The 545,687-nt window shown below is 38.9% G+C and overlaps 20 protein-coding genes across 31 annotated transcripts; 10 read left to right on the top strand and 10 right to left on the bottom strand.

Annotated features, from left to right (window-relative positions):
* Positions 1-50,448: 50,448 nt before the first annotated feature.
* On the bottom strand, positions 50,449-63,782 carry LOC139941869 (aquaporin-3-like). 2 transcript variants are annotated; one of them, XM_071938506.1, is made up of 8 exons: positions 63,670-63,782; positions 58,850-59,028; positions 57,438-57,567; positions 55,832-55,969; positions 55,469-55,587; positions 54,289-54,506; positions 53,671-53,841; positions 50,449-51,034 (listed from the first exon to the last, which is right to left on the bottom strand). In XM_071938506.1, the coding sequence occupies exons 2-8, from the start codon at positions 58,958-58,960 to the stop codon at positions 51,007-51,009; spliced, it is 915 nt and encodes a 304-aa protein (XP_071794607.1). In that variant the 5' UTR covers positions 58,961-59,028; positions 63,670-63,782; the 3' UTR covers positions 50,449-51,006. The 2 variants fall into 2 exon arrangements, with proteins under 2 accessions (XP_071794607.1, XP_071794606.1); XM_071938505.1 differs by lacking the exon at positions 63,670-63,782 and adding an exon at positions 60,793-60,824.
* Positions 63,783-65,745: 1,963 nt separating this feature from the next.
* LOC139941868 (E3 ubiquitin-protein ligase TRIM45-like) lies at positions 65,746-78,797 on the top strand. Its single transcript, XM_071938503.1, has 4 exons — positions 65,746-65,842; positions 68,224-69,489; positions 70,806-70,980; positions 73,864-78,797. The coding sequence occupies exons 2-4, from the start codon at positions 68,229-68,231 to the stop codon at positions 74,393-74,395; spliced, it is 1,968 nt and encodes a 655-aa protein (XP_071794604.1). The 5' UTR covers positions 65,746-65,842; positions 68,224-68,228; the 3' UTR covers positions 74,396-78,797.
* Positions 78,798-110,450: 31,653 nt separating this feature from the next.
* Positions 110,451-117,369, top strand: LOC139942191 (forkhead box protein B1-like). Its single transcript, XM_071938959.1, has one exon. It carries the CDS (start codon positions 110,978-110,980, stop codon positions 111,935-111,937), a length of 960 nt encoding a protein of 319 aa, XP_071795060.1. The 5' UTR covers positions 110,451-110,977; the 3' UTR covers positions 111,938-117,369.
* Positions 117,370-161,649: 44,280 nt separating this feature from the next.
* LOC139941776 (neuronal acetylcholine receptor subunit alpha-7-like) lies at positions 161,650-178,906 on the bottom strand. The gene is made up of 7 exons (XM_071938392.1): positions 178,350-178,906; positions 167,416-167,558; positions 166,844-166,888; positions 166,033-166,142; positions 164,896-165,152; positions 163,887-164,168; positions 161,650-163,153 (listed from the first exon to the last, which is right to left on the bottom strand). Exons 1-7 carry the CDS (start codon positions 178,414-178,416, stop codon positions 162,564-162,566), a joined length of 1,494 nt encoding a protein of 497 aa, XP_071794493.1. The 5' UTR covers positions 178,417-178,906; the 3' UTR covers positions 161,650-162,563.
* A 2,415-nt stretch (positions 178,907-181,321) lies between these two features.
* On the top strand, positions 181,322-184,396 carry LOC139942101 (uncharacterized). The gene is made up of 2 exons (XM_071938794.1): positions 181,322-181,459; positions 182,164-184,396. The coding sequence occupies exon 2, from the start codon at positions 182,509-182,511 to the stop codon at positions 184,381-184,383; it is 1,875 nt and encodes a 624-aa protein (XP_071794895.1). The 5' UTR covers positions 181,322-181,459; positions 182,164-182,508; the 3' UTR covers positions 184,384-184,396.
* Positions 184,397-188,516: 4,120 nt separating this feature from the next.
* LOC139941771 (uncharacterized) lies at positions 188,517-199,840 on the bottom strand. Of its 2 annotated transcripts, none has more exons than XM_071938384.1 (6): positions 199,582-199,840; positions 198,430-199,020; positions 191,911-192,436; positions 190,886-190,954; positions 189,793-189,929; positions 188,517-188,932 (listed from the first exon to the last, which is right to left on the bottom strand). In XM_071938384.1, exons 2-6 carry the CDS (start codon positions 198,871-198,873, stop codon positions 188,687-188,689), a joined length of 1,422 nt encoding a protein of 473 aa, XP_071794485.1. In that variant the 5' UTR covers positions 198,874-199,020; positions 199,582-199,840; the 3' UTR covers positions 188,517-188,686. The 2 variants fall into 2 exon arrangements, with proteins under 2 accessions (XP_071794485.1, XP_071794486.1); XM_071938385.1 differs by having other exon boundaries at positions 189,793-189,926.
* Positions 199,841-200,991: 1,151 nt separating this feature from the next.
* On the top strand, positions 200,992-202,775 carry LOC139942055 (uncharacterized). The gene has a single exon (XM_071938739.1). The coding sequence runs from the start codon at positions 201,051-201,053 to the stop codon at positions 201,885-201,887; it is 837 nt and encodes a 278-aa protein (XP_071794840.1). The 5' UTR covers positions 200,992-201,050; the 3' UTR covers positions 201,888-202,775.
* A 731-nt stretch (positions 202,776-203,506) lies between these two features.
* LOC139941764 (uncharacterized) lies at positions 203,507-205,385 on the bottom strand. The gene has a single exon (XM_071938377.1). It carries the CDS (start codon positions 205,298-205,300, stop codon positions 204,452-204,454), a length of 849 nt encoding a protein of 282 aa, XP_071794478.1. The 5' UTR covers positions 205,301-205,385; the 3' UTR covers positions 203,507-204,451.
* Positions 205,386-269,345: 63,960 nt separating this feature from the next.
* LOC139942352 (neuropeptide S receptor-like) lies at positions 269,346-270,392 on the top strand. The gene has a single exon (XM_071939193.1). It carries the CDS (start codon positions 269,346-269,348, stop codon positions 270,390-270,392), a length of 1,047 nt encoding a protein of 348 aa, XP_071795294.1.
* Positions 270,393-291,690: 21,298 nt separating this feature from the next.
* LOC139941653 (uncharacterized) lies at positions 291,691-299,244 on the bottom strand. Its single transcript, XM_071938249.1, has one exon. The coding sequence runs from the start codon at positions 298,776-298,778 to the stop codon at positions 297,792-297,794; it is 987 nt and encodes a 328-aa protein (XP_071794350.1). The 5' UTR covers positions 298,779-299,244; the 3' UTR covers positions 291,691-297,791.
* A 7,345-nt stretch (positions 299,245-306,589) lies between these two features.
* LOC139942285 (rRNA N(6)-adenosine-methyltransferase ZCCHC4-like) lies at positions 306,590-331,711 on the top strand. 4 transcript variants are annotated; one of them, XM_071939089.1, is made up of 12 exons: positions 306,590-306,737; positions 308,278-308,476; positions 309,483-309,666; positions 311,143-311,234; positions 311,883-311,955; positions 312,199-312,415; positions 313,005-313,108; positions 314,240-314,367; positions 315,127-315,254; positions 324,056-324,194; positions 330,728-330,845; positions 331,585-331,711. In XM_071939089.1, exons 1-12 carry the CDS (start codon positions 306,662-306,664, stop codon positions 331,651-331,653), a joined length of 1,527 nt encoding a protein of 508 aa, XP_071795190.1. In that variant the 5' UTR covers positions 306,590-306,661; the 3' UTR covers positions 331,654-331,711. The 4 variants fall into 4 exon arrangements, with proteins under 4 accessions (XP_071795190.1, XP_071795192.1, XP_071795191.1 ...); XM_071939091.1 differs by lacking the exon at positions 331,585-331,711 and adding an exon at positions 327,620-327,709 and having other exon boundaries at positions 330,728-330,802; XM_071939090.1 differs by lacking the exons at positions 330,728-330,845; positions 331,585-331,711 and adding an exon at positions 327,620-328,671.
* Positions 331,712-334,373: 2,662 nt separating this feature from the next.
* Positions 334,374-336,452, bottom strand: LOC139941812 (metabotropic glutamate receptor 8-like). Its single transcript, XM_071938434.1, has one exon. The coding sequence runs from the start codon at positions 336,450-336,452 to the stop codon at positions 334,374-334,376; it is 2,079 nt and encodes a 692-aa protein (XP_071794535.1).
* Positions 336,453-342,959: 6,507 nt separating this feature from the next.
* Positions 342,960-378,520, top strand: LOC139941622 (elongator complex protein 1-like). 4 transcript variants are annotated; one of them, XM_071938205.1, is made up of 26 exons: positions 342,960-343,067; positions 344,646-344,854; positions 345,574-345,726; positions 347,501-347,582; positions 349,119-349,199; positions 350,215-350,400; positions 351,028-351,118; positions 351,813-351,936; positions 353,154-353,247; positions 354,407-354,637; positions 355,544-355,717; positions 356,066-356,171; positions 356,992-357,171; positions 357,526-357,694; positions 359,145-359,301; positions 360,147-360,406; positions 362,169-362,392; positions 363,155-363,398; positions 363,872-364,096; positions 364,661-364,862; positions 365,473-365,597; positions 366,488-366,548; positions 367,232-367,484; positions 368,080-368,207; positions 369,986-370,143; positions 371,340-378,520. In XM_071938205.1, the coding sequence occupies exons 2-26, from the start codon at positions 344,702-344,704 to the stop codon at positions 371,496-371,498; spliced, it is 4,020 nt and encodes a 1,339-aa protein (XP_071794306.1). In that variant the 5' UTR covers positions 342,960-343,067; positions 344,646-344,701; the 3' UTR covers positions 371,499-378,520. The 4 variants fall into 4 exon arrangements, with proteins under 4 accessions (XP_071794306.1, XP_071794307.1, XP_071794305.1 ...); XM_071938206.1 differs by lacking the exon at positions 342,960-343,067 and adding an exon at positions 343,188-343,491 and having other exon boundaries at positions 344,651-344,854; XM_071938204.1 differs by lacking the exon at positions 342,960-343,067 and adding an exon at positions 343,188-343,491.
* A 5,794-nt stretch (positions 378,521-384,314) lies between these two features.
* Positions 384,315-409,787, top strand: LOC139941413 (uncharacterized). 2 transcript variants are annotated; one of them, XM_071937891.1, is made up of 21 exons: positions 384,315-385,041; positions 388,252-388,492; positions 388,783-388,844; positions 389,380-389,505; positions 391,163-391,300; positions 393,700-393,825; positions 394,279-394,398; positions 394,809-394,931; positions 395,624-395,755; positions 396,787-396,906; positions 397,806-397,922; positions 398,343-398,456; positions 398,975-399,094; positions 399,623-399,745; positions 400,994-401,107; positions 402,006-402,272; positions 403,520-403,780; positions 404,542-404,733; positions 405,379-405,819; positions 406,186-406,344; positions 406,907-409,787. In XM_071937891.1, the coding sequence occupies exons 1-21, from the start codon at positions 384,816-384,818 to the stop codon at positions 407,509-407,511; spliced, it is 3,927 nt and encodes a 1,308-aa protein (XP_071793992.1). In that variant the 5' UTR covers positions 384,315-384,815; the 3' UTR covers positions 407,512-409,787. The 2 variants fall into 2 exon arrangements, with proteins under 2 accessions (XP_071793992.1, XP_071793993.1); XM_071937892.1 differs by lacking the exon at positions 391,163-391,300 and having other exon boundaries at positions 384,318-385,041; positions 406,907-409,782.
* A 2,619-nt stretch (positions 409,788-412,406) lies between these two features.
* Positions 412,407-421,386, bottom strand: LOC139941414 (glycosylated lysosomal membrane protein B-like). The gene is made up of 7 exons (XM_071937893.1): positions 421,237-421,386; positions 420,084-420,371; positions 419,413-419,595; positions 418,710-418,937; positions 417,725-417,826; positions 416,667-416,833; positions 412,407-414,661 (listed from the first exon to the last, which is right to left on the bottom strand). Exons 1-7 carry the CDS (start codon positions 421,315-421,317, stop codon positions 414,490-414,492), a joined length of 1,221 nt encoding a protein of 406 aa, XP_071793994.1. The 5' UTR covers positions 421,318-421,386; the 3' UTR covers positions 412,407-414,489.
* Positions 421,387-422,632: 1,246 nt separating this feature from the next.
* On the bottom strand, positions 422,633-430,038 carry LOC139942306 (proteasome subunit alpha type-4-like). The gene is made up of 8 exons (XM_071939126.1): positions 429,952-430,038; positions 428,626-428,668; positions 428,098-428,260; positions 427,506-427,583; positions 426,854-426,942; positions 426,178-426,308; positions 424,757-424,880; positions 422,633-424,300 (listed from the first exon to the last, which is right to left on the bottom strand). Exons 1-8 carry the CDS (start codon positions 429,952-429,954, stop codon positions 424,152-424,154), a joined length of 780 nt encoding a protein of 259 aa, XP_071795227.1. The 5' UTR covers positions 429,955-430,038; the 3' UTR covers positions 422,633-424,151.
* On the top strand, positions 430,038-437,124 carry LOC139942305 (mitochondrial outer membrane protein SLC25A46-like). The gene is made up of 6 exons (XM_071939124.1): positions 430,038-430,359; positions 431,210-431,310; positions 431,881-431,958; positions 432,506-432,606; positions 433,121-433,235; positions 433,697-437,124. The coding sequence occupies exons 1-6, from the start codon at positions 430,209-430,211 to the stop codon at positions 434,306-434,308; spliced, it is 1,158 nt and encodes a 385-aa protein (XP_071795225.1). The 5' UTR covers positions 430,038-430,208; the 3' UTR covers positions 434,309-437,124.
* A 118-nt stretch (positions 437,125-437,242) lies between these two features.
* LOC139942304 (sorting nexin-27-like) lies at positions 437,243-505,880 on the bottom strand. 2 transcript variants are annotated; one of them, XM_071939122.1, is made up of 13 exons: positions 505,358-505,880; positions 464,336-464,564; positions 463,571-463,763; positions 461,375-461,451; positions 460,467-460,496; positions 453,634-453,756; positions 451,040-451,115; positions 450,117-450,283; positions 447,729-447,818; positions 447,225-447,374; positions 444,761-444,889; positions 444,296-444,463; positions 437,243-442,474 (listed from the first exon to the last, which is right to left on the bottom strand). In XM_071939122.1, the coding sequence occupies exons 1-13, from the start codon at positions 505,612-505,614 to the stop codon at positions 442,397-442,399; spliced, it is 1,767 nt and encodes a 588-aa protein (XP_071795223.1). In that variant the 5' UTR covers positions 505,615-505,880; the 3' UTR covers positions 437,243-442,396. The 2 variants fall into 2 exon arrangements, with proteins under 2 accessions (XP_071795223.1, XP_071795224.1); XM_071939123.1 differs by lacking the exon at positions 460,467-460,496.
* A 97-nt stretch (positions 505,881-505,977) lies between these two features.
* On the top strand, positions 505,978-511,963 carry LOC139941600 (tRNA-queuosine alpha-mannosyltransferase-like). Of its 2 annotated transcripts, none has more exons than XM_071938170.1 (9): positions 505,978-506,080; positions 506,580-506,800; positions 507,284-507,451; positions 508,156-508,743; positions 509,217-509,326; positions 510,080-510,224; positions 510,578-510,648; positions 511,043-511,134; positions 511,352-511,963. In XM_071938170.1, exons 2-9 carry the CDS (start codon positions 506,580-506,582, stop codon positions 511,517-511,519), a joined length of 1,563 nt encoding a protein of 520 aa, XP_071794271.1. In that variant the 5' UTR covers positions 505,978-506,080; the 3' UTR covers positions 511,520-511,963. The 2 variants fall into 2 exon arrangements, with proteins under 2 accessions (XP_071794271.1, XP_071794270.1); XM_071938169.1 differs by having other exon boundaries at positions 505,987-506,098.
* Positions 511,964-512,320: 357 nt separating this feature from the next.
* On the bottom strand, positions 512,321-537,541 carry LOC139941628 (uncharacterized). Its single transcript, XM_071938214.1, has 7 exons — positions 537,189-537,541; positions 524,701-524,806; positions 523,298-523,387; positions 519,635-520,441; positions 517,457-518,681; positions 516,429-516,647; positions 512,321-515,826 (listed from the first exon to the last, which is right to left on the bottom strand). The coding sequence occupies exons 2-7, from the start codon at positions 524,781-524,783 to the stop codon at positions 515,701-515,703; spliced, it is 2,550 nt and encodes an 849-aa protein (XP_071794315.1). The 5' UTR covers positions 524,784-524,806; positions 537,189-537,541; the 3' UTR covers positions 512,321-515,700.
* Between the last annotated feature and the right edge of the window lie 8,146 nt (positions 537,542-545,687).

Below are 545,687 nucleotides of genomic sequence, written 5' to 3'. Positions count from 1 at the left end.
AATGTGACTACAACTTATGCCATTATGATAGGTTGTCATTATTGCATTTTAATTAGATTAGACGGCTGATTGCACTACAATACTATCATTTAATAATTTGCGTTAATGAATAACATGATACCGCAGTCGGTGTCTGCATGCACCAGGTTGTCGTATCGAGAGAGAGATTGTGAAAATGTGTAGTAAGTGTGGCATCGTGAAGTCACCGTCAAGTTGTTCCGTGACTGTTTCATGTTGTCCTTAATTATCATTTCGTGACAAGCCAACGGCCGATTGCTGCCTCGCCAATTATTTCAATAATGTGACTCGATTAAGCGCGGGAAATTTAGCGTGAGAGTAATTGAAGTCTCCAAATGGCAAGACGTTTAGCGTGAGAGAGCGAATGAGATCTTCAAATGACGGGAAATTTAGCGTGAGACGAATTATATCTTCAACTGGCGCTTCGTGTCTGATTGAGTACTGATCACATCTATTACATTTCTCGCAGGAACGACTTCACCTTAAAGGCACTGAACACTATTGGTAATAACCCAAAATATTGTTTTGCATAGAAACTTACTCGGCAAAGAGCAATGGAGAGCTGTTGATAGTATAACACATTGTGAAAAAACGGCTCCCTCTGAAGTATTGCGTAGGTCGTTTATGCGTATGTTGAGCTACACCAAGTGAGAAGACTTGTCTTTGACAAAGGTGTCCAGTCCGCGTCCCGTCCTCCTGTGCCTTTAAATCATTTTGAGATTTGTGGGATATCCACACATCGATTGAGTCACTTAGCGGGCGCAATTTAGAGAGGCGCTACCCAGGGGATATTTTGTCACATAACACGAATTCTGTTCCCCGTCGACGTCAATTTAAATGAAAACTTGGCGAGGCGGCGAGCGACAATATTTCCTGGGAGACCTTTACCACGTGGCCACGTCCATATAGTTATTAGTCTTGAGTTGAGCAGTCGCCTCATTGGACACAACTCATTAATTACTTATTTAGTTTTTTTTTTTTTTTTTTTTTTTTTTTTAACACATTGTTCATGGCGACCATGCAAGGGTCGAATTAAACTAAGAACATACACATAATAATGTTAATTGTTCAAACAGTAAATTATAGCATACATTTACAAAATTAAGACATCACCATTGGAGGAGGTAACAGGATGATACAAACAAATTATTTGAAAAATAGTTTAAAATGTTTGTCGTATTGATTGGCATAGATGATGTGACGTAGCACATATCAAAAAGACAGTTTTTCGCAGTGAATGTTTCACATGAGCTGAGCACAATTCAACCATTGAGCTATGGTTCAACCAAGTGTTGCGAACTAAAAAGTGTTAATTAGTAAACTTGCTGGTACAATCATGTGTGGTGTCTCTTTTGAGAGAGTGTTGGCTCTGAAAAGAGTCGGTTTTGTCTTGACGTTTCGGTTTAGGATAATGCCCAAGGTGCGCGCCATTCGTACCCACGAATGGCGCGTTCACCGAGGGCATTATGCGACTTAACCCACACCTGTGATGCCATGCTTTTGTTTAAATCGCTCCATTATTTTGCACGAATGGCGCGATATTGTTTAATTTTTAGACCACTTGTTTGTGTGTATATAATCTTCTCGTCTTCAGGAGGACTAAATGGTGTCTAAAGTCATCCATCAAGCAGACTTAAGGGCACGGCACCACATCACTTCGGTAGTTCAGTTTTGGCCATAAAAGACAGAGAGGGCGCATGCCACGTGTTGATTGTCAACATCGGTTGTTGCGAACCAATGGTTGCGAATTTGTGACGTCAATATCCATATCGCATTTGCATTCGCACAGGGTATATGAACCGGACTGTAGAGTGGTTCGCAGCTTTAAGGGGGGGGGGGGGGTCAGGACCTCCCCAGGGTATGACATGAAGACGTCCACGTATCGTCCAAGTCACGCTTTCTACAGTTTACATTGCCACTAGGGGGTATAAAATACGGGCAGGATTCCTCTGGCATGCTGCACACGTCTCTGGTCCAGTATTGAGCAGAACCATACGGCCAACCAGGGTAATACACGCTTCAAACTTCAGTTGGCATGCGCCGTACCCCCCCCCCCCCCAAACCCATCTCTCTTTATATCTGTGAGCTCCTAGCTGCTCAGACAATTTCACTGTGCACGCGTTTTTGTAATGGCACTCTTACACGCGAACCGAGGTTGGCAGTCAAAGCTGGGTTAAATACTGTTAAGATGCATAACTGCGCTCTCTCAGTCTTTTATGCCCAAAACTTAATTACGGAAGTGATGCGATTCCGTGCTTTAAAGTGTGCTTGATAGATGACTTAAGACACATCTATTATTAATTGGTAGAACAGGAATGAAAGAGTGCACAGACTTGGTTTGTGACATTAGCTAGATCGAAGTGGCACCAGAGTATGACGAAATTTAATAAAGAAGGGTACTTTGGGAAATGTTAAATTACAATCTTCTGTAAAACGGTCGATACCGTAAGAAAGAGAAGTACTCTTCATTATTTATATGTCAAGACCCAAAATACTCCTGTGTGTAGATATTTAATCACATCCTTTTTAAATTAAATTTCTCGCCATGTTCCGTTCTGCAATAACTTCTAATAGAGTACACGACGTACAGAATAAGGAAAACAGATTGAAAAAAAAAACTCTCAGATTTGTGATAATATCTTGCTTAGAGTTACTGTGTGTTGTTACGATTGAACGCTGAAGCCACCCGTGCGAACTCGCTATCATTCAATTCCATTCACTGTTTATTATTGACAAAGAAGAATGTTGAACTCTTGGCGTTTGAAATACAATTTAGAGCATCTTCGAGACGGGTGATGCGATCAGTCGACGTTTCGATCAATACATGTTGACAATCTTGTGAGAAGAATCCGATAATTCCGGATTTGACTGAAATCTGCTCGGTCAAGATGTTTTGAAAGTCGAAGAAGGGTCACTGGGTGCATTATTATGCATACTTATATTACAAGTGTCTTGCTCGAACTCACACTCTGTTGATCAGAAACACCATAGTTACAAATTCGGTCCCCTTAACCGCTCGGCCACGACACTTCCACAAACACACTCATCATCTCTCAAGCGCAGTACAATAAATAAATATATACAAACCTTCCACTGACATCAGGATTTCTGGGGACTGCCAAGAGGATGTAGATAATAATATGTGAATCACACTGTCTTATTTAATAAATAAGTTGAAATGAAACTTACCAAATTGAAAAAAATACCAGTCAGTCTCCCGATACACACCGTCTCAACCTGTCAAGGAGCAAATAAAATAACTTAAATGCAAACGTTTATTAGCATTTAAATCGAATATTTAACCTAAAAATAACTCCGGGAAAACGACATTACCGGGACAGTTCTCGCTTTGCTCTCGTGTACAAAACCAAACGGAGTCCAAACATTAGGTGAGCAAAATGGGGCACTGTCATTCTTACAAACATGTGCATTTTGGGTTGTGGTGGGGATGGGGAAGGGGGTTAAGGATATTGTTAACATTCATGAACATCTCACTGATATAATTGTCTCGTCTGTGTGAGATGATCACATTAAAGCAAATAATACGATCCCATGGCATCAAACATTCTCAAACAGTCTTGTAATAGTTCATCCAATGCGAAATACTGCCATTATAATTCTGATCACCGATTTCTGGAACTTCCCCCACTCGAGGTGGACGTGTCAATAGAGCTGCCGCCGTGGTGTCCGTATGAGGTGCAATCGAGCCCCCCTTAGAACGGAAGCGAATCTCCTCCCTAGAAACTGGACCCGGGGAATCGCTTCACCAAGTCCCTAAGAGGGGTTGTCCTGTGGAGAGGGGGGCTGGTGCTCTCGCCGCACGGACTAAAAAACGCCCGTTATGCTCGGTTGGGTTTAACTTAAAGACGGGTTCGCCTCGTGCAGGCTCGAGTAAGCAAGCAGAGGGCTAGCTACTAAACACACTAAACTTGTCTGTGTGTACGCTATGTCTCTCATGTCGATGACACTCTACAATAGCCCCCTTAGAAACTTAGATAACGTCATACTTCACTGGAACGTGCAGGGAAGTTTCAACAAATAGACAAGCATGCTAGTCTTAGATTATGGAAAAGGCAGGACGAGAAAGCATATGGCGCGCCTGGTTGTAGTTCCCAAAATATTGGATTGAGTCGGAATTAGGTGACTTCCGACGCAATCTGCAATAAGCGCTTCTGTGTAACTAACGGAGCCCCTACTGACATTATTTCACGTTCTCGAATGTTGTTTTCATTCGAATTAAATATTATTTCGAGGGAAATAACTAATTTAAACATTTGTTTAAACTTTTTTAATATTTAGTTAAAGCTGTTCATTTAGACATGCTTCGTAACACAATAGTCGTATGACAACGACTACAAATGAACTTGTCAATTTGTACATGGCGTTGGGCTATACAAAATGTATACAATAAAAAGATAACTGCCGTCTATTTCACCAACCTCTTCTTAACCTAGGATTAATCCTAGGACTTAGGACGAGTTTCGTGAAATCGGCTGCTGTTCACACAATAAAATAATAACTTTTCACACAAACATAATATATCAGATATATCGCCTTTAGTGTTTAGGCAAAAGATGAAAGAGCACCCCTAGAATTATTCAGGTCATCGATATTTTCCTGGTTCCGGCTTCAATGCACACATAGTAGGGGTCTGTCAACTTCGTCCTCAAAAATTGTCTTGCCCGGCCATGACGGTCGCGCGCGACTTTGGAGAGAGTGAATCGCGCTCAATTAAAATAATGGGTTTACGGTCGCGCGAGCGTGCATCACCTAAAGCAGTAACAGTCATGTATCATGCTAGGTTCACTGTACATGATTTATACGTGATTCTCTAAACCAGTGCCGGTTAAGCTTTTCCTAATAATTCCTGTACCAAAGGCAACATAGCAAAAACATTCTACAATAAGCAGTTACCCGTAAAACAAATAAGGCAACATATTGTTGTTTTTAAAGGCATGGTATACATCGGGCAAGTTTTAATTGATCGGTGTACCACAGCATCACCAACAGTTAAGCAACCCTGTGACATAATATTTGGGTAAAATTTGTCATCGAACTTGCATGACAAAAATGAAACTTAAAAAAAATTACACTTGTTGCATCATTGCTTCCCAGGTGCCCGACTAAAGCTTCGTGCCTGAAGTTTTTTTTTTTCTTCTTTTTTTTTACTACGTATTTCGGTTAAACTGCATTACTACAAAAGCTGTTGTTTCCAACAAAGTAATTATTTTTTTGATTCATTACCAAACGGTATACCTTGCCTTTGATGGTTTTACTTGCGTTTATTTTGTAGGGGGTGTCAATGAAATGTAAACAAATGTACTCTGAGCCAGTCAAGTCAACCTTATTTAATCGAAATATTGCGTTGTTCGTTAACATAACAGCTAGCTGCCTGCATGTTGTATACTATGCTCTTCAATTTATATCTTAAATTGGTGATTTAAACTGCCTTCAACTTGCCATCTAAGCATAATTGTTGCTACAAGTTGTTACTATTTGTAACAACTTTTTGTTAGAGTGTGTTCAGTGATAATTGTAATAAGCTTCCAACGTCGGAGATGTATGTTGTTTGATAGTTTCTAGGCACCTCTGAAATACAGTGTTATACTGTGAGGACCCCTGGGTAATGAAGAAATACATTTGTTGTTTACTTAAATCCCTCCTTGAAGAAAAATCCGTATGTTCCGTGTGTTCCGTATGTTGACTTTGTTTGAACCGTTAAACATGACGCGGGAAAGTCAAACCAACCCCGGCTATAAGGCAAGCTGCGTTTTAGATCGCGGCACTTTCATCCCGGATCGACCGTGACAAGAAATCAGCTGGTCAACAACATTTCCTGGATGCACTATAAGTATATAAAAAAACTACAGTTTTCAATTTGTCAGCATTCCCCCAAAGTGTCGGCTTTCCCAAACGCCTCCTGGTCACACTCTTGAAACGGTCCGTCGATATCGCCGGGAAATGTTAAACCCACGGAATGTCCAGGAACGGAAGGGATTCCTGTCCTTTGTGGCGATCGAATGGGACGGTCAGCTCTTTTTAATTACTCATGCGTAACTGTATCCTCTTTCCAATAGTTGACTTTTGGACATTTATCCGATAGGTTGTTTCCGTGGATTCAGGGTTTGAGTCCGGGTCTATATAGATCGATTTGTGGGGTTTTAAAGCCAGGACGATTCTTGGAGATTGATATCCAACCCGACTTTTGGTTGTACTTTACTGGAATGGATGGGTCGGTAAAGGAGTAATGTACTTGTGTTGAGACAGTACTGTCCCTGAACTTCCTCTTACAGGCTGGATAAAACGTCTTTGATTGCATTCAAGTCACTTTAAATAGCCTTTATTGTCTAAACAAACAAACGAATTAAAGCCATTCGTTTTACTGTTTTCTCAAAAAGTAAAGCATTTCATGGAATAATATTTCAAGAGAGGTCTTTCACCATTACCTTCTGTAAACCCTGTAAGTTATTTGTAAATCTGTAAACTTTAAAAAAAAATTCTTTACCGAAAGTGTCCAATGGCTTTAATACCGCGCGTCACACAGTGAAACATAATAAAACATTAACAATGATTTTCATGATGTACATTTACAACAACAAAATAAAACTAGAGCTAAATTGCATTTGTGCACAAATGCAGAGCTGTTTCGTCAACAAAAATTTCAAATTTCTCAACTGAGTTTTAAATTTGTTGGGTATTCAAAGCAATTTTACCCAATGTGGCATAAATAAAAAATAATTTGGATTATACCATATTCAGATAGCAATTTATGTGTTAAAGGTGCAAAAATTGAAAAAATCATAAAAAATCATGTGATGACGTCATCATGACGTCCTTTAATATTTCATAAGAACTTGTCAATATCCAACAACCTACCAAGTTTCAACATGATCGCATAATTACTTAGGGAGTTATATTAGTTCAAAAAGTGCACCTTTAAGGCCGCGTCACGTGACCCCCGATGACGTCATTGATCTGAAACTTCACACATATGATGGCTGCCTGACAGTTAACTTGTGTGTAAAATTTAAAGTGATTACAAAAAACTTCACCACAGACATCTTCAAAAAGTCCATTTTGAAGAGTTTTCATCCTGCCGCTAGAGGGCGCCGTTGCAATTTGTGACGTCATTGGTATTTTTTTTGAACTGCCCACCCTTGCCACGCACTAACATCGTTAAAAGCAACTTCATATCTTTTTCCAATTTTGAATTAGAGGGCCACTTCCGGTTTCGACCGGAAGTAGAGGTCATGTGAGGTCACGCACACGAAACAAAATGAAGACCTTATTTATTCCTCCCCAATCCCGCAAACAGAAACCTACGGTCTCTTGTGGCTGATTTGTTATAAATTTTCAAACATTTAAAATACAACACCTTTAAGATGACGTCACGTGACTTCTGATTATGTCATAATGACATCCTTGTTTCGCAATGATCATTGCACCAATACCTTTCATCCCTGAAAATTTCATTGCAATTGCTCTTTGGGAACATTGCAAATCAGCACTTATATGAAATTTTTCTGAAGATGACAAATAAAAAAAAAAAAAATAATAATAAAAAAAACTTTAACAAAAACAAGAGCTGTTTCGCTGCGCTTCGCTACGAAACAGCTAAAAAAACTTTAACAAAAACAAGAGCTGTTTCGCTGCGCTTCGCTACGAAACAGCTAATAAAAAATTAGCAAAACGAACTTGCTCAAAACACTTTAATAGTGCACCAACAAAATACCCGATGTCCGAACGATTAAACGTGTAACACTGGGGAAAGAAAGTATGATTGTGATGTGCTATGGCACGAGCGATAAAGGAGAGTGAGTTTCGCTTTTGATTACAGATCGCACTGTGCGCGTTTAAAAGGCCAACAATTATTGTAAATTTAAATTGTACATTTTGACCACATGGCGTTTGTTCATACTTGAACAAAATTACTATTTAACTGAATGATATAAATCGATGTGGAGTAATTAATGTGTTTACATTGTATTTATTATTGATTTTATGTATTTGTTTAGGTTGCACTTTTTTGCGTAAGTTAAAAGGTCAACACAATCAGCATGGCATGTGTTCTCTCTGTTCAATTGTTTTAATTGAACAACGTATCCAATGCTTTTATTTCCATGCTTTAAAAACAAACATACTACTGAATTGAATATTTTACGTCTGATGTACAAAATCAATGGTTACATTATACACTTTCGGTACAGAAAAAAAAAATCACCGATTTACAAATAATTTACAGGGTTTACAAAAGGTAATGGTGAAAGACTTCTCTTGAAATATTGTTCCATGAAATGCTTTACTTTTTGAGAAAACATTAAAACAATATCATTCTCGATAGCGAGAATTACGAATTTATTTTAAACACATGTCATGACACGAATAAACCTGCGGAAACAAGAATGGGTTTCCCCGGTATTTTCTCCCGACTCCGATGACCGATTGGGCCTAAATTTTCACAGGATTGTTATGCTATATATAAGCTGTGATACACGAAGTGTGGGACTTGGACAATATTGTTTACCGAAAGTGTATAATGGGTTTAATGCATTTTTTTATTGGTCATATGGTTTTAAAAGGTTGCACTTTTTGTCGTAACTAAAAGGTCAACCCTGTTAGCAGCAGTATTCTTTCATTCCCCGTCCCCCATGTAGTATAGCCCTGCGTAGTTATCAGATTGTAGGACTTAGAGAATACTATGATAAAAGATTGTAGACTTCGAGTCAGACAATGAATGAACCATGAATGAACCTTAATTTCAGAGCCACACGAACCCCTCTCCCAGGAACAACAGTATTGCACAAGCCATTTTTCCCAAAGGCGATATCCAACAACGACAATGCACGTCATTTTAATTAACGAAGTGTATCAAAGGATCAAATCAAGGGCAACACGATTGGTTGAGATACAATCATAAGGGATGTGATTGGTTGAAACCGGACCCCGAGTATCAACTCTTTGGGATGCGTGCACATGCTTCTTCAAGATGTTTTGGATGATACCATCGAGTTCTAATTTTACTCAACCAGCAACCCGAGTTTAGCTTATGGTAGCGTGATGATTAGACAGTTCGTTATAATAATATTGTTATCTTTTAAAGATACCCCACAAGACCTTTGATATAATGCGATTGGTGTTTATTCCAGATACAGAATAGTTAAACTTGAGATTATTTGACAATAGGTGGAAGATGCGAACTCCCTACCGGTTAAAATAATTATCAACTGATTACTGTATTCCTATGTTACCCGAAGAAAACAAGGAAAGTTAACTTCACAAACACACAGTGCATCTAAAGTTCGTACCCTAGGTTAAGTTGTTTTGATAATTATTTGGTTAAAAGGTTTAGTTTTTCAATGGGACTTAATTGCAATCATTTTTGATAACTGTATTTAGGTAGTTAACATAATCCCAAATGTTATTAAAACACCAGAATGTGTCAAGCGAAGTATCATAATTATGATGATAAAGATTGCCACGTGTTTGTATATTGTCCGACATGAATCAAAATTTTGCATCTCATAAACATACTGTTGACCCTCCCTGACTCGTATGTAGAGTTATTGTGATACCTTTTTTCAAGAAAAAAAAATCGTGAATGAAAACAAGGGTCACATCATCACATGAACGCCTTTTGCTGGGCAACGCCATCATGAAAAATTGTCTTGCTCCAAAGTATCAGGTAATCTTTAGTGCAGTTTGATAATTTCCTTGTTCATATTCGGGAGCTCCGGGTAAATGAATTGTTTGGCAAACAAAAACCATTGTTTTCTTATTCAAATTGATTATTATTTTGTATTGTTTTTTTTTTCTTGATGTGGAGTTGTATTACTCCGTTTATTCAACACTATATATATATATATTTTTTTTTATAATCTTTTGATTATTACATATAAAATTGTCATTAATGACATTATAGTTCTGATCAGACAAATTGTAGTCTCGATTTTGTAAGGTAAACATGACTGGGGTTCCATTAAGATGGCGGTAGAGGCTACATTTAGGTATGGGCTGCAGTAACCTACATTGATGTAGCCTCATTTGGCTACAGGGTTGGGGAACATGAAGCTACGGACTGCAGTTAGTACAATGGCGTTACTTTATTCTCGGTTAAGAATAGACCAAGAGGAAATTGTTTATTTTAAAGGCACTATTGGTAACTGTAAAAATCCAGTCTCCTCACTTGGTGTATCTCAGCATCATAAAATAACAAACCTGTGAAAATTTTAGCTCGATTGGTCGTCAGAGTTGCGAGATAACTATGAAAGAAAAAAACACCCTTGTCACACGAAGTTGTGTACTTTCAGATGCTTGATTTCGAGACCTTATTTATAGTTACCAATTAAGGTTTTATGCTAATAGTTATTTTGAGTAATTACCAATTGTGTCCACTGCCTTTAACATAATTAAACCACCTTGATGGTTATTAGATACGAACAAAAAAAAATGAACCAGTGTCAAAATAAAATGCACGTTATCGTCTCTCCCTCTGTCATTGTCATAAAATCTCGGTCGTTACCCACTTTCATATACGGGACACTCTGTACTCTGAAATGTATGCAGGTCTCTTAATTAACTCAAGAGAGATGCAAACAACGTCTTGTAATTATTGCCGCGTAGATTGTGAAGATAAACATTGGGAATATTTCACTATGGCACGGTTCTCGTTTAGATATGGATGGAAGGTTGCAGTTGTCAGATGACGGTCAAGATTGAAATGATCTGAAACTCGCTTTTTTTAGTGGGTCTTTTTGGTGGGGGTGGGGGCGGGGGGGTTCGTGCCACGGTTTTGATGAATAACGACTGTTATCATGAAGTGATATTTATAGTGAAATAAATTGCCCTTTCTTTTTCTGTTTTGCTGACATATCTCCGTTCCTTATGATATTTATAAATGAAAAAAAATGAAGAAAAAATACTGTATGTAATAATATATACGTAAAATTATTGTTACCATTTATATTTCATTTATATTTAAACTAGCTAGCTCTAAACATCACACCAAACCCTCTCTAAAGAATAAAGATAATTAATTGTTTATCTAAACTCCCACGATCGCAAATTACACAACACGGAAAACAATTTTAAAGTAATACAAAACAATAATTACAACTTGAAACACTGGCTTGTTGAGTGGTGTTTTTTGGGGGTCTTTTTTTACAAAAGATCCACAGCAGCAAAATACATCTTTCAAGACAAATGGTTTTCTGATAAACTCTTAAACTTACCAAAGCTTCTCAAATGTTCTAATAAGGAATAATATTGTCCAATATTATCATGCAAAAAGACACTGGATTACAGCAGCCATCCCAAAAGACTAGTTGCGTTCTCTAAAGTCACACCGTGAGCAAAGCCGTTTGCGCCGCATGCATTTATTTCTACCTAGAATCTTCAACATGTTGAAACCACCGGTCCCTTTACAAATCCAAAGTAATATACAAATATTACAGAGTGAATGGAAACAGTTTTTTTTTTTTTTTTTTTTTGGCTGCCTACGGGTTTTGTTGATTAAGAAATCTGTTATCGTCCCGCGGCCATCTTTGATGAATTCCAATAATTATTACTGTCGCCACACGCCAACAAAGCATAATACCGGGAACTGTAGGCCTATGCCTAGAGGGGAAAACCGTAAAGTCTTCAAATATTTAAAATATGATTGTCATTTCATAACGACGTAAATATGAGTTGCGAATAATATCCCTTCTTTTCGGTGAAATTAATGCAGGGAGACAGCTGGTGTCTGGATAAACAACGTACATGCATTGAAGACATCTAAAATAACAGAACATTTGAACGTAGTAAATTAAAGGAACTGTAATTTTCTGATAAAAGGCTTGCATTGTAAACTCTTAACCAAAGAAATCAATCTTAATTTAAAATTGTGTTTCATGTTAACCATTACTTTTGTTTTTCATAAATGTTCAAATTGTTTTTACCAATAGAGGAAAGGCAATAATATGAACACAGGAGACTTTTAATAAAACATGCTCAGTTCGTAGACGTGAGAGAAAAACAAAAACACGAATGAAACAAGAACATCCAATCCACGCATGGGGCTCCGGTCTAAAGTGGGAGTCGAACCTGTATCTACAGACAAGTGTTGAAATACAACATATCCTAATATAGGTTTTCTCGGTCAATTTTGGAAAATGATCAGCCAATTTTACCTCCAAGCTATTCTATTTCGCGCGAAATCGAATGCAACTGAAAAGGGTCATTCGATTTCGTTGTATGGTTAGTCTCGACTTAATAAAATAGTCATTCAATTTAATAGTTCATCAAAGCAGCATTCAAATTCTTGAGGCGCGTGTGTCACGAAAAAGAATGACCATACACTAAATTGAACAGAGTGCTAAAGGAATTTGACTCGACTCAAAACGGAATTGAATGACTGAAATCTGAATTTGAAACGCAGTAACAACTGCAGAGGCAAAACAGCTTTAATCCTAACGCACGAAAATGAAATTGACTGCTCATTTGCCGAATCTGAACGAGAAAACCTATATTATTTTCTAAAACTCGATTTGTCAAAATAAAACAGCATAACCACAAAGTGTAATTTTTTCACATGACAGCAGTTTGTCGTACCCAGCGAATCCTCAATCACAACTTTTGCACTACTATTTTTATTAAGTAAATAACAAGACTTTTAACTCTCCAATCGTTTGAAAATGAAACCATGTTTGCTCTCAGATATTCTTGTATAGCTTACGTGTTATGACAGTCAGTCATCAGTCAGTCTTGCCAATGTTCGTCTGGTATGTCCGGCATCCGCCAGATCTGCAAGATTATTCTCAGGTGTGAGGCGGATTGTTAACGATGTGCTGAAGTTATTACGAGTACGTTCAATTATATGAGAAATTCACGGTGACAGTATTTCAAATATATCTACAGGAAAATATATGTATATGAAATATTGGTGTCTCACAGATCCTTCAGCAAGTCCCAATTATACTTCGAGCCAATGTTGCTGCGTTTCGAGAAACCACGACTGCCAAATCCAATTACTAGTAGACAAACACATGTGGAAATTACCTGTGTACACTTTTGTGTTTCCGTGTTTTAACGTTAAATACAAACTGTGGACATGGGGTAAATAGGGTCTTGAAATAGTATGTGGACTTACACGAGTCAACGCAGTGCTATTTACAGTGTTGAAGAATATAATTTTCTTAAATGTGAACATGTCTAAACGCAGCCAAACTGAGGATTTTCACAAGAGGGTCAAGGGAAATTACATACTAGGGGCAGCTTCACATTATAGGTACATGTTTGGGGCTACATTTAGGTCCGGACTACATCTAGGTACATGTTTGGGGCTACATTTAGGTCAGGCTACATTTAGGGCTCGGGCTACATTAAGGTGCCGCACAGACGTCACTAAAACAAATTTGAGTCCAAACAATGTGACAAAAAAGGGGTGATCTCGATTTACAGCATCCATTTGTATCACGTTGAAACGCTGTAATAACAAGTGCTAATGTTTTAACACATTTTAAACGCATTTCGGGTAACACTTAATAAACGCGTTTTGGCGTTAATCCTTACATCAAAAACGCGTTGCGGTGTTTATAATTTTATACAAAGACACGTTTATGCGTTTAAAAATGTGGCCCAAAGACACGTTGTTTAACACAACAACGTGTCTTTGGGCCACATTTTTTACAAGACACAACGACACGTATGTAGGCTGGTTAAACTTTATGAACACCAAAACACGTTTAAACACCAATTACACTTAACGCGTCATAGACAATGAGGCGTTTAAAAATTAACTTTAATTTTTTTTATTTTTTTTTTTATACAGTACACCAAATTCAAGATGATCTAAACCCATGCATAAAATCCCAACCATTTCTTAAAAGGTCTTTGCTCTTTCTTTTTGTGACTTTCGTGATCCGGAACATTCTTTCACGATTTTATTTAACTGGACCCCGCGTGAAAATTTACCCAGGCGTCTTTCTCAATTAAAGTTTGTCTTAATATAAATACTGCGAGAGAATGCAGTATCAATGTCACGGAGCGTGTTTCTTTTCCCTGTAAAGATTTAGTCCAGCCTGTATTCGCGAAAAGCTTGCATACCAGAGATATTGGTAACCCAAGGGCATTGTAACAGATCACACTGAAAGTACAGCAGAGATTATATCAGCACCAGTCTACTATTTTGACGATGTGCTGTTTGAAAGACTACACAGGGACTCAAATCACAGTACGCGCACGACGTTGGTAATTATGGTCAGTATATCGAGTCCAGTATTTCATATTAATATGTGACCGAACCTTTTTAAACAACACTTCGTTGAAAGTTTGAAAGCCTTTTCGGTCAACGGCGTCAGGACAAAAACCTTTACATCCCATTATGTTTTGTCTTCAAAGAGGCGTTGTTTAAGACACTGCACACCATTGGTAATTGTCAAAGCCTAGTCTTCACAGTTGGTGTACCTCAACATATGCATAAAATAACCAACCTGTGAAAATTTCAGCTCAATTGGTCGTCGAAGTTGCGAGATAACTATGAAAGAAAAAAGATATCTTCCTCGTGACTAGACTTGACTCAAGTCCCAATTCCGTGCCATTGCCAAAAAACTATTGTTTTACATTCCCGGCGCAACCTGTTCCATTCTCGGGACCGTGCACAATGGCTACATTTCGACGGCGGGTAGGCCTATGCTTAGGGACCTCTCGCACGAGAACGGGACTTGAATCAAGTCTAACTCGTGGCAAACTATGGCTGCAATCATCAGGGGCAGAATCCCTTCACCTACCCGCAGTATAACATTCTATAGTTTATAAGTAACATGCGTAAAACATTCTGTACATCAGAGAAATACAGTTGGAAATTATATAGGCCATTCCAAGAAACATTGTAATCACCCATTCCTCAAATCGTCTTGAATGGGAAACCCACCAGCCTCCTAAAGTTATCAAATTTAAAGTGGCTACGAAAGTATCTGGCCATCGGGCAAACATTGCGGCTTGTACACTAATCTGCCTGAGCCATACAAAAAACAGGGCAAAAAGACTGATACAATTCGTTATGCATAGATGCCGATATGGATTTTTACTGATGTAATGCTACACTACTGGTTGCAGGTGATTTCTGGCGGGCTCTTGGCTCGATCACTCAGGAGGACCAACAGGCAGGAATCTGGATCTGGCAGGCACAGGTATGAAGGAGAAACGTGTCGATGAATTAAAGAGAGACGCATCCCAAAGTAACGTTTATCGCGAATTCGATTGTTTAATAATTTACCTTAAGGGAACCGGTGTTTGGTCCGATTGGTATCGCTCCCATCGTAAACGTATGTATGTCAACTTGGTCTCAATGTCTTGAAAGTGTGAAATATTTTTAAGGAAATGAAAGCATGGTCCTTTTTTTACAGCAAGTGATATGGGTCAATGTCATATACCTGTCGAGTGCGAAAATTGAGTTGAGGCACAAGTCAAATGTTTAAACTTAAAGTAACGTTGACTTGCATTAACTAGTTTTTTTTTTTTTTTTTTTTTTTTGGCAATATTTGTATGGGCATCGTGCGTTGCATTGCCCATGCGGGCTTTTTGACATTAGACCCAGATTGTTAAGAGTTACCGTTTATTGTATTTTATGCAGTTAAATTAGATCGCCTTCATAACCCATGCAGTACCGGAACAAAACTCTAGAACCCATGAGTTACCAGAAACACAAAAATGCTTAAAATCCAGACGGTGAAAGCAAACTTCAGCAGGCGCCCCGCTAACACCCCCATGCACCTTTCGACCACTAAACCACTGTTGCCATGTTATTTTTATATGGACAATGTGACCTGTGACATCACAGGTCACATTGTCCATATAAAAAAAAAACACCAAGCCTGGACTTCCTGCAGGCACGATTTGTTCGCAGCCTAATGGGAGAAAACACAAAATCTTATCTTATCAACGTTTGATGTGATGAAAGGGGCACATCTCACTTCTCAACACTTGTCCAGCTTTTACTTTTATATAACTTTTGGATTTATGTGGAAATTATTACACAAAATGTCAACTTTCCCATGTCAACTTTCCAAACATTGGAGGTATACAATCGCTGAACACAGTAACACCGTGCTTCTATATGTTACCATCCCCTTACCCGTCTCGGATAGGCCCACGAATAAACACTGCAAACACTCGGGTTTTAAAAATGACGCCGTGATTGTCACATACTACCCAAAACGAGAATCACAATTAGCAAGACCAAATTGTGTTAAAATATCACCAGTGTAATTGCGTTGGCAGTAATAAGTGTTATTTTAACATACCAGTGTGAAGTTGTGTTGTTTTTTGTTACTTTCTTTGTCACAACACCAGTGGTAGAATTTTTAACACCCCGGTTTTTGCAGTGTAGGCTATGTATAGAAACTGACTAAATCAGGACAGCTTCGAATGTGAGTCTGGACTATTACGAATGGGTTGTGCCTTTAACACAATTTGTATCTTGCTCAAAATTCCACCTGTCACTGCTGAGTAAAGATTACTTATTGCCTTTCCCGCTGGGTACAGGTTGACCGACAAATCGGATAGCGTTACCCCCGCAGATGTCCCAGTCGATACGTTTGTATTGTACAAAACCCACATTTTTCGATACGGGGGTGGGGTTAAAAAAATTGACAATAGTGAATGGGGGTGTAAAGTAGCACATTTAACAATTATTATGAATTTATTGGGGGTTTTTATTAGGGGGTGGGGCTCAATCCTTATTTATAGATCGTGTGAATCTACGTCACATTATAAATGGGTACGAGGTTGATGTTGTTCATATGAAGTACTATTATTTGATAGAATTGAGCTTGTTGTCAGTTACGGGAACTGAAAACCATTAAAGGGTCCATGCCCCCTAATGGTTGTGTGTATTAAGATTAATTTCGTCATATAGATTTTTGTATTTTGTGATATTTATAAAACGTAACGCGGCAGATTTGTCGTGATTAGCTCAGTATTGCGACGCGCGTTGCGCATAGACTGTGACAGTCCATACTAGTTAATGTGTTTGCTTCTGTGACAGTCCATAATAAATAGTGGGTTTGTTTAGGATAAGGTTCGGGATAGGGTTAAGTTAAGGGTAAGGGTTATACTAAGGTTGACCTCTCCTAAATCCATTAGCATTTTATAGATGCTTGTATTTTTGAGGAAAACCATACTTTAAATTTATTTTACGACCAATAATCGTGCCATATATGTTTTCTCGTTTTTTCAAGAATAATTGGAATGTTTTGCCGTTTTTTTAAGAATAATCATTAAATCGTTAACATTGATACCAACAAGATACATGTAACTCATGATCAGTATGTGGGGAAAAAAACGACAAATTAGAAAAGGGGATGACTTGCCCCGTCACTGTACGTCTACGCAGCTAATGGTGTATCAAAGAAACATTAAATATTTAGAAGGCAATAATGTTTTGTGAGTGACGAAGAGATTGTTTTTATCTAGATCAAACCTTGGAGGAAAAGTCTGTAGCTTAGTGACTTCCGATTCAATCAAGAAACCAAGGCCAAAAAAAGTAGAGTTTATATGAATCCACTGATCTGCTGAACTTTGGGGGATTTACCTTAAAGGCGCGTTTCAGTCTTGATAAAATGAATAGAATTACCTTAATGCACTAGACACAAAATAATTGTTATGATTAAAACATACTTGGTAGAAGCAATGAGAGTGTTGATAGTATATAACTTGGTGAGAAACGGCTTCCTCTCAAGTAACATAGTTTGTTTGAGAAAGAGGTAATATCTCACTGAAATATTGAAAGACTTCAGGCCTGCAGCCCTTTTAGGCATCTGAAAGCAGACAAATTTGTGCAACAAGGGTGTGTTATATGTATTATCTCTTTCAACTTTGATGACAAATTGAGCCAACAGTTTTACAGGATGTCTATGTCTTGCACAATGTTGGTAAACACCAATAAGAATACTGGTCTCCGGCAAGTACCAGCGGTGTCCAGTGCCTTTAAACGGCATTCTTACCGAGGGGATAGGCACAGTCGACTTTAAGATCTTGATGATTGCCCCCTGTACTGGTGAGTGGTAAGCATACTGTAGGACTCTGGTATAGGTGAGCATCTTGCCTCATTAGATAGAAGTGATATCTCCCTATTTAATGCAATCAAATATCTGATCTATAGTATTAGAGTTCGTCCTATGGGGATCAGGTTGCGATGCACTGACGCCGTCATTTTTTTTTTTTCTTTTTTTTTTTTTTCTTTTTTAGCTGTACTATTACTTTGTTTTAATTATTATAATGTGGTAAAAAAAAGCAGGATACACAAACACACTAAATGAACTCGTGTAAAAAAATCTTATTACAATGATCGTACACCTGTATTGATGTGGACACGAACTTCGTGAAGGATGTACAAGCTGCCACAATACCAACACAATTCTTGTTGACTTTAAGCTTTATTTAATGTGTCCTCATTTATCTACACCTTGTTTATTTAGCTGTTGTTTTTGTGGCTGGTATACTGCATATTTTTCCCAAGCAAAGTTTTGAGGAGTATGGTCATAGCCACGTCATAGCCACTGCCGAAACCGTTGATTCGGAAAACGGGCTTGCATTACTTCGCTTACCATTCCTCACCCGTGTCCCTATCCTTTGACAAAATACCCTGCAAATATATATATTTTTTTTTTTCGACGGTTGTCGAAATCACATTTATTGTTAAATTGAATCTTTCCCGACGTTACCGATATCGGTTCCTCTAAATAAAACAGTATCGTTTGATTCGCAGCCCTAAAGCTTATAATGCTGCTCATTCGAAAGTGTAAACACTTTTGAACCCGCCATGGAAAGATCTGTTTTTAGCTCAATAGAATCAAGTGGACAGTGATCATTCGGTCAACAATTTTATCAGAATATGAATTTTTGACTGTAAATAAATAAGAAGTTGCTCTTCTTCTATACCCTGCATGCCTTTGGGACTCCTCTCTGTATATCAATAAATAGTTAAACCCAATTATCTGCGTTTTGGTTAGGGAGTCAAGTGGAACCTCGCTCATTTTAGTCATCAACTTTTATTCAGAATACATATTTTGTACTGTAAATGAATGAGAATTTGCTCACTGTCTTCTATTCTTGTTTGTGGGGCCTCTCTGGGTATCAAATATTAACATAACCAAAATGATCTGTTTGTAGCCTATTCAGGTCAAATAAACGGTAATCGTTATGGTTAATCATCAACTTTTTCAAAACATGTATTTCTGACTCTAAATGGATAAGAGTTTCATTGTTTTCCTTTATTGCCTTTCTGCTCCTCTCAATAAATAGTTGAACCCAATGACCTTTTTTTTTAGCTCATGAGGGTCAAGTGGAGCTGCGTTCATTTTGGTCAACCATCAACTTTTTTCACAATACGTATTTCTGGACTAGAAATTCGGTTGTCATCTATTCTTGCCTTTTGGCTCCTCATCTATGTATCAATAAATAACTGCGCCGTTTTGAGTCGGACTGAGTGGCTCTTGTATCACGACGGGTTGTCGCTGTAGAATACACAGCGTCTTGTATATTCTTCACAAGAAACGAAGAGGTCTTTTATGGATGTGTACAAATTTACAGAATTTGTTTTTTGGAGATCTGTATTTCCAGGTCCTTGAAGCTCTCTTTCGAGTGGGCTCTTTTGGATTGGTCGCCTTCAGAGTAGACTATACTTCCGGACAAGAGTTTGCAAACAGCATTACGCATATTTTGAAATTTAATTTTAGTAAATGTATTTAAACGGGTTAATTTTTAACTGCATTTTTGTTTCTTGGGGGTGGGGGTTCTTCAAAGTTCGAACTTAAAATTGTAATTTATTTTAAATCCATCCCAATTAGAGAGCAGTTTATTGGCATGTGTGTCACATTATAGAGTATGCCAAACAGACACGAATTTGTAGGCGAACCCCAAACCCGTTTCGGGTCTAAATATTTACTGTTAGTCGCTGGTTCACTGATCCAACAAGAGAAGCAATTTAGGGGTCTCAAGACGGTCTTGACTGCAACCGTCAAGAGACCCCCGTCCAGGCCCCTCTGGCTCGTCTTGTCTTTATAAAGGACCCCATCCAGAGAGAGAGAGAGATGTGCCTACGTCACTGGGAAACCATATGGGAAATTTGATAAGGAATATATTTTTACCCGGGCGAGTGTGTTTTTTTTTTTTTTTTCTTCTTTTAGTGAATCAACCATTTTCTCAAACGGTGTCATCTCACAGCACAAGAATGGGAAGTATGAAGTGCCTGGGAGAAAATTGTGTTTTTTTGTTTTGTTTTTTTTTGCCTACCTTCAATTGTGCCATGTTTCATTTTAACGAAGAGTGCTCCCAGCATCATGCTGTTTAAATTGAAAATGATTAATTCGACAGTGAAGTGTAAAACTTAAAGTTAAGTATTCCTTCGTCTCAATCTGTCGGTATTTTGTCATGTTCGTGTGACGATTTCCTAGCAACTTTCTGCTATATTGACCCGTCTCCGTCAAAAATTCCTTATTATTCTGGTTGTATATGGTTCTAATTTACCGACTCCAATATTGTTTGAGGCAAGAGTTTATTCAAAGTTTGAAACTTACTCTAAAGGCATTGCAAACTTTACTTTAAATCATCGTTAGCTCACAAACTTAGTCGGCAACGAGCAATGGAGACGTGATATACTCTGGTATAAACTATTGTGCAGAACTACTCCCTCTACAATAATGTAGTATTTGAGAAAATAACAATAAATTCAAACTCAAAGAAGTTTGTGCAACAGTGTTTTTCTTTTCATTTTGTGTATATCTTTTCATTATTCTCTTGCAGTTTCGATGACCAATTGAGTGAAATGCATAAGTCCAATGCATGAGTCGGGATACACTAAGTGAAATACTGGTCTGTGACAATTACCAAAGGTATATCCAGTACCGTTAGAGGGGATAGTAAAAAAATAAGGCGTGCGCGATTACGAGCTTAAATTGTTTGATTGGTTTTGCTCAAGATGTCATCTTCACATGTAGGCCCTTAAACGCAATATCAAGTCTATTGTTCCAGCATTTTCCGGTCCGAATAATGTTGTCATGTTTTGTCTCGGCTGGCGAGCAACTCAACACTGTTTTCTTTATCCATTTGTCTTCTTCTGGAAAGTTAGACAAGAGGTCGAAATGTTGTCAAGTCTGTTCTCGACTGGGGAACAAATTTACACTATTTCTTGATCCACGTCTTCTTCTTCTAGGAAGCTACATACAAGAGTTCTAAATGTTGTCATGTTTTTTCTAGACTTGTGAGCAAATCGACACTGTTTTTCAGTCCATGTTTTCTTCTTCTGTGAACCTATACCATGCCAGACATCTAAAATGTGTTCATGTCTTTCTCGGCTTGCGAGCAAACTTACACTGTTTTCTGGAAACATTGTTGTTCTTCTTGACAACTAGACAGGAATTCAAAATTCTGCCATGTCTTTTCTCGACTGGTGAGCAAATTTACACTGTTTTTCTGTCGTGTTTTCCTTCTTCTGCAAAACTAGACAATATACCAAAATGTTGTCATGTTTTTTCTCGACTGGTGAGCAAATTTACACTGTTTTCTCGGTCAATTTTTTCTTCTTCCGGAAAGCTAGACAAGAGATCTTGGAAACATTAGACATTTAGCGGTGTTGCGTGTCAGCCAAAAACTGAACGACCATTGTCATACTATATCATTTGGCGAGGTGCTGGGCTGCGCGGCCAGGGGGGAGTTATAATACGATTAAGGGATGAGAGTGGAGTATCAATTTGACCATTTCCCACTCCGTTTTAATTCGGCAGCGGTACACGTGGGATTTACTCGTATGCTAAAGCCTGGTTACTTAAGAGGCGGTGACTTTTATCAGCTCACAAGAAATAGAAAAGAGAAAAAAAGGAATTGAGAAAAAGCCGTTCGAGTTTTAGATTGAACTCTATTTGATACGCATGGTACACATAAGGAACAAACCAGACGCGATATTAACACGACCTTATTCTTCACGGATTATGTCCGTTCTGTTTGCCTGAATAAACCGTTTGACCCATTTAAAAAAAAATATTTATTTTGATGGAGTTAGTATAGCTCTTTAGTTGTGGGTGATACAGGCCGTAAATAATTGTCATCAACATTAACAGATGTCATTTTCGATAAATATACAACTGTTTACCTGTCCCTAGTTTTATAAGCTTGCACAACATCAGGCATTGAGACTTCCTTCACAACTTTTCAAGTTACACCTCACACGGTGGCGAAAGACTGAACGACGTGAAAGAGCAAAAGCGTAACGGCCCCTTTTCAACAAAAACCGACTAACAATTTCAAGAAACAGTCGGAGCCAAAAATATGTCTCCTGCACTCAAACCTTATTGTTGTAAGGGATGCATCTTACGACTGAACTGGGAACCCTTTTTTCTTTTTCTGACTCTGTCCCAAAAGGTATCATAGACTACAAAAAGCACAAGTTGAATCAGTCAGTTCACCGAACAAGCAAACCTAACCCTCCTCACAAGATGGTCGACCTGAATCTTCCCGTAAAGTCCGTCCGCAGAGAATCTTCCCGTAAAGTCCGTCCACAGAGAGGGGGAGAGAGCTTCCCTTCCCCAGGCTAGCACAGACCTCGAAAGTACTTGATCAAGACATAATTCTCCAGTCCAATTTTTGTATCCTTATTTCTGGAATGAGCCCCCGACCTCAAGGCGCCTCACGATAACACAGAGCCTCATAACTGAAATAGTGTTTTTTCATTCGCGCCTCTTTAAATTATGCACGAGCACTTAAAATGACTGGCCGTATCAGTAAAGGGGGAAATTTTTTCTCCCACGCAGAACAATTCGCCCTGAGCCCCTAGAAGTGAAATGTACCCTTCTGCCAGCTCCCCCAATCGCCAACAACAAAAAAGAGTTCCCGTTTTTTTTAGTCTGCTTTCTAAATGATTTCCGTCAGGCAATTTGCTGAGACTCGAGTGGCATTTTCTGCAGTTTCCTTTGACTCAATTATTCAATTGAGAGCATGATTTACAGGGATAGCTACTTAGACCATTTTTACTGTGTCATGTTCTAGAACTGCTTTAAGCAGTGTCTAAACGAATTAGAGACTAAAGTGTGTTGTTACGGGGTCCTGATCGCAGCGCGACTGCAATAAGTTGCACTGTCGTCAGTGCAGTAGCAGCAGCGATACTGTTATTAGTAGAAGAGTACGCGCGTGTGTGTGCTATTCCTCTTAATTTATTAGAACGTACGGTGATATTACCCGCAGCAGTAAGTTCACATCAGGCAAGACAACTGTCCTATAAGACGCCCTCCAACCTAATGTGTTTCTTAAACTAATGCGTCTACAGCTTAAAACAAGCTATGTAAACATGATCGTACATTCTGTTTAATTACAGCCAACGATTTTATTTATAGCAATGGAGGCAAACTGCTTTCAGTTGTGCGTTTCTGGTCATGACGCATGTATGTGTCTCTTCCATTGGTTTATAGTTAAGAACCCCGAAGTGAGAATTGAATTGGAACAAGTCATGGCACTTGTTATTTGTTTCATCCAAAAAGCAAAGCCCTTGGAGTAAAAGTCATTGATAAGTTCATTGGTATCCTATACTAGACTGTTCCACAGTTTTATGGGGGTGGATTCGGAGAATAAGGTGTCTACTAGGTTTGTAACACTTTTCCAGTTTTGATTTCACTTAGATGCGAGATATAGAAACCATGTTGAATAAAAAAACTCCACTTTGTGCAAAAATAAACAAACATAAAAACATTGAAACCAACCCAGTTCTATTTGTAAAAAGGACAGGACCGTATTTGTGTCCTATGGATAGGTGCATAAACTGTTTGTGGTGTTTGGGATGTTGTAATCATTGTCTCATTGTTCGACTTCATTTGGGCTATAAATATATAAGTAACAAATCATACATGTGTTTAAAAAATGAAATAAGGTTGTCATACATGTTTACGTTGTTATCACAATATAACGAGCAAAATCAGAGTGAAGCTTATTCACCAATCGGCGGGCGATAAACGCCACAACTCACGGAAACCAACCATATAGCGCACCCGACAGCAGTGAAATAAAACTTTGATCAATCAAAGAAATAAGAAAACAAACCAGATATGACTCACAAATCCAAAAAAAAAAAACGTGCGTCGATTAACTCTCTGCTAGAAACATAAAACGCCACCCTCTTATAAATTCCAGGAAGTTTTATTTTAAACATGCATCCAAGGTAGTCGACCAAGAGCAAATGCATCACTACAGGGATTTGACAATACCTTTCTGAATTATTATTTTAAGTAAGGACGCATGGGATCGGGAGAGGAGAGGCGGATGCTTATGTAGTTTGTATTCTTGATGTCTCTTGGGTTAGTTCTGGTGATGTATGAGTTGTCGTTCTTATGTATTATGCGGAAACATTCTTTCCCCGTACCCGACGTGTCAAGTTGATGTCCCAGGTGATTTTGCGGCTAAACTGGAGCAGACCGCACATATCCTACCGTGTTACTCACTCACAACTAAAGTGTTGGGAAATCACCACTCTGTTTCTTTAATTTATTTTGTTCACCTTTTTTAATTATGGCTTGTGGTTTTGGGGGAAACTTGGAGTGCACCCGGCCGCAAAGCCTCTTGACATGTTTTTCGATGCCCTCTGAATCATCCATTGACTTGGTTTTTTTTTATCTCTCAAGGGACATAAGAATTGAAAATGGACATTTTACATAGGAATTTAACTTTGATAGGAAATATAAATTGCTGTTGGGAGTTTATTTATTACTCGTTGTTTTTTACTCGTTTTGATATTACTATTTATTTTTTTATTTTTGTATTGTTATTATTTGTCATAAAAGTATAACTAAATAAAAAATAAAACGAAACAGAAAAACAGCTTATAAGTATGTCTTATGAACACAGCATGCCAGACTACAGTAAGCCTCAATCTAACGTGCGAATATTATATTACTCTAAACCGAGGACGACACGAAAATCCCCAAAATATAGGGCGCCACCAATAGGCAATAATTATACACACATGAGCGGCAATAAATCATTGTAATATTTCGGTTAGTACGTACTAGATTTTAAGTAACGGTAACAATTTGTGTGTGCGCGTGAATAATGATGCGTTTGCTCATATAATACTTCCTTAAGCGGACAATAACATCCAATCTCCCAGTTTGATTAAAACTACAGACAGATAGTGCCAACGGCGTCATTTGCAGGGGAGGGGGAGGGGTGGTAGATGGTAAATGACACTTTATATTTTCGTGTCGTCCAATACGAGGTGAAGACAAGTTGCACGCTGGCAATTTAGCGCCGAAACCGAAGACGTGGTGTCGTTTTAAAATGAAAATAGAGCGCGGGAATTTCTTCTTGATGACGGTTGATCTTATGGTGTATACGATCAATTTTATGGTCGCACCTTTTTATTATTGAAAAGATACACTTCCCGCCAAAAGGAGAAGTGATATCATGAAGGTGAAATTGGTTTTCAATGTCGTGGTATAGTTGCCTCTTGATGAATGACGTAGGCTAGCAAGCAGGCTGTGCGCGTTTTATTGAACCGTTTTCTTTGGAAAGGCTCTGCACGAAAACAATCTAAGTATTTACGCAGCAAAGTGGGATAAAACACTTAGTTATGAGTGTCGCCATGCAATGTCGTGCAATGATGGAAGTTAACTACAAGCACTTGGTACATATATCTGTTTTCAACATCGTCTGATTATTAGTGCGAGATTAGGTTTACAAATTAAAACACTGGCGATAATGATGGCAAACTTGTGAAGAGGTGTATAGTTACACATGCCAAATTAACGTACATTAATTATACAAGACACTGGAGTCAGTGTGAATCGTACCATAAAAATACATAGCAAAGTCAACATTACGTTCAATATTAATTCAGATCTTACAGCCAGCTGCGTCTATTATTCATATTTCGTTCTATTTTACTTTTTGTTCACATGATCGACTCTTATGAATGAATAATGACTGTTCGTAGTATTGCCCCGCATCAGTGTGTGTCTGTGCCTACTGCCTTGGACAACAAAACATTGTCTTCTCCAAGATAAATTCATTTGAATGGAAACATAAATTTAATTATTGTTTTTGAAATGGAGGAATATACATGTTTATCAAAACAAATTTTATGCTCCATCCCTGGTGCAAAATTAACGTAAACAAACTGGAAGAAAGCAGTTATTTTTTAAATAAAGTAAAAACACCCGGACACATTGTGAGAAACGGCTTCCTCTGAAGTGACGTAGTTAATTGTCGAGAAAGAAGTAATTTTGTGCGAATTTGATATCAAGACCTCATATTTAGGTCTTGAGGTCTCGAAATCAAGCATCTGAAAGCACGCAGCGCCGCGTGACAAGGGTTTTTCTTCCTTCATCTCGCAACTCCGACGACCAATCGAGCTCAAATTTTCACAGGTTTGTTATTTTGTGTATATGTTGAGATACACCAAGTGAGAAGACTGGTCTTTGGCAATTACAAATATTGTCCAGCGTCTTTAGAAGCATTTGCAAAGGACCTTGTTTGAAACACAGGCACGTCATACAGCCAAACATTGAGTACAACATTTTTACGGAGCGCAATAAACACCGAGGTACACTCTGAAAAGAACCACGCTCTAACAATGCAGCGATCTATACTTATAGTATTAGATTCACCGGCTGCGGTCACGTATCATCAATAGAAATAAAGAAATCCATATTTATTAAAATAGAAATCCATATAAATAAATAGATCCACGTGGATAAATACAGAAATCTATATTTATAAATATAGAAATTCATATTTTGAAATACCTTAGGGCTGTAGGCATTTGTATTGTCATTGTGTGTTTCCGTTTTAAATTAACATTTCGAAATGTATTTGAAAGCGGTCAGCCTACTTTTTTATAGAACACATTTAAGTTGAGTTTATTTTTTAAAGTTAAACTAAATCTAATAACAACGTCAATAAATCAACTAAATGTACGTCAGAAGTATCACTAATTGTCACGTGATTGACATTTTTTAACAAAGTTGTATTCATTCATCGCCTTTTAAAGCCATTATACATTTTCGGAACAGAAAAAAAAATAAAAGTTCACAAATTTACAAATACAGGGTATACGGAGGGTAAAGGTTAAATACTTCTCTTGAAATAGTATTCCATGAAATGCTTTACTTTTTGAGAAAATATGAAACAATTATCAATTCTCGACAACGAGAATTACAGATTTATAGTAAACATGTCATGACACGGCGAAACGTGCGGAAACAAGGGTCGGTTTTCCCAGTTATTTTCTCCCGACTCCGATGATCGATTGAGCCTAAATTTTCACAGATTTGTTATTTTATATATAAGTTGTGACACACGAAGTGTGGGCCTTTGGACAACACTGTTTACCGTTAGTGTCTAATGGCTTTAAATAGATGGGTGTCTCTGCGTAGGCAATAACTTTCATTGTAGTCAAAATAATATCAGCAGTATCTATAGAAAATATCTACAGAAAATGAATGAACAATTACCGTAAATAAATTAACCACCAAATAAATAACCTCGTATTGACTGGTGAGCTGATGTTAATTACCACTATCATTGTCCTCTACATGCTCGGAAACCACACCCTAACGTCGAGGGACGTCTGGTCAATGACATTAGTTGTCTCTTGCATAATTATGCTAATTCGATCGCCCCTGGGGGGAAACAAAGGGACAAATTTGAATCAATCAATAAAATACGCCTCATGATTCTACTGTATAGTAGAATATGGCCGTGTGAATAAAGCCACACAAACATGCCTTCAGTTCACTTTCGCAATGAAATACCTCCCGCTTTTTTTTTTCAAGACCGCTTGCGTAAACAGAGAAATAGATTGGCAACGCGAGATAATTTCCGATGCATATTTTTTAACATGTTAAATCAAGGTACTTGACAAGAAGTAAAACGACAGCGCATCTTATGTACGTTAAATACATGGTTAGTTCGGAGCGGGACTACAGCCAAGACGCAAAAATATGTAAGAGCCCAAATCGGCAGACATACATGTGCTCGTCCCAAATCTTTTAGGATTAATTATACTATGTCAACATTGTCAGCAGCAAAGTGTGGGTTGAATCCTGGCCATAACAATTGCGCCCTTGTGCAAGGCTATGTGCATTTGTATTAAAAAAAGTTGAGAAGGTGGTGCATTCTGCTCTACAAGCCAGGCTCCTAGTGGATGATACCCATGCTTACATTCGTACCGAATGTAAAGGGAGTAAACCAGTCTCAACCCGATGAGTAGGTTGCACTGTCCCCTGGTGACTGTTCATATGGATTGACGACAGCCAAAAAAACATTGAAGTGGCCGTATGGCATTGTGTTGTACGGCGATGTATCATATGTTTATAATGTTTAATTGTTTTATATGTGACATCACACGTTATCTAGCAATTATCATTGATACACAGTTATAATCAATCAATGGCTCTTTGTGAAATCCACTCCCATCCTAACAATCAATTCATTAAAAGGTCGAAGCCAAGCTTCTTATTAAAATCTGCATCGGCGACATTGACGGTTTATGACGTCACAGGTATTTTACAGCGTTGCAGTTCTCAAAGATAATAGAGGGCTATTGATGTACAGGGCCGCTTAGCCCATGCTTCCATGGGGTTGGGTAATTTTACCAGTGGTTGGTATTAAAACTGACGACGTTCTAAAGAGCACGTATTTTTTAATTCACCTTCAATTTGTTGTGCATTATTTATCTGTTATTGAGTAAAACAAATGAAGATACCTTGGCAACGCCGAAATGACGTATTCTTTTTACAAACGCATTGCATTGACCGCCACACTGCGCACGACTGTCAACCAAAGGTAGCATTACATGGTTCATCAACAATGTCTGGCAGTACCAGGGGTTACAGACCTTTTTATCTCAACGTCACATCCAGACAATTTTGTAAACGAGGTTGGAAAACTATGAATTGTCACAAACGCAAAACAAAAAACAGATAGACAACGTCACTCAAAATGTATTCAAAAGTAGGATTTGAATTTGTCGGAAACAAAGCGACCAATAATGGGAGTTCTTTTGTTAACCGTTAAGTTTGCAGAAATTGTCAATTTGTTCACAACATCCTGTTAACATGTCTATATGCATTGATCTCAATTATTGTAATAGAGAACAATGACCTTCTGCGCATGACGTCATCTAAGTAGAGCGCCTTCGGCTAGAGATCAAAGGGAAGTGTATCATTAGCCCATCATGCGCGTCGCTTCTAAGTAACTGCGCGTTCACACTGTTTCGCCCCCGTGTTTAAGTCTATGATTACAGTTTGATGACGTCAACGCAAGTAAGATATATTGATATTGCATTTTTAAGAAGTATTGAATTTTTGAGGTTTTCGTATATTTTATGATGGAAATGAAGACTGAGCTCCTCGATTGTTTTTTCCGAAGTGTATAAGTCTGATAAATCCGTTAATACTAAATTTGTCGCATTAATTAGAAAAGAAAAATCAAATGAATTATTAATTGCATGTATTGATTTAAAGTTCTACTTATAGAATTGAAGCCAACATTATCAATGTTGTCTATGCGTTTAATTATGTCAAATGTGCAGACAAAAATACATGCAGAAACCGTTATAGATTTTGTACTTCATAAAATTCATTACATACACTCGGCTCAAATTCGGTTTTACCAAACAAAATGTCACACGTGGTTACACTTTATTATAGAGGGCTCGACCGTGTGGAAAATTTCGTCCCTATGGTACACTATTGATTATAATTAATAATGCACATGTCATGTGCTTTGTTACGACGATGATGGCTGCATGGTCCCACGTGTGCATTTTTCTTCAGTCACTCCATATTAACACATTTTTCACTAATTAGTTTCAGGGGTAAATGTCTATGTGTAAAATGAAGCGAATGTCAACAAACCCTTATCTCCTTCGGGGAGGAAGGCTTGGGCAGATGCTTCCCCAAAGCCCTTAATCTGATCTGGGGGTTTAAACACTTTACTCTCGCTAGATCAGGGGCGACGGGGTAAATCATAACATGTCCACCCCCTTGAGGAAGGGATGTTTAAGTCTTGGAGTTGGCTTAGTGAAACATCTTCGCCGCTTCAAAATAATTAAGAAAAAATACATGCTTTAATTGTGTTGAACTTACTTTGGGGAATGTGCCCCCTTGCCATTGCTTGCCTTTGGTACTTAAAATTACATGCTCTGGGGGTAAGGTGAACTGAAATAACTTAAATAAGTATCGTGTTAATATAAATGTTGTGCCACCTTTTATTACAAAACTGGGTATATTTCATGAAAAGAGACAACATTCGTAATCATCCACCACTTGATTAGGCTTGGATTCGAACATGCCCCAAAGTAAAATAAGCGTCTTCATTTTTTTTATTTTTTTTCCCCACGTGTTCTTCTTCATATACCGTTGTTCGTTGGCTGGCCTTCGTTAAATGCAGTGTACACAATTGGTTATTATTAGCATAGAACCTTACTTGCAGCAGGTAATGGGGAGAGGTTGATGGTATAAAACATTGTGAGAAACGGCTCCCCTGAAATGATAATATAGTTTTCGAGAAAGAAGTAATTTTCCACGAATTTGATTTCGAGTCCTCAGATTTAGAATTTGAGGTCTCGAAATCAACCATCTAAAAGCAAACAACTTCGTGTGACAAGGGTGTTTTTTTTCTTTCGATATTATCTCGCAACTTCGACGACCGATTAAGCTCAAATTTTCACAATTGTTTTGTTTTATGCATATTGTTGAGATACACCAAGTGAGGAGACTGGTCTTTGACAATTACCAATAGTTTCCACTGCCTGTAATATATGAATCGTTGTGATGTTGTTGTTTTTTGGTACCATCAGTTCACAACATAATACAGCTTTTACAACCATGTGTGTTTTGGCTGGTTTTGACATGCTTACATGTCATGGCCGTGTACACTCAGTAATTCCTTCAGCCTCTACTGCCTGACATACATCCATCATCCATTCCTTCACGGTCAAGAATGTGTACACGTTTAATTGTCTGTAGCATACAAGGTGTACGGGTCAGGCTTAGTTATACGGAACGGATATAAGGTTGTATTTGAAATCAATACGCCGTGACATCGAGACTTTACGGATCGTGGGTTGGGGAAGAAGTATTACCAGCACTGGTAAACAATCCTCGGCTCTAATGTCATAGCTATGTCTTAGACCCCGTGAGCAAAACGAAAATGCCGTAAGAAAATGTGCAGTCATTGCTTAGCGTGTGTTTGGTAGTGTGTGTACCCTGATCGAAACGTCGAGTTGAAACCTTAGGGTTCTTTTTTGGGGAACCACCCCAACTCTTTAGTGAATATCGTTACCAGTGTTACCGCAAATCGTAAAGTGGGTGTATGATTGTGTGTCAATGCGAGCCTGTGTATACTTGAAGTTTCTAAGCATTATTTGTTTTCACTCTAAATACTCCCGGGTCAGATGTTGACCCGGATTCGGGGCTCCCGGGTGGCATGGCTAAATTCCTGGTCAGGTTGACCCTGCGCAACAGGTAGAAACAATTTGATTTGAACTCAGATTCTGCATTTTGATAAATATTGAAACAGATTCATGGCCTCAGATTTGAGTCAGGCTCACCGGACCTGGAATCCAGATCAATTTTGACTCGCGAATTGTTTAGACATACTCAGGCGAAAGACACTGCATGGACACCTTTGGTATTTTGTCAAAGACCAGTCTTCTCACTTGGTGTATCTCAACATTTTGCATAAATAACAAACCTGTGACAAATTTAAACTCAATTGGTCGTCGAAGTTGCGAGAAAAAAAAAACACCCTTGTCACACGAAGTTGTTTGCTTCAGATGCTTGATGTCTTGAAATCAAAATAAATTGGTGGAACATTAATTCTTTCTCGAAAAATACGTTACTCCAGAGGGAGCCGTTTCTCACAATGTTGATAACAGCTCTTCGTTACACGCTACCAAGTAGGGTATTTTATGACAACCATTATTTTGAGTAATGATTAATAGTGCCTCTAAGTAGAAGCTTGACATTATACCTGCAAGCGGAGACTACGGTGACCGTATGAGCAAATCATTGACTGCAGTTTGGTGAAGCCACGACGCCGTGCCCTCGTCCGGACGTATGGTATCCCTGAGAGCCTTCTTGTGGATGTAATACGTAGTAGTCATTGATGGATTTGCCTACTATAGTTTTCTCCTGAATCCGATGAGATTCTTTGGAATGGTAAACCATGGCTTGGTTCCTCACCACGAGGCTGTACAAAACTATGACCTCTAAGGGTGCGTTCGTTCAGCTTCCCTGGATCGACCCCGCGGTGCTCACACGGGTGAGCCCCTGACAAGAGCTAATCGAACGATCACACTTGCCCTCTCGTGGTGACGGCATGCACCTCAGGGCACAAGCAGGGCACTTGGGGCTCACCCGGGTGAGCCTCGTCAAAGCTATTCGAACGTACCAGGGCGGACCGGGGTCGACCCAGGGAAGCTAAACGAACGCACCCAAAATAGTAACATAACCCTGGACATCATATTACAGGCATATGTGTACTCATAAACCAAATGGAGGAATTATTTAAAATGGTAGCCAAAATGTTCAGCATATTTGTTGTCATAAAGTAAAGGTATACCGTGTGTAAATTGACACAACGAGATTGAAGATCAGACATGTCCACTGATGAAATAAATGGCTATAAATTGGGGCAAAACTGAAGTAATGACATGATATAGCAGAGCCGCTTAGCCTGGACTTTCTGAAGGCACAAGGTGTGCACATCCCCTATGAAGGAATACGTAAAATGGTAACAAATTTGTCACCACACGTATAGGTATATCGAACGAAAATGAACACCATGAGATTGGTTCAAACATGTCCAGTGATTAAAAAATTGCTATAAATGAGAACAAAACTGAATTAAATAGTGGCATGATATAGCAGATCCACAGAGCCTGGATTGTCTGCATGCACAAGGTGTGTACGTTCCCAATGGAGGAATATGTAAAATGGTAGCATGATGTTCAACATATTTTTATCATACGTAAAGGTATACCGAACGTAAATTGACACCATGAGGTTGGTTAGCAAACATGCCCACTAATGAAGTAAATGGCTATAAATCATTAATGAGAAAAACTTATGCAAATGTTCCATGATACAATAATTTTAGATTTACATATGAGCTGGAACACGTTTTGAGAACCTTGCACATAATATAAGTATGAGCACATTTTTGTGAACCGTGAAACTTAATTGCGTATTCAAACCGTGGGTAAAATAACCCCTAAACCATGTAAGCTTAAATGCAGCGGTAATTACTCAAAATAATGTTTAGCATAAAACCTCACTAATGGGGAGAGGTTGATTGTATGAAACATTGTGAGAAACAGCTCCCTCTGAAGTAACGCAGTTTTCGAGAAAGAAGTAGTTTTCGACGAATTTGATTTCGAGACCTCAGATTTAGAATTTGAGGTCTCGAAATCAAGCATCTGAGAGCACACAACTTCGTATGACAAGGGTTTTTTTTTTTTCTTCTTGCATTAATATCTCGCAACTTTAACGACCGATTGAGCTCATATTTTCACAGGTTTGTTATGCTTATGTTGAGACTAGTCTTTGACTATTACCAATAGTGTCCAGTATCTTTAAAGCTCGAATTACAGTGTTTCGTGCAAAATCATCTCAAATGGATGCCATCAGTATATTATAAGCTAATACATTAGGGGAATTTATTTGTGAATATTGATAAACCTTTGTTCAAATCCATCGATTGGTTTCTTTTCTACAAAAGGGTTTGCATCTACACCATCTGGGAGTATTTAGTATGTCATACAATTTTAATATAAAGACAATTTAAATGCACGACACCTGTGGTTCAATTGTCAAAGACTAGTGTTCGCACTTGGTGTATCCCAACGTATAACAAACATATTGAAATTTTGACTCAATTGGTCATCCAAGTTGCAAGAGAATAAGAAAAGTAAAAACACCCAAGTTGCACAAAATGTGTTTGCATTCGGATGCCTAGTAAACGGCATCAGGCCTGAAATGTTTTAATATGTTTAAGTGAGAAGAACACAAACAAAACATCTTTCTAAAAAAACTACGTTAATAAAGAAAAGGAGCCTTTTCTCACAAGGTTTTTACTATCAACAAGTCTCCATTGTACGTTACCAAGTAAATTTGTATGCATTCTTTTTTTATAGTAATTACCAATAGTGTCCACTGCATTTGAACAGTTATACACAGACATAACGTAATCGATTCCAAGGCAAAACAGTCCGAACAAACCACACACCAAATAAATATAAATAACATTCGACTCACCTGTACTCCTGTAAAAGCTTTCAATGCAAAACTGACAGAGGGTTTGTCACAACTCTTTCAACCACAAACAAACACTCTCGGGGTGAGGCTAATAAAATGTGACGTTCCAATATCATCGGAGGAATTTGAGGGTTTTGGTAAAGGTATACATCCAGACTGTATATCAATGGCTGATGAATGGTCTGTAATCAATGTCAACACCTGGTTGGTAATGGCACGTGTTTCACACACAATCAGACGGCGATGTAGTCTGGTGCCCTAGACATGTACTGGTATTACGATCCAAGTGATTTCATTGGATAGATTTATACACGCAATGACGCATGAAACAAGACGTAAACGGTATTTAGCGTGCGAGGTCAAAGGCAGATCTGGTAGAAATATGCCAGTTTCTAAATTCCAGTTTATGGCAAACGTTCTGTCAACGCGCCTCGAACTGTGACGCCACATGTTCAGGCGAGCCAACCTCGTATCCCAAGGGCACCTCGTATCCCAAGGGCACCTCGTTCCCCAGTTCAAAATCCACATTGAAGGCTGTTCCTGGCACGAGTTTTTCCAGTCACGGTTGTGGTTGCCTTGCCTGGTTTTGCTGGCACGTTCGATAAGAAATGAAATAAAATAGCCGTTTTGCCAATGAAGCTATTTCAGGAACTAAGTTTATGAGCTTGTTAATTATAAGTGACTTTGAATAAGGCAGCTACTGTGAAATGTTAATGCTGAAATGTGTGTATGAGCGACGACCAGCAACAAATAGGGCTACATTAATACTTGGTGTTGTGAAGTCCGAACCGTATTAGCGTGGCAGTAAGGGTATGGCCACCTTTTACTTAACCCGTGCACCCTGCCATGTCGTGACACGAGAGCTATAACGCACAATAGTAGTAAATGTGTTGGTCACTAAAAACAGACACAACACGTGTTGTCTTTTATATATATATTAAACAATATTCAAAATAATTTTGCTTATTAAGTTATAGCACAGCTCCATCAATTAAGCAAATGGTCGAGCTAAGCTCAGATAAAATAAACAAAAACATGTGCGCCTTTGTGCATTTTGGCTTGACATTATAATGTTATTATAGCAAATAAATTAACACGTGCATTTATATTTACTTGATTAGGCCCATGTTACATTGGGGCTATCAAACGCGACTTACAAAAACAAGCGAAACAAGTATTTGACACCTGAACTTATAATTAACAGAGGATGACTAACATTAGGTTAAAATAATTCTCGAAAACTAGTTTTAGTGGTACGCAAAGCATTTCATTTTGCATAATGTAAGTTTGGCAAAATGTGTAGTTTTACTCAATAAAGGACATTCTATATAAAGACAAAAACACAATGCCAGGAACAGTTGTCACCAGCTAAGCAAGCTGGAACACAAAGCCGTCAACACTTCTATTCTCTAAAACTTTGCCACACGCTGAACAAGGGTGTCAACCAAACAAAATTATTGCCACATGCGCCCTTTGTATTAGGTTGGTGAGCACTTGTTACAACTAAATGGCATGGTTTAACCATTTGGTGATAGTGAGATTGTCTCTATATAATTGTTTTGTCACCTTGTGCTGCTGTCATGGATTCTGATTTCAAATCGAATAAATCCAGGGGCTCTCTGCTATTAAAGGGTTATCTATATTTAATTTTCACCCCAATCAATCAATATTAACCCTAAAACACTTTTATTGCTTAAATTAATGCGTAAAACAAATAGTTACACAATGCAGTGAACATTAAAAGTGACTGGAAATACTGTTATAAAATGTCCTCTCTCGATGGTATCGTTATGTCATAAGGAATTAAATACATTTATGGGAAAGCCATAATTCAATTCAATTTAATCAACGTTCCTTTCCATATTTTCATTACTAAACATTTAAATTAATTTAAACTAAAATAAAATGAAAAATTCACAGAAGTCAAAACAGTTTGTTTTGAAATGACCATTGACAAACAAAAAAAATACGAAAGAAATATTAGGATAAGTGTCATGTTTGTTTCACAATTTATTAGAGCATAACTTAAACTGGCTAACAACTAATGACATTAACCGACTACCTGGTGGGTTTGACCATGGAGGTAGAAATTGTTTCACAATCAAACCTTTTTCCCCCTTTAACCGCACCTATATAACGCGCAGTTTATGTCCATATACGTCACCACTTTTTTATATTAAATTTGAACAATGCACACGAGGAATTCGTAAATAAACATTTGGAGTCAACTCGACTCGATATCGATTGGCATGTTTGGAAAACAATAGAGACCGATTAATGATTTATGAATTGATTTTTCAATTGTTGCCTGGCCTCGAAGAAAAACTATGAAATGTGTGAATTTGAGCAGCTCAAATATTTTTGGGGGCACAGTTGTGGAGCAAGTGTCAATGGGCGAATAGGACTACCTTAAAGGCAGTGGACACTATTGGTAATTAATCAAAATAATTGTTAGCATAAAACCTTTCTTGGTGACGAGTAATGGGGAGAGGTTGATGGTATAAAATACTGTGAGAAACAGCTCCCTCTGAAGTGAGGTAGTTTTCGAGAAAGAAGTAATTTTACACGAATTTGATTTCGAGACCTCAAGTTTAGAATTTGAGGTCTCGAAATCAAGCATCTGAGAGCACACAAGTTCGTGTGACAAGGGTGTTTTTTCTTTCATTATTTTCTCGCAAGTTCGATGACCGATTGAGCTCAAAAATTCACAGGTTTGCTATTTTATGCATATGTTGAGATACTTTAACTGTGAAGGCTAGTCTTTGACAATTACCAATAGTATCCACTGCCTTTAATAAATTCATTTTGCAATCATGACTTAAAGGCACTGGAAACGTTTGGTAATATTGACAAAGACCAGTATTCTCACTTGGTGTAAATGCATACAACAAAACTGTGAACATTTTGACTCAATTGGTCATCAAACTTGCAAAAGAATGAAGAAGTGATGAAAATTGACCCTTGTCTTCTCGCACACATTTGTTTGATTTGTTGGTGCTTAAAGGCAGTGGACACTATTGGTAATTACTCCGAATAAATATTATCATAAAATCTAACTTGGTAACGAGTAATGGGGAGCTATTGATAGTATTTAAACCATTGTTAGAAACGGCTATCTCTGAAGTAACGTAGTTTTCGAGAAAGAAGTAATTTTCCACTATTTTGACTCTTGAGACCTCAGATTTAGAATTTGAGGTCCCGAAATCATGCATCTGAGAGCACACAACCTCGTGTGACAAGGGTGTTTTTTCCCATTAATATCTCGCAACTTCGATGACCGATTAAGCTCAAATTTTCACAGGTTAGTTTATTTGTGCATATGTTGAGACACAGCAAGTGAGAAGACTGGTCTTTGACATTTACCAATAGTGTCCAGTGTCTTTAATAAAAAAAGGGATTCAGCTGAGGTATTTTATTATTTTAGTAAAAAAAAACTGTTTTTTAAAAACTACGTTTCTTAAACTACCGACAGCTCTCCGTCGCTCGTTATCAAGTAAGTTGTTTTATGTTGAGTAGTTACAAACTGTGTCCAGTACCTTTAATCAACAAATAAATGAGTACGCCTTTAAATGTCTACACAGCTTTGATTGACAATGGAACTAATGGAGTAAAACAGTTGAGGAGAAAACAACACAGAATGTAAGGATGTAGAAATAAAGCCAATATATAAAATGTGACCCACATGTTTAAATACAAAAATACATATGTCATTATTACAAATTGGGCTCATCCCCTAAACATATTGAAACAGGTTCCAACTGGCTTGGTTTTGGAAGAGTGCATAGAAATATAAATTGTATGTGGAGAAGGGGGCAAAATGCAAATGTTTGCCAGCTGAGCTGGGTTCCGGCCGTCATCATATCGTACGATCGTGCTCTCAAGAAAGTTAGTCGGATAAAGGCGGACCATAAACATTAGCTATCTAAAATTGTATTTATTTTTATTTATTTTAATTCTGTGCAAAAACAAAACAATAAAACAAGCACAGGCCGTCCAGGGAAGGGCAAAAGTAAAAAAAAAAAAAAAACTGTCATCAAAAAATATGTGCCCTCCCAGACCTATCCCATAAAAGTACACATTTATATACTATTAAAAGTACCTCATGAATCAAAGCAACGACCACAACATTTACACATTGTTTGTTTCAATCAACTTAAAGACCTGCTTGAACGCAAATGTCAAGACGTGAACTTTGCTGAATTTCATTTAAAAAGTTTTCAATGAATAAGGAAAAATTAATCGAGTCATATGATTATAAAGAAATTTTAATTGTGTAAACAAACAAAAAATCAATTCGAATACCCTTAATATCCAGCGCTTTTCTGAGAGATTTGCGAAAAGCTCCGTTATGTAATCACTCTTTAAACGTAATAACCTGATTTTTTTTAACGATAATTACGAAAAATTCAGAAGTGTACGCATTTCAAAATTACATTAAAATGGTAAACAAGTGCATTATAAACAAGTTAAATTACCATTTCCGTTAAAAACATTCCGCTCAGGTAGCTGTTTAAAAAACCACACTGCATTTACATAATGCAGTGAGGTAGTTTTTAAAGAAGTCTCCCGAATTCCCCCAAATCTCAGTCTCCGCAGTAGTAAGACATGTTCTCGAAGAGAACATTAGAACAAAGCAAGTACAGATGTATTCCCACAGATGTACACTGTATTCCCGCAAACCAAATTATAGATTCATACCTCATCATTTAATGCCACAAATGCCGTGCACGAAGCATTAATTTAGTTTGTCATTTCGCAAGACTAAGTCACATTATCTGTTAAACCTGTAAACATCTGTCTAGCAGGATAAGCGGGGTTTATGAATTTAACCTAAAATGTGTAGCTGCTGCTGCGGCATCAGGGGATAGTGCTGGATTATTAAAACCATTTGACACTTTCGATAAACAGTATTGTCCAAGGCCCACACTTCGTGTATCACAACTTATACATAAAATAACAAACCTGTGAAAGGTATAGGCTCAGTCGGTCATTGGAGTCGGGAGAAAATAACGGGAAAACCCACCCATGTTTCTGCACGTTTCGCCGTGTCATGGCATGTGTTTAAAATAAATCCGTAATTCTCGATATCGAGAATTGATATTTTGTTTTAATGTTTTCTCAAAAAGTAAAGCTTTTGTCAAAGACCACAGTTTTGTCACTTGGTGTGTCTCAACATTATGCATCAAATGACAAACCTGTGAAAACTTGGGCTCAATTGGTCGTCGAAATTGCGAGATAATAATGAAAGAAAAAACGCCCTTGTTGTGTGCTTTTAGATGCTTGATTTCGAGACCTCAAAAATATTAATTCTAAATTTGAGGTCTCGAAATCAATTTCATGGAAAATTACTTCTTTCTCGATAACTACGTCAATTCAGAGGGTAATTATTATTATTTTGAGTAATGTCCACTGCCTTTAAATACTTTCGAAATTCCTTCCAGCAAAAACACGTGATGTATATATCTTCCCGTAACTATCAGCAATTTGTCTAAAAGCAAAATCCACTATTTACCCGACTGCAGACCAGGATGAACAAATCCGGCAAAGCAATGTCGTTTATTGGACCTTTCCACGGAAAACGTAAACTAATATGGCCTCTCGCTACATCCATTCGGCCCGGTAATGTGGATTAGGCGCAACGACGTCGGCATCTCAGTGAGAGAGTAACAACATATTTCTGGCAAAGGGGTTTTTATTTTTTGAATTATTATTTACTGTTTTTTTTTTCCTTGGTTTGAAATTCTAGAAGAAATCTCATTCAGAAAGTGCAGTATCAATGCCATAGAAATTAGGGCAGTCGTGTCTGCGTGAAACACAATCAGGCGAGAGTGGAGATGTGATACACCGGCCTAGACATTCTTGATCTATCTGGCCTGAGCTATACTCAGTCATTCAATCACAGTTTTTATTTTATTTTTTCTAAACAGGAAATTCGTAGCAAATTATTGGCATTGAAGATAATTTACAACCTCTGCGCGTGTTTTACGATACGAGAGATGTTGTTATTAATTAACTGTGCACGTATTGTACTAAAAGGGAGTGTGAACCTGTGATACTGCTCAACAAATAAGTGAAAGTAAAAAGTGACTTGGTGTATCAAGAAAACCAGAGAACCGTTGATTTTATGAATTGTTGTTAGAAATGGCCCGCTGTGAAGTAATGTAATTTTAGAGAAAGCGTTTTTATAAACATAAAATTAACAATTTGAGTTTTTATTGTCTTTCATAACTGTATACGGTGCTCTGGAAGTGCCATTCATACTTGTTGAGAGCATGGATGAGTGAGAGCATCTACTGCAGTATGATGGCATCAAAATTATTTGCTATGCCGACACCCTTGCAATTGGGAATTAACATTGAAAACTTTAAAATGTTAAAACGCACACGGAGAAATAGTGAAAACTTTGAAGTTCTTTCACTGTTTCAGGTTTCCTGTTTTGGACTCGCGATAATATATTAAGGAACCCAATTTCACTGTTTCCGGTTTCCTGTTTTGGACTCGCGATAATATAAGGAACCCAATTTTGCCCATTTTTTCCAAGCATATCAAGAAAGAACAAAATTCAAGAAGGTTTCCCATCATGACTATCTTTAATACCATAATGTGCAAATATTTGAACCCCTTCTGTATTGGTGTAACCATTGCTGTACCAGACAACATGACGCTACCATCTTGTGAAACTTAGCTTTATACTGATGTATGTTAAATATTCATAGGACTTGAGGGCCGAACCATGTGGATTTATAAGGTTCTTATTTAGACTAGGACTTCAAGACTTATCATTCCAATTCTGGATTTCGTTAATCATAACACGTAACACGTCTACTAACACGTAACACGTCTACTAACACGTAACACTTTCATGAAAACAACGCCATGTACATTAAAGGGACACGTTGCCTTGGACCGGGCGAGTTGCTCGAAAGTATTTGAAACCATTTGTGATGAAATGCATATGGTTAGAAAGGTGTTTTAAAAGTAGGGTTTCATGATCCACATGTATGCAACGAATTTGCACGTTTTCTTTTTTACTAACGAACTAACACGGTCGGCTATTTTATGGAGTCCAAATTTGACCCAAATTTTGACTGTGACCCTCACAGGTACACTGTTATTCTGCTGTGTAAAAAAACGTTGTGTAAAATCTTTTTTAAACAACTTGTGTAATTTGTACACAACGTTGTGTACTCATTTCCAAGTTGTGTACAATGCTAGTTGTGTAATTATTATAAATCGATAAAACCTCTAAAACTGAATTTACACAACTATTGTGTAAACTTTGAAGCACGTGATCAAAAAGCAACCAATCACGAAGTACTTTTGCTTGGCAAACAAAACGAACAAAACAAAATGGCTGACGTACTTTGCCGCTACTGTCGACGTCAAAAGCAGCGAGGATTCGAAGATTTTGTTCATTGTGGCGGTAAGTAAATAACAATTCACTGGTTTGAACGAAGAGTACCGTAATAAGGACCATTTTGTGTGGGTATCTGTCAGTTGGCTTTCGGTAAATTAGCATAAAATTATAAGTTTTTACCTCGTCGATGACAACGAGTTACGCGGATCGTAAAGGCCATTGTTACAACGCTGCCACTGTGCAGCGAAAATTTAGAGTTTGCATGTAGGCCTAACTATAAGATTTTTAACCCTCCGTAGTCAGATCAATGGGCCCAAGAGAGACGTCAACCCATGAGAAGTTTGGTCATTCAATGCAGACACTTTTAAAAATAAGTTTGACAGTTTTAACGTTAGTTATTCAAGTCAGTTTTGCTGTATTTTCCGACTAGTTCTATCATTCAATCATGTCTATTTCGTCAACTCGACCTATCTCCAACGAGAGTACACAAATATTGATTTTTAGTCTCCCCGTGCACCACGCACACAGACAAACCGCGTGTGTTTCGGGGTGCTCCATGGTCTCACATGCACAGCAGTGTGTGAAGGCTTGAACATTTTTCATTGACATTTGTATATCTTCTGACGATTAGGGCTTGAAATTTTTTATTCGGTATAATGGAATTATTTGGTATGATGCAAAGAAATTTTAACTGCAAAACATTGCTGGGAATTTTAGACTCGTATATACGTACATTGTGAAAAAAAATGCAAAGCAACTGGAAGAAAAACAATTATGCCCTTTGGATCAGCACTAACCTAAAGTCGTGCTGGTGGGACTAACTAGTGACCCCTCATGTTTTTTTGTAGGACTACTCTCAGCTACTTGATTCTGTGTTTAAAGTATCTGTTCATTCAGACTATTTCAAAGTTGTCTTTCTTTTTTAAACAGGGTGACACGTAACAGATATCCAACACTACATAATCAGCATTCCTGTATTGAAGCACCAGCCACTGCCATTCATCCTTCTCACTTGGTGGAACTTGCTACAGCACAAACTAGTTAAGGATGAGTACTAGTTGGATTCTGAACGTCAAGCTATGGAGATTATTATGTGCTGGATGTGGAACAATCATGAACTATCAGCCACACTGTTCAATACACGCCTGTACTGTTAGGAAATGCAAGAAGAATAGCAAAAACCAGCTCCCTGGAACTACCAACATGACTATCTGGATGGACCGAGTAGATGAACTTGTTTCATTGGAGAGTTTAAAATGTACAATTGACTGCAAAACAGTAATTACAAGGGGAAGCTGGATGTTTGAAAAGTGGACAGTTTGTTTGCCATGTTGCATTCCTTTTTGTGTCATTTTATAACTAAATTACAGTTTGTCTGAGTGACACGACACAGCGTGTTGCTCTTGAAATTCACAGTTTTTCTATAAAAAAAACATGTTTAACAAGCAATATTAAAAACCTGCTATTGCGCAAATCATTTTGGCCTTGGCCAAGTTCTCCCTTGGACCATTTTGTCAACATGAGGTCGATATTGGCTGGTGACCAACACATTTTTATTGTCATTTGTGATGAATGAATGTATGATTGGTGCAGTTTTGACCAATAAAATTCATTTAAATATCGTTAAAAACAAGTTGCTGAATTATTTTCTCATTATGTGTCTACACTTTGCTTAAAAATGGGCGTTCCACAACTAATATTAATACATTGTGAACAACTATAATTGTGGAAACAAATTAACTGATTGTTATGTGAACAGTTTGCACAATAATAGCTAATTTGGTACTTTACACATGATTTTGTAGAATTTAATCTTACAAAATGATGTGTAATTAAGTATACCCAATTATTGTGTAAACTGTTTACACAGCTACTTGGTTAAAAATCTTTTACACATAATTGTGTACACTTATCACACAACTGTTGTTTAAAAACTACACAACTGGGGTTGTGTAAACCGTTTACACAACAGTTGCTAGGTTCATATAGTAAACAGGGGTTGTGTAAAATGTTACACAAGTTGTGTAATATTTTTAACCAATTAATGTGTAAACCGTTTACACAACTAGTTGTGTAAAAAACTTTTACACATAATTGTGTACAATTATCACACAACTGTTGTTTAAAAACTACACAACTGGGGTTGTGTAAACCGTTTACACAACAGTTGCTAGGTTCATATAGTAAACAGGGGTTGTGTAAAATTTTACACAAGTTGTGTAAGATTTAACACAACCGAAATAACAGTGTACCCATTAAAGAAAATCATCTTGATCAAGGACACAACTGCCACCACCAGAATTCGAACCCACGCTTTGATGGCGTAACAACAATAACTTTGCGTTCAATGATCTCAAGGAAAGAGACACTTACCACCGCCAGAATCCGAACCCACGCTCGGATGGCTTAAAGCCATTGGACACTTTCGGTAAACAGTATTATCCAAGTCCCATACTTCGTGTATCACAACTTGTATGTAAAATAACAAACATGTGAAAATTAAGGCTCAATTGGCCATCGGAGTCGGGAAAAAATAGCGGGAAAACCCACCCTTGTATCCGCACGTTTCGCCTGTCATGACAATAAATCCGTAATTCTCGATATCGATAATTGATATTGTTTTTAATGTTTTCTCAAAAAGTAAACCAATTCATGGAATAACATTTCAAGAGAGAGAAGTCCGTGACCACTACCTTCTGTAAACCCTGTAAGTTATTTGTAAATCTGTGAACTTTTAATTTGTTTTCTGATCCGAAAGTGTTCAATGGCTTTAACCACAATAACTTTGCGTTCAATGATCTCAAAACAAATCGGCCATGACACACAAAAGGTGTTCATAGCGACCTTGAAATAATGTATGGCACTCCGGAAACCATTTCCCGGAACCTTCCAAGCAACCCGGAACCCATTATTTATGGATAAACGGAACGTCGAACTCATATCAGAGTCTGTACTGGCATTGTGATTATGTCCAACGATGTCTTCCACAGGTGAAGTGTAAAGTTAAATTAATTCCCTATCATCAGTAATTATTTGATGGGTCTATGATTATTTAATTAAAACCACCTTGTTGGTTCGATCGCTCCATGAACTGACCAGAACGTGAGGCCGAATCCAAACTGGTGGCTACGGCTGTTGCTGAGGGTGGAATCAAGCCGTAGCCATCGCTAATTCGGACAAAGCAAATCCCGGTCTAGGCTCGAGAGTTTTTTGTTGTTTTTTTTTAAACGAAAAAAATACTTAACATGTTTCTCTCTCGAAAAGAATACCTAAGTTCGAATGTTTTCAAACGATTATCACAAAGCTCTGATTTTAAGACATTTATAAGTAAAATCTTCAAGGAAAAAAGTTTTGACCGGCAGCATTATGTCTACTGGGATTAGGCTTGTAAGCGTATATCGAATGAGCCTCAAGTCAAAAGGCAATTATTAGCCAAAACCTACACACTCGTAGGCCTTATCACAAAATTAATGGCAGAGCACAAAATGTCGCGACAAAAAATGTTTCTCTGTGTATATTTGTCTTTGCTATGTCTTTCTTGCTGTCGTGTGAATGAACACAATATCCATCTTCCCATGAGAGTTTCAGGGCGGATATCTGAAATAAATATCACGGGTGTTGATTGAAATTCAAACTGTGACATCTGAAGCAGACACACTGATCCTACAACGGTGTAGCGTTACCCTATACGGGAGCCAAGAGATTCGAATATCCATAAAGCCCCGGTGTATACGGCAGGATATCAACTTATGAGGGCGTGTGTGGTATCTCCGGGATTTAAATGAAAGGTATACCTAGTCGTAGACGTATCAGTATGGAATATTGACGTCTTTTAAACCCTTTGGATGTCTGAAACTAATTCAACATAGCGGTTTGGGGTACATACATTTGAGCTTTAGAGTGTCGTTATAATCATGTGTGATTTGGTATTGAAAATCTCTTTAACCCAGTAATATTTTAGATGTGTTTTTGTCCTAGATTTTCTTTGGGTCTACGCAAAGACAAAGTGCTACAGAAATGTTTACGTGTTTTGGGTCTGAATGGAATAGGAAATAATGTGTGTGTTTTTTTTGCGATAAGTATTAACCATTTAGTATTGCAACCATATAAAATCATGGCCTCATCTGATATTATTAAAATGATTATTATTATTAAAATAAACATTGATTACAATTAGGGGGGTCATCAGAACTAATGTAATACAAGCTAATATCAAAGATGTTACCATAAGTGAGCGATGCTGTTCAAGCGTGAACATATGTTGAAAGTGTCACGCAGGGTTAAACGTCAATTGTGGTAAACATCAGTCCGTTATGGTCATATCATCTCGCTTCGTCTGAGATGATATTAGTAATTGATTTGCTTCTTCACCAATTATCAGACAAAACCCCTGATGAACCTGCCAACCCAACATCCCCTTCTTCATTTTTTGCATGTCAAGATGAATAACAAAAATCATTTATGCCTCAACACGTTTAATAATCAGAAGAGTTTTTACGGTAATTCAAATTCAAGATCTCAAGATTTTTTTTTCCCCAGCAGAGTTCACCCGATATCATGGGACAAACAAAAGTACGGAGTGTGATAAAGAATGATATTGATTGCACCGGGCCCCTTACGAGGAACATCCAGGGGTGAGCCGGAAGGTTGGCGAAATACTAAACTTTCCGCTTCGTGTCCCGTGAACAGAGTCAAGACATTGATGCCGGATGGACGTGAAAAGGTTTTGCCCGTCTATCTGACAAATTTCCGTAAATATATTCATGTTTCCCCCACAGTCTTTCATTTATTTCCACCCCCACCCCCTCCCTCTCAATGCAAGTGCATTCGTGTTTCGTATACTTATCTGTAGATGTCGTGCAACCTCGGTGCGTGTTTTACGAACTTTGATGTTATTGCTGCGATGTGTGTCGTATACACCTATTAATTAAATTGTTGTCAAAACAAAATGCAGCATGCGAGTCCTGTTCTTGTTCTTTAAGGAAGGGTACACATTACTCCACTATTGTATTGTCCATATCAAATTGACTGATTTGTAAAGAGCACTTAATCAATAGTTTTAAAACGTTGTAAAAATTAACCCCATTTTGGAAGTTTTTTGGGGGAAGGGGTATAATTTGTCACCTGGCAACTTGAATTTCAGGCATGAAAGCACCATTTCAATACGCACAAAAGGTCGTTTTTGTGTTGTTTGTCTTTCATTGCCCTATTTGACCTCGATGATCTATTTCAAGAGAATAATGAAAACAGAAAGAAAAAACTCGTTGCACGTGTGTGCTTTCATCAGATGCCTAAAAGGGTTTCATCATTCCTGAAGTAGGTTAATATTTGTGAGAAATTACCTACTTCTATAAAACAAATTGTTTACTTCAGACATCTTAATATGTTGACTGCTGCACGACCCCTACAGTACAACAGTTGTATCTTTTTGTATTATTTAGCTCCAATGAAAAACATAACACACCCCAACATAATAGACGAGAAACACACACTTCGATAACAAAACGGTGTACCGTGGAGAGCACATCAAAACTCTGTCTGAAGCCACATAGAGACAAGGGTCAATCAGAGTGATTAGCCTAGGTGAATCTCGAGGGGAAATGGTGATTCAACTATCTCCCTTCCGCCAATTGGGCGACCTGTCTCACTGACCGACTGTTAACCAGTCGGCCTACGGTCTTAGGCCTACGTTTGTCTCCCATCACCCCACCTGGAGCCCTGCATAATTATAGCTCGGATACTTAACAGTTTACACAACCAATATTTGAAGATGAAAAAAACAAAAGTTTTTTTCAATTTTGACCGAAAGGTCATCATTGAGGATTTTGTTAGAGGCCTACTAATCATCATCGCTGTTGTAGTTTCCTTGATAATTAGGCCTCGACCTGGCAGGCTTAGACGATGTGTAAACTGAGCGATCGATTAAAACAACAAGACGTATCGGCAGTGTAGCAAGTTTGATATTAGACTTCCATATTGTACAGCCGATATAAAAAAATAATAAAAAATTCGATATTGGACATTGGGCATTCACGAAAGGGTTGTACAATTTGTCTACCTTGTTATTCGGTATAGGATTTTATTGTTTACCAATCCACGTTTCGATCAGAATGCTCTGATCCTCTTCGGACTCTTTCCTCCAGTTTATGCAGTGCCTCGACCAGCAACACTCAAGTATTAAGTTAAAAAACTAAAGGGCTTTTCACACTGTCCGAAATCTCGGGGTCGGATACGGTTCCGAACCGGAGATTTTGTTAAAGGCAGTGGACACTATTGGTAATTACTCAAAATATTTATTAGCATAAAACCTTTCTTGGTGACGAGTAATGGGGAGAGGTTGATGGTATAAAACACTGTGAGAAACAGCTCCCTCTGAAGTGCCATAGTTTTCGAGAAAGAATTAATTTTCCACGAATTTGATTTCGAGACCTCAGATTTAGAACTTGAGGTCTCGAAGCCAACCATCTAAACGCGCACAACTTCGTGTGACAAGGGTGTTTATTTCATTATTATCTCGCAACTTCGATAACCGATTGAGCTCAAATTTTCACATGTTTGTTATTTTATGCATATGTTAAGATACACCAACTGTGAAGGCTAGTCTTTGACAATTACCAATAGTGTCCACTGTCTTTAATCTCTGATCCGTGTCGAAAAGAAGCAAGGCTGAGGCGGGTAGGACCCGGGTATGTTTCAACGCGGTTCGAAATGGAGGTAGTGTGAAAAGGCTTTTAGAGAGGTTTGCAGCAACACCATGTGATTATTATTATTTTTTTTTTTTTTTTTTTTTACCCTTGTTATCATCTCTTTCGATCATTTATCCTCCAGCTTGTTCTTTGATTTATTTTTTCAGCCTTTTTTTAGAGCTTGATTAATCTCCCTGTAACTTTTAAATTCGCTTACCTTGTTTTGATGGCAGTCTTTGAAAACTGGATATTGTTAGTGTCCGGAATGCTAGTTATAATCAAAACCGAAGAGGTTGCGAAAGTGACATTCGCAAACCATTCTTTTTTCTTCAATGGCCGTGCTTGATACTTCTAAAAATAATGTAATAGTTCCTTTGTCCCTGTACTTTCTTCCAGGGGCTGTGTACATTTCGGTACGCATATAAACTTCCATCAGAGTTCCCCTGTGTAGAAGTTTTATTGTTCTGATTGTCTCCATGGGTCTCCCTAAGGTAGTGGATGTTTAAAAGACAAGATTTCGCTTGAAATTTAGAGTGGAGGGTCGGGGTAGAGTATAAATGAAGTTTACAGTAAAGATCGATTGCTGAGTAGTCAATAATTTCCTATGCCTAGACAATTCTAGTACTACTAAACGTCGTGTATAATAATAAGCGTGAATGTTGATTAAATTATATTTCAAGGAATATCCTTTTCCTCTCTCTCTGCCTTGTGGTGCTTTTCATTGATTCTAACTCTACTATGCAGTCATGCCATGAAAACGGTTCCGGTTCATGCACTTTTTGACTCCCCATTCTGTTATTCTCCACTGCTTTTTTTGAATGTGTCTCATGGACTTATGATGTCAAGATATTGAACGTTAATGTACTCACGTGGTTTCCACATGAGTGCCCCCCCCCCAAAAAAAAAAAAAAAAAAAAAAAAAAGGTGATGGCGGGGAAGGGGTGCATCACATGTCGACAAATGATAAATATAGGATGTATTAAGCCCCGCTCAATGCACGGTGAATGCCAAATGTTTAGTGTTCAAAGTTCCACCATCTCTACCTTTGGAAAGCATTACACTACATGGTGACAAATTTCTACAGCTAAGCCATACAAAAACACCACGTTTAAACAAGATTTGTCCATCTTTCGGTAACATACAGGATTGAAAGAAGTGACAATAACACAAAGGCATTGTTCTCGTCTGCGTGTGATCAACAATAAATAAAACATGAAATAGCAAACCTGTGTACACAATTTGGCTGAGTCCACTGTGGAAGTCGGGATTAAAAAAAAAGTTAGAATGGGCATAATTTTCAGCACGTTTACATGCAAAACAGACAAAGTCAGTTGTTCCGGTTTTTTATGTTTTTAGATAATCGTTCTCGTATGAATACATTTTAAACAAGGGAATCAATGTGTGGTGAAGAGGTTTTCAACTAGTGGTTTAATCCCAATGAGGCATGGTTGATAATTTTACCGAGACGAAGGGTTTAAACAACTAGTTGAAACCAATTCAACACACTTTGATTCCCATTCATAATACCTTTTCGGTCAAAAACATCATCGCTTTTTGGTCGAAAAGTAAAATAAATGCAAAAATTATATTGTTAAATGATTTCTTTTAACACAACATTCCTCCAGCTATGAAATGGTGAAGCCCTCCGCCACCCTCGGGTAAACAACTCCTTAAAAGGGAATGCTGTGCGCGTCGCGCGTATCACGTGATGTGGCACAACTGTTTCAGCCGTTGCTCTCGACCAATATGAATAAAGAAACTGTCTTATAAGAACAGGTGCAAGGTCGCGTGTCACGCCCATGAATTAACACTTGTTACCGGTCATAAACAAAGGTTTATACACACCCACGTGACGCGCTCTCCACCAATAGGAATAGCGAAACTGTCTGAGGTATTTATGAATGGGAATTATTTCACACACAAAGATATTAATGAACTTTCATAATCAGTCCGCTCTCGGAATAAAATTAAACAATGATGTGTTTATGCGTATACCAATCCTAAAAATACTGTTTAGCCCGTGAATGAAAATAGGGCAATGACACCCAAAATGGTTTAAATTGAAAACAAACATCCTTTTAGCAGCATTACAGCAATTCTTAAATGCTTGATTTATTGATTAAGTTTCTTTAATATTAAGCTATAATAATGAGTTGACAACGCCTTAACTATACACGGGTGCATGGGTCCTGAAAGGGTGAGGGCGCCCTACGCCCTACGCTAATAATAGTACACCTTTGTTTTGCACAAACAAAAGTAATAATTATTTGTTTCCTGGTGTAAACTAAGTTCAACTACCGACGTCACAAACACAAGTCAAACACTGCATAAACTTAGAAAATGCAATTGACACTATTATATGGGCCGGTGTTGTCACCATGATTGCTATCAAAAAGCGATTGAATCAAAATAAGTATAAACCAGGTTCAAAACAACACCAATGTAACAGTGTTGGCAGATGATAATTGTTGGAGTTATCTAAACACATAATGATGGCGTACTCTGTTGTAGTACCCAGTCTTTTGCAATGTAGTAAACTTGCGGGTAAATCCATGATCCAATAAGATTGGTAAGGTTGTTGTCTCTCTAAAAACAGCCAGTAGGGTCTTCTCGACGTTTCGAACAGTAAAACTCCGCTTGTCTTCGTTTCTGCATGCGTTGTGGTTTACAGATTCGACTTGCAGACTTGTTGACTGTTGATAACAACATAAAGAAACAGGTTTTTTAGGGTTTAAAAGAACTGGTGATGGTTCTTGTTTCGTATTATGGCAATTTCTTTTTAACACTGCTCTCTTATTAAAACCGAAAAATAACTAAATAAAATTAGGGCTTCGCATAAAAAGAATGTTCGTAGAATCACCGATGTAATGGAAAACTAAAATAATGCCTATGTGCTATGGCGATGTCTTACATGCTGATTTAGTTATGACATAAAATGTTGATTTTGTTATTATTTATTTGTTTGATAGAAAATTATTACGGGTCGTTAATATTTTTCTTATGAGTTTCAAGCTGTCATTGGGTTAGCCTAATTGTTTTCATTAGTACATGAAAATGACTTCTAGTTGCACTGGTGTTTAATTATAAAAGCGTGAATTGGTAATGAAAACTACATCGACTAATAGATAATAATAACATTGTTTATTAATCAATTTGTACTAAAGGAACAGTATTGTTTACAAACGAATCTCTTCGGAAAGGGAGAACAAAAGTTTCCACGTTTCAAACAGTGTAATTTGATGTCTTCAGACATTTATGTGAGAAGCCCGATGACATTAGTAGACATTCCTTTCAGCTCAGCTTACTACTCACCTCCAAACTAGCCCCTCTCATTCACAAAACCAATCCGACGACACTCTAACAGGAGACGTTCTGCCTGGTCTTTTTCAAGTTCATTACTTTGCATGGTGGGAGTATAATTATACTCATAAGAGTTTTGCCATAGCCATCTTTTGAGTGAGCATAATATTGATCAAAAGGTTGAGTTGTCAACCCCGGTTTGTTTTCAGAACCAACACTGCTGAAGAGATTTGCACATGGTGCTACCGCAAACCTCACACAGTTCATTCCTGCTTATGTATAGTTTGACTATTATGTTATCGTTTCTCAAGCTTTTTAAATTGTACTTGCAAATGTTAGACTGGCGGTTACACACTATTGTGGAATTCTTATATCCCTCTTCATTCTTTTAATTATTTTGGTCAATTTTTGTGGTTTATAATTATGTTTAGAATTCTTGTTATTCTCTTTGGTTATTTCTGCCTCTTGTTTGAAGCTATCATAATTTGTACAGCGCCTTGGGTCCAGTTATGGATGTATTAATAATATTATTAGTAATGTTTTGATTAATACATTAACACAACATAGTTTTATAATTACAAATAATACATGATTTTATTGGAATTAATCAATGGAGACCGCGAGTATCTCTCAACCTGAGAAAAATTGTGACAAATTAACATACATAAAAACACCCGTAATGTACAACTTGACAGTATTATAAGTATACTAACATGATTACTGTTATATTTTGTGCTGACGTACTGTAAAATACACCTATATCCCAAACAAATTACTGATATTATTGCCTCAATTGGTCACGGCAGAAAAAATAAATAAAACGATGGCTAATTATCACAAAATTAATTATCGTAGTCCACTCGGTACACAAGAGGGCGCTATTAAGGTTTGGTACATGATGCGTGTATAGAGGTTCGCCACAGAAGATTCCCTTACAAGAAACATTGCTAAAGGCTGTTCCAAGATAGACCCCCCCCCCAAAAAAAAAAAAAAAAAAAAAAAAAAAAAGTGTCCCAGCCTCTTGAAAACAGAGTTTATTAAGATAAACTTAACTTCTCTTGTAATCTTCTTATAGCCTATAGAAAACCCATAAAACTTCCCACATTCTCATAGAACATTATAGTTATTAATGCATTATCATACGAAATCAAAGTGATGCTAACTTGCTTTTAAATACAAATGCAAACACCAGCATACATGTTTCAATGAATACAAAGTGGCAATTTACAAAATTAATTGAAAAAATAATGAAGTGAAATACTTTTTTTCAACTAGGGTTAGCTCTGATCATGGAAAGCCATAAAGTTAGTAGAGTGTTTATTAAACACTTGCAATGCAGGTTTTGCATGGTTGCGATGTCGCTGAAGTTTGTGTTATTGAAATAGGCTTAATAATGAGTATTTCAGGTCAAACATAATGATCATGCAGCATCAAACTATAATATGCATGGTGACACAAGCGCAAGCATAATCTTTATCATTGTGCCACCGTTTGTGTACATTTGCACATCAATTTAAACAATACCCCTTAAAAAGTCATGTATAATTTTAACCCCCATTTTGGATACGGCTTGTTGCTTGTGGCTCTTGGCTTCAACATGCAGTGTAAGCCATAGCCGTATATTGAATACACTTTTCATTTACGGGGACAACTTTGACTGGAAGTTTTTTTTTCATATGCAAATATCTTATAGATGTGAATGGTATTGCATAGCATTACAAAGAAGGCGACAGCATAAACAATATATATCTTGGTTGACTCTAAAAGGGTAACTGGTATCCTCGACCCCTCTTGACTTCACCAATATGGATACCAGACCGATGCGCACATTTGCGTCTACCAGTTACCGTTTAGAGCAAAAGTCCGTATCCGAATTAGCGACTAGAGCTACGGCTATTGGCTAGATTTCCGCGTCATCATGCGTTGAGGTATAGGACGTTCTTAGCAACACACTTAGCAACAGCCGTAGCTGTAGCCGCTAATTCGGACACGGCTTAGAGAATTACATATAACTGGGGCCTAGGCCTACCCTTCGTCTCGCTGATGGGAGCCCATTTCCGACACTTGTCGTTCATCTGTATGCTTATTGTAGGATGTATCGATGTGCATACTGACCATCAGATAGTAGATCCAACCACCTAATGGCCCACCCACTAATGGACCCACGATGGGTATCCACCACCACTGCATACCACCGGGTCTGTCCGGAAGAAATATTGGGGGAAAAGGATCAATCAATACTGAATCATCATTAGTGCAACACAATGGTCACAATGGTGGTACAATTTGACTGTTTAGGTGACACACCCATGACAACCACAACACTAACCCTAACCCCAGTGTAGGCCTTTAGATAAAACAAAAAGTGTTTGTTCTCGGAACGCGTCGGAACATAGGGGTGTCGGGATGAAGTGCTTTTGTTGTTGTTGTTGTTGTTGTTGTTGTTGTTGTTGTTGTTGTTGTTGTTGTTGTGGTTTTGGGTTGTGGGTTTTTTTTGTGTATGTTAAGGCAGTGTCCGAAACGGCGACTTCGACTACAGCTTTTAAGATTACATCAGTGCGTCTTCCGAATAGAGGCAGACGCCAGCGATCTCGCCGTTCTATAAAACCGAAGTCGCCGTTACGGACACGGTCCCCTCTATACTTACGCCCAGATGTCCGGTCCGTACCCAGCGATGGCGGTAAACAGACGGGGACCGAAGTCCCGGGCCGGGTTGATACCATAGCCGTAGTTATAGCCGAAGCTGATGCCGACAGCAAAGAATGTCAAGCCCACGAACAGAGGCTCCAAACCACTCGGTGGCTTAGAGTTCTTCTTGTCTGTAACGGCCATGATGCCTGCCACTAAGATGGCGGTGCCTACCACCTACGGTCAAACGAATAAATGGTTATAATAGATGTCGTGGGTTTGAATCCCGAGTAATATGCTTGTGTTGTTTGCTATTTTCTATCACAGGACTCGGGAAATACTGAGTATATATACAATGCTAACACACATCGGTGTAAGGGTAAAAACCTAAATAATTAAAGAAATAGTTGCCACAAGATTTCTGTCTGATTACTAAATCAAATGTTTGAAGTGAATGAAACTAACTGTGACCCTTTAAATAGAAGAAGGGTGTGGTTCAAAGTTATTACCTTTAAATGTCAGGAATGTGTTAACCCCTCCCGTGATTTGAACAGGGGACCTCATACTCCGGAGGCGAACGATTATTACTCAATCAGTTAAAAAATCTCGGAAAAATCCGTAAAGGCACTGTACACGTTTAGTAATTACTCGGAACAAAAATTAATTTAAAAACTGACTTGGTAACGAGCATTGAGCGCTGTTGAAAGTATACATCGTTGTGGGAAACGACTCCCTCTATGATAGCGTAACATAATTTTTGAGAAAGAGGTAATTTCTCACTAAAATATTAAAAGACTTCTAGCCAGAAGTCTAGTATTCCAATCCGAAAGCATACAAACTTGTCCGAAAGCATACAAACTTGTCCTACAAGGATGTTTTTTCTTTCATCATTTTCTCGGAACTTCGATGTCCAATTGAGCGCAAATTTCCACAGGTTTGTTATTTTATGCATATTAGGATACAGCAAGTGAGAAGACTGGTCTTTGACAAATTACCAAACAAGTTCAGTGCCTTTAATGAACATTTTCCGTCACAAATTGGTGAACCCCAAAAAGTTCATTGTCGTAAAATCCAACCAGTATTTCAGCAAAATGTTGCAAACCTTTGATCAACCAGACGCTCATAAAATACCAACTTTGTAAATACAAAAGATAATGTTACGCCAGTCCCGTTATCAAAGTTGGAAGACGATAACAAACCTGGTCTAGAAATCCTGCGCCCATCGTCACTCCTTCCGCCGGATAGGTGGCAAATATACCGGCCGTTCCGGTAGGTCCAAAGGCAGTTCGGTTACCTCCATCGATCTTGTTTATGGTGTCTGTATGTATAAGTTTAGTAGTAATACAGAGATAACAAAATGTTATTATGTAATAGTCACATGCTTATGGGGAAATATGTTTAACGGAGATTATGTCGCCCACGATGGAAAATTAAACGGGCTGGATGAGGATGGTTCAAAAGAGGGCGCTATCAGAAAAGTGTGTTCACACGTCGTCGTACTGATATCATAAGATATTGATTAGCAATTAAGGGTGATCTTCTCCATGTATATAACAACTCACCGTAGTATACAGCAAACACCGTGACGGCACCCAAGAAGGCCCCGATGAGTTGGGCCAACGCGTAGACAGGCAGTGCAATCCATTTCATCTGACCAAGGGTACAGAGGGCTAGAGATACGGCTGGGTTTAAATGACCTCCTGTTATATAGACAAAGTGTACAGTTCTTAAAGGAACACTTTGCCTTGGATCGGTCGAGTTGGTCAATAAAAAACGTTAGTAACCGTTTGTTATAAAATGCATATGGGTAGAAAGATGTTGTAAAAGTAGAATACAATGATCCACACAAACATGCCTCGAAATTGCACGGTTTTCCTTTTACCTCGTCGACTAACACGGTCGGCCATTTATTGGATTCAAATTTTTGACTCCCATAAATGGCCGACCGTGTTAGTTCGCACAGTAAAACCACGCAATTTCGAGGCAAACTTGTGTGGATCATTGTATTCTACTTTTACAACATCTTTTCAACCATATGTATGTTATAACAAACGGTTCCAAACGCTTTTTATAGACCAACTCGACCGATCCAAGGCAACGTGTTCCTTTAACTGAAATATCTAGAGTTGTGTAAAATTACCTTCTGGTAGACATAAAAGTATAGTTCTTACTGAAAATAAAATATAGTTTAGTTTGGTTTCTGTTTGGTGTCGGATCGATAGTGTACAAAAATTCATTATTAATCTTGAAAACCAGCATAGCGAAATGTCGAGACAACGCCTCTTTCTGTTTCCCCAAAATTCATCCAAAGTACTTCACACTATACTCCGTAGGTTATAGTTAATTCTGTTTAAAATCATCTCTTTGGCATGCATTCTTTTGGATCGTGTACATTTTTAAACAGGTTAGAGGTTTTACTTGTATCATGTTGACCAGCTGAGCAATCAGGAACTTAAATGTAAACTACAGAGAAGTAAACTACCAAAGTTTGAATACTGTTTGTTTTGCCATCACTTATTGTGCAGCCAGTCAGGCTTCCTTCTTTTGTACACAGTTTATCAAATGCTGCTTTAACTTCAACAGTTCAAGTTGCTGCATAATAATGAGCGTTTCAAATACCGAGCGCGCGCTCCCTGTGCTATTTTTAGACTGAGCCGGCACTCGATGATCGCGGGGGGGGGGATGCGTCGTCGTCCACATTCTCACACCACACACAGTACACCGTCCGGATTTGTATAAGTGGGTTCAAAATAATGATACTTTCAGTGGCCCGTCTCTTAAATTGGCAAACTCCCAGACAATTAAAATTTACGAATTCCTTGGTCTTTCTTTTTACACAATGGCTCATTGAAACGTCAGCGCATTGTCCATTTGGACACATCACTCACACGTGAATAGAGTCTTGCAGTTAGTCTGATTTACTGTAAGTTTACTGCTGGATGGGAGGTATTCAAGTGTAGAATAACAGAGGTCGTGGGCTCGAATCCCAGTAATGCATGTGTTTTTGTTGTCCACAGAGCTCGGGAAAATGCTGAGTATAGAGTGCTAACTGATAACACACATCAGTTGTGTATACGAGTAAAGTCAACATTTACAGGCTAAATATGGCTGGACATTTAATGGAGTGTTACAGGCTAAATATGGCTGGACATTTAATGGAGTGTATACCTGAGACGGAGGCAGTGAAGTAAACACCGAGCATGAGGGCGAAGGCATAGCCGATATTAACGTTCAGGAAGCCCGCCCCCGTATCGTTACCAAAGAACTGTCGTTGTGCAATGGCGCCATCACCGATCATCTGCAGCCAGGGACGGAAGAACAGCAAAGAAATAAAGGTTGGTGATTTAAAAAAAAAATTGTTTTAACAGACGAATTGTGTACAGTTTGTAGGGAAAAGTTTCCGTATGGCGCCACCACTTTTTCATTCGATATGAAATAATATAGTATCTAATTTACCTGATTGATATATCCCTTTTTTTAAAAATGAGTGAAAAAGTGGTGGCGCCATACGGAAAGTTATCCCAAAAACAAAACCAGAGTCAAAAGCACTGGACAACTTTGGTAATTTAAACAAAACCAGAGTCAAAAGCACTGGACACCTTTGGTAATATTGTCAATGACCAGAATTCTCACGTGAAAAATAAGACCCAAGTGGTCATCGAAATTGCAAGAGAATAGTGAAAGAAAAAAACACATGTTGCGCAAACTAATGAGCGTGCTTTCAATGTATAAAAGGGCTGAGGCCTGAGGTCTTTTATTAGTGTGAGTGGGTAATTACCTCTTTCTCAAAAACTACATTACTTCAGAGGGAGTCGTTTCTCACAATGTGTTATACTATCAGCAGCTGACCATTGCTCGTTACCAAGTAAGTTTTGATGGTAACAATTATTTTGAGTAAGTACCAATAGTGTCCTGTTCCTTTAAACAAGGGATAGCAATCATAAACATTGGTAAATGGTGTTTGAAACTTTGCATAGTATGGATAATAAGATCAATTATAAATATAAATATTAATAGTAAACTTGCGGGTACAACCATGGGTAAAAACTCTTTTAAAGGAGTGGTGGCTCTGAAAGAGCCGGTTTGGTCTCGACGTTTCGAACAGTATAATCTGCTCCCTCTAGCCATATACGTAAGCTCCACCACCACCAGTAGTCCAGCATTCTGAAGACGAGCAGAGTATACTGTTCGAAACGTCGAGACCAAACCGGCTCTTTTCAGAGCCACCACTCCTTCAAAAGAGTTTTTACCCATGGTTGTGCCCGCAAGTTTACTATTAATATTTATATAAGCATTGGTACTTGACCGGTAGAGGGGCAGCATCCACTGTTTTTGTTAAGGCCGCCTCAGGGGGTTCTGTGGCTAATTGTAGTTGCAGACAGTAATTCATGTCGCGATATCGGCGACTACTTTAACCAACATGAACGTCGCCAATCAAGACAACACCACCACCACCACCACCACCACCACCACCACCAACAACAACAACAACAACAACAACAACAACAACAACAACATCGGCAAACAAACAAACAAACAAACAAACAAAAAACGAAACCAAAAGCCCCTTTTTTACTCACCACCAGCATGAACGTCCCTATAAGTTCGGCCAAAAATTGCCGGCCGAGAAGACTTCTAAGTCGGACATGATCCAAGACATTCTCTACCGAGTTGAACCAATTCTCAGTCATTTTGTTAACTCCTTCAGTATCACTTGACAACACAAGTGTACAGTTGCTTGGTTGGTTTACAGATGACACTGTTTTGAAATAAGACAAAATGGGCATTGGCCGTTTGTGGTTAAAACTGGAAAACGTTTTAGGTATTTATACGTTGAAGATAAGGAATGCTACCAAATAATGTTTCGCATTAATGTTTTTTTTTCTTTTTTCTTTTTACCAAACAACATCTCCCAAAGCGACTTACATTGCAGACATGTGCACTGATCAAAGGTCAGTGGTATGACAACTAGATCATTCGCAGTCAGTCCCAGTGACGATATTACCACTCAATGGTCAAGGCCGTTTATTGCAGTCAAGTGCCATTTCATTCCACCACGCAAGCTTATCAGTAATAAAATTACATGATGACATAACACTGATACGAGAACATTCCCCGTTAGTTTATGCATAAGTTGTATGTGTCGCCAAACTTCCCGCACTTGTAATTTATCTTGGCCTTCCTTTAGAATGGGTCTGTATTGTTTGTTATGTATGCCTTCCGATCGTCAATATCTTCTGTGTATTCTTTGCATTGAAGTATGATTTTTGCCCTTGCCTAAACTTAAAGGAACACGTTGCCTTGGATCGGTCGAGTTGGTCTTTGAAAAACGTTTGTAACTGTTTTTTATAAAATGCATATGGGTAGAAAGATGTTGCAAAAGTAGAATACAATGATCCACACAAACATGCCTCGAAATTGCGTGGTTTTCCTTTTACCTCGTCGACTAACACGTCGCGGCCTTTTATGGGGGTCAAAATTTTGACTCCCATAAATGGCCGACGGTGTTAGTTCGCACAATAGAAGGAAAACCACGCAATTTCGAGGCAAACTTGTGTGGATCATTGTATTCTACCTTTAAAACATCTTTCCAACCATATGCATTATATAAAAAACTGTTACGAACGCTTTTGTTTTGACCAACTCGTCCGATCCAAGGCAACGTGTTCCTTTAATACTTCTTCTACGATTACAAACACTACTGCCATCTGATACGGGAAAATGTCCGTTAGTTATGCACTATTTTTATTTGTATACTCAATGCTCGCCAACTATTCTCACACTTGTAATTAATCCTGGCCACCCTTAACAACTATTGTAATCATGCCTAAGAATTAATACAATAAACCTGACCCTGAACTGCATTGTTGGACTGTTGCGTTGCCTAACTTGTTAATACACCTTCGAGGATTACAAAATCTACTGTCATCATACGAGAAAACTCCCGTATCAGTTGCGAACACTTTGTTTTGTTATGCATTCAATACTTGCCAAACGTCATGTACTTGTAAATTAATCATGGCCACCTTAGAAAGAGTCTGTATAGTTTGTAATGTGGCGATCTTGCCGATTTCACTTTGTTTTGTATTCTTGCCTTTTGATTTGCGGCTGCTGTGCCACCTTAATTATTACTGATTTAGACGAAGTTCTTGTTCACTGTTCATGACTTTGACATGTACCTATCGTTTTTGAAATCATAAAATAGTCGTATGCCAGGAAGAAGTGTTTTATAACCATCCTTCCAGACACAGGACATCCTCTTGTCTCCAGTAACAAAAGGCCGTATGTAATAACATAACCCCTGACAAAACAAACAAATAATTATGACATTTATAATAACATTTGTGTTGCTATAAAGTTACTTTCAAAAAAAATGTTCCATTCCTACTCAGTAAAAATGCAGCAAGTGACATACAAACGACAAGAAACCGGTCAAACTTTCACGCTCAGTTATTATTATTATTATTATTAATATTATTAATTTTTTAACAAAACAATATTAATTTGCACATGAATTGCTTACTCCGTTTTTTCCGGTCTATACTACGTCTTCCGTCTGGGGGCACACATCGATAAAGTGACCGTAAAGTACACCCAACGGAACCCGGTCGGTTATAATCGCTTCGGTCTAGCCAGTCTTATCTACAAAGTTAGTCTCGTGATGATCACGAGGGTGGGGGATTCGTTTATCTTTGGTTCTTAAAATTTGCTGGTCATGTGCTAGCCTCAAGTCATAAAGTTACATTGTATGCCGACAACTATTAATGCACAGTCGTTGTGTTGTGGCTTACTTTACAGTGTGATTTCATATTTAAGTAGACTTGTTGTATACTTCAATGTATACTCTTTTGTAATTCGGCCAGTAGACTGTAATGAGCAGTTTTTAATTAACCAATAATCACTACCTTCTGGTGAACTTCTGGAGCAAAAAACAAAATATGATAACAACAAAATAATCTGCTTAAAGATGGGGTGCTCCCCGGGGAATTTCGTTTACAAAGTCTGTATACACATCTCACTCTCTTGTCCGAGTGGTGTCAGTTCGCTCTTTTGGGAGTGAGAGCAATTCTTTGTCACTCTGTTGAGTGAAATTGGAACAAACTTAACTCTAAATCGAGTTGAAAGTGCCCGTCTTTCACTCTAGAAAGAGTTGTCATCTGTGTGGCTCTTTGCAAGAGTGGTATGACGCACAAAACGAGTGGTTTTTATCACTTACACATTATTAGAGACTACAGGGGCAAAGAAACAACTATATTGCAAAATTAAATTGGCGTTTGGTAAAACCACTGTTTACAGCAAGCACCTATGGAACGGGGCCGGGGTTATTTTGTAATTCCCAAACCTGGCGTGATAAGAATCGCACTCAGTGATCTACGATTAGAGATCAGCTCCAGATAAGCACACTGTGGACCTCGTGCTGCAGCTTATGAGCACAACAATAATATAGCCAAGCCTAACAAAATTACGCTAACCAGAATGAGAATACAAAACTTACATTTCGGTAAGTGCACATGTTTGTGACCGGTAGCTTGCTCATTTTCTGCATTGCATACAAGTTTCTTTGCGCCAACAGAACAGGGCCCAATTCCATAGCGCTGCTTAACGGTAAGCAAATTTGCGTGATAACTGTAGCAGACAAATTTGCTTAAGCCTAAGCGTATTTCACAGGTTAGCAGAAAAATTGGGCGGCCATATTGCGTGTTTACCGTGGATTTGCATTGTGACGTCATTTATTTTCGTGCGGTAAAGCACCGGAAGGTAAGCATGCCTTTTCGTTTGCTTACGGTTAGCAGTGCTATGAAATGTAAATCGCACAGTAAGCAAAAAATTGGCCGCTAAGCAGCGCTATGAAATTGGGCCCTGTTAAGCAGGTATCTGCTACAAGTAGATGTATTGAAAATGGGTCAGGGATGTGTTATGGCATTGTGTTGTAAACAATTTGCCATGGTTTTCTGTGGTTTTGATACGCATAATACAAACACAACTTGGTTTGTGTTTATAGTTTGCTTTTTACACTAAAAGAAATTATTTCTTAATTCAAGTGTATCCAATAACCATGGATTTATTGTATTAGTCTATAATGGTATCGGACCGTGACAATTGTCCCCTTTTCCTTTTCAACAATAAATAGCTATACGTATGGCTGCGTGTTCGCTTCCTAGTTCTACAGACACATTGGAGCGTGCTTTTTATACACACATACGCCCCCTAAACCCCCTATCACAAAGAGCCGGAGTTCAAGGGCGACTGCAGTAAAATGTGTTTATCGTATCACACACAGTTAAACTTTGCCCTGCAAAAAAGCTGAATAGTATAATCAGTGGGAAAGTTGACATGAAGAGCATTACAACTTCATAACACGTTATTCTCAGCTTAGGTCCTTGCCAAAGCTAATGATTTGTTTTTAAAGATGCTATGTCAGATTTTTGGCCCGAACCATTAAGCAATAGATTTTTTTGAGTGATGGTATTTCAAAGAGTATCACCCGCTCTAACGAAAACAAGTTTAACTTTTACTTTTAATGGTCAGGAACCATGACAAAAATTTAAAACGTTTCTTAAAAAACACATAAAATTGGTCACGTGATATATTGTCGGGATCCCGACAAAAATTAATTTTGAGCACTTTTATTTCACTGCTACTAATAATTGGCGGACTTTTTCGAGCAATGGCTCAAATGAAAGCTTGTAATTTCTCGACCCCCATCAAAATACCTAAATCAAATTTTTTTGGTAAAATCGGCAAACAATCTGACATAGCATCTTTAAATGATGGAAAACTAACGACAGGCAAAAACATTTTCTTGGCTACGCAATTAAATCTTAAAGACTACACTGGAAACTAATGGTAAATATTGTCAAAGATCAGACTTCTCACTTGGTGTATCTCAACATGCACAAAATAACAAACACGTGAACATTTTGAGCTCAATTATTGGTCGTCGAAGATGCGAGATAATAATGCAAGAAAAAACACCATTGTATAGCAACGATTTGATGTGCTCTCAGTTGCTTGATTTCGAGACCTCAAATTCTAATTAAATTTATGAGGTATCGAAGTCAAATTCTTGTAAAATTACGTTCTTTCTCGAAAACTACGTTACTTCAGAGGGAGCTGTTTCTCACAATGTGTTAGATAGCAATAGCTCTCCATTTATACTCGTTACCAAGTATGGTTTCATGCTAACAATTATTTTGAGTAATTACTAATAGTAGTGTCCACTGCCTTCAACAGTAAGACTTTGACTTTGGCAGTTGTGAAAACTTGCTATAATCGTTGAACGGTTGTGAATGGTTTTCCATGTGCAACGTGCCATCCCTTCCACCCACTTTTACCACACTCTGGAAACTCCAACATTGTTAGTTTTGACATCAAAGTACAAAATACTACAACTACTTACCGACACTCCGTCGAGAGTGTTGGTGGTTTCGCTGACTGGTTGTTGTTTCCTTTCTCCTGGTCTAGACACTGGCTAAAATAATTTCCTGCGTTGAAAGTGTAGCATGGGTATAGCGCCCTCTCTTGAAGGAAATCCAATCATTTCGATTGTGATCGTATCAAAGCATTGTCCGGACCAACGTTTGATTTTTGGAACGTGGACTAGACTAGAACCTTGTGTATTAATGTACTTCATGTCGTTTCTAAATGGCCACAAACATAGTTTATGAAAACAGTTTTCTAACTGTTTTCAATATTGTGTTTACCAAAGAATAACAAAGGAAAACACAAACGTCGCGACACAAGTTCGACTTTTGATTTGCCTCTATATCCCTGAAACACTTATGTTTTACGTGTGGAATTTTGAACCATTCGATTGTATTATTATTTTTTTTTAAGGAGTGCCCCCTGAAAAGACAAGCATAATATCCCATAGGGATAGCTAAGAGCTTGTTTCAACATACCATTCCACGGGTTACAGCACATCAATCTATGCACAAAATGAAATCATCCTCAACCTGTTCTAACGTTAGTTTTACTCTCTCTTTTTTGTGTTTTAAATAGCCCCGTTATGGTCTGATAGACAGGGATGAGATTGTTCAGACTTTTGGCTGAATTCAGACTTGTCATGTCGGCCTGATGAAGAAAATCAGACAATATTTTTTTCCACAAAAAATAAAGAAATCCTGCTCATTGGTCTACTTCTCTAGTGCTTTGGATACTGTTCCCAATAGCTCCTTGTAATCCCATGGGTTACCAAACGGTAGAAATGCCATCATTTCAATACCTTTGATTTGGTATCAAATATTAGTATATAGTATAATTACTATATTAGTATAATGACTCTCACCCCTAGATAGATCAAGCAGGGAAGGTAGTGGAAGCACCTAAATACCATGTACTTAGCATAGGACCAACATCACAGCATCAACAACGAAGTAGTTGTCGCTACGAAAGTTTGTCCAGTTATAAAATTAACACAAAATAATTAGTTATACTCCCAAAGTGCTACCACTACCTTTCTTATTGTATACTTCAGATTATTCTTAAGTAGGATTCGAACCTAGCACTGTGTGAGTACAATCAAGTAATGTTTGGCGTAAAACGATGTAGGCCCACATAAAACATTTATATGTACCAAAATCTATGTTGTGGTTCTGAGACTAAAACTAATACAGCCTTGAACAATGAGTCTGGTTTCCTTCTGCGTTTACAAAACACACAGCAACAAACACTTGAAATGTTATAGAACATTACAAAAACATTAGGGACATACCAAAATACAACGAACAAACAGAAGCCTATAGGGATTGCCCAAAAGCGAACAAAATTACTATCCAAAAGAGCAATCCTTTTAGGTTTAATTAATAAGACAAAAACACAAGCGATAAAAACGGGGGACATTTTACAAATGAAAGTTAACCATGTACATTCAGTGTATTATACTTTTGGCATGGTGTTAAAGGGTGTACTTAGATTGCAGCGTTATGAGAGCACGTTAAACCTGAGAGTTAATTCAACGGCGATGCATCAAAACATTTGACATATGAATCCACAAGCAATGCCGGTCTGTTGGCACATTGTGAAGTGTAAACTGCCTTGTTAGTTGTAGTTGCTGTTTTTCTTGCAATGGGTTTACAATACCAAGCCAAAGTTCACGTTATGCATTTATAGTCAGCAATATTCATGCAGATTTTATTGTATGCATGTCTACGACATGAATGGTGGTCATGACGTACACGCTGGGCTTTATGGTTCACTGATTTGAATATTTCACAATATTTTGTATTGCTTAGCAACATAGGGCTTCCCCATTAGACTTGTAAACGAGTCACTCAGTGACTGACAACGTGGGGAGCTATCCCGTCACTCTCGCGATCTGCTTTCAGAGACTACTGAGGAACGAAGTCGCGAGAGCAATAGTCAAGCGAAAGCCGGAAGTCTCGCGAGAACGTCACAGTGTTTATCGAAAAAAAAGTCTAAGGACTTATCCACAAGTCTACTTTTTTGTATAAGAGCTACGTCACCTCTCGCACAACAACCACGCCCTATGTGACTTCATACCAAACTACTCCCGTTCTACTCGTTGCTCGAAGGAGCAATTTCCTCGCCTCAAGACTGCTCGATCTTTCCTGGTAAGTCTTTTTCTTAAAACTTACATCATGATACCACGGTAAAATATACTAGTTGAGAACGGCGGGTACCATCCAGTCTGCGTACACGAAAATAATGTTAATACCAACTACTCCGTCGACGTTCATTGTAGCCGACTGGCTCTACTCTTAGTTTCGGTGTGGCGGTTTCAACTTTCCGTGGTGTTCAGTTTTCCGAATGACCAACATACGGCAACATTACGTCATGCGATGCGCGCCTGCGCACAGCAAGCGAAAAAGTAGTAATTCTTTAGTGCCGTATTGAGTCATCCGTTACCCTCCGGTAGCTGTCATGGCGGCGTCCGCGGGTCGAGTACAAGGAGCGGCAAACGCGTGGATCGTATGAGAAACTGGGGTTTGTTTTTTATACAAGCAGAGTGTCACCTGCTTAAAGTTTTACGTGTAAAGATGGGGAAAGAGAGTATGTGACTAAACAGAAAAGAATCGTAATAGAAACAATTTGGGGTCACTGAGAGAACTACAGTACTCGCCAGGGTACTCGCTGCGGTATTTTTGTCTGACTACGTCACCCGGAAAACTGAACACGCCGGAAAGCTAAAACCGTTCTAACAACGTGCTGAAATGTCTGGCTACGTCACTCGGAAAACTGAATACGGCGGAAGACTGAAACCACCACACCGGGTAGGCCTTGGTCGCAGCCGTCGACTACCAGAACTTTAATGAATCCCATATTTTTTCAAGTTCATTTCTAGCAGTGCATAGTGGTATACTGGCATTGTAATCCATACATCATGGGCTTTTAACATTTTCTCACATGGAGACGCATTTTTTCTTCTTCAATTTTAACTCGATTAATATTGAGTCAACGGTGAGAGGTTAATAATAACGAAGATATATATATAGCGCTCGTATCTACCTAACAATGTACTCAAGACGCTTATTATTAAAACTTTCAGAAAGATAGGTTATTGAAGTAATGAATTATGAGACCTAATTATGTAGCACCTTATGTGGGTTTACAAGTAGCCTTGCTCAAGGCAGTCGAATTATTCACTCCGAAAAAAGACCGCCGCTGTATAAAAAACCCACCCGTATTCATCCGCATGCGGAGGCCGTCAGGCCGACAGCCTTGTAGGATCTGTGTTGAAGCCACTGACCTCATTACTATAATAAGCGAAGAGTTCCCACGGTCAGCTCATTACCATAATGCCCGCGAAAGACGAGACATGTTTACCTCACACACCACCACCACGGACGCATGATAGGGTCCAAAGGTCGTGATAAGGGAAGTGCGTGATTGGACGTCAAAATGAATAATTCATTTGCCTCACATCCTGTGTTGTCTGATAGGTCTGACGAACGATATACATATTCATGAGCTGCATACTAGCATATCCTAGAGCCCCCCCAATTTCGTCCACTATTGGAATTTTTTCAATACAACACATTAAAACGGGAAGATACAGACCCGACAAGGCTGTCGGCCTGACGGCCTCCGCATGCGGTTAGTGGTGTACGAGTGCGATGACTTGTGTGAACAGTATTCGTGCGATGTGACAGTGTGTATACGGGTGGGTCATTTGGTGTGATCGCACACACCATGCACAGGGTATACGGCGGGTGGGTTTACAGCTGCGTCTTTTCGGAGCGAATAATGCGACTGCCTTGAGCAAGGCTAGTTTACAAGGTGCTACTGTGTTGAACTAAGTTGTACATGAGCATGTAAACAGTGCAACTTTAAAATGTTGTATGTCATATCTTTTTAAAGTCTAGCTTTATTTGTTCATAAGTGGTGACAAAGGATACTTTTTAGAATCTCACGGGTCAGTGTTGACCCTAAATCTGGGTCAAAGGGAGTTTGACCGATATTCCAGGTCGAGCTGACCCGAATAATATGCGATTTTAACTCAGATTTTGAGTCATTTTGACCCATAAATTATTCGGGCTCCACTCGACCATTGCAATACCACGCAGGAAATGTTCTTGCATCCTTTCATTTCTAAATCTAATGTTTCTGATATTTTCTACTACAGGTAAAATTGACCCAGAAAATATTCTGGCTCCACTCGACCATGAATTAAGTTTAACTCTGACCCCAGAAAAAGTTTTTTTGCAATACCACGCAGGAAATGTTTTTGCATCCTTTCATTTCTGAATCTAAGGGCCATGTCACACGAGGCAATTTACAGGCAACCAGTTCCAGGCAATCTCCATGAAGAAAAGGCATTCACATTTGAATGTTCACCTATTTCTATTGGGCATCGTAAGACAATGTTTGAAAATTGACCCGTGTGCTACCAAAGTGGTCCTGTAGCATGCACTGCAGTTGGTTGCATCCAAGTTGCCTGCAAAAGTTGCCTCGTGTGACAAGGCCCTAATGTTTCTTACATTTTCTACTACAGGTAAAATGGCGACTATATCTACAATACTTAAGGAAATTAGTAAAGACTTTTTGGAATGTAGTATTTGTTTTGAGCGGTACACAAATCCCAAAATCCTCAGTTGCGTTCACAGCTTCTGTGAACATTGCTTAGTACAGTTATTTGGCAAAGATGTGGTAAAACCTTGTCCAGTGTGTCGGCAAGAGACGCGACTACCTACCGAGGGCGTCGGTGGACTCAAGACCAATGGGTTCCTGATAACGCTGATAGAGAAAATCGAGCTTAAGGAGAAGGTTGCCAAAACCTTAGCCAAAGAGGAACGTTCAGTGCCATGTGATTTATGTACTGAGAACGAGGTTACACATCATTGTTTAAACTGCTCTCAGAATATCTGCCAAGGCTGCATGAAAATTCACAAGCGAAGCAAAGCGTTGGCTGATCACACAGTCGGAACCTTGGAAGATGTTCGCGAGGGAAAGGTTACCCTACCAGAGGTTCAGAAGGAGTACACGTGCATCAAGCACAAGGGTGAGATCAATCGATTCTACTGTGAGACATGCCATGTCTTGATTTGTCACGTCTGTACTGTTGTAGATCATTGCAAACCCAAGCATGAGTACATTGATCGCGCGGCAGCTTCAGACAAATACAAGGAAAATTGGAATGAAATATTCCCCACATTCACCAATCAAATCAAGAAATTACAAGCACGCATAGGGAGTGTAAACACAGATCAAGAGGAATTTGAAAAGAAAGTTTCACAAACAGTGCAAGAGGTAAAAAAGGGAGCAGATCGGTTGAGGGACAAGGTGAAAGCCGAAGAAGACCGACTTCTTGGAGAGATCCGAGTCCTAAAGGAAGATCGTAGCACGGCATTTGGAGAACACATACAAACATTAACTGCTTTGCTTCAGAGGAAGCAAAATACGCTAACCATCGCAAGAGATGTCATCAACGTAGGCTCAGAGAGCGACTTTCTGTCTTTATTTCCAATCATCAACCAACATTTGACTTTCTTAAAAAGTGATTTTCCCCCTGGAATTAACGCCGATTTCCAGTACAAGCATCTCGATCACACTGGGTCCATAATCGGCAAACTCAATGTCGGAAGGGAGTGGAAGCTGTTTCGTGAAGTCGGTGGGAATTTGCCCGGGTTGGATGAGACGTTTTGGGATGTAGCAGCTCTAGGAAGTGGCAAGCTTGCAGTTACTACCATTAACAGCCGATTGGTTATCTTTAACACTGATGATGGTAAAACCATTCGAGCGGATGAACTTCGAGGCACTGGTAAGTTCACTTTCGAGTCGTTTTATTGTGTAGTGCGTAGCTGGCTTTAAATTGTGTTCTTTGAGACCGAGAGCGATGATGTTTGTTATTATTAGGATCTTTTCACAAAAATATATTGGCTATTTGTTAATGGTCGAAATGGTATACCGTCTGCGCGGGGGGGGCAGTGTTGGCACGCTCATTGAATTGTCAATTTGTATGTAACCATGGAGGAAGGAAGAGAAGGAGCTACGTTCTAAGCTACACAGCTACGCTTACATTCCAAGTTTTGCTTACGTTCCTTCAAGTTACGCATTAATAACAAAAGGTACTCTTTCAATTCTGAGTCAAGTTAAGCTTACGTTCCAGACGCAGCTAAACGGTTAGCCGGTGTGTCCCTTTAACAACTGAAAATTTGACGTCTGAAACATCTTCTTTTTCAGAAACTTTGTGAGGAGTCTGTTCGATGCGCGTGGGTTTAGTGTTTGCGCGCGCGCTTAGATTACGCGCTGTACTTAAAGCTATGAATTGCGTTCGGCGTGATAATCTTGCGCGCCCGACACGCGGAAGCTAGCTTGTTATAAACAGCTCCAGCTGGTCATTATAAAGGCCGGTTTATAGTCGGTCGCGCGATGGTCGTGCGATGGAAATCTTGCGCGCGATCCTAAGACTGAGGCCTAACAACTGTATCTTTTTATGATTGCGCGTCAAGAATTCCATCGCGCGACCATCGCGCGACCGACTATAAACCGGCCTTTAGGGGAATAAAAGTGTAGCGACGAGTTCTTAAACGGCCGTTTAAAACCGGCAGGCTCGTTGCCGTGTGATAAAGGCCCGAGCCGAAGGCGAGGGCCTTTATCACACGTCAACGACCGTTCAGACCCTGCCATTCATGTATGCCCTTTTGTTAAACAACGTTAAACAAAATACAATTATTGACACTTTAACAATTTAAAATTCGAGGTTTGAAATATTTTTTTCAAAAACTTTGTAATGAATCTGTTTCATGCGCGTGGGTTGTGTGTACGCGCGCGCGCTTTAAAATAGATTACGCGCGCGCTTACATATATTTCGCGCTGTATATCTATGAATTGCGTTCTGCGTGATAATCTTGCGCGCCCGACACGCGAAAGCCAGCCGGCCTTAAACAGCTTCAGCTGTGTCTTTATCAACCGTTTAAACACCCACACGTGACGCGCTCTCCACTAATAGGAGTAGAGAAACTGTCCGGTGTATTTATGAATATACATTTATTACAGGCAAACAATAAACAAGTTTTAAATTATTTAAGATATTATGTAAAAGTATATAATGTGTATTGTTTTTATTTATTTCAGGTCCTTTTAACATTACATCGTTTCATTGTGGCCCAGTGGTTGTTGATGACAACGGATATATTAAGAAATACGACAAGGATTTCAGGCAAGCTTGGCAACAGTTCAACGAAACCCCTAATGAAGGGAGAAACTGGGCCGATCCGCTCTACGATAAAAAAAAAAAAAGCACTTTCAGGTAAAAAAAAAAAAGCACTAACATCAAATGTTAGATGTTGACAATTTGAGTTGAAGAATTGGGTTATATGCATGGCAGGAAAGAACACACCAGCAGCAGTAATTTGGTAAATGTCTAAACTTTGGGGAGTGTCGCGTTGCAGAGTTACTCCCGTTTGAAATTAGCCAATACATATTTTTTTCTGAAAAACGAATTACAAGTAAAGTGATGTTTAAACTACCATTGCGCGCGAAAGGATACAAGTTAGACATAAGTATGATCACAAAATTGTGGTATTCATAGCTTTATAGCCGAAAAGTTAAGTGTTCTCAAGGTTAACCATGCAAATAAAGATCTTAAAAAGTAAATAAATAAAAAAATGTTTTTTTTTTTTTTTTTCAACATTAAACTGTCCATAACTTAATAATGCATTGGGCGACATCTGACTCATTTTCACGTAGCGGGTCACAAATTCTCTATTAACAATTTATACGGTATTTCTCAAAATTATTCTATCCCTCTTTAAAATATTTCGTTACCACAAAATATTGTTCACTAGCTCCCTGATTACTATTTATTTCCAATTATATAATTACAAGATCACCGTATAACTACTGCCAGTTAATTTGTCAGCTTGTTTGGTTGTTTCTTTTGTTGTTTTGCAGCGGGGGCCAGATCTTATTGTGTATTATCATTATCATTATCATTATCATTATCATGATCATGATCATGATCATGATCAGTATCAGTATCAGTATCACTATCACTATCACTATCACTATCACTATCACTATCACTATCACTATCACTATCACTATCACTATCACTATCACTATCACTATCACTATCACTATCACTATCACTATCACTATCACTATCACTATCACTATCACTATCACTATCACTATCACTATCACTATCACTATCACTATCACTATCACTATCACTATTACTATTACTATATATTACTATTTTTTTTTCTCTCTTGATGTGGAGTTATATTACTCCGTTTATTCAACATTCATCAGCAAAGGCATACATCAAATAAAACACTATCAAAAGACACTCCAGTAAATACTTCTAATATATAACAGGCACAGTAAGTAACAGAAGCTCAGAAAATAATAATAATAACAATAAACAAAATAATTAAATAGTTAATGAATACCTCTATTATATATACAAATATCTACAATTTAGCGTGACTCGGGAATCACGTGGTTCGGGAAAAAACAATACTGACAACAACAAAAACAAAAATTAGAAAAACATGATACATATGGGACAAAGGAAAATAATTTGGCCCTTGGTGAAACAGGCAATTAGTAATTAAAACTGACTTCGTCCTTAGTGGTGAAACACAAAGCATTGTTCCTAGTATAGCAATTTTCGAATGATTCTGGTTTTAACCTGTTCTTTTCCATTCGAAGAAAATATTTCAAAGATAACTTTAACTGTGAGATGATGTCGATTTCTGCTGGTCTGGAATAACTGTTAAACACCTTTTTGCATCGAATATTCCAGATCAGCCTAAGCAATTTAGCAACAACGATGGCCTGAACCGGTTTTAGAGCATATCCAAGAATTCTGTTAGAGTCGTTTAAATAAAAATGTTTGTTACCTGTATATTTGCTAAGCAATCTTTCTACAAAAATCCAAGCATCCAATGTGTGGGAACAGTAAATGAAAATATGCTCATGAGTTTCTCTTTCTACATTACAGAGCGGGCATGATTCTTCTCTAACAATACCAATTTTAAGCAAAACATCTTTAGTAGGTAAAATTCTGTGTCTAAGTTTGTACATGAATTGTTTATCGTCAGGATCCATTAAGTAGTTCTTAAAATCGCTGATCCATATCGCAGACCAATCAAGATCTTGACTAATACTGAATATATTTTGCCAAATTGGTTGAACTCTAAGAACGACACTTTTTTTCCTAATCAGGTTGCCGTAGTTGGTCTTGGCTTTAGTTAAATACATCGGAGCAGACTCCTCTCCGTTATAATCTTTGATGACTAACCAATTACATAAAGGAGTAGCTGGACCTTCTCTTTTTTCTTCAACTAGGTTATAATCCACATGATGCTTAAGGCGACCTAGCATTCTACCGGCATTAATATTACGTAATGCACACATTTTAGCAATTTCTTTAAAAGAGATCAGTTTACCCTGTTTCACAATATGTTTTATCCTGTTAATACCAAAAAATTTAAGCAAGGTACTACCAAAAGTGACGTTGTCCTTGGTGACGCTAACATTATTCCACAAAGGCATTTCTCTTGTTTCTAAGACACTAGAATGTTTACAATCCATAATACCTCCTGCTTTATCAAAGGCATTGATCACATCAATATAAAAGGACGTGGTTATACTGTTGCTGTTGCTGTTGCTGTTGCTGTTGCTGTTGCTGTTGCTGTTGCTGTTGCTGTTGCTGTTGCTGTTGCTGTTGCTGTTGCTGTTGCTGTTGCTGTTGCTGTTGCTGTTGCTGTTGCTGTTGCTGTTGCTGTTGCTGTTGCTGTTGCTGTTGCTGTTGCTGTTGCTGTTGCTGTTGCTGTTGCTGTTGCTGTTGCTGTTGCTGTTGTTGTTGTTGTTGTTGTTGTTGTTGTTGTTGTTGTTGTTGTTGTTGTTGTTGTTGTTGTTGTTGTTGTTGTTGTTGTTGTTGTTGTTGTTGTTAGTATTATTAGTATTAGTATTATTAGTATTAGTTTTATTATTTGTATTATTATTATTACTTGTATTATTATTATTATTTGTATTATTATTATTATTTGTATTATTATTATTATTATTATTTGTATTATTATTATTTTTATTATTTTTATTATTTGTATTATTATTTGTATTATTATTATTATTTGTATTATTATTATTATTTGTATTATTATTATTTGTATTATTATAGAATGTTCCCGGAAGGTGATGCCGCGTATCAAGGAAAAGCTCATCACTCGTGTATCTGTATGAAGAGAGACGGCAATGTCGTGGTAGGACATTCTAGCAAGAGTGGGATAACCTATAAACGAAATCGTGATCGTGTGATCAGTACTTCCACTAAACCACTGGAGAAGACACCAGGGTTCTTGGCCACTGACAGCAATGACAGAGTGGTTGTCGGTGGCTGTGATGATGATAACCAAGTTATTGTTATCGATGACGAAGGTGCTACCCTACTCACCATCAAACCCACCATGAATGGTCAACCCGTCGACTACTGCAGGGGCATATGCTGCGACAACTCGGGTATCTACGTTGCCGTTAGCAACCGTGACCCTGTGTCTGGTCACATCCATCATTATGATAGTTATGGGAAATTCATCTCCTGTATTATTCAGGATCTGAGTCAACCAACGGCAATTACAATCTGGGAAGATGGTCAACAACTGGCAGTCTTGGTAGACAAGAAGGCAAAGGTGAAAATTTACCAAAAGATATAATGTCGTCCCCTGTGTTACATACGGATAAATTAGCCCCAAACAAGTTAAGACTATAACCAGCCACCCTTGGTAGTGGCTACAGTAGATTGTGGGATGGAGGGAAACTGGCACAAAGGAGTTCCAGTAAAGCTGCTGAATATGTTCTGCATCTCAGCAATGTTATAGTGTTAGACATGGCTAGACTGAGAACAAACAGAAAGCTTGGTTTTACCCACTCAAACATCCCGATAATAATGAACCATTGTAGCACATGTATTTAACAGGTCCTAACATTTGACAAAAAAATTTTTCCGAATTATTTACAAATGTAAATGATATCTACATCAAATAATAATTATGTCATTTGTAAGCAATTTTCTTTTAGTATTATTATTATTATTATTTATTCGGCATAAAAACACATACAAAGAACAAACATATAAAGTACAAAACAAAAGCCAGGGACATATGCCTGGAATTAAAAAGGTTTACCTAAAAACTGTAGCCCGAAGGCCTTCAATTCCAATATCCCTGACCATATGTTAAAAATCTATAATTATTTACAATAAATCTATAAAGACATTAAGAACAATAAGACAAAAACAGAAAGATAATTAAAAGCAGTGACGCAGAATAAGTAAAAATGCAAAAAAGCCCCACCCCCTCCCATCAAGCAAATAATAAACTAAACCAGCATAAAGAAACATAAGAATGAAAAATTGGCAAGAGACAAAAAGGTTTAAAACGGTACCTCTATCAGTTTAAAAAGAGTTATACACAACTAGAAAAATATATGAAAAATAAATAAATGAATGTTGGGGGAAAAAATAAATAAATAAATAAATAAAAAGAAAATGTTCAGTAATTCTATTACAGTAATAATAATAGCACTATTAAAATTCAAAGTATTTCAGAGGCTTGGCTTAAAGGCAGGAGACACCATTGGTAATACCCAACATAATTATTAGCATAAACCTTTACTTGGTAACGAGTTATGGTGAGAGATTTATGGTACAAACCATTGTGAGAAACAGCTCCCGCTGAAGAAACAAAGTTTGCGAGAAATAAGTAATTTTCCACGAGTTTGATTTAGAGACCTCAGAATTAGATTTTGAGGTACCGAAATCAAGAATCTGTAAGCACACAACTTCGTGTGATAAGAGTGTGTGTTTTTTGTTCATTGTTATCTCGCAAATTCGACGACCATGAGCTCAAATTTAAACAGGTTTATATTGTATGTATAATAATAACAAATTTGTATATAGCGCAGTTCACAATAACCGTATCAATGCGCTTTACATTAGTGCCCTGGTCATAGGGCCAATAACATCCCTTTTAATGTTTCTCAGCTCCCTTGGGAGTATACAACCTGGGCAACAGTTTAAACCGCTCCAAAGGCTTTTTCATTCACAATATCAACTTCTACCCTCGCAGGTACCCATTTATACCGCTGGGTGAGGAGAAGCAATTATAGTAAACTATCTTGCTCAAGGACACAAGTGTCACGGTCGGGATTCGAACCCACGCTCCAACATGTTGAGATACAGCCAGTGAGAAGACTATAGTCTTTGACAACTGTCAATAGTGGCCTGTGCTGTGCCTTTAAGTGTTTTACATTGTTATCAATATACAGTGTTCGTGCATTTTCAGCTTGCATTGTAGTTGGTAACATTTGATTTATTTGAGTGCAAACGATATTTAAAAAATATTGAAGAAACTTGGTTCAAGTGCTATGCGATTTGAACAATGTACAGCGTTCAGACACTTTCAGCTTATATTGTAAACTAACAGTGGTACATAATACACAAGTTGATGCAATGAATGCATTGTCGTTAGAATAATATTCAGGTGGCGAAACCTGGATTATTTCATTAGTTATTCGTTGAAATCGCGCTTTCCATATTTCGCTCGTGGCTTTAAAAAGTATGAGCGAACTATGGAAAGCAACATTTCACCGAATAACTAATATCATAGAAGTGTCGTGGCCGAGCGGTTAAGAGCACCGAATTACTTGTGTTTCTGATCAGCAAACTCTGTTGTTTCTGATCAGCAGAGTGTGGATTGAAATTCCCGCAGTCGTGAAACGTGTGTCATTAAGCAAGACACTTAACCATTGCTTCGTCCTTCGCATGGAACGTAAAGCCGTCGGACCCGTGTGTTGTGTAACGCATGTAAAATAACCCAGTGCACTTATCGAAAAGGGGTTCACCCCGGTGTTCCTGGTATGCGCCGTAGCACCTTATAATTATTTGGTCTCGGAATGTATAGATTTCAATAATCTTTATAGACTTTCTGAAAGTTTGTATAAATACACAGCGCCTTGAGTGCTTGTTGGTAGATACGTGAGCTATAGACGATGTGACCCATGTTTACAGTCAAACCGCCCTCTGTTGAAAAAACACTGTATACGTCATGTTTCGCCGGGCAAAAAGACACGTATAGTCATGGTAAGATTGCATACACTTTCTAGCTGGCTGCCAAAACACAAAGGTTTTGGCCGGGCGGTATGCACGCGAATCATGTTATGTTTTTCGTGTGACGTCAGAGGTCACATCGTCTGTATAAGACTTCGATATCGTTATTATTTTAATAATCAAAGTCAATTCACTGTTTAAACTACCTGGTCAGAAATGACCCGGTTTCTGCGTCCAAGTGGCTGACTCAATTTTGAATCAAGCTGACCACACAATGAGTCAGGCATCAACATTCAAACTCTAACTCTGCGCTGTGTTGACAAAGTTATTGGTCCTTGTAAATTCTTAAATACCAACTTAACTAAAATAAGTTTAGATACTAATAATTATACCTTATTATGTGTGAAATAAGTTCAAACTTTTCGCCTACCATACAAATGGTGATAAACGAATCTATATACATTGTGAGTTATTTTTAGAAGAGGGACGCACTCAAATAACTTTCAAGGAGTTGTAAATTTTATTCAATTTGTTAAGCGTTTGTATGCTATTTACAAAAATCAGGTGTTGATTTGAAAAAGAGAACATTATTGTGGGCAGTCAGATTGGCTCAGTGTTTTTTGTCACTGCCTGTGGGTCGCTTCGGTTCGAGCTCGGACCAGAGCTAAGCCTTGCCTGTTGATTTGGGTTTTTACAGTCACGGTACGAGGCTGCGTGGGTTCTCCCGTATAGGAGTTTTCCTGCCCCGTCTACAACACTAAATATTCTTCATTGTCTTCTTTTCAAAAAGTTTGTGTTATTTTTCTATCAGGAGGCGTTGCCGACTGTATTACTCAGATTCAGAAGATTTATTATAGATGGATGTCAAGTATAATGTCTAATGACTATACTGAAGACAAGATGAGGCTTATAAGTAAGTTGTAAAACTTTGCACAGTGGAAGTATAATCAAGTTAGGTTTGGGGTTACATAGAGTGCATACATATCTGTTTTGAAAATGAGCCCCATTTTTTTTTTTTTTTTTGCTTTCGCGTTACTACTTGACTGCTATCGATATGCTTTCAGTAATTAGTTGTAAAGTTATGCTTCATGTTTATTGCTTAAAGTATGTTTGTTGGTTTGTAGTTTTTCTTTTAGCGGCTTTAGAGTATTTTATATTGTTGTAACTATGTATCTCACAGCTGAAATTGTCAAAGTTTGTTATTTTATGTATGATTGATCTCACAAAAAACGAACCAAGTCTACAACAATGTTGTCAGCTCAACACCCAATCATATAAATAGCTTTTAAGAAATTGTTCATAAACTGACAATAATAAATAAGTCGTACAATAGGCCAAGAAAAAAATACAAGTTGACTGTCCCCTCCCTCAACCTTTTTTGGGGGCCGCATTCCATTTTATTTCAAAAAAACATTAAATTTTCTGTCTATTTTTTCAATAAACTTTACTAATCTTTTAGGAACTTGTAACTATACAGAAAGTAAGTGATGAGTGGTGACTTTAAACTGAATAATTTGTGGCTAGTCTGAAATAAAATGCTTGGCAGCCACCTCTGACAGAAATACAAAATAAAAAGCCCCTTAACCTCCTCTTTTTGGGGAAAAACCGTGACGATCAACTGGTATTTATTTTACTTGGCCTAACAAGTCAATAATTAAGCTCGTACTTGCGTGAGTTCGAGCGTTTGCGGACTTTCCCTTTAAACGTGTGATTTTGTTTCATTCATAAGATCTCGCTTATGGTTGACTTATGATTCGATCGTCTCTTAAGCAAAATATTCATTTTATTTTTATTACAGTAAAACTAACATTTTGATAATTTGTTTTCTTTCACACAAAGTTTATTGCACGTGTTTTTTTTTTTATATTTATTTATATTATTCCCTTTAAAATTAAGCTCTGTACAAAAAGCCCAAAATGACCTGCAGCATAAATATAAAGTTAAATGTGTGTAAACGCCTTGTATATTATTGTGAGTTGTTGTGTCTTGATTATGTGCATTAATTTTGAGTCTATTCAGCAGTAATTTGATGTCTCTCCTTGTGACATAAACCTTTATCATGTGAGGAACATTCATAACACTGTCGTTTCTTCAAGTGCCTTTATTTCTCTGTTCGGGGTAGCTCTGGGGCTACCCTTAAAAAAAATACTTACTTGCATTTTGTACTATTTTCTCAATGTTAATAAGATGTAAATAAGGAAATGTCTAAAATGAAATAAATACTTCTCACGTAAAAGTCCTTTTAGCATTGGTAACGACGCCAAGACGCATGTCGTTAATTTTGACTCCACAAAATGGCCGGCCGTGTTTGTTCGCGACGTGAAAGGAAAACAGTGCATATTCGAGGCATGTTTGTGCGGATCATTCTACTTTTAAATTATGTATCTAACCATAATGCATTTCAAAACAAAAGGTCTCATACGCTTTTCAAAGAGCAACTCGACCGATCTGAGGTAACGTGTTCCTGTAAAGACACCGGCCACCTTTAGTAATTGTCACAGAACAGTGTTCCCACTTGGTTTATCTCAATTATGCATGCCGTTTCGTGCAAGCTTTCCAATAGTTAGCAGTCTTGGATGGCAAAAAACGCAGGCAATAGAAAAGGTCCAAAGTAGTATATAGATACATTACCAAAAAAAAAATCGACACTCGTTTGTCGAAAAAATCAAGAACTTCTCCTGTTCTTACAGTGAACTTGAATACCGCCCTCAAACGGAACTCCGGGGAATATGTTGTGGAAATAATGTCCAGTGGTCCAAGGAAATCCTGTCCTCCGGAGATTCGGTCCTCCTCATGATAGAATATGGGCTGTAGGAGGATGACTCAAAAGAGGGCGCTATACGAAGAAGACAATACTTCGCCGTATGGGGGACAGAATCTCATACCAGAGCTGCGCAGCAGAAACGCAAAAGTTCTTAATCTGTGGATATTTACTAAAACAAAATCGAGGTAAATGATTACGGATAAAATAAACATTTGGTGCTCATGTTTTACTATGTTAGTGTGTTTTGTGTAGCTGCCATTGTTATTGTAGCTGTCGTTGTCGTTGTCATTGTGGTTGTCGTTGTATCATACAGTCTAGGGAGAATTAAAGTGTATGTTACATGAAGGTCGCTGGGGGTGGATAAGTAGTTTGTTTATGGAAAGATAATTATTTAATGTAAACCTACATCAGTACTGGATTTATCATTGCACGGCAAGCCACCATTATTGCGCTGATCAAAATTGTGTAGAGTCTACAACGACGAGTTTTCGTTAATTAACAGGAGGGTCGAGGAACAGTCACAGCGCCACCGTGCGACGTATTGTGAACTTGTGCTCATGCGCTTAATCAGCAAGTTGGCCTCTGAACAGTTCAAACGAACATTAACTGTCTGTGTATCTGTATGTTTGTTTAGGTTTGTGCGTGTTTTTTGTTTTTCTTGCTCCGATGTTGGTGCATTATTTATTTGCCTGTTTTTTCACGTGCTTTCTTTTTTAAATAAGTTCATACTGTTGTCTTTTATGAGTTGTCTTTTTGTTTCTTCTTTTCTTTTTTAGCCATTGATAATGATAAATTTGCTTAAAGCAAATCCATATGTTGAGACACACTAAGTGAGAAGACTAGTCTTTGACAATTACCAATAGTGTCCAGTTTGGTAAATGTCAAAGACCAGTCTTCTCACTTGGTATATCTCAACATATGCGTTTGGTCGTCGGAGTTGCGAGAAAACTATGAAAGAAAAAAACACCATGGTCCACCAAGTTGTGTGCTTTCAGATGCTTGATTTCGTGACCTCAAATTCTAAACTTGAGGTCTCGAAATCAAATTCATTGAAAATTACTTCTTTCTCATAAACCACGTCACTGCAGATGGAGATGTTTCTCATAATGTTTTGTACTATCAACCTCTCCCCATTACTCATTACCAAGTGAGGTTTTTTTGTTGATAATTATTTTGAGTAATTACCTATAGTGTCAACTGCCTTTAACTTAATCCCATAATAAGGTGGCACTTTTAAATCGCATTTAACTATTTGTTAATGTAATCATTTATTTTATAGTTTACCGAATATCTTCCCGTCAAAATCCCCGGTGTTAAGTTACAGCTGTGCCTCTTTGACCGTAACAAATACATTTTTTAATCTCCTGGTGGTAAACAATTTAATCCGTAAACACTTAGGTGATATGTCAACCTACATTTTGGGTTCCAGGGGCACTGATCTCTGTTGTAGCAGGATTACGGAAAGGGGCGGGAAGGAGGCATTGAATCATTGTCCCCACGACCAACCTCATCCCCGCCGTGAGAAGTAGAGACACGTGAATTCATCTTGAACAAGAAAAATAAGTTTATGAACAACTTGTCAGTCTCACCGCATTTAATGTATGTTTTATGAGGTGTATTTTTGCTGCATTGATTAGAGTTCATTGATACATACAGCCCCCCCCCCCCCCCACGAAAACAAAATATGTCACAAATATTATCTGGAGCTGAAATGTTGACGTTTTTCACGGCTTGTTTATATAGGGCGAATATCAGCTTTCTTTCCCTTTCACCCATCACTCCAGCCAGCATTCTTCTCGACATGTGTAATAACATTGAAGAGTTGCAAAAGAAAAATACGGATACCGTGTTTTTTTTTTCTTTTTCTTTTTTTCTTCTATTTTCAATACACTACCATTCAGTCACTCTGCGTATACCATTTCGACTAAAGCACACAAACGTGGGGTTTGGGACAAAAAGCGAACTGTGAAACACAATGGGTCGGTTTCCTTTGCCCCGCGGGGGGAGCAAAGGCCTCGATTCTCCCCGGTGGATTAGAGCGGTAACGAGCCCCTGAATGAAAACCCCGGAGTTTTTTTTTTTTTTTTTTTTTTTTGGGGGGGGGGTGATATTATGACGGCCGGTTTGTCAGGGTTCCCTAACCCTTCTCACTGTACCTCTCTACTGGCTGGCACTCTGTGGCCCTCTCTACCTGAGACCCCAATGCAGGTGTTCGTCTTCGGGCCTACTGTGTGATCGAGCCGACCCGTTGCACCTGTGGCTCTTCCATTTCGGCTATAGGGGTGTAAAATAGGGGGTGAACAGGGGTTACATTTTTAAGGAAAGGGTGGGAATAAATGGAACAGCATTTGAAGTATTGATAGTCTGGTGGGTATAAAAAGGGGTTCAAGTTATGGTTAAAAGGATATCACAATAGTGAGATTTTGAACAGGACATCAGAGCAAACAGCAACGATAGTCTATCTTTCTTCGTGTGTGTCGTCATAAGACCTTTAAACGCAGTGGACAGTATTGGTACTTACTCAAAATAATTATTAGAATAAAAACTAACTTGGTAACGAGCAATGCGGAGCTGTTGGTGTATAAAACATTGTGAGAAAAGGGCTCCCTCTATTGTAACGCAGTTTTTGAGAAAAAAAGGAATTTCCCATGTTTCTGATTTCAAGACCTCAGAATTAGAGTTTGAGATCTCAAAATCAAGCATCTGAAAGCACACAACTTCGTGTGACAGGGGTGTTTTTTCTTCCATTTGTTGTACCTTTTAGCACACCCATTCGTCTCGTTTTGCTCTGAAAATATTGTGCGTTGAAAATATTAATCCAGATCAAGATCAAGATAAACTGTGATAGTGCCTGTTTGTAATGCTTGCGGAAGGGTACAATCTCAAACTGATGTCATGATTAGGTTACGAACCATCTTTGACTTTTTCCACAATCTTCCCTCACTTAATCAAGTAATAAATTTGTACAATGTTAGCTTCAAACTCAACATAATTTGATATACAAGACCTATACTCGCGATCGTGTATTTTTAGTGCACGTCCGTTTTGAGCATAATTACCTGGACCCAATTTCATACAGCTGCTACGGACAACTTAGCTTGAAATTTCTTCCATGATAAAAAAAAAAACAAGATTACCAACCAAATTTTTCATTTGTAACAGTTGCATATTGCTTGTTTCTGGTATTCAGCTCTTGTTTGCTTATCCTGAAAATCACGTGAAAATTTGGTTAGACATCTTGTTTGTATTAAGAAAGACATTTCATGCTAAGCAAATTTGGGCACTGGGCCCATTTTCATAGCGCTGCTTAGCGGCCGATTTTGTGCTTACAGTGCAATTTCTATTTCATAGCGCTGCTAACCGTAAGCACACGAAACTAAATGACGTCACCATGCAAATACATGGTAAGCACCGCAATATGGCTGTCCAATTGTTCTGCTAACCTGTGAAATACGCTAAGGCTTAAGCAAATTTTGTTGCTACTACAGTAAGCACGATAATTTGTTGCAATTTGACCTACAATTTGTTGATGGATCAACAAACATACAATCTTAATTATTACAATAAGTGTGATTGCTTCAGATGGTTATGTGTTGCTTACATGCACATAACTAAAGTAATTTGAGAAAAAAAAAAGTTTAATTACTAGCTCCGAATCTGCAACCTACAATTTCTAGCTACTCTTTCCTCCAGATTAATATAAAAACTAACCGCCACCCCTTCTCAGCAATTAGACCGACCCAATGAACTCGGGAATCGGTGGAACCCAAGAGCGACAGCCAGCAAACTAAAACCCAAACACTAACCCCTATAGTTGACAAGTTGAGGGGAAAAAAAAGAAGGACTTACCCAGTAAGACCTCAACAAAGCCGCCCTCCCAAATTGAAAAAATGCCGGTCCAATCAGAGTAACAATACTTTAGTAAATACGCCGGGTAATCTGGACGATTGCTCAATTATAAATGGCTTTTCACTCCGTCGTGGACTTTAGGGGAGGCCTTTTGAATAAAAAATTCCCCCTTTCTGTGGTAGGAGGTGTGATTGAAAGTCCTTCTCGTTGTGCAAACATAAATTAGACCAAGGGTTGGACACAAAGGGGCGGCAGCCAAGCGGATATAATAGGTATTTTACTTTTTTCGCACCTGGGCCGTCTTTGCCTTGGAACTGTCTCGCATCGTTGAACAAAACACCAAGGCTTTTTGAATCCCCTGTCGCAATAATAACACCTATATTGTGCAAAGAAAAGTCATTATTCCTGTCAACATCTTTAAAAAACAAATTGTATTAAAAACAAACTTTACAAGTTTTGAAGTTCGCTGGTTTGGTTGAAGAACTTCAAACCACAAGGGGTTCGTGCCGTTTAAGGGCGGCGTTTTAGGCGGCGTTTTCGGGGTGCTTTGTTTCGAGCATGGAGGAAAGAGTGTCCGTCTTTTCTTTCTTGTCCCATGGTGCATGGGTGTGTTCTGTTTGCATGATGATCTTATGACACCTCAACACTTGAGACAGATATTCATACAGCAATGTATGTAACTCTAAATAAATACGAAAATAAAATTGGCTCCTGCCAACAACTTATATAGACATAGTTGATGGCCGTTTCGACCCTAGCAGAGTCTTTACCGAAGGCTTAAAGTTAGGCTCAAAATAAATGCACACAATCCATTTTGTTGTGGCTTGCTGGTTTATTGTTTCTGTGTATAATCCACATATCAAATTATGTCTACAGTTCTATCGAGTGAGTATTAATTAATAACCACACAATTATAATAGAACGCTATGAATCAGATTTTGCAATTTCACTCTATACTAAGTGTTGATACTTCGTGGGGTTGTGTATCACTGAATTTAAAGGTTCTGGAGTGGATCATTATTTTCAATAAAGCGAACACCCGCATCATATCAGTGTTTTAATTTGACCTTTGACTGATTGAATGAAATTTATTGGTATAGTTTTATATATTGCCAATTTGTAGTCTTCACAACTTGTCATGTGAATTATTTCGCTAACACCAAGCGCGAGGGTTTGTTGGCCAGAGAAATACCTCCATACCGGTCACATTGTCAATTTGAATTATGAGAGTTATGCATGATGTCACGTTAGAGTCTTGTGTTTTGGGGTTGGCCCTTTTCGAAACGACTGGATTTGGCTTCGGATTCGGCTCAGGCTAGCTTTGCCCCGCGGTTGTTTCGACGATTGCGTGCTTTGCGTATACGCGCCCAGGGTTTCAGACGAAAGGACGGAGCCTGAAGCCGAATCCAAAGCCGAAGCCGTGGTTTCGAAAAGGTCATTGTCTACTATTAGAACTTGTGTGTACAGCAGCCATCTTTGACCAACCAATTGTCGTGTAGCATCCACTACCGTGGGCCCAATTTCATAGAACTGCTTAAGCGCAAACAAGTTGCTAAGCACAATACAATTCTGCGTTGCAGATTTAGGTTACCAGTCAAAATACCATTCCACAAGGTACAGATTTGTACATGGTTTCCTGCTCATTTTTGCTTAGCAGTAAATTTTTAAACAATATTATTTGCTACTTAATTTAAGCAGCTCTATTATGCTGGGCCCTGAGCTGGACCCAATATCATCAGATCTGTAAGTAAGCATACGAAACATACTAAGCACATAAATATATTGCTTACCTGAAATTAGTACCAGCCAAAATTCCATGAAAGTTGAACTGAAACTGGTGCCTCGCTCACTTGCACTGCTTAGCAAAGACTTTTGCTAAGAATTTTGCTTGCCAGTCAGTGTTAAGTTCTGCTTAGCAGCTACATGAACTTGGGTACTGGTTGAACTGGTGCCCCTTCTCATTTTTTGCTGAGCAGATCAATTTGCTAAGCAGTGTTTCCTGCTTAGCAGCTTTATAAAATTAGGCTCTGGTTTTAAAAACTTGCAATTCCGAGTCCATAAACCCACACTGACACTGATATATTTGTCAAAGGGTAACAATTTATACACAATTTAATTCCACTGTAAAATACAATAATAATATTTCGTTTTAAGCTCAAGAGAGTGGGATAGAGAGAGCGGGAGAACAAACCACAAAGATTACGTGCATAATGCAACCTCGAGGCACTCAATATTTGTAGTAATACCACCCGAAAAGAAAATCATTTTCGGCACAAATAATGGCAGTCCGTTCATCGACCCATTAGATTCCAAACCGTTTTGGGAAAACTGTAACTCAACAAAAGCGGCATCGAGTAAAAAGCCGAGGTCATTTGAGTTTACATCACCGGGGTATAACGGAGCGAATAACACCCTCTAATCAGTCAGAACATCTCCCTTTCAGATGTATTAAATTTTTTAAGAGTCTTAAACTTGTGTATTTTCCTTGTAAATCGGGGGTTGGCACTTGTGGACCCCGGGATCGCCCGCGGTGCGAGAGGGAGGGCCGCGTCAACCCAAATTGGGAGCCGGGGGAATTGGGTATAGTGACCGGCGTGGCTTCCACAGAGCGAACCGCTCCAGCTGGGTGGCACACGGCGTAGGTCGGCCCCCGGAGCTAACTGCCTCCCGACTCGGTACACCGTGTGCCTCCCGTGGTCACCTATTATCATTAGCATTAGATCGGATTAAAACAGAATTGGTCACAGAATAGGGATTAAAGTTTCAAAGCGCAAGGAAATCGGGACTGTTAATTTTGATTTTATTATATTTCAGCTCGGCCTGCCCACCAAGAGGTTAATGTGGTAGGGTCTTTGACCTTAAACTCTGTATATTTAAAAATTTATGTAACTGCCGGCATTTTGGTTGTGACTTCAAGTCAAATAGAAAAGTTAATCTCAACCCGGAACAAATTGAAACGGTTAATAAAATGACCTCAATTTGAATGTTTGTTTTTTTTGTTTTTTTTTAAGAAATCAACCCATAGTAACTTTAATAGCTAGGTGTGAACTTGAAAATATTGAGAAGTTTTAACGCAAAGCAGATTTTGCGGGTGGGGTACAAGGCATTTTGTTTACTTTTTCAAAACAGTGCCACAGCAAGTAGTTATATCAGATAACATTATTAGGCCTTTAGTAATTTATGTTTACATTAAATCATTCTTTCATTCATTTATGACTCTTCATCATGATTTAAAAACATGAAATTCCATATCTCGTGTTAAAAAAAAGAAAGAAAAAAAAATCATCAACATACACAACACCTCGAAATAACTATAAACAAGTGTTAGTCTCAAAAGTACATTGCCTAGAAGTAAAAAAAAAATACACTTAAAAGCAAAAAAATATAATGATACAGCAATAAGTCAATACAAGTAATTATAAATCGCTTCGCTGCATCGCTATAGAATTAGCTTTTGGAGCCTAGAACTAACTGGCATTTAGCAATAATGATCTCCGAAAGCACTCTGTATGTTTTGTACGTGAAAGCCTAATTCTGCCTGACTTTTGCACTCTAAACAGATGATTTACAAGATGGGTGGTGTGTTTCAAATTGGCAAATACAACAACAAGTATTTATATTTATTATTACTAGGCACACTTACGCAATGCTTATGCTGCGACAAAATCCACATCGTAAATGAAACTGTGCACATCACTAGAAACGTATTTTGTTGGCCTTAAAGGCAGTGGACACTATTGGTAATTACTCAAAATAATTATTAGCATAAAACCTTTCTTGGTGACGAGTAATGGGGAGAGGTTGAGAGGATAAAACATTGTTAGAAACGGCTCCCTCTGAAGTGACATAGTTTTCGAGACAGAAGTAATTTTCCACGAAATTGATTTCGAGACCTCAAGTTTAGATTATGAGGTCTCGAAATCAACCATCTAAACGCACACAACTTCGTGTGACAAGGGTGTTTTTTCTTTCATTATTATCTCGTAACTTCGACGACCAATTGAGCTCAAATTTTCATAGGTTTGTTGAAATACACCATGTGAGAAGACTGGTCTTTGACAATTACCAATAGTGTCCACAGCCTTTAATCAACATTTGAAAAGGAACTCATTTATAAGTGACCTTTACCATTCTTACCAACTCAATTTTAAATGGCTCAACTGTGACATACTCTTTGGTGATTAAAGACACTGGATACTTTTAGTAAACTTACTTGGTAACGAGCAATGGAGACTTGTTGGTAGTATAAACATGAGGTAACGTAGTTTTTGAGAACGAGGTAATTTCTCACTCAAATATTAAGTTACCTATGAAGCCCTCTTAAGGCATGTAATACGCACACAAATTGGTACAACAGGGGTGTCTTTCTTTCATTATTCTCGACCAAGTGAGAATAACTGGTCTATGACAATTACCAAGGTGTCTTTACCAGTGCCTTTAACACTGGGGTTTCCATTTGATATCCTGAGAACAATTAGGGTTTAACACACTCCGATGGGTATTCAATACGACCTCTTAACCAGGTGTGTGTATTCTTGTTGGATTTCGTACCGTATCGGTGTTGCACCCACCGACATATTGTCCCGCCGTGTGGCTATAACCCCCTTTTAATAACCGTCTACCGAGGCTCTATACAGTAAGACGAGACCCAAATACTACGTATGGATAGGTCCTCGGATGTGGCAGGCGCCTCCGATGGGATTGGCGATACCCTCATCGACGCTTCCCTCCCAGGGCAATGTGATTCCGCGATACGCGGTGATAGGTCTAGATTTGGTTATTGAATGATCATTTATAATCATTTACGTGTTCACGGGTTCATACAACGTAATATTAAAGGCAGTGTGTACTTCAAAGACAGTTGCAGGGGTCGATTTCACGAAGACTTTAGACTAGTCCTATAGAAGATATCAAAAACGATAAGCTAATCCTAAATTAGGACAAGTAACTCGTCCTTACCCGAGATAAGAACTCTAAAATCGACCCTTGGTCGCATCCCAACACAACGCCTATAGTTTGACCCATAATCCGGGACTGACCTACACAAAATTATTTGGTCACGTGGTTGCTGGACACCATTTTCGGTCGGTCAAAATGCAGCGCATATAACCCAATGCTTAGTCTGTCGCACCCTGTGTTCGCACCCTGCGTTCACATCCTGTGTTCGTCCAAGCATTTTTTTTCTCTCACGCAAAGTTGCTCCTAATCGCAAGTTGTCGCAACCCTCTCTCAAAGTATGGCTCTAGTGTAGCGATACAGTCAACAGTGTTGTACCATATCTTTATTCAAAGACGGGACGCACAATTTGGTCACATGATTGCTGGACGCCATCTTGGGCCCAAATGTACCACAACACAATGCGCAGTCTGGTATGGTAGGCCTATATACCATACAAGTTTGCCCGTGCGTATTTTGATGACACAAAATCGCTTATAATCGGGCAAATTGTCGCAACTCTCTCAAAATACGGCTCTTGTATTTTACAGCAGTCAACAGTGATGTGCCTTATATTGATTCAAAGACGGTATACGCACAATCGTCTGCGGGTGTAACGTAAAGCACAATGCAACTGTCCGTTAATGTCACAGCAAACAGTCTTGGTTCATGACCCGAGTTGAGTCATGTGTTTGTCGGGAAGTGACAACGAGTCAAGACGACCGTCGTGCCTAAATTAATCTGGAACGCTAAACAAGTATTTTTTGAAAAGAAATGAGGGCGACCAACACTTGAAGTCCTTGCCCAAGGAACCAACACACGGTGCCCACTTATAATGATAAAGAGCTTAGAGTCAACCCAGCTAAGGTTCAAGTGCTGATCTCTCCATAAAGGGGACAGAGATGGCACTCCTTAAAAAAAATGATGCTAACAATGAAAGAGCTTGATAAAGTGAACTGTAATAAGATTTCGATATTAATATAACGGAGTTTCTTTGTGTCCCCTGTTCCTTGCGAAGCACTCGAAGAGTCTTCAAGTCGTACTTAGAGCACGGAGAGGAAACGGCGGCTTTCAGTGACTCGTAATTGATGTAGGGGTAAACTGTCATAGTCGGAGACACTCCTAATGCGACCAAGGAAGAAACAAATATTAGAAGTCCATTACCGCATCTCGGCATCAGTGCAGGGGGGGAGACTGAGAGATGAAAAAGCAAGACAACAACATAAAGGGGGTTTCGTTTGCTCACGGGCTCTTTCTAGCTGTCGCTGCAAGTCAAGTTGCTTTGCCTAGCTACGGCAAAGCGGGAGGGAACCCCTCTCCATCATTCGCTCATGATCAATATTTATTCGCTAGTCCAAATTGACATGTAAACCGCGGTAATGCGGATATAAAATGGTTTTGATCGGCTTCGGAACGGAATTACTGTCTTGCCATTAATCTACTGTCGGATCCAGTGTCCTGAAATCAGGGTCTTGGGTGAAGAGTCGCTTTATATACAAGAGGAAAAAAAAACAGGCATACACACTGTCAAGTAGAAAACGGCCCAGGGGCACTGAGAGGTTACACTAAACAGTGTACGTCTTATAGTACCGAGGGGAAATATCGTGTAACTGATTAATGTCTTAATATCGGAGCTAGTCTTTTATCTAATTAGAGCCGAGTCTAAACTCATGTTTCGCGGAGAGCGATTATTGATATTCCCCGCTAGCTCCATCGCCCTGTGACCAGAGCAAAAAGCACTTTGCCAAATTTCTGTCCTTGTTACAACACAATAAATCACTAGATGAGCGAGTGCATCTCGAGAGAGAGAAAAAAACTATACCATCTTGTCAGGCTTGTTTGTGAGTTTGTGTGAGAGAGAAAAAAATTAGGCCTTTGCTCTAAATGCACTGGAAAGGAGAAAATGAGTAGAATAACCAGTTGGGAGGCTGGGGAGTTGGTAATGCTCATCGCTTTGCAGGTTCAAGAAACAAAGACAAACGAAACTGGAAATTGATAACTGATGGAATGGAACTTGACAGCGTCTTGAATTGCTTATTATTATTTTTTTGAAGGAAAGATCAATAACCGCGAAAACTCTTAGACATGGCAACAGTTAGATTCAAAATCTTTTGAAGAGAAATTCTCTTCAGGCTTCAGGTTGCATATTAATTAAAAGAAAAAACATGATTGTACTTTTCATCGATCTTGTGAAATAGAATAAAACATTGATTTCGCTTCGTTGTGATGTTTGGGGCACTGTATAGTGAGCTATAAATCAACGCTTTTGGTTTGTGGTAAAACCATGTGTATAATGATCTACTCTACTATGTAGATTATGTTCTCTTGGGAACTTGATGTCATCCTCTTCGACAATAAAAACTTGATTGGATGTGTATTTTGTTTGCAGTATTACACCATGTGCTCTACTTTGCTGATGTGAGGAGTATGCTCTTTTTGGAACTTGTCACGACCTTCAGCAATACAATATCACGAATTGCTGTGATGTTTAAAGACAGTGGACACTTGGTAATTGTCAAAGACCAGTCTTCTCACTTGGTGTATATGAACACAAGCGTAAAATAACAAACCTGTCAGATTTTGAGCTCAATTTGTGTTCGAAGTTGCGAGATAATAATGACTGGAAATTAAAAAACTTGTCACACAAAGTTGTGTGCTTTCAGATGCTTGATTTTGAGACCTGAAATTCTAAATTTGAGGTCTCGAAATCAAATTCGTGGAAAATTTATTCTTTCTCATAAACTACGTTACTTCAGAGGGAGCTGTTTCTCACAATGTTTTATACTATCAACCTATCCCCAGTACTGGTCACCAAGAAAGGTTTTATGCTAATAGTTATTTTGAGTACTAAAATACCAATAGTGCCCACTGCCTTTAAGGAATTCCATGGGGATATTTGAGGTAACACCACGAATACTTTGCTGAGTAGATTACCCTCTGTTGAAAACTTATCGTGATCTTCTGCAACAATATGAAAATTTGATGTCACGATTTGTTGTGATGTATGTGGCATTGCATGGTGCAGTATGAATGTTGCGGGTAAAACCATGAGTATACCGCTCTGCTTTGGAGATTAAGTTCTTTTGAGAGCTTGTCTTGATACTATTCGATATACTGCAAGACCATGAAAATTTGATTTGCTACTAATTTTTTTTGACTAGGCATTGCAGGGTGAGGTACACTCTAAAGACTCCAGGGTCAGAATTGACCCGGATTTGGGTCCAAGGGGCCAGACTCATTTATGGGTCAGTTTGACCCGGAATCCGTGTCAATGTGTCCCGGAATCCGAGTTGTTAACCAAATTTCTAGTCATAATGACACGGATTCCGGGTCACATTTACGCGACTTCCGGGTCAAACAGAAATGGGTCTGGCCCCCTGGGAACCAAATCCGGGTCAATTCTGACCCGGGAGCTTCTGGAGTGTATAAATGTAGGCCTACGTGTATTATTGGGTTTGCGGTAACACCATGGGTTTATGTTTGTAGTTTTGTCAGGTCGACAGGGATGGTTGACGAACATAAAGATGACCAGAAAAACCGGTTGACAGAATGTGTCAACAAAAAATATTTAGGGGAGACCGCGAGGATCAGTTTCTCTATTTGAAATTCCCTTCACTGCAAAAACAAATGTATCCGTAAAATTTACGGTGCTTTACCTGGCAGCTGGGGTGCCGTAATTTTCACAGTGGAAGTTTTGTAAATTGTGCCTTAAAGGGGTAGTGTGCAAAGCTTCCACCGTGAAATTTACGGCACTTTACCGTAAAGGGTGCACTACATTTCACCGGTCTTTTTGTTTAGGTTTTTTTTATACAGTTTTTGTTTACAGTGTTTGAAACTAATTGCTCAACCATTTTTTTGTTTAAAGGAACACGTTGCCTTGGATCGGTCGAGTTGGTCTTTGAAAAGCTTTTGTAACCGTTTGTTATAAAATGCATATGGTTAGAAAGATGTTTTAAAAGTAGAATACACAGATCCGCACACAATTGCCCCGAAATTGCGTGGGTTTCCTCTTACTTCGCAAACTAACACGGTCGGCCATTTTATGGGAGTCAAACAATTTGACTCCCATAAATGGCCGACCGTGTTTGTCGACGAGGTAAAAGGAAAACCACGCAATTTCGAGTGATACTTGTGTGGATCATTATATTCTGCTTTTAAAATATCTTTCTAATCATAGGCATTTTATAACAAACGGTTACAAACGCTTTCCAAAGACCAACTCGACCGATCCAAGGCAACGTGTTCCTTTAACTACGAAGTCAGTTTCCCGTATCTCGTTCGCATTAACGCGACATTCCAACGGAACCCCCTCTCTTCCGTTTTTCGGCTTCCCAATCCCTTCCAGTTTTCAATCTGCACTTAATACACTGGAAACTCTACTAAACACCGAAAACGCATCATATTCTTGATCATTGTGTTAACCCAGTATTTGATACATGATTTATCACATCCATTTATATTTCTGCCATCTGCCAAAAAGGGGCACGATCTCCCTGTTGCTAGATTGGGAACACGTTCATGTTATTCTCTCCTTTAAACTGTAGTGGTTTTATTATTTCTTGTGGTTTTGCTTTTAAAGGAGAATTGATGTCATAATTGCCTCCCTAATTCATTAGATTGTTATCCATAATATTTCAGAGGATACATATTACATCCATTCTAGCAATATTTCCTGTTCCCTGCCCAGAAGAAATTAAAACGACACAAGTCATATCCAGTGATATAAATCCTAGACGATATTATTTTTCTTTTGAGGAGGGAGGACTGGATCGCCCGCCCGCCCTCGGAGGCAATTTCCCCCCGTAAAGCTTCCGCCGGGTTGCCGATAATGGCCCAATTCTTTGTCGATGGATGGGGCCCGATCATGACGCCTCGTTTCCCGTTGTTGAACAATTAGAAGAGCCTCATTATTTTCCAATGGGTCTGTGTTATCCAATGTACTTCAGAACAGCCATGGGGGTGTATAATATATAATGTTGTTTCTGATCCTAGTCTAAAGCCTCTTTGGTCAACCTCCCCCTCCTCAGCCAGAGTGAAGTTGCCGATTAAACGTTAATGATACACTAATAATGATTGTTGCCAATGATGATTACAAATAATAGCGAAACCCCCTAATCAGTGAGTTTACGTATATACCTCAAGTTTATAAATTGAGTACATATTTTGACTTGGCGTAAAGTCTGGAATAACTGAACGAAAAAGAGGAAGGGGGAAACCGAGACGGGAATTAAGCCAGATAATGATCACGTAATTGAACATTTTCTTTATTACTATACATCAACGAGCAGTGATTAATATTAATAATGATAATAATAAATTAAACTGAAACTATATATTGCTATGCCTAACTTTTCAAAATGTATGGCTGTGCTTAAATTAATAAAGGTAGGCTACATTTTGTAACGCATCAATTATTGGTTAATGTGGTTATTGTGATTTGTTGCAATTTTAACCAAAACCCAAGTCGTTAATTATAAAACATTTTGTTATGTTCTTTTTTTTTTCTTCTTTTTTTTTTCGTTTTTTATCAGGAATAATTTCAAAAGGTAGAAAATAATTGTTGAATATGTTTTAAACATTATATAAAGTCCAAGTCAGACAGGGTAATGTTTGCAGGCAACTTGGAAGAAACCAACTGTACTGTATGGCCAAGGAACCCTTCGGAATCACAAGAGACACTTGACTCTTCTTGCTGTAACTCACTATCCTCAAGAAATTATTGAGACAAGTACAAATTAAATTGGACGTCCTTCTTGGAAACTGCCCCGTTCGGCATGGCCTTAAAGGCAGTGGACATTGGTTATTACTCAAAATAATTTTTAGCATAAAACCTTACTTGGTAACGAGTAACTGGGAAAGGTTGATGGTATAAAACATTGTGAGAAACAGCTCCCTCTGAAGTGGAGTAGTTTTCGAGAAAGAAGTAATTTTCCACGAATTTGATTTCGAGACCTCAAGTTTAGAATTTGAGGTCTCGAAATCAGGCATTCGAAAGCACACAACTTCTTGCAACTTAGGCAACCAATTGAGCTCAAATTTTCACAGGTTTGTTATTTTTTGTATATATTGAGCTACTCCAAGTAAGAAGACTTTTACCAATAGTGTCCAGTGTCTTTAAGAAGGAAAATAAAGAGAGAAAACAACAGTATCTGTTTTATAACAACAATTTGCCGAGTAAAAGACCTGGCTTCATACGCTTTGAAATACTAATAAATTTATGTACGGGTCAATACAGGACAAACAATAAGATACACACCGACAAAAAGCCTGTCATAAAATATTTAGTTCCGTAAAAAAAAAACTATTTGTTTGGAAAGATTTAGTCTTGTTTATATTTTGCCTGCAACGCAGAGCATCAATATCACTTTAAAAAAAACCTCTCCACTTCCCCCGGATTTCGTGATTTGTTTTCCCCTTCGCGTCAGTTGAAACTTTATCTGTTTATTGCCGTGGTGGCAACGAGCCCTTTTACATGTTCAGTTAAAGGAACATTACAGAATTGTGTTTTTTTGTTTTGTTAACAAAACAGTTGCTGGCAGTGTAAGCACTCATTTAACTGATAAACATGTAGAAGTTTGAGATTAATCAGCTCTCTCGGTCACGAGAAAATGGTGAAAAGCTGATGACACATTGTTTTGGCATGACATCGATTTAAACAAAATGAATAAAACGCTCACTTAAACTCCAAACGGGATATTAGTGTTTTTTTAGTTCTCATCAAATATGGCATTTCAGAGAGACATATTTCAAGGGATGTTTTCTCTTTTCCTCATCATTAGACCATGTAAGTTTAATGTAAGTCTGTGATCTTAGACAATTTTGTTTTACGAATTCTGTAGTATTCCCTTAAGATGAAAATATTGCTTTAAATTTTTTTGTGTTTGCGTCCATCTGTAGCTTCAAGTCTAGGCGCATTTTTTTTTATCCCCGGGACTTCCGAAATTTGAGCCAGCAGCGGGTCGACGGCATGATCCTTGAACGGTGTTTCCGCGACGCAGACACGGCGACAAGAGGGCAGCCTCGCGAGGCGTGGCGACGTCTTAATTAATTGTAATAGCGCAGTATCATCAATCCACGCGTGTTATCATTGGTTTTTATTGTTTTTGGTGAAGGGGGGGGGGGTGACGAGAGTGCCGGAACGAGCCAAGCATCTATGAACCGTAAATGACTGTCTAATTTCATAAGCTGAAATTATCGGCCCTTAATTTCATAAACTGATCATCTAGACGCATAATGGATTATTAGCAGGTGATGGGTTGTTGTTGGTTGTATTTGGAATCACCCCAAGCGCGTGCTTCAATCAGATTTCTGCCCGATTGTCTCCAAATGGTAATTTCTGTGTTATTTCCAACCGAATTAATTTTTAAGTTGTTCATTAGTTTGCCAAAATCGTCGTGGTAATGAGGATTATTTGTTATTATGTCATTTGTCTGACTTGGCTAATTTGTGTCTGGCTGGTAGGATGGTATATGCAAATAATTATTCTTGGAGTATGGGGAGTTTGTTTGACGCTGGTCTTTCTTTTTGGTAACTACTGGTTGGGGGGATTGGCTGAAACGACATTGGCTACATGTGTCATTGTGTGGGTGTTCGTGTTTTTCTTATTTGCACTGCTCATCAATGTAAATTAAATTCTTTCTTTTTTTTTTTTATTGTTGATGGTTTCTTAAATATTTATGTACTTATTTCAGTGCTTTCTTATTTGTATGATACTTGTTAGTCTAAATAATTATATTGTGGTGACCACGTTGGACATTGTACCCCAGTCTTAAAGACCCCACAAGCTCACTCCCGTAAACCGACACATCCAAAGCAAAAATTATTTGCCATCTTACTCCAACCATTCTTCAAAAGCATATGGAATTAAAAGTCATTTCACTTAGACAGGGCATGATAATTATCCAACTCAAGCCTAATTTCCGATTTATTTTGCCCGTGGAAAAATTAGAAAAATTGTGATTAAAGACACTGGATACTATTGGTAATTGTCAGAGACCAGTCTTCGCACTTGGTGTATCTCAACATCTGCATAAAATAATAAACCTGTGAAAATTTGAGCTCAAAATTGGTCGTTGAAGTTGTTGCGAGATAATATTGATAGAAAAAAAAAAACACCCTTGTCACACGAAGTTGTGTGCGTTCAGATGCTTGATTTGGAGACCAGTCAACGTTTAATTATGAGGTCTCGAAATCAAATTCGTGGAGAATTACTTCTTTCTCCTTTCTCGTAAACTACGTTACTTCAGAGGGAGCCGTTTCTCACAATATTTATACTATCAACCTCTCCCCATTACTCGTTACCAAGTAAGGTTTTATGCTGATAATTATTTTGAGTAATTACCAATAGTGTCCACAGCCTTTAAATGACATGCAAAGTATGTTGAAGCCCACACCATGTGTACTCGTATGATTCAGCCCTCGTACTCAATCAAATCAAATTGTACTTTTCACCAATGACCGAATACCATGCCTGTTTAGGGAGCTATGCGCTTGTTTAAAGCCATTTGACACTTTCGGGAAACAGTATTGTCCAAAGGCCCACACTTCGTGTATCACAACTTATATATATAAAATAACAAACCTGTGAAAACTTAGGCTCAACCGGTCATCAGAGTCGGGAGAAAATAACGGAAAAAAACCACCCTTGTTTCCGCACGATTCGCCGTGTCATGACATGTGTTTAAAATAAATCCGTTATTCTGGATATCGAGAATTGATAATTGTTTTAATGTTTTTCTCAAAAAGTAGAGCATTTCATGGAATAATATTTTAAGAGAAATCTCTTACCATTACCTTCTGTAACCCCTGTAAAGTATTTGTAAATCTGTGATAATTTTTGTTTCTGTTCCGAAAGTGTATAATGGCTTTAAGCCAGAACAAAACTTCATTGAATATAGAGATTTCAAGTACAACAACGAAATATGCTTATAAGGTTACCACCAAAAAAACACTTTACTTTATGTATAATCTTTTACTGATATCCTAAAATTTTCTGCTCAGCTGAATATTTTTAAGCACTATTTTCTGCTAAGGCAGCTCTATGAAATTAGGCCAAGATTGCCAAAAAGGAAAATAATACATGTATACATGGTCGTGCCCCCACACCCTTCTCGAGTAGTTAACCCCGCCCTGAGACCTTGTCTTTTTCACGTTTTCCTCCCGACCAGCCGTCACTGCCCAGTGCATCGTCGAGGTTCACTTGGAACTCGTCCAACCAGAAACTAAAACAGTGCTGGGATTTAAATAATCTTCGAGAGCGCACACTCTTAAAATAATAATCATAACTATTAATATAAAACAGAGGGGGCTCTCCGCATGAGCCGTTCAAGAATACTCACAGGGTCTTTTGTGTATATTAAAGGCAGTGGACATTGTTGGTAATTACTCAAAATATGAGTAGCATAGAACCTTTACGAGTAATGGGGAGCTGTTGATAGTAAAAAAAAAAACATGTGAGAAACGACTCGTCTGAAGTAACGTAGTTTTTGAGAAAGAGGTAAATTCTCATCAAAATAACAAAAGACTTCTGGCCAGAAGCCCTCTGAAAGCAAGATAATTAATTTGTGAAGCAAGGGTGTTTTTTTCTTTTCATTTTCTTGCAACTTCAACTACCTTTTGAGCCCAAATTTTCACCAGGCTTGTTATTTTATGTATATATTTCCACTTGGATACACCAAGTGGAAATACTGGTCTTCGACCAATAGTGTCCAGTGCCTTTAAGGAACGACGATGAAATTAACTTGTGCAAATTAAAAGGTTTGACAGGCATGAGATTGTGACAGCTCAATGACAATAATAACGTACACAGATGTGCTGCTTGAAGATGGACCAGAGGGGAACGGGGTAATCCATGGATGTACGGGGTAGGCCAAGCGTGTTATACCATCAGGAGAACGAGACACTAACAATAAACATGACAATGTATTAGACAAATGGGTAAATATATAAATAACCCCCCATGTGCCTTGATGGACTCTGGTTTGTGCATTACTTTGATTTATTGGGTTGACGATGATTTCCAAAGTGCCTGAGTTTGTATTTTTTTTTTTTAGTTTAAAGGGGGAAATATTTTGATGAGTTGAATGGGCTTGGAATGGAAAAGACAACTTGTTGTCCAACTTGTTGTTAGTATGAAAACACGCACAGTGGAGAGGGTTTATGTGTTAATATTTTGTTCAATTTGCATCTATAGGATAAAGACGCTTGTTTAGTTTCACCCTTAAAGTCCCCTGGAAATAGATTTGTTTTTTTCTTTCAAACATAAGAGTATATGCTTACGAACAATAAAACTATTTTTTAGTAATTGTTTGTCACGATTTATATGTTTAAAAAATATATAAAGTTGTTTGGGGGCTGACTCCGCCTACCCCTTTTGTGACGTCAATCGAGGCAGACTTTGCCTGCAATGCGTATAGTAAACACACGTGCAAAGTACATGTACGTCCAAGTCGTGAGTTGGTACATTTCAAAAAGTGTTTTTCTGCATTCAGCAGCAATACACCTGGTCGGCATTGCCGGGAAAAAAACAAAACAATTTTTTTTTTGAAACGTACAAATTCACGACTTGGGCCGTACATGTACTTTGCAATTGTGTTTACTCTACGCATTACAGGCAAAGTCTGCCTCGATTTACGTCACGAACAGCGCCCTTTCGGGTCGGGGTCTACTCTTAAATTTGTAAATAACATAAGAACTAAAACCTTAGTTAACTGTTTATTCACATTCCACTCATCAAAACACATATATTAGTGACAAAAGCTTTATTTTGGAAAAAATACCACTTCCAGGTGACTTTAAACATGTGTGTATAATCACTGTATACGCAGTACTTTCCTGAGTCATTTGGGGGGAAAGGGAACTTGAAGAAGTACTGATGTACATTCCTTTTAAAGGATTATATCAGAGTTTGTTCTGCTACCAAAACAGTTGTAAGCACTTTATGTAATCCATTATGTACATAAACTGACAAACCTGTAGAAGTTCGAGATCGATCGGCCTTCTTGGTCACGGGAGAATAGTGAAAAACCGATTACAAATTTTGCATTCAGTTGATGCCAAATACAATGAATAAAATGCTCACTGGTTGATTAACTCCAAACGCGAAATTAGATTATTTATTTCTCATCAAATATACCATTTCAGACAGAAGTATTTAAAGGAATGTTTTCTACTATCATTATCACTAGACCGTGTAAGTTTTATTTAAATCTGTGATCTTCACGATTTTTGTTTCTTACCAATTCTGTAACGTTCCTTTAAAGGGTGTATGTACCTTATTTGTAGGTAAAAAACACAATGTCCACAGATTTACAATAAACTTACACAGTTTGAAGATAATGATAGTAGAAAGCTTCCCTGAAAATATTACGTGCTGAGGTGCTGCAGTTTTTGGGTAATGAGTAAAACAATGTCATGCAAATAATTTTCGCTTCATGAGACGAAAATTATTTTAAGCATTTACAAACGTATTTTCATGACATTGTTTTACTCATTTATCAAAAACTACAGCACCTCGGTAATTTGAAGGGAAGCTTTCCACTATCATTATCTTCTAACCCTGTAAGTTTAATGTAAATCTATGGACATTTTGAAAAAGTACCCAAATCCTTTTTAACGCACATCAGTATAAACGTTATACCAACCATCACGGGTTTTATTCACGTAACAGGTTCCTTTATAACTACACGATCGTTATAATTTTCAATTTGTTTTTAATATACTGCAAATTTTCTTGGAGTTGTTTTCAAAACGATAAAACTATGCTGGTTTTGTTTTATTCATAAGAAATTCATATGATAAACAAAGTAAAATTTGGTTGAACAAACCCAGCCGGTAAGAGGAGAGAACATATTTTTTTTTTTTTTTTTTTTTTTCAAAAATGAAATGAAAATTCTGTTACAAACTGAACGTTTTCAAAGCGTTTGCAAGGCCAGTAAGGAAACCATGCCGAAATCAAATAGTGCTTCAAAACAACCTTAATGAGGTAATCATTTGGACAAATTACTTGGGGAGGACTTTGAAGAACATTTTTTTGTAAGTCATCCCTGTTCGCATTACTCTGACGCAAAGAGTTAAGCCGACATTTCCACAGGTTCGTTATTCCATGGTTGATCACAACAAAATACGAATACTAAACACTTTTTTTGTTCCTTTTTTTTTTAAATGGCCTCTTAAAGTGAAGTCATATTCGAGAAAACTGTACATGAAAAACAAGGGTAATACTAGTTAATAAGCAGGACAATTATTTTCAGAACTGAGAAGTCTCCCGAACACCCGAACAATCTACTACGCGGTAGTAGAATTAAGCAAGATAGTTCTCTACGAACAAACTTTACCTAGCAAGAAGTAGATACACACATGGTGTTACCGCAAACCAAATATAGGGTAATAATCTAATGTTGAAAGTTGTACATTTTGTGTTTTCATTATTTTTCCCGCTCGACTCACGCATTGAATTAAGCCCAAATTTTCCCAAGTTTTGTTTTTCATAGTTGATCACAAAAAACACGAACAGTTTCCACTGTCTGCGCCTATTTGAACAACTTTGAAATTTAAAGGCAGTGGACACTATTCATAATAACTCAAAAAATATTTATTAGCAAAAAAACTTACTTGGTAACGAGTAATAGGGAGAGGTTGGTAGTACAAAAAAAATTGTGAGAAACGGCTCCTTCTGAAGTGGAGTAGTTTTCGAGAAAGAAGTAATTTTCCACGAATTTGATTCCGAGACGTCATGTTTAGAATATGAGGTCTCGAAATCAAGCACATGTGAACGCACACAACTTCGTGTGACACGGGTGTTTTTTTTTATTTCATTATTATCTCGCAACTTCGACGACCGATTGAGCTCAAACCTTCACAGGTTTGTTATTTTATGCATATGTTAATATACAGCAAGTGAGAAGACTGGTCTTTGACAATTACCAATAGTGTCCAGGGTTTTTAATGTTTTGCCAATATACTGTGTTATATAAATAAAATAAAACAGTATGGAATAAATGTAAGTTAAAATGTAATTGAGTTGGGGTGGTTCTGAAAAGAACCGATGGTTTCAACTCCGTGATACCGGCATTATTAATACTATCATTGTACAAAATCCTTTATTAATAAAAACGTCAGAGTGCCCCACACCTGTGCCTTAGAAACCCAAAACCCTTCATGATCTTACATTGATACCGCTGCGTAGCCTCATTAGAACGAAAGAAGAGATCCACGAGTATTATTGCATCAAAATCCTTCTTTAATAAATGAGATTTGACAATTATTATTAGCGGGAGTGTTTCAGCGATGATGTTCTACACCCGACCCGTCTCTCATCACTATTAAAAACCCTTTCAGGTACGGGTAGATGGGGAGAGGGGGGAGGGGGGGGGGGGGCACTTTGATTGTCTCTTCAATTTTGTATTGTGATTTGTATAAGAAAAACACCAGTAGCGTGCCAAACGATTTTCAATATCGATTTGAGGTAGTGAACTTATACTTATTATAAACAGGATTTGAAACTTTAATTGGTGGAAGTTAGAAAGGTTTGTGGCAACATCATGTGAATATCTATTTGAGTTGGTTCTGAAAAGAACGACTCAACGTTTCGATCAGTATGCTCTGGTGGTCTTCAGGAGAATGTTGGACTCTGTTGCTTGGCTCGGTGAAACATAGTTTGTGGCATGATGTTTGACCCCCCCCCCCCCCCCCCCCCCCACCGGAGGGTCTTTCTCCTTTTTAGCCTTCGAGAAAGACTCTTAACGTCAGATCATAGACCCTTTTTGCATGGTGGCAATTATAACATTTGAGAATTTAAATTTAATTATGTTACTATAATTTTACCAACAAATCATCCACATATAATATTACCTTGAAATTATCAGATGCACGGTAAAACACGTCTCGGATATTAATATTACTATGAACAAACTCGTAAAGAGTCTAAAAACCCATTAAAGGCAGTGGACACTATTGGTAATTGTCAAAGACTAGCCTTCACACTTGGTGTATCTCAACATATGCATGAAATAACAAACCTGTGAAAATTTGAGCTCAATCGGTCATCGAAGTTCCGAGATAATACTATGAAAGAAAAAAGCAACATTGTCACACAAAGTTGTGTGCGTTTAGATGGTTGATTTCGAGACCTCAAGTTCTAAATCTGAGGTCTCGAAATCAAATTCGTTGAAAACTAGTTCTTTCTCGAAAACTATGGCACTTCAGAAGAAGCCAATTCTCACAGTGTTTTATACCATCAACCTCTCCCCATTAATCGTCACCAAGAAAGGTTTTATTCTAATAATTATTTTGAGTAATTACCAATAGTGTCCACTGCCTTTAAAGAAACACCGAAGCATCTTCTAGCCATTTGGATTTATCATCCATTAAATGATTGTCTTTCAGATTTGTTCTTTTTTTGCACAATGTAACACAACTCTAAACTCTCTAAAGAAAAATGCCCCAGAGTCACGAAATACTCAAACGATGCGTTCATCCCGACCATCAGAAATCATTGATGTTGTTGATAGGTCTACACCCATAATGTGTCGAAACCATTCCGTGTGTAACAGCTACTTTTCCCGCCAGTTTTTTTCTTGAAAACTTGATCCTCAAAACGGCGCCAGAACGCTCCATTTCTTCCACCTAAGTGGTACTCATACGCGATGAAATTGTAGGGCACGCTAGGGGGTGCAAATTTGACACTTTCTCACAGTTACTTATGCCGATTTCATGTGTATTTGTTATTAAGTGATATAAATTGAAGAATGACAATTATACAATTGCTGAAGTGGAGGTGATCTTATTCTTTGGTCTGGTCTCTGACTCTATTAGGGCGTGATGTTATTGGAGGATTGGGAGCCAAGGGCGTCGAGGCGTGCGCTCAACCTCGATGTCTAAATTAACGGTTTGATCAACCCCGGTGTATATCAATACCACAAGAAGAGTCACCAAGACCTCCCTCGGGTAAGTGGACATTTTATATAACTATTCATTTTGGCAGATAAATGTATATATGTGTTCATTGTTTCATCATCTAGAACAACCGATGGCACCAGCGTTATGTGTTGAGCAGACGGCTTCACTCAACTGTATTATTAGCACAGGTGTTGATTAATTGCCACTTATTAATTCACTGCCACGGCTGTTGTATTAGGTTGCTTGACGAACGTGCGTTACAATTCGATCAACTCAATTTAACATGACATTTATTTCATAATTGTTTCAGACTACAATATAATACCCATCATAATACCATGGAAGTGATATTTGCATTAAGGCATTATGTTTTGTTCATAATGTGCTTTTCAAGTACTGCTCGAGTACTGTTTCGGGGGTATTGGTGCTCGTACTGAGCTAGCAGAATACGCGTACTCGGATAGCAAAATATGCGTACTAAGCTAGAAAAAAATACTCGTGCTCAGCTAGGAAAATACTCGTACTCGGCTATGGCAAAAACAAAATCATTTTCTTGGCTGGCAAAAACAAATCGTACTCGGCCAAACAGAAAAGAAAAAAGTACTCGTTCAGTTTGCAAATTACTAGGTACTCAGCTAGAAAACACTCGTACTCGGCTTAACATGTACTCGTATAACTCAAAGTCGTATAGACAAGATAATCAGATCAGACATACTAGACCAGAAACAGACCAGTACGTAATCTAGATAATCGATAATGTCGTCGGACTCATATAATCAGCATCTTCTAAACTCTTAAGGTGCTACATATAAATGGGTCTCGAAATACATCAACTTCAAAACCGGTATTAAAATGTGGTTCTCGTTGTTCAAAGTACCATGAGCACCTCATTCGTGTATACGTGTGTATAATTATAGAACTCCAATATTGTTATAGTTATTTAGAAATTAAGCTCTGGTGCTGCCGCCGCACACCTTTGAAGTGCATTCAACAATAGATTGGGGATTAACAATAGTTAACTTTCTACAGTTTACTTAGTTAATTTAATATACTATATTAAGAACGGGATCACGGCGGTAAATCAAAGTATTTTAGTTAAAAGGTACAAAATGGTCTTAATTTAACACCACGATGATTATAGCATAGTTGTTCATAAATGCTGAATGTGGGTCAATTCAAAAATGGTTGAGCAGCCAAGTCACGTCATCTGATCGCTCCCCCAAATGTTTGTGAAAATTAAACAAACTTCGCCATATATTTACATAATTCCCATATTTTTTTTATTTTTTTTTTAGTGTTCTGTTTTGGAGTTTTTATCAATGTTTTGACATTAATTGAATCGAATTCAATAAATCGCAACACCTATATTGTGCCCAACATGTCTGAGTCAACCAAATGCACAAATGCTAAGGCTTCTCCCAATCCCAAGTCTTCCCCTTGCGACCTGTAAATAATTGTGTGTATAATATGTCACCGTTATTTTTTTAAAGACATTGGACACTATTGGTTATTTTCAAAGATTAGTCTTCACAGTTGGTGTACCTCAACATATGCATAAAATAGCAAACCTGTGAAAATTTGAGCTCAATCAGTCATCGAAACTTGCGTTTAGATGGTTGATTTCGAGACCTCAAGTTCTAAACTTGAGGTCTCGAAACCAAATTCGTGGAAAATTACTCCTTTCTCCAAAACTAGGTCACTTCAGAGGGAGCTGTTTCTCACAATGTTTTATACCACCAACCTCTCCCCATTACTCGTTACAAAGTAAGGTTTTATGCCAATAATTATTTTGAGTAATGACCAATAGTGTCCACTGCCTTTAAGAAACCCCAATGATGTACTACCCTATGACATGTGAGGGCAACACCAAAATAAATGTTCATTGAATTAAATGGAACTAGAGACGTTCGTCACACTGAATAACTTTAATATTGAGAAGTGCAAAACCGAACAATCCACTTTTGATTCATCGGCCGAATGTAGAGAAAGTTGGTGACACACAATCGAACCCATTATTAAAGTATGAATGATGACAGGATAAAAAAACCTCATGATATGTTCTGACAGTTTTTTTGTTTAGCTTGATTAAATAACTCAAAGGTGCTGCAATTTTATTTTATCTTTAATTGAAAAGCAAAGAGGGTGTTACGTTTGTTAGTCACGGTCGTGGTGGCTCATAACAACGCTTTGCTTGTAAAGGGTTTTTTCAATGGAACTCAAACCTTTTGTAAGCTTGACTCTTTTCAGCGGTCGGTAAACTGTAGATCATTCACATATTTCTTTTTTTTTCTTTTTTTTTTTACGGACCATTCAATTCACCGCCGCCAGACAGGGCAAATCACACACTAGCGGTAACTTATATACCCCCTCGACATACAATTTGAAATGTAAATAGGTTTGTTCACTGTGCAGTCACGGTGTCATAATGTTCTGGAGAGTCGGGTTCGTTGAATAGGAGACGGGATGTATTTTCTCATTAAAAAAAATAGTTCAAATATAGAGAATTTCAAGCATCTGAGTAATAACTCAGTTCCATACAGCAAGGGTTTTGTTCGTCTTGCTTTGTTTTTGTATAACGTCGATGACAAATTGAAACCCAATGTTCACGGATTTTGTTAACTTATTCATAATGTTGAGGTACACCAACTAATGAAACTCGCCTTTGACAAATCGATGGTTTACCTAGCCTGAAGATCTGACGTCACACTTCGAGGCTCGTGACATCTGACGTCACACTTCGAGGCTCGTGATAACGTGACAACGCCAGAGACCTGCCTCAAAAACCGGCGTGTACTTTCACCTTTGACCTCACTCAATTCCACATACAGATACGCGGTCGAAATATATTGCGGACGTGACAGCAGTGTAATATTTGGGCATCTATGGAAAGCTAATGTCACTGCGTGTACCCAATAGAATCACTGCATCTGACAGCAGGGACCTGCTTTATCCTTGCGGATAGTTAGACAGGGGCCTAGTCTCAGGTTTACCCTGCCTTTAAAACGGAGACTGATTTGGCAGTATCTGTTATTGTTTCAGGAAGAATTAAAAAGTGAAGTCGTTAGTCCCTCTATGTGGGTGTGTATGATGTAGCCTTGTACCTACACAGGGGGATCAACTATCTAGCCCACAATAATGTGTCATAATTTCAATCACGTCTTGGTTAACCCTCAAGCTTGGCTAATCATTTGAGGCCCTCGTTTCTCAATTATGATCACAAAAACATCCTATTCAGACTATCGCCATGTTCTTTTAGCTTCGTATGAAGAATGTAGTTTAATTTATTGAGCCCGGTCCTTTCGTACTTACCGGTGTGCTGGCACTGGAAACTCTGTTAGTTGTCAGAGACCAGTGTTCTCACTTTGTGTTTCCCAACATGAAGCATATAATTTCCCAACGTAAAACACATTAGTACACTCTAAAGAAGAAGACAAAATCCTGGTCAGAATTTTACTCAATCCGGGTCCCCTGGTCCTGACCCTTTTCTGGGTCAGGCTGACATTGGATTTTAAACTTAGATTTTGCGTCCAGTTAAGCACATTTCTAGATCATGATAAAGATTCCGGGTCAAATTGACCCATAAATGGGTCAGGCGAAAAGAGACTGACGTAATCCGGGTCAATTCTGACCCGGATGTTTCAGCATGTAAAACGCTTGTAGCAGCTCAGACACTTCAAAACCTGTCAGCAGAAATGAAGTTCAGTTTGAAATATAATTGCGTCACTGTGAGCCTGCCAATATTGATCGTGATTATCGTGATTTGATCACATAATAGAAAATTTAACGACTTCATTTAGAAATTAAAGGGTAGTCAGTCAGCTTCAACTATAAAGAGACATTTGTAAACTTTGTTTAAAGAATAGTAGAAATGGCAGTCGTGCCTCTTTAAAGCTAGCGCAGAGAGCCCCCACCACCATCAACACCACCCCCTTCAATAACAACAATGCGGACAAAAGCTTGCACATAATCATATATTATTAATTACCACGATGAATCAGGGAACGAGTCCTAATTCATCCGGTCCATGATGTGTTTAACCGCCCAATTTGTCATGATGCTTCAAGAGGGGACTTACGTCTATAGTACCATCCATCATGGTTTGGCGCGCTTTTGGGAAGCCCACTGTTTGCTGTTTTTTTCCCCGCGTAATTGACCGTTCCACGCATTAGTAAACTCGGCCACATCTCCATAAGCTTGTATGACGGGTTCATGGTTTTGTTATTTTGTCTTGTGTGTGTCTTTAACTGCTTTTGTCGGGAAAGTCAGTTGTGACTGACAAAGTTTATTATTGTCATTTTGGGGGTAAATTTATTAGTACGTAATGAATGAAAATGAACAATTGGCTAGAAACCCGGTTCATACTTCCTGTGAATGCGAATATACAAATTTTGACGTCACAAAAATCCAAAGAATAATATTCGCATCAGTTGCCATGTGGCTGAACTCCTGCGAAACATTCATTACGAAAAAGCCAAGGGACGTCAAATCTCGTACCGCATAAACCAGGCTTAGTTAGAGGCACTGAACCGTAATAATACGTAACGTGTGTATCTTCACATTGTACAACCTCACGCAATGAGTTACAACCGAAACTGTAATTTGACGTAAATAAAAACGTGCATATTTACGAACATAAGGGTCCGGTCGCGAATTGTAGCAATTCCGGTAATGTTTGTGACCGTATACGTAAATTGCGTATCCTCTCGTTGTTTAACCTCACGTGAAGAATGACAACTGAAACGGTGGTTTGACGTCATCTATAATTCATATTTAAAGGCCCTGGACACTATTGGTAATTACTCAAAATAATTGTTTGCATAAAACCTTACTTGGTAACGAGTAATGAGGAGAAGTTGATAGTATAAAACTTTGTGATAAAACGGCTCCTTCTGAAGTGACGTAGTTTTTGAGAAAGAAGTTATTTTCCACGAAATGATTTCGAGACTCAGAAATAGATTTTGAGGTCTCGAAATCAAGAACAAGCTCCGTGTGACAAGGGTGTTTTTTTCTTCCATTATTATCTCGCAACTTCGACGACCAATTGAGCTAAAATTTTCACAGGTTTGTTAATTTGAGCATATGTTGAGATACAGCAAGTGAGAAGACTTGTCTTCGACAACTACTAATAGTTTCCAGTGTATTTAAGACAATAACGTCCAACTCGTGAATGTGTACGTCTGCTGTGACTTTATCTTGGACCAATTATGTCCTGAATGCAATGTGGTTGACCAATTGTACCAACAATGCCAAAGCAATTTCCATGACACTTTTATGTCAAAACCTTGTGTCCAGTAACGTTTATAACTAGGTCCGAACCTTCATACCAAGCACAAAATGTGTCTTGACCCGTTCTGTTAAGTATTATAATTTGTCTTACCCATTTCCAAACATAGAGACCATTTCACCTACCCCTTTCACGTGAAGTAGCTTTCTTTTCTTTCATTTTTCTTTTCATTAACAAATTGAGTAAGCACACTTTAATTTTATATCACTTGATGCGTATCGCCTGCTTTGTTTTCGTGATTAAAACTAGAGAATGTGTTCATGTGTAGACAACTGAGAAGCAACAACGTGGTTATTACGCATGCGTACTATATTGAGAGGGGTCAGATCCAGTGTTGGCAGTTGATACCCCGTTTCAGTCATTTTGGAGGAAATTATATTGTATTGAATAACATCAACATTGGACACTATTTGATATTGGTCAACGTCAATGTTTGACGCTGTTCACTATTGGCCAATGTCATTATTGGACATTGTTCATTATTGGTCAACGTCAACATAGGACAATATAAATTATTGGTCAACCTCAATATTAGACACTGTTCACTATTGGCCAACGTCAATATTGGACACTGTTCATCATAGGTCAATATCAATATTTATTGGATACTGTTTAATTACTGGTCAACTTCAATACTGGACATTGTTCAGTATTGGTCAACGTCAACATTGGACACTATACATTATTGGTCAACGTCAATATTGGACATTGTTCATTATTGGTCAACGTCAACAGTGGACACTGTTCATTATTGGTCAACATCAACATTGGACACTATACATTATTGGTCAACGTCTCTAATTTGACATTGTTTAGTATTGGTCAACGTCAACATTGGACACTTTACATTATTGGTCAACGTCAATATTGGACATTGTTCAGTATTGGTCAACGTCACCATTGGACACTATACATTGTTGGTCAAAGTAAATGGTTGACACTCTTCATAATATTGGTCAACATCAACATTGGACACTGTTAATTAACATTGATAATATTTCAAACTTTTACTTTGCACAATATCCCTTTAAAACAGTAATGGATCAACACTTCTTTGCAACGGGCGATAACAAAATGAAGGTTCAAAATACTAAAACATTAACTGTTTGGGTGCATTACACTGTAGGTCTTTTTGGTTGTTGAGCACTTGGCAACAAAATTCTTTTTTTCTCAAAATAAATTTAAAAACACATGACTTATAAACAAAATATAATATAATCATTTCGGGTCATATAATCTAGGGTTGGGGGACACAGTATCCAGTCTTTGCGAGATCTTAACTGATTCGTCAAGGTCCTAATTAAAAAACCGGATTTCATCGAAGCCTTTCCATAAACTTTGACAAACTGTTTTATATAAAAAGCTCAAGTTTCAACGGTATTTATTGATTTATTGATATAAAACTGGGAAAAACGAGAGACAGAGTGCGGGGGCCTGTTTTGGATAAAAACTAATTTGACTGATTGGGAGTGGCGTGTGTACAAAATTGAACAATTAAATAACACCGTACGTCGTCTCGAATCAATTGCCAAAGTCTATGGCCAGTTTCTTCTTGAAGTGTTGTTTGTGAATGGAAACTAAAAGTCAGTGATCGTTAGCGTTGGCATGTTTAGCTGCAGTGTGCAGGGAGCTGCCCCCGCTACTTGACTAGTTGTTGTGGTGTTGACAATCACACCGGCTTGTTGACCGTTTATTGTTCCCAAGGTGTGCAGAGCTAATAAGATCGCTGCTGCGTTGTTGCACATCGGCCCAAGAGAGTCGCTGCGGCCGCGAACCCCGCCCACAATTGCCCCGGCCTCTGATTGACACCTTAGCCTGTGTGAGTGTGTGTCTGTGCGCAGCCGAACACACAACGGGGAGCCAAGTTGCTTTATCAACACAAGCGCGCCCGCCTACATCGGTGGGCCTACACCCGTGATGTCGTCTCGGCCATTGCGATTGGTACAGTATCCTTTGCTTCATTTTTTGTTGTCAAGCCGTGGATTTTTTTTTCTCGTCCGTGGCCCCTGCTGCTTATACCTGGCCGACCGGGTTGGTTAAGTGCTGGATCACCCCAAGCCGTCCTCTCAAATTGAAATCGGCAAGAAGTGGATGACAGGGGCTACTGTCATGTTCTATCCCTCGTCAGTGCCAGGAATCGACGGACTGAACTTTTACTAGCAGGAGTTTTTTTTCACCACACCAGAAATGAACCTATTTGATCATTTTAACTCACACGCTCAGCATCAAGGAGAAGAAAAAACGCACATTTTGCAAGTTATTCAGTTTCAAGTCAGGTCGGCCATTTAGTTTTTGTTGCTGAGCTTTGCAGATTATCAACAAAACTCATCACAGCACAAGTGTAAATAACACGATTGTTGTTTATATTTGGATCTCTGAGTTGCATTTGCGGGTGATTGCAATTTTGACTTTTCTGTGGTTGTTGTTTGCTCTGAAGAGTTCTTGACTCCTCCATCACCATGCCTCGACCGGCTCGGAGCACGTACAGCGACGCCAAGCCACCCTACTCGTACATCTCGCTTACGGCAATGGCGATCCAGAACTCCGGCGAGAAGATGCTCCCACTGAGCGACATCTACAAGTTTATCATGGACCGGTTCCCGTACTACCGGAAGAACACGCAGCGATGGCAGAACTCTCTACGGCATAATCTCTCCTTTAATGACTGTTTCATCAAGATACCCCGCCGTCCAGACCGCCCGGGAAAGGGCAGCTACTGGGCCCTTCACCCGCTCAGCGCCGACATGTTCGAGAACGGCAGCTTCTTGAGACGTCGGAAGAGATTCAAATCGCCCAGGATCACCGCCATTGATCACAATCTACAGATTAAGCAGATTGACTCGGCGAAGATATTCCAGGAGCAGGCGAAGATTGGACTGCCACCGTTCGCTGCACTCGGTTCCCTCTCGCCGTACTCGGTTCCCATGCCCAGCATGGGCATGACTTGTTGTACCGCCAGCTCGGCATCCCCCACCGGTACATACCCGTCAAAACACGGCCTCGTCTCGTCGGCCACCAGCCCCACCACACTTAAACAAGCTTTCACCATCGAGAACATTATATCACCGGACTTCAAACCCAAATCCGGGCCACCACCACCACTACAGAACGTCAAAGCAGTCACGTCAGTCCAGTCGTCAGCGACCAGTGTTAACACCGCGACTGTTCCGAGTCCGACTTTTACGAGCAGCAGGGTTTGGACTTCGAGTGCGGGGCGCTGTGTGGCACCCCTCTCCCCGGAAGAGCGGGCCTACCTGAGCGAGTACACGGCACACTGTCGGACAATTCTACCACCGTCGTTTCCACAGACACCGGCGTTTCCCCTACCGATCAAACCGGCCGTTCACGGGCTCGGGGCGATGCCCGTTGTGCCACTCGGTACGTTCTCTTCAAAGTGCAATAGACCTACGCTAGTATAACCATCCTTTAATTGTCTGATTTCAAGACATTCGACTCTCTGTGTATATTATTCAAAATACTTGACTTGAACAGGATTCCTGGTTAGGTGATTGTGCTGAGTTTTAAAATGGAGGGACCAAACTGTGTATACGGAGCACCTTTTGAAAGGTGTGTACATAAAAGTGTAACTTTTACTTTTAAAACAAATTTCAATTTTATTGTTTTTTTTTTTTAAGGCTTGTCTTTTTTGCAATTGCCTTTACGTTGTAGTGAAGAGAAGATGAAAACGTGTGTTCACCCAACTCGTCATTTAAAAACAAGAGTCTTAAAGGCACTGGACACTATCGGTATTTATTCAAAATAGTTATTATTATAGTAGCTTACTTGGTAACGAGCAATGTTGAGCTGTTGATATTATCAAACATTCTGAGAAACGGCACCTTCTGAAGCAACGCATTTTTTGAGTCCAAATTTTCACGGGTTTGTTATTGTATGTATTATGTTGAGATACACCAAGTGAGAACACTGTTCTCGTTGACAATTACCAAACGTGTCCAGTGCCTTAAACATCGCCTTCGCTCTGCTAGTTTCCCCGTCACGTTTTACAGAAAAAAACTAATATTTCTAAACGTATATCTTAAGTGACCGTGTGTTTTGTCGGTTTACTGTGTAGCTAAACTTAAGGCGGCTCAAGTGGATGTTTTTCTTTCAGAGCGTTTAAACATCAATTTGCCTTGGAAAACGTTTTTAGAAACATAATTGCACAATTTGTGTAACAACTAAATGAAGCTGATGACAAACTGCCGATAAACATTATTGACAACAAAGTCAACTGGAAGAAAGTGGGAAGCATTCGAAATAACAAGAAAATTTGCTATGGTTGAGATGGTTGAATTATTTCAATTGTTAAATTGCGATCAGGTACTGCGTCGTTAACTTTGATAGCGTTTGCTTTCTGATATGCCGCTACGAAAGGCAAAGGTGAACTGTTGTAGCAGAAACTAGAGAAGAAAAACAAACAGAAGAAAGGATAACTTTCAATTACAAACTGTACTTGTTTCAAGTTAGAAGATAGTGTAAAACTTGAACAATTGTTATTCCAATTGTTTCAAAATAAACATTACGCGCTCGAAATCTAATGGTTGTCGAATAGGGCATATTGGAAAGCTTATAACAATTTACATAAAACAAATTTAAAAAAATATATATTATCTGAAAGCGCGCGTGATGCAAACTGATTTCGCCAAAAACTATGGTGATCGGTATCCATGGCAACGGGGATCTGCTATAAGGCATGCATTGTATAGGATTTGAAGCATTGTTTCCACCAATCTAACTTTCTCTCTTGTATATTTGACGAAGAAATTGTAAATAATTCTAATTTCAACAAAAAATAGCTGTATATACTGTAAACTACATTTGACTTAACGGAGTTTTATTATTTCGACCGGATAAGTTTGTATTATTTTATTTTGAGCCAAAAAAGTTTAGTTTTGATTGATTTTCCCACCGATATCACCTCAATTGGTTGTCACGTGACAATCAGTATTTTGGGGTAACATGATCAATGTTGTTGTTGCCTTAATACTGAAACCATTTGAGTGATCATTTAGAATTTAGATTTATTCTCTTCTCGTTATGTTTCCTTAATTTGTTATGTTGTCCTCGTTCGGTTCCGTTTCCGAATCTCATTCAAATGTATATCAAAAACTATTCATCGTTGAGCAATGATACACTTTCTTTTAAAGACACGGGACAGTATTGGTAATTGTCAAAGACCGGTCTTCTCATTTGATGTATCTCAACATATGCATAAAATAGTAAACCTGTGTAAATTTGAGCTCAATCGGTCACCAAAGTTGCGAGATAATTATGAAAGAAAAACACCATTATCACACGAAGTTGTGTGCTTTCAGATGCTTGATTTCGAGACATCGAATTATAAATCTGAAGTCTCGAAATCAAATTCGTGGAAATTTGCTTCCTTCCCGAAAACTACGTCACTTCAGAGGAAGCCGTTTCTCACAATGTTTTATACTATCAACCTCTCCCCATTACTCGTTACCAGTTAAGGTTTTATTCTAGTCATTATTTTGAGTAATTACCGATAGTGCCCACTGCCTTTAAGGCTGTACATGATTGTTAAGGATTAGAACAAAACCATCAATGTTTTTTCTGAAAGCTTATTGATGATGATGTTCATACTATAACCAATTTTTGCTTGAAATGTTTCCCTTTAAAATGAAGCCATATTCGAGAAACAAATGTATTTTGAACACCGAAACAAACGCAACAGCTGATTTCGGTTGTCACAACCAAATTTAAGGGCAACGTGTTTGCATGCTGGAAATTCTGCATGTTTTTTCACTATTTATCTCTCAACTCACACATTGATTTAGCCAAATATTTTACAGGTTTGTTATTTCATTTAAAGGCAGTGGACACTGTTGGTAATTACTCAAATAATTCTTCGCATAAACCTTAGTTGATAACGAGTTATGGGGAGCTGTTGATAGTATAAAACACTGTGAGAAACGGCTCCCTCTGAAGTAACGTAGTTTTCAAGAAATAAGTAATTTTCCACGAATTTGATATGAGACCTCAGAATTAGGTTTTGAGGTATCGAAAGCGATCATCTGAAAGCACGCAAACTTCGTGTGACAAGGGTGTTTTTCTTTCATTATTATCTCGCAACTTCGACGAAAAATACTGAGCTCAAATTGTCACAGGTCTGTTATTTTATGCGTTATGTTGAGATTCACCTAGTGAGGAGACTGGTCTTTGACAATTACCAAAGAATGAGTACTGTCTGCGACTATGTCGTCAGTTCTACCAATCATGCAAACCCTTTATTAAAGGCACTTGGTACTATTGGAAATTACTATAAAAACAAATTATTGGTAACGAGTAATGGAGATATATTGATAGTATAAACCATTGTTAGAACCGGCTCCCTCTGTAGTAAAGTAATTAGAGGAAATGTCCACTCAAATGTTGAAAGACTTCAGGCATGAAGTCTTTGTCAATGTTTTGGCGACATGGGTTTTTGTTTTTACTCTATGAATATGTTGGGGGAAAACAAGTGTGAATATTGGTCTTTGACAATTACCAAAAGGTGTCTGGTGCCTTTAAATCTAACTCGTATATGTGAGGGAACGTCTTTCTTGAATATCGGGTGAATGATTTCAAAGTAACCTCCAGAAACATGCAACGAATTGGTAGAAAATAAAAGTGATTAAAATAACTATTAAACTAACTTTTTATAATCTTTTCGGGCATTTTTAGAATTGGTTTATAACTTGCTCCTAGTTATAATTAGAATAAAGCTCATCAAACCAAAAAATGCCATTTCAATTTGATATTGTAGGATACAATTGTGAGAATTGTTGAACCTATTAATCGTTGCTCTTACTAAACGTTGGTTTCAACTGTATCACGTTTTCGTCAAGTACTGTACATGTTTCGTGGGGAAAGGGGGGTTCACGTTGAATATTTACCAAGTCAGTAAGGATAATATTTTTTTATGGATTACCATTTTAAGACATTTTTTCAAAACCTGAACGGCAAGAATGTTGTATTCTCGGTTGGGTTACACGATGGTGTAGGTCGTGAAAGGTGTTAAGGCACCGATTAAGGAGTGAGACCACTATTGTCATGACCTTTTCGGGACATTTACAATGTTTGGGAATGCAATTACACAAACAAATCAAATATCGAAAATGAAAAACTGTTTAATTTCTGAAAGTGTTATGTACCGTTATTATGATTCGATGTTCATTTTGTGAGTCGAATTCATGTTTTGTTTTGTCGTAAAAACTAAATAAAATGGTCAGTCGAAAATGTATACCAATGTCTAATTGTCGTTTACATTCAAAAGAGATGTAGATGTTCCACATGGTGAATCATGTTTCCCCTTTCCGAAAGAAACAAACCTGAAGATGAACTCAATGTGACTTGAAAAATATACTTTCGGAAAATAGATGGATCTTTGGTCACTGTGTGTAATAATAGATATATGCAGATGTTCACATTTTCCCCAAGACAATTATAAATTATTTATAATAAAAACTTGAATCTTGTAGGGTCATGTCACATAAGGCAATTTACATGCATTAAGATCTAGACAATTCATGAAGAGAATCCATTCACAATTGAATACTCGCATACTACACTTGGAAATCGTAAGTCAGTTATTAAAATATTACTCATTTTCTACTGATGAAGTAGTCCTGTAGCATGCACTGTAGTTGGTTGCCTCCAAGTTGTCTGTAAAAAGTGTATTGTGTGAAAAGTCCATTAGGCAGACACAAAATCTTCCCAATATAAACGAAGAACCCATCCCATAAGCACACTTTTCAAACAATTTTTTACCGGCGTTAAAATTAAAAGGCAGTGGACACTATTGGTAATTACTCAAAAAAACTATCAGCATAAAACCCGACTTGGTAACGAGTAATGGGTATAAATGTTGGTAGTATAAAACTTTGTGAGGAAACGGCTCCCTCTGAAGTGACGTAGTTTTCGAGAAAGAGGTAGGTTTCCACGAATTTGATTTCGAGGCCTCAGATTTAGAATTTGAGGTCTCGAAATCAAGCATTGAAAAGCACACAACTCCGTGTGACCATGGTGTTTTTCTTTCATTATTGTCTCGCAACTACGACGACCGATTGAGCTCAAATTTTCACATGTTTGTTATTTTATGGATACGTTGAGATACAACAAGCGAGAAGACTGGTCTTTGACATTTACCAATAGTGTCCAGTTTCTTTAACCGAAGAACACGTTTGTAAGGAAACAGTAGATTGGCATGATTATGCCTGTTGAATCAAGGGTTTCTTTCTTAATGGCACTGGAAACTATTTGTTATTATTCAAACGAGTTATTAGCGTAAATTACTTGGTAATGAGCAACGGGAGAGCTGTTGGTAGTATAACTTATTGTGAGAAACTGCTCCCATTGAAGCGATGGGATTTTTGACAAAGATTTCTCACACAATTTTGAATCTGATATAATACTCCAGGTCTGGAGTTTTTTTTTCCGGAATTTGAAAGCACACGAATTTAACAAGGGTGTTTTTTCGTGCATTATTCTCTTGCAAATTCGATGAACTATTGAGTCAAAATTTGCACAGATTTGTTATTATATGCATATGTTGGGATACACCAAGTGAGAATACTGGTCTTTGACAATTACCAAAGGTTCACTGTCTTCAAGAAAGCTTATAGGTTTGGGAAGAATGGTGTCGAGGGTAAATCTAATCATTCAATCAGCTCTAAACTTCGTCTTATTTTTTTTTTTATAGTTATCTTCTTGTTTCATGCCGAACAGTGTAAAGTTCTTAAACAGTAATTAGCGGGGTAAATAAGAACAAAGCATTTTATTGATCATGCTGAATTAAATGTTCAGTTCGCCATTATGTATACCCTTTGGATTTTATCATAAATTTGTCCTTGTTCGCAAACAGATTGTAGTATGTCACTAAAGTTAAAATTATTAAAGATCACGATAAAACTGATACCGATTAGTTTACACAATCTTACTTAATTATTTGTATGAGTCGTGTCTAGATTGGTTTGCGTTGTGCTGGGAACTTGTAAATTGAAATTGTTAAAATTGTCTTTTTGTCTTCTTCTTTTTATCAAACTGGCCGACTCCTTTTTTTACACTCTAAAGTGCCTTACGAACACTGCACTTGACGGCATTGCTTAAAGACACTGGAGACGTTTGGTAAATATTTAAAATATATAACATAAAAAAAACTTACTTGTTAACAAGCAATGGAGAGCTGTTGATAGTATGAAACATAGTGAGAAACGGCTCCCTCTGAAGTGACATAGTTCTTGAAAGAAAGAGGTAAATTTTCACCATGATGTTTAAACCTTAAAAAGACTTCAGGACTGAAGCCTTTCTGAGCGTTAGAAAGCACACTTGTGCAACAAGCGTGTTTTTTATTTCGATATATTCTTGCAACTTCGATGACCAATATTGAGCTCAAGTTTTCACAAACTTGTTATTTATTGCATTTCTAGGCCACTAATGAATGTGTTGGAAAACACCAAATCAAACGTGTCCAGCATGCCTTTAACGCGTATGTGTAAGTTTGTGACTCCCATTTAAGTACGTGTTTCACGCGCTGAAGACTTATCTTGTGAGCAGAAATTTAGGCCCATTTTTATTTATTTATTTATTTTTTTATTTTTTTTAAAGGTGATCAATGTTTTTCCAGGTGATAACACAACTTTCTATTGCCCTAGTCCGGCTTTTGAAAAGTATATGAGGAAGGTGTATACAGTATATTTCAGTTCATGATTACGGAACTTCGTGAGTCGTGCTACTGAAACAAGTTGATACGCCCCTACCCACCACCAACCCCGTACGCTTACTAATTCAAAAACATTGTTGCAGTAAAGCTTCCTTGGTGTAGTTTGATATTTTACTGTCTTCCAGTGGGCTTAACTTTCTCATGTTTGCCTTGTGACAATGTTAGTTCCTTATAGTTTCAAAACATTCATAATTCATTGTTCCCGGTTTCATGTTGTCCTTTCAAACCCTTGGCAGTTCCAAAAGTACATCCTGCTACTAGGGATCGTGCTTTTTACACACACACACACATGCCCCACGCATTTGGGAACCGTCTCCATCATCAAACTCGCTCAGCTGAGTCACTTGAAGTTTTCAAGAAACATCTTAAAACTTTCCTGTTCAATAGTTGATTGCTATGGACTAACTGACTTCCCTTTCGTGCCTTCATTTATTCACTTCTTGTTCTCTTGTAAGCGCTGTGGTATCCTGTGTTAGAGCGCTCTATAAATGCCTGTTTTGTTCAAAGTTTAGACCAGGGGTTAGATTTTATTAAAGATTTTGACTTTAATGGTGGTCGGAATGAATGCAAATTCTTCCAAACATGACCCCACCTTTTATACTTGGCAAATCTGTAAAGGGGTTGCATGTCAGTTTCAAACAAATGCTGTACTCGAGATTCGGCATTCACAGTGATGTGTTATGTTGCGAAACCGCCCGGAGTGCCGGAAATACATGAACGGAATGTTTCAATACGATTTATAACATCTCTTTAGAGTGATTGGATGCCATTTGGTAGTGCAGGTGAAACTTTCGCTGCTAGTGGTATGATTTCTTCATATGGATAGTGTAAAACATTTATTATTTTAATCACCTTTTTTGTGCTGTGTTTAAAGACACTGGACACTTTTGGTAATTGTCAAAGACCAGTCTTCTCACTTGGTGTGTCTCAATATATGCATAAAATGACAAACCTGTGAACATTTTAGCTCAATTGTTCGTCGATGTTGCGAGATAATAATGGAAGAAAAAACACCATTGTCACACGAAGATGTGTGCTTTCAGATGCTTGATTTCGAGACCTCAAAATCTAATTCTGAGGTAAATCAAATTCGTGTAAAGTTACTTCTTTCTCGAAAACTACGCCACTTCAGAGGGAGCCATGTCTCACAATATTTTATACTATCAACCTCTCTCCATTACTCATGTACCAAGTAAGGTTTTATGCTAATACTTCTTTTGAGTAATTACCAACTGCAAGTCTTCCGAAACGCAGCTTTGCGCTTTTTGAAAGGGCTTTCTTGTAAAATGTGTTTTCCCTCTCTCTATAAAACCACTCGTTTGAATGGAATTTCTTACTCAAAATTATCAACAGCTGCAGTTCTTAATTAATGCTTTCGCCATTAATTGTTAAAGGTTTCACTCCCGTTAAGTGAGTAATGCTTTGACAGTTTGAATAAATTATCGAACTATTAGTTCTGAATGCATATGATGTCACACTGTGTATACGTGCAGCCAATGACGGCAGAAATGGTGATTAAAAATATCTAGCATTCGGGAATCGAGTAATTTCGTCACAATAAAATACTTCAGTAATTTATTAAACCTTATAAAACCGAGTAAAATTGAATCTGTCGTGGCATTCTAATACATTTTATAGGCACACAACTTTATCCTTTGAAAGCAACTCAGCGGGATTTAGATAATATCAACTTAAAAAAACACACGCCAAGCTGAAAGTGTCGTTTTTGCTCTATCCCCGTTTTATTCACATCGTGCTGTGAGTCGTGCTGGGGTTGTGTACAACATGGACCTATGTACCGTATCTCGTAAAATACACAATTGTTTTTTATTCAAGGCGTAAAACCCAAAACAGCAAGCGAATTAAAGTGATTATTTTATGACAGCCTCAACATTTTTTTCACTGTATAACAAATAAAAATGATTTTATTTTGTGAGTGAAATAATATGCGAGCATTACTCCTAGACGTCACACATTTGTTTTTAGCATTATTTATTTACTGACAACTTTTCCGCCGTCCAAAGTCAATTTTCCCGCACGATTTTTAATTTAATTTATTGACTCAAATGTCATTTATTTTTTTCTTGGTAATCGCGGAAGCATGAAGCGTAGCATGTGCATATGACATCTCTATATAGACGTGTGTATATATATTGGGGCGGTAGGCAATAACTGCGGTAACGAACCGTTACGTGCCCACGATCGAGTTTACTTGATATTATTGTATTCTTGGTTGGTGTAATGGGGTATGTTTGAAAAAAGGCTCCCAAGCAAAACTTATTAGTTGTGCTCTGCGCAGCGAGACGTAATGTCAAACAAACCGGTTTCCTCAGGACAAAAAAAAAAATCAGAGAGTACAGAAAGAAAAAAAAAATTGATGAAGCTGTAAAGGCAGATGGCACCCTGTCATGTCATGGTCCAGCGGTTTGGAAGGGGTTTCTCGATTGCTCATTGAAAAGCAATATTAGCGAACCCGTACGCTACTTGAGTAGTCAACGATGCATGTCATTGTTGGTCTTCCATGTACCTTGCTAAGGGGGAGGGGGGGCATGGCTGAGACACCCTCTTGTCACAAAGTAAACCCCAAGATTTAGAATCTAGAATGCTAAAGCTATAAACCCCAATCGACATTAGGGACATGTGTGATTTCATTCGGAGAGCTGGTTGATTTACAGACGTCTTATTAAAACTGTAGTATTTTAGGGCAAACTGATGCGTAGCACCCAAAACTCACAGAGCGTCTTAACCAACGCGCACTTATAATTTAATAATCGGATGGTGGCACGTCACGCATGATTGGGCAATTTATATTGGCATGGTTGTAGAGCCATATTTTCCTGAAATATTAATTTGTTATTGAGATAAAGTATGTAATTCATTCATGATTGATTAATTAATAAATTGACGATGACTGATTGGTGGTGGTTGCGACTGTGACATCAGATTTGGGAATAATTAGGGCAATGTGATCTTTAGTTCATTTCACTTGTCTCATTGTAGGACTTCTGTAGAGAGGCTAGACGAAAACATTACTGATTGTTTGAAGCAAAACGGTGTGGTTTGTAGCGTATACCACGGCCGCACGGTTTAAAGGACTTTTTGTAACACAAAACACAATGTCAACAGATTTGCATCGAACTTACACCGTTTAAAGATAATGATAGTAGAGGTGTACCTTAAAATATGTATCTTTTTTTTTAGAAATGAGTAAAACAATGTCATGAAAATGCGTTTAAACATGCTAAAATAATGTTTGTCTCATGATCGCGACAATTGAGACGAAAATAATTTTCATGACATTGAAAATTATTTCCATAACATTGTTTTACTCATTCCTCAAAAACTACAGCACCTCAGCAAGTAAGATTTACAGGGAAGCTTTCTACCATCATTATCTTCCAACTGTGTAAGTTTAATGTAAATCTGTGGACTTTGTGTTGTATGTCCTACGACAAGTACATAGACCCTTTTATGTGGTTAAATCCAGTAAGTATAATACTATCCTACCTAGAAGAGATTGCGCCAACAACACACTTATTCCATAACTCTCGGTCTTCAGTGCACAATGTTGCTCCAAGTTCAGTCCGTCCATCCCTTCACCTTGTCTATACATGTCTTAGGTTGTCGCTCTCTTTTGGGGTTCCTCCTACTTGTGTCGGTGGGTTCGAATCGCTGTCACGGCAACAGTGTCGCTGGGCAAGACATATAAACTACTGAACACCGGTGTAAATTGGTAGGTAGCGGTAGCATGGGATTGCTGGTACGAGTTATTAGTAAATTATGCACTCGGCAAAAAAAAATATCATGTTTTAGGGATGTTTCAGGTCCAATAGACAATGATTATTATTAAAGGCAGTGGACATTATTGTTAATTACAACAACAAATAAATTAGCATAAAAACTTACTTGGTAACGAGTAATGGGGCAACTTCGATGACCGATTGAGCTGAAATTTTCACAGGTTTGTTACTTTATGCATATGTTGAGATACAGCAAGTGAGAGACTGGTCTTTGACAATTACTAATAGTGTTCAGTGTCTTTAAACGCTCCGAGTAATTTTGTCACCTGCGTCTGCTTGGTAAAACAACCGAGAGGTTAGAGTGCTTCTTGGCTTGCTTTTGAGAAACAGTTTGAAAGAAGAAGAAAAAAATGTGCTAGAAATAGATCACTTTATCCACGCTTTATGAAACTTGCCCGGGTCTGAGGAACAAACTGTGCTGTCTTTAAATTTATGTTCCAGTTTTGTTTTAGTATACCTCTATAGCCTAGAGAACTGGATAGGTTTAGAGCACAGTTGTTACTCAGAAAAAGAAAAAAAAAGTGTTGTTGTCGTTGTGGTGGTGGTGGTGTAACTGTTTAACGGGTTGGCAACAAGTAACATTTCGCAACTGAACATTATATTGCTGAATGTAGCCAGACCTGCGTATATAATAAGCCTATACCGTTTACTTCAAGAAAACCGTGTTACCCGATAGTGCGTTGGCCATAGCGCTAGTTTTAGAGCAGCATGGCAAAGCAAAGACAGACAAAGAGACAGATGCAATTAAGACGAAGAAGCCCGGTTTACAACAAGCAGATAGCGGATACAATAGCTGCAGAGAGCCCAAGTACAAATGTATATACACCTTCAATAGTCGGGATATATAAAGTGCTAATGCGGTGTAACAATTACCGTAATACGAGTAATTTATTTATCTCGCAGCGTTCACTCTACTAACGTACTTAAGTACCGGGCATACAGTAGACAGTCGGTTTTTTTTTGTACACTGAGACAGCACTGTCTCGCCGACTCAAAACAAATCTTAAGTTTCCTACTCCCGAAAACCAGCGGGTTTTTTTTTGTGTTGTTTCATCATTGACAAGATTGCGATTCGGTAACCAAACACGTTCACGATCCTGAGACGTTAATGATGAACGATCGGCTTGGGTTGTTTTTTGGTGCGCGCAGCTCCTGATCTCTGCAACAGTTTCTTCGAGCTCGGAAGGTCCCCCCGCCGCAGGAAATGCGGCGCGACGCGAAGGGATCAAGCGAGGCGCGGACGGGCAGTGCCGAGGGTGCCGGATCGCACTTTGTCCCCGGTACGCCATCTCGTCCCAAACGGTAGCGGAAATGACTTGATTGTTAATACCCGTAATTGAGAAGTCACCGCTTGCAGAGCGTGGCATTTATTATCATGTTCGAGAGAGAGAGAATGAACTAAAAACCAAAAAACCTCTTGCTTCGGGGAATGCTTTAGATATTGGGCACAAAACACAACAAAATTATTTTGTTTTGTGTGTGTGCTGTTATTATTACTTGGTATGAGGGAGGCATCTACGTGAAAATGGACAGCTGTTGAGTATGCTGTACCAATACTTAAATTGAAACAGTCTCATAAGCTATTACTGTGTGTTAAAGGCAGTGGACACTATTGGTAATCACTCAGAACATAAATATAACCTTACTTGGTGACGAGAAATGAGGAGAAGTTGATAGTATAAAAGATTTTAAGAAACAGCTACCTCTGAAGTGAGACGTAGTTTTCGAGAAAGAAGTAATTTTCCACGAGTTTGATTTCGAGACCTCATATTTATAATTTCAGGCCTCGAAATCAAGCATCAGAAAGCACACAACTTCGTGTGACCATGGTGCGACAAGGGTGTTTGTTTCTTTCATTAATATCTCGCAACTTCGACGACCGTTGAGCTCAAAATCTTTACAGGTTTGTTACTTTATGCATATGTTGAGATACACCAAGTGAGAAGACTGGTCTTTGACATGTACCAATACTCCCAATAGTGTCCAGTGTCTTTAAATCAAAGTGCTGTACTCGCATTTAGCCATGCATGCTTATGCATTTTTTTAGCCACAAAGTGAGGGTTATGACGTTACCCTCTGTTAACTTAGAAAGCAAACGAACTTAATCTTAATTTATTAACATATTCATTTATCTTAAATCCCTGGACATTTAGAAGTGGATGGGCCGTCCAAAGAAAATACAAACGTAAACAAAGATGTAATAAAACAATGTGGACATCGGTTTCCCTGTCAACAATCAATACATCATTAAAATCCAATCAATTAATAAGACAATCACCACGGACAGTGCCCCCTACATCACCCAATTAAGCCCCGCCCACTAGTTCGGTGCTGATTCGTGGTGAATGAATTGTTTGCGAAGCTATGAGGACAAATCTTTTTCTCTGGGCGGATTTCGTCTTAATAATGATGTTATCTTCGTCTATAAAAAATTTGTTTAACACATTAAATATTGTTTAACACATTAAATTTAATGTTTAACACATTAAATATTTACTAAAGGAAGTAATGTAAACGTATCATCACAGATTTCCGACAAGTTTTTCCTCATGGACCAACCGTAATTTGACATTGACCAAGTGGCTTACCACACCAATGCATTTACTAGCCTCTGGTCTACTATAATTATGCACACATTATCTTCAAGTCAGCTTTAGGAAATACTACTAATAAGCATTATTTGCAATCATTTGATTTATCAAGCACAATTTGTTCTCCTCAATTAACACAAGGTTATATGTAAACCACACTCAGTTTTACGTTCTTGCTTTTCAAGGAGTAGAACAACCTATCAGTAACAAGTCCGTGTTGAATTGAATCTACAATACAACCACAGCAAGGGCTTCCCCTATACACTCCATGTCTCGCCTGAACGGTTTCGTTTTACACTCAGCTATAGCTCTAGACTGCGTGGTGCCAGCATGCACGGTCGCCATTGTTTCTTCAAGTTCATGTTCGCCGTACACCCTACTGCGCAACCGCTTTGACTCGAGGTCAAAGGTGGCGAATCAAAAATCTCTGTATGTTTTGGGGCGTTATTGTTACGCGGTGTTGTAAGTTATTGCACCTTTTGTTGTCGGGCACTGTATGGTTGTTCTTTTTGAAGCGTTGGGAGTTGAGGTTTTGCCTGAATACAGTTCGAATCCGGTCAACAAATTGTTGATTTTTGCTTTCTCCAGAAGACAACTAGAGCATACTGATCGAAACGTCGAGTTGAAATCACCGGTTCTTTTCAGAACCACCCCAACTCATTAGAGATAGTCATTACATGGTGTTGCCGCAAACCTTTCTATATTGATTTTTGCTAGTTGGATAGAGAGGTTGGTTATTATAAAACATTGTGAAAACGGCTCCCTCTGAGGTGACGTAGTTTTCAAGAAACAAGTAATTTTCCACGAATTTGACTTCGAGACCTCAAAATAAGATTTTGAGGTCCCGAAATCAAGCATCTGAAAGCACACAACTTGGTGTGACAAGAGTGTTTTTTTCTTTCATTATTATCTCACAACTTCGATGACCGATTTAACTCAAATTTTCACAGGTTTGTTTCGTTGTGCATATGTTGAGATACACCAAGTGAGACGACTGGCCTTTGCAATTACCAATAGTCTCCTCTCTTTTACAAGATACAACATCTATATCATAGTCATAATCCTGGAACAGACTTCAACCTCTCTTAAACAACCCTCACTAACATAATCCTTGCTCCATACGGTGACAAGAGCTGAATTCATCCACTCTATGTTGCTCCAGCTGACGCGACTCAAGTGAGATATGTTTCTTTCTGTTCATGTTTCGGCGGATATTGATGTTACTTATGTCTTAAATTAAATTCGTGCAACTGATACGATCCACGTCTTGCTCAGTCTTCAGTCTGCTCACTCTACAAGTTCATCGTGGCGAGACATTCCTTAAAGGCACTGGACACCTTTGGGTTATTGTCGAAGACCTGTATTCTCATTTGGTGTATCCCAATTTAACATGCATGACATAACAAATCTGTGAAAATTTTGACTCGATCGGTCACTCGAAGTTGCAAGAGAATGATGAAAGGAAATAACACCCTGTGCTTTCAAATGTCTAATAAAAGGCTTCGGCCCTAAAATCTGTTGTTTGTTTCTCAAAGGTCACTACTAGTTTCACTACGCACAATGTTTTAGCCTTCGAGAAAGACTTTGATTAGGGTTGACACGTCAGAATATTAATTCTGTGTCGCATTAAATAATGCCATAGCTATGCATGTGTGATTTTGGTTGGTAAGTGGTGTACAACGTCTAAATTCAATTGCCATAATGTTGTACGATATCAACAGCTCTCCATTACTCTATACCAAAGTGGGTTTTTATGCTTCAATTATTGTTTAATTACCAATAATTTAGAGTTCCTTTAACGGATATGCTGTGGTTCTGTTGTCGTCGAAACCCAACTAATAAATCTGACCTTTTTAAGGTTGTGACGTTTGGTATTTGTACTCTGAGGCAGACAGTATATCAAGGTGATATAATGACTTGAACTCTCCTCCCAGCGCAATGGAGACGTATGTTATCGCTTTGTGATGATTTACCGGGATTGGTTGTGTGGCTGGAGAGGGAATCATCATGCATCAACCGTACTGAAAAGGTAGACTGTGGATCTTCAAAATGTTCTCCCCGAAACTAGTTCAGGCTTTCTAGACAGTTTTTGTTTCGTTGTCGTCTCGGTGCTTTGGTTTTTATTATCTGCAGGTTTTTATGCTGAAAGGCATTGGACACGTTTGGTAATTACCCAGAATAGTTGTTAGTGTAAGAACTTACTTGTTAACGCGTAATGGGGAGCTGTTGATATTTTTGTGAGAAACGGCTCCCTCTCTGAAGTAACGCAGTTTTTGAGAACGTGGTCTTTGAGATACAATGACACTTACTAATGAGATATCGCCGAAAATCCGTAGCGAAAGTGTCAACGCATGAAGAATTGAAGAATTGTCTCTGTTTTTAGAAATACAGCAACCATTAAATGCTATATAATTATGTATACGCGTGTTAGTCTGGTGTTTAGTTCACACCTTTTTATATGCGGCGTTCCTCGGTAGACTACCGTTCTGAAGAAGGTCCGGTTTGGATCGAAAGCTAATAAGGCCATCTACCCTATTCATTATGTATATATATATATATATATATATATATATATTATCCAGTACATACTATATTATGACCTTTAAAAATTTAAATCTAAAAACATGACCAAAGAAAAAAAATGTTCGAATTGATTCTTCTCGAAATTAACTTTTAGAGTAAAAAATAAAATCGTGGACATAATTATACTATCGAACAATAAAAGTAAGGGGAAATGTCGCGTATTTTAACGACGCCTGTTGTTATGGAGAAAGGTTCGTGGTTTGATCTTAGTTTAGTATAAGAACAACCCTTTCATTATTGTTTAAAACAAATGTTTATATTGGCCAATAATAAAATCAAAACCACTTTACATTATTATGTCATCGTCAACGTTTCCTCGACCTTCTCTCAGTCGTGTGTATTAATACATTGAGCGAATTGTTGAGAATCGCGTGTTAGTCTGGTGTTTAGTTCACACCTTTTTATATGCGGCGTTCCTCTGTAGAGTACCGTCTTAAAGGCGCTGGACACTATTGGTAATTACTTAAAATATTTGTCATCACAAAAACTTACTTGGAAACAAGCAATGGAGAGCTGTTGATAGTATAAAACATTGTGAGAAACGGCTCCCTCTGAAGCAACATAGCTTTTTGAGAAAGGGGTGATTTCTCACTCAATTAATGAAAGAATTCAACTGGTGCCTTCATATACATCTAAAAGCATACTGTAAGTTTTGTATAAAGGGTGTTTTTCGTTCCTTTTCTCTCACGCAACTTCGATGACCAACTGAGTCAAAATTTTCACAGGTTTGATGTTTGATGCATCTGTTGGGATACACCAAGTGGGAAGACTGGTTTTTGACAGTTACCAGAAAAGTGTCCGGTGCCTTTAACCCAAGTACACGCCTGGGAAGGATCGCAATGTAAACAAAATACATTTTACTACACCATAGCTCATAACGTGGGTTTGGTTAAAAAGTCTAACAGTTACCTCCGGGAATTCTCCTTAGGTTTCTTACCTGAAGTATATAAAACCAAACCTTAGTTTACTTCATAAAATAGCACCAATTAATCATCGCTGAAACTTGCCGATAAAGGGGTCTAGTTTTGTTTTATATGCCGTAAAATTTCACTACCTAAAGGTATGATTCCCTGTGCGTTTTGGGAGTCCATTCCGTTTGAGAGAATTGACAGGTTGTGTATTCTAAGAGGATTCGGTTACTTTTCTGTTTGCTAGAAATGTGGCAGTGCTTTTTTAGCCGGAGCGCGCCTCAAACATCGAGGAAGTTCGGTTCATCCTCCGTTATGGGGAACTACGTCACCGGGCACCAGACTAAGTCTGACGTAACTTGCGGTTCATTTTGTATTGTTTAATGCGATCAGGCAACTCTTATGAAACATTCGCTGCGGAAACAGCCACACACAGAAACAACAATCACACAGGTCTTCACTGAAACAATCATTAAAGAAAGTAACCACTTTTCTATGTAAACATGACATTTTATCATGGATTTGAATATTTGAGTTGAGCAATTTTTTACATAAATCGTGTAGTATTTTCAACCAAAACTTGTTTTACCCACTTATTTTTTACCACATTCATTTTGTGTGCGCATGACCGGGCTTCAGGTTCAGGACGATTCCTTTCTCTTTGTATTAGGTTGAATCTCTGTAAAATTGACTCTGATTTATCGCCACCGTCATAACTTTTTAGCACTTGTACATAGCGGGTCTAGAGGTCCATTTTCAGTCCCTCCATAAAATAAATAGTTCATGATAAGATAGCATTTATTGACTTAACTGTCTAGTTATTTGCGTTTAGTGACCCGTTTGCGTCTCGTCTCATCTTTGATACAAATGACAGTGTTTGCTATGCTGGTTTGTTTTATCCTTATTCGATCATTTATTTTGGGTTGATCGTTAGATCAGCTGAGGTATGTTTATATCAGTTTAAGTTTATTTATATCATCTTGGAAATTGGTTCACTATCTTTTTACTCAGCCTTGGTCTGTTTAAAATATGCCTACAATGCAGTAAGAATTGGAGTGAAGGTTTGAAATAGGCCTACAATGCAGTAAGAATTGGAGTGAAGGTGATTTAATTGAGTTGTGGTATCCAACAGATGGGCCTATTCCAATACCCAGTAACCAATGTCCTATCCTTGAACACCTTCCAGCCTATATGTACCATTGACCGAGACAGAATATTTTAATTCCATCACCCTTGGTTTAACGGCGCATCGATTACGTAATAGCATTGGTTGTGCACAATATTCATGACGACAATGTTATGTTGATAATTATGTATATTACAGGCAGTGGACACTATTGGTAATTACTAAAAATAAGCACAAAACCTTACTTGGTAACGAGTAATGGAGAGCTGTTGATAGTAAAAACATTGCGAGAAACGGCTCCCTCTGAAGTAACGTAGTTTTCAAGACATAAGTAATTTTCCACGAATTTGATTTCGAGACCTCAGATTTAGAATTTGAGGTTCCGAAATCAAGCATCTAAAAGCACACAACTTTGTGTGACATGGGTGTTTTTTCGTTCATCATTTTCTCGCAACTTCGATTACCAATTAAGCTCAGATTTTCACAGGTTTGTTATTTTATGCATAATAGATACATCAAGTGCGAAGACTGGTCTTTGACACTTACAGTGTCCAATGTCTTTAAAATACATGGCCATGTGCCACCAATGCAAGATTGTTGGGACTGTTTTGGGGTAGACAATTATGGTTAAACGAAAGGTAATAAATAAACTCACAAAAGGCATAGACCATAAATAAATAAGCAAGTAAAAAAAACTCACAGAGGACATATAAAACCAGCCGGCTTCTTCATTATCACTGGCGGAAGAAACTTTGAAGGGAACATTTACGGATCATTTGCCTTCTTTTTTTAACCGATAGATTGTTTTACTTACATTCATAATGCAGATACTTTATGCAAAAAAACTGCCATTTGAAAATTTAATTTCAAGGTGGTTGCGAATTTTAGATATCGCCAAAAATATTAAGCGGTAGTGTGATGAGAAGGCAAGATCGGAAACCAGTGCCAAATTTCATTGAGCTGTTTAAGCAGAAAATGTTACTTCATTACTCCGCTAAGCAGAAATGAGCAGGATATCAGTCACAACTTGTACGTTTCGACATGGTAGTTTAACTCACCTGGTAACCTTATTCTGGTTAGAATAATGTTGTGCTTAGCTATTTATTGTGCTTAGGCAACTTAGAAGTCGAGCCCCAGTTTCGGCGTTATTTGCGATGTTTACTTCATTTCAATTGCACTCATCGAGAAGCGACGAACATAACATTGTCTGTGCTTATTTTGCATGTGGGCTGTGAACATCAATCATGTGCCACTATATGTCGACTCCGGTGAGCGCAATCGCGTTCTTGATAGTGACCACTGCTTTAAAATGTTTTCCTTGGGTGACCTGAGTGTCACTGTAGGCGTCACTCTCTCGAGTGCTGATTTCTTTATAAACCCCACACTTTATGGCCCGAATTCGCAGTTTTGAAAACCGGTACTATAACTCTGATTTATAACTCCATTTTTCGCCCATGATTTGTCGAAAACATTAAATAAGGGAGGTTCTGGTGTGTTTAAGAAGAAACAACAAAACCACCTCCTGCAATGTTATACGCCGTGTTATATAAAGTTCCCTCGAGAACTGGTTTGTTTTATTGGTTTATTTTCCCTTGATGATCGGTTGCTTTTCCTAAGATCAAGGTCGTGTGAACATAAAACAGCAGTCGGACACCCAGGGTTATCAATACACAGGCGATGTGGGTGTTTGAGTATACCTTTGGTGCACGTCTCGGGGTATAATGATCTACTCTACACTTCGGGTGTAATTGCCGCGAGGCGTTAATTAAATCATTGAGTGATAGCACTTTGATTAGCAATGTATACACACAAACACATCAGTGTTCATCAGTCACACGTCCATTCAATGTACGCTGTAGAGCGATGTCTGTATTTACATGTGACGCACAACACACCGGTGCGGCAAAAGTAACAACCCTTCTGCAGTCATTGATGGTTTGAGTACTTTTCGCATCGCCATGGTTTCAACCGTGCTTACCTTGTTTGACCATGGCGTAAGGACTGAATCCATTGTGAGAGAACGTTTACGTAAAAAGACCTAATCACATTGAAACAAATGCAATGGAGACAGTCCTGTTGATAGTATAAAACTATGTGAGAAACGGCTCCCTCTGAAGTAACATCGTTTTTTAGAAACAGGTTAAAGTCTTCAATCAGGCCTGGAGCCTTTTGGGGGATTTGAAAGCACACACATGTGCAACAATGTTTGTTTTTTTCTTTCAACTTCTCTTGCAACTTTGATGACCAATTGAGTCAAATTGTCCACAGATACACCAAGTAAGAATACTGGCCTTTGCAATAACTAAAGGTTTCCAGTGCCATTAACTGTTATTAAGCGATTGTCTAAAACACTCAAAAGCTGTTTAACCAGTATAATCAATAAGGGAACATGCATCGCAATTATTATTGGTGCATAAAATAAAGAATACAAAATCGAAGAAAAAACTTTCCCGGCCTTCGGAAATTAATATGTAATAATCACACATAATATTACTCTCTGTCTAATAACTGTAATCCGTAAGCCCTGAAATCTAATTTGGTTGTAATTTAGATGTAATAACAAATTGAACTTTTCTTGCGAAGCCGTATAGCGTAATGCTATTTATTTGTGTCAAAAACAAATTTCATCCCAAGTTTACAGAAGGCTGCTCACTGCGGCGATGTGAAACGACGACCCGGGGTGACTGTACAACTTCTCCCCGGGTAGCCCATGTGTGTATGGTAGTCCAAATTGAAACATTTAATTGATATAATAACGTCTCTTTCTGCGTAAACAACATTGAGTAGCCAAGCGTGGCAAGCTCCGTTTCCAGTTGATCTTTACTATACACTCTATATAGTATACACGAAGTGCAGATGGGGTTTAAATTAAATATTAAAAATCTAGTTCTTCTTATTTTTCTTCGTATTTTTCTTCGGAAAGGTCTTTAAACGTTCCCATTATATAGTTTGCAATTCACTAATCATGCAATCAAATCGGGCCGGCAAACTTTGAAAATAGACTCATATTAACAAGCCATACCTCTATAGATACTGTCCCCGAAAGTCCTTCAAACAGTCATCCCATTACCTTCAGCAGGCCACATATGTATAGCATAAAACCAACGCATCAATCAGCAATGTTTGCTTGGAGAAATCATTACAAGCCGAAGCGCTCGTTTGGAAACCTAGGAATTTCAAAGAAATATCATTAAACAAACAATATTAGGGGGAGCTCGGGGCGTTACGGGGTGCCAAACCTTCGAAAAGCACGAACTGGTTGGTTTTTAAGGGACAATTAATTTGTGCAAACATGCATCATTCTGTCGTTAGCGATCCTAGATAGAAAGTTTTACCGGGTTTGAGTCGGCAACTTCAAGAAGATCTTGAAGTATATGTTACGGAAACACCCCCTCCCCCCCCCCCCCCCCCATCGAATTGGAATAACAATGTCTATAAAAAATGTAGCCGCGGTCACTAAATGTGTGGTCTGGGTTGTAGAATTTGCCCCCCGTGAAATAAGCCAGGTGGACGGTATGGTGTGACGACCCAGACACGGTGATGTTTGTCTGATCCCGGACTCGCATGTGACACCTTCCCATCATCAGCTCTTCAATTAGTGTTTGTTTATAATTAGGCAAAGGCAAATTAGTATGGTTCACGGGATGATGATGACACTCAGGGGCTGTACGATCGCTTAGGGCGCCCTGTAAACAAATTGACATCACGTTGTCTTTGATGGAAGACCGCTCCGAGTTTTCCCTATATAATGTCTTCTTGTGACTTGCGAAGTATAGACAACTTTACGGGCTATGTTTTTATGGACTCTCAGGCCAGGATTTTATATAGCGTGTTTACAAAAGCACACAGCAAATGTATATTTTTCTGACAGGCAGATTATATTCCTCATGATAACTTAATGCCCAATGGAAATCCAATTACTGGATATTAACGACACTGTTTGTTATATAGGGACCCAGATATGGTCCTTTTTTGCTGCACTATCTCTTGTGGTAGTTTTACGGGGTGGGGAGAATTTTTTACTCCGGGATATTTCATTGCCAAGAGGACTTTTACGGCGCCGATTAAAAATCAGTGAGACGAAGTACATGTTGCTAAAAATCCCATCGCTGTCAAAACGGAGAAACTATCACCTAAGTAACCAAACAAGTTATCTGCAGTTTCTAAGTTGTGTTCGGGATACCAGGCTCATTGTGCGAAAAAGAATGAACTTATAGCACACATGCATTTTATGATGAGATTTGGAAATGGCAGCCATTTTTTGACGCCTTCTTGGATTTCGGAAAGAGCTCTAGGATGATTTTTCGGAGACTTTCTGTACTAGACACTTTCCTGGACATAACCTGAAAAAATACCTTGTTATGAGCTATTTCCGTGTTTGTCCTACATGACACAAAGCTCTTGGATTACTTGGTTACTGAAAACAAAGACATGTGAATGGTCTAAAGTTGTATTGAAAAGCAATGGTTTGTTTAATTGCTCCGTGTCATGTGTGATAGAGCTTCTTGAGATTGGCCTCGTTTTCAAGTGTCTCATGCAAGTATGTGAAAATAAAATCATGTTAAAGTGGGGTGGAAGACATGGAATTAAAATTTTATGATCCGATGGTGATTAAATCGTGGGTGTAATTTCCGCGTTTGACGTCCTTGATTCACCCACTTCGACCGGGTTCCCTTTTCAAGACTTAGCAATTTGAACTTTTGTCCCCAAGTTTGTTGACAATTAATTTCTTTTCATTCAAATCAACGACCCACTCTGAGTAAGAAAGTGAATGAAGAGTAATATTATGGGCTTTAGGCATTGCATCATGGTGAGGTATCAATATTTGGTTTGTGGTAACACCATGTGTAGATCCACTTGCTGGGTAGACTACTTTTCAGACTACACCGCAGAGTTGGAATTCGGGAGACTTCTCAGTTCTGAAAAGAACCGAGTGCAATATTGAAATACCATGTATGCGTTACAACGTCAATTTATTCATGGTTTAGATCTACATGCATAGTCCAGAGTGTAAATTGTCACGTACTTGTGTACAACGTCCCTTCCCAGTCACCTCTTGAATTAGCTTAAACCTACATGGTCAGTTAACAGTATCGATCCCAGACCATGAGTGATTTGTTATTTCATACGGGGGCTAATCTCGCTTAAGGCGTTCGTTGTAACACCCGCTTATCGATCGGGCGACTGACAAACTCGTCCTTCCAGAGATCTGTCACGGATCTGTGTGTTGTCCTTTTTTTTTTTTTTAGTTGTCCAAACGTAAGTCCCCCGCTCCTTTTGACAACAAATTAAGCTGATTCGAGTTGCGGTTATTGTTTCAGTCAACTGGACATTCATATTAATCGAAACGTAATCATGGTGGCCAGGTGTCACTGCGTGGCGTTGTTGGTTCTACCAATTGTTCGGGTTGGGGTTGGACTGTGACGTCACGGCAGTCGTGGTTACATTGACCTGTCATGTTGTCCGTCGTGTTGGAGTTTTGGGTGTTCTGAGCTTGGAGGAAGAATCCATGTATCGAGTGAGCTCCAGTTGGAATTGTCCTTGATCAAAGCAAGAGTTGTTAAAGGCACTTGACACTATTGGTAGTTACTCAACATAATTGTTAGCATAAAACTTACTTGGTAACGAGCCTGAAGCCCTTTGTAGACATCTGAAAGCACACAAGTTTGTGCAACAAGAGTGGTTTTTTTTTTCAATATTCTCTTGCAACTTTAATGACCAATTGAGTCCAAGTTTCTACAGATTTGTTTTGTTATGCACATTTGTTGATACACCAAATGAGGATTATTGTCTTTGACAATATTACCAAAAGGATCCTCTGCCTTTAAAGCTAGTAAATTTTTATTTTTATAAAATGAATGACGGTTATTTTGGGGGTTCGCTAAAGTTAAGCTTGGCTCCCCATCAAACATGGGTCCGTTTCTTCCTTCTATAACCCATACGAACACGTGTGCGACTTTCCAAGAGAAAAACAATCCGAATGCCAATAGCCACCTTTGGCTAAATTAAACAATGTCCTTTTTCCGTTTACCAACTTGTATAATTTACGGCAGCTCTGCTAACAATAGCGGGAACAGGACCAAAGTTAAGTCTCTAAATCCCTAAACTTTTCCCACTCTAAAGTTTTTGTTGTGGTCGAGACATTTGTGTTGGGCAACGGCTGTTTTATTTGTCATATTCCTGTGTGAAGTTTTCATGCAAGTCGATTTGTGTCTGGAGGTAAGCGAATCGTTGTAAATGCAAGCAGTTTCTTTTTTTCTTTTTTTTTAGATTATCTGACATTTGTTTTTTTTATGAGGCATATAATTTCACTCGAAGATATAGTTGTGTGTATCAGGACATGAGTTTGAAATTATCTGTAAAAGAAAACAAATAATTGGAATAATAAGAATGAATTGTCTACTATTGATCCAGTAGTGTGACTCTGAAAATAAGATATATTTGCTGCAACATATTTCAGTCTTGGATGTTGGAGTCTACGAATCAGATCTTGCCGTACTATACTTTGGAAATTCCGCAAAAAAAAATGTGAGTTCTTTAAATTAATGTGTCATGGTTCACTCTGTAGTTAGAAAGTGTTTTGTCGGTCAACTTCATTATTTTGTTTTACTGACATGGCTTTTTAGCATGATTTGTTACATGAAGAGTTGTTTTAAGTTTGAATAAATAATTTCCTCCGTGAAAAAAAAAAGATCTTGCCAAAATCGAAAAAAACAAAAAGCCGTCGGGTTTTTAATTTTCGGTTCAGTATCGCGACTGCTCATACACGGTCAATTCAGTGACTGTAGTATAGTACTTTATGTAATGTTTTGCAATTCTCTCTCTCTCTTCTCGCCACTCAATCTTATTCTGATCGATTAGCTTGTCAGTCTGCCTTAACACTAGAGGTGTCACCCAGGGCCTGCCTTATTTACAAAAGGGGAATGGGCTGACAATTGGGCGACGTGTGAAACTAGTAATTGGTTTTTACCTACCTAAATAAATACCAATGACGGGTTTTCAAAAGGGGCTTCCGAGCGAACAGGGGAGGCTTCAGTCCCTTTGTCATGGGGGACGGACAGTTTGGGCACTCGGGAATAAAAGAGAAAAAGCTGACGAGGAACTTTGTAAGTGACATGATTGTAAGTGGGGGTGGAGAAGGGGGTTGCCTAGACTATGCTACCGTGCACTCCACGTGCCCTCCCGTGTACATTGAAAAGTCGGTGGTTGGGAACTAATTGTTCACTAAATTTCGATGAAAATTGACCATGAAAGTTTTCACTCGTGTACACAAATTTGTCGTGGAATGTACATGTAATTGCTGAAGCCCTATACGTGTTACCTGCCCAACAATGGCAGATGCTCTAAACTGATGTACATGTCAATGAAACACTCAATGCTTAACCAACGATTCTCTCTCAGAGTAATATCAATTTCAAATTGAGGATTTAGGGGTTGTTTTCTTCAAGACAGTTGTTGTATATATGCTTACCAACTAACCTAGCTCCTTGAAATCAGATGGTTAACGCTCTATTTTTGGATTGTGTATAACTTAATCAGGCCATTAATTTGTTTTTGCCATGGATTTGCAGTATTTATGTAACTTAAGTGGGGATTGTGGTTTGAATAAAAATGTGCTTGAAGCTCGTAAAAAAAATATATAAAAATCCAGCTCCCGGTCAGGATTCGTAAGAATTCCTGTTCCCACTCCGACCCTTTTATCGGTCAGGCTGACCAGGTAACTGTTAACAGTTTAGATTTTGACCCGGGCTCTACGTTAGGTTGAAAAAGTTCCGGGTCAATTCGACACAGACAAGGGTTGGGCCCCATCATGCGACTCGGAGTTCTGATTAATGTTGACCCATATTTGAGTCTGTAAATAAAGTACTGCGAGTTAAAGATGTTGTGGGTGTGGGTAACCTTTAGAGGAGTCATTCTGAATAATTGAAATCTTTGGAAAGGTTAATATATATTTGGTTTGCGGTAGGTGGAAACTCGGCCGGGACTTCTTTCGAAAGTTCATCACCCGGTTCCACTTTAAGCTATTTTATTAACCTTTCTAAACTGGCGAGGCTGACAAGTTAAAACTAGAGCTTGTTAACGTTACATCGCCTCTCGTGTCCTATGCTCTCATCCACTGTCGACAATTTAGGCCATCATTGTATATAGACACTAAAAGCATGTGTGCGTTAAAGGTAATCTTGTCTCTGCTTTTAAACTTGTCAAGTCATATTTGCTCTCTCACGAACTAAATTCCAGAAGTGAAAAAAAGGGCAAATACAGACTGTACAACACGCACGGGTACTTATAAAGTCTTGTTACCGCACTGATGTGAGGTCATGAAGACTAGCACATGCGTATCCGATGTATCCTTTGAAGCACACACTACAGCCACACTAAATCAGCAAGCTTTTGTTGGTTTTTAATTCTGGCAATATTTGAATTCCGCGACCGTCATCGGAAAACCAACTATTGAGTCATCTGTCGATCTATAGCGAGAAAGTGCCTATGACCTGTTAGGGTTTGCACTGATGACGAGTGAGTGTGGCAAACACGTGTGGAATGACAATATACTCGAACATCCGTCATTATTGACTGGAGGGACAAACAAAAGGAAAAGAAGAAACAATTGGATTAAACTATCATGGCCAAAGAAAGTTTCTTAAAGGCACTGGATACTACTGGTAATAACTTTAAAAAAATATTTGTTAGCAAAATAATTGTTGATATATCTTATTCCCGCAGTGTTGCTTTTATGTGGATAAAGTTATGTGCCTATAGAAATATTTTAGAATGCCACGACAGGTACAATATTGAAGGCACTGGACACTTTGAATAAATTTTACAACAACTTGCTTGGTTTTGAGCAACGGAGAGCTGTTGATAGTACAACTATTGTGAAAAACGGCTCCCTCTGAAGTAACATAGTTTTTTGAGAAAGAGGTAACTTCTCACTCAAATAACAAAATACTTCAGCTTTTTAGTATGCATCTGAAAGCACACAAATAATACAACAAGGGTGTGTTGTTCTATCAATATTCTCTTGCAACTTTGATGATCAACTGAGCCAAAATGTTCCTACTATAGGTTTGTTATTATGCATATGTTTGGATACAACAAGTGAGATTACTGGTCTTTTACATTTTACCAACGGTGCCCAGTGCCTTTAAACAGCATTGCTGTTCAAAGACAAGCTTTATTTCCTGTACTTAATTTTAACAATTGTAGCTGGAAATTGTGCCCTTTTGGTTTGACCCTTCTTAACGATCGCGCTGGAATGATGTCCGTTTGTGCGTGACTGCGGAGCTTCGAAGCAACAACCGGGCGGGGGGAAGAGAGCGCCGAGGCCCGGTGAAGTGAGTCGAGAAAATCGGATGGTATTTACGGGGCGCACGGCGCGCAGGAGTTGGCCAGGAAACTGGGGATTGATAGAAAGCTGCTATCGTCGTTTTAGTCGACATCAAAAGACTTCGATCCAGCAGATGTTTTCCCACGCAAGAGAGAAGAAAAAGATGGCGAGAGGTTGATTCTTGTGTTTTTTTTGTTTGTCTTTGTTTTCTTGCCGTCTCTTCTTTTGTGTTTAGCGGGTATCGCCTGGAGGCGAACTTGGCCTTGCTGGGAGCGAGAAGAATTGTCTGTCTGTTTGGAAGAAAGCAGAGAGGGGAAATTAGAGAAACATAGCCTTTTCAAAAGATGAATCATAGTTATTTACTGATTTTAATTTGTTTACCAGACGTGGACAACAGTTTATAAACAAACAATTGACATTGGCTAAGTGAATGGTAATATTAAAGAGGGGTAAACCTTGAGTCTTGAATAGCTATCCATATAATAAACAGTTATATACTGCTCTTTGAATCAATTTTGTGTAAAGACTATCTTAGTTGGCCTCGGTCATCGATGATCAAATCATGTTGTTGGTTAGGATATTACTAGTAACACATATGGATACTGAGCCCTAAAGGTTTCTTTCAAAATAAGCAAACAAATGACAATGGGTAAGAGACGTAGGCATGAAGTTAATGGTTTGTCGTAGTTACATTCAATTCAATTCAATTCAATTCAAATCTTTGTTCATCATGCCCAGCATGAAAATCACTTTCTCCCACATTAAAATACAGTAATTAAAAATAGCAGGAATACAGAAATGTTTTAATTTAGAAATTAAAACAGTAATCGTTCAACGGTCAAAGATGATCAAATTAATTATGTTGTTAATGTTGGTATGTGATTATACTTGATTATTTCAATGTGTACACGAAACAAGTGATGTTGTTTATCTGATAGTATCAATGCAAGCATTGGACTGATGTAGTTGGACTGACATAAACGCACTGGTCACATTTGATAATTGTCAAAACCAGTTTTCTTGCTTTAGTGTAACTCAACATATTATGCACAAAATAACAAACCTGTGGAAATTTGAATTTAGTTGGTCGTCGATGTTGCGAGATAATAATGGAAGAAAAAACCTTGTCACACGAAGCTGTGTCTTTTTATGCTTCAATTCAAATCAATTCAATTATTTTACTGAGAAATTACTTCTTTCTCGAAAACTACGTTACTTGAGAGGGAGCCGTTTCGCACAATGTTTCAATTATCAACAGCTCTCCATGCAAGTATACTATGGTGATACTGACCAATGTTCTTCAGACGAATCCAAGTAGTGATGAGATCGGTATGAGGAGACACCAGTCCAATCAGGAGGTTCCTCAAACGAGTATTAGCCAATCGGGAAGTTTCTGGAAACGAGTGCTGGCCAATCAGGAGGTTGCTAGAAACGAGTGCTGGCCAATCAGGAGGTTCAAAGAAGCGAGTGCTGGCCAATCAGGAAGTTCAAAGAAACGAGTGCTGGCCAATCAGAAGGTTCAAAGAAACGAATGCTGGCCAATCAGAAGGTTCCTAGAAACGAGTGCTGGCCAATCAGGAGATTCAAAGAAACGAGTGCTGGCCAATCAGGAGATTCAAAGAAACGAGTGCTGGCCAATCAGGAAGTTCAAAGAAACGAGTGCTGGCCAAATGGGAGGTTCCTCAAAATGAGAGCGGGAAATGCTGACTGCCTTATAAAAAATTCGTCGGAAACGAAACACTCCTTAAAAAACTCCAAAGGCCTGGACATGTTTTGTTTTGCTGTATACATGTTACGAAAAAACGTACTTTGATAAAGAGCTAATGGACCTGTTGTAGTATAAGACATTTTAAGAAACGGCTCCCTCTGATGAAGTAATCTAGTTTTGAGAAAGAGGTTGATTCTCACTAAAATGTTTGAATTTGAAAGCCTTTCTCATTTATTTATCTAAAAGTCCACAACTTTGGGCGAACATGAGTGGGGTTTTTTCTTTTCGTTTTGTTTTTTTCATGCAACTTCAATGACCAATTGATTCAAAATGTCCACAGATTTGTTACGGTATGCATTTGGGATAGGGCCCCTACACCAAGTGAGATAACTGTTCTTTGACAAGTACCAAAGGTGTCCAGTGCATTTTAAAGCTTTCTTTCAATTTTACTGTTTTTGAGTTTTGCCAGGTGATCGATCGGCACTTCAAAAAGCTCACCTTCTCGCTGTAACAACGAAAGGGCAACACAGATGTATTGAATTCCGCAAACCCACTGCCTGTTCTTACTTGTTGAGAGGGTAAACCAAGCGAAGACGACATAACCATGGGAACGGCTCGCTCAGAGAGGAACCGTTCCTGACAGGTGGGAGAGTTGGGTCAATGCGGGACACGGAAAGCCCCTCACTGGGTAACAATAAAACTCCAATCGTAAGGTGATTCCAACTCGTTATCGCTACACCACCACCCAACTAGTTCCAGTTGCACTTTGAGCGGATAACAACATTATTAACTTGAAGGGGGAGGGCAGAAATGTTAGTAATTTCCAAACGCGGCAAGGGATTTTTTCTCTCTCGTCTGGGATATATGGCCAAATGAAAATAAGACAATGTTTAGCGTCTCCGCCCACTTCCTTTTAAGAGGCTGCCTCCTTTTTTAATTTTAATTTTTTATTAAATTTGTTACCAGAAAAAAAGTTTTGCTAACGAAAACAACGATAAATTGTAAACGTTTTTTATTTTATTTTATTATTTTTTAAATAGCCAAGCCGTTTTATACTTACAACCGTGTCGGGCCATTTGAAAACAAAATCCTTCTTCCTTTTTTTTTCAAAAATGGAGGACGCTTTACGTGTTTGTTTTGTGCTTTGGCCTAAAGCTTGGTTCTCAACCAAAATTTGTTACATGTACATTAGATTGGACACAGTTTATGGACTGTATCAGGGTTTTCTGATCAGGGTTCAACGGCGTCTCCACGGGGAGGGTACAGTTGGGAAATTAGTAGGGAATTTGGTCCGCAGTGTTTTGTCTCGGACTCGTGGTGTTTCTATGGATTGTTTCTCGGGGTGGTCCGAGGCTCTCAACGGCACGCGATATGCCCCCTGACAGCATGGATCCGCGGAAATACTTCCATACGAAGAAACTGTAAATAAATAGTAAACTTGCGAGTACAACCTTGTGGTTTGTTTGAGTGTTGGCTCTGCGAAGATCCGGTTCGTTCTCGACGTTTCGAAAAGTATACACTGCTCGTCTTCAGGTCTGGAGAAAAAGAAATTAGGAAATACTTCCAGCTGCATGCATTTGTTTGCTAGTTTTTTGGGAGGTTGCTTGCTTTTTGGGGATTTGGTGATGGCTTTATTGATCAAGTTGATTTATTTACTCGGGCTGGTTGTTTTTTGGTTGATTGGTGGTTCGTTGATTTGATTGGTGGCTTGTTGATTAGTTGATTGGTTTTGGGGGTGGCTGAAACTTTTGTTTTATTGGTTGGGTAGCTGAGGCTATAGTTGATTGAGTGATAACATATCGAGTGACGGCCTATATTTTCCGCTTGGCTTGTTGATCTTTCCTGGTTATGTAGCTGAACTCTAGTTGGTTTTCTGTCTAGCTTGTTCATACTAGTGTTTATCTTTGGTTGATTTACCGGTCGATTATAGTTTGTGAATTGTTTAAGCGGTGTAACTTTTGAGAATGAGGTAATTTTTCACTCAAATACACCAGGCCGGCAGCCTATTTCACAAAACTTTACGCAACTGCGTAAGTCCACTTGCGCAACGTTTATGGAGCAACTTGTGCCATAAACGTTGCGCAATTAGTGGACATACGCAGTTGCGCAAATTTTCGTGAAATCAGCTGCTGAAGTCTTCAATTGGGTCTCCGGAGGCAAACGTCTTTGTGCAACTTCAATTACCAATAGATAAAAATGTTCACACGACTGTGTGTACTTTTACGCATAATTATGCTGAGATACACCAAGTGACAATACTGGTTTTTTGACCATGGCCCAATTTCATAGAGCTGCTAAGCACCCAAATTTGCTTAGCATCAAATGTTTTGCCTTGATAAAAACAGGATTACCAAACAAATTTCCATGTGATTTTCAGGATAAGTAAACAGCAGCTGAATACTTGTAACAAGCAATATGCAACAAATGGGAATTTTGTTGGTAATCCTGTTTTTATCAAGGAAGAAATTTCGTGCCAAGCAAAATGTTGTGCTAAGCAGCTCTATGAAATTGGTCCCATGCCAAAGGTGCCGCTAAGGTAATGTGTGCAGGCCGTGTTGAGGAAGAGCCCATTTGGGTTTGTACTCTAACTACAAAGGTAATTTCTCAACAGTCCTTCACACCTCCTAATCCTTAATTTGTCTGCACTGCCATTAATTTAACGATTCCTACAGTGGGCCACTCCCGACAAAATATTTGGTTAAACCGTGACCAATCTGTTGATTTTGTCCCCCCTCCGTTGGTGACCTCTTCACGCCCGGGGTCAGCCCCGTAAAACAAGCAGACGATAAATTTTCAAACGGTGATGAATTTGAAAAATTCATTTAGCGTTGAAGTAAAAACAGGCCTGATACTTCACGGAGGCAATGGAGGCGAATTGCCTCCATGCCCCCTGCTCATTGGCCTTTGTGCCCTTAAAATGCTCCAGCAGAAATTTACAACTTCCTCATTGGGTAGGCTTACTTTTTACCAAGGAGAAAATGCTTTGGTGCCCTTGCCCTTAACGAAGCATACGGAGCGATGTAGACGATTGCCTCCATGCCCCCTGCTCATTGCCTCGGTGCCCTTAAAATGCTCCAGCAGAAAATTACAACTTCCTCATTGGGAAGGCCTACCCTTTACCAAGGAAAAAATGCCTTGGTGCCCTTGCCCTTTCAAAAACGAAGCATACGGGCATGCAAAAGGTGCGTGTTGGAAGTGGGAGAGGTTTGGTGGCAACTGGTTTGTTAGCTTACATAATTCATTCGTGTATTTTTGTTTTTCCTGTCACAGAACAGTCATTTTCAAAAATTGATTGTCAGTTGTAATCATCGCTGCTAGGTATTATTAGGAGAAAAAAAAAGAAGGAAAAAAAAACACTTTGATTGCGTGCAAAATCCATATTGACATTACCACGATCTCGGCTATTGATGTTTCCCAACCAAACGGGAGCTTGCGAAATTGGTTTCTTTTGAAAAAGAGTTACTGCTGTGGAGTTATGTATAGACGCCAACCCAATAGCACATCGTGCTAATTAGGAATGCAAATATTAACTATGTAACCAGATACTGTGTGGAGCTTCTGTTCTGAAGTAAAGCCCCCGTACATCCCCCCCCCCCCCCCCCGTGGTACTTTATTCCCAATACGGATGGCCAACTCCGGTTACTGTCGCCAAACTCCGTACGTGACTCAAATAATCAACTTGCAAAACGATATTTTAAAGCTCAATAATGACATCCAAATCCTTCCACCCCCCTACCAACCCCCCACGTACAAGACAAGAGAAGTTGAAAGAACACCACTGAGACCCCAGGAAGCCCTTGCTTCGATTCCAAATGCTATATTGATACATTGCCAAAACATATATACACTACCGACGATCCTAAGGGAGTAATTATAGCAAATATACTTTCTCCAACTTCTTGCCCACCCAAAAAAAAGGGGGAGAAAAGAAACTGACTGCACTGTATTTGTATAGCACGAATAAAAGGCACTATTCTCTGCGGAAATCTACTAAGAAAACGACTTCCAGTGGCTTTTGTCCGTTGCTCTTTTCTTGTCACGAAAGTAACCCCCCTTTTACATACACGGACCGGCCAGGTGTGCGGATCGCCTGAGTCTCTCGGCTTGTGTGCCCGCACGTCTTCCATAGAAATTTATTTACGTTGCCGCTAATTTGCTTTTTTCTAATTATTTAGAGCGAGGTGTGGGAAGGATTCCGGCCTGGATTGATTTTCAATAAGCCCTTGACAGGTAGCGGACAAAAGGTTGGTGTCAACGTTGTAGGTTTACCGGGTGTTGTCTTGAGTTATAGAGAGCTGTCAATCACTCACCCAGTTTAAGAAATGTTACACCTGGTTTAGCTTCATTTATAATTATTCATAATCAACGACCCAAAGTAGCGTGATGACATATGCTTCACCCTCGTCCACTATAATCAATGTTTGCAATAGAGATTAATTAAACATACTCTATTGGAAGTTTCTATCAATTAGTATTTACGGAGTTTGACAATAAAAGATCATCTGCAATAAATGGAGTTCTGTCCAGGGTTGAATGATTTAGCGAACACGTCTCAAAGCCATTAGACACTTTGGGTAAACAGTATTGTCCAAGGCCCACACTTCGTGTATCACAACTTATATATAAAATAACAAACCTGTTAAAATTTAGACTCAATCGGTCATTGGAGTCGGGAGAAAATAACGGGAAACCCACCCTTGTTTCTGCACCTTTTGCCGTATCATGACATAAATCCGTAATTCTTGCTTTCGAGAATTTATAGTGTTTTAATGTTTTCTCAAAAAGTAAAAAGTAAACCATTTCATGGAACAATACTTCAAGTGAAGTCTTTCACTATTACCTTCTGTAAATCCTGTAAATTATTTGTAAATCTGTGATTTTGTTTTGTGTCTGTACCGAAAGTGGATTAATGTGCTGTAGTTGAACAGGATTGGATTTCAAAAAGGTAGTCCTAACTTAGAACTAGTCCTAGGCAATGCTAAGAGATAGGACCAGTCCTAAGTTAGGATGAATTACTGGTCCTAACTTAGGACCAGTCCTATTTCTTAGCATTGCTTAGGACTAGTCCTATATAGATAGGACTACCTTAGTGAAATCCACCCCAGGTCTTTACGTGTGACTGGTTTCAAGGCCAGATTGTCTCGTGCGGTGTTTTGAACAGCAAACACCATTTTTTGTATATCAAATGTAAAACCACAAATCCACCTATAATGCCAAGGTAATAACTCACGAATACGTTAGAAAAAGCCGAACCGCTATCCCAGCAAACAGTGCATTGATTATAAAAAATATCAGGTTAAAAAAAAAAAATACAAACAACCGAGGGCCGAGGATTACAAATATTTATTACAAAAAAGTGATGTCAAAAGTGAGTGATGTAAATTTAACCGAATTAGAGATAAAATATTACATCTACAATATAAATCAAAAAAGGGATATTCAATTCTTAAAAAAAGGGGACCGATGACCTGTAATACATTACTAACGAAAAATATTGTATTGTTTGAGTGAGACGTTACCTGTTTCTCAAGTTTACTTCAGAGGGAGCCGTTTCTCACAATTATTTATACTATCAAGAGCTCTCCATTGCTCGTTACAAAGTAAGTTGTTATGCTTACAAATGCAACAAAAGGAATCTAGAAGTTCACGTTGTATTGATACGGTCACTACAATCTAGTTCAAACGTGGACACGTCCTCTTACTACAACTAATCCATGGTTTGCACACACACACCGCTCGAGTTGTGTCAGAAAAGGGACAAATTTATTTTCTCTGGCCCCCTTTTTTATTATAGGTCAATTCAAGCCCTTTTATGAGCTTGGACCTTGTTTTTCCTCCGAGTCCCTTCTTCATTTTTGTGAGGGTTGGGGACCAAACACCAGATAAATTGTTTGCTTGTTTGGGTCTTTTATTTTGCTTGTCTTCTCCTTACATTTGATGAGGGATCAGATTAGAGTTACCTTTAATTCGTATGAGCCAAAGAGTTTAACAAAGTTGAAGCTCGATAATGATGGTTATTTTACTAACTATAGGCCTGTATAAATGCGAAAAGTTTACGCAGAAAAACGACCGCCAACAGTTACATCTGAACACATTTCTTGTATAGGCTTTCTGAGTGTGTGTGGTAATTGAACATGACCCTCGCGGACAAATTAATGTGCACTAATTTTGGGATTTTGAAACAAATTGTTTGCTTCGGGAATTTTGTCTGGTGGACAGCTACATTTTGATTGGTGTTGCCCCCGTACACAGTGAAGCATGATACTTGTATCTAGGGCAACAGGCTTGCAAATTGAAGTTCAATTTCGACATAATAAAACAGCTGATCAATTTCATGCAGTTTCCAACCATCGTTCATGGCGATTTCTCAAATTGAAAGAAAAGATTGAAAAAAAGAAAAGAAAAACTAAAACACCTTTACAAATATTAAGACCAACGTTCTGCCCCCAACCCCATACGCCAGCGGCATCTGGTGAAATACGCACTGTGGAAAGGCATAATGAGGTGCTAAGGGGGTTGTCCGGGGTCGCTCCCATCAAATAAAAACCAGAGAGAGACTGATTGTAATCAGTAAATCAAAAAAAAATGCAGTTAAATATTGCCCCAGGGGTGGCAAGCATTGATCCGGCGTTATTAGTGGGTATATATTATTAGAGGTCATAAAAATGCGGGAACTCAGAAAAAAAAACGCTTGCTTGTCAAACGCCTTGTTTGGTTTAGAGGTTTTATTTTTCTTTCTTTCTTGGCCTAGAGGGCGTTGTGCTGGCGATTGATGCGGACCAGTAGCCCTTGCGGGCCCTCATATATTGTCCCAGATTACCCAAGCGTTAGTAATCGCAGAGTGACTTGGATATGCCATTCATTTTGACACTTAGCCGGTGAAGTTTATAGTCCCTTTTCAAAGCTGATATAAATGTATGCGCCATTGAACAAATTAAATCAGCCTTAACGAAACGGTGAAAGTTATGAGTGGGGAACCATAACGGACTCTCACCACCCCCCCCCTCCTTCACCCCGAACAGGCACACCCCTTTGTGACTCCCACTTCAATTTCATTTACTGCCTAAAGGCGGCTTAGTAAGAGCCTTATTGAAGGAATTATTCTTCAAAATATGTATTTTACTTTCTGCCAGCAGGAGAAAACTACAAAGGAAAACAAATCTTAGTAGTAGGACCAACTTCTCCCGATTCCCTGAGGCCTCTTTTGTCATTAAAACTGAGTCCGACAACGTTCATTTTATACGAGTCGATACTTTGTTGTTGCGTGGCGCTTTTTCCCTTTTTTTTTTTTTTTTCTCCTTTTTCTTGGTAGATCCTTTCTGTCAACTGATTATTTGTCGCTTACACATCATCATTTCGCGCGATTCGGAAATTAGTTTTTGGTGTAATGCCCATAGTTATTTCCGCAGCAGAAATTCGTTTCTATTATACGAGTACAATAAGACAAAAGGGAGCGACATCTGTGGACGTTACCGGTTTAAAGGGTTGCCCTTCGGGCTGGCATTGGAGCAGATGCAACAGTCTTTGCCAGATAATCCCTCTGATAGTCGCAAACTCAAAATTGAAATGTTATGTTGGCCCAGGGGGGGCCTCGGTCGGGAGTGAGAGATCCGAAGCAAGATTGATGTTACTATCCGATTTATGAGCGATTTAATTTCCGTAAGTCATCCCCGAAAAGCTTTGACGTGTCTGCCACAAATGTCGTAAATTCGTAGAATCGGCTATGTTGTGGTAACATTCATCTAATGAGATTTTCATAACAAAGGGACGTGCATTAGTTTGTTGATCTTTCATTAGGGTTTTTATGATTTTTTTTTTCTGGTTTTTTTTTTTTTTTTCTCGCTCTGATTTATGGGATGCGGAAAAGCGTGGCAGATATCATTTATTTGAATGTCATGCTTTTACGTCGCCGTTGTGAGTAATTGGACCGTATGTATGTGGCGGGGATTTTGGACAACGGAGACGGGCCTTTCGGTTTTCCCCGGACGTGGTCGGAAATAACCAGCCAAATTACAGAACTTTTATCGTTAAAAAGAAATAATTTCAAAAATCACGCGATCTGTCGTTAAAAAAGCTGTGCCTTTTGTTTAATAGATTAGAAATGCAGGTGTTTTTCTAACGAGGTTTCAGCTGTTTTACGTTGAGAGTTTTGTGGTATTGGGTGTGACACGGCACTCTAAATATAAAACACCGCTTGTGTAATATTACAACAGCTACGTTTTTGAAGTATGCCAGCTCTTCCAAATGACTAATTATTTAGAGTAGGCCTAGGGGACGTTTGGAGAGTACGCTGTAAAAAAAAAGGGGGGATTTAAAGGCCCTGGACACTATTGGTAATTTCTCAAAATAATTATTAGCACACAACCTTACTTGGTGACGAGTAACGGGGAGAGGTTGATAATATAAGACATTGTGAGAAACAGCTCCCTCTGAAGTGACGTAGTTTTCGAGAAAGAAGAAATTTTTTCATCGAATTTGATTTTGAGACCTCCAGGTAAGAAGACTGGTCTTTGACAATTACCAATAGTGTCCATGACTTTAAACATTGGAACCATGTTTTTGTCCCAAACGTGAACACTATTTTAAACGGACTTTTGTCAGAACAACAATCGTATATGATATAACAATAAGTTTGTTTCGTTGATATTTATGTTGATTCCTTATCTGGTATAAGCATGTTACAACACCCATCGTGCAAATTTTTGAAGTTTATAATTTCTATAACATAAAACGACACTGCTGGCGCTGTACCTATTTTAAAAATGCAGGGGTATTTTTTTTTTTTTTTTTTTAAGCTTTTCCAAATCAATCACTTCCATTCATAAAATTTGGTGTACAATTTCTCATTATCCATGTTTATATGGCATGTTTTAAGCAGATTGAATCGACACCCTTGACACTTCTTAAAGAGAGGGCTATATACAGATTTCCTCTTGGTCTTGTAAACTATCACAAAATTGCGATATTAAACGAACTTCAACTGAGCTGCTTTCACTTTAAGTTCACTCTGAATCATAAAACGCATTTCGGGTTGAACAGCATGACCTATTTAAGTTCACTGTACTTTCATTGCAAAACCCAAATATCGAAGAGGACACCTGCATTTTTATAAACTGCCAAAAAATAAGATCACCCTCCTCCCCCAAAAAACAGCCCTTTACAAAAAAAGAAAATTCCAATTTGGCCAAATCATGTCATTTTATCGCCTGAATACGCAGCTCACTCCCCCCTCTCTGTTATGAATTTTCTACATCAGCGGTGCTCGTCAAATCATGAATCTTGTCTAATTCCACGCACTTCTGACCACGATGGGTACGATTAGGAACTCCAGCACTGGTGCTCGAAGAGCTACCATTTACCCCCGGTCCCCATGCGCGTGGCACGGCATCGTTCGAGAGTGGGGCACTCTCTGCAACGGCGGTAAACCAACAATCCGCCCCCTTATTCGGTTGGGTTTTACAGCTATTTAACCGCGCTCGAATCAATCCCCCCATCCCGGGAGCCGTTTGTTGCTGTCAAACTCACTGGAAAGAGGGACGATGGCTGGGAACTTGAATAAGTTTTTTTTTTTTCTCTCTTCACGAAACGCTGAGTAAAAAATTCACGCTCGATAAAGCCCCGACAGTGAACTTCCCCATTGCGAAACGGTGACTCGGGTGTTAGCTTAAGCAGCTGGTGGTAGATTCGTGGGTTTTCAGTCCCTCATTGTTCTTTTGTACCTCATTAACCTTAAGCCACACCTAGCCACAACACAATAAATGGACCAGATTGTGAGAGATTGATGTCCAGTGAGCGAAGCCACCCATATGGGTCGTCGTGAAAATAGTGCAGACACCTTTCATCAACTGCATTTGCTATTATTGGTATGTTTCGGTACTATTTGAACAATGTATCTATTAAAGAATGTACTAATGGGCCTGTAACAATCGTGCAACATGAGCAACATTTTAAATCTGTGTGCATAATTTTGTGCATTTCATCCCCTCCCCAACATTGTAAAGGCAGTGGACACTATTGGTAATTACTCAAAATAATTATTAGTTTAAAACCTGACTTGGTAACGAGTAATGGTGAGAGGTTTATATTGGGTGCGTTCGATTAGCTTCCCCGCGTCGACCCCGGTGTGTTGCGTTTTCTTTTTTCCAGGACGAACGTGTGTAGATAATTACCCACGTTCGTCCTGGAAAACAAACCCGCCACACACCGAGTTCGACTACAGGGAAGCTAAACGAACGCACCCAGTATAAAACATTGTGAGAAACAGCTCCCTCTGAAGTGACGTAGTTTTCGAGAAAGAAGTAATTTTCCACGAATTTGATTTCGAGACCTCAGTTTTTGAATTTGAGGTCTCGAAATCAAGCATCTGAGAGCACACAACTTCGTGAGACAACTTCGTGAGATGTTGCCTGGAATGGCACGGGGAGGGGGGGGGGGGCAAAATCGAGCCAAATCCACGAGAATTTGAAAAGTAGAGTCCATTCCTTCAAACGCTAAATGAATTAAGGGGTTTTGATGACTTGTGTTTTTGGCCATGACATGAATCCCTACTCACTGTGAGTGAAGATGTACATGTAATATTATTTACTTGTAGAAGTTTCAGCTTCATTAGTCGTCAAGTTTTTGAGAGAAAAATATGAAAATCGCAAAGCGATGTTTTCAGGAGAGTCACGTAAATGCCAGTTCTGGTAATACGTTCTAAAAATACATGCTAAAATAATGTTCGTCTCCTGAGACGAACAATATTTTCGTGACATTGATTTACTCATTTCTAAAAAGAAAATACAGCACCTCAGCAAATAGGGAAGCTTTCAACTATACCATCATTATCTTCAAATCGTGTAAGTTTACTGTAACTCTGTGGATAATGTGTTTTGTGTCCTACAATGGTATCCAAACCCTTAAACAAAGCATCACTTGGACGAATATTTGATTACAGACAATGCAAATAGACTATAAGCCGCCAAACGTTCTTCAAAAGTTCCCTCAAACAGTCGTCGTCTTTGCATTTATTTTCAAAAAAGTCGAGACATTTATTCAAACACATACAGCCTGGCCCCCATCCACCCTAACATGTCAAACTGCTCTACGTAGGGTTTCTTAACTCTTGTCTCACCAAACCTGCACTGTTGCTAGGATGACCTTATCGGCCACACACTGGGCTATACTTTGTCACAATGCTAATTGAATCACCCCAATCGGCCGTAGTTTGCACGTCGCTACCTGGGTAGTCACAGAGTCCAGGGTTTTGCTAACTCTGAGGCCAGGGTACTCCTTGGCATACCAACCGTCACCTTCTATTTTCACAAGGAGCCGGTGAAGTTCGAGTTCAAGCCGGTATAAGAAGTTCCAATCAAACGGCGATTGGCAGCGACGGAGTGGTCTATTAAATTTTGATGTACCAATTTGTCATTTGTTTGCACAGTGCTGTGTTGACGGGTCCAGGCGAAACCGCGGCGTTGCAGCTGACTCACGGCGGGGCGCGGCCACCCCGAAACCCGCTCCGCTTTACGGTGCGGTCCTCTCCGGTCTCAAACGCAGCGGTCACCCTCCCCGGGATGAGACGAGCCGATGCCTTGTGCAAACAAACATGTTGACGAAACAATATTGAGAATTATATTGGAACGAATTAACTGTTGCTAAACTTTTTTTGATTTTCAAAAACGACCCGTGCAGTTCTCTGGGATCGAGTTACATGGAGGCTGTTGACGACGAGTTAATACAAATGCCATGGAAAGTTATTTGATTGTGTGTTATGTTGGGGGATTTTTTTTCATGAGAGAGAAGGACTCGCAAACTTCAACTGTGAAGCGTATTATCCCAACAGAGGCCGACTCTAACAGACTTCGTTACCACGGCGAGATGTCTTGTTTGGACAAGCTGTAGTAGTAATTCGTACAATTAAATTTGCCGCAGAGTAACAATTGGCAAAACCAACCCCAGAACAAAATGTTAACAAAAAATATCCCCAGTGCAATTTGCCACATGCCAGAATACCTTGTTTTAGTTGCAAACTGGATGGTAATTTGTAGCCAGGTGAGGCTAAAGTAAGTGATAAAATCCGACGTTGGGGAGCTCCCTCAGTTCTCCCTCTTGCCGCCATGTTTATGTTGCAAACTAAACTCAACATTCTGTTTGCGGCGCCCTCAAAGCGAAGCCGCACAATTCGGCAAATAACAATTCTGAGGATGATTTTGTGTACTGTAAGCGACACCGAGTGTAGTTTCTTGTGGCTGGTGGGTCTCCCTTCCAACTGGATGGGTCGGGTCCCTCGCTACTCCCGGGGGCATCTTAGAGACCTCATCTGAGGCACATGATACCCCGGTCAAATTGAGAGAATTACGATAGAAGCGTACGAGGCGTGAACTCCCCGCAGCTGAATGCAACTAAACACCCGTATATATGCGGACACAGTCTTTGCCCCCTCTGGCATCGCGTCCATGTGCAAGATTTTCTCCAGTTCTTTCTATATAGTGGGTCTGATGAACATTGTCGATATTTACATGTGGGGTGGGTGTGCCGTTAACTCACAACTTAGAAAGATTATCCTCTAATAGCAGTAATCAAACATCTTGAATTGTTATAGAGCTTGCAACCTCTTGTCTATAAAGAGGGGCCATGTACTTTACAGAGCCTTGGTAGGCAAGACACTACACTATTCACATGGGGAAGTTTTTTACATTCAGTGTCATATGATGATCAATGTTGATACTTTGTAGGGCGGGGGTGTCGTTAACTCACAACTCAACAGAGCTCTCTAGTCAAATTTAACATAGAAGTAATCAACATTTCGAATTGCTATATAGGATGCAACCTCTTTTTACAAGATGCAGGACCTCCCGTCGATTTCACACAACTCTTCCCAACTTAAGATTAATCTTAGGACTAAGGACGAGTCCTAACTCTTTGTGAAATCGACCCTTCGTACTTTACAGAGCCATTCTGGTAGGCAAGACACTACACTATTCCCATGGGGAAGTTTTTACATTCAGTGTCATATGATGATCAATGTTGATACTCTGTGGGGTGGGTGTGTCGTTAACTCACAACTCAGAAAGATTAATAAAAAGAGTGACATTGTACTTTCAATGGCTTTTTTTAATCGCTACACTGGTCATAATAGTTTTTACATTCGGTACGATGAACAACGTTGATACTTGCATGAGTGGTGGGTTTGCCGTGAACTCACAATTTAGGAAGATTGTATTCTGATGTCAAACTTAAAAGCAAAAAAAAAAATAATAATAATATAATATAATATCAGTTTACAGAAACTGACACAATTTCGAAATGGAAAGTAGCTGGCTCAATCTCTGGTGTTTGTGATCAGCAGACTGGGGGTCCGAGTCCCGGTCTTGACATTTTTGTTCTTGTGGAAGTGTCGTGGCCGAGCGGTTAAGAGCACCGAATTCAAACTCTGGTGTTTCTGATCAGCATAGTGTGGGTTCAAATCCCCAGCCGTGACACTCGTGTCCTTGAGCAAGACACTTAACCATTGCTTCGTCCTTCGGATGGAACGTAAAGCCGTTGGTCCCATGTGTTGTGTAACGCATGTAAAAGAACCCAGTGCACTTATCGAAAAGAGAAGGGGTTCGCCCCGGTGTTCCTGGTTGTGGCTGCTTAATGCGCCTTAGCACCTTATAACCCTTATTAGGTGCTAAATAATTGGGTCTCAGAATTCATCACTAAAAATTACCTATCTTTCTGAACGTTTGTATATACTCAGCGCCTTGAGTACCTTGTTTGGTAGATACGTGAGCTATATAAGACTTCGATATTATTATTATTATTATTAAGATGATTATATACCATAACTGTTTATCCTTCCGATGGGACATTATAAAGTCTGTATAGGTCCTGTGGTAGTGTCATGACCGAGTAGCTAACATCGAATTCAAGTTCTGGTGCTGATTTACCGAAGTGTTGGTTCGAATCCCGGTCGTGACACTTGTGTCCTTGAGCAAGATACTTTATTATAACTGCTTCTCTTCCCCCAGGGGTATAAGTGGGTATCTGCGAGGGTAGAGGTTGATATTGTGAATGAAAAAGCCTTTGGAGCGATATCAACTGTTGCCCAGATTGTATACTCCCAAGGGAGCTGAGAAACATTAAAAGGGATGTTATTGGTCCGATGACCAGGGCACTAATGTAAAGCGCATTGGTTATTATTATTACTATTATGTAAAAGAACCCACAACACTTATCGTGAAAGAGAAGAGGTTAATCCCCAATCTCCCGCAGTTGTCATGTCGAGCTCATCCAGTGGGGATATAGCCCTCTCAATGAGCTCACCATTGTTCTCTTGTCGTACCCGGAGGATGATGTTGTCCATCCACCTCGATCTCTGCTTGTCCCGTTCCCTCCTCCATGTTCTTGGTTGCCAATCTGCTATTCCGGTCCATCTAAAGTGTGACTTGTTTTATTTTACTGTGTCCTTAACTGACGTTTTCTTAAATTTATCACTGCATCTTGTTGTGTCCCCGGTGAATAATATTTCCATTTTCGAGTTTTTGTTGTTGTTGTTGTTGTTGTGCGTGTTTCCACAGTATTATGTCTTAGTCTCAATGGCCTGCTGTTCGTATTATTTGCCGATTTTAGTACACATTTAATAAGTCGAGTCGCAAGCTTTGTTTGGTAATAGAAGATGGCAGTCCCAAGTTTTTAAAGCATTTATCTATGTACAGAATTTCGTGTGTTGTTGTTGTATATTTGTTAGTAGGCCTACCCCCAGTTGAAACGTATTCAGTGACCATAATAGTCCGCACCTGATCGCAAGCAGAGGGCGCTATCCACTATAGCCATTCTGCTATCCCTCAGTCTGTAATAATCGACAATATCCCGAATGCAGTGTTTGCTTTCTGTAGTAAAGAATTGGCATTCTCAAAAACATTCCCGATTTATTTTTTAAAGGATTCCCTACTTTTTAAATCGATTTAGAAAAAGAAAAAAATCCCCTTTCAAACGCTCTAAAGACAGTGGACATAATTATTTTTTGGTGTACAGAAATCAAAATGTAGTCCCGAGTAAGCCTAGTGATAACTGCGGGCTACAGTTAAATCTCACACCAGACCGCACTATAGGGACCCGACTGGAATTTCTATTTAAAATAACTCAGTTGTTTGCATAAGATCCTGACTCCAGATACAGTTTTTGAAATGAGATATTATGAACACCACGTCACTTCATATTCGCTAGTTCATCACGGACTACAAAAAAACCCAAACCAAAATTATTACCGTATTACTTCGTGCTGGTTGGGACCGCTAGTTTAGGGCCAAATAAAAAACATGTTTAGCGTCCTCCTTTTTTGAAATAAGGATACATGTTTTTTGTTTTTGTTTTTGTTTTTTAAATGGCTGCCCGACACAAAAGACAAACAGCTGGGCTATTTTTTTAAAGACACTGGACACTATTGGTAATTATCAAAGACCAATCTTCTCACTTGCTGTATCTCAACATATGCATGAAATAACAAACCTGTGAAAATTTGAGCTCAATCGGTCATCGAAGTTGCGAGATAATCATCAAAGAAAAAACACCATTGTCACACGACGTTGTGTGTTTTCAGATGCTTCAAATACTTTCAGATGCTTCTCAAATTCTAAATCTGAGGTCTCGAAATCAAATTCGTGGAAAATTACTTCTTTCTCGAAAACTACGTCTCTTCAGAGGGAGCCGTTTCTCTCAATGTTTTATACCATCAACCTCTCCCCATTACTTGTTACCAAGTAAGGTTCTATGCTAACAAACATTTGGAGTAATTTCCAATAGTGTCCACTGCCTTTAAACTGTTTTGCTTTCTGAGATCGTTGCAATCTATATCCCTTTTCCTTGAAAAAAAAACATAAAATAGAGAAGCGTCGCCTAAAGACCTGTATTTTTATCAGTGATATTCTGTAGATACTTCCCTGATTGACACTATTAAGAACTTTTTTGTGATGTTGTCATTAATAACACAACATGCCGCTTTATTTGCCACCTTTGTGGATATTTAAACACTGATGGTAGAGCTTCCAGTGCTTTTTAAGTATATTTTGATATGCTTATTATCATTATTTTTAAAGGGAAGCGGGCGGGGACGCTAAACACGTTTTTAATTGTGTGTGGCCTTATCAAGCTATACACAAATCATTAAATCATATTCTTATACACGCCGTGTGACTGTGAGTCCCCCAACGGCAGGCCCACCCACCGGGCCTCGCATCGCTCCATTAATTCCCCCGTTTGTTTTTAATTCCAATAAAGAATGCGTGCCTAAATCTATTTTGCCAACAAATTTACAGAGTAAATACAATTGACACGCAGCATAGAGTGCCGACAAAGTCGCGAGGAATCCCAGTACTGCCCCCAAGTGCCAGATCGTGTCCCCAAACTTGCCCCAATGCATTCTCTCAAAACATATACACCGTCTCTATATCTATCCACCAGCAGTCATGGTTATATATACCCAAATATAGCTTTCCATAGTCATCAGTCCGTTGTTATAAAACAAAAAACAGTGTGAAGGGCCCTCAAGAAACACTCCTAATGCGTTTCGACTATCCCCAATTTGCCTCCACAAATTGCTTTTTTTGTTCCTTTTTTTTGTTTTTTGTTTTTTTGGAAATGCATTACCCGAAAAACACATAACTTCATTTTGGTTTTGTAAAAGCTGAACCAAAGAGCCCATCTGCGTAACATACCAAACCAGCGGGTCCTAGATACAAGTTGACAGGACACCGCGGAGGTCCAATCTGCCACAAGCGGTTACATGTACACTATTTTTCAGCCGCCGGCTACGAACCTAATATCATTCTCTCGCAGCCCCGGTTGAAATTATTAATACTGCTGGAAACTGATGCTTTTTATTTTTGGGCGGGCTTTGGATGGAGCGCCCCCACGCGTTGGCTAACAATGTGGATTATGTTTTAGAAGTACAGCTGGCCTGTGGGTTTAAAGGCAGTGGATACTATTGGTAACTACTCAAAATAATTATTATATAAAACCTTTCTTGATTACGAGTAATGGGGAGAGGTTGATAGTGTACAAATATTGACTGCTTCGAGTGTTATGGTTAAAACTTTGACTCCCGAGGTGATCCCCGGAGCGTTCTATTTTCCCGAGGCGAATTTCCCGAGGCGAAGCCGAGGGAAAATAGAACGCTCTCCGGGGATAACCCAATGAAAAGGCAGAGTATTGGTAAGGGGTGTTATAATATAAAACATTGTGAGAAACGGCTCCCTCTGAGGTGACGTAGTTTTCGAGAAAGAAGTTATTTTCCACGATTTTGATTTCGAGACCTTAGATTTAGAATTTGAGGTCTCGAAATCAAGCATCTGAAAGCACACAACTTCGTGTGACCATGGTGCAAGAGAAGGGTGTGTTTTTTCTTCTTTTGTTTTCATTAATATCTCGCAACTTCAACGACAAGTTGAGCTAAACTTTTCACAGGTTTGATATTTTATGCATATTTATGTTGAGACTGTGAAGACTTCACCAACTGTGGAGACTAGTCTTTGACATTTACCAATAGTGTCCACTGTATTTACAGCAGATTTCATAATAAAGGCGAATACAGATCAGGGTCGGGGGAACACGGTCCGTATTAAAGGCACTGGACACTATTGGTAATTACTCAAAATAATTTTTAGCACAACAACTAACTTGATAAACGAGCAATGGGGAGCTGTGCTTTTTTTCTGTCATTATTGTCCTGCAACTTCGATTACTACTTGAGTCAAAATTTGCACAGAGTGTTGTTGTATGCATATGTTTGAATGGTGTAAAGAATCATAATGATATTGTTTGTCACATAATCTACAATGTGCAATGCATTAGAACCACAGCTAAGCAGAATACATCGTGGCGAAATGTTTCCATCCAGTCTAGCGCCACCACTAGGTATGGTCGTGCCAACCGTAATAATTGGTGGGCACCATCTTACACATCAGAAAATAGCACGAAACAATTAATTTGTATTTGTATACCGTATATGGACACTTCAGAAATACCATTTTCAAAAGAACTGACGTGGGAGAACGATTCATAAGCGAACCTATAATGGACCCTTCCCATGAAATATGCTAATTACATTCACGCATGCGTACAGACCCTGTTGGTTGGCAAACGCCATAGAGTTGTGCACTAAGCAGACACGCAATCTCGTCTGCGTCACGCACCCATTAGCCGTGTACAAAACAGCGCGATATTCCCTCATTTTGCCAACCAAAACGTTAGTGCGCACGCGCTATGTGCATTTTACATATTTCATGAGAAGGGTCTATTTTAACATCGTAGCTAATTGAAAAAATAAAAACTTTAACAAAAAACAACATACACATACCCGCATTAAATCACTCAAAAAAAACCGAGGTTTGGAAGGGATTTAGTACCCCAGAAATTCGACTCCTCCCCCTCCCCCTCCCCTCCCAATGCGGCGAACTGTGTACAAATTTCGTCTGCATAGCGCCCTCTTTTGAATTGGGGGGCGGGGGAATCCCCGGATGACAGATTCCCTAGGCAACGGCACAATCAAATTGTTCTTAACGCCACTAATAAGAACATTGTATCTATACCTTTGTATTTTAATCACATAAATTTTTATTTCACATACAATTGATTTCATTAACAAAGACAATAAAAAGATATTTGAATATTTTACACACCAAATAAAAATTCCGCATTTTTTATATAACAACTATACTTAATAGTTATATATAGCTTTACAAAACACATTATGCGTATCCAACCAAATTACACTTTATATTTAATTTTGAGTTAATAAATATTCAAGATAAATGAAAACATCAAAATCGCTACGATCCAAACTTTACTTTAGACTATATAACTGTTTTCAAAATTATTTTTTAAGTTGGAAAATGACACACATTAATAACCATAATTGATAAAATCTCGATCTTATACACAGAATGTTTTGAGAAATTTGTAATTATTTTTATTTGGGGTTTTCCGTTCCAAACTTTACTTTAGACTATATAACTGTTCTCAAAATTATTTTTTTTAAGTTGGAAAATGACACACATTAATAACCATATTGATAAAATCTCGATCTTATACACAGAATGTTTTGAGAAATTTGTAATTATTTTTATTTGGGTTTTTCCGTAAGTTTGATATTCATTTAAATATTTAATTCTTGCTTGGACTAATCGTACATGGTATGCGAGTACGTTCTAAATCTGCTCTGTAAATTACGTATGTATCATACACCAAACTCGCACTGGTATGTAATTAGACTCATAAATACCTCAGACAGTAACGCTATTCCTATTAGTGGAGAGCGCGTCACATGGGATGTTTAAACCTTTGATAATGACCAGTGTGTATGACCGGTTATGAGCGGATACTCCATGCTAGTCTTGTTGCAAAACGTTTCTTGTTACGGACGATGCGCGCGCTGTTGGTGAGTTGGCCGCGCTGTGTGTGTGAAAGGAAAATGATAACGTGTTGCCGGTTCTAAACGGCCGTAAAGAACGAGTCACCACACTTTACATCCCTTAGAGGCAGTGGACACTATTGGTAATTACTCAAAATAATTATTAGCATAAAACCTTACTTGGTGACGAGTAATGGGGAGCGGTTGATGGTATAAAACATTGTGAGAAACAGCTCCCTCTGAAGTGCCATAGTTTTCGAGAAAGAAGTAATTTTCCACGAATTTGATTTCGAGACCTCAGATTTAGAATTTGAGGTCTCGAAATCAACCATCTAAACGCACACAACTTTGTGTGACAAGGGTGTTTTTTCTTTCATTATTATCTCGCAACTTCGACGACCAATTGAGCTCAAATGTTCACAGGTTCGTTATTTTATGCTTATGTTGAGATACCCCCAAGTGAGAAGACTGGTCTTTGACAATTACCAACAGTGAGCACTGTCTTTAATCACAATACATTTGTGGTTATAATATGTTATTGTTTTCTTCAGTCGTTTAGATGAAAATGGTTCCAGATTGGGTCACAAAGTTTAAACAGTCATGTTATTCATACGAGCACAACAGGCTATTGTGTTTCAACTTATTAAGTCTAATATTGTTTACATTGCAACATAAGATGCGAATGTTTCCTTTTAATTGTGTTTACCCAGTCTTAATTGTTAACAGGTGAATGTTGAATGAAGAGCCTTCATTTTGTGTAAATATAACAATATCTCAAACTATGTAACTTCTATGTTTCCAACGCCCTTATGATTGACAGCTAAAATTAGTCGTAAGATTGTCGATGTATAACTTGATGAGGCAGGTTTTGAAGTTCACAAGTTCAAAACAATTCCACATTATTATTCCACTTATTGCGTTTTGGGACCTTACCACATTCGCATGTCAGTGTATTAAAGCGTATACACGTACCGCCATATTATTAAAAAAACCTTACATTTGTGTACTATTACGATAAGTCCAAACTTTGTGTGTACACTCTAAAAACAGTGTTTGGTTTTACACACATCTAAGTGTAAGTTTTATACACTCTTTGTTCACATGTTTAGCCTTTAAACATGTTTTATTAATGGATACAACATGTGTTCAAACTCTAAACACAGTTTTACGGTGTACGTACGTGTACGAAATGGAAATGATAGTTGAATGTGATTTTAAGATACATGTTCTTGACAAAACTAGTTTTGCTGACACCCGAAGAAAGCATACACCTGAGGTCGGTGCTTTCAGAGGTCGTGTCGAGGCTAAATGGTTCAAGAGATTGAACTCAAGCTCTGGTGTTTCTGATCAGCAGAGTGTGGGTTCGATTCCCAGTCGTGACACCAGTGTCCCGAAATCAAGATACTTATTACCATAATGCTTCGCCCTTCGGATGGGACGTAACGCCGTTGGTTCTGTGTGCCGTGCCAACGCACGTACAGTTAACCCAGTGTACTTATCGAAAACAGAAGGGGTTCGCCCCGGTGTTCCTGGTTGATTGGCAGCATATTGCGCCACCGCAGCTCGTAAACCATTACATGGTGATATGAAAAAGTAGCAGATCTCATAATTCAAACGTAGTCCCACATACCTTTAAGAAAAACTCTGAATGTTAAAGGAACACGTTGCCTTGGATCGGTCGAGTTGGTCTTTGTAGAGCGTTTGTAACCGTTTGTTATAAAATGCATAATGGGTAGAAAGATGTTGTAAAAGTAGAATACAATGATCCACACAAACATGCCTCGAAATTGCACGGTTTTCCTTTTACCTCGTCGACTAACACGGTCGGCCATTTATGGGAGTCAAATTTTTGACTCCCATAAATGGCCGACCGTGTTAGTTCGCACAGTTGAAGGAAAACCACGCAATTTCGAGGCAAACTTGTGTGGATCATTGCATTCTACTTTTAAAACATCTGTCCAACCATATGCATTTTATAAAAAAGGGTTACAAACGCTTTTTATAGACCAACTCGTCGATCCAAGGCAACGTGTTCCTTTAAAGCGCCTTGATCGTCACAGAGTGACCGATATGATCGCTACAAAGAAGCCACTATTATTATAGAAACAGAGATAATGAATGACAACGGCAGTACAGAAATTGTGTAAAATAAGCTATCTCAGTATTGCTTTGTGTGTTTTATGTTTAAAGTCACCACATAATCTACGCGTACTCATTGGTTTGTCTTATTTTAGTTGGCAAGACACGTAAGCATTTTGAAATGAGGACCTGCCTCAATAATCTTATTAATTTAATATAAAAACAGATATACACTAAGAATTAGTTTATTACAGCAGCCTGACATTAAAAGCAACGGACCTTTTCACAAATATAAGAATCGTCCACTAGAGAAAAACAAAGTTAAAGGCTGTGGACATTATTGGTAATATTCACATAAAACCTTACTTGGTAACGAGTTATAGAGAGGGGTTCATAGTACAAAACATTGTGAGAAACAGCTCCCTTTTCAGAAGTAGAAAAAAGTAATTTTCCACGAATTTAAAATCGAGACCTCATAATTTAGAATTTGAGGTCTCGAAATCAAGCACCTGAAAGCACACAACTTCTTGCGACAAGGGCGTTTTTTCTTCCATTAATATCTCGCAACTTCGACGACCGATTGAGCTCAAAGTTTTACAGGTTTGTTATTTTAGGCATATATTGAGATACACCAACTGTGAAAACTAGTCTTTGACAATTACCAACAGTGTCAGATACACCAACTGTGAAAACTAGTCTTTGACAATTACCAACAGTGTCCAGTGTCTTTAAGCAATTTAAAAGGTTGCATTATTATTGTATAAGAACGTATATAATGAGGAAGAAATTATAGTATTACAAACAAATGCAGAAGAATTATTCAGTCCCGTCACAAGATGGACACTCTCATGGAGGACATAAGTAGAATAGTGACGACTACGACTGAAATAAGCATTGTAAATATGACCAGGAAGAGACGATCTAAGACCATGGCCACCTCCTGCCACTCGGTGGAGATTTGTTGGCTCTTATCCTCGTCGCGTCCCCGCCTCACCAGATAACCAACGTTCTTGGAAATAGACGTAATGTATTGCTCGATCACCGAATCGCCCGCCGTGTACAGTCTTTCCTTTGATCCGTCAGCCTTGTTGTCCGACGACAACCGTACAGGGCTCCCTCTGTCGTCCTCGGCGTGCTGCTCCTCGATGCCGTCGTCCCCTTCGAAGATAGGGTTGAGGACGCCCCCTCGCGACGACATGTTGGCGAAGTCCGTCTCGGAGGGACTGTGCATCTCTAACTCCATGGAGGACTGGGAGATCTGGCTGCGGACTCGGAGGATCTTGGCTAGTTTGACCAGGATGAGACGGTGGGCCCACCGGGGTACATGCGTGCTGTCCCCCCGGTGGTGGATGCTGAGCACCACGACTGTAAGAGCCGCGCAGACACCGACCAGAATAATAATGGCGGCGTAAAACTGACCTGTAATAACGGGAAAAAAAGGTTCAAAACAAACTCAAATTAATTCGCAGTTAGTGCCTATAGACGTTCGCGAGAACTTATTTTGTGCCTTTCTGCCAAACCTTCCGCAGCTAAAAAACTTGTAAACCACACCTGTTTTAAGGACTGGTTTGTACAAACTTGTATGCAGTGTTTGTGAATTTGGAAGAGTTACCGTCTGCACAAAAGCAGGGAAAACCTGGTGTGAACATTTCCATGTAACTGCTTTTTGAAGTTTGAATAATTGAATAAACATTTGTTATAAACAACGTTGTCATATCTGTTGACCAGCGACCATAACTGTGTGATATCAATACGATACTCAACATGGGGCAATGTGTATCCCACACTCCAACCCCTTGACTGTATCTTTATTGCGTGCTTAGAATCTCTTAGTTTCTTCAGGGCGGCACTTCTATACCAGATGAAAATTGGTTGTTACATAGGGAGAAAACATTGAGTGATGATTATACCCCTGCCCTGAACGAGGCATGGTCTATACCCCCCCCCCCCACCAAAAAAAAAAAAAAAAAAAAAAAAAAAAAACCGTGGCTCCACCGGCAGTCAGGCACCCATCACCGCCTGTATTATTCTATCTTATCTACTATGAACTTGAGCACCTCGCAACTGCACAGCATTTATCCTCTCATCGCCATGGATGAGTTTGCTTTGAGCTATTCAACCAAGAACCAATAACACCACGTTTAACACTTACCAATTAGAGGCACAACCTCGGACGTAGGTGGAATGGTTTCAGCAACAAGCAGGAGGAACACGGTCAATGACAGCAGAATGGTGATGGTCAGAGTGATCTTCTCTCCAGCGTCGGATGGCAGGAAGAATCCTAGGAGAACGATCGACGAGATGAGGACGCAAGGAAGAACGAGGTTGAGCATATAGAACAGCGAGCGACGCTCCAGTATCACGTGGAAGTGGATGACTGGGTACGGTTCGGCGCAGCAGGGCTGGAAGGTAACTTCACGGGATGCTGGCATTTCTGTATGGAAGAATATATGACTAAATTGTGATAAACGCTGAACAGATTAGTGAAAAAATATATATTAAAGATGGGCCTCAATCTCAGACTGAGTTTTGTGAGTCTGAAACTCCTACAGAAAACAAAACATGACATTAAGTTTCACTCACAGTGAGTAGGGATTCATGCCATGGCCAAACACCTGATACTGTTCAAAAAGGAAGGAAACCCTTTAATTGCATTTAGCAAAGAAATTGTTTAAAGCACACAGCGTGTGCAAGGAGTGTGTAGCTGAAGTTTGAACTATCGATTTAAGAGTTTATACCAACTTTACAGCGTGACTTTATTCTAAATGGATAACGACAGGGGACAAGTGTAGTTGACTTGTTTACCCTAACATGTCCACAGCGCCCTCTTTATGGTCAATATTTTATCGATCACATGGACTGAGGTAAACAGATTGAGACATATTATAACCATTAAGAGTTCATATTAATCGTTACCGGAGTCAAGCAGTAAAGCCGTTGCCGAGTCGGCAGATATTATGGCTACGGCTTCGGCTGGATCGCCGAGCCATGTTAGGAGTTACGATATTTGTTTGGTAAATCTGATGAGGGAGACCCAGAATTATAGTTGATACTGGTAGACCTCGCCATGAAACTGTCTTTTCACGCCGCCATACCCCCTCCCCCCCCCCCCCCCCACCCTCCCTATTTGCTATTAATGTGCACGCATGTTTCACACTCACCAATCAAATCCCACTCCCCATTACCCGTGAACCTGGACGTGTCTGCTTCTGTGACGTTGAGCTGTAGGTTCAGCTGGTAACCGTTGAACGTCCAGGAACCGAACTTGAGCGTGCAGTTCTGTATATCGAACGGGAAGAACAGTGGGTTCATCTTGCAAGCGCTCATCAAGATGGCCGGGGCTCGCCACGTGACTAAACCCTCTGAGTCAATGAGGGCGCGAGTCTGCCGGATACCGCCCTCTAAGTTGTCATTTGCACTGTCGGGATAAAAAAGAGGAGGAACAAGGAATATTGTATATGTCTACTTTTACAAAAATTAAACATGTAAAGCATTTAACACTTTAAAGGATTTGGGTACTCTTTCAAAATGTCCATAGATTAATATTAAACTTACATGGTTTGAAGATAATGATAGTGGAAAGCTTCCCTTCAAATATTACTTACTGAGGTGCTGTAGTTTTTGAGAAATGAGTAAAACAATGTCATGGAAATAATTATGTTTGTAAATGATTAAAATAATGTTTTTCTCATGAGACGAAAATTATTTTTATGACATTGTTTTACTCATTTCCCCAAAACTACAGCACCTCAGCACGTAATATTTTCAGGGAAGCTTTCTACTATCGTTATCTTCAAACTGTGTAAGTTTAGTGTAAATCTGTGGACATCGTGTTTATTGTCCTACACAAGTTACATAGACCCTTTAAGAGGTTTTCTGTGAAATGTGCAATATTCTCAAAAGTCATTTTGTTGCTAAAGTTTTGGTTCTGTCGTTGTCGTTGTCGTTGTTGTTGTCGTTGTCGTTGCCGTTGCCGTTCTAGGTGTGGTTTCGTTGTCATTGTCATTAGCAAGTAAATAGCCCTACATTTGTAAGCTATAATTATGGCTCAAAAAGAGCGTCAACTACATTGTGTAAACTTGCTACATTGTCTCACTGCATGTTAAATTTGTTTACAGACTGGTAACTCTAACATACACGAGCCGAGAATATTCCACAGTTTTCAGAGCTCTAGCTCACCTTGTCGAGAACTCTGAAGTTAACTTGCGTCTGCTGCCGAAAAATGGCGATTCTAAGAGTCACCCTTTTCGTAAACTTCTGGTTTGAAATTGAACTAAGAGATACAAGTGTCTACTTACTTGTTGTATAGCACGATATCCGGTTTCCATATCTCATTGGATGGAACTGTCACCTCCGAGATGTTGTAGAATTCACGCGGGTTCCACTGTAGGTTCTCGTCTCTCCATTGCTGTAATGGAGCGCATGAAAAATTTGTTTTACATATTGAACTCATGACAACAAATAAAACAAAAGTGAGGATGGGCGTCATTTCACCATCCCCATCTGACACCGCGCCATCACCACACAACCCCCTCCTAATCCCCTCCCTCCCTCCCTAAATCACGCCCATACACCAACTTTTCGCAACATCCTCCGAAAACGTCCCTTCGCCTGACCAAACCATCTATCCCAGAGTGATGATGCATGCAGGCCGAATACTGTTTGTTTACGAGCTACTTTAAAGCCATTGGACACTTTCGGTACAGACAAAAAAATAAAAGTTCACAGATTTACAAATAACTTACAGGGTTTAAAGAAGGTAGTGGTGAAAGACTTCTCTTGAAATATTATTCCATGAAATGCTTTTTGAGAAAACATTAAAACAATCCGTAATTCTCGATGTCGAGAGTTACGGATTTGTTTTAAACACATGTCATGACAGGGCGAAACGTGCGGAAACAAGGGTGGGTTTTCCCGTTATTTTCTCCCGACTCCGATGACCGATTAAGCCTAAATTTTCACAGGTTATTTTGTATATTATAAGTTGTGATACACGAAGTGCGTGCCTTGGACAATACTGTTTACCGAAAGTGTCCAATGGCTTTAAACGAAATTTATAACATTAAACTAAACAGTCAGCATCAAGACTTTTACAATACGTGTACTTACTTGGTACAACCAAACGCTTATGGTCATAATCTGATTTTCCTCATCCTGCGAAAAACAACAACAAGAAAACACAATTAATATTGTTGGGCGAACACACCCACAAATATCGAACCACGTACTGGTAGCATCTTTCATTCTTACACTCAGCGGGGTGCCTCTTTCCCCACATCGGATTTATGTTGATAACAATTAGATACCGTATCTCTTTTTACTCACAATACACCATTTAATGAGTTATCATTGATTAATCGAATACTAAAAGCATTGTTTCGATCAATAGTTGCATTAATATTTACCGTAATTACGCACGGGTGGTTCGTTTCCAAATTTTAAATAAATTGTAGTCAAAGTTGGTACAATTAATTGTCCTGATGGAGAAAACAATTGAAAGGAATGGTTGATAATTACCAGGCCAGGCTATCAAGAGGCGAATCGAAAGCCGAGGCCAAGGTTTTGAAACGGACCTATACGTATAAACAATAAAAATTAACTTGATAAGTCTGCCGCCATGAGCGTCCAAAGTTTTCCATTGACCAATTAATGTGAATAAACTATTATTTTGTTGTATTTACCATATCGACAATCTCCACAAGTGTCATGTCCATCAATACGTTGACGACGTCTCGGTGGTTTTTGACGGGCCGGACGAGAGGGTAGTAATTCTTCATCAGATGGGTCACTAACTTAAATTCCTCCGGTTCCATCGAGAAATGACCTGAACATAAAAACAAAGAGAATCGTTTACGTAATCATGACGTCAAGAAATTAGCATTGCTCACACGAAATAAGGAGAGTGTTTTTCGTGCTTGACAATTGTATTTATTTAGTAGTATTATAATTTTTTTTTTTTTATGGGGGTGCTTCAAGTTGAGTTACTTGGAGCAGGATTAACAGGAAGCTGTTTCAACTATTTTCAACTTTCAATTTATGGAAAATACCTGAAAAAAATTCTGATGTGGCTGCGTAAACCTAGTACTTAATCAAAATCGTGAACCTACTACAACGGGGCTAATTATTAATGATTTAACATTGTTCTTTCCTCACAGTGCGAAGGGCACTCTGCTTTCCTGTCATACTGGAACTCAGAAGGAAACAAGAAGGCAGCCAAAAAGTGTGCTTTGAAGACATCTAAAGATGCACCCCCATAGGAGCCAGTAAGTACGTAGAACTATCAATATCCATTTTCCTTTTTCGATGTTTTGGTGTGTTTGTTTCCCCTTCTTTATGACTGATTGAAATTCCCAGCGTAACGTCACTTTTTCGAGGAACTACCCTATGTGTGAGCCAATGTGGCCGAAAATTCTGTCCCCCGGAGATTCGGTACCCCATGATGGCTAACGTACTATGTACAAACTTCTTCTGAGAGCGCCCTCTGTTGAATCATACTCCTCCAGCCCAGTTTAATTTCCAACATGGGGGACAGAATCTCCGGCGGAGATGGGAGTGTTTTAGTTTTTTTTTTCGATCGACGGAAGTACGAGAAACGTTTTCTTGTTCCGCTTTGGCTGCGTAAAATTTCCCTCGTTAATAAAATCGTGGACCTCGCTGCAGGGCTATCAATCCCTCCCGTGTATTAGTGTCTTCCAACATGGTTTAAAGAAAACTATTAGTTTTGTATAACGTCGCATGGGGATAAGATCCAATGGAATATGCATGCCTTCTCAGTATTAGATTTTTGGATAATCGAATTCCTCAGTGCTTTCGATATTCAAATGAGTGTTTACTGACTAAAAACATTGGGATAAACACTTGTTTGAGTGTTTACTCATTTATTTTTGTCTATTTATGTGGATAATGAATTGCCCCATAGCCTGATGGCTAACAACCAAAAGCGTAATGACAAAAATATAAACATGAAATGTGGAAATTTATCATCAATAACAAACTATACGTATGTATTATTTGGTTTGCGGTAACACCATGTGTGTATATACTACTTGCCAGGTAGAGTTTGTTCTTAGAGAACTGTCTTTCTATATATTCTACTACTGGAGTAAATAAACGGAGGTTCGGGAGACTTCTCAGTTCTGAAAAGAACTGTCCTGCTTTTTAACTATTACCAGGGCGGATGGTATAGAAATAGACTAGACTACTACTTTAGCTCATAGGGTCGTAATTAACTGTACTGCCGCGGAGTCAGTTCAGAATTGGTCTCAACGTTTGCTCTAGCTTGCTCTAGTCATCGTCAGGAAATGTTACCATTGACTCCCATTTCGGAAAATATTTACAGCTCAAATTTTTTTTCCAAGACTTCTTCCAAGCTTGCCTGTCCACTAACAATACACCTGGTCCCAAGGGGTTCTCATTTTGTAGGGTGACAACACATTTTATGTTTCCATAAAATATTCGTCGCTCGTTATGACGCCCATTATAATAAAACAATATTCCCAATGCTAATATGAAATGAGTAAGGTAAATGTTTGCGTTTTTAGGAAGCGAAACACCCATTCTTTAGTACTTTAATTTGTGTTTATTTGCTCTTCTACAAACCGATGCACTTTAAATAATATAATAATATCAAAGTCTTATATAGCGCATGTATCTACCAAACAAGGTACTCAAGGCGCTGAGTATATACCAACTTCCAGAAAGATAGGTTATTGCAGTGATGGATTCTGAGACCCAATTATCTAGCACTTACAGGGGTTTACAAGGTGCTACGGCGCATACAGCAGCCACAACCAGGAACACCGGGCCGAACCCCTTCTCTTTTCGATAAGTGTACTATGTTCTTTTACATGCGTTACACAACACATGGGACCAACGGCTTTACGTCCCATCCGAAGAACGAAGCAATGGTTAAGTGTCTTACTTAAGGACACAAGTGTCACGGATGGGGATTCGAACCCACACTCTGCTGATTAGAAACACCAGAGTTTGAATTCGGTGCTCTTAACCGCTCGGCCACGACACTGCCACTTTATTCCTTTCATTTGGTTCCAAAAACAATTTCTCACAAAAATAAATTCAGGCTAACACAGCCAGTGAATGCACGCAGCCTTTATATCAGGACACGTCTCTCTCACCCTGTAGTGTTTTGACGATGGGGTACCGTACACGTGATTAAAAATCACAGACAGTTGTTTTCCCCTCGTCTGTCAATGTTTATTGTTGAATTTCCCTTCATTGCCGCCAACGAATTGATTTACCACGGTCCATTCGTGTACAACTCTAATTTAAAGGCACTGGACACCTTTGTAAAAGACCAGTATTCTCACTTCAACACATTATGCGTACATTAACACATTCAAAATTTTGGCTAAATTATTGCTCAGTGAAACTGCAAGAAAATAATGAACTAGATAAAAGCTTGTTGCACGGCCTGAAGTCTTCCTCATATTCAAGTATTTTTGTGAGAAATACCATCTTTCTCGAGGAAGAGCTACGTTTACTTCAGAGTGAGCCGTTGCTCACAGTGTTTTATACTGTCAACAGCTATCATGTGCTCGTTAACCAAGTAATTTTGTTTATGCTAATTGATTTTAAGTTATTACCACTATTGTTCTAGCGTTACCACTATTGTTTCTAGCGCCTTTAATGTCCCCTTTCCTAAGATGTTGGCCCGAACCATGCTGTAAAACTTTCCCCAAAAACGATATGCATGTTGCGCAAAATAAGCTCTCTTTAAAAATAGCGTCGATTTGTTTTGTCTGCAAAGTTCATGGCTTCATCGGGAGGTTGACAGATTTGATTGTGAACATTATGTGTAATTTGTTCAAGCGGTGAGGAAGATTGCACAATAATGTGGGTAATTAACATTTCAGTAGTCACAAGTAAAAAAAAATCATACAATTTTGAACGAACCCAGATTGATTTGGGATATTGTTCAATTAATGTGAAACGAACCCTGATTGTTTTATGTCACGTGCATGTAAGTTTCATCAATTTTAAAGGAGGGCGTACAGTCTGATTACACGCGCAGAGTCTGTAGTTTTATGTTTCGTGCGTGGTCTGAAGAATGAGTGGAAAACATGTTCAATAACATTTAATTGTGATTGTAATAACATAAGTCAGCCTTGTTGAGGTTTTAACATAAGTCAGCCTTGTTGAGGTTTTAAAAAGCTGTGTTCTCAAATGGACTCTTTTTAGAGAAAAATATCACATACACACAAATGTGTTACGAACACTTTAACCAGTGAGCCTTCAAAACTAATTAATCAAAGATGAGTATTTAAAGGGTCTAAATAATTTTCGTCTCAGTGATCAAGATACGAAAATTATTTTAGCATGTAAAAAGGTATTTTTATGACATTGTTTTACTCATTTCTCAAAATCTACAGCACTTCAGCAAGTAACATTTTCAGGGAAGCTTTTTACTATAATTATCTTCAAATGGTGTCAGTTAGTTTAATGTAAATCTGTGGACATTGTGTTTTGTGATACAAAAAGTACCCAAATCGTACTTTAAGTTGGTTTATACTCTCAAAATTTCACATTCATCAGAATGGCAAAACGATAGACACACTTGCCTGGCTATTTATTTATTTATTTATTTTGTCAGTGTATTAAAGGGGTGAAGACGATAAGCCTGCCGCTATGTGTTTTTATTTATTTATTTATTTTTTTTTTATAATATGGAACATTCTGTAACCAAATTCTTACTTGTAAAAGTCACAATCGTACAATGAGAAAGGTTACAGTCGTCTGCACGCATACATTTCCCAAAATTGTTGTGCAAATTTTGTGTAACCTTACCATGAGCCCGGGACAAACCCGTTTTTCTGTCATTGCTCCCTGCATAAATTTACAAACCGCCTCGCTGAATTGTCTCTGCATGAGATATGATGCGCGTAATGACATTCACCCTAATGTGTTTAAAAACCCTTAGAGTGGCACTCCGGGGAGGGAACAAATGGTGTTCACGTTCCAGTGAATTTTGCTGTATTAATCTAATTTCGGGATACACTTTATGATAATTATAGTTTTAACACATTTAGTTTCAAGTGGATTTTTGTTGTCGTTTTTGTTGTGTCAAAATCTTTATGGCTGTATACGCAAAGGAACATAGCAATGTTTGTGTATAAAATATTGGATTTGAGCATTGCACTGTGAAGTATCAATGGTTTGCGGTTGTGTGTATCTACTTGCTGGGTAGATTAAGTTCTGTTGAGAACCCGTCTTCTTGCTTTATATTATACTACCGCAGAGTAGATCGATTTACTCCACAATATGTCGGATACTGTTAGTTATTTTGGCCTTTTTGTCGGCTTCTTGTTGGTGTGGACGCTGTGCGGTTAATTCTCAAAAGTGGTCTCGGTGAAATACAATTTATTAAATGTAACTTTTAGTAGGCCTATCTTCATTCAACAAAATGAATGGAGCGTCGTCACGAGGGGCGACATTGAACGGGTGACAAAGAAACAATTTTGTTTATGATAAGGAACTTTTAAAGAAGCCCGGTTCTTTACCCGGTTCTTTACAACGCCTCCAATAGCCACTGCTCCTTTAAGATCCAAAGGTCACAGTCGCTCGAGCAGAAAATATCGACACCCTAAGGGAACGCCTTCCATTTTAAGACGCGGAACTATAAGACAGCCAAGTATCGAGTACATCTAGATGTATTCGAATATACACTGATTACGCGTAATCGATTATAGACCTTATGCATTGACGTCATCCAGCGGCCATCTTAGTGGAAAAAACGGTGACGAAACAATCGAAACGCACAGATTTGTACGCGCGGCGCACAGGATTGGCCAATGAACAACCTCCTTTTACCTCTAGGTGAGGGCGCCCTACTGAAATGACGTCATGTGCATAAGGTCTATTGCAGAATTCATTTTAGTTGGACATTTTGTATTCGGTTTGTAGTCGATACTTTTTCCGAGTCGAATACAGGTATCGACTTCATTATGCACGACACGGAGTTCAATTCAGTATCACCTTGTGGGCAATTCACACCTGAGCTGACACTTTGAGGGCGGACCAAAAAGAAAATAGTAAAGGCCGGCATGTTTTATTTTGTTAAATGAAAAATTGTGATGGTTATCCGTGTGTTTTCGTTTCTTAAAGGCACCGGACACCTTTGGTAATTGTCAAAGAACAGTATTGCCACTTGGTGTATCCAAACATTTGCATGTAATAACAAACCTGTGAAAATTTAGACTCAATTTGTCGAGAATAATGAAAGAACGAAACACCCTTGTTGCTAAAAAAAATGTGCTTGCAGATGCCTAAAAGAGTGAATTATTTTAAAATTTGAGCGAGAATTTGCCTCTTTCTCAATAACTATCACTTCTACGTCAGAGAGAGCCGTTCCTCGCGGTGTTTAACTATCAACAGCTCTACACTGCTAACAATTATTTTGAGGATAAATTACCAATAGTGACCAGTGCCTTTAAAGGCAGTGGACACAATTGGTAATTACTCGAAATAATTATAAGCATAAAACCTTACTTGGTAATGAGTAATGGAGAGCTGTTGGTAGTATAAAACATTGTGAGAAACGGCTCCCTCTGAAGTAATGTAGTTTTCGAGAAAGAAGTAATGTTCCACGAATTTGATTTCGAGACCTCAGATTTTGAGTTTTAGGTCTCAAACTCAAGCATCTGCTAAAAGTAGACAACTTCGTGTGACAAGGGTGTTTCTTTCTTTCATTATTATTTCGCAACTTCGACGACCAATTGAGCTCAAATTTTCACAGGTTTGATATTTCATGCATATGTTGAGATACACCAAGTGAGAAGACTGGTCTTTGACAATTACCAATGGTGGCCAGTGTCTTTAAGGTAGAATATTACGGAAAATCATCTGTGTTTGGTCCTTCACATGTAACTAAGACTGTGAAATTGTATACTATGGACTGTGCTATAGCTCAAACAGGTGTTTTTTCTATCAGTGTAAAAAGGGTTTTGTTGGGTCAATATTAAGATGACTCGCTGATGAAAAACCTCACTCCTTGCATCAACTTGGATGTTTCACAATAATCGTTCGAGTGGGATGTTTCCGTGATCGAAGCGCCTTGTGGCAATCAAATCACTAACATTGCTGGCAAAGTCTATACCCACAATTATGTGTGGTCGTTGACATTGTTTCAGATGTTTCCGTAGATCGGGAAAATGTATTTTGAATTGCCAGATTTAAAAGTAAAAAATGTGAAATGTTAGAGTGCACAATGCCCCCCCAAAAAAATAAGAAATAATAATAATAAAAAAAATAAAAATAAAAAAAATTGAAAACAAAAATTAAAAACAAAAATTAAAAAATGTTGTCATATAGCCCTGGAAAAGGTCTGACATAATTATTGGCGAATTTTGGAGTGCTTTTGAATTGATAAACATACTACAACAATTGAACATATTTTGGAGTTAGCCATGCCAAATATTAATAATAATACAAAAATGTATGTGTCCTAATGGTGTTGAGTGTTGACATACTCAAGGGCCCTATAATCAAACACTACACAGGTACTATTGTATAATAACAATCTGAAACTGAATTTTCAGAATGGGAGTAAAACAAAATCGTAAAAACATTTAACATTTAGAGCCATTTGGACACTTTCTGAACAGAACAAAAATTAAAAGTTCACAGATTTACAAATAACTTACAGGGTTTACAGAAGGTAATGGTGAAAGACTTCCCTTGAAATAGTATTCCGCAAAATGCTTTACTTTTTGAAAAAACATTAATTAACAGTTAGCAACTCTCGATTTCGAGAATAACGAATTTATTTTAAACACATGTCATGACACGGCGAAACGTGTGGATCCCGACTCCGATAACCGATTGAGCCTAAATTTTCTCAGGTTTGTTTATTTGGACAATACTGTTTACCGATGTTGTGCGATTGCTGTAAATACTTCTTATTCGCAGTGTTTGTTTCACACAGGTGAAAATCCTCCTTTGTGCCTCAGCAAGCTTAATATTGTGTCCCCATTCCTATTTGCAAATGTCACTGACAAAACTAATACATCTAAACCAATTGCCTCGCGTTTTAATTAAATAACTTGCCATTGGATGACTATGGTGAATATCACATTCAGACAGTTTGGTTTAGAGTTAATGTATTGGTTGACAGTTTGGATTAAAGGAACACGTTGTCCTGGATCGGTCGAGTTGGTCTTTGAAAAGCTTTTGTAACCGTTTGTTACAAAATGTATATGATTAGAAAGACATTTTAAAAGTAGAATATAATGATCCACACAATTATTTTCCTCAAAATTGCGTGGTTTCCTTTTACTGTGCGAACACGGTCGGCCACGGCCATAAATGGCCGACCGTGTTAGTCGACGATGTAAAAGGCAAACCACGCAACTTCGAGTGATACTTGTGTGGATCATTATATTCTACTTTAAAAATGTCTTTCTAATCATATACATTTTATAAGAAATGGTTACAAAAGCTTTTCAAAGACCAACTTGACCGATCCAAGGCAACGTGTTCCTTTAACATTTCGCAGTGACACAAAGGTAGCTCATGGCTCGCTTGAATTATTTATTTTATTTTATTAATTTTAAATCTTCGGACATAATTCTTTGATGGCATGGGCCGTCCAGGGTAAGGCAAAAGTTTTAAAAACTGTCATCAAAGCGATGTGCCCTCCAAGACCCCTCCAACAAAAAACATTCATGCTGTTGTAGTTGTGGCTTAAAAACTGACTTGGTAACGAGCATTGGAGAGCTGTTGATAGTATAAAACATTGCTCCCTCTGAAGTAGCATAGATTTTGAGAAAGAGGTGATTTCTCACTAAAATAATAAAAGACTTCAAGCCAGAAGTCTTTTATTCTTATCTGAAAGCACATAAATTCGTCCAACAAGGGTGTTTTGTTCTCTAATCATTTTCTCGCAACTTCGATGACCAATTTAGTATGCTTAGTATTTACTGTATGCTTATGTTGGAATACACGAAGTGGGAAGACTGGTCTTTGACAATTATTACCAAATGTGTACCTTCCCTTTAAACGGCTTGGCTACAGTAAGCCAATTGCGGGTGACATCTGCTAAACTAGATTAACGGGTTAAGTTTGCATGTTCACATTATGGGGTAAACTGGTTGGAACAGTATTCCATAATTGGTAAATGTTCACAAATCGATTACCATAAAGAAAAATACTTGGTGAGAAGCACCGCAGCGGTTGATAGTATAAACTATTTTTGAGAAAGAATTCCCTTCGTAGTTATATGGATTGGGTAATTGTCACCAACATTTTGTTTTTCTTTTGTTTTCTTAGCGTAGACGCTGTCAGGTAACTTCTGAAAAATAAATATCTATGACCCTGCCTTGAAGAAAAGGTCATGCTGAATCTGAAAATTAATCGTCGGAATTACATACGTTTAATGCATGATATTAATTATTACAAAACCAAACATTCATAATGACAAAATGGTACTTCAATGCACTGTTGCCATGAAGCTTGTGGTTAAAACATTTATTCGTCCTCTGCCTTTACCTTCCTGTTCTGATTCGTCGACAGACTCGTTCACTGCCCCCCCCCCCCCCCCCCACCCTCCCTTAAATAGGTAGCACTCTGCCATCTGCCCTTGAGATTAATTTGTTCCGACCTTCGTCAGTGGTTCGTGTAGTCGAGAGTTAGTGTTTCATCCCGGCTGTACAATTTGCAATTTTTTTCTGTTTGGGTTGTCGTATCTGTTGGTGCTGTTTGTTTTTTACCCATACACCGATGTGTGTTAGCACTGTATACTCAGTACTTTCCCGAGTCCTGTGAAAAAAAAATATCACAGCCATATTACTCGGTTGGGATTCGAACCCACGACCGTTGCAATTCTGGAGCAGTGTTTTACCAAGACTACCAAGACTGCCCGGTTGTTTTATTGTATACACCGGACATGGGTAATTTGTGGCACCACAACCTTTTGCGAAATCTTCAGCGATCATCAACTCTATCTGATTCGTAGAGGTGTTGAAAGACCTCGGTGTGTTCAATCTCTGTTGATGGGCCTTTAAAAAAAACATTTATATGAAGGCCTGCTAATTTAATATTTCTCGTAACACTGGGAGGGAGACAAAAATGAAGGGAGTTGAATTTTATGCAAGTTTGGTTGAATGTTATGATCTGTAATGTATGGGCCTAACTATTATTATGAGTAAGAAAATAATAAATGAATTCCGACGCTATTTCTACACAAACTGGATAATATTATTTATTTGTATTGGCATGTGATGGATTATAGAGGCATGCTTTTGGATTATAATAATAATAATAACAAATTCTTATAATATAGCGCATTTCACAATAACCATTATAGAGTCGATTAAAGAAGATGCTTCGGTATCGTCATAAACACGGTAGTTTCAAAGATATCATTTTATAATCTCATGGAACGAAAACAAAAAACGAACACAAAATATTAATACCGTGAGACAAAACATGATAGCAGCTGACGAGGCGAACTTTAATCAATTTTGCCATGTTGTCAATTACTCCCACGCAACGTGTGAAATAATTTGATAACATGAATAAAACGTGAAATAATTGACTTATCAAAAAAAGCATAAACACAACAAATAACTGCATATTATACAATCCAAACAAGTCTTCACAAATCTACAAATAAAGCTATCAACAAATGAAACAATGAAAGTGAAGATATCAATGTATATTGAAGTGATTGTAGATGAATGTATTCTTTGTAGGTGTGTAGTCTTATTTGGGACGACTAAACACGACCTCCTCACACGTACATGCATTTCTTTGTATAGATATGTATACCTTAAAGACACTGGACACTATTGGTAATTGTCAAAGACCAGTCTTCTCACTTGGTGTATCTTAACATATACATAAAATAACAAACCTGTCAAAATGTGAGATCAATATTGGTCGTCGAAGTTTCGAGATCATAAGGAAAGAAAAAACACCCTTGTCACACGAAATCAAATTCGTGGAAAATTACTTCTTTCTCGAAAACTATGTCGGTTCAGAGGGAGCCATTTCTCACAATGTTTTATACTATCATCCTCTCCCCAATTACTCGTTACCAAGTAAGGTTTTATGCTAATAATTATTTTGAGTAATTACCAATAGTGTTCACTGCCTTTAAGCACATTTGCCCACATGCACAAGAATTATCATGCAGAAGATGAAGCAATTTAGGCCAACATAATAACCCCATTCAGTAAGATAAATGGCATCCGAATCCAGACGATGTATAGATTATGATAAATAAGGGCTTCCTCGCCAGTCGAGAAAACTCGCCGTCCATTTCAAAAATGTCGTAATTAATTTCTCAACATAAAGGTAGACCGCGCTGTGGTTTAAAATAAAGCCCATGAACGTCGTGCGAAAAATAATACCCTATTGGCTAGTTCCAGTGTGGACGAACGGTCACAATGAATGTAATTATGCCTCTCATTGATACTGGGTTGTGTTCATGCTGATGTAGTTTTGTGCACATATAAAATAAGGAGAGTGGTTTAGAAAACATGGAGTGTGTGCAATGAGGTATATAGTAATGGCATATACATTATTGGGAGATCGTGCGAGACAACGGGGGTGTTGCAGAAGAAGAACAAATTATAATATATGTGATTCTTGTCCTTACCGCCGGAGATGCAAGCCGTCGTCAGGCACAGCACGGCCACTGTGAATAGGAGATGCCGGGTCGTCATCTCTCGGCTAAAATCACTCCGGTATGGTTGTCCTTTTCCCCCTCTTCGACAGTAACCCTCCTCCTCCTTGGAAGACACAATACCTGGTTTACTTATAAGATGATGTCTCAGTCCCCTTTCTCCTTAGATGTATGATAAGATCTCTAATACGTCTTGGGAATCATGGGTTGTTGATGATTCCAGCGACGCGTTTGGCTTAAGACTGTGCGTAGCGGAAATGAAGTGCCGGGCTCTCCCCCCTCTCTCTGCTGCTGATGATAAAACTGGACGGACAGATGCTACGCGCTCGATAGTCATTACGGCCAACCGCTGGAGCACTTAGATTTTAACCACTGATTGCTAAATGAGAACCCCCCATCTCTCTGCATGCTCTCTCTATCTCAACTTGGATTTGATTGACGCAAGAAGCTCTTAGTCTTAGAGAGGCAATCATTGATGCGGTCCGGTCCTTACGTAACAAACCGCATCTTCATCATCGAGCCGGCACACCGAGAAAAAGCTAGGCTGTCACATAAGTGGCTTTCACGGCCCGGCATCGATCGACTTCATTCCGTGCTGGAGGAGGTCACTGTGTTTTTATTTTAATGTTATCTTGAAAGTGGGATAACATACACACACACTGGCTCAATCTAGTCTTGTGGACCAGTCGTTGCGGTGAGATATAGTCGAGTCGTGGTGGCGTAATGGTTCAGGTTTAACCGCGACAGAATACTGCTCTCGCGAGATCACTGCTCTCTCGCGCTAACTGCTGGCCGATACTACCCATCCCCCCCCCCCCCACCACCCCCATTAAATGATTAAATGAGGTTGCGCAGCGCGAGATCAGTAGAGAGCCTTTTGTTTGCATGTGTATGTCTGCTTGTTTTAATCTTTGTCTGTCTGGCTGTTTTTTACAAGCTTCTGCTTATCAAAACAGCCCCATACTCATGTATCCTACTTACTGTTACTTAAATGTTATTTTGCTTTACTCCGTAGTGCATGTACATGTGATTGTCGTTATCTTTTCATGGAAGTGTGGAAATAAATGTGGTGTTTAACCTAATTGACAACTGAGTAGTCTCGCGAGAATTTCGCCAGTGTCGCGCGATGGAATCGCGGAGAGAGTCGGAACGCTATCACCGCGGCCGACATTTAACGACTTGGTTACAAGGCTAGCTCGCTCTGTCGCGATGCGCACGTATACTGCTCGCATAGCTTGATGAGGAAGACAGAGTAACCCGTGTGTTGTAGGTCAATGCATGGCCGAATAATAATGAAACGGTATCGCTGTCTCGTGAAATAGAATTATACCGTAGTTGATTATCTGCTGACATTGAGGGCGCTTTGTAATTTGTCGATGACCGTTGCGACGGAAGTAGCGTTGCCGAGTGTTGATTTTTTTACTGTACCACAGAATGGGAGAATATACTTACTTCCAAAATGTTTCAATGTCATTTCAAATGAATGTAGCAACAACACAGGCACAATATCGAGGGCGCTTTGTAATTTGTCGATGACCGTTGCGACGGAAGTAGCGTTGCCGAGTGTTGATTTTTTTACTGTACCACAGAATGGGAGAATATACTTACTTCCAAAATGTTTCAATGTCATTTCAAATGAATGTAGCAACAACACAGGCACAATATCGGGTGCGTTCGTTTAGCTTCCCTGGGTCAACCCCGGTATGTGGCGTTTTTTTTTTTTTTTTTTTTTTTTCTAGGACGAACGTGGGTAATTATCTGCACACGTTCGTCCTGGAAAAAGAAAACGCCACACACCGGGGTAGACCCGGGGAAGCTTAACGAACGCACCCATACAAGGCAATGTACACCTTGGTTTTTGAACCGCTCGATTGTTTTGATCATAAAGTGTAAACAAAAATCGTATAACAAAATTGACCTGTGAAATTAGTTTCGCAGGGTTACAGTTTTTTGAGAATTCGAAGAAAATCTGGAGCGTTTTTTTTTAATAAACGTTTCCCAGATTGAACTTTTGTGTGAATCCCTTCCTCTAAAACCACATTCCTCAGAACTGTTTCTCAAAATGTTTATACCTTATCAACAAACGCAGCACTTCGGTATTTTGGAATAATTATACCAAAGATACCATTCCTTTAATCAACCCTTTATGAACGGATTTTTAGAGGAGATTAAACGAAAACATCGGCCAGTATAGCCATGGAGCAGTGAACTAGTAGAACCAACAAGCAAATATAACATTTGGGAAATGTGTTGGGTTCTTTTGTGAGGACGAAACAATAAGTTCATAAACTATACTTTATTGCAATACAAACAGTTGATTTGTACAGATATGTTTTTACTATCTAAATTCATACTGATGTTCAACAAATTACACTAGGTTTTAAAACGGCAAATTTCTCAACTAAGCAAATCAATGTCTTGGTCTTGTTCACTTATACAACGATGACTCTTAGGAAACCAAATAAATACTACAAGCATCACCAGGGAGAGGTGTTTGCAGTATGGATTTGATCAATGGCAAAAACAAAATCTCAGACAACGGGACAGAGTGCCACACTGGTGACTTCTGCCTGTCCCTCTTCCACAAAGAGGGGGGGGGGGTATATTGCTCAAAAGATTAAGAACTCATTTGCATATAACTGTTAAGTCTGTCCTCCCATGTACAATTGCTTATTCGGTGGATTACATGGGTAGTGGTCAGTGGATGAATAGGGGTTCAACTCATGTGTTGTTTCTGATCAATAAATCGATATCGTAGTCCATGTATTTGGCATGTCTCGTACCTGTATGTTATGTTTACGTGGAGAGGGAGAGGGCACATTGATCAATGCCGGCCTGTTATTTTTTTTGAAGCGGCCAAAAGTTATTCTGCTGTTAAAACCAGTGTTTCTCTAGCCATGTTTTAAGTCATTGCCTTGCTAAAAAAGTGACATACAATTGAATGCAGACGGTTGTTTCCGTAGTAACACTTATGATCTCTTGGTAAACATGCCGTAAATGTTATGAAAGTCACATCAAACAGTCGAGTTGCCTGAAGTTCGACCTACTTGTACGACGTCATGATCGATGGATTTAACTGAACGGTAAGTTGTTGCTAGTTTTGCTTTTCTGTTTTGATCTTACAGTACGGTTGTGTTGTGTAGGCCTCATCGCACTTTAGGTAACGTGTTGTCACATTAATTTTTATTTTGACAAAGATGCAATTATACAGACATGGTGTGTTTTACTCTGTTTTTCTGCCCTGATATCTGTTTTGTTTTTGTTTTTTTAAGAAAAGGCAATCCATTTAAATATTACTTTTTACATTATATATATTTCGTATACGTAGGCAGTCAATATTAAACCAACGATGAGGAATTGCAGGCGTTCAGTTTGGAGAAACTCGGCGTACAGCCTTGTGACACCTTTTACTTATAACTTGAAGTAAACAAATGCCTCGAAACAGCCTGACATTACTTTCAGACATCCATTTTCTCGATGTTGGATTCTAGTCTGACATCAGTAACATTTCATTTCTAGATTGTAGTAAATGCTCACATACATGGTACATATTTCATAGTTAGTCGATTAATGTTTTAGAAAAATTCATCAGCTGATTCAAACTACTTACCAACCAAAGGGACCTATGGTATAATTTCAACAAAAGTTAATAATGGTCTGATGTTTCTACCCTATCTTTCTCGATGGCAGAATGAAAACACAACTTTCATGAACAGGGAGCAGTAAAATTGAAATATACATGGATATTGCATAAAATCATTCATTTCTTTTTGTATCTTTCGTTCAGGTTGTGGAATCTCTACTTGGAACCAGGTGAAGAAACTTATCAACTAGTTTTTAAGAAGCAATATTTTGTCTCAATGAACAATGACTTGGCATGAGGGCTGCATTCTTCATCGTACTGATCAAAACGTTGGATGACATTGTTGATGTCCTTTGTGATAGATGAACTTCCCCTCGTCGTTATGGGATAGTTTAACATGACATGGCGAAGGTTTTTCCTGACAAGCAAATTAAGAACGATTACAGTTCATTGATGGGCAGAGGTTTTTAATAGGTGATGTGCGTGAGTCAACTACGAATGCCTTGATCGAATGCCTTGATTTCTTCAGTTGGCTTAAGAGAGAGGGCGATGACGGACTACCCAGCGCTAAACGATGATGCTGCGAGTCCCTTCGACTCCTTGGCCAGAGCCAAGGCGATACTCCGGCAGAGCACAGAGCGGGCCGTGATGGAACGCCGTCGCAAGGAGCAGCAACGTGGGCTCCAGAGTTCCATGTTGGAGTACACCGAGCACGCTAGGAGGGTCCGGAAGTCCCACCTAGAGCAGGACGCACGACGGGGCAGTCTGATGAGAGACCCGGCGTTCGCTGCTCGACTCGAGGCAGCGCTGGACGTGACACCGCGTAAGGGACGCTCCCCCGTCCGGGCCAGTGATGGAGAGCTCCGGAGACTCTACGGGAGTCTAAGCGAGGAGAAGATCAAAGCTCTCGAAGAGAAGCACCTACCGGGAATACTGCACCAGAAAACAACAACCCGGCCGCCACCGGGAAAACAGCGAGGGGAAGGAACGGATTTCTGGGACATTGTGACGAAAGATGGGAACGTAAAGAGGATAGTGGTCCTCCGTGCTGATGATGAGTTTGTTAACACGCGATGCCGCAAACCTGGGGACGATGGTGCCTCCTTTAGCACCACCGCAGGTAACACTACCGACGGTTTCATGAGTTACAGGACCGATGACCCAAACTTTAAGAGCAACGCGCCCGGGAAAAATCCTGGAGTGATATTACCTATAACTGACGAGACCAGAAACATTTCTGCCGTGCAAAACTCAAACCAGCCCGGGATGCAGTCGAGACTGCAAGACCCTTCACCCGCACATGTAGTTAAGAAACCGGTTATAAGGATAGAGGTATCGATTCCAAGGATGGAGTTTGAAACACCGAGTCCCGATCCGTCTGAACCCGAAGATGGGGGAGGTGGACTTCGGCAAACTTCGGAGGGGCCGACTCGAGAATGTTCAGATTCTGAGTTTAGAACTCAAGAAGCTGCGATGGGCAGTAACGCTTCCAATGGACGGGTCCAACATGGAAATATGAGGGGCTTTCTTGATTTTCAAAGTACAAAACTTCAGAATGAAAACTCTATGTTAGTGGATGGGGGTTGTTCGTCAGCAGCACCAATCAGAGATGTTTTGCAGACTGTTTTTAGGATGCCGTCCCAAACATTCCCGCTCGACGCTCCCAGAAGAGAATTGACACACGGAGAACCGCTTGGAACCATAGACGCCGCCAACGGCCAACATCATAAGACTGATGTCCAGGTGCACGAGTTATCCCAGAGTTCTATCTCACTGGATGATACGTTATCTTACCACAGAGGTTTCACGGTCAACACTAGCGTGCAGACCTTGCCTTCAAGGATGGAAGGGATTCTGAAGAATGCTATGAGCTCTACTCAACGAGGAGGACCTAGTCGGTCGAGCGAGTCGATGGGGGGAGCCGACGCGGAGACCCCGGGAGCGGTCACCTGTCGACACGGTCGGTTGGTGGCAACGTGTACCACTTGCCGGACTGTGGATGAAATCCAGAGACGGTTGAAGACCAACCACTTCCGAAGGCAGATGAGACAGAGTTTCCAGTGGAACCTTCAGGCGGGGACGGCACTCAACAACAGCTCGCGGTGGGATGGGGTAGGATCCGGTAAGATCAACCTCGTTCCCCGCTTGAAAGAAATGCGGGCGCAAAAGAAGAAGTCGAGTGCCGTACTTAACAGGCAGAGGAAATCGGGTAAAGCGAGATCAGGTGTGCAGAACGCTAGCGGCAGTTTCATGAAGAGGTCTGTGATGGAACGATCGGCAGCAAACAGCAGTCTGCTGAAGAATAGTTCTGATGAAAGTTTGGGCGCGAAGAAATCAGTTCGTTTCTCTGACGAGAATGTTTACCATCGGATGACGGGATACTATCCAACGAAAGACGCAGAGAACGTTGTTTCAGCATCGTAATACGGTGAACATTAATGAAAAATAAATTGGCCTAGTGTCATTTTTTTTTTTTTTAACTAAATTTCTATTTTTTTTAAATTGGTTGTGACTAGAAAATAGTCAACATGGCCATTCCATAATTGGCTGAAGTATTAAAGGCAGTGGACACTATTGTTAATTACTCAAACTAATAATTAGCTTAAAACCTTACTTGGTAACGAGTAATGGGGAGCTGTTGGTAGTATAAAACATTGTGAGGCACGGCTCCCTCTGAAGTAACGTAGTTTTCGAGAAAGATGTTACTTTCCACGAATTTGTTTTCGAGACCTCAGACTTAGAATTTGTGGTCTCGAAATCAAGCATCTGAAAGCACACAACTTCATGTGACAAAATTAATGTTTTTTTTTTTGTTTTTTTTCATTATTATCTTGCAACTTCGACGACCGATTGAGCTCAAATTTTCACAAGTTTGTTATTTTATGCGTATGTTGAGATACACTAAGTGGAAAGACTGGTCTTTTACAATTACCAATAGTTTCCAGTGTCTTTAAGACTAGTCTTTGACAATTACCAATAGTGTCCAGTGTCTTTAAGAATGCTTATGAGATAAGCGAAATAAGAAAGATTATGTTCGATGTTTATTCCTCTGTGTCGTTTGCAATGTGTCATTATTGATTGTATAGTCTTAAGTTGTCGTACTCAGTCCGCCAATGAACAGGTCTATACAAATAGATGACCCATCTCTAATAGACTCATGGTTTTGTGTCCATCATTTTTCAAAATGGCGTATGTTGTAATTTAACAAACACAGGACGTGAATTTGATTAATTTATAGACTGGGTGTTTTTGTTTTGTTTTTTTACTTCATGAACTATGACCTAGTGTTCCTTGTGTTCAGGTTCGATTATCATTGTTTTTGTCTCGTTTCTTTTTTTTTTCTTTTTTTTTTCATTCAAATTTATTTATTGGCACTTATAATAACGATACAAACAAGACTGTGATAACATCAAATAAGGGTCAAAATAATAAGTTTGACTTTTTAATAACAAAACTAAATCAATGACATATCTTTTGTTGTTTCTTGCACCAGTACATGGCCAACCTAAATCAAATCTATACCCATAACATTCTGAATACAAATGCCAGCAAAGATTTGCAATAGCTAACAAAATAATTAACAAATTGTTTTAACCTTTATTTTAATAATCAGGACCATCCCAAGGGAGCTCCGAAACAGTTGCATTGAATCGTCGTAACGTTTACATTCGGTTAAAGGAACACATTGCCTTGGATCGGACGAGTTGGTCTATAAAAAAGCGTTTGTAACCGTTTGTTATAAAATGCATATGGTTAGAAAGATAATTTAAAAGTAGAATGCAATGATCCACACAAGTTTGCCTCGAAATTGCGTGGTTTTCCTTTTACCTCGTCGACTAACACGGTCGGCCATTTATGGGAGTCAAAAATTTGACTCCCATAAATGGCCGACCGTGTTAGTCGACGAGGTAAAAGGAAAACCGTGCAATTTCGAGGCATGTTTGTGTGGATCATTGTATTCTACTTTTACAGCATCTTTCTACCCATATGCATATTATAACAAACGCTTTTCAAAGACCAACTCGACCGATCCAAGGCAACGTGTTCCTTTAACTGACACTGGACACCTTTGGTAATATTGTCAAAGCCCAGTTTTCTCACTTGGTATATCCCAACATTGCATAAAGTAACAAATCTGTGAAAATTTTGACTCATCGAAGTTGCACGAGAACACTGAAAGAAAAACCACCCTTGTTGCACAAATCTGTGTGCTTTCAGATGCCTATGTATTTCAACATTTTAGTGGGAAATTACTTCTTTCTCAAAAACTGCATTACTTCAAAAGGACCCGTTTCTCACAATTTCGTATACTACCAACAGCTCCCCATTGCTTGTTAATAAAGTAAGCTTTTATTTTGAAAGTTATTTTTAGCAATTACCAATAGTGTCCGAGGCCTAACTAAAGCATAGTGGAAACATACCCGTTTAAAGCCATTGGACACTTTCGGTAAACAGTATTGTCCAAAGGCCCACACTTCGTGTATCACAACTTAAATAAAAAAATAATAACAAACCTGTGAAAATTAAGGCTCAATCGGCCATCGGAGTCGGGAGAAAATAACGGGAAAACCCACCTTTGTTTCCGCATTCTTCGCCGTGTCATGACAAGTGTTTAAAATAAATCCACAATTCTCGATATCGAGAATTGATAATTGTTGTAATGTTTTCTCAAAAAGTAAAGCATTTCATGGAATAATATTTCAAGAGAAGTCCTTCTGTAAATCCTTTTAGTTATTTGTAAATCTGTGAACTTTAATTTTGTTTTCTGTTCCGAAAGTGTATAATGGCTTTAAAAGAGTAAGAAAGAATTCTTTGAAAAATAATTTACAAATCCAAACATTCTATAAAATAAGAAAACTTTAATACAATTAACTGTAAATGATGCAGGGTTTTCAAAACCCCAAATAAGATGAAAGACTGGATTTCCTTCGAAAGTTGTTCGTGAATTTAACCTTCTGTTCGTCATTACACATAATTATGTTTAAGTTTAATCACAATTATTCACGAGAGAGCGCACTTTACTAAGGCCAAAGTTTGCTTCGAACAATCAACAATATTATTTACCCGAAGAGGCAAACTGACAAAACATTTATATAAAAAAACTTAATATCTGAATACAGTACTGGTTAACAAGCTGCCATAGTTCATTTTACTTAAGTATTTTAAAAGTATTGTGACTTATAACAAAACAAATAATTAAGTGTTATTTAAACACAACCAACAAAAATGGCATGTACGTGAAGGTTTGAAGGTTCATTTCATGCGGACGTTTAAAGTTAAACTTTCTCATACAAAAACAGGAACTTGTTAAGTTGTTGTTGCTTGTTATTGTTTGAAGACACATGCAGGCAAAAGGTTTTCTCGAGACAAATACCACCATCAGTTTGTCCTAGTATAGACGATGTGACCTCTGACGTCACACGATTCGCGCGCATACCGCCGGGCAAAACCTTTGTGTTTTGGCAGCCAGCTAGAAAGTGTATGCAATCTTAACATGACGTATACAGTGTTTTTCAACAGAGGGCGGTTTGAATGTAAACATATATAGGTCACATCGTCTTTAAAATCAAACGAAAAGTCAATGTTCTGTTAGAAAAAAACAAGCAAACGAGCAAGACGTTAAAGTTAGTGTTTGTATGAGAGAGACTGACTGTCCCCAGCTTTGCGTTTATATCTGTTTGTGCGACTTTTTGCCGAGTTCCCTTGTCACAGCTGCGGTATACCAGGCTTTCAACGTCGATCATAGGGGAAAGTGACGGAACAATACTTGGATGGGATTAGAAGCCACGACCTTTATACTAGGAGAGCAGATACCTTGAATGCAGGTGTTATGGGTTAGAATCCCATCCGAGTCATTTTGATTCGTTTGTTTCCGTATGACTTGGGAACCGTTAAGTCGCACAGCTTTTATCTCTATCGATGTAGCATACAATATAAAAATACAATAGTTATGTATCCCAAATGCAATTAATTACCTTTTGATTAACGCATTATTACTATAAAGCTTATATCAACAATTCCTAAACTTTTGTTGATGTTTCTTTAGTAATTTCGTTATGTGTTTACTGGGGCTTACAACCGACGTTTATCACAGAAAATGCTAGAAGAATGCCTCTTTTGTATTTAAGAATAACGAGTAGCTTCTGAGCGTTTTAAAGTGACGACCTCTTCGGCTCTGTCAAAAACTGCATAAAGTTTTAAGGTGATTGCATTTGAAAACAGAAAATGGAGAGAGATTAAGTCTGATCTGCCGACTTAATAATCAACTAGACAAGTTGTTTTCGAATGTCATTATTGCGTGGTTGTACGGTCGTAAGTACTTTACAAACAATGACTGCACCCAACACACCCAGCTGCAAGAAATTCTCGAACAGAATGTCTTACTCTGAATTGTTTCGTCCAATCAAATCCACTTTTTTGCGGAACGAATGCGACGGTCGACCCTGATCAACCAATCAGAGGGGTCGTTTCATAGACGCCGGCGGGTGGCAAACTTCAAGGAGAAAGCTTAAACAGCCCCACCCCCCCCCCCCCCCAAAAAAAAAAAAAAAAATGATGTATCTGCGTACAAGGCAATTGAGACATTGGGGACAGATAGTTACGTTTTGAGAGACTGTCTTTACTCTGAATTGCTTCTTCAAATCAAATCCACTTTGTTGAGTTGAACGCTGGAGACAGTTGACCCCAATCAGGGGTGTCGTTACATAGACGCCAATGAGAGCAGGTCTCAAGGAGTAGGAGCGAGCTTGAACAGTCCGAAAAATGATGTATCTGCGTACAGGGCGATTGACACGTTGGGGATTGAAAGTTGGATGCTGAGCACGTCATTGTCTTCCAGACGAACTACACCGCCAAGGAAACACGTGCTCTGCTTAGCTTCAGCGCTGATGTTGGACTTGGTGCATGTGAAGCGTGGTCGGTCGTTGACGCAGATGCTCTGGCCGACTGCGGAGTTGAGATCGTAGAACATGATCTAATAATGGGATAATAAAAGGTTTTGAAGTTGAACTAAGATAATATTGACAGGAGCGGGACTTGAACGACCGAAATCCAGATTAACGTACCGGTGCTCTATACCAACTGACCTAATCCAGCCCCGTGTTGACGGTCCCTCTTTTACTCAGTATCTTTGTTTGGGGTGCAAGTCAGAAGCCATACCATTTAGCTGCCGTGTGGCCAGGGATCACACCAAAGTTTAGAATAAAACAAGGCCTCTTCGTTTCACCTGGTCTGCTTTAGTCATCGTCAGGAGACATTGATCAATTAATTTTTTTTCTGGAATGGGGTTCATCATGCTGAAGAGGAGTTTAAACGTTGACTGTCCGTTTCTGTCTTATTATTGGTCTTATAAGGTTATGGGAGAGTTTTGGGGTAAGTGTCGTTTGACCCAGCCGGCCACAATTTTAGGGAATAAAATCGTAGCTTTTATAAGGCAGTGGAAACTATTGGATAGTTACTCAAAATAATTGTTAGCATAAAACTTTACTCGGTAACGAGTAATGGGGAGAGGTTGATGGTATAAAACAATGTAGGAAACGGATCCTTCTGAAGTAACGTAGTTTTTGAGAAAGAATTAATTTTCAACGAATTTGATTTCGAGACCTCAGAATTAGATTTTGAGGTCTCAAAATCAAGCATCTGAAAGCACACATCTTTGTGTGACAGTGGTGTTTTTTCTTTCATTATTATCTCGCAACTTCGACGACCAACTAAGATCAAAATTTTCACAGGTTTGTTATTTTATGCACACGTTGAGATGTGAGAAGACTATCTTTGACAATTACCATTAGCGTCCAGTGTCTTTGAACATTGACTTTCTGAATGGTCCCTTACCTGGCTGTAGATGTAATAAACACCTCCCTCGGTGACTTTGACAACTTGGGTTATGCCGAGTTGGAATTTGTCTTTGTCCTTTTGTGTCATCCATTCTGCGTACCCCCAGATACGAGGCTCTCGAATACGTCCGGCTTCTGGGGAAAATCGACTTGTAATCACTAACTGGTTTAAAAGTAACAAGTTTGACAGTAACTGTAACTATAGTTAGTAGTTACTTGTTACTAGTTATAGTAGCTAGTTTTTGGAAACATAAACCATGAGTAATATTTGCAGAGGAAAATTTGCTATAAGGGTTGCGAAGATTTAAAAAGTTGGAATTTTTCTTTGTCACTTTGTGTCGACGTACCAGTCTGCGTGCCCCAACGAGGCTCTTGAATCAGTTCAGCTTCCGGGGGAAATCGATTTATAATCACTAAGTGGTTTAAAAGTAACTCGTTAATACTAACTTGTTTAAAAGGAACTAGTTTTGGAAACACAAATCGTGAGTGCTGTACCGATGTGTAATCACTATACTCGTTTAAATGTGACTATAAAAGTTACCAGTAACTAGTTTTGGCAACATAAACGATGAGTTGTGTTGGTGGAGGAAAAGATTTGGCTAAAAGGGTTGTGAAGATTTTAAAACCTCCATCTTTTGAAATTGTCGAGTGTTTTCGAAACTGAATGCATCCATCCACGCAGTCATTCATCTTATAACGATTATTTATAAATTTGGAGCTCTATCAATGAGACAATGACCAGACAAGCTTATGAACATTAATGACAAACCTGTCATTAACAAACTACACAGCCATAAAGCCATAATTGGTGCCAAGCTCGATTGGCTTCCCTGGGTCGACCCCGCGGTGCTCACGGGTGAGCTCCTGACAAGAGCTAATCGAACGGTCACACTCACCCCCCCCCCCCCCCCCCCTCTCGTGGTGACGTCTTGCACCTCGGGTCACCCCCAAGCGACCCACTCCACAAGCAGGGCACTAGGGTAGCCCCTGGAATATCGAAGCTATTCGAACGCACCGGGCAGACCGGGGTCGACCCAGGGAAGCTAAACGAACGCACCCAATGGAAGCCTCAGTCAACACCCTTTACTTACCATCTGTGATTAGGACATTGCCGTCCCTTTGCCCTTCAAAGTGAGCTGCTAACCCGAATGTTGTCGGAGCTAAGAGATAAATACATTTCGTTTTGTTTAATACCCTTGCTAATGTAACTCAATGTAACTCACTACAGCTCTGACTTACAGCAGCTTTACTGCCCTCACTTGGCCATGACCAAGTCCGTTTCCCATTACAGTGGACACTTTTGGTAATTACTCAAAATAATTATAATCATAAAACCTTACTTGATTACGAGTAATGGGGACAGGTTGATAGTAAAAAACATTGTGAGAAACAGCTCCCTCTGAAGTGACGTAGTTTTCAAGAAAGAAGTAATTATCCACGAATTTGAATTCGAGACCTCAGATTTAGATTTTGAGGTCTCGAAATCAAGCATCTGAAAGCACACAACTTCGTGTGACCATGGTGCGACAAGGGATATTGTTTCTTTCATTATTATCTCGCAACTTCGACGACCGATTGAGCTCAAATTTTCACAGGTTCGTTATTTTATGCATAATGTTGAGAAACACCAACTGTGAAGACTAGTCTTTGACAAATACCATTAGTGTCCAGTCTTTGACAAATACCATTAGTGTCCAGTGTCTTTAAGATGATGTAAGAGCAACTATAAATTTAAATATGTATAGTATTGTTAAAACTTGCGGATACAACTGTAGGGGAGTGTTGGAGCGGTTTGGTCTCCACGGTCCCCTCTTTCCCGATGTAGCTTTAAAGATGTAAGATGTAGTTTTAAAGATGTAACATTTTCATTGTGATGATATTGTTGCGGTTACCTACTGCCAGACATAGGATTTGAACTGCCTCTAGCTACCGGGCCATCTCGGTAGTCTAGTTGATAAGACACTGCTCTAAAATTGCAAGCGTCGCAAGTTCGAAAGACCAACCGAGGAATAGTTTACGCCTGTGAAATGTGTTCACAGGACTCGGGAAATTATTGATACAGTGCTAACACTTTCTGTGTATGGGCAAAAACCAAGATTAATGTAGTTTATCTTACCAGTGCATGGAGTACATGGTTGTTTCGATGAGCGGTCTCTGGATCCAGTGTTCCCCTGTCCATCTCTCTTTTTGTCCCCTCTGTCTCCCCTGTCTCCACGGTACCCTCTTTCCCGGAGAGATGGTTCTGCCGTGGACAAAGCAGAGTCCTCCCGGCTTCTTCGATTGGACTTTCTGTCATGCTTAGATCTTGCCACTCGGTGGAGTTCTCCAACGTCGTGAAACAAATCTCTCAGTATCAAATTCGACTGCTGATCAACAGAGGGCGCTAGTCCCTCTGAAATCGCCGAGGCTCTTTTTATCAAATTCGTCTGCTGATCCACAGAGGAAGCTATTCCATCTGACATTGGTGAAGGCCCAACGGTGGTTATGTAAGGTGAGGATGTTGAGAAAGACCGGTGAGGTAAAATTGTCGACTCTTGATTCGATGATTGTGATGATTCGAGTGATTCTTGCTCTGAATTTAAGTGATATCCAGATGAGATGGATGACTTGGTAGACATGAGGCGCTGTAAAATGCTGGTAACCTGTGTGAATATAGAAGAGTGAAATCAGACAAATCAGTGTACTGGCAAATCAATGGATAAGACCGAGTGTGACCACACAAAACCAAAACATATTGACATTATTCGATAGAGACTATGCAATGGCTCTTTTGTTATAGCAGGTCGTATAGAGAAGAACTAGGGGGCTGCCCGGAGGCTGTGAGGCTTGAGGATTTGTATACATATGAATTCTCATTAAAAAATGTGTTTTTGTCTTTCTATAATACTTCATATTTTTTAATTTTGATTGTGTAAGCATGCCACTTTGAGTATCTTGTAATACTACCAACCTTTCTTTGTGATTTGAACCGAAACAAACAAGTTTACATGTTAGGGAAAATGTCCATGTTTTAATGACTGGTCCTCCGTGCCAACATAAAAAACGGGGTTTATTTGCTCTATAATAGATGAGACTTAGAGCTTAAACCTCATTATAGCATTTTGTGTAAGTTTTCTTCCTCACAAAATAGAATTATTATAAAAGTTTCTCACCACATTAAAATCATTGCCTTTTATTACCTCGGATGTCTTAGACTTTTGTGTAATTTTTAATACCATTTTTAAAGGCAGTGGACACTATTGGTAATTACTCAAAATAATTATTAGCATAAAACCTTACTTGGTAACGAGTAATGGGGAGAGATTGATAGTATAAAACATTTTGAGAAACGGCTCCCTCTGAAGTGGCGTAGTTTTCGAGAAAGAAGTCATTTTCCACGAATTTGATTTCGTGACCTCAAGTTTAGAATTTGAGGTCTCGAAATCAAGCATCTGAAAGCACACAACTTCGTGTGACAAGGGTGTTTTTTTCTTTCATAGTTATCTCTTAACTCCGACGACCAATCGAGCTCAAATTTTCACAGGTTTGCTATTTTATGCATATGTTGAGTTACACCAAGTGAGAAGACTGGTCTTTGACAATAACCAATAGTGTCCAGTGTCTTTAAGTAAACGAGAATACGAGTAAAAGGTCAATGTATACAGCATTGGTTATCTTCACATAACTTTAATCAGAACCATAAACAGTCATTGTGATTGAGAGATTAATATCAAAATTTAAAGCACCTGTTGTGAGAGCCGCTCTTGGTAAAACTACTGTTACATTCTAAAACAATGGTACATTGTTGTAGATTGAACCTTCATCTTTGAAGGCCGCCCTCATTCGACAAGAACCATCTAACTTGAACCTGAACCTTTGTATTATTTAACAATAGCAGTTCACTCTGGTATGCCAAATGCATGTGGGTTTGTTTTGTTGTGACGCACAGAAGCAACTGCCACTCAAAACTGAGAAACACGGCTTTAAAGTTGGGGGAGGTGACACTAAAAGTTGATCTCATGGCACCGCGTGCACTGAACTTCTACGGGGCTTATAATTATAAACGTGGCAGAAAGGGGAGAATTGGGGGATTTTCTCATTCATGATACAAGCTTGTGATTTGCCGCACAGAATATAGTTGTGAATGAATGGTTTAAGAGCCTTAAAGGCAGTGAACACTACTGGTAACTGTCAAAGACTAGCCTTTACCGTTGGTGTATCTCCACATATGCATAAAATACCTAACCTGTGAAAATTTGAGCTCAATCGGACATCAAAGTTGCGAGATAATGATGTAAGAAAACACCCTTGTCACACGAAGTTGTGTGTCTCGAAATCAAATTCGTGGAGAATTACTTCTTTCTCGAAAACTATGGCACTTCAGAGGGAGCCGTTTCTCACAATGTTTTATACCATTAACCTCTCCCCATTACTCGTCACCAAGAAATGTTTAATGTTATAAATAATTTTGAGTAATTACCAATAGTGTTCACTGCCTTTAATAAAGCCATTGGACCCTTTCGGTACAATAAAAAAAAAAAAAAAAAAAAAAAGTTCACAGATTTACAAATAATTTACAGGGTTTACAGAAGGTAATGGTGAAAGACTTCTCTTGAAATATTAGTCCATGAAATGCTTTACTTTTTGAGAAAACGGTAAAACGATATAAATTCTCGTTAACGAGAATTACGGATTTGTTATAAACACATGTCATGACACGGCGAAACGCGCGAAAACAGGAGTGGGTTTTCCCGTTATTTTCTCCCGACTCCGATATCCGATTGAGCCTAAACTTCCACAGGATTGTTATTTTATATATAAGTTGTGATACACGAAGTGTGGGACTTGGACAATACTGTTTACCGAAAGTGTATAATGGCTTTAATTGAATTTTGAAAAATAACTAATTTTCAGAATGGCTGCCATTCTGCGATGGCCCTGCAGCCACAAATGTCTTTCTCGTGACTGTCGGTTGACTCGGGTTATTCACAGAGTTGTTTTATTTTGTTTCAGCCAGTTGATTTTATTAATTATTGCAAAGCATGTTCTACCATAGACTTGATTCAAGTCCCATTCTCGCGTAGAGGTCCCTATCAAAGCATATCACCCCAACTTACTATGAAACAACCCGCTCGCCGTCAGAATGTGGTCCCGCATGCTGTGGAACAGGTTGGGGGATGCAGAGCATCACAAAACAGAACAGTTATAATAGTTTCCTGGGGATGGTACTGGATTGGGACTTGAGTCAAGTCTAGTTCTACCGGGAAGAGCCTGGGAAGTACCCTGGCGGAGCCCTCTATTGTTTGCTCTTGGACGGGGCTGTCCCTTCCGCACGTAACACACTATGGTTATTTACCCAGTCTATTGTTGTTCGTCCAAGCGTGTGTAAATTTAAAAGCAAGACCTTGCGTTTGGGCGAGGTAGTTTCATCGAAAAGTCATTGTAGCATTATTTTATGGTACACAATATTTAGCCCAAAAATTCCCGCTAACTTTTACGATACCTTTGGAGAATCGACCGTATCCACTATCGAGACGCTCTACCCCCGCACAACCCAAACTTAAAAATCACAAATAATATTATTGGTAGGCATTTTTGACCGTGACAAAAACAAGTAGGCCAAGCATAGAGTTTACCGTTGTCAACAATTTAACATGTGCATTAAAGGGAGTTGTTTGTGAGAAAAATAACCACAATTTTGCTGAAATTTGCAAACACTCAGTTTAAAGGCAGTGAACACTATTGGTAATGCAAAATAATTGTCATCATAAAACCTTTCTTGATTACGAGTAATGGGGAGAGGTTGATAGTATGAAACGTTGTGAGACAGCTCCCTCTGAAGTGACGTAGTTTTCGAGAAGGGCGTAATTTTCCACAAATTTGGTTTCGAGACCTCAAGTTTAGAATTTGAGGTCTCGAAATCAAGCATCGGAAAGCACACAACTTCGTGTGACAAGGGTGTTTTTTTCTTTCATTATTATTTTCCGATTTCGACGCCAATATTGAGCTCAAATTTTCACAGGTTTGTTATTTTATACATTATGTTGAGATACACCAACTGTGATGACTAGTCTTTGATAGTTTCCTGTAGTGTCCACTGTCTTTAATGGTGTTTCATGAATTAGGTTTGCAAAAGTAATTAAAGGGGTTTAATATGGTACCTCTCAATCCACGCCATTCACATATCTGTTCGATTCCTTTGAGGCGCAATATATTTTTCATTTCTTTGCAAAATGAAAGACGCTGGTAAAAGATTGTTTTCAGATTAGCCCTATTCCCATTTTGGCTAATTGAATTGAGATTGTTCCGAAGAGAGTTATGTGAAAACAACGAATGTACAGTATGCCTTTAGGTTCTATCTCTACCTGCAGAGAATTATCTTGTGCGTCGCGGCCCTAGGAGTAACATAAACTTCGGCTTTATGGTTCTTACCTCACTTTATATCAATTATCTTTGTATAGATTATTCTGCTTATCAAAGGTTAAAGAGTTTTGGGGATTCCAAGTCTAAACTCCAAGTCTTGAATTCCAGTAAACTTGCCAGGTATCGCGCGATCTTTTAACCTTCCAATGTAAATACGCAGTTTAATGGTATTTCATAAAAACTACGGTTTTAAAAGAGCAATTTTTAATTTTCTTTCTTTTTCTTTCGTGGTGGGGTTTATACAACGACAGTTTCTTCAGGTTGTCCTACCGTAGGCCTTCTTAAACTTTGATCGCAGCTTTTAAAATGATTATTTTAAGAAACAAACCATATTTTGGGCGGGAGTGGTGGAAGGTATTTTTTATGGAATATCGCCTAAAATCACAATGGCCGGACGCCCACTTCAAGTTGGGGGCTACACTTAAATGATTTGGGCTATCAACTCAGTTCAACTGTCAACAGGGGCACGTTGCAACCTACTTCTAGGGCTACACCAGGGTTTTTCCCTCCCTTCACAGTCCACTGAAGGATGTAGGCATGGGTATCATCCACTAGGAGCCTGTGTGGTATAGAGCAGATGCACTTTAAGCTGTTACTGTTTTGACATTGATGGTCACTGGGATCGAAACTTTATTAATATGTGTGCCCAATATTGTTGCCCATTCTTGTATTTTGTATATTTATGGAGAACCGTTTACGGATACTATTTCGAGTTTGGGGATTTACGGGATGTCTTGCCCATAGACTGGCCTCATTAAGTCCAAACAAACAGGATGAAAGGGTATAGAGAGGCTGTAATATTTTTCTTCTTTCTCCTTTTTAAAAATACTTTCATACGCATGTTCCCTTTTTTCGTAATTACCCAATTTGTTCTGTGGACGACCGATTGAGCGAGTGAGTGAGACGTTTTTAAAAGTATTACGTAACTTTGGGCAGTCAACTTTTTTACTCGTGTTAAGCTGATTTTAAAGGCAGTGGACACTATTGGTAATTACTCAAAATAATTATTAGTATTAAACCTCACTTGGTAACGAGTAATGAGGAGAGGTTTATTGTATAAAACATTGTGAGAAACGGCTCCCTCTGAAGTGCCATAGTTTTCGAGAAAAAAGTAATTTTCCACAAATTTGATTTCAAGACCTCAGATTTAGAACTTGAGGTCTCGAAATCGACCATCTAAACGCACACAACTGCGTGTGACAAGGGTTATATTTCTTTCATTATTATTTTGCAACTTCGATGATCGATTAAGCTAAAATTTTCACAGGTTCGTTTTTTTATGTATATGTTGAGATACACCAACTGGAAGGCTAGATTTTTACAATTACCAATAGTGTCCACTGCCTTTAAGTATTTGTTTTAAAATCTCGAGTGTTGTACGACATGGACGGTTGTCATACCTTGGTCTAGTTCGGTGGAATAGAAGTTTCTGCAGTCGCGAGGAAATTGCATGATTTCGTCAAAATCCTGTACTTCGAAGATCCACGAGCTTGTAGAATAAGTTGTACATAAAGTCTAGCTTTGCTGAGCCCCTAAAGTGCTACACCAAACCCTTTGTCAAATGTCAATCACAGGGTTGTGAGGATTCAAGTAAAAATAGCACATTTTTTAAATACATTTTTGTTCATTAAACCATTGATCGTAAAGTGTTATGGATATAACTATAAAGACACTGGACACTATTGGTAATTGTCAAAGAGCAGTATTCACACTTGTTGTATTATGGATATAACTATAAAGACACTGGACACTATTGGTAATTGTCAAAGAGCAGTATTCACACTTGTTGTATTATGGATTAAACTATAAAGACGCTGGACACTATTGGTAATTGTCAAAGAGCAGTATTTTCACTTGGTGTATCCCAACATATACATCAAATAACAAATCTATACAAGTTTAGTCAATTGGTCACCGAAGCAAGTGAATAAACAACCTTTATGAATGTGGTGCTTTCAGATGCATTGTAAAAGTCTTCAGACCTGAAATTTTTAAAAATATTATTTGAGTGAGAAATTACCTCGTTCTCAAAAGCTACGTCACTTCAGAGACTGCCGTTTCTCACTGTTTTATACCATCAACATCTCTCCATTGCTTGTTACCATGTAAGTTTTTATTTTGAGTAACTACCAATAGTGTCCAGCAGTGCTTTAACATGTACCTCCATGCTCTAACATACACAGCTACACCAAGGACCAGGCCTTAAGTTTCAAATAACATGTTTTAAACTTACACTTTCCTGTGTTGTTGGTTGATCGATATTCTGCTCCTTGCTCGCAGCCTCAGGCTGATGACTCTCTTTGTCAGGTCTTCCTTGGCCACTGTGTCCTTTGTCGCGCCGAAGGCTAGAACCTCCACATCTTCTCTTCAGCTTTTCAACTTCTTCTTCAAGATTGTTCAGCCTCTGTAGAACGCTAGCAAAGTCCTCTGAGTCAGTCTTTGTCCGGGCAAAGCGTCTGGTTGCCTCCGTTGAAAGCAGTGAACCGTCAGTGACGGGAATTTGCGACGAAAAGTACAGATATACCGCTAGGGTCGCTATGATTCCAACGGCCAGGACGACCGCGATGACGCAAAGAACGAAGAAGACCGTTGTTGACCGTCGGAGAGCGGCAACGGAGCGTTTTCGCTCGTGCTGTGCGTCGACTAACCGACTGTAGGGGAAATTATATCCTGCCATGGTGCTCCTGTAGTAATTTTATGTGGTGAGTTGCTTTTACTCTGTGAAAACACAGCTTGGCATTACTCTACCCAGCAACGAGTTCTTGAATGGTTTGATGACAGCTTATTGGACTTAGCCCCAAAGTCTGCAATCGAGACATCATACCTTAGAGAAACACAATAATTACTTGTTGACATTTCCAAAATAGCACATCTAAGTACGTAAATTACTATAGATGAGTTCAACTTCATAATGAATGAATGAACTTTGTTATGTGGTACTGGTTGACACACAGACGAAAACCCTTGGCCCAAATTGAAGACAAAAACAATGTACAATCCTACGATGCAGTTTCAGGTCATCAGAAGACAGGTGTTTAAATGAGTTCAACTGCATAATATTGGATGAATGAACGCCGCGATGTGGTCCTGTTTGATGCCACAGTGAGTGGTCTTTCCCATTCTTGGACCAAATTTGAGACCAGTGAACAAATCCTAAGATGAAATCCTTATCATCAGAATAAAGGTATTCCAGTCGAATTATGATCGAATTTCTGTGATTTCCTGCCTTCATTAATCATTAAATACGATATACAAAAACTAGTCCAAGTTCACATTGAACCTGCTGAACTTTCTCTACGTGTGTGTCAACATGAAATACGCCACACGCTAAAAGTTCGTGATTAAAATAATTAACCCATACAGCGTAATCCAGCAGCAAACTTACCTGGTAAAAGTCAAACTTTTTACTCCACGAGTTTACTGTAGGAAGAACACATCGTCTCGTGGGACTTCAAGACTTTCTCGCGAAAGACCTGAAAACTCCACAACTACGAAGTTAGAATCAGCGACAATGATCATGAAGGTATGTTTACTGTGCAATCACGCGGCCTCCTGTGTGTCGGAGTTCTATTTGAAAGCAAGAAATGAAAAACATCACTATTATTATACATTGGGGAATGGGTGTCGCAGTATAGTTCATTGTGTGCACAAAGCAAGACTTTTTTTGTGTACCCACCAGGTGTGTGCGTGTGTTGACTCTACAACGGACAAAGGTCTGCTCAGACTACCATGAAGTTATGATTGTGTACGTTTGTACCAAGTGAGGGCGCACTTTGAAAAAAACCGAGCGAATCTCTGCATGTCTCGCGAGTATACTCGGACCCGAGTTCGCGAGTTTTGTTTCTTTTCACGTGTACGTAGGACCACAAGGGGTCCAGCAATCTTAGACTTTTGAACGCTAGTTGGCAGCAAACTTACCAGGTAAATACCCAGTAAGATTGTGTGAGAGAATTGGGTACACATGCAAGAAGTTAACAGTCTAAAGAATGGCCCTTTATTAACGGGAATAGCATTGTGATGATCCAATCTCACTGCGTTTTAATGACCTCGATTTGTGAATGGCCGCTGTTAATGGACCTAAAAACAGCGGTTAGCCTCCAATATCATAAGGCCATTACACGCAGTAAAGACCGTTGGTTCATCACGCTGTATTCCCTAACAAATAAACGAACAAGAACATTTAAAGTCGATCGTACCAGCAAGTTCTGCCGTTTCTCTTTACTCTCTGAGGCGTAAATATCAATGCTGGTTTAACAGTGACCACAAACAAAAACCTTCACAGTTTTTAACGGTGTCCGTTACAAGCAACTTGCTGGTGCAAAACTGCATGTATTCATCAATCCAAACATAAATTAACATCAGTATGGATTTCAAAGAGAAGTTGACGACAACGTTCTCAATATTTCTCATTTGTCACGCTTCCATCCCTTATAACAACAAACTATACGTGAAGTTTTGTGTCAACTGCAAAAAAACAGGTGTTCGTGAGTGGTGATGTCATCAAATTGTGAAGGAATGAAATTGTTCACGTCCTTTCTTATGGTTCAGGAGTTAGGCTTTTTCCAATAAAAGATAAAACTTTCTACCTTCCGTTTTATACACAGGAGAATGTCAATGGCGTCACACATGACGAATTAATCAAAAAGAATTCCACGTGTATAAATGCTCTGGAAATGATCCATCCAGTACACAGCAATAATTATGCTGGTTTAAAAAAATGCACGTATTCATAGATGCATGTACTTTAAAAATAGAACACAGTTCGGTAGTAAATGGCATTTCACTGTAGGGATCAGTGGCAGGCAACGTTCCCAACATCACAGTGTCACTTTCACTCATAATCCTAAAAACAAAATGGCGAACGAATCCACCCGAACCACCCGTGTGATGCTCTGGAGTTGCCCGCGTAGCCTGTCAACGGCATTCACCAGAGCTATCTTAGAGCTGGGCAATGTAGAGGTCTTCAACGAGGAATTTGCAGCCGCTTTTTTCTTCGGACCAGAGAGGGTCGGGGACATCTACAGACCGAAGCTGTCACCGAAACACTCGTTTAAGTGGGTGAAGGAGCGCCTGGAGGCAGACTACCCAGGTAAGGTCGGAGTGTTCGGCAAGGACTTCGCCTACCCGATTCTCCCTCGTCTTGAGATGCTACCCGAGGGATTTTACCATACGTTCCTCGTGAGGGACCCGGCTAAAGTCTTCATTTCTCTCAAGCCTCGTTTCGAGGCTTCACGCATCAGTATGGCCTTTTCCGGAACATCTGATCTGAAACAATGTATCCCAGTGGAAGGCTACACGTACAAGGAGCTTCGAGAGCTTTATGAGCACGTCAAGGGGCAAGGGCTGCCGACGTTAGTCCTGGACGCCGATGATCTGCTAGACAAGCCTGTTGAGATGATGCGTTATTACTGTCAGACCACTGGTCTACCCTTCAAGGAATCGATGGTAACATGGAAGCCAGCTAACTGCCGGGATCTCAACTGGCACTGCTCCCGAGCTTTAAGATTCATGAACTGGTTAATGCAATGGTACGAGGGTGCTTTGAAGAGCTCGGGATTCAAGAAGCCTTCTGCACGCCATATTGATGTGGAGTCGCTCCAACCTGATGTAAAGTTGGCCATTGAAGTAAGCCAACCTCACTATGACTTCATGTACAGTCAGCGTGTACAACTCAATTCAACGGGGAAGTGACTCCCAATACTTGACTCTGTCAAGATTTGAAACAAGTTAACATTAATGTAACGGAGAAGTGACTTCCAATACTTAAAACTGTCAAAATTATGAAACAAGTTAACATTAATGTATACTCTAGCAATACTGTAAGTAGTCAGTCTCATGGATTCATGATCGGAGGACATTATTGTGGTGAAGAGAAATTAAGCATTACTGATAATAATTAACATCAATTGCATTGTGTCTTTGTTTACCGTGGGTTTCCTTTAGCAGACAATGACACAATGAATGTTAACACTGTCAAGATTTGAAAACTTAACATGAATGTTGTTTCATGGATAGGCAGAGCACACTCTTTTTAGATCATTGTTTAGTCAAAGTTATTTGTTTTAATGGATCAACTTTTGGCTTCAATTTGAGCAACCAGAACTGTTGCAGTCTAGAGGCAAGAAAGTAATGTCTGCTTTAAACCCCACTGGAGAAAATAGAGCGTCGAGCTCAATAAAAATGTTGGTAGGGCCTAAAAAATAAACTAAACATAATTTGAGTGCCCACCCCCCCCCCCAAAAAAAAGGGGGTGGTTTCAGTGAAGACCTATGGGTGTTGGTGACCTAGAAAAACGGTCGTTTTTGCTGAGACGTGTAGGGACATTTTTCGAGATTGATGCTCGGACGTTTGGAAAAATAACACAGTGGTGTAGGGGTGTTTTGGCTGGGATGAAATAACTTGATGGGCACTGGGACTCCCAAAATTCAGATGAGCAAAGGATTAAAGTTCAAGAATCAATGAATAGTTTCCTTTTAGGGTTAAATACTGTGAGACTTTTAAGTGTTGTTCGTGTATTTTTTAAATAGTTTGCATAAATCTGCACTGTGTGCTGTGGAAGTTTAGTATTGTGCACCTGTACTTGGCGTAACTGTAGTAGGGCGCCCTCATTGTATGGATCAAAAAGACGTTCGCACAAACGTTGTTGATCGTTGGAACGATTGGTTGCATACTTCGTGATTCCACTAGGCGGCACTCTGTATTGAAGATGGCGAAAGCGCGTACGTATTTTTTGGTGTTTTTTTCTGCTGTATTGAAGATAAATTTTAAGCCTGTTTCGAACATAAAGAAAACAATTATTTTGTTAAGTTCTCTGTGGTATTTCAACAATATTTGTATGTTTGTGGCAAGAATATAATATCATCTGCTTTGTCCGCCATTTTGAAAACTACCCACCTCAGAAGTACGTTCGCCTGTTGGTTGCCAACGTAAGCCAACGGTGGCGGCGCACAACTAGTTCCACTCCAAAATGTTGGCGAACGTGCGCAAAATGGTGCCAACCGTTGATGGGCAGAAACTGGCCTTTAGAGACTGTCAGTTTCCTGCCAGATGTACCTTTGACAATACGCTTGCTGTAAGCACAGAATTCCCTGCTTCCCTAAGCGCCGATGTAAGCACAGAATTCCCTGCTTCCCTAAGCGCCGATACTGTGCTTACGGTCAGCAGAGCCATGAAATTGGCCAAAGGTTCGATAATAGTGTTAATAGTTCGTATAGCTCATCACACGTTTGTGGTATCAAAAGCCTCGCTCAAGAAACAAAAAGAAAGGCAGATTTATGAGTTAAAAAAAAACACAAAAAACTTCTTACAAATCTTGTGGTGAAACATGTGTTTCTGCTGTATTTATTAGCAAATTAATGACTACGTTTTAATCGGAGTACTTCTCATGGTGGTATGGGTGTACAAACAAAGCAATTAACTTCATCAAGCATGCACGGCAGTGGACACTATTGGTAATTACTCAAAATAAGTATTAGCATAGAACCTCACTTGGTAACGAGTAATAGGGAGAGGTTGATAGTACAAAACATTGTGAAAAAGGGCCCCCTCTGAAGTAATGTAGTTTTCGAGAAAGAAGTAATTTTCCACGAATTTGATTTCGAGACCTCAGATTTAGAATTTGAGGTCTCGAAATCAGCATCTGAACGCGCACAACTCCGTGTTGCAAGGGTGGTTTTTCTTTCATTATTATCTTGCAACTTCGATTACCAATCGAGTTCAAATTTTCACAGGTTTGCTATTTTATGCCTATGTTGAGATACACCAAGTGAGAAGACTGGTCTTAGACAATTACCAATAGTGTCCAATGTCTTTAAAACATCTTTCTAACCAAATACATTTCATAACAAACGGTTTCAAACGCTTTTTATAGACCAACTCGTCCGATCCAAGTCAACGTGTTCCTTTTTTTATAATTTTAAGCGTTTTTGTCTGTACTGTTTGAATCATGGCCAGTTTTAATTTCCCCAGTGTGGGATAATAAAGTTCTTATCTATCTATCTATCTATCTTTTAATATCTCGCAACTTCGACGACCAATTGAGCTCAAATTTTCACAGGTTTGTTATTTTATGCATAAGTTGAGATACAACAAGTGAGAAGACTGGTCTTTGACAACTACCAATAGTGTCCAGAGTCTTTAACATAAACACCATGCCAGTTTATTTTAGTTATTATCAAATCCTACAGTTCGCTTCACCACATAGTGTCATCCATCATACGTGACACCGACTACTGATCTTGACAGTGTTACTGCTGTTAATTATTGGGCGCCACTTCTCCGTTTGCATCTAGTTGTACACGCTGACTGTACATGAAGTCATAGTGAGGTTGGCTTACTTCAATGGCCAACTTCACGTCAGGTTGGAGCGACTCCACATCAATATGGCGCACAGAAGGCTTCTTGAATCCCGAGCTCTTCAAAGCACCCTCGTACCACTGCATTAACCAGTTCATGAATCTTAAAGCTCGGCAGCAGTGCCAGTTGAGATCCCGGCAGTTAACTGGCTTCCATGTTACCATCGATTCCTTGAACGGTAGACCAGTGGTCTGACAGTAATAACGCATCATCTCAACAGGCTTGTCTAGCAGATCATCGGCGTCCAGGACTAACGTCGGCAGCCCTTGCCCCTTGACGTGCTCATAAAGCTCTCGAAGCTCCTTGTACGTGTAGCCTTCCACTGGGATGCAATGTCTAAGATCTGTCCCTGACACGGCTCTGCTGAGTCGCGAAGCCTCGAAGCGAGGCTTGAGCGAAGCGAAGACTTTAGTCGGGTCCCTCACGAGGAACGTATGGTAAAATCCCTCGGGTAGCATCTCAAGACGAGGGAGAATCGGGTAGGCGAAGTCCTTGCCAAACACCCCGACCTTACCCGGGTAGTCTGCCTCCAGGCGCTCCTTCACCCACTTGAAGGAGTGATTCGGTGCCAGTTTTGGCGAGTTTCGATCCTGGATCCTCTCTGGTCCGAAGAAATACGCGGCTGCAAATTCCTCGTTGAAGACCTCCACGTTGCCCAGCTCTAAGATAGCTCTGGTGAATGCCGTAGACAGGCTACGCGGGCAACTCCATAGCATGACACGGGTGGTTTGGTTGGATTCGTTCGCCATTTTGTTATTTAGGATTGTGAGAACAACTCGGTCAATGCGACACTGTGGCGTTGGAAATGTTGCCTGCAACTACTCCCACAGTGAAATACCGTTTACTACTGAACTGTGGGTTTTGATTTATGAATTCATGCATTTAGTAATACATGCATTTTTTGTAAACCAGCATAATTATTGCTTTGTACCGGATACTGTTGTGAACGGTGATTTTCTGAGGGTATTATTGAATAACAATCACAGCTCAGAGAGTAACGAAATGGTATAACTTGCTGGTACATCCACGCCATATTACATTAAAACATAGTGTTTTAGAGGAAGAGTCCTATATAGGGCTATATATCCACTGTACAAACCTATGGAAATGTCCAATATCCAATATCGATGTACAAGGTAGATATTCACTGTACAAAACCTACGGGAATGTTCAGTATCCAATATCGATGTACAAGGTAGATATTCACTGTACAAACCTACGGGAATGTTCAATATCCAATATCTAAAGCAACATCGATTATTCGCTGTACAAACGTGAACGTCCAATATCCATTATTAAATTTACTGTCATAATATTACAGTTAGCAAAGCAATCTGTTATTGTTTTAGCTCTGCCTTTCCCGATATCCCTCTCAAAAACAACCTGAGGCACTTGACACTGTTGGTAATTGCATGCTCAACATAATAAGCATACAAACTTAGCTGTTACAGTATAGAACATTGTGAGAAACGGCTCCCTCTGAAGTAACTGAGATGTAGGAAATGTCTTACTCTTTAGGCTTTAGGCATCTGAAAACACACACATTTTCGCAACAAGGGTGTTTTTCTGTCATTATTATTTTGTAACTTCGATGACCAATTGAGCCCATAATTGTCACATCAGCTTTGTTATTTTATGCATGATGTTTAGACTCATCAAGTGAAAATACTGGTCTTTGACATTATTATAGCAAAGGTGTCCAGTGCCTTTAAAGGGGGATTTTTCTTCGTTCGCCATGATTAATGTTTAAGGAAGAGGGTACCAGTGGTAGAGTTAAAGGCAGTGGACACTATTGGTAATAACTCAAAATAATTATTAGCATAAAACCTCACTTGGTAACGAGTAAATGGGAGAGGTTGGGAGAGGTTGATAGTATAAAACATTATGAGAAACGGCTCCCTCTGAAGTGACGTAGTTTTTCGAGAAAGAAGTAATTTTCCACGAATTTGATTTCAAGACCTCAGATTTAGAATTTGGGGTCTCGAAATCAAGCATCTGAAAGCGCACAACTTCGTGTGACAAAGGTGTTTTTTCTTTCATAGTTATCTCGCAACTCCGACGACCAATCGAGCTCAATTCTTCACAGGTTTGTTATTTTATGCATTGTTGAGATACAGCAAGTCTTTGACAAAAAAAATACAAATAGTGTCCAGTGTCTTTAATGGTAACGACGTTTTATCGGGATTATGGTGTGAGTGGGTTGCACCTTAGAGCAAGTCTCTGTTCCGTTGTTTGCCCCTGGAATCATTAAATCAAAACATGTCACTTTCTGGTGTTAAACAATCTCCATGGAGTAAGTTACGCCTAAAAACTAATGGATGGCGTAACAAGCAACACAAAATAACAACACTGATATTGAAATTAAGGAGAATAGGTCAATCAGATTTGTACTAAATGGTTTAAAGGCACTGTTCGCGTTTGGTAATTGTCAAAGACCAGTGTTCTAAATTGGTGTATCCCATCATAAGCATAAAATAACAAGCCTGTGCAAATTTGGGCTCGATCGGTCATCGAAGTTGCGAAAAAATGATGAAAGAAAAAACACCCATGTTGGACGAATTTGTGTGCTTATCAATAGAAATAAAATACCTCTAGCTAGAAGTATTTTATTATTTTAGTGAAAAATCACCTCTTTCTCAAAAACTACGTTATTCCAGAGGGAGCCGTTTCCCACAATGTTTTATACTATCAACAGCTCTCCAATGCTCGTTACCAAGTTAGTTTGTAAGTTAATATTTGTTTTGAGTAATTACCAAACGTGTACCTTCATTTAGATACTATTGACTTTGATTTGACTGTTCTAATGCAGGGCGAATGTCCAAATGTCCAAATGTCCAAATGTCTGTAGGCCTAGTCTGTGCTTGAATAAGCGTGCAGTGAATTAAGCTTTCCATGTCTGTCTTTTGATTGGTCCCAGGGCATGTTTGTCAGCTGAACTTTCGGTCACATGCACGTACACCGAAATCTCCATGTAAATAAAGGCGAGGTCAAAGGTGCATTTGGAAGGATCCTGTGTAGTAGGCTCAAGTCAGGTTTACTGGGGTAAAAATATGACGAACCTCGAAGTATGACGTCATGTTCAGTCTATAGAGTCGGGCTTCTATGGCTGCGTTCGGTTAGCTTCCCTGGGTCTACCCCCGCAGTGCTCACTCGGGTGAGCCCCCTGACAAGAGCTAATCGAACGATCACTCACCGATCTAGTAGTGACGTCATGTACCTGGGGCCAGCCCCCAAGTGACCCACTCCACTAGCAGGGCACTGGGGGCTGACCCAGGTGATTCCCTGGAATGACGTCAAAGCTATTCAAACGCACCGGGGGCAGGACCGGGGTCGACCCAGGGAAGCTAAACGAACGCACCCTATGGTTGATCTCAACGCTGGCATTCTATACGCAAGTTGATGGTCTTCTCCTGTTTGTATATGATACCCGTTTGCACTGGAAAAAAATGGATGTGGCCGCAAATTATTTGTCTTTATTTGAAAAGCAAATGAAATAGATGTTGCTGCATTTTACAGAGCCGGTCGGTTCATCAAACGCAATAACTGGAGGCCTAATCCTGCAAGCTTCCTCCATCTGCCTAAATGTAGCTTTACCATTAATCACCCTTTAGCAATGACCCTTCCTGTTTCTTTTGTGAAAGCACCTTCTCTGTATAATTGATAGGGTTATGTATGTTTACTGCTGAGACCGACATTGAATATAAATATTTAATCAAAATTAAATCTCATCGGAACACCGTAACTCATCAATCAACAACAACAACACTTGCGTTTTAGTCTGGTGTAAACGTGACTTGCCTTGGTCAACAATTTATTTATTTACTTATTTATTTAATTATTTAGTTTATTTCTTATTGGCCCATTCAGGCGTAATCACTGGACTCCCACTGGTCTAAGCTTGTACCAAATAATATATGCAATTAAAAAAACTTTAAAAAATATATATAATTACGTGATCGAAGCAACTAACGTGATCGAAGCAAATCTTTACTTTATCTGGACAAACACAGCTTTGTACAGGCCGAGTACAAACTAAAAGTAAATCTTTATAAATAAAGACATGCCCAAATACCTTAACCTGGAGGCTCTTAAAGGGAAGGTACACGTTCGGTAATTACTCAAAACAGGTATTAACTTAAAAACTGACTTGGTAACGAGCATTGGAGAGCTGTTGATAGCATGAAACAGTGTGAGAGCTCCCTCTGAAGTAGCATAGATTTTGAGAAAGAGGTTATTTCTCACTAAAATAATAAAAGACTTCTAGCCAGAAGTCATGTATTCCTGTCTGAAATCACACAAATTCGTCCAACCATTGTTTTTTTTTTCTCTCATCATTTTTACGCAACTTCGATGACCAATTCAGCTCAATTTTTCACAGGCTTGTTATTCTATGCTTATGTTGTGATACACCAAGTGAGAAGACTGTTCTTTGACAATTACCAAACATGTACATTCCCTTTAAAATGTGTTCTTAATATTTGACACGGGCACTTTGACGTCCTGCAAAACTATTATTTTACAAAATCTCAGTTCGCGATCTGAAAGCGTGCAGTAAAAAACATTGGTATCGTTTCCCCAGCGGCCAGTCGCGACCTCACGCGTTCGTGTCCAAAGAAACTCTAGCCTAATTAGACTCAACTAACAGAATGAGAAGTCTAAGTGAAAAACCTATAAATAATTCTAGTTCTGAATAACCAGCCTATTTTCCCTGAAGCCCAGAAGGGAAAATATTATATCAGGGAGAATCACTTTAATTAATTACTTAGAGCTGCTTTAAGTTTATTTGAAGAAAAAAATTGGTGCACTGCAAAAACTGGGGTGTTGAAATTGACACCGTGTGTGTTTTCATACATAGATACAGAAGAGGGATTCAAAGTTAACACCGTGGTGTTTAAATAACACTGATTTCTGCAAAGGCAATTACATTTGGTTTAACCCTTACACAGATGTGCGTAAGGGCAGAACCAAAATTAGTATGCTCTACCCCATGTGCACATTTACTAAAATAACACCCTACGATGTTATGTTTGATTCAATTTTCGATATATAAATGACACACCCTTGGTGTGAATTTTAACACTCTGGGTTTGGCAATGTATAATGCATCTGACTGATGCACAAGTAAAGCTTTAATCTTTCGCAATATGATGCTGTTACATTTATGATAAACACGTTCATATCTGTTAATTTATTTAGCTGGCTGTCAAAATATGCGGAATGAAAAAGTGTTACCGTTGAGGAGGTGTTGATTTTGTTTTGCTGAATATTAGTTAAAGGAACACGTTGCCTTGGATCGGACGAGTTGGTCTATAAAAAGCGTTTGTAACCGGTTTTTTTTAAATGCATATGGTTTGAAAGATGTTTTAAAAGTAGAATACAATGATCCACACAATTTTGCCTCGAAATTGCGTGGTTTTCCTTTTACTGTGCGAACTAACACGGTCGGCCATTTATGGTCACAAAAATCTGACTCCCATTAATGGCCGACCGTGTTTAATTTCGAGGCATGTTTGTGTGGATCATTGTATTCTACTTTTACATCATCTTTTACCTATATGCATTTTATAACAAACGGTTACAAACGCTTTTCAAAGACCAACTCGGCCAATCCAAGGCAACATGTTCCTTTAATGTGCCCGTCTGGTAATGTATTAAAAAAATCACTGTGTCCTCAATCTAAACTACTTCCAAACCAAATGTGTTCTATTTTAACACCCTGAAGTGTTAATTTTAACACCCCCAATTTTTGCTGAATGGAATTTTAAAATCATCAATCGTGCTTGGTTATTCTGTTTTAACTCGTACTTTTTCACGAGGTATAAACCCGGTTGTTGTCGGTCTCTTCATCGCACTTTTGCTCGTAGTAATTTCTCATAGTTGTCAGTGTTTTATCCAACAAAAGTGCTGAAAAAATAATAAAACATTAATATAACAATAAAGGGCACAATCTGTTCACTCCATCATCAGATAAAGTTTATAACCAGAGCTTAAGACACGATCAAAGATGGCTTTTCTGCGAGAGGGGGAAAAAATGTTTGAGGGTAATTGTGAATACGCTATGTCACAGGGCAACAAAATAAAGTGCTTTTTTGATTGTCTTTTTGTTTTCTTTTTTTAAGGATTTTTTTATAAACCTTTTTTTCTTCTTCGGGAATTTTGTATACACATTTTTGAGAGGGGGATTTGTGAAGATTGCTCGGATCTGATACAATAAGAAGAAAATCAATCGCAATCCAATCTCTGAAACAGGTGGTCCCAGGTGAGGACCGAAAAGGGGAAGCTCAGATCCGACCTTCCCTATCGGCAAGTACAGACGGCTGTTTAATGTTTTACTTTTTTGTTCGTATTACGATCTTCTGTTTTTTTTTTTTTCTCTCTTTGGCCTTTAGCTGTTCAAATTATAAACAGTAATAAAAGGTATGGGATTAATAAATATTAAGGAACGGGGTTTCGGGGATAAAGCTTTAGGGGTGGATTTGGGTTGTTCCATGTTTTTTATGGGGAGATATACTCCCGTTGTCACTATTAAAATATTTGTTTATAAGAATAAATTGTATTACGATATTGTTTCTGACTTGGCCGGTAATGTGTTCAAGTTATAAACAAAACTACAAAGAACGGCTTCTCAATCTGGTTGATTACATATTTCGGGATAAGGCTTTAGGGTATATTTTGGGTGATTCCATTTTGTTTTAAGGGGGATTAATCGCGTGTTCTTAACATATATTTTCTATAAGAATGTAAATGACAACGAATATTTTATCGATAATTTTCTATTGATAATTTGTATTTTGTTGTCAATATGACAAACCTTTTATCAACTGATACACTCTCAGTAATATAGGTTTATTGCGTATCTGCTTCACTTTAAAGAACCACAGGAATGCTGAACATCCGTGGGGAAACACAAATCTTGTTTTAAGCAAACGCCAATGTGAAAGTGTTTAAAGGCAGTGGACACTATTGGTAATTACTCAAACTAATTATTGGCATAAAACCTTTCTTGGTGACGAGTAATGGGGAGATATTGATGGTATAACACATTGTGAGGAACGGCTCCCCCTGAAGTGTCATAGTTTTCGAGAAAGAATTAATTTTCCACGAATTTGATTTCGAGAGCTCGGATTTAGAACTTGAGGTCTCGAAATCCATCATCTAAACGCACACAACTTCGTGTGACGACCGATTGAGCTCAATTTTTCACAGGTTTGTTATTAATTATTTTATGCATATGTTGAGATACACCAACTGTGAAGGCTAGTCTTTGACAATTACCAATAGTGTCCACTGCCTTCAAAGATTGTAGTGCAATTCCATTACATCGCATTCCTGAGTCAGGTGGGATCCAGGTCTGTATAGAGACATCAATTTGAGAGTTTCAATAGTTTCAAATAGCTTTTGTAGTTATATAATCCTTTCTTGTGTAACCTAACTAGTGCACAATGCTTCCAGTGCCACTGAACTCTTGGCACATGGAGCTATACAAATTGGAAGAAGCAAAATCTATGTATTTTTGTCTCTCGGAGTAGTACAATCTCTTTATCGGTTGACTGGCAGCGGGGATAAGACCTGACTCATTTTACAGCAACTTCCCCCATAGTAAAGTCAACTTAGTATACCTGTCACTTTTGTTGTACAACTACAAAGCTTATTTTAGTGTAGTTAAATATACTGAGCGACGAAGCCGGTGAGTTGAGGAAGACTTCGACTACACAGCTGCACCTCGTGGGCAGTTTCTACAACGGCAATACCATTAAGGGGTAAGAGGATAAATATTGTGTAGAAACTGAGTCTCAAAAGGTGGTGGTAGAAACCATCTACCTCAGCTAAAACTACCTATTTATAATAAGAGATGTTAAATTTGCATCGGGGATAAATACTAATAATTGTTTTTTTTACCCATACACCAATGTGTGTTACCACTGAATATATACTCAGTACTTTTCCGAGTCCTGTGAAAAAAAAATATCACAGGCTTGTTACTCGGGTGGGATTCGAACCCACGACTTGCAATTCTAGAGCAGTGTCTATTTAAAATCAATTTGTAAACATCAGTTTGTACACATTATAAACCGCAACCTGAGGAGGCAAGGGGGGGGCTTGAGACCCCATAACGCAGTACCCCATACCCAGCACATCCCATGCCACTCACTCCCTTTAATACGAGATCGACTAGGAAATAAACTATGAATGCCAATTAGAACTGTAGGCTCATGTAATATTAATCCCATGTCTAGAACATTAGTATTCAAATCCATGTTAACATTAAAGGAACACGTTGCCTTGGATCGGACGAGTTGGTCTATAAAAAGCGTTTGTAACCGGTTTTTTTTTAAATGCATATGGTTTGAAAGATGTTTTAAAAGTAGAATACAATGATCCACACAATTTTGCCTCGAAATTGCGTGGTTTTCCTTTAACTGTGCGAACTAACACGGTCGGCCATTTATGGGAGTCAAACATTTGACTCCCATAAATAGCCGACCGTGTTAGTCGACGAGGTAAATGGAAAATCGTACAATATCGAGGCATATTTGTGTAGATCATTGTATTCTACTTTTACAACATCTTTCTACCTATATGCATTTTGTAACAAACTGTTACGAACGCTTTTCAAAGACCAACTCGACCGATCCAAGGCAACGTGTTCCTTTAAAGACACAATTTCCCCAACAACTAGTTCTTTCATCAGATTCCCTTTCACTGTTGCCATTTTTATTTGGGACTTGAGGTTGGAGTCGTATAAAAACTACATACTATTTGCATTGCGATCGTGGTTCACAATGTGTACCCTTAGGACGTATTGCACTATTCAGCAGAACCCCTTGGAGAAGAAATGTTTGCCTAGACCTTTCGGTCAAGCTTCGATAATGCCAACTCTCACACATGCGTCTTTACTCCCTCGTGAATAAGAATGTGAAGTAGGCCTACAACCATGTCTAACATCTTTCCAAATATTCATCAAAACGAACGCTTTTTCGAGCACAAAGCGGAATTTCTAAGGCAGCGTGCCCCTTTAACCTCGAACAACTGTTCATATAGTTGTACACATTGCAATTACATTCTTGAACAGATTCAATTGGAATGTTCATTAAAAATTCAGTAAAAATTTTCATTTTACCGATTTCAATACATGGATGAAAAAAAATGGAGCATAAACGTTTACATTTTCAGAGACGCTTAACCACTACACTAGTGGCTTAATCAGACTGGCAACTCATCAGAGAAAATTGATATTTAATAAAAACTTACTTGGTAGGAAGTACAGCAGCTTCGAATAGATAATACATATTGAAAAATTATTCACTTCAAAATGCTTCGGTTATGGAAAAATATGTATCTTGTTAGTTGTTACCCCCCCCCCCCCCCAACAAAGTTGAATCTTAGAAGCGTTTACTGACAACAAACACATCGTCAAGATTATCGCAACCATTGTAATGTGGTCAGGAATTTGATCAACCAGGTAAAGATCATCCATTACTCTTATCAAATGCACGAATCCTCAGGAGATCTAAAGATGCCCTTCAATGTAATGGATAAGTTGTTGCTCAAACCCAAATCCCCTACCCTTCCATCCACTTACCATGATCAGGACTTGGCTAATGAATTCCAGAAATTCTTTGTCACCAATATTTAAAATAAAATAAAAGACAAGACGACCCCATTAGTTTAACGTTAACGCTCCTTTACTCGTCATGAGCTCACGCCAAATTGTAGCTTTAATTTTCTTGTGAAAACAAAACTTAATTCCACACATGAAAGAGTAACAATTTTTATAAACCCCCATCCAGCCCCTACAAAATAATCTTGAAGAAAGTATCAGAACCACGAATTATAAGATAAATTGGATGAGAATCCCAGCACTCTCATCCCCAGCTCACGTCTCATCCGTCCCTATGCCGAAGGCCCAACTACATAAAGCTGCTTAAGCACAAAAAGTAGCTAAGCACATCAACATTATGCTTGCCAATCAAACTACCATGTCACTTGTACGATCTGTTACTGGTGTCCTGCTTATTTCTGCTTAAAGAAACGTTACAGAATTGGAAACAAAAATCGTAAAGATCACAGATTTACATAAAACTTACACGGTCTAATGATGATGATAGTCGAAAACATCCCTTGAAATATTTATGTCTGAAATTTCATAATTTGATGAAAAATAAATAATCTAATTTCGCGTTTGCAGTTTATCGCTCAGTGAGCGTTTTATTCATTTTTGTTTTGGCGTCCTACAAGACAAAATTTGTAATCGGTTTTTCACTATTCTCTCGTGACCCAGACTTCTAAAGGTTTGCCAGTTTATGTATATGGTGGATTACATAAAGTGCTTACACTGCCAGCAACTGTTTGGCTAGCAAAACCAATTATGTAATGTTCCTTTAAAAGCAGAAAGTAGCTAAGCATAATTATCTGCTTACGCAGCTCTATAAAATTGGGCCCAGGACCGCGACGACCTCGGTGAATTCACCTCCATGTCCCCAGTCTTGGGCATCTAATTGGCCCCCACTCAGTCGATAGGATTTCACGGTCAATGCTTGACATTAAGTCATGGGTATGTTGTTTTTGTAGCTTCTTCTGGTTGACACGGTTTATCCTTGTGCCAATTTGATGAGATGCCAAAATGCAGGTAGACTATTGCATTGGAAGGGGTGAGTGTCTGTTTGGATGCTGCACCCCCCCCCCCCCCCCCCCCTCCAACCCCACTACCATACAGTAATCAAGAATCCAGATTATATGATCCACAAATTTATCTACAAAACTCTAGAGAAGGCATGATATGATTAATCTTTTCACTTTTGTGGGATACATAAGTATACATCTATAGTTTGGACTATGTGTTGGTACGACATCGTTGTTTTTCAGTGGAAGTGTATACTGCTTCCAACCTGGAATTAAATATATATTTTACGTGAAAAGGGAGCTCGTGTAGTTCAAGAGCTTAGTTACCAGTGGATTGAAGACAGTGTGTACTTTCGGTAATTGTCACAGACCAGTATCTTCACACGATGTGTTCCAACTATGCATATTATACAAGTAATAAACAAACCGGTGAGAGTACTGTGACAATTTTGTCCCAATTTCGATCGTACAAGCTGCATTTAAGACAATGGACACTAGTGGTAATTGTCAAAGACCAGTCTTCTCGTTTACTGCATCTCAACATATGCAGAATATAACCAATCTGTGAAAATTTGAACTCAATTGGTCGTTGGAGTAGTTAGATATTAATGAAAGAAAAAACACCCTTGTCACACGAAGTTGTGTGCTTTCAGATGCTTGATTTCGAGACCCCAAATTCTAAATTATGAGGTTTTGAAATGGAAAATCACTTATTTTCGAAAACTAAATTACTTCAGAGCCGTTTATCACAATGTTTTATACTATCAACCTCTCCCCATTACTCGTTAACAAGTGGGGTTTTATGCTGATAATTATTTTGAGTAATTACTTTTCCACTGCCTTTAAAATATTAAAAGAAAAACATCAATGTTGCACACAGTGTGTGTATGCATCAATTTCAGATTGTTGAGACATTCAGATGCATGAGAAAGGTTTCGTGCCCGATGAAGTCTTTGTGAGATTTGAACTTTGTGGTGAAAAAATTAACTCTTTAAATTTGCATCGCTTTATTTTTATGGCGTAGTTTCTAACAATGTGTTCTCTCCAGTATTTTTTTCCAAGTAAGATAATAAGGTTGATGAATATTTTGAGTAATAACCGCAGGTATATCCACCCTTAAAAGACCCTGGACACTATTGGTTATTGTCAAAAACCAGTCTTCTCACTTGGTATATCTCAACATATGCATAAAATAACAAACCTGTGAACATTTGAGCTCAATCGGTCTTCGAAGTTGCGAGATAATAACGAAAGAAAAAACACCCTTCTCACACGAAGTCGTGTGTTTTCAGATGCTTGACTTCGAGACCTCAAATTCTAAACTTGAGGTCACGAAATGTGTAAAATTACTTCTCGTAAAACTACTCCACTTCAGAGGCAGCCGTTTCTCACAATGTTTTATACTATCGACCTCTCGCCGTAACTTGTTTCCAAGTGAGGTTTTATGCTAATATCTTTTTTTTTTAGTACTTACGAATAGTGTCCAGTGCCTTTAAGCACTATACCAGCACAACGTTTGCGTAAACAAGACAAATTCAGGTTTCTGGTTTATCTGCAGGAATGATGAGCACTCCTTGTTGCTACGTCATTGCAATGACATTGACATTTCTTGGGCATCTTAAGTGGATTATTATCATCATATGTAGCGGTGATGAGTTGATTGAGAAAATTTATTGACATTTTATAAACATTGAAGGTTTTGCTTGGCATGATGATTGGCAGTGGTACCAGTTATTATTTCACAGAAAGGCTGTGATCCGTGTCATACAGACGTAGACAGGGACAGATTTTATGGCGCGGTGTTGAAAGTTGAAAGTCTCTCGCATATAAAATGGACTTAAGTATTGTTTGAAGCTTTGCATGAAGTGGATAAATAGAAAGAAACTATAAATAGGTGGTAAACTTGCGGGTACAACCATGTGTAAATCTAGTTTGTTGAGAGTGCGGGCTCAGCAAAGAGCGGTTTGGTCTCGACGTTTCGAATAGTACTCTGCTCGTCATCATGAGAATGGAGATGAACAGAGTAGGGCTACTGTTCGAAACGTCGCGACCAAACCGGCTCTTTGCTGAGCCAACACTCACACAAAAAATTTTTTTTACACATGGTTGTACCCGCAAGCTTACTATTTATTTATATTTTTTTTGCTATGAGGAAGAAATTGTAGTGTTATCTGTTAAAAAAAACCTCTGTTTACCAGTGATTTTACCATGGGATGGGGCTCCCCTCCCCTCTCTTGGTATTTCGCCACCCGGTGCAAGAGGGATTGATTTACTGTGAATCAACTTGGAGTGTAACCAAAGCCCCTAAAGTACAAATTGCCCTCCTCATAGGCCAATGCCCTTTTCCCTATATAGTACCCAGATCCAGGAATAATTAGATGACCAAAATACGACAGTCCAGAAAAACGTGCATACAGCACCTACCAGTATCATTTCTTCGACAATGTTGTTATCGTAACTACAGTCGGAACAGGAACACATTAGCCGGATTGCGATACTGCGGAACGGTATACGGACCCCCCCTTGAGACGTGTCCACTTTAGAATCCGGAACAGCATATCAGTGAAGCCGTTCATTGAGGGGTTGAGCGAAATCAAACACAGGGTCGAGGCAAAACACTCCGGTGTTCTTGTTTGGCAGTTGATACTCCGAAGGGGTTTGCTTTACGGACGAGTGCCGCCAAAACAGAGAAAGGCGTGTTGTTCAATTCAATCATTTCAATCCAATTCAAATTTATTTCCGTACTGTCAATCACAACTTAACACAGCATTACATGTTGTATATATAGGATGTACTAGCGGACTGAGTAGTTAAAGGTTTTTACAATAAAAGAAAATAAGCAGTATGGAGGTCGATTTGATGAGCCGAGGCTTGCAGTGATCAGCCTGCGGACAGACAGAGACAAGCAGACAGGGGACGGGAACAAGAACAACTTACAAACAACAACAACGCTTATTTAAAATAACATTAAATAAAAAACTATGTTTTTTGCACGTATGTAACACTGTCATGTAAATTAAACATGTTGCGGTATCTGACTCTCCTGTTGCAATTTCCTGTATGTTTAATTTTTCAGAAAAAAAAAAAAAAAAAACTGTCAGCTAAAATTGTTTTGTACGCCTTCTAGATTTGAAAACAACAATGACAGGATATCCATTTAAGATTTTTCCAAGTAATTGTTGAAAGGGTATTTGATGTTAAACAGGTTTTGCTGATCTTTTCATCCCGTATAAAGCTGTTACAATAGTATTTAATAAATAAATAAATAAATTTCCATGTAGGCTTAATGATTTATTCCTAACTAAAGCAACACTCATAATCTCTATTTTTCTTCAGTGTGTCATATCTGTCTGCTGCCACCAACCGTTTGATATAGTTTTCTGTAAACGCACAACCTAAAACAAAGTTGTCAGGAATAGGGTAGCCTGAACATCTGCCGTCATTCTTCGATTGCGGATAAAGACAGGGGCCCAGTCTAGGGCCGGGTCAGGGTTGATCAACCAACTTGGTTTTTACCCAAATACAACATCGAAATAATGATATGCCTTCTTATAAACAGAAGCTAGTTTCTCTTGCACTGCGGAAGATCAGCTTTCGCATTGATTCTGATCCATATCATTAAAGGTGGGGTCGAGGTTATGCCAACTAAAATTATGCCAACGGCTAATCTCTTTTATGACGTGTCTGTTTGCGACGTGCAGAACTGCTGTTTTAGTGTCCCAACGCAGAAATTAAACTGATTTGATAATGTGATTTCGTATACCTCAGAAAAAGAATGTCAATTATAATGAAACGCCCTTGCATTAAGTGTGCTTTTAGATTCATTCAGCTGAAGTATTTAGTTACTTATTCAAGTGAGAAATAACCTCTTTCTCAAAATCTATACGTTGGTTCAGAGGGGGGAGCCGTTTCCCACAATTTGTTATACTATCAACAGCTCTCCATTGCTCGTTACCAATAGTGTCCAGTACCTTTAAGTGAGTACAGACGAATATGGGGGACAAAATAAGAAATAAATTCACCCGTGTAGAAAAAATTAGGCCGCTGGAGATATCAATATTTATTATGTTGCTTCGAGGTGAGGAGAAATTATGACATGGCGGCCGATGAGGTGTGAAAGGCAATCGGCTGACTCGAAAACACGTATTTTACTCACCCTTGGCTGGGTGAACGTAGTGTAGTGTGTATCATAATTTTATGATACGGTCAAGAACTCCTTGATTTCATCCAACAGTTAACCACAGTGCTAGAAACTATTCGGTTAAACTATGTCATTTTTTTTTTACTTTTCTTTCGGTTAAAGGGAAGGTACATGTTTGGTAATTGTCAAAGACCAGTCTTCTCATTTGGTGTGAAATATTGAGCTAAAATGGTCATCGAAGTTGCGAGAAAATGTTGAGAGAAAAAAACACCCTTGTTGGGATGAATTGTGTAATACCATGTCAGTTTTTAAGTTAATATTTGTTTTGAGTAATTACCAAACGTGTACCTTCCCTTTAAACTAACGTTACAGAATTGGTAAGAAACAAAAATCGAGAAGATCTAAGATTTACATGGTCTTTTGATGATGATAGTTGAAATTATCCCTTGAAATATTTCTGTCTGAAATGTTATATTTGGCGTTTGGGGTTCATCGCTTAGTGAGCGTTTTTATTCATTTTTATTTTGGCACCAATGCAATGCAAAATTTGTAATTGGTTTTTCACTATTTTCTTGTGACCCAGATGGCCCATCGATCTCAAACTTCTACAGGTTTGTCAGTTAATGATAATGGTATATAACATAAAGTTCCTACACTGCCAGCAACTGTTTTGTTAGCAAAAAAAATTATGTTATGTTCCTTTAAATGTTATTTAGGATATCGTCGTGTTAGTGCAAAAACAGTCCAAAAATCTTAATGCGCGCAAATTTGGAATTGTTATAACGTCATATTTTGCTTAAAGGGAAAGTACACGTTTGGTAATTGTCAAAGATCAGTCTTCTCACTTGGTGTCTCCCATCATAACCATCAAAAAACAAGCCTGTGAAAATTTGGGCTCAATTAGTCATCGAAGTTGCGAGAAAATTATGAAAGAAAAAACACCCTTGTTGGACGAAATTGTGTGCTTTCAGATAAGAATAAAAGACTTCTAGATTTAAGTGAGAAATTATCTCTTTCTAAAAAAATATGTTACTTCAGAGGAAGTCGTTTCCCACAATGTTTTATACTATCAACAGCTCTCCAATGCTTGTTACCAAGTCAGTTTTTGAGTTAATACTTGTTTTGAATAGTTGCCAAACGTGTACCTTCCCTTTAAAATAAATAGCTTGTTTAGTCTTTGAGATGACAGCTCTGCCATGGTCGAAACGTCAAGCGATAACGATTTGTTGTAGGTCATTTTAAAATCGATGGACAAGCTGTTTCGGGAAAGCTATTTTGTCCTTTTGAATAAAATTTCCACATGTAAGTTTTATTTGATATACATATCCAATGTACACAGGATTTAAATAAACAACCAAACGGTTCCGAAAATCGAAGGTATCCTTTGCATTTTAATCACTGGGGTGATACTGGTCACCGTTATTCGATTCCTGTAAAATAACTATTTTTTTTTATTATAAAAAATATATATAAGTGGTTGCGGTTGGCTCTGAGAAGAACCGTTAATGACTCGACGTTTTGATCAATATACTTTGATCGTCTTCATATGAAAGAGATACAAAAAAACATGACAAGTCCCAGCGTTGATGCATACGCTTTAAAAGGCACTGGGCAATATTGGTAATAACTCAAAATAATTGTTAGCATAAAAACTTACTTGGTAACGAGTAATGGGGAGCTGTTGATAGTATGAAACATTGTGAGAAACGGCTCCCTATGAAGTAATGTGATTTTTGAGAAAAGAGGTAATTTCCCACAAAAATACTGGAATTAGATTTCGAGACCACATAATTTGATTTTTAGGTCTCGTAAATCAAGCATATGGAAGCACACAACTTTGATAGACAAGTGTGTGTTTTTTCTTCCATTATTATCTCGCAACTTCGTCTACCAATTGAGTTTGTTAATGTGTGCATATTATGTTGAGACAACCAAGTGAGAAGACTGGTCTTTGACAATTACCAATAGTATCAAGTGTCTTTAAAAACAGTTCTTGGCCAACTAAAACTGGCTGAACTACCACTAACCATTAGCCTTTTTGAGATGTGGTGGACACCATAACGGTGCACTGTGTGGTTTGGGTGTATCAGCCAAATTCACTCTAACGTTGCAATAGTATTGTGTCCATCGTACTTCAAAATGGCTTCTGTTAGATCTGTTCAGACACGACAGACCTGTTTCAAACCATCTTAGATAGAAAGAACCCAATCTTTGATGCCGTAAACTACACCTAAGTTAATGTTTTCTTTTGTTTTTATTCCCAACAGAATTGACACAAGGCCGGTTAAGACCATGGGACTAATGGAATACTGGAATGGCATTTACAGATAGCGAGAGTAGGGGAACTTCGACCACAACAATCCGATCAAGGTAATACCCATCCCGAAGGGGCTCTTAGAGTCCTTTTAAAAACAGAAAAACCTCTTAATTATACATGGACACATACTTTAGCAAGAACATCTGATGAACAATTCGTAATCTTCATGATAAGGTAATTGCCCCTCTGCTTTAAAGAATTCACTGTAATTGAAGTTCATCACGAAGAAAGTGTGACTTATTGGTATGTCCCTGCGAAAAAGAAGAGATGCTTGCAATTTCATGCTGACACTATGTTGATCATGTTTCCTGCATCTGCTAGCAGCATATGAATGTTAATTGTCACTGGCATAAAATGGGAACCAGACTAATTTTGATTCAAGCCTCGTTTTGGTTAAAGTGATTTTGAATTGAGAAAAACAAATCAAGATGGCCGCACCATGATAAAGGTCTATATATCTGTCCACGGTAATTTTGAAGTTTATCGACTTAACACAACTGAGGGGGGAAACAAGTTGATGCTTTCCTACGAATAATAGTGGCTGCATAGATCTCGGGTCGGGTCCGTCACCCAGCAACCGTCAACATTATTGCCCCTGGTCACTGGGCCTTTCTTCTATCTCAGCTCCTTTGGAAGTAAACAGCCTGTGCTGCCAAAAGTAGTGCACAAGCTAAATCATTCACAAGGACCTTGTCTGTCCTGTGCCCATTTATACCCCATGGTGAAGATAGAAGCATCTTGCACATCAAGAGCACAAGTGTCTTGACCGGGATTTGAACCCAGTCCGATGACAGTTAACAACCAGAACTTGAATTCGATGCTCTGAACCACTCGGCCATGTCACCCTATTGTTGCCTCTTCAGTCGAAACCGTCCTTCAATTTCTCTTTGAGGCATGCGTGTATTGACATTGCATTCCAGTCAATTAAAATTGAAGGTGTTTATTTTCTAGCCAGGCGAAATTGGCAATCCATTTAGAATAACGCGCAGCGGGTTTATTCTGCGAAAAGCTGTGGCAAACTTGAATGTTGTTTGAGTGGATTGTTAGATTAAAGGGAAGGTACACGTTTGGTAATTACTCAAAACAAATAATAACTTAGAAACTGACTGGGTAACGAGCATTGGAGAGCTGTTGATTGTATAAAACATTGTGAGAGACGGCTCCCTCTGAAGTAGAATAGATTTTGAGAAAGAGGTACCTTCTCATTAAAATAATAAAATACTTCTCGCCAGAAGTCTTTTATTCCTATCTGAAAGCACACAAATTCGTCCAACAAGGGTGTTTTCCTCTCATCATTTTCTCGCAACTCCGATGACCAATTGAGCTCAAATGTTCACAGGCTTGTTATTTTATGCTTATGTTGGGATACACCAAGTGGGAAGAGTGGTCTTTAAAGCAGATGTTAAATTTGCATGGGGATAAAGAATATTGATTTTACCCTTACACCACTTTGTCTTTAGCGCTGTATACTCAGTACTTTCCCGAGTTCTGTGGTTATAGACATCTGCTCTAGATTGCCAAGGTCGATGGTTCGAAACCCACTCGAGTAATAATATGCCTTTGATTTTTGTTTTCACAGAATTCAGGCTGAGGTTACAGAGCTTACACACATCGGTGGAATGAGGTAAAACCAAAATAATAATATGAATTATCATGTTTATTTTTAGCTATTTTGTTTGAGTAGCTTCCTCTTTTGCACGAAATTGTCGAATAACGCGACGTTTAAAAATAGCCGCTTATAATTTGTCAAATAATTGACCGGGAAAACGTACTGTGCATCATTGTCACCATATAAATACTAGCAGCGTACATGGCAGAGCAGAGTCGAGTAGATCATGTACTACACTAACAGCGTCCGTTAACAATCCGGTCACCTTACAATATAACGCTCGGTTGCCCACTTGTTAAGCCGTGACGACCTCGTTAGGTCTCCAAGTACCCTTTAATTTGCAACACCGGTTGCTGCGAGCAATTCTCAAAGCTTTCTTGGAATTAAAACTTGAAGAGGGAGAGCTATACGTGATTATTGCCGTCCGTGATCGAAACGTGATGACGAAGCGCTGCATGAAACAGCCGTGTGGAAGCATTCAAGAGCCGTAGGGAGCATCAAAGAGCAAGGAGATGAGCTACAAAGGCGGACTGCAGAGGTCCGTCTGTATTATTCATCGTTGTGGGAATCGGTCGGATCTTTACAAAACAGTCACTTTTTCGCTCCTTTTCTGTTTGGCGGGAAGGGGTTTTCGTTATTGTGTACCGTGGCGGGAAAAGTGCTGTTCGTGCCGTGCGGATACGATTGGACCACGATGGTTGTGTGAGGTAAAATCTACCAAGGATGAGAAGTTGACTCTCAAGGCTTGCTTGTCTACGCTGTTCACACACGCGGGAGGAAGATATCACTTTGTTTTCTGAATACTTTTAATTTTACGGACGGAAGAATTACTAAGGATCTGATCAAGAAATAGCAGCGGGCGGAGTTGTTGGATGCACACACTTTGCTTTATCTTCGGCAGCTATAACTCAAAGGTAAGCACGTCTCCCTTTCTCAGTGTATGAGTAACGTTTTAACTTGAAACCACATCAATCCTTTAGAGTGTGGAAGGAGACAGTATCACTTAAACAATTTGAATAGTACAGTAAACCACAGTTCCGGGTGACAATGTGCAAACAACTCCTCAGAAGAAGTTGATTAATACCTTAAGAAAAGTATAGGCGAACTTAGCAAACTTCAATTTGAACACGCTGAATGATTTACTTACTTAAAAACTTGAAAGGGTAACTGCCAACCTCCTGACTGGAAACCTCTACATATTATGAAGGATATCGTTAGCACGGTGTTCAATAAGGAACCAAAGTTGAATACTCATTTTACGAAAATTCCTTATTGGAACCAAGCAATGGTTTGCCTTGGGCCCCGTTGGTCATTGTGAAAACGCGAAAACGTTTTTTAAAGGGGTCGCTACGGGGGGCTGTGCACTGACGTTTACGGGCCTAAGTTGGAATCAAGGCCTTTTCGCAAAAGACCATAATAATGGTCTCATAGTACTAAAGATTGTTCAACATGCTGATAGGCCATATCAAAATTGATACTTTATAATTCAAAATGTTTGGATCCCTATTAGGTTTACGATCAACCCTGGTTCGTAAAGATTGATAAATTTCCTAACAATTTGCTTTCCGTGATACGTGTGATGTCCAAAGTTTGGTCTGTCAATATTGGTTTATATTTCTTAACAAAATGAACTTCATGGTGATATGTGTGTTGTCCAAAGGTTGGTGAATGTAGTGACGTGACGCTTGTAGTTCCGTGAAGGTTGTCAAACTGCCAGTCATCTTGAAAAGGTTGTTGACAAGGCTTTTATTTTGTGTCAGTGGTGAATTGAATGTATAAAGTATCCGAATTAAGAACCATTGCCTTGCAAGGCAACAAATACAGAGTATTATTAGAGAGTCTTTCTTGCAAACTGGATGGTTCGAAAATGAGTACACTCGCTTTTTTTGTTAAGAGTGCGTAAGGCCAAGCTGTTTTTGTTTTCAACAAGATATTTGCGCTTCCGAGCACACATAGTGCATTGGGTTTTACCCTCCTTTTGGAGGCTCTCATCCAATGCGTCGCATATAATAAAACAATGAACCTATAAGCAGCATTTACGTTTTACGTTTTGTACACACCCCCGTTTTGAAATGAGATTACTACGGAACCTTAAAGTGAACCAATTAATAAACTCATGACATTGCATAATACATATATAGTCTCGTCTGTGAAGCGAATCTGTCGACACAAAACAATATGATTCACTAAACCCCTTATATGCAATAATTACGTTCGACAACGTTTTGTACATCCTGTCGTAATAATATTGGATAACGGAATGCACCGTTAACCGGACGAAGGAACGAGAGCTAGCTCTCATTGCAATATACCCGGCCTTTGCTGTTGTTAATTTGAAGCGGATATGTCGACACAATACAATATAATTCATTAAACTGCAATAATTACGTTCGACAACGTTTTTGTACACTGCCGTAATGGATTAATTGCGATTATAACGGCACCGTAAACCAGACGAACGAACTAAAAATCTCATTGCATTATATACCTGGCCTCGTCTGATGTTAAATTGAAGCGGATCTGTCGACACCTACAAAAAAATTCACTTAACCTATATGCAACAATTAGTTTCGACAATGTGCACGCTGTCGTAATGGTTAAAAAAAAGGTTTTAACGGCACCGTAAACAGAACATCGTTTGTTTATTTGAAACGGATTCGTCGACACAATGCCCTATAATTCAATTGCATGCAACAATTCGTTCGACATTGATTTGTACACCTTACCGTAATTGATTAAAAGAGTGCAATGATACTGTTAACAGAAAGAACAAACGAACGACAGATCTCATTGCGTTAAACCCAGACTCGTAGGTTAATTTTGTAGTGGATATGTCGACACGATACAATATAATTCACTTACATGTATAATTACGTTCGACAATACGTTTCGTACACCCTGCCTTAATGGATTAATGGATACTGTAACGGCACTTTAAACCGGACAAACGACAGCTCTATTGCATTATACCCGGCCGTCGTCTGTTGTTAATTTGAAACGGATATGTCGACACAAAACACCGCCATAACTTGATATCAACGCCAAATCACTCACCGTCGGATTGCACGGTAGAGTCAAAAGAATGTGTTCTGTGTGTGTGTGTTTGTATTTGTGATTTCCTGGCGGAATGGAGCAGCAATTTGGATAAGAACAACGCCTTGAAAGAGAGACTGCGCCACAGGTGTTGAAAGGAAGACAGACGGCTGTTTTGAGTCATGTTCCAGAACTATAGAGCAATCGAGGATTCAAACATATCTGATTTTGGCTCGCTATCCGTACTTCGCCAATCGCTTTGGAAAAGAACTATCAAATTTACCATCAATTCTTTATCCCTTCAAGAACAGCATATTAAAGTAACAGTTGTTTGATCTCGCACTCGATTATCAACGGTCTTTAAACGGAGGTTACATTTTTTGGCAATGAGGCTTTTCTCGGTCATCTGAAAGCTCACACTTCTTTGCAGCGAGGGTGTTTTTCTGTAATTTTTTCATGCGACTTCGATGAGGAAAATTAGTCCAACTTGTTCCGGTTCGTTCTTTTATTTGTGTGTTGGGGCGCTCTAAGTGAGCCTGGTCTTTGACGTTTCAGAAAAGTGTATCCTGTTGGCATTTAGAACGCGCAATTTAAACTTATAAGTGCCATGGCTACTGGGCAATTTACAGGCAACAGTTGCAAGCAATCTCAAAGAAGAGAATCCATTCACATTTGAATGTTTTCATAAATTTCTTGGGATAGTAAGACATTGTTTGAAAAATTACGCATGTGCTACCAAAGTGGTCTTGTAGCATGCACTGCGCAGTTGGTTGCCTCCAAATTGCTTGGAAAAGTTGTCTTGTGTAACAAGTATACGTTCCTTAAAGGCAGTGGACACTATTGGTAATTACTCAAAATAATTATCAGCAAAAAACCTTTCTTGGTGACGAGTAATGGGGAGAGGTTGATGGTATAGAACATTGTGAGAAACAGCTCCCTCTGAAGTGCCATAGTTTTGGAGAAAGAAGTAATTTCCACGAATTTGATTTCTAGACCTCAAGTTTAGAACTTGAGGTCTCGAAATCAACCATCTAAACGCACACAACTTCGTGTGACAAGGGTATTTTTTTTTTCATTATTATCTCGCAACTTTGATGACCGATTGAGCTCAAATTTTCACAGGCGTGTTATTTTATGCATGTGTTGAGATACACTAACTGTGAAGGCTAATCTTTGACAATTACCAATAGTGTCCCCTGCCTTTAAAGTGTTACGATCATGCCGTAATTCTTCTGCGCGATGCTAAGCAAGAAAACTATTCGTAGTATGCGATAGAAGGAGAGACATTTATAGTCAAACATTTTGATCCGTATCCTTGGTGTGCCAGTTATGCTGATTCAATCCGAGCCCCAAGCGTGACCGTGTGTGTTCAACGATTATTCACACACGCCGCTAATAATAAACACGGGCCGAGGTGAAAACTTGTTTATCAGCCGGCTCAAATGATACTTATTAGCGAGTCCGAGACGGGAGAGGAAAAAATACCCCTGTCACTTACAGTCACGTTGTATTAGCGTCATTTGTTTGTTATTGAAGCCTCAGGGTTTATCTAATTACATGCAAGGGTTTTCATTCTATGAAGATTGGTAAATGTTTGGGTTAGGACCGTCTCACGTTCAACAGAGTGTTTTGTCCTCGACTTGGGTGAAAACAAAATCTCGAATTGTGATGCCTTGTTTTTGCAACGGTTTTCTTTAAGTAAACAGAGGGTGAACTAATAAACACAAATAATGTTAAAAAGAGAGTGTGGAAGTTTTGTCATGAAGGGTGAGATGACAATGGGTTTGTAATTCTTTCCAAGACAACAACCTGGGTTTATCTTTTTAATGAGCAGAATAGCATTGAAAGAAAATCAAGTCTGTATTCATTTGTCACGTTCCAACTCGTGGTAATTAGTTGAAAGTTTCGCAAACTGGCCTGCCGTCTGGTGACACCGTAGTATGGCATAAGTCTTGGTGCCAATGTACACGGTATAAAAGTGTTTGTATTTCAGGTGTTGATTTTCAGACCATTAGGCAGTAACAAGACTACATTTAAAAGGCGCTGGACACTATTGGTAAACTATTGTTAACATAAAAAGTTACTTCTTAACGAACAAGAGAGCTATTAATGGTACAAAACATTGTGAAAAACGTTTCACTAAAACATTTATGTTGAATAAGAGACCTCAGCTGAAAGCACACAACTTGTGTGACAAGGGGTTTTTTCTGCCATTATTCTCTCGCAACTTCGACGATTTGTGCCTCAAATCAAAATTAGCACTTTGTCCAGCATACTGAATAAGAAGGTCCACAAGAGTGTGTGGCTAAAAAAAAAACTTTACATTTTTAAATAGTATGATTGGTAGATCTTTTCTCCTTTTATTTTCTTTTTTTTTATCTAAGTACTTTTTAGTAAAAAACATATTTTAAAACACGCAAATGCATTTACTGTATTTATTTACAGGTGACAATCAAAAATTAATAATTGTTTTGTATTGTATTATGTTTGTTTCCAAACTAGATCACACCCCGTAACCCTGGGGAGGGTAACAATATTATAAAAACAAAATACAGTTAATGAATGAGTCATACGGAAAGGAATTTAACTTAGCACAAAAACAAATAATCACACAGTTTGATTTTCTTTTAAAACAGTAAATAGAAAGACGTATTTGGCAGCTCAATTCCAGGTGTCTTGGACCTTGCCCTTCCTACCTTCAGTCTCCTAAAAACCAGAGACAAGTTTAAGAGTTTAAAGAGAAAATGGATTTACCGGAGCATTAGCCAATCTGAATCTCATCCCTCATAATAAACCATATCCGTTTCACCTGTATTTTAAACCTCATGGTGTTTATACCATCCCATGCCAGGAGGAACGCCCGGGGTGATTCGCTTCATTTCACGGTATACCCCTTCTCAGGCAAGCCCGGTCGACCCTTTTTTCCCCACAAGGAAAACAAAATATTGATCAACTGGAAGCATAACCGTGCGTTCTGCTGCGCTTTGTACGTGAGAAACAAAATCTGACCGGGGAAGAACCGTATGCGATCGATATTTCTCAACTGCGTGCACGTGCTTTCTTTCTTAATTTTTCAAAAATAAGACAAACAGATGTTCATTTCGCGCTTTTTTGGTTTTGGCGGGAGATTGACAAAATCCTCCGGTCGTGGTTTTTTCTCTTTTTGATGGGAGAGTAAACATGCATTTACTGTATGTTTAACAATATTGGCAAACAAGATGTGAAGTGTTTTTATTGGATCACGATCTGCTCGCCTGACAAGTGGGGGAGGGAGACCGATCTCATTTATTGAATTGTAAACTCAACGAAGAAACATATTGAAGATTGAAAGATAAGATCTAAGGTTTATGCATGTAAGGTTTGTGGTGACACCATGTAAAAAATATGTGTGAGTAGTGGTGGCTCTGAGAAGAGCCGGGTTGTACTGCTCGAACAGTGGACACTATTTGTAATTACTCAAAGTAATTATTATCATAAAACCTTACTTGGTAACGAGTAATGGAGAGCTGTTGATAGTAAAACACATTGTGAGAAACGGCTCCCTCTGAAGTAACGTAGTTTTCAAGAAGGTAGTAATTTTCCACGATTTTGATTTCGAGACCTCAGATTTAGAATTTGAGGTCTCGAAATCAAGCATCTGAAAGCACACAACTTCGTGTGACAAGGGTTTTTTTCTTCATTGTTATCTCACAACTTCGACGACCGATTGAGCTCAAATTTGTACAGGTTTATTATTGTTCATATATTATCTTGAGATTTATTATTTATTTATTTTTATTTTAAATCTTCGGACATAATTTTTGTTGGCAAGGGGGCCGTCCAGGGTAAGGCAAAAGTTTTAAAAACTGTCATCAAACTGTGAAGACATTGACAATTGCCAAAAGTATCCAATGTATCTAAATGTATCTAAATGGATAACCTCTGAAAGGGTCATACTTCAAAAGGTCAGTTTACACTCAGATAATAATAATAATAATGAAAATTTATAAGGCGCCGGTATCCGCCATGACTGACGCTCATGGCGCACTAACAAAAAGAAAAGAAAGAAAAGAAAAGAACAACAAATTAATCACAAAAACGTGAGGAAACAACTTGATAACTGATACCAGGTAATACGTTTTTAATGACATAAGGTGAAAACAATCTGGAACAGTAACAAGTGAACACTCAATACGAACTCTACCCTCATCTGGTTTAGTTTGTTGATGACAACGAAGGGCAAAAATGGTAATAAAATCCTTCGTAGAACCAATTATGTTTACTTTTCAACAAAAGGAAAGTGGTAATTGAGAAGCAACTTGACCGAGATTTATTTCAATAAAGCAGAGCTTTGACAGTGATTGTGGTTTCAATTTTCTTTCATAAAGTGTGCTCTATGGAAAGTATTCTGTTTCCCCCCTCTATACAAACCCCTAAAGATACAGTTGCACAAGTGTTAGTAAATCGACTTAAACTTGATAACGTTTTTTTAAAGACACTGGACACTATTGGTTATTGTCAAAGAACAGTCTTCTCACTTGGTGTATCTCAACATTTGCATCAAACAACAAACCTGTTAAAATTTGAGCTCAATCGGTCGTCAAAGTTGCGAGACATCAATGAAAGAAAAAACACCCTTGTCACACGAAGTTGTATGCTTTCAGATGCTTTATTTCGAGACTCAAATTCTAAATAAGGTCTCGAAATCAAATTCGTTGAAAATTACTTCTTTCTCAAAAACTACTCCACTTCAGAGGGAGCCGTTTCTCACAATGTTTTATACCATCAACCTCTCCCCATTACTCGTCACCAAGAAAGGTTTTATGCTAATAATTATTTTGAGTAATTACCAGCAGTGTCCACTGCCTTTAATCTTATAAACAGGAATTGTTGCATGATCGAAATTTTACCGAAAGACCTTTTTTCACTTTATCTGGCAAGTCGTGATCTTTACTGAATTTCAATTTGGTAATTTCTCAAAATAATTGTTAGCATAAAACTTTTGTTGGTGACGAGCAATGGGGAGAGGTTGATGGTATAAAACATTTTGAGAAACGGCTCCCTCTGAAGTGCCATAGTTTTCGAGAAAGAAGTAATCTTCCACGAATTTGATTTCGAGACCTCAGATATAGAACTTGAGGTCTTGAAATCAACCATCTAAACGCACACAACTTCATGTCACAAGGGTGTTTCTTTCTTTCATTATTATCTCGCAAGTTCGATGATCGATTGGGCTAAAATTTCACAGGTTTGTTATATTATGCATATGTTGAGATACAACAACTGTGAAGGCCAGTCTTTGACAATTACCTATAGTGTCCACTGTCTTTAAAATGTTTTCAATCAAAAATGACTTAAAGTCATATGAGTATAAATATTTTACTTCTGTAAAAAAATCATTTTGAATACCCTTATCCAGCGCTTTTCTGAAAGATTCGCGAAAATCTATTTTACGTCATCACTCATGTTACGTCGTTTGATGCGGGAGCTCCAATTTGCGTTGAGGTATAAAACAAAGCAAACTCCCACACATGACGTCAAAATATTGTCATCTTGACGCACGCCGTCAACGGCAGAAGTGTCTAATTTTTTCAAAACCTTCAGGCTGGGGCCTGATTCTTAATCGATAACATTACGAAAAACTCAGAAGTGCACAAAATATCGAAATTACATTTAAATGGTAAACAACAACTTTATAAACAATGTTACCAACTCATTTGAGAAAACTTTCACCTTTACGGGATAATTTTTTGAGATACCAATTTATTGAAATTTTGAGGATTGGATTTTTATGTAGTGCTCCTCTACAATAACTGATACCTTAAAAATATGCGACTTCTATCCATTGATCCGGGGTTTAAATCAGTACATTAAAACAGTATATCCTTTCATACTGACAATCATTTGTTTTCACCACTTTACTCCTATTGGTTCATAGCCACCAATTGTTTGGAAACTTTGATTGGCTATAATTTTCCCGTTTTTCTGGATCCTTCCCTTAATCCCTTTCCCCTCTTGTTTTCTATTTATGGATATGTATTTGTTAGTACTTGTTTGTTAAGGCCATCTCCCCTACTCATTAATGTTGTAATACAAAGCTATTTATGTACGAAGACGAATGACTGGTCTATGTCGAAATCGAATGTCATCTCCCCTTCACTAGTTTTTATAAATACATGTATTATTACAAATGTTTGATGGTCTGCTCATTGCAACATTAATAGCTGACGTAGTCTTTGGGATATTTCATCCGCATAGTGGGACTACGGGCTTTAAAACTAAACCCAAAATACCCGAGTGCAAACTGTGGTTTCGCTTGGGCATTATTACAGCAAATTGGAAGGGTTATTCTCCAGTGTATATATAAAAATGAGCCTTTGTTTGCTTTTGGTGTTTTCTTAGTTTCACCGCTAAGATTCAAGAAAATTCCCTGACCTAAATTGAGAGCGTTGGTTGTGTACCTTTGGTCAACATGTTTTTGCGACTAGTCGGTTTGTTTTTGGAAATTAACGTTTCAATGTGTTTTCCAACTATAGGCTGGTTTGTAATTGGATACATTTGTTCATTTTCGGTTGAGGTATTTTAATTAAGGATATCTTTCCGCCAGCAATCCTCGTTATCTCTTCGGAAGTTTGTGGATATAACTTAACTAAAAGCGGACCTTTTTCTTGTCATTTTTTAGAGATGTGTTATACGTCTATGAATCGAGTTCAGGGTGTTCAATTAAAATGTTGACAATGTTTTGTTTCCCAAGCAATTGATTGAGTTAAATGCGTTGATTTGGTAAACCTGACAAAATAGTCTCAGTCAGTGTTCAGAAATTGATGGATACAGGTGAAATAACAAACATGTTTTAACATGTTTGTTAAAACATTTGGGCTTAAAGACTTTGAACACTATTGGTAATTGTCAAAGACCAGTCTCCCCACTTGGTGTATCTCAACATATGCATAAAATAACAAACCTGAGTTGCGAGATAACTATGAAAGAAAAAACACCGTTTTCACACGAAGTTGTTTGCTTTCAGATGCTTTATTTCGAAACCTCAATTTCTAAACTTGAGGTCTCGAAATCAAATTCGTGGAAAATTACTTCTTTCTCAAAAACTACGTCACTTCAGAGGGAGCCGTTTCTCACAATGTTTTATGTTATCAACCTCTCCCCATTACTCGTCACCAAGTAAGGTTCTATGTTGATAATTCTTTTGAGTTATCACCAATAGTGTCCACTGCCTTTAGTTTGTTGTTGTGAGTAGGGGGAAATAAGTTACAACCATGAGCATTTTGTTAGGTTTTCAGAAACAGTTTTCTCGAATATGACGTAATTTTCAGAAGGGAAATATCTTACATACAAACAATGTCTAATGTAGGCCTACAACATTAATCAGTAAACTTTCAGACATAAGTTAATTTGTTTTGTCTTTACATCCCCGCTACTTCTTTGAAAATCTCCAATCTTCAAAAAGTATGGTGATATGTGCATCTAAAGTCGACCAAATCTCCGAAGTGCCACAAGTATCTGTATTTGTGAGCAACATGTAATGTCGTTAAAGTTCCGGTAAATGTATACAGCAATATTAGTATGATTAACAATCACTGTTATTATTAATACTGTATTATTTTGTTGTTATCACACTAATTTGTTTGTCATTAAGGAAGCCGCCCTGCCCCTGCCATTAAAGGGATGATGCTACCGGTTGCTTCCTGTCTCCTCTAAACAGACATGGATTTCTTTTTATAGGCAGGCCTTAATATAAAAAACTCTGATGTCCAATATATTTATTTTTGTCGCCCCAGGAAAAAATATTTTAAAAATGTGATGAAAATTGCATGGAAAGTCTTTTAAAGGTTGCCGTTTGCACATGTAGGCCAGTCTTTGTAATAAAAGAAAATTTTCCTGCTTTGGTTCGTGAACCAAACATCCTGCCTGTAAATAAAAACCTTTAATACTTTGATCCGCCAGGTGTAACTGTTGTCCATCTACCCACTTCTGCAGATTTATTTATACAAATCCATTTCCTGCGCTGACCTTAAATCACTCATGAATAATAACTTGGATCGCGGGATATCGGGGGATTGACAAAAACACTATTTATAGATGTTTTGCCGACCGTAGCTCAATCCTCTTGAAGGACATTATTTTCCCTTTCGGGGGTTTAAAAGATGGACGTGAATGACAGTAAAGTGCCTGACATGAATCTCAACTTGAACGTAAATAATGCACCTTTTGGGGGGCATCGCTTCTACGTTTTCCATTTAAAAAAAAAATTCAATCTCTTTTAAAGGCAGTGGACACTATTGGTTATTACTCAAAATAATTTATTAGCATAAAACCTTTATACGAGTAATGGGGAGAGGTTGATAGTTCAAAACATTGTGAGAAACGGCTCCCTCTGAAGTAATGTAGTTTTCGAGAAAGAAGTAATTTTCCACGAATTTGGTTTCGAGACCTCAGATTTAGAATTTGAGGTCTCGAAATCAAGCATCTGAAAGCACGCAACTACGTCTGTGACAAGGGTGTTTTTTCTTTCATTATTAAGCCTATCTCACTACTTCGATGACCGATTGGGCTCAAATTTTTACAGGTTTAATATTGTATGCATGAGAGATCCAGCAAGTGAGAAGACTGGTCTTTGACAATTACCAACAGTGTCCAGTGGGGTGTGTTTAAAGGCAAATAATAACTTTGGTTGTTGGAACCATTCAATTGCTTTAATTCGGTATGCAAATGTAGATCTATACAATTAGACTAACCATGTAACAGTAGATTATTGAAAAACAGTTCTCTAAAGAACAAACTCTACCTGGCAAGTGGATACACACATGTTGTTTACCGCAAACCAAATATACATTGATACCTCACCATGCAATGCCCAAAATCATATATAAACCATGACATTTTCAACAATGTGTTGTGCTGGTGCAATATGCAGCCGACCATAATTATCAAACCAGGAACACCGGGCGAATCCCTTTTCTTTTTGATAAGTGCACTTATTTTACGTGCGTCACACAACACACGGGACCAAGCATCGTGTTTTCAAAATGGGTCTTGCTTTAGGACACATGTGTCACGACTGGGACTCGAACCCACATTCTGCTGATCAGAAACACCAGAGTTTGAATCCGGTGCTAGAAACCGCTCGGTGCAAACAGAAACTAAACATTGATGCGATCGATGTGAGTTTAGTATTGACATTAAATAGCATTAGTACCACTGGAACTTTTCTTACCCGTAGGTATGTGGTTCCGTTCACTAAGCTCAATAATAATGTTTACTGGTTTATACCGAGCAACTAGCAATCAATACGCCCAGCTTATGAAGCTACCTCTGATTAAATTCTGCCGGGTATTATTTTTTTTCTGGACAGGATGATCCTGTTTGTGCTTTACTGCCTTCGGCTTCAGATGGACACCACGTATCCTTCTTTCCCTAATAAATAACCTCTTGTTAGTGTCAGCACCGGGGCAAATCTACGGGCTACGGTTTTTGTTTCCTTTTTGCCCCTCCAAACTCAAGATAATTTTTAACCCAGAAATTTTACTCATTAAAAGAGAGAGTGAAATTTCATTTCCCCTTGCCTCGACAATTTAACCGATTTAAAAAGGCCGAAGATCATCACCCGATTTCAATTTGTCTCGTGTGGTACTTTCATTTTCAATTAGACATCATCCGTGATTGAATGCACTTTAATTTCGAAAGAGTCGGTTAATTCTTAAAAAAGAACTTTATTAAGGTTAGTCGTGGCACACAATTTATTTCCTTCACTTGGTTTTTTTTCTTCCAAAGTGCAATGCCCTTGGGGGAGTCTTAGTTCTTGATATCCTAGACTGGACTATTCCACATGGGTCCATGGGGGCGATTGGGTCCCAGAGTTGCGTAGGGTTTTTGTTTGTTTGCGTGTAGGCTTACAGAAGTTCCCTGGTGGAGTCTAGCAAAATTGGGCAATGGACCCCACGGGGAAATTCTTTGTTCAACTGGGACCCCACAAGGGAATTCTTTAGAAAAGGTAATAGTAGAACAACTAGCAGGATCGTAAAGTTGCGTGTATGTGTATGGTAACTTGTCTGAGTGATACCTCAAGGAGGACTTGGAATATAACCTCCAAACTTGGTGTAAGATAGACTGGGCATTTTTATGAGCTTTCCATAAATGCCCATCCGCGATATAATTTGAGTGCGTATCTCTATGTGGAATGAGTGTAGGGCAAAGGTGAAAGTACACGCCGGTCTGGAGGCAGGTCTCTGGGTGGCGTTATTCCCGAGCCTCGAAGTGTGACGTCAGATGTTTAGGCTATGTGTAAGATCGCTCTCGGGATCCCCACTTTAGGGTCATGTCACACGAGACAATTTACAGGCATTCCGTTCAAGGTTATCTCCAAGAGGAGAAGGCATTCACATTTCAATGTTCACATATTTTGCTCCTTGATCGTATAGAACATTGTTTACACAAAAGTGAGCAGTATAAACAAAAGTGACCCCTGTGCTACCAAAGTGGTCCTGTAGCATGCAATGCTCTACAATCCCCCGGTCCCTCAGGGTATGACTGCAGCAAGAACTCTAAGAAGTTTTGACAGAGCTTTCCTTCCTGCAGCTGTGAAGATCTGAAACAGCCTACCACCATCGGTTATCTCAGACATTACTACCCAGGGCATGCAGTCATTCAAATGTAGAGTAATTTTTAAATTACACTACATTTGAATGACTGCATGCCCTGGCGTTACTTAAAGGAACACGTTGCCTTGGATCGGACGAGTTGGTCAAAACAAAAGCGTTTGTAACCGTTTTTTATAAAATGCATATGGTTGGAAAGATGTTTTAAAAGTAGAATACAATGATCCACACAAGTTTGCCTCGAAATTGCGTGGTTTTCCTTCTACTGTGCGAACTAACATGGTCGGCCATTTATGGGAGTCAAAATGTTGACCCCCATAAATGGCCGACGTGTTAGTCGACGAGGTAAAAGGAAAATCACGCAATTTTGAGGCATGTTTGTGTGGATCATTGTATTCTACTTTTACAACATCTTTCTACCCATATGCATTTTATAAAAGACGGTTACAAACGCTTTTCAAAGACCAACTCGACCGATCCAAGGCAACGTGTTCCTTTAAGGTATTAAAATACCTTAAGTAACGTCCTGTTTTACGGCAATTATGATTGCAGGTGATGCTAGTTGTTGTGTCTCTCATCACTTTCTAGTGAGTTAAGGGCATAGTCCAATAACCATTATCCTTAAAAAAATATATAAAAAATACAATTGGTTGCCTCCAAGTTGCCTGCAAAAGTTGCATCGAGTGACAAGGCCCTACGTCTTTAAAAAGAAATTGCCGGTGCAGTTACAAAAATAATTTGTTGCTTTACAGTCAGTGTTTGCTTCCAGAAGCAAGCAACGAGACCAATCTTTCGCCACTGCTCTCCCCATCCCAATCATCAGCTCTTTTTCACTTAGACTGGTCCCCTGTCTTTATCTGCAATGATAAATACAGGTGCTTGCTTTTTAGAACCAGCGATTGCATTGGATACAATAATTTCATTGGATTAACGTGCAGTGACGTAGGCAGTCTGTATCTGTGTTTTGATTGGTCCGAGGTGACGTTTGGCAGCTGCACTTACGTTCGTCTTCATGTTGAAATGAATGTAGGTGAAAGGTGAAGATGGGCGGGGATTGACGTAGGCTAGAGGCCACTCTCTGGCGTTATTCACAAGGCTCGAAGTATGACGTCAGATATTTAGGCGTTTTTCACTCTTCTGTTCGTTTCTTTAAAAACCAAGATGCGAAACTAAATTGCTATGTGGTGTTCGCCGTGTTTATGAGAGCATTGAGATGATGGCTAGGCCAGGGGACTGGCAATGTGTTAGTTCAGATCGATTTTAAAATGAGCTTGGGCATGTCCACATGAATACAAACAACTAAAAAACGGGTAACCGAAACTGCAGTTTGCCCGTGTAGGTGTTTTGCGTCAATTGATTTTGCCGACCAAACCTTTCCACTTCCATGTGCTTGCTTCTATCCAATCGACCGCAACTCAAGTTTAATGTACACAGAGAAAAGTTTCAGTCCGAACGAGTATTCGGAGAGGGGTAATGATGGAGATTTGTCCCTCACTCTGCTTCATGGTTGTCTATTAATCTGGCCTTCTATACTGGACACTATAAATAATTACTCTAAATAACTGTTAGCATGAAAAACTTACTGGGTATAACGAGTAATGGAGTGCTGTTGATAGTATAAAAACATTGTGAGAAACGGATCCCTCTGAAGAAAGAAATGATGCCTCACTCGAATATTAAAAGACTTCAGATCCGAAGCCTTGTATTAGGCATCCGAACGCACACAATGTTTGTGCAACACGGGTGTTTGTTCTTTCATTATTCTCTTGCAACTTCGATTACCAGTAATGAGTCCACATTTTCAGTATGTTGGGATACACGAAGTGAGAACAGTTTGACAATTACCAAAGGTGTAGTGCCTTTAAAGCCATTATACACTTTCGGTAAACAGTTTTGTCCAAGTCCCACACTTCGTGTATCACAACTTATATATAAAACAACAAACCTGTAAAAATTTAGGCTCAATCGGTCATCGGAGTCGGGTGAAAATAACGGGAAAACCCACTCTTGTTTCTGCGCGTGTCGCCGTGTCATGACATGTGTTACATGACAATCCGTAATTCTCGCTAACGAGAGTTTATATTGTTTGACCGTTTTCTCAAAAAGTAAAGCATTTCATAGACTAATATTTCAAAAGAAGTCTTTCACCATTAACTTCTGTAAACCCTGTAAATTATTTGTAAATCTGTGAACTTTTTTTTTTCTGTACCGAAAGGGTCCAATGGCTTTAAATTAGGCCTGCCTCGTAATTTGGTGATAAGGAAAAAACTCTCTCGATTGCTCAGATTGTGAACATAATTTGACTGCCAAAACAAGTCAGTTCATCTTATCTGGATAAACATTAGTAATATGATGATCCAGACTGCACTTTTCCTCTTGGTGTCTCTGCGTGAAAGAAAACAAATTAACGACGAGTCTGAAGCTCGCGTTGACAACGTACCGCGGGGAAATTTCAGCTGCAAGCGGTGCGATTACTAACGACTGGTAAAAATGATGAGATTATGCTCCTGTGAAAAAGTTCTCATCCCCACCTCTTCGTTCGCGGTAAATGTGGACCCGTGTAAGGAGCAAGTGCAGGAGGAGGAAACAACAGTTAATTGAGTCAATGAGAAGACGTGTTACAGGTGAATGACTCAGGAATCGACCTCGTACAAGAACTTTTTCTTTTCTTTTTCTGTGCATCAATCAAAATTACCACTGCCGTGTGCTTTTCAATGGGATTAGTTTTTCTTTTCTTTTTCTAAATCGATTTATTAAGGGATGCCTCACAAAGAAAATAAGGAAATGTTTCTTTGATGGCAAATCTATGGGATTTGAGGCACTGCATTGTTGAGATATATTTGGTTTGCGGTAACACCATGTGTGTATCTACTTGTCAGGTATAATTTGTTCTTTAGAGAACTGGCTTGCTACATTATTCTACTACCGCAGGAGTAGTTTTTTTACGGATTTTCCGGAAGACTTCTCAATTCTGAACTTTCCTGCTTTTTAACTACTACCCGGGCGGAAGGTATAGAAAATTGGCTGGGACTACTAACTATAGCTTATACGATCGCTATTAACCGCACTACCGCGGAGTGAGTTAACTCTTTTGTCTAAACGTTTCGACTAGCTTGCTCTGGTCATTGTCAGGAGAAAACAAATTGCTTCCTGGACGGGTAGATGTGGCTTTAAAGCGGTTTTTGGCCAGGTGCTGCCGTGTCAGTGATGGGGGCGATTGGCGATGAATCCCGGTATCATGTGAGAGACGAGATTCCTGTCTGTTAGAGCCATGCATCATTGTCAGGCCTCGACATCTGCTTTAAATTGAATACTCTGCATTTTTACATCTTAATCAAAAGATGAGGTGTCAGATGGAATGATGATTGTTGTCGTGTCAGATGATTGGCATTTTTTGTTTTCCCACCGTGGACCACTTAAAGGTACTGGACATCTTTGACAAATTGTCAACGCCCTGTATTCTCATTTGGTGTATCCAAACAAATTATGCACAAAAATAACAAATATGTGTAAATTTGTACTCAATTGGTAATCGAAATTGCAAGAGAATAATTAAAGAAATGATACCCTTGCTGTACAATTTTGTGTATTTCAAAATATGTTTTATCATAAAACCTTTCTTGATTACGAGTAATGGGGAGAGAATGATAGTATAAACGTTCCGAGAAACAGAAGTGACGTAGTTTCGAGAAAAAAGTAATTTTCCACGAATTTGATTTTGAGATCTCAAGTAATAGAATTTGAGGTCTCGAAATCAAGCATCGAAAAAGCACACAACTTCGTGCGACAAGGGTGTTTTTTCTTTCATTCATATATCGCAACTTCGACGACCTTTTGATCTAAAATTTTCACAGGTTTGTTATTTTATGCATATGTTGAGATACACCATGTGAAGAAGTACAAACCATCGTTATGTGGATAATACTTGAATTTAAAGACTGGAATTCGGACCCTGTAAATTATCAGTAAATTCTTTGGGTTTTTCAGACTGGGCCTTGTGTCCGGAAGTTGACATGGAGGCAATGGTACAACCCACTGAGCATGCAGAGTTATTAAGCCGAAAATAACCTTCAAGAGTGTGTAGAATCATATGTAGTTATTCTCCACAAATTTGATTTCGAGACCTCAGATTTAGAATTTGAGGTCTCGAAATCAACCATCTAAAAGCACACAACTTCATATGAAAAGGGGCGTGTTTTTTCTGTCATTATTATCTCGCAACTTCGACGACCAATTGAGCTCAAATGTTCACAGGTTTGTTATGTTATGCATATGTTAAGATACACTAAGTTAGAAGACTGGTCTTTGACAATTACCATTCGTGTCCAGAGTCTTTAACAAGAACTAACGCTCTATTACAAGTATATTTCCTTGACGTCTATGTTAACAGCTCTATGACTTAATGTCGTACTCACTCATCTATTACAGGTAATACTTCCCATGACAATTTTAATGGTAATTACACGATTTTGAGCAGTTAGCTCAGCATCACTTTCCCCGTAATCTGATTGTACTGCAACCCGTAAAAGCATCCATTAATGTACCGTGCTTTATGCACACTTCATTTTAAGTCCAGACATTTGCCATTTCTTTTATTATTACTAGATGTCATGTTACTCTCTCCCCGACTATAATTTATCAATATAGGGAATCATTGGAGACAGTTTTGCAAAGGTAAAGGACGATTGCAATTGACCTCAACGGTACAATACAGGATCGGCTAATGATGAAAATGGAAAAAAGATCTTTGTTTAATTTTAATCTAAAAGCTTTACTGTTTATAAAAAATCATGCTGGAGCCATTTTTGTGAAATATTATTTCCCTTTATTATTTCCCCTTATGTTATTATTATTCGAGAAAACTGTATCTGGAAACATGTTTGAACAGATGTTCATGTGATACAAATTATCTCTTCTCTGGGTAATTCGTGTTGCGGTAATATTGGCGACTACAATGAACGTCGCAAACCAAGACTATAGTTTTTACTTTTTTTGTGATCGTACCTATAATAAACCTTATCGTAAATAATCGGTAGACCTACACGCACCTTCTGGTGCCTGGAATGAGATGCATGCTGGTCTAAAGCTAGCAATCAGGAGTGCGTTTCAAGAGTGGCGACCCCAACCAGAAACATTGGTTATCGGTTGAGCGTTTTCGCGTGTTCGGTTGAGCGCGGTGACGATGCTGTTCAGACCAACCGGTAACCGACTTTTTGAGTTGGTTGGTTGAACTTTGGTTGGGGTCGCCAAAACGCCGCACTCCAAGTTTGATCGCTACCTAGACCAGCATGCACCTCATTCGACAGTTAGCGCTTGCGCAAAAGGTATTTTTTGCAAAAAGGTCTTTGCAAGTTCGACTCAAGATTTTTACAAGATTGCTGTTTTCACCGATGACGTTCTTGTATGAAGATGATTTCTTGTTGAGTAGTCCTACTCTTCACTGCGTAAGAGTGCTTCCCTCTTGAAGTCACCATTTCGCGGTCAGGGTTTCGCCTCCACTGAACCGAGCATAACTTATTTTTCGCAATTTCCTCAGCACACCTCCGTTTTAACCTATACGATTTCCCTTCTCAGTGCATTTGAACCGACCTTCAATAATATTTTGAACATCTTCCCGTGTTATCACTGATCGGAACGCTTTTTGCTCTTTTTAAGGCACTGGTTATTTTCAAAGGCCAGTTTTCTCACTCGGGGAATCCCAACCTTAGAGTTATATCATAAGAACACTATAACTCTATGATCCCAACACATGCATACAATGATGAGGACTCGGTTGGTAATCAAAGTTGCAAGAGAATAACGACAGAAAAGCACCCTTTTTGCACTAAATTTCAGATGGCAATAAAAAAAAAGTCTTTAGGCCTGACGTATTTCAATATTTCACTGAGAAATTTCCCCTTTCTAAAAAAAAATACGTTACTTTAGAGGGAGCCTTTTCTTAAAGCCATTGGACCCTTTTGGTACATCAAAAACAAAAAAAAGTTCACAGATTTACAAATAATTTACAGGGTTTACAGAAGGTAATGGTGAAAGACTTCTCTTGAAATATGGTCCATGAAATGCTTTACTTTTTGAGAAAACGGTAAAACAATATAAATTCTCGTTATCGAGAATTACGGATTTATTTTAAACACATGTCATGACACGGCGAAACGCGCGGAAACAAGAGTGGGTTTTCCCGTTATTTTCTCCCGACTCCGATGACCGATTGAGCCTAAATTTTCACAGGTTTGTTGTTTTATATATAAGTTGTGATACACGAAGTGTGGGACTTGGACAAAACTGTTTACCGAAAGTGTATAATGGCTTTAAACGTTTTATATTTTATAAATCTCTCCATTGCTTGTTACCAAAATTTAGTTTTATGCTCAATTATTTTAAGCAGTTACAAATAGCGTCCAGTGCTTTTAAAGGTGCACGGCCGTGCAAGTGTAAACGAACGACCCCGTGTTGCTTCGAACTTTGACCTTTAGGTTCAATACTGTCAGAGCTAATGGAAGGCCACTTACATGTGTCAGTGGTTACCTAAGTTGAGCGCGCGTGGATGTTTGTCTTGTCGTTCGTGCAGCTAATTCAGGCCGGGTTAAAAGCATAATTAATGTCTGAACAAGAATTCAGTGCACCGTTTTTACGGACTCGAAAAAGTACGTCTTATCAACTGCTTTTGATAAACCTCGCCTCGTGCACAGACTCGTGACGTAGGTTGGAGTTCCATTTATTTGAAGCTTGCATGTTCTTTTACATGCATGTACTTTCACATCATTTGAATTCGATCAGGAGGGAAAAAGAATAATCACTGTCTTGAGCGGAGGTTCGGGTATTTTTTAAATGTCAACATATCACGAAGTGAAGTACTGATTTGCACTTGTCGAGCGACATGATACCTGTCTCCTAAAGGCGCATGACGCTTGGTGATTACTCGAAATATATGTTAGCATAACAATTTACTTGGTAACGAGCAATCAAAACATTGTTAAAAAAACTGCTCCTTCTGAAAAAAAAACCACAGTTTTGAGAAAAGGGTAATTTCTCACGCAAAATATAAGAAAGACGTCAGGTCCGAATAAACACCGATGTTGAAGCAAGGGTGTTTATTCTTTCAGTATTCTCTTGCAACTTAGAAGATCAATCAATCCCAAACTTTCGCAGATTTGTTATTGCATGCATATGTTGGTACACCAAGTGAGAATATGGTCTTAAACAGTTACTAAAAGTGTCCATGCCTTAAAACGGTGTTATTTATGCCTCTTTGTCAACGAAAGGCCTTAAGGCCGGTTTATAGTCGGTCGCGCGATGGTCGTGCGGTGGAAATCTTGCGCGCGATCCTAAGACTGAGGCCTAAAAATTGTGTCTTTTTATGAATGCGCGTCAAGATTTCCATCGCGCGACCATCGCGCGACCGACTATAAACCGGCCTTTAAGCCCCGCTCCCCGGTGCAAAACACGTTGCCTCGAGCTAGAAAATTGTAACACTGCTCACTCTCTCATCAATGCTATTTTGGTATTCACTGTTCACATACCCTGCCATCCAACACAAAGACACGGGAGTCTTATCCGTGACAAAGACGGGTTAGAAATCAATGGATGATATCAATAACCCAAATTGTCAATGTGTGTGTGAAATTGAGGGGCTCTCATACGCCATTCTTAGACCATTATCTTCTCTCTAGATATATAATAAAGAAAGTCTTTGCATCTGAGTCTACATTGAAGACACCATGCTTTGACGGTATCATGTAACTCCCCGGGATGTATTCGTTGATAGAACGTGATCGTGCTACGTTCTTTAAGACCTAATTTCAAGTAGTTATTGATTAATTTTCTTTTGTTTGCCAAAGTAAAAATGAACTACATTTATTGGGTCTCAGAGACCGCTCGGTTTACAAATAAGTTGAATATAACAGGGTTTTTTGTGAAGATGACGACGGTTATTTGGGAATCGATGGTATTTTCGCAATATGCATTTCGTATTAATATTTTCCAAAGGTTTAAGTCATTGATTTAGTAAAGCTACTTTCAATGTTGATTAAAGTAACTTTTTCTATTGTTCTTTCGGGTCAATTTATGGAGTGAATTTGTGGATATGCCCTTTGAGGTAATACAGTTTTAAGTTTTATAATGTAAAATAACATTGTTTTTCTTCAATTTGTTAAAATGTTGTTTGTAAAATATTGTTACTGTTATGAGCATTGTTCGACACAATGGCACAGAGGGTTTTGTGAAGTCCCTGGCTAGTAGACGCGCAGCTTCGGTAGAAGGCCCGCACACAAGGTCAACACTATTGAGACACCTTCAATGTACATACCATGATGTACTACTTATGGCACTGGACGCTATTGTTAATTGTCAAAGACCAGTCTTCTCACTTGGTGTATCCCAAAATATGCACAAAGTTACAAGCCTGTGAAAATTTGAGCTCAAATGGTCGTCGAAGTTGCGAGATAATAATGAAAGAAAAAACACCCTTGTCAAACAAAGTTGAGTGCTTTCAGATGCTTGATTTCGAGACCTCAATATCTAATTCTGAGGTCTCGAAATCAAATTCGTGGAAAATTACTTCTTTCTCGAAAAAAAACTACGTTAGTTCAGAGGGAGCTGTTTGTCACAATGTTTTATATTTTCATCAGCTTCCCATTACTCGTTACCAAGTAAGATTTTATGCTAATAACTATTTTGAGTAATTACCGATAGTGTCCACTACCTTTAAAGGAAAGGCATATCTTAATTAGCCAAGTGTCTTTGTCTCCGCAGAAGCATTGCTCTGTCTAATGAGCGGCAAATTGCCACACGAACCAACGCAGAAACCTCTCATGCTCAACTCAGCTCTCCATGCGCAATTCAATGTCAATTAGTGATGTATTGTACCAGTCGGCCTCATGGGGTTCCCATTTGCGCTCATGTGTCGATTGCAATGCTCTCCTTCGGATGTAAGCACAAACTCAAAATCTATCTCAGCGCTACATCGATAAGTCTCAGTGCATTTAATTAATCAATCTCGACAACTGAGTGTGGCAAAGCATGGGCGGATCCTCTTCCGCTGTCTACCTTGCGGCTGTCATTATCGGTACAGAGGTATGTGGTCAGTGTTCGTGCATCGTGAGTTCTTTAGCCAAACATTATTCATGTATGGACCTAAACGGAACCAAAACGCAAGAATGCAACTAATGTTGTTGTACACCATTACTTCTTCTGGGTTAGGGGTCGTTTTTGTTTATCTGTTTGTTTATAATCTAATTTTATTGTTAATGACAGTTCGGCCAATTTTAGAATGACGCTAACGGCGGCAAATACAAATGAGAACGAAGGGGGCGCTACGCAAAGCAGGAATTAACCAAAATTAAACGGGGTGTTATTTTATGTACACCTGGCCGTGACATTTATAAATTTTATGTTGTAGTATTCATTTTTAAACTGGAAAACAACAAGCATCCTAAATGGCGAGTTGTGTGTTTTGTTGTAATGGCAAAGGTAAAGACAGGGTTAAGCACACAGACAATGCTGTTGCTATGTAGGGAACTTTCCTCCAATCAGAGGCGATGACGTAGTGGCGCGGTCCGCTAGACCCAATGAACACTTGCATCACCGTGACCCTGTCTACTCAGGGATCCGTTGTTGTTAAAACCATGTGAAAACCAAGCCGTACTTTGTAATTACTGTTTGTAAACAAACTGCAAGGGATGAACGCATGGTTCCTGTGTCCCATAAACCTGATTAAGTATGCACTTAATCTACCTAAAACCTATAATACACTCTAAACAAATCGAGTGTTATAATTGAAAACATGGGTGTTGCCACACAAGCTACCGAAGACAATATAGAACTAAACATAGAGTGTTAGTGTTGGCATAAGTTAGTGTTATTTTAAGACCCTAGTTTTGCATCAACAACCATTGTGTCAATTTAAACACCCCCGTTTTACAATTCTTTTTACCATTATTTGATGAAGCCCTCCTCATTGCAAAAAAATCATTCTCTTCTTTTTGCTATTCTGTTCCAAGTTGTTGACTTTGTGTATAGTCCTTTTTCGTCTTTTCCAAGTTTAGATTGACATTCGGTGAGTCTCCTGGTCCACCTGTTCTCTCATCCTCGTGACAAGTGTCTTGCACATCCCCATTTCATATCCTTGATCGTTTCATGTGGATGATCTTCAGCTGTTTCCCTAATGTTGATGTGTCTTACTTTGACAGTATGAGTTTAGTTCGACTGTCATCACATCTCACTCTGTGATGATATGAAGTCATCTTCAATCTCTTTACCTGCATGCCTCAAGCCTTTCTCAGTTTCAAATTATTGGTGGATGAAAGTTACCTCTTTCCCTAAAATTGCTTTACATACTTTAAAGCAGTCGTTCCTTACAATGTTGTGAAGGTGTGTAGGACAAAGTAAACTTGCGGGTACCACCATTTATAATAATTCTCTTTTGACTCTGAAGAAATAGCTCTCCGGTGCTCCCAAGTAAGTTTGTATGATCTTTAAAGGCAGTGGACACTATTGGTAATTACTCAAAATAATGGTTACCATAAAACCTTTCTTGGTGACGAGTAACGGGGAGAGGTTGATGGTATAAAACAATGAGAGAAACAGCTCTCTCTGAAGGAACATAGTTTTCGAGAAAGAAGTAATTTTCCACGAATTTTATTTTGATACCTTAGGTTTAGAAGTTGAGGTCTCAAAATCAAATATCTGAAAGCACACAACTTCGTGTGATCATGGTGTGACAATGATGGTTTTTTCTTTCATTATTATCTCGCAACTTCGACGACCGATTGAGCTCAAATTTTTACAGGTTTGTTATTTTATGCTTAATGTTGAGATACACCAACTAAACTGTGAAGAATAGTCTTTGACAATTACCAAAGTTGCCCAGTGTCTTTAACTTGTGAAGTTCTCACTAAAAGTATATGCTGCCGTTAAAGACACTGGACACGATTGGTAATCGTCGAAGACCAGTAATCTCACTTGGTGAATCTCAACATATGCAAACATAAAAATAACGAGGAAGGAAATTTGAACTCAATTGGCCGTCGAAGTTGCAAGATAATAATGAAAGAAAAACGCCCTTGTCACACGAAATTGTGTGCTTTCAGATGCTTGATTTCGAGACCTCAAAATCTAATTACGAGGTCTCAAATGGACAATACTTGGACGAAACTATACGTTACTTCAGAGGGAGCCGTTTCTCACAATGTGTTATACTATCAACAGCTGTCCATGCTCGTTACCAAGTAACTTTTTGTGCCAACAATTATTTTGAGTTATTACCAATAGTATCCAGTGCCTTTAAACTCAACCTTCAGAAATCACAGTCTAGAATCTCCTGAAGCGACATGAGTAGTCTGACACGACGACAGAAGGGTTTGTTTTTCCCAACCTTACCAAATTACTATTTTAATAGTCTACTGACGCATGAGATCGTTCGACGTCCTCCTATAAAGTTCGAAAATCAATGTCAATCGCTAAACAATAGTGTGAGGTTTGCGGTAACACCAGTTGTCAGGTAGACTGTGCTCTTTAGAGAACTGTCTTGCCACATTCTACTATACCGTGGAGTAGATTTTCTGAATTCGGGAGACTTTTCAGTTCTTAAAAGAAACTGTACTGATTTTTATATTCTCCCTGGGCGGAAGGTAGAAACTCGTCTGGGACTATAATTTAGCTTAAAGAGGATCGTTAATAACTTCACTACCGCGGAGTGAGTTATTAGCTGGTCTCAACGTTTCAATTTTGTTAGGAGACAATACGCCTCTCTTAACATTTATGCATGACGTCATAATTCTTACCCAAAATGAGGCTATGGGCGCAAGTCCCCATCACTTGCAGTGGCTGCGCCCATTGCCTCTTTTTGGGTTACATTGTGACGTACCTCATGTATAAATATTAAGAGAGGCGTATAGTGTTGTTACGCTGCACTATACGTAAGCCAAAAACGTGACCGTGAACCGCAGAAAATTGTGTTGTTCTAGGTGAAGTCACCGCTTTGGGCTTATTTCATGCTCACGTATGACGTCCGCACGTATATACCTGACGTGAAAATTGTTAACTTCACGTATGCTAAAATGTGAGATTTTAACAACACAATTTTCTGACACCCACGTTCACGTTGCTTGCGTAACGTGTAGCTAAACTACGCGCAGCTAAACCTACATAATATTGTTTTACGTCATTACAGTCTTCGAAAAGCCATTACTCCCCCACGATATAAAAAAAAGACAATCTGTACGAGTATATAATAGGAAACAATATATGCGGCTTTTCACAGGAGATTTTGCACTTTCTCAAGGCCGGGCAGAGGTTGCTTAACTTTTTTTACCGAAGAAAATTTCTATTTGCTGCTTTTAAAATCCCCAATTACGTTCTTGTTGTTGAAGGCGGACATTTTTTCGTAACGCGTAGCTTCAAGTGAAGCGCATTCGGGATTGTTTGAACGTCAACAGTTGTACACCTGTGCTCTCGTAATTGCAATTGATTTTTTGCTCACCCGTGTTGTAATCAGTCAGAACATTATTCTTTGTGAAACCTTTTTATGGTGCACTCTGTGGGGGCAGCTGAAATTATACCTATGATGTTTGGAAGAGATAACAAAATGTTTGTATTGTTGTTTATAAAGAGAGATCCGTAAACACTGCGCTACATTTATGGTTGTTCAATATCTGATAATAATGATAACCAATCATTTTTACAGTGTCATTTAAAATCATGGAGGAAGGGTTTTTTAAATGTAGGACCCTACTTTAATTTAATTTTATTTAATTTATTCTGGTTGTGAAGCCAAAAACTCTCGTGAAAGTGAGCTCAGTCACTTTACTATAGCCAATAACCCAATTGAGAGACGACAAGGACAGAATTTCAGTTTTAGATGTGGGGGGGCCACAGATAATTATTCCAGGAGGGAGTACCCACGCAGTCAGGTTAGGACTGAAATTCCATTCCACATTATGCCCACCGGCGTGATTCGAACCTAGGTCCTAGAGTTAGTGGGAAATGAAAGATACCACTACACCAACCCAACCTGAAACTTAGCTCGTCCCCATCTGGGATGGGCAAAGGTATCATGCACGCACATTGGTTCAACAATGCGCAGTCCCATCATGCATCACACTCACACCGCACCATGATTTAATTGCACTGTATGCATGACGTACTTCCTGAACAAGAATCTGTGCAAGCGATTAGCCCATCCCAGCGGTCCTGGATGGATAGAATGGCCGCTGGGGCCGAGCGAAACCTGAAACTGACCCCTAGCCGTACTTGAATTGATCAAAACCCATCAGTGGCTTTGCCTTGTGTTCTGAATGGACTCGCCGCAGTTTTTTAAACCTATCTCGGTAGAGGGCCCTTGGGGACATAATGCACTCAAAGTGAACACCCCAAGTGACTTATCAAAATACTTTACAAACTTGTGTGAGCAACGCCATCATGGATTAAGTGGTAATCTCCAATGCTGTGGCTAAACAAAATATTCCTCGCACGTATGATATTGGCAATTGAGTACAAATTCGACTGAAGTGTAAAAACCCACTCACTGCTGGCTTAAAACAATGTTCAATAAAAACCCGTATGTAAGCATCTTTATTTATAATACTCTAGCGGGCGAATATGTTGTAGAATATTGAGTGAAATTCAATAACTGTTCGTATTTTATGTGCGTCGATCAGTGTTTCGTTTAAACTTCTTTTTTGTTATCGCACTTAAGTAAATAGTTCCGGTTCCGGCAAGTGTGTTTATCACTATGGATTTAAAATCAACTTGTAAAAGTACATGAATAAATTTTACAGCCAATTTTGAAATCTGACTTTCAAAAAATATGAAATCCAAAGGCATGTTTTACGTTGGATGTCACTATGGATTTAAAATCAACTTGTACAAGTACATGAATGAACTTAAGTATATAGTTCCGGTTCCGGCAAGTGTGTTTATCACTATTGATTTAAAATCAACTTGTAAAAGTACATGAATAAATTTTACAGCCAATTTTGAAATCTGACTTTCAAAAAATATTAAATCCAAAGGCATGTTTTACGTTGGATGTCACTATGGATTTAAAATCAACTTGTAAAAGTACATGAATGAACTTAAGTAAATAGTTCCGGTTCCGGCAAGTGTGTTTATCACTATTGATTTAAAATCAACTTGTAAAACTACATGAATAAAATTTACAGCCAATTTTGAAGTATGACTTTCAAAAAATATGGTACTCAAAAGCATTTTACGTTGGATGTCTGGCAAATGTATTCAACATATGGATTTAAAGACATACAACTTCTAGAAGTATACGATTTACAGCAAGTGTGGGCAAGTTTGAAATATGACTTTCAAAAAATATGGAATTCAACGACATATATAACTTTTTGGATGTCTGGCAAACGTACTAATCACTATGGATTTAAATCAACTTGAATAAGTACATAAATATGATTTACAGCCAATGCTACATTTTAAATATGACTTTCAGGGACATATTTTACGTTGGATTGTATGGCAAATGGTTTTAGCATTATGGGTTTAACTATTTTTGCTCAACCCCAAATTCATGTTTAACCAGCCTTGTTAACCATTTGTATTGATATTATGGATTTAAAGTAACTTTAAGAAGGACATGAATATGATTTTCAACCACTGCCAGATTTGAAATATCACTTTAAAAAAAATATGGAATCCGAACAAATTTACATTGGATGTCATACATCCAAGCAGACGCAATGATGCACCGGCGATTAAAGGCACTGGACACTATTAGTAATTATTCAAAATAATAGTCAGCATACAAACTTACTTGTTATAAAGACAAGGGTAGACTGTTGATAGTATAAAACATTGTGAAAAATGGCTCCCTCTAAAGTAACGTAGTTTTTTTTTAAAGAGATAATTGCTCACTCAAATATTAAGACTTGAAGACTTTTATTAGCAATTTGAAAGCACACAAAATTGTGCAAAGGTTTTGTTTTCTTTGCATCAAAGACCAATTGATTCCAATTTTTCACAGACTTGTTATTAAGATGGGACACACCAATTGAGCATATCTGGTCTTTGAAAATTACCAAAGGTGTCCAGGGGTCAGTTTCACAAAGAGTTAGGACCAGTCCTAACTTAGGACTAGTCCTAGGAGATATACAAATTGCATGGATTGTCCTAAGTTAGGACGAGTAACTGGTCCTAACTCGAGTAAAGACTAGTCCTAACTCTTTGTGAAATCCACCCCTGTGCCTTTAAAATCAGTGCCAGTATGACTTAAAAATAATATGGTATCCAATATATTTTACCAGGATGAATAGGCGATAGCCGTGAAGTACTCGAGTGCACAAGTTTGACATAATCGCGGTAGCTTCACAAAATAAACACCGGCTAATCAACTTGTCAATGCCTGTCTTCTTGTTTAATATCATTTTGTTACGATCTAAAGTGGTACGATGTGTCATTGTAACTTATAGCCACTTGAATGAGCAAAAGCATCCCAATGTTTGCGATTGTCAAGTAAGGATGGAAATAATTTGGCAAGGCCGCAGATGGTGAATTTGTTTAGTTAAAGGCACTGGACACCTTTTGGTAATTGTCAAAGACCAGTCTTCTCAGTTGGTGTATTTCATCATATGCATCAACTAAAATAACAACCTGTGAAAACCTTGAACTCAATTGGTCGTCGAAGTTACGAGAGTATAATGGATAATAAAAAAAAAACATAGTCGCACAAGTTGTATGTTCTAAAATGACTTGAGTTCGAGACCTCAGCTGAGGTTTTGAATTCAATTCAACAAAAATTAGTGGGAACTGCTTCCTCAAAAACGTTGTTACTTCAGAGGGAGCCGTTTTTACAATGTTTTATACTATCAACAGCTATCCAATGCTCGTCACAAAGTACGTTTTTACGCTATTAATTATTTTGAGTAATAATTACCACAAATCACACCTGGAATGTTATCGTAATCAAAGGCACCGTGCACTATGAGTTATTACTCAAAATATCTGTTAGCATAACAAAAATACTTGGTATACAAGCAATGAGAGCTGTTGATAGTATAAAACATTGTGAGAAATTGCTCCCTCTGATGTAACGTAGTTTTTGAGAAAAGAGGTTATTTCTTACTCAAATATTAAAAGACCTTGAAGCCTTTTTAAGCATCTGAAAACACATATAGAGTAATCCATCCGATGCCCAAACAATTTTCTCAGGTTTGTTATTGTATGCATGTGTTAGGATATATCTTTGACAATTATTACCAAACGTGTCCAGTACCCTTACAATATTTCCATCTTCCATCCAACTGGATGATTTATATACACCTAAATAATTCCAAGGTTAACCAAACTTGATAACTTTATTTCGTACTGTCATTCAGTTAGAACGTGTGACGAGATGGATGTAAATGAATTTGGTCTCCGAGAATGAACACAACGAAATTATCAATTACCTCGTTATCGTGTAGCGGGACTTAGCTCTTAAAGCCATTGGACCCTTTCGGTACAGAAAAAAAAAAAAGTTCACAGATTTACAAATAATTTACAGGGTTTACAGAAGGTAATGGTGAAAGACTTCTCTTGAAATATTAGTCCATGAAATGCTTTACTTTTTGAAAAAACGGTAAAACAATATAAATTCTCGTTAACGAGAATTACGGATTTGTTATAAACACATGTCATGACACGGCGAAACGCGCGAAAACAGGAGTGGGTTTTCCCGTTATTTTCTCCCAACTCCGATGTCCGATTGAGCCTAAATTTCCACAGGATTGTTATTTTATATATAAGTTGTGATACACGAAGTGTGGGACTTGGACAATACTGTTTACCGAAAGTGTATAATGGCTATCTACACAAGGGAAGTAGACTTGCGGACAAGTCGTTAATGGTCTGCCGCGGTGAGATAGTCGAGATCACTGCTCTCGCGCGAGCGAACTTCTACTCCCCTGGAACCGTAGTCGTGAGAGCAGTACTCTCGTGGGGCCAGCAGTCTCGTGAGAATACCGCGGGAATTGCGGGGAGATTCGGAACGCGACAGACACCGCGACAGACATTTAACGACTTGTCCACAAGTCTACGAGGGAAGAGGCAATCTGACAAACAGACCGGATATGAGGGGCCGGGTTTGAAAGGTGATAGGGCGAAGACTTGGTGTCGTGACGTCATTGGTCTTTTATTCCACTGTGTGCCTTCTGGCAGGGGTTGCAAATTACTTCAAATTTGAATTGGTAATATTCATATCAGGTCCCAATTTCATTTAGCCGTTTAAAGGTATGGTCATATATTTAATTTAAGGTCAGAAAAACGTAATTGTGAAGAAGCACTGTTCTTGAAAAAGGATTCCTTCGAAATATTTTTTTTTTTTTATTTTTACTTTTCCCCAAAAAGTAACTTTCACATATTTTGTTTCTTGATACGTTGTTTCAGCCGTACGTTAAGTTACCCAACATAAAAATAACAAACCTGTGAAAACTTAATATCAAATGGGTCATCGGAGTCAAAAGAAACTATAAATAAACCGTGTGATCCTCACTGTTTTAGATCGACCGAAACTTATCAAAACTGACATTGTTTTACATTTTTATTCTCAACCTTTACAACTTCAAGCAACAAAAAAAACATTTTTGAAAATAATTTGTAAACAAAAATACAAAGTTACTTGTCGGAACAGAAGATTACTACATCAAGAGACTTGATTGCGTCAATTTTGTTTTGGGAAGAAACACAACAAATTTAAGGGACTTTGTTAATGGAAGTAAACAAAAATGTTTTTGAGGAAAAACACATCCCTGACCTTTCTAAATACTAGCCAAAGATGTCATCTTTTAAAGGGAAGGTACACGTTTGGTAATTACTCAAAACAAGTATTAACTTAAAAACTGACTTGGTAACGAGCATTGGAGAGCTGTTGATAGTATAAAACATTGTGGGAAACGACTCCCTCTGAAGTAACGAGTTTTTGAGAAAGGGGTAATTTCTCACTAAAATAATAAAAGCCTTCTAGCTAGATGTCTTTCATTCCTATCTGAAAGCAAACAAATTCGTCCAACAAGGGTGTTTTTCTTTCATCATTTTCTCGCAACTTCGATGACCAATTTCACAGGTTTGTTATTTTATGCTTATGATGGGTTACACCAAGTGAGAACACTGGTCTTTGACAGTCATTAAACGTGTACATTGCCTTTAATAGAATACCGTTGGGGGTGGGTCAGTCAGATTTTTTTTATAAGAATAACAGAGGCCTACGTAATGGTATTATCTTTTCAAGATTGGTTTGGAGAAGTGGGGAGTTCAAAAACGTTCTTCACGTAAAAGATTGATTGGGTGCTTCAAGCTCTACACTAAAGCTGTTATTATATTATCCTTTTGATTTTTTGATTTATTTATTTATTTATTTGTTTTTGTTTTGCATTTTTTATGAAGGACACTGCAGATCTTCAAATAGGTATTTGCTAGATAGCTAAAAGGCTTTTCAAAGGCTGTCATGTAAATGTCAATGATTTTATGTTTTTTAGTCGACATTGTAAACATTTTAAAAATTTAGGTTGTACAACTTTGAAATTGTAAAACAATAAAAACAACAATTCTGATTTTTTTTTCTGTTTTAGCTTTTTTTGAGTATGCAAAACACATCAAACAATGGTCAGCTTTACCATACCTAAAAACCGATTATTTTGGAATTTTAGAAGGGCCTAGATCGCAGGATGAGCCTATCCAGACTGGGCCCAATTTCATAGAGCTGCTAAGCAGGCACATTTGCTAAGCATGACATTTCTTCCTTGATAAAAACAGGATTACCATCTGAATTTCCATTCGTTGCATATTGCTTGGTACTGGTATTCAGATGTTGTTTGCTTATCCTGAAAATCACGTGGAAATTCGGTTGGTTACCTGTTTTAAGGAAGAAATAGCATGCTAAGCAAATTTTTGTGCTTAGCAGCTCTATGAAATTGGTCCCTGATTTCAATGGATGTTTTCTTGGTAAATGTTCCACCAGTGTGTCTGAAAACCAATGCCCAATTTCATGGCTCTGCTTTAATACCGTAAGCACAGAATCGGCGCTTACGGAAGCAGGAAATTCGGTTGTTACTGCAAGCATATTTCACGGGGTAGCGGCGAATTTTGGTTTTTGCGCGTGCGTACTCCACGTTACCAAGCGTTCTATTATTACAAGGCTAGAACTTCGGCGCTTGCACGAAACGGGGATAAGTGGTCGTAAGCGCTGAAATCGGCGGTATAGGCAGAGCAATGAAATTGGTCCCAGGCTGTCTGCCTCTGCTCACCCATTTTAATACACTTCTGCTTTGAGGAGATGTAAAGAAAAATTAGCAATTCCAACAGCTTTGTCCACGTACTGCATCTATTTGGAACTACCTGAGTATTTTTCCCTCCATCTTACGATCTATTGTTTAAGAAGGAATTCCTATCTTCAGCTCGCCTAGTTTTTTTTATCTTAAATTGTGCCTTCTTATAATTATAGACCCCTACCAAGACTTGCTTTTGCAAACGGGCCCGAACGGAACTACAAGTGATATACCAGATATTTTTGCAGTAATTTGGATTTCATTAGCATCATGAGTATAGGCATTGCCACAAGACTACAGATATGTTGGGGGAAATGACGGCCATTTTCAATTTCAAAATGGAGACTGAAGACACAGTTGAAAATAAGGTACCAACTGTATCCCCCCAAAAAATGATTAAAAAAAGTAGGTGGTCAAATAAAATCCATTTTGGCACGAAAATTCAGTTGGAATTAATATCGAACTGTATAATTCCACAGGCACAAACTACGGTGTGTGTACATAACCTGATACGGGCAGGTGCAATCTGTACCAATTTAAATTTACATTAGATGAAAATTGTAAATCAGAGACAACGGAATTGCGGAGATTATATAAAGCTTTGTACACCACCGTGTCCACTTCCCAAAGATTTACTCAGTCCGTATGCGAAAGTGGGAGTTTATTGGAAGTGAACTTCTTTCTGTTGTGCTTTCACAGACGAAAATGAAGGAGCGTGGCAGGGCGGTAAGATCAATCAGAGCACAGACATGTTCTCGATATTTTTTAATATTACAGAGTTCCCGAGTATTGCGAAGCAATATGAAGCAACGGAGCGTGTGAAACACGCCCATCGTAAAAGTCACACTTTGTAAAATGACAACTGGCACATCGCCAGTTCTGTATTGACAAATCTCTGGATATCAAAACATACCAATAATGTTGAAGCATGGAGTTATAGACCTTTTTCACGGTGTGGCCATCTTGATTTTACTCCATTCCTGCCACGCATTGTAACCAAACTCAAGGTAGACGAAATAATAGTCCGGTGCCATGTTTGCGCAATGAATGTGGGCATTCATTACTGTTATTGAAACAGGGAACATGACCAAGATGGTGGACAGCTTGATAAAGGTCTATAGCTCCATGGTTGAAGGCAGGCAGTCTGGTGCCTTAAAACTTAATTTCAATGTAGCGTAATATGGACTGCCATGCACGATTGACACGTATGATAGTCGAGGCCGTGACAAGACTCAGGGCTCGATTTCACGAAGCAAAATATTTCAAATTCAGATGAATTTGATAATTGTTTTTACTATTTTATTATTCTAACCGAGAATATTCGAAGACGCAAACTACAATGCAAAAACAAAAATCACAGAAAAAGTATAAACAATCAAACCAAAATATCATCAAAAAACATATACAATCTGACTTTATGCCCAAACATGCAACCTCTAAATAGGACTACAGATGCAGGCGTCAAATAGTCTCGCCATTTGTTTCACTTAATAATTCTATTCATTTTTACTATAAATGTATTAAAGTTATCTTATACTTCTTTATTTCCTTTTTCTCCATCGTATCTCTTCTCTTCTTCATAATTTATTAAAACAGATAGATTAGTTTCAGCCTCGTCCTAAAATATTTTCCCTGTTCATCCAGGCCTCATCCATCTGGAGAAACGCCAAGTATGAGAATGCTATTTAATACAGAGACATAAGTATGGTTACGGGCGAATTACGTGCTCTGGCTCCCCTTCTAACATGTCCCTCTGTTATTTATACAAGATTAACCACTTCTCTGGTCTGATTTTAATTTGTTTTGAAAAGTCCAGAAGCCTTTTTTCTAAATAAAAACAAGTCCTTGCCTTTCCACAGTCTAAAGGTACCTTTTAAAGGATGTTGAAGATATAAACGTCTACACCATTCGCACGAACAAGCCCCCACGCCGATTACCTCTCGTTTAATGGAAACCAATGTCATCTTTACTTTGTTCTCAGCTTCAAAATGCTATGCATTAAAGGCGCTGGACGCTATCGGTAATTACTCAAATTAGTTGATAGCATAACAACTAATACGAGCAATGGAGAGCTGTTGATAGCGTACAACATTGTGAGAAACGGCAACCTCTGAAGTAACGTAGTTTTTGAGAAAGGGTTAATTTCTTACTCAAAATAATAAAAGACAGGCATGAAGCATATTATTAGGTAGCCCTATATAGGACTCTTTCTCTGTATAAAACGAAAGTGTAAGGCCGCCAGGGCTAATTATTAGGTATCCGAAACACACACAAAATTCTGCAACAAGAGTGTATTTTAGTTCATTGTTCTCTTGCAACTCTGATGACCAATTGGGTCCAAATATTCACAGTTGTTACGTTATGCTTATTTTGGGACACACCAAGAGAGAATACTGGGCCCAATTTCATGGCTCTGCTTACCGCCGAATTCTGCGCTTACGAACACGATTCCTCGCTTACGCGCAAGCGCCGAATTTTTGCGCTAGCCTTGTAAGCGTAGAATGCCTAGTAACGTGAAGTACGCACGCGCAGAAGCCCAAATTCGCCGCTTACCCTTGAAACACGCTTGCCGTAAGCACAGAATTCCCTGCTTCCGTAAGCGCCGATTCTGTGCTTACGGAAAGCAGAGCCAAGAACATGGGCCCTGGTCTTTAACAAGCGTTCCCAGTGCCTTTGATGACAAATTGAGCCCACATTTTGAAGTGAGGGAACGTTTTTTACTAATTAATTTGTGCAAAAAATGTGTTCAAAGGGTGTTCTTTCTTTCGACTTCGATGACTAATTGGGTAAAAATTTGCATACATTTGTGGGATACACCAAGTGAGAATCTGGTCTGTGACATTTACCAAACATGTCCAATGCCTTTAAGGAGAGTTAGTGATTAATCAATTTGCCATTGCCCGGGTCGTGTTGATTGTAGTTGTTATTTTCTCCAAGCTAAGTTATATCCTCAGTCATTAAATCTCGTCTGATCACGTTTCACTTCACGTTGATGGGCAGTCAATCGTGACAAATTTAAACTCCAACCTTGAAGGGCGTATTATTATCATCGATTTCAATTCAAATCATAAAACTTAAATCATCCTCCTCGATAGGCAATTTCATCAGTTGGCCAGCTCCAACAAAACATTAAAAGTTATGGCTAGAAATAGTGACAACACTGGTCTTTGGTGATATTAGTTTTTTATCTTTGACTGTTTATTAGCTGATGGGTTTTTCCCGCGCAAAACATTGACTGTTCAACATGTATAACTGCTCAACTTCAATGGTTAAATGGCCTGATATCGATCCAAACCGGACCTTCTTCAGAAGCATCCAAACCGGAAGTACAAACAAATACATATCCATTTATAGAAGGAAACGAAAAGAAGAGAAAGGATTGAGGAAAGGATCCAGAAAAAAAGCGGGAAAAATATAGCCAATCAGAGTTTCTGTTTGAGAATGGCTGTCAGGTATACAAGGATGCGCTGGAAAGGTTGTCTGATTTATGATACTATTACAACTACAGCTCTTGTAAGATGCACTTTCATTTTAAGTTTCTTGGTAACGAATAATGGGGAGAGGTTGATATTATAAAACATTGTGAGAAACAGTTCCCTCTGAATTGACGTAGTTTTCGAGAAAGAAGTAATTTTCAAAGAATTTGTTTCCGAGACATCATATATTTAGAATTTGAGGTTTCGAAATAAAGCATCTGAAAGCACACAACTTTGTGTGACATGGGTGTTTTTTCTTTCATTATTATCTCGCAATATCGACGACCGATTGAGCTCAAATTTTCAGAGGTTTTTGGGTTTTTTTTGTAAATATGTTGAGATACATTAAGTGAGAAGACTGGTCTTTGACAATTACCAATAGTGTCCAGTGTATTTAAAACAAAATTGGTCCCGGGCTTGAAAGAGACATGTTTTTCAACTGGTTGGACATAATTTGTTTAGACTGGACTCGACACTCATAAAAAATCAAAAAAACATATAGCGAGATGCAGCATCAGTATAAAAATAACATTCAGTCGAGATTGGAGTAATGCCGTGCGAAATGTTTGTGATCAACGCAACTTGATTAGAAACGCAGGCCAAATCAATTTGTTCCGGCAAGGACATTAATTTGGATCAACCGAACCTCAAAGATATTTTGCTTTCCATTAGTTTTTTTTTTTGTTTTTGTTTTAGATTAACCCAGATGCTTATAATAGTACGGTGCCCCAAGGCGTAATGCTTAGTTTGTTTTCAAAATTAAAATAATAAATAGTTATACAACTGGGAAATGTTTTGTTTCATTCTATAACAACGTCCAGATGTGAATGTTTTTATACGACCACGTTCCATCCCACGAGTGTTGCCACTAGAAATGTAAAGAAAGATCACGCATTTCTGTAGGTTTTCTGCGTTTCTCCAACATGGCTTGTTGCCAATATTATCGATTGTTCGTGCCACCCACCCACTCATATAGACTGCACAGCTCGCAAATGAAATAACATTTTTTGCAGTTTCTTCACATTCGGTTGAAATTATTTACCCAAACGAAGAGTCTTGAAATCCTCTAATACATGAGTCAATACTTCACGGTCTTGGGGAAACAGATTATAAGAAATTTACCATGAAATATTTTTTGGGGGGAGAAAATATTCGGGTTAAAAATACAATTTGCTCCTGAAGTAATCACATAACACTAATTATCGGTGCGTATAAACATCATATTGCAATAAAATTAACCTCAGCCAAGAGAAAATGTTTGGTTTAAATGGGAGCCGTACTGAGTTAATAGGTTTCACCTTCGCGAAGAATATCAAGTGTTTGTTATGAAGGCATTGGACACTTTCGGTACAGAAAAAAAAAATAAAAGTTCACAGATTTACAAAAACTTACAGGGTTTACTAAAGGTAATGGTGAAAGACTTCTATTGAAATATTATTCCATGAAATGCTTTACTTTTTGAGAAAACGGTAAAACAATATAAATTCTCGTTAGCGAGAAACACGGATTTATTTTAAATACATGTCATGACACAGCGAACCGTGCGGAAACAAGGGTGGGTTTCCCGTTATTTTCTCCCGAATCCGATGACCGATTGAGCCAAAGTTTTCACGTTTGTTATTTTATATATAAGTTGTGATACACGAAGTGTGGGTTGGACAATACTGTTTATCGAAAGTCTCCCCTCTTTATAAATGTGTTTGTCCTGAATTTTACAAGGGGTAGAACTGAGAAGAGTGTTTCGATAGTTCTGTATGAAATATTCCAGCCATACCATTATGGCATGTACATTCGTGATTGCTTTCCTTCTAATTACTTCTAAGCAGTTTTAAAACTGTTAACCAATTTTTGTTTTAGCAACTCTATGAAACTGGGCCCCAGATAATACCAATATTTAAGTAGGATTTGAAACTTTGCATGATGAAAATACGATATAGAAAGGTTTGTGGTAACACCATGTAATAACAATATTGTTCAGTGAATGCAATTACATAGCTGTAAGAAATTGAGCCGTGTGCAAAATGCGCCAGTGGCATATCTGACAAGGTGTGTTTGTCAAAGGTCACATGATACGGAACCTCATAAGGGACAGGTAAATACAAATTAATAGTAAAGGTAGGAGAAAGAAATCTATGTTTTTCATTCCCTCAAAAATTGTGTTTTGCTCCTTCAAAATAGGAATGTTTTTTCTTGCTCAAATTATTCTAAATAATTAACTCGAGTGGGGTCTTTGCCCCCTAGGTATTGATTCGGAACCAACTTACGAGGGCGCGACTTAGTTTTTCGATGGAACATGGAACTACGTATAATTTATAAGTAACAAACGCGAATTCGAGGGAAATTTTTTACATTTTTTTTTCGAGAAAAATCTGCGATTTCGTGGGTCGAAACGTCAGCCCACTATTCAACTGTCATTTGTAATTATATCATAGGTCTTTTTTGGTAGGCAGATTTTTCTTCCCTAGAATACTTTGATAGAAAGAAAGTTATCCTTCGAGGAAAAAAAATGAATATTTCGGGTGAACGAATTGAAAGGGAATCATTTGTCCGTCTCCGTCTGTCCCTTTAGGGGGCTCTGTGTTTAGATGTCTCTTCAGGGACTCCGTACCATGGTCCACATTAGATCACGAGTTTTACGCGATATCAGATCACCGCCCGAAACCATACAATTTATGATGGGTAAATCCTGACTATTTTTAACAGAACAGGGAAATTTGCTTAGCACATTCTTTGGTGTTTATGAGATATGGCGAACGTAGGAACACATCGCTTGCTATATGGATGTACACAGGCACATTAAAACCAAAACCCATACACCCTTATTAAATGGAATGTTTAGTAGTGTTTGAAATTTTGCATGGCGTGGATAAATAGGGAAAAAATATTAATAAATAGGGAACCTTGCGGGTACAATCCATGTGTAAATCTCTTTTGTGTGAGTGTTGGCTCTGAAAAGAGCCAGTGTGGTCTCGACGTTTCGAACAGTATACTCCGCTCGTCTTCGTGAGAAAGCTAGACTTTTAAGATGTCCACCATTATGTCAAAAATAGTAAATTGTAGCTGTTACTAAAATTTAAAACAACATAAAAAGGTTCTCACAATTTTGGGCATTATGATAAGCTTATTGAAACGTAGAGAATGGGATGAATTTTCGTTTCAAGGACAACGATGCACTGTCACTTTAAGATAGACATGCATGAAAACGAAAAAATATGAGAGAGTTTCTCAATAAAGTGTAAATAGTACGTCTTCCACCGGAAGGCTTATAATTTTGCCGTAATAATCTTGAGGGAGTTTTGATTTTGTTCTTCTGTTCTTTCATTTCCCCTTGTCCCCCTCTCTCTCTCTCTCTTTCTTCATTAGAGCAGTCCCCTTTCGGCTTTATTTGAATGAAACATGTTTACCTTCTCCTTGTTCAAATATCTGCCTCCAAGGTGTGTGTATCAGGTTCGCTTTTCACCTGTGACAGGAAAAGGGTATGACTTGAAAATTATATCTGTCCAGTGCAAGATTTTATACGTCAAGAGGGCATTTCAAGCTCAACTTATTTTCAAACTTTCGTCTTCTTCTTTTTTATTATTTAATTTAAACTGATGTTGGCGACAAAATAAACTGGTCCGAACACTACGATCATTACATGATGTTACCGCAATTTTTTACGATATCGTATTTTCACCATGCAAAGTTTCAAATTCTACTTACATTGTTTTCATATGATTTTACTTGTTGGTATTAACTTGGGGCTCCATGGTTAAATTCATTTTTGTAATTAACTCTTTTTCCATTTCATATAGTCCTTAATAATGGAGTCGAGAAATGAGTTTAGTTCTCTAACTTAAAGGAACACGTTGTCTTGGATCGGACGAGTTGGTCTATAAAAAGCGTTTTGTAACCCTTTTTATAAAATGCATATGGTTGGATAGATATTTGAAAAGTAGAATACAATGATCCACACAAGTTTGCCTCGAAATTGCGTGGTTTTCCTTTAACTGTGCGAACTAACACGGTCGGCCATTTATGGGAGTCAAACATTTGACTCCCATAAATGGCCGACCGTGTTAGTCGACGAGGTAAAAGGAAAACCACGCAATTTTGAGGCATGTTTGTGTAGATCATTGTATTCTACTTTTACAACATCTTTCTACCCATATGCATTTTATAACAAACGGTTACAAACGCTTTTCAAAGACCAACTCGACCGATCCAAGGCAACGTGGTGTAAAAATACCACTTTATAGTTGAAACTCTGTAAGTGCAATTTGTATAATAATCCTTATTTCAAATATACGGACCGAACAATGTTCAGTGAATTCCATTCAAATGGCATGTGAAATTATTGATGATAAAAATATAATAACGTAATTGATCATTATCCCCTTCAAAAGATGCATACCATACCAGCAACAATTCATTCAACCTGAAATAGCAGTCAGTTCTGTTCATTGTCTTGATTCAAAAAGAAAGCATAACCCGTACAATAATACGAAAACAGTTTCGGCGACTCTCAACCTTTGATGTACCATGCTTTGACCAATGAGATATGAAAGGCAGTGGACACTATTGGTAATTACTCAAAAAAATTATTAGCATAAAACCTTATTTGGTAACGAGTAATGGGGAGAGGATGATATTAAAAAAACATTGTGAGAAACGGCTCCCTCTGAAGTGACGTAGTTTCCAAGAAGGACTCGAGTAATTTTCCACGACTTTTATTTCGACTCCGCAGATTTAGAATTTGAGGTCTCGAAATCAAGCATCTGAAAGCACACAACTTCGTGAGACAGGGCTGTTTTTTTCTTTCATAGTTATCTCGCAACTTCGACGACCAATTGAGCTGAAATTTTCACAGGTTGGTTGTTTTTAATGCTTAATGTTAAGATACACCAAGTGAGAAGACTGGTCTTTGACAATTACCAATAGTGTGCAGTGTCTTTAATATAAACACCCAATTACGCATATAGCCGCACCTTGTATCGACTCAAACAGCAAACAATCAGCCAGTAGCTGCGACTGTGTCCCCCCAAAAAATGTCTGTACAAATAATAGCCTCAAGAGATAGCCTACGTACAGTATTTTGGAAATTCAACTTTTTCAACGAATCTAGAAAAAAAGCGCTAACAGTGCACAAACAAACAACCAGGCAGCTCTTTGTTTACATGACATTACTCTTGTATACCCGCGGCAATGCCCCCCCCCCCCCCTTCAAACTATTGGTCTGAAATCTACTGGGAGTCATTTCTAATCTTCACTGTATGTGTGGTCCCCATCGCTAACTAATATGAAAATGGAATTGGGTTAAATGGAGCGATGTTGTTTTTTTTATAACCAACTATGATCGTGTTTAAAGGTTAGGATCGTAGAGATTGGTTTTCGAGGAACTGATGCTATAAACAAAATTATCAAGAAGTATGACAAGTGACATAATTTTGTGAACGAAGATAATGCGCACGTTCTTAAACGCACCACCAAGAACAATCGTCCAACGATCTGCCTCCTTTTTTTGCCTCAGTGAGGGAACTGTTTGTGAGAGTGACGTCATAGGTAGGGGGTATACTACGTAGTAGTCTCAAGGTTATGAGGTTTCTATCACCAACCTCGATTTCAAGAAGTATAGAGTTTGTTTTCCCTGCTGCTTCTTTTTGACAGACACGTAAACACGGTTATCTACACGTCATTCGACGTGGTTCGACAAACGGCTCTCTCGAATGGCTTAACACACCCGTCGATCGGTCACAACGGCTGTTTAATGTTGTCAAAAAAATAACAACTTGTTGAAAGTTATAATAACCTCAACATTTTCATGTGAATTCACACAATCATTGTATTTTTCAATTTAAGTTTTTCCTTTTTGTACAAGAGCAACTCGCATCCTCTGTTTTTCAGCAAGCACGCTTTAGTGAACACCGAGAATTTGATTGGGTTTTTTTTAGCGACTCATTTCTGTTTATGTCAGAGAATTGTGTTTATTAGTTCATTCTCGTCTTACTATATATAGAGCTGTCATTATAATTTTCTCTCAATTTTTGGGACAGCATTTAATTCACACTGATGGGTCAGAAAAGGCCTTCAACATTGCTTCGATGGAGACGCATCCCAAAACAAAGAGCGATCAAGTTGATTTCATCTCGTTCACGTCTTCCAGTTTTAGGCGGGCAATCAAGGACTCAATTTCACAGAGCTCCTTTGGCAGAAAATAAAGCTTAACATTTGTCTGCTAAGCAGAAAATGAGCAGGATACCAGTCACAACTTGTACGTGTGACATGGTAGTTTAGCTGGTAACCTTATTCTGGTAAGCATAATTTTGTTATGCTCAGCTACTGTTTGTGCTTAAGCAGCTCCATGAAATTATTATGCCCCCTTGGCTCAATTTCATAGAACTGCTTAGGCAAAAAAAGTTGCTTAGCGCAACAAAATTATGCTTACCGGAATCAGGTCACCAGCTAAACAACCATGTCACATGAACTGGTATCATGCTCTTTTCTGCTTAGCAGAAAGTCTTCAAGCAATATTTTCTGCTTAAGCAGCTCTATGAAATTGTGCTTTGGTGTGAATGACACGACTGATGCTTACTTGTTTACAGTCTGTCGCATCTAGCGCGCGGTTCACTGCGTGTACACGATCAGCTTGTTGGCCAATCAACCCGTGGCCAACATTCTCCTTGGTCGTCATCGTTTTGTTTTCACTCGTCTAGGAAGCTCTCCCTCTGTTTTTTTTATTTAAGGGTGTTGAAGCTTGGAAGGTTTTCAGATGCCGTCGGCAATTTGCTCAATGATGTACTTTCACCTTGGCTGATGTTAAAGGTGTTTGAACTGTCGCGTGTATGCAGTGCGTGTTAAAGATGTGCATAGTGATTAGTTGATTAGTTGTCTGAAGATGGTGACCAACCGAAGAGCAAAGTTGTGTTGGTTTGATTGTGTGTTTGTTTGTTGGTTTTGTGTGTTCGTTTGTTTGTTTGTTCGATGTTGATGGTTTTTGCTTGTTTGCGGGGTTTTTTTCCTGTTTGTTTTGCGTCTGATGACGCAGTACATTTTCTAAATGAATTGGTTAATTGGCAACTTGGAGAGTGCCCAGCATGGCTGATTGTCCTTTAGCATTTACTGTCATTCGTAATATTTTGAGTCATTTCCAAACCTAGGCTTCGGTCGTTAAGATAACTACTTCATAAGTAGTTTTCAAAATTGTTGTTCATAAAATGAACATGAAAAATGTGTATCCCTGATTCTGGTTGATGTTAACTTTATCTTCTGGTCTCGTTTAGATCGCATAGATTTAAAGGAACACGATGCCTTGGATCGATCGAGTTGGTTTTAGAAAAGCGTTTGTAATCGTTTGTTATAAAATGCATATGGTTAGAAAGATGTTTTAAAAGTAGAATACAATGGTCCACACAAATTTGCCTCGAAATTTTGTGGTTTTCCTTTTACTATGCGAACTAACACGGTCGGCCATTTATGGGAGTCAACAATTTGACTCCCGTAAATGGCCGACCGTGAATAGTCGACGGGGTAAAAGGAAAACCACTCAATTTCGAGTGATACTTTTGTGGATCATTATATTCTACTTTTAAAATATCTTTCTATCCATATGCATTTTTATAACAAAAGGTGTCAAACGCTTTTTAAAGACCAACTCGACTGATCCAAGACAACGTGTTCCTTTAAACCAAAAAGGAAATGTAACATCTGGGCTATGTTTGCCGTTGCTCCGTGCCGTTGACTCTACTTGTCAAATTGCTTGCCATTTTTTTCTTCAATCTACAATCCCGTAATGTGCCTTCACCCTTCATCTAATTCACTTTGGAAATATTGCATCATGGAATGTAAACTAATATAGTTCGATCAAACCTGAGTTTGCAACCCAAATGTATGTTTCATAATACCGGGCATCTCATGTATACGGCAGTATTTCCCCAATGTTTGCACCCCTACCGGTCTACCTGACAAAACTCAGGGTCTACCTGACAAAACTCAGGGGCTACCTTTCAATCGGAAGAAAGTTTGCCCACTTTGCTGCTGATGAATGGCATATTTTTTACCCGGGGCAACTTTTTTTGTTCTATACATCAAAGTTCCACTATTGAAGTGCTTTTCAGTGGGGAATTATGGTGTTCTTCTAAATCGATACAAAGAAGGGAATCCTTACAAAGAAAAAATCAGGCAAACTCCAATGTACAGGGAACATTTTGCCTCTCGCACGGCGATATATTCAGATCGGAACATGTTTGCTACCCCTTCCGGTCCACACCTGAGAAAATATAGGAGCGACCTTTTCAATGAGAAGAAATTGTGCCCAATGTGCTGCAAAGTGGCATCCTTTCATACCCGGGGTTGTATACTGTTAGGGCCACATTGTCACATCCCCTCTATTTCAACGAGTTACGCCCGTAAGTTATACGAGGCTAAAAGGATGTTCCTCTGTAAGCTTGCCAGGCAGAGTGGTCGATACGTGACCAAAAGCCTTCTCGTTTAAGTGGCACGCTGGCAAACTTGTCCGCAGTCAATACCTGGACCCAATTTCATAGAGCTGCTTAAGCAAACAAAATGGCTTAGCATAACAAAATTCTGCTTATACCACAATAAGCTTATCATTCAAACTACCTTGCCACAAGTACAATTTGCGACTGGTATCTTGCTCATATCTGCTTAGCAGAAAATTGTTGAGCTTTATGCTCTGCTTAAGCAGCACTATTACATTGAGCCCTGTGCCAAATTTCATAGAGCCGCTTAAAGCATAAAGTAATGCTTAACAATTGTCTGCTTAGCAGAAATGGGCAGGAAACCAGTCACAAATTGTACAAATAGTTTGACTGATAACCGTATTCTGGTAAGCATAAATTTGGTTTTGCTAAACTATTTTTGGTTGTGCTATGCTATTTTTGTGTTTTAGTATCTCTATGAAATTGATCCCTGATTCGAGATACCACACATACTGCGCATTGCGTTAAAATAAACATCCGTTTTATTTCCCCCGGCTACCCGACAACAATGCTTTATTTACATACAAATATCCTTCAAACTTGTACGAGGTGCATGCCCTAATAATGCCATGTAGACCTTCAGCGTGTTCAATTGCAGGCTCAGATAGAATTACTATGTCAAGAGTGGAGGTAAAATGCATTAATTAAGCAGGAATGGTATGAGAGTCACGAACCTAAAACGATTGATTGTCCGTCACTCAATGGTAGTTACTAGTTCAACTTATTCAGGCACGCGTGTATGTGTGACTTATTCAGACTTGCACTTATTGGTGTCAATGTAAAAAAAGGTCCACAGTGGTACGGACGTGTGTTGCAGTTTCAGTTAGGTAGGCCTAGTTGATGAGATATACAAGTTTCCAACCAGAGCCAGCACTATTCACTAAAGAGATTTGTACATGGTGTCACCGCAAACCTTACTTTAATAGTCTTACTTGTGATTTCCACCAGGCCTGAAACTTCATGAAGGCAACGGAAACCACTGCCTCCATGTCCCCTTGCCATTGCCTTGGTGCCCTTGAAATGCTCCAGTAGACTTTGTACAATTTCCTCATAGGGTGCCCTTCGCCAAGGAAAAAATACTTTGCTGCCATTTACCTTTTAAAAATGAAATATACAGACTTGTTCCACTATATAGCCTTAAAGTGTAACCAATGTAACATTGTTTTATTTTGTTCCTCAGATTGAACTGATACCATCCGAAGAGTGAGGTTAATCTGTGGATTTGTTTTTGTAATACGATGAGGAAACAGCCAACCCATACTTCAGGATGAGTTATAAACTGTTGACTGACGCCCCGCTACCTGAGGCTAGTGGCTACACTACCACTTGGCAGGGGTGGACATCGAATGAAACCGAGGTGGCCGATGACGATTTACCGTACGGAGCCCAGGCCAGGATCGTCACCCTTTGGATCCTCTTCGGCGTTGGGAGCTTCGGCAACTCGCTCGTCTTCATCTGGCTGTGTTTGTTTCGCCGGAGGAAATCTCGTCTTCACAAGATCGTGTTCGGCATCTCGATCGCAGATATGTGCGTCTGTATCTTCAACGTGCTGGTGAGCGCCATTTTGGAACTCCAAGACGATGTGTGGTACGCGGGTAATGTCTTGTGTAAACTCGTCATGTTTATGCAGAGCGTGAGCCTGATCGCTTCGAGCAACTGCGTCGTGCTCTTAGCAGTTGACAGGCATCAAGCCGTCAGGAGCCCCTTGAAGAAGGGCTACTCAGTCAGGATGGGTCTGACAATAGCCTGGTCGTGCGCTCTGCTCTTTTCCATCCCTCAGATGTTCATCTGGTACCAGAAGGACACCCGTGGCTTCAAGACATGCACAACCTTCTTCCCAGCACCGGTGTTATCCTGGAGGGTGGCCTACATCACCTATGCGGCCGTGGTGGATTTTATCGTACCCTTTTTCGTCGTTCTCATCGCGTACATCAGGATCACTCAGAAGATCTGGATTCGCGCCTCCGCTGGGTCTAGTTTTAGCAACTCGATCAAGACAACGGCCGTTTACTCCAACGGCGATCGATTGAACATGCGGGTGACGGCGTCCCCGCTGATGAATAAAGCACGAAATAAAACACTCACCATGTCCACCGTCATCATTATCGTCTTCATGACGTGCATGTCGCCTTATTTCATCGTGGAGATCATCCGCTCGTACAGCCAGGGTTTTAAAATCAACCAGAATGTCTACGCCGTGCTCGGCACCTTTGCTGTGTCAAACTCCGCCGTCAATCCGTACATTTTCCTGGTGTTCAATCTGGGAAGCCACGCCAAAACGAGGAGGGACCGGACATGTACTTCAACCACGTAGAATATATTAATGCAATTCTAAATAAATTGGTGTAATTTATTATGTAAATTAAAGTGCCAAGCCACTGTGGTGGGAGGAGTTGTGGCAAAAATGGATGTACAGTTTTCTTTTCCACACACACACATGGCAAAAACTTTGGTGTTAAAATTGACACCATGGGTGTTGTCACACTATAGATACAAAAGAGAGAATCAAAGTGTACACCATGGTGTTAAAAATAACACTTCTATCTGCCCAAGAAAACAATTAATTTGTGTTATTTAAACACCCTATGACGTTAATTGTGGTTCTCTCTTCGGTATGTGTAACAACGACCCTGGTGTAAATTATAACACCCCATATTTTGTAGTAGACACAAAATAATGAGTTGACTTACACTGCAAAAACTGGGGTGTTAAATTGATTCTCTTGGCAGCTATGTGACAGTACCGACACGGTATACCAACGATATAGTAATGGGTTTAAATAAAACCATGCTGGTGTTGTCGCATATGGATACCATGAGGAATCCATTTAACACCCCAGTAATTGCATGCAGTGTATAGTCATGCTGTACATATTTAGGAAAGTGCATTGTACATAAGAACTGTCAACTCCTTGGCAAGTTTGCACTTTTCTTTTTAAGATCGAGAGTAAAGTGTAAAATATACAGCTTCAATTTACCCAGTACATGTAATTGTAATCACGTTTATTGTTTGAGTAAACAACTAATGCCAGATAGTTATTTGACTTGAGAGAACCGAGGGTGGGAACGTATCAGCAGGGCACTTTTTGAGCGATGCAGGTTGAACAAATAGGTCAACTGTTTACTTTGTGTGGTAAAAGCTTACCTAATCGAATCATGCTTTGTTCACTTAGCAGTGGTCAGTAGTGCATGCGAGTTGAACCTGAAATTGAATTGAATTGAGTGTCACGTATTATTTTTTTTAATCAGTTATCCAAGCAAATTTTCAGGGGCAACACAACAAGCTGAAGTCCATTTTGTTTAAAGTCAAAGATCGCAACTCTTCTATGGGGCCGGAAATCTAGGAGTCCATCATGGGTTGTGTGCGTTTATGCGTAGAGCACAGTCCGTGCCAAGCATTCAATCTTTACCAATTTTAACTAGTTTACTGGTCAACTTGACCCATACATAAGCCGTGTCCGAACAAGCGGCTAAAGCTACGGCTATGGCTAGAAGTATAGGACGTCCTTAGCAACAGCCTTAGCAACACCCGTAGCCGTAGCTGTAGCCGCCAATTCGGATGCGGCTAAAGATCATGCCCCACGTGCGAGAGGTTCGTAAAGCATATCCGCCGTCAAAATGTAGCTATTGTGGTCCCAGGTTCGAGGGAGCTTTCTCTGATGGTTTTGTAATTGGACTGAAAATACACGAGCTAGGGACTTGAGTCATGTCTACATGAGACCAGGAAACCGGTTCGTTTTTGACCCTGCATATCGTCTACAGAGCCAGTTCAGTTAAAGACGTCTGCAATGATAATAACTATGTAAAACGGTGTCCTTTGTTAGAAATATGATGAACTATTTCATTTTAACATTGTGGCATGAGTTTCATGAAACATAAATGATGAATGCGGCAACTTAAGCAAGTTTATGAATGGCACTTACGTCTAGAGATAGAGAACTGTGTGGTCGAGAAGTCGGTGAATCATGCCAAATTCGAAAATAGAGTTGCTCGCTAAACGGCACTTCTTTAACGATCACTAATAAAATGCACGAAACATAAAACCATTTTGCAATTACTCTGTAATGGGCTTTACTCATTGCACTGCCATTCGTGGATTGCTCGCAGTAAGTCATTTCTGTCTCAAACTGCTCGTTTTACCCATTGCGGTTTTCAAACAGAATGAATCATTTAAAAAACCTTCATGACATTAACAGTTTTGACGACTGCCCATTTGTAAGTTTGATGTTTAATTATGGGACAAGAATTTGCTTTAAGTTCTGCTCTGTTTCCGGTACTTACATTTTTTAGGAACTAGTGCTTGACAATAAACGACGCGTTTAATCATGTTACGATTTTTAAGGAAGGGTGTTTGCTCTTAATTGTTTTTTCCCCTCTGTTTCTTGAACACGTGACACTCATAAATTAAGGCTCATAACGCTGTTCTGAAGAACCGGCAATCTCCTATCTTATTCTCTGTATCTGTAAAAGTGAAGACGGAGACGAGGCACACGTTAGAGCCGTCTTCATAGAATGCATAGATTGAAGCACACGAAACTTGACGTGGAGAGCGCTCGATTTATCAAAATAATTAGTTAATAGAAATGACTAAAGTTTATTGAAACGAAAAAAGAGCATGTTTTACCTGTTACAAACATAATATAATGACGAATGTACTATAGTTCAATCAATAATAGTTCAACAATACTGATGATCACTGTCTTTGGTTTTTTTTTTTGCGTGGGCACCTCATGACAAGGATATGATTATTTCCATGGCAACCAACAAAACTCCAGAAAGGTTATAAACGGTTGCCATAGCACCACTTGAGCACTCCACTATAATTCACAATATGCCTAATTTGGAAAAGAAACTGTAAATTATAGCTCCTATGTATAGCAAACTTATTTATGCAATTCCAATTCTGCATCATTCATGTATTATTTCGGGGTCGCCGTGGGGCATGCTCTGAGGGGACAAGTAAAATATGTGTCCGGTGGACCCAATCGTCAATAGATAGAGTCCTCTATTAAAGACACTGGACACTATTGGTACTTGTCAAAGACCACTCTTCTCACTTGGTGTATCTCAACATATGCATAAAATAACAAACCTGTGAAAATTTGAGCTCAATTGGATGTCGAAGTTGCGAGATAATAATGATTATCTCGCAAAAGTTACAGCATCTCAGCAAGTAATATTTTAAGGGAAGCTTCGTGCCATTATAATCTCCAAACCGTGTAAAATTAAGGTAGATCTGTGACAATGTGTTTTGTGTCCTAACACAAATTACCCAAACCCTGGAAGGTGGGTGAGGTAACAATCATAATTTCCTAACATGGGTGTGAATACGTTTCTTTGACAGAAACACTAATGTGGGTAAACTTGGCTGATGACCAACCACGTTTGCATGCATTATCGTGTGACTGGTTTGCTGCTTAATTGTGCTAAGCAAATAGTTTCTGCTTATCGACTTATGAAACTGCGATAGATATTTTTTTTTTGTTTTGTCTAGAGAAGTAAGCCACTTGATGTGATTCGTTTTTATCGTGTAAGTTGCGGACGCCTGTTTCTTGAGACCAAAAGTTTTTGAAATAGATGGGGAAGTTTTTGTTCGTGTGGAAAAAAAGATGATGTATAATTTTTAGAGATTGAGTTTTACGAATGTTATTTGATGCTATGCTTTATCGAGTAAACATAGAGGAGATGTCTGAGTTATAAATCGGTGGTAAATATTTGTGAAAAGACAATTGAATGATAAAATGTGATGAAAGAAGTGCGATACGAATATTCGATTACTAGCGCATGTACACACCAAGGGAGCTCCCGGGTCAGAATTAACCCTGATCTGTGTCCCAGTGGTCTTCATCCCTTTGAGGTCAATATGACTCAGAATCTATGTCAAAATTACCCTTGAGTAAGTCGTTAAGTTGACGAAGAAGTCGAGCTAAAATTATTTTTAAGAGCGTGATCCAGGTATGTCTGGGTAGTGTGACTTGGAATCTGTGTCAAACTCACGAAGAATCGGAGCTAAAATCCTGGGTTTTTTTTAACAAGTTGCCGGGGGTCAGCCTGACTCTTTTACGGTCAGGCCTCCTGCATTCCGGGATCTGTGTAAATTTTGGACAGGGATATATGAATTTAAAACAATTTACTATTTGGGTTAACTCATCTAAAAGAAACCACCCACTGTTTGTGAAAATCAAAATTACAGTGTGCAAAGTGGTTCCAAAAACAACAACATAAAAACAATTGTATTGCCTGACCTGCGATGACGTAATGTTCAAAGACCGGCTGCTATTAAGTGGAATGGAAATAGGCTCTCCTCAACTTAATTCTAACATTTATTTTGATTCTAATTATATTGATTTGATCAGACCGCGTGTAACCTGTAAAAATTGTTAACTTGAAAGAAATACTAATAAAACTGAATGCTGTGGGGGAGCTCACTTATACAAAAAAAACTTAACTAACAAGATCGGATACGGCAAAGGCTCGAGGATATGCAACATGTGGTACAGTGACTCAAAGATAGGTTTCTCAAAAAATAAAATGTTGTGTCTGCTACCTTCAGAACACTCACCCTCTCTCAGACCATACATAAAAAAAAATGAAAAAAACCTATTTAGACAAAGACTGACGCCGAAGTAAAACACTAGACAGTTTTAACACGAGCTATTAGATTATTGTAATCGCACAAACACAATTAAGGGGGGTTAGCATACGGACAAGTCGATATCTTCCATCAGAACATTAATGTGGCTGGGAGTTAACTCTGGGGAAAACATGGTAATAGCAACAGGATGATGACGCGGTGAAAATGCAGACTGAAACATTCAGATTAACGGGGCCCAATTCCAGTGCGCTGCCGGCCAAGTTTGTGCTTACAGTTCGATTTCTATTTCAAAGCGCTGCTAACCGTTTTCTCAGAATAATGTCATCGGATGTTTTGGGTGTTGACAGTTTGCATTGATAGAAGGGTTTCAAATAATGGTAACCTGTACAATTTTAACGAGGGAATTAAAGAACTGTAAATTGTTCCACACTTACATGAGGACTATGGCTCAGCCTATTGAAAAATATAAAAAATCACACAAATTGAATTTGATATCTCCTTTAATCTTTAAATGATTTTGGCACGAGATATTACAGCGCGCCAAGCAAATTTTATACAAAAGAACACGCGGTCTGTCCTTGTACAGCGGGTGACGAGACAACGATTGATACCGTAATGCAGCCACAAGAAACGGCGCCGAAATCCCACCTCGTTAAACGGGAATGAGGAAATAGTGAATTGAATTTGCGATGAGGATATCATCCTTGAGGGTGCTCGGATGTAAATCATTTACAGCTGGGCATCATTGTTATACCCTGGGGACTCTTTTTAACAGCTGATGTAGTGGACTTGATTCAAGCATGTAGGAAGAAATTCAAGTCACTTTCTCGTGCAAACTATGGTAAACAAGCCGTGTAGCAGGGCGCCGTCAACGTCAAATTGTGGCTATTGTTTTGCGGCATGCACACAGTTTGGGGGACGCCGATGTCGCATGCAGTTATGTCCTCTATGCAATACTATCCGGAGCACATTATTTCATATGCAATAATATCCGCTGGGCGGTTGTGCATATGCAATCGTTTCCGCCCGGACGCTGCTGCATAATGCAATTGTGTCCGCCCCCGTGCAAATAAAACACCCTTGGTCGACGGAACACGTTCGCCATTTTTTTTACAAGCTATGCATGCTCGCTTGCGCGCGCACATATGCATGTACATGTACACTGGACTGTGTTTGCATAGCCCGGACACGATTGCAGGTGCAAAAGTGTCCGGAGCGAACAGTATTGCAAGGCGGACACAATTACATCTGACACCGGCCGCGCAAAAGTTTTCTGACGTTAGGCGAGGGGATTGGAAATAAAAATGACTCTCACGGGTTGAGACTAGAGTCAAGTCTACTGAAATAGTGACACATAGCAATTTGACTTATAATAGCTCACCCCATATCAGCTTGGTTTTCGTTTAAAGTCGCGTTGAAGTCAAAGTCGCTTGATTCGACCGAAACCATCTGTAACCTCGTTCTCAGAGGTGGTCGATATCGCCGCGTCATTTTCCCCAGCAAGCATTACTTGTTCGCTCGCGAAAGACAGCTCTTGATAATGTACGTGTATGTGGAATTTCGAGTTGAAAGAGTGGGTGTTATGTTGAATGTAAAGAGTGCTTTATATTAATGGGATTAGTGTGCTGTCCAGGGGCTAAAAGGTTGTGGAAGTCTTGCGTGTGTTCGAATGGGACACGTTATAGTATACATTGGTTCGTTGCAATGTACTGAACCCCTGGTAATTACGTCAAAACAGAATACTGTCTGCCAACGGTCTGCCATTTTGAAAAACGAAGTGCGCATTGCCAACTACATGTTGTGCGTATCGAGCGACTACGGCTACGCCATGGCTTTTGGCTGCAACGACAACGCTGAGAACGTGGCTTTTCGGCTTGCTCTGACGATAGCCAGAGCCGTAGCGATCGATCCGAACAAAACCACTCCTAAATGGCGCCAACAAGATCATTCATTAATATGATGATGAGGTCAGGTGAATAAGGTGAATAGGGAATTGGTTACCGAAAACCGTTCGAATACACGCGAAATCTGCATTAACTTGGTGCCAAGAAATCATGCACCGATTGTGCGTGAAGAGAATAGTCGATATTGCATGTGTGTGTGTCGTGTGATTGTTGATCGGTTTGTACACTGTCAAACAAATATATAGAGGTTGAACACAAATATTGTACCCACTTTTTAAACATGCTTATATATTTCTCCACACTAGCGCTGTCCTTCAAGAGTAGTTCCATGAATATGTTGGAGAGATGTGGTTAAAATGTTCTCGTCAAAGGAAAAAGGAAAAACGGGGCTACATATCGAAGTTTGCAAACATTGGGGTTATATCTTGGCTGCTGACCAAACCCTCTGATGATCTCGGTGAAACTGTTTAAAGGAACACGTTGCCTTGGATCGGACGAGTTGGTCTATAAAAAGTGTTTGTAACCCTTTTTTATAAAATGCATATGGTTGGAAAGATATTTTAAAAGTAGAATACAATGATCCACACAAGTTTGCCTCGAAATTGCACGGTTTTCCTTTTACTGTGCGAACTAACACGGTCGGCCATTTATGGGAGTCAAAACTTTGACTCCCATAATAGCCGACCGTGCTAGTCGACGAGGTAAAAGGAAAACCGTGCAGTTTCGAGGCATGTTTGTGTGGATCATTGTATTCTACTTTTACAACATCTTTCTACCCATATGCATTTTATAAAAAAACGGTTACAAACGCTTTTCAAAGACCAACTTGTCCGATCCAAGGCAACGTGTTCCTTTAGGTGGTCCTGCGCACTGAGCACCTACATTTGGTGGATTTCGGCGTCTTACAAAAAAAATTGGTTTTTTTTATATCTGACCCACTTTTTTAATGAAGTATCCCTGGTCAGTGTGAATTATTTTTTAATATTTAGAGTTTTGTTTTCCCTTGGAACCATAATGACCCTCAAGCAATGTAGTATAGGTCACTCGGTAGTTATAATGATCATACATTATCACGATCTTCTATACTCCAGGGTATAGAGAAGCAATTATGTTGAAGTGTGTCTGACTCGGCACTAGAAGTGGTGTTCATGCTCAGAATTGAAGCCCCATTGAAACTGTTATATTTCGCATTCGGCACGTGCAGTTTGTAGACGTAGGGCCGCATAGGAAGGGCTGATAGGAAATGGTGTTTAGAAAGAAAGCAGCTCTCCCCCCCCCCCTGAAATGCTGAAAATGTTAACATCGTAGTCTCCCATGGATAACGAAAGATAGCTGTTGATGAAGTAAACGTTCTCCCCAGACATTTCAGTATTGCACACGCATTTTGACCATGTTTGCAATAATATAATAATGCTTCAAAGAGTGAAAACATTTTGTATGCATATAATGTTGGGGTACACAATTGCCAGAGGTATCCGGGCGTTGATTTCACAAAGAATTAGGACGTCCTAACCAAGGACTGGTCATAGGGGATAATAAAAACCTAAGGCTAGTCCCAACTCGTCCTAACCTATAGTCTTAAAGCCAGTGGACACTGTTGGTAAATATCAAAGACCAGTCTTCTCATTTGCTGTATATCAACATATGTACAAAATAACAAACTTGTGAAAATTTTAGCTCGATTGGTCGTCGGAGTTGCGAGATGACTATGGAAGAAAAAAACACCCTTGTCACACGAAGTTGTGTGCTTTCAGATGCTTGATTTCGAGACCTCAAACTCTCAACTTGTTGTCTCAAAATCAAATTCGTGAAAAATTACTTCTTTCTCGAAAACTACGTCACTTCAAAGGGAGCCGTTTCTCACAATGTATACTACCAACCTCTCTTTACTCGTTACCGAGTAAGGTTTTATGCTAATAATTATTTTGAGTAATTACCAATAGTGTCCACTGCCTTTAACTGTTTATGAAGTTCACTCTATGGCCTTTAAACATAAGTGTAATAATAACATAGCCTATAAACAAACATCATTCGCATATGAAGACGCTTTTTGTGATGTGTTGATAAGAGCTTGAAAAAAAATACCCCGTTGAGTTTATATCCGATATGAAATCTGTTCCCTCCTCTGACAGATCAGGGAGGAAAAAAAACAATCTGTCAAGATTGTGTATAATCCTTCAGTTTTTGCTGTAACCGCGTAGAAAAGCCTCAGTATCAGTCAGTTTTCCTCCCACGGGGTAAGATCAACTGTCTTTGACGACACAAAACTGAGAGAGGGGGAGAGAGAGAGAGTGAGATGAGAAAGTTGCAATTCATGAGCGATTTCAGAGATAATTTGACACCGTAATTGTACACTTTAATCCCATTAGTGGCGTAGAAAGAGCATGGAGGTACGTCAGAGGGGGTCTCGTAGTTTGTGCCCCCCCCCCCCCCCCCCCCATCTTGTAAAATTGTGAAGTGCTTCTTTGTCAGGCGAGCGTGAGGCTGAGGTGTGATATATTTTGATGTATTTTTATAGATTTCTGTTGTTGAAGGAGATGTCATAAATATCACGTTGTGTGACGGTCGAACGGTGTGTGTCCGTAAATTGACACGCAGGGGCATACGCTGCTACTTCGTGTATAACTCTGGATAGTGGTGACATAACTCTCGTTATTATTATCGTAGAAATGAATCCTCAACCTGGGCTCAATTTCTTAAGGTCTGTTTTATCAGAAAATTCTGTTTCACAAGTTGATTTGGGCTCAGCGAATTGAGTGGGTCACCAGTTGCAACAATGTAAACGTGATGGAATTTAGGCTGGTACCCGGTTTTGCCAAGCAATATTGTTCTGTTCGGTACTTTTTTGAGCTTACTGCGGCCGATTTCACGTAACCCTAGGAATAATCCTATTACATTATTAGGACGAGTGACGAGTCCTAACTTAGGATGGGTTCAATGCGTCATACGCGTTTGGATACGGAATCTAACTCGTTCTAAAGTCCTAAGATTAATCCTAAGTTTGGATGAGTTTGGTGAAATCAACGGCTGGCTTCGTGAAATTTCGCCCAGTTTGGGTTGTTTAAAATATATACCGACATTGCGATACAAGTTATTTTTGTTGTGTTTTCTTATGCCTTTAAATGAAACTATTGTTGTATACCTTTCTGGAGGTGGTGTTAGTGTTTTGGGTTGGGATGCTTCTTATCCATGACAAGCATGATAAATACGCAACCCTATATTTATGTGTATGCATATTTTGAAACTTAAATCAGTGTGATTTTATTTTGGGGAATAAACAACATGCACATATATGAGTCCTGCTAAAACCCTATATGAAATTTACTTGAGTTTATACATTGAAACTTGTACTACTCCTTTAACGACAATTACAGTACTGTACAATACCTTCTACTTATGGTAGTTCATTTAGTTTCAAATTAACTTGTTTCAAATGAACTCTTCTCTGAAGGCAAATTATCTCCGTATTGACATTTAGAAAAAGGTTGTACAAATGCAATCATTCGTCTTAGCCATAAGTTTTGCTTTGGGCAAAATCTATTTCAGGAACAATTGAATCTTGTTAAAGTCGTTAATACCTTGACGAGCACATTGTATACTATACATGTTTCAAACGTGTTTGATTTAAATGTCACATGTCTAGTTTTGTTGTTATTCTTCTTCTTTCGTTCTTTCTTACGCACGCGTTTGTTCATTAAACGACGGGGGCACGCAAAATAAATCTGCTACATGACACAGCAGTCAATTTGCGGGAAAAGCATCATGTCACGTTGTTCAATCTGGCTATCACATTAATCGGATGCTCATCTGATTGGTCTACCTACTCCCACTCTCCCCCCCCCCCTCCTTCTTTTTGTCTTCTCGTATTTTTTTTCCCGCGGCGTGGGTTTTGTTTTTTTCCAGATCGGCAAATGTCATACTCAAGCCTCCTTCCTCCGTGCTCACGTAGATTGGAGGTGAGGCATGACGTCACAAAACAGGGATGCACACTGTCAACGACAAAGTGGAGAGCAAACTAATTACCTCTTTCTTCTTTGTTGCTATAATGTTGAATTGTGTTCGCCTTTTCATCAAATGTTCAGGCCCCGAAAGAAATTAAGTTTTGTAATTTTGTTTCATCTAACACCAGTGCCATTTTTGACAAACCGATTTTCTGCACCAATGATGCTGACGGATTTTGACATGTCTTGACCTCTTCCAACCAATTTACTGTCCGGTGTTGATTGACACCCCCTCTATGAAATAATGGCATGGTCAACTTTCGGGTATCAATACATACGAACTGATAAGTGTGTAAAATGTGGTCGAAAAGGCAATGGAAATATTATAATAATTATCCGCAATTGAACAGCCATCACTGCTGGGTTTTAAATAATGTGTTTAAACAGCTGACTTACCCAAGATTAATCTTCGCTCAATTTACTGTTGTGGATTTATATGAGGTCATAGGTCAAGCCCGTTGTACCACGCATTATCTTTGGGTGCGTTTTGGCGGTCGTAACCATCTACTGTTTCGATTGACTAGGCAATGTGTTAAATTTATTTCCCTTGTCTTTTTACCGTTTATTCTGTTTATAATTTAATGTAGGCTTTTGCTTTTAAAATTTATTTTAAATATATTTTCACAGTCGATCATGGTGGTCTGTTTCTGTTCCCTATTTTATTTTACTTAATCTTCTATGTATGCTTTAATTTTCTTTCCTAAGATGATTCTATTTTAATTGTTAACTTTGTACATATTATCAGATTGTTTTTATATAGGCTATATGAATATTTCTAATTGTTTTTTTGTATCCTTTCCTGTAATTGGCGGCTCGTCCGCTGTTGGTTTGGTTTGGTCAATAAATAAATAAATAAATAAATGACCGAAACATTTATTGGTAAACCGCTAAAACGGACCCTTTGTATGAACTTAGAGACAGTAATAATTGAAGTGAGCCCTCTGTTGTTCGGGACTGGGGTTATAAAACGTGTTCTTGAATAATGGCAGCCTTAATTTGCACTTCGTGTCAGTGACTCTGAAACAATACACCATTGAACTCCTATTAATTCATCAGTGCCTCATTAGAGTGCCAAACTATAGTGTATAAATTACCAATATAACTGTATTTACGTGTATGTAGGATACTGGCGTTTACTGTGTTGATTACACTAGGAAGCCTGATTACACTATACTGTAAATATACCTATTTAGTTTTCACGTGTACTATGGCAACTAATAAATAATTCGTCTGAAAGAAAATGTATACACAAGTATATTCTGTCGGTGTATCTTGTTTATTTTTGTTGTTTTGCCATTTGGCTTGAGGGTGGACTTATTTCTCGAGTACCAATTTCGTTTTCACGTGTACTGTATAACAAATAAATAATTCGTCTGAACAAAAATCAACAATGAAGTTTCCAATTGAATCAATTGTGTTGTCTGTCGGTATATCTTGTGTATGGGGTTTTTTTTTGTTCCTTGGGCTGGGCTCGGTGGTGAACTTAATTATTGACTACCTGAAGTGGAAGAAACGCAAGGGCCAAGAAAAAAATACACCTGTTGATGGTCCAAGTATAACGTTTGTCTAAAGGGTTGGGCCTTTGGAGGTTTATTATCAAGTGGGAAAGAGCCAGTCCAAAATATCAGTCCAAAATATTGGTAAAATAGATTAGTCGTCGAAAGAATGGTGCAACGATGACGCGAAAAAATGCATGAAAATTTTGAGTCTTTTTTTGTGGACAAAATTTTTTAAATGAAATTTCAAACGGTGCGGCTTTAAAAAAAGGCGGGACGAATAAGCTGGGTTTTTTTTTTCTCTTCTTCTTTACGTGGCCTTCACATTGAAATCCTCTTTGTGTTATTTTAAGGTGTCCTATACCTCCTCCCTTCCGTACAGAGAAGTTGACAACTGCGTTTAGTTATAGCTCCATGACATGGGGTTAAGTGTTTCAGTTGTAATTCCATACTCCATCACAATGAGAAAATGGCTTTTCAGTAGAACAGAACTCTGAAACAAAAGATACACTCAGAAACAAAACGTGGGAAAGTTGAATCTCATTTCAATTATTATCCGGGAGGGGGGGCTGTAAATGTATTCAAGTCGATGCACAACACGTATCTAATGTTTAGACCGACTCCGATTAATCAATCAACAATGTCATTATGTCCCTTCAAATTTCATTAACATTATGCAAGGTTTGGGCCTAACTTATCTCAAGTTCGTATCCTCTCAATATCAAAGTCTCCCTTATAGTATGTCCCGCGACTTTCACTAAATTTTATGGGGCCAGGGGTGGATTTCACAAAGGTAGACCTAACTTAGGACTAGTCCTAGGCAATGCTAAGAGATAGGACCAGTCCTAAGTTAGGATGAGTAACTGGTCCTAACTTAGGACCAGTCCTATCTCTTAGCATTGCTTATAGGACTAGTCCTTAGTTAGGACTACCTTTGTGAAATCGACCCCTGGGGTCGATTTCACAAAGAGTTAGGACTAGTCCTATACTTAGGAGATACTTAGGAGATATACAAATTGCATGGACAGTCCTAAGTTAACTGGTCCTAACTCGAGATAAGACGAGTCCTAACTCTTTGTGAAATCCACCCATCTTTTGCAGCAGCAGCGGCAGAATTATGGAATAGTCTTCCGGACAGCATAAAACAGTTGCAAACAGTGAATTCATTTAAGAAAAAGCTAAAATAGAAAGCAATTATTTTTTGCAAAAGCCTTTAGTATTTCTCTCTGTTTCATCTGTACAATTTCCCTTCATGTAACTTCTTCTTGTCTTTACCTTACTTTAACTTCTTCTTGTCTCTATTACCCAACTTTAACTTCTTCTTGTCGTATTACCTAGCTTTAACTTCTCTCTTTTTTTAATCTCAAAGCGCAAAGAGATTTATATGTGATTGTGATATGCGCTGCACAAGAATGGTCCATCATTATTATTATTATTCAAAGATTTTGTTTTCTTCTGAAAGTTTGACCGTACTACAATTGGGTCAGAGTTAATTGCATTAATGATCTGACTGAACTCCCGATCAGATAGTAGGTTCTTATCCGAGGATCAACTTCTCAAGTAAGGGAGATCTGTGAAGAGGTTGTCCTACTTGTTTGAGTCTGAGATAAGGCCAAGTAAAAAGAAATACCAGTTGATTGTTCGTGTTTTTCCCAAAAAAGGAGTGCCTTTTATTTGTTATTTTTAAGGTGGCCGCCAAGCATTTTAATTCAAACTGCCCACAAATTTAATTCTTCAGTTTTAATAGAATGTAGTACAAATTCTAGTAAGTAAAAAATAAATTTAAAAAAAACACAGACAACTTGTCTGTTTGAAAATAAAATGGACATAGGATGAGGGAGGGGACGATAAACTTGTATTTGTTTTTATTTGGCCTAATGATTATTGTTCCCTGATTGCATTCTACATGACCAGGCTTGTCTTGATCTTCTTGATTTTGAATGAGATAATTATTGATAAGCTCCAACTGGAGCAACCCTCAGATTTTAAAGATTGAAATGAGGTTTTTTTAGTTGTGTGTTTTTGGGGTGCAGCTCAGATATAAGATTTTCATGGAATTAAAGACATTGGACACTATTGGTAATTGGCAAAGATCAGTCTTCTCACTTGGTGTGTCTCAACATATGCATAAAATAACAAACCTGTGAAAATTTGAGCTCAATCGGTCGTCGAAATTGCGAGATAATAATGAAAGAAAAATCACCCTTGTCACACGAAGTTGTGTGTTTTCAGATGCTTGATTTCGAGACCTCAAATTCTAAGTCTGAGTTCTCGAAATAAAATTCGTGGAAAATTACTTTTTTCTTGAAAACTACGCCTCTTCAGAGGGTGCCGTTTCTCACAATGTTTTATACCATCAACAGCTCCCCATTACTCGTTACCAAGTAAGGTTTTATGCTAATAACTATTTTGAGAAATTTCCACTGCATCTAAACAGAGTCTGTGATACTGGTGTGGTGGTCTCGGGGTGTGAACTTATAGCTGGTTTCAGTCTCTTGCCGCGTGTTTGGGGAGAAAAATACTTCTGCGGTTGGTCTTGGAATGAGTAGCCTGCCTACAATCACTCCGATAAATAAAACCCTGAAAGTGTTTTTATGTTTAGAAAATGGTGACCCGAAGATGGCAACAACAAAAAAAATAGCCTTCGTGGCACTTTTTCAAAATAATTACAAGAATTTAGTTCTTTCTACAAAAATGTTGATAGTTTTGGAGTGCTGTTTTTCAGAATCAGTGAAGCTGGACAATCTAATTTTTAAACAGCTATGAAGTTTAAATGGTAACCGTTTGTATTTCTCTCAATGTTTTGTGCCAACAGGAAAGACCTGCAGTGAGTAGAATTAATACGTTGGCTGCAGGGCTCCCTCTGTTGTCTGCATCAAAGCAGGCCAGGTCCAAAACACACTGCACCCTAATAGAGAATGGAGGTAAAACAAAAACGGTCAACTGGACTTCTCCAACGGTTACGTCAAAGAACTGCGTCCTGTGGTTATAGGTGGTCACATCACGCAGCGGGAAGCGAAGAAACAAAGAAAACGATCAGGTAGACATACATTATCTCTTGAGGGAGCATAGAGGTCCACTTATGGAAGAATGTCTCACATAATTGACCCGGATTCGGGTTCATGGGGGGTGGATCTGACCCATAGCAGGGTCAAGCTGACTTGGAAACTGGGTTCAAATAAATAGGATTTTGTGTTCGATTCTGCGTCAGTCTGACTCATTTCTGGGTTATTTTGACACCTATACCGGGTTATACTTTTGTTGAACCCGTCGTTTAACGGTGCTTCCAACGGCCGGGCGGACAGGCCCCGGGAGCCCAACCGAAAGCCGTAGTTCGATAGTTATTATGTCAAAAAATCCCCCATTGGTCTTATAAATCATGTGGGCTCTTTTTTTGAAAGCCAAGCAATGTTCATTCCAAGAACGTATTTATTTGTTTAAAGCCATGGACACTTTCGGAACAGAAAAAAAATAAAAGTTCACAGACCGATTGAGCCTAAACTTTCACAGGATTTTATTTAATATATAAGTTGTGATACACGAAGTGTGGGCCTTTGGACAATACTGTTTACCGATAATGTGCGATTGCTTTAAACCCCACTCCCATTTTTTTTTCAGGAACATAATAAGTATACCACCTCTAGTTACACCAAAACAATATCATCACATAGCCTTATACGCTCCCTCGTTTCGCGGATTATGATACTGTCGGCTTACTTTAGGTTGAATTACACTTTGGGATTATGACAGAGTGCAAAGCAATAGATACCCGACTTCATTTTGGTCTCAGCATTACAGTGTCGATATCGCCAACCCTCACTCAATTACCTTGAAATCAAATCCTCAAATCTGAGGCCGAAAGTGTGGATCAAGTCTCTGTTTTGAGGTGGGATATCGTAATCGTAAACTTGATTTCAAGTCTGAGATCGCGTTTATTTATCAGCATCAGCCACGAAAAACTCTCCCAAAGATAACCTATCGAATGCCATAACTCGTGATCGTAATACGATAGGTGGCTAATCCAAAAGAGGGCGCTATTTAAGGCGATAATGTTTTGGCTTTCGGTAGACTATCTAAAAGCCACGATCATAATAAGTGGTGAACCAAGTCTAAGGCTCGATCGGGTTTGTGTCGATCTAGTAATCATACAAAAACCGCCTGGTTTCAGACGCCTCAAAACACAGACTTCTCTCATGGTTATTGGAATGTCGCCCTCTCGTGGCATCGTAAGTTCATTTCAAACTTCGCCACCCCACTAATAAAGTAGGTGCAAAATGCTAAATAGTCATAAAGACACGAACAAACGTGAAGCCTCACAGCTTTTTACAGTAAAGGGAAAATTATTCATTTTGACTCTCGAACTTCTTTCCTCTGCTCAAGTTAAAATGGGGAGTCCCGGAGCCCGTCGAGTTATTATCCCTCCAAATAACAACAGAACACACGCCGGTGTGGCACGAGATTATGCGTGTCCCCCCCCCCCCCCCCCCCCCCGATATTCGGTGTATAAATCATGTGAGACACGGCTCCCTCTGAAGTACAGCAGTTTTTTGAGAAAGAAGCAATTTCTCACTAAAACATTTGAATTGAATTTGAGACCTCAGCTGAGGTCTCGAAATCAAAGCATCTGAAAGCACACAACTCAGCTCGTGCGACCAGGGTGTTTGTTTTGCCATTTTCTCTCGCAATTCACAGATTTGTTATTTCATGCATATGTTGGGATATACCAAGTGAGAATACTGGTCTTTGACAATTACCAATAGTGTCCAGTGCCTTTAAAGGCTTTGAGTACCTTTTCAAAATGTCCATAGATTTACATTAAAGTTATAGGGTTTGAAGATAATGATAGTGGAAAGCTTCCCTTCAAATATTACTTACTGAGGTGCTGTAGTTTTTGAGAAATGAGTAAAACAATGTCATGAAAATACGTTTGTAAATGATTAAAATAATTTTCGTCTCATGACATTGTTTTACTCATTTCCCAGAAACTACAGCACCTCAGCACGTAATATTTTCAGGGAAGCTTTCTACTATCATTATCTTCAAACTGTGTAAGTTTAGTGTAAATCTGTGGACATTGTGTTTTTTTGTCCTACAAAAGTAACATAGACCCTTTAATCAAAATCTCCTCTTTCCTGAAATATTGTAACCCAGGCGATGCAGCCATGGTGAGGATGTATACGTAGGGAATACGTCTACTGATAATGAGGAAATTGCAATTGGTGTTGCCTCAGACAATATTTGCACTGGACTCGAAGACTTGACGTTTAGGGCTGAATCATTAACATTAGGCCCCTCAAATGGAAGTAATACATTTTGCACTTCATAATTGCCGTCCAATCTATTGTGAGTTGGTGGAAAATTGCTCGTTGGGCATACGGGAGTGAGCATTGTGTGCAGAAATGAAAACTAGTTAATGCCATTAGTTTGTGACGTTTTCTATTTTCGCATTTTGACAGTCATTGCGGGTACCATGATAACGGGTAGTCCTACGGAGCGCGATGCACAAAACATACATCCTTGTGAACCATTCTTTCATCATCTTTTATTTGTCCCTGCACAAACAGTTTCCCAAAGACTTTGTACCCAACAAATGCACGACCCGGTCTTTAGAATTTTCATGTGGAAATGTTTACCTTTTGTTTTCCCTCTTTTGTTTTGACATTGGTCTCCATAAGTTACCGAAAATGAGTACACACACACACCGCCCCCGTCCCCCCCCCAAAAAAAAAAATAAGAATAATAATAATAAATAATAAAAATCAAGCATACAAAAAACGTTCACACAATTGAACGGTTCAATCTCCAGCAACATCACCAATACAGTCTTGAAATAAAGGCCTATTTTCCCGCCTATACCAGCAATATATGCAAACCAGATACGCCATGAGTTTATTACTTTTGGCCACGGGAAAAGGCCACGGGAAGCTTGTTTTTCTGTACTATAAAATTGCCATCCTTTTTTAAGGATGCCCTTTTTGTCTTTTTTTTTTTCGATTTTTAGAAGAAAAAGAAATTCCCCATTAAATTAACGCCATGAGTTTATACGTGAGAACCTTCACATAGAAATCAGCAAAAGACTGACGGTAGGCTTGTTTTATGTACTAAAAAATTTCCATCCTTTTTTAAAGGATTTCTTCTTTCTTTTCTTGAATTTTAGAAGTATAACAAATCCCCATTAAAAAGCACTACGCAGTGGCAAATTTGGATACAGAAAAAAAATTGCCATGGCCGGGTTTTTCAAGATCTGACAACGAGGGCAGTTCCAAAGTTCTCATTAATGATGGTGCTCATCAAAGGAGATTAGCCGTAAACTACAAATAGTCGGATAAAGTTAAAAGATAACACTGCTTGAAGTTTAAGATAAAAATGCGTTATTAAACTGATACCGAAAGGGAAACAAACTTTTCCACACTTAGAGTAAACGTCATTAAATTACTCATTCGTGAAATCATAGTATCAAACTATTTACTGTTATAAATTAAATTGGTTGTACGGAAGTACTTTGTGCTGGTACCCTGTTTCTGCTAGTAGGCTGTGAGTATAATTCTTCATCCATGTGTCCGACTCCCGGCTAAGTCTTTCTTGTCTAACTTTGGTCTTCTGGTGGAGGATAGAGTGTTACAAGGATATTACTTATAAGTTATATATCGACCCCAATGCGGGGCAGAAGGCACCTACACCCCCTCAAGTGTTCCCGTACCATAAAGGCAGTGGACACTATTGGTGATAACTCAAAATAGCAACAGGTTCACATTTAACTACACTTTTTCACATTTCTCTTCTTCTTTTTTAATACATAGCATTTTTTTTCTTAAAGTTGTCTCTAAAATAATAAAATCATGCTTTTTTTCTTCATAAAATATTGCTTGAGGCACAAAGTTAGAACCTGGTGAACTTTAAACATAAATGATTTACCTTTTTTTATTTATTCATTTTTGTTAGCAAACAAATTTACTCAAAATAATTATTAGCATAAAACCTCACTTGGTAACGAGCAATGGGGAGAGGTTGATATTAAAACATATTGACATATTGTGAGAAACGGCTCTCTCTGAAGTGACTTAGTTTTCAAGAAAGAAGTCATTTTTCACGAGTTTGATTTCGAGACCTAAAGTTTAGAATTTGAGGTCTCGAAATCAAGCATCTGAAAGCACACAACTTTGTGTGACAAGGGTGTTTTTTCTATCATTATTATCTCGCATTTTCGACGACCGATTGAGCTCAAACTTTCACATGTTTGTTATTTTATGCATTATGTTGAGATAAACCAAATGAAAAGACTGGTCTTTGACAATTACCAATAGTGTCCAGTGTCTTTAACACACTAATTTCCTCCCGTACTGAATCCCATCCCCCTAAAAATCCTCTAAATGCTGAATATCAAACACACAATAAAGACACAACACCAAGCCCCATATTGAGCACAATGTTGAGGTGTCCAAACTGGGAATAGTGGCTATTAGATTGGAAGTTTCTTTGTTTCCCAAGCTATCCTTAAAGACAGTGGACACTATTGCATGGCAATTGTCAAAGACCAGTCTTCTCACTTGCTGCATCTCATCATATGCATGAAATTTTGAGAAAAACCTTTGAAAATTTGAGCTCAATCGGTCATCGAAGTTGCGAGATACTAATGTAAGCAACCCTAGTCACACAAAGTTGTGTGCTTTCTGATGCTTGATTTCGAGACCTTCTAAATCTGAGGTCTCGAAATCAAATTCGAGGACAATTACTTCTTTTTCGAAAACTACGTTACTTCAGAGGGAGCTGTTTCTCACAACGTTTTATTCCACCAACCTCTCCCCATTACTCTTTACCAAGAAAGGTTTTATACTAATAATTATTTTGAGTAATTACCAATAGTGTCCACCGCCTTTAAACATTTTACATTTTACCAGTAAATGGTTCAAGACCTTTTTAATTCAAAATCTGGTATAAAGAATGTACACGCTTTTTAATAAGCCCGTCACTGTCGTATTCTTTTACCTTTCTCAAAAACCCCAAATTGGTTTAAGAATTTGTTTACTCAAAATTTAGTATAAGGTACAAGATTTTATATCAGCCTAAACAACTGTTCTCGTATGTTCTCACTCCTCTCTCAGAAACGTCACATTTCAAGAAAGCGTCGGACTGCTCTTTTCAAAAGGCTTAGCAGTGACTGTTTGACCTTCAGAGGTAAGTTGGTTTTGAATTGGTTTCTCAGAAAAAAATGCAAAACTTGAAACTACATATTGAGAAAGGATGCGACTGTTTGCATTGTATAGAGCTGTCTAAGACCACAGTTGCTGCGTATGACTAGTATCGCACTCTACAAAAGTATTGACCTTGCCTTGTATAAAACCGAACAGCCACGCCAATGTTTTTCTGTAAAATTACCAGGGTAAGTTTGCCTGGATATTTAGCTGATACGGTCAACAAACTTTCCAGCAACTCAAAAAGTTGTTTGCCCCCTTTTTCCACGCTTGATGGGTCGTATCCCAATAATATGTTTTGAACGGAATTTGTAAAACGCGTATCGTTGTTTAATTGCTTTATCTCTGCGACTGAACTTATGCAGGCAGTATCAACCTCGGACAAGGATTATTTTTTCTTCGGGGTAAACAAACTATTTGACTCATTTTTAAACTTGCTGGTTAATCTAGAAATGTTAGCAAATGATCACTATCGCTCAATTGAAGATGGGTAATAATGTGCTCTCTTTCAAGGCAATGATTAAATTATTAACCTGTAATGCCAGAGTGAAAAAAAAAAAAAAAAAATGTAATTCGGTAAATATTTGCGACACTGAGTTGCCCGCATCAGATGTGGAACTCAAAAGAGACATTTATTTAGTGTTCGATTGCGGGCATGTTGTATCCCCAAATGTGTCTGCGTTGTGTAATTCGAATCTATGTAACTATTAGGGCTAGGATAGTTTGTTAAATACACTGGACACTATTGGTAATTGTCAAAGACCAGTCTTCACACTTGGTGTATCTCAACATATGGATAAAATAACACACCTGTGAAAATTTGAGCTCAATTGGTCGTCGAAGTTTCGAGATAATAATGAAAGAAAAAACACCCTTGTCACACGAAGTTTTAGATGGTTGCGTTTAGATGGTTGATTTTGAAACCTCAAATTCTAAATCTGAGGTCTCGAAATCAAACTTGGTGGAAAATTACTTCTTTCTCGAAATCTACGTCCCTTCAGAGGGAGCTGTTTCTCACAATGTTTTTAACTATCAATCTCTCCCCTTTACTCATTACCAAGTAAGGTTTTATGCTGACAATTATTTTAAGTAATTTACCAATAGTGTCCACTGCCTTTAATGTTTCATTGTAAATGCCACAGCCATCATGCATGCGATCAATACCGTAGAATCATGACATTCAGTTAAATTAATGTAAAAACACAATTCTTGAACATTAAAAAAAAGTTGCTATGCAAGAGATGGAATGTAAATGTTCAAAATGATGCTTTGCGCCTCAAAAAAGCCTCTTTGTAAAAAAAGAAAATAGTAATCACAGACACAGGCGAAAATATCACATGCAGCAACCACAAAGTATAATGTCTTCAAAAAAACAAAATTCTCAACACAAAATCTTAACAAATGTTGGAACACATACCGTTTTTACTTCAATCTACACGTAAAGTTTATTTTTCAAGGAATTAATCACGAATAATATTTACTCCAATCAGGCTCCAAAGTGTTTGAAAGAACAATGAATGGGCCGTCATACAGAGTGGGCTAATTAATTTACGTAGCCCATTAACATAACTCATTTACATTACTCATTACCATAAAAGAAAGGATTCTTGTAAATATATATATATATATATTTTTTTTTTAAAGAACACAATGTATTTAAGGTTGCACAAAGAAGTCATATATAATACAATAGGTTTGTTAACAATAAGGGGTGAGGCAATTCAATGTTGTCAGCTGAATTGAATTTAATAATTGCTGCATTTCACTTTCTTTTAAGAAACAACTAAACAACGTTCAGAGCTCGGCCTCGGTAAAATTCCATTAGAAAAGTAAATGCTTAGACTCATTCTATGGCAAACAATGATCAGTGCCAGAGTGGGACATTGTTGACTTATGAAACACAGCACAGACGTCATCAAAATTAATTGATTCATTAATACACCATCTGCTGAAATCATATTATTACTTGGGATGCAATAACTGATGACGGCAACCGCCGTGATAATGCACCGATTAAGTGGGTGCCTCAAGAGACGTTAATAAAAATGCAGCCATGTTGGTTTTCTTCTATTCAGTTCCATAAGCTAAATTGAGGTATGGTTGACACAAGACACATGGTTTGGGTAAAGTCTGTAAACACCTTAACCAAACAGTGCACTCCTTCAGTTTCCACCATGCATAAAACAAAATGCTAATGAGTATTTGACAAACTAAGGTTGGGCTACTTCAGCGAGATTTGGAGCAGTGGCACTTTGAACAGTGCTTCAGCAACCAAACAGCACGGAGCTGGAGAGTGAACCGTGATTCTGAAAACGCCCATTAATTTAACCACGGAGGGCAAAACAATGGTGTGGTCCCAAGGAAGTGACAACTTATCTTCCTTTCTAACTGTGTTTACAGGGAGCTTCACCTAGCTCATTCACCTCTCTTGAATTTCGGCACAATCACAAAACAACATAGATCTAGATAATGTATAATATGCTCATCTGCAAACTTCCCCACACAAAAACAATAAATTATCATTTAAACAAACATTTATATTCAAATATATACTGACAGCAAACATTTACAGCAACCACAAGGTGAGATGAGAAGTCAAGAAAATTGATCTGAGAAAACTGATAAACAATAATTATTGTAATCGGAGGGAGGAAAACCCTAACACGTACAAATGTATGAGATAACCAACTCATAACTCTATGGTTTTATTTACTAGCTAAGTAGCCTACAGTTACTTTCGTTTTCTTACCACAACCAAATCGAAGAAAAGATTTAAACTGGCAATGAGGAAATGAAATAAACAACATCTTAATAAACACAACAACAACAACAACACATCCAGAACAACAATTTATACATAAAAGAGTACCGTAATTACCGAAAACTGGTCCTAGTTCCATAATTCAATTACGGGGAACGTAATGTCATGCAATGAAATTAGAGACAGCTTTAAAAGGATAATGAATAAAAAATACTTTAAATATCAAACTTAAATATGCCTTCTTCTTCTCCTTCTTCTTCTTTGATAATAACTTAATGTCCACAATTTTTGCTAACAAGTTAATCAAAACTCAAATGGTGCACTTGTCACGGACGAAAAAAAAACATGTTGTGCTAATTAATGCCAGAGTGACAATAATAGTAAACATCTTATATAAGGGGATATTTTTCCAAAATATAATTTCAAGTAACGTACCCGAGATTAAAGTTGTGTGTTCGGTTTGAATAAGTTCAGTTTACACACAGATAACAACATAATATTAATAGGCCTATCCTAATTGTTTTATTTGTACATTTATTTATCTGTGTGCACATTGTGTCTTGAATGAAACACAGTTTGCAATCCTAACTTTATTCCAATCTGGAAACCCAAACAAACACATAAATATATAGGCACACAGAATAAAGGCTAGGTAGATATTTTTACTGGCCACAATAATGAGTAAAATATATTAACTGATATATTCTCACAAAACATACCAACAAGAATAAAATATTATCTGGAAAAAAATTTACAAAGAGTTAGGACCAGTCCTAACTTAGGACTAGTCCTAGAAGATATAGAAATTCCATGGATAGTCCTAAGTTAGGACGAGTAACTGGTCCTAACTCGAGATAAGACTAGTCCTAACTCTTTGTGAAATCCACCCCTGGACACCTGTTGTTATTCAAATATTGTCTGCCACAAACTAACAATATTATGCTATTGGCATAACTACGAATGCAGTGTTTGTGTTTACGCCAGACACCGTGTCTGTCTTTAAATAAGAATCTAACTCATGTGGAAATGAAATCTAAACAGGGCATAGTGTTTGACTTTGAGGTTCATGGCAGCAGCTTGGGTTTATTTTGATACCTCAAAATCCAGGGTTTGGTTTTTACAAAGAGTTAAAGGCAGTGGACACTATTGGTAAATGTCAAAGACTATCCTTACTAGTTGGTACATCTCAACATAGTGCATAAAATAACTAACCTGTGAAAATTTGAGTCCAATCGGTCATCGAAATGCGAGATAAAAATGAAAGAAGACAATATTCTTGTCACGCGAAGGTGTGTGCGTTAAGATGGTTAATTTCGAGACCTCAAGTTCTAAATCTGCGGTCTCGAAATCAAATTCGTGGAAAATTACTTCTTTCTCGAAAATTTGGCACAATGTTTCATACCATCTCCCCATCATCACTCGTCACCAAGAAAGGTTTTATGCTAATAATTATTTTGAGTAATTACCAATAGTGTCCACTGCTTTTAAGACTAGTCTTATCTCGAGTTGGAACGAGTTTCCCGTACTAGCTTAGGACTAGCCTTAAGTTTTGAAAATGTCCTAGTCCAAGGTTAGGACTCTAGTACTAAGTCTTTGTAAAGTCGATCCCAGGCCTTGCATATTCTTAAATCAAGTTTGCAGTAATACAGCCTCTCCGCTCTGGAAGATAAAGCCTTTTTTACCATTTTCTATAGAACCCCCTGAGCAGACTAAATAGACAGAGAACCAAAACCAGACGAACCCAGCCCCCAGGCGCTATAACAGAGTTATGTTAACACGAGCAAGGGCAAACAACACAGTGCTGCATAATTATGAATTCACAATAGAAGATTGCGAGAGTACTTTTACATGTATATGATGTTAACAGACAGTAATTTCTGTCGTGCATAATATACGGGCTTAGACTAGGCTTACAAATAATACCACAAGTCATCTATATGCGTTGGTCAGTTTATAGACTAACTTCTGAAATAAAAACCTATTAAAGGAACACGTTGCCTTGGATCGGACGAGTTGGTCAAAACAAAAGCGTTTGTAACCGTTTTTTATATAATGCATATGGTTGGAAAGATGTTTTAAAAGTAGAATACAATGATCCGCACAAGTTTGCCTCGAAATTGCGTGGTTTTCCTTCTACTGTGCGAACTAACACGGTCGGCCATTTATGGGAGTCAAAATTTTGACCCCCATAAATGGCCGACGTGTTAGTCGACAAGGTAAAGGGAAAACCACGCAATTTCGAGGCATGTTTGTGTGGATCATTATATTCTACTTTTACAACATCTTTTCAGCCATATGCATTTTATAAAAAACGGTTACAAACGCTTTCCAAAGACCAACTCGACCGATCCAAGGCAATGTGTTCCTTTAATCAAACCACAAAACCGTGACAGAGCTTTGTTGATATATACGAATAAATTACTAGGGCAGAACCATTGCCTCTGGGGCTTATTCATCAGCCTTTTAAGTTCAGGGCAGTATTTATAGTTGCCCGTGGATACTTTTTTATATTTTCCATTGGATTGTTGTGTAGATGAATGGTATTCTACTTTCCTAGACATGTTTGTCACATAAACATGTTTGTCACAAAGTCCGCAATATAGTGGGCTGATAGTGGAAATAGTTGAGGGTTCCAAAGGTCGTTGTCATAGCATGGAATATGGCATACAGGCACGAGTAAGATATTTTGGCTGAAATGGCTATCCGAGTTCGTCCTATGAACAAATAACAGAAAAACAAGCACTAACAGCTTATTGTCAAAATAAGTATTGGCCTTTTCTCAAAAAAACACGTGGGAATTGCCCATATTCATTTTAATGAAAACGAAATTGGGCCAACACAGGTGTTTTGTTTTTTTGAAGAAAAAAAAGCTATGTCAGCTTAATTGAAAACAACCATGCTTGAACCAAAATCACATGGCACAAATCACGACGTCACAGTTGAACACTGCTGTTCTACAACCAGTACACTCCTGAACTTTTCAAACCGTTATCGATTAAGTAGACCTTCCTTTAGGTGAAGGTTTAATGGCGATAAGCCATGCAAGTCATAGGAAGAGTCAAATTGTAATAACAATGGGGTTAGGGTCAATGCGATTATTTGTGGTTTACTAACTCACTGATGGCCAAGGCTATTCTTTGAGCGACTACAAAGTATTCAAGGAGTTCTGTAGCACAATACAACATATGGACAAGTCAAAAACCACTAGAATCGGAATGTGGCAGCCATTTTTAGATAATGGTGGACACAATACTACAACACTATTAGGTTTGGGTGGATTTGTTTGTGTATTTTATTACCAAAACCAAACAGTGCACTCCGATTGGTCCGCCATACCTCATAAAAAGCTAATAGTCGTATTTTGATCATTTTGTGGATGAATTATGACATTTCACCCGATTAGAATGTCCACAAGCCTACCAGCTAACTATAGTATTCCACAAGGCAAAACTTAATTTGATTAGCATTAACCATTGTGAACATTATTAAGTCGTCAAAGTACTAGACTGGTTGCCTCTCAGCCTCGGTTTGGTTACACTGAGCTCAATGAAATAATGAAAATGGCCACGCCCTTAACCTTATTAAAGTATCAATAAAAAAATCCTTCTTGAAACTACGGAGGTTTTCTAACTCATGTTTATCTCGTTCTGTATCACTTCCTTTGGGCCAAGTGATAAGTTAATTACCTACGAACGTCTGTATCAAGACATGCCCTCAATCCAATTTGGAAAAGTACATCTTGAACTGACTCAAAATCAAATTAGAAGGTAAGCTTACAGGGGCATTCTGCGAGTAAACGGCATTTTAATTGTGACGTAGGGTTTCTATACATGCGCTGATCAAATTAGCTTATGCTAATTTGGCTAAACTAGGTGAATTGGTAACTCAAATCTGTTATGTAAAAAGCTACTTTAGCTTTTTCATATAATACCCTTTCCCCCACTTGCTCTCTGTACATGCGCTTGATAGACCGATGCTGAAGGATGTACAAAGTGTATTGACACAAATTATATTTGCATATCTAAATAATAAGTTAGCCATTTGCTGTAAAGAAGGGGGCTTGTACATGTTGGCTGATGTATTTTTGAAGTTTGCTCGGATTTGTGTTAGCCTGTGATAAGCATAGCCACTGAATTGTGACGTGTGCCAAATCATGGTGGAAATTTTGCAACTGGAACTAACTCAAAGTTGAAAGGTTTGAAGGAAGGGGGACTTGGCTAATGGTGCACTGAAAGTCTGTTACGAACACTGTAAAAGTGTACTTGTCATGTGTTGAGTGTTTGTATATGCTGCAAACCCATAAGGATGTGCCTTCCCGATTCAAAGCACAATGCAATACTGAAGACATAGTTCTCGGTGTGCCCAAACCACAAACAGAATAGCTGATGTCATATGGACACATTGACAAGAAAATGTAGATTTTTTCAAGTTCAAATCAACATAATATGTTTCTGTTTCACTGGTGTTCGTGTAAATATTACTAAGACAATATTCACACTGTCAAAACCCAACTTCCAATGTCAATGTTCACAAATAAACCAAGAGCGATTGATGAACATGCGACATTGTATTGTCAGAGTTATAGCACCTTGTTTAAGGTTGGTAGTATTAACTTTGAGTTTAGTTATAACTTTACATAAACGGTTTTAACAGAATAACACAAAATAACACACATTTTCTGCATTTTTGTAGCTCCATCAAGCCTAATACTCAGTTTGCATTGGTTCACATTTTGTGTTTATTTTAGTTAACTTACACAACCCAATCAGTTCGAGTCTTCACTCTCCTCTGGTCGAAGTCTCATCTTATACATGGCTTGGTAGTAAGGAGTTGTAAATTCGATGGCCTCTCTGACATCAGGCTGCAGTTCAGACATTTCCACTTTCTTTTTCGGTGTGGGCTTCCGGAAACCGGAGCTGTTCAGAGCGGCATTGTACCACCCCATCAGGCGGTTCGTGGCCCGCAGGACGCGGGGACAGTGCCACTTGAGTGACCCTACCTTTGCCGGGTTCCAATGCATCATTTGCTCATCGAATGGGATCCCAGTGGCCAGGCAATACTGTTTCAACATACCCTCCGGGTCACTGAGGAGATCGTCCGCGTCGATGACTATAGGTGTCTTCCGATATTTGTGCTCGACGTACTCGAAGAGGTCGTAGAGTTCCTTGATGGTGTACCCATCGGCCGGGATGCACCCAGTGATGTCTGTGCCGACCACCATCTTGGTTATCCGGGAGGCCTCAAGGCGGGGTTTCAGAGACGTGAAGACCTTCACGGGATCCCGGATCAGGAAGGTGTGTACAAAGTCCTCGGGAATATCTTCGAGATGCCCTGCCACCGCGAAGCCGAAATCCTTGGCGAAGATCACACTGGCTGACTGGTTTTTCTGTGATGCTTTCTCCAGTTTCTCCTTGACGCGGGAGTGGGAAAGCGTAGGCGCTAGAGACGGTATGAACTTCAGCCACATTCGCTCCGGACCGAATAGATACGCTGCAGTGTACATCTCGTTATAGACATCAGACCCATCCAAGGCAATGATGGACCGCTCAAAGACAGTGGACAGCGATCTTGGAGCAGACCACAGCATCACTTTAGCCGTTGTTGTTGTTGTTGTTTTGTTTTTTGTTTTGCTGTCATCACCAGTCCATGCCATTCTGGCCGAGTTCATCCCATCTGTGTGACTCGGCGACACCGTCTTCCCTTGCATGCTCATGGCACTCAAAGACCTCTCTCTTCTAACTGTGTTTGACATAGTGACGTCAGGTAGAAGTACAGCGTTCGGACTGAACGATATTTTGTAACGTCTCACCTCACATCCGACTTGTAACAGTCGCGGATCTTGTCAAGTTGCCCGTCAGCCTCCTCTTAATCTCACGACAAAAATGCGAGAATAATCACCGTTTGTGTCAAATTATAGAGATTGTGGACACCGAACTGGAGTGAAACGCACACTAATTCACTTTCCTGAGCATTCGTGGGTGTGTGATAGTCGCTCAATGATATGTGGTCAAAGTCTGCTCTCTGACAAAAGCTGGTTTACCGTGGCACCCGTGTTTCCCTATGCACCCATACAACAGCGTGCCCTGTCCTTGGTGGCGGTGACGTCAGAACTATTCAACTGTTCAATCTTTCTGGCTGGTGCACATTGCGTAATCATTGTTCTGCACCGAAAACTGCTGCTTTGCGAAACATATTGATTTTTCGAATAATGTCCAGTCGCCTGTTTCATTGTCATTTAGTTGACTCTTCGCTGTGAAGTACCTAGAGCTGTAAGAGGGAACGTATAAATTGTACGTTATTAGAAAGCGTGCATTGGACTGTGACACTGCACAGTCTGGATATTTCTTAAAGGCACTGGACACTTTTGGTAATTACTAAAAAATAATGTTTAGCAAAAAAACTTACTTGGTCACGAGCAATGTAGAGCTTCTGATAAAACATTGTGATAAAAGGCTCACTCTGAATAGACCCCTTTACAGATAGGGAAAAAACAATGCATTCCGGGATAGGATGCGATGTTTTAGGATGTTCGTCACGCAAAAAACGTGCATAGCTTACTCGTAAACTCTCCCAGAATGCATCATAATCACCACTTCTGGTATATCTGTAAAGGGGTCTATGAAGTAACGCATACTTTGAATGAAGTAACGCATCTGAAAAGGCACACAATAAAATGTGTGCCACAATGGTGTCATTTCTTTCATTATTTTATTCAAACTTCTGATGGCCAATGAGCCAAAGGTTTCACAGTTATTATGTTACATATCTGTACCCTCTGTATGGATACACCTCGTGAGAACTGTTTGGGTTTTTTTTGTTTCTCTCTTTTTTTTTTTACAATTACCAACGCGTCAATGGCTTTAAAGACAGTGGACACTATTGGTAATTGTCAAAGACCATTCTTCTCACTTGGTGTATCTCAACATATGCAAAAAATAACAAACCTGCGAGATAATAATAAAAGAAAAAACGCCCTTGTTGCACAAAGTTGTGTGCTTCCTGATGCTTGATTTCGAGACCTCCTCAATTTCTAGAGAGAGCCGTTTCTCACCATGTTGTATAAAATCGTTTCCAAGTAAGATGTTATGCTAAAAAATATTTTGAGTAATTACCAATAGTGTCCACTGCCTTTAAGTTATGATAATTTTCCAGGGTATGGTAATGTTTTATATTGCTTGTAGTTCAACCATGACTTTTTTACACTCAATGAACTCAGCGTTCACCGTGATCAACAGAGTTTCATCCATAGATTAAAAAAACAAAAATAAGTCTAGAGATTTGCTGAATAATTTGCTAAGATATCCAGCTTAGAAACCTAGACCAGCCTGTTCCAGTCTTGTGTTTTATTTGCACGGGTGATTAAGCTATGTTGAGTTTGTGACGTAATTTTTATACGGGCTTTAGATAGACAATCGTTCACGAAGGAGGTCATCAAACTTTGGCCGTTATGTTCATCGGATCGATGTCTCTTTGTTGAGTTACCCCACTGAGACCAATGGTGGTTCAAACAACAATTGTTAGCTAGACTTGTAGACAAGTCGTTAAAATGTCGATGTCAGATAGCTTTCAGAATCTCTCCGCGGTTCTCGTGACACTGTTCCCGTGAGACTACCTCTCTCGTCAACAAGTCTAATACTGAGCTGGGCCCAATTTCAATGAGCTGCTAAGCACAAACATTTCCTTAGCATGAAATTTCTTCCTTGATAAAAACAGGATTACAATCCGAATTTCCACGTGACTTTCAGGATAAGCAAATAACAGCTGAATACCAGTACCAAGCAATATGCAACGATTGGAAATTCGGTTGTTAATCCTGTTTTTATCAAGAAAGAAATTTCATGCTAAGCAATTTTTTCTGCTTAGCAGCTCTATGAAATTGGGCCCTGGTTGCAAACTTCTCACCAGCCCAAATAATGACTCATGCATGATATACATGTACAATGCAAGCTCCTTTTTAATTTTTACAGAGCCAATTCACAAGAAGTAAAACCCGCGATAAATGAGGGCTCGCACCAATATTTCCAATGAATATCCAGGGGACGTTACCAAGGGACGTTACTCTAAATGCAAAAGAGTGAATAGACAACTCGAAATGTAAAGAGAGTAGAGTGACTTTGCTGAGGTCGAAACGTGAGGGCACTATATTGGCACTTTTGTGCCAATTCACAAAACATGCCTACTTTTTATTGTTAAAAAAAATGCCTCCGGCTCATGTGGGTACGTGCGTGCAAGCTCAATCCCATCACCCTGGATCTCATGGCAAACTCCACTGACTCCTGTTTCAACAAAAATATTGACTTCTAGGCTATCCTTCTCATGTTCAATGCCTGTCCATAAACAAGCCCCTAATTAATTCAATCATGGACATGCAGCAAGCTAATGGGGCTGGATGAGAGAACTTGGGTGTGTAGAAATAACTCATGACATAACCATTTTGCCAAGAAAGCGTCTCGTCGTCGCATTTGCAGATAGAGCCATCTCAGTCTAGACCCAAACTCTGGAATAGACTTCCAGATCACATCAGGGACCCAAGTTTGTTGTTTTCAAGGTGGGCGGTGCCGGGCGGACCTGCCCAAAGCTAACATTTCGCCCAGCACTATGAGAGCAAAAGACACTGTTGCCAATCAGCACTGTCCCCATGAACTGCTCACCCTTGGTGGACTAAATTTGATTTTATAGAGCCCATCACTAAATTTTGTCTAGCTAGAACCATAAAGAAAGGATGGTACAACCATGGACACAACATCTTTCAACACATAAAAGACACGTGAAAACCCATTATATTTTAGGAGGTCTCTGACATTTTTTTTATGTCTTATTTATGTCTTATGTTCCTTATCGGCGCCTTTGAGCAAACCTTTGATTCAGGCGCTTTGTCAATAATGTTGAATCTTGTTGATTGATTGATTGCTCGTTTCTATCGCTTGTGAACACCAGCACAAAAGTCATTCACATTCCTCATGAGCTCCCTATAACTGTGCTATATGACAGCCTCCTTAAAGACACTGGACACTATTGGTAATTACTCAAATCAATTATCATCATAAAACCTTACTTGATTACGAGTAATGGGGAGAGGTTGATGGTATAAAACATTGTGAGTAATAGCTCCCTCTAAAGTGACGTAGTTTTCGAGAAAGAAGTAATTTTCCACGAATTTGATTTTGAGACCTCAAGTTTAGAATTTGAGGTCTCGAAATCAAGCATCAGAAAGCACACAACTTCGTGCGACAAGGGTGTTTTTTCTTTCATTATTATCTCGCAAATTCGACGACCGATTGAGCTCAAATTGTCACAGGTTTGTTATTTTATGCATATGTTGAGATACACCAACTATTAAGACTAGTCTTTGACAATTACCAATAGTGTCCACTGTCTTTAAAGACACTGGACACTATTAGTAATTGTCAAAGACCAGTCCTCTCACTTGGTAAATCTCAACATATGCATAATATAACAAACCTGTGAAAAATTTGAGCTCAATTGGTCATCGAAGTTGCGAGAATGAATTAAAGAAGAAAAACACCCTTGTCACACGAATTTGTGTGCTTTCGGACCTCAAATTATAAATGCTTTCTTGAAAACTGCATTACTTCAGAGGGAGCCGTTTCTCACATTGTTTTATACTATCAACAGCTCACCGTTACTCGTTAAAGTAAGGTTTCATGTTAATGATTTATTTGAGTAATAACCAATAGTGTCCACTGCCTTTAACAGCAATTATAGTGACAAAACACTGCACAAGGACTCACCGCGGAAGTAAAAGAAAGGAAATTATAACAGGCGAGGTGAGACAAGTGCCACTCTGGTCAAAGGGGAAAGTATACCGGTGTCGCATGCAATTATGTCCTCTATGCAATACTATCCGGAGAACATCATTGCATATGCAATAATGTCCGCCGGACGGTTTTGCATATGCAAGTGTGTCCGCCTAGACGCTGCTGCATGATGCAATTAAGTCCGCCCGGACACATTTGCATATGCAGTTGTGTCCGCCCCGTGCAAAACCGTCCTTGCAGTAAATTAAACGTCCTTGGTCGACGGAACACGTTCGCACTTTTTTCAACATGCACTTATAGTTAAGAATTTTTAAAAAAAACCGGCCCCTCTGAAGAAACACATAGTTGTTGAGAAAGAGATTTCACTCCAATATTAAATGACTTCACACGTGAAGCCTTTTTAGGCATCAGAAACACAAATTAATTTTTGTGCAACTAGGGTGATTTTCTTTTATTACTTTCTTGCAACTTCGATGACCAATTATTCACCCCATTTTCTTTTTACATATACGCTGGACACCAAGTGAGAATACTGGTCTTTGACAGTGTGGCATGGAGGTAGAATTCTACATCCATGCTTAAGGTGTCCAGTGGTCGATTTCACATAGATAGTCCTAACCCAAGTCCTGGGACTCTTTAGAAGATAGCCTGTAATAAAAACGTGTAAGGCTAGTCCTACGGTCAGCACAGGACGAGTACGTAACTCATAAGACTAGTCTCAATTCTGAGTGATATTCACCCAGTGCCTTTAACGCGTTCAACCAAATAAGTCGATTGTCAGACCGAGTCGACCAAGGCGGGCTATATTGTTTGACTTCAAGGAAAGTCAATTGTGTATAAGACTTTGGAGACGTCGCCATCCGTCATACATTGGATTGTCACATACTAAATGGGGCTCAATACGTGGCGTGATGTTGCACCACGCCCTTCCCATTGTGTTTTCATCTTGTTCTTGGAATCTCGGGAATTCTGTAGAAGATTTGAGAGGGGTGTAGTTTTGTAAAAGAGGAAAAGCGTGTTTAAATTTCCCCTGTGGTTAAAGTATAAGCACATTTTTGGGGGGGACACCCTCTGCAATGTATGGTCGCAGACTTAGCAATCTCGTCTGGCCCCTGTCCAATTCTACCTCCATGCCCTGTCCAATGCTTTTTGGTACGCTTGAGGCTCTTGCCTGGTTAGCCTTAGTGGCTTGGACAGTTTCGAAGAGCCGCGATCCCAAGCGACTGGAAGGAGAGACCACACGCACTGGCTTTGCCACTCGACTCGCGCCCGTGGTCTCCACTTCCAGTCGCTTGGGATCGCGGCTCACCGGGCCAAGGATGCCTTGACAAAAAGCTAGCTAGAGGGCGGGCGGCTTATACACAAAGTGATAATTTTCCTTCCTCGATTTTGCAAGACCTGCGGGTCAGATGAAAACTCGAAGTTCACAGGTTGGTGTAGGCAAAAGTTCTATGGTGCATTTGAAAGAGAGTACAAACTGGGGGGGGGGGCATATTATAATAGGCCTAAATCTCCGTTTTTGAATGTATCTGTTTTTTCGCCATTTCAGTTATTAATGTAATGTTTTACTCAGATGTTTAATTAATTTTAAGTAACTGTTCTCCTCCATATCAGAGTGAACAGTACTTCTACCTCCCCGTTTTTCTGTGTAAGATTTAGGCCATTTTAAATAGTAATGTAATGTTTTACTCCAAATTTAAAACTAAAGTAACTGTTCATGTAACTCTGCTGCTGGCAGCGAACTGAATAGATTTTTAATAAACCATTGAATGAAATGAAATGAATTTACCTGTGTATTACGGTCTCGAACCGAACCTGCTCCAGTTTGGTCACATCGGATACTAAAGGTTCATAGTTTTGCAATCTCCAAAAAAAAAGCCCAAATAAGGCATATAATTCGCGTCACTACGATAGACTTATCGGCAAAAAGTTATTAGATAACTATTCTGTAATCTATATCAAAGTTTGATGAACGGGTTGTGCTCTCTTGTGTACTTTGGTCCTGCATGGTGGAAAATTTCTCAATCTACTGCTAACGCGTGCACTGATGAGCAACGTTCAATAACCGAACAATGTTTTGTAGTTGATTTCTTATATCAATCATCTGTGAATGTATTCAGTTTTTCTTAAAGCCATTGGACACTTTCGGTAAACAGTATTGTCCAAGGCCCACACTTCGTGTATCACAACTTATATATAAAAATAATAACACACCTGTGAAAATTTAGGCTCAATTGGTCATCGGAGTCGGGAGAAAATAACGGGAAAACCCACCCTTGTTTCCGCATGTTTCGCCGTGTCATGACATGTGTTAAAAATAAATCCGTAATTCTCGATATCTAGAATTGATATTGTTTTAATGTTTTCTCAAAAACTAAAGCATTTCATGGAATCATATTTCAAGAGAGGTCTTTCATCATTGCCTTCTGTAAACCCTGTGAGTTATTTGTAAACCTGTGACCTTTAAAAAAAAATTTCTATTCCGAAAGTGTCAATAATGGCTTATGTTTTCCCTCTCCACCTTTGAATTTTGCTTTTCAACCTTTTGAGAATGAACCAGCCCCTTCCCTCTATAAGCCTTTTTGAGATATGGCGGACACAATGCTACAACACTATAAGGTTTGGGTAAATTTGTGTGTTTACACCCAAACCAAACAGTACACTCCTATCACGTCCGCCATACCTCAACAAGGCTTTATAAGCCTCCCCTCGTACCTCATCATTCATCCGGCTTTTTCTGTTTTCTCTATTCCTTTTATTAGTCACTCTCTCCTTACATTTCATTCGAGTTGTTCTTTTGGTACTTAAGTACGTAATTTCCCCATTTTTCTCATTCAAATGTTAGCCTGGATGGCTATGGTACATGTCAATAAGGAAACGAGAGACTATTCATAACTTAATTGCAAAGAAAAGCGCTCACGTTGTTTGCGTTTCATAACAGATCAAAACAATGTACTCTGTATAGAGGTCTACAGAAACTGTTTCAGATCAGTCACAACACCGCCATATACCAACATATTCTTGTGTCACAGCTTTCACATAACATTACAAACATGTAGGCCTAAATGGGCCAATATGGGTATTCCCCATTTACAAGGAAATCAGAGCGTCTGCCTCACAATGTAGGCCCTCAAAAATATGTTAGGCAGATTTGAGTGGCCACTGTAAAATTGGGTATCGTAAAAAACTTTTTGCCTAATTCTCACCTGTGGGATGTAGTTGATGCTCAGCTTGATATCATTTTGAATGACACTGGCCCTGAAAATAATGGTCTCAGTTGCTCAAAGATTAAATGCTCAGATCTGACGTTTGGAAAATCATACCCGTGTAGGAATGTTTTTATTTTGAGGGAGATTGATGGGAAGTTGGAGTCTCCCCCATTTCAAATTTGAGCAGGAGGATAAAAGTCCAAAAGTCAACGGATAATTTCCCCCTTTACTATGTGAAAAGTTGTGATCCTTCAAAAATATTATGTTTATTTTTTATTTTATTTTAATTCTTCGGAAAAAAAAAAAAAGCAAAACAATAAAACAAGCACAGGCCGTCCAGGGAAGGGCAAAAGTCCAAAAACTGTCATAAAAAAAGATGTGCTCTCCCAGTGTTGTTTATACAGAGTCGCGCCGTTACCTTCATTCGACGGTATTATTTTTCATGGGTTTATCTGATCAATAGAGGGCGCAATCCAAACAACCACGGAAACTAACAAATCTGGCACCCAGTAATCGAAACAATACTTTGTGAACAACCGATTTTTAGGCATCAGACTAGTAAATGTCATGCCGTTTCGTCTGCACGTTTTTGTGCTTGTAAACGGGAAATCTAGAATGATTTTGTCTTAATCTCAGAGAATGATATCATGTGTGCTGCAAGTGTGTCAAATACTCTAGGCATAGAGGTGTCTCTGGTGCAGAATTCACCTTGTTGCCCACATGGTTTGTATGACATTGTCACTATCTCTCTTTCTAAAAAAATAACAAAAGGTATCTCGTAGTCGTAGTAGTAGTTAGTATAAATAGTAGCGTCATCATATCATGTTCTACTCCCTAGTCTATGGAGTCATTCCGTGTCAAATCACCCTAAAAAAAAGACAATTTTAAGCCCTACCCTCTTTAAATTTGCTCAAATTTTTTTTTATGGGGTAATAAATGGCTCAACAAGCTCAAGTTTCAATTTTCAGCTCTATCCGATAAACGGTTTTCGTGCTACGGCATGCACTTTCTCGTTGATTTCGGTCAAAATGCGCCTGACCTCTGACATTCAAACAACCATAAATTGGTATCCATTGGGTCAAATTTGTTGAAATTGGTGTATTTTGAAAGGAAATTGCATAAGCTTTCCAAATCTGCCATTACCTTTTATGTAGGAACATGTTTAGGTTTAGTAAGCTTTTGACCTTCACTTTGACCTTGGATTTGACCTTGTGGATCACGTGATCTGGAGATGAACTTCGGTGAAAATTTACTCCCATATTATTTCTCAACAATATAATATATATAAGTTCATCTCCAGACCACGTGATCCACAAGGTCAAATTCAAGGTCAAAGTAGAGGTCGAAAGGGTATCATACCTAAACATGTTCCTACAAAAAAAATAAAGACATATTTGGAAAGCTTACACAATTTCCTTTTCAAAGACACCACTTTCAACCTATTTGAACCAAAGATTACCGATTTATGGTCATTTGAATGTCAGAGGTCAGGCGCATTTTGACCGAAATCAACGAGAAAGAGCATGTCGTAGCGCGAAAAACGTTTATCGGATAGAGCTGAAAATTTAAATTTGAGCTTGTTGAGCCATTATTACCCCATAATAAAAATTGAGCAAATTTGAAGAGGGTAGGGTTTAACCCATTAGGTGATTTGACACGGAATGACCCTATAGTGATATTTCAAGGGAAGTCTTATTTACCATTACCTTCTTCTGTAAATCCTGTAAGTTATTTGTAAATCTGTCAACTTTTATTATTTTTTTTTCTGTTCCAAAAGTGTATAATGGCTTTAAGAGGTTCACCACAGTGAACAATGAAGCTCTCCTATACTTACAGATTATTTACACCTTTGGTAATTGTCAAAGACTAGTCTTCTCACTTGGTGCATCCCATCATAACCATAAAATAACAAGCCTGTGAAAATTTGGGCTCAATTGGTCACAAAGTTGCGAGAAAATGATGAGAGAAAAAACAGCCTTTTTGGACAAATTTGTGTGCTTTCAGATAAGAATGAAAGACTTCTACTGTAGCTAGAAGTCTTTTATTATTTTAGTGAGAAATTATCTCTTTCTCAAAAACCATGACACTTTAGAGGGAGTCGTTTCCCACAATGTTTTATACTATCAACAGATCTCCAATGCTTGTTACCAAGTCAGTTTTTAAGTTAACATTTGTTTTGAGTAATTACCAAACGTTTACCTTCCCTATAACTTACTTGTTTGTTATTTTCATGACAAACATTTGCAATTTCTTACTCACACAGGTCCGACGTTACTATTTGAGCGGTTCAATGGGAAGCGCAAGAAACAGCGCTACTACGCCTGCTCAGCATGCAGAGATCGTAAAGATTGCAGCTTTTACCAGCTCGCTGATGAGAAAGTCTCTGAGGCTAAGCTTACGAGCAGAGAGGAACTCAACAGATCACAGCAGCCGTGGACCAGCCATGAACATTTTTTCCAAAGGTTAAAAGTTAAAAAAAAAAATATCGTTACAGACACTGGACACTTATTGGTAATTGTCAAAGACTAGCTTTAACAGTTGGTGTATCGCAACATATGCAAAAAAAAAAAACCTTAAAATTTTGAGGTCATTCCGTCATCGAAGTTGCAAGATAATAATGAAAGAAAAAACACCCTTGTCACCCAAAGTTGTGTGCTTTCAGATGCTTGATTTCGAGACCTCAAATTCTAAATCTGAGGTCTCGAAATCAAATTTGTGGAAAATCACTTCTTTCTCGAAAACTACATTACTTCAGAGGGAGCCGTTTCTCACAATGTTTTATACTATCAACCTCTCCCCATTTCTCGTTACCAAGTAAGGTTTTATGCTAATAATTGTTTTGAGTAATTACCAATAGTGTCCGCTGCCTTTGACCATTCAATGTATGCTATCAGTCCATAACCACCAAGGTCATAGGGCAGAGTTGAAGTGTCACTTACACCCGCTTGAGACAGGCACACCAGAGTTGCGATAAACTAAATAGATTAGGAGCGACTGTGGGTTGACCCAAATCAATTTTAGTTTCAGACAGGCGAACTTCATATTTACACTGGGTCCATCTTATGACAAGATCGTCGACTGAAACCAAGGCGCTCCAGACTTCTAGCACGTCCAGTCGCTCCTCACCATTTCAGATGTCAAACTTTCCTGTACTTAATTCAGTATTTGGTTCGGCATGACTCTGGAGTACTGTCCAAAACGGATGTTAGATGGAGCCTGAGTTTCATTTTTGATCTAGTCTGGGTCTCAAGTCACTTAAATCAAGTCACTTAGGTCGAGACCAAGTCTGAAATAACTGTTGCGAGTACAAACCAAGTTTCTAGTTTTAGTTGTACTGAAATGGTACTGACACTATAATGTACCAAAGTATTTCATGTTTTTATATTTCCTCATAGAACACCAGAAGAAATCATCACAACCAGTGTTGTACTAAATGACAAAATTTGTCCTTTTTTTTCTCCAATTTAGAATGCAGGACACCAAGGATTTGAGTCCATCTGAGAGGAAATTCTGTCAATCCTGCAGCCTGTTGCTGCGTCCACAGGAAGTCCAGACTCACTCCAAGCATAAGATAAAGGCTGACCTCACCGACGCCATCCTGGGTCAACCATCCCATCTCCTCCTCCCGCTTGAGGACAACAAAACAAATGCTGTGAGTAGTCACCAGGATCGTGGAAACTGGTATCAGTGTTTATAAAGAATAAATGTTCCCAGAGATTAACATGCCTGGAAATTCATCTTTAAGAGGGCAGGGTCATTTTCATTTTGCAAAGGGCACTTCCATTGGGAAATCAAAACCCTTTGGAGACCATAGCGGCCACAAGCTGCTTGTAGTGAAATGTCCAGAGCGGCCACAAACACCTGCAAAATTTATTATAAGACAAATATTAATATCCCTTGGTTCGATTTCACAAAGAATTTGTAGGACTAGTTCTACGAGATATGTAAAGCTTATGGCTAGTCCTACTAAGTTATGACAAGTAACTCGTCCTATAAACTCGAGAACAGACTAGTCCTAAACTCTTTGTGAAATCCACCCCTGCAATTATTTGACCAACTCTTGCTCAAACAAGAGGGTCAAAGAAAAGGTATGGGAGGAAAATATTGTCATTGTCCAATGTTTTAATAATAATAATAATAACAAGTTCTTATATAGCGCATTTCACAATAAACTGTATCAATGCGCTTTACATTAGTCCCCTGGTCATTGGGCCAATAAACATTCCTTTAATCTTTCTCAGCTCCCATTAGGGAGTATACAGCCCCGAGCTGCCGTGGCGCTCCGAAAGCTTTTCATTCACAATATCAACCTCTACCCTCGCAGGTACCCATTTATACCCCTGGGTGAAGAGAAGCAATTATAGTAAAGTATCTTGCTCAAGGACACAAGTGTCATGACCGGGATTCGAACCCACACTCCGGTGAATTAGCACCAGAACTTGAATTCGATGCTCTTAACCACTCGGCCATGACACTCTACAAATGTTTTCCTTGTAAACATAGAATCTACAATTCTAAAACAAAACCATGTATTTCTGTTTCTTGTTAATTTTCCTGAATTTTTCCCTGAAAGTAACCCGAGTCAAAAGAGCAACAAGATTAGCAACGTGTGGGTGTATAGTGATGATTGTATAGAAATAAGTGGTCCATAAGGTTTAAAGTCTATGGGAAGCTGTTCTAAGGGGCGCTAATGCCGTCACCAGGGGCAGCAGAGACCATGTTCCATTTTGCCTTAATGTAATTCCAGGCCTGGATTAATGGTCAATAGTTAAAAGTATTATACATGTTCATGCATTGTTGTGTGATCAGTAATATACATGTACAAGAAATAACGAACCTGTGAAAATTTAGGGTTCCTCCGTTGTGTGAATCCGGAGTAGATGTTGACAAATTATGCACAATTAGAATGCAGAGATTGCCTTGTTAGGTGGATTAAGCACATGGGCTCACAAGAAAAAACATTTCCTGTAAATCTGTAAAACACCCTTGATGTAAGCGGGGAATTCTGTGTTTCAGTAAGGGCCGATTCTTTGCTTGCGGTAAACAAAGCAATGAAATTGGGCCTAGTTCTTTTCCACATATTGTCAAGTTGATATATACCATTTTTTTCTTCTGTTTTGTTTTGCAGCAATATTTGTTCTCTAAAACAGCCACTGAGTTTCTGATCTCCACCATTAAGAGGCTTGGTTATGACAGAGTGCTGTGTGTTGGGTCTCCAAGGTAATAATAATAATATAATAAAAGTGGCTTCTTAAATAATGCGCATTTCTTTCACTCAGTGACGCTCAAGGCACTTTAACATGAAGTATTTTCCTGCAAGGTATGGGAAACTACTTTTGAAATATGAGACCTATTTTACATAGCACCATGTGATGGTTTACAAGATGTTGTGGCGCATTATGCTGCCAATCAAACCAGGAACACCGGGGTGAACCCCTTCTTTTTTTGATGATTTAAACCATGGGTCAGCCCTATAATAAAATGTTCCCACTTTTTTTCTCAAGGGCCAAATAACCAAGCCCATTGAAAACCTTGAGCAAATCATTCAGAAGTACACTCCCTCCCCCCACACACCCCACATGTCACTGGTAGCTGTTAATGTTTTACTAAAACCATCTTAAGTGATGTTAAGTTTGCATTGGGATAAAAAGTAATTTTTTTTTTTTTTTTTTTACCCATACACCGATGTGTGTTAACACTGTATACTCAGAACTTTCTCGAGCCCTAAGTTACTTGGGTGGGATTCGAACCCACAACCCTTGCAATTCTAGAGCAGTGTCTTACCAACTATACTATCGAGGTTACCCGGTAGCTAGACCCTAAAAACCATCTTGACGTCTCGCCATGTTTGTTTTTCTCTTATTGCAGATTACATGAGATGATCCAGTCTGAGGCATCATCAGACCTCAGCAGTCTGTTGTTGGATATAGACCATAGATATGTAAGCATTTTCTGGAGCCCTATAAGCCAAAGTTTACCCATTGGTTTTTGGAAACGCTTGATTGTTTTAATCCTATATTTTAATCCTATAGATGAACATGTATACAATAAAACAATAACAAAGACATGTGAAAATTTCATTTCAAAAGGTGAAAAACTATGCTGGGCGACACAATGTACTTTGCTCAGACTGCTGGGTTGTGGGTGTCGTGAGTTAAAAATTTTACAATTCTGTCAATTTTAGGGTCAGTTCTACCCGCCGAGTCTCTTCTGTCGTTACAACATGTTCAACGATCACTTCTTAGACGGCGCAAAGAGCAGGACTATCTGCGAGGACTTTTTACATCGTAACCATGGCAATGGTATCGTTATGGTTACTGACCCTCCTTTCGGAGGCAGGGTGGAGATCCTGGCTGAGGTCATCCAGAGGATGATGGGAAGATGGACAATGGGGTTACAAGGTAAGAGCAGCAAAGGGTCATCATCGTTCAAAATATAATTGCGTCCAAATACATTCCGCTCATACTCGTTACGTGTGCATTAGACGTGGAATGAGGTGCATTGCTGGTCTACAATGGGTATTTTCAAAAAAGTTCTCTGCCGCATAGTTTATTCATTTTAACAGGGAGGGTATACCTGTGGGGATTTCTAGACTCCGAAAATTAATTGCCGTAAAATACTTACTTGGAAAAAAGGAACTTTCACCATGGAACTTTGTTGTTGCTTGGGTCCTTGGGAAAGTACTGACTCCCTAGACTGAGCCTTGACTTTCTGCATCGCCAGATGGACTGCTAGGGAGCTATGACCCCTTGAAACACGGTGTTCCTTAAAAGCACAGAACACTATTGGTTATTTCTCAAAAGAGAATTGTTAGCATAAAAACTTTCTTGGTAACATGGTAACCAGCAATAACCATTGAATGGAGAGCTGTTGTTAGTATTATATGTGTGAAATAAGGCTTACTCTGAAATAAGGTAGGTTTTGAGAGGTTTTCTTACTCAACTAATAACTCAATTATCACTTGTTTTTATTATTATTCCTGTATTTCAGACCTTGGCTCGACAGCTAAGCTTCCACTCATTTGGATCTTCCCATACTTCTTAGAACAAAGAATTCTGGATAGTTTTCCTTCTTTTACAATGCTTGACTACAAGGTAGGATTTGTACACCTTGGGTTAATAAACTACGTTGTTGTTTGTATTTCTTGAAGACTTCATTGCTTTAAACATCTAGGTTACTCCAAACCTCCCCTATTGGGTGCCCTAAGCCTTCCCTTTGGGTGCCTCAAACCTCCCCTCGCTGCCTTTGTAAGCCTTCCATTTGGGTGCCTCAAACCTCTCCTTTGGATACCCCAATCTTCCCCTTTGGGTGCCTCAAACCTACCCTTTGGGTGGCTCAAGCCTTTTTTTTGTTGCCCCAAGCCTCCCCTTTGGGTGCTCCAAGCCTCCTCTTTGTGTGCCCCAAGCCTCCTCTTTGTGTGCCCCAAGCCTCTTCTTTGTGTGCCCCAAGCCTCCTCTGTGTGTGCCCCAAGCCTCCTCTTTGTGTGCCCCAAGCCTCCTCTTTGCTTGCCTCAAGCCCCTTCGGGTGCCCAAGCCTCCCGTTGGGTACGCCAACCCTCCTCTTCGGGTGCCTTAAACCTCCCCTTTGGTTGTCTTAAGCCTTTCCTTCAGGTGCCCAAGCCTCCCCTTTGGGTGCCCCAAGCCTCCCCTTTAGGTTCTTCAAGGCTTTTTTTGTTGCCCCAAGCCTCCCCTTTGCTTGCCTCAAGCCCCTTCGGGTGCACAAGCCTCCCTTTGGATACCCCAATCCTACCCTTTGGGTGCCTCAAACCTCCCCTTTGGGTGTCTGAAGCCTTTCCTTCAGGTGCCCAAGCCTTCCCTTTGGGTGGCTCAAGGCTTTTTGTTGCCCAAGCCTCCCCTTTGCTTGCCTTAAGCTTCTTTGGGTGCCACAGCCTCCCATTTGGCTGCTCTAAGGGGTGCCACAAGCCTTACTTTGGGTGCCCAAGCCTTTTATTTGGGTGCTCCGAGCCTCCCCTCTGGGTGCCCTAAGTAATGATAATTCTTATATTGTGCTCTCTCCAGGACCAGCCTGTTCGCATGACAGTAAAAATTGCAAAAGATTACGAAAATGATATACAATAAGTCTCTAAGTCTCCCCTTTAGGTGCCTCAAGTTTTCCCTTGGGAGCCCCAAGCTTTTTCTGTGGGTGACCAAGCCTCCCCTTTGGATGGCCACTACAAATCTAGGGAATGAGGACCTTAATTTTGTGCTTGTTCTCTTGCCATGCAGGTTGACTATGATAATCACCCCTTGTTCCAGAGCAATAAGAAGAAGGCTCGTAAGAAAGGCTCCCCTGTCAGAGTCTTCACCAATCTTCAACCCTCGGAAATCCATCTTCCTCTCGATGAAGGCTACAGGTTCGTTCTTAAACCCATCTTTATTTTTTTATTTTTGGGGGTTAAATACAAGTGCGCCCTCTAGTGTTAAGGGGTTTTGGGGTTACGCCATCTTGGATGGTAGAGATGATTACATGACATGAAGTGAACACGATAGCATACTGTTAACTAACTTCTCTGCGTCCTTGTGAATTCCTTACTGACTACACTACTGGGGTAAATCACTAGAGGTATGCATTGAGAGAGTTATGACATGGAAGGACCTGTTGTCTTTAGTCACGTGGTCGCTGGGAGCAAATTTGTTGTCAGCACAACCCCAGGGTTTGAAATTAGCGGTCACCCGATCGCCGCCAAATGCGAGTGAAAATAACGTCGGGCGAGTGAAAACCCTTTCTCACTAGCCCATCGGGCGAGTCAAAAAATTATTCCTTTTCACATACATATAAATGAGGGTTCAGTGGCAAAATCCCACAGAAAACTTTTACTAAAGCTCTTAAAATAGTAAGTTTGACAATTCTAGATACTTGCTAGATTTAATTTGGCCGTGATCGGGACCTGAATTGCTGTCATTCGTTTCAGAAAACACGTAAAACAATTGAAAACACGATGCACAAACCACATGGTGCCGAGTATCCTCGCAGTATTCGATCGCCCACTGGTCCATGTAGTATGCACAGTAGGGGGAAGGAAAGTACAGAGTGCTTCATATATACCAGTGTATCGGTAACACCAAATATTACACCGTTGTTACACCGTAATCTTTTCTCAATCCAACGGCAGGTTTTGTAAAGCGTGTAAACGCTACGTAGCAGAGGAGAATTTACACTGTACTCAATGCAACAGCTGCACGTCCAAAGATGGCAGCACGTATAAGCATTGCAAGGATTGTCAGAGATGCGTCAAACCAGGTAACGATCATGCTAATATTGTTTTGGTTTTTAAGTCCCGAGAGGGGTAGGAGGGGGGGACAGCTATCAAGTATGAGGTGCACCAAGCTTAATCAATCACTGTGGTCAAGTGGTTAGACTAAAGGACTTGCTATTTCTAGGCATCGAACGGCAAGTAGAGGTCGTTTGATGGGGCTGTCGTAGTCCCCGGCTGCACACTGCCATAATTGGAGGTGGGGTCAAATTCTTGGCCTGTTTACTCAAATCTTGAGTAAGTTTGTCTTTGTTCAACCCCAAATTAATTAAATCTACCTAGTCAGTATCCCTTGTGGTGTAATAATAATAATAATAATAATAAAGAATATTTATAGGGCGCCAAAATCCACCAAAATGAGGTGCTCAAGGCGCACAGGAGGGGGAACCACACACAGCAAGGACAATAAGACAAATATACCAGTTACATATAGGCGAGATTAAACAAAGTGGTTTTCAACTTAACCTTGAAAGTATTGATGTTAGAAATATTGCGGATTTGTAGAGGCAAGTCATTCCAGAGTGTGGGTCCAGCATGGGAAAAAGACCTATCGCCCCATGACTTGCTACTCTTAGTAACCTGTAGCATGCATGTATTGGAAGATCGGAGAGATCGCACAGGAGTATAAGCTTTAACCAAAGAAATGTTATATATAGGAGCAGAACCATTAATGCAATGAAAGATAAGCAACAGAAGTTTGAAAGTAATACGAGATTCGACTGGTAGCCAGTGAAGTTACTTCAGAACTGGTGTAATGTGAGTGTGTTTCCTGGTAAGAGTGACAATGCGAGCAGCTGCGTTTTGTAATTTTTGTAGTTTAGAAAGTTGAGTTTGGGGTAAGTGAAAAAGAAGACCATTACCGAAATCCAGCCGAGACGAAATGAGAGCATGTACTATTTTCTCAGTGGCTGGACGGGTCAGGTATTTGCGGATCAAGCCAACATTTCTCAACTGGTAACGAACAGATTTACACACATTGGATATATGACCTGACATAGACATTGTACAATCGAAAGTTATACCAAGATTTCTGCAAGAATGAGAGAGAGGAATCACAGAATCAGCAATCTTGAAAGAAGTAACATCGATCTTATCTAATTGAACCTTAGAACCAAATAATAGAAACTCAGACTTAGCACAATTCAATTTAAGAGAGTACACACTCAACCAGCTACAAATATCCTCCACACAAGATTCAAGATTGTGAATGGAACAAAGTGCCTGACTTTGACTTGGGGGAAAAGAAACGTATAACTGAATGTCATCTGCGTAACAATGATATTTGACAGAGTGACGTTGAAGAATGCTCTTTATACCGCTGAGATATATGGAAAACAATGTAGGACCACCGACAGATCCCTGCGGAACACCACAAGTAACAGGCATAGAATCAGATTTACAATCATTAATACATACAATCTGAGAACGATTACTTATATAAGACTCAAACCATTTATATGCCTGTCCAGTAATACCAAGAGATTGAAGAGTATGAAGTAAGATCTTATGGTTCACCGTATCGAAAGCGGAAGAAAGGTCCAGAAGAAGTAAAGCAGTAATATTTCCACCATCCATTTCATTGAGTATATGGTCAGAGACATTAACAAGGAGAGTCTCAACGCTGTGCAGTGGACGGTAGGCAGATTGACGGTTATCGAAAAGGTCATTACCGAGAAGATATTCAGAAACTCTAGAAAAAACAACCCGCTCAATTATCTTAGACAAGTATGATAGATTTGACACCGGTCGATAATTGTTGAGAGCTTCAGGATATTAATTCATTAATTATAATATCTTGATTTTTAAAATCGGACCATGTTCCAAAGTCTTTTTTGAATTTCAAATGGCCTTCTTGTTCACTGTAAGCAGTGGCCTTCAATGACCTTCCAGTGTTGATCTTAGACTTGACCCAAGTCTGACTTTTGTTGAGTCCTTGTTCGCCTAAAATTCACTGCATGCACTCCACAAGAAAACATTTTTTCAAATTTTTCAACGCTCAAATACATTATTGTGCAAATTCACTTCGTGCACTAATTGCAAGAAACAAATGGTACCAGGCAAATTCGTTTTTGTGATCGTCAGTAGTTAAATACAGCAGAAATGGAGTAGGACTGAAATCATGCACACGTCATACAAATGTCAAAAAGTGTTTCCAAACTTGGTGGAATGACCCATTTTATTCTACTACTTTGCCCTAGTCCTCATCATTCCCAAAGGAATGTGCCAATCAACTCTCTTATCGATAGTTAGCCTGGACATCTGACATCATATTTTGAGGCTCGTAAGTTACGCCACAGAGTGCACAGGTCTTGAGCCCGCGTCAATATTCTGGCCGCAGTCACCTGGTGCGGATGTACCATTGATCTCGCCTTCATTTCACAGTCAAATTAAACTTGCATATTTACATATAAAACATTATATAGGATTTGAGGCATTGCATGGTGATGTATAAATGTACATGTAACACCATGTGTGTATCTACTTGCCAGGCATCCAGGTAGAGTTTGCTCTTAGAGAACTGTCTTGCTTTATTCTACTACCGCAGAGTAGATGTTTGGGGGTTCGGGAGACTTCTCAGTTCTGAAAAGTACTGTCCAGCTTTTTAACTATTACCCGGGCGAATGGTATAGAAATTAGGCTGGGACTATTACTAGCTTATAGGATCATGTGTACTATGCGGAGTCAGTTCTTAAATATAAAACATTGTTATGTTGATGTACATTTACTGTATCACGTACATTATATTCGCTGGTTCTTAAAAGACACTGGACACTATTGGTAATTGTCAAAGACCAGTCTTCTCACTTGGTGTATTTCAACATGCATATAAATAACCGTCCCAAACCTGTGAAAATTTGAGCTGAATCGGTCGTCGAAGTTCAAGATATCAATGAAAGAAACAACACCCTTGTCACACGAGGTTGTTTGCTTTCAGATGCTTGATTTCGAGACCTCAAATTCTGAATCTGAGGTCTCAAAATCAAATTTAGGGAAAAATTACTTCTTTCACAAAAACTATGTCACTTCAGAGGGAGCCGTTTCTCAAAATGTTTTATACTATCAACCTCTCCCCATTACTCGTTACAAGAAAGGTTTTATGCTAATAATTATTTTGAGTAATTACCAATAGTGTCCATTGCCCTTTAAAACTACCTGTCCATATCCTCGCCGGTAAGGACAGGGAACCAGTCTAATCAAAAGTGAGTTTTGGATCCAAAACTCACTGGATTGGCAATTAATTGACACTAGAGGGCTCATATATTACTAAATCGATTAGCATGAGACCTGACTTGAACCAAGCCTAACATTAAGATAGTTATTATGGTGATGATTTGTACTAAACAAAGATCAAATTTCCTTTTGCAGGGGAGCCTATGCATTGCAGCTATTTCCCATTTACCAGATATTGTTTGGGGTTTTTTTTTAGACTGCAGTCCTATACCCTGACCGAGACGCTTCTAGTTTTCAATAACTCTGTCACATTTGTTTGAATACTTACACAAATTTATAATAAGCTTACTTTTACATAACTTCACTTGACAACAAATTTTATTTTTGACCCCAGTAGGCTGGGATACTAGCTGAAATAAATTAACATTAACAATCACAAGTAGAACAACGAAAACCACGTAATATTTTGTGATTTTTTTTTTTCGAACAAAGAAAAAATCTCTAGAGCATAACATGAACCTGCAACCCAGATTAAAGGCAGTGGACACTAATGGTTATTACTCAAACTAATTATTAGCATAAAACCTTACTTGGTAACGAGTAATGGGGAGAGGTTGATAGTTTAAAACGTTGTGAGCAACGGCTCCCTCTGGAGTGGCATAGTTTTCGCGAAAGAAGTAATTTTCCACGTATTTGATTTCGAGACCTCAGATTTAGAATTTGAGGTCTCGAAATCAAGCATCTGAAAGCACACAACTTTGTGTGACTAGGCTGTTTTTTCTTTCACTATTATCTCGCAACTTCGATGACCAATTGAGCTCAAATTTTCACAGGTTTGTTATTTTATGCATATGTTGAGAAACACCAAGTGAGAAGACTGGTATTTGACAATTACCAATAGTGTCCAGTGCCTTTAACGTGCCAGCGCTCTACTAACTGAGCTGTACGTATCTAACCACGATGATGGCAGTCTCCCTTTTGTTGTAAACTTTCTTTCACGTGATAAGTTTTATAAAATGGTGAATGCAAAAAGGAAAACCATGTCTGCCGATTTCATTTGTAGCGTTTTGCCTTCAACAAGTAATTTCCTGTCTCCTTGCCTGAGGGGCCACGTGCACAGGTTGAAGTGTTTGTGTTGAACCATCAGGGATAGAGCCGAGTTTGAAAATAACAATTTAGTTAGCTTTTGCAAACAACATCTTCATACTCAAAATAAAATTCTACCCTTCAATCTGGCTTTTCTGATGAGGTGGATTCATCACGGATGAATTCATTTGGTTTTCCCTGATTGGCATGATGCTGATTGAAGTGATCCTACAGCTAAACACTTTCTGAACAGAACAAACATTAACAATTCACAGATTTACAAATAACTTACAAGGTAATGGTGAAAGACTTCCCTTGAAATATTATTCCATGAAATGCTTTACTTTTTGAGAAAACATTTTAAAACACATCGAGAATAGCGGATTTATTTTAAACACATGTCATGACATGGCGAAATGTGCGGAAACAAGGGTGGGTGTTCACCTTATTTTCTCTCGACTCTGGTGACCAATTGAGCCTAAATTTTCAGAGGTTTGTTATTTTAAAATACAAATTGTGATACACGAAGTGTGGGCCTTTGGACATTGTGTTGAACAAAACTGTTTACTGATGCTGTGCGATTGCTTTAATACAGGGTTTCTAAGCGCTGAAACATAGGAGTAATTAAATGCACTAAATAAAGACCAAGAAGTGTACGATGACAAACAAAAATTACAATTTTAAGTGGGATGATATAGCTGAAACTGAACAAGCTGAGGTGGATTTAAATAAGTGTGTTTTGAGAGCAGTTTTAAATGAGTCCAGTGTAGTGGATGCACGGATGTGGACGGGAAGATAAGAAGTTAATTGTAACGAGCAATCGAGAGCGGTTTATAATATAAAACATTGTGATAGTAAAAAAATTGTGGTTAATAACATTTTGTATCTGAAGAAAAATTCGCATCCTCTTAAGGTGATCCCCTGGTTACCGCTTCCCAGGTTGTACCATAATTTGGGTGTGATCCCTGGCTACACTGCAGTTAACAGTTGTATAGCTTCTGACTGGCACAAGCGAATAAAGATATTGAAAAATTAGGGAGACCGATAGCTTAGTTGATAGAGCACCGGCACTTTAATCGGGAGGTCATTGGTTCGAGTCCCACTCTAGTCAATTTTTCATTAACAATTTACTAAGTCACTTTCCGAAGTGGTTTATAATACTTGATAGTAAAAACAAACATTGTGAGAAACGACTCCCTCTGTAGTAGCGTAGTTTTTGAGAAAGAGGTAATTTCTCACTCAAATATTACTAGACTTCAGGCCTGAAAACTTTTTTAGGTGTCTGAAAGGACACAAATTTGTGCAACAAGGGTGTTTTTTCTATCATTCTCTTGCAACTTTGATGACCAATCGAGTCCAAATTTTCACAGATTTGTTATTATGTTGATGCATATAGTATATTTGGATACACCAAGTGAGAAGACTGGTCTCTGACACTAACCCAAGCTGTCCAGTGCCCTTAAACAGCAATGATATTCAGCATTTGACATTTGACAACACTGCCGACCTTAGTTTGGGGGACACTGGGCCAGACGAGGTGATAGCCTCAAATTAAATTCTGTCTCCCGGAAGTTAAAGGAACACGTTGCCTTGGTTCGGGCGAGTTGGTCTATAAAAAGCGTTTGTAACAAAAAAAAATTAAAATGCATATGGTTGGAAAGATGTTTTAAAAGTAGAATACAATGATCCACACAAGTTTGCCTCGAAATTGCCTGGTTTTCCTTTTACTGTGCGAACTAACATGGTCGGCCATTTATGGGAGTCAAAAACTTGACTCCCATAAATGGCCGACCGTAATAGTCGACGAGGTAAAAGGAAAACCGTTCAATTTCGAGGCATGTTTGTGTTGAGTATTGTTTCTACTTTTACAACATCTTTCTACCTATGCATTTTATAAAAAACGGTTACGAACGCTTTTCAAAGACCAACTCGACCGATCCAAGGCAACATGTTCCTTTAAGTGCATGTGGATTGGGTTTTCAGTCCCAACCTGATTGCTTGGATTTTTCCCAATCACAGTTTTCTTTCCCATAAAGAAAAACTGAACATTTCTTTTTGTGAAATGAAATAAGTAAGTAGGAAAAAAATAAACATAGACTATTTTATGAGCATACATAAACAAATGATGCATGTACCTGCAAGTGTTAATAGTTAAATTGGCAATTAATTTAAAGACACTGGACACTATTGGTCATTGTCAAAGACCAGTCTTCTCACTTGGTGTATCTAAATAATATGCTTAAAATAACAAACCTGTGAAAATTTGAGCTCAATTGGCCGTTGAAGTTTCAAGATATCTATGAAAGAAAAAGCACCCTTGTCACACGAAGTTGTGTGCTTTTAGATGCTTGATTTCGAGACCTCAAAATCTAATTCTGAGCCCCGAAATCAAATTTGTGGAAAATTACTTCTTTCTCGAAAACTACATTACTTCAGAGGGAGCTGTTTCTCACATTGTTTTGTATACTATCAACCTTTCCCCATTGCTCGTTACCAAGTCAGGTTTTATGCTAATAATTACTTTGAGTAATTACCAGTAGTGTCCACTGCCTTGAAGACAAGCCTGCAATTTGAACTAAAACAAGACCTATTCAACTGACATTTTGTAACTGGCTTTTCTTTGTCGACAAGCTGCATCATTGGGGGGGGGGGGAAGGACAGGAGGCATGCTTGCCTGTTAATAAGCCTTTTTGAGGTATGGCGGACACAATGCTACAACACTGTAAAGTTGTGGTAAATTTGTGCGTATTGACCATAGAAATAGAATGTATGTTTTTCAGTGAAGTGCGCATTTTAGGCCACGTGGCGTTTACACGTAAACCTAATGACCACCAACATGGTGAGCGTGGCATCAGTCACGGCGTGTTAAATCGGCCCCATGCAGTAATGAGGAATCATTAATCAGGAGTAGAAATCGGGGAGCCAGCAGTTCGCGCGAGAGCAGTGATCTCGTGAGAGCACCACTACAACTCGACTATCTTTACCGCGTGGGGCTGATTTAACGACTTGTCCACAAGTCTAGCCTGTCAAAGACCTCCAAATGGGCTAATGATGTATTTTTTTTTTGGAAACTGAATTTGCAATGAGTTCATAGCACAGAATAAGCATAGATCTGTACTGTTGGAAAAGTCTAAAGACTGCGCTGTCTCTTTGGGACCGAGCACAGTGCTCAAGCAATGCCATTATGGCACTCATTATGGCACTCATTATGGATGCAATACCTTAAATAAAGGCTTTTGAATAAATCTGTCATTTATCGTCCATTGGAAGCGTGTGAGTGGGTCATTATCGATTGCAGACTGCGAGCTACTTATTGTAGGTCTGCAACATTGTCACCATGCATGAAATCTGTAAACCATGAAGGGGAAGGTACATGTACACTGTTGTTTTAAAGTAGGCATCTGTAATAATCTCCTTCCAACGACATTTTTTTTGTACTCCACACTCGTTAGTGAAATACATCTGACCGTTGTCGTAATCTCTATCATTCCTTTCTCTTGCACCCTGTAATGACTCCTTTCTCTCGCACCCAGTACTCTTGCAACATTGTCCGTTCGTATGGAATTCTATTAATGGCTGTGGAATTCTATTAATGGCGAAATTAGCAAATTGACGTCTGTGTGGGGTTGGATCAGGTGTTCTTACATACGATTTTTTCTTTTTGCTCAAGGCAAAAATCAAATTTAAACAGGACAAACGAAATTAGATAACTGAGACCAAAACTAGGATGACAAGAAATGTGAGGGGTTGGGCTGAAATACTTGATGAATTTGAACCTTGAAGGCGGAGAAATGACTCCCTCTGAAGTACATGTAACATTATTTTTGAGAAATAGGTACTTTCTCACTGCAATATTTAAAGGCAGTGGACACTATTGGTAATTGTCAAAGACTAGCCTTCACAGTTCTTGTATCTCAACATATGCATAAAATATGTCATAGCTCAATCGGTCATCGAGTTTGCGAGATAATAATGAAAGAAAAAAACACCCTTGTCACACGAAGTTGTGTGCGTTCTCGAAATCAAATTCGTGGAAAATTACTTCTTTCTCAAAAACTATGGCACTTCAGAGGGAGCCGTTTCTCACAATGTTTTATACTAGTATCAACCTCTCCCCATTACTCATCACCAAGAAAGATTTCATGCTAATAATTATTTTGAGTAATTACCAATAGTGTCTGTCCACTGCCTTTAAGTCTAAGAAAGTCTTCGGGCCTGAAGCCTTTTTTTTCTCATTTTACAACACAGCTGAATTATATGTGGCATTACAAGGTAAAAATATTGTTAAAAATATCTCAGGCATCTGAAAGCATCTGAAAGCACACAAATGTGTGCCACAAGGGTGTTTTTTTCTTTACTTATTTTCTTGCGACTTCTTATGGCCAATTGAGCCCAAATTTTCACTTGTTTGTTATTTTATGCATATGTTGAGATACATACACCCAGTGAGAAGACTGGTCTTTGACAATTACTTTAGGTGTCCAGTGTCTTTAATCTGTGTTGTTTCGTCATTTTTCCGGTATGTGCACAGGTTACGTTCACTGTACAGTTTGCCAGCGATGTGAGTTACCAGATCATCAATGCAATAGGCAGTCTATGGGGTGCCACATCTGTGGCTCCCTCACTCACAAGAGAAAAGAATGCACCGATCAATCCAGAACAGCAAAAAGGTAATTTTTTGTTATATTTTTTTTTTATTACAGATCACCTAAAGCCCAGTTCATACTTCTTGTGAACACAAATGCACTCGATAATACGAATTATGACGTCACTAATTCTCAACCAATAATTTGCAACCTTGCTGCACAATTTGTATGCAATAGACTGATCCATTAAGCTCCGCCCCATTGCGTATTAACCAATCACAACGCAACAAAGGTACGACACTAAGGTCCGACATGCGTGTGCGTATCTTGGCGCGCGCGGCAGAGTTGTGCAGAAAGACATTGGAGAGCCCCACGTGTTCTTGCTCACACGTGCGTCGTGGGCGGAGCCTACTGGATCGGTCTATTTGTGTGCTCGGGGAAAGGCAATCTCTTTTTTAAGGGAGTAGAGATTCATGTCATGGCCATAAACAAGATCTACAAAAGGTATCTAAACCCTTTAAACATGTAGATAAAGTGTGTGGCTCTACATAGTTCCTATTAAACGAAGTGATTCCGTTTGAATAGCGGAGTTTAACAGGGAAACTCTAGCTTAAGTTTTAGAGACACTGGACACTATTGGCAATTGTCAAAGACCAGTCCGTCGTCTCACTTGGTGTATCTCAACATATGCATGAAATAACAAACCTGTGAAAATTTGAGCTCAATTGGTCATCGAAGTTGCGAGATAATAATGAAAGAAAAAACACCCTTGTCACACAAAGTTTTTGACTTTCAAATGCTTGATTCGAGATCGTCAAATCTAATTATGAGGTCTCGAAGTCAAATTCCAATATTTTCTGACAATGTTTTATACTATCAGCAGCTCTCCATTGCTTGTTACCAAGTCAGTTTTTATACTAACAATTATTTTGAGTAATTGCCAATAGAGTACAGTGCCTTGAAAGGCAGTGGTGACTATTGGTAATTGTCAAAGACTAGCCTTCACAGTTGGTGTATCTCAACACATGCATAAAATAACTATCCTGTGAAAATTTGAGCTCAATCGGTCATCAAAGTTGCGAGATAATAATGAAAGAAGAAAACACCCTTGTCACACGAAGTTGTGTGTGTTTAGATGGTTGATTTCGAGACCTCAAGTTCTAAATCTGAGGTCTCGAAATCAAATTCGTGGAAAATTACTTTATTCTCGAAAACTATGGCACTTCAGAGGGAGCCGTTTCTCACAGTGTTTTATACTATCAACCTCTCCCCATTACTCGTCACCAAGTCAGTTTTTATACTAACAATTATTTTGAGTAATTACCAATAGTGTCCAGTGCCTTTAACGGTGAAGGTCTAGCTAAGGTATAAATCCAGATCTTTTGTCTGTTCGTTTTCTTTCATGTCTATCGCTGACCTTCACTGTAGGCCTAGGAAGAAGAGGAAAAGGTAAAATTTGGGTTGCATAATAACATGCACATCCTGTCATAGCCTGAACATCTGACGTCTCACATCGAGGCTCGTGAATTACGCCAGAGAGTGGCCTCGAGCCAAGGTCGATATCATGACGGTCACGTGATACGGATGTATCGTTGATCTCGCATTCGTTTTGCAGTCTAATTCTAGGTTCACGTTTTACATTGTTATATTGATGTACATGTACTGTAACGTATGTAATGTACGTTGTATCCAATGATATCGCTGGTTCTGTAAAAACCAATACCTTGCAGATAAGGACGGGACCAGCCTAATCATGTTAGGGTCAAGTGCTTTGAATTTCTGTTGGCCAAGTCATCGGAGTGGGCGTTCGAGTCCCGATCGTGACACTTTTGCCCTCGAGCAAGACTATTTGCCTCACATCATTCAGGAATTAGATGGGTACCTGCGAGGATAGTGACCACCGTATGGTCATCCTTATGTGCACCAATTTGGCTAATGGTGCTGCATACTCCTAAGGATTTGAGGTTGGTGTCAAGAATGCTTCACACTTGTAATGATTTGATTTGAGATGGACATTTCACAGGACTCGGGAAAGTACTGAGTATACAGTGCTAACACACATCGGTGTATGTGTAAAAACCAAAACTAATATTCTTTATCCCCGATGCAAATTTAACATCTATTATATGGCTAACATTAATGTGTGGTGCTAAACGATGTGGCCGGAGATTCTGTGCCCCCCCCCCCCCCCCATCCCCTGGAGATTATGTGTGTGGTCCCCCCCCCCCCCCCATCCCGACCGCAAATTTTTTTTCTGAACCTTTCGGGCAGTGTACGTGGAGTTTAGCCAATCAGAGCGCGAGGCTGTGTTGACGACTTCACTGAACCACTCGGTAAAGATGATTGGCTAAACTCCACGTACACTGCTCGAAAGGTTCAGGAAAAAAATTTGCGGTCGCATGCTGACCCCCATTATGGCAAACTGGGTACAAACTACTTCTGATAGCACCATCTTTTGTAAAATCCTCCTTCAGCCCACTTTAAAGGGATGCTGCAGTAAACTAAAATAAAACAGTTAATTTTGCGTTCATTTATTTCTGATATATGTATTGAACATCAATAAAATGTTTTTTGTTTATTTCCGACATATCTGACTTGCTTAATTAGCGAATAAGTTATGCCCCCGCCCTTTTGTGGATTGTTACCACCCCCCTACCATCGACCTCACGTCAGGAATTCAAACATATCGTCGGCAAAAAGAGTCTGGTCCCTAACTACACATGCCTAGGTACCAGGCCACACAGTGCACAGTCTCTATATGCACACAGCCAGGGGCCCAACGGCTCGGGTTACCGAGACTGACGTATTGTTATGCAAATGAAGGCTTCCTTTTAGGGGCGGGTGGGTTCTCCTAATTTCTTGAAAACCATTTTTAAAATACTTGCGCATTTAATAAAAAATTTAGATAAATATTTTAGGATTAAAAAGTCGTGTTTAATCGTTTTGTTTAAATGAATAAAAAAAATACACTGCAGCCACCCTATAATTTTCCATTTTGGGAGACAGTAATTATCTGGTGGACAGATTTCCCTTGAACACCAGCCTGGTCCACCTCTTCACAAACTTCCATCTATATGTACAAGTGTATTTATATTGCTAATACTAAACCTCTGCCGAGTGATCTATAAAGCTCAGCTCGACAGTAGGAAAGAGAAGCCATAGATGATGATACAAACTGACCGTACTTAAATCCAAGAAAATTGTAAATTTGTTGTAAATGTTTTTATTAATGGCTGATTTAAACAATAACAAGAAAAATCAATGTATATCTCTGTTTCATCTTTTATTTTTTATTAAACTATTAATTTATGAATTCAACCAGGTCCTCAGTTACTTGTTGCACAAAAGCTAGAAAGACCTTCGACAGAAGCAGAGCAGCTTTCGATATTATATATCATTTTACTTCGAAGCAATGTGGTTATCAAAACATTAAACAGAATTCTTATCTCACATAGTTTGAATCTGAGAACAATTTCTGTCAGATACAGTTCTCATATTGTGTTTTCCAGGTATGGATTATTCTTCCTGCGTAGCCGACCCAGATTTTCTGCGATATCTCGAAACAAACGCTACCACCTTTTGGATTGAAATATTTACGGGTTAGTTTTATTGTAGGCACCTTCATTTGTATTTTAATAATAAGAATTGTGGCTTCTTATATAGCGCACATGTCCATCACTTGCTCCTGCTTGGCGCTGTAACATACTGACAGTATTTCCTGCAAGATGTGGGACTACGTTTGAATTATGAGACCTATTCTGGTAGCACCATGTAATGTTTTACAGGGTGCTGTGGCGCAATTGCTGCCGATCGGACCAACACCAGGGCGAACCCCTTCTCTTTTCGATAAGTGCACTGGGTTCTTTTTGGAGTATGGAGTTGAAACGATCGAACGGTTCCAATAACCAAATGTATAAGTTCACTTTGAGAGTGGTTTTGTAATGTTTTTGCACGACACAAAACACAAGCATCTACAGATTTACATAAATCTTACACGGTTTAATGATAAAGATGATTTACGCCTCCTGAAAACATTTCTCTGTGACTTTCACTTTTTTTGTTTTAAAAGACTTGACGATCCATAAAGCTGAAACTGCTACAGGTAAATGATATACATACGTCTTCATTATCAGTGTGTAGAGATTCATGTCATGGCCAAAAACACCTAATAATAACAGAAGATTTAGGCCATCAAAATTTTAACCAGCGAGATGTAGTCAAGATTAAACCATCAAGATTCAAACACTTTAAATATAACTGAAACTTAAAAGCATTAATATTTAAAACAGCAACATTTAAGCATCTAATATAACAAAACATTTAAGCCACCGTGATTTAAACCGCAATAATTTGAACCACCAATATTTAAACAATCGAGAATTAAACACCTGTAATTTAACGGCAAATACAAGAAGATTTTAACCGCCATGATTTAATGGCACATGACACGTTTGGTGAACATTGTCAATGACTAGTATCACTTCGTAAATAAAATAACAAATCTGTGCAAACTTGCACTCAATTGTCATCGAAGTTGCAAAAGAATACTGACCGAAAAACCCCCCAGATTTAATCAAGAGTTAAACATATGAACTTGGTTTGCGGTAACACCGTGTGTGTATCTACTTGCCGGGTAAAGTTTGTTCTTAGAGAACTGTCTTGCTTTATTCTACTACCGCGGAGTATATTTAACGGATGTTCTACTCCGCGGTATTAGAATTAAGCAAGACGGTTCTCGAAGAACAAACTCTACCTGGCAAGTAGATACACACATGGTGTTACCGCAAACCAAATATATACTGATACCTCACTACGCGATGCCTCAAATCAAATGATTAAGACACTTTAAATATAACAGAATATTTAAATTATCAAGATTTAAACCATCAAGATTTAAACTTCGGAAAAAAGAACCCCGTGATAGGAGAAACAGTTCAAGTACTAGTGAATTTCTTATGTGAAATGTATATACTCTATTAAAAATGCAAGGGATTTCAAGACACTGGACACTATTGGTAATTGTCAATGACCAGTCTTCCCACTTGGTGTATTTTTCTGAAGCTATGACGCGCTTGTTTTTTTTATTTTTTTTTATTTCTTTTTTGTTTGTTTTTTATTTTATGTTATTGTTTTTGGTTTTTTTTTTTTGGGGGGGGGGCAGACCTAGTGGAAACGCTCGATGGAATTCAAATATGAAGTAACATAACATAATTGGTAAGAAAAAAACTCATGAAAATAAACCTTGTCATGTTCCCCATATATCCAGTACCAGTAATTGATGCTAGTATTCATTTCACCGGTATAAACCAGACTAATTTCCCCTTTCAGCCTCGGTTTAGTTACAATAAGTCGAATGGGGGGATCAAGATGGTCGTACCATACACAAACATGTAGTTCTGATCGTTCTATACTTTGCCTCAAAATCCTTTCTAAATAAGAGAAGGTTTTGATATCTACTCTTCTGAGAGTTAATGCACACCGCCGTTACCCAGACGTAGGCCTGTGTACAACAACAACAACAACATCAACAACACTACATGCCAAACAAGACAAACACAACCAAACACAAATCATCAAACATACGAACTCGACTGCACCAATGCACGTGGTACGCATTCTTGTTAACTAGTCTAACTTTTCCCAATGCGAACACCCTGTCTTACGATGGGGACTTGATATATTTAACTTCATGTACATGCGGTGCGTTTAATGATTTTCGTCCTGAATTAATAAGCAATGAAGTAACATAGGTTTGTGTCAGTTCGTGGCATCCAACCTTTTATCAAACAGGCATTTTCCGTTTTCAGAAACTGGTACCATCCAATCTTACATGCATAGTGTCAGTGAGTTAGTGAACAAAACCTGGTGCTTTGAACTTCATGCATTATTTGAGGTGCTTTTACTATTACTTATTTTCTTAAATTAATCAGCAATACATTGACAAACGTTTAAGTCAGTTCGTGGCGTAAAGAATTCAAACGCAAATTGTCAGTTTTAAGGTCTTCAAGAACTGACACCGTCCACTGGGTTACTGTACGTTTCTGTCAGTTGGTGTGAGGTTTAAAGACAGTGGACACTATTGGTAATTGTCAAAGACCAGTGTTCTCACTTGGTGTATCTCAACATATGCATGAAGTAACGAACCTGCAAAAATTTGAGCACAATTGGTCATCGGAGTTGCGAGATAAAGTTGAAAGAAACAACACCCTCCGTCACACGAAGTTGTGTACTTTCAGATGCTTGATTTCGAGAGACCTCAAATTCTAAATCTGAGGTCTCGAAATCAAATTCGTGGAAAATTACTTCTTTCTCGAAAACTACGTCACTTTAGAGGGAGCTGTTTCTCACAATGTTTTATACTATCAACCTCTCCCCATCACTTGTAATCAAGAAAGGTTTGTGATGATAATTATGTTGAGTAATTACAAATAGTGTCCACTGCCTTTAACGTCTTCACGTATTGACACCATCCACTGTTTTACTATAATTGTCTGTCAGTTGGTGTGAAGTTAAAGTTCAGCACGGCTATACACACACCAATATTTGTGTTAGGTCGTGTCAGTTTGTGTCAGTTCGTGTAACCCTTCTTTTCTCTCTCTCTCTCTCTTTTGTTTTAGACTTTTGTGCACCGTGTGTTGCCGCGTAAATTTAACCTTTGTTTCCCGTCAGTTTGTGACGACGAAAATTGTTAGAGTCAGTCCAAGTTTGACTAACCTCATCGTCGTTATTCAAAAAGTAAGGCTCTTGAAGCGTTCAAACTTTTTGTAGTCCTCGGTTACATGGTCTATAAACATAACAAAATAAAGACTTCAAAACAAACGTGGTTTTGTATACTCAGTGTGTCAGTTCGTGGTGTCTGTGCATTTGTAATCTCAAATCATCATATTCGGGGCACGTCCCCCGCCCCCCCCCCCCTTCCCCACCTGTTAGTTTAACACTGCCCAACCCCATTTCTGTTTTAAAACCAGCCTGCTAATCTGATCATTTCTTAATATCATGTTTAACTATTGTTCCAAAAATAGAGATCCGCTACTTTGTCTGGGGTGGATTTCACAAAGAGTTAAGACTAGTCATATCTCGAGTTTATTGTTTGTTTGCTTCCAAATATCACACTCTTCCCCACCTGTTAGTTTAACACTGCCCCACCTCAATTTCGTTTTAAAACCAGCCTGCGGATCTGATCATTTCTTAATATCATGTTTAACTACTGTTCCAAAAATAGAGATCCGCTACTTTGTCTGGGGTGGATTTCACAAAGAGTTAAGACTAGTCATATCTCGAGTTTATTGTTTGTTTGCTTCCAAATATCACAACATACAATCTTAAAACATACATGCATTAGGTACAGTGAATTACACGTCCTATAAGTAAGGACTAGCCCTTTGCTCTCTATACTAGTCCTAAGTTAGGACTAGTCCCAACTCTTTGTGAAATCGACGGCAGGATGTTTTATTATATTAACGTTGTTCTGTAGTTGAAGATGTCCCTTGTGATGGGCCGAATTGCTGTCGACTGCGAGCTGCTGCTACTACCTTGGGCATGATGACCACAGTCGACCTGAACTTCACTGCGTAGAGCTTCGACAAATACTGGCACACCAAGCTAGAAAAGGCATGCACAATGATAGCCACGCTTATAGAGGCCACTTTTGAGATTGCCGCCACTGCTGTGGTGTAGACCGGCACGGCCGCAATGCATAGGATCAGCGTGGTGTAAACGCTGACCGCTATGAACCGCGACTCGTTGTAGTTGTTAGGCACCGCCCTCGCCCGGAAGGCGAAGTAACAGCACCCGGTAATGATGGCGAGGTTGTAGGAGCACGAAGCGACGAAGCCGTTACCATACTTGCAGTAGATCTCGCTGTGGTTGCCCATGTCGATGGAGTGGAGAACGGATGATGTGGATGGGCTCACTATTACGGAGAAGATTGTGATTACCATCTGAAAGTGAAACACAACATGGGGAGGGTGGTAACTTGTTGTATTAAAGGAACACGTTGCCTTGGACCGGACGAGTTGGTCTGTAAAAAGCATTTGTAACCGTTTTTTTTTTATAAAATGCACATGGTTGGAACGATGGTTGAAAAGTAGAATACCATGATCCACACAAATTTGCCTCGAAATTGCGTGATTTTCCCTTTACTGTGCGAACTAACACGGTCGGCCATTTGTCTCCCACAAATGGCCGACTGTGTTAGTCGACGAGGTGAAAGGATAACCGTGCAATTTCGAGGCATGTTTGTGTGGATCATTGTATTCTACTTTTACAACATCTTTCTACCCATGTACATTTTATAATAAACGGTTACAAACGCTTTTCAAAGACCAACTCGACCGATCCAAGGCAACGTGTTCCTTTAAAGGCAGTGGACAGTATTATTACTCAAAATACGTATAAGCATAACACCTTACTTGGTGACGAGTAATGGGGAGAGGTTGATAGTAAAACAAACATTGTGAGAAACGACTCCCTCTGAAGTAATGTAGTTTTCGGGAAAGAAGTAATTTTCCACGAGTTTGATTTCGAGACCACAGATTTAGAATTTGAGGTATCGAAATCAAGCATCTGAAAGCATACAACTTTCGTGTGACAAGGGTGTTTTTTCTTTCATTATTATCTCGGAACTTTGACGGCCGATTGAGCTCAAATTTTCACAGGTCTGAAATTTTATGCACAATGTTGAGAAATACCAAGTGAGAAGACTGGTCTATGATAATTACCTAAAAGCACACAAATTTGCGCAACAAGGTTTTTTGTGTCATTATTCTATTGCAACTTCGTTTGTTATTTGATGCAGATGTTGGTGTTTACCAATTGAGAATACTGGTCTTTGACACTTTGAAAGTTACTAAAGGTGTCCAGAGCCTGATAGGAACGATTGGCACGAAAAATCATCATAACACCCTACAGCGAGAGATCTGTTTGGTTGAAACATTCCCATGGTACATTGACATGCTTTTTCATTGGCTTAAAGGGGCTCTGTCGTCACGGTCAAAGCGGGCCTGTGGTGTACATGGAATTATAAACTTGCACATAAAGTTACTGCACGTGCGCGCTCTGTATCATGTCGACACAACCCCTTAAAGACAGTGGACACTATTGGTTATTGTCAAAGACCAGTCTTCTCACTTGGTGTGTCTCAATATATGCATGAAATAACAAACCTGTGAAAATTTGAGCTCAATCAGTCGTCGAAGTTGCGAGATAATAATGAAAGAAAAAACACCCTTGTCACACGAAGTTGTGTGTTTTTAGATGGTTGATTTCGAGACCTCAAATTCTAAACTTGAGGTCTCGAAATCAAATTCGTTGAAAAATACTTTTTTCTCGAAAACTATGTCACTTCAGAGGGAGCCGTTTCTCACAATGTTTTATACAATCAACCTCTCCCCATTACTCATTACCAAGTAAGGTTTTATGCTAATAATTATTTTGAGTAATTACCAATATTGCCACTGCCTTTAAAAACAGTTTTTGTTTGTCATTTTTGTCAACGATTTTTGTATCTTGTATGTAAGTTTATTCTTGCCTGGGTTTTTCCTGGCATACCCCCCCCCCCCCAACTGAATCACTGACTCTTGTTGATTGACACCCCTCTAGGACTGTTGGACTGATCCAACTGAGGATATCAAAACTATACAAATATACAGTTTTAAAAATGTATGTATTGTTCACATTCTACGTCATGTCATAACGTCTAAAACCAGAGTGGTCCAAAAGGCGGGAGTATTTATTTGGGTTTGGATTTGGAAGAAGAAAGTTTATTGTTTTGCTGGACTGGTTTGACGATAAAAGTACAATGTATGTCTGTATAAATTGTATGGTCCAGTAATCCATCCTTTCATACTAAACGTTCTTTGTCCTCGCCACTTTACTCCTATTGGTTCATAGCCACCAATGGTTTCTGAAATAGAAACTTTTGATTGGTTGTTATTTTCCCGCTTCTTTCTGGATCCTTCCCTTACTCCCTTTCCTGTCTCTTTTTCTATAAATGGATATGTATTTGTTTGTACTGGTCCGGTTTGGATCGAAAGCTAAGACCATCTACCCTATTTATTATCTGTATAACTATCATAATATGTTTGTGTTGTTGTTTACATGGCTAGACTTGGTGTGTATTTGATGTTCAATCTTAAATCATTGGTACGTTGTTTCACTGGTTGAATGTCTGCTGTGCAATGTTTGTAACATTTTGGTATCAATTTGTGGTGCTTTTAAACTTGTGCAAGCAATGTAATTTCTTCTTTTTTGAAAAGTAATGTCTTATCTCATGAGTAAGACTTCACTAACCTGGCATACGATCATGATAACAACTACCAACACCTGTGACTTGGGTGAAATAAACTTGGGTCGACTGGCGCTGACTTGCCCCATATTGAAGATGCGATGGATCCGGGCAACCTTCAAGAGAGTCGGTGCGTAGGCCAAGTTGAAACTGATGCTGATCAGTGATTCTACAACGCAGCATACTTTGTGGTCTGGTCTGATGACCAGAAGCATCAGTACAGCAACGAATGAGAGTACGAGGCCAGCGAAGTGGACGCATGTCAGCTCCCGGCTTGTGGCCTTGACGAGCTGGTGGTTTCTGTTGGCGACCAAGCCCAGGCCGGTGGTAACACACAACAGAAAGCCAACAACCACAGCCATGAGTAGGACAGCCACTAGCGGGTCGTTCAGAGGGATTCCGGACGGTATGATTTGTAGACAAACTTTGCAATGTTCGTCCGGCCAGTATTCTACCGGGCAAGGGGAGCAAGTGCCGTTAGCGACAATGTTGTTGTCCGGGCACTGGAGGCAACCGAAGCAGCATCGTCTTTGCAAGGCTATGACGGCTTGTCCCGGTGAACAGTCTTGTTTACACACAGACTCCGGTGGGTGTATGTCATTTTGAGGCCACTGTATCATGGCATCGTTCAACCACAGCCTAGTCTCGTTTCCAGCATCCCAATATCCGACGTCGACCATTATGTACTGGCCATCGTCACCGAGCTGCAAGTTTGAAACAACAAATTTCCCGATCCCGTCACCGTTAGAGTCGAGGACAACCCTGCCATACGGCCCGTCATGTTGGGTTGTCTTCAACGCGGCCAACAGTTCAACACCGTCTATCTTCACGTCTTCAGCACTCTGCAAACAACCTCCTGGATTCTGGCAACTTTTTCGTATGAGCGAGTCCAGGGAGTAAGCATAAGAATAAACACTGTTTATAACCAACCCTTCCGTGTTTCCACGATCGAGAGGACACTTTGACAAATCAGAGCATTCGTGTTTTCTCATCCAGTCCAGTGCATGTTCTCTGAACCAGGGACTGACGTTGTCGGAGTGCGGCTGTAACCCGGTGTAGTACTCGCCGAAAGCTTCCACCTTGGGACGGTAGTCTCGGAGGAATAAAGACCCGACCACGACATCTTCGAGATCTTCCTCGGCCAGACGGTAACCCCAATGCGTTGTGCCGATCCACACGATGTGTCTGGATCGAAGCGACGACTGCTCCTTCAGCGCTCGCAGAACGGCCTGTGCCTCGTTTTTGGCGCCAAATAAAACAATCACTTTCACTTTGTCGTAGGAAGCAATTTCTTCAGTTATCGCCTGCAAATCTACCGCGCTTGCAAACTCACGAATTGGGGAGGTAAAGGCAACGCAGACCCCTCTCTGTTCAGCTAGTTCTTGCAGAGCAAAGGCCCCGTGGAACCCGTCACTCTGAAACGAATACATGAGGCCGATGTACTCCCACTTGAAGTGAATCAACAGGTCTATGATGACTTGAACTTGAATTTTATCCGGGGCGTTGGTGCGTAAGAAATACGGGTAGTCGTGCTTGTCGCTTAGCTCGTCGCTTGACGCAGCGTACGACACAACGGGCACTTGGAACAGGGCAGCGGTCTTAGCCAAGTAGATGCTCGTCTCGCTGAAGGCAGACCCAACGATGCCGACGACATTCCCCGACGGCTTCAAGTTGCAGTCGTCATCATGTATTGTCTCCGGGAACGACACGCTGGTGTTGTGGATGAGGGACAGTGCTATCCACATGGCGTGTTCTTCCGATCGGCAATCGTCTCGCAGGTCGAAACCCAGAGTGATGTTCGGTAGGATGTCGTCGCGTTTGTTGATTTCATGTATCGAGAAAATCATGGCCTCAGACAGACGGACTGCCCACGGGGAAAGCTCGGAACTGCAAGAGGGCCAGCTTTTGAAACTCAAAGGGAACACTCCTCCCAGGACGATGTCCCCCGGCTGGGTATGCGAGAAGCATTTCCGCGGGTCGCCTGTGGCGGAGCTGTGGGCTCGTAAAAAACAACAGAACAGCACAATCAACATTTCAGCGCAGTGATTGAATGACATCTTTGCACGTGTGTGTGTGTGTGTGTGTGTGTATAGTCCGTCTGAACAGTGAGTTCTCTATTTATACAATTGTAGGGTCCAGTGACTTGCGCTTTCTAGTTTGTTTCATCATCGACCATGGAGGAAATGCAATCGCCCTGCTACTCTTTTTGCTCGAAATTAGCTTACCAAACGATTTGCGTCACTATAGAAGAAAAAAATTGCGTGCGCATTTTAAGATAAAATGCACATTCACCCCGACCATGAGCGCAGCGACCTTCCTTTGGCAAATGGTTTCCCACTGATGTGCGTGTTGCATGTTATTTGTATATATGACAACAGTGTTAGTTTTCTTTGCTCTTAGATATTTCTCTCTTTTTTCAAGGGTCGATACATATAATTTAACTAAGAGCTATGTTCACTAAGTGCGCATCAATCCTTACTACTTTTAAAACACTGGATACTTTTGGTAATTGTCAAAGACCATTTTTGTTCTCACTTTCTTTGTGTATCTCAACATTATTATGCGTAAAATAACAAACCTGTGTAAATTTGTGCTCAATTGGTCGTCGAAGTTGCGAGATAAGATTCAAAGAAAAAAACACCATTATCACACGAAGTTGTGTGCTTTCAGATGCTTGATTTCGAGACATAAAATTTAATTCTGAGGTCTCGAAATCAAATTCGTGGAAAATTACTTCTTTCTCCAAAACTCTACATTACTTCAGAGGGAGGCGTTCTTTACAATGTTATGTCATCAACAGCTCCCCATTTCTCGTCACCAAGTAAGGTTTTATGCCAATAATTAGTTTTAGTAACTACCAATTTATTTATTTATTGTTTTCCTCAAAACCTCAAAAAATGGAGAAGATAAAATAAAAAAAATTACACCAAATACACAGTATAAGGGATATAACACTAAGTAAAGAAACAGGATAACCCCGACACTCTCGGACGACCCCCAGACCATCTTGACAAAGTATAAAACAAATGGGTTGTCAGAACGATCTGATTAGCCGACCGATCAAGGTCATCACATTCAAGAAACTGATTACGTAACAAAACTTGTTAGGGTTCAGTGCCTTAAAAAAACAAAAGTGTGCTGTCACTGTACATAATCACTTATACTTATGAATACTGACAAGAACCCATCCATATCGATAAATCGTTTAGTGCTTTGTGAAAACGAGCTATAGCTCGTAAAAACGTTGGCCAAATCATTAGTTGGGCAAAGTAACTTCAACAATTATTGGTCGATAATTGATCAACAAAACAAATAATTGGTCTTGTTGGGCAAACATTTTGTTTGCCCATTCTTTGTTTTAAAATCTGAATTCATCATAACTGTTGGTTACACTTTTGCTTATTTATTGGGCAACTTTTTGGTAATATTAATTAATCTCGATTGTTGGTTAAAATTATGCACATTAGTTGGTCAAAATCGTCCGATCATGCGCACTACGATTACAGAGTTGCCAAAAAGTTGGGCATTAAACAGTAGAACAAAGATATTTTCCAACATGGCGAGTGGAGGAGTGGCTGTGACGAGCGGGGTTGTCCAGTGGATATAGATCCAATTTGAAGGTGAGTTTTAACTAAATATGAAGTTGTGTTTTCTATTCAGTCGTACATATAGTCGTGACAATTGCAGAGCGAGCAACACATTGACACTACTGTGATAGTTTCAGTTTTATCATGCCATTATGTGCAACGCCGGTTGTGGCATGTATGCGTGGTTGTGTAGTCTTGTTCCAAGACCATTGGTGTTGCGCGGTCACACACGATCAACGTTCCGATCTCTGCACGGCAAAAACTGTACACGCTTTGTAATAACCGAACGCTAGCGGGCGCTCTGTTTCTCTGATTATAGACCTTTTCGCAAATACTGGGGCGCGCGCGTAAAGCTTGGAATTAGGTGCATTGTGGTCTAGCTGATTACAAATTTGATTCATATATATCCCACAATGCACCTCATTCAACAGTCTGCGCTTGCGCATTGGTATTTGCGATAAGGTCTATGATCATAGACCTTATCGCAAATACCAATGCGCAAGGGCAGACTGTTAAATGAGGTGCATTGTTGGATAGATATGAATCAAATTTGTAACCAACTAGACCACAATGCACATAATTCCAAGCTTTACGCGCGCGCCTCAGTATTTGCGAAAAGGTCTATGGTGAGAGAGATCCGAAAAAACAGAGAAACAGAGCGCCCGCTAGCGTTCGGTCATCACAAAGCGTGTACAGGTTTTGCCGTGCAAAGATCGGAACGTTGATTGTGTGTGACCGCGCAACACCAATGGTCTTGGAACCAAGACTAGTGGTTGTGTTGCTTTGTGTATGACACACATGCATGGAACTATCACTGCATTGCTTGCGCTGCAACTGTCACGGCTGTGATGTACAACAACTGAACAGGAAACAAACTTTATTTAGTTAAAAACTAACCTTCCAAAGCATCTACAAACCACTGAGCACCCTCACGATTTTGAGAGAGATGCCAAGGTCACAACTCACCACCGTTTGCCATCGTGGAAAATATATTTTATATGCCTGGTTGTATGACGTATCACAGGAGAAACTGTAAATCAAAGGGTTAAATACATTCACCATTTGTTGGATAACACCGAAAATGGTTAAACATTTTAACTAGATCATGAATAAAATCATCGCCCAATAAGTGGGTAATTGATAATTATTAAATACCAAGAAAATGGGTAAACAAAAAATTACCCAACTGTTGGTTACCAAAATATACCCAACTATTGATGATGAAATATTACCCAATTATTTGCCAATCAGAGCGCCCAACTTTGATGGGTAATACTTTGCCCAAAAGTTGGAGGAGTTCACTATTCGCCCTTTAATGGGTAAAAAGTTGGTAATTTTTTTACAGTGACGGGATTTCAGAGAAAAACAATTACAGGGAAGCGATCAGTGCATGTAAACACGAGCCGTAAAAGACTCTTACTACAAAAAAAAACGAGTCCGAAATGAATTGGGTCAGCCTGACCCTGGAAGTGGTTAAAATTTGAAAACATAACACGAATTCTGCGTCAGTTTAAGCAGTTTTGGGGTCATTTAAAAAACAATTCCGGGTCACATTGACCAATCAGACGTAGTCTGGATTTCAAGTCTTAGATCGCGGTTATTCTTCTGCATCTCAGCCACGATCAAACGCCCCCACATTATTATATTAGCTATCATGCCCTAACTCGCAATTTAGGCTAAATGAGGGAGGTTTATAACAAGAGGGCGCTGTTTGTAGCGGCTAGTAGGACGACTAAAAGCCACAATCAAAGACTTTGAACTCTTCTGGCCCGACGGGACCCGAAAAAGGGTCAGACCCCACGAGACACAGGATCAGCGTCAATTTTGACCCGGAAGTTTTTAGAGTGTATGTCAAGAAAACAAAATACCTCCAGCTCTTCTATATACCCACACGGTTTGAAAGAGAAGAGCCTTAGGGCCGTATCCGAATAATCGGCTACAGCTACAGCTACGGCTGTTGCTAAGGGTGTTCCTAAGGACGTCCTTTACATCAACGCATGATGACGCAGAAATCTAGCTGCAGCCGTAGCTGAGTGTAGCCGCCAATTGGGATACGGCCTCATGCAACATTATGGCCGTGTCCCGATTGGTGGCTACAACTATACGGCTACGGCTAAATTTCCGCGTGATCATGCGTTCATGGTGCGTGGGAGTATAGGACAATTCGGACACAGCACAATATTATGCAAACCTAAAAACAAGGGAAGAGAAAAAAACATAGAGGGCAACTTTGGAAGTAAACACAAAATTCGAAAAATAAATCACTCCCGCGCACAGCTTATTGTATTGGTTCGACTCAATCAAATTACATTCGGCCGTATTTCTCTGCATCGAGAACTCTAAGTCTTAATAATGTCAAAAGCATCGTGCAACTGAATACCAGCTTCTAACTACCTGGCTGATTACATTTCTTCGTAACACATGAGTCCAATTTAAATCAGTAATTATGTTCGACAGGAAGCATATAGCGATGGAAATTAAGGTCGCTCCTCAGTGCACGTGACGCACCTTTGAGGGAATAAGATTGTAGATGAGAGGGTCCTTTTATTTCCTCTTCAATACGGTTGGGTAATGAGTTCCAGTTGATCCCTAGATTAAATCCCCTGCCATTCTCCACAATATAATGGCAAGTCCTGGTTTATGTACACCCATGTACGTCCTCAGATTTATCTGCGAATCTCCAGGCTAGCGGCCATGTAAAATTATGTGAAGTCAATGTGTGGTCTCAAAAACGGCAGCTTTCTGGCGTTATTCACGAGCCTTGAAGTCTGGCGTCAGATGTTCATGATACACTGATCATCCAGACTTGTACTAGCCTTTAATCGAGGCGCATGCGGCGGCACCCCCAGATATACGCACGGAAAAACAACAGCGATACAAGTATGTCAGCCGTCGATTTCACAAAACTCTTCCTAACCTTAGGACTTAGGACGAGTCCCAACCCTGCACTGTAGCATGCAGACCTTAAGATTAATCCTAAGTTAGGAAGAGTTTCTCGTCCTAACTCGAGATAAGATGAGTCCTAACCCTTTGTGAAATCGACGGCAGGGCAATAATGTCATGATAAAAGATATTTTGCTGTATATTGATGGTCATTGCAGGTAATAGTAATCATAATAGCATGCACAGTGTCTCAATGCGCTTTAATAACAGTTAGCTTTTCATTGTAGTTGACTAGAAGGAACATTATTTTTGACTAACTAATAATAACAATAATAATATCGAAGTCTTATATTATAGCGCACGTATCTACCAAACAAGGTACTCAAGGCGCTGAGTATATGCAACATTTCAGAAAGATAGGTTATTACAGTGATGAATTCTGAGACCCGCAATTATTTAGCACCTTATAAAGGTTTACAAGGTGCTACGGCGCACACAGCAGCCACAGCCAGTAACACCGGGGCGAACCCCTTCTCTTTTCGAAAAGTGTACGGTTCTTTTACAAGCGTTACACAACACATGGGACCAACGGTTTTACGTCCCATCCGAAGGAAGAAGCAATGGTTAAGTGTCTTGCTTAAGGACACAAGTGTCACGGCTGGGGATTCGAACCCACACTCTGCTGATCAGAAACACCAGATTTTGAATTCGGTGCTCTTCACCGCTCGGCCACGACACTTCCACAAAATATTTTATATTTTTATGGTGGGGACAACTCATTATTATTTCTCTAGTTCTAATTCTAAGCAACTTTAGGATGGTTTCTGAGTAAAATTAGGAAACCAAATCTCAAGGATAATAATAACCACTGATTAGGAGAGCCATTATGAGAACATAATAACAACGACCCGATGGGGGATCGACAGGATGCAAGCTACTTATGAAGTGAACTGGAGATTCGAAATGAGGGAGATTGAAACTTAATCATGGCCTGTCAGCCGAACACACCGTGAATATAATGGAATAATAAATATTGGTCAAAGAGAATAATTCTATTAATAGTAATAAGGTAATATTATTTCAGCCTAATATCATTATCTTTACGATTGCTGTTGTGTTTCTATTAGTTTGATGGCAATCGATATTGTTTCCCTCTTCTTCTTCTTCTTCTTTTTTTTTGGGGGGGGGGGAGAGAAACCTTCCCAAGAACTCAGGTCGAAAACCGGCCCACTTCATATTCACTAGATCGCTAAACCGTAGGTCGGGCGGCAAAATGTTTTGTTTGATAAGCGTTCCTTGGACAAAATATTCAAACTTCCGTGGCTTTTTCGAGCGGGAGAGATACGCACTCTCTCTGAACTTTGCGCAACCATTCAATTCAATTGTATTGATCCTATACAATAGAGAGAAATGTCATTGCCTACTGTAGGCTACACTAATCTCAACTACACACAAACGGAAGATGCGTATTCAATCAATATAGACCGCATACTACGCGAGTGGCTGTAGGGAGGCTAGGCTACTTCCCATGTTTTTGCTAAAACTGAAAATCAAGGAAATTACAAGACACAACCATTAATAGTTGACATTTGAAAAGGACAAACATCACTGGGCCATGCTGAAATGCTTCTAGCATGGTGAATAATTGTTGCGGCAATGGACACTATTGGTAATATTGTCAAAGACCATTCCTCTCACTTGGTGTATGGTGTATTAAAATAACAAACTTGTGAAAATTTGAGCTTGATTGATCGTCGGAGTGCGAGATATATATGGAAGAAAAAAACACCCTTGTCACATGAAGTTGTGTGCTTTCAGATGCTTGATTTCGAGACCATAAATTCTAAACTTGAGGTTTCGAAATCAAATTCGTGGGAAATTATTTCTTTCTCGAAAACTACGTCACTTTAGAGGGAGCCGTTTCTCACAATGTTTTATACCATCAACCTCTCACCATTACTCGTTACCAAAATGAGGTTTTATGATGATAACTATTTTGAGTAATTACCAATAGTGTCCACTGCCTTTAATGTCAACTAATTAATTTTGTACTTTATTTTAAACTTGTCCATAATAAACTCTTTAGTACAACAGGATCCTTCGTGAAATCGAAAGTGCTTGCAGGGCCAGGTAAACATGACCCAATCGGATCCACTGCCAACAGCTAGCTCCTGTGGTGATAATTCGCCGGTACCTTTCCAGGTGAGATACAGGGCGCCCTCTATAAACTTAAGTAACGACCGTGTTCAACGCAATCAGAAACCATGCAGTACAGGGATGTTGCTATTGCGCCACAATTTCACATTTTTGGGGTACCTAAAAGCCTCAAACTTGCATCATAATACTTTTTCTTTTAATAAAACAAAGACGTGTATACATATTTTGTTATCCATAGATTGTATACACTTGTAGCTCCATGTTTGTAAAGCTATAGTTAAAGGATGGCTTGCCCATCACAGTGTGTGTGGCTAGATCTACTGCTACCGTATGGACTCTGGTTTCATAAGAGAAGATTAAAAATGGCGGCGCCCATGTGCATGGGGTAAAATTGTTACATTTACATGTATCGATACATCTATCTAAAAGATCGTTTTGAAAACTTATTAACTAAAAAGATAAAAGGAAGGTAAGATACAATTTCAGAGGAAAAGTTTCCGTATGGCGCCACCACTTTTTCATTCGATATGAAATAATATAGTATCTAGTTTACCTCAATGAGATAACCCTTTTTGTAAAAATGAGTGAAAAGGTGGTGGCGCCATACGGAACGTTATCCATTTCAGACTTCGGTCCAGTCCTCTCAGAGAAAATGTTTTTAATTGTATTTTATAGTTAATTATTAATAATAATATTAAACACTTTTCTTGTTTCGTCAAAAAAGATTATTATTTTATTTTTACAATTACAATTACATGTGTATTTTTTTGTAATCTATATACTTGACATTGCCAGTATCATATGTATGGCTTGCTGCACAAAAACCATCACCATGACCACTGCTGGATTGACTGGAGGCCGCTAATAATATACACATATTGACTGCTTCGAGGGAAAATAGAACGCTCCAGGGATCACCGAGGGAGTCATCGACTCATAGTTTTGACCTTTGCACGAGTAAACTAAAAGCAGTCAATATTTGTTTTATAACACCCCAAACATTTCTTATTATTGTACTATTAAGTAACAGACCTGAATGCTACAATCCACGGACGACAAGAATACAGATTGCGAAAACTTTTACTGTGCTGCATGATTGTAGTGTGTAACCAACCCACTCTACTCTAGTCAATTCTTTGTTCAACCCCAAAAATCATTTCAAAATTTACCCAGTCAGTTTCCCTTGTGGTTTATATTGATATCTGAAACAAAAAGTCGCATCCCCTTAAGGTGATCCCCTGGCTGCCGCTTCCCAGGTTGTATCGTAATTTGGGTGTGATCCCTGGCTACACGGCAGTTAACAGTTGTATGGCTTCTGACTGGCACCCCCGTACAAAGATATTAACAAAATAGGGACACTGACAATATAGGGCTAGATAGCTCAGTTGGTAGAGCGCCGGCACGTTAATTCGGAGGTCGTTGGTTCGAATCCCACTCTAGTCAATTCTTTGTTCAACCCCCAAAATTTTCTTTTTTTTATTGTTAGATAAGATGTTTCATTACCATCCCTGCAGTCTGAAACCACATGGAGGGTTAAGATTATCACAACTATTCCATTTTGTACATTTTATATGATTTCTGTAAAAAATAAAATGAACTAAAAATCCATATATTACCCATCAGAACAGGTCAACGTTACTGAGTGAAACCAACAGCAGTTCGAGAGTCACCTAGCCACAATGCGGAATCTTGAATTGTTGCTAGCCTCCCATATCAGCGGCTTATCAGAGTTGGAAGGATGTCTTGGCTTGAGCGTGGATTACGACACAGGACGGGTGTATGTAGCGACAAAGGAGGGCCACGTCAGCTGTCTGGACCCACAAACAGAAGAGGTAATCAGACCTGTATGTTTTATTTATTTTTGAAAGGGCATTGCAGGGGCACCGAGGCATTTTCTCTTTGGTAAAGGGCACCTTATGAGGAGTTTTTAAATTTCCACTGGAGCATTTCAATCAAGAGCACCAAGGCAATGACCCAGGGGCATGGAGGTAATCATCTTTGTGAAGTATCAGGCCTGGGAAACCCACAGAGGTCTTTCAGAACTGTGATTGTGAATGGTCGGTGAGAATCAAACTAGGTATGACATTCTTCCTACTTTGGTCTGATTTCCAATGTTTGTTTTTTTTCTTTTGGGAAATATAACAAAAACTGTAAATAAATAACCTGAAAAGTCTATCAAACTTTACCCATTATAAATAAGTGGGTCATAATCTGGTATGCACATTAAACCGACATAATGTGCAAAGCATAAAGCCAAAACCTACACCGACGGAACCCATGATTGCTTCCTTTCACCAAGGAGGATGTCCGATTGGACCCACAAACAGAAGAGGTAATCCACAAAGGTCTTTCATAAACTGTGATTGTGAATGATCTTATAAAGAGGTCATGAGCTGGTATGCACATTAAACCGACATAATGTGCAAAGCATAAAGCCAGACACCAACCAAAACCAACACCTACCGAACCATTGATTGCTTCCTTCCACCAAGGATGATGTCCAATAGCTTCTGATTGTTTTGACTGCAAGTTTTGACCTTTGACTCCACAGATTTCATGGACTCTTTCTCTAGCCGAGCAGGGCTACGTCTCGGCTGGTGATGAGAGAGGCATCGTTGCCATTCAGCATCTACCGGATCAACAGGCAGTGTGTATCGCTACCAGGCAGGGAGATGCCCTGCTTTACAACACAATGTCCCTAGAGGTAAATAAACAAGTATGGTTTTTTTCTCTTCATTTTCTTGTCACCTGTTTTGGTTTGGTACAGAAATTATACCATCAAGTGATTAAATGCACTGGACACTATTGGTAAATACTCGAAATAGTTATTAGCATAAAACCTTACTTGGTAACGAGTAATGGAGAGAGGTTGATAGTATAAAGGAATGTGAGAAACAGTTCCCTCTGAAGTAACTAGGCCTGGGCGAATTATTCGAATATCCGGTTAATGGCGAATAGGTTTTCCTATCCGTAACCGCGAATGCCTTTTTTTTCTTAACCGGATATCCGCATAGGGCGCGAATACCTATTCACAAACCGGATAGTTCTGTAATTACAACCGAGTAACCGGATATTCTTTAATATCCGAATATCCGGGGACGTCGGGCGACAACTGGTATGAATGTTTTGTCTGAATCATTAAGAAACTTCTATTAAGACAGCATAAAACAGCATATATTAAGTATTTAACTATGCTTACCTCCGTGAAGAGTTAAAACAATGACATTTCTGACGTAATTTGTTCAAAGATTACAAAAGTTTTCCTTCACGTAGAGTCAATCACGATCAAAAGAAAAAGCAAATCGCCATCTTTAAATTAGATCCGGTCATTTTTATGAATGAACCGAGTGACACTGTCTAAAACTAATATCAATCCGCCCATAAGATCTCATTCTCAAACGGACAGCGCCCTCTAGAGGCAAAAAAAAAATTTATTTTTATTTTTTTTATTTTTTTTAAATAGCGCCCTCTGGCGGCGAAAAAAACTATTCGAATATCCGGTTAAATTCGGATAGTTGGCCAGCGGTATCCGAATAACAAAATTTCACTATTCGCCCAGCACTAGAAGTAACGTAGTTTACTAGAAAGAAGTAATTTTCCACGAATTTGATTTCAAGACCTCAAGTTTAGAATTAGAGGTCTCAAAATCAAGCATCTGAAAGCACATAACTTCGTCCAACAAGGGTGTTTTTTCTTTCATATTTATCTCCTAACTTCGACAACCAATTGAGCTCAATATTTCACAGGTTTTTTTTTATGCATTATGTTGAGATACACCAAGTGAGTTCATTGATAAAAAAACATAAAATAACAAACCTGTGAAAGTTTAGCTCAGTCGGTCACCGAAGTTGGGAGATAAGAATGTAAGAAAAAACACCCTTGTCACACGAAGTTGTGTGCTTTCAGATGCTTGATTTCGAGACCTCAAATTCTAAAGATTCAAAAACAAATTTTCTCGAAACTACACTCCATCAGAGGGAGCTGTTTCTCACAATGTTTATACTATCAACAGCTCTCCATTACTCATTACCAAGTAGGGTTTTATGCTAATAATTATTTTGAGTAATTACCAATAGTGTACACTGACTTCAAGTACTACCTTAGCGAAAGGTACAAAATCGGCCTAGACTACTTCTATGTTTATCAAGGGGACTTCTTGTTCATAACTTCACTACCGCAGAGTGAGTTCTTAAAGGAACACCTTACAAACGTTGCCTTGGATCAGACAAGGTAAAAGGAAAACCACGCAATTTAGAGGCAAATTTATGTGGATCATTGTCTTCTACTTTTAAAACATCTTTCTACCCATGCATTTTATAACAAACGGTTACAAACGCTTTTTACAGACCAACTTGTCCGATTCAAGGCAACGTGTTCCTTTAATGTTTTATCTTGGTGTGTCCGCAGGATTTGATTATGAAAATGTGTGTTTGCCGTAGTGATAATGCACCTTTGCTCTTGTTTGTGCTTTGTTTCAGCTTGAATGTGTGGGTAGCGTTGAGAGTGGTCTGACAAGTATGACATGGAGCCCGGATCAAGAGCTTGTGGTCCTGTCAACAGGTAATGTGTAGTACTCATTATGGGGTGTCGTGGCCGAGCGGATAACAGCACCGAAATCATGCTCTGGTGATTCTGTTCAGCAGAGTGTGGGTTGGAATTCCGGTCGTGACACTTGTGTCCCTGAGCAAGACACTTCACTATAATTGCTTCTCTCCACCCAGTGGTAAATGGGTACCTGTGAGGGCAGAGTTGGTTCTTGTGATTGATTAGCCTTGATTGCGCTACATATTTGGTGGCACAGGCTGTATACTCCACAGGGAACTGAGATGGTTTTAGGAATGATTTAAAGGAACACGTTGCCTTGGATCGGACGAGTTGGTCAAAACAAAAGCATTTGTAACCATTTTTTATAAAATGCATATGGTTGGAAAGATGTTTTAAAAGTAGAATACAATGATCCACACAAGTTTGCCTCGAAATTGCTTGGTTTTCCTTCTACTGTGCGAACTAACATGGTCGGCCATTTATGGGAGTCAAAATTTTGACCCCCATAAATGGCCGACGTGTTAGTCGACGAGGTAAAAGGAAAACCACGCAATTTCGAGGCATGTTTGTGTTGATCATTGTATTCTACTTTTACAACATCTTTCTACCCATATGCATTTTATAACAAACGGTTACAAATGCTTTTCAAAGACCAACTCGTCCGATCCAAGGCAACGTGTTCCTTTAAGGCCCAGTTACCAGGGGTAATAATGTTGAAGCGCTGTGAGCGTCACTGCGTGACGGACTTAAGCGCTATTAGGAAGCCACTATTATTTATTATTATTATTACTCAAAATCCATGACATACTCAATTCAGCTAAGGAGAATGGACAAGAAAGTGTAGTACTCCAAAACCATGACATACTCACTTCAATTCAACTCAATTAATCTTTCTTAGATCCCAAAAAGGGTAATTCAAAAGCTCGCATACGGTAAAAACACTGAATCGTTAAAGACATTAAAAACAGTTCTAGGGCTTTATACAATTGCATAAAAAACCACTAGAATGCGATAAGTATCTTCAAAAAGAAAAGACCTGGTGACTGGACGATCCATTTTTAAGATGTACCTTTGCAACTGAGATTTTGGTCTGTTAATGCACGAGGGATAAAGGAGGATGGGTGTCGGTTTGTCGCAGCATATGGCACTCGCATATGACCAGACCTTGCTTGGGATCAGCTGAAATCAGAGTTATTTGTTATGTTTTCTTAAATTCAGAGGGAAATGTTTCCCAGAACCAAATGTTTCTAGTATGAAGTTTTTAATCAGGGGCCAATTTCATTGAGCTGCTACACACAAAAATTTGCTTAGCATAAAATTTTTGCCTTGATAGAAACAGTAATACCAACCAAACTTCCATGTGATTTTCAGGCTAAGCAAAGAACAGCTGAATACCAGTAACAAGCAATTATGCAACAAATGAAAATTTGGTTGGTAATCCTGTTTTTATCGAAGAAGAAATTTCACGCAGAGTAAATTTTTGTGCTTAGCAGCTCTATGAAGTTGCGCCCTGTAAGCTTTTCTATTGATAATTCAATTGAAAATTATCAGGTGCAAACACACTGATCCTGATGACCAAAGACTTTGATGCAATCATCGAGACTCCCATTCACCCAGAAGAGTTTGGACAACGTAAGTAGAAACCTGTCACATCCATTTAGTGGAACATTACAGAACTCGTTTTGCTAGCAAAAAAGTTGCTGGCAGTGTAAGCACTTTATGTTATCCACCATAAACATAAACTGACATACCTGTAGAAGTATACCTGTAGAAGTTTGTGATCGATCGGCCATCTGGGTCACGAGAGAATAGTGAAAAACCAATTACAAATTTTGCATTGCATCAATGCCAAAACAAAAATGAATAAAACGCTCACTGAGCGATAAACTCCAAATGCGAAATTAGATTATTTATTTCTCATCAATAATGAAATTTCAGACATAATTATTTCAAGGGATGGTTTCTACTATCATCATCATTAGACCGTGTAAGTTTTATGTAAATCTGTGATCTTCACGAATTTAGTTTATCAATTCTGTAATGTTCCTCTAAATAAACATGCAGCTTTGCTTTTTGTACAAATTTACAGATCTAAAGGTGTTTGATTCCCACATAGGACCAGGAAACACTTTGTTTGATCAGAGTGGCCTGCGCAGCCGTTATTTGTAACTTATGAAAAATAAGGAGGTGGTATTAAAGACACTCGACACTATTGGTAATTGTCAAATACCAGTCTTCTCAATAAGTGTATCTCAACAAATGCACACAATAACAAGCCTGTGAAAATTTGAACTCAATTGGTCGTCAAAGTTGCGAGATTATAAAAGAATAAAAAACAACCTTGTCACGCGAAGTTGTGTGCTTTCAGATGCTTGATTTCGGGACCTCAAATTCTAAATCTGAGGTCTCGAAATCAAATTTGTGGCAAATTACTAGAGTAATTACCAATAGTGTCCACAGCCTTTAAGACAAAATATTTTAGCCTCTTAATCTCAAGAAGGATAAGGGCGCTTTATAAACTCAGTAAATGTTTCAAATTTGATGACCTTGAAAGTTTTCCTACAGCAACCTAGAATTGAAAAATTAACCATACGAGTAAAGTCGTTCAAAAAAGATCACAATTTTTCATTCCTTTTCCGCCCCACAGAGAAGCCAATAACAGTAGGCTGGGGTAAGAAAGAGACTCAGTTCCACGGGACGGTCGGTAAGCAAGCGGCCACCAAGAAAATAGAAGACGTGAAGCCTGCCCTCGCTTGGGATGATATGAAAGTCAGAGTCAGTTTCCGTGGCGATGGACAATTCTTTGCAGTCAGTGGAGTCACCCCAGATACAGGTTGGTAGTAAAGCCCATCATACCCAAAAAAAGTTTTTTGGACCAAAAACTCAAACATACACAATTCTCTATAAATCTCAAAATTGGGGTTATTTACCCATTCCACACAGATAAATGTCTTAAGTAGTCTGTTCTGTATCATTTGAAACCATAAAATCACAGAAAATGTTTTGACCCTAAATCTGAAAGTTTTGTAATGCAGGCATCACAGATTGGTTTGATTTTGGACCAAAAACTAAAACTTAATATTAAAATCTCAATAGATCTCAAACTTTTGCTTATTTACCTATTCCACACAGATACAATGTCTTTAGTAGTATCATTTGAAACCCTTAAATCGCCGCTAATTTTTTGACATGAAATCTTGTGATGTCAGCATCACAGAATCTCAAACTCAAACTAACAAATTTCTAAAACTCAAGTGTCTCAAACTTTGGGTTGTTTACCGTTCCACACATTCATTTGAAACCATAAAGTCATCGAACATTTTTTGACCCCATTTCTGAAAATTGTATTCTTGGTATCCCCTTGCATCATGTTATTGGCAAAAGTTGGCTGTAATATTAAGTAGGCCCTAAGTAAATAACAGAATAATTAAATAATTTGTATTGCCTTTTCACTCTGAAGGTGTACGCAAACTGCGGATTTGGAGTCGAGATTGCATCCTTCAGTACACAAGTGAAGATCTGAATGGTCTTGAACAGGCGCTGTGCTGGAAGTAAGTCGAAACATTATTGAGTTTTTAATCTTTCCCATTAGCTACCTAACTTTTCTGAGCCCAATTTCATGGCTCTGCTTACCGTAGGCACAGAATTGGCGCTTACGGAAGCAGGGTATTCTGTGCTTACGCCAAGCATATTTCATGGGTTAGCAGGGAATTTTTGCTTGTGTGACAGCGTTTTCCATGTTGCTAGGCATTCTCTGCTTACACATCTAAAACAAATGGTGCATGAAAGGGTTTTTAACCCTTTTAAGGGAAGGTTCACGATTGGTAATTACTCAAAACAAGTATTAACTTAAAAACTGACTTGGTAACGAGCATTGGAGAGCTGTTGATAGTATAAAACATTGTGGGAAACGATTTCCTCTGAAGTAACGTAGTTTTTGAGAAAGAGGTAGTTCCTCACTAAAATATTAAAAGACTTCTAGCTAGATATCTTTCGTTCCTATCTGAAAGCACACAAATTCGTCCAACAATGGTGTTTTTCTTTCATTATTCTCTCGCAACTTCGATGACCAAATGAGTGCAAATTTTTACAGGTTTGTTATTTTCTGCTTATAATGGGATACGCCAAGTGAAAACACTGGTCTTTGACAAATTACCAATCGTGTACAGTGCCTTTAAGAGTTAAAACTCTTTCATTTGGCAATTATTTGTTCTTTATTTATTTTGTATTTTGTTTTCCTTCTAGACCATCTGGTAGCCTGATTGCCTCGAGCCAAAGGCTTCAAGACAAACATGATATCGTCTTCTTTGAGAAGAATGGACTCCGGCACGGCGAATTAACCTTACCGTTCGATGGCATGGCCGTACAGGTATTGTAGAAACCCTCTTTGTGGTATGTCATGGCGGCTTGCTCTAGTTAATAGGCGTAATGCTCTCAACGAAGCCTTCGTTATGACCAAACATTGAGATACATTTACCTCTTTCTTGTTTTCTTCTTTAAAGCAGTGGACACTATTGGTAATTGTCAAAGACGAGTCTTCACAGTTGGTGTATCTCAACATATGCATAAAATAACAAACCTGTGAAAAATTTAAGCTCAATCGTTCGTTGAAGTTGCGAGATAATAATAGAAGAAAAAACACCCTTGTCACACGACGTTGTGTGCTTTCAGATGCTTGATTTCGGGACCTCAAATTCTAAAACTGAGCTCTCGAAATCAAATTTGTGGCAAATTACTACTTTCTTGAAAGCTACGTCACTTCAGAGGAAGCTGTTTCTCACAATGTTTTATACTATCAACCTCTCCCCATTACTCGTTACCAAGTAAGGTTTTATGCTAATAATTATTTTGAGTAATTACCAATAGTGTCCACTGCCTTTAACTCATCGTCAGTCTCCTGATGATAGAGCAGGCTACTCGAAAAGTTGAGACCAAAATGAAGTCACTCTGCGGCAGTAAAGTTAATAACGTAAAGTTGCCGCGATCCACTAAGCAAAAGTCTTGATGGATTTGTTATTTTATGCATATGTTGGGATACACCAAGTGAAAATATTGGTCTTTGACAATTAGAAAAGGTGTTTAGTGCCTTTAAAGACACTGGACACTATTAGTAATTGTCAAAGACCAGTCTTCTCACTTGGTGTATCTCAACATATACATAAAATAACAAACCTGTGAAAATTTGCGCTCAATTAGTTGTCGAAGTTGGGAGATAACTTTGAAAGAAAAAACACCCTTGTCACTCGAAGTTATGTGCTTTGAGATGCTTGATTTTGAGACCTCTAAATCTAAATCTGAGGTCTTGAAATCAAATTCGTGGAAAATTACTTCTTTCTGGAAAAGTACATCACTTCAGAGAGAGATGTTTCTCACAATGTTTTATACTATCAACCTCTCTCCATTACTCAATACCAAGTAAGGTTTTATGCTAATATTCATTTTGAGTAATTACCAATAGTGTCCACTGGCTTTAAGACAAAATATTTTAGCCCCTTGATCTTAAGAAGAATGAGGGTGCTTTATAAGAACCCAGTAATTATTTCGTCCAGAATTAAAAGTCTTGAGATTGAATCATTTTGTCGCTAGGTGAAGGAGATACTTTGGAACACAGAGTCTACCGTCATGGCGGTGTGGCTGGAAGATTTAGCGCCAGAGGCCGGCACTGCACCGCATTCATATGGTAAAGCTCATTCACAAATCATAATAATAATAAAAGGGCTTGTAATGCGCACATATCCACATGGGTGGGTGTTCAAGGCGCAGTAAACCAAAAACAATTGAAAGAAAACAGACACAACTAAATTAGTCCTTAAAATTCTGTCACATCAGATAAGTTTGAATGTTGTGGTAAAAAGACAAGACTTAAGATTAAGTGGTAGAGAGTTTGAGATGCCAGGAGCAACTGAAGATAAAAGACCTGTCACCCAGGAATGTTGATGGGTTTATTGGAGTAAGATCCCTTCATCATCATCATCATCATTCTCTGTGGTACATCAAGGGGACGTAGAGGCGCCCAAACCAATCGATTTGTTGCAGACTGCCACAGCTGCTGTGCCGGTGAGTCATGGTCCACTTCTAGCTGGCGCAACCAGGTGTACGTGGTCGCCCTCTGGGTCTCTTCCAGGCTGGGCCAGGACTGGGTCCCCCTCGGGCGTTGACGCTCAGCTTGAGGGCGGCTTGTGCTGGAGGTTAAGATCCCTTGAGGGAGTGTAAACTTGCTGAGATGTAGTGGGGAGCCTTTGAAGCAGCTCTCTCAAATTGGGCCCAGGTCAAATGTAAAGACACAGACTAACTTGTGGGTCATTTGTGTTTAACCAAACACGACTTGGCTTGTATTATACAAAAATAACATGGTTTGAGGGTGACTAGTCGATATTAGCTCCCCGAGGTATTGGAAGTTGACAAACTATTTCCCGAGGTGAAGCCGAGGGAACTAGTTTGTCAACTTCCAATACCGAGGGGAACTGATCGACTAGTCACCCGAAATAAACAATGTTATATTTGTTTTACTTTACTTCATACATATTCAGTTTGTTCATGTGTGGGATGCCGCTAAGAGAGCGCTGTTCGTGCGTGTATACAGTGTCACGATCAATAGCGCCCGGGGATGACGTCGCGCAAAGGTAGAGCGCATGACAAGTAGAATAGCTCCCGGGGAACTTTTACTTGTCATGCGCATTGACCACTTGCGTGAATACTCACTTGCGCACTTGGTAGTTAGAAAAATTAACACCTGGCACGTGGTGATGAATGGACCAATGAGAACTCGACTCTTAGTCATGAATATGTATGAGGTATAGTAATACTGATTACATTATCGCTTATTTTAATCCTAACAGTTCAGCTGTGGACCATCTCAAACTATCACTGGTACTTGAAGCAGAGTCTACAATTCCCAGCCACTGGTGCTGATAGGGTTGTTGCCGTGCTGTGGGACCCTGAACATGGATATCGGCTCCACATCATTACTCAATCAGGCAGTTACTTACAGTATTCATGGTCCTGGGCCACATGTCATAGTAGGGGAGTAGATGAGGGCGATGATGCACTTGTGGCCTCTGTAGATGGTGGTAAGTCAACACTTTTTAATAATAATGATAATTACAAAATTTATAAAGCGCTTAATACTAAGCACTCAGACTTATCAGATAGACAAAACAGATGGTTTTTTTAACGGCAGTGGACACTATTGGTAATTACTCAAAACAATTATTAGCATAAAACCTTACTTTGTAACAAGTAATGGGGAGCTGTTGATAGTACAAAACACTGAGAAACGGCTCCCTCAGAAGTAATATAGTAGTTTTCCACGAATTTGATGTTAAGACCTCAGAATCAGATTTTGAGGTCTCGAAATCAAGCATCTGAAAGCACACAATGATGACAATGATGTTTTGTTCTTTGACGACCGATTGAGCTCAAATTTGCACAGGTTTGTTAATTTGTGCATATGTTGAGATACACCAAGTGAGAAGACTGGTCTTTGACAAGTACCAATAGTGTCCAGTGTCTTTAATGAAAATTACAACATTAATAGAACGCTTGATACATACAATGTATGTTTCTAAGCGCTCTAACCAGTGGAATCCAAATGACAAAACAAATGCGCTTTTAGTAATGATTTAAAAGTGTCCAATGAAGGCGCTGCTTGAATGTGGGTGTTCCACAGTGCTCCAGCTATGGCCAAGAAAGCATGTTCGCAATAGCGTGTCATGGTGCAGGGCTCTGGAATAAGCTGGAAATGAGGGATGGAAGAAGAGCGAAGGCATCGGGTAGATGATGATAGTGAAGATGAACGGAGGGCTAAGAGATCTTGGAGATATAGGCCTACGGGTGCCAAATTATGAACAACGTTTTAGACAAGAAGAAGAAATTTTAAACAGATATGTTTATCAATGTAACCATAACATAAATACATTTTGTTTTTAAATTGAAAATTGAATTGACTTGTGAATTCTTGTTTTCTTCCCCTGCAGATAAAATCCTGATGACTCCATTCAGAAAAATGGTAGTGCCACCGCCGATGTCTGCATACTCCATACAGCTCCCCAAACCTGTCAATCAAGTGTGCTTCACTCCGCCTCCTCAGAGCAACAAAATGGCCGCCTTGATGAACGATGGAAGAATAGCCATTTATAAAGACAGATCAAGTGAGAAGATTTGTTTCTCGAAACTTTAAATTTTGATTGAAGGAAAAAAGAAGAAAAAATTGAAGCAATGTATTTTTGGGGGGCTTGTGGTAACATTATGTGTGTATCTACTTGATTTTGCTTAGTAAATTATGTTCTTTTGAGAACTTGTCTTGTTTTATATTATACGGTGTAGTTTTTTCGGAAATTTGGGAGACGTCCCCCTAAATAAGTCTGAGGAGAGAATGGAAGTCTCATTAGAAGGCCTACCAACAATGACAGATGTATTTCTTCTGTGGCTCAGCGCCTTTGAGCAAATGTTTGATTTAAGCGCTTTATAAATTGAATAATCACATTTCTTTTTCTCAGGTGATGATAAATCTAGCTTGGAAGATTCCACTATTCATCTGGGGGCAGCAGGAGGCAACGGCTTCAAAGTAATGACCACACCTCTGATCTCTGTTGGAATAATATGGTGAGCACCAGGGTACTAGTTTCCATCAAGGATGAGCAGATCAACAAAATTATTCATCTTTAATTATGGGGCAATTTTCGCTGTTTCTCTGCTCTGTGACATTTGATACTCCTTTTCATTAGCTGTGTCTCAGATCAATATGTTAGTTTAATCTATGGGAAAACTGTGCTGGACGACACAATGGATTTTCTCAGAGTGCTGGGCGAAAAAAAATGTGAGTCCTGGTCAAGTCTGCCCACTGTATTTTTTTATTTTTATTTTTTTATATTTTTTTATTATATGCAAGTCGCCTGATGCACAAGGCCTGAAGGCCACTTCAAGGTGTGGGCTACAATTATATTTCCAGAGGCCATTGCAACCTACTCCTAGGGCTGAAACGGGGTTACCCCTTTTACAGTCAGTACGCATGTGGCTTGGGTATCATCAATTCGAAGCCTGGCCGGTAGAGCAGAAAGCACTACCTCCCCAATTTTATGTAGCAAGTGTCGCGACCGGGATCCGAACCCACACCCTGCTGATCAAACACCAGTGCTTGAATCTGATGCTCTTACATGTCTTAACCGCTCGGCCATGACACTGCCATGACACTGCTACAACACTGGTTGAAAATGTTGACGTCACATGGCTGTTTTCAAAGCAGATGTTACACAGGAATTGAACACAGTTCAACTGTTGCAAAGTGTTCATTGTGAATTTGTGACATCAAAATTTGTATCGCATTCGCAGGAAGGATGGAACTGGCTAAAATCTGTAAAAAACTTTCCAAAAAGATTGCTCTCATATAGCGCCCCATCTTTTTTCCCTCTTCTTCGTTGTCTAGCATCGAGGATGAGTCAGGCACCCCCTTGGTCCAGTCCTACCCATCACAGTATCGTCATTTACAGTGGGTCAGCAATCAGACCTTGCTCATGGTGTCATCGGATCCTGGAGGTGTCGGATCCACTCTCTATAACCTCAGTCTGCTCGATGAGGAGCTGGAGAAACCTAGACTTGTCATCAAGTGAGTAACATTAATATACAACTTATATATAAAATAGCAAACCTGTGAAAATTTAGGCTGTATCGGTCATCGGAGTCGGGAGAAAATAATGGGAAAACCCACTCTTGTTTTTCCGCACGTTTTGCCGTGTCATGACATCTGTTTTAAATTTGTTTTAATGTTTTCTCAAATAATAAAGCATTTCATGGAATAATATTTCAAGGGAAGTATTTCACCATTACCTTCTGTTAACCCTGGAAGTTACTTGTAAATCTGTGAACTTTTAATTTTTGTTCTGTTCAAAAAATTTCCAATGGCTTTAAGGAGCCACTGTTATATAATCTACTTCTATTTTTCCGGTTATTATCTTTGTAGATCGCAGAGTACTGTGTTTGGTTCGGTATTCCGAGTATCTTGCAATCCAGCTACAGGGACTGTGGCCGTTCAGCTCAATGACGGCAGCATCGTGACCCCAGAGAATGATCCCATTACTAAACTACCCCAGCCCTGCACTCAGATGGCGTTATGTTTAATGGACGAACAGGTCAGTTTGCACAGCACATAAGAACTTATGTTAAGCATGAGTTTGAAATGTTTAAACAGATTTAGAGGCAATATTCGGTACGTTCGTTTAGCTTCCCTGGGTCTACCCCGCGGTGCTCACTCAGGTGAGCCCCTGACAAGAGCTAAACGAACAATCACTCACCGCTCTCGTAGTGACGTCAAGCACCTGGGGCCAGCCCCCAAGGGCCCCACTCCACAAGCAGGGCACTGGGGGCTGACTTGGGTGAGCCCCTGGAATGACGTAAAAAGCTAATGGAATGACCCAGGGTAGCTAAACGAACGCACCCACTGTCTGGGTCTACCCCGCGGTGCTCACTCGCGTAAGCCCCTGACAAGAGCTAAACGATTGACCACTCACTGCTTTCGTAGTGGCGTCATTTACCTGGGGCCAGCCCCCAAGTGACCCACTCCAGAAGCAAGGCACTGGGGGTTGACCTGGGTGAGCCCCCTATCAAGAAAGATATAATACAAGTCACCTGTGGAAATTTCAGTTGAATACAGCGCCTACTTGTATTGTAAAAAGAGCAAAAAACACTCACAGTATTTTCACGAAGGACATTGAATCAATTCACTAAATGTAGAATGTTGGTTCGAGTCCCAGTCGAGACACTTGCGTCTTTTAGCAAGACAATCTGATGGGACGTAACGCTGTAGGTCCTGTGTGTTGTGTAATGCACTTAAAGAGAAGGGGTTTGCCTCTGTGTTTAGGGTTTGATCGGCAGCACATTGAGCCAAAGCACCTTGTAAACTGTTTCATTGTGATACATGTATAAAGGAATAGATCTAACAGTTCAACACGTAGCTCCACAACCTTTGCAGGACAAAGTACTGAGCCCTTAAAAGACACTGGACACTATTGGTAATTGTCAAAGACCAGTCTTCTCACTTGGTGTATCTCAACATATGCATAAAATAACAAACCTGTGAAAATTTGAGCTCGATTGGTTATAGGAGTTGCGAGATAACTATGCAAGGAAAAAACACCCTTGTCACATGAAGTCGTGTGCTTTCAGATGCTTGATTTCAAGACCCTCAAATTCTAAACTTGAGGTCTCGAAATCAAATTCCTGGAAAATTACTTCTTTCTCAAAAATTACGTCACTTCAGAGGAGACCGTTTATCACAATGTTTTATACCATCAACCTCTCCCCATTACTCATTACCTAGTGAAGTGTTATGCTAATAATTCGTTGAGTAATTACCAATAGTGTCCACTGCCTTTAATGCAGATAGTGATGTAATCAAGTGAAGTGCTATATAAAAGAAACTTGTATTATGTTATTATTATTTAAAAATGTAACTCTACATGCTGAGCAGTTTGATACACCCTAGGGGTGTGATAAAGAATAATCTGAACCTAGCACTAGTATTGTTAAATGTGGTCATGTCAAACTAATAAAATTGTTAAATATGCATTATTTTTCATTCAGGAGGTAGTGTTGGGCCTGACGGAGAGATATCGTTTCTACATCAATGAGTCAGAGTTTATGTCTAACTGCACCTCGTTTGCCGTGCACGATGAGTACCTCCTAATGACCACTCATAGCCACACATGCCGCTGCATAAGTCTCAGGACTAACCCTAAAGGTACTGTCCAATTTATTCCTCCCCCCTGACCCTAGGTGACACTTCCTCTGCTCAGAACTATAAGGTCCTGATTGCAACTTGTATGGATTTTGGACTTTTTTTTGTCCCAATTTAAATGCATTTTTCATTTAAGGACCTTTTGATTATTACGAATATGAATTTCCCATTAATGACCTTACACCCGGTTCAGACAGGTGCTCCAGAATAGCGCCAAACCAAATAGATTAGGAGCGACTCTAGGTCGTCCCAAAAACATTTTTGTTTCAAACTGGTGAACTTAACATAACATTTACAGTGACTCGGCTCATGACAAGATCAACGTCTGAAACCAAGGTGCTTCAGATTCATTTGGAGCGACTGCAACAGTCGATCTTTCGACTTCTAGGTCTTCCAGTCGCTCCTAACTGTTTCAGATGTCAAATTTTGTCATGCACTTAATTCAATCGTTTGGTTTGGCGCAACTGTGGAACGCCTGACTGAAACCGGTGTTATAGTTTTGAGCAGACGACCTGTAGTCTATCATCTTCCGTACTACAAGATCTACCGACTCGAACTAAGGTTTTCTTACTTAAAGGCATGCATAACATAGCAAATCTGTGAAATTGTTGTCTCAATTGGTCATCAAAGTTGCTAGGGAATAATGAAAGAAAAAATGCCCTTGCTGCACAAATTTGTCTCAATGTCCCAAGGTCATAGCCTTGATGCCCTTGAAATGCACCAGCACAAATGTACAATTTCCTCATAGGGTGCCCTTTACCAAGGAGAAACTGCTTGGTGCCCTTGCCCATGCAAAAAACGATTATACCAGCCAATCAAATCACTCCTCCTCATCCTCTCTCCTCCAGATCTCTCCATCACAGACTCCAAGTCCATTGATGAGACCATCCGTCGTGTCGAGCGTGGATCCCGCATCGTCGTTGCCGTGCCCAGCGACACCAAGCTCATCCTTCAGATGCCTAGAGGCAATCTTGAGACGATCCATCCCCGCCCCTTGGTCCTCTCGGCAATCAAGAAGCTCCTTGATACCCTGAGATACCGGGAGGCGTTCCTAATCATGAAACGACATCGCATCAATTGGAACCTCTTCTATGATCACAACCCAAAGGTGAATATTCATATTCCTAACTTAGAATTAATCTTAAGGTCTGCATGCTACAGTGCAGGGTTGGGACTCGTCCTAAGTCCTAAGAGTAGTCTTTAGACACTGGACACTATTGGTAATTGTCAAAGACTAGTCTTCACAGTTGGTGTATCTCGAAACTATGCATAACAAACCTGTGTAAATTTGAGCTCAATCGATCGTCAAAGTTGCGAGATAATAATGAAAGTAAAAACACCCTTGTCACACGAAGTTGTGCGCTTTCAGATGGTTGATTTCGAGACCTCAAATTCTAAATCTGAGGTCTCGAAATCAAATTTGTGGAAAATTACTTCTTTCTTGAAAACCATGTGAGTTCAGAGGAAGCCGTTTCTCACAATGTTTTATACCATCAACCTCTCCCCATTACTCGTTCCCAAGTAAGGTTTTATGCTAATAATTATTTTGAGTATTTACCAATAGTGTCCACTGCCTTTAAAGACATCTTATGTAGTGTGTTACCGCTGAGTTCTCTCACTTGGTGTATCTCAACAGATGCATAAAATAACAAATCTGTGAAAATTTGGACTCAATTGGTCGTCTACGTTGCAAGATAATAATGAAAGAAAAACACCCTTGTTGCACAAATTTGTGTGTTTTCAGATGCATAGTACAAGGCTTCAGGCATGAAGTCTTTAAAAGATGCTATGTCCGATTTTTGGCCGATTTGACCAAAAAATTTGGATTTAAAATTCAATAGGTATTTTGATGAGGGTCGAGAAAGTTACAAGCTTTCATTTGAGCCATTGCTCGAAAAAGTCCGCCAATTATTAGTAGCAGTAAAATAAAGTGCTCAAAATTAGTTTTTGTATCCCGACAATATATCACGTGACCAATTCTAATGTGTTTTGTAAGAAACGTTTTAAATTTTTGTCATGGTTCCTGACCATTAAAAGTAAAAGTTAAACTTGTTTTCGCTAGAGCGGGTGATACTCTTTGAAATACCATTCACTCAAAAAAAATCAATTTTTTTTAATGTTTGGGGCCAAAAATCTGACATAGCATCTTTAATATTCGAGTGAGATATAACCTTTTTGTTAAAAAAACTACATTACTTCAAAGGGAGCTGTTTCTTACAATGTTGTAACTATCAACACTATCTGTACTACCAACAGCTCTCTATTGCTTGTTATCAAGTTTTATGCTAACAATTGTTTTGAGTAATTACCAATAGTGTCCAGTGCCTTTAAGAGCACCAGACCCCAGCTCTAGTGTTTCAAGACATCTTGACAGTAGTGTGTTAAGCAGTTTTTTTCTTTAATTTTGTGGAGCAAGTTTTGGGAAATGACTTGAATCCCTACTCACTGTGAATGAATATGTATGTAATATAATTTACTTGTAGAAGTTTCAGCCTCATTAGTCATTAAGGTTTTCAGAAATCGCAGAGCAATGTTTTCAGGAGAGTCGCTTAAATCTGTTGTACATGGTTAATAGGGGACTTTCGGGATGCTTGGTGGCAGCAGACTTACCAGGTAAAATCCATTGTTCTCGGTAATGTGCGCGTGCTCAGACCTATGTAAACAATGGACATTTACCTGGTAAGTCTGCTGCCACATAGCGTTCAAAAGTCTCTTAGTGATTTCCTCCACTTAGACAAACAAAAATTATGTGAAATTGTTTGACTAATTTCTCAAAAAATACAGTGCCTTATTGCTAGATACTTGTGCTACATATTCTTCTTTTTAATATTATAATACCATGTCTGTAATGTATTCCTTTATCCCAACAGGCATTTCTTGCCAACATTGACCTCTTTGTGAGGGAGTTAGACTCTGCCACCAGCCTGAATTTGGTCCTGACTGATCTCAAAGAGGAGGACACCACGCAGACTCTGTATGCAGCTGCATACGCAAATAGCACCGAGACCGGAGTGAATCCAGTGGCTGCAAAGAGTAAAGTAGACACAGTGTGTGATGCGGTCAGGGAAAGCTTGGACAAGATCAATCCCAACAAGTAAGTTACCTTCAGATCTGGAAAAATATTTTTTTTTAAAGGGTGTTTGGGCTGGTGTACATGTACGTGTAGCAGTATCTTTCCTTGCCTTGAACCTCTAGGTTTGAAGCACGCCAGGGGGCACTATGTGGATTGGATTTTCAGTCCCTACCCTCACAGCTACCCATTTATACCCCTGGGTGAAGAGAAGCAAATGTAAGCATCTTGCTCAAGGACACACATGTCATGCCCACACCCTGATGACTAAACCACCATGACTTGAGTTTGGTGCTCTTAACCATTTGGCCGTGACAAATGTGTATTTATTAGTAGGGGTTTTTTTTCAAGCCATCTATATCCCCGTCAAAAGCTCCTTGCAATGTTATTACCCTTATTTATTAGGCTCTAAGAATTCCTGAAATCATCTCAACTCCTTAGGAGTATGCAGTATCGGCAACGAGGAAGGCATGCAGGTTGCTAATCATTCAACAAACAATTTGGTGTTATTTTTTTACTTGTGTGAGCAATGCAATTTCTTCTTTTGAGGATCAATAAAATAATAATTATTGTATATAATAGTGTTGTTCTCTTAATGATGTCCTTTTAACCTTTTACAAATATTGTATCATAGTTGCAATTCAGTTTTTATGCTGTGATGGCTATTGTCAATAAACCTTTTACCTATATATCTATCTATCTATCTATCTATAAAGTTTTCTTATGTCTTCTTATGTCTTCTTATGTCTCTCTACCCTCATCCCAAAATTCCTTGGTTTCTCCCAGGTTCTTCCTCTCAATCCTGACAGCCCACGCCAAGAAGACTCGACCAGAGTTAGAGCTAGCCCTCCAGAGGATCCAGGCACTGTCTTCACTCGGCCCCGGGGGTGACGGGAGCGACGATCGGCCCACGGTGGATGCTGCTCTCAAGTATCTCATCCTCCTGGTTGATGTGAACGAGCTGTTTGACGTCGCCCTGGGAACGTACGACTTCCAGTTGGTGCTGATGGTTGCAGAGAAATCCCAGAAGGTATTAAAACCTTTCGATTGTTATATATTTGGTTTGCGGTGACACCATGTGTGTATCTACTTGCCAGGTAGAGTTTGTTCTTATAGAACTGCCTTTCTTTATTCTACTATCGTGGAGTAGATTAATTAATATTAATTTTGGTTTTTACCCATACACCGATGTGTGTTAGCACTGTATACTCAGTACTTTCCCGAGTCCTATGAAAAAATATCACAGGCATGTTACTCGGGTGGGATTCCAACCTAGAGCATTGGTAAAGGTGTATGGGTAAGAACCAAAATTAATATTCTTTATCCCGATGCAAATTAAAAAGCTTGTTGTTTTCAGTAAAAAAAAAGTGCAAAAAAAGCATGTACTAAAATAGTATACACAAAAACGAATAGTAACGGATGGTCCTGCTTGTCTCTGTGTCAAGAGAAATCTCCCTTAAAAAAATCCTGAACTTTCAAAATAATTTTGTTTATGAACACCAGGACCCCAAGGAGTATTTGCCATTCTTGAATGAGCTGCGCGCGATGGACGCCGACTACCAGCGCTTCACAATCGACAAGCATCTAAGACGCTACAGTAGCGCCCTCGTTCACATCAGCAGATGCCCCCAGGAGGAACGCTTCATGGAGTGCGTCAAGTTAGTCACGGAACATAAACTCTATTCGGTTGCTCTGGATCTGTTCGACAGAGGCTCGGAGAGGTACAAGGTAATTAGACTAAAAGGATATTAAACTGGTTTAAAGGCACTGTAAACTATTAGTATTTACTCAAAATAGTTGTAAGCATAAAAACTTACCATGGAGAGCTGTTGCTGGTGTAAAACATTGTGAGAAATGGCTCCCTCAACGTAGTTTTTGAGAAAGAGGTAATTTCACACTTACATAAGAAAATGTCAGGCCTGAAGCTTTTTATTAGGCATCTGAGAGCACACAAATTTGTGCAAACAAGTTTTTTTCTGCATTGCTCTCTTATTACCCAGACCCAGTTAATTTCCCTTGTGGTTTTTCAACTTGAATTTCATTTTAGTTTTTTTTTCTTTTGTGATTTTTAAGGTTTTTTTGTCATTATCCCCTGTAACTTTTTGGATGGTTGTAAATGTCTTTAACAGTGTTTTTGTCCCGTTTGTATTTTTATACCTGTAGTTTATGTTTATATTTATACTTTTTAAATACTGTGTTTGTTATGATGCACATTGGAAGGCAATTTTCATGTTTTTAACGTGCTGGAATAATATATTGAAATTGAAATTGAAACTGAAATTTTTCTACAAGGTTTTGGCGACTGAATATGGCAGCTACCTTCAAGGTAAAAACCGATATGCTGATGCTGCTCTGGTCTTGACATTGTGTGACCAATGGGAGATGGCCTTACAGATGCACAGCAAGGCTGGCCAATGGCAGCAAGCCTTCTGTATGGCGACCAGACTCAATTATGCACCAGACCAATTGGCACAGATGTCAAGGGATCTTGCAGGTAAGAATTTGTCTTTTTACTGATTTTTATTGATATGTATATCTCTTTTAAATGCAGTAACTGCAATTACTGTAAAAAGGGTAACCAGCTGCCAGCCACATCAACCCATTATGACCACGGAGCACAGCCAAGATCGAATGTGGGTGGAAAACCCTTGTGGCACAGAAGGGAACCAATGCACAACTGAGCTCACATATGGCCCTAGCTGGGAATTGAACCAAGGTCACCTTGGTGAAAGCACTTCACGCACAAGCCAACCATGCCACCCCATGGTCATTGGCAGCACGATCAACCGGGTAGTAAAAAACAAAAGTTGCGACTATAACACTAGTCGCCCAGCACTTACAAGGTACCACCATATATAAAAAAAAAAACGTTAGTGTAAACATTTTCCTGAAGACGATCAGAGCAGAACCAACGCAACTTAAAAAGAGATATTCCTGTTGTGCTACTGCAAACCTTTCTTAGTTAACAATAGTGTGTTGTTGAGAAAGGGTTCTTAAAACTCATCATTTGTCGATTTCTTTTCTGACGTTGGTGTTTGCCTTTCTTGTGACGTCATTTGTTCCTTTTGTTATTACGTCTGTTTTTTTTTGGTTCTTGTCTGCAGTGTACTTAACCGGACACAGAAGGCATGCAGAGGCAGCCAGCGTCTTGATTGAATATGCAAATGACACTGAGGAAGCCGTGAGCGTTCTCATCGATGGAGGACATTGGGAAGAAGCTCTGAGATTGGTCAGTCAATATCACATGATGAATAATTAACCTCCTTTTAGTGTTTAAAGTTAATGTTCTTTGTCTTTTACATATAACAGTAGGACTGATTTTCTCGTGCTAATTTTATACATTTTAAATGTGTGTGTCTTTTGGGTTTTGTTTTTTACAACTGTTCTTGGTCTCTTACATGTAACAGTAACACAGATTTTCTTAATGGCAGTGGACACTATTGGTAATTACTCAAAATAATTATTACCGTAAAACCATTCTTGATTACGAGAAATGGGGAGAGGTTGATGGTATAAAACATTGTGGGAAACGGCTCCCTCTGAAGTGACATAGTTTTCGAGATAGAAGTAATTTTCCACGAATTTGATTTCGAGACCTCAAGTTTAGAATTTGAGGTCTCGAAATCAAGCATCAGAAAGCACACAACTTCGTGTGACAAGGGTGCTTTTTCTTTCATTATTATCTCGCAACTTCGACCACCGATTGAGCTCAAATTTTCACAGGTTTGTTATTCTATGCATATGTTGAGATACACCAACTGTGAAAACTAGTCTTTGACAATTACCAATAGTGTCCACTGTCTTTAAGTAGGATTTGAAACTTTGCATGGTGGAAATACAATATAGAAAGGTTTGCGGTAGTACCATGTAATGACTATCTCTAATGAGTTGGGGGTGGTTCTGAAAAGAACTGTTGGGTTCAACTCACAGATTTTCTTGATGGGGTGACCTCGTCTGGGGTCAACTACAAACAGTTGGTAGTTGTGCCTGCCCTGGGGGGGGGGGCACAAAGCAATTTCTGGCACATTGTTATGACTATTCTATCTACCTGGAAAGTGACTGTAAACACTGTCTGCCTATTTTTTAAATTAAAATTTTTTTTCCCGTTTTTTGTTGCAGATGTACAAGCACAAACGAGAAGATATCATCGAGACGAATCTCAAACCAGCTCTTGTTGAGAGTAAGTTATGTTATTCTTTTCCTCACTAAAACTCACTAAAGGTGTGTTCACATTGGACTTTTTTAGGGGGGGGTAAACTAGACAAGCAAATGGGGGTAACTTGACCATTTAAAGTCAAAATAAGCGTACAGCACACATTCTTACACAACAGAAAGCTTTTGTTCAAAGGCCATTTTTACAAACTCTTATCACCTTGAAGAACTATTGTTTTACAGGAAAATAAGTTATACAGGTTGTCTGTCTTATTGAATGACTCAAACACCATTGTGATTGGCAAAAAGTGTCTGAGTTCTTTGGTTGTTTTTTCCTCTTTAATACTCAAGCACATTTTTGTATTTTTTATGGGGTTCCATAACTGTTGGGCATTTCAGATTGTTTCTCTCCAATTAGAAGGAATGGCATAACAGCAATCTAATTTGTTATCATACTTGGAAAGATCTGTTCTTTCATTTTCTAATGGTGGTAAGCTTGGGTGTTGAGGGTGAATATGGACAATACTACAGCTTTATAACTTGAGGTTTTTGTTGGGTGTGTAAGCTGTTTCGACTTAAGTCACCAAAAGGAAGAGGAAGTACGAGTGCATTTGACTTTAGTATCCTTTGCTAAGGAAAGCGTTAAGACAATAGTTTTAAAATTCCACTCCCTTCAGTCAATATTTCTTACATTATACCTCCTGACCACAGAATGTAGCGGGACGCTTACCAGCATAGAAGAGTTCACAACAACCTTCAGTCGTTACAAGCAACGTCTCGCTGTCGTCAGAGAGAACAAGCTTCGCATGCAGCAGGAGGAAGACGCAGGGGACTTCAATGACATGGGTGGTGACTTGTACTCTGACACCAGTAGCATCGGTGGTAGCGCCATGGGGAGTGTCAACAGTTATGGCTCTTCGAGTAGTGCGTATAGCACAAGCACAACCAACAGCAAGATGTCTGGGTTGGTATTAATTACTTTCTTGCATTATATTGTTCTTTAGTTTTAAAGGCAGTGGACACTATTGGTAATTACTCAAAATATTTATTTGCATACAACCTTACTTGGTAACAAGTAATGGGGAGAGGTTGATATTATAAAACATTGTGAAAAACAGCTCGCTCTGAGGTGACATAGTTTTCAAAAAAGAAGTAATTTTCCACGAGTTTGATTTTGAGACCTCAGATTTAGAATTTGAGGTCTCGAAATCAAGCATCTGAGACCACACAACTTCGTGTGACAAGGGTGTTTTTTCTTTCATTATTATCTCGCAACTTCGATGACTGATTGAGCTCAAACTTTCACAGGTTTGTTATTTTATGTATAACGAGTGACAAGACTTGTCTTTGACACTTGCCAATAGTGTTCAGGGTTATTAAAATGTGAGAAATCTTAAACTCACAAGTAGGGACTGAAAAACTAATCCATGCCCAGTTGGGACCACAGAGTTGAAAGGCAGGAATAGATACCACTCAGGCATCATCAAACCCAGGGTCTTATGGTTTTAATGAGTTTTTCCAAATCACTCACACAATTTTCTTTTTTTATCGATCTTTAGACGTTCTAGGAAGAATCGTCGTAAGTCTGAGAATAAGAAGCGCAGCTTGAGGGAGGGCAGCAAGCAAGAGGACTTGGCCCTACTAGAGGCACTGAAGGAAATCATGAAAAATGTGGATCAACTCAAAGGTAAGAAAGATTAACTAAGAATCATGACTAGTTCTTATAAGGCGCATTTCACTATAACGTCTCAATGCACTCTAAATTAAAGTGCAGGCTTTGAAATAACCCATGGCACCCACAGCAACTGACCGTTCCGGCTTTCCACTAAGCTCCGCCCCCGCGCACGTGAGCAAGACACGTGTACAAGCACTCCCAATGACATTCTGCACGATTCTGCCGCGCGTGCCAAATATACCGCACGCATGACCGAGTTTGTCCGACCACAATCATTGCTGTGATTGGTCAAAATGGGTGAACTCGCACAGTTTGATTGACAGGCCGGATCGGTCCATTGCTGTGGTGCCCTTCCTAAAGTTTCAATACAAATTTTCATTTACATTTCTGCAATGTGCAGGCTTAAAGGATTTGGGTACTTTTTGTAACACAATGTCCACATATATACATTAAACTTACATTGTTTGAAGATAATGATAGTAGAAAGCGTACCTTAAAATATTAGTTGCTGAGGTGCTTTAGTTTTGAGAAATGAGTAAAACAATGTCATGAAAATATGTTTTTACATGCTAAAATAATTTTCATCTCATGATCACTGAGATGAAAATAATTTTCATGACATTGTTTTTACTCATTTCTCAAAAACTACAGCACGTAATATTTTCAGGGAAGCTTTCTACTATCATTATCGTCAAACTGTGTAAGTTCAGTGTAAATCTGTAGACATTGGGTTTTTTGTCCTATAAAAAGTACATAGCCAACAACAATTGTATGGACTTTTTGCAGTATTTTAGTGTTAAACATATACATGTATCTTTGAATGTACCGTTTTAGTGTTTTTATATTGTAAAATTCTAGTAATATTTGGCCTTTGGGCCACTAGTGGAATGTGAACAAACCAATGCCAATATATGTGTAGAGACAATGTTTAAAGGCACTGGACACGTTTAGTAATTGCCAAAAACCAGTATTCACACTTGATGTATCCCAACATATGCATAAAATAACAAACCGGTACAAATTTTGACAAAAACTGGACGTCAAAGTTGCAAGAGAGTTATTAAAGTGAAAAAAAAACCTTGTTGCACAAAGTTGTTTGAATTCAGATGTCTATTAGAAGGCTTTAGGCCTGAAGTCTTTTGTTGTTTGAATGAGAAATTACACCTTTCACATAAACTACCTGACTTCTTAGGAAGCTGTTTCTCACAATTTTGTATACTATCAACAGCTCTCCATTGCTCGTTACCGAGTAAGTGTTTATGCTAGCAATTTATTTTGAGTATTACCATAAGTGTCCAGTGCCTTTAAAGCCAGTGGACACTGTTGGTAATTGTCGAAGGCCAGTCTTTTCACTTGCTGTATCTCAACATAAATGCATAAAATAACAAACCTGTGAAAATTTGAGCTCGATTGGTAGTCAGAGTTCTGAGATAACTATGAAAGACACACACACCCTTGTCATACGAAGTTGTGTGCGTTTAGATGGTTGATTTCGAGACCTCAAATTCTAAACTTGTGGTCTTGAAATCAAATACATGGAAAATTACTTCTTTCACAAAAACTATGGTACTTCAGAGGGAGCTGTTTCTCACAATGTTTTATGCCATCAACCTTTCCCCATTACTCGTTACCAAGTAAGGTTTTATGCTAATAATTATTTTGAGTATTACCATTAGTGTCCACTGCCTTTAAGGAATGTCAGTGTTTGTTGTGGGACAGAACCTCAAATAGGGATAACCCACCAAAATCAAAAAGGGACTGAAAACCCAAGGCTCTCTTTCTATTTAAAGGTGATGTTAGACAGCTCACGCCAATTCTAGTGATGTTCAACTACAAGACGGAGGCAGGAGAACTCCAGAACTCTCTTCAAGACGCTCTGAAGATGCTAGAAGTGGGAAGTACTGAGATATGGGCAAGCAATGTTACTCATGAAAACGCAGCATCACAGGTATGTTGTGACTGACTTAAATTGGCCGGTCATCTCACTTGAGATTTGTATTACTAGAATCTTTGTTGAAGGGATTATGCAATTTTGTTTGTAACTAATGTGTTCAACTTTAAAGGAACACGTTGCCTTGGATCGGACGAGTTGGTCTTTGAAAAGCGTTTGAAACCGTTTGTTATGAAATGCATATGGATAGAAAGGTGTTTTAAATGTAGAACATAATGATCCACACAAATATCACTCAAAATTGCACGGTTTTCATTTTACGTCGCGAACTAACACGGCCGGCCATTTATGGGAGTCAAATTTTTGACCCCCATAAATGGCCGACCGTGTTTGTCGACAGGGTAAAACGAAAACCACGCAATTTCGAGGCATATTTGTGTAGATCATTGTATTCTACTTTTACATCATCTTTCTAACCATACCGATTTTATTACAAACGGTTACATGGCACTTTTCAAAGACCAACTCGACCGATCCAAGGCAACGTGTTCCTTTAAAGGCACTGGACACTATTGGTAATTACTCAAAATAATTGTTAGCTCAAAACCTTACTTGGTAACAAGCAATGGAGAGCTGTTGATAGACCATATTGAATATGACGTCATCGTTCAAATATCTGCCCTACAAGATGGCGTCTGTGCACGTGTGTGTGTGTGTGCGTGCTTGTGACGTAGAAATAAAACTGAGAACGCTGCGTGCTTCATGTTTCTTTGACGTACGCGTGTAGACGCGCATACTGTTTGACCTACAAGATGGCGACTTTCATACCAGCAAAGGGGGGTTATTTAATACGGTCTGTAGTATAAATATTTTGGGAAACAGCTTCCTCTTTGATCCACCAGCAGTTTCAGAAATCTATTTTACTAGTACTGGAACCCCCCTCCCCCTTTAAACTATATCTCATCCTACTCCTGTTGCTAGCCGTTGACGTAAACGTAAGCACACATTTTTATTGTTATATGTTGTAGGTGTCTTTTTTTTTCTTTTCTTTTTTTTCATTCATCTTTTGTAAAGCTGTTGTTTTGTGTATTTTTGTAGGCTTGTCCTTGACAAGCCCCTCCCCCCCCCACCCTTTTGTCCTGTGCCTCCACATCCATATATTATTTTTGATTAGGAAAGAAACGTTCCTTTGAATTGAATAAAAATATAGCTTTACTCATCGTTTTTTATTCTTCTCATCTCTGGCACCACAGGGATTCGGTCCGCAGTTCACATCCAACAGCATCGCAGCCTCGATGTTCTCACAGGGCACCGTCCCTACAGCACAGTCCTTTGACGATGCGGCCCTCCTCCTACCCTACAAACTCAGCAAAGACGAAAAGTGGAGACTGCACATGCTTGACCGGAGGTGAAAGGTCGTCACCGTGGTAACACATTCATCGGATTCCAGGCCTGTATGCTTCGTTTTTTTTGAAAGGGCAAGGGCACCAAGGCAAATTTTCCTTGGTAAAGTTAAGAGCACCCTATGAGGAAATTGTAAATTTCTACTGAAGCAATTTGAGGGCACCAAGACAATGACCATGAGGGCATGGAGGCAGTTACCTTTGTTGCCTCTGTTAAAGACACTGGACACTATTGGTAATTGTCAAAGAATAGGTTTCACAGTTGGTGTATCTCAACATATGCATAAAATAACAAACCTGTGAAAATTAGAGCTCAATCGGTCATCAAAATTGCGAGATATTAATGAAAGAAAAAACACCCTTGTCGCACCATGGTCACACGAAGCTGTGTGCTTTTAGATGCTTGATTTTGAGACCTCAAATTCTCAATCTAAGGTCTCAAAATCAAATTCGTGGAAAATTACTTCTTTCTCGAAAACTACCCCACTTCAGAGGGAGCTGTTATCACAATGTTTTATACTACCAACCTCTCCCATTACTCGTTACCAAGTAAGGTTTTATGCTAATAGTTAAGGTTTGATAACTATTTTGGGTAATTACCAATAGTGTTCACTAAGCGTGTCTGATACCACAATATTATCGAATATCGCGATACTAATTTGGAAACGTTTTCGATATCGGATCAATTTGGTTTTCATCGAAATAACGATATATCGCGTTATCGATTAAGTGTCGCGATATCGATTAAGTATCGCGATGTATTTCTTAGCTGAGACATCTTGCACCCCATAGGTTTGGAGTAAAACCAGAAGAATAAGTCATTACAACACCTCTCTCATGCTATGACTGTCTCTTCTACAACTTTCACTGGGAGTTTGAAGACTGATAATGTCAAATTTAATTAATCGCGATTATATCGAATATCGCGATATATTTTAAACGGTATATCGTAAATCAAATAAATCGATATCGCCCAAGCTTTGTGTCCACTGCCTTTAAAGTATCAGGCCTGGGGTTCAGTATTTGCTGGGATTCAGTATTGCTGTATTTTGTGGAGTCTAGGATACAGCTAAAGCCACATATCTGACCAGATAGCGATTACCAGCCAAAATTACATTACATTTACATTGTTTTAAATAGTACCCAAATCATTTTTTGCTTGACAAATAATTTTGTCAAGCAGTATTTTCTACTTTATGAAAGGAACACACTGCCTTGGATCGGATGAGTTGGTCTATAAAAAGCGGTTAGAAAGATATTTTAAAAGTAGAATATAATGATCCACACAAGCATCACTCAAAATTCCACGGTTTTCCTTTTACTTTGCGAACTAACACGGTCGGCCATTTTAAAATGGCCAACTGTAATAGTCAACAGGGTAAAAAGAAAACCACGCAATTTCGAGGCATATTTGTGTAGATCATTGTAAGCTTGGGCGATATCACGATATTATCGAATATCGCGATGTTAATTTGGAAACGATTTCGATATCGGATGGATTTGGTTTTAATCGAAATATCGATATATCGCGATATATCGCGATAATCGCGATATATCGATATATCGATTAAATATCACGATGTATTTGCTAGCTGAGACATCTTGCACCCCATAGGTTTGGAGTAAAACCAGAAGAATAGGTCATTAGAACACCTCTCTAATGCTATGACTGTCTCTCTACAACTTTCACTTGGAGTTTTAAGACTGATGATGTCAAATTTCATTAATCGCGATTATATCGAATATCACGATATATTGTCGGCGATATATCGTGAATAAAATAAATCGATATCGCCCAAGCTTAGATCATTGTATTCTGCTTTTACAACGGCGTTTTACCCACAGTTCCAAAACACTTTTCAAAGACCAACTCGACCGATCTAAGGCAACGTGTCCCTTTCACAGCTTTATGAAATTGGGCCCTGTATACAAGGTATTTTATGTGATACAGAGTGTTCTTCCCAGTTTGTTGAATTATATTTTTTTTAACAAGAATCTAGGCCACAATCCCATTAAAATGCTTTAACTTATTCCTCATATGAACAGACTTCTTATTTCTGTTCAGTTATGAACCTGCATGTGTAAAGAGCATGGAGGATAAAAAAGGGTTTTCTTTTTTGTGGCGTGTTTCTGCTAAGCAACTAAGAACACCAGACTCAAGCTCTGGTGTTTCTGATCAGCAGAGTGTGGGCCCAGTTTCATAGAGCTACTAAGCACAAACATTTGCTTAGCATGAAATTTCTTCCATGATAAAAACAGGATTACCAACCTAATTTCCATTTGTTGCATGTTGCTTTCTTACTGGTATACAGCTGTTGTTTGCTTGTCCTGAAAATCAAGTGGAAATTTTGTTGGCATTCTTGTTTTTATCAAGGGAGAAATTTCATGCTAAGCAATTTTTTGTGCTTAGCAGCTCTATGAAATTCGGCCCTGGTCATGGCACTGGTGTCCCTACACAAGGTATTTTGCCATAATTGCATTGTTGTTATTTATTTATGGTGAAGTGACAGCATGTTAATATGGAGGTTTTGGCTGAATTCCAGCTCTATTGGACTTCTATTCTAATCAACCCTAAACTAGTTGAAATGTACCCAGTCAGTTTCCCTTATGGCTTATTACTTGTTATGTTCAGACACAATTTGCTAACCGACACCATTTCTGAGATTTCGGTCAAAGCTTAAAGGTGGGTTTATTGTTAGTCAAAAAGATTGTAATAGAACATATTATTTGGCAAGGAGCCAGATGCCAAACACAGGGCAAACCGACTAAACATACACACAACCACCTGCACAGGGACAAAATTTGATGCACACCCAACAAAAACTGTGACAAAAGTGATGTTTAAACCTTTTCTCTCCAAAAAGACCCCCCTTAGATAATGCAACCCCATTGGTTAGAAGTTTAAATCTAAACCTATGATTGGCCAATGCCCTTACCCAATCAAAATCCCAATACTGACCTCAGCTGCTTGGTGATTGGTTAACAATCCACACTGGTGGATCCCTTGTATCCATGCAAATAGCCCTCAGAGGCCATCCAACCAGTCACATGACCTGTTAATGCTCAGCATTGCTTAACTCACATAGACTGGCCTCCAGTCACCCCACCATTTTATGCACAACAACATGCACCACCCAGCCTTATGCTGAGTATAAAGCATTTGATCATTTAGTTGATAAAATGAAATCTTTGAAATGAGAAAAGTTGTATACCCTTTGCTTGGGCGTTCTGTAGGACAAACTGTTCTACTGTTGTGGGACAAACTTTGTGTGGCTGTTGTACTTCATGTGGCCATCTTTTCTGTCGGAACAACAAACAATCCTTTGTTGTCACTGTTACTACATGTAGTATGTATGTATATCCTAATAAATATATTTTATTGCCAGAGTCAATAAATGCATATTGTCAAAAGCGGAGACAGATACTTGTTGTTGTAGACTTGCAGAGTCAGTGCGTATTGTTTCTATTGTTGGTTCAAGTATCATTTTGATTGTCATTTTCAATGCTCAGGCAGTCGTGACACAGTACAGTCGCCCCCAACAACGGAGCAACCAAGCGTGTCCCAGGCATTCCCCTTAGTTTCTGTACGAATGTTGGGCAATATTTAGTTGTGAGGGTTGGTCACACAGATTTGGTAAAAAAATATTACCAGTTGTTACAGTATTGTTTTTTTTCTACCTCTTACAAAATCCTGACTTGATTATCTTTGTATACATATTTTCAGTGTAATTTCCTCCCATTTTGAACCACTCACATTATTAGGCAAAAAAAAAAAATGCCACTGCATTAAATTCATCCTCTTAAAAGGACTGGCCTAGGGGCTTGTCTTGAATCTAACGTGATGCTCTTGAACACGTGTAACCGGCTGTTGCGAAAAACAAAATTAGTGAATGTCTACCAGAGAATCTTTTTAGTGTAATAATCCGACCCTGTTAAAGCCATTATACACTTTCGGTAAACAGTATTGTCCAAGGCCCACACTTCGTGTATCACAACTTATATATAAAATAACAAACCTGTGAAAATTTAGGCTCAATCGGTCATCGGAGTCGGGAGAAAATAACGGGAAAACCCACTCTTGTTTCCGCATGTTTCGCCGTGTCATGACATGTATTTAAAATAAATCTGTACTTTTCACTATCGAAAATTGATATTGTTTTTAATGTTTTCTCAAAATTGTATAACTAGCAGCACCATAGAAATAGAACCTGGTGAACGCTGAGCTCGGCCGCCCTCTGTGTCGTCTGTGGACGCGGCAATTGTATACCACGCGATACGCGTGTATGGCAAAATGATCATCGCGTGACTCGCGTGTATGTTAAAATGGCAGCGCACATAGACCGTTTGTACGTGTTTTCATTGGTCAATGTTCATGACCTCTACTGTGTGGTAAATTATTTTTGAAAAATTATTTTGCCAAATTATTTTGCCATACATGTGTAAAAACTGGTGTACGCACTTCCATAAACATTGTCTCACAACGAATTTGCATGCACAAAGACACACTCAGCAGTCTCGGGTTTTATATCTATGAGCAACACATAAACTGTGTGGGTAATTTTGAGTCGCTTGCATACGCACTTTGTATCCTTCAACTATATTAAGGCACCTGCATCTTAGAATGTGATTAATTGAGGATCAAACATAATTGTACTGGTACCTTGTCTAAGAAATCTACCGAGCAGAATTACTGGGAGATCGTGCCCAAATTGACTTAAAGGTAGTGGACACTATTGGTAATTGTCAGAGACTAGCCTTCACAGCTGGTGTATCTCGACATAATGCATAAAATAACAAACCTGTGAAAATTTGAGCTCAATCGGTCATCGAACTTGTGAGATAATAATGAAAGGAAAAAACACCCTTGTCACACGAAGTTGTGTGCGTTTAGATGGTTGATTTCGAGACCTTAAGTTCTAAATCTGAGGTCTCGAAATCAAATTCATGGAAATTTACTTCTTTCTCAAAAACTATGGCACTACAGAGGGAGCCGTTTCTCACAATGTTTTATACTATCAACCTCTCCCCATAACTAGTCACCAAGAAAGGTTTTATGCTAATAATTATTTTGAGTAATTACCGATAGTGTCCACTGCCTTTAAAGGGGCACACTGCCTTATTCGGTGCATTGGACTGTAAAAGCGTTCGTTATGAAATGAATATGGTGGGAAAGATGTGTTTAAAGTAGAGTAATAATGAGCCGCAGAAATATCCCTCAAAATTGTGTGGTTTTTCTTTTACCCTAAAACTATTAACTAACACGGTCCGCCATTTCGTGGAGTGAAACATTTGGTTCTACATAATGGTAGACCGTGTTCACAAAGTATAAGGAAAAAACATGCAATTTTGAGGGTATTTGTGTAAAATTAATGTTAAATGCTACTTTTTATATACCTTCCCGACCATATTCGTAAAATAACAAATGCTTTTTATGTCCCAAAGCGCCCAATCCGAAGCCCTTTTAATACCACCATAGGCCTACCCAGTGTTTGGCAATACTACTTCTTAATAAATATGTCAGTAAGTTGACTTATTCCATTAAAAAAAAAAATTCTTGAGAGAATTTGCATAAGTAAATATAAATTATGCTGTGGTGATGTCTTATTGAGCTCCAAATGACAAATACTTGAATATCAAATGATATAATTTGAAATCGAGTTTAACAAAAAGTTTCGAGGAAAGTTAACCAGAATAGTGTTCAATTGCTAAAATGTATTGCAATTTCTGTATTGCAGGATAATTTTCTGAATTGCAGGACATCTGAATTTCAGGAAAATTAAAGGTTTTTGGCTGTGGCACTTATTTCTCATAGAGTTTAACCACACAAATGTAAATCCTTTAAATACCCTCCATATCTGTAGATTACCAACAAAGGAAACAATGACAATGGTTCCTCTGTTGTACGGAAGGATTTCTGTTGGGTGTGAGAAATTCGTTTTCCCGAGGTCATTGGTGTTGTATTTGATTGCATTTATTCACCGTGTTTTCGTAAAAATCTTTACTGCAGTTACGCTCTGGTCAACAATGTACTTTGTGTTTTGTTTGATTTTTACGGTCACTGGTCTCGGCATGTCACAGCTATTGTCACTGTGGCCTTGCTTTATGTCACCAAAGGGGTGGAAGTCTACCTCAGTGGAGTTTTACTGAACCACACGTACAGATTTACTGGGAAAAGTTTATGAAAACAACAAAACAATCAGATTGTTTAAGGGAAAGCCACTGGCTTTTATATGGAGTGGATATAAGATTTCATTCAGAAGTGAGATTGTTTGAGAAATAGTACCGATAAAACAGGGCCTGTGGTAGTTTCTAAAAAAAACTTAAAGCCATTGGACACTTTCGGTAAACAGTATTGTCCAAGTCCCACACTTCGTGTATCACAAGTTATATATAAAATAAAATAACAAACCTGTGAAAATTTAGGCTCAATCGGTCGTCGGAGTCGGGAGAAAATAACGGGAAAACCCACCCTTGGTTTCCACACGTTTCGCCGTGTCATGACATGTGCTTAAAATAAATCCGTAATTCTCGCTATCGGGAATTGATATTGTTTTAATGTTTTCTCAAAAAGTAAAGCATTTCATGGAATAATATTTCAAGAGAAGTCTTTCACCATTACCTTCTAAAAACCCTCTAAATTATTTGTTAATCTGTGAACTTTTACTTTTTTTACTGTACCGAAATTGTCCCATGGAACATTTAAAAAAGTACCTGGTACATGAAAGACAGGGAGAGCTTATGAAATTATAAAAAGGAGTTATATATTCCTCGACGGTTATAATTATTTACCTTCTTTTTTGAGTAATTGAGGTAATTTTTCACCTCCCAATAGTTTGTATCTGATGAAGGCTTTAGGCATGATGCTTTTCTCGTGCATAAAAATCAGCCAATGTTATACGACAAGGGTGTTTTTCTGTCACTGATTTCTTGCAATTTTGATGACCAAATAAGCCAAACCAAGAGAGGACTGGTCTTGGACATAACCCTGCACAGGTTTTTATGAACTGTAATAAAGCGTTTGTGATTTCTTAAAATGGAACCATTTTGTTTGTTGGACCATTTTCTCTTTTACAACTGTTTAAAGACAGTGGACACTATTGGTAATTACTCAAAATAATTATTGGCATAAAGCCTGTCTTGGTGACGAGTAATGGGGAGAGGTTGATGGTATAAAACTTCGTGAGAAACGGCTCCCTCTGAAGTGCCATAGTTTTCGAGAAAGAAGTAATTTTCCACGAATTTGATTTCGAGACCTCAGATTTAGAACTTGAGGTCTCGAAATCAACCATCTAAACGCACACAACTTCGTGTGACAAGAGTGTTTTTCTTTCATTATTATCTGGCAACTTCGACGACCGATTGAGCTCAAATTTTCACAGGTTTGTTATTTTATGCATGTGTTGAGATACACAAACTGTGAAGACTAGTCTTTGACAATTACCAATAGTGTCCACTGCCTTTAAGTTTTCAGTCACATGGTGATCGAGTTCCTAATCCCCTACAACAATTATAACTTTCCCTAGCTGATACCGACAAGTGAAATGTTCGAAGGGAAATTGTGTCTATATCAATGGTTCAGGAAAGAGTCGATGGTGTATGTATTCGATCAGCATGTTCCGGGCCCAATTTCATAGAGCTGCTAAGCGCACAAATTTGCTTAGCATGAAATGTTTGTCCTTGATAAAAAAACAGGATTACCAACCGAATTTCCAATTGTAACATATTGCTTGTCACTGGTATTCAGCTGTTGTTTGCTTATCCTGAAAATTACGTGGAAATTTGGTTGGTAATCCTGTTTTTATCAGGAAGAAATTTCATGCTAAGCAAATTTTTGTGCTTAGCAGCTCTATGAAATTGGGCCCTGGTCATCTTCTTGAGATAGAATGGACATTGGTTTGGGGCTATGTGCTGACCAATCGGAGTCCATAATCGATCTATTGATTATAGATTAATCTTACATGATGGTTAAATATAGAGGACCCCACCACAGCTGTCTGAACTAATGAGCCTATAAGAATAAACAAGGCCATCGTAGTCATGTTTCCTTAGCTCCATTTTATGCCAATTATGGGTAATTTTTCTATGACGATCACACCTTCAATAAAACATGTGAATTACTGTACAGCATTTTTTTTTTTAAGTCACTGGACACTTTTGGTAACTGTCAAAGACCAGTCTTCTCATTTGCTGTATCTCAACATATACATACAATAACAAACCTGTGAAAATTTGAGCTCAATCGGTCATCGATGTTGCGAGATAATGAAAGAAAAAACACCCTTGTCACACGAAGTTGTGTGCTTTCAGAGGCTTGATTTCGAGACCTCTACTGGTATCTTTCTTATTGTTGTTTAGCTGAAATGTTTGCAATAGTTTCTGCTTAAAGGGTCTGTTGGTAATGACTCTGAACGGCAATAACAACTTGCATGGTTAAGAAGTACAGTAGCCTAAAATGCATTTTGAGAGACATTTCACTACGGAGTACTGCGGTTATGGGAAAAGAAAAACACTTTTTATCCCCACAAATTTGAATATAATGAGCGTTACCGCAGTGCGCGGTTCTTAGATTTTGTATTCCTATTAGGGATTTGTTCTTCCTGCGTGGACATTATTCACTCCGGATTGTGTGCGGTATCTCAAAAACGCGACCAATTTCCATTGGTTATTATTGTATATAATACTTCATTTATATAGGATTGAAACATTCAAACTATTTCAAAAGCAAAACGTGTACTTTGCCTCGTTTGGTATAAATATCGAAGACCAGAGTATTAATAACAAGCCTGTGAAAAAAAAATTATGGCTCAATTGGTCTAATGGAAGTTGCAAGAGAATAATGGAAGAAAAAAAACACCTTTGTTTCACAACTTTGTGTGCTTTAATATGCATAATAAAAGGCCTCAGCTGAAGTCGTTTATTTTTTAAGTGAGATATTACCTCTTGCTCAAAACTATGTTACTTCAAAGGGAAACGTTTCTCACAATGTTTTGTTCAGTCAAAACAGCTCTCCTAAATTAGTGTTTATGCTATCAACTACCAACTGTGTCCAGTGCCTTTAAAGACACTGTACACTACTTGTAATTGTCAAAGATAGTCTTCTCACTTGGTGTATCTCAACATATGCATAAAATAACAAACCTGTGATAATTTGAGCTCAATTGGTCGTCGGAGTTGCGAGATAATAATGGAAGAAAAAATACCCTTGTCACACGAAGTGGTGTGCTTTCAGATGCTTGATTTCAGGACCTTAAATTCTAAATTTGAGGTTTCGAAATCAAATTCTTGGAAAATTACTCCTTTCTCGAAAACTACGTCACTTCAATTATTTTGAGTAATTACCAATAGTGTCCACTGCCTGTAAGCAGCTCTGTGAAATTTTGCTCTGCCGTGCATATTCCGTGCAGTTTACATAATTAATAAAGAGCAGGTAGCAACCGGGTAGCAACGATACAAAACACGGATGCGCGACCATCTGCCGTAATGTGCGAAATTATCGGCTATTAGTAAGTGGGATACCTACACTCGACTGCCATCTGCCCCCATCCAGCCATCGGGTGTTTGTCCTGTGTGCCAACATAGGTGAAAAACTACCATACACAAAATATGTATAGTAAAATAATGCAGTTTCAAGAGTCACAAAATGGTATGAAATTGTATTTTGACCGGTTACCTTCTTCTCTGCTAAGCAAAATGGTGTTGTGCTTAGCTACTGTTTGTGCTTAAAGACATAAAAACTTACTTGGTAACAAGCAATGGAGAGCTGTTGATTGTATAAAACATTGTGAGAAACGGCTCCCTCTGAAGAAACGTAGTTTTTGAGAAAGAGGTAATTTCTCACTAAAATAGTTGAATTGAATTCGAGACCTACGCTGAGGTCTCGAATTCAAGGCATCACAACTTTTGCGACAAGGGTGGTTTTTCTTCAATCATTTTCCCAAGTTTGTTCCGATTGAGTCCAAATTTTCACAGGTTTGTTTTTTTATGCCTACGGTTGAGATACACCAAGTGAGAAGACTGGTCTTTGACTATATTACCAAAGGTGTACAGTGTCTAAAGAAGATGGGTCAAGTGCGTAGCTCATTGCCACGTACTGAGCAAAGGTCTCCCGATTTAAGAAGCTCCAAAGTGAAGGGATCGCGTTTGTCTGGAAATTGGCAGACCTGAGTTCAGCAACACTTCGGCGAACACAAGGTTCAAAAGTCGAACAAACTGTTGTTGTTTGTTGTCGTGAAACTAACACCAGATGGTCTTAGAAGACAACTACGTTGTCTTCTACCCCAGGCAAAGAATGTCATCTTTGAGACTCACAAAGCCATTTCCATTTTGCAAAGGGCACTCCCTTGAAAATCTTTTAGATAGTCTACTCTTGAAGGGGCGCAAGTAAAGACCACCAAGGCCTCTGTTAAACTACAGACTTGTTCTACCATTTACCCCCTTTTGGGCCCCGCTTTTGTTATTTAATGATTTACAGCGGGGAAAAACACCGGATAATATGCAATGATACCGCATCCATGCTTTTAAAAACTCAATCAATTATAATTAAAGAGTTAAAAGCATATGACATTTGTTATATTATGCAATTATTTGTCACTTGTGCAAACCAAAAGTCAGCTTAAACTGTCACATCACAAAATAATCACGTCAAACAAAAGGACCACTTTCATCAATCATAAACATAAAAATATGACAAATTGAAGTTATTGAGATACACAACCAGCTCTCTGATATCTCGACCTAAATCATAGTGGGTTCTTTTAAGATTTATATATATATTTCTTTTTTCTTCCCTATTTTCGGCAAAAGTTTTCATTTGGACAAAAAAAGACAGGGTATACTGTGGTAATTTGCAAATTCTATATTCTCACTTGTCACAACATAATATGCATATCAACATTACAGTTCTACCAAAGCTCAAATTGTCATCGAAGAAAATTATAAATGCCACTTCGCAAAGGATCGCGACCATTGCGTGCTTTCAGATACCCGAGTGTAATAAAGCCTTTCTCAAATCCAAATTTGGGGGGTTGACAACTACCTCTTTCTCTAAAACTGTCTTCAAATTGGGAATTGTTTCAAACCATGCTTTATAAAAACCAACAGGTCCCGAATACTCTTTACCAAGTAAGTTTCATGGTCATTCATTTTTTGAGTCAAAATACCAAACATACTCTGAGGTGAAGAAGTAAAGTTGCAACGTGCCCTCAAAATTTGCTCCAGCACTATTGAGGATTTAATTTTCTACTTAAGATTTTTCTACTTAAGATTTTTGTGGTTGGTAAACATCTTATGAAGCCGATTTCATGTTTGATAATGTACCAATGCCTATGACTTTATCATAAGTTTATGGAGAAACCTTTTCACCGTGAGTGCACAGCTTTACAGCCCTTAATCATGTGTAACTATAATCCGGAATCTTGAAGTAGCAGTTGGCTTGGTAGCCTTCCATTTATCTTGTTTACTCTTGGTAAGGTAGGGCTATTCTTTGTCCACCGCCATGATGGAAGAACATTAGCTTCCTCGGTCTAATCCTCAGCCACCAGTGACATCACCCATGTTTACACTAGAGCCACTGGCCTTCTTTCAGGCACATTTGTACACAGCTCAATGGAAGAACACATTTTAAATGCTGATCTGTTAATGTTGGTTGACTGTTTGGGATTTTTGTGTGAACTTTTGATATGAAAAAAGAGAGCACTAACTTTGTCAGCTGTTACTTTTGTGACTCTTGTAATTGCACTGGTGTGACAATATTACATAGAAGTGTAAAAATTTCCCATACGAGCAATTTCCTGATTGCACTGTTTGGGGTTTTGTGTCAACTTTCGATATAAAGAAAGAGAGCACTAACTTTGTCAGCTGTTACTTTCGTAACTCTTGCAATTGCACTGGTGTGACAATACTACACAAAACTGTAAAATTTCCCATCTGAGCAATTTCCTGATTGCACTGTTTGGGGTTTTGAGTCAACTAGCGATATATAGAAAGAGAGCACTAACATTGTCAGCTGTTTTTGTGACTGTTTTTGTAATTGCACTGGCGTTTATTACACAAAAATGAAGGAAAAAAATCCATCTGAGCAATCGTCTGTCAGGAAAGAGTGAGAACAAGACCACTCTTCTGACACTTAAGGCTGCTCATAGACTTTCACCACACGTCTGCCCTTGCTCTTTTGTGACATGGAATGAGCTTTCGACGTGGGATTGCAGTAACTTCTCAAGTTTTAGTCGGCTCGAAGAAGCTTCCATAGGAACCGGTACATCTTTATGTAGCTTACAACAAATGTTTTAATGTAAAATGTCAACAACAACGAAATCATTCCGCTATTATTATCTAAATCGTACAATTAAAAAAAAAAAAAAGTTGACACGCAATTTATAACGAATTCGCAAATTATGACAAAAACATGTTGGGAAAATTTAATTATTAATGTGTCTAATATTAAAATTATGTTCCCGTTTTGACGCCGCGTTATCAATGATCCTCACATGACAATTATTCACAAAATTTAACAATAGCAGAAATATATTTCAATTAAAACAACTTCCGGTGTGCGTCCAAACACTGGTTACCATAACCCCACCCACAGCCATGCAAGTAAATCAAATCTATAAAGCAACTTTCTTTTTATTTGTGCACTTCATGAGTGGGTGATTTTTTTTAGGGACAGCCCGTTCAACAAACAAACCGTGTTGTTATGTCATTACGACTAGTCACTAGTCATTACGACTAGTCACCAGTCATCACACTAAAAGCAATCCATGAATTGTGGGCGACTCCACCAGAGAAGGACTTACCCATGACGTGTCCACCACGCTTGAATGAATAACAATACCCTTTTGTGTTATTCTTTTGTTATTTAAAAATCATTTCGCACACACGGAATTCAGCCGTACTTAAATGGTACTGCACACTCCCATTAGGAATTGCTATTCAAGTGAACTCATTCCCACCTGATCAGTCTTAAATCTGATCTCACCGCCAACCTCAGAAAGTTCGTCCTGAAATCAGCAGGCGGTGGTTCTCTTCTCTAAGGAAATATAGCTGGTGATAGGGAGAGATTGCTTCTGGATTTAACCCGTGTTGGATGTGGAACTCTTTTAAAAGCAGAGATAAAAACCACGCCTTATTACAGAGAATACAACAAAATCGAAATCACCTGTTGCCAGAAACCGGAGAGCATACGCAATTTACATAAATATTTTTAACAACAACAACAACGTTGAGCTTAAGCCACCATTGATCCTCCAAACAGGAGTTCGTATACCACCCATCCATAAGAGCAACTGTATCGCCCGGTTGTATTTGGAAGATATTAGTTCTAAAAACATGACTTTGATGTGGAAGAAACTGGTTATTTTGGTGGTTTTATATGCGTGTTTTTCGCGGGATGTTTGGTGCTATCCAACGGGTGCTCCGGCCAGCGCTTGCGTGGATTTGCTACCGGGACATCGCTCTACGACTAACCAACAAATTCAACCGCAAGCGAGTTCGTCGAGTCTTTGGGTTTTAACACCCAGCAGTTTGGACTACACAGTGGAGCAAACTATCACAGGTACTTATAAAATGGAACAATTTTAACGAAAGTAGATCACTATAAAATTTTGCAATTGTAATTTCAGAAATTATGGTCGACTTTTTTGGGATCCCCCGCGGCCAGAAATTGTGGTTGAAAAAAAAAAGTTAACAGTTCGTCAATCGTTGAGATGGATGAATTAGTGGCTGTACTCTAAGGGTTCCACCCAAAATCATAGTTCATCTTTGTTTTTCTCTGCCAAGAGAAAAAGAGAAAATCATACAAAAGGGTTCCCAAAAGAAACGTTTTTAAATTCCATCCAAATTGACATTCACAATAGGCTGCAATAAATATACACCAGTAGACCAAGTAACTGGGGCGCTGTAATCATTTTGAAATTTATCTTTCGTAAAATGTAAAAAATGAAGAAGAAACAATTAGTACAGCGCCCCAGTTACTGGGTCTATTACACCAGAAAGATGACCAGTGGCTGAATATTTTTTTCATCATTTGCTTGCTCAAAAAAGCACCCTTTATAAGAAGTTTATAATAATTAACTAACAAGTTTTCAATTTTTTTATACTTCTTTTTCAAATTTGTGTAAACTGCCACTGTCATTTGAGGGTTTTTTATTGCAGGGTTGAGTGTTTCTTTTTTAAACAACATTTATAGATAAAATCAAAATATGCAAAACAAATACACTTCTTTCGCACAGTGCACTGCAGTGTCAAACAATTTATGACCTGCAAATCTGACATTTTTTAAATTGGCACTTCGTTAAATAAAAGTGACTGGCAGTGTTTTCGTTTGTTGATGCTTGAATCAAAGTTGTAGCCTTTACTATACCTGCAAGTTTTAGCAGGCATATGTACTTTAAATTTATTCAGTTGGTCCTAACTTTAGATCACCCTTAATTTGAGAATTAAAACTTCAAAAGTCCATTATTGGCCCTAAATATAATTTTCTTTGGTGAAATCCAATATTAGTCCATGTTAAGCAATTGAGACACGAAGACAAACTATTCCGACATTTTGTCTGATGACACCCACACTTTCACCTGTGAAAATTCATGCATTTTAAAAAGCTTGTCAGTGCATGAAAATATATTTCCAGTAATATGATTCACAGGGCAATTATTTCTTTCATAAAAAGCAAAAGAAGAAACTTCTTTTCCCAAATAAGGCTCGAATAAACACAATGAGTGACGCAGTTAAAAAAAGTCCCACCTCATTATAAAAGAAGTTCTGACACAGAATGGGAAATAGAGGGTTGTGCTTAGTGAACTGGCAAGATTTCAAACAGAAAGTATGACGTTTTTTCATTCAGTGATTTCTTAGCGCCTGCGCCCATTGTGCATTTTAGTGTTGTATGCGCCTACAACAAAAACAACCAAACCCGTGGAATGTCGACGGAAGGTCTTCGTGTGTTGCTGTGGCTGTTGTTGTTTTTCTGGCTTCTTGACAAACAAACTCTTTATTACATCGTTCTGTTTTCGTAAATGCTTCAAAGAGACGCATGGAGAATACAACAACTTGTCACTGCTGATGCTAAAAATGTGCATTAGGGGATAAAGAGTATTAATTTTTGTTACCCCCCTGTCACCGATGTGAATATAATTACATGATTTGAACTCAATGGTCTATTTGGTAGGTCACTGCTCTATAATTGCAAGGGTCCTGGGTTCGAGTCCCACCTGAGATATGTGCCTGTTATTTTTTTTTTTTTTTACAGAACTCAGGTTTTGAACTTAAAATAATAACAATTTTCAATGGGCAGAGTTGCTGAACAAATTTGTGATTTGGTTTTTATGCAATGTTGACCAACACACACAAGTTTTGCAATGGTAGAAACATTTTTTCAAGATAACCAATTTTATGAAATATTCATTGAACTGGAACTAGATCTATTATAAGTTATCACACAAGCGCGAGTGGAATACGGACAAATATAGCGCTTCTGCGTCCCATATCCAACGAGGCCGAAGGCCGAGTTGGATATGGGACACAGACGCGCTATATTTTCCGTATTTCCACGAGCGCGCGTGTGATAACGTATTTATCTTCAAGCAAACTTGGCGCGTGACATAGAACACACAAGACGCATGGTAGTGATATTAGCCGTGCAATATAGGTTTTTATCACCACTCCATTCCAATCTGATTGGATGATTAGCGCGTACTTGAAGATAAAAAATGCATGCACTATTGTGGACAAAGGTGTACTGTTGCACATGTTAGGAAAAAAATTCAAATCATAATTTATACAAAACATCAATGAAACCTTTTCTTGTGGGCATCTGAAATAAAGGATGTTGAGATACAAGCACTCGTCCTATAACTGAGAGTATTTATGCAAGGGTTAAACCTACGAATTTGTTAAAACTTTCATCCTACAACTGAGAATTGATGCAAGGGTAAAATCAAATGAATGCGTTGAAACTTGTAGTTTCACCGTCAAGGAATTGTGTAGGTCTTAAAATACCTACTAGAAGTAGATTAAAGAAGTTGTTGTGTTCCCTCAAAATATTAATTTGTAACACCTTACAATATTCTTTTGTTCCCTGAAAAAAAATTTTTTTGTTTTCAGAAATTATTTATTTAGTTGCCTCAAAATAACATTTTGAGAGAATGAAGTCATATTTTGGGGAGACAAAATGATTTTGATGGAATTAAATAGTACAAAGGGAACAAAATGAATTCAAAGGCAGTGGACACTATTAGTAAGACTAGCCTTCACAGGTGGTGTGTCTCAACAGTTTGTAGGCATAAAATAACAAACCTGTGAAAATTTCAGCTCAATTGGTCATCGAACTTGCGAGATAATAATGAAAGAAAAAACACCATTGTCACACTAAGTTGTGTGCGTTTAGATTGTTGATTTGGAGACCTCAAGTTCTAAATCTGGGGTTTAAAAATCAAATTCGTGGAAAATTACTTCTTTCTCGGAAACTATGGCACATCAGAGGGAGCTGTTTCTCACAATGTTTTATACCATCAGCCTCTCCACATTACGCGTCACCAAGAAAGATTTTATGCTAATAATTATTTTGAGTAATTACCAATACTGTCCACTGCCTTTAAGGGAACGAAATGCTTATTCGGGGGGACGAATTAGTATCAACATTTTTTGTAATTACTTTTTCAATATTTTGTTTACCTGTCCCTTAGAGGCTCCGTAATATCATGAAATGCATCTAAAGAAAATACCTCAATTTCCATTATAACTTTACTTCATCCCTTTCCAACCACAGTGGAAATTGCCGAGAAAAATGGCAATATCGTACAGTTTCTAGGGTTCCTCATGCAGGCCCGTAGAGTCGACACTGGAACTCCGGTCGGAACATTCATACCGCCAGCTGATGGTGGCGCCAAAGGTCTAACATGCTCAAATGTCAACGATTCCATCACGCATTCTGATAAGTCCGCGAAGTTCCCAAGTTACTTTCTTGAATGGAAGGCGCCATCTGCACTCGTTGGAGATATTGAATTTTTGTGAGTATAGCCCCCACCAACCCCTATAGCCCCCACCCCCTTCCCCTCCTCCCCTGATTCTATGAAATTGTGGTACGAGCCAATACTCGCCCAAGTCGTACTTGTGATAAGTGGTGGGGGGGGGGGTCTTTTTAAATTCATGTGCATTTTGTTAAATCTTAATTGTGGGGGAGTCAGGCAAAATGTTTCTTAAATTGTGTGTGTGTGGGGGGGCTAAGTGCTGTCATGCATACTAAGCATTATCTATTATCTTTATATGTGTAAATATATTTTCCTCTATTTTCTTACAGAGTGACGATTGTTTACTCCGAGGATATATTCTGGACTCGGATCAACTCTGCGGTTTTAACTCGTGAGTTTTTGTTTGTTTAATTTGTTTTCTTTAAAGCCATTTGACACTTTCGGTAAACGGTATTGTCTAAAGGCCCACACTTCGTGTATCACAACTTATATATAAAATAACAAACCTGTGAAAATTTAGGCTCAATCGGTCATCGGAGTCGGGAGAAAATTACGGGAAATCACACCCTTGTTTCCGCACGTTTCGCCGTGTCCTGACATGTGTTTACTATTTTTTGTTGTCTCAAAAAGTAAAGCATTTCATCGAATAATTCTGTAAACCCTGTAAGTTATTTGTAAATCTGTGAACCATTTTTTTTTTCTGTTCCGAAAGTGTGTAATGCCTCTTAAGTTTTTTTTTTCTTTTTTTTTTAACGCTTCTTTTTTTAAATATATATATTCCTTTTTTAACTCACATATTTCTCTTTTTTGTAAGCGTCTAAATGCCATAATACATAACGATAAAGAGCTGAATTATACATGTATAGTGAAAAAAACACAGACTCAATTAATAATTGTTGGTTGGTTCTTCTTTTCGTCTCTTGCAGCCCGTTCCTCCGATCCCTGTGATCCGACCCCCTGCCTGAATGGAGGAACTTGCTTCAGAAATGCAGATGGGCGATCATATTACTGTGGATGTGTTGACCCCACGAACACGAACAGGCATTGCGAAGGTAAGACGTGTTTCTAAACACTAACCTAAAAATGAACTTAGGAGCTTTCTCAAGTTGTGTAAACTAAAAAACTCAACACAATTACTCAATTGGTCATCGAAGTAGCAAGAGATTAATTGAATGAAACATTAAGCACCCACCCTTGTTGCACAAAATTGTGTGCTTTCAAAAGCATACATAAAAGGCTTTATGCCTGCATGGAGTGTATTTATTTTTTGATTTGTACAATGCCTCTTTCTCAAAAACTACGTTACTTCAGGGGAGCTGTTTCTCAAAATGTTTTAAGCCATCAACAGATCTCCATTGCTCATTAACAAGTTTGATGCTAACATTAACAATTACCAATGTGTCCGGTGCCTTTAATTACAAGTAAATGTTTAGATATATTTTGGGGGATGACAACTTCTTGGAAGTAGGATTCTCAAGAAAGTAGACATCTTACTTTATAGAATATATTGTCATCCCATGGGATTGTCATACGTTTATGATATTAGAATCATCCTATGGTGTATTATCCCAGTATCTAAAGGTGTGGTTTAGCACTTCCGTAGCTCCGTAAACAACATTAGAAAAAGCTGTTTTTGTATAAGACGTTCATGAGAGTTTCTCGTGGTGTGCTGACAAGGGGTGTAATAACCTTGTTTTTGCACTCAGGTTTGTGTGTTTTTGGACTGTCAGTATTTTGCCCATGAATCCTAAGTGACATCACAGTGTTTTATGCACAGCTCAGTGGAAGAAAACATCAAGTCTTAAGTTTCATGTTTAGTGTACTGTACAAGTTTGATCAACTTGTGACAAGTTTGATCAACTTGTGACAAGTTTGATCAACTTGTGACAAGTTTGATCAACTTGTGACAAGTTTGATCAACTTGTGACAAGTTTGATCAACTTGTGACAAGTTTGATCAACTTGTGACAAGTTTGATCAACTTCTCTTTGAAAGAAGGCGAAACGAGTACATTCTTGCTCTGTCTTCAACGGTTAGACACACACACACACACAGCCATGTTTATGGTGCAGACCGAGGACTTCTCTTTGTTCTCCCATTGTTTGGACATAGTTTATTTTTCAGACGTCCCCATTGGTTTTGTACACAAAATCTACCAAGGACTGTCCCCGGTGTGACTTTTTCGCGGATCCCTTTTGTTAAAGTCCTTGGTTATCAATAGCAGACATGCCCACATATTTACTACTAATTGATATTTTTTTTTCCTCACACTTGAATTAAAAAAAAAAAAAAAAATATGATGAAATTTTAAACATTTGTTGTTTTTGTTTTGTTTTTAATTTTGCAACATGTAACGAAACAGACTCCCTTTCTCTGGACCCAGTACATCATGCACATCATTCTGCGAGAAGACAGGGTAGAATTTTAAAATAACTTGCATGATAAAAAAAAAGCAATTTTGGAGAATACATATTAAAAAAAAAAAAATGCATTAGGTCTACGTGCCCAAAAAAGCATGGCTGCAAATTTATAGATTGCTTAAAAAAACCTGCCAGCCTAATTGAAAACAATTTTAGTGTGACTATGTAATTGTAAAGTAATTAAAGCTAAAATAAGGCACAAAAGTTCATTCAAAAATACTATATATATTTTACAGAATGGTTTGTTTGTCTTTTGTTTCGTTCCTCAACACATACTTTATACTACTTAGCGGAAAACCATCAGTGCTCTCCCAATCCTTGCTTAAACGATGGAATTTGTTTTAGGAGTGCCATTTCGTCCACGCGATTTTATTGTCAATGTCCCGACTTCTTTGTGGGCACTCACTGCGAAAATGCTTCAACTAGCGGTAAGACTGGAATACCACATTGTTTGCATGGAGATGTGGATTTGTCTACACAAACATATGCATGTTTTGTAGTGCATGCTCATTAGATTTGTGGTAATGATTCTATGATTTGTGGTATGTTTTCTTTTTGAGTAGGTGCCTTTAACACCATGTTTGTTTTGTAGTTATTTTGCATTTTAATTTTTGTAATTATTGAGTGTATTCAGTGTTGTGGGCTGTACCTCCTTTTTTGTTTAAGTATCTTTAATTTTTGTGGGTAGATTAGTGTTTGGCTTGCGCAGGAAGATTATGATCATGTATTACAAACACAATTTGTTTATGCATAAATATGGAAGTGTTGTGGCCGAGCTGTTAAGAGCGCCGAATTCAAACTCTGGTGTTTCTGATGGACAAGCAGAGATTGGGTTTGAATCCCCAGTCGTGACACTTAATCATTGCTTGGTCCTTCGGATGGGACGTAAAGCCATTGGTCCAAAAGTTGTGTAAAGAATGTTTTTAAAAAAAGGTGCACTTATTGAAAAGAGAAGGGGTTCGCCGAGGTGTTTCTGGTTGCTGCTTTGATGTGCCGTAGCACCTTGTAAACCCTTATAAGGTGCTAAATAATTGGGTCTCAGAATTCATCACTGTAATAACCTATCTTTCCGAAAGTTTGTATATACTCCGCGCCTTGAGTACCTTGTTTGGTAGATACGTGCGCTATATAAGATTTCGATACTGTTATTATTATCAAGTAATTTTTTTAGAGCAAATTGGTGTTCTATAAAACCATCAGTCAAACACATTGCAGGGGGTTATTGCAAACACTTGCCACTTTTTCCCCTCAATTCAGGGAAATTTAATCAACCTTCTTCCTCAATTTTCTAATTTCAAATTAATTACCTGTTTATAATTTGTTGCAAAGAATTTCTTTGTCATGGATTGTGGGTTCATGCACAAAAAAAACTTGGCACGGACCATTTAGCACCAAATGATACTCATTTTAATAGAGGATGTTTTTTGCATTTCTTCTGCATGAAAAAAAAAATACTAAACAATTATAACAATATATAAAAAAAAAATTAAAGGGCCATCTATCTGTATGGCCAAATTATTTTTTTGAGGGGTTGGACAAATGTTTTTTTGACTGGAAAGCATACATTACAAGATAGATGTAATTATCAAACAAGATGTACACTGCTAAAAAATATGTTTCTCAAAATAAGAAAAAATACTTATTTTCCAAAGAAGGATACTCAAGAAAATTGCTTTCTTGAAGTAACATTTTTTATTTGTTGCAAGAATGCAGTTTTCATACGCTTAGAGCATGCACATAAAACCACCATGCGTTTGTTTTGGGGAGTTAAACAAAATCACAGAAAGAAGCCTTGTTTTTTCCAATTTCCTGCTTATTTTCAACTGACCCAAAGAAGATACATTGAGAAAAACTACAGTCTTTAAGAAATTCTGATGTGTTTGAAGTGCTAAAACATCATCTTAATCCTAGGTGTACATATTGTTCATCAACAGATGAAAAAACATTCAACACTCCATCCTTCTTTTATAATATGTCTTGGGTTTATGTCTTTATCCGTTATTTGTCATGATTTGTCGCAAAACGAAATGCGGTTTTTAATTTAATCAGGATGTCATAAATTTGTGTAACTGGTTTCACACATTAGAGATATGCACTTAGCTGCTGTGTACCAGCATCCATCAAATTGTAACTTACATAACATTATGCAACTTTTTAGAAAAGTCACATTTATTTTTATGTCATTTACTTAGCTGTTGATTGTATGGTGTTTGGCCTTTGTTTTTTTGTGTTTTTTTCAAAGCCACATGCATGTTGTTTTTATCTAAAAAAATCATCAGTGACACATAGTGTATTTTTATTCTTGATTTCACATGACTGCCTGCCATACAGACAATGACAGTTATTTAAAGGAACACACCGAATTGGTTTTGCTAAAAAAAAAAGTGCTGGCAGTGAAAGCAACGTTTTGTTAGCAAAAACCAAATATGTAATGTTCCTTTAAAAAAACATTAAAGGTACATTCTTTTGTATTTTATATTATAATTGATTTTCTTCTCTTCTAAGTAGTCATACACAATACATGCAAGGGGGAAGCATGAAATTTGTTTAAACAAAAATGTATTTATATTAAAAACAGAAATAAACAAGAGAGATGAAAATGGATTAAGCAAAACAGTTGAGACTGTATTTTAACAATACAATAGGACAAATTATTAAATAAACAACAACAAACCACCTATCTATAGTCTTAATAACGTTTTCTCAATGTTGTTGTTTTTCTAGCAACAGTAAATCCTATGAACAATACAACAGGACAATTCAATAAACAACAACCAAGAAATTATCTTTGTTTTAAATAACTTTTGTTTATGTTTTTTTTTTGTAGTGACGGTAACCTCGGGAACTCCGATGTGCTCGTCCAATCCTTGTCTGAACAATGGTTACTGCCAAGAAAGAAACGGTTCTTTTGTGTGCTACTGTCCCGGAACCCACCACGGCACCGTCTGTGAACGTAAGTCATGGACAGTAACTGTTTTATTTTTAATGTGGCGGCTGGCGCTATATAGACGATGTGACTTGTGACATCACATGCTTACAAAAGAGCCACCAAGCCTGGACTTCCTGCAGGCACGATTTGTACACAGCCTAATGGAAGAAAACATAAAATCTTGTATTCTATGAACATTGCACTGTGTAATTCTTATCAACTTTTAATATGATGAGAAGGGGCACGTCTCAAAACTTGTCCAGCTTTTACTTTCATAAACCCTTGGATTTATGTGGAAATTATGACACAAATTGTAAACTTTCCCGTATGGCAAATGCAGTATCTTGCCTGCCAGAATAGCCAAAGAATATACAAGGTCACACTTATTGTAAACAAAGGTCACATAAATCTGGTTATTATTATCATTGTTATTACTTCTTTTTAGTAACGCAAACTTATTGTTGTGTTCTTCCTTAGATCTTATTATTGCATGCAGCACAAATCCCTGTTTGAATGGTGGTACATGCACTGACCATTCAACAGGACATCTTTGTGAGTGTCCTTTCGGCTTTACTGGACCAGACTGTAGCACTGTGTGTAAGTATTGGGAGAAATAATTCTGAAATTGTTTCTTAGTTTGTTGATTTGTTTGTCTTTTTTGTAACAATTAAAAGAAAGCTTTATGGGCCCTTTTTCTTTCTAAAAAAACGTTACTTCATAGGGAGCCGTTTCTCACAATATTATGCTATCAACAGCTCTGCATTGCTTATTACCAATTAAAGTAACAATTATTTCGGTTCATACTTCATGCGAATACGAATGCGAAGTGAATTTGACGTCACACCCTCCTTTCGCAGCGGTATTAGCAAGTGAGTAGAGCAGAGTTCAACTTCTGCGAATTACTCGTTGCGAACTTGTGACGTCAACATTCGCTTCGCATTCGCATTCGCAGGAAGTATGAACTGGGCTTCATTCAAATATTCATGTTCTTGTTTTCTCTCTTGCAGCTAATAATGCGTGCGGAACGAGTAATTGTCAGAACGGAGGAACTTGTTTTCAAAATGATTTTGGGACCACAATCTGCTTTTGCCCCGAGTCCTACGAGGGTGATTATTGTGAAACAATGATAAGTAAGTTAATAATAATAAACCAGGGGTCATTGGTTCAAATCCCGCTCCAGTTAATTTTCTTTCAGGTTTTAAACCCCAAATCTAATAGATATGGAATCTATTTCGTACCCAGTGGCACATATTTCATATGTGCCCATAGTCAGTTTCCCCTTGTGTTTATAGTAATATTTATAATAACTTGTATAGCACATAACACTGTAAGGTCCCTATGCGCTTTAAGAAGAGAAAAATATGTTGAACAAGGCAGAAAGGAGTTAAATTAACTGTGATAAAATTGATTGAATAAATGTGTTTTAACCCAAGTTTTAAATTGACCAGTAGTTTCAGCCTAGGTTTGACTTTTTGAGGTAAACTGTTCCAAAGATGCACAGCAGCGCTCTGGAAGGAGCGAGACAGAAGATGTTTGTTCTTTGAACAAACTTGTTACTCTTTTAATCATTTAAAGGAACATTACAGAATCGGTTTTGCTAACAAAACATTTGCTGGCAGTGTAAGCACTTTATGAAGAAAATAGTGGGGAAAAAATGAATAAAACGCTCACTGAGCGATAACTCTAAACACGAAATTAGACTATTTATTTCTATGTTTTCTACTATCCTCATCATTAGACCGTGTAAGTTTGATGTAAATCTGTGATCAATTTCTGACCAATTCTGTAATTGTTCCTTTAAAACAAATTTTTCTATCTACAGTACATCCATGTTCATTACCGGTGTCACCATGCCTAAATGGAGGGGTGTGCTTCCGCAGTGGAACTGTAAGTGACGGATACCTCTGCAGTTGTGCCACTGGATTCTCAGGCATCCACTGTGAAGTGCAAGCAGGTCAGTGCATAAATCCAGTTTAACGTTTATATAACTTAGTTATTTCGGTTCATATATCCTGTGAGTGTGAATGCAAGCGATTTTGGTGACGCAATAATCTATATGCGCTTATTGGGTAATCAGGACGCCAGAAAGTGAACCCACACTCTGCTGAACAGCAACACCAGAGCTTTACTTCATTGATCTTATCCACTGTGCATGAAGCATTCGCAGGTATAAAACCGGATTACATTCTTGTCTTTCCGTTTTTTTAATGATAAGTTCATAAATGACATTAATAGTGTCGGGAAGCCTTAAAACAAGGATTATTGAGAGAGAGAGAGAGAGAGAGAGAGAGAGAGAGAGAGAGAGAGAGAGAGAGAGCATTCCTACACGCAAATTGCGAAAGCGAAGTGAATTTTCGCCGCCTAAAAGAGTTTAGTATGTGCTGTGGAGCAGTAATTATTACTTTATCTCAGTGCAAGTCATTCTTATGAGATAAGATATATTTCATAACCATTACTTATACTTTATGCTGCTAGTTCATGAAATAGAAGTGATTTTTATAAAATAATGTTTTCAAGGAGATCTCGAATAACTAATAATAGCATAATTACAAGAACACATAGCTTGAATAAAATTGTCATATTATTTGGTTGTTAAAGATGCTATTTCAGTTTTTTGGCCCCAAACATTAAAAAAAAGATTTTTTTGAGTGAATGGTATTTCAAAGAGTATCACCCGCTGTAGCGTAAAAAAGTTTAACTTTTACTTTTAATGGTCAGGAACCATGACAAAAATTTAAAACGTTTCTAATAAAACACATAAGAATTGGTCACGTGATATATTGTCGGGATCCCGACAAAAAATAAATTTTGAGCACTTCATTTCACTGCTACTAATAATTTGCGGACTTTTTCGAGCAATGGCTCAAATGAAAGCTTGTAACTTTCTCGACCCCCATCAAATACCCATCAAAATGTTTGGGTCAAATCGACCAAAAATCTAACATCTTTAAAGACTATAATGTTGGTTTCCTTTCCTGTTTTTAGGAAACCCATGTGATAGCAACCCCTGTGTTAATGGAGGATCATGCCAGGCAGAGAATAGCAACACGGCCTACACCTGCACCTGCCCGCCTCAGTTTACTGGTAACAACTGTGAATTGCAAGGTAGGTTTTTTTCTATTACATTTGAAAGTGTCGAAACTAGAGTTCGATCGCCCCTCGCAGGCTTATATACATAATAATAATAATAATAACAAATTCTTATATAGCGCATTTCACAATAACCGTATCAATGCGCTTTACATTACATTCATGGAGGCACCGGGAGGTGATTGCCTCCATGCCCCCATGGCCATATGTGATTTTGTGACCTTCAAATGCTCCAGTAGAAATTTTCAATTTCCTCATAGGGTGCCCTTTACTAAGGAGAAAATGCCTAGGTGCACTTGCCCTTTCAAAAATGAAGCAATACTGGCCTGCCCTCGTGAATAATTTTTGCCATCCCCAACCCCCCCCCCCCCTCATCCCACAAAAATAAATTTAAAAATGAGATTAAAAAATGTACAAATGAACAGTTTGATACATCAAATATTCCCCCCACCAAATTTTGTCTTTTATATGTCAAATATATAATGGCATTGGCGAAGCCAATCAACCAAGTCACCTCAGTATGCCAGGGATGCATGCGGTACTACGCTTGATGATTATTTACTTTGGAGTTTTATTGTGTAAATAAAAGCTCTTGACAACACCAAGAAAACCCAAGAAAGAGTCTACTACTCTTATTCCAAACTGTGTGAGACGGAAAAGCTAAGCCTATGCTACAATATTTGTAATACCATCGTACACACATTTTGTGCCGTCCTCAGAGTTTGTTAGTTTTCTCTTTGTCCTGGCAGTACCCAATCAACCTAATCAACGAGCCCCTGATGACCGGCAACTATACAACCCTACATAATCAAATGTTTTAATATTGTTACTCTTAAATCTACAGTTTTGTAGCCCACATACTTAGCGTTCAAAACAAGATATTTCTAAAAGTTGATGTTTTCTTCTGCACACAGGTGCCTGTTTTGGAGTGTCATGTACAAATCGGGGTACATGTGTCCCAGCAAATGATGGGATATCATACACATGTTCCTGCCAAGCTGCTTATCTTGGAGATAACTGCGAATATACGAGTAAGTTCTGCAAACTGTTTTTAAAGGGTTTTTTTTGTAAATTTTTGTTTTACATAAACACAAACTTCCACAGATTTACATTAAAGGCACTGCCGTCGATTTCACAAAACTCTTCCTAACTTAAGATTAATCTTAGGACTTGGGACGAGTCCCAACCCTGCACTGTAGCATGCAGACCTTAAGATTAATCCTAAGTTAGGAAGATTTACTCGTCCTAACTCTTTGTGAAATCGACGGCTGGACACATTTGGTAATATTGTCAAAGACCAGTACTCTGACTTGGTGTATCCCAATTTGGCTGCTTTCAGATGCATAACAAACGACTTCAGGCCTTAAATCTTTTGAGTAGTTACCAATAGTGTCCAGTGCCTTTAATATCGGGAAACTTAGCTCTAACATTTTGTTGTTGCTTTTTCATAGATCAATGTATACTGAGCAACCAGTGTGCTGAGGGATCAACATGTGTCTACACCGAGCAAAATAATTTTGATTGTCAATGCAGACCTGGATTTGGCGGAACATTTTGCGAACTTGGTAAGCACTATGATGAATAAAAATAATCGGTTTTTATATTGAGCTTTTCACACCAAAAGGGCTTCTCAAAGCGCCCCAACATTTCTACCCCTGGTCATTGGGTCATTTAATTCAGTCCTTCATCCATCTCAGCTCCATGGGAAGTAGACAGTCTGTGCAAAAAAATATGCGTTAAGCTAAATCAATCAGTCACAGGTGTCATGACCGAGACTCGAACCCACACTCTGCTGAAAAGAAACGCCTTAGCTTTGGTTCGTTGCTCTTATCCACGACAGCCCAAAATTTTTTTTATGTCAAAGGGCTGTTCTTAACAAGCCTCCTTTTCTCACTAGACTCTGTTGTACCATTTTCATTACCATTGTCATTTATCATGCTTTTTTGCTTCTTTTATACATGTACTGTTGGATCATTCTATCTGTTGTTCTTGTGAGTATAGAAAAATTACATTGAATTGAGCTGAATTGTTTGTCAAAAGAGTACTAAGTACTGATGTATGGTGATTGTTTTTCTCTTTCTAGATACATCTTGCAGTTTCAGAACCTGTCTTAATGGAGGAACTTGCATTAAGGTTGGTGATGGAACCTACACATGTACCTGTGTGCCAACATACTCTGGGATAAATTGTGAAATCTATACAGGTTAGTAGCTTTTATTTTATGGTTGTTTTTTTATGCTATTGCACATAGCGTCACTGAGCGCCATATTTGATAATTAGCTGTGCAGCGCACAACTCTATGCCAATGATGAGTCTTGCACGCAAGCACATTTCATCAAAGATGGCGGTCGATGACGCTTAGTGCAATCCATCTATTGCCTGGACCCTTGTAGTTCGGGATTTGTATATTTCTGAGAGCTTGTTTACCTAGATAAACTTCACACACATATCCGAAGAAAGTGTGACCACTGTGCCTACACGAAAACAACACAACAACTCACACAACAAATTTACACATGATTTTGGGGGTTGAACAAAGAGATGACTTGAGTGGGATTCCAACCAACGACCTCCGGATTAACGTGCCGGCGCTCTACCAATTACTGAGCTATCTAGCCCTATTATGGCGTTGTCCCTATTGCAAGTTTACACATTTTACAAAACTTTTGTTGTGTACATGTACACAACTTTTTAAATATAACAAGAAATGCATTTTACTGTTCATTCCCAGATCCGTGTACTCCCGATCCGTGTGTAAACGGTGAATGCAGAATAAATTTTGAGAGCCCTTCTGGTCGGACCTGTAACTGCGACGAGAACTACATGGGTGAAAATTGCTCGATGTACAGCGGAGGTAAGATGAGCATGATTTAACTTAACTTAACTTAAATGCATTTATAAAGCGCTTTAACACTATTTCAAAGCGCTGTACAGCCAAGAAAAACATTAAAAAACAGGATAAAAATGTTAGCAAAAATAGCAATATGGTTTTTAAAATACACAACAGTTAAAAAAGTAGCAAAAATTTAGTAAAAACATTGCATTACAAACATTAATATTGTACAGAATAAAATACAAAATAATAAGGGTCAGGCAGACCCTCAGTAAATCAACCTCACTATATACTGATAAGAAAGAAAAAAGGAGACAAAATTTAACAAAAAGGTAAGATCACCTCTACGACCGCAAAACGCAAACTATCAAAATTTACATGACAAAGGGTCAAAATACAACCTTCTAATGGGAAGCTTGTTATAAAGAAGGTAATGGTAGCAAGTGTCCTCCCAATTGATTAGAAATCAAAACTAACTTTTTGAATCTGAGAAATGATTCATGCATGAAACTTTACCTTTATTTTTTCATTCTTTTGGTTTTCCTTCTTCATTTGGTCGTAATACATTTGTTTAATAACTGTTAAATTTGTATCAGGGATATAGAGTTCTAATTTTGGTTTTACCAACTAGACTAGACTGGACTAGTTGATAAGACACTGCTCTAGAATTGCAAAGGTTGTGGGTTTACTTGAATCCCATCCGAGTAGTATGCTTGTGAAGTTTGTCCACAGAACTCGGGAAAAGTACTGAGTAACAGAAATAACACACATAGGTGTAAAACAAAATTTAATAATATGTTTTAGTCTTTTCTATTAATACAACTATTTGGAAACTTGAAATCTTGTCACTTTGTACTTCTTTAATGGAAATTGTGAAGAAAAGTTCCACAAATTGGTTTACAACTAAAGTGTCGACAGCTGTTTGGTTATAAAATTGTCAAAGACCAGTAACCCAACATATGCATTAAATAACAAATCTGTGAAAATTTGGGCTCATTTGGACATCAGTGTTGCAATAAAATATTGAAAGGTAAAATAACACTGTTGCACAAATTTGACTTTAGTCTATTTCAAATTAAAAACTTTTAGTGAGAAAATACCTCTCTCCAAAAACTGTTACTTCAGAGGTCGCGTTTCTAACAATTTTGTATACGTTTAACAGCTCTCTGTAACGATTTACCAAGTAATTTTTTTGCTAAATATGTTTTGATTGAAAGCTTTCAATGAAAGGTAGGTTTAATAATTTGTGATTTATGATTCTTGCAACAGATCCATGCTCTGTATTCTCATGTTACAACGGAGGTACATGCCTCAACAACAATCAACAAGCTACATGTGTATGCCAAGAAGACTACTCCGGGGTCAACTGCGAGATTGCATTAAGTAAGTTCACCAACATTAGTGTGTTCTCTGGAAAGTTGATTTACCGCACTCTAATAACACAAGGGTCAGAGTAGACCCCTCCCAACGAATGATGCATGTTATGCGTGCGCACTTAAGCTTTGGTTGCTTATTATGAAGAAACATTGCGCCTTTTTTTTATGGGGATGATGGTGAAGTGACGGAGACACACGTGCGTCTGCTTAGTGCACATCTCTATGGTGTTTGCCAACCAATAGTGTCTTTATGCTTGCATAATATAAGTTATCACATAAGCGCGAGGTGAATAAGGAAAAATATAGTGCTTCGACCTCGTTGGATATGGGACGCAGACGCTATATTTGGCTGTAATCCACATCGCGCGTGTTAAACAAATTTATCTTTCAGTCTTACGTGCAACGTGCAAAAATTAACATTTCAGAACGTTATTGCAACGAAAAGCATGCACGCGCACAAAGTTTAGAAGGTAATTTTTGCAGTGTACGTATACTGAGAGTGATGCGTTGACACTCACAATACGTACTGTGCAATAAAAATACTGGATGTAGGTTATAGGTTTTTATATACCACCCTTCAGTTTGAGCATCTGATTGGTGGACTAATTAGTGCATTCTGGATGATAAATGTAAGCATATTTCATGGAAAGGGAATATTGACCAGGATTCTACCCGACCCATTTATAAGTCAGTCCAGGAACCTGATGTGTCAAAAAGACCCCAAAGGAGGCAAAACTGCAGAAACAAAATCTCAGTTAAAAATACCATTTTGTTAACCAGTTTCTGGTTCACTTACTTATACTATATCAACTTTTCATAACCACTCCCATTTCACACTGGGAGATATTTCAATCCTCGAAAAAGAAAATAACAATTTCACTTTTGTTTTATATTTTTCCCTTCAGATGTTCCTCCAGTCCTGACCGGTTGTCCGAGCAGTCTCACAGTTCCGATGACCGCTGGCACAAAGACAGCCTACATTGACCTGGTTATCACAGCAACGGATAAAGACAGTAACACTCTCCCTGTGGTTACTGTTGGCAACCCGACCCTAACCTTCCCTACAACCATCACATTCACTGAAGAGTACAGGGAGGGTAAAAGCTTCACTCTCAGAGCGACGGATTCAGGCAGCCGCGTTAGCGAGTGTAATTTCACGATACGGATAACTGGTGAGATACGGATAATATCAATCATAATAATAATAAATATTTATAGAGCGCCTTTTACAAAGAGGTTCAAAGCGCTGTACAGTTGCTACGATTAAACATAAATTATAAGAACTTAGCTTAGCATAAAAGTAAATGAGTCTTTAACATGGCTTTGAAGGATTCAAGAGATGAAGCCTGACGGATGTGAAGAGCTCAAGGGTTCCATTAAGTAGGTGCACTGACTGTGCCATACCGGGTGTAGGTGTGGGGTGCAGGAGACAAGCACAAATAAATAGAACAGATATATCGTCAACTTCCATCACAGGGATGCCATCTTGGCTATTGCTTTCTCAAAAATTAAAACTTAACAACAAAGAGGTTGTTAGGTAAACAAAATATAATTGTACAAAATCATACAAAGGGTTTGGGTACATTTTGGTTTTACACAGAAGAACAAACGTCCACAGATTTACATTAAACAAACAGAGATAATGATGGTAGAAAGCTTCCCTAAAAATACTACTTGCTGAGGTGCTGTAGTTTTTTAGAAGTTAGAAAAAAAACTTCACAAACACAGTTTTTCGTCATGGTGAGTCCAAAATTATTTTAGCATGGGACAACGGATATACGCAACTCTCCTAAAGACATTGCTCTATGACTTTCCTTTTTTTATCACAAAACTTTAAGACTAATGATAGGATACATTGTTTATCTTCATTCACATTGAGTAGGGATCATGTCAAGCCCCAAAACATGATCTTCAAGGTACAAAACCCTTTAAAGCCATTGGACACTTTCGGAACCGAAAAAGAAAAAAAAAAGTTCACAGATTTACAAATAACTTACAGGGTTTACAGAAGGTAATGGTAAAAGACTTCTCTTAAAAATATTATTCCATGAAATGCTTTACTTTTTGAGAAAACATTAAAACAGTTATCAATTCTCGTTAACGAAAATTACTGATTTATAGTAAACACATGTCATGACACGGCGAAACATGCGAAACAAAGTGTGGGTTTTCCCGTTATTTTCTCCCAACTCCGATGACCGATTTAGCCTAAATTTTCACAGGTTTGTTATTTTATATTTAAGTTGTGATACACAAAGTGTGGGCCTTGGACAACACTGTTTACCGAAAGTGTCCACTGGCTTTAAGTAATTGTACAAAAAAAATCGTTTTAAACACACCTTTACCTGTGGTACTTTTGTGTTCCAATATCCATATTGAAATCAGATAGTAATTTTTTGGGTTTTTAATTTCTTAATAGACCAAGAGGTTCCTGTAGTAATGTGTCCAGATGACGTCTCCGACATTACCATCGGAGATTCTAAGGCCGTCCAATGGCTGCCAGCAACTGCAACGGATAACCTGGGCCTCGAATCAGAAAACGCTATCCAATACACACCGCAAAACAGATCAAACTTTAAGGCCAGTGCAGATGGCTTTCGGAGTACGGTCCTCGTGGAGGCCCGTGATACCTTTGGTAACATAGGCGAGTGCCAGTTTACCGTAACTGTCTACAAGAAAGGTAGGCGTGACACGAAGATGTCTTCTTTTACTTGTATTGTTTAAGTACTTTGCACACTCTTCATTCTTCTACTGCCTGGATTTTCCATTGATGATCTGTACTACCGGTACTAACTTTGAACTTTTTGCAGTTATTTCATTTTGCATTACTTGGCTTTTTTTATATACTTTTAAGTATATAAAAAATAGGAGTATTTAAAAATACTCCTATTTTTGTTTTATATTTTTTTTAAGTTCGCCCCAAACAAGGCTAAAAACCACTCTAGGTAAGGGGCTACAAGAAGAAAATGATTTAACATGAAAATAACTCGGGAGAGCTGGAGGCAGGAATTGATATTCCTCTTAAAACAGTCCAGATTGTAGGATGGGAGGAACCATCCACCAGGCAAGAAGTTCAAGAGAGATGCAGTACATGTACATGGAAGAAAGCTGTTTACGATTGTCTATCGTAAATTTGGCTGATGCTGAGATTTGTTAAAGTTTTAATAAACCATTAATGCTTGGAGTGAGTGAATGAATAAACATAACTGATGTATCTGTATACTTTGTTTTTCGAAGGAAAAACATTTGACGAAAAAACAAAAACATGCTACGCAAAATTCTCTGCTGAACAGCTTAGGTAATACAATGATGATCTAATTCTGCAGCGATTTTTTTTTCTTTTTGAGTTGGGCATGTTAGTGTCTGAAATCTGATTTGAGTCCCACACTTTGTGACCCTTAAAAGACTAAATTTGTAAAATTGATGTTCTGCCTCCCATAGAGAAAGATTGTGCCGTATTTTCCCCACCGGATAACGGCCAAGCAAACTGCTTTGTTGATGGAGCTGATCGCCAGTGCGAAGTCGAGTGTAACCCAGGCTTTGGGAACGCTGTCGATAGTAATGTCTATGAATGCCAATACGGAGGAAATACTGCAACCTGGGATCCCAGACCCAACTCAAACATCTGTGTCCGTGAGTGTTTTTAACTTGTTTGATGTAAACATTGTATATCTTCAAGTACGCGCTAATCCTCCAATCAGATTTACAGAATGGAATGGTGATATTAAACCTGTATTGCATGGCTGATATCACTACCTGCGTCTTGTGTGTTCTATGCCACGCGCCAAATTTGTTTAAAGATAAACACGTTATCACAGGCGCACTCGTGGAAATACGAAAAAATATAGAGCTTCTGCAGCCCATATCCAACTCTGCCTTCAGCCTCGTTTGCCAATCACGCTTGTATTCCACCCGCTTGTGAGAAAACTTAAAATGTTAACACCCCAGGCGTGATATTTGGCCCTTGGAGGAAAAAAACATGAACTTTTCAGACTTATTGGTGCCAAAAAGAAAACCATGCAATTTTCGAGATCCAAGGCAACACGCCCTTTTATCTTCCCTTTGTTTCTATCTTTCGGCTGCTGTAATTCAAATATAAAATAAAAAAAATAAACCACCAATTTGATTTACTTTTTTAAACTTGACGTTTTTTAAAGACTTGTTTTAGACATTATTCTGGAGGTCGCTGGTTTTGAATCCCGTTCTAGTCAATTCTTTGTTCAACCCCAAAAATCGTTTTTATTTTTAAAGACACTTGATTGATTTTTCTTTGTATAGCACTGAAACCTGGCAATGGCGTCAACAAGGTCGTCACAATCAAATTTCCAGTGGACTCATCACAGTGTGACAGTGCCAACTTAGCCACCTCAAGTCTCATGGATTCCCTCACCTCCCTGGGGGTATGCAACTCCAACGACACTAAGTGTCAGCTGGCTATGTCATGTGGGGACGACGGGGACGGTGCGAGGAGAAAGCGCGCTCCGGCTGAACTGACGGCAGATATTACGATCACAGGCGTGGCGTCCGATGAGGACACCACCGTGGATGTGATGGAGAAGTTGGATACCAGCGTGGATGCTGCAACGACAGCCGCCGCCACAGGCTTGCTGACCGTGAGGGTGGATGAAGCGACGATAAGTAATGACCAATCATCAATTGGGGTGTCGGACTACACATGGGAGTGCAATGCTGGACAGATATCTAGCCCAGATGGATGCTGTGAGTTCTATACCAGTTTCATGTTTTATTACTGGCACTGTGGACACCTTTGGTAGTTGTCAAAGACCACTATGCTCACTTGGTGTATCCCAATATATGCTTAAAATAACAAAATAAAAAATAAAAAATCTCGTAAAGAGAATGAAAGAAAATAACTTTGTTTTACAATTTTTTTTGTGGTCTTTCAGATGACTAAAAAAGGCCTTCAGTAAAAAAATAATTTTTTTCTGAATTTTTGAAAATTTGATGTACACAAGGCCGAAATGAATTTCCAAACTTAGATAGTACAGTGAGTTGATACTGGAATTGAGTCCACTGCTTCTAACCATATATGATCAAATTTATTTTTTTATATTTTTTTATCAGTATCTTGTCCACCTGGAACTTTCCATGATGCGGCGAGCAACCAGTGTAAATACTGTCAGCTGAACTCGTACCAGAACAAAGCAGAGCAAGATAGCTGCACCATGTGTCCTGAGGGGACCCCTGGAAACCAACTAGTCGGCGCTTACCGAGAAGACCAATGTAAGTGGGAAATTTCTTCCCCCCCCCCCCAAATTCCGCAAATGAGCAGTCAATTTCATTTTCATGCATTCGAATTAAAACAAAATCGAATGAATCTTTTCAGTAGCATTCGATTTCGCCGCGCGAAATAGAAAAGCTTGGTGGTTTAATTGGCTGCTCAATGTCCGAAATTGACCGAGAAAACCCACAATAATAAAAAAATTATAAATCAAATAATTGGTTCTTAGCCACCCTATAAAAGACTTTTGGACGATCCTTTTACACAGTTCTCACCAGTAGTGCACATGCTCAGACCAACGCTTGAATACTGAGCATGTCTGCTGCTGCCAGCGTCTTAACAAAAGCCTTTGACTGGCTATAATTTTCTTGCTATTTTCTTGATACCTTCCCTTAACCCTTCCCTTAACCCTTTGCTTCTCTTTTCACTAGGGTTAACCTCTAACATGTCTAACGTAGGTCTGGTTTGGATCGAAATCTAAGGCCATGTACCCTACTAATTTTATAAATAATAAAAAGTATAAACTGACTATGTTTCTTTATCCTGACCCCCCCCCCCCCATAGGTGGTGAAAAACAAGCCGTTACAGGGCCCTGGACACCGACATTAATTGCCATCGTCGGCGCGGCAGGAGGTTTGATAGTTCTACTCATCGTCATCCTGTGCTGCGTCTTTATCGTCAAGGCCTCGCGGAGTCCATCCAAGCACGACGGTTCCGGCAAACAGAACGGAGATGGACCGCTCTCGAACTTCAGTCACCTCAACCGCGCGTACGAGGAGGACAACGGGGAGACTGAGATGCAGTTTCACGGAGGAATCTCCGCGACCAGCGACACTACCTACCAGAATGTCGGCGACGACGCAATGGACACTGCCAGCACAGATCACCTGGTGCGGATACCGAGTTTATCACAGTACAGTGACTACTACGCTACGCTGAATGCACGCTCTGCTCCGGTCTTTGATGATGACGAACCAGTGCCTACCACCCCGCCACCACCACCACCAGTGTCTCCCCCTCAACCTCCTTCTGGTGGGGCGCCCAAACCCCCACCTCCCCCTCCCGCGCCCGCATCTGAGCTGAACTCAAACAACTCTAACACATCTACACTCGTCAAACACAACGGCTCAGTAATGAATGGAGGCAGTAGAGCCAAATTTCAGGTTTGATCAACTGCTGGCTTGACGGCGTAGTTGATACAAAAATACTTCCACTCGGCGAATTTCTTAAAAATGTGGAGTTTGACTCTTTTTCCTCAGGCATGATATTTGTTCCTTGAAAATAGTAAGAATATTAATTGAATACAAGTCTGACCTATATGTGTACATTATAGTGTAGGCTCAAATAGACATTTCAGCCTATTTAACTGCTTTCTTTCAGATTTTGTCAAGGCAAAAAAAAAAAGGAAAACAGACTAAAGTAGAAAGAGTATCATGCCTGAATATGTGATTCAAATTTTTGTGGAAAAAAAATCCACAGAAACTTAACATGATCTTCTCCGTAGTAAACCAATCATATCTAGAGCTATTTGTAATTTCTATAGTGATTTGAGCATTGAGTACGTATTTATAGGCAACGGTGCATAATCATGTATATAAGCCTTTTGGTGCTTTATCTTCTGTGTTAAACTTCCTTAATTTTTTTTACAAATTTGTATATTTACTCATTTTATTTCTCTTTAATATTATTTGTTTCTGAATTCAAAACTATTGGCTGGCCAATAAGAGACGCGAATAACCTGAGATGAAAACAGTTGGGTCTAAATGCTTCAAAAGTTGCTACAACGAACATTATCTGATGAATTGATTTTGAACAAAAATTACATGTATCTGGAAAGAATGGGGTATTTTTAAGACTCTAGGTGGCCGCAGACTATAATATTCAGTTTACTCGGTTATGTGTGCATACTCAGAACTACGTAAACAATAGAAAATTTACTTGATAAGCCTATTACCCGTTAGTGTTCTTTTCAGAACGCAGATTGACAGAGCTCAGCTCAGTCCATATTTGATTCAAAGTTTTAACTTTCAGAAGTATAATTATTTTTATTTTATGCAAAAATGTTTACTGAAGCATGGTGTGGAGACTACAAAATGAGATTTTTTAAGTGAGTGTAAATTATCACCTTCGAAAGCTTTGACCTACAAAGTTCGTGCCTTACATTAATATACAAAACCTTGCTGTACAGTGGATGATGGTGTATCATGATGATGTATTTAGTTATTTTTTATACAGCAATTTGTAACCTTTTTTTTAATATTGCAATAACTACAAGAGTATGGAGGGTAGAAGTTGTTAAAGATATTTTTAACTTAATGATTTCAGTGAATGAACAATTCACTGAGAAATGTACGCTGACTTTTCTTATACAAAAAAAAGTACAAAGTCTTCCAGGGGCCAATCAAGAACCCCTAACGGCTGCTTACTCGCCATGATTCTATAAAAAAAAACTCCCTGAAAATAACCATTTTCTGAATAACACTTTGAAAATCTCCTTGATTATGGAAACTTTGTTCCTAGTTTGTTGCATCTAACTCTAAACATCTCCCTGATTGTTGTGAAACTCTCCCTGAATGTAAGATGCAAAATTATGTTGGCATCTCTCTTTATACTGTTCACGTGATAACAATACACTCAGTACATGTAAGATATTCACATTAATGTAGTTCTCAGTTTACAAAGAGTTTCAGGTAAAAGTTGTTGATCCAGAATGAGTTTACGTTTAATGGAGAAGACGAAGTATGGGAGAAAGTTGGTCATGATAAACTGAATTTGCTGGAACTAATCATGTTAGATTGATTGAATGATTGACTGACTGACTGATTGATTAATTGGTTGACATTATTGATTTATTTGATTGATTGATTGATTGATTGATGATTGATTGATTAATTGACTGATTGACTGATTGATTGATTGATGGATTGATGGATTGATGGATTGATGGATTGATGGATTGATGGATTGATTGGTTGGTTGGTTGGTTGGTTGGTTGGTTGGTTGGTTGGTTGGTTGGTTGGTTGGTTGGTTGGTTGGTTGATTGATTGATTGATTAATGGATTGAGCGATTGGTCGGTTGATCGATTGATCGATCGCACGGTCGATTGAATTTGACTGATTATTTGATTGATTTGAAAACAAATACTTTATCCTTCACAAACACAGAATTTACAAAAGCGAAGAAACTGATTAATTGATTGATTTTTTGAAAAGACAAAAACTATGATTTCTTGTGTAATAAACATTAACACATCCATGTACAATTACATGTACTTTGACAATCACCCATGTGATTATAAGGAACAAACATGAATGTTTCTTTTTTTTAATCGGATATCATTGTGGAAACAATTAAATTTAATTTAATTTTGTTTTGTATTTGAGAACATGTATTAATATGTGGTCATGTCTACCATATAAACTGAATTGACGTACAGTTGTGTCTAGCGGTGAATTATTACCCATCAGTTGGTGGTTTGTTTACCCCCTCTTTATTTACCTGATTTTGACAAAATTTCATCAAAAATGCCAGGCTTACCCCTTGCAAATTTATCTGTTTTTTGCACAAGTTCATAAAAAAATGCAAGGCTTACCCCTTGCAATTTTATCAGATATTTTGCCTAAATTCATAAAAAATGCAAGGCTTACCCCTTGCAATTTTATCTGATTTTTAGCCTAATTTCATCAAAAATGCAAGGCTTACCCCTTGCGATTTTATCAAAATTTTTGCCTAAATTCATCAAAAATGCAAGGCTTACCCCTTGCAAATTTATCTGTTTTTAGCCTAAATTTCATTAATAACATGCAAGGCTTACCCCTTGCGATTTCATCTGATTTTTGCCTAAATTCATCAAAAATGCAAGACTTACCCCTTGCGATTTTTGTCAGATTTTTTGCCTAAATTCATCAAAAATGCAAGGCTTACCCCTTGCAAATTTATCTGTTTTTAGCCTAAATTTCATAAAAAATGCAAGGCTTACCCCTTGCGATTTTATCAGTTTTTTTTGCCTAAATTTATCAAAAATGCAAGGCTTACCACTTGCAAATTTATCTGATTTTAGCCAAATTTCGTTTTAAAAAACGAGGCTTTCCCCTTGCACTTTTATCTGATTTTCAGCCTAAATTCATCAAAGATGCAAGGCTTACCCCTTGCGATTGTATCTGATTTTTAGCCTAAATTCATCAAAAATGCAAATCTTACTCCTTGCAAATTTATCTGATTTTAGCCTAAACTCATCAAAAATGCAAGGCTTACCCCTTGCGATTTTATCAGTTTTTTTTGCCTAAATTTATCAAAAATGCAAGGCTTACCACTTGCAAATTTATCTGTTTTTAGCCTAAATTTCATAAAAAATGCAAGGCTTACCCCTTGCGATTTTATCATTTTTTTTTGCTTAAATTTATCAAAAATGCAATTTATCTGATTTTAGCCTAAATTTCATTAAAAATGCAAGGCTTACCCCTTGCAAATTTATCTGATTATAGACTAAATTTCAAAGAAACTGCAAGGCTTACCCCTTGCAATTTTATCTGATTTTAGCCAAATTTCATTTTAAAAAACGAGGCTTTCCCCTTGCACTTTTATCTGATTTTCAGCCTAAATTCATCAAAGATGCAAGGCTTACCCCTTGCGATTGTATCTGATTTTTAGCCTAAATTCATCAAAAATGCAAATCTTACTCCTTGCAAATTTATCTGATTTTTGCCCAAATTCATCAATTGCCCAAATTCATCAAAAATGCAAGGCCCCTTGCAAATTTATCTAATTTCAGCCCAAATTCATCAAAAATTCAAGGCTTACCCTTTGCAAATTTATCTAATTTCAGCCCAAATTCATAAAAAAACGCCCTAGTGAGTTAATCAAATTTTGGTCCAATTTCGTCAACAAAATGCAGGTTTTACCCCTCGCAATTTTATCTGATTTTAGCCCAAATTGACAAAAAAAAACAAGGCATTCCCTGTGTTCTTTTAACCAAATTCCAACTTAATTCGGTCATTATTCTTAGCAAGGAATACGTTTCACTTAAGTTGTACACACTTTTGGAATTGACTTCCTCAAAATGACAGATTGACTATGGAAAGCAGATGGTAACATTAACACCGTACTTTTAGCAGCTTATAATTTGGGGGAGCTTATCATCCTTACTCGCAACTAAGAGCTGAATTGCGAAGGACGCAGCTACAACGTGTTTGAGAAGCAGGCATGCAAGGGCGCCTTTGGCTGCCAGCCACATCAACCCATTATGACCACGGAGCACAGCCAAGATCGAAAGTATTTGATTTTCACCAAGGGAGGAAAACCGGATGGTCTGGAAAACCCTCGTGGCACAGCAGAGAACTCAACGCACAACTCAACTCACACATGGCCGTGGCCGGGAAACAAACCAGGGTCACCTTGGTGAGAGGCGAGCGGTTTGTGCACAAGCCAACAATGCCACCAAATACATTAGTTCACATGAACAGTAAATCAAACATTTTCTTTTAACAAACCCAACAGGTACTACAACAAGATGCAGGGTGAAGAAAGATGAAAGCTTACTCGACATAATCAAATTTAATTTGACTTTTAACTCAATAATTCCTTAGAATAATAATTAAACAGACAATTACACCTTCAAATGAGAGACTTGTTCGTATAGCGTACCTCATTTCATCATTAGGGCACTTTTTTCGAGGTTTTAAGGCTGCTTCCAGCCCCAAATTTGCCATGCAACAATAACAGTCACTAACTTGAACGTTTAAAGGAACACGTTGCCTCGGATCAGTCGAGTTGATCTTTGAAAAGCGCTTGTAATCCGTTGTTATAAAATGCATATGGTTAGAAATATGCTGTAGAAAAAGTAGAATACAATGATCCACACAAATGTGCCTCGAAATTGCGTGGTTTTCCTTTTACTTTGCGAACTAACACGGTCGGCCATTTATGGCAGTCAAAAATTTGACTCCCATAAATGACCGACCGTGTTAGTCGACTAGATAAAAGGAAAAACCATGCAATTTCGAGTGATACTTGTGTGGATCATTACATTCTACTTCAAAAATATCTTTCTAATCACATGCATTTTATAACAAACGATTACAAACGCTTTTCAAAGACTAACTGAACGATCCAAGGCAATGTGTTCCTTTAAATATGGTCTTTTTTAACAATGAATGTGAAAGGCAAGTGCAAAATTTGGATTTCTTTTCTACCATTTTGTTTTCATACTATGTCTTCATAGAAAATTGAGTAGGAATTTTTTTTTTTTTTCATACAGGCTGACCTACATGTACTTGTACTTGCTCATATGATGTACAGTATGACAATAGACTTTTCAAGCTATTTTATTACAGGGCAAGAACAACAGTAATCACTATTAATTTCTTTCCTTATACCATCTCAGCTCCCTGGGCATTGTAGGGATTATACAGCTAGTGCTGCAAAGTTCATGAATGAATGTCACCTCTCTATAACAGGATAACATTATTAACAGGCAGGATATTTGTTTCTTAGACGGTGTAGGCTTTCATAGACATTTAAAGGCAGTGTACACTATTGGTTATTGTCAAAGACTGGCCTTCACAGTTGGTGTATCTCAACATGTGCATAAAATAACAAACCTGTGAAAATTTGAGCTCAATCGGTCATCGAAGTTGCGAGATAATAATGAAAGAAAAACAACCCTTGTCACACCAAGGAAGGTGTGTGCGTTTAGATGGTTGATTTTGAGACCTCAAGTTCTAAATCTGAGGTCTCAAAATCAAAATCGTGGAAAAATACTTCTTTCTCGAAAACTATGGCACTTCAGAGGGAGCCGTTTCTCACAATGTTTTATACCATCAACCTCTCCCCATTACTCGTCACCAAGAAGGGTTTTATACCAATAATTATTTTGAGTAATTACCAATAGTGTCCACTGCCTTTAGTCACAACTTTTCTGTTTTTTCCAAGGGCCAAGAATTTGGAAATTAGACTAGAGTAGGAAAACAAATTTTGCCTGCTTATATCAATCACACAAACAATTTCTGCTCTCACAGGCACCCGACCATTTACGAGAAGCAACTTAATAGTCATTTGTCTTTCTCAAGTGGACACAAGTGTCATGACCAGGATTCGAACCCACACCCAGATGACTTAAAGCCATTGGACCCTTTCGGTACAGAAAAAAAAAAAGTTCACAGATTTACAAATAACTTACAGGGTTTACAGAAGGTAGTGGTGAAATACTTCTCTTGAAATATTATTCCATGAAATGCTTTACTTTATGAGAAAACAGTAAAACAATATCAATTCTCGTCAACGAGAATTACCGATTTATTTTAAACACATGTCGTGACACGGCGAAACGTGCGGAAACAAGGGTGGGTTTTCCCGTTATTTTCTCCCGACTCCGATGACCGATTGAGCCTAAATTTTCACAGGTTTGTTATTTGATATAGAAGTTGTGATACACGAAGTGTGGGTCTTGGACAATACTGTTTACCGAAAGGGTCCAATGGCTTTAAAGGAACGTTACAGAATTGGTAAGAAACATAAATCCTGAAGATCACAGATTTACATCAAACTTACATGGTCTAATGATGATGATAGTTGAAAACATCCCTTGAAATATTTCTGTCTGAAGTGTCATATTTGATGAGAAACAAATAATCTAACCTCGCGTTTGGAGTTTATCGCTCAGTGAGTGTTTTATTCATATTTATCTTGGCATCGATGCAATGCAAAAATTTGTAATCAGTTTTACACTATTTTCTTGTGACCCAGATGGCCGATCGATCTCAAACTTCTACAGGTTTGTCAGTTTATGTATTTGGTGGACTACATAAAGTGCTTACACTGCCAGCAACTGTTTTGTTAGCAAAAACCAATTCTGTAAGGTTCCTTTAATGTGGCAACCAGAAATTGAGTCCTGTTCATTAGACCTTTGCCACATTGGTACACTATGTTGTAAGTTCAAATAGAACTTGTCTGTCTAGTATACGATTTCCCCACTAGGAAAGTCTCATTTTAAATATGCAAGACTTGCACAATATCACATTGCACTTGATTTTAAGTGAGAAAAAAATTGTTACAAAATCAAGAGTGAAACTTAATATAAAACTTCAGTTCAACAATGCAAACTCAAGATGTCTAGAAAATAAGAAAATTAATCTCAATACCTCGATTCTCAGTTGAGTTCTAGTGTTTGCCTTTTCTTCTTACGGTGATTTAAGACGCAAACTCCTGTCCCCCCGAATATGACAACAAGAACGGGAAGTCCGACGCCTACCGATATGACAATATATACGGTAAGCGACATGCTTTCCTGGGGAGCGTCTCCATAACCAACGGTAACAGACCTGTGGAAATAAAAATTCAATAGTATTTGTTAAAGAAAATGCAGACTTGAAGCCTTTTGGGCGACTTGCATAAAGAGAAAAAAAACTGCAGTGGTTTAGTCAACTCCAACGAATTGGACAAATTCAGATATCTAAGCAACTCTACAATTGGTCACCATCCCATGGGAAACGCAGATGAGTGGTAGGAGGTTTGGTAACAAGTTGATATAGTATAAGTTATCACACAAGCGCGAATATGGAAAAATATAGCGCTTCTGCGTCCCATATGGATATGGGACGCAGACGCGCTATATTTTCCATATTTCCACGAGCGCGCGTGTGATAACGTATTTGTCTTAAAGAAAACTTGGCGCGTGAACACAAAAGACGCAGGTAGTGATATTAGCCGTGCAATATAGGTTCCATTCTGCGAAGCTGGTTGGAGGGTTAGCGCGTACTTGAAGATAATAACAATAATAATGGGTTCTTACAAAGCGCTTTATAACACCCCTAGGGGCGTATCAAAGCGATCAGTAATATTTTCTGCAAGATATGTGGAGCCTATGAGACTCATTCCTTTAAAACACCATGTTACAGTTTACAAGTGCTATCATGCAATATGCTGCCCATCAAACCAAGAACACCAGGGCGAACTACTCCTTTTACATAGCACCATGTTATGGTTTACAAGGTGCTATCGTGCAATATGCTGCCCATCAAACCTTGAACACCAGGGCAAACTACTCCTTTTACATAGCACCATGTTATGGTTCACAAGGTGCTATCGTGCAATATGCTGCCCATCAAACCATGAACACCAGGGCGAACTACTCCTTTACATAGCACCATGTTATGTTTACAAGGTGCTATCGTGCAATATGCTGCCCATTAAACCACGAACACCAGGGCGAACTACTCCTTTTACATAGCACCATGTTATGGTTCACAAGGTGCTATCGTGCAATATGCTGCCCATCAAACCATGAACACCAGGGCGAACTACTCCTTTTACATAGCACCATGTTATGGTTCACAAGGTGCTATCGTGCAATATGCTGCCCATCAAACCAAGAACACCAGGGTATGGTGGCCCTGAAGGGACATCGCATATCGCAAACGTGTGCGCATGCGTATGCAATGTCATGAAACAATTCGCAAATATGTGCGCACACGAATGCAATGTAGTGAAACAATTCGCGAATATGTGCGCACACGTATGCAATGTCGTGAAACATTTCGCAAATATGTACGCACACGTATGCAATGTCGTGAAACAATTCGCAAATATGTGCGCACACGTATGCAATGTCGTGAAACAATTCGCGAATATGTGCGCACACGTCTGCGAATATTATTTGCGATGTCGTGAATTTTATTGCATACCATGTTGCATACCTTTGAATAAAATGTCTAATGATCTGGGGGGTTTCTTTCCAACAGTGAGATAAGCGGTAGTCATTGCAGCAGTAGTCTTTGTTGTGAGGCAAGCGAGGCGTGTGGTCGTCCTAGGCCTGGTGCCAAGTTCCTGGGTATACACATGCTTTACAGAGGGAGCCTGCTGTAGCGCCACAGTACTCCCTAGATCGGTAACAAATTATCCACAACTATGACATCATCCTAATGGTATGCAACATGGTATGCAATAAAATTCACGACATTGCAAAACAAATCGCACTCGTGTGCACACATATTCACGATTTGGTTCACGAAATTGCATACGTGTGCGTACATATTCACGATTTGGTTCACGAGATTGCATACAGGTGCGCACATATTCGCGATTTGTTTCATGACATTGCATACGTGTGCGCACATATTCTTCTCTTTACGATGAGTGCACTTGGTTCTTTTACGTGCAATACACAACACACGAGATCTACCGCTTTACGTCCCAATGACGCAGCATTAATATTTAACCTGACAATTGATCAGAAACACTAGAGCTTGAGTCATACTGTTATCCACTCGGCCTTGATAAAAATGAACGCTAATGCAAAACAAAAGACAAAAAAATCTTATAAATTACCAGCTTGAATAATTAGATTTTTTGTAGAATCCATCTTGAGCGATGCCAAAGGACACGTTGACAGCGCTAGCTTGTTGGAAGATCTCCTCAGAGAAATATGCATGAGCAATACTCTTATTTGGCATCTTATGGAGATCCATCGAGTTTTCAAGTTTGTATGAAGAAACCTAAAGAATAAACAAAAAACAAAGACAGGATAGTTCTCAGTAGCAGGCCTGCCGTCAATTTCACAAAACTCTTCCTGAGTTGAGTAATGAGTAATTGGGAGAGGTTGATAGTATAAAACATTGTGAGATATGGCTACCTCTGAAGTGAGGTAGTTTTCGAGAAAGAAGTAATTTTCCACAAATTTGAGGTCTCGAAATCAAGCATCTGAAAGCAAACAACTTCGTGAGACCAGGGTGATTTTTCTTTAATTGTTATCTTGCAATTTTAGACAATCAAATGGTTTCAAAAATCAAAGGTATAGACGATGTGACTTTTGACATCACATGTTTACACTAGAGCCACTATGCCTGGACTTCCTGCAGGCACGATTTGTATACAGCCTAATGGAAGAAATCATAAAATCTTGTATTCTATGGAGATTGCACTGTGTAATTCTTATCAACTTTTGATATGATGAAAGGAGGCACATCTCAAAACTTGTTGAGCTTTTACTTTCATAATTCTTGGATTCATGTGCATGTGCAAATTATGACAAAAAATGTCAATTTTCCCACATGACCTGTGCAGTCTCGTGCCCGCCAGAATACTCAAAGAATGTACAAAGTCACACTTATTGTAAACAAAGTTCACATGGTCTATACTTTTAAATGTTTCTGGATAGAGCCCGGTTCATGCGAGTGCGAATTAATGCAACTGTGATACTAATGTTGATGTCACAGTTCAACTCTGCTCAACTCACTTGCGAATATCGCTGCAAAAGGAGGTTTGTGACATCAAATTCACTATGCATTCGCAGGAAGTACATGTATGAATCGGGCTTAATGCTACATAGATAACCTTCACTTTGGTTCCATCTTTTACATACAAAATTGTATTTGCACACAACTTACGTGTCTGGCATTTTCCATTGCTCGATTTGTTTTTGTATAGCAGACCGGTTTCCACTGTGAGTAGCTGCCTGTTGGTAAGCTAGGTAGATTAAGATCATAGGTCTAGAAAAACAAATATTCAAGAGTTGATTAAGAAAAATTTCAATGATACCAGTGAAAAAAATTGACAAATGTTATCATAAAATGGAGAGGGACTCCAGGCCTGATCTGTCACACGGGCAAAGAAAGCGATTGCCTCCATGCCCCCCTGGTCACTGCCTTGGTGCTCTTGAAATGCTCAAGTAGAAAATTTACAACTTCCTCATGCACTGCCCATAACAAAGGAGAACATGCCTTGGTGCCCTTGCCCTTTCTAAAACGAAGCATCTTGTGTCATCCACGCTGAGTTTTTTGTGTCATCATTATTAAAACTTAATAGTCAGCATCACTGCAAATGGAGGCAAGTAAACTGCACCTCTTATTGTGACCGATAAGTGCAGTGCATACTGTGCAGTGTATTCTCTTTCTTATTGTGGTGGTTTGAGTCCCAGACGTGACACTTGGGTCCTTAAAGGCAGTGGACACTATTGGTAATTGTCAAAGACCAGTCTTCTCATTTGCTGTATCTCAACACATGCACAAAATAACAAATCTGCGAAAATTTGAACTCAATTGGTCTTCAAAGTTGCGAGATAATAATGAATGGAAAAACACCCTTGTCACCTGATGTTGTGTGCCTTCAGATGCTTGATTTTGTGACCTCAAAATCTAACTTTGAGGTCGCGAAATCAAATTTAAATATTTTAGTGGAAAATTACTTCCTTCTCGAAAACTATGTTACTTCAGAGGGAGCCGTTTCTCACAATGTTTTCAACAGCTTTCCATTGCTTGTTACCAAGTAAGTTTATGCTAACAATTATTTAGAGTAATTACCAACTGTGTCCAGTGCCTTTATAAAGCAAGACATTTTGATACAAAACAAATTGAAATGTTGAAAAACACTCACAGCAAAGACGGCAGGTGTATACTCATCATCAATGGTAATCTTCTCCTCCAGCTGAATCCCATCCGTCTTTGTCACACCGGTACCCATCACCATGACCTCAACGGCGAAGCGTGAGTTTGGGTACTTGGACGTCAGGTTCTGCATGGTCAGATCAAGCTGTGTGCTGTTCTCGGTGTGCTGCAGGTACGGCAGGGTCTCGTACCGGCTGCTCTCACTGAATGCAGTCAGCTGAAGATTTGAAATCAATAACAAAAATGCATTATTTTTAGCTTACACATATTACATCTTACAGGCTGAAATAACAGGGTGAATATAGGAGATGGAGAAGTTTTAGATGTGGGAGGAAAATCCAAATTGTTCCAGCTGCTTTTACCAAAGGCTGAAGATTTGAAGTCGATAACAAAAGTTCAAAACACAATATAAAAATTAAAAAAATTGAACACATCCAAGATAGAAATCTTGACGCGCAATCATAAAAAGACACAGTTCTTAGGCCTCAGTCTTAGAATTACGCGCAAGATTTCTATCGCACGACCATCGCGCGGCCGACCAAAAAGTACCCAAACCATGTTATAATTGATGTACTCACACGCCATGACAAGGTTCCATGTCCGAACAATAAACCGTGTACGTAAATCTGTGGACGTTTGCATTAAGTGGCGCACAAAAAGTATCCAAACCATGTCATAACTGAGGTACTCACACGCCATGACAAGGTTCCGTGTCCAAACTGCTGTCCCAGCGTCGTGTTGAGTACCGCGCTATGTTGCTTGGTGTCCATCGTTGTGTTTGTGTTCTGCCATTGCATCTCCTGCAGATCAGTTATGCTTACCACATCTGCTTTGGTTAAAATCCCCTCGTCGGTTGTGTCGTTGAATTCTATCAACTGCAAGTATCAAAAATAAAATACAAGAACATTTAGTTAACTTTGTGTAAAGAGAATTTCAAAACTAAATGGCTGTTTACACACACTTTTTTAAAGTTATAAATCAATGAATTCTTAAACCTTTTTTCCTAAATTGAAACAATTCTTTATTGTTTATCCGTAGGGTTTCATGGCTGAGGGGTTTAGAACATCAAATTCAAGTTTTTGTGGTTAAATCATCAGAGTTTGGGTTGAAATCCCCGTCCTGACACTTCTGTCCTTGGGCAAGATTCTTTACTACGATGGCTTCTCTTCTCGCAGCGGTATAAATGGGTACCAGCGAGGGTAGAGGTTGATGTTTAAAAAGGGATCTGAGAAAGATTAAAGGAATGATATTGGCCCAATGACCAGGGCACTAACTACCTCAACCCTAATAAACTTTTTTATCTGTGAAGAAACTCTTCCTCGACACTGACGACGAATTGCCTATTACTACCAACTTTTATTACCTTAGAAAACATGAGAGACGAGGCATAGAAGACGTCTTCTTTCGGCCTGAATGAGATCGAGCCCGTCTTCATGTTCTTCTGAATCAAATCCTCCCAGTTAATTTGAAGCACAGCCAAGTTCGTCGTTCTCACTACGAGTACAGAAGGGGCGCCGATTGAACTCCACAGAAAGTGAATGGTGTCGTTCGTACCCCTCGCTGAGACGTGAACCAGGTTCACATAGCTTGTCTGGTTGGGTCTGGCTTGGCATTGTGGAATGTTGCACTGTTCATTGTATGTGATGCTTAACTGGTGGTGGTAAACATAGAAAGAAAAAATATACAACTGTTAAAATTCCAAAGCACCCGGTAACACTAATTCCTGGGCCTAAATTCATAAGGCCTGTGTAAGCACACAAAAATTGCCAAGCAAAGAAAAGTAATGCGTAACAAAAATAGATTACCAGCCAAAGTACCATAAAGTTTGCCAAGCAGTATTTTCTGCTTAACAGCTTTATGAAATTAATTGGGCGCACGAATCTAGCGCCCCAGTCACCGGGTCTAGGGTGGGACAATAACTGATTGATAAGTGACCATGGTGACTGATGACGTGTGTCTAGTTGTTTTTTAAACCGATGTATGATATGACAATGCAATGATAACTCATCACTTGCAAGACGCAATTGTACTGCATACACAGTACAATTTTGCTCATGTAATTGTTGAGTTGGTATGTGAATGGAAAAAGTTATTGTGCTTGAGACAGTCCCTTTCCAATCCAACCAAGCAACCAACTAAACAAGTATTTTTTTAATTTTATTTTTGCTGATTTTCAAAAAGTAAATAAAAATGGTTAAAAAAAGTTTTGAATGATCATTGAATTGATGACACGGGCGGGCACATTGTAGCGCCTCGCCCACCGTGTGCTGTTGGGCTGAAGGTGTTGGGACACTGCATGCCGACAAAGTGTCATGCGGCAATAACACTCTACTCTAAAACTACATGCCTACTCCTACAACTATTTTGGTTTCGTTCCGCATCGTCGGCTCAGAAGTAGCCTACTACTGGACTGCGCGCACAACGAACAAGTTAAGGACGTGGACGGTGCCTTTTCCGTTTTCTTTACGTCTGATTTACACACCACTGTAGTAACTGTAGAATTAAATCAATCTTACCTTTCTGTCGGCAACCAGATCATTTACGAATAATATCAGAATGGTACAAAGAATGAGCGGAAAATGCCTTCCAACTGCCATCGTTCCTAAGTATAAATTTTGTGTGGACACACGGTGCACACTCTCTCTGTGAAAATTGTAGAAGCTGCAGCGCTGATGTTGCGATATGTCAGGTGATCTGGATCACGTGCCAGCCGCCAAGCTAGCCTTCAGTCAAGGCGCACGCAGACGCGGCACTAGTCTTGGTTGAAGACCTTCTCAAAACCCCAAACCAAAACAGGCCACAATGTCATAAAGTCTGTGTGGACACAAATTTGCTGCAAAAAAGTATTGCAGTCGTTTGGGGAAAAAAATCGCTGGCCTTCGCCCCCAATGATTTAATACAAAATTACCAAAACAATTTGTTACTGTTTTATGGGTTAAAAATCACAGATTTTATTGATTGTTAAGCATCATTATGTTTAAATGCACACAAGTCACAAATAGTCCAATTATTAACAAATTTCATCATTAGATGTCAATTTTTAATAAAAATTATGCGACTTGAATTATGAACCAGGCTTTATGTCTCTATGTCTCTGGAATTTTTCCTTGTTTGAAAGTTTGGGGCTTTTGATACATCATTCAATTACCAATGTCCAGTTGTGAGAAACGGCTCCCCCTCCCCCCCCCCCCCCCCCCCTCTCTCTCTCTCTCTCTCTCTCTCTCTCATGCAAAGTCTCGTGTAACGTAGTTTTTGAGAAAGAAGTAATTTTCCACTAAAATATTTGATTTTGATTGTGTGTGACAAGGGTGTTTTTCTTTAAAATAAACCAATTGATTCCAAGTTTTGGATACACTAAGTGAGAAGACTGGTCTTTGACAAGGTGTCCAGTGTCTTAAAGGCAGTAGACACTATTGGTAATTGTCAAAGACTAGCCGTCACAGTTGGTGTATCTCAACATATGCATAAAATAACAAACCTGTGAAAATTTGAGCTCAATCGGTCATAAACTTGAGGTCTCGAAAGCAAATTCGTGGAAAATTACTTCTTTCTCCCAAACTATGTTACTTCAGAGGGAGCTGTTCTCACAATGTTTTATACCACCAACCTCTCCCCATTACCTGTCACCAAGTAAGGTTTTAGGCTAATAATTATTTTGATTAATTACCAATAGTGTCCACTGCCTTTAAAGGTCATTTGTAGCGCCCCAAAATCAACAGTTTGTTCTCAGCAAATAAGCCTGCCTGAACAGGTGAGCTTTAAGGTGAGTGAGTGAGCTGGCATTTCTCATCTGTGTAGGAAGCTTATTCCACACTTTGGGGCCATATACAGAGAATGATTTCCTCTGCAAAAGGTGAATATCAGTTCTTAGCACAACAAAAACACCATAAATAACAAACACATGAACTTAAATACATGTACATGTAACAAGTTTATTTATGTTAAATTCCATAATGTCTAATACTCCATGCCACTGAGAGGGGCACATTTAATACACACAGTAATAATCACATTAATATGATACTTGCAACTCCTTTTAAAGAAAAAATGCAAGAAAAAGCATGGTATCCAATTGCATTGTGCATCCGACTTGGCCAAGTCACAAGGGTGGGGGTTTGAATCCCTGTCATGACACTTAACTTTAGTAGCTTCTCTCGGGTATATTTACTCCTTAAAAAAGTAGGAAAACAGATACTAACAAGTCTAGTTTCTTCATTCAGAAGTCTAAATTCAGAACGAAGTCTGAAATTTGTCATCCCTGTTGCAGGATCTGAGTATTTATGTTCAATACAAGAGTGAGTAGTTGGCTAAGGTTTGAAAGTAAAACAGACTGGTGCTTTACAGCAATTGTAAAGTAGCATACAAGGCTTGAGGGGAACCTAGTTAATGGGTGGCAAGGCACTCTAAATATTAAGGCTAGAGTGTGTCCGAATGAAATGGCTATAGCGGTGCCTATGACCGGAATGGCCAACATGTAAAGTAGAATACAAAATACGCTTCTCTTAATATTTATGCATGAGTACATCAGAGTTCTATATAACTCAACAAGGCCAACGGCACAGCCACTGCAAGTGGTGGCGGATGTGCGCCTATGGCCTCATTCTAGGTGAGAATTATGAAGTCATGTATGAATATTAGGAGAGGTGTACGGTCATTGCAGCCACCGACCCTAGCCAAAGCCAATGGAAAGGCTGATTGTGCGTGATCCACAAATGATTTAGTGCAGACTTCTATCCGCACACAGTTACCTTTTTCAGGGGGCGAGAGTCATTACTGAAAATAAGTATGAACTTGGATCCAGATCTAAGGAGGTACAAAATGATGGCATTTCCACCCTTTGACAACCGCTTGAGCTATTGATTCCAATGAGCTTTTAGGAAAGGTATCCTCACTGCTATGCAAGTAGATCAATCAAAAAGCCTGATACGTGTTGCTGTATTTGGAGAAAAATCCAAATCATTATTTCACCAGGCAGAGAGAGATAACCATCTGTAATTTCTCATCCCTGTCTGTAATGTGTTACCTACACAGAATTTATCAGCATGTAAATGATCGATGGGCCAAACCTTCCTAAACTCTTGAACCAATATTTTAAGATCGACCCTGTGATTCTGTAACTTGAACAAAGGAAATAATGCCATTCACTACAATTGGAAAATCAAATTGTAAGCCAAGATTTGAACTGTGATTTTTTCTTGAAGTTTCGAACAGTACAAACAAAAAGAAATACTACGAGTGGATCATTTTGAAAAAGTGAAGTGGAAGTGCAACTATTTTTCTTCTCTTTCCAACTCAATGCAATGAGAGCACCTTTAAAATTAACTTCTTCTCTGCAGTGAAATTGTTTTATCCACTTTCGTAAAGAAACGTTTGTACAGTGTTCTATTTTATTGGTTTAGCAGGTCAAGTACAGGAGGAATACAAAATATCTTTATGAGGATTTGTCTTTTTCTTTCTTCTTTTCTGCTTCAACTTTAGCCTCTCTTTCTTCGTGTTCCTTGATGAGAACTTGAAGCTCATTCACGGGTAGAATGCGAATCCTGGTCTTGTTGCCTTCCCTTGTTAGCGTGGCTATTTCAACTGAGAAAAGATGAGACAAACAGTATAGATATAATCAAGACGGGCACAACAAAATAATCAAACAATTTACAATGAAACTTCATATCATTCTTCAAGAAATTATAATGACAATAATAATAATTTAGTCATTTATAAAGCGTACACACAACCCAAGCGCATTGGCGCAACACATTCTTCACAAAGTTTTTGAAAAAAATATTAAAACCTTGAATTTTCAATTGTCAAAGTGTCTATAATTGTATTTTTTTATTTATTTTTTTTTAACAAAAGGGCATTTATGAATTGTTATAAAAGAGTAGCGACTTGTTCTTGAATGTCTGTTTAAAACGATGCAGGGTTGTTGCTGTGAGATAAAGGCCCTCACGTCAACGAGCCTGCCGATTTTAAACGGCCGTTTAAGAACTCGTTGCTGCCCTTTTATTCCCTTATTTAAAAACATTAAATAGAATAGCTTACTTTTCTCGGGTGTGACTTTGGTCATATCCAGTGTCTTACTCAGAGTCTTAATAGCCAACTGCAGAGCTTCTTTTAATGTTGTCTCGTCCTGCTTGTATTCCTGTTTCAGCATTGATACTGCCGACTGAAATCAAAAGATCAAGACAGTTGAAGACAATAGTCAGTTAGAATTTACGAGAGAAAAACAAAGTTGAACAGAGAAAGCTATAAAAAACAACTTTGCCTATGGTTGCTAGCATTTACCAATGTTGGCGGCACTTAACTTGTTCTACTCTAAATTGTTGGCAAATGTGTGCAAACATTGGCAATGGTTGCTCGAGTGAAATGCACCCAACACATCACGTATCAAGGCCCCTGCATCAAGCCAGATACCAGCTTAACCTGATGTTGGCAAATGCACCTTAAACCTCGCATTCATTCACACAGCGACTCATCGTCAATTCGTACACACACAAAAACTACAAGATGTACACACTGAATTACATGAATGAAGAGGATCAAAAGTGCAAGCCGACAATTACATCACCTCGGACCAATCATAACAAAGATTTTGAAAACTAACATCACTGCATGTTTATCCAATGAAATCTGATTTTCATGGTGACCAAGTGCCTGTCTTTATCCTTGCCGATAAAGACAGGGGTCAGTCTATTGCAGGTGTCATGGCCGAGCGGTTAAAAGCACCAAACTCAAACTCTGGTGTTTCTGATCAGCAAAGTGTGGGTTCAAATCCCCCAGCCGTGACACTTGTGTCCTTAAGCAAGACACTTAACCATTGCTTTGTCCTTCAGATGGGACGTAAAGCCGCTGGTCCCATGTGTTGTGTAACGCATGTTTAAGAACCCAGTGCACTTATCGAAAAGAGAAGGGGTTCGCCCCAGTGTCCCTGACTGTGGCTGATGTATGCACCTTAGCACCTTGTAAACTCTTATAAGGTGCTACATAATTGGGACGCAGAATTCATAACTTCAATAATATTTCTGTATAAAATGTATATACTAAGCGCCTTGAGAACATAGTTGGTAGATACGGGCGCTATATAGGCCATGTGAACTTTGTTTACAACAATTGTGACCTTGTATATTCTTTCAGTATTTTGGCAGGCACAATACCATAAGGTCCTATGGGAAAGTTGACATTTTGTGTCATAATTTCCACACAAAACCAAGAGTTATGAAAGTAAAAGCTGGACAACTTTTGAGATGTGCCCCCTTTCATCATATCAAAAGTTGATAGGAATTAGACAGTGCAATCTTCATAAAATGTAAGAGTTTATGATTACTTCCATTAGGCTGTGTACAAATCCTGCCTGCATGAAGTCCAGGCTCTGTGGCTCTTTTGTAAACATGTGGTGTCACAAGTCACATCGTCTATAAGACATCTTATTATTATTTACACATTACATTACTATTCTAACTTACTGCACTGTTGTTCCCGATGCATGTTGCCTTCCATCCACCATAGTTTCCACTCGGATCACTTTGGTAAAGCTGGAACCCATAGTGTTTATCCCATCCCATGTACAGGATGGACACACCAAATGGCCTCTTGCCTGAAACACAAGTCAAACAAAAATTGTAGAAATTTTTAATTTTTGTTCACCAATCGGTTATTTGCTACTAAAGGGATGTCCTTTTTAGCCCGAACAAGAATTTCCCCTAGTGTAGAGTGACATGAGAGAGAAGGGTATTGGGAAAAAGGCCTAGGGAGTAAGGGTTTATGAACTCATGTCACATATGTGTAGTTCAGCTCCACCCTACGTACAAAATCTCTTGACGCCCCATACAACTAGACCAGGCCTAAAATATATTACCAATACTCTCCATGTTCCTCAAACTCGCTTGGCCAACATAACACCTCGACTCTGGAATTCACTTCCGGAAAACCTCAGACAAATGCACAACATCACTCTCTTCCAGCAGAAACTTAGAACACACTTTGCTCATGCTTGCTTTCAAACATCTCCAATCTTGACAATACTTTAACTTAATCTTTCACTTCTTCTAGACCTGCGCTTCTGAATGTTTTCAGTAGAGTGCGCCTTATAAATGCCGTAGTTTGTTATTATTATTAGAATAAACTGTGTACTGCACTGACCTCCTGATTGTGTGTAGAACTGTTTGATGTCACATAGTGTGCTGACAAGCTGCTCACAGGGCATGGGTTCTTGGTACTGCAGTAAATACCTGCAACACAAAGTGGATTCAATGGGTGACTAAAGTTGGGATGGTGTACCTGTTAACCGTTTAACCAGTGAACTGTTAACTGGTTAAAGACACTGGCCACTATTGCTAATTGTCAAAGACTAGTCTTCTCACTTGGTGTCTCTCAACAAATGCGCAAAATAACAAACCTGTGAAAATTTGAACTCAATTGGTCGTAGAAGTTGCGAGATAATAATGGAAGAAAAAAACACCCTTTTTACACGAAGTTGTGTGCTTTCAGATGCTTGATTTCGGGACCTCAAAATCTAATCCGAAGTCTTGAATTCAAATTTGTGGTTAATTACTTCTTTCTAGAAAACTAAGTTACTTCAGAGGAAACCGTTTCTCACAACGCTTTATACTATCATCAGCTCTCCATTGCTTGTTACCAATTAAGTTTTTATGCAACAATTATTTTGAGTGATTATCAATAGTGACCAGTGCCTTTAACTGTATAACCACTAAACTAAAAACAATGTAAAAATCCATTCCAAATTGCAAACTAAAAATAGGGAGAATAGTGGAGAGAATGCTGTTAGACTTACCTCTGTGCTATGAGTCTGAGTTCATTGGTGAGAACATTCGCATCTGATGTAATGCCAGACACACTGCATGCCATGTTACTGCGGTGATACAAAATAAAACAAAGCAATTTGAAAAGGAACCAAAAATCTGCCCAAGTAGAGTCGCCAACCAACTTACATGTAGCTGTGGTCCAATTAACCACTTAACGTGCCCATGTTCAGTATTATTTTTTCAGAACATTTTGGAGCTTCTGGAATAATCATGCTTCGGACTTGCCTCTTATCCAGTCCAGTACAATGAGACACAATAGTGGCAGGCTGTCCATTCTAGTTTGCCACATTTTGTATTACAAGAGGCGGAGGTCGGGATCAGGGATTACACAATAACCACAAGAAAAAGGGACATTACAAGCATGATTTTCAGTACCTTTCGCCCCTCTTTATGTACACTAGATGAAACAAAGTTAAGGCACCAGAGAAATAACAAGGTCACTGGTCCTGCTGGCTTGTTACTGAAATAGTGAGAATTATTTGTGAGGTTTGTTTTTACCACAGGCACAAGAAGTTAATATTAAAAATCTTTTACAAAAAATGAACGTCACCATGGACTTACTCGTAAAGTTTATAGATCTTGTCAGAGAAGACCACCTCATCAAGGAGTTTGTGTGTGTTGCGTCTCTCGGCAGCTAGCAGAACACCGTCTGAAGCCAAGATACCTAGAGATGTCCCGGCGTGGCCAATCGCTTCCATTGCATACTCCACCTGGTATAATCGCCCTAAAGAATTTCAAAATGTGAATAATTGAAGATCCTGAATATTTCAAATGTAATATATTGTTTTGTTTTTAAAACCAATAAACATTTATTAATTTTCCATAAGGATAAAGTTTGAAAACAACATAAAAACCATGACCATTCAGAAATGAAATATTTATCATTGACTAATTCAGGGCACGATTTTGTTCTTTCTAGAACTGTATCCCTAAAATATTTTGCCATCAGCTGGTAAAGAAAGTTTTTGCTGAGAAATAGTTTGATTATTTACACATTTGCTAATCATTGGTCAAAATCACTTAAATTTGTGCTACCTGTTTCCCCCAAAATAAGATCTAAAAAACATCAACATGAATACTCTTTCTTACCTTCTGGCGAAAATATTGTGGTTCTTGAATCATATCTTCGAGACTGTTGATGTAAAAAAATTAACTGTTTTAATATTTTGACTATGTAAAAAATAATAGAAGTTGATGCATTCCTCTGCAAATTGGCGAGTTGACTAAGCAAATACCGTCACTTTAGCTAAGCACTCTGTTGGGATATACGAACACTACAGTTGGGATATATGTTTCAGATTAATTGTTTGTTAATTAAGAAAATAATTGTATTTGATGAAGGCACTGGACACCTCTGGTAATTTTCAAAGTCCAATATTCTCAGTTGGTGTACATATATCTCAACATAGGCATAAAATAACAAACCTGTGAAAATTTTGACTCAATGAATAGGTCGTCGAAGTTGTGAGAGAATAATGGAAGAAAAAACACCCTTGTCACACAAGTTGTGTGCTTTCAGACGCTTTAATTCAAAACCTTAGCTGAGGTGGTCAGCATATAGTGAGAAATCACTTCTTTTTCAAAACGTCACTTCACAATGTTTGTTACTATCAACAGCTTTCCATTTCTAGTTTTAATAGTTACCAAGTAAGTATTTATGCTATTCAATTATTTTGAGTAATTACCGATAATACCAATAAAGGAAAGTGTCCGTCGCTTTATTAAGAGAGAAAATAAATTGAAAAATGTCTGTACCTCATAATCCTGCCATCCATTTTTTTTAAAGAAATAAAGTAGTAATTTTTTTACTCACAAAATTAGATAATCCTTTTTATTTTGCAAAAAAAAAATGAGTTTGAAATGGAGTGGTGGCAGGATATAGAGTTTTCACAATTTTTCATCAACCCCCAAAAAAGAAATAGGCCTATTTTTAATTTTATTGATAAATAAAATTAAAAATCATTGGGTTGTGCAACTCTTCACCATTGACAATTGTTTTTTTAATTAAAGTTTTAAACATCTTATATTATAAATTAAAAACTTATCCTTCCCAGTATCAATCCCCTTAATTTAACAAGGTAAATTATTCAGTGAAAGTTGAAGCAGTTTATTTAATAGATGCCGCGTGTTTAAAAACGTAAGTCAAAGCTTCAAAATAGCCACACAAAACACACTGCTGGTGCTGCTGTACACAGTTTCGTATGGGTGACAATGCAATTTTCAGGCGGGGAGCATTTTTTGTAACTCACGTGCTCCAGTAACGAGCTGCTTTTGTAAAAGTGATACGATATACACAATTTTTAAGAAGTCTTCCCAAAACATCAGTAAGTATATATCAATAAAAGTTACTGTTAAAAACAATGTATAGTTTCAAAAGGGAAAATAATCAAAATATTGTGGACCGGTTTCACTCACCATTTTGTCGAGTTTTGCTTTGTTACCCAGAATGCACGTCTGATGACATTCGTTTGTTTTTAGATAGTTTCTCCAATGGTCAAAAAGCGGTGGTTTTATAGCCCAATATTGGGCTTTAAATTATTTAATTCCTCGACCTGCTCCTCTACTTTTTACGTTTAATTTGGGCGAAATATTGGGCTATCAACGAGTTCATGCCTGAGTTGGAAGCTCCGAGCCTTTCCTGTGTAAAATGATTGGGAGTAAAGCAGACGAAAATGCATAATAAAAATGTTCTAGGTGGGTCGGGTGCAGAGATAAATGAGGGCAGTGGAGATGTGAGGCGAGGGGAATTACGTCCCGATGACGGGGTCCAGCAGGGGAGAACTGTACCGTCGGAACTGCAGACGCCCAAACAGCAACAAACGGGTTCGTCGTGTGATTTCATAATCGATCTTGGATTTTACTTGGTGCCCCGCCCCCTCCTCAAGTTGTAACTAATCGTAGCGAGGCCCCTCCCCACCTTAAGCTAAAAATTAGTTAATCAATTTTCTCAGAATAGATAGAATAACAATAAGTAAAATTTATTAATTAAAAAAAAAAATTAAAAATTTTTTTTTTTGTTTTTTTTTACAAATTGATTATAAATAATAAATATAATAATTAATATAGGCCTAGTTGCGATAGCGTAACCCTCTTGCCGACGGCGTAGCAGGAGGGTTACGCTATCGCAACTATAAGGCTTTATTTGTATTAAGATTATATTACATAGATTATTATAAAATTTAGTTTATTTTTGTATTTTATAAAATACAAGTACAAAATAGAAATTGCTTTGGCTCTCATGCTTAATAAAGCCATTGGACACTTTTGGTAAACAGTATTGTCCAAAGGCCCACACTTCATGTATCACAACTTATATATAAAACAAGAAACCTGTGAAAATTTTCAGGCTCAATCGGTCAGCGGAGTTGGGAGAAAATAACGGGAAAACCCACCCTTGATTTCGCGCGTTTCGCCGTTTCATGACATGTGTTTAAAAATAAATCCGTAATTCTTCTTGTTATTGAGAATTGATATTGTTTGAATGTTTTCTCTAAAAGTAAAGCATTTCATGGAATAATGTTTCAAGAGAAGTCTTTCACCATTACCATGTGCTGTATTCAATGTACCTCCAAAGGCCAATGAGGTGAAGTGCTTAGCTTTCCGTTTCAAAGAAATTCTGTTTAAATTTTTCAAAAATTTTAATTATTTGTGACTGTTTATGAATAATTTACAGAGATTTTTCAGCGAGTTGCAGGTTTGGGCATCGGCATCGCTACCCTCCTGACAGAGAATGTTCTATCTCATCCATTCATCGTCTTCAGAAGACAGTGCCAGGTAAAAACTGCCATAAGTTTGGTGTTTTTCTACCATGCATTCCTACCTGGACTTATATTACACGCAATTGGATAGCGTTTTACAGTGAGGTCACGTTAGGTTGACAGCGCGGAGCTGTTCCTGTTGTACTTTTAGCAGCACGGGGTGGATTTCACAAAGAGTCAGGACTAGTCTTATCTCGAGTTAGGACGAGTTACTCATCCTAACTTAGGACTAGCTGTACGTTTTTGATATCTCTTAGGACTAGTCCTAAGTGTGAACTAGTCCTAACTCTTTGTGAAATCGACCTCTGTTAAGTTACCATGGCTGCGCAGAGTTCTTCCGTGATCCCTTTCAGCCTATCCGTTTTAAATCACGGTTACGGTAAGTTGACATAGAGGGCAGTTTACCTTGAGTCCCCATTGGATTAAATTTTGTCATTCTACAGAAAAGTCGGGAACTTAAACAAAAAAAGTCCAATGGGAACACAGCTTAAATACAATAGTTACAACTAGACTTTTACCATGAATGATTGAACAGCCAGTAATGTACCTAACATTTGGCATATTTGGCGTTTTTTGTCTCTCCCAGGTGAACTACCATGCCTATAGATATCACGTGCAGCCCTTTTCTGTCGTGCAAGTTATCATCAATCTACAGAGAAATCAGGTATGTCTGAACTGAAGGGGTTTTTTTTTGGGGGGGGTATAAACATTTTACAGAGATTACTTAATTTTATCCTTCAGCCTCAATTAGGTAATTGGTAAGAAATGTTGTATATCGTGGCTGAGCGGTCAAGCACACTTGACACTCTGGTATTTCTGATCAGTAGAGTGTGGGTTTGAGTCTTGGTCTTGACACTTGTGTCCTATTTGTAACCATTATTGCTTCGTCCCTCGACCGGGATGAAATACCGTTGTATTGCGTGTATTGTGTAATGCACACAAAATCACCTAGCACACTTACGGACTTATCATCAGGAAAGGGGGTTTTACGCAGTGTTTTCAAGTCTTGTTAACCCTTTATTTGTATGTTTGTTTGTCTGTTTGTGGTGAAATGACAATATTAATACCTATGTGCTTTGCAAGAGGTCATGCACAACTCTCGGCTTGTCATTGCTGTTCCTTTGACCTCAATGAGTGCGCTATTTGAGGTTGTGACATACATATGCAATGGGTCTGTTGACTAACCTACCATTTTTGTTTCCCTCCCACAGGGTGTGGCCACAATGTGGAAAGGTTTAGGGAGTGCATTTGTGGTTCAAGGCATCGGACTAGGCAGCGAGACCATCATCAGCGAAGTTACACCTCTGGCAAAGTATGAAAACTTACCTAAATGTTAGGAAACAGAAGCCCTTTTCAGAACTATAGCTTACTTTCCAACTTGAACTTCATCAGTAATTAATTTCAAAACTTCAGTTAAATTGTGAAAAATTCCGTTCAAAAGGTGGTAGCATTTTTGAGATACCGCAAACATGTGCTGGGTTATGTCCATGCAGGTAGAATAATCTGCAACTACACAAACTGAGAAACATTACTGTCAGTAAACGCTTCTCAAATTCAAATTTTGGGGATAAAAACTGATAGCTTTTCCTCAACCACATTACTTCGAGCTGAAATGATTTTAAAAGTGCTTTTTACTAACGAAAGCTGCCGTACTGCTAACAAAGTAATTTTGTTCCATTAATTTTAAGAGGGACTACCAAACGTATACCTCCCCTTAATTAAGATGACAATAACTCAGGGGAGCTGATGGTGGGCCCCAACAGGATTTGTTTGTTTTACATACATTAAGCTTAAGACAATTTAAAAATTTGTTTTTCCTTGTGCAGAGAGATCCACGTTTACAGCACCATAAAGCAGCTATTTGGTCATTTAGCTCTAAAGGCAATCAGTGCAACCATCAGTCTGCCGTTCTTCTCTGCTAGTCTTGTCGAGGAAGTTCAGGTAAGGTTGTCAAACCACACACCCTGTGTGTTCACCCCAGCATAGCATTATGGTCCAATATCACCCACACCCTGTGGCCACATAGTGTAGCACCCTGGTCCAATACCACCCACACCCTGTGGTCACCACAGTGTAGCACCCTGGTCCAATATCACCCACACCCTGTAGTCACCACAGTGTAGCACCCTGGTCCAATATCACCCACACCCTGTAGTCACACCTGTGTAGCACCCTGGTCCAATATCACCCACACCCTGTGGTCACCACAGTGTAGCACCCTGGTCCAATATCACCCACACCCTGTGGTCACCACAGTGTAGCACCCTGTGTAGCACCCTGGTCCAATATCACACGCACACTTTGGTCACCACAGTGACCTGGTCCAATATCACCCAATGACTTTTGGTTGATGAGTAGATAGTTTGCAACATCTAATTCCATTTCCTTGTTTTATTTTCCAGAGCGATATAGCCAGTGAGAGACCAGGCGTCTTCGATTGCATCAAGGAAGGTTTCTGTCGCCTCGTCGGCTGGGGCATCCCTCAAACCACCAACCTCCTCCCCGTCTACACCCTCCTCCTTCCCTCAGTCCTCCACTCGCTCCTCAAGTACATCATCTCCTCCATCATCCAATTTGTCATACTCCAAGTCATGCAACGCGCCCAAGAGCTCCGCCTGAAGGACCCCTCCGGAGCCCCGCCCATTCAGAGGAGCGTCATGGAGGCGTACTTCCCGGAGCTGCTTGCCAAATTTGCCGGGAATTTCATGACGGATGTGATACTGTACCCACTAGAGACAGTCAACCTGAGGTTGCATTTACAAGGCACCAGGACGATCATCGATAACACGGACAATGGTTACGGTGTGATACCGATCAGCACGCGATACGAAGGAATGTTTGAATGCTTTGCGGCGATCATCGCAGCTGAAGGCAAGGCGGGACTTTACAAAGGGTTTGGCGCCCTCTTACTACAGTATGCACTCCACGCGACAATCTTGAAGATGATACAGGTTATATACACAAAATTGGCGGAGGATTTTAGCATTGGGTTGAAGAGGCCATCTCCACAATGACAATAAAGACTCTGTAAGTGCATTATAATACAACCCCATAACATGGGCTCAATAAGCCATTTGCGAGTTAGATTTGAATAATGTCTGGTACAATGACTGGCGTAGTTACAATGCACCGCTTATATTTTAATTCCTCAGACTATCGAGCTAGTTGCACACGCCACGTGATAAGGGGCAAGATTTTGTTTAGCAACCTCCAGAACGAGACAAACCCTGGTACCATTGTGCCATACACATCCATTCAGAATTGTGAATATGGGTGTTCACGGTCTCATAAGTAACTTTGCAAAATCTTGCCCCTAAATCACGTGGCGTAGCAACTATCTCGATAGTCTGAGGAATTTAAATGTAAAGGGTGCATTGTAACTAAGCGAGTCATTGTACCAGACATTATTCAAATCTAACTCGCAATTGGCTTATTCCACTGGTATCACAATGTGCTAGAATCGCTCTTTTGATGAGCAAGCTGATGATGTCATCTTTCATGAAGAGTAAGGGGGTTGCTAAGGGCAGGCTATGCTTCAACACTTGTTAACTAATGTGTCGATCTAGCTGCAGCCACCAATTCGGACATGGCTTAATTCCCATTTTTTACATTATGTAAAACTGACACTATGTGTGGCATTAGATTTATTCTGTCATCCAATTCATAATTAGCCTTCGTTCAACTGTCATTGTGTATATTGATCGTCTTTGTTGTTTGATTGTTTAAGTGAACTTCCCGCCAAGGGATCTTGGTAAACTCCCACAAGGGGATTATAAACACCAAGCTGGCAAGAGCCAATCTCTCTCACGCAAACATTTGTTACCCATCTATAATTATGAATTGCACAAATCAAGACATTGTGATTCAGTAACTAGATGAGGTTACTTATTCTAGTCATTGTGAAATCAACAGTTAGCTTGGTAGGATTCCAACCCATAACCTTATGATTGCAAGGCATGAAGTCAAACCCTTTACCCATGGTATTTGCAGGACTGAAACATTCTGTCTTGTAACATGTGTAAGGGCAAGGCAGTTTTTACTTATTAAAAGGAACTTCTTTGAGTGAAATTTACATTTGTACTGGAACATTTTTAGGGGCACTGAGGCAATGGCCAGGGCAACAGCAAGGGCAACAGCAAGGGCATTTGCTTCCATTGCCTCTGTGAATGATCAGGGTTGTCTTTGCACCTATAATGACTATTTGAATTGTTATACCTCGGTAACAAACTGTGAAGTTTGATTGGTCGAGAACCAATCACGTGCTGTGCAACAATACACATACACCATGATCGTTTCCAGTGCTCGGTACGAAACAACCGCGGGTTCGAGGGGATAGTGAAAAATTGTCTTAAACTATGTAATAATGTTTGAGGATGCCAACAGAACTTCGAGAAGAGGAATATCAATGTTACCAAGGTATAACAAAACAATTGTTGCACGCTGTGACTGGGGTTCATGGGTTTTGTACACCCTCGAGGGAAAATGGCACCCTCAGCTTTACCTCGGGTGCCATTTTCCCCCTTGGGTGTACAAAACGCCATGGACCCCGTCACAGCGTGCAACAATTGTATCTGAAAGCACCAATTAATTTATTTTAATAATGCAGCAAGTGTAACAATTTTGTCTCTGTACTACATGTAGTTTGTCTGGAAGATTATGTTGATGGTTTAATTGATACAAGTGTCTGTAGTCGACTTCTATTTATGTTAAAGGAAAACGTTGCCTTGGATTGGTTAAGTTGGTCTTTGAAAAGCATTTGAAACCGTTTGTTACAAAATGCATATGGTTAGAAAGATGTAAAAGTAGAACACAATGATCCACACAAACATGCCTTGAAATTGTAAGGTATTCCTTTTACCTCGTCGACTAAGTCGGTCATTTATGGGAGTCAAATTTTCAATTAAAATGCATGAAATATTATTTGAAACAAAACTCTACCGTAAATGAAATTTAAGACCAGCAGTCAGATGCGAAGGGGATCAAGTTTGACCCCCATGTGACCAGTCTTTGACCAATCAGAGAGCATAATCTCTCTCAAGTATGTATAAATTTTATTTAGAGCACCACCACCAGTAAATTGTATTTTCCAATTTGATTTTTAATAAGTCCTGAAACCCAATGCATTATCATTAAGCTCTTTACCCGGTGTCAATCCTTTCAATGAATTTCATTTGATGAATTCAGTTTTATTAGAAATATTCACCTATTGTCGATTTGTCTAACAAATACAGTGCATTATTATACACGAATCTGTTTGATGATACTAATTTTCTGACACTGTGACCCTATTTACAAAATAAAATATATCAACTTTCATCTCAGACAGGTTTTTAAGTGTGTTTCATGTACTTTGATAGTTCAATTCAATTCAATAATTTGTTTACTCCATACTCTTGATGGAGAAAAAGAACAATTGTGACAACTAAACAGTACATAGAAATGTAACAAAATCAAAAGCGCAAAAACAATATGTTATATAAAGCAGATTATAAATAAATAACTAGGAATTAACAATACTGTCGGTGTTGTTCACAACCTCAGATTTCGAGACCTCAGGTTTAGAATTTGTGGGCTCGAAATCAAGCGTCTGAAATCAAGCGTTCTTTCATTATTATCTCGCAACTTCGATGACCAGGTGAGCTCAAATTTTCACAGGTTTATTTCATGCATAATTATGTTGAGATACACCAAGTGAGAAGACTGGTCTTTCACAATTACCAGTAGTGTCCAGTGTCTTTAAAGCCCTACGTAGGTCAGCCCTTGTGCATGTTGTCATGTTGTACCCCCAAAAAATGTATTCCTACTTTTTTTACCGAATGTTATGCAGAAATGTGTATATGTCATATTAAAATGACCTCCTAAGGAAATTTTACAAGAGGGACAGACTCTAACAGTGTTGCGTCAAACTCAAGACGAAAACAAATAATTCCAGCCAAATATATCATAGATCATTGTAAAAGTTAATAGTCATCTTTTATTACAGATTTGAGTAATTGTTTATACATAAGAGGCTGCAACTCTTTTACAACAAATTACACCTTTAGCCTACAGACTTGGCAAAAAAGCTAAACGCTGTACAGTCAAAGTGTACTTTCAAACCTTTGGACGTCATTTGTTTTCAAAGGCAAACTTAAATTAAGCCACCTGGGCTCAAATATTCTTCATCTACATTTTAATATTTTATTAATTTCTACACCACTACCGGTTATAACATTATGGAAATGTATCTATGAAGTATTTAGCCCCCTCCCACAAAATATGCTACGAGAATTTAATTAGTATGCACAGAAACAACATCGAATGGAAAAGCTGGAATGTCACACCACCAATATGGTCATCAAGAAAAAGGCATGACAACAGTTATAGTTATGTACCTGTATAATTAGCATATAATTAGCATATTTCATGGGAAGGGCCTATCAGGTGATTGGTCCTATATCTCACTGAATATCCAATCAAGCTCATTATTTAAATTTTATGAATATGGAATTTGAATTTGTAAGATAACCCCCGTTACAAACACATACAGTGCAATTTTCTTTTTTAGAAGTTTTTCTCACTATAGTCATGGTTCCTTACCAACCGTCTTGATAGTTACTACTAAGAAGCATCAGGAACCACACCAAACCTAAGAATGTTTTTAAGGTGTTATTTACATCCATGATAAACCTTGAACACCAAGGATAAAAATTAAACAGCAAGACCAGGGCCCAATTTCATAGAGCTACTTAAACATAATTATGCCTATCAGAATATGATAACCAGCCAAAATACCATTCCACATGTGTGACTGGTATCCTGCTTATTTTTGCTAAGCAGAAAACTATTAAGCAACATTTGCTGCTTTAAAGCAGCTCTGTATAAAATTTGGGCTCAGCTTCAATTTGCTTTATGAATCAATTAAAGGAAGGGACCAATAGCATCATTGTTTTCGTTTCTTTGCGTACAAAAACTTCAGATTTGTTTGTTTTTTATCTTCTTTTACAATTGAAGAGATAAACGATTGGCAATGTGAACTTGGTAACCTAGTGAGAATCACATTGATCACCAGTGGGCTTTACAATAAAGAGAAAAACAAGTCGAACACAACTTGACCTTTGAACCATACAACCGATTCTTCTCGGTCAATGACCTCAGTAATTTAAAGGAGTAACTTTTGTGGTTGATACTGATAGGTATGATCGTCACCAAGTCAGAAACGGCCAATCAATGCTTTAAAAACAAAACTATTTTTGTTTTCATACGAAAATGTGAGTGGGTCAAAAAAAGATATTGAAAATGAAACAATTTTTTTTTTATATATGGGGACACAATTTGGGAGGGTTGGTCAAAAATAATTCACATTTAAGATCAATGAAAAATATGTGTGGCCACTGCTTACCTTTGAAAGAACTTAACAATGCATTGAAAATCTCTATAACAAAGAATTTGCAACAAAACCATAACTGCAATATAATATTTCATGTTAACCTAATTTTTTATTTTTTTTTACAAATATTTTGTCAACATATTTGCAGCATACTCAAGAATCTCTGGCCAATTTATTGATGTACAGTGAAAACATGTCTAATAAAAGTTAATCATGATATCATATATATGTACAAACCCCATGAATTTGTAAAAATAATTTTAAATTTAAAAGAAAAAAGAACCAACATCTACAAAGTGAAACTGCCCGTCGGAGTTTCTGTGAATTTAATAGTTAGATATAAAAGTATCCAATACATCTAATGCTAAGGCAAAAGCTGAACAATTCATAACCGGAAATATTTACTTATCTGCATATAGTTATATGCTCATGAATATTTAACATTAGTGAATCTGTATTTGAATCTCCAGAAGTATTAACAAATACGCATATGATTACATGCTTATGAATATGCAACATTAAGGATCCGCATTTCATTGGCCAAGCAATTATGACTGGGAAAAAAATTATAAAATATGTTTGGTATCAGAAAAACTGTTAAGGACAACAAAATAGCATTTTAAAAACCCTGCCCCGAATCAGAATTGCTTATTTTATTGCCACCATTGAAATAAGCACAAAGAAACATTATAATTTTTGTTTCTGACAATTTCACCAAAACAGGATTACCGAGCACCCCCGACTATCCTAACTGTAAGAAAGAAAATCATCAATTCTACGATGAGTAACCCAATAATCCAACACCTATAAACCAATTTTAGCTGGACATATCAAACACTATAAGTTGTAAAATATATGATTTTTAACCAACAAAATTTCTCTCCCACTGGATCAGCGTCTCCCTAAAAAATAAAAAATTAAATCATTTATATAAAAAAAAATTGCTTGAGGGTTGGGTACATTATGGTTTATTAATTGGAAGATTACCAGCTAAACTCTCACCACAGTGATGTACATCAATGAACACCCTGAAGGCAGGGGCAGATCAAGACCTAAGTTTTAGGGGGTGGGGCGCAAATCTGTCGAAGATACGAGCATGCAACCGCAGAGCGCGAAGCCTTTACGGCATGGAGGGTCCAGGGCCCGCTTATGGACCCTGACAAGGTTTGCATTCTTTTGTAGATGATCATTGGTGCAATCATGCAAGCCTAGTCCATACACTACATGTACTACACGTAGATCACAGGGATAGGCTTTTAGCTTAATGCAAATGAATTCAAATTTCAGTCATTAGGCAATACAGTAATTATTTCAACCGCTGAAGAAGAAAAAAATCTTCCTTTCACCTGTTGTATAAAGCAGTTATGAAATTTTCAAAATACCAGATCTATGTATTCCAAATTATATACACACTTGTAAGTAACAAATAAACAAAACAAAACATCAAGTTATTCCAATCAATATGATGGGAAGGGATGAAGTCTTATCAGTGTGCGGCCTGATTCAAACAGTTATCGTCACTTATATATAAAGGCTGTCAAACACTATTGTCTCGTTTTCTAAAATGACCATGATACTATCATGCGGTGTGTCGAGGCCGAGCAGTTACGACCACTGGCCTCAAGCTCTGGGCCCGATTTCATACATGTAAACCTGTTAAGCGGAAAATACCGCTTAGCAAATTTGTAGAAACTGATCATGATAATATCATGCAGCAGGCCGTGCCCGAGAGCAGTTACGACCACTGACCTCAAGCTCTAGGCCTGATTTCATAAACCTGTTAAGCAGAAAAAATTGCTTAGCAAATTTCTTTGCGTATCAAAAAATGAGTGGGGCACCAGTTGCAACAATGTAATGTAAACCTTTTGTAATTTTGGCTGGTAACAATGCCGAAATGTTGTGTTTATGCAAGGCTTGTTCAATACTTGGTTTCAGTTGCTGAACGCGCAGTTTGGGATAGTTGCCTGCCTTCGATTTCACCAAACTCTTACTAACTTAGGATTAATCTTCGGACTTAGGATGAGTCCCAGCCTTGCACTGTAACATGTAAACCTTAAGGATGAGTAACTCGCCCTAACTCGAGATAGGATTGATCCTCTTGTTTTGTGAAAAGGGCTGCTGGTGTCACGTAGTGATTACCTTCAACTGTGTTTAAGATTACTAAGAATTTGGTCGCCAGTCAAACACAAGCTGTATGATGGCTCACTCATGTTCTCCAATGGTGGGTCATTAAGATTGATGCTAACTTATGATTTCACAATGTGCAAACTCTTTAATTCAAGTTGAAAACCCATATTTGTTTTTCTACCATTTTCAAATACAGGAGAAACTCTCACCGTTATAGATAGGAACTTCTTTTAATCCATTTTCAATTTTCTTAAGTTGATTCCAAGTACTGAATATGTTAGTGCATCTACACCTACACAAATGTCTGTAATTATATCTTACATAAAACGAAGTTTTAATTACAATTCTTTCATATCTTATAATTTCATTTAATTTTTTTTACACTTGTACAGCAACATTTCCCCAATTCACATGTCTGATAATAACTGCCCAATGTAAATTGACGGTGTTTAAAGATCTGCTGAACTATCATCTCAAAATAATATATCAGCCTCACATTTCAACCCTATCAAGTCTCTCTCAAATGCTAATTCAAAGAACAGTTTGAGACAAATCTGCAAGGGTTAAAACATCGGGCCATTATTAACTTGTTTTGCATTTATACCATATGTCCTTTTGGTTGGTAAGCAGTGTGTGACAGCTACATTGTAGTTCTATTTCTAAGTTTGAATTTTTTTTCTGCAGAATCAGGGAGAGTCGGTAGCTCTGATTCTATATGTTGAGAATAATAGACCCTTCCCATGAAAAATGTACATTGCACATAGTACGTGCGCACTTACATGCGTGACACAGACGCGTTAGCACGTCTTCTTAGAGCACAACTTTATGGAGTTTGCCAACCAGTAGGGTTAGTACGCATGCGTGAATGTAATTAGCATATTTCATGGGAAGGGTCCATTACCCTCTCTGTCATAATTAAGGCATTATTTGAACGCTGCTCTTTTCACCAATTTGGTTTAGCAAATAGACACAGTCTCTCACTGGGAAACGCCTGGTTTTAACATGGTGTGTCGCATATAACAATACGACTATTAACTACGGTGCATTTTGGAAGTTACTTTGCAATACCAAAGCTCTACTGAAATACTGAAATCGTTTTAAACGCATTTCATACAGTTCTCTCTGTCTGAGAGTGCAGCACTTTTGGGGTGGGGGTGGGTTTTTTGAACTCGTTGAATATCAGAATTGAAACTCAGCACTTTCATATGCTTGTATCGTTCAAACTTGGAATTCCAATCTGCGGAATTTTGTCGATAAATCAGCTCCTTTCTAAACTAACGTACTTGTTATGTTAATTAATTTAAAAAAATAATAGTCTACCAGGGTTTTTTACATATTCACCAGAATATGAATATTGATGAAGCATGTAAATTTATTACATTACTATTCATACTGGAATTGGCTGCATATCATTAAAATGCTCTGCACAGCATGAATATGTATGTATTTATATATCTTCATATATATACTATGATTATGTTAATGCGTTTTCAACATGCAAATATGCACTCATTCATATTCATTACATTCAGTCCAACACATTCAGTCCATATATCAAGGCAAAGTCATTAGGTCAAAGGTCAAGGCTTCCGCAGAGGTCATTCCCTCAGAGGTCATCTTCGTTGAGAGTGTCGAATATCTTACCGGCTGTTTGGTTCGTTCGAACTCTACTTTTTGATGATTCCTGTCAACAACAACAACAACAACAAAGGGCGTGGAATGAAAACACACAAATAATATTTTGAGTGCAACTTATAATATTCAATTCAATTCAATTCAATATGACGTATATTCCATACTCTTTTTGAAAAATAGTTCAATATGAGAACTTATCAACACATAGAAAGAATGGTACACAAATCAAAAGTATAAAAAATTACTAAATTATTAAAGCAAATAATATTAAAAACCCTAGGAATTAACTATGTATACACGAGAGGAACGAGAGCAAGAGGCTGTTAAATTAAGCCAAGGCTACAGACAAACAAACAAACAGTGAATATAGTAGACCTAGGGCTCTCCCCTAACACTAGCCTTGCATACAAGACTAGTAAAACCAGCTTTGGAAAAATAAAAACACCACTTCCCAACTTCCCCTGTGGGCTTCTAGAAACTATAAAAACCTACTTGTTTGTAAATTTCTTACTTTTCAAATAATAATAATAATAAGACTTTTAATGCGCACGTATCCACCCTGAATACATTTCTAGAATGTCTTAATGTATTTCTGAGTGTGTGAATGTAACATCATTTGACCTTTAAACTGGTTGTAATCGCTACAATTAATACATCAGGGGTCGATTTCACAAAGAGTTAGGACTAATCCTAGGAGATATAAAAAACGAATGGCTAGTCCCAAGTTAGAACGAGTAACTCATCCTAACTCGAGATAAAACTAACTTTTTGTGAAATCCACCCAGTGAACATTAATGACAATACTCTGTAAAAGACTAGTTCTAACTTAGGACTAGTCCTAGGACATAGAAAAAACGCATGGCTAGTCCTTACTTAGGACGAGTAACTCATCCTAACTCACGATAAGACTAGTCTTAACTCTTTGTGAAATCCACCCCTGAACATTAATGACAAAACAAATCTGGGCTACTAAAATTGAAGGCAAGTAAACTGCACAGTTTACCAGCCTGATGGGCTGCATTACAAAATGCTTTACAGCATGACCTGAGACCCTGTGCATGCACCACAGGGGCAGGAATACGAACATTATTTTTCAAATAACTATTTTCCTGAAGGGGTTTGAACCGGTGTGTAAAAAAGTTAAGTAATAAAAAAAAAAATGCATCTTAAAAAGGTGACTCTTCCAAAAGTTTTAAAAATATACATGGCCTGAGAGCCCGTGCATGCACCACAGGGGCAGGTGAACATTTTTTTAAATAGCAATTTTTGTCTGAGGGGTTAAAACCTGTGTGTGAAAAAGTTTAGTGATAAAAAAAAAAATGAGTCTTAAAAAGGTGAGTTTTCAAAAAGGTTTTTAAAATATACATGTACACAAACAGGCTTGGGCTAGAATAGCAAGGATAAGGGAATGGGTTCCAGGCTTGGTGCAAAAATCTGTGTAAGAAGAGCAGGGCACTGCTACTGCAACCCTGAGCTTTAGCCAGCAAGCTTGTCCTCTGGGAGCCCAGGCGAGGTCAAGTCAAAAGACGTCACCTGACTTATGCTTTTGGTTCATTTTAAAAAAAAAATGCATCACCAAATAAACGGTCAAAGACTGAAGGAATTTGGTTTTCAATTAAAATACATTAAAAATTGATATACATATGTTACAATAAATTCAGAATAAGAGCTATCTCTCTTCTGGACAGACTGTTTTGTACCATAAGGCACTCATCAGCAGAATGACAACAATAGCGCCCTCAATGGGGTCAAAGGAGGCCAATGATTGGTTGATAGCTGTTATTTGTGCGTAAAAATGGCGCGTGAGCTCAGTGTTCGTGTAGCGTTACGCGTTATGCAGGGGGTCTAGCGATGATGAACGATTAATTACCTTATTATTTTGTGATGCAATAGCCTGAGCTCTCTCTTCCTCCTCCTCATCTTCCCCCTCCTCCTCCCCCTCCCCGTCCTGCTCCCTCTTCTGCTGATGATTGGTGTTGTCTTTGGTCCACTTTTTCTCCTTCAAAATGCGCTCAACGCATTCATTCATGTAGTTAAACTGAAACGAGGAATGGGTAATTTATTCACTAGGACCAACAAAAAAAGAAAACGCTACTAAACGAACTACTCAGACGAAACAAGAGAGTAAACCATTAGAAACTCAAGTCTGCATCTTAAAAAAATCTCAAAATGCGCTCAACTCATTCATTCATGTAGTTAAACTGAAACTAGGAATGGGAAATTTATTTACTAATAGGACCAACAAACAAAGAAAACGCTACTAAACGAACTACTCAGACAAAACAAGAGAGTAAACCATTAGAAACTCAAGTCTGCATCTTGAAAAAACTCTTACATATTTTGTATAAATCTTGACCCATCTTGGTTTCTTTCCCTCCTTGGCGTATTCAAAGCAGAATGCCATGCCTTCATCATCCACTTCGTATTCTCTGATCTCATTCCACTGGAAGCTGGGCACTTGCTCCTGGAGGGAAAAAAAATAACATAAAACCGCGCATCAATATTATTGTTATTTTTTTCTGGTTTATTAAAACAATGTATTTGTAGCCTTGGGGCTAAATTACTACAAAGTTAACAATTTTAAAATTACATTACAATGTACATCAAAATATTACTTTGCAGATTTAAACATGTTACAAAAATACATGCAGAGAATAAACAAAAACATGGCACTCATTTTATAGGATGTACTACTTTAAAAGTTGTGGATTTATGTATCAAGAACACAATAATATAGATACAATACCAATAAAATCATTACAATACGATAATATCATACACAATAGTATCATTACACAATAATATCATCAGAAAATGGTCACAGCAGACTGACTAAAAAGTTGGAAGTACAAACCTGCTCTTCTCAGAGCTACAACTACCCATAAAAGAGACTTTTACATGGTGTCACCGCAAACCTTTCTTTGTTTGAGCGTTTTTGTTTGTGTGTTTGTGTGTTTTTGGGTGTTTTTTTTTTTGGGGGGGTGGGGGAGGGGGGTTCGCTATATGAGGGAAATGAGATTTACGGACCATCTAATTAATTTAGGGTTACAGTCGGGACAGATACCCAGATGTTGCCTTGTTAGTAGGCCTGGGCGAATTATTTGAATATCCGGTTAATGGCGAATAGGTTTTCGTATCCGTAACCGCGAATGCCTTTTTTTTCTTAACCGGATATCCGCATAGAGCGCGAATAGCTATTTATTATCCGGATAGTTCTGTAATTACAACCAAGTAACCGGATATTCTTTAGTATCCGTATATCCGCGGACGTCGGGCGACAACTGATAGGAATGTTTTGTCTGAACCCTTATGAAACTTCTATTAAGACAGCATAAAACAGCACCTCCGTGAAGAGTTAAAACAATGACATTTCTGACGAAATTTGTTCAAAGATTACAAAAGTTTTCCTTCACGTAGAGTCAATCACGATCAAAAGAAAAAGCAAATCGCCATCTTTAAATTAGATCCGGTTATTTTTATGAATGAACCGAGTGACACTGTCTAAAACCAATATCAATCCGCCCATAAGATCTCATTCACAAACAAACAGCGCCCTCTAGCGGCAAAAAATATATATATATATATATATATTTTTTAATAGCTAAAATAGCTAAAAACTATTCGAATATCCGGTTAATTTCAGATAGTTGGATAAATATGAATGATTTGCAACAGGGATTTGCATCTGAAATAAAAAACTTCAGACTCAAATCCGTTTGGTGAAATTTACATACATCTAGCAATGCCTCACAAATAAAATGCCTACCCACGATTGTATACATACACTGTACACGAAAACATCTAGCAAATTGTTCCGTTACCAATGCAATGACCCTCGTCTTAACTATACGAGAGAGCGGCACACAGTACAAACAAGGAAACATTCAGGTATCAACAATGCACTTATGTCTGGAAGCAATACACTTTACAATAATTGCTTCTCTTACCTCAGAGAATTAAATAGGACTTTTGAGGACGAGAGATGATGCTCTTGCTGTATTAACCACAGAGTGCTGCGACAGCCACAGGCTGCATCAGTCCTTAAGGAACCGAAGAACGTTTAAAGAACGACATCTCAACCCCCCCCCCCCCCCTCTTAGATGGCTAGATCCTCATCAATGGAAAGATATTGTTTCGTTTTTGTTTATAATACTTTAAAGGGTTTGGGTATTTTTTGTACTGACACAAAACACAAACGTCCACAGATTTACATTTAACTCTGACGGTTTAAAGATAATGATGGTAGAAAGCTTCCCTTCAAAAGTTGTTTGCTGATGTGCTACAGTTTTTCAGACATGAGTAAACACATTATTTTAGCATTAACAATGGATTTTTCTCGGCAGATTTCACAAGCCTCAAAGTGTGACGTCAGATGTTCAGGCTAGGCAAGACACCACTATTTCAATCTCACTGCCCAACACCAAGTTGAGGGAAGGGATGGGGCTAAAGCCGTGTTTCCACTGGACTTTTTTCTAATTTAATGGGGACGCATGGTAAACTGAACTCGACCGTGATATTAAACTAAGAGGCCGAAAGGGGTCAGGAAAGCTTTCCGCAAAGCCACGGTAACTTAATAGGGGCACTAAAAAGTCCAAATGGGAACAGCTTTGGGCTGTAAACCTACCGCGACCACGCAGTAAAACGCTATGCAAACGTCAGGGAATATAAGTGCAGGTGGGATTGCACGATAGAATTACATCAAAGCCAGTCACCAAACTTTGCGCATGGCCGTGGAAGAAAAAGTCCAATGGGAATGCGACTTAAGGCTGGAAGAACGAGATGATTTCTTTTGTACTCACCTCTAATGAACCGTCGTCTTTACAGGCTTGGAGTTTGAAGAGTCTGAATCCAAGGATTGGTATAACACGGCCAGCCTTCCTGGCGTCACACGGACAATGCGGAAAGCGCACCTCACCGTAACCGTCTAGGCTGCGAGCAACCTTTAAGTACTGCGTCAAGAAAGGAAGAGGTTAAAATAATAAATGTTAATCAACCACACTGTCAATAAAGTAGTAAATATTAACAATAAGATGAACTTAGGTGGCACCTTACAATGTATGTAAAATACTCCGAAGCACATCACAATAAAAACTACAAAAACCTTGGCAATACAAATACTATAAAATATTTGGATAAAAAATTAACAAGAGCTGACCTACATACAAGTGCACTTGCTGTAGGCTTTAATATACCAATCAGGCTATTTAATCACATTTTCCTGGGCAAAACAAATTAATTGAAAATCAGACTCATATCGGAAGAACATCGTGCCTGATTTGACTAGAATCTGACTCGGAACTCACCTGAAGTTTGCTAGATTTCTCCTGGTATGTTTTCAATTCATATAAGCTGTCGCCTGGCTGGATTAACCCTTTACTGACATCATCTATTGCCTGCAAGAACACAACAGGAAACAAAGAGATGGATGAAAAAAAGGCGTGGGTGTAATGTACGTCAGCAAAAACTTGACATGCAACTTTCTAGTTGCAAACAAAAGGGGGGGAATGGCACTTTTAAGTTAAAACTTTTGTACAGTGTTTTTTTCAGTTTTCTATCATGTCTATGGCACTGTTTTGAAAAGAAAAAGAGGAAAATAGCTGATTGTGAGAGTGTTGTGTTAAGAACACCGAATTGAAACTCTGGTGTTTCTGATCGGCAGAGTGTGGGTTCGAGTCCCAGTGGTAACACTTGTGTCCTTAGGCAAGACACTTAATCATTGCTTCGTCCTTCGGATGGGAGGTAGAGCCAATGTGTGTTGTGTAATGCACGTTAAAAAAAAAACAGTGCACTTATCGAAAAAGAGAAGAGTTCGCCCCGGTGTTCCTGGTTTGATTGGCAGCACAATGCGCCACAGCACCTTGTAAACCATTATATGGTGCTATGTAAAAGGAGTAATAATTCAAAACCTACATGTGTAATCCCATCCTTGCAGGAAAAAACTGTATGTTAAAGCACCTTGAGCGCCACTGAGTGACAGATATGCTTTCTATAACAAGAAGCCGCTTTTATTACTATTGATATCAGCTGAAACGTTGCATGCCTGCCTGACTAACACAACATGGCCCTCTGTGTCCCTAGCTCCTCTATTCATATGGCCTGCCTGGGGCAATGGACACACTCCTCGAAAACTCCGAGGGGAAAAAGAAATGGTTGTTGTGTTCGATTCATAGACGATGCGTTGCTATGGAGAGAGTGTTTTCCGGTCGGGCATGTATCAACACGTTTGGGGACAATGTTCATGTGTTCTCGTCTTGGGAGGCACTTGTACACAATTGCCCCCAAATCAACACCCAAGCAGTCGCTCCTTCTCGATGCCACAGTGGATTTTGTCAAGAGGGGGGGGGGGGGGGGCGTAGTCAGGGTCATGCATGACCAGAACGACTACAAGGAAGTGGCCGACAGGGAATTGACTCAAACCAGAATCAGCAGGGAACTGTCTGCCGTGCTTCGGCAACGTATCAGTTGTTTATATAAATTATCTTACCTCAAAGGCACTGGACACTATTGGTAATTACTCAAAATAGATGCAAGCATAAAAGCTTACTTGGTATAAAGCAATGGATAGCTGTTGATAGTATCATTGTGAGAAACGGCTCCCTCTGAAGTAACACAGTTTTTAAGAAGGAAGTAATTTCTCACTAAAATATCTGAATTGAATTTGAGAACTCAGCTGAGGTCTCGAATGAAAGCACATAACTTTTGCAGTAAGGGTATTTATTCTTCCATTATTTTCTGACAACTTTGACGACCGATTGAGCTCAAATTTTCACAGGTTTGTTATTTTATGCATATGTTGAGATACACCAAGTGAGAAGACTGGTCTTTGACAATTACCAAAGGTGTCCGGTGCCTTTAAAGGTACTGGGGCTGATTTCAAAAAGCAATAAAATTCATCGCAAGAGAATTTCGCCATAGTGATTTGTAGTGTGACATCACACTTAACTTAGCAACTACGATTGATTTGCAGTTAAGATCAATCTAAGGTCTTTTTGAAATTGGCCCCTGGACAAGTTTGGTAATAACTCAAAAAAATATTTCAGCATAACAAACTTACTTGATAAAGAGCAACAGAGAGCTGTTGGTAAAACATTGTGAGACACGACTCCCTCTGGAATTTCTCGCTCGCTAAAATATTTGAATTCTTACAAAGACTCTGACGGCCCTGAAGCGTTTCTTATGCATCAGACAAAAACAAAACTTTGCGCAACAAGGGTGTTTTTTCTTTCATTATTTTCTTGCAATTTCAATGACCAATTGAGCCAAAATTTTTACAGGTTTGTTATTTTATGCATATGTTTTGATACACACAGTTAGAATACTGGTCTTTGACAATTCCAAAAGTTGTCACTTAGCGATCGAGAAAGATTCTGCTAGGGTCAAAAAGTCAGTACATTAATTCTTGTTTGCATTTATACCAAAGTCCTCTTGGTTGGTAAGCAGTTTGAAATAGCAAATTCTAAATTCCCCCTGAATAAAAGATTAACAAGAGGATAGAGGCCCCGTCACACCTCGATAACAAGAATGATAACGAGAACGTTACCAAAGCACGCCCTCGATTGGTTGAATGAGCGTGCGCGTATTCTGCGTAGAGCATTTCAACCAATATAATGCGTTCTCTTTGCGATTGTTTTTTTTTTTTTAGTGACTGGCCCTTAAGAAGTAGGATTTAAAGATAAGAAAGACGTAATTACCTGCCAGTAAAGAAAATTCATGGCAATCTCATCGTGATTGAGGAACAGCTCTTGCTGCGGTGAGAAGATCCATCTGCCGAGCCCTATACAGCTCTGACTAGTGCTGGATTTAGTGTAATTCTGAATGTAGAGATTGTGGGGGAACTCCGTGACGGCAAGCTTCCTCGCTACAAACAAAAAGAAGAAGATATTAGCATCAAAAGGATGATTTTATAAAAGACAGCAAATTGTTAAATTTAAGACAATGGACACCTTTGGTAACTGTCAAACACCAGTCTTCTCACTTGGTGTATCTCAACAAATGCATAAAACAAAAATTGCACCTTTGGTAACAGTCAAAGGCCACTTGGTGTATCTCAACAAATGCATAAAACAAAAATTGCACCTTTGGTAACTGTCAAAGGCTAGTCTTCTCACTTGGTGTATCTCAACAAATGCATTTAAAACAAAATTGTAAAGATTTTAACTCAATTGGTCGTCAAAGTTGCGAGATAGTATTGAGAAGAAAAAAAAACACCCCTGTCACAAGAAGTTGTGTGCTTTCAGATGCTTGATTTCGAGACCTCAGCTGAGGTCTCGAATTCAATTTAAATATTTCAGTGAGAAAATACCTCTTTCTCAAAAAGCACGTTACTTCAGAGGGAGCCGTTTCTCACAGTGTTTTATACTATCATCAGCTCTCCATTGCTTATTTTGAGTAATTACCAATAATGTCTAGTGCTTTTTAAGTAATCTTTTCTACCATGCACATGCACATTATCATGTACTACAAGACGAAAAATCCAAACACACATCTTTACTGATAGAAAGCCACTTCTTCAAAGTCAGACAGAACCCAATTTTCAAAATAACCAGACAAATTAAAGTTTCTCTACAAAACAACACAAAACATTTTGCTAACCAAACCTTATGTGTACACTTACTGAAATCTTCCTGGATTTCAAACAGGGCAAAATAGTCGGCCACCTCTCTACTGAGTCCAATTTTATGCACTACGGCCTGCGGAGAAGAAAAACAATTTATGAAAACGAAAACTGTTTGATGATAACACCCCTTACAAAAACTCTGCCTTTTCATTGGTTTAGAGCACGTCACATGATATTCCTTAGGTCTACACAGAACCCGGCGGCTGTGTGATACATGTAGTTGTTTGCCATGTTAAGACTATCACATGGCGTGCCCAGTACCTACATGTACTGGTCTTTTGCGCTTCGGGAAAATAGAAGAAGACAAAAACAGAGATGGGAATGTGTTCTGCGAGGAGGAAATACATTAATAACTCAGTAATGAGGCACAATTCACAATTTGTGACTGGAATCCTGCTTAATTTGATAAGCCGGAAATTGTTAAGCACCATTCGCTGCTTAACGGATCAACAAAAATCGTGCTCTAATCTGTGCCATCTCAGTCAAACAGTGTGTCTCTCAGCCACTTCATTTACTGAGATTTTGCAACTTAGTCCTGTGAAGAAAAAACACACAGGCAAATCATTGCCGGGGTGATGTCTTACCAGAAGACCAAAGAGCTAGCCTGTGGCGAGAGGCAGTTTGAATCCTATGTGTTATTAGCAGCGCGTACCGCAACAATTTAATAGATGTTATTTTTGTATTGGGGACAAATAATATAATTTACCAATCAAATTATATTATTTATCACGATGCAAAAATAAAATATTGAAAAGTCCTTGCCCTTTGTAGGTGCTACATATGGCCTGTAACAGATTTTAAGACTCTTAGGTTTGACATCTTCTTAATATCATTTGGCTCTCTGACTGCTCAGGGGCTTCAAGAGGAAGTACAACAGACCGAACTCTAGAAGGGAAAAAAAATAGCAGTGAATGATAGGCAGTTCATTCCGCTACGGGCTATCAAGCTGTTGTCCATATGCGTAGTCACAGACAGTTATATGTATGTAAAGCCGTTCAGCTAAAAAGCTTTTGAGAACGTACATTACAGTAGAAAGTGGCACCGTCTGCAAACCAAACTGTGTATAAAGTAACCAAAGCTGCAAACAAATGCAGGATTTGGAGGTTTTTTTAGCAATCGGACAGATCTCCAATCTCACAGCCTTCTGACCTTCCTCCAGGCACATGACAGCATGATAATGCTGGTTCATGCGGAATTAATATCTCAACACTTGACATCTGCTCTTCTCTTTCTGAACACCTCAAATACCTTCAAATAGAGCTTTCATTGCAGCATCACACCCCCAGTTTTTGCCAACCGTGGTTGGGAAAACTATGGAAAAGCCACAAATGCAAAAAAAAAAAAAACAGATAGCCACAGTTTGTAATAATGTTAACACATATTCAGAAAAAGTGTTTAATTTGTTGGATGGGATTTATTTTTTGTTCATTGAAAGTTTGCAGAATTGTTGAATTTGAAGACGATTTGATGTTTTAACACGATTGAATGTTTCACTAATGTTCTTCCATCCATTCGAACCAGCGCAGTTTGTTAATCAACAATGAAAAGGTCTACAGACCCCTTGCATAGACATAGGCCGCCATTGCCTAGTATAAGCACTAGGCCGTGTCCGAAACGGCTACTTCGGCTACAGCTACGGCTAGATCGCGCGCGTCTGCCTATTCTTCAACCCTGGTAGACGCGCTGATCTAGACGTAGCTGTAGCCGAAGTCGTCGTTTCGGACACGGCCCTAGAAACATGCCTAGAAACATGCCTGTATGACCCATGCACAAACACAACTCTCCACTAAATTGAGAAGTCTTCCTTTGACCCCCAGCGAGGGCACTGTTTTGGATTTGTGATGTCATATGCAAAGGGTCCAAACCCAAGACTCATTTGCAAACAAGAGGATAACATGTCACAATTATTCTACAGATGTTAAATTTGCATCAGGGATAAAGAACATTATTTGGTTTTACTCATACACCAATGTGTGTAAAGCACTGTAAATTAACACAGTTCTTTCCCTCGGTTCCTACAAAAAAGTCCTCTAAAAAAGTATAGAATTTAAACTGCCTGTAGCTACCGGGACATCTGGGTGGTCTAGTGGTAAGACTTCTGCTCTAGAACAGCAAAGGTTGTGGGTTCCAATCCCAGACGAGTAAAACACTTGGGGAAATTTATCATGCGGGCCTTGTCACACGAGGCAACTTATAGGCCATAAGTTCCAAGTTCGAAATTCGGGTGGTTTACATGTAGTTGTAAGACATCTACTCTAGAATAGCAAAGGTGGTGGGTTTGAATCCCAAGCGGGTAATATGCTTGTGGATTTTATCATAATGGCCATGTCACACGAGGTAGTTTACAGCCGATAAGTTCCAGGCAATCTCAAAAAAGAAAAGGCATTCCCATCTGAATGTTCACATATCATTCTTGGGGATGGTAAGACATTGTTTGAAAAGTTACTCATGTGCAATCAAAGTGGTCCTGTAGCATGCACTGTAGTTGGTTGCCTCCAAGTTGCCTCGTGTGACAAGGATCTACAGGTAAGAATCGGGGCAGTACAGTGCATTGCACACATTGGAGTACGAGTTAACTTTGACCGACTTACATTATATACATCAGGCGTAGTGTTATTTCTTCGGACGGTAACGGTGATCTGAGATCTGTCAGGTACTAGTACTCTTAGCTCTACCTGGGCTGTGCTCTGATCCTCTCTCTTACTACTGGTTTCCTGAAAAGACAAAATTCATCAAAATAACAAACATCAGTTGAGAGCAAACGAACAACAAACTACAGTAAAGCCAAGTAACGAATAATTCGCAGCAGTTGAAATGTGCTCATCTCCTTTGAAAACAGCCGTGACGTCAACATCGCAGGAAGTATGAACCGAGCTTAATACATAAATGGTTGTGAACAAGTTGCAAAGCATGTTCAGTCTGTGGATGTCATCAAATTCAGTGATCACATATTGGCTGAAAACATACAAAAAAACATACAAAAATGATTTTCGTTTTGACAGGAAAAAAAGACATTTGATGGGCTTGCCTTATGTCAAGGTTACAAAGCGCCTACAGAAGATGCGACAAAGAATTCTAAGCTCAAGATGTTCCAATGAAAAGTGAAATAAAACAGTTAGTTGTTTTGGTATAAGTGAGTCTTTAATAGTTTCTTGAATTGTTTATGTTACGCCACACAGTATTTCAAAATAACTTTGCCTCCTTATTTAATCAAAATCAGAAGTTAATACTAAAAGACATTGGACACTATTGGTAATTGTCAAAGACCAGTATTTACACTTGGTGTGTCTCAACATATGCATAAAATAACAAACCTGTGAAAATTTTAGCTCAATTGGTCGTCGAAGTTGCGAGATTATAATGAAAAGAAAAGAAATACCATGTCACACAAAGTTGTGTGCTTTCAGATGATTACTTCCGAGACCTCAAATTCTAAATCAGAGGTCTCGAAATCAAATTCGTGGAAAATGACTTCTTTCTCTAAAACTATAATACTTCAGAGGAAGCTGTTTCTCACAATGTTTTATACTATCAACAGCTCCCCATTACTGGTTACTAACAATGTTTTATACTATCAACAGCTCCCCATTACTGGTTACTAATTACAGTTTTATGCTAATAATTATTTTGAGTAATTACCAATAGTGTCCACCTGCAAATTAAATGCAGTAGACCAGTCAGCCACAATACACTACATATTGCCATACTGACTTGTGTTGTGACATCACACTTTTCTTAGCCATTACTATCGATTCTGACTAAAGATCAATTCTGGTTCTTCATGAAATCGAGCCCTGGGTGTGTATTTAAGGTTTCAAACGGGTCGCGGTTGACAACAGATTCACCCAACCTAGCTGTCTGCATTCGATCCCTTCACATCAAAAAGCTATTTAGAATGTGTGACTGCCCTCAGTTCATGTCTGATCTCACAATCCCCCTATCTAATCAACTTTATCGATGGATGTCACCGCTGAATGTCATTGCTGAAGAGATCAGCTCAAAAATGAAGAAAACTCCACGAAAACACTCATAAACTGTTGCCCCAAAACCAACACTAATCATAAGGAGGAAACCGGCCAAATGTTATTTGGAGTGACAGCCCTTTCCAAACTACTTTTTTTCGCGATCAATAGAAGACGACGACTGCATTTATTCCTAGAGCAGCTTGGAGTCAGAATTTACTCTGCTGTGTGGAGATTTTTTTTATGATAGTGGGGATTCTTTACAAAAAGAAGAAATGCCATCTTGTACGGCAGATAATTGAAGGATGACGTCATATTCAATACGGTCCATTGGTTCAAAACAGCACATGGACAACATCAGTAATTATCAAAGACCAGGGCTCTATTTCACAAAGCACTAAAATTCATCTTAAGATGAGTTGCCAGTATCACCACAGTAAGGATTTGTATCGTGACATCACACTTTGCTTAGCAATTAAGATTGATACACATCTTAAGATCAATCTTAGCTCTTTGTGAAATTGAGCAGAGTGTCAACACTAAAGCACTCTTTGTTGGAGCTCTTCGTTGTTGTCAGACAAAGCAGTGTTTTCCACAAGCGCTGGCTCCTGGCAATTTCGCCGGCTACTCAATCCTTCGCTGTCGGCTCTTTTTTTATTTTTATTTTATTTTTTTGCCTCCTCCAATTTTCCCTGAGATAAAATACTGTCAACGACTGGAAAACTTCTTTTTAAATAAAAAAAAATAAAAAACCTTTCTACCATACAATTAAGTTTTCATTCTTGCGCCACGCTACAGGTACTCCATTTACATGCATCGCATTAGGAGGCATCAAGTTACCCAATCCATCCAATGGCAACTATTTTCATGTGTCAACCGCCCTGCCCCCCCCTCCCAACTGACATGGAAAACCTGAAAATACTTGTAATCAAAATCTACAGCAGGTTCAGGAGTCAATGTAACAAAAAGTGTAATGATTTAAAGACAAAATTGTTGCAATGGATTAAGCCAGAAATTGCTCAGATAACACCAAAGAGCATCTAGAATTAAGGAAATTGTAGGCCCCTTGGGCAAGCCCAGAGAGAGCCCTCGCTGAAGGGCAATGAGTTGCGCTTGCTCATTCCTTCAACAAAAGTGGCTGCCTATACTTTTTCACCTGCTACTTCAAAAACTGTGGACAACCCTGCAAAGTATAGAACAGTACTCTGCACTAATTCTAAAAAATAAATAGCTCAGTTCCCAGATCTCAGACGTGTACATGTTTTGGACTATTTCTCTCTACCTTTTCAGGCCCGGAAGTCAATCTTTGAAAGGGCAAGGCCATTTTCATTTTGCAAGTCAACGGGAACTTTTTGAAGGGGCACCAAGGCCAAGACCAGGGACGATGGGGGCCAAGGCCTCAGTGGCAAGAGTGCAATTCCAGGCACTGCCTTTTGTGACTGCTTTAATGAACTTCTACTTTCAAGATCATTTTAAATGCTTCGGGAGATTTTGAGAAAAACCTGGGGCCAATTTCACAAAGCAATAAAATTCATCGCAAGAGAAATTTTCAGTCTCACCATGGTGATTTGTATTGTGACATCACGTTTTACTAAGCAACTACGATTGATTAGCAGTTACGACCAATCTTAGATCTTTGTGAAATCAGCCCCAGAATCCCAAGGAATCACACACATGGGTCGGTGCCTTCTGAGGCACACAGTAATAAATCCACAGGTTACTCTGGTGGGATTCGAACCCGCAACACTCACACTCTATAGAAGGGCCCAATTTTATGGCTCTGTTTACCATAATCAAAGAATCGGCAGGGAGCAGGGAATTCAGAGCTAAGCATTTTTCACAGGTTAGCAGGGAATTTTTGCTTGCGCATCATGTGCGTAGTCCACGTTACTGGGCATTCTTCGCTGACACAGCTAGCGCAGAAATTGGCTCTTGCACATTTAATGGAGAATGATGGTTGTAAGCGCAGAATTCGGGAGGAAGCAGAGCCATGAAATTAGGCCCCGATGTCTGAACCGCTAGACCACCGAGCAGGTGGCCACTTGAAATTTAAAAAAAAAAAGCAGCGAGTAAGCATATATTTTAATTCTTTCAATAGCAAAAATTGTTGTTGTCCATGTAATACTTGGAACTGGATGACTCATAATTCACATTGAGTGCAACATTCTCCCGTAATAAATGTGTGCATCAACAGAAATGTGTTTTGATTTCATTATAAATCGTGCCGTGGGTCATGCAAACTATTTGGGACATCACAAGATTTCCATACATCTATGCAACATGTCACACTCTGACAATTGGCGGGGACTCAGTCTCGTACCTGTTCCCTCATTTTCTTCAGCGAGGGTTATCTGGAATGTAAATATTCAAGGGCCCTACGGTGGCTTTTCATACAGAGAGTGATCAAAATTGGCACTTACATGTATGATAGTAGAAAGATTAACCCTTAAAGCCATTATACACTTTCGGTAAACAGTATTGTCCAAGTCCCACACTTCGTGTATCACAACTTATATATAAAATAACAAATCTGTGAAAATTTAGGCTCAATCTGTCATCGGAGTCGGGAGAAAATAACAGGAAAACCCACTCTTGTTTTCGCGCGTTTCGCCGTGTCATTACATGTGTTTAAAATAAATCCGTAATTCACGCTAACGAGAATTGATTTAATGTTTTTTTAAAAAGTAAAGCATTTCATGGAATAATATTTCAAGAGAAGTCTTTCACCATTACCTTCTGTAAACCCTGTAAATTATTTGTAAATCTGTGAATTTTTTTATTTTTTGTTTCTGTACCGAAAGTGTATAATGGCTTTAAAGTTAGTGTACCTGTATTTGTGAAGTGAAGATGGCAAACCACCATTACCCAATTTCAGAGATCCAATAAACATAACAATTTGCTAACCACAGAAAAATCTTGCTTATGAAAACTAGTTAACAGGGGACTGACTCAGTCTCTACTTGTTCCCTTATTTTCTTCAGTGTGGGTTATCTGGACTGCAAATCCAAAATATGTTCTTTTTTTTTTATAAAGATAGTGCACATATATTTGTGAAGTGGAGTTTTCAAACCACCTGGACCTAGTTTCATAGAGCTGCTTAAGCAGGAAATGTTGTTAGCAATTTTTTTGCTAAGCACAACACCAGAAACAGATGTTGCATCTGGCACGGTTTTTCGGCTAGTAACATTGTTTTGGTAAGAATACTCATGTTGCGCTTAGCTGCTTTTTGTGCTTAAAGGCAGTGGACACTCTTGGTAATTACTCAAAATAATTATTAGCATAAAACCTCACTTGGTAACGAGTAATGGGGAGAGGTTGTTAGTATAAAACATTGTGAGAAACGGCTCCCTCTGAAGTAACGTAGTTTTTGAGAAAGATGTTATTTTCCATGAATTTGATTTTGAGACCTCAGATTTAGAATTTGAGGTCTCGAAATCAAGCATCTGAAGGCACACAACTTCGTGTGACAAGGGTGTTTTTTCTTTCATTATTATCACGCAACTTTGATGACCGATTGAGCTCAAATTTTCACAGGTTTGATATTTTATGCATATGTTGAGATACACCAAATGAGAAGACTGGTCTTTGACAATTACCAATAGTGTCCAGGATAAAACCACTCTATGAAATTGGGCCAAGCAAGAAATTTATAAACATGCTGTTAAATACCGCAAACCTCCTTGGATTGTACTCCAATCGTGCAAAGTATCAGGGCCTAATTTCATAGAGCTGCTAGGCACAAAAATTTGCTTAGCATGAAATTATGCCTTGATAAAACAGGATTACCAACCAAATTTCCACGTCATTTTCAGGATAGGCAAACAACAGCTGAATACCAGTAACAAGCAATATGCAACAAATGGAAATTTGGTTGGTTAACTAAACATTTGGTTGGTTAATCCTGTTTTTATCAAGGAAAAAAATGTCATGCTAAGCACATTTGTTTGCTTAGCAGCTCTACGAAATTTGGCCCTGATCTTACATTTAAGTGCATTTCACAAGTTAATGTAGCATGTTTGCATTTGCTTAATACTCTCAGCGCAATCTTCGCACAGCATATACATTTAGTGCTAAACCAATCAGTACAATAAACAGAGCATAAAAAAAAATAACTGGAATTCTGCCATGAGCGGACACATGAAACAGAGTAAACATATCTCAAATGTCAACATAACACTAGCTCGCCCTTCCCCCTCAGCAAAGGCATTGAATTAACCCACGGCACCCACAGCAATGCGCCGTACTTCTGACCGCGTGGGGGCAATCTCAATAGCATTTTTATCACTTCCGAGGGTATACGCCATTCGTCCTATACAGTTTTAATAGGTGTTCTGTCACTTTTGTTGCGCCGTAGTTTTAAGCTGCTTTAGAGAAGGATTATAACGGCTCCTTTAAAGGTCTTATTGCCCGTGATGGATATGTCGTCTGTGGCTGTAACATGTTCCAGTCTTTGATCAATCAATCAATCAATCAGTTTATTTCCACAGTATCAAAATCACAATCAATATCATATCAAAGGCAATGTACGTTGGAAATTAAGAAATAATAACTGTTTTGGGTGTGAATGAATATACCCCTGGAAGTGATACAAATATGTTTGAGAGTGCCCTCACGTGGTCAAAAATACGGCGCATTGCCCTTGTGCCATGTGCTTTTGCTGTGGTGCCCTTTGCAGAGCTTGGATACAAATTTTAACTTTTCTCATAGAGTGCCCCTTTCTGGGGGAAAATTTGTCATGTCCCTTCAAGAGTAAAGTTTGAGGTCTCCAATCATACCATCTCTGACCAATAAATCCTGGATGTGACACAGCCACCTAGGTTATACATAGTTCAGTAGTTAGCAGAATCCAAACAATAAAGGCGGCTCATACTTTCCTGCAAATGCCAAATGCGAAGCGCATTTTGATGTCACATGGCTGTTTTTGCAGCGAATGTTTCGCAGGAGTTCAGCACAAGTCAACTAATGCAAATTATTCGTTGTGAAATTTCTGACAGAAAAAAATTGGCATTTGTGAAACAGGCTTAAAGCTGTTATATCAGAATGTGCTACTGCAGGGTCAGTCATGTCAGTGATATTAATATACACGGGATGGTGACACGTGAACAGAGGCCCACTCTGGCAAAACTCAAAACTCCTCTGAATTTACTCTGATAGGTAATGCCCATAAGAGGTCAAAGTTTGACCCCTAGGAACCAATTTTGGATGTTTTATGTTCCAATTAAGTAGAGCATTTTCTCAAAATTTTTATGAGGAGAAAAAGAAAGAGGGAAAAAAAATGAAATGTCATTCTCATGTCGTTAAATTTCACGATAAATATCAATAGTTCACTTTGGGGTCAAAGTGTCAAGATTTTTGCCAGAGTCGGTCACAATTAACTGGTTAGGTGCAGGGCGGAGAATCTGTAAAAGTAAGTCAGAGTTAGTAGAATTTTCATGCAGACTTGTTAAGTTCTGGGCACTCACTTGGGGTGTGTTTGTCACCTCGTCAAAAGTCTGTATGGACAAAAAATAAAATCAACGAAATACAACTTTGAAAAGTTTGTTTGCCGAAAATTCCTGAAAATGGCTCGCAGTCCTGGGTCCCCCTTTTAATTTAGACCCTGAACTTCCTGTGTGACTGTTTAGAAGATTTACAGCTCTGTGAATCATCAGAAATATAAAAACTATAAAATTTGACACAATGTGGACAACACTTCTCCATTTGGTGACTGCTTTACCTCGTTCAAGTAAAATTTAGAGGCGCAAGGAGACTTTGAGACAATCTTGAATTCAGGAAAAATTCTGGGGAAAAAAACCCACATGCCTGTATTGTATTTACACTGAGCTGTAAAGGCAGGAAGTGTGTGGGTGCGATTAATAACCTCATCAAAGATTGGAAAATAATCTGTATTCTATGTAGATGCTTTTACCCTATAGCAGACTGCAGGCTGGCATAGTGCACCTATATGCAATTGACGTGAATGATACTGAATGGTCAGACAGTAGATTGATTGCATCATCGACCACCATATGTCATGATAAAACAATGGAATAGTGCACGCGTGTACGCGCTGCGCACAACTCTCAGCCAATGATACCCTTTAACGCGTGCACGTTTCATCAATGATGGTCAAGTGCAATCCATGTATAGTCCAAGGGTTCAAAGACTCCTCGTATAGGCCAACCCGCTGCGGTCAAATAACCGAAACGCGCACAATGATAGGTCATCCTTTGACTTCCAGTCGTGGCGCTGTTTGAACTTTTAACAAGATACATAATAATAAAATAATAATAATAATAAGACTTGTAATGCGCACATATCCACCCTGCTGGGTGTACAAGGGTGTCTAATTTTCCGGCCTTTTTCCCCGGGCTCCTGGAACCCAACTCACCTCATGTGTCTCTGCATCTTCCAAGTTGAGGAACTCTCGTACAGAATCACATTCACCAATAACCCGTACACAACAAACTGCGAGATGGAAAAAAAAATATCAACAGGTAAAAAAAAAGGAGGACGCAAAGCCTTGAAAATAAAGACAGGCCTGGAGTTTTGTGAACTGGTGAATATCATAGAGGCCATGGTCTCTGTTGCCCTGGTCTTGGCCTTAGTGCCCCTTCAAAAGATTTTGCAATGGCGTGTCATGGCCGAGTGGTTAAGAGCACCGGATTCAAACTCTACTGTTTGATCAGCAGAGTGTGGGTTCGAAGCCCGGTCATGACACTTGCTACATAAAATTGGGGAGGTTGTGCTTTCTGCTCTACCGGCCACAATTTCGGACTCATGATACCCAAGCCTACATCCGTATAGACTGTAAAAGGGGGTAACCCTGTTTCAGCCCTAGGAGTAGGTGGCAACGGCCTCTGGACAAAAACAATTGTAGCCTATAAAAAAATGTGCCCTTTGCACAAAATGAAAATGGTTTTGCACTTTGCACAAAATCAAAATGGCCTTGCCCTCTCAAAGATGAAATTCCACACCTTAAAAAAAAAACACTCACCCAAATTTCACGAGGGACGACCTTAAAAAAGAGACTGAGCAGATCTTATAAAAAAACAATTTATTTTTAGCCAAAATTCTTGAAAATAAAAACACCCCCCCAAAAATTGTTATTAATACAATTTAGATTTTCATATAATGCAAATACAATGTAATTTCTTTAAACTACCATTGAAACAAAATTGGAACGAGGATGCTTATTTTACAGGAACCACCAGTCACAAGTCATATAAACCATACTGCCAAATATATGGCTTGATAACTCAGTTGGTAGGGCACACGCAAACTCAGAGGTCGCAGGTTTAAATCCCATTCTAGTCAATTTTTCTTTTTCCCAATCTGAAAAGCTTTAAAGATTGTGACATTACAACTACAGAAAATTCCGCCTCAAGCCCTTACCACTCACTTCACAATGCGTCAAGTTGTATTTGAAATTTACGGCGTGAAACGAAAGTGCTGATCTCAGCCACAACACCCCCCCCCCCACAAAAAAAAGGTAAAAAGTACAAGAGACACACAGAATACACTTTGTGATTATGTCCCCCTCTTTTCTTATAAACCCACATATGAGACAAACACGTTGATTTGAAGTACAATGTACTTTCTTTTTTTAATATTAACAGCCTAAGCCAACCTGAAGCGTGAACCTTCTCACACAAACTCAAGTAGACCAGAAGGTGCACTTGTGTTTTTTCTTCTTCTTCTTTCCAATAAAGGCAATGGCAAATTCCAGATTGGGACGAGAACATAGCTGTCAAAGCAACGCCAGTCCAGTCGACTCGTCTGGATCCGCTAGGGGCTGACTGGTCAACCCTAATCTAAACAGGACCAAAATGAGTTAACGGTCTCACCAGCCAACCAGCCAGGCCTGCTGTAATCACCAAGTCGCCCCATGCTTCAACCAGCCCCCATGGCTGACACAGCAAAATAAAGTGTGTGGATTTTTTTTCCACAGAACTCGGGTAAGCACTGAGTACACAGTGCTAACACACATTGGTGTACATGGGTTACTCCTAGAACTATTTTGGTTTCATCCGCTATCGTCTCCCGTAAGACGATAGCGGACGAAACCAAAATAGTTCTAGGAGTATATATGGGTAGGACCAATATGAATTATCTTTATCCCTGATGCAAATTTAAAATTTACTAAATCACTGCAGTACCCGCTTCTAAAACATAGAATTCGAACTGCCTCTAGCTACCGGGCAATCTCTAATGGTCTAGTTGGTATGACACTGCTCTAGAATTGCAAAGGTCATGAGTTCGAATCCCGCCCGAGTGATTTGCCTGTGGATTTTTTTCAAAGAACTCAGGGAAGTACCGAGTATACAGTGCAAAACACACTAAAGTGTGTTTACGCCTGCAACCGTAGACCTCCTATTGTCCCTCTTTTGTTTAGACTTTTGTCCTTAACTTTTTTATCCAACTTTTTTTGCAACAGCTCCCTTGGTTTTGTACTCGTTTTCCAACTAAGGACCTTTCCTGAACCGTGGACCCTATGCCTCTTTTGTTATAGGTCCCCGGTTTAAAAGTGTAAACCTACATCAGTGTATGAGTAAAACAAAAAATTAATAAAATAAAGTCTCTTCACCTTTTTCCAGATACTGTTCAAGCCCCCTCCTCCTCGCTTCCAGCTGCTGCTCCGATAACGAGAACGGCCACTTGCTGGGGAACTTGGGGAATTGAAAATCGGGAAACTCTCGCTTTAGCCGATTGTGAAGATCGGCAAACTGGCTGTACCTTTGGGCCTTCTTGAGTTTGCCAGCTAGGTAGATGTTGTAGACCTGCAGAGAGTGTATTAAGACAGAGATGGAGAGAAGCTGGGGTGGGTTGTTTATGATGATGACTGCAGGCTTGTTTAAGCTGTCTGGGCCCAATTTTCACAGAGCTGCTTCAGTAGCTAAGCACAACAAAATTATGCTTAACAGAACAAGTTTACCAGCTAAAATACCATGTTACATGTGACCTGTATCCTGCTCATGACTGCTTAGCAGAAAATTGATAAGCAATAAATTAAGGTGAGGCAGATATATAAAAATCCGGCCCTGGTCATAAAATATATGTGACTGACAAACCAGAGGTGTCTCAAATATGTGGAATTACATTTTGTTCAACCTCCACTTTCAGAAATTTTTCTTGTTTTGTTTGTTTTTCTGCTTTCGGAATTTAAGTGTATTTAATTTCTAGAGTACTTGTGTGTTGTGCCATAGCAAAACAAAGTGATTCCTGCCAAGAGGAAAATTCAAATTTGAATTGGAACTTTGCAAATGACACCACAGCAAAAACCCACGGCACCACAGCAATTGGTGTGGGTTATTTCATGTTCTCTAAACTCAAGGCAAGGCTTTTCACATACCACATGTTTGTCTCCCGTATAGACGTGCTGGTAATCGGGCACTGTGATGGGTACCGGTTTCCTGTCGCTGAAATCACAGTACGAGTAGCCCGACGAGTCATCGCTGGGCTCCCCTTGATCCTCCTTAAAGTTTGGCACCGAGATGACGGTGAGCGTCAGCTCGGCCCCGCCTTGCTTGATCAGGTCCACCACATACTTGTGTGTAGCGCCCTCAACGTTAATACCATTTCTGCATGAACACAAAATGAAAGGAAGGTCAAGAAAAATTAGAGTTATAAAAGCAAAATGGTGTTGGTGAATAATTTTTATCTCTGTAATTTTCACAGTTGCCTCAGTGAAGTATTAGGAGAGTATTCCATTACTGGAATTTCATCTCTGAGAGCTGTTCATTTTCGTTTTGAAAATGGCACTTTCATTGGAAAATCTTTAAGTCTATGGGAAACTTTTGAGCATGGGGCACCAAGGCCAAGACAAGGGCAACAGGAGGCAAATGCATCTGTGGCCTCATTGAAATACCAGGCCTGGGTATCAATATTCATAATGCAAATTGTCTCTGCTGTCACAAACTTTAAACTGCCTTTACACTGTTTACAGGAAATTCCATCTGGTTACATTAATTATTTAACATGATGTACTTGACACAGAACTGGAATTTCCTGGAAACAGCTCCAATAAAGGTCACAGTACTCCTTGCCCTAATTTTATGGAGCTACTTTAAACACAAAACAGTGATGTACATGTAAAGAGACTGTTGTTGTTTTTTTTCTTCTCAGGAGCAAAATAAGCAGTGACCCATTTGCAACAGTACACATAACATAGTAATTTGGCTTTCAGCAGAATCAGAGAGAAGTGGTGACTCTGCTATAGCAGTGTATTTTTCTACTTCCTACAATATAAATTGCGTCTAAATTGCTGCCGTGTACATGTACATCATGATCATAGAATTTTAATATAAAAAAGCCCGTCTTCGAACAAGCCCCACTTTAACAGTTCTCCGAGCAAGATATGACGTCACAAACTCATTCTCATCTCTCCCTGCATCTATCCAATTCCATTGACATTCACTGAACCTACAGTGCATGTCCGAGGTGTTAATATAACATTAATGGCCGAGAGTTCTCCAGGCGGTTCACCACTCTTTTCTAACCTACATGTACGCATCGTTATACAGCATACGCACCCGGTAATTTGAGTAGGATCCCATTCAATCCCGCACACACGAATGGAATATTTTACATAACTAATTTCATGCACTTTTTTTTCTTCCCTTCGCTGCTCTCACACAGTGTGTGATTCTTTTGATTTTGTCGAGCAGTTCTATGTTACGATCAGGTAGGGGAGGGTATGTTAACGTCTCATCGATGTTGAACAACAACCGTAAAGTTCAACAGATCGTTTTTGTGATCTATTTACAAAAAGGAATATGAAATGTAATTAATCCCTTCCCCCTCTTTTTTTTCTATTAATAGATATGTATTTGTTTGTGCTTGTTTTATGCCTCTGAAGAAGGTCTGGTTTGGATCGAAAGCCAAGGCCATCTACCCTTCTTAAAATAAATGTAACTAGTAAGATATATATGAATATGCGCATCAGCTTTTATCACAACAACTATGTTATCAAATGCAGTGAAGAAAAATAACCAATAGCAATGTCTTGAAATAAGAAGAATGGTAATAAGTAAGTGAAGTAGTGTGACAAAAAGCCATGATCTGTTTTCAGTCCTCTACTCAATACTTAGTTTATTTACAAGAAGTTTATAGTTTATAGTTGATTTAAAAACATTCAATCTGAAAGCACAGCATTTTTTAAACATGGGTGTTTTTCCCCTTCATCGTTGTCTTGTAACTTTGATGACCATTTTTATGAGTAAAAATTTTCACAGATCTGTTGCATATTTGGGATAAACCAAGTATGAATGCTGGTTTTTGCCAATTACCAAAGGTGTCCAGGGGTGGATTTCACAAAGAGTTAAGACTAGTCTTATCTCGAGTTAGGACGAGTTACTCCGCCTAACTTAGGACTAGCCATACATTTTTCATATCTCCTAGGACTAGTCCTAACTCTTTGTGAAATCGACCCCAGTGCCTTTAACCTCAGAATTATTGTGACAAAATATGCAAGTGGTTTATTCTGACATTCTGATGACAACTTCATTTACAGCGTGAATATAATCATGATTGATCAGCAGCTATTGTATAACTGTGAATTGCGCCAGCTGGAGGTGCCAAGATCCTTGTGAAGATTCTCAGAGCAGATGGGAAGTATTCGACATCATTGGATTTGCAACATTTAAGGGCTGACATATTTTTAAAATAGACAATTGGAGAGCATGTCCAAGTTGTGTCAACTTCATGAAGTTACTAAGTAGAGTATTGCTTGAAATTTATTTCTTTGGCAAAAAATAAGTCGGGGAACCCATCACAAGTACTATTTATCGTATCATATTGTGGCTGGTAACCCACTTCTGCTATGCATTATGAGCTGTCTGTTCTCAGTGAATGTGTGCCACATGTAGCTGCAAGTAATTAACCCACAGTAACCCGCAATATATATTAAGAAGAGGACCCAATTTTATAGAGCTGCTTAACGGCCGGTTTTGTGCTTAGTGTGCAATTGTTGATTTCATAGAGCTGCTATCCAGCAAAATATTTTGCTATAGTAAGCAAGCAAATGGACATGTGGACCTGTTGTGTTCCTCATGCTTGAGTGAATTGTCAAGAAAATGTGTGCAGACATGTAAGTGTATACGTTGGGTCATTCCGTGTCAAATCACCCAATGGGTTTAACCCTACCCTCTTCAAATTTGCTCAAATTTGGTTTATGGGGTAATCCTGGCTCAACAAGCTCAAATTTCAAATTTCAGCTCCATCCGATAAACGGTTTTCAAGCTACAGTATGCTCTTTCTCGTTGATTTCGGGCAATATGCGCCTGACCTCTGGTATTCAGTTGACCATAAATTGGTAACCTTTAGGTCAAATTGGTTGAAATTTGTGTCTTTGGAAAGGAAATTGTGTAAGCTTTCCAAATCTGCCTTTACCTTTTTTGTAGAATCATGTTTAGGTATTATAACCTTTTGACCTCTACTTTGACCTTGTGGATCACCTAATCTGGCGATGAATTTCGGTAAAAATTTACCTCAATATAAAAAAAATTGAAATATCATATTTTGGGCTTGCCTTCAAGCTCCGCTCAAAGTTGGACATGTGGAATGGTATTTTATCTGGTAACCTGATTTTGGTAGTAGAAGATAACTATATTGTTCTTAGATAATTTGTTGGCTTAAAAGCGGCTCTACGAAATATGGATACAATTCCAGATAAAAAAATTACAATGGATTAGTCTGATCACAATCTTTGGCAATAATGACATTCTTCGGCTAATTACCTTCTGAATAAAGTTACAAACGCAAAGCCTGATCAATATCAATTGCCTTTAGACCACCTGATCCTCTTCTTAGACTTAAGGCTGCGCACTGTCTAGCGTACGTGTATCAATGCTTAAAGGCACTGGACACTATTGGTACTTACTCAAAATAATTATCAGCATAAAACCTCACTTAATAACGAGTAATGGGTAGATGTTGGTAGTGTAAAACATTGTGAGAAACGGCTCCCTCTGAAATGACATAGTTTTTGAGAAAGAATTAATTTTCCATAATTTTGATCTCAAGACCTCAAGTTTAGAATTTGAGGTCTTGAAATCAAGCATCTGAAAGCACACAACTTCGTGTGACAAAGGTGTTTTTTTCTTTCATAGTTATCTCGCAACTCCGACGACCAATCAAGCTCAAAATTTCACAGGTTTGTCATTTTATGCATATGTTGAGATACACCAAGTAAGAAGACTGGTCTTTGACAACAACCAATAGCGTCCAGTGTCTTTAAAGGCACTGGACACTATTGGTAATTACTCATAATAATTGTTAGCAAAACTTACTTGGTAAGCAATGGAGAGCAGTTGATAGTATACAACATTGTGAAAAATGGCTCCCTCTGAAGTAACTTTGAATTAGATTTTGAAACCCCAGAATTAGATTTTGGTTATCAATGTCTTTAAGTGCCAATATGTGTGGGTAGCGAGACGAGCTTTCAAGCTTAACAAAATAGACATTACTGGAAGAGAATGCTCAGTTTTAATTTAATTTTATTGCCGTTTCCTTCATTCGTTTTAATTTGTGTAATAGCGTGGATGGATTTATTTTTATAGTGTATTTTCATGGGTTTTTGTTTCTTCATATTTTTTATTGTTCAGCACATTTTAAAAAATTTAATTGGAATTTGCGCTATATAAATTAATAAATTATTAACTATTGTAAGAGAATGTTTGTAATTGAAGGGTGTCGCCATTTGAAGTAGATTCATTGCCGTGGCAACTATATGTAGCTTTCTATTTTTGTAAAGATTTTCATAAATAAATAAAAAATAGAATCTGGAAAAATTTTCATGAGAGTAGACATGGTACAAAATAATTGTACATAACATCTATCTAATAAATGCAAACCCGGTCAGTTTCCCTTGTGGCTTATTACTTGATATTTGTACAGGGGTGGGTAGGATGGGGAGGGGATTGTACGAGAATGACAAAAATTGTATAAAGGTTCCCTCTTGACAATGTTGACTGTGGACATACAGTACCAAGCCAACAGAATAGCCAGATCATGTTTCATTTTAGAGGGTTGTAGACTCTTCTGGCCATTTTAATTAAGATAGCTGAAGCTTTGGCCTTGACAAGGGCAGAGTCTTTTCTTAAATTTCTACTGTAACATTTCAAGGGCACCAAGGCAAAGCGACCAGCGGGCATGGAGGAAATTGCCTTTGTTGCCTCCCGTAAAGTATACAGGCCTGCGTGATTAAACGTGATTATACTCTTACATTGTAAGTGACCCCCCGTCAGCTACATGTACTGCTGGTCATTTTAATTGTTAATACAAATAAAAAAGAAGAAAATAACAAATTTGTCTTTCCCCTCTTGCTTATCCACCTTTTTTGTTCTAAAACCCTGTGATCCATAAATCCATGCTCTATCTCAAACTCCATATGCTAGTTTAGACGTCGTCCGTAGTAGTCTCTCCTTTAAAACAAACATCTCTCCCTCTTGGCTCACCACCTGCCTCGGTAATCTAAACCGGTCCCCATCTGTAGAGATGCATCAATCCGCACTGGAAAGGACCGACATGGAAACAGGGGACCAATCGCTGCTGATTATTTTTTTATATCGTTAGTCCATTCATGCAGTTATCATTGTTCAGCGTTGGGAAATGCACAATCTCCGGTCCAATAATCTGTGTATTTTTGGGGGGGGGGGTATTTCAGACAATCTAACAGAGGAAACAACGCATTGAGAAGATATTGTAACATATGCTAGATATAAGAACTAGTTTTAGAAAGGTTTGCGGTAACACAATGTAATGATAATCACTAAATGAGTTTGGGTGGTTCTGAAAAGAATCAGTGTTTTCAGCTCGACGTTTCGATCAGTATGCTCTGATCATCTTCTGGAGAAAGCTGGACTCTGGCATGATGCTGCATGCTGCTAATTACATGTACATGAAGTTATCGCAACCTTTCTATATCATACGTACATGTATTTCCACCATGCAAAGTTTCAAATCCTACTTTTTAGGTGTTCGGGCAAAAGCCCGAACATCTCTTTGTTATTGTTCGGTTTTTTATTATTAATTTTTGTTAATATTATCAGGTACTGAATATTGCTAGCCTTTCAATTGAGAAGGAGGAGTGTTCGTTGTCATTTCTTTCAACTTTATTTCTTGTGTTTAACTCAAGGCTTGGGTTTGAGAGGAAACAAAAACAAGACCGCAGGGCTTGTATAAGTTGCTGAACTCTTTCAACTAGACCAAACTTATTTTTTACAAGATCAGAATCAAAAAGAGAAATGACTACACATTTTTTACCCATACACCGATGTGTGTCAGCACTGTATACTCAGTACTTTCCCAAGTACTCTGAACAAAATCACAGGCATGTTACTCGGTTGGGATTTGAACTCACAACCTTTGCAATTCTAGAGCAGTGTCTAGCCAACTAGACTACCGAGACCACCAGGCAGCTAGAGGCAGTTTGAATCCTATGTTTTGGCAGCGGGTACTGCAAACATATATGATAATTTTTATGTTAAAATTTGCTTTGGGATAAAGAATATTTTAATTGACTACATGTAGCCTTTTTGCTTATATTCAAATCACTAAGAGAAGACTGATCACAATTGTCTTATGAGTAGTATTAAAAGTATACTTCCATACTCAGAAGAATTGAGCTACAGTCTTTGTAGATTTTTTCTCCCAATTCGATCCCAGATCTTGCCAATCAAGAAAGCCAGCAGCTCATAGCCCTAGATAGATCATGTTCCCTCATGTACACTGGCTATTAATATTCTACTGTTTGTAGACGACAACAATGACATGTGCAGGGATGAGAGTGGATGGATCTGAGAATTCCTAGAAAAATAATTTGCTGGCCTGGGTCCCCCTTATTCTAGAGCCTGAACCACTCAGATGTTATCACGGTGCGGCCATCTTGAATTTCTCCCATTGATAAATGCTACCAAACCTGGTAACACAGGCTTTATGAAATTTTTCCCATTGCTATGAAACAATTAGACCTCCAAAACGGTTGCAGTGATGAAAACTCTAGCAGCCTTTTTGGTTTATAAATATTTGACACTATAAAAGGAGTGCACTGATTGGTTTGGGTGGATCCAAACCAAATATTATTTCCCCCATATCTCAAAATGGCTGAAAGGCAGTGGACACTATTGGTAATTACTCAAAATAATTATTAGCATAAAACCTTTCCTGGTGACAAGTAATGGGGAGAGGTTGATGGTATAAAACATTGTGAGAAACGGCTCCCTCTGAAGTGCCACAGTTTTCGAGACATAAGTAATTTTCCACGAATTTGATTTTGAGACCTCAGATTTAGAACTTGAGGTCTCGAAATCAACCATCTAAACGCACCAACTTCGTGTGACAAGGGTGTTTTTTTTTTTCATTTTTATCTCGCAAGTTCGACGACCGATTGAGCTCAAATTTTCACAAGTTTGTTATTTTATGCATATGTTGAGATACAGCAAGTGAGAAGGCTAGTCTTTGACAATTACCAATAGTGTCCACTGTCTTTAATAGTCAATATCAGAGTCCTCAAAATAACCCACGGCACCCACAGTGATTGCCATATGTGCTGTTGCTGTGGTGCCCTTTGCAAAGTTCCAAGACAAAATTTCCTCATCAAGTAGAAGTACCCCTTACTAGAGGGAAATTGCTATGCCCCTTCAAGGGTGAAGTTTAAGACCAGCAAAATCGCGGTAAGTTCGTCCCCTCGCTGCCCCTCCCCAAACCGGCCTTCAAAGCACTTTCTTTACCTGATGTAAACTCCCTGTACATGTATGTACATGTAGTTACTATTACAACACCATGTCACTTTTCTTAAGTTCACACAAAAAAAGGATACCCAACTTAATTCATTTAAAAAAAAAAAAAGCAATCACCTTTAAAAGGTTTTCTGCAAATTTGAGTTCTGCGATTACACAGCAGCGTACACAATTGATTTCTTCATCACCCTCCGAGCGATATTCAACCAACTACAGCACCAGGTTTTTACCCAATTTCTCCCTCTGCACGACAAGGTAGAGATTTTGTCAAGGTCAAGTTCGGATGGGGATCCCGATCCCCAACACTCATTGCACACACTGTGTACACTTGACTGACGCACAAAGTGGCATTTGTACCGCCAGAGTCCCCCCCCCCCCCCCACACACATAATCAAACTGTCAAAGGTACGATAGTTAGTCGTCTGTCATTTTAATAAAATGTGCCATTTGTACTGATGCAGAGTGCAGGTTACTCAAAGTAGATGCTGTTTAATGCTGGGCTTCGGGAATCCAAATTGTGATACACCTCTGACCTTCTGTTGACATTTATGCTTTGTTGCTATCTTTTGCAAAATTACACATGTAAAAAGCCTTTCACAAAATTACAGTGATGTCAATTTAGCCTTGGTAGATTTTTTTCAAAATTACAATTTGTAAATTAGGCTTGTTAGATTTCGCAAGGTACAGTGACATGTAAAAACCTTTGTGCAAAATTATGTTACACATTAATATGTAGCTTTGTAAGATTTTGCTAAATTACAATACGGTAAACAGTGTATAAAATTGTTAGATTTTGCAAAGTTATGTAAAATACATGTAGCCTGCTTTACATGTACATGTATTTTGAGAAAGTCTTTGATGTATTAAATGTAATATGTAGGTTATAATTTTTATACTGTGCTACATGTACAATGTAAAGTAAAAAATCTTCAGATCAATCATCTGCCAGACTGGAAGCCAGTGTGGAGGGAGGTGTTGGAGTTATGCTGTCACAATTCCTGACATGACCCAGGACCCAATTTCATAAAGCCTGTTAAAGCAAAAAAAACTTGCTAAATACAGAATAGTCATTGCTTAGCACAATCAGATTACCAGCCCAAATTGCATTAAGTTTGCATTGTTGTGGCTGGTGCCCAACTCAACTCTGCATAGCAAAGTAATTTCTCATACAGTGTTTTCTGTTTGACTACGTTATGAAATTGGGCCCAGAACTCTTGCTACAGATGGTAAACAAATGCACTGCACTCATGAAGTGCACAAACTGTGACGCACCATAATACACCGTATATGTACAGTGTAATGGATTCACAACTTGAATACAGTAATAATAACCATATTTATAACGCGCTTTTTGCCAAAGGATACAAAGCGTATCCAGGTATTATTACTGCAAGTGGGACGAAGTTTAAGATATAAGACCTAATCCTTAAGCGCCATGTAATGGTTTACAAGGTGCTGTGGCGCAATATGCTGCCAATCCAGCATTCTATGCTTACACAGCTACATGCTGACAGGTAGCGCAGAAATTTGGCGCTTGCACATAAATAAGCAAAGAATGGTGATCGTAAGCGCAGAATTCGGCGGTAAGCAGAGCCATGAAATTGGGTCCAGGTCTGCGATGTCACGTTTACAGTACAGTCACCTCTGTAACTTTACAACCATCTAGAACTCCCACTAATGGAGAATGGTGGAAAAGAGAGCCAGCACGCTGTACAGTAAGCCCCGACTGCAATATCTTTAACTGGCATGGCTCATGCAAAACCAAGTGGCCAACGAATAGAGAGTCGTGGTTGTTGACAATCCCCTGGGAAATTTGAGTTTTTTATTTTTTGTTCCCCCCCTCAAACAGGTTTTTCAGCCTCCAGTAATGACTTTCTTGATGCTGAATGAAAAAAACCTCATTGGATTTTTTTTTAATTTATTTTTTTACTTCAAATTGCTTTGACCTAAAAATACAAAACCATGATTACTTGATCCTAAACATGCTTCATTAGCCGACAGGGTTACTTTTGGCGAATTTGATTTGTCCATATGTATACAGTGCACCCTACAGAAAAAATATTTGCCATTGTTAATATTGTTAAACAAAAGCTTTATGGTCTCTTTAATCACTCATGGAATAAGCAAAGAAGGCCTAGCCAGTAAAGACAAAAACAACTGATTCTGCTACTTGCTGTACCTTTGCTTGCTTCATTACCTAGAAACAGACAGAGCGACAACCAGCCACTGTTGATGTGTACACATAATCCTTTCAGATAAACTCACACAAGAAAATGTTTTCACCGCGGCCGAAATAAAATAATTTGTGACTTTTGTCTGCTTTTAAGATTATCTTCATACTCCACTTAACGGCACATTGTTGATTCGACAGTGTTATTCTAAACCAGGGTCCCCCTCCGTTGGGGAGACGGTCATAATGCTCGCTGGATTTGAGTTCCTTGAGCCAGACATCCCGTGTATTTCCAGCACCTTGAGTCTTCTAGGACTCAAGATATACATTGATAAACCAAAATAAAAAGGAAGAAAATTCAATAAAAAATTAAACAGAGTAGTGGGAAATCACTTGAGGTATTTCCTTCAGGTACATGTTAAGACCTCGACTGCCACTGTCAACATCGGGAGTCATCGAAAGGTTGAAGCCACTCAGCTGGGATTAGCAGATAATGAAGCCGTCAGGGGCTGAGGAATAACTGTCCTTAAACTCCAAGGCAGCCTATTTACTGTGGGGAGGGAAAAAACTAGCCTCAGATCAGCCGGGCGAAGGGTTCCCCAGGTGAAATAGGGCTTCTTCTTTTTTTTTTTTCGCCTTGAGACGCGGAATCCAGGGAACCTACTATTCTATTGATTGCTTCAGCGCAATAATAACTTGAAAGTCTCTGGTTACCAATGATGTTCGTGTTACGGAGCTACTACTACGGCGTGTGTGGACAGTCTGAAGAGAATCTGCGCCGCGAGTGAAGAGGTCTTGTGACTGAACGGAGATGAACCCTGAACCTTGTTTTAACGCCTGCTCCAACAAACAACGTTTCTGCGTTGCCACATATCTTCAGGTCTCGTGTTGCTATGTGAGGCCTCAGAGCAGCCACACAAATAAACATGTAGTATGATTGATAGTCATGGAAGATTAATGATGGAGGTTTATGATCACTGCTCTAAAAAATTGAATGCATGACACACTCAGAGAGTCCATGACTTATAAAAAAAGGCACTAAGCTAGAGAGGTTAACTTAAAAACAAAAGGAGTGACCAAGTTCAATCCGAGACATGTTCTGGCAGGCAAGATACTGCATGAGCAGTTTTATTTTCTGAATCATACATGTACCTTGTAACAGCGAGATCTGTAAGATTTAAGATGTTACCCCTAGATATCAAACTTTGATAAAAATGGTACGTACATGTACATATAGCTATCTCCATAAAATGTAAACTTTTTAAACAGTGTACAAATTGCGCAAGCGGGTAGTTCATGCTTTATGGCGCAATTGTCAACAATTGATGTCACAGGATGTACATGGTACGATACGTGTATGCATTTAAGCAATCTGCGAACTATGAACTTGAACCTCTGACCTTCTGATTTTACATACAACATGTTCAACATACAATTTATAGCTCAAGCAACTTAAAAACTTGGCAATGCATTTGTGCTGAACTGGGCCAAGTTTTTCACAGCATTGCTTACCACACAACTTTGCACAAAAATTATGGATGACGAGCTGTGAAGAGCTTGATTCTGAGGTCGTAAGGGCATAAGTCCTGGGTATGCAGAGCCATTACATTAGCTTTTAGCCAAATCATGCGTGTTGCTGTTTTAGCGGTAGGCCACGCTTCAGCATTTCCTATCATTGATGTGGATAATTTTACCATTCAGACATTAAAAGTGTTCTATTATTATTATTATTATTACAAATTTATGTTATTATTTCTGGTATTGAAACCAAGAGCTCTCAACCAGGCATGATATTTTGTTCCTTAGTTTAAAAAATATCATATAAGGGCTGACATGCACCAACATGGTGTAGGCTTCAATGGACTTTTTATGCTGCTTAATCACAATTTAAGATGTGGGAGAACAACTCTGACCGGGGCCCAGTTTCATGGCTCTGCTTACCGTAAGCACAGAATCGGCGCTTACGGAAGCAGGGAATTCTGTGCTTACGGCAAGCCTATTTCACAGGTTAGCGGCGAATTTTGGCGTCTGCGCGTGCGTACTCCACGTTACTAGGCATTCTACGCTTACATGGCTAGCGCAGAATTTCGGAGCTTGCAAGTAAGCGGGGAATTCGGCAGTGAGCAGAGCCATGAAATTGGGCCCGGGTAGGGACTAAAACCCATCCACATGCGTCCTTGCCAAGGAGGGTTTTGAACCGAAGTCCACAAATGTAAGGCAGGGGAGGAACTACTACGCCATTCTGAACACCCTGTGTCACATAAGCCTGTAAAGTGTAAGCATAAAAATATGCTAAGCATGGAAACAATGTTCTTTAGTAGAAACTGGTCACCAGCCAAAATTACATAGAGTTTACATTGTCGCAACTGTAGTGCCCCACTCAATTTTGGTTTAGCAAAGAAATTTGTCAAACAGAATTTTCTGCTAAACAGCTTCAACCGTGGTTTTGGTATATACTCCTTGCCCACATACGAATAGAGTGCATGACACAACAAATAAGACGACAGCTCGTTACACATTCTCTCTGTTTTATGTCTGTATTACCAAACTGTTTTAAAATGGGTTGTTGTCGCGGGTAAGCAGGTGGTAACACATGCAATTAATTAAGCAATCTGGGCGACAATAACTGGGCCTGAGCGTTAGCAGACACACGCTGATGCAAATGCACCAATCAAAAATGTCATTTGTGGATAATGCACATAACATACTAATTGTGAATACTGAATGGTTCAGACAAATTGTTTTTCAAGGGCGGTTTTTTTTTTCCGGCTAAATAACTTATCAGCTCAATGATGTCTACAAAATGGGACCAGGGCACTAATTTCATAAAGCTGATAAAGTTCACAAAGTTCACTAAGTAGATAAGCCTGTCTATGAAATGGCAGCTTTATGGAACAGGATGTTTTGTTGTTTTCAGCTTCGGTGATCACGATTTTGTTGGTATGGTGATTTTTCATAAAATTATAACAAACATAAAAAGGGAAGAGAATGCATCAGAGTCTTGGCCCATTTTTTTTTGTGTGGCTGCATAAAAACTTCACACTCCAATAACATTTCAATTTGCCCTCGAATGTAAGGCCGTGTCCGAAACGGCGACTTCGGCTACAGCTACGGCTAGATCGCGCGCGTCTGCTATTCTTCAACACTGGTAGACGCACTGATCTAGACGTAGCTGTAGCCGAAGTCGTCGTTTCGGACACGGCCTAACTATATGAACCCTGTGTTTTTCACCGAAAAGGTGCACCACTGCAGCCCCTGAGAAAGAGACTACTTCTCTATGCGGCCCCCCATATTTTGTATTCTGGTCAGCATAGTTTTTTAACATGCAACTTTCTAATTTGCTAAAAAAAACAAAAAGGAAATGGCCGATCACACTTAACTTTTGTACAGTGTTTTCCAGTTTTATCTGGCAATGTTTTGAAAAGAAATTAGGAAATCCGTTGATCAGCTGCAAAGTTGCATGCATAATTTTGTGAGCTGTTTTTTTCTGTGCTTTAAAACAGCTTCATGATATTCTGGCCCTGGTCACATCATGTTTAGAAACGAAACCTCTAATGAAAAGTCTGTTGTGTGGCTGCATAATAATTTTACACTCCAACGACATTTCAATTTGCCCGTGAATGCTAACTACAGTATTTTTTTCACCAAAAGGTGCACCACCGCAGCCCGAAAAGAGACAACTTCTCTCCACGGCCCACCGCAGTGATGAAATTAACTCTGTAATAGCTGCTGCCACATAATGACTGCCGTAGGATGCAGACCTGCACTCGATTAGACAGACCGGATATCATCGCTGATCAATGAGCAGCATTTAGAGGAGAATTGCACAGGGAATGCGCACACACGACACACGACACACACCTGAAAGGCAGGAGGGCCTTGGTGCATTCAAACCATTCCATAAAGCCTCGCCAATTACTTTTTTTTTTTTCGCCCTCCTGTGGGAGGGAGTTGCATGCTTTCTTTCAAGGGAATCCAAGAATCATTTTGTTTTTCCTTAGCCATGAATATCTTAGTCAGAAGTCTCCAGCATGAAATTTATGGCATTTCCAAAATCATTTTAAAGATAACAACATGTGAATGGTGTAATGCATACCGTATGCACATGTACATAGATGTATACATCAAAAATGTGCCCTACATACGATCCAGTTGATTGGATTGCGTTCTACATCGTTATGTATGCATAAAAATGTGAACATTTTACTGGTATGCATGAACCCTGACTATTTGTGCACCTGTTCTCTCATATTTACAGATCATATTGGAACAAACCCTGTCTTTGACGTTGTACATACAGGCTCTTGTGGCACACAATAATCCTAGAGACTAGATCAAGGCACAACCAATCACAATCCATGTACGCAGTGTATGAGCTCGGTCGGGCCATCCCCCCCCCCCCCCCAGAATGCTTGGCTCCAGTGTTCTCCACAGACTCTTTGGGGGAGGGTAGTATGGAGTCACAGCAATCATTGGTATAACGTCATCATCGACCGTCAATACAGCGACGGTCATGATGATTGCGAGGGGGTGTGGGGCAAGACCCAGCTAAAAAGACACTTTGAATATATGATCCGATTCTGCTTGTTTTATCATAATCCCTGGAAGTAAGACTTTGAAATATCAAAAACCTTTTAGTTCAATCAGTCCTATGGTTGATCCATTCTGTGTTAGAAACATGAGAGCACGCTGTTGAAAGACGCATCAAGTCATAGATGAACCTGTCCCCTCTCATTCTACTTAGATCTTGTGACATCAAATTGTATACACTTTAGGGTGACCGTGTAAACAAAAAAAGAAGTGAATGTGTAAAAAAGAACTTCCATTTTGACACATGTGTACGAAGCACAAGTTTCTTAACAAGCTTACGTGCAGAGCTGTAACTTTCAGTAACCAATCATTGTTGTGTTTCAGTGCTTCCCTACCAGAAGCTGGTGGCGAGAGGCATCAATACGGCGCACTGCCCATGGTTGCAAGGCTGAGGCACTGCAGTAAAGAATTATCATCCCTGTTCATCATCACGCACAATTTTAATCCAGGCTCTTCATTACCTTTGTCCACTTCCTGGGGGGAGCATACAACCACAAGCTACACATGAGCACTATAATGGGTTGTCCTTTCTCTATGATCTGGCTAGAACCATATCAACCCTAGCAGATTCCTATCTGTACACCTGGGCGAAGAGAAACAATTTAAGGATGAGCCTTGCTCAAGGACACATGCATCAGGGCCTGAGAATCCAACCCCGATGAATCTGCCACCAGAATGGAGTCCGATGCACCACAGAAATGAGTTTAATGCGCTAGACCGCTCCGCCTTGGAACTAAACATCTTTAAAGTGCATCTCTAAATCGTACCAGGGACCCATGGCTTATTCATTAGACATTATTATCTCTCCTGAAGGACAGTAACATTACAGTGAGGGTGTCTTCCAGAAGCGCATTATAAGCACTGGGGGTGAGAGTCATTGCTGACGAAAACAGTCTGAAACTGGGATCCAGATCTTAGGATGGTACACTCATTTATTCCTTTTGGTGGAGAGCGATCACGTGGGGGTGTTTAATCGGTTGATAGTGACCAGCTGGACTCAACCCTTTTATTCCCTTATTTAACTGATGCCATTTCAACCTTTTGATAACCACTGACACACTATAGACTCCAAGGAGCTTTTGTAAACAAATTCCCAAGGTGCTAGAAAAGTAGATCAAACAGCAGGATTTTCTTTTTCTTTTATAGAAAAATACAGCATTTTGTTGTTTACCAAATAGACTTTAAAAGTCAGAATTCAAATGAAAGTCCAAGACTTCTCATCCCTAAAGCACCAAGACATTAGGCCTCAACACAAATCTACTACCAACAAGGTTTGTGTACAGTCTCAGACAGTTTGCCACACAAGTTCTTGTAGCACAACGCGTACAGTGTTAGCATTTTTTTCACGAGTAAAGAATGCTGGCATGTTGACTTCCGTCGGCTACGACTTACTTAGAGAAGTTTTTCCCAGGTATGTGTCCATCGGATGAAGAAGAAAAATCCATTCTTCCCCCTTGATAGGAAGAGCATCCACTCCCCCGACGCAGTAAATCCTCATCAGGGATGCAAAGATGGCTTATTATGATCAGGAGTTGTGACACACAGCCTTGGAGGCTTCTGAGCTACTTGCCAACTACATGTATCACCGCCAAACTACATGATGTCCGGACAGCCCGCATGGTGAAACCATAGGTAGATGATGAAGCACTTTCATCACATAAAACAATCAGAGCTTGAAGTCATTACTCAACATGTGTAGTCCCTAGCTCCCTGACCGCATTTGTGAACTGCTCTATAGAAGTATGTACAGTGCACTATACAAAAGATTTGCTGAACATCTGCAGATCTTTACATGTACAGTGACAGTTGACTCTCATTATAATGATGGAGGAATAAGAACACATTCCTCCATGTTATAACAAGGCCGCTGGGAATATCAAAATTACCTCTTTATAACAGGAATGTTGTTATTTAAAAGGAGCGCAGAAAAAAAGAACCGAAGCAGGAAATTAGATTCAGGATGTACATGTTCTCTTTATTAGTACAACTTCATCCTTCAGGACTGGAATTTCATCTTTGAGAGGGCAAAGCCATTTTCATGTTGCATACGGCACTTCCATTGGAAAATCTTTAAGTCTATGGGAAACTTTTGAAGGGGCACCAGGGCAACAGCCCCCATGGTCTCTGCGTAATTCCAGGCCCAATCTTTTTTCTCATTGAGAAATAACGTACATGTTGAGGCAGTGGGCATCCAAATATGGAGGATTGAGACAGCCGGGATCCTCCTAATTAACATAGTACAATGGGGAAGTTGAAGATGAAAACTTCAGATGCTGATTGCACATCTCAGGAAAGCCTGAATCAATTACAGAGCCTGTGCTCATTGAAATGTTTGGCACGTCCTGTGTGATCTTTTATCACTTCTTGCACCAGCGAACTTTACGCAGGTAGATGACTTTTCAGGAATTGTCAAGGGAATTTCTTCTTTAATCACGTACATGATGAGATTGGCTTTCCTCCCTTGACTAGATGAATCGATGAAAGGAATTCTTTTTTACTCGTGACAAAAAGAAGACTGATGAGGCCTGGATTTCCCACTTGGTCCCTGCATTCTCTGATGCGGTCCTTTAATTTGCCATGGACAGTCAACCGAACTCCCTGGTGCAAGTCGTCTGGTGTGCTGGTTGAGAGGGGCCTCCTTGTGGTTCAGCCGTTGATTTCACCAAACTCTTCCTAACTTAGGATTAATCTTAGGACTTAGGACGAGTCCCAGCCTTGCACTGTAACACGTAAACCTTAAGATTAATCCTAAGTTAGGACATACTTGTCCTAAAGAAAGGATAAATCCTAGCGTTTTGTGAAATCGGACACTGGCTATGTGAGGCTTCCAGAACCTCATGGGTGTTACTTTAACATGAGCCTTTCTTCAGAAGAACAGTACAATGTATCTTTCCAGGGTCTTTCAAAATCATCCAAGAGATTTTGTTGTTTTTGAAGGATTGAGGCAGTGGGATCATACACTGATGTTTGAACTCCCTTTAGTTCTTCAAGGCAGTCACTGGACACCTTTGAAAATTGTCAAAGACCAAGATGCATAATAACAAACCTGTTAAATTTTGGACTCAATTGGTCATCGAAGTTGCAAGAGAATAGTGAAACCCTTGTTTCTCAAATTTGTGTGCTTTCAGATGCGTACAAAAGGCCTTGCAGTCCTGAAGTCTTTTAATATTTGAGTGAGATATTACCTCTTTCTAAAAAAATACATTACTTCAGAGGAATCTGATTCTCACAATGGTATTATCAACAGCTTTTCCTTCTTCTTTGATGTGCAAATCTGTGAACATTTATGTTCTTCAGTTGTTTTTTTACCCCATGTTAGCACTGTATACTCAGTTCTTACCCGAGTTCTGTAAAAAAATTTACAGATTACGTGGGTGAAAACCAAATGAATATTCTTTATCCCCGAATTTAACATCTTTAAATGTCATGTTCTTAAACCACCAATGCTATACACAGCCTTTAACATGTAACATCCAAATAATACATCAAAATTAACATAAAAAATACAAATCACTTTGGGCCATTTTGGAAACTATGTGAGTCAACGTCAATCATTGGTGTTTACATGTAGAGGAGATTTCCTTTCCCTCCTCCAGTATTCAATCAACACTCTACACAGAGCCAACATGCGAAAATTTCATCAAATTAGGTGATCCTGTTTTAGTGTAAACAACAAAAAGGTTGTGGGTGTTTTGTTAGGCCTTTTATGCGCATTCGTACGTAAACGTTCTTGTTTTATTGTGGAAACTCCCTGAAAATACTGGTGGGGGTCTTAATTTTGTTTTTCTTTTCCCCAGATTTTGATATTGTTTAATATACAAATATTTTGACGTAGGAATGGTGCTGGTAAATGTATGAACTTTTATAATCTGTGAGCATTCAAACTTAAATTAATCATACAAAATTGTTGATGATTACAAACTCTGTATGGTGTCTTTGAGATCAATCTTCGTGCCTTGTGAAACCCAAACCTTAAACTAAATTTCTTCGGAGGTAGCATACAATACATGTGCAGATCATCAGGTAGGCCTAAACCTAGACAACAAATTCATACACGTAATATTTTGCACACACACGTACCTTACACTTATAGAAACCTTACCACACGCAAAATCCTCACAGGTAATAGCAAATGAATAAAAACACAGGTTAATGTAAACCAGGTCATGGTTGAAAATCATTTGTGTGGTTGAAAATGAAAGCAAGATCACTTGCTTTTATAGCCGTATTCATTAGCAATGCCAGACTGCATGGTGTACAGGGATGCACATTGTGCATACTGGGCCCAATTTCTTGGCTCTGCTTAATACCACAGAACGCTGCGCCTACGGAACCCTTGTAGCACACAACTCTACGGCGCCTACGGAACCCTTGTAGCTCACAACTCTACGGCACTTACGGAACCCTTGTAGCACACAACTCTACGGCACTAACGGAAACCTTATAGCACACAACTCTATGATACTAAATTTTGCTTATTTACTTCACATCACTATTAACTTTTACTTCTCTTTTGTTTTCATCTCAAAGTGCATAGAGATTTCTCTGTGATTGTGAAATGCGCTCTACAAAAATGGTTCATTATTATTATTATTACGTAAGCGCAGAATTCTGTGGTAAGCACAGCCATGAAATTAGGCCATGATGCTTTGCGCACTTGCATGCGCCTATCTCTTCTTGCTTTAACTTCTAAGCTCCCATTAAATGAGCACACTGTACATGGTTTATTTTTTATATAAAACTCCTAAGGATGTCTTTAAAATTCAAATATTGAAAAATTAGGCCTACATTTAAACTGAACCAAATTTAAGTCACACTTTTGCACATGCATCTTGCAATCAGAGAGATTTGGTACAGCAATCAGGGAAATATTTAAAATTACATTCATAAATACCTAAGACAGCTTATCCATTCTGATTGGTCGAGAGGGCATCATGAGGGGTTGTTTGAACGGATGATATAATACCAGTAAAAAGTGTTGAAACATGGGAGTGACACGCGAGCTTGCACCTGTGCTTATAAGACAGTTTCTTCATTCCTATCGGTCGAGAGCAACGGCTGGGACAGTTGTGCCACATCACACAATAGCCGCGACGCGCACAGCAATCTCCTTTAAGGAGTTGTTTAACCAAGGGCCTTACCATTTCATAGCCGGAGGGGTGTTGTGTTGAAAGAAATCATTGAACAATTATAATTTTTCATATATTTTACTTTTTGACCAAAAAGTGTTGATTTTTTTTGCCCGAAAAGGTATTTATGAATGGGAATCAAAGTGTGTTAAAACAGTTTTCAACTAGTGGTTTAAACCCGCCGAGACCTGGTTCTTGATAATTTTTACCGAGACGAACAAGAACCAGGCCTCGGCGGGTTTAACCCACTAGTTGAAAACCTCTTCACCACACATTGATTCCCTTATTCAACATGGGAAAAGGCTTGCACAATCAGAGTTTTAAATTTGTTCATCAGAACATGGGAAGAGTAATTTATTTTCAAAGGAACTTTCTGCAGCATCAGGGAGAGTTGGCAGCTATGCAAACGCAATCTCGATATTAGTCTAGTTGGTAAGACACTGCTCTAGAATTGCAAGGGTCGTGGGTTCGAATCCCACCCGAGTAATATGCTTGTGATATTTTGTCACAGGACTCGGGAAAGTACTGAGTATACAGTGCTAACATACATCGGTGTATGGGTAAAAACCCAAAGTTAATATTTTTTATCCCCGATGCAAATTTAAACATCTCTTAACTCGATATCACACAGAATTTATACACAGAATTATTGCTAACAATGATCAGCAAAATGTCATGTCATTGTCAGCACAGTATGCCCCTAAAGGTCCATGCCAATTTCCCTCACCAGGAAAAAAAAACCTCAATGAGCTTAGTCAACCATTAAATACAACTGACATGACACACTACACATACACCTCTGCACGCACTCAGTCTGACATCAACATTATTCTGTATTAAGTGGCTCGACAGTCGGCCTGAAGTGCCAGCGAGGGTGTCGAGATGGATGCGGGAAGAGATACCGAGAGAGAGAGAGAGCGAGAGAGGATTGGACATGATGAAGACGAAACCATAAGATGGTAATTTCCATTGTCAGATGCGTAGCAGCGATGGCGTCTTCGTAAACCATGAGCAAAGAGGGTGTCAGATCATGGAGGAAGAAACTTCCTCCATGGTCAGATGAAGGATGGGGATGCTTCAAGCCAAGACACTGTGTTGTTGTACATTCTCTTCAAGCATCAGACAAACACACAAGCAGGAGACCAAGCCTTCTCCAATGCATTGACGTCATCCAGCCACCATCTTAGAGGTAAATGATGAAGAAACAGTCAAAACGCACAAGTATTGTTATCTATAGTTTAATTCTACTGAACCTCATATATTCTTTATTTGGGCAATTTAAAATTATAGACAATAAATCAATGTTAAGAGAAAGAGACTGACTGTTGCCAGCTTGGGCGTTATATCCTCATGATGGAGTTTGTCAAGTTCCCTTGACAGGAATACCATCTTAACCAACGAAACAACAAACAAACACAGCTCTGTGTTCCATTTCTCTGCGGCCATTCCTTTGTTCTGTACACTTACATGCAAGGAAAAGCCTATTCTTCGACACTATAGAAAAACACTGTGTGGACGTGTGGAAGTTCACATAGCGTTTCAAAATCCTGCCTTGTGTGAACCTCTTTAGTTGTCAGGTCCACACTTTGTAATGTTTACCCAACACAGCACCCTGTCCACAGTTTTCAATAATACTAAATAAGAGACTAGAGATATAATGTACTGTGTAATTTCATAGTCTATGTAAACATTTCAACATTATGATACCCTACAGATACATAATGCACATTAATTAGGGTTCATTGATCATGTTGGTGTACAAGCCCAACAAGCTCGAGGAGTTCCAGCTGCCCATTGTCAAATCAACAAGGTAGATCACAGTGTACGTGTCCACACACACATTCATCACCTTAGCAAGACACTACCCTAGATGCTGGGGTTGTCATGTCCTCAGCAGAACCCAGATGGTGCTGATGATTGCGAGAGAAGAAACGATGAGAAAGAGAGAGGGGGGTGCAGAGCTCGAGGACACAAGATTGTCTAGGACAGACGCAGTCTTTCCACAAGCTGCGACGACGAAAGCCGCCAACTCCGCTACATTACCATCAATAACACTCCATCCCCATGACAACTCCGTGCCTACTGGCAAATACAATCAATCTGATTCACATACAGTCAAAGTGGGCTACTACAGGTAACGAAATAAAAACCTTGGAGGGGGGGGCAAGCTGCAGAAGACAACAATGTGCAATGAGACCCTGGACACCGAGAAACAAGGGGGGGGGGGGGTGGACATTGGTTTTCTACTGATCAGGCTGTGGAGATTACAATGCAGCCCCCCCCCCTTTCCAACCCCCACAGGTTGGGACTATCTAACCAAGTTACGCGTCCGAGCGTCCCAGCCTTCCCCGCGGCCTACAATGCAATCACCACTGAATAAACAGTTATGCAGCAATATACGGCAGTATACGTACAAACTCCATATTTGTTGGTGCAATGTTGTCCCTTCCCCCCCCCCCCCTGCCAATCCCCTCCAAGGGATCCAACCGGTTTGTGGCGAGAGACAATTCCGGGTAAGGAAGTGATTTTTTTACAGAAAACGTGACAGTAATTTGGCGTCTGAGAATCGGCCGAGCCTTTTCCCTATTCATGTACTGACACGCCTACGGAGTTGTGTTCTTGATGACTGCATAAATCTGGATCTATTGATACTATTTTCAAATGAGGTTTTTTATAAGTTACATGTTGTTATCGGTCAGTGGCACGATTGAGTCTTCGAAGGACAAACAACACTTCCCACTGTAGGGAATTCAAATCTGCTTTTACGAAAAGGTAAAGTACAGGACTTGATTGGCTGCATATTGCCCCACAGCACCTTGTAAACCATTCCATGGTGCTATATTGACCCACACCTGACGTCGTCATCAGAATACTATCTTAGATGGGCTGTTCTGGTGGGCAATGTCACTGTGCATTATTAAGTGAAGCGCGCATTTTAGGCGACGCAGCATTTACACATAAACCTATTGCCCACCAAAATGGTGAGCCTGGCACAGTCGCTGAGTGTGACACGCATGCAAGGGGTCAATAAAGGAATATGTGCTATACTTCAAGCTCCACAATACCTTACAGGAAAATACTGAATGTTGAAGCCTCTTGAGCGTCACTGATAGATGGGTTGCAATACACGTCATCGACGGCCATCTTTGATGTTTTAACAAGGGAAAAGTGCACGTGTGTACGGGCTGCGCATGACTCTCAGGCAATGGTAGTTCTTCACGCGAACACAATTCATCAAAATAGCGGCTGATGACGCCCATTACAATCCATCTTTTGACAGATATGAGCGCTGGTAAAAATATATCACTTTCAATCTTAGAGCTCAATGATTACAATAAATCATACCAAGTACCACTCCTCGAGAAGAAAACAAAAACTCACATCAGTAATACTGTTCCAGTCAACCAAAAAAATAAAATCTCTTAAAAATCACTGTTACCTATTTCAAGGGGGACTTTCGGGACACTAGATGGCAGCAGACTTACCAGGTATTCTGGTAAGTCTGCTTCCACCTAGTGTTCTTAAGTCTCCCAATTGCAATCTAAGCATTCATGTCATGCATATGTGAATAAGAATAGTGCATAAAATCCCTACAACAAAACTACAAATTTACAAAACAAATTTACAAAACTACGAACTGTGACCACTCAAACTGTTCACAGGTCAATTTGATCATGATGGCGAGTTTATTGCAACGGAGCAGTATGGCAATAAATTTCAGTGGTGAACCTTCACAGTGGCTAGTATACATCCATGCCTATGAGTCACTTTTCACACCAGACAAACTTGGAACGGAAAATTCCTAGGACAATTTTACTTGACCATATTCACACTAGAATTGCTCACCCTTGCATTCTCCCGGGGAAAATGCAATTTCACCAGACAGGAGTAGGGTAAGGGCCAGACAGCCTCAGCTTTCTTCAATATTATACTGAGTGTTTATTTTTCCCCCAGGAAAATCACATCAAGTGTGAAATGAACATGGGGTAGCGGTAGGGTTACAAAAATTATTAAAAATTTATTACACAGGTATTGGCCCCGTAGTGTAAAATGGACTTTCACTCAATGACAGCAGCCTTGCCCTTTTACAAGAACAAAGTGTCTCTGACCTGTCACTTTGACAACTCACTCCGAACAACCAATGATGCAGTGATACCTTTTAACGTCAATTAATCCCAAGCACTTACTGTATATTATTCCGTGTATATCTTTTGTGTCTAATATTGTATTTTGGTGGTAAGTTAATGACAGCGTTTTCAGAAACTAAGTGCAATGCAGTCATCAATAATGCTTTGTGTTGACAAGGGACTCACAAAACAAAACACCTGTGTAGTTGACCTCACAATGCTGCCGCAAAGAGGAAAGTACTCCCCAAGGGACTTCATCTGATAACAAACACGATAATATATATTTAAAGGTAAAGTATTTTTTTTTTTTACCGTTTGATTGCTTTAATCCTGTACACAATAAAACTAACATCGGAAAATTTCATTTCAAAAGGTGGTGGCGTTTTTGAGATTCGACGTAACTCTGGAAACGAGTCGCCACCCAGGAAGAACAATCCCTAGGAATACACAATCTGAGGCGCATTACACGGTGACTGGTACATATTTTATTGCTGCTTCGTTGCTTTTGGTATTCCTCTGACAGTATTTTTTAGTTCTAATGTGTTATGTGATTTTAATGGTTTACTTTTTATTGTTCATTGCATTCCCTCACTTGAGCCTTTAATTTTGGTTGACTCTTTTTCTAATTTTTAAGGCTCTCTGCATTTTAAACACTGTGTATTTTTGTATTTTATTGTTTACTTCCTAGATGGTTTAATGGTTTAATATTTTTATCGTTCATTGTCATGCGCCTTTGAACAGGTTTGCCTGGAATTGGCGCAGTATATATTTTGATTATTATTATTAAAATTGCAATTATTATTAACACTTCTCAGATTAAACTGTCATCTTCTTACATAACCGAATTACATAGAAGTGAAATTTTTTGTCAAGATGCTTCGTTCTATCAAACGCTGCTGTAGGCTTCTAACGTTGGCTGTGTAAATAATTCTAATTCTAATAATTCAAAGGTTTCTATGACTGTGCTTATTTTGCTTAACAGAAAAGTTTTCAGCAATATTTGCTGCTTTTAAAGCAACTCTATGAAATTTGGCCCTCTGCTCTAGTAATTTGATTACGCTTGACATGGGATATGGCATACCACCATACTCACAGTCTAACAGGTTGGGTGGTGAGTTGAGTTGCCATTAATGGTATTGGAATTTGATTAGCATCAGGAGGGAATCCTAGTAATATATATGGGATGATCGCTTAAGTTCTTTTGCTTTTATTTGTTGGACTTCCCTTTCATGCACACTTTTAAATCTTATGGTTACAAAATTACATGTATTTGTATTTGTTTTTGGCCCTTGAACCGATGTATTCAGATGTATTCACTGTGCAAGTGTACTCAGTACTTTTCTGAGTTCTCGGGTCGATTTCACAAAGAGTTAGGACTAAAGTCCTAACTTAGGACTAGTCCTAGGAGAAATTAAAATGTATGGCTATCCTAAGTTAGGACCGGTAACTCATCCTAACTCGAGATAAGACTAGTCTTAACTCTTTGTGAATTACAGATCTTGGGGTTTTCCAGGCAGATCGTTCATCGTACTAAATTGTGTCTGTTCCCTGCCAACTTTTGCTTAACACACATCCTGTTGTGCAGCTCAATGAAATCAACACTTCAAGATCTCAATTCTCAAAAAATACCAACATAACCGAGACTCAACATATTTTTGCACTTTGGGAGCATGGGTGATACTGCAAACCTAATTCGCCGAATCAACAAACAAGGTTTTCATTTTAGTTAAATCCCATGTTGCCGTCTACATGTAGCTCGGCCAAGATATATCCAGCCCCAGATGCTTGTTTACCGACTCTCTGACCATACGATAGCAACACCCTGGCAGTGATTCAACACGACCCGACATGCTTCATTTCCAGCCGTCTTCCACTCTGGTCACGTCTCCATCTCGTGGTCTATCTCTCTAAATTGCCCTTTGACACACTACACTGATCTGGACAACAAAAACAACCAAGTTCAAAAAACATCTTAGAGGCTCTGTATTAGACGTATACTAAACTTAGATTTGGTTTGCGATGCCCCATGATGTTTATCTACTTGAGAACTTAACTTGCTTTATATTCCGAATCCAATACACATGAAGAATTCGACCAACCATCAAAAACCAGGAAAGAATCAACAAAAAGACAAGAAAAACATCAACACTTTTGAAACGGTCCAATGTCACAGATTCTGCCAACCAATTTTGCTGACCAGTTTTGTGCTTGAAGCAAACATTTGCAGGATACATTACAAGCCAACAGTGGTGCATGTGACATGGTGCCACTTTCATAAAGCTGCTTAAAGGCCAATTTTGTGCTTTTACTGTAAGTTTCCAAAACTAATAACGTAACAATGCAAATTCATGGTGAATGCTTAATCTGGCTGCCTGATTTTTTGCTAACATGTGCGACACGCTTATAAATGCACACTTTTCTGCACAAGCACCTCAATGAAATTAAAGCTATTAAGCAGATAATTCTGCTTAGCAACAATCTTTTCTAAGCAAGAATTGAGTGGGGTACCAATTTCAGCAATGCAAACTGTATGGTATTATGGCTGGTAAGCTATTTCTGCTAGCAATATATCTGTGCTAAGCAAGTTTCTATGCTTACATGCTTTATGAAATGGGGCCCAGGGTCCAATTTCATAGCGCTGCTAAGCACACAAATTTGCTTAGCATGAAATTTCTTCCTTGATAAAAACAGGATTACCAACCATATTTCCATTTTTTTGCATATTGCTTGTTACTTGTATTCAACTGTTGTTTGTTTATCCTCAAAACCGCGTTGACATTTGGTTGGTAATTTTGTTTTTATCGAGGCCAAAATTTCATGCTAAGCAAATTTTTGTGCTTAGCAGCGCTATGAAATTGGCCCCAGGTCATACCCTACCCATTTTGAACGTATACTCTGTGATCCCTTTAAAGCACAAAATATATTATTAATTCTTGAACCATTGAACAGTACAACTATAATTGACCTGACATTTCAGCTTTTAATAACTGGAGAAAGTCTCAAATTTCCAGAATTAATAATGGGAGTATATTGCTTCTGGCTTTGTACTGCTAGAAGGTGGGGAGGAGGGAAGGGGTTGGGGTCTGCAGTAATCATAACCATAAATTGCAAGTCAATAAAATGTACGCAAATTAGAACCAGCTTTACAATTATTACAAAGATTTATGATCTGCCTTCTGTGTAGATGTTTCACTTTCTGGCTTCCCTACAGTTTGTATGTAATATGTGTACAAAAAATGTTATTAATTTTAAAAGTAATAGTGATCTGTTTTTTGTTGCAAACCTCTTATTTTCTGAGAAAATGTTGGTATAAAAATAAGTGAAGTTACTGCTGTGATAATCATTTCCAGCCTTATGAATTAATTTTTGGATGATTTGTTTGTACATGTGCATGCATCTAATTATCATACGAAGCAATCTGTTCAAACAATGTTATTAATTTTTAAAGTAATTGTGATCTGTAAAAAGGTTTTTGATGCAATCCTCTTATTTTCTGAGAAAATGTTGCAGGCCTGATACTTCTCGGCGGCAAGAGGGCGATTGCCCTTAAAAAATAGCGCAGTTACTACTGTGATACTCAATTCCAGCCTTATGAATAAATTTTTGAATGACTTGTTTACATGTGCATGCACCTAACTATCCTATGAAGCAATCTGTTCAAACAATGTTATCAGTTTTAAAAGTAAAAGCGATCTGTAAAAAGGGTTTTTGTTGCAAGCCTCTTATTTTCTGAGAAAATGTTGGTATAAAAAATAGTGCAGTTACTGCTGTAATACTCAATTCCATTTTTGAATGATTTGGTTACCATGGTTACTACATGTTCGTGCATGCACCTGTTATCCTACAAAGCAATCTGTTCAAACAATGTTATTAATTTTAACAGTTTTTGAATGATTTGGTTGTACATGTTCGTGCATGCACCTAATTATCCTACGAAGCAATCTGTACGAAAAATGCTACTCAAACACCTTGTTCTAAAACGTTGTTCTATATGTATACATGTTTTGTATTTAAAACGGAACAAAACGGAATTTCTTTTACGTTTCTGGACACTTGATGAATACTCAAAAGATTTTCAAAGTCTATTATTTTCATCATTTTTACAATCCAGTTTTCTATCTATTTTTTAAGATAAATATGCATGGACCTTGATATTGCACAATTCTATACATTGCTGATTACAATGTGCACATACATGTGTAGCAGCCAACCATATTATACTCTACGCTGACGCACTCCACCCTCCCTCTCCCCCCCCCCCCCCCTTCTCCCTGCCTTAGGTAAACACAATAAATTAATGTGCTTTCCTTCAGTACAAATGCAAAAGAGCACATGTCCAGAGAACTCTTTCAAAATGAATCAATACGAATTTGATCCAACTTCGATTTTCATCAGCTCTCCGATGTCGCTGTCAGACAATTGAACGCTTTGCCAGAACTGATTTTACTCCAATCAGAGAAACTGCTGTGTATTTTGTAGAAGCCCCGCCGATCTGCGCGAGATTGATCAAGAGGTTTGCCTCTGAAAGAAACTCACTTAAATCCCCCATCCTGAACTTCATTTCTCTTTCTTAATCTGACCGAGACTCTCTGAAGGAGTGAGCGGCTCTTCTTCACTCTGCTTTTTTTTTTTTTTGGTCTGTTCTCTTTCCGTCTCTTCTTTTGGGCCGGTTTCCATGGTGACGAATCCGTCCCAGTTGCGGCGGAAAGAAACATGATCTAGGCTGCAAAGGGGTCAGCTTTCTCCCTCTGTAGCTACTTGATATTGGCAGGTTTTTTTTATTTTTCTATTTTTTTTTAGGGAAAAAGGGTTCGAGGCAATTCCTGTGCACCATGTTCGATATCCCTGCAGTGAAAAAAATGTACATTATAACAGAAGACTTGGGACACACAGTAAAGGCAATGACGACATGATGCATACTGAACGAAGGTGCATCTTTTTTCCTTGTAATTAATCAGGCAGATTAAGAAGTTTGATCCGAGTGAATTTTGAACCAGAATGTTCAAACATTATGAAGTAAACATTATGTAAGCAAACATACATGTTCTTTTTGTAAAAATCTTACGTTTTCCAACAGACTGAATAAAAATCAAAAAACTTTGAAATAGATATCACTGGAAATCCACGGCAATTATGTCCACGCAGGAAAGAACAATTCCACACGAAAACACAGCATCAAAACTGTAGGCCTTCTTTTTATGTACAAGTAATAGCATAACTTCAAAGTGAAATGTTTCTCAAAATGATACTACCAAAAGCTGAGGTAGGTTTTCGACCAAAACTTGTTATTGCCGCTAGTTTTCAGAGTAATTCTGTACAGACCCTCAGGCCTTAAACTTCACTTTTAAAAGGGGCGCAGCAATTTTGCTCTAGTACGGGGCACCCCTATCAGTCTAATGGGAAAAATATCAATTTGTATTGGAACTTTGCAAAGGGCACCATCAGCAAAAGGACAGGGCACCACAGCAATTGCTGTGAGCGCCGTCAGTTTATTCAAGACCTGGACCCTTTAAGTACGGTTACACTAGTACATCCAGGTTTCCCCCGCATAATCAAAAAGAGCTAAAATGCTGCAGGACTCTGAAGGTCAATGAAATCAAACCGGTTGGAGATGTTGAAGAGTTATTGATGTTGCTGTCCAGTGGCTGGTGAGCTGACCACTTCATCACGTTTCAAAAGCTTTCAAACGTGGCAAAGGAAAGAGACAGCGGGAGAGAGAGTATGACTGAATAAAACATTTTGAACTGCAAATAGAATGCACTGCAGAGTCTGCATTACGTATGATGCTTGCATGTCTTACTTTAAAGCTCCAAAAATCTACAAAATTCAAAGACGATGTTCTCTAAACTCCAAGAAATAATAATCATAAACAGTGACTTTGTGTGTAGCGCTCATATCCGTCACTCAGTGATGCTCGAGACACTACAACAGTCGGTATTTTCCTGCAAGGTACATGCGTTTTAATTATGAGACCTACAATCCTTTTAACATAGCACAATGTCATGCAGCCGATCAAACCAGAAACACCAGGGCAAATCCCTCCTCTTTTCAATAAGTGTATAAACCACTGGGTATTCCTTCAAATGTTTTCCACAGACTTGAAGATCTTCCAGTGCACTTTGCTCTTTGAACATATGGAGAAAGTGTTTGTTAAGAAGATTACATGTAGCTACATGTACCATGGTAGCAATTTGCAAGCCAGTCAGATCCTTTGCAGTTTTGTGTTCAGCAATCCGGCTACTTTTTTTTACAAAGTAAGAGCACTGTTTGTACAGCTTTCATGGCTAACAACATACTGTACTGCACAATTGCAGTACACAAGTTACACCAAAACATGTCAAGAATGTTTGCCACTGCAGTAAATCTCCAATATTTGCCTTGCTTAAGTGTAAATCAGTCATTTCCACCCAGATTGTTCATAAAAACACAGTATTAGTGTTTCGTGTTTGTTCATTATACATGTACCCGTAGTAGAACATAAATATTAAATGTCTCATGCAGGTTCAGTGCATTTTACGAGCGACTACAAAAAGCAACAACTGTGCACAAACCATGTAGGTTTTCCCATGCATACTGGATGACCTCAGATGAACTCTCAGGTTATATTATGCCACTGAATAGTGGACCTTACAATACAGTAATCAGTAATTATCAATGGGCAATCACTGATATCAACAGGTTGAACTGTACACATGTGGTGCATTCACGTATATATAACGCTCCATACCATTAATAAATGTACACGTAGTGTAAGGTAGTAGCTGCTGAAGGTATACTGTGCATGGTGTTCACTCGGCAGCCTGTAGACTGCTGTATACTGTTACCGTAATTAATCCATGTAAATACTATGCTGCACACTTGACATATTGTGTAAAGAGCAAAATACAGAGGCTACAAGGCCTCTGCCAATAAATACATTTTATCACACTGTAAATATTGCAGAGCCATTTGATATGAATAGGTTTGGGTATTTCAGTTCTACACGTTATATAAAAACATGACTGCACACATTTTTTTGTCTGGTGATTTTTATTTCAACCGTGGATGAAGGTAAACTCCTTCCTCCATTGCTGGTCCAAGTTTTGAAAAAGAGCTGCTAAACGGTTGATATGGTACATTTCTATAGGACTGGTTACCTGATGTTTTTTTTTTTCTTAGCAGAAAATCTTTTAAAGAAATATTTTCAATACAACCCTTGCAGTGCCTCTGTGTTAAAAATGCACAACACCATGAATTTTTAAGGTCATGTTATAAGGCTTTTTTAACTTTGTTTAAGAAAGGGGCATTCTCAAAACAAGTTAAATAGCTATTTTTTAAATAACAATTTACTGCAGAAACTACATTACACAAAATTTCCCATATTATGACTAGGGTAGCAAGATTATCATTCTGTTTTTAAACCCAGGTAACATGTACATTTATCTACTCGATCCTTGAACAAGATAAACCTTTAACAGGCCACCAGTTAGGCTCAATATTTCCCAAAGACATTATCTTTTCTCTGTCAATCACCCGTGCCAGCGGTAACCCAATCACATTCTGCCCCAGACGACAGGACACAAATGTAATGACCAATGACCATTTAGCGCAGCCATGGCTGGTATCCACCCTCCGGTCACCGATGACAATCGTCATTAGGGCTTTGATGGGCAAAAGCAACCATATCATTGCAAACAGAAACGACGCACAAGATTCACGGTTTTCTCTTTCAGTTCGCTTTTTATTTCTCTGTCTCTCCTTGTGTTCATGGCTGCAGGCGCGTGTGCAAATTAAGTTTACCCCGCTTGATTCGCACCACTCTCCCCTGGGTAATAAATGGTTCCCTACAGCTGGCAGCAGGCCTTGCAATTTCACCCCCTTATGCAATTAAACGACATATGGCCCAGACATTTTCATCTCCTTCCCCCATCGTCGTATTTATCCTGACATGTTATATATTTAACATGGTTCTTCCATCTCCATGATGGGAATGATTTTTTTTCTGGAGCCTTTGTGTTAACAAGTGACTTCTTCTTCTTATCGTGTCCACACACTAAATGTTGTGTTTCAGTTAGAACTGAACACAGCTCCTTGCAATATCATTGTACTCTGCAATGTCCTCAATTCTGCATTCTTGCTCCAGTAGGGGGCATCTCAGGAGGTGATCCATAGTTTGTGGCTCTGTCCCACATGCAGGTCACGTCTTCAGAGTCCAGATATCCCCACTTCTTGAGAGACATGGCCCCCAATTGACTGAGAGTACTTTTAAGTTTGGCCTTCTAATTAGGACATGTGTACATCATTGTTTTTAGATACTTCACGGAGGCATTGAAGTGATTGCCTCTATGCCCCCTGGTCATTGCCATTGTGCCCTTGAAATGCTCTGCCAGTAGAAATTTACACAATTTCCTCATAGGGTACCCTTTACCAAAGAGAACATGCCTTGGTGCCCTTGCCCTTTCAAAAACGAGCTGAAAATAAGGATTTTCTATTGTCGCAGATGCGCTGGGTAGACAATATCTGAGAATGGTAAGGTTGTGATACCAACAAACTCATAGCAGCAGCACTGGAAAGACGGGCTATGGGGTACAATTTGAGGAGGAGACCACAGGCCGTTGCCATTGCCTTTGTCTAGAGAAAGAGAGTTTTACTCGGGGCACCAAGGCAATGTGTTAGAAGCAATAGCTCTTTACATAGCTGACGTTTAACTCTTTAAATGATTTCCTTTTGTCAAACTTGTCAAAGTTTTACTTGGGGCACCAAGGCAATGTCTCAGCGGCAATAGCTCTTTATCAACCTGATGTTTAACTTTTTAAGGATTTCCTACATTCGCAGTGTTATTTGTGGCACCACGGCAATGTTTTCAAGGCAAGTAGAGCAAGTGTCGTCAACTCTTTTAAGAATTTCCTTTTGTCGCAGTGTTAATCAGGGCAACAAGGCAATGTCTTGGAGGCGATAGCTCTTTACTAAGCTGATGTTAACTTTTTAAGAATTTTCTAGTAGTTGCAGTGTTACTTGAGGCACCCAAGCGATGTCTTAGAGGCGAGAGCTCTTTATCATGCTGACACTAACTCTTTAAGAATTTTCTATTAGTCGCAGTGTTACTTGGGGCACCAAGGCAGTGTCTTGGAGGCGATAGCTCTTTACCAAGCTGATGTTAACTTTTTAAGGATTTTCTAGTAGTCGCAGTGTTACTTGGGGCACCCAAGCGATGTCTTAGAGGCGAGAGCTCTTTATCATGCTGACACTAACTCTTTAAGAATTTTCTATTAGTCGCAGTGTTACTCGGGGCACCAAGAGTGAGAGATCTTAATCAGGCTGACATTAACGTTGTCATGTTCCCCGACTTCTGTAATCCTGAATTTTGTTGTTCATTAAAACACAATTTGAGGCCAGAAAATTGTCCTTCAAGCCTTGCTTTTGGTCACATTCAGCATCCATGAATGAAAAACAAATGTGTGAAAAATAAATCGCATAAGGTGTGCGTTTTGTTTTAACTGTAAAGTGTGTACTGTGAGGTTACAAAAGAAATGTTTTTTTTTAGAACTGTTCACACAACAGAGGTTCATTTTCAAGGCACAACATTGAGTACAATATTAACTTGGCCAAGAAGATGTGTAAATCCTGTTTAAAGGAACACGTTGCCTTGGATCGGACGAGTTGGTCAAAACAAAAGCGTTTGTAACCGTTTTTTATAAAATGCATATGGTTGGAAAGATGTTTTATAAGTAGAATACAATGATCCACACAAGTTTGCCTCGAAATTGCGTGGTTTTCCTTCTACTGTGCGAACTAACATGGTCGGCCATTTATGGGAGTCAAAATTTTGACCCCCATAAATGGCCGACGTGTTAGTCGACGAGGTAAAAGGAAAACCACGCAACTTCAAGGCATGTTTGTGTGGATCATTGTATTCTACTTTTACAACATCTTTCTACCCATATGCATTTTATAAAAAAACGGTTACAAACGCTTTTCAAAGACCAACTCGACCGATCCAAGGCAACGTGTTCCTTTAAGTAGGAAGACTATCATGCCTAACATACAGTACATGTGTATGGTGTGATGAATATTTAGCGCAGCTAAAGTCCATACAATTGTACATGGCCTAAGTAACAGTCCTGTCGCATTATACATCACTTAAAGGCAATTGCCCTTTTGGACTGGTCACTGGCGTGGTACCCCTAGGAATGTCACAGTAGAAACCATTTCATCCCCCAAAAAGGTGCCCTCACCATACAAAAAGAAAAAACTGCTTTGCCCTTACAGAACAAAGTATCACTGTAATAGACCGTAGACCAGCCCTAAATGTAGAAGTCCTGACATGAACGGTGCTATCACTCGTACTGTACCTCATGTTGAAGACCTACAGTGTATGTTTTACGTATTAGCCTACAGCCTTATAGACCTAATTTACTAATACAGTTATTGGCCACTTCAGCCAAATTACTTTCATTGATATTGAGTACTTAGTGATCTGTAAACATGCCTCCTGCTAATCACATTACGGAATATCTAATTTCACATTTTTAATGCAAAACTTCTTTCCCCCGTGCATTTCAACTCAACCTACAGTACGCACAAAAATGTTCTATTACTATAATGAAATTTCACAAGGCGAACATTCCCAAAGATGAGGGGGAAATCTTGCCAACAACAACCAAGAAGGATATTACTCGACCTCCGAGGAGACCAGACACCTCTCGGAGTGTGAAAGGGGATCAATTGGTGTGGGCTGCGACACTAATTGTGTTTGATTAGCCGATGGAGAGTTGACGAGGCTGCTGTGTGTACTTGGAAATCCGAGGGAGTCGGCACCGATTCTGGACTGTTCATAAAGTAGCCCCGGTGACAGGGATAATAACGAAGTAAGCATCTTAAAGCAGCACATGGTGACAGAGTTGGTGACTGTTCAGGAGGAATATTTCTTTGTACTATTACAGTTTGTTAATATCACCCCTTTACTCACTCCATCATCAGAGCGTCGTTAAAGCTGATTGAATTGATTGTGTATTTGAACAGGAAGTTTGCCATCCGGGTTCAGGGATTGGTTTCATAGAGAGCTGCATCTTCTCACTTGGTGTATAAATCACATACAATACATGAATGCATAAAATAATAAACCTGTGAAAAACTTTAGCTCAATCGGTCGACAAAGTTGCAAGATAATAATGAAAGAAAAAACACCCTTGTCACACGAAGTTGTGTGCTTTCAGATGCTTAATTTCGTTACCTCAAAATCTAATTCTGAGGTCTAGATATCAAATTCATAGAAAAATATGTCTCTTTCCAAATCTACGTCACTTCAGAGGGAGCCAGTTCTCACAATATTTTAAACTATCAACCTCTCCCAGTTACTCAAACCAAGTAAGGTTTGATGCTAATCATTATTTTGAGTAATTACCAATAGTGTCCACTGCCTTTAAGGCGCAAACAAAAGTTACAGAGCACAACCAAATTGAGCTCACTGTACCAGAATCAGGATTTCAACCAAACTAATATGATAATAATAATAATAATAATAACAATAATAAAGACATTTATAAAGCGCCTAGTACCTGAAATGCAAAAGCCTCTGTGCCATTATATCACATAACATTGTGTGGCTGGTATCCTGCTAGTATTTGTTTACAGCAGTATTTTCTACGAGTACTATTACTAATATTAAAGGCCTTGAACTTCGTTCTTGAAGGGGTGCAGCACTATTTATGAGGAAAGGTAAATTGTATTTGAACTTTACAACTTAGGGCATCACAGCAAAAGCACAGGGCAATTGCTTTGGGGGTCTTGGTTTAATTTTAAGCCTGATAAAAAATAAAAAGGTATCAGATTTCCTGCTATTCAAGTACTACAGTAGATCACTGCTGCTCAATGTTTAATGAAAGGCCACACATTTATTTAACACTGCCACACAACTGCTTTTAAAGTTTTCTGAAAAATTTCACACAAAAACCCGGGAAGTTTGTAATCTTCTTTTAGCTTCATTTGATAAAATAAAAAAGATTATTGGTGAATTAAATAAAACTTTATGTCAACAAACATTGTACACACCAATGACAGAATTTAAATCATACAAATACTAGAGTTAATAAAGATTTCATTTGACCATAATGTTTGCAGTGTACTTGATCAATTGTGCGATGAGCATACAAACCTGGCACTTAAGCATCCAAGTACATAGTTGTGTGTCCCAACTAACTGTAGCTGGGACTGTCCCAACGAAATAACTACAGATGTTAACTTATTTGAAATGACGATAAAGTTGTGATCAACATCATGTACAAAAGCTGAACAGTGTTCTACTACAGTTGGTTTGCTGGCCAAATGCCAGTTTACAATCATGTAAAACATCTTGAGGACCAGTTGAAATACAATACAATCAAAGAGGGACAGCTGGATAGTTCAGTGTTGAAAAGCAACTCTTCTTATTTTAGTAATATAAGGACAAATGAAAAATCTGACGAACATGTACAAGCTGGCTACTATCACTGGAATAGTTGAGGGATAAACCTGTGAAAGTGCAAAATGGGTTTCTTGACCAATCAGTGAATATCTGAGGTTAAAGGAACACGTTGCCTTGGATCGAACGAGTTGGTCTATAAAAAGCGTTTGAAACCGTTTGTTATGAAATGTATATGGTTAGAAAGATGTTTTAAAAGTAGAATATAATGATCCACACAAGTATCACTCAAAATTGCACGGTTTTCTTTTTACGTCGCGAACTATCACCGTCGGCCATTTATGGGAGTCAAAATTTTGACCCCCATAAATGGCCGACCGTGTTATGGGACGAGGTAAAAAGAAAACAACGCAATTTCGAGGCATATTTGTGTAGATCATTGTATTCTACTTTTACATCATCTTTCCAACCATATGCATTCTATAACAAACGGTCACAAAACGCTTTTCAAAGACCAACTCGACCGATCCAAGGCAACGTGTTCCTTTAATCCTACAACTATATCCAACAGGAACATTAACACCACTGCTTGTTTTGTTTGTTTCTGTTTGGCTGAGGAGTGAGGACTATGCCAGCATTGCATTTTTCTTTGCATGGGGTCAGGCATGTACACTGTTAAATCCAAGGGTAGGTATTGGTTTGAACATCGTGGTGTTGGATTTCACTTTAAGTGTTCTACTGTAGCAATGTATGTGTACAGGGATCCTAATATTCACTCTATTGACCTCTACACTGAGGTCACACACTTGACCTCTACAACTGAGGTCACACATGGCTACTGTATGTACACCCACAGTCTGCCGTTTTTTGAGTCAAACTACATGAAATTACATGCATCTTTATAGACATTTCCTCTGTTTTAAAAAAAACTGACAAATCGCATTGGCATGGGCAGCCGAATTTTAGCACACCATTCAATTCAATCATGTCAACAGATATTGTCAAAATTTAATTTTTTTTAATTTTTTTTTTTTTTCAATGTAAAGGCAGTGGACACTATTGGTAATTACTCAAAATAATTATTGGCATGTGTAAGTGTGACGTTGCAATAGAAAGGTTTCAGGCCACATTGTAATAGTGTGTGCCTAGCCATGCTCACATTGCCTGAAGTGCATACTGCACAATAACAATACAGGGGGAAACCTGACAGCAAAATGGGACTATCAATATTTTATGACGACGTCTGGCATCAGGTGTGTTTTTTTTAATAAAATATTGCAAGTTGAATTTTTATTTTTTTTTATTTTAAATATTGTATTGATTCAGAGATGTTGTTGAGTCAGTATGAATTACATGTTCCTTTCAACGAATCAATTGAGATTCTGTGTCTGGCGACTTGAATAAAATATATAATGAAATATTGTGAAATAAATATATAAAAATGCCCCCTGGTCATTGCCTTGGTGCCCATAAAATGCTCTGGACAGTAGAATTTTGTTTAATATCTCAAAGGGTACCCTTTACAAAGGAGAAGATGCCTTGGTGCCCTTGCCCTTTCAAGAACGAAGCATACAGGACCTGCCCTCTGTGTAATTTCAGGCCTGCATAGATTAAAGATTTTGTCTGACGTGGTACTGAGTAGGATCTTACATACAATCAATTGCAATTGCCTGAGGCCAGGAAGCTCAACTTCCTCATCACAGTAGTATCAGAAGCTAAGAAACTTCCCTTTTTCAGTCTGGGTGATTTGACGATGTCAAATTCTTGTCTTATCTTTCCTTTTTAGTTTTTAATTTGTAGACCTACACAACACAGACTTTACTAATAAACTCTCCTTTACACTGGCACCACAGAATTCAACATACTAGTTACATGTAAGTACCATCCTTCCTGGCTAGCATTGGGCACATCTTTCTTCTGTTTTTACATGGGTATGACTGGTGGTATTATCAGGAAACTCTATGGCTTGTGTTGTGTGGACTAAGTCTCCACTGTCTCAATTCAACTCAATTCAATGTTTTTTATTGTCCATAAAATTGAAATTTGATTTGTCGAACATGCTCATATTCAGTATTTTAAAAAAATTAATAGATTATCAAATTATACTGTAACTGAAATAAAACAATACACCACATGTAAGCCCTACTAAACTTAAAACTGTATACACAAAGACACATTCAAAAATTTACTTCATAAAAGACACCAAGAAAGAACATTTGGCTGCCGTTAAAAATATGAATAGAATGTGGTAGAAAAGAGTTAAACTATCTATCTCCTGAGGAATTTTGTGGCAAGAACCCTATGTTGGGCAGGAAGAGTCCGACAGTAATAGTTACTGGAAGCAGACGTGTGATTTTAATATCCTGCCATATTAATAACGAATTCAATAAAATTCGACATTTTGTAAAGGAACTTTTAAGGAAGGTTGTTGTATTTGGTTGCAGTCATATCAGATCAAATATTTAGTTCCACTCAATGTGTTGCACTTAGCAGAGTTCACGTACATGTACCTGGCATAAACCAGGGTCCAATTTCATGGATCTACACTGCAACCCACAATGGTATGGGCTGTAAGTTAAGCACAGAACTTGGCTGTAACCAGAGCCCAATGCAACAGAATCCTCTGTTGCGTTTTGATGCATTTTTAAGATAGTGTACTGCGATATTTGTAGGGGCGTGCTAGCAGGGTGCATAGAAAACACAGGTCTGATGAAAGTTCATGTTGTCAGCCAGTATTTAAAGGCATAGTCTACCATTTCCCATCAAGTTGTAAGCGTAAGTATCTCAAGGGTTTACAGCTCTAAGCACACTCTCACTTCAATTTATGATTGATTCAGTCCCGTTGTCAAGTTTGCTGAGAGAGATTTAGATTAATGCAATGAAGCTACTTGACAATTAATCATAATCACTGTCTCCCTAGGGTTTTGATACTTCTTGTAGATCAAGGCTTTTGGCCTTGACATGAACCCCTTCTTATTGTGAATGAAGATGCATACAAGTAATATAATTTGCCTACAGTTGTTTCAGCTTCATTGGTCAAAAAAATTTGGAGAAAAAAATGTTAATTTTACAAGCATTGTTTTCAGGAGCCGCGTAAATCTGTTTCACATGCTAAAATAATTGTTGTCTCACCAAGACAAACATTATTTTTTGCGAAATTGTTTGAATCATTTCTCAAAAAAACTACAGCACCTCAGCAGTGTTGAATAGCGTCCCTATTGAGTATGAAATATGGACTGGTAAGTGAACTGACAAGCTATATGATAACTGGTCCTGCTGACTGGCCACTGGAAAAGTTGAGGGCAAATCCAGAGTTTTTATTGATAAACCAATCCTCTAAATTATTGTATTTTTTTTTTAAAGGAACACGTTGCCTTGGATCGGACGAGTTGGTCTATAAAAAGCGTTTGTAACTGTTTGTTATGAAATGTATAGGTAGAAAGATGTTGTAAAAGTAGAATACAATGATCTACATAAAAATGCCTCGAAATTGCGTGATTTTACTAACACGACGGCCATTTATGGGAGTCAAGTTTTTGACTCCATTAAATGAGCGACCGTGTTATTTCGCAAAGTAAAAGGAAAGCCACGCAATTTCGAGGCAAACTTGTGTGGTTCATTGTATTCTACTTTTAAAACATCTTTCCAATCATGCATTTTATAACAAACGGTTACAAATGCTTTTTATAGACCAACTCGTCCGATCCAAGGCAACGTGTTCCTTTAAGGTAGGCATCTTGGTATTTGAGCTACCCTCACAGTATCGTCATTTTGATCTGTAGCATCATTTAGCTATGAATGGGGAAATTATTTTGCATATTTTCAAACAACTTCCTTCTGTAATGTGCTGCATCAGCATGTCAACACAGTCGGGCAATAATGAAGGAAATTGTTTTTTGTTTTGAGTAGGCTAATCTAATGTTTAATTGCAGCTACTGTGCAGTTCATCGCGGGAGTGTAGTTCATATCAACTCCTAGAAGTAGAACTATGAGGTTCGCTCCACTATACTGTGTTCATAAATGCACCAACATCATACCAGGCCTGCATACACTTCGTTTTTGAAAGGGCAATTGGGCACCAGAAGGCATTTTCTCCATGATGAAGGGCACCCTTTGAGTTGTAAATTTCTGCTGGAGTATTTCAAGGGCACCAAGGCAATGATCAGGGGGCATGGAAGAAATCACCTTCACTACCTTGGTGAAGTATCCCTGTCAGTCATAGGTGATAACATACAGTTGTAATAATTCCTATTCAATTTTATGAGTGTGACAGTCACGAAAACACACCAACAAATCTTGCTTGAAACCAGATCTCGCCCATTGATGTGTTCTTTGTATTCACAGTGAGCTCAAAGTCAAGTTTGTTCCAGTTGCAAAAAAATATGAACTCTCAATATCATTCACAATGCAAATAATTAATAGATCTGCTTCATATGTTGTTCAAAAACAAGTAAAAGGCTGAGCAACTTCCACTTAAATAACACAAAAACCGGTGGTTATCGTGGACGGACTGGCAGCGTTGCGCCAGGCCAGGCATACCAACATATACGGGTATGCTGCATGCAATGCTGGTCAACGATAACCAGCGATTCATTAAACGGCCGATTTATGTTATCAAACTGAAAGAATACTGATTTAATTTTTCATTGGAACAGCCTGAACACTACCCCCACTACAAATAGTTCACATGATGTTGTTGTGTTGAAGTTTGTATTGTCAAGTAATACAGCATGCGCAGCGCACACTTCTTTGATTTGTCAACCGTGCAACACAGGGGTCACCAACTTAAACTGTACAAATCAAGATCCAACCTTAACCTCAGGAAGTTCTGGTTTAGCCAGAGAGTGGTCAACTACTGGAACATTCTCCCTCGAAAGGCAATTGAAGCTTCAAGTGTGAACATTTTCAAGGGACATGTGGATAAATTCCTAAAGAACGTCGGGGGGCTCTACATAAGCTTATCTAAGCTGTCTGCCCCAGTAACCAGAACCACCGTCTCCTCCCCAGTTGTGTGATGGCGTCGGTGGATTCAAGTAAGTTCAAGTAAGTTCAAGTAAGTTCTTCATGCATTGCATGTCATTTATTTTTTTAAACAAATATTTATTTGCATCTGAAAGAAAAACATTTTAATGTTTATTAAAGTTAAACACTCAAGAATACCACAATCACATAAACAGAATGGCATAAAACATACATTGCACCATGGGGGCTATCTCCATACATGAAAAACGAATACTCACACTTCCAGAATTCGGTCTCCCTTAGACACACCGGCTTTTTCGGCCGCCCCTCCCTCCAACACGGCGCTGACATGTTGCAGGGGGGCGTACAGCTCGCCGTTGATACTCTTCAGTTGTCCCCCTTCGCTGACCTGACCCCTCACGTTAAACCCAAAGCCGGTGTCACTCTTCGAGATGGTGACAACCCGGGGTTTGTTGGCTTGCAGCGCCATGGGTGAGCGCTCAGAAGCGCTCGATCCATCCTCGTCGTCCGCCATGTTCACGTACACATGTCAAGTTGACGATTTCCTCAAAACTAAATAAAGGGACAGCTCCGGAGGAAGTGGCAACGTCTCTCGTATTTTTGTGTGCAAACTACCTGATATTACCAAGTGCATTTACCGTATGTGACCTCTATGAGCACGCTACACGGGTGACAATTATTGGCTGTGCTGAATTGAAACAGCAAACTGCAGGAATATTTCGAGTTTAAGGTTCAGAGTTCTCCACTGATTGAGTGCATGCAGGAAATTAATTCAGCATAAATGGGGGGGAGGCGGACGTTTTCAAGTCATGTGACTTGAACACTGCTGGCACGACTTCATCTCTAGAGGGCGGCCTTCTAAAAAACAAGCGCACGTGCACAAAATCTGGCTGTTGCTGTTTTCGTGAAAGTGATCGTGACTGCTTCAGTGCAACAAGCGGGGGAGCTCATCTCACTTACAGCCCGGCACTAGGATCCAGGTACGATTTAGCATGGAGGTATGGAACCACCGACCTGTATATATAATAGAAGCTCCTTCAATAGACTCATTCAAAACTAGGCTAGATAAAATCCAAAATGACCACTTTCAATATAATAAGGGGAGCTCACCACTAATTTGTATCATAGGACTCCCTGAGAAGCAGAGTAGGGGTGGGTGGGGACCACTTGACTCACTTATGAGGGGTTCGTTTCGCTATCATCTCATTCGTGGAGACGATAGCTGAACGAACTTCATAATTATAGGAGTAAAAGCGGGGACTGTCTCATACTTCAGTTACTTTTCTTTTTAAGTTATAACTTGTATTAAAATTAAAATAATCCTTCTAAAAATGTCAACGTTATAAAATATAAGTTATAGGCCTACAATACAATCGTGACAATGGATGTAAGAATCCCATGGATATACTGAATAAGTAAGTTTGTGCCAATACTGAATTTGAAATTCAATCCCCTAATCTTAAATTTGTTTGATTTAAGATGAAGCAAGAGATGGACTGCCCTGAAGAAGAAGAGAATGGCCACAGAGCGTTAATTATTGAACCATTCTACGGAGGATCACACAAACAGTTGATCGATGTACTGATGGAGAGGGTGCCCTCCTGTGTGAAGTATACACTGCCTGCCAAGAAATGGCACTGGAAGGCGAGGACGTCTGCTCTCCATTTTGCTCAGATTGTGCCGAGAAATCAATCTTATAAGTAGGTTAATACATGCACAGTTAGTTGCAATAATTGTAACCCTCCATCCTCCTGAGCTAAGGGTTACGATTATCGCAACAATGAAACAGTCATCTGTCTACTTTTAGAAACTATTCCAAGTTGAGTGATTCTTGTCCCAGAACTTTGAGATTACTTTCCGATATTGCCTCCACGATAGCAGAGACGATATCAGAACAAACCTCACAGTTCTAGGAGTAGGCTAATACTTGTGTAGTGCCCGATTGGAAACTTGCCCAATAAGGATAACAATTGTCCCTAATCAAGGAAACCTTTGCGTAACCATGAGTGACCATTTTCAGCCCAAACACTTTCCCCAAACAAAACCTTATATATTGTACCATTAAGATGTTCTCACAAAATGTTTCTAATAATCATTTGGGTTTTGAACAAAGATTTACCCAGTCAGTTTCCCCTCGTGGTTTATTACTTGATAATAAATATTTCTGTTTACATATTTTTCAGGGTTCTTTTTGCCAGTAGCGTCTTGAATCTTGCCGAGTTGGCGGCCCTAAGGACGGATCTTGCCGGTCTTCATAAAGTCTTGTACTTCCATGAGAATCAGCTGATTTATCCCATCAGGAAACAACAGGATCGGGACTTCCAGTTTGGCTACAATCAGATCATATCATGGTGAGGGCATTTGGCTGTGTGGTGGGAGGGGGGTCATTGTGATTGATGTTAATCCATAAGCCTTTTTGAGATATGGCGGACACACAATGCTACAACACTATAAGGTTTGGGTAAATTTGTGCGTATTGACCATAGAAATAGAACGTGTGTTATTCAGTGAAGTGCGCATTTTACGCGACGCGGGAGTTTACACGTAAACCTAATGACCACCATCATGGTGAGCGTAGCATAAGTCGCGCCGCGTGTGACGCGCATATCACGTCCGCCATACCTCAAAAAGGCTTATTGGCATGAAATAGTGCATGTTTGTGTAAGGTTTAGAAAGGAATTGTTTGTAGGACACTGCACCGTGCTTGGGCTCTGTACTCGGTTTTCTAAATTTTGACATTTGCAGAAAATGCAAGTGTCAAAATTTATAAAAATTATTACAGAGCCCCAGTACTTGAAAGTTTTAAAAGAATTTTTCTCCCGTATGACATCACCAAAGGAAAAATGTACACATGCTGTTCAGTATAATTTTCAAGCCCATGTTTTAGCACAGTGGTTGTGAATACTCAAACAGCCATTGGATTGTCAATTGCCAAGCATGGCTTCCTGTCAACAAGGTTTCTCCTTGCCTAAAGCACCTTTCCAATTAAGTCATCAAAAGTATCTGTTGGTATCTTATAGGTTACATTTATACTTTTTTTGTTTTAAATTTGCAGTCTTGTTGCAGACACGGTCCTCTTCAATTCCCGCTACAACATGGAGTCCTTCTTATCATCCATTGATTCCTTCCTTGGTGTGATCCCGGTACCAGACTATAGGTTAAAGGGCACTGCTTCCCAGATCCGACCCAAGTGCAGAGTCTTGTACTTTCCTCTTGAGCTACCGAATTTGGAGAATCTTTCTTGTGATCACGTTGGAGGATGTAGACAAAGTTCACTCCTCGGCTTGTATGATTCAAAGATTGGTGAGGACCCAACTAGGGCCAGCGATTCCTCCTCATCTGGAAGACTCTCCAAAGATTGTCTAAGAACTGGCGAGATGGTCAGCCATGATGCAGGGTCTGGCGACGACGAATCTAAGACACAATCTTCAAGGGATGATTTAGAAAATGTCTCACTGAAGTTGCTTGATAAGAGAAATCAGGCTGGAATGGATGGCTCCGAGAGCAAAGATGGAGACAGTCGCTCTAAGGAGGCGAATGAGCAAACTGGCGACTGCAATCGTCATGTATCACCGAGAGAGGGATGTCCTGGTCTGAAGTCGACGTCTCAGCATCCTCTTCACATACTATGGGCTCACAGATGGTACGGTGCTTATTTGTTTTTTTTAAACCCATACAGAACTCCAACTGCCTCTAGCTACCGGGCAATCTCGGTGGTCTAGTTGGTAAAGATACTGCTCTAGAATTGCCAAGGTCGTGGATTCGAATCCTACCCAAGTAATGTCGGTGATTTTTTGCCCAGAATTGGAAAAGTATCGAGGATGCAGTGCTAACACATACATCTGTGTAAGGGTATAAAACCGAATCATGTTCTTTATTCCTGATGCAAATTTATCATCTATTAAAAAAAAAACTCAATCTCAAATTCCTTAATAGGTAGCCATTTGATTTTAATATTGTCTGGTACAATGATGGGCTCGATTACAAGTTAAATTTGAATTCCTCAGTCTCCAGAGACAGTTGCTTTGTCACATGATTCGGGGCAAGCTTTTGCAAAGTTTTTTCAAATCTAACCCATGTAATATTGACTATGTCTTCACCTTTATTTGCTTGCAGGGAACACGACAAAAACCCAGACCTATTTTTCCACACCGTGATGAAACTCCACGACATGGGCCTGGATTTCAGACTCTCTGTGCTGGGAGAAAAATTCTCTGAAGTACCCGGTAACTCATAGACCTGTTGAATCTTTTTAAACTCCAGAAATGCTTAAGTTTATCATTTGCAATTATAGAGCTGTTGTGGCAGGAGAGTCTGTCGCCACATATGGCCAACTGTGCACAAACTTCTTCTGATAGCGCCCTCCATTGAATCAACCTCCTTCCGCCCATGTTAATTTCCCATCATCACAGCAGGCGGACACAAGTTTTTTCCATTCTATCCTGTCTTGTGCTAGTCTCCGAATCTCCAGTAGGGAGAGCAGAACATCCTGTGACACTAATCTTGCGCTTAATTTCCCATATTGGGAACAAACCAATTTGAACACAGTCTAAGTGTCTATCTGAAGATAATGCACCTTTGCGGGGCCCAATTTCAGAAAGTTGGTAAGCATAGAAGCTTGCTTAGCACATAAACATAGACACCACCGGGGGTCAATTTCACAAAGCTGTTAAGCAGAAAATACTGCTCAGCAAACTTCTTTAAGATATCGTTTCTAGTGGTATCAGTGGATGAAATCGGCAAACTAGCAACAGCCAATCTCTTTCATGCAAACATTGCTATATGAATTGCATTTAAGTCAATAAATTGTGATTCAGTATATAACTAGACGTCAATACTCATATTCATTGTGAAATCAGTGGTTAGCTTTGTAGGATTTGAACATACAACCTCATGATTGAAAGCCCTGCAGTCTAACCACTTGACGAAAAGGTCGGGCATGGATCATAACTTCCCTATAATTCTTGTCCCTACCGTAGATGTCTTTACTGAAACTCAGCCCAAGCTCAAGGACCACATCATCAACTGGGGTTATCTCCCCAGCAAGGAGGAGTATTACAAAGTGCTACTGGCTGCTGATGTTGCTGTGTCGACGGCAAACCATGAGTTCTTTGGAGTTGCAATGTGAGTTTGAAGTGAGGGGTGGGGGGGGGGGCATGAGTGTAGTCAACATTTGTAGATTTTGTGAGAGATGTCAGGATCCAACCAGGGGCCAATTTCATAGCTATGATTAATGGTAAGCAACTTTACGTGCTTACTGTATCAGAAAAAAATTGATTTGGTGTGAGCATATTTCACGGGTTAGCAAGGAAGTTTGGCAGCCAGCTTGCACATTTATCCTGACTTTGCATTTCCATACAGTAAGTCCATCCTTTGATAGTGCACAGGGTTTTTCCATACTGTTATTACACTACAACCTGTGTCTCTAGAATCACACATGGCCACTTGTTGTTATTTCGTGTTTTAAAAATGTACAGGTTGGAAGCAGTGCATTGTGGGTGCTATCCACTCTGCCCAAATCAACTAGTGTATCCAGAAATATTTCCACGTAAGTTCATTTGTTCTGGCTTTGCTCTCATTTTCAAGAACAAATTGAGTAACAAAATGCAGGGGAATTTAAGATTTTTATCTGAAATCAGAATTTTTTGGGCTGCCTGGTTGCCTAGTCCAGTTATTATCTATAGGCTTAAAAAAATACTGCTCTTTGATTTGCATCTCTAGTGTTTTAGGATACACTACTCATTCTTTTCTGAAAGCACTATGATCTGGAACAATCTCCCCGACAGCCTAATCAACTGCCTATCTCTTGCTAGTTTTAAGCGGGATGTAGTTAGTCCAGCTCCGCTAAGCCAGCCTGTACCTTCCTCCCCTTTAAGTTTTCATGGTCCATTTCTCATAGTAAATCGTATTGTTTGCTGTACTTGGCTGTTCTTATTCCGCAGGGGAATACCTGTACTCTACACCAAAACAGCTGTTTAAAAGACTGAGGGAGTTTTGTAGACACCCACATCTTATAAGAAAACATATTCTCAAGGTTTGTGTGCATATAAGTTTTGATTTTTGTTTGTTTTTTAAGCTTAGTAAGGAAAACACATCTTTTCTAAATAACTGGTTTGAATAGGGGCCATAGTTTTACAAAATAAAGCGATGTGCACACTACGCATGAATGTAGCTTGCACATAATGTGCAAACATACCTATTACTTACACCCATTTTGACACAATCATTTTTCATATTGTTTTTGGCTACAGTGCGATATCTCAAAGTTTAGCTGGGAGAAATTAAGATGCGAGTACCTGTCACTATTGGACCCATCATTATCGAGCAACCAAAAAGAAACTCCCCACAGTGAAATGGTACCAGCAGCTTTCCCCTCAGAAGCAACTGAAGTTTCAACCCAATCACTCAGCCGACATTAAAACTCTGTAATTAAAAGAGAAAGGGGGAGCACCCCGACCCCCCCCCCCCAAAGCTCAGTTTGCTGCCCCTTGTCCCCCTTCCCCAATGAGATTTAAAACGAAAGGCAAAAATGGTTTGTTTGATCATTTACGCCCAGTTCATACTTCATGCGAGTGCCGTAGGAGTTTTGACGTCACAGCCTTTAAATGTTTCGCAGGAGTTTAGCACATTTCAACTGATGCAAATTATTTGTTCATAAGTAATAACCCCTCCCAAATTGTCTTTTCCTGCAAGTTAACTTGCCTCCCCACTACTCAACAAGTTCCATAAATACATGTATATGGACAACTTTCTTAAAGAACTAGGTATTTAGTTACCGAGGTACCAAGAAAAAAGTACCCTCTTCAAAAGTAGAATGTCAAACTTTTTTTTTTATTGGTTATAAAAAACAAATAAAACAAAGATATCAGGTTGAAACAAAAAAAAATTGTTTTTATTTTATTTCCGTGGAGTATATCTCGGCAGGGGTTAGGAAATCGGCCAGGACTACTTGCAACTACTTTCGCTCAGTGGATCGAGGGGACTTCTCGTTATTAACTGCACTGCCACAGAGCGAGTTCTTAAAATGATCTCGGTGTTTTCACTAGCTTGTTTAAGTCTCTCGAATTCAAAAAAAAAATCCTTGTCCACAAAAAAATGTTTAGCTAAAAGCTTTGAATTTTTCTACCAAGTTTGAGCCCTGCTAGTGGGAGTCGCATTCTAGACTGGTTTATTGAAACCAGGAAGAAAGAAGGAACATAAAAAAACACAGAACCATCTCCTGAATCATCAATGCTTTTATTATTAACAATACCAATATGTTTAATATTCTACACATTCTTGTCATAACCCAAGGTTTGTACATAGGACTTCCCCAAAAATAACACAAAACTTTAATGGAGAACTTTTGGTTAACAAACTCAGCTCACTCCTTTTAGAAACAAAAACTAATAATCTGCAAATTTAGCAATATCAGGTAACTACCGTATTTGCTTTCGGTTAGAATTGTACGATGGCTTCTCAAATGAACCATTGGCAAATTGTGAAAGCTTTGAAGGTAGGATCAGAGATAGGTAAATACTCCCCAAACAATTAATTACCATAAAAACTTACTTGGTGAGAAGCACTGCAGCTGATGATAGTTCAAAGGCAGGGGACACTATTGGTAATTACTCAAAATAATTATTAGCATAAAACCTTACTTGATTACGAGTAATGGGGAGAGGTCGATAGTATAAAACATTGTGAGAAACAGCTCCCTCTGAAGTGACGTAGTTTTCGAGAAAGAAGTAAATTTCCACGAATTTGATTTCGAGACCTCAGATTTAGAATTTGGGGTCTCGAAATCAAGCATCTGAAAGCGCACAACTTCGTGCGACAAGGGTGTTTATTCTTTCATTAATATCTCGCAACTTCAACGACCAATTGAGCTCAAATTTTCACAGGTTTGTTATTTTATGCTTATGTTGAGATATACCAACTGTGAAGACTAGTCTTTGACAATTACCAATAGTGTCCACTGTCTTTAATCTATTTTGAGAAAGGATTCCCTTCGAAGTGATATGGTCTGGATATTATTTCACCCCAAAACATTTGAATCAGAGAAATGATTCATACATGAATTATTTGTCAGATTTAATTCAAATGGTTTTGGGCCGACAAATTACCATAACTCTTCGCAGGGAATCCTTTCTATAAATAGTTTATACTATCAACAGCTGCAGTGCTTTTCACTAAATCTATTTCTATGACCATTGGTTTTGGGAGTATTTAACAATTAATGACCATGAAGATAAAAATAACCCCTGCAAAATAGTTTACCAGCCAAAATACCATGTGACATTTAATATTTTGACTTGTCCCAAAACTGATTTGTAATCAACACAAAGAATCAGGCAATATCCTCAGTTGGGTATGTCTCTCCAATCGGGTCCTGGACGAACCATATAACTTATGCTAACCAGTTGGTTAAGTGCATACATCAATTTTGCTAAGCATTTCTCGTAGAAATCAGTAAGCCCCAAAAAGATAAAGCTGAAGCTTGGGTATCCTGCTTATATCTGCTTAGCAGACAATTGTTAAGCAAAATCTTCTAGCAAGCAACTCTATGAAATTGGACCCAGTATTGAACTACATTATGTACTGGAGCTTCAACCCCCCCCCCCCCCCCCACAAAGTAAACTTTGGTATGTCTGAGGAAGCAGTTCAAGCCACAAAAAAAAGTTGATCTGTCTTAATGATAAAATGGTGCTTTACAGTCGTAGAGAAATCTCTTGAAAGTGAAACATCAGATTATCATGATACTCAATTTCTTTGTCGGTTGAGAACAAGATGTTTACTCAACAATTTTTTTTCATGAAAACATAAAGAATGAAATCGCAACTACAGGTTATTTTGGCTGGTAATCACATTCCGTTTGACAAAGATTTGTGTATGAGCAGCCTTGAAGAAAATTTGCTCGCAGTTCTGGAAATTTTAAAGATACGAAGCAATTTAATTTAAAGCAAAATTTAACAGATGCTTCGCACAAGTAGGTACATTTTTAAACGGGAATACCTAAATGTTTCAAACTGTGATTTTTCTCATATCTGTTGCTCCTTTCAATTGTAACAGTGTACCAATTCGTCTCAGTTGTCAGAATGCATTGGTAGTAGGTTTTTAATCATCCGAGAAGCCGGTTTGGTTTTTTCCTCCCTGCTGTCCTCAGAAAGCACAAGAGTACAGCGCTTATAGGCGTAAGGGTAAAATAACAAAAATATAACCGACACGGTTTACAAGAATCAACTTCCACTGACTTAATGGTTACAGGGAAACCATAGACTTTCACCTGCACTTATTTTGGTGGGTTAACCCGGCCCAACAATCTCAAGAAATCTCCCGAACACAAAAGAAATGCACCAAGACGAAAAAACAAAAAACCCAACAACAATTAACACTCATAAATATATTAGCTTTCCTCTCGTGGAAGTGTTATGAGCAATAATAGAGTTCTTCAAGCACTTTCAAGCGGCTGCTTTAAATAATTCAATTGTTGTAAAGATTGCCGAGGAAGATACCACATTCACCATTAAATAATTTACCTTTTTTTTTTTTTTTTTATATTTTCAATTTAAGACCATGTCCATAAACTACCATTATTTACAACCACTTTGTTTTAGTTTACAAATACAAATTATGAATGATATTCGACTCAAATGTGGCCTCCAAAAACTTATCTTTGGAATATTATCCAAAACCAATTTTTGCAATTTTAAGGCTTTGGTCTTCACATCCACTGTTTTTTTTTTTTTTTTTTCTCCAGTAAAGTTTATCTTCGCTGTTATCAGTTTGGAAAAAAAACTTTTTTAAGTAAACTGTTCAAGAATTAGGTTAAAGCAAAAAGAACTGAAACAAAATTTAACCCAATTATCGTTATAAATATATTCTACAATCTAAGAAAGCCACCATAATTGTTTTCTTTAAACACCGTCCTCTCTTTAGAACAGTTTACAGTTCACATTATTCAACTATAAATAGTTTTGAAACTGTGGTATATTTCAACAACAAATAGTTCCTCATGCTTTGAAGATTACGACAAAAGGATAAAACCCATTCTTAGAAAGTAGTCGCTCTCATAAAAAGTGTCTTTTCTTGTAAACGATTAGTCCCTCTTTCATTACACTCCATGCATAAATCGTCCTACAGCTCAGAAAAACAACACTAGAATATTCCACAGTCGCAGCACAACAGCGCCCTCTATAGTTCCAACATGCTCCGAACATCACAGCGCCGTGGTTGCGATTGGTATATATCCATTTGACTCGTTTCAAACTTGACAAATCGCTTTTGCAGACTAACATTCCACAAGCGTGAAGAAGAAAAAAAAACACAACTGCCAAAACATATCTGTCACTCACAAAGCAGGAAGTTTCCAGTACAAGAGTTTTGTATGTTGAGATGATGAGCTTTGGAGTTTGGAGTCTCACAGGTGACTTCGTCGAGTGAGTTGTGAAGGGGGATGGGGGTTGGTTTGGTTCATCCACAACCTTATCTAGTATTACTGTATCAAATACAAAAGGAGTTTTGTACACATGGTTAATTAACCCCCTCAGGGACTCAAAGAATCACAAGAGGGGGCGGGGAAGGGGGTTTAGAAGGGGGGGCTGATGAGAAGACTGTAAGCTCATCTCTTCCACGTGACCGGTGTGTTTTGATTAAGCACCTTGGATGGGATCATGTCCAGGAGGTATTCCCGCTGTCTCGCTGCTGCCGAGTGATGACTCGTCACAATCTGAGGTTTGGTCACCATCTGCATCAGGAGAAAAATCACAATGAAAGTAAAAGTGTTCTCCTGGTGCTACACAGGATCCCTGTGGAAAGGGTTTGCCATTATATTTTGTATATTTAGTGAATGGCCAGCAGAACCAGAACTTGTCATTTCGCTAGTCTGAAGCTTTTTCACTAGTCTATATTTCTGTCAAGTCTATAATTCAGTCTTGTATGTTGCAATGTCATATGGCCGTCGAGAAAGACTCTGCAAGGGTCGAAACGTCAGGCCATTAACTTTTTTATTTTATTAAGTCTTTGTTTCAAATGAAAAGGGATGCTTTTTAACACTTGACAGCCGGACTATTAAGAATGAAGTTTGACGCTTTTTTGATGTTTATTTTTTTGGTGAAGTTTATTTTTTGTGTTAAAAAAAACCCTTGTGCATGAAATAAAGCTCAGTCTCAGTGCAGGCCTTGAACTTCACAGCGATTTTCATCTGGCACTTCTATAATGACAATGTATAGTTGTCTTGGATCTTTGCAAAGGGCCCCATCGCAAAAGCACATGGTACCACTGCAAATGCTGTGGATGCCATGGGTTATTTGGAGACCTGGGAATGATCATAAAGCAACTACAGCCTACCTGGGTTGAGGGGACTCTGTAGGTGAACGTCTGATTGGAGTTCTTGACGCCGGCCATTGAAGGTATGTACGTGTAGGTGACCGGCTGCACCACCCGTTGGGAACTGGGTGCTGGGTTGAGCACCGTGCGCTGTTGGTGAGGTACTGGGTTCATTACCCTGTGCCTGTTCTGATGGGATGACTGGATCTGGGATATTTGTTGTAGCTGTCGCGCCGTTTGCTGTAGGGTAGAGAAAAAGAGAGAAGGATAATGGGTGAGACTCGTCACTGACTAAAATTACTAGGTATGTTGAAATGATGCCATTTCCACCTTCAGCAACGTTTTACGCAAAGCAAGTTCTGGGCACACTTTCATAGAGCTGCTTGAGCAGATAATTGTGTGCTAAACCAAATAATAAGCAGGATGCCAGTCATAGATTTTACTAAGCAAAATAATAGGCTGGTTACCAGTCAAAGATTGTGCACCTGACATTGAAAGTGGACTGATAACCTTATTCCAGTACGCATACTTAATATGCGCTCAGCTACTTTTTGTAATTAATAACTGCCTAAGCAGCTCTAGAGCTGTTTGGCAGCAAAAAATAATAGGACCAGTCACAAGTAATATTCCCTATAATAAAAAAATATTGGTATTTTTGCTGGTTGCCTATTTCTACTAAGCAAGATTTGTTTATGCCTGTGATTCTTTTCACAGGACTCGCGAGTATACAGTGCTAACGCACATCGGGTAAAAACCAAAATCAATAAAATTTGTTTGTGTTGAGCAATTTGTTGTGCTTAAAAGCTTTATCAAATCGAAGCCAGGGCCAAATTTCATAAGGCCTATAAGCACAAACACTTGCTAAGCACAGAACTGTATTGCTTAACAGGAACTGTTTACCGGCCAAAATTACTTTCAGTTTACATTGTTGTGACTGGTGCCCCACACATTTTTTTACGCAAAACAAGTTGTGTTTTCTGCTAAGCACCTTCATGAAATTGGGCTCTGGTTAGAAACATTTCTGGTAAGCATAAAGGCGAGGTACTCACATTATGGATAACAGGGTTCTGACTACTCTGTTGCATCCGCTGTTCGATCTCCTGTTCCTGTTGAAGCGCCTTGACAAAAGCCGTCTTCAACCGGTTGGTGTGTTCCGCCTTGAGGGACTTCTTCTGATTGGAGACAATACAGGTCTCGCACATGATGCCCTGCTTAGCATCCTGCTTCCAGATGGTGGTGAAGTCCGTCTTGCATTGGGCACAACGAAACGGATCTGTGAACCTCTGTGGGGTCTTTCTCTTGGGATCCTTCTCCACTTCTAGGATGGTGTTGACGACCTCCTCAAGACCTACCAGAACGATGAACTCATTGTTGGCGGCGCTAGGCAGAAAGTGAAGTTCAGGTGGTGGCGGTTTGGGTGGCGGTATCTGCAGAAGGGTCTTCTCAAGCTGCTTGCGAAGAGCCAGCTTGGCGGCGGCCTGGCGACTCGCAGCCGACTGGCTATCGTTCGCGGAGGTCGTGCTAGGACGGGTTTGATGGTTAACTGAGATATGGGTCGCGCCGCTCTGGCCCGACGTTGTACTCACAGTTCCTGTGTTGCTCACTCTTATGATATGCCGAGTGTTTTGCATCTGTTGAATTCCTCCTCTAGAAACCATGACGAGTGGGGGAGGACCACTTTGAGACGTCAGCACATTACGGCCCTGCATTGTCTGGATCTGAGAGCCTCGGACAAGTTGGGGCATCTGTACAATACGGCCTCCGGATTGATGCTGCTGTTGCTGAAACTGCTGCAGTTGCTTCAACTGTTGCAGTTGCTGTTGCTGCTGCTGTGATGCAGGCTGAATCTTGGAGCCCTGAGTGGTGCGCAGTAGAAGCGGTAATGCTGTGGTTGCGCTCTGTATGGTTGTGGGTTTCTGTGCAGTAGTTGCAGCAACTGTGACGGTCACGGCGGCCGCGTTGGCGTTGGCAGTGGCGTTGGCATCCTTCGGCACCACCTGGACAGGTTGTTGCTGACTCTGGCGGAGTTTCTTGAGCAGCAAGAGTTTGCCCTCCTCGGTGCGGAGCTCCTCTTGTAACTCCCTGATGACCTTGTCTCTCTGGTCTAGCTCCTCCTCAGAGAGCTTGCTCAGAGGGTCGTCATCTGGAGGAGGTGAGAAGGGTCCAGTGTCTATGGAACTCACTTCATCTGCATCGACATTGTCGTCCATGTCATCATCAGAGAGGATGATAATATCATCCTGGGGTGAGGAGGATCTTGACATTTCTTCATTCCTGTAGTTACAGCACAGAGATATTTGTTAATAAACAACATCAAAAACAATTCCTTGTGTGTTCTGACTTTGAGCCAGGGCCCAATTTCATAGAGCTACTAAGCACAAAAATTTGCTTAGCATGAAATTTTTTCCTTGATAAAAACAGGATTATCAACCAAATTTCCGCCTGATTTTCAGGATAGGCAAACAACAGCTGAATGCAAGTCACAAGCAATATGCAACAAATGGAAATTTGGTAGGTAATCCTGTTTTTATCAAGGAAGAAATTTCATGCTAAGCAAATTTGTGTGTTTAGCAGCTTTTTGAAATTGGTAGAACCAGTCATTGACTAAGTAACATTATCTTGTGAATGAATCCATCAAACTATCGGGAGTGGCAATACTGTGATTGACATAAGCCTGAAACGCCATTGTTCTCTGGAAAAGGCAGTTTTTAATTTCGTAAAGGGAATTTCTGAGGAAAACTAAACTGAATTCTGTACTAGGACTGTTATGGGGCACCAAGGCAGTGACTCTGTTGCCTCAGTTAAAGGTTTTATACAGGACTGGTCGAGCTGACAGAATAAACGCAGACAGTGTTTCGTGTTTAAGCATGCACAATTTCCAACATGCAAACATGTTTCCATTAAATTTTGTTTTAAAAACAAAAATTCAGCAGTCAAGTTCTTAATTAGGTTTTCAGATTTGGTTTTCTCGAATATGACTTCATTTTAGAGGGAAATATTTCACATAAAAATGATTGAACTTCATAATCAGTAAGCTTTCAGACTAAGTACCAACCTTGTATAAAACCTTAAGTATTAGGCTGCATATGATCCTGATCTAATTTTTCTTGACAAATTTGGAAGACAAATAAATAAATCATTTTAAATAAATCATTTTAAAAAAGCAAGCAATCCTAACACTGTATGTTGGTTTATATTCTTCCCAAACAACAAGACACCAAACTTACGTTTTACTTTTCGCGTCTTTTGCACTGCCACAGTCTTCCTCCTTGTTCGTCTTCTTATGCTCACCACTGTTGTGTAATTGTTCTTTAAATCTATCTTCAATAATGTCCTTTAAATTAGCTACATTTGAGTTGGGCGAGACTGACTTGACATCAGCTGTGCCATTTTCTAACTCTCCTTTGGATTTCGAGCTCGATGTACTATCCTCAGCAGTTCTTGACGAAGTTTCTTTACATTGATTTGCCTCAGAGTTCCGTTCACTTAAAGACGTTTCTTTCTCACTAGCTGCAGACTTGTCCTCGTTTTCGGAGACACAGACCGTGCCGTGACTATCTGTTTTTGTTTCTGTTGTGGTTTTTTCCTTTGACTCTGTCGTATTAGCTATTTCATTTTTAACTGTCTTATCAGAGGTCTTCGCCTCTTCTGTTGTTGTGATTGTTCTATCTTTGCTATCTTCTCCTGAGGGTTTCTCCGTCAGCGTTTTGCTCTCGACAGCCTCTACCTCCACATCCATCGATTCCTCGTCATTGTTTAACACACTCGTTTCCCCATGAGCAGAAACATCCTTTATTTTTTCTTCAACGCTGTCCTTTACACTGGAGTCCTTGTCTGCGTTGTTTAATAGTGGGGAGTCGTTTTCTAAGGAGCCGTTGCTGGCGTCACAAGACGATAAATGGTCCCCGTTCTCGTCTCCGTTGGTGTCAACATCTTGATTCAGCACGGAGGGTGGATTAACCTTGCTGCGTGTTTCCTTCTCAGTGGAGGAGTTTTCAGTGAGTCTATTCTCTGCCGTGTCCGACAGACGAGCTCTGCAAGAGGAAAAGTTTACACTTGTTAAATTTTCAGAAGAATACAATTTTGATTTTCATCTATTTTACATCCATGTATGCACTTAGAGGGTTTGGGTTATTTCTGTAGGACACAAAACACAATTTCCATAGATTTACATTAAACTCACACAGTTTAAAACAAATGATGGTAGAAAGCTTCCCCTTAAAATATTACTTGCTGAGGTGCGGTAGTTTTTGAGAAATGAGTAAAACAAGTCTTGAAAATGATTTCGCTTCTAAAGACAACAATTATTTAGCATGTAAAACGTATTTTCTGTGGACAATGTGTTTTGTGTTCCAAAAATTTGTACCCAGATCCTTTAATCATGTAGGGTCTGAATCGGAATTTTAGTCAACTTAAGAATCCCCAAACAATCTACTCCGCGGTAGTAGAATATAAAGCAAGACAGTACTCAAAAGCATATGATGTACCAAGCAATTAGATGTACACACATGGTGTTACCACAACCCAAATATATAATGTTAACCTCACCATGCAATGCCTCAAATCCCATACAGCAAAGCATCATGGAAACATTACACCAACTTTTTGTGGAGCAGCCAATCAAGAAATTTAGTTTTAGACGTGGGAGAGAAAACCCCAGTAAAGGGGAATTATCTACGCGGTCAAGTAGGGACTAAAAAAACTCAATCCACGTGCAAGGCTCCGGTCCAAGTATCGAGGTGAAAGACAGGGACAGAAACCACTGAGCCAACCTCACTGCATAAGTGGATCAGTATGAACAACGAATTCACTTTGAAGGACCAATGGTATCAAGGCAAAAATAGTTATGGCCTGATATTTCGACCCTAGCAGAGTCTTTCTCCCAGGCTACATAACAACACAGCACACAGACACTTATATAACAGAACCAGTCAGGCGGAAAGAAAAGAAAAGAAAGAGAGGTGGAAAGCACAGGGAGAGAAAGCAAGGAATGGACAAAGGGGGAGGAGAGGAGGGAAGGGGTTGGTTTGGACCACAAGACATTGGAAGTACAAAAGAATTGATGAATGAGATATAATATAAAAAGGGGACATCTGTGGAGAAAAGAATTTTTCTGTGGCTCAAGCTTACAAAAAGACAATTTTATTTTGTCTTTTATTGATACATGTACATTCACAATGAAACAACACTGAAGAGGTGTAGGATTTAAAAGCTGCCTCCAATAGTAAGTTTTCCTTAATCATCATTTTTCAATAAAACACTTATTTGATTAATTTTAAAACCATTTTCTAAATCTCAATTACCATGTGCCTTGTTTAACATCTGGCCGTGTACACACAATGACCACAGTTTACATACATGTAATCAGTGTCACCAAGTGGTCAACATTGTAACAGCACCGTACTGTACTCTCAGTCAGAGATCAGGTAATTACAATAGCGCCCTCGCTAGTCAGTTCTACTGACTAACCAAGATTGAACAATTGGTGGCAGTGTTCAACGAATGGCAGTAGAGTAAAAAAAAAAGCCATGGATGAGGCCATGACCTTTGTGCATTGAACACATGCATTGACATGTATAGTACATGTTGTATGTACATATGTAACACATACTACACAACTAGATGTACATGTACAGTTCTTTATATGCCCCCCCACTGAAAATAAACACAACTTAACAAAAACAAATTCTATCCCTGCAGAGATTTTGCAGATTCCAGTAACAAATGCCATTCAGCAAATTCTTGTGAAATTTGTAAATATCGCAAAAATTCTGATTCATTGTGAAGAATTTTGAGAATTTAAAGAACCCTACATGTATAGTTGGATTACAATGACTCAGTCAATAAAACATGGAGATATAGTTTTACCGCCTCAGGGTGGATAGGCCTATATAAACAATTTAAGTAAACAAACAAGACAAATGACTGTAAATGTATACAAACATCAATGAATTAACATCAATATTCCATGAAACAGCCTAACATTTTTGTGTGCTTTTTATCACTGGTTCCGACTCAATAAATAAATTGCTTCGATCTCCACGATTGGACGTTGCAGTCTGTGAAAGCTTGTGCCCTGGTTTTGCAGGATTCACTCATATTCGATATCAAGTTTATGCATATTTGATAACATTTCTACATGTATTTAGTCACTTATATTTCCTGACCATGCATCAAATTTCTCACAAAGGGAATTTCCCCATGTAGCTTGCACCTACAGCAACACCCCCCCCCCCACGCTAGGAACGGTAGCGGTGGATAGTACATCCGCGGGACCGCGGTGATGGACACTATGGGATGGCAAAACTGTGAGAAGCATTACGTCATAAATATCTAGACCAATCGACACAGTTTCGGGCAATCTAAAATTGGCTGATCTGAAATCAGCCTTCAACCATGAGTAGAAAGCAATGGCAAGATGGGAAGACATGAAAAGAGTCTTCATTTTCCTTCTTGTAAGAAGGGAGATGCTACAAATGTTTACAAAAATGTTCCATATTAGATACTGAATTCTGCTGATATTTCTAACAGCAACCAGTGATTCAATAATTTGTACAAAAACTGATTTCCACAATAATGTTTTTTGCAAATCCTGTAACTGCTTCTCTACCCAAGGAGTAAATGGGTACCTGCGACGATAGAGACTGTTGATGTGAATGATTAGCAAACCTGTGTGCCAAGTTGGCTGCCGGTGCTGCATACTCCAAAGGAGTTGAGATGATTTTTAGCAATAGTTCAGCCACAATCAACATGGGTTGTAACACTAACAGTTTAAGATGATGTGATACAATAATTAGAAGTGCCTAACACCAGCTAACACCTGCCCATTCTTATTCAGCAACAAAAACCTTTTCAAAAACCTTTTCAAAAACCTTACACAACAAACTAACCTTTTAGATGTTTCCACAGATTCATCTGCATCAGAGTTCCACATTCGCTTCACTGGATGGGTTAGTTTTTCCTCCAGCATGTTTGCAGTCCTGGAATTGAAAAAACCAAAAGAGACAAAACTGCATATTAGACAGTGTACATTTATCGCATCAATGTCCTCTAACCAGATACTTAAATAAGACTGGATCACTGTACTTTCATGTGATTATAAAATTAAACACACGATGGCAGCAGACACAATGGGCATAATTTCATTGTAAACGTCATTCCGAGCATACACAAGTATTCTGAAGAACGATGTAGTCATCCAGAGTAAGTTCCACACACACAGTCATCCATGTGGGACCTTGTCAAGTTTTAACAGAGATTCCGCAATATTCATTCACTTCCACACTGCAGTCTCTGTAAAATTTGCTTTTCCTCTTTGCACTCCCATAAAGTTGAACTGACCAACAGATATGGCAATGAACCGACTAGAACATTTTGAACCCAAAATGGTGTGACTAAGGCCATATCTGAACTGGCACTGATGGTTATGGCTACCCACTATTAATAATGAGTGTTGTTAAAGATATCTCATACTTCAATGCATGATGCTACTGAATTGTAGCTGTAGTGAATAACCATAGCCACCAATTCAGACACAACCCAAGGTAAAAGGTTAAACATTGCCACAAAACAATAAATACTGCCGCTCCCCCGAACCCACACTTTGGAAGATGAAACACTCTAATTGAATGTAGCAAACTGCACACTAAGTTTTCCTATACTGTAAACACTCATTCTAGTATATCCACCAACAAAAAAGTTGTTTTAAGCCTAAAGTGTGCGTACATGGGAACCCATAACTGTGTAGCACCTCTACATGATCACAACCCCTTCCCCCCAAATTTGTTACGGAACCTTAAAGGGGAAAAGACGATCAACCCCTCCTAGATTGCATTTCCTACAAGTCAAGGTCAAGTTACATGCACCACTGTGTAGGTTAAATGTCATGGGGGGAAAAGACAAAGTGCTACGGATCAAGATGGCAACATTCAACATCAAACATCCCCTCCCCACCCCACCGCCCCCCTACCACTCACTCCTTCTCTCTGTCCTTCGGATTGGACGCAAAGCCGTTGGTCCCATGTGTTGTGTAGCGCATGTAAAAGAACCCAGTGCACTTTTCGAAAAGAGAAGGGGTTTGCCCGGTGTTCCTGGCTGTGGCTGCTGTATGCGCCGTAGCACCTTGTAAACCCTTATAAGGTGCTAAATAATTGGGTCTCAAAATTCATCACTGTAATAATCTATCTTTCTGAAAGTTTGTATATACTCAGCGCCTTGAGTACCTTGTTTGGTAGATACGTGCGCTGTATAAGACTTTGATATTATTATTATTATTATTATCTGTCTCTCTTACCTTTCGTTGGGGATTGGGAGAGGCAATGACGCTTCGGTAGACCTTGTTTCATCAGCACGGTCTGGCGGGCCAGGGGCGTCCATTACAGTTACCAAGCTGAGTGAAACTGTGTCGAAAAAAGAGGAAGAAAAAAAAAGGAAAATCAAATTATCACAAATGTTGTAATAAAAAATACTTTCAAATGAATCTTTAACAGCACGTACACGCACATCTGGCTTTACCTTTATTTGAGACAACTTGTTCATGAATGCAAACAACTTTAATTTATAGACTGTTCCAAGAAATAGCTGATACATTTGCAGATAAACATTTACAAATGTACAAACGACAAGTTCAAAGGATCAGTGGTAACACATCATCAGGGGAGGGGGAGGAAACAGGACAGGCCACTCTATCTGATCAAGTTCTTGTCAGAATTCACTAAACACGCACATTTTTTAATCAAAAATGTGCATGTTACCCAAGGTCATTTTCCATTCGTTATGATATATTTTATTAACAAGGGGGTGGGGATGGGAGGGGATCCTAAGCAATAGCTACAAGAAAAATGTGTACATTTCAATAGGAGAAACAAGGTCTGAAATGGCCGTTTAAAACCGAGTCAGAAAGTCTCATTTCCATGCAAAAGTTGCATTTAAAAAATAAAAATAAAAACATAAAAATTTATGAAAATCTACAAAAAATTTCTCTTTTGCCGGCATAAATTTGATTTAATGTTACGTTTTTATTTGGATAAACACCATGTATTCTTTTCTTTGTCCATTTGTTGTGTCTGTCCACTTGTCTTATTATTAATTTTACTGCTGCACAGTAGATTCAGAGTAAGTTCTGAAAAGAATTGTCCTAACAACTACATGGATGTGTTTGGCAACACTAAGCAAACAGCTAAACTAAATGTACATTATGTTATTAAGTCTACTTTACTGTGTAGAAGACTACAGTCAATCTCATTGCCAAACAGCAGGTAGAAATGAAGAAATGGATTAGCGTATTTACTTGATAATCATTTAAAATCATTGGCATTGGATGAGACATCATGGCACCCCAGGAAACACATCGTTAAATAACGTAATTGCCTGATGAACTAAGTACTCCAAGAACCATACATGTTACCATTACGTCAGGTAGCAACATTCATGACCACCTAGTAGGCCCCAAGCGTCTGACTAAATAAGAACGGAAATAAACACCTACATGTGCTATTGATAATCTAAGTCTGAGAATGTTTCCAAATTTAGAGGATAAAAAAGATGTGGATATATATCAAACCTTTTAAAAAGGTTACACTTAAATTAGTACCAGGCCTCAAAATAACACACGGCACCCATCATGTCACATCCATTCCATTCTTAAAAGTAAACATTTTTTAAAGGACAGGGCTTCTCCGATTGGTTTTGTTACGCAATCTTCCTGGTATATGTGGGAAGGGGTTTTTCATTCCGAAAACTAATAACGTATTCTAGCTAACCTAGACATAATCTTTTCATTTGGTACTTTCCACTTTCGATATGGTACACCCCACCATCAAATTGAGTCTTCTTTAAGAATCTTAGGAATTCTTTAGAAGAATTGTCTTGGGGGTGGGGGGGAAGTTTTGTACTTGGTAAGAGGAAAAACCTATTGAGTAAATACGATTGCAGTTGCCCTTGACTAACACTCCTTTTTCACGACCAGTTTCTTCACAGCTCTGCCTCTTATCAAATTCAAAATGTCCACATCTACATCTGATGGGTGTTTGCAAATTTCCATTACAATACTTTTTTGTTTCGTGTTATTTTTGTCAGACAGGTTCTCAACCAAAAGTTCCATGCTTGGGCAATGAAGCATGAAGTGAGGCATGTTCTATAAATGATAAATGTCTGCATCTGAAGTCACACAAACGTGTGAACATGTACAGTGTTTAACAAAGAAACTTCCAAAGTTATCATTAGTCCATACTCTGACCATGGAGCTATTAACTGTATGTATACATGTAAAATAATGCAACTATAAAGCATCACAACTGCTGTTAGGTAAAATACTGAAAATTTCACCATACATCACAAGTACCTGCTGTTCAATCACCGTTTCTGATGCATCCATTTAAAACATGCCCTACTGATACACTTCAACATACGTGTGCATGTTCTAATCCATCCATTTATCCATTTTTGCACATAACATGCATGTTCAATCAATGTACACGATGTACATTGTACATCCATAGGGCCTATACATGCACACATAGACCCTAGTACTCATGCAATGACCTTAATACTCTATGGTTGGTTGTGTGCAACACTGCACTCGTTCTCTATTTGACGCAGGGGTCGAAATTGCCACTAGCCCGCTAGCCCGGGACTACCAGATTTACAGCCGGGCTACTCATTTTTCCAGTTTGATAGCCCGACGGGCTAGTGGAAAAATAATGCAAAAATCATCATCACAAACAATAAAGAACTATATTATTGGTGTATTGTAAAGTTTGAGCCGTGACGCGAGACATAATGTGTCTTTCGGGCTACCAAATTCTAATCAGGGCTACTAAAAATTATTGGTCACTAGCCCTGCTGACTACCATGGAAATACACTTAATTTCGACCCCTGTGACGGCATGTAAACTTTCACCGACTGGAAACACTTGATATTTGCCACTGTTGTTTTACTGTTACCATACATTAATACAACAAATAATGTTGAAAATAGCTAAGCCTGCAACGGAAGAACCAAATGACAATGTCGATACCCAATTGTGGCCGACCCCCTCGAGACGTCTTAATCACACAAAATTGTAATTTTGAGGTTTCTAAATGGCAGCAGTCTCATTTCAATACTCATTTTACATTTTGTTAAATTAAGTATCATTTTGTCAAAGTGGGAAGCGACTTCGCCATTACTCTTAAGCCCCCCCCCCCCCCTCCCCCTTGACCTACTATCTTCATGCATGCATGTTAATGGGCCCGTTTACATACTACAGGCATCGGAGAACCCAATCTCTGTGGCAAATGGGTAATCCAGCCAATAAGATATCCCCAAACGAACAGATCTAAAAAGAAATAAGCCACAGGTTCAGAGTCCCATTCTAAATCCATCACAGCAAACACGTACTATGTAGGACATCATTCACAATTTTTGTACATCTTGAGTAGCAGGACACCAGTCACAGACACTGGTTTAATCACACATGCATTTCAGCTGATTCCCTAGTGGTGTAGACCTAATGCATTGACCTCATCCAGTTGCCAAACTAGAGGTACATGTAAAACGACGGCGAATCAATGGAAACACACAGATTTGTTTGAAAAGCGCAAAAGATTGGCCAATGAACAACCTCCTTTTTGGATCTTTTGGTAAGGGTGCCCTACTCAAGCGATGTTGTGTGCATTAAGATCTATTGAGAGCTGGCTCAGCAAAAATGTTCAGTTTAGCAAATCGTACACAAAACTGCCCAAGGTTCCTCATCATGTCATTAGCATGTACCTACCAATCATAAACCAACAGGTGTTAATTTAAACTCAACTGCTCAGACCTCAGTGATCATCAAACACTCAATATCCAGTTGGTCCACATAGCAACATAGCAGTGTCACTACAAGTCCAGCTTTTACCACAGTAGAGTCAGTGAAATGTGTTCATTGTGTGACTGGTCAAACAGTAATAAAATGGGCAGGGTGCTGTTTGGCTGTTCATTTGCCAGCAGAGTGAAATTCCTTACAGGACTTCAGCCTTGTATTTGTTCTGCAGTAGTGTGTTCTTGTGGTGCCCACTGCACAACATCAATGCTGTGCTTATCATAGATAATTGTTTGATTTTAAATGCCCTGCAATGCAGTGACCTCCCGAGTATGTTTGTGTTTGTTTGTGTAGTTCAATTTTAATCTTATTTAACCCTTAAGAGCCCATTCATTTCTGTATAATCCTCACCATTCATCCACTCGTGGTTTTATTATTGATTTTTTTGTAAAAGTTTCTGAAAAAATAAAACAATCTTGGATTAATCTATAGAAATATAGATAATATATTGACATGAGAAACATTAGAAAATGTCAAGTCAGGTGATGACCTTTACTTAGACCATTATCAGTGGAAGTAGGTCAGATCTTACAGCCGTTTAAGGCCGCTATGGGCATTGGTTGTAAGCTGTTTGCTGCCACTGTGTCATTTTGAACATCAGGCCTTGTACACGGAGGCCATTGCCTCTGTTGTCCCTTGTCTTGACTGACCTTGGTGCCCCTTCATAAGTTTTCCCTAGAATTAAAGATTTTCCAATGGAAGTGCCCTTTTAAAAAACTGAAAAATAGCCTCAAGGATGAAATTACAGGCATGTACAGTATGTTTTTGTATACTTGGGTTTATATCAGTTCACAACTCAAGACACAGCATTTGGAGTTGAAAAATGCCCCTTTCTGTGAGTCACACACTTACTTCCATTTTTTTTTTCAATAACTAACCCATTTGTAGTGAAATAAAACAGACAGCTCTTTCGCAATATCTTGTAATGGAATCGTGACGATAGAAGTATTTTTTTCTAACAAACAGTCGTTGCAAATCTTATCACTCATGAAGTCATTTCCAATTCCAAAACAAAAAGGTTGAAATAAAAGGCAAAAAGAATTGCCTTATCTATCAAACTGTGACACCCACCTAGGCAGAGTGACTGACGGTGTAGTACATAATGTATTAAGGTTTAATGAGGTTGAAATTGTGCAAGCATACATTTTTTAATATCCAGCAAACTCGCCCCCTTAAAAAAAAAAGAGGCCCAGTGAGAAAAGGTGGTGTTTAGTTACAGAATAATCAGCTTTCGTTCGTTACTTCCCTTAAGTTAGGAACTTTATAACTTGAAAAATTCTTGAAGACCCGACCTGACAACCCCTCAACGTTCATGAGCAAAATGAATCAGTGATTTGCTCAAAATCAACGAGTGGGTCAGGAAATACTAAATGCATTGTTTGAGAATCTGAGAATTCTTCCTTTTGATAAGTTCACAGGTATTAAATGTTGGTGTGAAGACAATCTAGCTTTTAAAACCTTCGTAAAAAAGTTTCTTCACTGCAACAACTGACGAGTCACTAAAAATACACTATTTCACTTGGGCTGTAAGTTGCATTTTGGAATTATTTTTACAAGTAGGCCTACTTTTTTTATTGCTCACAATGCTGAAAACTTATGTTCAGTTGTAAGATCCCCGCAAATGTCTTTTTATGTATCTTTGTCAGACAGACACAATCAGCTCTTGCTGCTACCCCCCCCCCCCCTTTCAGAAGTGATCACATGACTAAGTCTATATTTAGAATTCACTCAAGCCTTACGCTGAAATGTCAAAGGTCAAACCTATCACACACTGGGAGCATGATCAGACAACCCTGCGTGACCTTGGGCTCTGATTGGCTGGCCGGCCAACACTAGGGAACAAAGAGAATGCTAAGGTAGGACATGAATTAATCATGAGGGAAGGGATCACCATAGCAACCACGACCTGGCAATGATGTCATCATGATTGACAGGGGGATTGCCAGAGGGGGGAATTGTGGGATGTTGGGAAATGGCTGATGATTTGGCGCCCAGAGGTTCAGTGCTGGCGTGGGATGGACACGCCCAGGACAAAGACCTCTCAAACAAAGAAATGCATGTGTCTATACAGGAAGCACAGGGGGTCTGGGCTAATTTTTACACCCCAGCCAACCTGCAGGGAAGGGGGGCTGTGATAACCGAAAAGTTTTCAATCCAATTCATATGAAAATATAATAACAATTTGATAATTTTTTTTTTAATTACTTTTTCCGCTTAAAGTCACGTTTTTATGAATTGGGAAGAGCTAAGTGTTCATACAATTAACTAATAATTTCTTAAGCCATAATTAATGTATGACAAACCATTTCACATTTTCTAATTCTACAGTAAAATTCCAACATCACTTTGAGGCCATGGTATGAAGAATCTCAATAGAATGAGGAAATGACCAATACTATTCTCTCTCACTTCAAACTGGAGTTCAGCTGAAACTTTGTTAGATTTAAGAATCTGATATTGGATGCATTTTCAACTACTAAAGTAGTCTTTATCTAAAATATACTACATGTAGGAAGGTCGTTAGTTATTACAAACCATATGACAGGTCCTTATCATTTTCAATGCATTTTACTTAATTACCACAGCACTACAAGTACAAACAATCTTAAGCGCAATGATTTTAAGAAAGGTTCAACATTAAGTTGTATGCTTGTTGCAGTCCTTTTTACTGTCTGTGTGCTTTAAGAACAGTGGACACTATTGGTAATTGTTAAAGACCGGTCTTCTCACTTGGTGTATCTCAACATGAATGCATAAAATAACAAACCTTTGAAAATTTGAGCTCAATTGGTCGATGAAGTTGCGAGATAACTATGAAAGAAAAAACATGCTTGTCACACGAAGTTGTGTGCTTTCAGATGCTTGATTTCGAGACCTCAAATTCTAAATCTGAGGTCTCCAAATCAAATTCGGGGAAAATTACTTCTTCAGAGGGAGCCGTTTCTCACAATGTTTTATAACATCCACCTCTCCCCCATTACTCGTCACCTGGAAAGGTTTTAAGCTGTCTCCAAAATTACTTCACTTGAGAGGGAGCCGTTTTTCACAATGTTTTATACTATCAATCTCTCCCCATTACTTGTTACCAAGTAAGGTTTTAAGCTAATAATTATTAATTAATTACCAATAGTGTCCACTGCCTTTTAAGGTTGCCCTACATGACATTGGACTCAGAAACGTTGCACAGAATAATGCACTGCAAAGAATCGCAGACCCCAGTTCATCCAACAGCTTTTTTTTCAGAAGAGATAAAGATGATAATTTTTCAACCCATTGAACATCTTGTTTGGCAACTTTTGCTCATTTGCTAAGCCCAATGTCGTACACGCTAAATACCACAGAAATAGCCGAGCATCAAAACGAGTTCTTTAATTTCCAGTTAAAAGCTTACCAGTTAAAAGCTTAAATACTAAGTTATGTGTACTGTTTTAGACTGGCCTCCTTCATATTTTCCTAGGCAGAAACTTTTCAAATCCAGATTTATGTGCTTTAAATAAAAGCAGCGATGTAACTAACTTTGTCAAGTTTGAATGATAAACATGTAGCAAAAGCAACTTGAGTAAAAAATGAGCAAAATCATAAACAAAATGTGCACTTCATAATGAAACTAATGTTTGACATGCAACTTGACCCTGAACAAGCATGATACAGTTAAATGTTGTATTGTACACTTAGAACGTGTTGTTTGTGAATGTATTTAGTCATTAAATGTTCGCCTTTTATTATTACGTTTAAAGCCATTATACACTTTCGGTACAGAAAAAGAAGAAAAAAGTTCACAGATTTACAAATAACTTACAGGGTTTACAGAAGGTAATGGTGAAAGACTTCTCTTGAAATATTATTCCATGAAATGCTTTACTTTTCGAGAAATCATTAAAACATTTATCAATTCTCGCTTAGAACGAGTATTACAGATTTATTTTGAACACATGTCATGACACGGCGAAACGTGCGGAAACAAGGTTGGGTTTTCCCGTTATTTTCTCCCGACTCTGATGACCGATTGAGCCTAAATTTTCACAGGTTTGTTATTTTTATATAAAAGTTGTGATACACGAAGTGTGGGCCTTTAGACAATACTGTTTACCGAAAGTGTCCAATGGCTTTAACAAAATTCTTGGAAACGTACAGCAATCACTATTGATGCGTCTTATAATGCATTCACAAGTACTGCCAGGATGACGTCATGTCTTACGTTGACCATCTTTTAGACGAGCTTGAGCAACTGGCCTTCTCTACAAAAATGGAAACTCCACCTTCACATGCATTCCTCATTAAAAAATGTAAGGTTTCAGGATAATCATGATTTAGAATGTCTCATACTACACCCAGCCAGTAAATTCGCCTGGACAGCAGTAAAACAGTCACAGCAGAGTAGAGGACCCCGCATAATTAACAACAACAACAACAACAACAACAACAACAACAACAACAAAAACAACAACAACACCACACACAAGGATATTTTCACGAACCAACCATGAGCAAGCAAGGGACAGTAAAGACCCGGCCCTACTGCAGCGATAACGACAACGATAACGATAACGACGCAAAGAAAACGCATTCCATTGGTTGAATGAGCTTGTGCGTATTCTGCGCCGAGCAATTAACCAATAGAATGCGTTCTCTTTGCGTCGTGATCGCTTTCGTTATCGCTGCAGTGTGACTCGGCCTTAAATGACAGCCATTTAAAAGCATATATCATTGTTGAACGTAATTTTTCAAATTTATATGTATTTTGATAACTTCCCAGATATATCGGTAATATTTTTTTTTGAGCTTCCCGAATTTCGTAGTTCAGCAGTGACATCCCAATGAAGTGTCTTGCTTGAAAGCAACTTCTAAAATTAAGTCATGGATAGGTCATTCCAAAGATTCCCCATCAATTTAGAGTTTATTTCAATCACACATACGCAGTCAATGATTGTCGCCAATCAGAATGTGCCGAGGCACTTGGGCATCGTAACCGATACCCACTGAAAAATAATGTTGATTAGATTTGCTCATCTTAGCTCCACCCCCTCCCCCTACCATTAACACAGAGCAGTAAACATGTGCAGCCAAATTAGCATTTTAACATACACTGGGCCCTCACACCATGGTTTTTATTTATTTCTATAATGTGATTGTGAGTTTGTTTGGTTTAGGCCTTGTTTGGGCGATAGTAAGAATTACTAAAAACCGATGGGTGACCCAATTATGCTGATTAAGAAAGCAATTTCCATTCATCATTCTTGCAGCATGGTAGACCATAGATCTAGAATGCACATTCTCACCCAGTAAATTCCACTGGGCAGCAGTAAAACAGTCCCTGCAGATCCGATACAGATTAGAGCACCCTGCACACTGCAGTGCTAGTAGTACTGTATGTAAGTACATGTACTGCAGAACATGGCATGCACTGTGGTGCCATCCTATTTCATAACTACATGAATGTTAAATAAGATGTGTTATTAAACAAGAATCATCTCCAGTCGCGTAGGCCTACTGTCTAGCGTCTGTACATGTGTTTACCGTACGACAGTTGAGTAAATGGTTTGCAACGATCAAAAACTTGCGCACCACACCGGGTCACATGGTTCTTCATTTAAATGAGCGATGCTTAGCATTTTAATGAAGGACCATGGATGCCAATAAAATGTGAAATGCCAGGTTGCTTAACATTTTTAGTATATAAAGTAGTCTCTTAAATTGCTACTTACACATGATACATCCCTACTATGTATCCCTAAATGGATTAGCCTACCATCATGGTCTACATGTATAATGAACGATCCGAAGGGAAAGATTGCACACAAACACCCAGGGCTGTATGCTTCGTTTTTGAAAGGGCAGGGGCACCAAGGCATTTTCTTCTTGGTAAAGGGCACCCTATGATGAAATTGCAAATTTGTACTGGAGCATTTCAAGGGCACCAAGGCAATGACCAGGGGACACGGAGGTAATCACCTTCTTTGCCTCCGTGAAGTATCAGGCCTGATTACACCATAGTAGCGCAATTTATATGAAAATTACTCTCAGCACTAACAAGGCCATTTTTTCTAAAAAATACAAACGGCCCACCACTCTTGCGATCAGCGCGCCAAATCTTAGTAGTATAGTACACGCAAAATAAACATAAAATTCTTACAATGGCTTGGACAGCCCATTTTCATGGCACTGCTTAATCACAGAGTTCTGCGTTTACGATCGCCATTCTCTGCTTACTGTGCAAGTGCTAAATTCCTGCACTTAGCTGTGTATAGTGAAGAAAGAAGAATGCCTAGTAAGGTGCAGTATGTGCACTTAGCAAAAAAATCTTTGCTTTACCCAGGAATTATGCTTGACATTGTGAAATTCCCTGAAAACTTACCATGAAATTGTGCCATGTACACTAAATGCAAGCAATGTCTCCGGGGGGTGCGTTTTGGCGGCTGTAACCAATAATTGTTTCTGACGTCATAACCAAAATGGTAACCGAGCTCACAACTACATGTAGGTTATCGTTCAGTCTGAACAGCAGAACCAACCACCATCAACCGAAACAGTTTTTGGTTACCGCCGCTAAAACGCACCCCTGGGCGTCTCTTCTGAGCATTTCAGTAAGCAAAATGGCTGCCATTCATACTAGTTTGACTTCTTTTTTGCATGTATGAACTCTGCTCTTACATGTTTGTAAGGCCTGTTTCAAACATTGCATGTCTCCTGAGTCAACTTTACAAAGAATTTAATTTGCAACTAGCATCATCAACACGTATTACTAAAGGAGAAATTTTAAGTTTAATTAAAATTCAAACTCAAAATTGGTTCCAACATGGCCGACAATGAAAGGAATTTAACCTTCCTGATTTATTTCAGGGCATCATGCGCATAAAGTTGCAATTTTTTTAAGGGACCGGTTTGAAATTGATTCCAAACAAACCAACACAACAGTAATATAGTGCCAAATCATCCAGCAGCGTAGCACTAGCACTAGCACAACCTGTAAAAACCATTTCAAATCAGGATCCTGCTGCATCAAATCAGTTTGTTTTTCAAACGGGCCTAAACGCTACATGTAGAGCTATACTTGCGTCTCAAGCTTACAGACAAATTTCTTGTACATTTATGGCATTTCGTGGGCTCTTTTCCTAAAATGCAAGAATTACTACACTTAAATGTATGTGTACCCTCCCAGACATCACCTTTAACCCTTCCCCTCCCTCTTAAAGCCATTATACACTTTCGGTACAGAAAAAAAAAAAAATAAAAGTTGACAGATTTACAAATAATTTACAGGGTTTACAGAAGGTAATGGTGAAAGACTTCTCTTGAAATATTGTTCCATGAAATGCTTTACTTTTTGAGAAAACATTAAAACAACATAAATTCTCGTTAGCGAGAATTACGGATTTATTTTAAACACATGTCATGACACGGCGAAACGCGCGGAAACAAGAATGGGTTTTCCCGTTATTTTCTCCCGACTCCGATGACCGATTGAACCTAAATTTTCACAGGTTTGTTATTTTATACATAAGTTCTGATACACGAAGTGTGGGACTTGGACAATACTGTTTACCGAAAGAGTATAATGGCTTTAAACAGAGTCTTAATCGTCTACGGCTACGACTGGATCGTCATGTCATCATTCAATGAAATAAAGGACATCCTGAACAACACCCTTGGTGTAGCTGAAACCCTCAATTCGGACACAACCATCCCCCCAGCTCACCCCCCCCCCCCACCCCTACGTTGGTTCAAGTATGAAATGAATGTTGAATCATGATTGGTGAAACTTCCATGATTCGTTAAAACCTTTACATTCACCATTTCTGTGAAAACCACAAATAGGGAATGATGTATAATCAACAGACAGAGACTAGTTGAAGTCTAAAGAAAACTCCTTAACTATAAAAAGTTCAGTCAACCAAAACGTTAAGGAAAATTTTGATTTTTAAAATAACAAATGCCATTCACAATTTCTGCTTTTAAGATTAAACAAACAAAAACAAACAGTACAGGTGTACAAATTTAATGCAAAAAGGATTCTGTATTTATAAAAAAAGTAGGCCAACAAATTTACAATACAATGACCAGATGACTGTACGTTCCCAAAACAGTTTCCACTAACATTAGAATCAGAAACTTCATCCTTTTTTCACACACACACAACAACTGACAACTGAATTAAAACACAACATGTTTTCCCACACAGGGTGACACACACCGAGCCACAACCCCCATACAAACCCTGGGAAACACCCCAGAGCACAACGCACAGGCACCGACTGACGTAACACTAAGTTTACTGGGAAAACTCACACTGATTCTTTTCCCAGCACTTTCTTTGAACTACGCACGTGTTTTTACCCAACAGTTTTAGCAAAAATGGAAAAAAGTCACAGAGTTCATCTTCGAAATTAGATGTTTCAAGGAGTGACAAACCTCGGTGGGCTGTAAAACCTTCTTTTTCTTTTTTACCAAGCGATATTTCACTTATTTATTCGACGGATCATCGTAGTAAACTTGAACGACCAAAGAGTGTCGGGGGAACCCCTCTGAATCAAGTCATTTGAATGTCAGTGTAGTTTTTTTAGAGTTTGAACCTTGGGAGAATTTGATACATCGGTAACATAAATATGGTGTTTATCCTCTCCGCCGTTCTAGAAATTAAGGGAATATTTACATCTTACAAATGTTCAAGTATGATGTAGTATAAATAGCAGAAAATCACTACAAAAGGCGATTGTGGAACATGTTTTATAATGGTATGTTTTTGGGGTCACGGTGTAGTCTCACAAATGCACGGATGGCCTCTCGTCCATGAGTAGTACTTCCCACGAGATGGCGCGATTTCGGCGTAAAATTCAAGTAAATATTTCACAAAACTTCAGCTCGAAATTTCTACTGGAAATTAAAATGACGGCAGGGAAGTCAATATCGGTACTTTTTTAGTCGGTGGATATTTACTTACCAGCTCGATAGCAAATTCTGCACAGGGATTAAGTTGACCTCTCGTGCAGCTGATGAAAAGCCCGTGTGAGAAACAGGCTATTCAAAACGCTCCGGCCAATGGCGAGTTGCCCGTGCGTACACGCCTGCACACGGCACACACGCTGACAAATCTCCTAAGCTTCGGTAGTTTCGATGAACACGAATCACGAAGTTTTACAATTTTCAGTTTAAAATGACTCAATAAGTGCACCTAAAATTGATAACAGACTCATCTGGCCCTAAAGGATTCTACAGTTTGTGCGTACGGGCCCGGTATTGTCCGAAAGGCCCCAATTTCCGTAAAAAATGGCGAAGGTTCAAATGGCTGTTTACCGTAGGGGTAGCCCTGACTGTGTTGAGGGCTAAACACAACAATTTGTTTACTGGTAAACAACCTCCTTCCACATATCCGGCGGTGTGACACGTGACAGGCCACCTGGCCAATAGAGTGTAGCCGGCTTATATACATCATACCTGTTCACATGACAACTATTTCGATTTAATGTGAGGGGGAATGTAGCAGTTTGTGAGCCCACCCCAAGTGCAACAATTGTAAACAAATGTTGTTTATCCATCAATCTCAAGATCACGTGACACCTTGTCCCATGAGACTATTATAGTCACGATGATTTTTCATGTCAGTTTGTCATCATTGTCTTTTGTGATGACAATCGGAAAACGATTAAATAGATCATCACCCATTTCTAATCGATGTTCGATTGATTTGTAGGTCCGACTATTTTAGTGTAGAGGCCATTTTTTCCTTCGGGATGTTTTCTCTACTGACGTCACACATTTCATAACTTACAAAGAAATATCAGGAAGTAAATCAAGTTCCTTTTGCCAAATTTTAAAAAAATGTATTTTTTAAAGTTTTTAAATTTGAATTCTGTCTTTTTGCGCTTGACATAATAAAATGCGGTAATTTAATGCATTTTTGTCAAGTAGAAGTTATATGCCGATATTGGATGTGGGATAACAGTGACTAACAACATAAGATCTATGGTTTTCCATTTTCATTCCAAAACACAGTGAGATTTATTTTAACTTAAAAATACATAAAGTATAGATGTTTCTTGAACACAACATTTTTAGCACTTATTTCATGGGCTATATACAAGTACTGTACATGTACATGTAGAATGTCCATTCACATAATAGGGTGTATAGGACGCACACCAGGAATCTACTGGTGTTTGAGCCATTGCATTGTTAGTTTGTGCAGGCGCTCGGATCCAGATTAGCTCCGCCTGAACTTTAATAAGTTTGTATATGGTTTCTTTACTTATTACCTACTTAATTTTGTTGAACTTCTTTGAGAAAAAATTGTGTCACCATCAATTCGGTGGTTTTTTTTTTCATTATCACACACGGTTTCTCTATATTTTTACATAAGGGTGCAAAACTCTTGTAGAGATTATTTTCATTTGATAAATATCAATGACAAACCAACAAAACGAAAGATTATTCAAAGTTCAAGAATTGTGTTTTACTTGGGGTCAAAATGAAAGAAACTTAATTTCATAAAATATTACTTTTCCATTACATGGGACGATGCAGAAAATTTACATTGCAATATAGTGAAGTTTTCAGTTTGGGGGTAAAAATTACAACTCTCGAAGGGGTGAACCGTTTAAATATTATGGCGCTGCTACTATTTTTTTTAAGACGTCATAGATAGTGGGTCACGTGATCGCTGTTGATGTATTTTGCCCGCTCAACGTCCGGTCACACCCCGCCTTTCCACATCATCACATGCAAATGAGTCACGTGACTTCGTACATGGCCGTTCGTCTGCTTTTCTCTCTGTGTGTCTGAACCCTTTGGCCTTTTGTGCATGAAGTCAATACAAAGACACGTGACGTGACGTAGGACTCAGTGTAGTATTGCTCTAAAAAAAAATCCAGTGTATGGATATACTTTTTTATAGGCGGTGTAAAAATGGCGTCATACGGCTTCAGTCACATAAAACGTCAGTCTGTAGAACTACATAAAATAGTAGTCTTAAAATCATTAGTTAGTGACGGGATGTGAATGTCGCCCATTCTTATGCCGATTTAGTACACTTTTCTTGTTCATGTAAGCATTTCAGCATTCAGACATGTCATGATGGATGAGCATGTACATGTACATTGATTAACATTTTTTTATCACGTGGACAGATATAGACCTTCCATTGCCTAAGGGACAGACGGTCTACATTCGTATCACGTGATCAACAAACGGCCCATGACGGAATCATTGTATATTCACATCCAGGCATCCATAGTAATTCACTCACGCACTTATCCGAGGGAGACTTCAAAACTTTGAAAAGAAACCTCTTCTGGTTTGAGATAAAGTGAAAACATGTGGTTGGCCTAGGCCCTACACCTTTTGCTGCAATTCTTTTTTTTGGCGGGGGGGGGGGGGACTCTTCTTTGAAAGAGTCATTCATTCACGTCATCTTCTGAGTCACAATATATAAAAACTATGTGACACTGTCCCGACAAGGGCATCGAAACCCTATAACCAGGAAATGGTTGTCACTTTTGAGTGAAAATAACGATAGATTCTATTCTTTTTTTTGGGGGGGGGGGGGGGGGGTATGGGCTTATTTCGATCTCGGCAATCGAAATAAGCAACAGTGATTTTGTGAGATCTTCAAAATGCTACTTATTACCATTTTTAAAGTACTTCGGAGGGACATACTTCTCTGAAGGGAACTGATTTTGAACTTTAAAAACGTTGGAACTTTCAGTGACACTACACAAGCCAACAACGCTGTCTCATTGTGGTCGTTTTAAGAATAGATACAAACATTTTCAGCAAAAAGAACCAAACGTACGTGACTACAAAGCACTCTTGTCCCTTCCGCAGAATAGTGCAGCAGTGCAAGGTGACAAGCTCCGTTCATTTTGTTCTCGTGACTACTATTGTTCGCCCAGTTGTTGGGTTGATTTAAAGACACTGGAAACCTTTGGTAATTGTCAAAGTCCAGTCTTCCCATCACTTGGTGTATCTCAACACTGTGCACATTAACAGACCTGTAAACATTTGAACTCCATTTGGTTGTCGAAGTTGCGAGATAATAATGTAAGAAAAAACACTCTTGTCACACGAAGTTGTCAGATGCTTGTGAATTCGAGAACTCGAAATCAAACTCTGAGGTCTCGAAATCAAATTCAAACAATTTAGCGATAAAATAACCAAAGTTTCTCGAAAACAACGTTAAGTTCAGAGGGAGCCGTTTCTCTCTACTATCAACACCTTTAAATGATCGTTAGCAATGTCATGCATAACACTATTATTTTGAGCAATTACCACTAGTACTCCAGTGCAAGGACGTTGTTTGTTTGTTTGTTTTGTTCTGTTACGTGTTTTGTTTTCGGCTAACGACCAAAGGCTATACGCATACTTAGTGTGTTTCGATCTATATAGCGCCAATACAAAATTGAGTAAAGGTGACATTTCTTGAACATTGGGCAGTTTTTCACATGACAACATTTTCAGGCCAATCAACTAATCAAAATGTAAGTTAAAGTTTTGGCCTGAAATTCTTTCAGTTTGTTTAGTGTGGATTGGCCCGCCAACCACAGTCATGAGGGCGAATGACTGAACGGCAACATTCTACAAAATGGACTGAGCCAGTGCTAAAAAATGAGAAAACTCTCTTACAGCGAAACTTCAATAGCAAAAATGAAATTTAAATTAACATGCTGACAAAGTTTACATGGTTTCACTATTTCGTCCTGATGCTCACACAAAGAATAAGCCAAAACTGTTCACATGATTTAAGTCGTTGATAGTCATTCTGTGAGTTTCTCAGCCAATTGTTTTGAATGTCAATCGTTTTGAATACTCACAAAATTGAGAAAAATGAAAAATTGTTTTGAAAGGAATTCAACAAATAGACAATTCTGTGCTAAGCAGTGAAGTATTCTCGACGTAAGCACGGACTTTCCTGCTTCCAAAGCGCCACCTCCTATGCTCATCAAATCATAGGGTCTATCTTCTTCCCACTGTCTTGGCTCACATGGTGCGTGTCATTTGGCTGGGCTGAACACTTTTCCGATATACATACGCGGGTGTCCGCGACCAAAGAAAGTGTCTATGATGGGTTTATGGCATAAAGTTTGCAAGAAGTTGAAACTGTCAACTGTGTACATGTTCAGAATATTTAGAGACATGCATCAATACCTCATCCAGATAACGGTACTTCATTGTGGTTTTGAGCTCTTGTTTTCGAACTAATGAACACATTTCTTCCGCGGCAAACCGTCGTTTAGATTGCTACACAAAACGTGAAACATAAAAACGAGACGTGATCGAGTCTCATCCGCGCATGATGATCGAGCGTCTTTGATTTCGCGCCCTGCTCAGCTTAGCCGCCGCGCCGCCTCTTTGCAAAGCTACCATGGCAGGAGAATTTTATGACAAAAAGCCACTGTCCATAAAATTCGTTTTGTGGACACTTTATCGACAGAAAGAAAAACAGGTGAGACCACTAAAATAATAAAACATAGACCTTCACCAATGTGAAGCTCCATGAAGGCGGAATGACCGACCAGGGCCCAATTTCATAGAGCTGCTTAAGCAAAAAAATTAAATTTGCTTAAGCACGAAAATAGCTTGCTTATTTTACACATGTTACTGGCAAAAATTTCATGCCATGTACATTGCTTGTGACTAATATTTAGCTGTTGTTTACTTAGCATAACAATTGAGTGGAGTCTCAGCCGGTAATCTGATTTTACAAAGCAAAGATTTTTTTGCTTGCTTAAGCAGCTCTATGAAATTGGGCCCAGCTATTTCAAACAATCGGCCAAGGCCCATTTCTAAAGAGCTGCTTTAGCAAAAAAATCGTTTTAAAATGTTCTGCCTAGCAGAAATGAGCAGGACACTATCGTACATGTTGTGTTTGACTTAGCTATATTTTGTTGTGCCTTTATGCACACGTTTGAATATTTATCGCCAAACTCAAAATCTACGAGAAACGGAGAGCTGTTGATCAATGTGAGAAGCAACTACCTCTGAAACGACGTATTTTTTAATATTTTTTTAAAAGAGCAACCCTACTATAAAGTATTTGAATCTGATGAGAAAGACTGCAGGCTTGAAGTCTTTCTTACGCGGCATCTGAAAGCACACACATTTCCTTGTGATTTTTCTGTCATGAAATATTTTCTTGCAATCGATGACCAATTGAGTAAACAAATTCAGAGAGTAACAAGTAACAATGAGTATGTCCAGTTCCGATTGGACCCTAGACCTATTGGTCTAATGTCTAAGACCAGTGAGTCTCACTTTGTGTATCTCAACATATGCATAAAATAACGAACCTGTGAAAATTTTAGCTCAATCGGTCGTCGAAGTTGCGAGATAACAATGAAAGAAAAAACACCCTTGTCACACGAAGTTGTGTGCTTTCGGATGGTTGATTTCGAGACCACAAATTCTAAATCTGAGGTCTCGAAATCAAACTCGTGGAAAATTACTTCTTTCTCGAAAACTACGTCACTTCAGAGGGAGCCGTTTTTTTACAATGTTTTACACTATCAACACAGCTTCCCAATTACTCGTTACCAATTAAGGTTTTATGCTAATAATTATTTTGAGTAACTACCAATAGTGTCCACTGTAGCTCTATGAAATTGGGCCAAGGCCCGAGAGTGTTTGAGAAATGCTCCGGGCTCCCCCACTGCCGATCGATGACGATGTGATGGTAAGAACTTGAAAGGACCCAAGGTTTGCGCTTGAGACAATGGGAATCGAAGGCAATCCGTGGAGAATGTCCAAACGAGAGTGTCGATTAGAGGTTCAAATATGGGGACCTTTTATACCGCATTCGCAGGATGCTTACTATGTTTATCAGGTTACATATAGTCAGTTTTAGTATAGAAATTACCGTACAGTATTATGTCCCTCTTAAAGGGAAGGTACACGTTTGGTGATTACTCAAAGCAAATATTACTTTAAAAACTGACTTGGTAACATTGTGCGAAACGAATCCCTCTGAAGTAACGTAGTTTTTGAGAAAGAGGTAATTTCTCACTAAAATAATAAAATACTTCTAACTAGAAGTCTTTTATTCTTATCTGAAAGCACGCAATTTCGTCCAATATGGGTGTTTTTTCTTTCATCATTTTCTCGCAACTTCGATGACCAATTGAGCCCAAATTTTCACAGACTTGTTATTTTATGGTTATGATGGGATACACCAAGTGAGAAGACTGGTCTTTGACAATATTACCAAATGTGTACCTTCCTATTAAAGGCAGTGGACACTATTGGTAATTACTCAAAATAATTATTATCATAAAACCTTTCTTGGTGACGAGTAATGGGGAGAGGTTGATGGTATAAAACATTGTGAGAAACAGCTCCCTCTGAAGTGACGTAGTTTTCAAGAAAGAAGTAATTTTCCACGAATTTGATTTCGAGACCTCAAGTTTAGAACTCGAGGTCTCGAAATCAAGCATCAGAAAGCACACAATCGTGTGACAAGGGTGTTTTTTCTTTCATTATTATCTCGCAAATTCGACGACCGATTGAGCTCAAATTTTCACAGGTTTGTTATTTTATGCATATGTTGAGATACACCAACTGTGGAGACTAGTCTTTGACATTGAGCTCAAATTTTCACAGGTTTGTTATTTTATGCATATGTTGAGATACATCAACTGTGGAGACTAGTCTTTGACAATTACCAATAGTGTCCACTGTCTTTAAGAGTATATTGAACATCCTGAACATGTACAGTTTTTTTCTGACATGTAAAGCTTTATAGATTATTCATACGTGAAAAACATTCACGGACATATCTACAATTAATTGTAAGTTTAATACTTGGAAAGAAAAACCCGACTGCTCTGAAATTAATGTCCGTTCACGTTATTGCAGTTCCAAAGCATAAATAGGACCATTTATTTCAGGGCATAGGCCTAATGTCACCCATTCCTCAAATTGGACTAACAACCCCCAAACACCTTTGCGTGGATATCCCTTTCTGACTATAATAAATAACATTTTGGGGGACAATTAATTTAATGAGGACAACGCTTCATTTTCCCCGACACAGGGTGCACCCCTCACTGAACCAGATTTTAAAGCGCCTTATACGACCGAAATAATCAAGACATGACACGAACAGTACCTTTAAAAATTGCTTTGATAATTAATAGGTCGAGTTTTATTCGAATATTCAGGCTCCGTTTAAAAACTCCCAATATACATGTACAACTATACAGGCTGCTCCTATGTGGCAAACGTGCGAGAAACGTTCCTTTTTTCCTTATTTTAGTACAAACCCTAATCAATTAAATTAAAAAGTTCTTTAATTTATTTACAAAACTGATATTATTAAATACAAAAAACGTCCTCTCTTATTAACGGAAAAGGGGGTTTAAACTTCAATAATCCCTAAAAATAAAAAAGAGAATAGCTCATAAAGAGATGGAACAGCATTTCTTCACAGAGGTGATGTTTTTCTTCTTTGGGCACGTTTGGTAGTTACTCAAATTATTAGAATAAAACCTTGCTTCGTAATGAGCAATGGAGAGCTGTTGATAGTATAACACATTGTGAAACATTACTCCCTCTAGTAACATAGTTTTTTTGGGGAAAAAGAAAATTTCTCACTGAAATATTTGTATCTGAGAAAAAATTCAGGTCTGAAATCATCTTTCTCATGCATCTGAAAGCACACAAATTTGTGCAAAAAGGTTGTCTTTTCTTTCATTATTTTCATTAACTTCAATGACAAAATGGAGCCCAATGTCCACAGATTTATTATATGCAACATGCACATGTATTGGGATACAATAAGTGAGAATACCGGTCTTTTCAAGTCACAAGGAATTCGACATAAGAAGGGATTTAAAACACATGATATTCTCAACCACATAAGTTGAACAAAAGAGGTATTTGAATATTTCTGATGAAGTTTAAACCAGTCTACCAAATCTTAACAAAGTAAAACACGATAAAGCAGAAAATATTGCTAAAAAATTGTCTGCTAAGCAGAAATGAGCAGGACACCAATCACAAAGTGTACATTTGGCAGATAACCTTTTTCTGGTAAGCATAATTTTGTTGTGCTTAGCTATTAGCTCTTTGAAATTTGGCCCGCCCAGCTCTGCTCATAGAGTAAGAAACGTGTCTATAGCAAGACCTATTCTCAAAAGTTATTCTCAACTTATCAGTATCTTAACTTATGAAGAGCAAGTTATGGAAGCCCTGAAGGAACATTGTAGATCGCAAATATTTTGCAACTTATTTCACAATACCACAAATGTATGTGCACATACTTAGGATATAATAATATTCCTTCAGGGCCACCATACCTCTACCAAAAACTGATATTTTTGAACCCGTCACAATATAAATGCTGTATCTAATTCTTGGACATAGTTTTGATAATGCCATTCCTTTTAATTAAAAGAGAAACAAATTAGTTTTGCATGCTAGAAGGTGATAGGGTTAAGAAAAAACAACATCC

Source organism: Asterias amurensis, chromosome 9 (genome assembly GCF_032118995.1).
Source record: "Asterias amurensis chromosome 9, ASM3211899v1".
Taxonomy (NCBI): Eukaryota; Metazoa; Echinodermata; class Asteroidea; order Forcipulatida; family Asteriidae; genus Asterias; species Asterias amurensis.
Note: the sequence above shows the minus strand (reverse complement) of the source record. Positions and strands in the feature narration are given on the sequence as shown.

What these genes read in the sequence shown, in the direction of transcription:
- LOC139941869 (XM_071938505.1), bottom strand. An exon ending in GCGCAGGATTTCTAGACCAG is followed by an intron (nt 54,507 to 55,468) that starts GTTTGTTATCGT and finishes GTTTGACCGTAG; the next exon opens with GTGGTAGGCACCGCCATCTT. An exon ending in TACGGACCGGACATCTGGGC is followed by an intron (nt 53,842 to 54,288) that starts GTAAGTATAGAG and finishes TCTTCCGGACAG; the next exon opens with ACCCGGTGGTATGCAGTGGT.
- LOC139941868 (XM_071938503.1), top strand. Translation starts at nt 68,229, where the DNA reads ATGGCGACTATATCTACAATACTTAAGGAAATTAGTAAAGACTTTTTG. An exon ending in GGATGAACTTCGAGGCACTG is followed by an intron (nt 69,490 to 70,805) that starts GTAAGTTCACTT and finishes TATTTATTTCAG; the next exon opens with GTCCTTTTAACATTACATCG. An exon ending in AAAAAAAAAAGCACTTTCAG is followed by an intron (nt 70,981 to 73,863) that starts GTAAAAAAAAAA and finishes GTATTATTATAG; the next exon opens with AATGTTCCCGGAAGGTGATG.
- LOC139942191 (XM_071938959.1), top strand. Translation starts at nt 110,978, where the DNA reads ATGCCTCGACCGGCTCGGAGCACGTACAGCGACGCCAAGCCACCCTAC.
- LOC139941776 (XM_071938392.1), bottom strand. Translation starts at nt 178,416, where the DNA reads ATGACGACCCGGCATCTCCTATTCACAGTGGCCGTGCTGTGCCTGACG. An exon ending in TAAGCGTTTGGTTGTACCAA is followed by an intron (nt 166,143 to 166,843) that starts GTAAGTACACGT and finishes GCTCCATTACAG; the next exon opens with CAATGGAGAGACGAGAACCT. An exon ending in TGGGGAGTGGGATTTGATTG is followed by an intron (nt 164,169 to 164,895) that starts GTGAGTGTGAAA and finishes TCTTCCATACAG; the next exon opens with AAATGCCAGCATCCCGTGAA.
- LOC139942101 (XM_071938794.1), top strand. Translation starts at nt 182,509, where the DNA reads ATGACGGACTACCCAGCGCTAAACGATGATGCTGCGAGTCCCTTCGAC.
- LOC139941771 (XM_071938384.1), bottom strand. Translation starts at nt 198,873, where the DNA reads ATGGCAGGATATAATTTCCCCTACAGTCGGTTAGTCGACGCACAGCAC. An exon ending in CAATGTCCTAATCACAGATG is followed by an intron (nt 189,930 to 190,885) that starts GTAAGTAAAGGG and finishes GATTTTCCCCAG; the next exon opens with AAGCCGGACGTATTCGAGAG. An exon ending in TTTATTACATCTACAGCCAG is followed by an intron (nt 188,933 to 189,792) that starts GTAAGGGACCAT and finishes TCCCATTATTAG; the next exon opens with ATCATGTTCTACGATCTCAA.
- LOC139942055 (XM_071938739.1), top strand. Translation starts at nt 201,051, where the DNA reads ATGGCGAACGAATCCACCCGAACCACCCGTGTGATGCTCTGGAGTTGC.
- LOC139941764 (XM_071938377.1), bottom strand. Translation starts at nt 205,300, where the DNA reads ATGGCGAACGAATCCAACCAAACCACCCGTGTCATGCTATGGAGTTGC.
- LOC139942352 (XM_071939193.1), top strand. Translation starts at nt 269,346, where the DNA reads ATGAGTTATAAACTGTTGACTGACGCCCCGCTACCTGAGGCTAGTGGC.
- LOC139941653 (XM_071938249.1), bottom strand. Translation starts at nt 298,778, where the DNA reads ATGTCAAACACAGTTAGAAGAGAGAGGTCTTTGAGTGCCATGAGCATG.
- LOC139942285 (XM_071939089.1), top strand. Translation starts at nt 306,662, where the DNA reads ATGTGTGCTGCAAGTGTGTCAAATACTCTAGGCATAGAGGTGTCTCTG. An exon ending in CAATCCAGAACAGCAAAAAG is followed by an intron (nt 324,195 to 330,727) that starts GTAATTTTTTGT and finishes CTTTTGTTTTAG; the next exon opens with ACTTTTGTGCACCGTGTGTT. An exon ending in TCATCGTCGTTATTCAAAAA is followed by an intron (nt 330,846 to 331,584) that starts GTAAGGCTCTTG and finishes GTTGTTCTGTAG; the next exon opens with TTGAAGATGTCCCTTGTGAT.
- LOC139941812 (XM_071938434.1), bottom strand. Translation starts at nt 336,452, where the DNA reads ATGTCATTCAATCACTGCGCTGAAATGTTGATTGTGCTGTTCTGTTGT.
- LOC139941622 (XM_071938205.1), top strand. Translation starts at nt 344,702, where the DNA reads ATGCGGAATCTTGAATTGTTGCTAGCCTCCCATATCAGCGGCTTATCA. An exon ending in GAACAGGCGCTGTGCTGGAA is followed by an intron (nt 351,119 to 351,812) that starts GTAAGTCGAAAC and finishes TTTTCCTTCTAG; the next exon opens with ACCATCTGGTAGCCTGATTG. An exon ending in GACAAGATCAATCCCAACAA is followed by an intron (nt 362,393 to 363,154) that starts GTAAGTTACCTT and finishes GGTTTCTCCCAG; the next exon opens with GTTCTTCCTCTCAATCCTGA.
- LOC139941413 (XM_071937891.1), top strand. Translation starts at nt 384,816, where the DNA reads ATGACTTTGATGTGGAAGAAACTGGTTATTTTGGTGGTTTTATATGCG. An exon ending in AGATAACTGCGAATATACGA is followed by an intron (nt 397,923 to 398,342) that starts GTAAGTTCTGCA and finishes GCTTTTTCATAG; the next exon opens with ATCAATGTATACTGAGCAAC. An exon ending in TTTCACGATACGGATAACTG is followed by an intron (nt 402,273 to 403,519) that starts GTGAGATACGGA and finishes ATTTCTTAATAG; the next exon opens with ACCAAGAGGTTCCTGTAGTA.
- LOC139941414 (XM_071937893.1), bottom strand. Translation starts at nt 421,317, where the DNA reads ATGGCAGTTGGAAGGCATTTTCCGCTCATTCTTTGTACCATTCTGATA. An exon ending in CGTCTCTCATGTTTTCTAAG is followed by an intron (nt 419,596 to 420,083) that starts GTAATAAAAGTT and finishes TGATACTTGCAG; the next exon opens with TTGATAGAATTCAACGACAC. An exon ending in CAATGGAAAATGCCAGACAC is followed by an intron (nt 416,834 to 417,724) that starts GTAAGTTGTGTG and finishes TTTATTCTTTAG; the next exon opens with GTTTCTTCATACAAACTTGA.
- LOC139942306 (XM_071939126.1), bottom strand. An exon ending in GTTCTACACACAATCAGGAG is followed by an intron (nt 426,309 to 426,853) that starts GTCAGTGCAGTA and finishes CTTGTGTTTCAG; the next exon opens with GCAAGAGGCCATTTGGTGTG. An exon ending in GCATCGGGAACAACAGTGCA is followed by an intron (nt 424,881 to 426,177) that starts GTAAGTTAGAAT and finishes TTTTGATTTCAG; the next exon opens with TCGGCAGTATCAATGCTGAA.
- LOC139942305 (XM_071939124.1), top strand. Translation starts at nt 430,209, where the DNA reads ATGCATAATAAAAATGTTCTAGGTGGGTCGGGTGCAGAGATAAATGAG. An exon ending in GCCCAAACAGCAACAAACGG is followed by an intron (nt 430,360 to 431,209) that starts GTTCGTCGTGTG and finishes AATAATTTACAG; the next exon opens with AGATTTTTCAGCGAGTTGCA. An exon ending in TCAATCTACAGAGAAATCAG is followed by an intron (nt 431,959 to 432,505) that starts GTATGTCTGAAC and finishes TCCCTCCCACAG; the next exon opens with GGTGTGGCCACAATGTGGAA.
- LOC139942304 (XM_071939122.1), bottom strand. Translation starts at nt 505,614, where the DNA reads ATGGCGGACGACGAGGATGGATCGAGCGCTTCTGAGCGCTCACCCATG. An exon ending in AGAAATCTAGCAAACTTCAG is followed by an intron (nt 447,375 to 447,728) that starts GTGAGTTCCGAG and finishes TTCTTGACGCAG; the next exon opens with TACTTAAAGGTTGCTCGCAG. An exon ending in TTGCATCACAAAATAATAAG is followed by an intron (nt 442,475 to 444,295) that starts GTAATTAATCGT and finishes TGTTGTTGACAG; the next exon opens with GAATCATCAAAAAGTAGAGT.
- LOC139941600 (XM_071938169.1), top strand. An exon ending in TACAATCAGATCATATCATG is followed by an intron (nt 507,452 to 508,155) that starts GTGAGGGCATTT and finishes TTAAATTTGCAG; the next exon opens with TCTTGTTGCAGACACGGTCC. An exon ending in GTATCCAGAAATATTTCCAC is followed by an intron (nt 510,649 to 511,042) that starts GTAAGTTCATTT and finishes CTTATTCCGCAG; the next exon opens with GGGAATACCTGTACTCTACA.
- LOC139941628 (XM_071938214.1), bottom strand. Translation starts at nt 524,783, where the DNA reads ATGGACGCCCCTGGCCCGCCAGACCGTGCTGATGAAACAAGGTCTACC. An exon ending in CTCCCAATCCCCAACGAAAG is followed by an intron (nt 523,388 to 524,700) that starts GTAAGAGAGACA and finishes TTTCAATTCCAG; the next exon opens with GACTGCAAACATGCTGGAGG. An exon ending in AGAACCCTGTTATCCATAAT is followed by an intron (nt 516,648 to 517,456) that starts GTGAGTACCTCG and finishes TCTACCCTACAG; the next exon opens with CAAACGGCGCGACAGCTACA.